The sequence below is a fragment of the Dreissena polymorpha genome, chromosome 10 (assembly GCF_020536995.1).
Source record: "Dreissena polymorpha isolate Duluth1 chromosome 10, UMN_Dpol_1.0, whole genome shotgun sequence".
In the NCBI taxonomy this organism is placed as follows: Eukaryota; Metazoa; Mollusca; class Bivalvia; order Myida; family Dreissenidae; genus Dreissena; species Dreissena polymorpha.
This window is the reverse complement of record NC_068364.1, coordinates 64,700,845-65,277,560: the sequence shown is the minus strand read 5'-3', so window position 1 is coordinate 65,277,560 and position 576,716 is coordinate 64,700,845. Positions and strand designations below refer to the sequence as shown.

At 36.2% G+C, this 576,716-nt stretch overlaps 23 protein-coding genes, 4 long non-coding RNA genes and 1 other non-coding gene across 47 annotated transcripts; 15 read left to right on the top strand and 13 right to left on the bottom strand.

Annotated features, from left to right (window-relative positions):
* Window positions 1–43,423: 43,423 nt before the first annotated feature.
* Window positions 43,424–62,951, top strand: LOC127848634 (uncharacterized). 2 transcript variants are annotated; one of them, XM_052381212.1, is made up of 8 exons: window positions 43,424–43,505; window positions 54,518–54,641; window positions 55,227–55,264; window positions 55,387–55,446; window positions 56,164–56,302; window positions 57,271–57,335; window positions 58,746–58,908; window positions 59,031–62,951. In XM_052381212.1, exons 2-8 carry the CDS (start codon window positions 54,554–54,556, stop codon window positions 59,720–59,722), a joined length of 1,245 nt encoding a protein of 414 aa, XP_052237172.1. In that variant the 5' UTR covers window positions 43,424–43,505; window positions 54,518–54,553; the 3' UTR covers window positions 59,723–62,951. The 2 variants fall into 2 exon arrangements, with proteins under 2 accessions (XP_052237172.1, XP_052237171.1); XM_052381211.1 differs by lacking the exon at window positions 43,424–43,505 and adding an exon at window positions 52,025–52,145.
* Window positions 44,519–48,346, top strand: LOC127849181 (uncharacterized). Its single transcript, XM_052381902.1, has one exon. The coding sequence runs from the start codon at window positions 44,519–44,521 to the stop codon at window positions 48,344–48,346; it is 3,828 nt and encodes a 1,275-aa protein (XP_052237862.1).
* On the top strand, window positions 48,416–50,955 carry LOC127849180 (uncharacterized). Its single transcript, XM_052381901.1, has 2 exons — window positions 48,416–49,469; window positions 50,951–50,955. Exons 1-2 carry the CDS (start codon window positions 48,416–48,418, stop codon window positions 50,953–50,955), a joined length of 1,059 nt encoding a protein of 352 aa, XP_052237861.1.
* A 3,209-nt stretch (window positions 62,952–66,160) lies between the features above and the next one.
* Window positions 66,161–68,703, top strand: LOC127848633 (uncharacterized protein KIAA1958-like). Its single transcript, XM_052381210.1, has 3 exons — window positions 66,161–67,022; window positions 67,400–67,651; window positions 67,981–68,703. Exons 1-3 carry the CDS (start codon window positions 66,229–66,231, stop codon window positions 68,423–68,425), a joined length of 1,491 nt encoding a protein of 496 aa, XP_052237170.1. The 5' UTR covers window positions 66,161–66,228; the 3' UTR covers window positions 68,426–68,703.
* A 572-nt stretch (window positions 68,704–69,275) lies between these two features.
* Window positions 69,276–71,818, top strand: LOC127848632 (uncharacterized protein KIAA1958-like). Its single transcript, XM_052381209.1, has 3 exons — window positions 69,276–70,137; window positions 70,515–70,766; window positions 71,096–71,818. The coding sequence occupies exons 1-3, from the start codon at window positions 69,344–69,346 to the stop codon at window positions 71,538–71,540; spliced, it is 1,491 nt and encodes a 496-aa protein (XP_052237169.1). The 5' UTR covers window positions 69,276–69,343; the 3' UTR covers window positions 71,541–71,818.
* A 6,723-nt stretch (window positions 71,819–78,541) lies between these two features.
* LOC127848621 (sterile alpha motif domain-containing protein 9-like) lies at window positions 78,542–101,580 on the top strand. Of its 4 annotated transcripts, none has more exons than XM_052381184.1 (10): window positions 78,542–78,807; window positions 83,454–84,222; window positions 85,293–85,598; window positions 85,890–86,094; window positions 86,399–86,457; window positions 86,801–91,146; window positions 91,313–91,451; window positions 96,551–96,655; window positions 97,367–97,564; window positions 99,092–101,580. In XM_052381184.1, the coding sequence occupies exons 2-10, from the start codon at window positions 83,670–83,672 to the stop codon at window positions 99,136–99,138; spliced, it is 5,958 nt and encodes a 1,985-aa protein (XP_052237144.1). In that variant the 5' UTR covers window positions 78,542–78,807; window positions 83,454–83,669; the 3' UTR covers window positions 99,139–101,580. The 4 variants fall into 4 exon arrangements, with proteins under 4 accessions (XP_052237144.1, XP_052237146.1, XP_052237145.1 ...); XM_052381186.1 differs by lacking the exon at window positions 78,542–78,807 and adding an exon at window positions 82,291–82,448; XM_052381185.1 differs by lacking the exon at window positions 78,542–78,807 and adding an exon at window positions 82,294–82,544.
* On the bottom strand, window positions 80,079–81,113 carry LOC127848648 (uncharacterized). The gene is made up of 2 exons (XR_008034625.1): window positions 80,839–81,113; window positions 80,079–80,190 (listed from the first exon to the last, which is right to left on the bottom strand). It is a non-coding gene; the product is annotated as an uncharacterized LOC127848648 (long non-coding RNA).
* LOC127848622 (uncharacterized) lies at window positions 101,574–145,934 on the bottom strand. Of its 4 annotated transcripts, none has more exons than XR_008034602.1 (14): window positions 145,769–145,934; window positions 138,375–138,854; window positions 137,778–137,990; window positions 133,167–133,339; window positions 125,382–125,493; window positions 123,597–123,704; window positions 121,666–121,789; window positions 118,926–119,018; window positions 115,633–115,741; window positions 113,982–114,170; window positions 111,544–111,680; window positions 110,725–110,865; window positions 101,981–107,681; window positions 101,574–101,715 (listed from the first exon to the last, which is right to left on the bottom strand). XR_008034602.1 is itself a non-coding variant. In XM_052381187.1 (13 exons), exons 2-13 carry the CDS (start codon window positions 138,819–138,821, stop codon window positions 104,251–104,253), a joined length of 5,277 nt encoding a protein of 1,758 aa, XP_052237147.1. In that variant the 5' UTR covers window positions 138,822–138,854; window positions 145,769–145,934; the 3' UTR covers window positions 101,574–104,250. The 4 variants fall into 4 exon arrangements, 1 of the variants encoding a protein (XP_052237147.1); XR_008034601.1 differs by having other exon boundaries at window positions 101,574–101,840; window positions 101,987–107,681; XR_008034603.1 differs by having other exon boundaries at window positions 101,987–107,681.
* A 382-nt stretch (window positions 145,935–146,316) lies between these two features.
* On the top strand, window positions 146,317–148,319 carry LOC127848351 (uncharacterized). The gene is made up of 2 exons (XR_008034460.1): window positions 146,317–146,378; window positions 146,534–148,319. It is a non-coding gene; the product is annotated as an uncharacterized LOC127848351 (long non-coding RNA).
* Window positions 148,320–184,587: 36,268 nt separating this feature from the next.
* On the bottom strand, window positions 184,588–185,622 carry LOC127849179 (G-protein coupled receptor Mth-like). The gene has a single exon (XM_052381900.1). The coding sequence runs from the start codon at window positions 185,620–185,622 to the stop codon at window positions 184,588–184,590; it is 1,035 nt and encodes a 344-aa protein (XP_052237860.1).
* Window positions 185,623–218,153: 32,531 nt separating this feature from the next.
* Window positions 218,154–284,173, bottom strand: LOC127848132 (uncharacterized). Of its 4 annotated transcripts, none has more exons than XM_052380430.1 (9): window positions 283,936–284,173; window positions 272,313–272,756; window positions 237,804–237,861; window positions 236,704–236,847; window positions 234,264–234,431; window positions 233,584–233,731; window positions 232,874–233,022; window positions 221,060–221,442; window positions 218,154–220,397 (listed from the first exon to the last, which is right to left on the bottom strand). In XM_052380430.1, the coding sequence occupies exons 2-9, from the start codon at window positions 272,727–272,729 to the stop codon at window positions 218,625–218,627; spliced, it is 3,240 nt and encodes a 1,079-aa protein (XP_052236390.1). In that variant the 5' UTR covers window positions 272,730–272,756; window positions 283,936–284,173; the 3' UTR covers window positions 218,154–218,624. The 4 variants fall into 4 exon arrangements, with proteins under 4 accessions (XP_052236390.1, XP_052236389.1, XP_052236391.1 ...); XM_052380429.1 differs by lacking the exon at window positions 283,936–284,173 and adding an exon at window positions 276,164–276,270; XM_052380431.1 differs by lacking the exons at window positions 272,313–272,756; window positions 283,936–284,173 and adding an exon at window positions 269,003–269,294.
* Window positions 241,194–242,825, top strand: LOC127848134 (uncharacterized). The gene is made up of 3 exons (XR_008034374.1): window positions 241,194–241,296; window positions 241,879–241,949; window positions 242,153–242,825. It is a non-coding gene; the product is annotated as an uncharacterized LOC127848134 (long non-coding RNA).
* LOC127848133 (uncharacterized) lies at window positions 243,178–246,019 on the bottom strand. The gene is made up of 3 exons (XR_008034373.1): window positions 245,857–246,019; window positions 244,185–244,349; window positions 243,178–243,911 (listed from the first exon to the last, which is right to left on the bottom strand). It is a non-coding gene; the product is annotated as an uncharacterized LOC127848133 (long non-coding RNA).
* A 4,469-nt stretch (window positions 284,174–288,642) lies between the features above and the next one.
* Window positions 288,643–299,817, bottom strand: LOC127847539 (uncharacterized). The gene is made up of 4 exons (XM_052379543.1): window positions 299,554–299,817; window positions 297,504–297,631; window positions 295,641–295,793; window positions 288,643–292,744 (listed from the first exon to the last, which is right to left on the bottom strand). The coding sequence occupies exons 1-4, from the start codon at window positions 299,685–299,687 to the stop codon at window positions 292,473–292,475; spliced, it is 687 nt and encodes a 228-aa protein (XP_052235503.1). The 5' UTR covers window positions 299,688–299,817; the 3' UTR covers window positions 288,643–292,472.
* Window positions 299,818–300,006: 189 nt separating this feature from the next.
* On the top strand, window positions 300,007–308,107 carry LOC127847540 (uncharacterized). The gene is made up of 3 exons (XM_052379544.1): window positions 300,007–300,331; window positions 305,096–305,248; window positions 306,358–308,107. Exons 1-3 carry the CDS (start codon window positions 300,085–300,087, stop codon window positions 306,543–306,545), a joined length of 588 nt encoding a protein of 195 aa, XP_052235504.1. The 5' UTR covers window positions 300,007–300,084; the 3' UTR covers window positions 306,546–308,107.
* Window positions 308,108–316,125: 8,018 nt separating this feature from the next.
* On the bottom strand, window positions 316,126–348,218 carry LOC127847870 (uncharacterized). Its single transcript, XM_052380082.1, has 6 exons — window positions 348,004–348,218; window positions 341,304–341,371; window positions 340,474–340,653; window positions 339,652–339,864; window positions 332,222–332,314; window positions 316,126–317,069 (listed from the first exon to the last, which is right to left on the bottom strand). Exons 1-6 carry the CDS (start codon window positions 348,104–348,106, stop codon window positions 316,878–316,880), a joined length of 849 nt encoding a protein of 282 aa, XP_052236042.1. The 5' UTR covers window positions 348,107–348,218; the 3' UTR covers window positions 316,126–316,877.
* An 802-nt stretch (window positions 348,219–349,020) lies between these two features.
* LOC127847866 (double-strand-break repair protein rad21 homolog) lies at window positions 349,021–379,433 on the bottom strand. 3 transcript variants are annotated; one of them, XM_052380075.1, is made up of 12 exons: window positions 379,273–379,433; window positions 378,728–378,880; window positions 370,715–370,941; window positions 369,951–370,060; window positions 359,021–359,194; window positions 357,433–357,495; window positions 356,528–356,626; window positions 355,723–355,860; window positions 354,902–355,125; window positions 354,161–354,272; window positions 352,549–352,892; window positions 349,021–351,128 (listed from the first exon to the last, which is right to left on the bottom strand). In XM_052380075.1, exons 2-12 carry the CDS (start codon window positions 378,869–378,871, stop codon window positions 350,835–350,837), a joined length of 1,929 nt encoding a protein of 642 aa, XP_052236035.1. In that variant the 5' UTR covers window positions 378,872–378,880; window positions 379,273–379,433; the 3' UTR covers window positions 349,021–350,834. The 3 variants fall into 3 exon arrangements, with proteins under 3 accessions (XP_052236035.1, XP_052236036.1, XP_052236038.1); XM_052380076.1 differs by having other exon boundaries at window positions 352,549–352,893; window positions 354,168–354,272; XM_052380078.1 differs by lacking the exon at window positions 357,433–357,495.
* A 152-nt stretch (window positions 379,434–379,585) lies between these two features.
* LOC127847865 (myosin-2 heavy chain-like) lies at window positions 379,586–413,436 on the top strand. Of its 2 annotated transcripts, none has more exons than XM_052380073.1 (12): window positions 379,586–380,004; window positions 392,531–392,664; window positions 392,993–393,130; window positions 393,918–394,090; window positions 394,716–394,788; window positions 395,343–395,439; window positions 396,638–396,794; window positions 399,670–399,821; window positions 400,143–400,279; window positions 402,114–402,230; window positions 402,728–402,991; window positions 406,260–413,436. In XM_052380073.1, the coding sequence occupies exons 1-12, from the start codon at window positions 379,956–379,958 to the stop codon at window positions 407,019–407,021; spliced, it is 2,253 nt and encodes a 750-aa protein (XP_052236033.1). In that variant the 5' UTR covers window positions 379,586–379,955; the 3' UTR covers window positions 407,022–413,436. The 2 variants fall into 2 exon arrangements, with proteins under 2 accessions (XP_052236033.1, XP_052236034.1); XM_052380074.1 differs by lacking the exon at window positions 379,586–380,004 and adding an exon at window positions 388,297–388,419.
* A 2,313-nt stretch (window positions 413,437–415,749) lies between these two features.
* LOC127847863 (uncharacterized) lies at window positions 415,750–439,729 on the bottom strand. 2 transcript variants are annotated; one of them, XR_008034221.1, is made up of 5 exons: window positions 439,622–439,729; window positions 433,401–433,475; window positions 431,309–431,535; window positions 420,497–430,329; window positions 415,750–420,351 (listed from the first exon to the last, which is right to left on the bottom strand). XR_008034221.1 is itself a non-coding variant. In XM_052380067.1 (4 exons), the coding sequence occupies exons 3-4, from the start codon at window positions 431,427–431,429 to the stop codon at window positions 421,517–421,519; spliced, it is 8,934 nt and encodes a 2,977-aa protein (XP_052236027.1). In that variant the 5' UTR covers window positions 431,430–431,535; window positions 433,401–433,475; window positions 439,622–439,729; the 3' UTR covers window positions 415,750–421,516. The 2 variants fall into 2 exon arrangements, 1 of the variants encoding a protein (XP_052236027.1); XM_052380067.1 differs by having other exon boundaries at window positions 415,750–430,329.
* Window positions 439,730–439,752: 23 nt separating this feature from the next.
* On the top strand, window positions 439,753–468,534 carry LOC127847871 (tetratricopeptide repeat protein 32-like). Its single transcript, XM_052380083.1, has 3 exons — window positions 439,753–439,948; window positions 458,620–458,777; window positions 464,956–468,534. Exons 1-3 carry the CDS (start codon window positions 439,773–439,775, stop codon window positions 465,081–465,083), a joined length of 462 nt encoding a protein of 153 aa, XP_052236043.1. The 5' UTR covers window positions 439,753–439,772; the 3' UTR covers window positions 465,084–468,534.
* On the top strand, window positions 449,478–449,567 carry Trnaf-gaa (transfer RNA phenylalanine (anticodon GAA)). Its single transcript is given in 2 exon segments — window positions 449,478–449,514; window positions 449,532–449,567. It is a non-coding gene; the product is annotated as a tRNA-Phe (tRNA).
* A 2,970-nt stretch (window positions 468,535–471,504) lies between the features above and the next one.
* LOC127847867 (U5 small nuclear ribonucleoprotein 40 kDa protein-like) lies at window positions 471,505–489,636 on the bottom strand. The gene is made up of 8 exons (XM_052380079.1): window positions 489,425–489,636; window positions 478,776–478,905; window positions 477,756–478,015; window positions 476,475–476,597; window positions 475,780–475,900; window positions 475,346–475,428; window positions 472,562–472,727; window positions 471,505–471,851 (listed from the first exon to the last, which is right to left on the bottom strand). The coding sequence occupies exons 1-8, from the start codon at window positions 489,527–489,529 to the stop codon at window positions 471,802–471,804; spliced, it is 1,038 nt and encodes a 345-aa protein (XP_052236039.1). The 5' UTR covers window positions 489,530–489,636; the 3' UTR covers window positions 471,505–471,801.
* Window positions 489,637–493,829: 4,193 nt separating this feature from the next.
* Window positions 493,830–496,463, bottom strand: LOC127849178 (uncharacterized). Its single transcript, XM_052381898.1, has one exon. It carries the CDS (start codon window positions 496,461–496,463, stop codon window positions 493,830–493,832), a length of 2,634 nt encoding a protein of 877 aa, XP_052237858.1.
* A 35-nt stretch (window positions 496,464–496,498) lies between these two features.
* Window positions 496,499–498,322, bottom strand: LOC127849177 (uncharacterized). Its single transcript, XM_052381897.1, has one exon. It carries the CDS (start codon window positions 498,320–498,322, stop codon window positions 496,499–496,501), a length of 1,824 nt encoding a protein of 607 aa, XP_052237857.1.
* Window positions 498,323–513,970: 15,648 nt separating this feature from the next.
* Window positions 513,971–537,456, bottom strand: LOC127847864 (uncharacterized). Of its 4 annotated transcripts, none has more exons than XM_052380071.1 (7): window positions 537,374–537,456; window positions 536,770–536,968; window positions 532,870–533,021; window positions 523,941–528,133; window positions 518,740–518,874; window positions 517,416–517,575; window positions 513,971–516,763 (listed from the first exon to the last, which is right to left on the bottom strand). In XM_052380071.1, exons 2-7 carry the CDS (start codon window positions 536,950–536,952, stop codon window positions 516,088–516,090), a joined length of 5,499 nt encoding a protein of 1,832 aa, XP_052236031.1. In that variant the 5' UTR covers window positions 536,953–536,968; window positions 537,374–537,456; the 3' UTR covers window positions 513,971–516,087. The 4 variants fall into 4 exon arrangements, with proteins under 4 accessions (XP_052236031.1, XP_052236029.1, XP_052236030.1 ...); XM_052380069.1 differs by having other exon boundaries at window positions 537,378–537,451; XM_052380070.1 differs by having other exon boundaries at window positions 537,364–537,443.
* An 8-nt stretch (window positions 537,457–537,464) lies between these two features.
* Window positions 537,465–559,268, top strand: LOC127847869 (kelch domain-containing protein 9-like). Its single transcript, XM_052380081.1, has 3 exons — window positions 537,465–537,491; window positions 544,853–544,874; window positions 557,888–559,268. Exon 3 carries the CDS (start codon window positions 557,897–557,899, stop codon window positions 558,878–558,880), a length of 984 nt encoding a protein of 327 aa, XP_052236041.1. The 5' UTR covers window positions 537,465–537,491; window positions 544,853–544,874; window positions 557,888–557,896; the 3' UTR covers window positions 558,881–559,268.
* LOC127847868 (kelch domain-containing protein 9-like) lies at window positions 548,354–554,747 on the top strand. The gene is made up of 2 exons (XM_052380080.1): window positions 548,354–548,454; window positions 550,996–554,747. The coding sequence occupies exon 2, from the start codon at window positions 551,050–551,052 to the stop codon at window positions 552,040–552,042; it is 993 nt and encodes a 330-aa protein (XP_052236040.1). The 5' UTR covers window positions 548,354–548,454; window positions 550,996–551,049; the 3' UTR covers window positions 552,043–554,747.
* A 6,707-nt stretch (window positions 559,269–565,975) lies between the features above and the next one.
* Window positions 565,976–574,218, top strand: LOC127847779 (nucleolar protein 58-like). 3 transcript variants are annotated; one of them, XM_052379918.1, is made up of 3 exons: window positions 565,976–566,128; window positions 567,574–567,646; window positions 572,899–574,218. In XM_052379918.1, exons 2-3 carry the CDS (start codon window positions 567,607–567,609, stop codon window positions 573,384–573,386), a joined length of 528 nt encoding a protein of 175 aa, XP_052235878.1. In that variant the 5' UTR covers window positions 565,976–566,128; window positions 567,574–567,606; the 3' UTR covers window positions 573,387–574,218. The 3 variants fall into 3 exon arrangements, with proteins under 3 accessions (XP_052235878.1, XP_052235877.1, XP_052235879.1); XM_052379917.1 differs by lacking the exon at window positions 565,976–566,128 and adding an exon at window positions 566,552–566,711; XM_052379919.1 differs by lacking the exon at window positions 565,976–566,128 and adding an exon at window positions 566,558–566,638.
* Window positions 574,219–576,716: the final 2,498 nt, after the last annotated feature.

Sequence of the window (576,716 nt, the reverse complement as noted above, 5' to 3'; positions counted from 1 at the left end):
CACGAAATTAGACAAAAACACGTATGTATATAAGTATTTAAATTTATATTATGTATTATAGCACATAATGAAACAGCTAAAGCATGAGATAAATTAGTGTACGTATCCATAACTTCTATAACAGAATACCAACTATAAAAATACAATGATGAAAATTGGGATCCGAATGCAGAGCTTTGTTGGTTAAACCCGGTTTTCGGGCTAGCCGAATGCCACACTTTTCCCAGAATTTAGAACAACTGTAATGCGCCTATGCAGAAAGAAAATGAAAACATTAATGCAAAATCGAGACTCGAATTGAATATTGAACATTTTAGTGTGCAATTGTCGTTCGTATCGGATATCTATTAAAATATATGAGCCGTGGTCTGTGATAAAGGGGTTTAATGCATGTGCGTAAAGTGCCGTCCCAGATTAGCCTGTGCAGTCAACACAGGCTAAACAGGGGCGACAATTTCCGTCTAAACTTGATTTTTCCTGAGAAGTAACTCTCTTGAAACGAAAAATATCATAAAAGATGAAAGTGTCGTCCCTGATCAGCCTGTGCGGACTGCACAAGCTAATCTGTGACGACACTTGACGCACATGCATTAAATCCCCCTTTTCAAAGAGCACGGCTCATATATATTACAACGATTAGTGGATAATTTTTTAATATATCGCACATTGATTCAGATCTGTCTATTGATTCATTTGTCCAATATGAATTGTAAACAGCCCATTTAAACTTGTTTCAAATAGCAAGCTGTTTACGTTAAAGAATGCAAATTGGGAATAATTGCCACTTCACTATCTGACATTACGACTTTAACATGTTTCAAAGGTGTAAAGTAAGATGTGCGTATAGCCTGTACTCTTAAATATGTTTATACATTTATGATAGGAACCGGATTTCAGACGGGCATAATAATCATCTTAAGGCGTTAACGATTAACTAATTGCGTTTACAGACTGTGAACCATTCAACAGCAAAATTAATTGCATTCTCTTATTTCATTGATTTAATTTCAAGTGTGATTCTATAAATTTAATTTTTATGAATACGTGTATCGGGAAGAACTGCAGGCTTAGCGTGTGATCCAAGATTGCATATAGTTTAACATGTAATGGTGTGTTACATGTATTGCCTTGTATTGTATTTTTTTTGACCAAATGCCTTAAATAAAAAAACTATTTGATTTTAACCTGCTTAATGTTTCTGTATTTCATGAATCAATAATTGTATGTTTTTTTGCAATGGGTGGCGTGTTCAACTAAAACAAACATATTGTAGTGAAAGGACACATTGACTTTAATGAGAAATCACTTTTGTTATGCAATACTTTACAGCAGCCATCAATAACGTATAAACGCCAGCTAGTTAATAAAATCCAACCCAAAGTACGACGAGAACACTTATATTGGGAACAATGAGAGTTGAGACGTTAAGACTCGGAACAATAAGATTTTAAAATACATCGCGTGGAAAAAAGCTATTTAAGCCTTTGTTACTGGGAACAATGTTTTTTGAGTCTATAACACCGGAATCAATGATGTAAAAGTCTTTATCACGAGAAACAATGAAGCTCGAGTCTATGTCAAGGCCATGGCGGCAATTTGTTGATCAAATTAACTATAACTTGAAAGGAGTATTCCTAAAAGCACTTTTTATTAAACGCTTGCTTTTTCAACGCAGGTTTCAACATATATATACTATAAGATGTTTGCTTATGGACGCACAATTTTCACCAAATTAACAAAATGTTAATAGAATACGGATAGCCTTTACAATTGTGAAACGCACTTCAATATAAGTACATGACTTTATGCTGTTAAAATAGATTCTGCATGTGTATTATATGTGTTATACTTTTCTATTTTTTTGAAAAAGCATATCAAGGAACTCAATCCTTCAAAATAGTATATATTTTATTACGCATATTTTTTAAATATTGCCGGTTATTTGGAACTTTAAGTGGTTTAGCTTTAGTAATCGATGTTACATTTTTGGTTTACATTGTTGCATGAACATATCCAGCTATCACGGGTTTACGGTTTACAGACAAAATAGCGAGTAGCATTGTAGTTGATTATTTATTAAGTATTTATACAGTATAATATACGATTATATATAGTATAACTGTTTTATTATATAGTTTGTTTACTGTTAGGGTTGATACTGCATGTACCTGGTTATGTTTTTAAACAGGCATAAATTAAAATAAATTTAAATTATGCGTGTATAACTGACTCAACTGTTTTCGACACTCTAGATCAAATGTCTATATCTTGTTATTATTAGTACTTGATAGTTATAGAGATATGACATGTTCTGAGATAGCTGTTAGTGATCGCTTGGGTCAATTAATTTCGTTTGACTTTAAGCGAGCTTTGGTATTAAATAACATTTCTTGTGCAGTGCCTACAAGTCAGTCGTTGTCTTAACTCCACAATTCTATCCAAATTAGCATGTGTAATGTGTAATTACAATTATGATTGTCTTTATAAATACTGTACATACTTTTTTATAAACAACACTAAAACATGTTTTTTCTATATCTGGTGATTATTTTGTTAGTTATTTGATGTGTTTATTTTTTTCATCTTTTAATGTACATACGACTCTGCTTTTTAAAATGTTATATATGTGAATATTTTAATTCAGAAACAAATTTAACATTACGTACGTAAACGCATGTTTAATATAAATCTAAAAATTTTAAGGCGCTCAACAGTGTAATCACCTCATTTCGCAACGCCGAACATGTGTTTGAGATCTATATAAAATCATCAACGTAAAGAAGTAATAGGTATTGAAATGCATCAACACCATATCAACAACAAAGTGCTGTTCAATTAGAGTTTTGAAATGAAACTATTGTCTAGTACCAAAAGCTTTTCACAGTTATGATATGACTTATGTAGTCTCTAATTGTAAATTGCTGAATCAATTTAAGAAAATATTAAGGTTCCCCAACTGAGGTTATTTTACTTAGTTAGATTCCTTGGCGATTTTTCAATGTCTTGAAAAAGCTCTACATTCCAAGACATAAAAAGGGAAAAAGGTGTGACCAATGTAACACATGTTAATATATTTATGTTATATTTAAGTTTATTTCGCTAGAAAGACTGTATCAGTTTTTTTTTATATGTTTTATAAAGGCATGTTTTAACACTCAACATTTAATGCAGTAGACATAAAAGCTGTTTTTTTTTTAACTCTACAAATATTGCTTTTAAACAAGGAAAACATTAACAATATTTCAAAATAGTTTGACAATTGTAAGAGTGCTTGCAGGTATATGAACCTGCACATATGACAATTACCTTGACTTCATAGCTAGGATCAAAGTCATGATGCGAAACTTGTGCTCTCATTAGTGTGGGTAATGTATTAAAAATGTCCGTTCTCTTTTTAGACCGCTTTTATAAATTCCTTCACTGGCAAATAACTCGAGAGTGCCTCCTAAGCCTATGGCATTAAGTGCAAAAGCGCTGAAGTTTATTGTGATCTACATTTAACGTATTCCAATAAAATGGTCTGTTCTTTTGAGTTTCTCCCGTTTTCATAAGCATTCCAGTCATATCACGGCACTCAGCTAATCTACTTAAATCATTCATTGGTTTGCTGCATGATTGTTTTAGTTTGGTCTAAAACTTTTCACTTATATTATTTAACACTAGCCATAAGAACAATACGCCATGACCACCACTTAACATGATTATTTTAGGCTAGGTAATGGACTGCATTTCACTCGAGCAACTATTTCAAACTAGCCATAACACTTTAAGACATCTCCACCACCGGTATCATTATTTAGTTAAAACGTTGGTCTTAAAAAGTAACTTAATTGGTCTTACACTCCTCGTGGGCAATTATTTTAAACTAGCCTTGATACTTATACGAATTACCAACACTAGCATCGTGGTATCATTTTGGGGCGATTGCCTTCTGCAATTCGCCTCATAGGTAACATAATATACGTACACCCGAAGAATGTAGTCCGTTACTGCATTTAACCACTTTGCATCCAGATGCATTCGCAATCAAAATAGCTCCGATGAGCGCGTTCCATCCCAATCTCTTGCACGACGGTCACATTACATTCACCTCTGTGTTGGGCTGAGCACGGACTATTGTTTTGAAAGCGTCTCATTCATGTCATTATCAGTCCAAGCGTTCATCATTGAGGTTACAGTACACTAAACAATCTCTTGCACGACGGTTACATTGCATTAAAGAAAACCATCTCATACCATGATATCTTATATCAGTCTTAATTAATTATTATAAAATTGATATGTTTTTTTTATGTTAAGAAACCAACATACATAAATACGTCGAAGCAATGCCTAACGTCACTCAATAAAAAATATGTACAATTGTTTACATTTGTGAAGTGCGTGGAATGATTACATCGGTGTAAATGGGCAATAAAATAGTTCCAAAGAGTTGCATTAAAACTCACAAGTTTTTGCACGATTTATCGTACATTTAAAAGTCATATTTCTTAATTAAATGCATGCGATCTTAAATATCCACTCAAATATACATTGTATGCGTTTGTTCAGTTTTAGCTATTTGGTAGACAAAATGGCGTGCTGAGCCTTATGCAGAGTTGTATGTGAGAGCAAGGAACGACAACTCTGCGTGGAGATTGGTTCCATCCATGGCAACGTCTTTTCACTGTGGCATTAGCACCCGAGTAACACGCAGTCCTCATGGAAGGTGTATACAGCGACGAAATATCGGTTCAATACTGAACTATCTACACTTAACCGATACAGCGCATTTATGTTCTTTCGTTTTAAGAAATCAACTGCGATATTGGCGACAAAATTTAATTACCATGCGCTACATTTTGTACTGTCAAAGTAAACATCTCAATGTTCTGTGTGCTCCAGATTGTGTATATGACAATTCGTCCGTGCTTGTCATGCCAGTTGTGGACGTTTTCCTTACACACGAAATACATGTTGTGGTTGTCACTTTCACAGCAGCTAAATAATTTGCGTTAATGTTTTCCAAGTTATCAAAACAATCTCGTATACTAGTATGTCCGTCCTAACAGTAGAACATTATCAAGATTTATTTTTTGTTCACATAAAGTCGCTATATGACCTACACTGTTTAGGTGTGACATACAATCCAGCAAATAAATTAATTGAATATATATATGAATAATAATTGAATCTACATGATGTATAGAAACCCTATGGCAACGTTTGTCTTCACGAAAACTCAGATACATATAACACTAAGTCACAGTGAAAACCTAGGTCAACAGTTCAAATGATTATAATCAACATTGTATTCACAAACGTTTCGCAGTTTTGAATTGGCACGTACGACAATGACTTGTTTTAAAAAGCAGCATTTACTTTTAACCCCAATAGCTAAATCATATATTACGTTGACAGCCTGTCACCCTTCCTTAATTCCATCTGTTTTATTTAACAAATGTGATTGGTTGTCATCACGGTGTATCTTTTTTTAAGGCCACACAATTTGAGCAAAATCACCCACCAGTACTTTCAGTACTTTGATTTAATCAAAATAATGGTATGGCACTACTCATGGACAATTATTCTTAACCAATAATGAGAACTGTAAGATCATTCCACCACCAGCATCATAATTTTAGTAAAAAAGTTGGTCTCACACTGCTCACACGCAATTATTTTTAACTAGCCTTGTGAAATGAAATACATGACCACCACCAGCATAATTGCATCATTATTTTTATCAATTAAGCATGGAATTTTAGAATGACTTGTCGCCTGTAGATTTCGTTTTTTTGCACGAAAATCCAAGACGCAGTTGAACGACAATGTTATACATAATGCACTATTAAACGTTCGCCACATAACGACGACCTGTCGCGTGTTAGACCAACCTCCTTTGTTCAAACGGCAAGTTCAAAAATGTAAGTGAAATATTATATTCAGGTCAACCACTTAAAACGAATTCCAGAAAAGTAAACATACATTTAATAACAGTAAGTATATGAGAGGGTGTAAGCTCAGATGATCAATTGTTTTCCTTAAAAAGCAATAAAAACTCAAGAAAGCAACTCTATCTATCGAAAGTGTTTGAGAAAGTGGACTTATAGCATACAAGCCATATTATTATTATTATTATTATTATTATTATTATTATTATTATTATTATTATTATTATTATTATTATATTTATTATTATTGTGTGCAATATACTTCTGAACAAACGAATGCATACAAATATAGACTTAGTATAATATTACTGTAAAATATAGGCAAGTCGTTCAGTGATACACTAAAGTTTCGTCGCTTATTATAAACGGTAATGCTGAACAATTTGAATATCCATGCTTATGACATGTTTGCATGAATTCAAATTATAATTACCATAATGCTAAATTAGCGGAATTTTATTTATTTTGAATTATTATGAGTATACTTAAAAAGCATACTCACTGTTAAGTTTATTGTTCGGCCTGTTCTATAACTTTTGAATACGGTCGATCTTGTACAAAAAGAATTGATCGAGCAATTAAAAATATTATGAAACGGAAAAAAATATATTCACTAATTAGATATTAAACCGATGAAAAAGCCTAAAACTCAAACTTTCACATAAAAATAAAGTAAATATGTGTTATAACTTGCGCTTTTAAGTTATAATTATGTTTGAGGAACGTTTTATTACTGCTTTATTGGGATTAAAAACATTCGAGGCGGGAAGAAAGCTCAGGAAAATGGGTCCCGCGGTTTAGTTTTTTTTGTGTAAAACGAATATCAGCCCTTTTTTGCGTTGAGTTGAACGGACGTGCGGGCGTTTTGCGGGCGGACAGGCAATCTGAAGGGAAGGCAGCCAGAAGGACAGGCACACTTCCATCCATCCATCCATCCATCCATCCATCCATCCATCCATCCATCCATCCATCCATCCATCCATCCATCCATCCATCCATCCATCCATCCATCCATCCATCCATCCATCCATCCATCCATCCATCCATCCATCCATCCATCCATCCATCCATCCATCCATCCATCCATCCATCCATCCATCCATCCATCCATCCATCCATCCATCCATCCATCCATATATCCATCCATCCATCCATCCAACCATCCAACCATCCATCCAGCCGTCCGCCCGCCCGCCCGCTTGCCCGCCCGGCCCGCCCGCCCGCCCGCCCGTCCGTCCGTGCCTGCCTGCCTGTCTGCCTGCCTGCCTGCCTGCGTGCGTGCACGCACGCACGCACGCACGCACGCACGCACACACACGCACGCACGCACGCGCACGCTTACACGCACGCACACACACACACACACACACACACACACACACGCACGCATGCATGCACACACGCACGCACGGACGCACGGACGCACGCACGGACAAAAGAACGAACGAACGGACGGACGGACGGACTGACAGACAATACGTACAATTTGAGTCTGTAAGTGCAATTTAAGCCTTTCGGCAAAAATCAATTCCTTATGATACGATGTGTTTGATTTGGTGATGATTGGTTTCAATTTCTATAGATTTGATGAATTAAACTTCATGTTTTACAATTGAATTGAATTTTTGTAAATTTTTAAATTATGTTGATGCTGTTTTTTTTTTAATTTGAGTTGAAACGACTTTTGTGAAATAGATAAATTGAGCTAATATTTAACTTTTGGTCAAAATAAAGGTTTACATCCATGCCAACAAGTGAACATACACTTTCGTAGACGCAACAAAAGTCGACCAAATCCAGCTTGAATGAGAACTCGTCTTCAGCCCACCAAGCTATGATCGTTTAAGTCTGTTTGCTGTAATTTCTTTTCAGTTCAAAAGAAATATCAACTGTTGTGAATTTTGTATAATTAATTAATAGATATACATATTAAGTGTCATTTTATCCTGGCTTGTTGCCAGATATTAAACTCCCCGTTTAATCATTCTGTAATTACGAATGCCTTAATCTCTGGACTCGTATACCTATGTACTGACACTGCGATACCGTGCTTTGGAATCATTATCTGATAATATGAATGCACTCAACAATTGCTTAGTCATTTGAGAGAAGATTAATTCAGACAATGATATGATATGTTATCGAAGCAGTCCAACTACCGAGTATATAGATTATATGATACATTTGACAAAATTGTCAAAACGTAATCGCTACTCATCATCAGTTGGGTAAAAGACATTTAGAATTTTAGTAAAGCATAACAAACAACTCAGAAAGTTACGAATTATTAATTCGGCGTCGGCGGTGAACGATAACGACTGTGAAGACGACGACGACGTCGACGACGACGACGACGTCACTGACGACGACGACTATGCTTCTGATTATGCTGCTGCTGCTGCTGCTGCTGCTGATGATGATGATGACGACGACGACGACAACGACGAGTACGACGATGATGATGATGATGATGATGATGATGATGATGATGATGATGATGATGATGATGATGATGATGATGATAATAATGATGATAATAATGATGATGTTTGAAGTGGTGATGGTGATGATGACGAGGAAGATGGTGATGAAAATGATGATGACGATGATTACGATTATTACAAGTCGTAAAAATATGTCCAGATATTTTATTACTAATTGATGTTTTTTGTATTTTAAGCGCTATTACATACACTATCACGTGAACCTTTAAAAAGATGCATGCAAGATGTTTAACTATTTACGCTTTACATAATATTCCACTTTAAGTTACACAAAGCGTCACAAGTGTTCGGCATATTTCTTTATAAGTAAAATATAATGTATGGGTATTGCGAACTTCAGACTTGTAAACGATGATTAAAGATTTGTGTGTGTCTTCCCGGGAAGTAGTACATGTACTTGATTTTAATATAATGCCTTAAAAAATATATTATTCTAATGTTCAATTTATTTGTAATAAATACCAAATGATACTATCTTATTTAAAATACACACAAAGAATATCATGATAAATGTAGTATGAAAACGCAGTATTTTCTTTTTAAAACGATTCTACCTTTAAGGCATTTGTTCATCATAAAAACGTACATGGAATGGCAATGTCAGCCAAATTTTATCTAACCATCTTTCAATAGACAACCATACTTTAAATCATAACTTTATAAGGTGGCATTGAAACTCAAGTCTTAAACGACTTACATATCAATATTTGTTAAACCCTGGTTGTGCAACGACCGATTATTGAACAAGGATTGGGCTGTAAATAGATCTTGTTTCTTCCGAAAGATTTTAATTGGGTGAGTGTTTTTTTATTTTATTTATTATTTTGAATATTAAAAAAATAATTTGAAAAGTAATAGTTGGAAAAAAAACATCATTAAGTGTTATCAGTCATCATCAACGTTGGCTTTTAATATTTATTTTTTTCGATAGAACTTTGATTCCGTTGGCTTGTTAGAGTTTGTCCTTCGGCAAACGAATATAGCGGAAGTATAAGTTTTCATTTAATATTCTTTCCAGTCGTCACGTAGATCCTTACGCACGCATGCACACGCACACACATAAGGAACGATAAAAGTCAAGCCGAGTAGACACGGCGTTATCCATTTTTTATTTTTTCACTGCAAATAATTTTTTAATTACTTCAATCTACCAAAGCACACCTTAATGATCCACGTTCAGTGTTGTCATGGATTAGACAATGAGTAGGCTTTATTTAAACACGCAAAAAACAACAGTTTACATAAGAATGTATTACATCTTAATTGCATGGCCATCGATGAGTAGACAAGAAAAAATAGAATGTTAAGTTTATATTAAGTTTATATCTATTTCTTTACATGTTTTACAGATTTGAAAGATTTTAGATTGTATAGATTTGTTATAAATGGTAAAATAAAAAGAAATAAAAAAAAACCTAAATCAATAATTAGGGATGCACAAGGTTAACCGATGAACCTACTGAACGATTTTTAACCGGTTTAATTTCCAGTAAAGGTTAACCTACGACTTTTTAAAACAAATTCAATGCATGTTAATGGAAAAAATAATTTTTTGTACTCAAAACTATGCTAATTAATGATCATACAAACAATATACCAAGCATATGACGGGAATCAATTGCGTGTCAATTAGCAATTTTAACATCAATAAACAAGTATTTTACGAAATAATTAACCTGGCTGTCGTTGATTTTCGCCCATAATTCTACAAAGAATTTCCGCAAGAACAACGAGGAAAAACGAGGTTATCAATAAAAAACATTAGCATCCGTCAAGCTCAATCAATGTGGGGCTTGCAAACCGAATTTATATATATTTATATTTATATATATATCATAGCACTTAAAGTAACAAAGTAACCCATTTTCATTAACTAGCTATCTCAGTGTTTCAGGTTGTATAGATCTGTAAACACATAGTTTACTGAAGTTGCATATTGTAATTGCGGATTCTACAAATTATAATATTAATAATAATACAGAAATACCGTAAACTTAATGAACAAATAAAAGCGGGTTATAAACAAACATTATTTATGAAGAACATAATCCAAATTCACTGTTACTAAAAATAAAAAAAAGGTTTTCCGCTGAATAACTTTAGTGTGGATGGACTAAGTTGTTTAATGTTACTCGAATGTAACTTACATGTAGACGTATGGAGTCATTGGGAACGAGGTTTGTAATACAAATGAAAAGCACACACAACAGTTTCCATTAATTTAGTAGTGTTTGGATGGAGGAAGCGTGCTGTTTTGTTCTAGGTAGTTAACATGTAGACCTAGGGTAGGATTATATCCAAGACTAGTTGGGACACCTACTGAAAATTGACAATTTTGTTCCCCATTAAACACACGCGCAGTTTGCTTTTTTTTCGCAGCCAGTATTTTAAATACGGGATTACAAAAAATAAATGTATATAAAGTGCCATTTAATATTTACTTCCGACGTCTACAAGACTGAGGATTTATTCTTCTCATTTACGTCATTTCACAGGATAGATTTTCCCACAATTTCCTAGCTATGACTAATCCAAATTTTCTTAAAAAAACTCTGGTAAATATTTTCACAAAATTACCCCTTTACACTTTCAGATTTAAAGAAAATTCTTTCTCGCCTCCGACCCTTACATTTTAGTAACAAAATCTGGAACATTTTGCGTAAAAAATGGTATGAAGTAAAAACAACTTCAACACTGTCCTTACTTGAACAACTCACATGCTTTAGCTTAGATAGTTTGAAACATTAACAAGTAGACCTCTTCTAAATATTTTTGGAGAAAAATCAGAAACAAAGCATACTTAAACAATATACCATAAAATTGGCAACTGACTTAATGTCATTGCCATTATGAAATAACAAAAGCACTACCACATTTCTTTTATCGTTCTGGTCTTTATATATTTTTTTAACACAGTTACAGTTCAGTTTTTGTATGACCTTTTCTGTTGAAAACAAGGTTAGCAGTAACAAAGACGCCTTTTAAAACTGTTTTATAATGCAATTAGCATTCAGTATCAATCATCTTCATTTATTAAATTTACGTGATAAAATATCCACCAGCATTGTTTGAAGCAAAAGTCCCAAATGTTTCAAGGGGCAAATACTTGGTATGTCCACATAGAAATACACTTTTCAAAATAACATTTTTGTTTTTATTTTCAAGCAGCTATGTAAAGATGTTATATTAATACACGAATATTAAAAAAAAAGCATATGCAATCCAATTTTCTCTTTATACCTCTGGCGGGATTAGAAATTACGTCTACGAAAGCCTTATTCAGTGAAATCTTAACTACATTAAAGTCCGCTTATTAATAGTGCGCATTTACACAGCGGTACTTAATTTGCACGTGATTCATAACGATTTTTCTTCAACAAACTATTATGCCGTGAGTGTTTTATGAATATGTATAAAAATAAAACACATTAACAAATAATGTATAGGGCAACCATTTTATCTATTCTTTTTAAGTTTATATATATTTGTTTAAATATAATAAGCTATTAAACTTCTATATGTCCCTTTAATTACGTACATTTAAGATCATTATCACAACTATAATTCAAAAGGCATGTCCAGTGTTGAACCAAATTCCTCATTTTGATTGTTCATTTAATATAAACTTTACATATCCGTTTGATAACTGTTGTGAATAAACTTCGTGTGATTGGCATATCAGATACAAGAATTGTTCGATACTTAGTATAAAGCCAATTGTAATGAAATATGCAAGTAATTGTTATACAGAAAAATAACCAACTCCATTAAATTTGATACAAAATGAATACGTTTCGGCATAATGCCTTTATCGAAACAATGGAAATTATATGTTAACTACATGTTTACGTCTTTTGACTGCACAATTTAAATAACAAACTTAACTTTGGTTATTTTAATTGTGCAGTCAAAAGACGTAAACATGTAGGGTTATTTAAATTGTGCAGTCAAAAGACGTAAACATGTAGTTAACATATAATTTCCGTTGTTTTAATAAAGGCATTTTGCCAAAACGTCAATTAAAGGAGTATAATCAGAGAGTTATAATAATTTAATATCCCTTAGGATAATTCAACTGAGCAAAATGAATATTCAAGCCAAAATCACTAACGGTAAATTATTGAAGGTTTACTGCGCATACTACGCATACATTTTTATATGTATATATTTATATTTGATAACCATTATGAATAAAATATGCAAAACATATTTTAAAATCGGTAATTATAACGGATCGTCACCTTTTACGGGCTTTAAATTTTGTGTTTAAGACGAACGCAGCCGTTTAGCCATAAATTTAATAACATGCAACATGCTAAAATGCACGTTGATCGCAACACTGCTAAATGATAATTTCCAAAACAACGCAAACAGATATACACTTAAACGTCTATATGGTGATTGTTTGAGATCATTTTTAACATAGATCCATCGAAAATATTTATGCCCGAGGCTCTTATACTACTAGCGGGTATCGCGCTTCATTTACAAAAATATATATGCGAATATAATTGACTGGTCTTCGCAGTCTACTCTCGTTATCTCGAAGTTGGCGAGAACAAGAAAAATATCGAGATAACGAGAGCTCGAGACATCCGATTCGGCGTTTTCAGAGAAAAAATGAGACGAAAATTTACCTTGTTTTTAACATCTAAATACCTGCTAAGTGGTGTAACTAAAGCCGTCACCGTGTGGTATAATACTCACAATGACGTTATAATTACTGTATGAGATTTAAAGCGCGTTTCTTACGATTCTTTGATCTTTAAAATATACTGAGCTGTACATGTACATTTTGTAGTTTGAAATGCAAAGTTCAATCGATTAGTCTTTCGGCAGGCTGTGTATTAATTGCAGTTAAAGTGACAGACCTTACTCTGTAATCGGGATCAGCCGGGCAAAGCGGGACGGTGAAGTATAAAAAAAAAATCTCACCTTTGTCGACACTGGGACAGTTATTTTCGCACTTCGAGATAAACCACAGTAAATAGACGAACAACTTTTTATATCAAGATATCGAATTATTCAAGATAACGAAAATGAAAATCGATATATGCGATGTTTATTAATTAAGACAAAGAAGGAAAAAAGTTGGGACATTGAGCTTACCTCGACTTATCGAGAAAACCGAAATATGCAATGTCGAGATAACGAGAGTATATTGTAATATTACTCTGTGACCAATCTGATTATAAACAATATTTTGTAACAATACTTGTTCGGCGATGATAAAATCGTCGGCGTTCTATGAGACATTTGCAGACAGTGATCGATTGTAAAGATTTTTTTTTAACAAATGCTCGTAACACATGTGAAACCCATGTTTACTACATTCATATTATCAGACAAAAAGTTGTGCAATGGTATCTAACTTATACTGCCATTTCTGTCTAGATGTTTTGTATTAAGTTTGAACTACCGCTTCCTTATCTTTATAAACTGTTCATTTAATGTTCATGAACATTTCACAACTGAATTTCATAAACGCCTAATGTAAGTTCATGAACCAATGAACAAGTAAAAGCTGTACAAACAGGTGATGGCCCAAATATGATCGGGAAGTTTATACTAAATTCATCTCGAGAACTTTCATTGTACACTATATAAACACGGATAAATACTGCGGTCCCGGATCGTCCCGGATCCAAACGGAAAAATTTCCGGGACGATCCGTAGAATTTTGGGATGTTTGATCGTCGAGGGTCTTTCAAAACTATCAACCCGATGACGACACGGCATCCACACGGGCCAACCCGGCAGCAACACGCCATCATCACGGCGCCTACACGCACTTTCCCGGATAGTCACGGCAGAGCTATATCCAGGAAGAAACGCGGATAAACACGAACCAGCATGTCATCTACACGGACCATCCCGGAACTACACTACAACGACATGGACAAACAAGGAAGCGATACGGACCAAACACGTTCTGCCCGGACCGACCATAACTTGTCCAAAAGCAGATTGATTTTCGGTGATTCGTTACTTTCTAATCAGATCTTGCACGTGTCGTCTTGTTTACATAGATATAACGTAAAATTGCCACCTTAAATGAAAGCATCGTTAAAATTGGCATCCACGCTCCCAAAAGATCGTCACAAGAAGCATCCTCTTACGATGAACAAAGCAGCGACAATGAGTAACAAGCACGAGGTCCATATCAAGGTCGCAATTACATTTACAAGTAGATCTTCAACCCTCAGCACCAAACACAAAAATTGACGCCAACAAAAAAGAAGACGTATCTCGTCCTTTTAGAGAGAGAGAGAAGGACTGGTCATTATGACCAATTTGCTCCATAAGAACCTTATAACAATAGTTTGATGCAAGGAGCTACCACACCGGGGACAATATACGGCGATGTGCTCTGCGTCTAATAAACCAACACAGTTCACTTCAACTTATAAGGCGTTTCAAGACAAACCATAGATTTCTTAGCGAATTCTACAAATACGCATCGCAGACCTAACGTATACTCTTGGAGATGGTGCTGTTTGCGTCCCGAAAGCCATACATCAGAGAATGGTATTTGTTCCCGATGATAGGAACCGCTATGTTTTTGCAAACTTAATTCCAGCTGTCAGATACTTCCTGTAGTTTTACTTCATCTTTTTGATTGTTTGCTTATTGCGTGTTAGGATCGTTTGGTATATCGGATAAGCTTTTGGCATCTTCTTTCTTGAGTTCGTTCACCAGCCGTACGTATTTACACAGGCGTGGTCGTCTAGCGAGCCACTTCTGACCTAGATAGTTCTTTTTCTCATTCTATTCACTGATGTAGTAAATCGTTTCGCGTGTTTTCTTTTTCTCTGTCTTTGCTTTTCTTTAGCAATCAGGATACCCTTTTCAACTTGAGCTTTTAGTAGTAGAAGCTGGCTACTAATCAGCATCAGCTTGTCATTAGTCGTCATGTTATCGCCCATCTTGCATTGTCGGTTGCACAAAAAAGAACCGTACGAACAAACAACTTCATGGTCCATGATTTGTTCCCGGACGGTCAAGGACGCTTACGGGCAATCAAATAATAAATAGGGACGTCCCCGGACCCTTTGCGACAGGTACACGGACCATCCTGGATGCTCCCATCTTTCCGGATCGCCGCGGATCAACATGACAATGTTGGAAACCCCAAAACTGCCATGATTGTCTCAAGAAGCCCCCATGAGAATCCCGGACGTCCCAGGACCTACACGGGTAAACACGGTACCATACGGCGGCTATACGATTAACGTCCCGGATGATCCCGCATATGATTCGTGTTGAACCGGCATTCGTATGAGACAGGCGCATGGACTCTATATTAAGTTGCTGCATTTAAATTATAGAGGTCTGTCTTCTTTGCCGTTTATTGTAACTCTTCTTGTCCATCGTTCACAACATTGGGTACTTTGAGCCAACGGTCACGTTGAGCCCCTGTTCCGCCGGAAGAACTAAGGACGCTTTTTTGTCTTTTAAGCGTCAGTTTCCTTGGGTGGTACTGATGCTTGTAGATCTTCTTGTGAAGCTGATGGGGATCTTGATCGGGACCTCGAGTTTGTTTCTTCTTGTTTCTGCAGTTCTTAATCGGAAGCAGCTGTTGCTCGTTACGATCGTTTGGGAACTGGGAGGCCCACATTATTTGTACGTTACATTTGTGCTGGAATTTTGACGTTTAAGTTATATACGTGAAATACAAGGTTACTTCTTCGAGCTCGAATTGCAGAATGATGGAATCTACGTATGTTTGTATATTCATTTCGGAGTTTAAAAGGCAATAACGCGCCTACGGCTGCATTATGTGAGTATCTGGAGTGTGTACCAGCACTCTTATCCTATTAATTACTTCACTCACACAATTTTGGACGAATTTAAATAGAACCTTCAATTTCCAGCTATATTTTTCTCTAAATAATAGTTTGGTCTTAAGCTGCTGGCGGTAGCCGGAGTATCCGGCGGAAAACCAACCTGTCCGGTATGGTGACAACCAACCAAACTCACATGCTGCAAGGAACGGGTATTGAATCTGCGTCGCCTAGGTGAGAAACGCGTGTACCAAACACTAGCTACAAACCACTGGGAAAACCGGACACCCGTATTGATGGACTCACTGAAGTCAACCGTTTTTTATATAAATCATTTTCTTCCCGGTGATAATCGTGTTTTGTCCGTATCGCTGCCGTGTTTATCCGTGCCATTTTCATGTAGATCCGGGATGGTCCGTGTAGATGACGTGTCTGGTCCTGGACCGTCCGTGTGGGCACCGTGTTGATTGCGTGTTGCTGCCGGGACTATCCGTGTTAGAATGGGTCGGTCCGTGTGAATACCGTTTTGTCATTGAGATGATGATCTTTGTAAGAACGTCGACGCTCAAACATTCTCAAAACTCCACGGATCGTCCCGTTTTGTTCCAGTTCTGGATTTTGGGCGATCCGGGACTGCCGTGTTCATTTGTGTTTTTATAGGACTGGGGTTTAAGCGATTTTTTTATTCAAAAGTCAATTAATTAACAAAGCCGCAGCAGGAAATAGAATCATGATGCGCATCATGCTGGGATGCGTATCACTATGATGATGATGAAAATGCTGCTGCTAATGATGATGACGACGACGATGACGATGATAATTACCATTTAAAACAAGTGTATTCAATCTACACCCCGGTTACCAACGGTGTCTCAAAATATACAGAACTTCGTAGGGCGCGCTGCGCAGTTTGGTCGTTTGCACGCGGCGCAAAAGAGGATAGTACGAGAAGGCCTTTGCAATACTGTGAGGTCTTCAATAGTGCCGTTACCCCTGCAAAATGATATTCATTAAATCATGAATTTTTCATACTTTAAAGAATTATTCATGAACTCTTCTTCATTAATTCTTAACGTCACTTCATGAAGTTTTCTTCATGAAGTGAGGTTTTTCCAATTCATGAAGATATCAAGAATATTTCAAGGATTCCCAAAATGCATGAATTATTCATAAAATGTTTTAAGAATAAATAAAGAATATTTCATGAATTTAATATTCTTAAACCACCCATGAAATATTCATAAATTATTTCATGAATGTTTTATGAATATTTTTTGAATTTAAGATTCTTAAACCACCCATGAATTATTCATAAAAATGTTTTAAGAATAAATGAAGAAAAAATTAAGAATATTTCATGACTTAAATATTCTTAAACCACCCATGAAATATTCATAAATTATTTCATGCATGTTTTTTGAATATTTTTTGAATATAAGATTCTTAAACCACCCATGAATTATTCATAACATGTTTTAAGAATAATTGAAGAATATTTGTTGAATTTAGTATTCTTAAACCACCAATGAACTATTCATAAATTATTTTATGAATGTTTTATGAATATTTTTAGAACAAAACATGTGCATTGCTGTTCTTACAAAGGAAGAATATTGTGTGCACAGGAAGTTGAAACAGTAGGCAAGCTGAATGAAGCTACATGGTCTATGTTATATTTGGAAATGTAAGTCTTTAATAAATTACCGGCTAAACTGATTGGTTCCATTTCAACTTCTTTGGTACTCTGTTCACATATGTTTCCCAATTTTTGATACATTATATCAATCTTTTGTCTGCTTTATGAATGTTTTTGTCATCAACAGAATCAGAAGCATAACCAATCATTTCATGTACATGTAATTCATTAACTGTTCGCCAACATGCCGATGAAGTGTCAGCAATTCTAATGATTTTTATTACAATGTTGAAGTTCTTTCTTTATCTTTAAGTTCTTTCAGTGATCAGACTTTTTGTCTGTTGTCAGGACTAATTTACTTCATGAAAACTTCAAGAAGTAAATTTTCATAAAGCTTCAAGAATAATTAAATGTTCATGAAGTAACTATTTTAATATAAATGCGATCAATAAATTTATTTTCTGTGCTGTATTTAATTTTTGAGTTTTTTTAGTGATAAGACTAAAATTTGTCTGTTGGCAAGGCTCAATGTAGAGGTTTCACTTCATGAAAACTTCATGAATTAAATTTTCATGTTTTAAGAATAATTATATTCATGAAGTGTTCAACTTCATGAAGTAAATATTCTTGAACTAAAAATGAGACATTGAAATATTGAACAAAAAAATGCATGAACTCTTCATGAAGTTAAGTTTCATGAAGTGAGCAAGAAATTCAAGAATTCTTCATGAATATGAGATATGTACAGTTTCATGCATAAAACTTCATGAATAATTCATGAATATTAGGTGTGTGTAAACTTCTTGAACTCTTCATGAAAACTTCATGAATTAAACTTTCATGTTTCAAGAATAATTATATTCATGAAGTGTTCAACTTCATGAAGTAAATATTCTTGAACTAAAAATGAGACATTGAAATATTGAACAAAAAAATGCATGAACTCTTCATGAAGTAAAGTTTCATGAAGTGAGCAAGAAATTCCTGAATTCTTCATGAATATGAGATAAGTACAGTTTCATGCATAAAACTTCATGAATAATTCATGAATATTAGGTGTGTAAACTTCTTGAACTCTTCATGAAATCTTCATGTGCATTAGGAATGCATGATATTATGAAGATTTGATGCATTTTCCACTTCATGAATAGTTCATGAACTCTGTTTTATGAACTTTTCAGGAATAGTCTCATTTTGAGTTCACATGTTTCTCATGAAGTCTTCATGAAGTACCCTCATGAATGCTTCATGAAGACAATGCGAATAGTTCATGAAGCATTTTTAAACATTTCGCAGGGGTAGCTCTATGATGAAGCTGCGGGGATGCTTTGCGACCGATGTACTCATTTTGCTTTTTCATATATATATATATATATATATATATATATATATATATATATATATATATATATATTAATTGGCGCCCATAAATAAATATGCTGCAAGTACCTAATTCTTAAAGTTTGTGTGTTTTAGTGTATTCATTACCATATCGAAATTTCGAAATGGGATCATCACCACTTGGAGCGACCAGAACTAGTACTGTAAACAACACGTCTGAACTACAAAAGTGCGACGTTAAAACTGTTGTTTCTGTTTTATCCGGAATAAAACAAGACATCGAATGTGTACTGAGGCTTGTGCATATCGGAAACGAAAGTGCGTTTAATAAATCAGAAGTTCGAGATTTAATATCCCGTTTAAACAAAGGCCTTATGAACTTTAACAAAAAAGATCGCGATGAATTTTTTGTTGGACTTTCAGAAATATTGATTAAAAATAAATTAATAAACGTTATATGCCATATTACAATACATGAATTAGAAATTCATGAAAGAAATAGACGTGGAAACGATCTTTTGTGCGCACTGGAACTTGCTAGGAATACGACAGATGTATCCGACAACATAAGACAGATGCTTTCATCTTTCCCAAACTATTTGGAAACTATAAAAACGAAAATTGGCACAACAGTAACAGTTTTATCAAATTGCAGTTTTAACTATAGATATATTCTTTTAGACATCATTATCGCTTGAAAAAAGTGTGACAAATAGACACATTGCTCATGATGACGAATGTCTATGTTTGACACAAGTTTTTCAAAGTACGTCTGCTAAAAGACGCAAAAGATACGTCTGAAGGGTCGTAAGAGTTAAATACCGTGATACTATATATAGTTTCGCCCCCTTCACGCGCTAAGGGAAATCATAACATACACTGCTAAGAGCAAAACATAGAGATCAAGTACAAGATGGTGCATAATAACGTCGTTTCACAAAAATCCCCAACACAGTATTCAATTTGCGACTTTCTCTTCTGCCACGAACGTATTAACTCCAACACAACCTTAATATGACTTTCGCCTTTGAGACATAACCAATACGTCTTCTGGGAGAAACGCATACACGCTAAATCGTTGATGTAGCAATGCAGTTGAAATAAATTGTTCAGAGAATTCTAACTTCTTGGACGTGAACATTGTCACGGTATGGTCACCGACGTAGCTATTGGCCTAAATGAACACACTGTATTTTATTTTTAATATTTTAACAGATCATACTACAAGTACTTTAATGACCAAAAACCATTTATTCAGGCTTGATGCATTTTTCATTGAAATAGAAACACTTTATAGGCCATTCATTGTGACGGAGAAGTAAAACCGCCTACAGATAGTAGTAAAACCACTTACAACTGTTAAAGTGACGTTTTCACAGATTCACAGCCAAAAACTTCGTATGGAGGTACAACTCGCGTCGAGGTGAGTTGTTTGATTACTAAAACGTCTAACACACGGTTTTATGTGAACATAACATCTAATGAAGTATAAACATGATTGAAGTGTGCATGACATTTCTTATTTTTTTGTAACGGTCGCCGTTACACGTCAATATTTTCATGACACGCTTCTGACATACGGTCACCTTGCAAAACATGAACACACGCTCTATTTTGATAAAATGATACAGATAAAAGACGCATCATTAATTGATTGATAAAACGAACAATACAATATGCAATACATTTTTCTTTCATTTGACACGCATGCTTGATGCATCATCTTTAAATAAAACCATTTTTACTAAAACATTTCGTTTACAATATTTCACGCTGTGTAGCTATTAGTGTGCATGATAATTGCTGATATTGAAATAGTTTTATTTTTCTTGGCCAAGTGGTTACGTCGTTCTTCTACGTGGATTGTAATTGTGAAAAAATAAATGTTTATGTTTTTTTCTCTTTACTTGTTTGACAAAGTAATTGGCAGACACCTAATGCACATACAGGGGAAAAGTTAGTCTAATAATAGTGTCTTGTGAAGCTTGAATATTTTTTCAGGAAAAAGATGCAATACTGTCGCTTCCTTGCTTAGCTGTCATTTACAACATATCTAGGAGTTGGAACACCTTTATCCGATTACGAGAACTAGACCTGATCGCCGAATGCCGGTCCATTATTGAGTCCCAAACTATTAGACAAGATGCACAGCTTATGGCTCTAGCTACATTAGCATGTATGTATGTCGTAAAAAAACGAAATGTATGTATTTATTTATACTGCCATTAATCTGCTTCAAGCATGGTTCTGTAAATTTCGATTTAATTATGTTCCGCTTAACAATTGTGATACAAAATATTGAAATTGTGCTCATGTTTTTAGGCATTGGGACAGAAGCTGATTGCCGTCTAGAAACCGCTTGCATAAACTGGCTCTTAATAGCGTTAAAAGGAACCTTGAAAAGTGACGATCGCTATTGTTGTGGATTTACTGCATCCGAATGCGGTGAAAGTGAGCATACACATGTATTCGTGACAAAAAGAAATTTTCAGTTGTGTATGACTGCATACAAGTTATTGCAAAACGCACATTTTTTTATTCGAAAACAACGAATTTGACTTAAAGAAATCCTAATACGCACTCCATATTTCGAATAGTGTTTAGCAGTTATATTTGCTCTCTCATTATGTTATTTTTAACCGGAGGAAACAGTCGGTATCACAGTACGATTGATACAATCTTGTATCGACCGCGTCGAATAAATTCAAGTTCTCTAAAGCTCTATCTCTATTACTCTCTATGAAACTCTTTTATTTAACTGTCATATACACATTACAGGACATAAGGTCAGAACAACAAATTCCATTTAAAATCTTGAAATGAAATGAGATATTTATACTGTTATTATTCATGTACATATATTATGTAAAAATTGTTGATTGTTTAAAAAAGAAATATCAGCTTCCCGGTATACATCGAATATTGAGACAAAGGTATAATAAAATAATTAACTTTTTATTTCAGTTATAAAGAACTTAACACTTAATGACAAAATCACACACATACTGGTGAAGAAAGGTGCCATGCCGTTGCTGGTGGAACTGGGAACGACGAAAAACGAGAACGAACAAATGGGTAAAGTGCAATAACAATTAAAATAGCAATTAAAATAAATATTGCTATGTTAAAGAACAAACAAATAGACAAAAGACAGACAAACACATGAACGGACGGGATAACTATCGGGGGAAGGATCTATGATGTTGGTGGGGTGTTTGGTGTGCGGGCGGGCACCCGACCAACAAGCTACCCATATAGACAGGTAATTAATATATTGATTTTTTTCAGTAAGTGTGCAGGCTATTTGGGCTCTTTGTTTCAACAAGGTCACACAACAGAAAGTAGTCAAAGACGGAACAATTGGTGTGGTTGAGTTTCTGATTGACAAGAAAATGTCCGAACACTCAGTCATCAAAGAAGCTTGTTCTGGAGCTCTTTGGACTTTGCGAACTGCTATGAAAACATCTAAAAACACAAAATATATAGAGTGCGGTAAGTTTATCAAAACTATGTTTAATTAAACGGTTAACGCATGTTTATTATGTTGATTGTATTTTCATAAAAATGACGTGGTATTTCCACACGCACAAAAACACTGAAATACGACTGTTAGTATAGTTTGTTACGGAGATGAAGGAGAACTTTATGATCTGAGACAAGTTTATGTTAAATGAAATACTAAATGCATTTAATTTTGAAAATAAATAAACTCATCTGAATTCATCATATATTATTACAAGCTATGCAAATGAAAGCAGCAATGCGAAACATGCCAACACAACATGGGCCGGCTACGAAAAATAAAGGTTTGTATAACTGTTTTGTGTGTGTTTGTGCGTGCGCGCGCGCGCGCGTGTGTGTGCATGTACTGTTGCATATCATAATTATCAAATGTCGACTTTTATACGAATGAAATGTTAACGCCATTACGTCGACAATGATGTTAATTCTTTATGTGTGCGTGCCCGTCCGCGCGCGTTTGTGTGTGTGTGTGTGTGTTGGTAGGGGGGGGGGGGGGGGTCTTGTCCGGAACATAAAAAAACTTATAACTTGAAACCTCATAAGCAAAAATAAGTAATTGGGGAATGTTCAGGCATAAAATCACCACTTTTGCGTCCATAGTTTTATAGTTGTTGTATTTTCATATGTGTATTCTTTTTCCGAAGCATATCTCAATCATTATAAGATTATTAGTCTTAATAATAGCTATTTTAGATATTGCATTTCCATAGGTTGAAATATCGGATTGAATGGAAGAACAGCTCCCAAGAGCCATACACTTTGATGCTTAATTTTATTAGTCATTTCAATTTGATTTCAATTTAATACTTTAATCAATGGTTTTACTGGGCTTGTATATATCAAAACTATTAGAGCTATCAACATGAAATTTAGAACAGTAGAGAAATAATTATCATGTAAGGGAAGTGCACTGCACAAGAACCATAACTATCGATAATACGATTTAAGGGCCAGTACCTTATGTTTATTCTTTGTTCTTTGAGTTGAGTTTTCGAACACTTTTAAATGTTTCATTGACATTTAACATGCAGATACATTTCAATTAGAGGAAGAGCAGTGAACAAGAGACATCAATTTTTCTCCCAAAGTTTAAGAGTTAATTCCCTTTGGTAATTAATATGCTTCAAATCGAGATAGAACGTACCATCTGAAAAAGGTCAGGATACGGGGATGGTGTATTTCAAGCACGGTAGTTCTAGTTATTTCTTCAACTACAAGAAGTTTAAAAACATAACATGAAATCACACTTGTCAGGAAACAAATGATATTGGACAAGTAAAAGAATAGTACATGAACTAAGTGTATAAGCGGATTTTAATTTAAACAACGTGGCTCTGTTTTTTCATCAATGAACAGGCTTATTTAATACGTTTTTTTTTCAGATACAACCAATTCTACCGGTCACATCATGATATCGTATAACTCGTCAGACAGGACGTTGATTACAGAAATTCGCGATCGACTTATCAACACAGGTTCAGAGGTTATATGTTTTTCTATTTCTTTTTGCATTTTATTTTCTGTCTTATATATTGTATGCTGTATTAGCCGAACGTTTTAACTGGACTTGATTATTCTTCTTATTATGACATTTTCGGAGAATTTTCTAATTTATATTGAAGGTGTGGATGGACGTGGATAAAATGAGAGGTTCAACCACAGGCTCTATGGCGGAAGCTGTAGAGAACTCGTCTATTGTTCTGATTTGTATGTCAAGGAAATACAAGGAAAGCCCATACTGCCGTAGCGGTATGTATTTTAAATTGTAGCATCTGACACGATATTCTGCTTTCAATTCATTCGAAATTACCAAACAATGTCGACATAATGCTGCACAATGTATGATGAATATTTATTTTAAATCACCGTTGATAACTTTTTATGCTTATGTTTTTATAAACAAGCAAAACAAGCAATGTGATGGTTCATTAGGGCAATAGCTTTTATAGTTAATCCTTGTTCTTTCATGTCAGCTAAGCTACACGATGTGTATTATTTGAAATAGTGTTATTATATTGTGTATAATTTTTAAGATTAAAATGTCAATGTAAGGTATTTGATTATTGTATATATTATACTTTCCATTCCATATCAAATATATATATATATATATATATATATATATATATATATATATATATATATATATATATATATATATATATATATATACACACACACAATACTTGAAACATTTCAGAGGCAGAGTATGCATATGAGTTAGGAAAAACTATCATACCACTGAAGACAGAGCCTAATTATAAACCGGACGGTTGGCTCGGATTAATTTGTGCTGCAAAAATGATCTGCGATTTTAGTGGCAAATACCCAACATTTGAAGAACCAATGTCTAAACTTTTGAACGAGATAAATGATTGTCGTCGTTATAAGTAGATAATTACTCGTAAATTATTGTCGTTCTATTAATTTATAATTATTATTATAATCATTTGCATACATTTTACTGTACTTTTCAAAAGTATATTATTTGCAATTGGAATGATTCAATTCTTAGCTGTTAATTCTATGTTATAATCATGTAATCATTTACAATAATACCAAACATATTATCATCCATTATCATCTGGCCATTTGCCTGTTTATTTGATCATCTTTCTCATTTCTTATGTTCTTATTTGATGCAGTTCTGTAGCAAACATTTTATTCAAATTATTCTTTGACTAGTCGAAATATGGTTGAATGGTCAAATGCAAAAAACATATCATTGAAGCGTTTAAGGCTCATCTCGTCTCCATTGGATTATATCATTATTTTGTACATTAAACAGAGACCAGGTTACGATGTCACGACTTCATATAAATCACCAGTTATTATTCCACTACTCTTACACGCACTTTATGCATGTCAATTATGGCTAAATGTTATTAGCCTCTTCTCGTTAAAAATTAACGTATACCAATTTATAATCATATCACTGAGTGTTTAACAGCCATGCAAACCCTGATAGGAAAAAACAAACATACGGATTTTTTTTGTCTCAAACACCTCTTAAATGTTTCATGATTGTTTTAACATGTTGCTGGATCTCGAGAGTCTTATAACGATCAGGTGATATGTTAAAGTCAATCTGTGAAACAAGTAATATACAAAACTCCTAATCACCTTATCCATTAGAGAGCAGTTCCCACCTGAGATCGTCGAGCGCAGACGCAAACTGTTTCCCCAGTTAAAAGCCGCGCGTGATGCCGGAAAGAGAGCATGGCTTGCTTACGATACGCTATATGTCGACGGCAAACCAGTGCAGAAGAAGTAACGGTTGTCGGAGAGTGGACTAAAGATCCTCGTTTGGAATTGTAACGGTCTAACTAATGATAAAATTACTGAACAAGAATTTATTGATTTGATAAAAAGCAGTGATATCACTATTCTTTCTGAAACATGGACTAATAACTTCTCTGAAATAAATATTGATGGTTATTTATGTCATAATTTATATCGCAAGTTTAGACACAGAAATGCTAAAAGAAAAAGTGGAGGAATTGTTGTTTACATAAATGAAAAATTTTCCGAAGGTATTTCAATCGTAAAAAATAATTTCGATACCATTGTTTGGCTTAAAATTGACAAAACATTATTCTCTTTAAATTCCGATATTTATCAAGTGGGCTTTATTTATGGTCTGACGATTCACCTATTGCTTATATTGTCGATAGCGACCTAATTGATGTTTTGTATAACGATGTGTTTAATTTTGAACAGTATGGTAAAGTTCTAATCGCAGGTGATTGGAATGCTAAAACTGGTAATCATTATGATTATATTCCATTCGATGTTTTCAATAGTGTTATTGATTTTGATTTTTATTCACCCGATATTTCCAGTGGCCGGGCCTCAGTAGACGAAATCTGTAATTCACGGGGAAATCGAATGCTCGAGTTTTGCAAAGCGGCCTCGTTACGCATCGCTAACGGTCGAATCGGAGATACCGCTTCGTTTACATATTTTAGTAAACGATCATGTACCACAATAGATTACTTGGTATTGAGTAGCAAGGATTTCTCGCTTGTAAACAACTTCACGATTTTGCCATTTAACACGTTCAGCGACCATGCACCTTTATATTTTGAACTCGATGTGAAGTCACTACACATAGATAATTATTCGAACGTAACACCGGTAACGGATTACACATGCTCTAAATGGTTCGAAGAACACAAGCTAAATTTTAGACGGGTTATAATTTCTAAATTACCTGAGTTTAACGGGATTTTGAATACCTGTGACGTCTTAGACGGTAATAATATTGATAATTTGGTAGATAGTTTTGCATCGCTAATTGAAAACGCGGCAAATCCATATTTCTTTAAAACGCGAAAAGCACGAGTTTCGAGTTCAAAAAACAATAATAAAGAATGGTTTGATTCTGAGTGCGCGAACGCAAAACATCATTATTAGGTTGCTTTGAATACCTTTAATAAAAATAAAACCCGATCGAATAGAATAGAACTAAGCGAAATTAAACTGAGTTATAAGGTACTTGTACGGAAAAAGAAAAGGACTTATAAAATAAATAAGTCGCGCGAGTTATTCGACCTTCGAAAACACAAACCCAAACAGTTCTGGAAGCATTTTCGATCGAAATGTAATAGTGGATCTAGCAACAAATCATCAAATAAGTTCCGAGAATATTTTTCAAATTTATTTAATGATGTTAAGGCTACACGTTTAGACGATGTCGAGAGTTTTAACGATGCAAACAATTTCAACGGAAATAACCCAACTTTCATATCCTTAAATGTCCCTATTACGACGGATGTAGTTTTGAAGGCAATCAAGCGTTTGAAACGTAACAAATCTCCATGTCCAGTTGATAATTTATTGAATGAATTTCTTATCGTATAACGGATTGTTTTAACAAGATATTCGATTCTGGTCATTTTCCAAAAGCTTGGTCCTATGGTAATATCGTGCCGTTACATAAGAAAGGGGACAAAAATAACCCTAACAATTACAGGGGAATAACTCTGCTTAGCAATTTTGGTAAACTATTTACCAGCGTACTAACAAAGCGAGTTGAAAACTGGGCCGAAGAAAATAAAATACACACTGATGCACAGTTCGGTTTTCGGCCCGGCGTCAGCACTGTCGACGCCATTTTCGCATTACATTCTTTAGTTGAATATATGCTATCAAAAACATCCCGCCTGTACTGCGCATTTATAGACCTTAAGAAAGCATTTGATTCCGTTTATCGTAATGCGCTATGGTTTAAACTTTTCAATATGGGTTTAGATGGTAAACTTCTGTCCATTTTCAAAGACATGTATTCTACAGTAAAATCTTGCATAAAGCACTGTAATACGTTTCCGATTTCTTTGATATATCCGTCGGCTTAAGACAAGGACAAAACAACTCGCCGATCCTATTTTCATTATTTTTGAAAGACATTGAATCGTATATAAAACATGATGCGGAAGGCGACCTCGGTCTAAACTTGTTTGATTTGTCATTTTTTATTTTACTCTTTGCCGATGACATGGTTGATCGGAAAGTCAGTTGAGGAGTTACAAACAAGTCTTAACAATCTATTTACTTATTGCGAAAAATGGAGCTTAGAAGTAAATACCGAGAAAACAAAAACTATGGTCTTTAGAAAACGAGGTCAAATAAAAAATACCGAAAAATGGTCTTACAATAATATAGAATTACAAAATGTTGATAATTTCAACTATCTCGGAGTAGTATTTCAATACACAGGAGGTTTTCAGCTGAATAGTCAGCATGTAATCGGAAAGGCAGTAAAGGCACAAAACGTTTTGCTCCTTAATCTAAATAAATATGACGTCACTCCTCGTATTGCGTTGCAGTTGTTCGATGCCTTTGTATCCGCGACATTAAATTACTCTTGTGCTGTTTGGGGTTTTCATAAATCCAATGAAATCGAAATGGTACATCTAAAATATTGCAAATCAGTATAAGGCGTTAAACAAAGTACTTGTACTGCAGCTGTTTATTCGGAATTAGGACGGTATCCTATATATATTCAACAGTATGTTCAAATAATGAAATTCTGGTTACATATTTTGTACTCAGAAAATGTGATTATTAAAACAGCATATTATACATCATTAGATTTACACGAGAAAGGATACAAGTCATGGGCCTCGAAGGTGCATACACTCTTAAATTAGTTCGGTTTTAGCGACGTTTGGGCAAATCCCTTTAAATATAGCCTTAACGATTTTGTGTAAATGTTTAAACGTAGAACAATCGATTGTTTTTTGCAGAAACTTAGAGCCGATATCGTCACTAGTGCTTTATTAAACCATTTATATATTTATTTAACAGATTCGTTTGAACCAGCAATTTATCTCGATAAACTATTAAATAAGACTTACCGCCGCTCCTTGTCTCGTATTCGATTATCATCACATGGCTTAAGAATAGAAACACGTCGCTACGGTTCTGATAGACTTCCGAGAGAGGAGAGGACATGCTTACTGTGCAACAGCCGCGATATTGAGGATGAATTCCACTTTATCATTATTTGTAATTGCTATACAGAATTACGCATTCGATTTTTAAAAAGATTTTATTATAATAGGCCGAGTATGTTCAAATTCATCCAGCTAGTTAAAACAACCAACAAATCAGAACTCATTGGACTGTCTAAGTATATTTATTTCGCAAATAAGCATAGAATCGACTAAATTAATATGAATCAATAACATCACATTTTTGCTGGGTGTTTTTAAGTGTATATTTAAAAATGTGTTTGTTATATATAATTTCAGATTATGTGTTATATATAATTTCTGCTATTGAATCCCACTGTTATTGACATTGCACTGTTTTCATTATTTGTTGTTGATAATGTACATTGTACAAGCCAAAATAAACTGTCTGTCTGTCTGTCTGTTATTGCCAAACTATATGAATGTTCTGCTCAAGTTTGTTGCCGTTGATTGTATTTGATTGTATTTGATTTTAGGAATGGTTAACTGTCATTTATTAGTTGTAGTTATAATTAATCTAATATGCATTTTGTTTTTGAAATACATAGAATCCAAATATTTATCTCACATCAAATTTGTTAAGAACATTCTCCGAAATTAAAATAACAATTATTCCAATCACATTTCCTTGACATGCTATTGAATTGAAATATTTGCTGTGTTTATATGGCTATGTACTGATTGTATTCGCCAATAAAAAAGTCTGTCTGTCTGTCTGTCTGTCCTAATCGATTCATGATTTTCATGAAATGACTGTTTCACTTAGGGACTTCACGAAATGACTGATTTCTTCAGGAATGCATTCAGTCATTTCATGAAATTCCCGAAACGATTTAAGCTTTATTCGCAATTGTTAACTGTTTTCAATTATAAAATAAACGCGACTGAAATTCTTCTGTGTCTTCTTGATAAGCTTCTCGACGTCACCACACTGCATTACTTCGTACTTCTTCAAAATGTTGTACTGATGACGTGACTTTGTGGAAGTAGTTCCAGATGCAGTTTTCAGGTCATCTTGTCTTCAGGTTTTGTAGTAAACGTCATTCGGTATTAAATGTGTCTCATGTGTTGAATACCTTTTCAATAGAGCTTCTCTGAATTCTATCTCATCGTTTTTTTATCCCCACGCTTTTTGAAAAAAAAGGTGGGGATATTGTGGTTATCTCCGCCGTCCGTCCGTCCGTCCGTCCGTCTGTCTGTCCGTCCGTCCTGGCCACTATCTCCTCCTACACTAAAAGCACTAGAACCTTGAAACTTACACACATGGTAGCTATGAGCATATGTGCGACCCTGCACTATTTGGAATTTTGATCTGACCCCTGGGTCAAAAGTTATAGCGGTTGGGGTGGGGCCGCGTCAGAAATTATCACTCATTTTTTTATGTTATTTTACATTTACTTCTTTATTTCTACACCGATTTACTTCAAATTGATACTGGACCTCTCTTATGACAATACGGTCAATCTCAACCATGCATGGCCCCATTCCCAACCCTGGGGCGCCCCGCCCACATAGGCCACACCCACCAAAAATTTCCATTTACTATAATTTTTTCATTTCTACACGGATTCACTTCAAATTGATACTGAACTTTTGTTATGACATTAGGGTCAATCTCAACTATGCATGGCCCCAATCCCAACCCTGGGGCGCCCGCCCACATAGGCCACACCCACCAAAAAATTCCATTTACTATAAAAATTTTTTAGGTTATTTTACATTAACTTCTTCATTTCTACACTGATTCACTTCAAATTGATACTGAACCTCTCTTATGACAAAACGGTCAAACTCAACTATGCATGGCCCCGTTGCCAACCCTGGGGCGCCACGCCCACATAGACCACACCCGCCCAAAATTGCCTTTTACTATAATTTCTTCATTAATACACTGATTCACTTCAAATTGATACTGAACCTCTCTTATGACAATACGGTCAATCTCAACTATGCATGGCCCCATTACCAACCCTGGGGCACCCCGCCCACATAGGCCACACCCTCCCAAAATTGCCTTTTACTATAACTTCTTTATTTTTACACCCATTCACTTCTAATTGATACTGAACTTCTCTTATGACAATACAGTCAATCTCAACTATGCATGGCCCCATGATCAACCCTGGGGCGCCCTTGGGTCAAACATGCGGCGTGGGGATACGCGTCGGCCTCTGCCGCGCCATTTCTAGTTAATCCATGTTGTTGGTTTCAAATCTTATGTAGGAATGAACTCATTGAATTTAGCTTAGGTTTTATACTACAGATGTTTGCACACTTTGCGCATTGACTGTGCCATCTGCCAAAACACCCGGTGGACAACCCCATTATGGCGGCTTGATTATTGCAATAAAAACATGCACCAGTCACTATTATATCTAGGCCCCTAATTGAAAGGGGTCCACGTCCACAAGTGACCTCGTTATAAAGCTCTTTGATCATACAGTGCTTCCAATTTTAACCTACGGATCTGAAATATTTGGATACGAAAACATTGATATACTTGAAAGAATCCTCGATAATTTTTTAAGGAAAATCACTCATGCTAAAGCTTCAACATCTATATCTTTCTTACACGAAGAGCTTGGCAGGTACCCAATATCAATTACTATTCAAGCAAAAATGATATCTTTCTGAACTAGAATACTTAACGGCAAATAAAATCAGTATGCAGCGCAGATATATAATTTTATGATGAATCTCCCTGACAACAACTTCAAATGAATCAGTAAAATAAAATATATACTCAATGTAACAGGTTGCATAGATTTATGGCAAAACCAAGACCAATTGAACACTAGCATAAAAACAAAAACAAACATTAAAATCGTATAAATAGAGAAATATAAAGCTACATGGCACAACAGTCTCACTGCCTACAATAAAACCAGAAAATATAGAATATTCAAAAAGAACATTTAACTGGAAAAATATCTTAAACGTTTGCCTCAGTGTGAGCGAAGTAGTCTGTTCAAAATCCAAACGGCCAACCATAACTTCCTATTCGAAACAGGCAGATATGAACAAAATGCACAAAATGCACAAAATACACAAAATGCACAAAATGTACAAATTATCAGGTTGGAAGTGACAAACAATACCTGCTATTTTGCCCCTACTTTCAAACACAAAAAAAAACATTATTTAAGTGCATTCAACACACCAACTTCAAGCCTTACTATTAAACAAATTATCTCTACAACGTCAACACCACACCTTAAAGAAGTGTGCACATTAATAAATATTTTCCTTCAGTTTTATACAACAGTAATGCCACTATTCCACTACTATTTCATACAATTACTATCATACATGTGTACTTGTTGCATTATTTTCTTTCCTTGCCCTTGAGTTATCTCATAAGCATCTGTTTTCTAACTAGATTTTGTAAACAGATCAGAAATTTTCATATATTCTCTTGGGTGTGAAATTCCCAGTATCTTTCCAACCCAAAGCCTCCTGATCTTCCCAAGTTTACAAAATAATAACCATCATCTAGTTATTATATGTTTGTTGCTGTTCCGTATTGTTTTACCAGTAACGGACTCTTTCTCGTTTATTTATGTATTTAATAAAATGTGTGTGTGTTAACATTAAGCAAAAAAATCAACTTCCAACATTTTAAAGGGAGGTAAAAATTCAGCTTAACTCAAGACAGTAATAATAACCATAATTTTATCAAAGCGCTGAAGGCACTGAAGTTGTTCGCTATTGCATAATTTAAGACTCAACTCATTTTTCAAAATTAATCGCAAATTTGAAATGAACACACGCCATTCAAATGTATAAAGAGTGCGTCATTACGCACGGGTCGAGATTTGTGTGCACTTTTTATCATCCTATTTATTTTATAGAGATAACTTAGACTAAATAACAACAAAATGGCCCTTTTTGACGTTCTGAAAGCATAGAAAGTATAATGAAAATGCCAATGAAAACTGAATATAAAGACAATTTGCAATCACCATCATATTAAATGAATAATGTTTGTCTATCGAATACCTATCTCGCTAAAAATATTATTTCATGATGGAAATTCCCTGTACAAAACTTTTGATTTTTGACACCATATACATTTTCAAAATATACAATAAGATAATGAAAATAAATTAAAAAATAAATCTGCGAGAATGCTTTTTACTAACGAATAAGGTAGTCATGAAGACAGCCCGGTTTACACGTTTGTTGTTAATGCATTTCTTGTTACCCTTGCAGTTCTCATGGTGTCAACAACTCTCACCTAAACATAAGTATAGAGCACTAATGCGCTTTTTCGACATAGCTGTTTTGCCCAGCTTAAATGACTTTTACATAACGCCAGCAGACACGCGTGACTATTTTCGACTTGTTCATAGGCTGATTCGAGATAAAACCTCTGAACTTTGGCTACTCCACTGTGTCTGTGCTCAGCGCAAAGGATGTTTTAATTCAATTTTGTATCGAAAAGCATTGTGCTTAAATGTGCTATTTACAATTTGCAATACAATTTTTTAATGACCCTCTTCATGGGTTTTATTCCATATTCGCCCATCATATCTATAGACCACTCAGTCTGCGCATCTCTCAGTCGTGTAAGGAGATACATAATGAGACCATAACACATTGCGTAATTTTATAGCGAACAACATCGACTCTTACCAGACAGCGCAATACACAGGTTGGGCTTAAGATACGCTGGTCGAAACGCATAAGACCCTTTTTTCACATGACGCGTGTAAATCAAATATTTACATACGATATATTTCGATGGTGAAGAAATATACTCATAATGAGGCATGTGAGGACACATATGATGTGCACTCCCGTAGTATAATTATTTATATACTTAACACCAATGTGTGGTTTGACAAAGATAACAAACATTTCATGCGGTGAATATGCGTCTTACAAGTGAAAAAAAAACTCACAATAGTTAAACTTTTGTTTTCAATTTAATTATTTAGAATCGTAAATTGCAAACTTTATTTCAAAGTCAGCATTCAAGCCGACTACCTTTTTTTAAATATATTCCTTGTTATATTTAGTTATATTCGGTTTTAGTGAGTATAGAGCATTTTTGTGGTTGTCTATAGTATACCTGTAGTAATTGGAGAACTAATGTTCAACGTTTTATAAATTGAGGACTGTGAATATAAACATACGAAATACCGTTAGGGCCATTGTGGTTACACATTAAAATCAAGAGGGCGACAATGCGATAGTGCGATAGTAGGATGGCGACAATGCGATAGTACGATGACGACAGTGCGACATCACAGCCTGATGTTTTTTTGTTGATATGCCTTCCCGACAATATATACGATTTGTATTGTAATTGCATTGTTTTGTTTTTTTTATAGATTTATTGTTTATAACGTAGTGTGTACACATTACACAAACAATTTAAAATCTCGATGTATAACTATTGCATATATACATCTAAAGATATGTCGCTCCTCTCCCATCCATACGAACTTGTAAACAGAGTAAGTTTTTTTTTAACACTCCATTTAATAGTTCCCTTTGTATCTTGTATTATAGCAACACTATCTAACACTACTATTATATGTTTTCATTATGAAAGAAATAACTGATCCCAACTTGAACCGGACAATATTGTTAAAACTCGTTTTCTAATGTTGCCCTTATTGTATACCGTGTATACTTGGGTGTAAATAAAGAGTTGTAATGTTCTGTATTCGGAGTTGCTCAATTAGAAGTAGACCAGATATAAGTTTACCACATGCATTTTTAAATTAACCTTACCAAACATTCATACAAACATAAAGATATTTTTCCCTGTACTACAAAGCTTTTTAATTGAATTAAACACGCCCACGTCTTCCATGCGGAGAACGCGATGTTTTACTTGTCAGCAATGTTTTTTGTATTTGGACACTCATTTACATAACGTTTGTTTTTTGATTTACAATTTAAATAGAATATTTAAAAGCCAATGATACCACTTAATTTATGTTAAAATTGAATAAGATGGACATTTTAAGAACTAAGAACTCCTGTATGGATGAAGTGTACTCTGACAATTGACTAATGGTAAATTCGAACAATATTGACGGAGGTCATACATTCGTTAAGTGTGCTGTCAATAAAGATGATGTCACTTTGATTTTTCATGGTTGATAACTTGAAGCAATTTTCATTAACACAATAACTTATATTATGAGCCTGAAAGATTACTTTCATAGACTAGTTATGACATTGTATTGCAAGCATTTTTGTAAGTGAACGCAAGCAAACCTACAAATTATAATAACTTTCTAAATTGGAATAAGCACAATGTCTTCCGTTACACACTTAACACATTTTAATAGCCCAGGAAATCAATTTGTATTGTTAAAAAGCCACATATACAGACAAAACAATATGACACGCGTCATGCGAACATGGGTCTTATGCCATATGCGGTCAGATTAGCTCCAGAGAAGCGTGCGCATCCGCGCAGTCTGGTAAGGAGCTACCCTGTCCGCCAAGGAGACCACGAAACCTTTCGTGACTTTCTAACGGACAGCATAATTCCTGACCAGACTGCACGATTGCACAGGCTGTTATGGGGATACGCTGGCCGCATAGGGCTTACAGCTCATTTTCGCATGACGCGGTTCATATGAAAATTATTGTAAGATCATATAAAAACTTCAAAATTCAAAACAAAAAACACACTTATCAATATGTGTCCACAATGGTATCATTTTAACTACTAACTACACTATTAAACAGAAAGCAATATAATTATGTAAGCATTAATATCAAACAATGACATTTCACACATTTTCTGAATCCTCTTAAAGGCCTCTAGTAAAACTGTGTAAAAATGTGTACCATTTTCTGTCATTTTGAGAAATTCCTGAGAAAATTAGGCATTTCGTGAAGTCCCTAAGTGAAAAAGTCATTTCACGAAAATCCTTAATCAATAAGAAATTCCTTGAAGTTCCTAGTTTCACAGATTTACTGTAACAAATATACATCCAAACGCAGAGACTACTTCGTTTGATCCACCTTTTAACACAGATACAAACAGTTCGTCATCAATTCCCAATGCGTCCGCAACAAACCAATTTATGTATACGTATTTATTTACATTGTCGATTAAAAATGCTTGATAGAAAAACTATTGAGAATATATACTCTTCGTGTATAAAACCATTGCTAAAGAATTCAGATATTGTTTCTGAAAATTGTACGCCATATGTAAAAGACGAACTGGAAAACATCCAAACCGAAGTCGCGCGAATAACATCTGGTTGCACACGCTTAGACTCATCAGACTACATGTATCTTTATTATCAGCGAGGATTATAATCGTTTAGTCTTCGAAGACGCAAACATACATTAATATTCATGTATAAATGAAATCTAGCAATGTACCAAACTATTTAACATCTCTTTTGCCCTCAACATTTGGGTCAGGTAGCCATTAGTCGCTGAGAAATTCTTCACATCTCATCACACTTCTAGCCCAAACATCACTGTTTTTCAATTCGTCCCAAACCATCTTATGTATCTGAATGGAATAATCTTCCTGATGATGTCAAACATGCTGAATCGAGTTTTCCTTCAAAAGGCTTAATACCATAGATCGATGACACGAACATCTTTGCAAACACAATACAATAACATCCTCTGTATGTGTCTTTCGACTCCGTGAAACCATTTTTAACATTACTTTCTCGACTGCAATCAGTATGGACATATTCGCGACGAAATTATACATACGTTATCTATATGTTCCGTTACCTGAATTGAAACTATTCTATATGGATATGACAAACGAAAAGCTGATAATGTTAATAAATTTATTATTAATAGTAAGCGATTCGATGCGAAACTATGCTAAAGAACGTCTCCCTCGCGTGTTTTTCTTCTATGTCTTTTAAAACCCCTTGTTCCCCAAAATTTTTGCCACTTTATCTACTTCAACTTTCAATCCTATTACCTATATCAAACACAAATGCAAATATTCAATCGGAGTTTCTTTTTTTTGCCTAGTGTTATTAATGCCTAATTATTGTTGATTCAAGCATGTTCTTATCAAGCAACCTTTTTCGTACTAAGCATGCAACTGTATGCATACACCATGGAGAAGAACCATATAATTCCTCGCCGTTCGTTCCAATCCCATTCGAACATGTAAAATTATAAGCATTGTATGAAGATCTAATAATATGAAGAGAAATGCTATATGTGGTATATTTTTTATTCAATCAACAAAACGTTCATTATAATATTGTCGAAGGTTTAAAAAACAGGGCGGACATTGTATTTCTTCATAGAGAGGCTACATACATTGTAGGTTTGCGCAAATACATTTGATTCGGAGTGTGTATATAAAAATGTAATTATGCTATGTGTGGGACACATTAATATACAATAATTTGCCCGTCAGTTCTGCATAAAATCTTAACACAGTTTTGTAAGAATCTAGAACATATACTTTAATCAAAGTATAATGATGTAGAACTGAGGGACAGCATACTTGTGTCGCAATTGAAATATTTCACTAATATAGGTATCTCACACGGTTTTCTTTCGCAAACTTTTGTTGCCTACTTTAAATTCTGTCGTCACAAAACAACCAAGCAATTTTAAAGCAATTCCAGCAGCAAATTGGAAATTTGCGAGCAGACGAATTGTTAACAAAATGAACATAAGCTAAAATACTGACAAGGTAATTCGGAATATTGATAAGTTTTGTGAATACACGTGTTTCTGATGGATTTAATCCACATCTTACTTCAATATCGCTCATGATCACATGTCAACTTAGAGCGACTGGAATTTGGGTCACATAATCTGACATGTAAACAGATCGTAAGGTGGTTCACTTGCAAAACCTCGAGAATACAAATGCTTTTAATAACAAGCGCGAACTCATTTATTAGGATAATAATAAAAATAAGATATCGAATATATTTAAGCAAATAAATTAAAAATAAATCGATATTCATGCTATCCATTTTAGGCGGGTCATATTTACCAAAATTGTGTTTGGAAAACGTTATCGTGATTTATGGAAAACCAGTCTGGGACTGTGGCTTTTTCCCTTAAAGTCGGGAAACAGAAAAAAGGAAACAACTCAAATGAGAGCTTAAATTGCATGTTGGCGGTGAAAACCGATCATGCAAGAAGATAGAGAACAATGCACTTCAAAACAATGACCTTCTTGGCATTTCGTCTTGAGGTATGCATATACGGGTGATATAGCATTTGTCTGAGTGTCTATGTACCTAAGTCCCATGATTTGCATATTGAAAATATATGACGCTGGATGAAAAAAATGAGTCTTAGAAATATGGGTATTGTATGTAAAAAACTGATACAAATAGCGGACAACACCCACCGCTTCCTGTTTAATTAATTACGTGTTCCCCACACTTGTCTGACATTTTTGATACAAAAGAAATACAAATTTGAATAAAATAACACTTCAAAAAGCAAAAACAATGCACAATGTATTCGTGCAATACATCGTCGTATAAAGAGCGGATACCTGATTTTTTTTAATGCAGCACGCTATGTACAAGAAAGGCTTTATTTGTGTATTTATGCGTTTTCATTTAACTAAGAAACTTGTCACAATAAAACGTTCACATGGTTATGAAATCTGGCAATACACCGTGTATTGGCATACTTGCGATCAAAATAATTATCGAGATCTTCCAGACGCTTATTGAGTGTAAATGACAGACGCACACTTTTATCCAGACAATATTCATCATCTATCACAAAAGACGCTTAATGAAAATTACACAGTCAATGATGTTTTATAAATTGGAAAGCATAACAAGCATATTAGAATCAGCTGTCATGAAGCGTAGTGGTTGAAACTCGCTTTCTTATCTAGGTGACCCGGGTTAAACTCCCGCTTAGGCGCATATGAGTTTGGTTGATTGTAACCTTACCGTACATAAACAGGTATTGCATATCTTCTTATAAAAATTAAATGGCTAGAAATATCAGCTAGCATTCTAAATTGATTAGTCTCATAGCGTAAAAGTTAGAAGAGCTGAGGCACACTCCGGATCCCACCTGATGCAGCCTCAGGCGCAAAAGGACCACATAAACTTGGTGGAAAGCGGACATTGAAGGGGCCTTTTCACGTTTTGGTAAATTGACAAATTTAAAAAAAAATGTTTCAGATTCGCAAATTTTCGTTTTAGTTATGATAATTGTGGGGAAACAGTAATACTGAAAATTAACCATGCTCTAAAATATCCAGTATGTGCATCTTTTGACGATTTAAAAACCTGAAAATTATAAAGCTTTGCAACGCGAAACGATTGAATAATTTGGAAAATTCTGTTGTTGTCGTTATAGTTTGTGAAACTACGAGGATTGCTTGTATAAAGTATAAAATACAACCCTCATTGTATGAGAACGGATGGTCGAGTGGTCTAAGCAGTAGATTTTTACTCTAGGACTCCAGGGGTCAGTGGTTCAAGCCCAGTTGATGCTTACTTTTGTATCTTTATATGCCCCCGAATGAGGGCCTATAGTGATCGGACCGTCCGTCCGTCTGTCCGTCTTTCTGTCCGTCTGTCCTTCAGTCACACTTTGCGTTTAGGTTTCGCGTTTAGGTTTCAAAAATGCTCATAACTTCTATATCTCTTTACATAACACCTTTATATTTGGCATGCATGTGTATCTCATAGAGCTGCACATTTTAAGTAGTGAAATGTCAAGGTCAAGGTAATTCTTCAAGGTCGAAGGTAAAAAGCATGTTTCAAAGCGGCGCAGTAGGGGACATTATGTTTCTGACAAACACATCTCTTGTTTTAATTGTATTCTCGTTTTTTAGATTTTGTAGATCAAATGTAATCCAATATATTAATATAAAGTAATTAAATGACAAACTTTAATACATGCAAAGATTCCAAAGATTCCAAAGATTTATAAGATAACATGTAAATAAAGGCCTCCGGCCCAAAATACAGCATTCATTTACAATAACATTATACAAAGATATATGCCACCTTGTATACATTGTGATTTTACACTTGTGTTTCAACAATATACACAATATTATACAACACAAAATATAACAAAAACAAAAAGGTTGTAATCAAGGTAAATTTATATTCCCAATGACATTCATTAATTTCGTAACATAGAAAGTTAATTGTTTTATAACAGTGATATCAGTGCTGCTCATTAGAATATTAAATGACGTTTCGTTTCTTTGGCCGTTATACCAATTATACAAATAACTTGTTCTTATATCTGTGTACTGGGGGCACTCAAAGAACGCATGGAATTCGTTCTCCAATACATGTACGTCAAATCTTGTTAAACAAAATAAGCATGTTCGGTTTTCGCGCTGTACGTTAAAATGCCTTCCAAGCTCAATGTTCAATTTATGATTGGAACACCTTAAACGAGCATATGCGCGACGTGACTTAAAGGGTACATCTATAGTTAAATATTTCTCCGGAGTTAAAAGTGATTTAAAGAGTTTGTAAGTGTCGCAGAGCGGAGATGCATTTATCTCATTGTGCCAGTCTTGGGTTTTACAGTCTTGTATACGCTGTTTAAAATATTGTAAAATTATAGTCATATCGCCTACGTCCTGGGCAACCCAAACAAAACCAAAACCATATTTAAATAAGAGTTCCTTCACATATGTTGCCCAATTTTTCCTTCCAATATCGTCTAATGACTTCAGCATTTTGTAACAATTAACTGGATATCTATGATTAGGCAAATGAAGTAAATGACACCAGTATTTTATGCATTTCAGATAATACACACAACAAAGTGGTAATCTACCACACTCCCCTAAGACCATGCTGTTATTAACCGTCGAACCGACGCCTAAGAAGTATTTGCAAAATTCTATTTGTGATCTTTCTATATTATCACAGTATTCATAACCCCATATTTCAGCCCCAAATGTGAGTATGGGTACAACCATAGTGTCATAAAGTTTAAAAATGTCACTATGGGTAAAATAACCAAAGGGAACTTGAAACTGTTTGATAGAGAAGAATGCTTTGCGTGCTTGTGCCACCAACTTGGATTTAGCAGCTGTCCACGATAGCTTTGGAGTAAATAACAGACCCATATATTTATAAACTGAAACGACTTTAACCTTTTGACCATTTAGAAACCACCTTTCATAATTGCGTAAAGGACCACCTTTGAAATCATTAAAAATCCGTTTTACAAAACCTGATGTTATCAAGTGGTCTCTTATAAAAACACTGACTCCTCCACTATCAAAGTGTATCTTCTAAAAATAAACCACATTAAAAATCGAATGGTCAAAATCGATGTAAACTAGAATCATTAGCGAAGTTTTTGAAGATATCAGTCTTACATGCTGTACAGTGGCAATACATTGAACGGAATACTAAAGCTATACAAAAGAAAGCAACTAGTGTATATCATAAATAAATAAACAGAAAGCGGTACACAACTATGAAATCAATATTGAAAACTAAACCGTTTCTCAGTAGAATTACAAAACGCTAAAACAAATAAACACTTTTATTTAGGAAAATATTACTGGGTATTCATCGAATACAAATCTAGGTCGCAATTAACTAAAACATATTTAATGTTGGTAGCTATTGGAAAGCATTAAGCATAATGCATGTAAAATACAAATAAGTTGTGCACATCAATCAACAGTTTTATTTGTACTTAAGTCAAGAAAAAGGAAGCATACAATCCAAATTAGTGTGGACTGATATAAAATAACGAGTTCGGGTTCATTTATACAAATGTTGATCCTGGAAGAACTTAGGGAAAACACTGTTGTAAATAAAAAATTAATCAAGCTTTTGTTTCGTATTTCAAAATTTGATTTGTAGAACATACAACAAATGTACTAAAGAGCAAATGAGCATGTTTACTGATAAATGACACGCGTTTTTACTTCAATTTTTTTGTGAGGAGACGCACGTTTTTAATCAAACTAATGGTAACAATTTACTCCATGGCTACACTATTTCGTATTCTTAAACATTAAAAAAAATAGCTCCATGTAAGAGTCAGCGAATCGAATCCTACCATTTGATAACTACTTAAAATTGTACATTTATGTCCATTTCGAGTCCAATGCTCAATATTCAAAGGCAACGGCATTCGATCTAACTGTATACTTACACTACTCTTTCATTCTAACCACGTCAAATATTTATCATTATTTACAATCTGGAAAATATGGTAACACACTACAAATACAAAAATAAATAAGCGCTTATAACATGGACACATTTCTAAAAACAAACAAAACTTACTTTTGAAGATTGCAATACAGAAAGGCAATACATTGTTTCTACAAGAAAGTGCCATACACCACGAAGATATTTCCTACGTAAAGATATAAATTATTGATTGTTTAACAAAAAGGTCCGAGGTTTATACGCACACCAGTTTTTGTGTAGAATATTTAAACAATAAAACACGACACAATGCCAATATCACTGAGGAAAAGTTGTATTTGACAAGAGGTGTCAGATGTTTCAGATTCTTTGTTGACGACTGTAATTACGGTTTTCTTGGTAAGTAAAGTCGTCTACAAAAATTAACCTTTTCCGAACGCTGTTCTTTATGCCCACCCAAATTAGATTCCATTCGTACAACGTCATGCCAATCTTCAAAAGCAATATTTATTTAAAAGCGAATTAATCTAATTCCTTCACATTGTCGTTGAATTCAATGCGAGCTTCTCGGAGATCGCCGACAAAATCGCCCTTCAGCCTGACTATACACGTCACATACCCGCCAAAATGTGTCGCACTTTCTAGCGCCGCGCAGTTGATATCATGACGAGGCTGAATCTCCTAGTTCTTACCGGCAGTCATGATAATTTTTAAAAAGGTAGTTTATGAGTTGGGTTGTTTGTTGGAACGACTGTTATTTACCTTTAAATGTGGGCAAAGTTTACCTCTAATGATTTACAATAATTTCATGATATAAATACGAGTCGTTGTTAATTGTATTGCTGTGTACTAGCAACCCGCTGTGTTAAACGTGCGGCGTAAAATCATTAAAATAAACATAACTATACAAAACTAATAATATAAATTATAATACCAATAGTTTCCATAATCATACCAATTATAATACCAATAATACTAAGTATAATTATAATAATACTTATAATACAATAATACTTTACTAATAATTATAATAATTTGAATAGAAAATGATAATAACAAATTATGAACTAAAATGCACTGCAAAACATGTCCAAAAAAGCGATCCGTAACAAATATTACGTATAAATGGAAAGCCCCGTTAAATCCACTTTACTTTCGATTTCGTTTGTGATTACAGCAGTTTGAAAAGATCATCAATGTGATCAAAAGGTACATATTATCTTAACTGCTAGTGTTGTTTCAGTTAATAGTACTATTTCAAGTGCATTTATGCACACTTTGGAATAATAATTGATGTAGTAATACTAAAAGGCAACAAATAGTTGTCTTATTTCGTTTTGATAATTGCCTTTTGTGACTTGATTCTTGCTTTTTGAGAATGGCGCTGTGTGAATCTAAATTGGTTTGTAAATGAATGGAGATTTCGTAAATTGCGGAAGGTCTGGTGGTCCTAAACACTACACAGATAAGAAGAATAAAAACGCATTCAACCCAATATTGACCATATGTTGGTTTCAACAATATAAATCTTGATTTTACTGAAATACCTGGTAATGTATATAGTTGGCAAATTGTTCTGGAACGACTGTTCCATTTATTTCTTTTTTCGATTCATCCCCGAGCCGTGTCGGTTTTTGTATCGATGCTTTAATAATAGTATAATGTAACCTAGTATTGAACCGGAAACGTCTGGTCGGGCATCCCGCACATTTATTTTCTTGTGATTTCATGGCTTTCTTTAGTCCACACAGTGTAAGGATATTGTGTTTATATTGTTAATTTAGTCATATTGGTAATAATGTTCATTTTGCACAAGTTCAGAGTTTCTTCTTGAATATTTCATAGTAAAATTTACCATTTTCAAGATTCGTACTCAAACCTATTTGTACTTGTGTTAGGTTTATATGTTCTTTAAACAACTGGTACACGTTAAAATAGATATTGTATTGTAATATCACTAGTCATAAAAGTATTTTAATAAGTCTACGTCATTCTTAACCTGTTTTCTGTGTATTTTCAGTCTTTTACCAACTTTTTGGTCGTAACGTTTACTACGATTAAAACGGTTAACTGGCAAGGCGTTGTTCTTTGAATTTGTATGATTCCACCAATTCCTGAACTATGGCCCAGCACAGTAAAAGAACTGTATAAGAACTATACAACCGCCATAAAATATGACCACAAGAACTAGTTCACGTATCAAAAAGTTAACACAACCAGCGATGGAAATTTACGAAGAAAATGTTCAAAAGTTCAAAAACACTGTTAATCCACTTTTTGATGAAATTGAATCTATTACTCTAATTGATATACCGAAGGGTGATGTTAAACGTCTTAAAGCAGTGGAACGGGACTTTCTAACTAAGAAGAAAGTATTAGAGGCAAATGCTAGTGATTTTTCAAATTATTTGTCAAGAACATGTACAGTAGAAAGTAACATTGAGAACATTTCACTCAAGAAGAAAATTTCTTCTATAGAATTTAATGAACAAGAATTCTTGTGTAAACTTAATGAATCCATACAAGAAATTGAGGATAATAAAACAGAAGTGTCTTCAGTTGCATCTGGTAGTTCTCGGATATCAGCTCATTCATCCGTAATATCAGTCAAGCTGCAGGCTGAAGCAGAGGCGGCTAAGACGAAAGCGCTATTCGCTGAGAAGGAAGCTCAATTAAAGAGAGAGAAAGCTGAATTTGAAGAAAATGAGGCAATTAGAAGAGCTGTTGCTGAAAGGAGGAAAGCGGATTTGCAAACGGAGCTGCAGCTACTGAAAACGAAGGAAGAAGAAGCAATTGCCATAGTAAAGGCAGAAACTTTCGAAGGAAGTGTGCATTCTATTGGTAATAAGTCGGTACTTTCGAAACTTTCCTGTCATTCTCCATCATCTCAGGAAAAGGTTGCAACTTTTTTAGAAAATTCTTCTAAAGTGTCAGAACAGCAAAACATTTTAAAGGTGCAAAATGTACAGTCAGAAAAACAAACTTTAATCCATGATGATAGTTCATTTCTTATTCCGCCTGAGTTTGCACCACCACCACCTACAACAGAGCAACCATCACTCTTAGTCGAAAGCATACATGACTTCAGTAAATACTTGCTTAAAAAGGAACTTCTACTGAACAGGTTATACCGGTATGACGAAAAGTGTGAAAACTATCTGATGTGGAAGACAAGTTTCAGAACTGTAATGAGTGAGCTTGACGTGACAGCATTTGAGGAATTAGACTTGATGATTAAGTGGCTAGGTCCAGAGTCCTCCAGACAGGCATCTAGTATTCGCGCGTCATGTGCTGGCAGTGCTGAATCTGCAAGATCACGAATTTGGGATCGTCTAGATGAGAGATATGGAGCAGCAGAAAGAGTTGAAATTGCTTTAAGGCAAAGGCTGCAGGCTTTTCCTAGACTTAATCCTAAAGATTCAAAAGCACTTTATGAGTTGTATGATTGTGTGTCAGAAATTAACTTTCTGAAAGATAACCCCAAGTACAAAGACATGTTTTCTTTCTATGACACGTCGTATGGTGTTTCTCCCATCGTGGCCAAGCTTCCCATACATCTACAAGAGCGGTGGACGGTTAAAGCTTCAGAGTACAAAATCAGACACAGTGTGCCGTACCCACCATTTTCATTCTTTGTGGAATTTCTGAACTTGCAATGCAGGATGAAGAATGATCCTAGCTTTGTGTATGAAATGACAACTAGCATAGCCACACCTCAGGCCCAGAAGCGATCCCTGGGTGTCAGAGTGAACAAACTGAATGTGGACACAAACCAAAGTACTTACACACCAAGTAGGCAAGCAAAATTCAAGTGTCCATTGCACAACTCCAACTCTCACATGTTAGCGTCATGTAGGGACTTTAAAAGGAAAAGTTACATTGATCGAAAGAAGTTATTGAAAGACAACTTTCTGTGTTTCAAGTGTCTTGATGATTTCCATGGCTCATGTCATAAAGAATTGAAATGCAGTGAGTGTGGCAACAACCACCACACGGCCATGCACTTTACTCCAGCAGTGTCGTCAAAGTATGGCGGGGAGCCTCAGCAGCGGAATAGAGTACCTGCTCCCCAAGGTGTAACACATTCTTCGTCCGTGAACAGTTCATGCACTCAAGTTTGCGGTACCCCTGGCTTTGTCGGGAAGTCGTGTGCTAAAATAGTTTTGGTGGAAGTTTCTAGCAAACAGACAGGACTGAAAATGCAAACGTACGCATTGATCGATGATCAATCAAATAGATCGTTGGCTTCACCTACACTTTTCGATGAATTGAATGTCAAGGGTGATGTTGTTGAATACTCAGTTAATACGTGTAACGGCATTGAAGTGAAAAATGGCAGAAAAGCCACTGATCTAGTTGTAACAAGTGTTAATGAAAATAGTGTTTCATATGATATGCCATCAATGCTCGAGTGTGAAGTGCCTAACAACAGAGATGAGATTCCTACGCCAGAAGTCGCCCTGGCGTACTCCCACCTGAAGGATCTAGCGCCACACATCCCACCAGTCGATCCCTCATGTAGTGTCAACCTTCTGATTGGAAGAGACCTTATAGAAGCACACCATGTGATGGATCAGAAGATTGGGGCATCAAATATGCCATATGCTCATAAACTTCCATTGGGCTGGGTTATTGTGGGCGAGACTTGTCTCGGTAGTTCGCATATTACAAACAATGTAAATGTAAATAAAACCTACATTGTAGGTGATGGGAGAGCCTCTATCTTGCCACCATGTTCGAGTAAATATGTTGTGTCTGAAAAATGTGAAAATGACAATGTTGATCAAAATAACTGTTCAAGCATGTATATCATTGATAATGGTAGATATTCACTGTTTATGCCATGTAACAATGTTCATGAGTTAGATTGTATGACTTATGATTTTGTGTTCGCATCTTCTGTCCGTGATGAGAAAGCGTCATTGTCCATTGAAGACCGAGAGTTTCTGTCCATTATGGACAGTGAATTCACACTAGGTTCCGACAGTAAATGGTCCGCCCCACTTCCATTTAAGTCACCACGACCCAAGCTTCCCAACAATAAAGCCCAAGCTTTTCAAAGAGCCAAATCCCTCCAAAATAGTCTGAACAAGAACCCTGTTAAGAGACAGCATTTTGTAGACTTTATGGGTAACCTGCTTTCTAGTGGTCATGCAGAACTTGCTTCTAAGCTAGCAGATGATGCTGAGTGTTGGTACCTACCTATCTTTGGAGTCTACCATCCCAAAAAGGTTGATAAAATTCGTGTTGTCTTCGACTCAGCTTGTCAGTATAATGGTGTGTCGCTCAATTCTGTGTTGCTCCAGGGTCCAGACCTAGCAAATAGTCTGCTTGGTGTCTTACTAAGGTTTCGTAGGGAACAGGTAGCAGTTTCAGTTGATGTAGAGCAAATGTTTTACTGCTTCGGTGTCAAAGAGTGTGACAGAGATTACCTTCGGTTTCTATGGTATGAAGATAATGACCCCTCAAAATCTCTAGTTGAGTATCGCATGTGTAAACACGTGTTTGGGAATAGCCCATCTCCAGCCATAGCAAATTATGGTCTGCAGAAATCAGTTGAGAATTCTGACGAAGATGTCAAAGAGTTTGTTCGGAGAGACTTTTATGTGGATGATGGTCTTACTTCTTGTCCTACGGTTTCAGAAGCCAGGAGTTTGATTGAACGTACCCAAGCTTCACTAGCAGGGAAGGGAATTCGGCTTCATAAGATATCTTCAAACGTCCCAGACGTTATGAAAGGGTTGTCTCGGGAAGATTTGTCAACAGATTTGAGCCGTCTGGACTTTGATCTTGAGAGTTTACCTACTCAGCGTAGTTTAGGACTTCAGTGGGACTTGAATAAGGACTACTTCCTGTTCGATTGTCATATACAAGATAGACCCGTCACGAAGAGAGGCCTTCTTTCAAGCATTCATAGTGTGTTTGATCCTATCGGCTTTTTGTCGCCAATTTTGATCAATGGCAGGCTGATTTTAAGAGATGTAATCGCTAGCGGTATAGAATGGGATTTACCTCTGACCACAGAATTTGAGGCCAAGTGGTACAATTGACTAGGCAGTTTAGCAGATTTGGAGTGTGTGAAAGTCAGTAGAAGTCTGTTCAATGTGTCACTTTCAGAAATGTCCAATCTTGAACTTCATGTATTCTCAGATTCGTCAGAAAAGGCAATAGCAGCAGTAGTGTATGTGGTAGGGTGTTCCAGTGCTGGTGAGAAAAAGGCCAGTTTTGTGATGGGTAAAGCTAAGGTCGCCCCAGCTAAAGGTCATACTATTCCTCGTTTGGAACTTTGCGCTGCTGTTTTGGCCACAGAGCTGTACACTTTAGTTTCTGAGAATCTTGGTGTCAATATCGCCGATACTCATTTCTATACAGACAGCAGAGTAGTGCTAGGTTACATAGGAAACCAAACCCGTAGGTTCCATACTTACGTCAGTAATAGAGTTCAAAAGATCAGACGTGTAAGTTCTCCAAAGCAATGGAGATATGTAGCAACAGACAAAAACCCTGCAGACATCGGTACTAGAGGAGCCAGTCCCAAAGAATTGCAGGATGGCTTGTGGTTGTCAGGTCCAACTTTCTTTTGCACTCAGGAAACCCCAATGTCGAATGAGTTCTTTCCACTTCTAAACCCACAATTAGATGTTGAAGTTCGCACAGATGTTGTTACCATGAAAACGTCTGTTGGTAGCAATGCTCGCTTGGAAACAGACCGTTTTGAGCGCTTCTCATCTTGGAGTAGATTACTGCTTGCTCTAAGTGTTCTAGTGCATGTTGTTTCGTCTTTCAAGAAGTGTTGTAGTCAGAGAGGTTGGCATGGATGTTCCATCTCTAGTTCCCCAGAGAGTAAGTCTAGAGCTACTGAGGTTGTGCTCCGAGAAGTTCAGTATGATTGCTTCAAAGCAGAAGTTGATGCTCTTTCCTCACAGAGCCCTGTAGGTAGTAGTAGTACTCTGGTTGCATTGGATCCATTTCTGGATGATGTAGGATTGCTGCGAGTTGGTGGACGCCTGCGTCAGGGTGACTTTCCAATAGAAGAGAAACACCCCATAATCTTAGCCGCAAAACACCATGTCACTAAGTTGCTCATACGTCACTACCATGAATCCGTTCAGCACCAAGGGCGCTTATTCACTGAAGGTGCAGTAAGGCAGGCAGGTTATTGGATTGTTGGAGGTAAACGTGCCATTTCCTCTCTCCTTTTCAATTGTGTGACTTGTAAGAAGCTTAGGGGTAGCTTTGAGAAACAAAAGATGTCCGACTTACCCTCAGACAGGTTACAGCAAAACGCACCTTTTTCATATGTAGGTGTAGACTGTTTTGGCCCTTGGCAAGTTGTATCGCGTAAGACTAGAAGCTCACAGGCGAGCGCTAAACGTTGGGCAGTGCTTTTCACTTGTCTCTCTGTACGTGCAGTTCACATAGAGGTAGTCGATGAAATGTCATCTTCAGCATTCATAAATGCTCTTAGACGCTTGATCGCCATTCGAGGCCCAGTTAAGATGTATCGTTCAGATCGTGGTACAAACTTTGTAGGTGCTACAGACCACATTGGAGTAGATGTGATTAATGTAGAAGACGGAGACACTAAAGACTTCATTGCAAAAACAAATAGTGTTTGGGTGTTCAATTCCCCCCACAGTTCACATATGGGGGGTATATGGGAAAGAATGATAGGGGTTTCCAGACGCATATTAGAATCCATGCTGTCAAACACTCATACCCTTACCCATGATGTCCTAGCCACACTTATGGCAGAGGTTAGCGCAATAATCAATTCTCGCCCCATAGTACCTGTATCCACTGACCCAGAGTGTCCTGAAGTTTTGAGTCCATCTGCACTTCTCACTATGAAACTTGATCTTGACCAACAACCAGTTGATGAAATGTCCCTTAAGGACCTGTACAAAGACCAATGGAAAAGGGTCCAGTATCTTGCAAACCAATTTTGGTTAAGGTGGAGAAAAGAGTTTCTCCAATCCCTGCAAACAAGGCCTAAATGGCATCATGATCAAAGTCCCTTAAAGGTCAATTACATAGTCCTCCTGAGAGATTACGACGTACCCCGCAATTGTTGGCCCAAGGGACGGGTGAACAAAATCTTTCCAAGCACAGACGGAAAGATTCGCAAAGTTGAATTGTGTATCATAAATGCCGAAGGAAAACAGAGTTTCCTTGTAAGACCCATTGTTGAGATGGTATTGCTTGTGAGATATTAGAAACACAGTAAATGGTGACTTACTAGTGTTTTCATTGAATAACTGTTGAAATCTATATAGGCTGTTATAGATTGATATGGTGTCACAGTCATTGTGTGTACATAGATGTATGTTGAACATTTCTTTGATATTGTGCCATTAATTTTTGAAATTGATAGCTCATTGTTTTGGGTAAATGAATGTGTGTAATTTTATTCACAATATTTTAAGACTTAAAAGACATTATCTTTACTTGGCTAAAGATAATATTGAATGGCATTGGTTAAATGCAGTATTAATGTAAGACTTATATATGATATTGAATACTTTAAAATGGTCATATGCATTTCATTTGAAAGGTTGTGCTATTATGTATTGAGTATACACTAGTTCAATGCGTTATGTACTTGTAAGTTTTAATACTAAATGTCTACTTTCATGTAAGATTACTCACTTCAGGGTGAAAGATTATTTTTCAGATGTAACAATGAAAGCATCTATGGTTCATGCCTTTTCACATTTCAAAATATGTCTTCATTTTGTAACTGTTTTTAAAGATGAATGTAATTTTCTTCATTTTATGCATAATGATGTTCTATGCACAAGAAGTTCAATGTATATAATACAAAGATACATTAAGAATACATCTTTGCAGCAATTAAAGCTAAGGCATCAGGATATTTTTGAGAATTGTAATTGTGTAATTTAGTCTGGTGTAGTGTTGTTAGAAATAGTCATCACTTTGCTTATAAGAAGAAACAATTTTGATTTGCCATTAAGCAATGGTTTAGTTTGTTTTTTTATTTTTATTTTTCAAAGAATTCGATACCGTATTTACCATTTTAAGTGAATACCATATTTGTTCTTGTAAACAAAAGGTAAATTGGGTCATATCAAAATTTTCTCTTTTGATGTTTCAACTCAATACCATATTTACTATTATCAGTTAGTACCGTATTTGCTATCGTCAATTGTTACCGTATTTATTCCAAAGGTTGTACCATAATTTTTATGTGAAATTCAGGATTTTATTTTTTCGTGTTTTATTTTTGATAGCGATTCCAAATTATTGTCATCGGACGGGGAGTGTTCTGGAACGACTGTTCCATTTATTTCTGTTTTCGATTCATCCCCGAGCCGTGTCGGTTTTTGTATCGATGCTTTAATAATAGTATAATGTAACCTAGTATTGAACCGGAAACGTCTGGTCGGGCATCCCGCACATTTATTTTCTTGTGATTTCATGGCTTTCTTTAGTCCACACAGTGTAAGGATATTGTGTTTATATTGTTAATTTAGTCATATTGGTAATAATGTTCATTTTGCATAAGTTCAGAGTTTCTTCTTGAATATTTCATAGTAAAATTTACCATTTTCAAGATTCGTACTCAAACCTATTTGTACTTGTGTTAGGTTTATATGTTCTTTAAACAACTGGTACACGTTAAAATAGATATTGTATTGTAATATCACTAGTCATAAAAGTATTTTAATAAGTCTACGTCATTCTAAACCTGTTTTCTGTGTATTTTCAGTCTTTTACCAACTTTTTGGTCGTAACGTTTACTACGATTAAAACGGTTAACTGGCAAGGCGTTGTTCTTTGAATTTGTATGATTCCACCAATTCCTGAACTATGGCCCAGCACACAAATGTATGTATTTAGTAATCTCTTACGGCATGGTTTATATCTGTAGCTGTATATGAATTTGAGAATCCTTGTGCGAGTGTTGAAGAAAAATATTCTGCACATTTTAGATTGCATATTTAATGAAATGATGACGATAAACTAAGTCAAGCTCAGGTTAAGGCTTTAGTAACTCAGTAATGCGCTCGACTTGTTCTGCTTAACCTGGCAAAATTACGCAATATTTACACGATAATTTATTTGAACCCAAAGCAGCCCAAACAGTAAGCTTAGAAGGCCAAGGTGGTTGACTGTACATGCAATGTGTGTCATAGATATTAACATATCTCTGAACAAAAATGTTTATTTATTAGATCTATTACATTTTATGTGTTGGTGAAAGTATAATATGTTGATGCTCAGAAAAAACGAACAATGATTTCCTTTAATTGTATTTTAATTTTACATATACATTTATAAAAGCAACTTAGAGGATCAACACCTACAATTAAATACTTAAAAAAAGTTTTTTTCGATTACACGGGTCACTTTGATTTGTTATTGTTTTTAAAGCAAATTATCAAAATGATTATTTACTTGACCTAGCTATAAGATAAAACAGAAACAGTTAACTACATTTAATTTTAGTCCATACATTTTAGCAAGCTGTAAATATATGCCTCGTTAGAAAAGGTGAAACAAAATGTTAACCTCACTTATGGATGATGATTATTAGTATCAATTATTTAAACGAGCTATTTATTGTTTGGTCTAAGATAAAAATACATTTTATGTTATATAATGCTAATTGTTTTGCGTTGTCATATTGATTTGGACCTTTGACAAAGCTTAAATGCATATTTGTGTAGTTGTTTTTATACTATTAATACAATTTAGATTGACATTTTTGAATATTGACTATACAGACATCGACAGGATTTTTATATGCTTGAATGGGAATCGTTAATTAATACCGCACTGGCAAGGTAAAACATATATAATATATACGATTTACAACATAAAGTATGCTAAATGGTTTAAAAACAAATGTATTTCGCGATAAAAAAAATCACCTGTCGCTTATACACTTGTTTGCGACACGTACATCAACAGTTATCATAAGACTTAAGTTATTTAATATTTGTTTCGAGCCGGACTAGAAATTTCATCTTTATATAGATTTGAAAGCTAAAGTTTTCTTATTTAAATACTGTTTAAATTGTGGAAGCTTTTTTCACAACACGAACATGTATGTGTTCAAATGACCCTAAACGTTTTTTTTAATGTGCATTCCTCTAAGCTTGTTATATCAACCGCAACATTTTGAATTAACTATTCATCCATATCAACGTATGTGTTTAGTGAATAATGCTAATGTATTATAATGCATTGCACTAGGAATGCGTAACGCAAATATAAATATAATTTATTAATACATACGTGATGGCATAATTACTGAATATAGGTGCTTACGCCCGCCTTGGCAGAACACGTCACCTGAACCCTTAGCTTGCAAATAACATGGTTGTTTCTGCCTTAGATGGGTACACTGTGGTAAGATCGGTCCATGATACCGATTTCAAATAAATAAATGTAAATCGTGTTATGCTTTATTTCCTCCAGGTATACCATGTCGTTCGTGATTTCTCCTTTGCAACCAAATACTCTGTTGTTCTATACTAAAGTTGACTTTAACTATCAAAATTACATTAGACTATACAATAATTTTAAAATATAGCTAACGATGCATACATTTACTTGCAAAACGATAACAACAACCGAAAATTTACTGCAGCACTTTGTATATAGACTCATATTTAGAAATATATATATATATATATATATATATATATATATATATATATATATATATATATATATATATATATATATATATATATATATATATTAAATGCATCACGTAAGTAATATTGTTATTGCCGTCCTTTGTGTTATTAAATATAAACATATGTTTGTGTATCTAAACAGATTATTGAAAAGAGCAGCATACAGTGTTGTTACTGATACTAACTTTGCTTATTTCCAAACTGTATTGTGGCGTGAATAGCCTTCACCATATCACAAAGTACATGATAAGACTGTTCAGTGCCTAAGGGCGAACTGTTTCAGGCACGTGATTTCTGCAAAGTTGTACGCAGCGCTACCAATTGTAAAGTAGCAGTCGCCGTCTTTAAATATGTGTTCAATATGATTAATCTGCAAATTGGGCTATCGTTCTGTCGGGAGAAATAAGCTTTCAAACTATTTAGTAAACGTATGTATAGATACATGTATATTATTTTGGCAATACTTATATACATATTTGGGTATCCGTTCAAATATTTCACTATCACATATTCAATGGTTTGTCTTGTTTGCTTGTTTTGTGTATGTTATAGCTCGATAAAGAACACTTAATCGCCACTTCATTAGGCATGGATAAGCTACAAAAAGAAAAGGGGCGGCGAATGAAAAAGAAGATAAGCGAGAATACAAGAAAGGAATCTAAACAATCTTTTTTAGGTATGTGTCACTATCATTATGATTTTTGCACTGTAACACATCCAGATAGTAAGGTAAATAGATCTCATGTAGTACACAATAAATAGAACACTTGATTTCATAATAAGAGTAATTTTCTCTTGTTTATATTTTGCTTACAATTTGTACTAGGCATATCTCAAAAGCGATAAAAGTTATAAACATGAAACTTAACAAAGAAGAAATATATCTTTGATGACAAGTGACAAGAACACTAAATGTTGCTATCGTATTTAAAAGATATTTCCTGTGTCGATCGTCAACATATTTCGAAAACTTTTACAAATGCAACGTCCTAGATAGATATTTCTCAATGAGATAAATTAACGCATGAATACACTTTCTCAGGGCGATCTTGAACAATGTTTTGTACTTATAAACAAGCAAAACTACATAAAATAAATGTTAATTCCATCAAATACATATTTTCATGTCGCTGTTGATAGGCAATATAAGAACTAAAATCGTCTCAAATTAAATAGAAACTGTTTTAAAAAGCTGTTTTAAGAGCATTATTTATATTTATAAAGCACGAACATTTATCTACACATGCATGTTTGATTTTAGGTACATCTTCAGATACAAGCTGGGGTTTTTTACAATCAGTACGTACCTCTTGTCACCAAACTCAAAGCCGTTCTACAAATAGTGATCTATAAAGTGTTTTTCAATGAAGGCCCAGTGTAGGTCTTATATTGTTACCTGTCCTTTTGTTTTTTCATTACAGTTGACTTTGTCGTATTTTCATAGACTTTTGCGTACAAAAGCCTTCATGGACGTCTTTAAGGTAAATGTTAAGAAAATTGAGATGATAACATCGATATCAGTATTTAACTATATACAATATATTATCTAAGTTTATTGTTTTTATATTATATGTAATTTCAACAAATAAGTTTTCTAAATATATTGAATATTCAAACTGTTTGTGAAATTGTGAATATCGACTTTTGATTTTTTGCTTTTATTAAACGTCTTTAAATGACTCTCACTTGAATGCTTGAATGTTCATGCTAATGCATGCTAAGCGCAACAACACAGATTTCTGTATCCGCCATTCGCTATGAACATTTGTGTAAACATATCAGATAATTAAACCTTTGGTTTCACAATCGATCAACTTCATTCAATTAATTGTTTAACTGTTTAAAATAGCTTTCATATTGCTTGACCAACCATCTAGATATTTTTTGTAAAAAAAACTTTTAAGTGAAAAGTTAGCTCGTAATCACTATATTGGTCTGTATGTTCCGCAAGCATCCCTTAACAAATATATACAGTAAGCACTGTTAAAACAATCTGTTTAGGATATTTCAAATAACGGTAAAGACATTGGAAATTGCTTATATAAATACATGCTTATATAAATACATGTTTATTCGTTAAATGTTTTCAATATAATTTTGATTAAGCATTTAAATTGAAAGTAAAATTGGACGAAATATTTCATTGCCAATTGATTATTGGAGGGCATTCCTTTTTGTTTATTTTATAAATTGAATAGCCGAAAGAACGTTATGTTAACGCCACTTCATTAAGCGGTCAGCAACGAAAACAAAAGCAGACCATGCTAAGACGACCTAACTTGAAGCTTAGCGACTTTGAAAAAAAGGAATCTGAAAAATCAGTTGTGCTGTCAGATGGTATGTTTCAAGCGTTTATATGATCAATGCAATATAATCACTCTTATTCTGATAGTAAGTTTGATAATGTACATATATCCAATTGTAGAGAAGAGTTTTACATATGAGACAGTGCGCATACTTGTTAGATGAATATCAATACTACCCTTGTTATGCTTTTATTAAATTTTATCCGGGACTTATACTGTATCAGTCTGCAACTTCATATATGAATATTTTTCATGAAGGGAAAGTGAAATACTCAAGAACTATAACACTTGATTCCTAAATGTTAAAGTCATTTCCTTTTTGTAATGTGTATGCTTGCATTTTTTCCTAGGCATATCAAAAAAACTATAAGAGTTAATAAAATGGAACTTCAAAAGTAGAAGAATATCAGTGGGGTCAAGTGAAGTATACAAGAGGAATAATTAGTGATTCCATAGTTTACAGTAATTTTTCTTGTTTGATTGCTTTCATGTTTTACATTAGTTTTCCTTGGTTTATTATTGAATTTTAATTTGTCTGGTCCCTATCGTGTAAGCGGTTACAGTTGAAACATTTTAGGTTGAAAGCTCTAATAAGCGGCGATTTACAGATGTATGCATTTACTCAGATGAACTACGGACTATGTAAAATTCGTACTAAGAAAATCAATACACGATGAAACGATATTCATCCCATGAAACACGAATCATGTTGATGTTTATAAATCTTACTTTCAAATACATCTTCAATATTTCTAAAATAATTCTGGTGTTTAATTAAATTTATAAGTGCGTTTGGTGAATTTGTTAAGCAAGCACATTTTATCTACAAATACACTTTAAATTACAGGCATATCTTCATCTTATCTTAAATTTTTAACAATGCAATACATTTCTGTTTTTAAACAAACGGTGCATTTGTCACCACCATTTAAGCCGTACTACAAAGGATGACTGAGAGCTGGTTTTGATTTTGATACTCGCCCTCTTCCTTTTTTTCAGAACATTTGCGTTATGAATCTAACATTGGACTCAATTGTGAAAGGTACTACATGGTCAATTTAAAGGTAAATGATCATAATCTGTATATTATAACATGGATAAACAGTATTTCGGTAGTTTGTATTTGATAATATTATTGTGAAAACATTATTAATTATTTTAACTAATTAGTTTTCAAAATATATAAAATATGAAACACATTATGGACAAATGTAATATTGAACGTACAGTTTTTTATTTGTATTTTATTTTATTTCTTTGAATGTCTTTCAGTAGCATGTTCATGATATCCTCGTTCGCTTATCACTCAAGATTCATATTTCGTCGTCCGTTTTTCGTCATTCGTTATCAACATTAACAGTTCACTAATATCAGATCAGTGCAGACTTTTTTTCGCTATCGATCAACTTTATTCAATTAATTTAGCCACGTCAATATACACTTTACCCCCCCCCCCCCCCAACAATCGCTACAAAATGTACCTTATCTGATCCTGGTAGAGGAGAAGGGATTTTAAATTCTATCAAAGAATGACCGAAATCGGACCTCCAGCAAAAACCTATTAAGACTCATAACTATGTAACTATCCACCCAAATTTGATGGCTTTTGGTGTCTATACCTGGATACCGTGGGGAGGGCGAAGAGACCATTTAGATCATCAGACATAATATAAGTTTATTATGTTATACAGAATGCAACCTGGCGTCAAAAATGCCTCCGACACAATACGAAGGACTTTTAATTTTAGGTGCATTCACAAGTCAAACGTACTTGCACCAACTACATATTTTTCCCGACGTGACTGGCAATGTGTGACAGGTTATTTGCAGAAAAAGCACATAGTCGCACATAATTTTTGTTTGCGGCTACAACTAGGATAAACGATAAAAAATGAAAAGAGCATCACCGGTAGACCGTCTACCAAAATCAAGCGTAGTGGTTCAAAATAGTATAACTTTACCAAGCAATACCACGTAAACAAGCTTTTAAGATCCAAAGATTTAATTACATATCGCAGCCATTAATTAACGAATAGTACTAGCATTTGGAATAGGTTTACATCACAATTATTTGAAGCCATCGCATAGGCAACATCTTTCGATAACGTTTCAAGGTACATATGCAATATGTTTAATAATTTACTTAACGTTATAAGCACCGACATATTTTCAGAGAGTTAAAACGGTGCTTTGTACCGTGTTCATCCAAAATATGCATTGTATCATTGACAAAAATGTCTTCACGGTAAAGTTGTTTAATCAAACACATGTTTTGTAAAATAATATAAACTCATTAATTGACATCGGTATAAAACGATCTCTTTTTTGTATATTTTTTAATGCTGGGGCTAATTAATATGCATATATTAATCATGTTGAAGCGATTATCCGTTTTTATAAAAAAAATATGTTCCGACAATGGCATCTTAAAATTAAAGTAACGTACTTTTATTAATAGCCTCTTTATTTTTTAGAAAGACCACGATGATAGTTTAACAACGAAAATGATGGACACATATCGCAGACTCATGAACTCTGTTGGAGTCATTATGGTAGATGGGAAAACCTTGGGCACAGGTTTTCGAGTCGGAAAAATATATGTTGCAACGGCCTGGCATGTTGTAAACGGCATTTTAGGTAGGTTTTATATAATATCAGCATGAAAGGAACCATTTTCGTTTTATATTTAATTCATTTAAACTGTTTAAATGCAGATATATAATAATGATGTATTTCCTACGTTGTTTATCGTTTCAAAGATCATCGACTAACAGGAGTGAAAAATTCGTCAAATTTGCTACAAGCCTACATTGTCTTCAGTGACCCTCCAGACGATTGTTCTGCTACAAAATACACTTTCAAACGAGCATACTATTCTGATGAAGGCCTTGATTTTGCAATTCTGAAAATAAGTAATGCAGACAAATCGTTACCACTTAAACTTGCAATAAGGAAGGAACCATGGGAACCACCTTTTATGGGGGGAAGTGTTTCGTTAATCAGTTATGGTCATCCATCTAAACACAATAAAATTATTGAACTACAATGTAAAGTAGTCGTTTCTACAAAACAAGAGATGCACAAATTGCGGTTGTTTGTTCACAAACACGGAAACGATCTTAAGTGCAATTTGAAGGCGAACTGCGAATTTAAAGTTGTTGACGAATGTTCTATCGGATACGATGCTGACAAAAAGATATTCATTAATTGTTTCGTGGAAAAGGGAGCTTCCGGGGCACCTATGCTGGCATGCATTAATCCGCTGTATGACATTGTTGAAGTCGTAGGGATGTTGACTCATGGGTTGCCAGAGTTTTACTATTGCCTTAATGAGGACTTTCAGAAACGTATTCCAAACAGTCAACGAATCGAAGCAGGATACAAAATGTCACATGTTTATGAAAATATGAAACAAATTAAACCCGTTTTAGCGGCAGATGTTTTTACATAAGAAGCCTTTATTATTATTGTCGAAATGTATAGTTGAGTTGTGTCCGGTGCCAGAGTGAACCATACATCGAAATGTTGCTGCTTATCACCCATTATTTAAAAATACCAAGTTACCAGTTGGCGATTTTTATGATAAATCACTTTGGCAAGCGACTTTATTTGTCCTCGCAAAAATTTGACGGGGTGTACATGTTACGTTGTTTTATATCACCTTAGCACAAAGTGCTTAGTCCAACTCTGACTTGCGTCCATAGTCGTCCGGTGTGTGTCATACGGTGTATGTCGTCAACTGTTAGCTGGTAACCACAATTTTCATCAATTGTAATAATATTTTAATGGACAATATCTAGGCCAAGATCTAATCACGTGCCTTCAATGAGTATGTAAAATGTGAGAAATAAACCCTGTTACCATTTTGTCGACCGCATTTATGGCTCAATCTTGATGTAGCGTGGTCATAATGTTTATGGCAAAAATACCTTTGCCGAGTCTCGATTATGAGTCATACGAATCAAGAAACTAGTTAACTAGATCATATCTTAGACAAAACTATGTTGCCACTGTATAGGTCACATTTTGTGAATGAATCTTTATATAACTTGGTAAGAATGCTTATCTTGACAATTTCTAGGCTGTGTTGAAATCCGATTGATGTGTTACCCAAACTAGGTCACGGAGTAAAATTTAAGAAAAACCCTGTTACCAATAAGGAAGCCACATTTATGACTTATTAAGTATTTATGAAACTTGGTAGGAATGATTTTCTTGACAATATGAATTTCATGTTTAAATCTGAGTAAAATTAGGTAAAAAAACAACAAGATCATGTCTTGAACAAATGGTATCAGTGTACTCAGTTAAAGAGCATTCATGGCCCTATTGGTAAATTATATTTTGATCTGACATAATTTGGATTGATTCTGCTAATAAAAAAATGTATTAAAAAAAGTGTGTTCATTTACCTTATATTTCGAGCTGGCATTTACATTCCTTATCCGAGTCAGTAGTCACTAAATTATTCTTATTATACCAAGTGATTTATAGACTTTGGAAAAAATGTAAACTATGGTACCTTTAGTAAAAACTTTGCATGTCAACATGATTTAAATGTTGCAATTATTATAATCAAATTAATATATGGTTTGATAATAGAGTATTTTAATCAGAAGTCTTAACTTTATGAATTCGTTTCAGAATACGAACCGTGATTTCCATTGTATAATGACACGACTAGTGGTATTATTTATGAGACAACATTATGATTGAATGCTATTTAAGGATATGCGGTGCTTTTGCATCAAATGTTTCTTCTTAAATTGTGTATTCTTTATTGCTTTTTTTTGTTAAAATATCCTGCTATCATATGAAGCGAAATCAAATCAATTTATGAACATCAATTTTGGGATTTTATGTTTATCTGATGTTATGTTTATTACACATGATGAACTGTAAGTTTTCAAAAATAATATCAGTTAGTGAATGTCAAATATAAGATTGTGTCATGCACACTGCTGAACATGTTTGAATTTGTTTGAATGTTTGCTGGTTTTAATTTGTGTATATAATTGCCTAGCATATTGTGAAAACAAAATACCTGCGATATTTTAATATTTTGCAAATGCTTTTTTAGGTAAAGCGATTAATAAAGACTCTGTAAATTGAAATGATTGACTGTGATTAAAGTTTCAAAGTTTACGTGTATGCCCCCTGTACGCTTGCATACAGCAGGCGCACTGTCCGTCAGGCCTTCCGTTTTTCGGTGGTTTTTTACGCAACGCTTTCAGATATAAAGCTGATTTTCGGTGTGTGAGTCTACCTACATGACCTACAGATGAAAAGGGAGTTTTGTTCCAGTCCATCGATTGATTTTTGGCGAAGTTATGGGTCTTTGACATATACATGTTATATGTAATAACCGTTTTCAGGAGTTTTATTTACGCAACGCTTTCAGATACTGAGCTGATTTTGGTATGCAAGTCCATCGATATAACTTATAGATGTAATGAGAGTTTCGTTCCGGTCCAGTGATTTTTGGCGCAGTTATTGGCCTTTGACTTGGACATTTTCTCAAAAATAGCTGCTGTGCGTATTCAATGCGCATGAGGGGGCATTGCGTTTCACAAACATTTAATTTTTATTTCTGAATAGAATTCTTTAAATAATAAAAAATATATTAAATGAATACAACGTTAGTTTTTAATTCTAACATTTGAAATGGAGCATGTAAATATTCCTTATCATGTGCAATAAAATGTCCTTTAAAACATTTACATTTATTGATATTATATTTAATTATTTGTATTTCTGGATCGAATTGTTCTTGGCAATGGAATACGGGTTAATTTTCCGAAAACTTTTGCATGTTTGAAAACCTTTTTAGTTTTTATATTTATTGGTAGCATACAATCTTTTAAAGTGTCCGAAAATAAAAATATCAAATTAAAGGCTGTGTGAAATATTTGAATAATATGCTTAAATAAAGATTTATTAAAATGATGTTGAAACAGAAATATCTGATTTTTATTAAAGATCATTGACGTTACTATTAATAATTAAAGCAGTTATCCCTGGGACACATATTTCAGCTGCCTTGATTTCAGTAGCAAACGTTAAATCGTTACGAATGTAATGAGAATTTCGTTCTACAATACCAAAATATTTTATCTGTAACACTATTGTATTTGTGCAGCATTCTCACTGAAGTGCACTGTTTTAGCGTAGTATAAACATTGTCAAAAAAACTTTGTCTTTGATATACATTTCTTATGTAATATCAGTACACCACTTATGGTATTATGGTATAGAATGTTAAAGAGAGTAATTATATTTAACTCTTCTGTCAAAACCACAACAATTATTCGAACAAAACATTAACATCAATTTGTCTATGAAGTATTCATTGAACAAAGGGGTCACTAGAGGACGGGACATTCTTTCAAATAACTTATCCAGAACTTTTCTTTTCTAACACCAATTATTTAATAAGTGTATGGTGAGCCATACGGGTTTTCTTGTGCCTTTTTGTAGATAATCAAAAATGCATTTCAAAAGTATGTTGTATTGGATTCCTTAGAAAAGTTGGAAGTTAATTCGTTTGTATGTGTTTAATTTTTTGTTTCATTATCATTTTCTTTAAGATAAGTATATGCCAGAAAAATAGCGCTGGGCTACATTTTATTTTGTTTGTATGTATATGTATCCAAATGCTTATTATTTTATGTTCAAATGTCTTTTTATGTCAATGTATAAATAAAAAAAAAGCCAAGTTGTTATGAATAATACCAAAACCACCGTAACTATGGAACACTAGTATGCATATTGCAGTGTTCCACAGAAATGATGCTTATGATAATCCAGCATGATGATGAATTATTACATGTTTGCATATTCAATTGCATGTTCAATGAATCCCAACAAAGCTGAAAATAACACTTATCTACTCAAACGGTATAAAATATTATTAAGTGGTGTCTACTTTGCGTGTACCACTTTGGTCATCGAACTTCCTAATCATTGAAGCGTTTTCTCAGGTATTCATCAAAAACCGGTCATGCTTGTGTCATGTTTCCATTCTTTGCTATTGTCTGTGTTTATTTACACATGATCGTGTTAATAAATACACATGTTCAATAATCAATTACATATGTGTACGAATAAAACGTATTTAAACGGATAATACCGAGGAAAAGCTATTCCGTTCCAAACGTTTTATAAATACATTCATTTACAATGTAATAAAAATGTACACAAATACTATAAGGTAACTATTAAATTTGAGAGCAAGTCATTGGTGGTTATGAATGCTGATCAGTAAGATGGTTCTACAATTACGATGACAATTTTGATGTAAGCGGTCGTTGATGTGATGTACATTATGATTTGAGAATGAGAAGAAACGTGATGCTGCTGTTGATGCTGGTAATGGCGATTTCGATGATGATGATGATAAAAATGAAAATGATGATGATGATGACGATGATGGTGGTGGTGATGATGATGATGATGGTGATGATGATGATGATGATGATGGTGATGATGATGACGATGATGATGATGATGATGATGATGATGATGATGATGATGATGATGATGATGATGATGATGATGATGATGATGGTGATGATGATGATGATGATGATGATGATGATGATGATGATGATGATGATGATGATGATGATGATGATGATGATGATGATGATGATGATGATGATTATAATAAGTGTGATGATGAATACGAGTCTGAAGAGGATAATATGAATTTTAATAATGGCGATGAGGATAACGACTAAGACCACGATGATGGTTTTATTGATGATAATTAAGATGGTTGTGCATCTGTAATCCCGATTTTATGATAGTAGTGGTGGTGATGGTGATCAGACGATGATTATAAGGATGTTGTTATTGATACAAATGCTAATGTTGATGATGCAAATACTTACGATGTTTAAAACGCTGGTGATGCAATGGTGTTGATATTGTTTTTTGTTTGCTTGGTTTAACACATGAACGTGTTCTATTATACAAATGTTCATTAATCAAGCACATATTTGTACGAACAAAAATGTATATTTGATGATGATGATTATATGACAACTCTTCTCTAAAGCAGGCTATGGATTTGATTTATTTTTTGACTGCCCGCGTGCGTATACATGTAAATACAAAACATCTTGTTAAGTAGGCTAAGGCTTCGAAGTGTATAGTCCATAATTCGCATTAGTTTGACGCGGAGTGCATGAATGATACCGCTCAAAATATGTCAATACTTTACTGGCTGACAGGGTCCTGGGTGATGCGTCGTTGTGTCATTGTATACGTGGAATCTGATTACAAACTGGTAAATCATGTATTTGTGTGGCTCTGTTACATGATAGAAAATAATGCTTTGCAACTTTGAAACAGGAAGAAATCCGTATTTGCTTCCTAGTGTGTTATTTCTAACATACTCTTAGAAAGAGTGGATAAATATATTTCCTGTTCAATACTCCCTCGTAAAACATGTTTACGATACCTATCTCCTTTTAATTATACTGGCCATGTCACAGCGATTTTTGTATCCACGTGTGTAAATCACACAAAGGTATGTAAATTATCTTCGTGTAATGTTTAGCAGTTCGTATATATTATAAGGGAGCAATAGTGTATTTGATAATAGTAAAAGCATTCATTCACACACTATATATGTATTTGATATGCGGGTTCAAAGGAAATATAGGTAAATAAAGAACAAGTGGACAAAAGTAAAGTAAAATATCAATACTTGTAACCACAATGCCTATACCACGTGACTTTTTCGGATCTGTGTTGGGAGAATAAAGCGCGACCCAGTTAACATTTTTAAGGATCTCTGTTTAAATAGGTATCATGATCTTTTAAGACAAATAAGTATTTTTTCAGTAAAGTGCAACCGCGCGTTTGAACGGTTAGAAAAATGTCGGATCAGTGTGGAGACTTCATATTACAAACGCGCGGTTGCACTTTACTGAAAAACTACTATGGTGCTGCATTCTGATCGGCACGCTTGTCAATTCATATTTCAATCATTGAAGGCGCTGTAGAGATGAGACAGTTGCAGTCAAGATATTGTGATTTTGAAGAGGACATTTCCAAGAGCTGCCTCCTATGTGGTTTCAGAAGTGGCTCTGTAACTTAATACATATCGGATGTTCTTGTGGCCATTGAAAAGCAGTATGTCAGGTGGAGCAATTTTTGTATCGCTGAGCTTTTCAACCATTCGCCTGCGAACAAAGTGATTCGTCTGACGCTTACCATTTAGCCCGCAACTGCTCAGGCATGCGTTTCCAACCCTCTGTTTGATAAACCACTCGCAAATTGGTCATTTGAAATTATGGTCCCTAACGCAATTAAGAAACAACTTCCTGCTACTTAATATTCCTTGGGTCTCTTGGAAGTTAAACGGTTAAAGGCAACATTCTTGTAGAACGAAATGGGATGAATTTTATCTTAAGTGGTATAAATCCTAGGCGGGACTTTCGGGTTGTTTCAGTGGTTATCTCATATCATTGTTCTGGTTTGACGCTCGTATAGTCCGGGAAGCTCCGTGCCATATGCTGCAATTCCAATGGTAACGTTTTCCCAGCTTTAGAAAAAGGAGGACAAAGGAAATCAAGAAAAGCAAGACCACTTACAAACAGAGAAAACATTATTTTATGCTTTCCGGTGGTTTATAGAGAAATATCAGTGAAATAAAAGTGGTATTTCACTGTTTCAAACAGTGAAACATAACAGTGAAAAATATCGTTATTTTTCACTGTTTCAGTTAGATACTGGAACTACTTCCCCAATAACCCCATGGTGAGCCTCAATTGCAATTTTCATTCAAGGGAGACTAGTCTACTTGAACCTGAAACACACATTTACCTCCCTTAAACATAATTATTTCGTCTGCTGCTTAACTCTTTAACATCAATGGATGAATTGGAAAACAATGAAATAAATCTTCTTTTCTCAAATATCTTTGACTTTGATGACTTTTTTAATGAAATGAATGAACAAGATGATGACAGCGCTTCAAAATCACAAGAAATAACATCAGCAGCACCAACAGCAGGAGCAGCAACATCAGCCCCACATCCACTGGTAACAGCATCAACACAGGAAGAAAAAGAACAAAACCCAACATCAACACCAACAAGGAATTTCAGATCTGTAAGTGTGGATAGCTTTCTGCTTGAAAACGAAAATTTAAATACAAAAAAGAAAACCGACAATGACATCAGACTTTTCAAAACTTTCCTAAAAAGTCACAAAAATGAGGCAAGAAATATTGAAAATATACCTCCTCATGAATTGAACCCTCTGGTCTGCGAGTTTTTGTTGGGTGTGACTAAAAAAGATGGATCAGAGTATGAACCCACATCTTTGAGGGCATTTTTAAGCTCAATCGACAGGCATTTAAGGCACATGAACTACAAGCACTCTTTGATAAATGACCCTGAATTTGCCAAAGTGAGGGAAGTATTAAAAAGTAAACAAAAAGCTCTGAAAAAAGAAGGTTATGGAAATAAACCGCATCAAGCCCAGGCATTAACAAATGAACATATTGAAGCTATGTACGCAGCTAAAACTCTGGGAGAATCAAGCCCAAGAGCTCTATTACACTCACTGTGGCTTATATGTACAACCCATTTTGGGATGAGAACCGGCAAGGAAATTCACACCCTATGCTGGGGTGATGTCAGCCTTGGAATCGATTTTGAAACTGGTGAAGAATTCATCACCTTCGACACTGAGCGTCAGACAAAAACCCGTACTGGTGAAAATCCTAGGGATATAAGGTGATTTTCCTACTTTAATATATTTGTACACAAATCTGAATTGATAATTTTTTATTTATATAAAAACTGGTACTGTTTATAAAATATTTAAATGGAATTTTTCTTTAGTAAAAATAATACAAACATGGAGGATATGTGTTGGTTAAGGTAGAATATCGATTTTATTTCACGAGTGATCATAGAAATTATTATTTTTACGAGTGGCGAAGCCACAATTGAAAATATATATTTTCTATTATCACAAGTGAATTTATAGACCTTTTTTTACAATATAATTCTTATTTGTATTATTAATATACAGTAGACTTCACTTTTGTTGGAATAGTATTTAATTTAAACAAAACATTTAATGCAACACACATTTTAACTATTCATAGGAAAGTCAAGCCACTGGCATATGCAGTTCCCGAACAACCTGACAGAGATCCGGTGCATCTCTACAAGCTATATGCCGACAAACGCCCTGTTGACATGATGACAGAAGACAGCCCCTTCTTCTTAACTCCTGGCAACAAGACACAGCAATGCTGGTTCAGGAAGTCTGCCATGGGAATAAACAAGCTATACAGCATAATGACCGAGATGAAAACAGATGCTGGTATTCAAGAGCCAAGAATCACCCCATACAGGTCAAAACCCCATATTATATACACTACTTTCATAACAAGACTAAAATATATAATAAAAATCACTTACCTCCCATTTATTAAGTAGGTGTTGTTTGTCCAATTTACATGCTACAACACTCAAAATTTTAATTCATAAAATCTCCTGTACTCGACTAGTACTATTCCTCTACTTTCCGGTTCCATTACATCCAGTACTTGACAGACCACCATGTATTTATTGAAGTGTTTCAAGAGCACACAAAACAATTACAACTTATATCTTATGTAATATGTCATGTGTACCGTTGAATATCGATTTTATTTTTACCATAGAAATAAACTTTTTTCAGTGCAAGAAAGCACTTGATTCAGAAGCTGAATGACGAGAATGTTCCTGCTCATCAAATAATACAGATTTCAGGGCACAGAAATATTAACAGCTTAAATAATTACAGCAGTTTGAACAAGGAACAGTCAAAAAATATTTCAAAAATACTTTCTCATTCAAACCAGTCAGTTGAAAAGCACAACCGCACAGCCACTGCCACTGCGTCAGCCACACCTGCATCAAGTGATTTTCCGATGGCCCGAGGATTTTTTGTGAACTCACATTTCCAGGGCAATGTAACATTTAATTTTCACAACTCTGAATCTTACATGGGCCTTTCCCAGACACAGAACGTAGTCAATCACCAGAGGCAATCTCCATCCCGTACACCGGCGGTAACCGCAGATTCCCCTGTACAGCGACACTACAAGCGAATCCGTCTTATTGCAGAGAGTGACAGTGATTGATATCGAAACCATTTAGCACAAAAACACTGTTGAAATATGTTTGCGTTCCTAGTTTAATCCAGTTATGTGTTATTAATCCAGCAAGTCGTAAAAGTGTTGTTCAACATGGCGAGCACTTTCGTAACTTTGAGATCAGTTGAATACACAAATTACTACGCCAGTATATGCAACACTATTAATTTCATAATAATTTAAATTAAACTATTGTTTGTAATAATATTGAATGTATAAAGTATGAAAAAGATATATGTTGAATAAAACATTGATTTTAATAGTAATACACTTTTTACAGATGTGAACTATTTCTTGTGTAGTAAGTTCTTTGTGCGTTCTAAAAATTGAGGCACCCCACGGGGAAACTTAATGAGGCAAATTCGGAAAATTAACAAAACTACAAAAATAAGCATAAAATAAAAAGAAAATTTGTTGGTTTCGGTAGCATATCGAATTTAATTCACTCGTGATCATAGAAAAAAATATTTTCACTCGTGGCTACGCCACTCGTGAAAATATAAATTTCTATGATCACTCGTGAATTAAATTCGATATGCTACCGAAACCAACAAATATCCTCTATTTATTTTATGCTTTCCGGTGGTTTATAGAGAAATATCAGTGAAATAAAAGTGGTATTTCACTGTTTCAAACAGTGAAACATAACAGTGAAAAATATCGTTATTTTTCACTGTTTCAGTTAGATACTGGAACTACTTCCCCAATAACCCCATGGTGAGCCTCAATTGCAATTTTCATTCAAGGGAGACTAGTCTACTTGAACCTGAAACACACATTTACCTCCCTTAAACATAATTATTTCGTCTGCTGCTTAACTCTTTAACATCAATGGATGAATTGGAAAACAATGAAATAAATCTTCTTTTCTCAAATATCTTTGACTTTGATGACTTTTTTAATGAAATGAATGAACAAGATGATGACAGCGCTTCAAAATCACAAGAAATAACATCAGCAGCACCAACAGCAGGAGCAGCAACATCAGCCCCACATCCACTGGTAACAGCATCAACACAGGAAGAAAAAGAACAAAACCCAACATCAACACCAACAAGGAATTTCAGATCTGTAAGTGTGGATAGCTTTCTGCTTGAAAACGAAAATTTAAATACAAAAAAGAAAACCGACAATGACATCAGACTTTTCAAAACTTTCCTAAAAAGTCACAAAAATGAGGCAAGAAATATTGAAAATATACCTCCTCATGAATTGAACCCTCTGGTCTGCGAGTTTTTGTTGGGTGTGACTAAAAAAGATGGATCAGAGTATGAACCCACATCTTTGAGGGCATTTTTAAGCTCAATCGACAGGCATTTAAGGCACATGAACTACAAGCACTCTTTGATAAATGACCCTGAATTTGCCAAAGTGAGGGAAGTATTAAAAAGTAAACAAAAAGCTCTGAAAAAAGAAGGTTATGGAAATAAACCGCATCAAGCCCAGGCATTAACAAATGAACATATTGAAGCTATGTACGCAGCTAAAACTCTGGGAGAATCAAGCCCAAGAGCTCTATTACACTCACTGTGGCTTATATGTACAACCCATTTTGGGATGAGAACCGGCAAGGAAATTCACACCCTATGCTGGGGTGATGTCAGCCTTGGAATCGATTTTGAAACTGGTGAAGAATTCATCACCTTCGACACTGAGCGTCAGACAAAAACCCGTACTGGTGAAAATCCTAGGGATATAAGGTGATTTTCCTACTTTAATATATTTGTACACAAATCTGAATTGATAATTTTTTATTTATATAAAAACTGGTACTGTTTATAAAATATTTAAATGGAATTTTTCTTTAGTAAAAATAATACAAACATGGAGGATATGTGTTGGTTAAGGTAGAATATCGATTTTATTTCACGAGTGATCATAGAAATTATTATTTTTACGAGTGGCGAAGCCACAATTGAAAATATATATTTTCTATTATCACAAGTGAATTTATAGACCTTTTTTTACAATATAATTCTTATTTGTATTATTAATATACAGTAGACTTCACTTTTGTTGGAATAGTATTTAATTTAAACAAAACATTTAATGCAACACACATTTTAACTATTCATAGGAAAGTCAAGCCACTGGCATATGCAGTTCCCGAACAACCTGACAGAGATCCGGTGCATCTCTACAAGCTATATGCCGACAAACGCCCTGTTGACATGATGACAGAAGACAGCCCCTTCTTCTTAACTCCTGGCAACAAGACACAGCAATGCTGGTTCAGGAAGTCTGCCATGGGAATAAACAAGCTATACAGCATAATGACCGAGATGAAAACAGATGCTGGTATTCAAGAGCCAAGAATCACCCCATACAGGTCAAAACCCCATATTATATACACTACTTTCATAACAAGACTAAAATATATAATAAAAATCACTTACCTCCCATTTATTAAGTAGGTGTTGTTTGTCCAATTTACATGCTACAACACTCAAAATTTTAATTCATAAAATCTCCTGTACTCGACTAGTACTATTCCTCTACTTTCCGGTTCCATTACATCCAGTACTTGACAGACCACCATGTATTTATTGAAGTGTTTCAAGAGCACACAAAACAATTACAACTTATATCTTATGTAATATGTCATGTGTACCGTTGAATATCGATTTTATTTTTACCATAGAAATAAACTTTTTTCAGTGCAAGAAAGCACTTGATTCAGAAGCTGAATGACGAGAATGTTCCTGCTCATCAAATAATACAGATTTCAGGGCACAGAAATATTAACAGCTTAAATAATTACAGCAGTTTGAACAAGGAACAGTCAAAAAATATTTCAAAAATACTTTCTCATTCAAACCAGTCAGTTGAAAAGCACAACCGCACAGCCACTGCCACTGCGTCAGCCACACCTGCATCAAGTGATTTTCCGATGGCCCGAGGATTTTTTGTCAACTCACATTTCCAGGGCAATGTAACATTTAATTTTCACAACTCTGAATCTTACATGGGCCTTTCCCAGACACAGAACGTAGTCAATCACCAGAGGCAATCTCCATCCCGTACACCGGCGGTAACCGCAGATTCCCCTGTACAGCGACACTACAAGCGAATCCGTCTTATTGCAGAGAGTGACAGTGATTGATATCGAAACCATTTAGCACAAAAACACTGTTGAAATATGTTTGCGTTCCTAGTTTAATCCAGTTATGTGTTATTAATCCAGCAAGTCGTAAAAGTGTTGTTCAACATGGCGAGCACTTTCGTAACTTTGAGATCAGTTGAATACACAAATTACTACGCCAGTATATGCAACACTATTAATTTCATAATAATTTAAATTAAACTATTGTTTGTAATAATATTGAATGTATAAAGTATGAAAAAGATATATGTTGAATAAAACATTGATTTTAATAGTAATACACTTTTTACAGATGTGAACTATTTTCTTGTGTAGTAAGTTCTTTGTGCGTTCTAAAAATTGAGGCACCCCACGGGGAAACTTAATGAGGCAAATTCGGAAAATTAACAAAACTACAAAAATAAGCATAAAATAAAAAGAAAATTTGTTGGTTTCGGTAGCATATCGAATTTAATTCACTCGTGATCATAGAAAAAAATATTTTCACTCGTGGCTACGCCACTCGTGAAAATATAAATTTCTATGATCACTCGTGAATTAAATTCGATATGCTACCGAAACCAACAAATATCCTCTATATAGTATTTAATATATTTTGAAAAATGCATGACCTTTACATATTGATATAAAAAACTTTATACTAAAAAAATAAAACAATCCGCGCTAAGTAAGACATGTACGGTATACACAATGATGGCATCACTGGGAATATCGCCTATAAAGCATGTTGTCATTAACAGCTATAAAATGGCCTGCGTTCTTAGGAGCCAATGTGATGCATTGGTGAACAGTCGATGACGAAACTGGGAAGGTTGGCGACTGAAACGTTTGTAGAGCTCACAGAGACGCGTCGAATAGCATAAGCCCCGTTAACAGCTATAATAGGCGCGTGTCCTTTGCGTGATAATTTGCCTCTTTGACATCATTGATCAAAGTCGATGACGTCACTGGTCAAGGTCAATGACGTCACTGGATAGGTCGGCACCGTGGCAAATTGATATAGCTCACCGAGACGCTTCGAACAGCATAGGTCCAATCGTTAACAGCTTTAAAATGATCGTGCCATCTGCGTGCAATAGAGACATCATCGGCCATAAGTCAATAACGTCACTGGCAAGGTCGGCGACGTGGCAAGTTTGTAGAGCTCACCAAGACGCGTCAAATATCATTAGGAACGTACTTTACAACTATAAAATAACCGTTAAATTTCTAAGTCGCCATTGTGACGTAATTAGTCAAAGTCGAATACGTAAATGACAAGAGTCGATTACATCACTGCAATGGTCGGCGACTTGGCACGTTTTTAGAGCGCACCGAGTCGCATCGAACAGGATTTGTATCGACGTAAATAGCTATAAAACGGGCATATCCTCTTTTTCTAAGTTGCAACAGTGACGTCATTGGACATCACTTGAAAAGTTGCACTTGGCGCGTTCGTACAGCTCACCGCGACGCGCCGAACATAATTACTCCGGCCGTAAACAGCTATAAAATGACCATGTCTTCTACGTTCTTAGATGCCACTGTGACGTCAATATCCAAAAGGCGACGGTGTCACTTGGAAGGTTTATTCTGTGGCAAATTTGTAAAGCCTACCGAGCTGCGTCGACTAGCATTGGTTTCATCGTTAAAAGTCATAAATGGCTGTTCCGCCTGTTTTCAAAGGTGTCACTGTGACATCATTGATCAAAAGTCAATGACGTCACTGGTCAAGGTCAATGATGTCATTAGAAAGGTGTGTGACAAGGCACGTTTATACAGCTTATCGACACGCATACAACAGCATTGGTCCCGTTATTGTTTTACCCTTACCTTTGGCGAAGATTATCCGAAGCTCAACACTACATATTTTTATATCAAATGCATTTTTATTCGTAAACAGTTACGAAGGGATATGAGGAAGTTTCAAAGCCATAAAGGTGAGACTGCATCGGAAGCAGCGGTCCAGGTGCCTGTAGGAGACTGGAAAGTTTCATTCTATTATAACGTAAGTGCGAATACTCCTTTTTCTTGCTGACGCCTGCAAACGGTTCATCCAGCGACCTTCAACCTCGGCACACGATTAGGGAACGCGGGGATCTGGAAAACGACGATGGTCTCGATGATAAACAGCCCTTTGCCATTCTTAGCATTACAATTGCGTTCTGTATTCGGACAGAAGTTTCGTCATTTTGACGTCACTGAAGTAACCACAAAGGCGAGACTTCATCGAAAGCAGCAGCCCAGGTCCCTCAAGTCAACTGAAAAGGTTCTTCGAGAAGCATCTCTTTCTGTCTGTCCCTCCCTCCCTCCCCTCCTTCCCTCCCTCCCTCCCCTCCTTCCCTCCCTTCCTCCCTCCCTCCTCTCTCTCTCCTCTCTCTCTCTCTCTCTCTCTCTGTCTCTCTCTCTCTCCTCTCTCTCTCTCTCTCTCTCTCTCTCTCTCTCTGTCTCTCTCTCTCTCTCTCTCTGTATATATATATATATATTATATTTTTTTTTTTTTCTTTTTTCTTATTACAAACCTGTGCTTAAACGCGCTCTAATATCGTTTTTTCTTCATAGATTTATTCCGAAAACGCGTCTTCTCGTTCCTGCAGGCCAATCGATTTCAACATTGGCATACCGGTCTTACGCCGAAGTAAGCTTAACAGGTTTATATTCTTTATTCACAAATATAAATGGGTATTAATTGTAAAATACTGTATTGAAATATTTTGTGAGAAATATTGTTTTTTATCAAAACTATATTTAAATAACTCGTAATATTACAGAATACAAAGATGAATCAGAGTTTATATAACAACATGCTGGTAATAATAGTACATATCAACGACATGCAATTGTTTTATAAATTACCTATATAATATGTTGAACATATTTTTTATCGATACGGTGTGATACGAACATGTTTTAATCCAATAAAGGTATCGAATTGTATTTAACTAATGTAAAACAAAACACATTAATAGAAGTGTTACCTCTCAAGCTTCGCCAAGACACTCGCGATAACGACTGAACTGAGTAAGTCGCCGTGGTGTAGTGGATATGGCTCTAGCGACCGGGAGGTCACGGGTTCGATCCCCACTGTGTCAGCGTTATTTTGATCTTCCCCAAATATACCAAGTACTGGTTCTTAGTCCCAGGAAATGGACACAAGAGCGTTTCAATAAGCCTTAGGCTTTCGATGCAATCGAGCTTAAAGGGGCTTTTTCACAGATTTTGGCATGTTTTGAACTTTGTCAATAAATGCTTTATATTGAAAAAATGTTAACATTGGATATAAAAAGCTCCAGTAAATAAAACAAGAATAAAATTTAAAAAATAAAAAAAGGTAACCCTCGGCAGGGCTCGAACCACTGACCCTTGGAGTTCTGGAATAAAACGTCTACCACTTACACCACTCGGCCATCCTTCCGCATACAATACCAGATGTATTTGATACTTTATATAAGCAGGGGGGGCATGCGTATATGGGAGCTAACCGCGTTTAAGTGAGAAAGTTGTTGCAAAACTTCAAAGATGGCGTCGTTTAAGTGTTTTTTGTGAAGAAATAGCGGATATTTTCACCCGGTAAGCCAGTTTATATTTATATTTCTTTTAAATGAATAAGCCCTTTCGGCTCTGCGGTGTTTGTGCTCCCCTCGGTTTTTTGTTTCAATACCGTAGACTTCGGAATAAAAAAGTTATTGAAGCAAAACCGTCGACAAATTTGTTGTTTAATTTCTTGACCTTCGAGATGTTGGATGTTCGAATATCACTTTCTCTCATAATAAACAGTATTCGTGCATGTTTACAATAAAATATAACATAAATCACGATTATTTTATTATCCCGACGCGTTTTTATGTCTATTGATTCATTTAATGCCGAATTATAACGGGTTAACCCCCATTTTTGGATCTAAACTTCCTTTTAAGAACATTTTGGGACCTGACTTCCAAATGATAAACTGCTCTTTCCTATGTTTTATGCGAAATAACTTTCGTGAATGAATTCCACATTGGTGCGAATGTTTTTGAAAACATTTTCATTTGAGGAAATCAATAGTTATCTTTTTTCTATTAATTGTAATATTATTAATTTTTATTATTATATGTTTTATCGCGTACTTAAACGTTAATAACGCTAACATTTAGTGTGTGTAATATAAGACATTCGACCGTATAATTTAACACAGTGTAATTATTACTTGTGTTTGAATATGCATCAAACGGAATACTATGCCTACTAAACGGAATAATGCTTACTATTTCCAGATATCAAGACGCCAGTTATATATGTTGAGGATGTCAAGATTAAAAAAGACGGCGTAACGAAGTGTGTACCGCTCTAGAAAGTGATAGGTACATGAAAACCAACCAATCAAACAAAAAAGATTACGCCGAAGTACCATGCAAAACAATCACATATACGTGCAATAAAGGTGTAATGAAAAACAGAAAAAGAGTAAAGCCGGTTTGATACTAGTATAAGGTTGATGTAACCAAATACTGCCATTGTTGCTATTCGTAATACATGAAGCAATTTGGAATACCTGACATCTGCTTAGAAGATGCATATCGGTGATGTTTTTTTAATGAAAACTTAAATATTAATTGTTTATTTAATACAATGACATTTGACGCGTTTTACCAGAACGATACTGATACATGTATATGACTGATGTGACACATTTTGGACGACCTTCTTTTAAACCAGTTCTGATTTGGTCACTATATTATAATCGCAAAAACTGAATTTGTAGTGGATATAAAGATTTGTGCAAATGCAAATACACGATATGATTTCAGTAGAAGTGATCAATATATACATTAATTTTTTCTTTTTTATACCTATGTCAATTACATATTATTTATGACTGTTGTATTGAGGGAATAAAGTATTGGTTCACTTTGAAAGATTATTTCGTTTGTTCCTAACATTGCCTTTTAATCGAAAGTAATGTTAATATGTCAAATGCATAACGAAGTAAATCCGACTCAAATCTTTTTTCTTCTTATGTATATAAGTGCTGAATATAATTGCAAATTTATGCAGAGACATCGTAGGAAGAAATGACGTAACACAGATAATGGTTTTTTTTCATAACAAAGTTAGAAACTAGCATCATGACATATACGGAACAAAACGTGTAAGTAAGTACCACTAATAGCAATTATATGTCAAACGTGTCTATGTAGACTTTATAAATAAAACAAAAACACTACACAAATCAGCTGTACATGTTTTGTTTGGTTCGTGTTTTTTTATTTGCTGTTTTAGTCCGGCTCTGTTGAAGGATTCTTTCTAGCATATTCTACATTTAAACTGATGTGGTCCATGAATGGGGCATGGTATCTCAATCCTCCCCTGATGTAAAATTACTCATTACATATACTGCAACGAAAGATGCACTTATTTTCGCCCTTTAACCTGCATCATCTGAAAAGACAGTAAAAGAATGGTTAAAAAAAGTTCATATCAGAATAAGGTCGACACGTCATAAAAAACATTAAATTAATTATAGTATTACTGAAAGGGCTGACAAACGTTCTATTATCTCGTACATCAGCCACCACACAACCCATCTTCTTGAAAAAAAAGGTGAATTGATTCAGTTGGTCTGCAGGTTTTTCGTACAGCATTATTATTATTCTAAAGTAAGTAACGTGATTAAGAAAACACTTATATTGCACCACGTAACATGCTATAAAACTATAATATTGAAGTGCACATATAAACATCATTTAAGAAGGGTAGGTATATCATGTCAAGCTCTTTTACATATGAAAGAGCTGTTTGTCATTTGGAAGTCAGGTCCCAAAATGTGCTTAAAAAGGAAGTCAGTTCCAAATAAGGGGGTTAAACCAATATTTTTTGCCAAAAAATTAATGATCAGTGATAAAACGGCGTCGGTAGAATGAAATAATCATGATTTTATTTATATATTACTGTTCACGTGTGTCAATACTGTGTATTATAAGAGAAAATGATATTTGTACATCCAATTTATCGAACGTCCCGTAAGTAGACAACAGATTTGTAGACGGTTTTCCTTCAATAACTTTTTTATCCCGACGTCTACGATCTTGAAACAAAAACCGAGGGAAGCACAAACACCGAATAGCCGAAACGGCGTATTCATTAAAAATAATTATAAATACAAAGGGGCTTACCGGGTGAAAAAATCCTCCCTTAAAGAAAATCCAACAAACGACGCCATCTTTGAAGTTTTGCAACAACTTTCTCACTTACACGCGGTAAGCTCCCGTATACGCATATAAGCAATCCTCGTAGTTTCAAAAAAATATAACGACAGCAACAGAACTCTCCAAATTATTAATTCGTTTCGCGCTGGAACGCTTTATAATTTTCGGGTTTGTAAATCGTCAAAAGATGCATATACTGGCTATTTTAGAGCATTGTGAATTTTCAGTATTACTGTTGCCTCACAAATATCATATCTAAAACGAAAATTTGCGAATCTGAAACAACTTTTTTCAATTTTGTCAATTTACCCAAACGTGAAAAGGCCCTTTAAATAAATAGGTTTAAACTAACTGAGCACTGCAAAAAGATTCGTGTTACCACATATTTATTTTGATAGTCATATAATTGATATAACAGTGTACGTTTTCGAGATATTATCAAAATATTAGAGTACTATCGTAAATTATATTCATTTAATAGTATTAATGATACTCTTACAATACGCCGCAAACGTGGTCGATTAAAAAGTGCTACGCTATATTTAACAAGAGTTTTTTCGAGAATATTCTTGGTTTATTGTAAAAGTCGTAAGCCAATACTACGCCACCATAGTTGATGGAATACACGCGCGTGCGCGCATTCTATACATAGCCGCTGAAATCACTACGATAATGTCAGTACGATCCGCTGCGGCCGCAATGCTTCTGTAAGCGATATTAAACAACTGCAGCTAAAAATAGACATTGTATGTATTTCCACTGTGTACACACACCAGCCTTTACTGTATTAACGCAATCACGATACCATTACATCTATTTATAGTATGGTATTTCCACTGGAATTCCCTCTGGATTAACTGTAACGTACAGAAAGTCAAAGACTAACGATCGTTATTTTTTACAGAAATACTAAAGGATATTAATTTTGTTTTTCAGTGTACACTACTTTCGATGTAATGCATTTTATTCCGGGAATTTAATAGTTTACCACGAGCGAAGTAATTTAAAACGAAACAATGTGTTGTTGACAAAATTGACTCAATCAAGTGTGCAAAGTCAAAGGCTCAGGGATTGCAATTTAAATGCTGCTAGTCATAATGGTACGTACACAACTATTTTCTATATGTGCAAATTATTTTTTAAAAATTGCATATTGTTTAATTTATATAGTTTAATTTATATAGCCAGGGTTTTCTCGACATTGCGGGAATGTAAACGATACCCGTGAGCTACAATTTTATGTTAATTTTTTTGTGTGAAAAAAAATATATTTCTGGATTTATACCTTTTGAATATTTGTTCATACATAAAACCCTTAACATAAAGATATCAGTTAATTTGATATTAAAACTTCAAACCCAATTAACAGTTCTATGAAAAAAAAACTTATAAAAGTTAAACTGTCAATTAAAAATTTTGAGGCTGGATTTTCGAAAAACTACAACAACAACCAATTATAATGTCTGCCATTGGAACGCTTAAAGGCTTTGCAATTAGCCACACAAGCCCTGACAGCTCATTTATCATGTGGAATACTTTTCAAATTTCAACTGCATGTACATATAGATGTTTACATGAATATGATCAAATTGTGATACTTTGTTTTTAATATTGGTAGCGTTTCTGATTTAGTCACATAGGAGACCAAATCAATCAATTTTTTTGTTCTTTAAATTAAAACAAAGAGTATGGTAACTCGCTCTTGAGTCGAACAGGTTATAGATGCTCTAAGATAACACGCTTATTGTTCAAAGCCGGGGCTCAGCTAGTGCCTTCTTGAAGTATTATATCTAATATTAATAAATCTAAATCTGGCCAAAGCAACTACTTGGTTCTCTGCTTATTGTCATTGAAAAATAATTTATCAATACCCACTCAATTTGTCATGGGTCGACCACATTTGCACTTATGACAAACACATAATTATTTGTCCGAAGTGCTTATTGAATTATAAATTACCTTGTCTTATAACGCGTCAAATAGTAAGTTAATCAATGCCTTGTATTGAATTGATAACTATGTTAATTTTTCTAACTGTTGAATATAATCTATTTTTTTATAAAGAAGACGGTTTACATGGTCACTTCTAGTTTCTATTCGAACATAACAGCAACGGTACCAATCGAAGACATGGGGTTGACTCAGGAAAAGGTACACATATACAAAGAAAACCCAGCTAGCACAAAAACGTTCTTAGAACGTTATCCTAACGTTAGCCCAAACGTTCCAGAAACGTTGCACTGCAACGTTCTCCTAACGTTAAAATGTATTGTTCGCTTAACGTTCCCGAAACGTTGCGGAATAACGTTATCATTTAACCTAAAACGAACCTAAATCTAATTGTCATATTGAGGTTGAAAACCAACACATCTTTATTATACACAAGTTTATTGCATGAATGTAATTAATACAAATATATATCATCGCATTGTTGTTCTTTTTTGTCTTGATTCCGGATCTGTTCGGGTGTCTTCCCAGTTGTCCTGGAAGTACAAAAATATCAGAATGATCAACTGTTCTTTTTAAATAAAACGGAGAAAAAATGACAAGACATAATACATGTACCACATGAATAACACACACATATGTGCGTCATCTTGAACATACACATATATGAAACCGAATTTTCATACATGGTAAAAGCGTAACAACATCTTAAAATTTAATGATGTATTTTATGACTGTATAAATTCATAACTAAATTTGAAATTAACCTACAAGATCAATATTTTACCCATGTCATGACCAACAAACACTTTTTATATAAACTACTTTTTACATAATAATATATTTCAATTTTAGAATTTAATAAAATTAGATCTAATAATTGAGGTTAAGATAAATTTTTGAATTTTATTTCTTTTTCAATTAACGGTGAATTCGGATTATCGTTGTTCGAAATAACGGTGTTGAAGTGTACATATTTTTTTTCACGTTATTACATGTGTTTTCAAGAATGTTGCCAACAACAAATTGCTAACAAAAAATGACTAAGTGAACGTTATTATATTTAAATGTAGTACAAAGTCTCCATGGTACGAGTTTCCCCATAATTCCGAATTAGAATTTAAAGCAAGTGCATAATGATATCAATTTTAATATAACAAATTGAAATAACAATAAAAACCTACCTCGCAAACTGTTGATTATCGTCGATTGTAGGTTCCAACTTCTCTTATTATTGAACACAAAGGTTAACATTCAACAACAGCAAAGTTTGAAAATACAATTAGCCAGTACTGAGTAGGTCAGTGAACAAAGGAATCGAGTGGCGCACACGCGGGAGATCTGCTGCGTAACAGTATAGGCCTTAAATTGAATGCATGAGTCATACGCCGTGCCAATCTGTTAGTATACACATACATTTTTTTCTTTCTCATTAAATACATACATGCCTCCGCAGTTAACTCAGTCTATTACTAGCGCTCACCACATACACGCGCACTATCAAGTTGCCTGATAATATATTTATTATGGATGTATAATAAACTTATAAACAATACATGTAGTTTATTAAGTACACCATAAACATGCTGGTTTAGATAAAAAGAGAATCACGCTTGCAAACATTCGAAGATACACAAACGGGTCAAAATGCAAATCTACTTATAAACGTTTTTTGTAAAAAAGAAACAACAAAAAAAACGTCAAATTCTTTATGAAAAGATATAACAATTTAATGTACATGTTTATATTGTGTGATTTTTAAACGTTCTTATAACGTTCTGCGAACGTTTGCAATGTAACTTTGAAATTTGGTTTCCCGATAACGTTCCGACAAAAACGTTGTAAGAACGTTACAGGAACGTTACACTTTTAAAGTCCACCAATACATCCTAGGATCGTAAAAATATTCTGTTCAAATGTGACTTTTATAACATATATTTCATACAACTAAAATAAGTTACGAATACTGATAGTTTGATTTTTGTTACAACGTTCTGAAAACGTTCTGGGAACGTTCTGTGTGATTATAACCTAAATAGAACTTAAGCGTAACGTTATTTGAACGTTACGTGCTAGCTGGGAAAACACGATACGCTTCTGGTAATTGTTTGTCCTGGGGGGCTTATGTCTGGATCCCGTTTGTGAGGTGAAGTAGACGATTGGTGTTACATGCCATGAAAATGTTGCTCATTCACTTCCGTATGCATCTGCCTGTAGTCAATGACACGTTCGTCATTGGGGCGAATTTCTTTTGTCTCGCTGGGTAATTGAATTGTTTCACATATGTAATTGTCAAATCAACGACAACGTAATACTGAAATAGCCGTCTGTAATTATAGAATAAGGTAATGTATTCAATATTAAGTCATTTGTGAAATCTGTTAAATCATTGAAGTTAGACTTCCAAGGGTTTAATGTTTGCTACAAAGTATCAAATCATATGAAACAAAACCCATCTTTACAAACTAAATAGAAAAACATGTCCGACTCAATGGGTACAATCTACTCAAGGGCGAGTTACTCTATATCAGTTTTCATTCAGATATGTTAATAAGCCTATCTATAAATAGCATGTAAACATGCATACGTTATCAAAGATAACGTCAAACAGCCTTGTACAAATCTTTACTGAATTATTTTGCCGACTGCAATATCAATAGGCTAAAATACCGATTTCATTCTGATTAGAAAGGACGCTTTGATATGAAGGAAGCATAGATATTTTTTAAAAACGAAGACTTTTTCTGAAAACGAAGACAAAGTATGGTGTTTCAGAGGGACATCGAAGTTCTATGTAAATAATAGAGTGAAATTTTTTTGTGATTACGATATCTTCTCAATAGGGAATTATTTTGTATTGAATACATCAGTAACAGAATACCATGCGACGGTCAGTGAAATATCAATTCAATTATCATAATGCATGTTAACGAAGAAAAGAGGAAACGTATGTTCTATTACTATGTAATGTCGTGACAATTTGGAACGAAAATGAAATGTAATTAAAAACATTTAACATTGTCTGTATACATGTACGTGAACAAAGGATAGTGACTAATTGCATGAACTGTGTATAGTGAAAATGCATTTGAGTGATTAAATGATACATGTTTTCAAATGTCTGCAACTTGCCAATCGATAAAGGACTTTATGTGCTTAAACGATTTCTCTCCTGCTTATGCAACTAGAGTTTCACGTTTGATGTTCCTGAGAGCAACAATGTCTTTAACTTTAAAGTAATGAAGTATACTTAAATGAGCACCGATCTTTAATGGATAAATTAGCGCTGTGCTTCACGTTTCTTGAATGTAATTAAACATGGTGGTCAATACGTGTATAAGTGAACCTCTATGCTATTGAGGTTTCGAAATAAACTGCGCACAATAGATACGATTGAGTACATAAACGGTTTCACATCATCTGCAGTGCATTGAACAAATATTGGATAATGTATACGAATGAATGCATCATCTTTAAATGAGTACATCTTAACAAGATCAAAGTTTAATCTGTGCATTTAAATGTATTGCACGGAGGAATGCGAATGATGTGCCAACTTTAAAAGTAATAAATCAAATCGTATATTTCTGTATTTGATTAAAAACATTATGTGACATTGTAGTATAACGTGTCGAAGGTTACTTGTCGCTATGTTTTCATATATAGCGGGTGGATATATGAAAAACAATAGCCCCCACGTTTATACAATACGAAAATTAAAATATATCTGTAATACTCTCTTATTAATTATAAAAGTGATTGCATTATATTGGTAACAATTTTAAACCTTCTTTTTCAGGCCATGAAAATCTTTCAAATCAACAATACTGTTCTGAAACACATATCTTTGAGTTCTGCGATTTTTGCACATGTTGGAAAACGAATTGGCATTTATTCCTTAGTGCCACTTCTACAGTACACTGATGGGAAACCTTATGCATATTGGTCTTGAAATAACATTATTCATTGGACATATACCAACACACAAGCCTGAGACACGCAATTTTGAATAATCATGGAAGAAAAAAATAATTTTCACAGACTTGTTGAGTTACATTTCGATTGCTGTATCCTAGCACTGCGGGAATTTTTACAGTGGGAATTATCGAATAATGGGTTCACAATACAATCTTTCTTAAAACAGAAAGACATGCTTATCTGGGTAAAAACCGCGAAGTTGTTCAAAGAACAAGAAGCAGTGCTTTCAAATCCAAATGTTACGTATGACATGCTGGATATAACGCTTGCAACTCGACTGATTCTTGAAAAGTGTCGACCCCAAGACGCCAGTATTCTCAAAGCTGTAAAGGACCTTCGAAAATCACGCAACAATATAGTACATACCACAGATGCAAAGATACAGGGAACAGCGCAGTTCAATGAAGCATGTAACGCGATATTTACGATTGCTGCTGTCTTGAGCGCTAAAGTGAAGCAAACTATTAAGTGTAAAATCAGCGCAATACAGAACAAAGAGATTGTCAAGACATGCACCAATATGGAGAAAATAATGTTAAATGGAGAATTTTTTATGATAAAATTGGTTGAATCAAGTGAGGATGATTCAGGTATACTCTTTTTGAATAGCCATACAATGTTTAACTTATCTCTATTTATTTACCTCAAGTTACTTGAATGTGTTCTTCGAATACTGTTGCTGTTTCGGTATATCGTTAAACGTTTCATTTGTGAAAGTAGTAGAGACAAATAAGTCTGAAAAAAGAAACTATGTATTGCAATATGTACATTCGATGTGCTTAAATTATAACTGTCGTTTTATGCCCCCTTCGAAGAAGAGGGGGTAAATTGTTTTGCACATGTCGGTCGGTCCGTCCGTCCACCAGATGATTTCCGGATGATAACTCAAGAACGCTTAGGCCTAGGATCATGAAACTTCATAGGAACATAGATCATGACTTGCAGATGACCTCTATTAATTTTCAGGTCACTAGTTCAAAGGTCAAGGTCACAGTGACTCGAAACAGAAAAATGGTTTCTGGATAAGTCAAGAATGCTTACGCCTAGGATCATGAAACTTGATAGGTACATTGATCATGAGTGGCAGATGAACCCTATTGATTTTCAGGTCACTAGGTCAAAGGTCAAGGTCACAGTGGCTCGAAACAGTAAAATGGTTTCCGGATGATAACTCAAGAATGCTTACGCCTAGGATCATTAAACTTCATAGGCAAATTTGATCATGACTGGAAGATGACCCCTATTGATTTTAAGATCACTAGGTCAAAGGTCAAGGTCACAGTGACTCGAAACAGTAAAATGGTTTCCGGATAAGTCAAGAATGCTTACGCCTAGGATCATGAAACTTCATAGGCAAATTTGATCATGACTGGAAAATGACCCCTATTTATTTTCAGGTCACTAGGTCAAAGGTCAAGGTCACAGTGACTCGAAATAGTAAAATGGTTTCCGGATGATAACTCAGGAATGCTTACAACTAGGATCATGAAACTTCATAGGTACATTGATCATGACTGGCAGATGACCCCTATTAATTTTCAGGTCACTAGGTCAAAAGTCAAGGTCACAGTGACAAAAAGCATATTCACACAATGGCTGCCACTACAACTGACAGCCCATATGGGGGGCATGCATGTTTTACAAACAGCCCTTGTTACAGAGAGCCAAGACGAGAGAATAACACTTATGAAGTTCAACATGACAAAATGGATTCGCCAACTGTCTAGAATGCCAAATGTTAATACATTTTTGAAAAGATTAAAAGACGCCAATGTTATAACCGAGGCACATATGTGTGACATAGAACTCGAATATAGCTACGGTAGCCAAATGGAGAAGCTGATATTGATCATACAGCAAAGCGCAGAGCGGACTACACTATATCGATTTTGTAAGGCACTTCGGAACACGCATGCGCAGTTGGCAGACCTGATTGAAAACAAAAATACCGATGGGAGAGAAACGGGTAATTCATGTTATTAAGATTCCAGGAAAGCATATCCTTATAGGCTGAGTGTTCATTGTCGTCTTGGTCTTTTTTTGCTTTCATGTTAAATTTAAATTAAAAATAATAGTTGATCAGCACGCTATGTTACCCATATGACTGTTTTTTTTTTGCTATTTAAAAATGAAAGAATCGTGGTATACATACACGGACAACCGATCACGGAATATGTATGAATAGTACTAATCTCGTTGGAATTAATGGATATTTTGAGCAAACATGAACTCATTTCATATCATTCTTTGCTTTTAGATGAATACTTGCGGCAGATCGAGCAAGAGTTCGTTTTAAATTTTCTTCGTCATAAATTGATAGAATGTCCCAACTGTCACATTTCTTGTGAGGAAATTCATATTGCTTTAGAAGACGAACTCCGTGGATATTTGGAATTTGCAGTCCTTAAAACATATTTCCTACAGATATTTTCGAAAAGTACGTTCGTTGAAGGAGACACAAGGTTTGTATGTGTGAACTACATAACCCAACACTATTAGGCAGACGGATTTTTGCAAGATAAACGTTTATTAAAACTAACATGGTGGTTGCGGATTTAGCTCTTCTTTTGTATTCTTATCTAACATTAGACTGAGACACATCATATCAAATAGCGATTTAATTATTAACTCTTAGTTTAATTATATTGATTCTAATTACCACTTTACAACTGCAATTAAAATATATCAATTTGGCAGGCACTAGTCATTGAATATGATTGATCTGTCATAACATAAATTTGCGCTCTAATTGCAATTGTCTAATAGCTTTAGGGACGTAACATGGAAGTCATCGCCTTTTTCCAAACAACAGTCTCACAAAGAAGGTAAATATATTTAACGTTGTTACGAAACAAGACACATTTGTATTATTGCTGCAATTTGCAATATATCCGTTCACAAAATGCTCGTTACAGATTAGTAACAACCTTGATAAAAAACAATATTGTAACATATATTTTTTTTTAATAAAATTTATTTAAAAATGTATTTTATGTCTGTGTTTGTTTGTTTTGCCATTAAGTTAATACTACAATTGAACGATAATATGTACAGTCAATTTTACATTATCTTTATACAAATGAGTAAACTATGTTTTGTATCATACACGTCATCTGTTTACGGTACTATTTTATTTAGTGTTGTTTTTTTGTCAAAATATATGTATAGGAAACGAAAAGGCCAACTTTGTAACAATGACATTGGACGAGTTTGCCTCATTCGTCGGGAACATAATGGGAGCTATAAAACCAGAACTACGCGATATTTTCCAAACAGCAATATGCGATGAAGCCATAACTGCAAACACCTTTGAAGAAATGGAATCATCCGAACTGAAAGAAGTTTTCACTGAATATTTAGGAAGCATCAAATATGGAAAAGGAATTGACCATTCACTTAAAAAACTTCAAAAGGATATCAAAGAAAACAAACTGCGAGCAGGAATTACAACAAATACTAGACGACAACAGTTACGCGAGTTTGATCGGCCTAGCAATAAATTAGTATATTCCAAAGGTGCAATTGTAAAACCACAAACAGGTAATTTGTTGGTTCCGGTTCATGAATTTCGTTCATTCAATTTACCTAGCAAACACTGGATTGCAAAAGAAACTTTGCGTTTTCTCGCGGCCTGTATGAATGCACGCAAGAACGGAACTTTACACTTTGGCATTAGGCCAGGTGGTGATAGATGTGGGACTATTGTAGGCATAGATATAATGAACACGAAAGAGATTGACGAGGAAATATCGAAATGTATGAAAATGTGTTTTTATGGCGAGCATTTGCCTTTCCTTATGTCATGTATTCGCCAAATCCAGGTTATAACCATTGAAGACAGTGAAAATGTTGTTTATGAAATAGATGTCGTACCGTCATCACTATATGCCTTCGAAGAGATGATTCCGTTAAGGTTTCCACCAAAAGGACCACAAAATGAAGTAACATTCGTTTATGATCAGAATATTTTGTGTGAAATTGTATCAATTGGTAGGGATACGTGTATGTTTTCTGACGTAGAGAATGTATACAAAATGCGATTACAAGAACGAATTATTACTGAAACCAAGGTAAATGGATGCCTCATCGAAACATCGGAATTAAGAACAACACTCATGTCGAACCTCACAGGAAAAGGAAGCAAATATGTTACAGATGAATACATTCCCATTATTGTAAGCGGAAACATGAGCGATCAGGTTGAAATTCGGAATGACATCGGTATGGCATCAGCATTTTCTTCCGCAAAATTCGTTCTTGACTTTGATGCCTCTCCTGATCTAAGGAAAGATGTCGAAACTGACAGATCTGTCTTTACTGTAAAGACGGCAGAGAATTGTTTAGATAAGGCTCAAACCGAAAACACCAGTAATCCAGTTTGGGTGTATTGTAATGGTAATACAGAGATTTCACAACCTAGGATGAAGTTAAAATCCTGGAATAAATCACGACTTGCTGGCGTGAAAAGTTGTTTGGACACAATACGTATGTTGATTCCCAAAGGAAGAGCACGAATAATTTTTCTTTTGTATGGCGAGTTGACAGACCAAGAACCTATGTTTTATATAGCAAGAGAAATGTTGGCATCCTCTTTCCAGGACGAATGCATTATATTGACCCAAAATGCTGATAACTGCAAAGAACTCAGAAATGACGTTGCTAAACAAGTTGGGGACAACGAAATTGACAGATGTATTCTTGTTGGCCACGATTGGAAATTCTTGTCTGATGTCATGCGGTCGGTATTTCGTCCGACTTCAAATGTTGTTTGCAAATTGCCAAGTAGCTTAACCTCAGTTGTTGTAGAAATGACAAGCAAAGAACGAACTGACTTAAAACTCACCGATATTGACATTGTGAGCGGCGAAGAGTGTGAAATTGAAGCTGAGAGGATGAGTGACAAAGAACTGCAAGAAAATGAAAAGGACCATCAGAAAAAGTTTTATAAAGGAAGTGGTACATCTTGGTGGAATTTTTATTACGATAATCATGTAGGAGAACGGAACTGCTATAAGAGACATTTAGACGATATTAACAAAGCTCTTAGGTCAAATAAAGGTGAGCAGCTTCTTGAAACACACGAAATTAAACATCACCCAGGTGCAGGAGGAAGTACACTAGGAATGCACCTTATCTGGCACTTAAGTCAATTTAAAAGATCCCCGCAAAATGCTTTTAGATGTTGTGTTGTGAAACATATCTCCGACAAAACAATAGAACAGATAGAACGTTTTCGAAACTTTAAGGATGTCGAAGACACAAAACCTATTTTACTTCTTGTTGACAACAAAAGTGAAGATGGAGTTATCTTTCTAAAATCCAAATTATATGAGCTGGCGTATAAAACAGGAACACCCGGAAAGTTGTTTGGCCTAATAATATTGATAAGTCGATGTCAGATTTCAAAGGGAAAAGGTCAACTTTCTGATGATTATATTTTAACTCATTCTTTGAAAGGAAAGGAAATGTTATGGTTTGACAAGAAATACAAGGAATTGGAAGACAAAACTGGCATCGACGTTAAAACTCTTATTGCATTCAATGTAATGAGAAATTCGTTTGATGAAAAATACATTATGGAACTTACCGCTAACATCCTGAAAGATGTGACAGACCTTGAAAAGGAAGTTTTAACAAACTTAGCATTAGTTTCATCATACGAGAATGATCACCCAATACCTCAAAGTGTTTTTGATAAGATGATGAATGAACAACAAGACATAGATAATTTAATCAAATTGCCGTTTGGTATTTCACATACACGTAGAGAATTAGAAAGCTTATCTTTGCATATAACAGTATGGAACATGAAAGTGTCTCCTGCAATGGATCTGCTTATAACCAAGCGGGAAACTGATCAAAATATCGGAGGCATTTCAATTATTTCACAACCCCTGGCAAGAGCAATTATTTCGTCAATCATGTTACAACAGAACAAACCATTGGAATACATTGTCAATTTTGTTTTGGGTTTAGTGGCTCAGCATGCGCATGAAGCGAATCCAATGTCGAAATTGTTTGTTAAAATTGTCTGCAGTCTCTTCAAAACAAGGCAAGTGGAAGAAATTGACAATAGAGAAACAAGACTAAAATTCTCTGATCTTGTGTTGGACTTAGAAAAACAGGAGACTGAAAATCCGAGACAAACAGTGTTAGATACCATGTGCAGGTGTTTCGATATAACAAAAGACGCCATGGTAGGTCAGCAGCTAGCAAGATATAATATATACATCAAAGAATTTGAAGAAGCAGAAAATGCGATTCAGAGGTCATTAGCAATCAAACCCGACAACTCCTATCTTCTTGACACGTACGGGCAAATATTCAAGGCACACATGGAAAATGTACTAGATACACGGGAACCAATTGACAACGAGAAAGCCACAAACATTATTGAATTGGCCTTTTCGGCAGTCGAAAAGTTTAAGGATGGACAAAAGGCGGCAATAAAGATGGAAGGCGATACGAATATGAGTTGTTTTCATATGGAAGTGAAAACAGCAATCAATTTGCTAGAACAATTTCATCGGTTTGAGTGTTGCAAAGAACGTGTTCAACTGTGTAATTTTCTCCAACAAAAAGAGGATAACATTAATGAGTCTCCATTCTTTGAGTTACTACAAATGTGTCCAAGGCTTGAACATGTGAGGTGCGGGAGCGCATGGCAACAACATTTGGAGCAATCTCTTCGTTCACTTGAAGAAAAGAACTATCAAATTAAACGATTTCTTTACACGGTACCACACGATGATGAAACGCTGTTATTAAAACTTAGAGAGCGATACGAACGCTTTTATGGAGGACAAGTTGATAGGTACCAGTTTACATTTGGCCTTGGATTGAAACCACTTATGAATGCTATGCAGGCGAAAGAGCGTAAACACAGGGAGGCACTAGAAAAACGGGTCAATGAAGCCAAACAAAATTTATCGGGGAACGTTATAAAACAGATGACAGACATCCGTGATCTACTTGTTTACGTCGGGCACAGCATTATAACGCTCTGCAATAGATCCAGTAAATCAAAACGCTCTATATGTGATAAAAGAGAATACATAACTCTGTTGAACTACAGTACCAAGTTATTGACATTGCAAAGGGAAAAGCAGTTTCCCAGAAAATATCTTGAAGCTTACTTATACTTTGCAATGCTGCATTGGCCACTGCTTCGAAGGACTCAGACAGACTCGGAATGTCTTGTTAGCGGGAGTGTTTATGAGGAAGTCATGAAAGAATGGGATACCGAGTACGACAAGAACCATTTCATTAACACAACAGAACAATCCAGACTGAAGAAACCGAAGAACTACTATGCGTTGGGAAAGGGTACAGCTGGAAATGATATTGTTGATTTGGAATCAATAAGAAAAGAATGGATGGATCGAAAAAAGACGAATGGAAGAACGCGACCGCCAGTGTTTAAGGATTATTTTTGGAGAGAATCGTTTGTCGAGGACGAATTGCAGCGACTAGATGGAATTGTTGATGGAAATGGTCATCTTATTTCACACACGGTAATCATATAAACCTTTTCGAAAATGTACACAATGGTCCATTTAAATGTAAAACAATATAAATACTACACCGATTGTAAAATGATATACGCCTTTAAAAAATCAATAGGTTTAAGAAATTACTCCCTCGCTTTTTAATTGCAATGATCACACGGTTTGTTTGTAGGCCGAGTACTCCAATAACCGACAACATACGTTCAAAATAAAAACGTACTACCCTTGTGACGGGCTAAGCAACAGACCGGTGACCTTTGTTCTTGGATTTACCTGGAAGGGCCCGACTGCCTTCGATGTCAGAGAAACAGGTAATCCTTACTTGGCAAATTCCTTAATTTGTTATCATTCTTTTAAAAGTCCAATGTTTGACACTTAATTTATTTACTGTCTATATACTCATAAAATAGTTAGACTATACAGTATATAGTGCATGCAATACTTGCATGTATTCATTTTTAGCTCACCTGATTGCACAGGTGAGCTTTTCTGACCGGTCTTTGTCCGTCGTACGTCCGTCCGTTAACATTTGCTCGTAAACACTCTAGAGGCCACATTTGTTGTCCAATCTTCATGAAACTTGGTCAGAAGCTTTGCCCCAATAAAATCTCGGCCGAGTTCGAAACTTGGTTGTGCCGGGTAAAAAACTAGGTCACTAGGTCAAAACAAAGAAAAACCTTGTAAAAACTGTAGAAGTCACATTCGAAAATGGTTTAGCTCGGTGAAAAAACATGGCCGCCAGTGGGCGGGGCATTTTTTTCTATATGTATATAGTGGCAGTTTTCCCTATTTGCTATAGAGAAACATTGTAAACACTCTAGACGTCACAATTTTTGTCCAATCATCATGAAAATTGGTCAAAACATTGGTTTTATTGATATCTCGGACGAGTTCGAAAATGGTCCAGATCGGTGAAAAAACATGGCCGCCAGTGGGCGGGGCATTTTTCTTTATATGTTTATAGTGGCAGTTTTCCCTATTTGGCTCAAGGTGACCCGAAATAGTAAAATGGTTTCCGGATGATAACTCAAGAACGCTTATGCTTAGGATCATGAAACTTCATAGGTACATTGATCATGACTTGCAGATGACCCCTATTGATTTTTAGGTCACTAGGTCCAATTTCAAGGTCACGGTTACTCAACTTAGAAAAATGGTTTCCGGATGATTACTCAAGAACGCTTACGCCTAGGATCATGAAACTTCATAGGTACATTGAGGTGACCCAAAATAGAACACTTGTTTTACTCAAGAACGCTTATGCATAGGATGATGAAACTTCATATGTACATTGATCATGACTCGCAGATGACCCCTATTGATTTTCAGGTCACTAGGTCAAAGGTCAAGGTCACGGTGTTTCAACTTAGAAAAATGGTTTCCAGATAATAACTCAAGAAGGCCTATGCCTACGATCATGAAATTTCATAGGTACATTGATCATGACTTGCAGATGACCCGTATTGACTTTCAGGTCACTAGGTCAAGGTCACGGTTACTTGACACAGTAAAATGGTTTTTGGATGATACCTCAAGAAAGCTTACGCCTAGGATCATGAAACAATATTATGGTCAAGTTGATAGAATTTTCTTATTGAATCAATCAAAAATGGAATTTATCATGTAGATGTTTTGAACACCTTATAACTTTGTTATCCATCTGACATGTGTGTATTATAATCATTGCATCTTTTTAGCTCACCTGATTGCTCAGGTGAGCTTTTGTGACCGGTCTTTGTCCGTCGTCTGTCCGTCCGTCCGTCCACATTTGTTCGTAAACACTCTAGAGGTCACATTTGTTGTCCGATCTTCATGAAACTTGGTCAGAAGCTTTTTCCCAATGAAATCTCGGTCGAGTTCGAAACTGGGTCGTGCCGGGTCAAAAACTAGGTCACTAGGTCAAAAAAAAGAAAAAAACTTGTAAAAACTTTAGAAGTCACATATCATGCCCAATCTTCATGTTACTGTGTCAAAATGTTTGTCTTAATAATATGTTGGTTGAGTTCAAAAGTGGTTTCGGTCCGTTGAAAAACATGGCCGCCAGTGGGCGGGGCAGTTTTCCTAATTTGGCTATAGAGAAACCGTGTAAACACTCTAGAAGTCACAATTTTTGCCCAATCATCATAAAAGTTGGTTAAAACATTGGTTTTATTGATATCTCGGACGAGTTCGAAAATGGTCCTGATCGGTGAAAAAACATGGCCGCCAGTGGGCGAGGCATTTTTCTCTATTTGTATATAGTGAAAACATGTGAACACTCTAGAAGTTACATTTTTGGCCCAATTTTCATGAAATTTGGTCAGAACATTTGTTTCCTTGATATGAGAGTAGAGTTCGAAAATGGTTCTGGTCAGTTCAATAACATGGCTGCCGGGGGCTCTTTTACGTATTTGGCTATAGAGAAACCTTGTAAACACTCAAGAAGTCACAATTTTTGCCCAATCATAATGAAAGTTGGCTAAACATTGGTTTTATTGATATCTCGGGCGAGTTCGAAAATGGTCCATATCGGAAAAAAACATGGCCGCCAGTGGGCGGGGCGTTTTTCTCTATATGTATATAGTGAAAACATGTGAAGACTCATATTTTTGTCCCAATTTTTATGAAATTTGGTCTGAACATTTATTTCTTTGATATGAGAGTTGAGTTTGAAAATGGTTCTGGTCAGTTGAATAACGCGGCCGGCGGGGGGGGGGGGGGGGGCATTTTTTTTATTTTTATATAAAAGCTTGTGAACACTCTAGAAGTCACATTTTTTGCCCAATCATCATGAAACTTGGTGAAAATATTGGTTTTATATATATCACATAATTAATGCCATAATTATTGGCCTTAGTTTGTCCAAATTTTCATTATATTACACAAAATCCTTGTATACACTCTCACTGGGGGCTGACGAGGTCAAAGCGTAGTCCGTTTCGCTACGACGTCGGGTATATGTTTTACTACGAAAACATTGTTAAAATACACATGACATCGATAACGGATTAGTAGAAAATTGTGTTTAAAACATGTAAGATTATGCTTTTCTACTGACAAAACTCTGAATTTAAGCACAATGAAATTTCATAGGTCTGTTACATCAAATTATAATCCAAGATGTGTCTGGTTTATGCGGTTAAACATGAAATATACCGCTGATTTATCAAACCGAAGTAAAGTTTCACTTAAAAAAATGCAATTTAGGTTTACAACTGTGTTAAATGACACAATTTTACAATTTCCAAATTGATCTATGTATCGTGAAGCCACTTGTGTGTTTAGAAATATGTAGGGTGACCCAGTAATCAGAAGTAAAGGCTATTATTATTACTTTTATTAGGCGTGATCATGTCTCTGACAGTATACGTATATGCCTCGCTACGACAACGCTTTAGCATGTATGCGTTTCTCACAGAAGACGTATTGGTTATCTCTCGAAGGCAAAATAAAGAGAAGTTTTTTTTAATATAGAGTCATTGAGTGGCGGGATGTTTCCTTTGAGAAAGAGGTAGTAACAACGGCACAACATGATCCGAAGCGCACAGTCAACATGGTAATGCACATTATTATGATATAATTAAATTCACGACAAGGCCAAAGGAAACGAAAATCCATATATATGTTCGTATACATGATTTTACCTGTAAAATCCACACCTGTAACAGCCGTAAGGTGTGGAAAGTAGAACCCCAATGGCACAAATCCGCAATTGAATAACAAGTATATTGTTGTAAAGGTGTGGCAGTGGGTTTCTGTCACAGGTTATTGTTTACTGCGTACATGACGGCCGGTAAATTTACCTCGTGTTACAATGCGGTTAAGGCCCAGTCTCACTATGATGCCGGCGGAGCCCCAGTGCGTGATCAGGCATCTACCGGGATGAACCGGGGCCCTACCGGGATGATCCGGTGCTCCACCGGGATGAACCGTGGACGACCGGGGACCACCGGGGCTCCACCGGGGCTCCACCGGGGAAGTATTAAAATGTTTAATACCTCCGGGATGAACAGGGAGTCACCAAGTAGGATCGGCAACGACCGGCGTGGCACCGGGAACAACCGGGACTGTACCGGGAAGAATCGGGACGGCACCTTAGCTCCACCGGTGCCCAAACACACTCCAGCAGAGGCACGGCAACGCCCCGGTGGAGCCCCGGTGAATGCCGGCAGAGTCTCTTTATAGCTACGTTACATAAGTAAACCGGTGCTCTGACGGTGCCGTCCCGGTTTTTTCCGGTGAAGTCCCGGTTGTTTCCAGTGCCAAGCCGGTCATTGCCGGTCCTTCCCGGTAACTCCTGGTTCATCACGGATGTATTAAACATTTGAATACTTTCCCGGTGGAGCCCCGGTTGTCCACGGTTAAACCGGGGCTTTGCCGCAGTTCTGCCGGAGTTTGATGCCGTTATAGCCCCGGTAAGTGCCGGCGTAGTGACGGTATACCGGGGCTCTGCCGGGACTGTGCCGGCTTTCACCGAGTTCAACTTTTTCGTTTGGATGTTAATGCGCACAGTGAAGCACGGCATCTTTTGCGCTGAAAAATAGCAGTCTGCAGTAACTGCAAACTGCATGTGATATGTCCTGAAATGAACACAGAATCTTCGTTGAGCAACCTATACATTATATTTGTACTTCGTTGCGCAACCAATACATACTCTGTGCGAAACCTATACATAAAGCGACTTGTAATTTCCTTCGAAACAAAGCATTTGAATGATTAAAATATATGTTCGTAACCTGTTTTGTACTTTAAAATGTGAAATGTTCACTGAATCAAAGTAACATGTAGTTTTATTTCATTTAAGTTACCGTAATTGGATATTTTCACAGAATAACCACCTTATGCATTGCTTCAAATCGAAATATTTCGATTTTAGCTCAAAATGAATTTAAAGGTTGCAACTACGCGCATTTGTTATTAGTTTGTTATTGAAAATAAGTACCTACCATTACTGGATGTTCCGTTCTCTAATCCATAAACACCAGAAAAGATGAAGCTCGCCTGATTAAGTAGTGTATTTACACAATGTTTTCGTAGTAAAACATATACCCGACGTCGTAGCGAAACGGACTACGCTTTGACCTCGTCAGCCCCCAGTGACTCTAGAAGTCACAATTTTGTTTCAGATTTTATGAATCTTGGTCATAATATTTATTTTTGTAAGCAAAGTTTGATGTTTGGTAAGGGGGGTCAACTCAAAATATAGGCCACCAGGTCAAATCTTACAAAAACAAAATCACTCCATATGCCAGAGTTTTGGTTCAATAATGAAACTTGACCAGGATGTTTGTCTGGAAAATATCTAGGTCAAGTTTGATGTTTGGTAAAGATTGAATTAACTGACTCCTCTCAGGTGAGCGAACAAGGGCCATCTTGGCCCTCTTGTTTATATTTACTCCGTGTTCTTCAATGGTTATCTTTTGGTTTCCAGAATCATCACCTCGTATTGATAACATTTCTTCTTCGGATTCTGGATCGCGTGTCGCCGAATTTGATACAGTTGAAACCGCAGGAAAATATGCCCATGATGTTTGTAGTACGTATAAAAAATTTCTTTATTATATCATGTATTTTGTGATCAACTTGAATTCAGGTTCATTCCAGATAAATGAAGAATTTGCCTCAGATTGAATTGGGAGACAGATGGATCATGGCCAAAGTCACTGTTTATATAAATTCCAGAACTTCGGTTATGATGGGGATATTATGCTAAAATGTTTGTTTTGGTACTTTACACGCAGAGACTTGTAGAGTCAATGTCATTGTCACTGTTTTCAAGATAAACCAGTGGTTTCCACTTAACACGTTTTTTGCAGAAAGCTTCCATGGATTACATGGTTTCTTGGTATAGCCATGTTTCCTGTTTATTGGTGCCCAACTTGCAATTGATTGTTCAATATTGAACTTTTAAGTAAAACATTATATGAATGCTTTCTGGTCTTCATGTATTGTTTGAAACAGAAATCCTGACATTCCGATGAGTGCTAGTACTAAGCTATTATTTGACTTGTAAATACGGATGTTCTTCCAAATTAACTGTAGTGTTCTACAACAGTGTTTCCTGTTAAATCTGACTTAGCAACCGCAATCTCTGATAACTAGTACATTATTCTCAATTTACAAACAATTTTAACGACAAGGTAATTAATTTATATGTTTGTTTAAGTCTTAGTTTATATGACATTCACGCTGTGTTGGTAAGTAAAATGTACTTATTTAATACGGGAGCTTCCTACATTTTATCTAGTTTCGGCGTCAACAAAACAAGAGAGGGATGCTATTCAAGGTAGTGAAGTCATTTATAATCGTAGCCAAACACCTACCAATGCTGTTATATCGCACGCAGAATTAACAGCATCAGCAACAGCATCAAGCGCACAGGAATTAACTATTTCTGGAAGAACCGAGACGGTCTCAAACAGTACCAATGAACAGAATGCGTCAGGTAAGCTGATTGATACATTTTGGCTTAAAATAAAATGTTCATATAAAGCTGCATGCATTGTTTCACTAAAAAAGTACCTTTTCGCTCAAAATATAATATACATATAATGTTTCACTTCTTCTGTCAGTAAATACGCTTAATTTAGTTCATGTATCATATAAATGTATGACCTATAGATAACATTTATGTATCATACCATCATGAAGATTTAGTAAATGAATGTACCTGCGTGTATACCGTTATATTAGCGGATCTTTATCGCAAATAACACAATATTTGCGTAGAGTCGGTTTAAAAGAATCGGGGGGGGGGTATGTGTATTCGGGGGCTACGTTTAAGTTACGTTAGTAACAATTGACTGACAAAATCGCGCATGACGGATTATTTTCACCTGGTAGGCCCCTTCTTACAAAACTCCCAGAAAATATGTCAATTATTTATAACTAACTTGGCTTTAACGTAGTAACCTACGTACAGCTACCAATCTCCAAGATAACCCATCTACATATATGGTTGGGAATGAGATTTTGATCCATCTGGTTAAAATATTACTCCATCTGCTGAACTCTTATTATGAAACTGCTGAAACATCTGAAAAATTGAAATAAGATATTTCTGCACTGAATACTTAATTAAAAGCGCAAGTAATCGGACTGTTGTTAAAGAAGATAATTTCATCACACGAATAATTTACACATAGTTGTTGATGTAAATAATAACTTCTAAGTAAATTGCAATATATAATCATATGTGCTTGTAATTGTGTAACTTATAGTCTACATGCAATATTTGAATATCGCAATATTGAGCTTATATTACACGTTTGACATGCAGGTATGTTGTATTGAAAAGGTAAGTACTAAAACATGTATGTGAGCATGAGGTTTTTATTGGCGTGGAGAATTGACCTCAAGTATTTTAGTTTTATGACTTGCACCGTAGACTTACATGACATGTTTCTTATGTTGACTTTTGTTTAATATTTGCCAATTTATCATTGTGTTATGATTGTTATTCCATATAAGTTAACAATATGTAGTCATGTCATACGTTTTCATGAAATACGCACAGTTCTTTAATGAAGTATTTAAACTACAAATGCACGTGGTAGGGAGAATTCTACCGAATGGTATGTAAGCTTTCGCCAATCTAATATTCGCATGGTGTAGTAAATGTATGTTTTTTACGATGCATGCGTGTTAAAAGTAAAATTGCATATAACTTACAATAATAAGAGAGAATTGTATTACCACTTGTTTGAGATTGTCGAAAATATCTTGGTCCTAAATATGTTTTGCTTGTATAAGGTTACATTGCTTTTAACTGAAATATAATTTGCAACATAATTGATGACGATATTTATATAGTTATTTTATATTTCGCGGTATGCTTTGAGAAGGCGTAGTTCGTATAGACCCACGACACCTCTGGAAAAGGTTCTTTTTGAAATCATTGAAATGCCTCATTAAGACTTATTTAACCTCTGACAAAACCAAACGATTGATTAATGATATATTATTCTTTCAGGGTCCGTCTATAGGAAAAAGAAGAAGAGGAAGAAGAATAAGAAATAATGTTCAGTGTTTTTTTTTCTTACTGGGAAAATGATAATCTAACATGTTATACAAGATAATGCTAATATATGTGTGTGCCTTGTTTTCTATGTGAAGGATCGATTAATATTATAGACTTGTTGTTAAACTGTTGATGTTTTTTAAACCTATGAATTTTATATGCAAGAATAGCTCATTTACTTTCCTGCTGCTATTATTATAATCATGTTATTTTGTGTTAAAATTATGCTGTTCGTCTTTTTAAGTCAAAATGTTTTATTACGAGTTGTTTGAATAGGATTTTCTCAATTGTATGGTTTATACGTAAACAACTTTGTTTTAAGCCATTCAGTTAAAATCATAAGTTAAAATGAAAATTCGGTATAGCTGCCACAATGGTGATTAATTGTTATGTGCGTCCGTCCATCCGATTATTTCGCACATCTTTTTTTCAAGAAATCTTAAAATAAATGGACACGATCGATTAACATGTGGAGACGGCGTTTTATGTGCAACACCTGTGTTCACAGCTCAACAGTCATAATAAAAGGTGATTTGTCAAATATAGGGATTATGTAGTTTTTTCGGACTATTTCATTTTATCAAGAAATGTTTAAATGAATTGCAACCAATTATCACAATGTGGAGACAATGCGTGTCAAAAAATGTAAGATGGATCAAAGGTCAACGTAACAAAAAAAGGTCAAACATGTTCAACCTATACCTTTATCTATCAAATGTCAAATCTACGGGCCAATGGCCTATCATGTTAATAATACATTTGCCCGGATTGCGATTCCAATTCCCCGAAGACATTTTTAAAACAATGTGTAAATCTGAAAATTTCTTAAAAGTGACGCGTTGGATATTCTTTACGAGCTGAAAGATTTTATTGTTTATAATATTTTATTTTTACATGATAACAAGCATTCTAGAAACATGTTGCAAAAGTATAATGTTTGTTACTAACTAGTAATGCACGTGTTATTAGCGATTAATAATCGTTTATGATCGTTTGATCTTGCCATTTGATAATCAATTTATTTGATGATGTATTTATATTGTGTGTTTTATTTGTATAATTGTCAGTGTGTTAGTAACTGGATGTGTTATACTTATCCATGCGACTTAACGCACAAAATACGCATTATTTTTTATGTAGGCTTGTTTGATGCGGAAATGTTGTTTGTCAGAAGCAATATTTGGATATTTATATAAACACTACGGTAGCGTCAATCAATAAAATGACGATATAATTGATGGTAACGTTTATATATTTGTATGTTGTACCTCAAATAGTGATTTGCATATACATGACATTGTGTATGAATACACATATAAAAAAGCATAAACTGAATTATATATATTGAATTAGATTGTAATTATGCATAACCAGAGACGTAGAAAATGTTATCTACGTCTCTGGCGTAACTATCTTCAATAATATAACACGTTTAAATATGAACGCGTACATAATTTTCACATAATATAAACTTAATACAATACTTATTTCTACAGGTAATTGATGATGATAACATGTGTAACTATGTTGTAATATTGTTGTTTCTGCTGATTGTGTTGTTGTGCTTTATTTACATTATTAACGAGAATTATTTCCTTGTTATGTATTATCAATTCTTGCTGTACGTCCATCTTGACAACAATATAACTTATCGATGATGTTGCTTTCGGGTGAAAGCTTTTGTGACGTTTTTCATCAAACAGTTTAACAATTGAAGATGAATTAAAATCAATAAAACCTATGATTATTTTCTTCAAATAAATGCCATTTTATTATTACTTATTTGTTCATACCTTGTTAAAAGATAGAAGTTGAGTATATGAAACACGTATTTTATATTCCCTTAAAATGGTCATAAATAAGATTCGTGTAATGGTCTCGAACACAATACGCGAATATCATACCTTGATCTCCTTTGAAATCAAAATTGGCCGAGTAACTTGTAAATTAACAGCGCATGCACGAAGATAATGCCAAAAGCTAATGTTTTGACTCTTTGTTTAGTCTTTTTTATTTATAATGAGTATTTACATGGCAGTGGTGAAACTGGCAATTGTATGAACCGCACCAGTTTTAGTCTATAATTTTCAGTTTAAAATGCCATACTTTATTTGGGCATTGCATGTAATTGACACAAACTCCTTTCAGATTTTGTATTTAATTATTTTTGTAAAAACAAATGACTATTCAAGAGGATACTTTAGATTGTTTTTGCAAGTTATATCCAATTTGGTGCATTGCAACATTCTTATGTTAAACCAAGTATTCTTACAAGACTTGCTGAGTTTCACGTTATACCTACATGCAGTCCTCGAAATTTTCAGATATAAATCATATTAATTTATGTGAATTAATTACTTTTGTTTTGTGAAGCATGGAAACATTTATTATGTGTTGTAATTTAATGTGAAGTTTATTAAAATACTAGAAAACCTTTCAAATACTTTTTTTATTGATGTCATATCAGAGAAAATTAAACTATCTCTAAAACAAGATGTGTTTGTGAAACACAATGTCCCCCTATATGATGTTTGACCTTGTAGGATGACCTTGACCTTGTGAAGGATGACCTTGACCTTTCACCACTCCAAATGTGCATGCCAAATATCAAGTTGCTATCTTCAATAGTTCAAAAGTATTCATAAAATAAGCGATTTGGGCCACATATATATGACCTCTTACCTTGAAGGATGACCTTGACCTTTCACCACTCAAAATGTGCAGCTCCATGAGATGCACATGCATGCCAAATATCAAGTTGCTATCTTCAATATTGCAAAAGTATTTATAAAATAAGCGATTTGGGCCACATATATTTAACCTCTGACCCTGAAGGATGACCTTGACCTTTCACCACTCAAAATGTGCAGCTCCATGAGATACACATGCATGCCAAATATCAAGTTGCTATCTTCAATATTGCAAAAGTATTCATAAAATGAGCGATTTTGGCCACATATATTTGACCTCTGACCTTGAAGGATGACCTTGACCTTTCACCACTCAAAATGTGCAGCTTCATGAGATACACATGCATGCCAAATATGAAGCTGCTATCTTCAATATAGCAAAAGTTATTGCAAAATGTTAAAGTTGGCGCAAACAGACAGACCAACAGACAGACCAACAGACAGGGCAAAAACAATATGTCCCCCACTACTATAGTGGGGGACATAAAAATGCCGCAACTGAAAATAAATTAACAATCAGATTCTTGAAAGCTCACCTGAAAAACTGTAAAAAAGAGCTATACAGAACCATCGTATTCATCAACACTATTAAAGACATAAGAAAAAAGAATAGACGTAGAACAAAGAAACATGTGTAGAGCGTTTGCAATTATACAAGCTACACACGTAGCGTATGTCCTAAATAAAGTGTCCTTATCTAATTGTGTAATGAGAGCTATTTAATTATATGTCAAATTTAAATGTTAGCTTGAAAAGTTAAAAATCTCCTTGTCTTAATCAATGAAGCACAGAGCTTCCAAAATTGGTATGCGGCATCATTCACAGGTTTATCAGTGTTTGCCTTAAGTCTAAAAATTGGTAGTTAAATCCAGACCCAGATTTTGGGGCAACTATAACTACAGAGGCATGACTTGAACAAACTTAACATAGGACCGATATAAGATGTTACCTACTAATATTTACACTACTGAACCGTTTTCATTTAGAGATTTTTAAATTTATTTTGCCGCTGCAGTCTTTATATTATCATGTTCCTCATAAGGCGTAGCCTGTTTTGATTCCTAAGGCATGATTAATACAAGCTTTGTAAAGGACTACTAACTGATCTTTTGCACTAAAGATCAAAGCTCTGGGCCTTATTGGTTTAGAGTTATAAAATATTCCTCTATGTTCATACTATAAATTTGGGGAATTATTTTAGTGAATTGTGTTAAGGGCCTCTAGATTTTTTCAAAGATAAGTCAAAGTAAAACTGATGACACAAGAGCGAGGCCACTGTTGACCCCAGGCGCATAATTTGAAAAAACTTCGCAGAGGACCTCAAGATGATACCACATGCCAAATATGACAGCCATGGCTTCAGGATTTTATTCAAGAAGAGTTTTAAAGCTTTTCCTGGTGTCAAACTGGAGACCCCCTTGGCGGGGCCAGTTTTTACCTTTGATGCATAACTTAACCAATTTTTGTAGAGACCCTCTAGAGGATGCTACATACCAAATATAAAACCATGTCATTTGTGACTTATGACCAGAAGATTGAAAAGGCATTCCCTACATAAGTATATGTAAAACTGACGACCACAGGGTTTATACCATAAATACAATGTATATCATAATTTGAGAAACTTTGTAGAGGTCCTCTGGATGATGCCTGTAGCCAAATACCAATGATGAAAGCAATGGGCTTAATGACTTTAGACAATGAGATTTTTATTGTATATACTTTTCCACATATAAGGCTATGTAAAACTGGTGCACATGACAAGACCCCTGGGGAATCATTTGAACAAACTATTATGCTTTAAACCAATAATGAAAGCCTTTGGCTTTGCAGTTACAGAAAACATTTTAAAAGCAATTCCCTTCATAAGTTCTAAGTAAACGTGGTGCGCAGACGGTTTTGATCCCAGTGGCATCACTTGAAACAACTGCGTAATGACAATAATAGAATGCTACATACCAAATATTTAACTCATGGGGTCGTGTGCTTTTAGATTTTCATTTTCATGTTATTTTAGGGGCCAGTGACCTTATTTATCAACAATCCTAAATAATTTGAACAAATTTATAGAAGACCACCTAAGGAAAATGTCTGTGAATTTGTGTCATATTCTACCCATAATTTGAATACGTCAAAGAAAAATTTCTTCGACATATGCACAGAGAGACGGTTGACGGGCAAAATGGTATGCCAAATAGCTCAACATGAGCACGCTTTGCTAAGGTGAGCATATAACAAGAAAGTTTAACATTTAAAAACAACAATATATTCTACCAGTAGTTATATTTATGTGCACATTTAAAGGCACATTTAGCACTTATTATAGAACACAGGGTGTGTCAGGTAATCATAATAACTGAATATAGGAAACATTGTTTGAATTACATAACTGAACTGTAAAATCCTACTGTAAAGTTCAAATCAACACGGAAGTGAAGACACTTCTGTCAAATCATCATCGTTGTCTGTACATGTGTAAGTGTCCGTCAGATTGTCGGTAGAAACATCATCGTATTCTGAATCAAAGTCATCACATTCCAGGAAGTCAAACATTCCTACCGAACGCTCGGGAGGCGGCTTTGATTTTGCTGCATTCTTTTCCTTTGGTGGAGGTTTAAAGTTCTCATTGTTTAATCCCAATTTCAAGTTGCCAGAGTTCTGAGTAGTGAAACTGTCACTGTTATCATTACGGCTTGTACCCGATGACCTCGTAATTGCACTTGTTGACCTTGAACTCGTTGACCCAGACCCTTGAGATCCCAATCGTCGTCTTGGAGGCAGAAGAACATTTTTCCGCTCTTGTCCTTCCTCAGATATTGGTACATGCATTGCTTTATCCCGTTGATCTGACTCTGGAAACGTTTTCAGTGGTGGATTTATGGGACCTGTCAATATTCCCTTAGCCTTAGTTTCTCTGGTAGCACCATTAGCTCCTTGAATCACTTGGTCACTTCTAGGATTCACAGGTTGAGTATCACCATTCATTTTAACGTCATTATCCTGCGCTATTTGCTTAACTTTGCCTTTAAGATTGTCCTCCTTAATTGGAGGCTTTTGTTTTGACTTTGATGCAACTGGCAAATTATCCAGTTTACTTTTATTAAATGTAAATAACCCTGTACCTTTATGGCCTTTGGTCAACACTAAGGCTCCGTTGCTTATGGCATCTTTAAAAGCATGATTTGTTAAAATTTGTTTCCCTTTTGACCCAGATCCATCAAATGCACTTACCTTCTCTTTTGGCTCTTTTTTAAGAGCATTCACTTTTGCCACATTGAAAGCGTTTCGTTCTGTTTCTAGGCCTTTCGTCCTAGGAGAAATATAAGTTTTATTAGGACTTTCACCCAACCCTTTGGAGGGACTTGATGCTTTTATTATTTCACAATTATCACTGACATTATTTACTTCTTCGGCATTTGGCAACTTTGATTTGGGAGTTTTTGGTCTTGGTGAACTTGTTTCACTAATTTTTTGTTTCGTATCCTTTTTGTTTCCAACTTTAGCATGATTTTCATGCAATTTTCCTTGCTTTTCACTGACATAATCCAAGGACTGTTTATCAATTCGGTCACGTTTATTCTTTAAAGCTTTCTTATCATCCAGACCTTCTACAACATTTTGGTTTTCTTTCACTGTTGATTCAATTACAAAATTATTACCACTAGTAAACTTAGATCCCTTATTATTTTCTGCACACTTAGTCTTACAACCAACACAAGCGAGATCATTTTGCACACATTTCTTGGTATCGGCACTTAATGCCATCTGCTCAGCAGCTATATCAAGAATGTCAACATTTTCAGGACGATTTTTATCGGCTCCACAATGCATACAGTGTTCTGCTTCCACATTCAGAATATCAACAGTCTCATCATTCATCGCCGACCATCTATGCACTTCTGCAGTCACTTCTATACGCTCTGGATTGTCAAAAATGTCAGAATTCTCTAATGACGGGCCCCTATGCTTTCGGTATGGATTCGTGTAAGGCCTCTGATTGAGCATTTCTTCCTTTTGCTCCTGCTCAATATTCAAGACATTAACCTCCGTTGTTCTATTGATATCTTTATTATCTGTCCTTTCTACACCTGGTATTTTAGACACATCCTCATGAAGGGTAGGATCACCCTGTTTTCTGTATGGATTTGTATAAGGTCTCAGAATATAACATTGATCAGCACTAGAACTATTCCCAGAAGTGATTGCAAACGGTACATCAGGCTCATTTCCTAACACATCACCTTCAGCTAGGTCTTGGTACTTTCTTTTTTCCTTTATATTAGGTCTTTTGCCCACATATTGTTTACCAGCATTAGTAACTTCTGGAAGGTCTATAGTCGCTTGCAAATTAGATTCCTTATCCATAGCTGCAGCTTGGTGTTCGAGATTTCTGTATGGGTTAGTGTAAGGTCTTGGTGAGTATTGCGGTTTATCACCAAATGTACTTTTATCGGCTAGATTGAAGCCAGTACTGGCTCCACATCCACTGATACTTTCTGAGTGTCCATTAGATATGGCATGACCTTTCTCTGTTAACTGCAACTGACCAGGGAAGGGACCCTGATGTGCAGGATAAAAGTCTATAGGATTCAATTGAAAATAATTGGCAGGAGAGGAAAAAAAGCTATTTGAGTGATAGTTTGTTACCACATCAGGTTGGTTACCTATAGGACCAAAAAAATCACCGGCACAATATCCTTTGTTGTTTAAAAACCGCGACCAACTTTGACCATCATAAAAGTTCATTTTCCCATTATGCCCAATCTGTTGTTTATGATTTGAAGTTGCAGAAGACACTCTGCTGTTTGGCTGAGACTGGGATTTCCGTGTTTCATGCTCTCTCTTCGCTGTATTGCGTTTTGCAGTCAATACATAGTCACCAGAGAATGGTCTCTTTCTTGAGGCCTTTTCTGTGTCATTTCTAGGTACCTCAGGAGGGAGGTTAACTTTTGTATTCGCATACTTGAAGTCCCTCGCATTTCCTTGGCTTCCTTTACTACCCCTGCTCGATGCAGACCCTAGTCTACTACTGCCCATTAGATCTTTCTGCCCCGAATTTCTTCCAGCACCTGCACTGGCTCTAGCTTGTGCAAATATTTCATTCACCAAGGGACCTAACTCCTGCAGATTGGTGACCTCCCCTGTTTCTTTGCAGTTCTCTTCAGCATGAATGACCTGATTACCTCCCATTTCAATTTTGTCCTCGTCTTCCTGGTAAAAACTGGTTTCCGTCATTTCAAGTTTCACCTCCCGACGACGGCCTCTTCTAAAGCTACCACTTGGAGAGGGATTAGCTCCTTTGAAATTGGCAGTGTTGGATGTTGAATTGTCCCCCTTCACTTGTTCATAATTTGACTTTGTATTGGTATCCGTTTGCATGTTTTCTGAAGAAGGCAGTTCGCATTTGGCAGTGAAAATAGAAAAATCTGGCAGCTTAGGTTGGGCTTGAGGTAGCTCAATTTCTGAAATGCTATTTGACTCAGAAATATTTGATTGCATGTGTCCGTTGCTCTGAACATCTTGGTGATTTTTATTAGGGCCAAAAGGAAAACCATTTAGCCCAGAACCCATACTTATATCAGAAGAATCACTCTTACGTCTTCTTCTGTTCATAAAATTTTTCATTTGATAGGAATTCATTTTCAGCACATTATTTGATATTGGCTCAAAAATTGGCTGAACCCGCGAATTAAATTTTTTCCGCCTATCACCTTTTCTTTTTCTCCTCTTACGACGCTCCTCCTCCCGAATTTCTCTTTCAATATCACTTAGTTTCTGGCTCATACTTGACTCATACGACCTGCGATGGGATGCCTTGGATGACCCTTTTCGTGAACCTTGTGACATTCCATCTGAAACAAAATTAGATACACTACACATGTATTTACAAGCTGAACATAATTGACCAAATAAAAAAGCGACTGACAAAAAAAGCACTGAATTTGCCAAATATTGTTATTTATTTAGAGGATAATTATAGCACATGGTTGCATATCTGGTTTAACTACTTTGAATCTGTGGACAATAACTGAAGACAAACAATAAATGATTAAAATCCTTCGCAAACAACCTTAGAAAAAATGATAAAATTCTTGGCAAACAACCTAAGACAGTGAAAAACAAACATTTAATCCTTTGCCCACAACCTTAGAAAGTGAAAAAAAATGATTATATCTTATGACAACAGACTTAAACAAGAGGGCCTGAAAGGCCACAAGATGCTCACCTGAGATACAAACGGACTGACCTGCTCTGTGCCTCCTCAAGTTATCATTAGAACAGATTTTCTGACCAAGTTTCATGCAGAGTGAACTATAAATGTAACTTTTAAAGTGATAACAAGGTTTTACTATAGCCATATTAGGATAAATTCCCCGATCCCTAGCGGATATGTTTTTCAACAGACAGGAACTATTTTTTAGCTGATCCAAGATAGCCTTAAAACAAATGATATGATCAGGTGTTATGAAGATTGAACAAAAAAATGTTCCTTTTAGAGTGTTAACAAGTTTTTACTAAAGTCATCTATGGAAAAATGACCTGACCCCTGGTGGCAATGTGTTTTAACCAAACAGAACTATTTTCAAACACGTTCAAGATATTGTTGGGACAAATCTTCTGACCAAGTTTCATTAAGATCAGACAATAAATATGGCCTCTAGTGTTAAAAAAAGGTTTTACTAAAGTAATATATAGCCATATACGTAAAATGTCTGCCCCATTGAGGCCATGTTTTTCAAGAAACTGGAACCATTTTCGAACTCGTCCAAGATATCATTGGGACAAATCTTCTGACCAAGTTTAATGATGATCGGAAATAAATGTGATCTTTAGAGTGTAAGCAAGGTTTTACTATAGCCATATAAGTAAAAAGGTCCCGCCCCCTGGCGGTCATGTTTTTCTAGCAACGGTAATCATTTTTGAACTCGTCCAAGATATCGTTGAGGCGAATCTTCTGACCAAATTACATGAAGACTGGAAATAAATGTGGCCTCTATAGTGTTCGCAAGGCAAATGTTGTTGCCTCACAATGCACAACAAATGACGCATGACGGACAAAAAAACGATCAAAAGAGCTCACCATGAACACATTGTGCTCAGGTGAGCTTAAAAAAAATATTAACCTTAGACACTAAAATTTCTTTTTTAACCTTAGCCAACAACCATAGAAAATGCAAAAATGATTAAAGCCTTGCCCAACAAAGTTAGACAATGACAAAACGATTAAATCCTTGGACATACAACCTCAGACAATTAGAAAATGAGAAAATGTTTAAGCAAGATGTCATTTTTAACCTCAATAGGCGGTGTCTTAGGCCAAAATTCACCAAATCCTTTCTTAGACTTAAGAATAAGTAATAGACTTAGATTCATCAAAGTTTTAAGATACATAGGTTACCAATGATGCTCATGTCAGTTACAAATTTGTCTTTGAAAAAAAATCATATAATACTATTACTGGAGGTAAATTCCAAGTTAGACTGAAAATGCAAAGTATTGTATTACATATAGGAATTTTATTTTTCGATAGACTAAGTCTTAAATTTGCAATGTGAATACAGGTCCTGGTCTAATAAAATTTCTTAGTTCCATCTAAAACCAATGTGACATGCATCCGGGGTTACATTTCTACATTAGATACGATACTTTTGCGCTCAACCCTATGCATTCTGAATGAACAATATCTTTTAATGTAAGTAGAGTTGTCATCCACTTCTAGCATTTTAAATTACAAACAAGGGCTGTTTGTAAAACATGCATGCCCCCCATATGGGCTCTAAGTTGTAGTGACAGCCATTTTGTAAATATGTTTTTTGTCACTGTGACCTTGACCTTTGACCTAGTGACCTGAAAATCAATAGGGGTCATGATCAATGTACCTATGAAGTTTCATGATCCTAGCCATAAGCTTTCCTGAGTTATCATCAGGAAACCATTTTACTATTTCGGGTCACTGTGACCTTGACCTTTGACCTAGTGACCTGAAAATCAATAGGGGTCATCTGCCAGTCATGATCAATGTACCTATCAAGTTTCATGATCCTAGGCATAAGCGTTCTTGAGTTATCATCAGGAAACCATTTTACTATTTCGGGTCACCGTGACCTTGACCTTTGACCCAGTGACCTGAAAATCAATAGGGGTCATCTGCTAGTCATGATCAATCTACCTATCATTTCGTGATCCTAGGCATAAGGGTTCTTGAATTATCATCCGGAAACCATTTTACTATTTCGGGTCACCGTGACCTTGACCTTTGACCTAGTGACCTGAAAATCAATATGGGTCATCTGCTAGTCATGATCAATCTACCTATGAAGTTTCATGATCCTAGGCATAAGTGTTCTTGGATTATCATCCGGAAACCATTTTACTATTTCGGGTCACAGTGACCTTGACCTCTGACCTAGTGACCTCAAATCAATAGGGGTCATCTGTGAGTCATGATCAATGTACCTATGAAGTTTCATGATCCTAGGCCTAAGAGTTCTTGAGTAATCGTCTGACAACCACCTGGTGGACAGACCGACCGACCCACAGACCGACAGACCGACCGACATGAGCAAAGCAATATACCCCCTCTTCTTCGAAGGGGGGCATAAAAAATTAATTTGCATTCAAGCAAATCTTTAAAATATAAAATCAAAAACATGGTTGTATTTAGGTGCTATACAAAATGCTTCCAACCAGTCTCTTTTGGACAACTGCATGAGGGTCAATAATGAATATTATTTAAAAAAAATAATGGATGTGTTTATAACCCGTCAGAGGGCTGACAAGGAAGTTCCTACGAGGATATTCTTAAATTCTTATTCTTAAATTTTAAACAATCAGGGGGTGTGTGTAAACCTTCAGAGGGCTGACAAGTAAGTTCCCACAAGAAAAGTTACCAACCTGAGTCGGATGTGGCCCTGCGTGAGCGATGATGGTGCATATTCTTGACGCCCCTCGTTCTGCGGCCATGTTTCGGTATGGATACCGTATAGCCTGATGACATGGAATGGGAGCTGGCACTGCTGCGGTCAAACCTCAGTCCTGCAAGAAATAAGATCCAATAATAATATGTCCCAAAAGTTCTGTTTGTAAAACAATATTTTAAAGGTCCTTGAAGTTTAAATCCATCTTGAAACATAATTTGGTACATATTGGTACAGATTCGATGACGATTTATGGTCACAATTAGTGGAAACTTTTAACAAGAGCACCGCATAACGGTTGCCAACGCTTGGCTGCAGTTTTGTGAAAGTAAAATGAAAATAAATGAAAGCTTGTATGAATTTTTTTTTAGAGGTCACAGTGACCTTGACCTTTGACCAAGTGACCCCAAAATGGGTGTGGCATGAAGAACTCATCAAGGTGCATCTACATATGAAGTTTCAAAGTTGTAGGTGGAAGCACTTTAATTTTAGAGCCAATGTAAAGGTTTAAGCACGACGCGGACGGTGGATGTCGGACGGCGGACGACGAACTGGCTATGACAATACCTCGGGTTTTCTCCGAAAACAGCCAAGCTAAAAAGGCTGATATTTTTATTAGTCAAGAGAAACAACTCAACAATTCCCAAGGCATTTTTGCTGATTATCAAACTTGGTATAGATAATATGCCTACGTGAATAGTCAGCAAGGTTTAGTGAAGATCACATAAAAAACAGTTAGAATGAAAGTTGCCAACAGGCACTGACCGTTAAAATATCCAAATGTTAGTTAACTTACCAACAGGATCATTGGGATCAGTCCCGTAATTGATCGACAGGCGCTCATTCTGTCTCTGCTTCTGTCGCTTGGAGCGTCTAGCTACAATCCTGTGTTTCCTCGTCGTCTGAGGCTCATTGACTGGTTTGTTGCACAGACTGCATAATAAAATTATGTTTTATTACATCATTACTATGAATGCCTGCTGTCTATGCAAGAGAATAACTAAAGCTGTTTGTGACAGCAATTCAGATTAAACAAGGGCTGTTTGTAAAACATGCATGCCCCCCATATGGGCTGTCCGTTGTAGTGGCAGCCATAGTGTGAATACGATTTTTGTCACTGTGACCTTGACCTTTGACCTAGTGACCTGAAAATCAATAGGGGTCATGAGGGTCACGATCAATGTACCTATGAGGTGTCATGATCCTAGGCAAAAGCGTTCTTGAGTTATCATCCGTAAATCATTTTACTATTTCGGGTCACCGTGACCTTGACCTTTGACCTTGTGACCTCAAAATCAATAGGGGTCATTTGCAAGTCATGATCAATCTACCTATGAAGTTTCATGATCCTAGGCGTATGCGTTCTTGAGTTATCATCGGAAAACCATTTTACTATTTCAGGTCACCGTGACCTTGACCTTTGACCTAGTGACCTCAAAATCAATAGGGGTCATCTGCGAGTCATGATCAATCTACCCATGAAGTTTCATGATCCTAGGCGTATGCGTTCTTGAGTTATCATCCGGAAACCATTTTACTATTTTGGGTCACCATGACCTTGACCTTTGACCTAGTGACCTCAAAATCAATAGGGGTCATCTGCAAGTCATGATCAATCTACCCATGAAGTTTCATGATCCTAGGCGTATGCGTTCTTGAGTTATCATTCAAAAACCATTTTACTATTTCAGGTCACCTTGACCTTTGACCTAGTGACCTCAAAATCAATAGGGGTCATCTGCGAGTCATGATCAATGTACCTATGAAGTTTCATGATCCTAGGCCCAAGCGTTCTTGAATTATCGTCTGACAACCACCTTGTGGACGGACCGACAGACCGACAGACCGACTGACCGACATGAGCAAAGCAATATACCCCCTCTTCTTCGAAGGGGGGCATAACAATTAATTAACAGAATGTATACATAATCCTTGCCTGACGATAATACTATCGCATATTTCGATATGGCACATGTACATGTTGTCTTAAAACCAATTATCAGTACAAAACTTTAATACAATCAAAATAACACAAGCTTCTGGCCTTGAACTGCCTTATAGAACCAAAAATAAAGTCATAGAAGCTTTAACCATAATATAATCTTGTGTGATAGGTACAGTCAGCAGTATGTATTCTGTAGGGCAAGGATGGTGCAACATAACGCGAATTTAAGTAGATTTCCAACTTTTATAACACTTATTAATATCAAAATGAAGGGATAAAAAATAAATACCAACAAGAGATGTGTTCGTCAGAAACACAATGCCCCCTATTGCGCTGCATTGATTTTTTTTGTTTTTACCTTTGACCTTGAAGGATGACCTTGACCTTAAACTTCCACCACTCAAAATGTGCAGCTTCATGATAACGCTGCTTTGATTATATTTTTTTTTACCTTTGACCTTGAAGGATGACCTTGAAGGATGACCTTGACCTTGAAGGATGACCTTGACCTTGAACTTCCACCACTAAAAATGCACAGCTTCATGAAAACGCCACTTTGAAATTATTTTTTTTACCTTTGACCTTGAAGGATGACCTTGACCTTGAAGGATGACCTTGAACTTCAACACTCAATAAGCAGCTTCATGAGAACGCCGCTTTGATTTATTTTTTTTACCTTTGACCTTGAAGGATGACCTTGACCTTGAACTTCCACCACTCAAAATGTGCAGCTTCATGAGATACACATGCATGCCAAATATCAAGTTGCTATCTTCAGTATTGAAAAAGTTATGGCAGATGTTAAAGTTTTCGGACGGACAGACGCCATATATTTGACATTTGACCTTGAAGGATGACCTTAACCTTCAACTTTCACCACTCAAAATGTTCAGCTCCATGAGATACACATGCATGCCAAATATCAAGTTGCTATCTTCAATAGTGGAAAAGTTATGGCCAATATTAAAGTTTTTTTCCGACGGACAGACAGACTGACATACACACATACACACAAACTGACATTCTGACGGACAGTTCAACTGCTATACTCCACCCTACCGGGGGCATAAAAATGGACAACACATATTTTTTATATGCAAAAAACAACATCATTGATATCTAGTTTTGAGTAAAGGTTGGAATACATTTATGTTATGATACAGTTTTGGATAAAGTAAAAGTTCTTAGCACACACCTTAATGATTAGTTTATTAAAGTATTTCTATAAATATCCCTTCAAACTTTCATATATATATTTTGATGTATTGTGATTGAACTGGGCCCTGTACCGTCTAAATGCTCTCCTCCAGACGTCAACAGAAGTCCTTGTCCACGACCAAGAGCTGAACAGCATACTGGCGCCAAAAAATGCACCAAAATTAAATATGGCTGCCACTATGCTTGGCTTAGTCTTCATAACACAGGAGCTTTCAGCTGCACCATCCATGATCTGGATCACTGAGACGTTTGCTTTGCAACTGTCAGCATAAAAAGTGTACTTAATAAAATTTCACACTTTTTATATGAGCATTTTGCCCTTTTGAGAAGTATTCCAATCATATCATGGCAGTCAATAAACCCACTATACTTTTCAGGTTGGGCTGGAATGTTTTTATACATTCACAGAATTACATATAAACACACATTGTTATCACATCACTAGAAACTGTGACACTACACATAATAGACTTTCATTTTCAATCATATCTACACATTATCATATTATAAATTTGAACCTTGATTTCAAACAGAAGGTATTGTTCATAAATGTTTTTCACAACTGATTTGTAAAATAACTTACATGGTAAGAAATTAAACTGGAGGATTTCACAAATTGGACTCAAAACTCTTCAATCATAAACGCTTAAACCAGCACAGGCAATAGAAATGCTTAGGCAAAATGCAGAGAAAAATATCAATCAGCTGTGTTAAAATGTAAACATATCTTTAGCTCACCACCATTAACCTTATATGTGTTCACTCAAATAGCATAAGTTACATGCTTGAAATGCGTCTCAGATTCATACGTATTTGATAATGAAAAAGCAAACAAAAAACAACAACAGTATGTGAGCAGGATACATTTTTACCTATTTGACACCACCCCAGTACATCTTCACCATAATGCATTCATTAATGATTGCCAACTTCAAATTCAGGTTGTACTTGTCTTCAGTTATATTTTTATCACTTTGCTTGCAATATTCGTCCGACACTAATTTTCATGAACTTTTTGGGTCTTCCGCTCAACAAAATACTTAACAAACAATTATGTCCAAAATATTGCTTCAGACAATACATAAAAATGCAGGAATTTTAGATCAAAGGAATATGCCAAATTTTATGAATCCACATATGTCATTTCAACAAAATTAAATGTATCAACAGTACTACATGTAGTTTATTTCCCCATATAAGCAGCTCACAAAGTGGTCCAAATTAAACTCACAGCATATTAAATATAGATCACCCTTAAACTGCAAATGTATTTGTCTAATCAAGTAAGAATCTAAATCAATCATGCCTTACCATGGATTAAAAACCAATTAACCATTCTTTGTCATTCTGATATCGGGATTTTTAAAACCCTCTGCTAATACACAGCAAATTTATTAAAAAGTTAAGTAGCTAAAATGCTAAAAATATTTAATTTTCTACAAAAAAATCAACATGAAAATGCTTGGTAAATGTATCCCTGTCCAAAATTTTAACAAATCTTTAAGGACTTCTACAGATTATATCCTTAATAGTACATTGTAGGCCAATTATAAAAGAGAAATGTGTCTTGAAACTGTAACCGTGGTTAATTTAAACAATTTTTGAGCCCTTAATTAACTGGCTCTTATAGGAGATTTTCATCCTAAGAACTCACAAATAATGCATATTGTGCAGTAAACAATGATAAATTATATAATAATTTTTTGAATACACAAAACATACTATGTGTACTGCAGTAGACTGTCATCCCAGGTGTGAGTGTTCACAAACTTGTACACGTGCACACTCAATGTCACCACCACCAGTACGAATGTCAGTGCAACAAAAATGCCTATCAGAGAAAAAATGGAACAAAATATTAGTAAATCCTAGCATATAGCCAAAATAAGGTGAGGGCATGAATTCATTAAGGTTTAGGTGAATTTCAATGCAGGTTTATGTGCATTTTAATGCAGGTTTGTGTGAAATGTTGGTAAATTTATGTATTATAATTCAGATTTACGTAAAAGTGTTGTAAAATTATGTGTATTTCAATGCAGGTTTATGTACATTTTAATGCATGTTTATAAGAAAGGTTGGTAAATACATGTGTATTTTGTATGAAGGTTTATGTGAATTTCATGCAGGTTTATGTTAATTTAAATGTTTAGCGATTTGAATTTCAAATAATTATATAAGGTGATGTGAATTACAATGCAAGGTGATGTAAAACTCAATGTGAGGTGATATAAATCTCAAGCTGTGTTGAATTTCATAGCAAGGCAATTTGAATATCTATGTAAGATGATGTGAAATTCAATGAAAGGCGATTTGAATTTCAATGTAAGGTGTTGTAAATTTCAATGAAAGATGATGTGAATTTTAATGAAAGGTGATTGAAATTCAATGTAAGGTGATGTAAATTTCAATCAGACCTGTTTACCCTACAGATTGCTTCTCAGTAGTAGGGAGAGCATCTCTCAGTAGTTTTGGGCTGTTGTCAGTAGTTTTAAACTTTTCAATCATTTTGAGCATTAAAACACCATGACTGGGTCACATATCAGTTTAACGGTACATAAAGCATTAGATGAATTTACTTGCTAATCATTTAATCTCTTAAGTGATTTTTTTTGCTTTTATTTCTTACAGCCTGTGCCATTTGGATTGGGAAAATTAGCGTGATAAACCATAACATTGGATAAAATAGCGCGATAAACCATGAAATTGGGAAGCATTAAGCATTATAAATATGATTGTAAGTAACAGAATTCAAATTGTTTTTAAGTGCATATTTGACAGCATTTTTATCTTATAAAGTGCTGCATTAACGTCTTTTTACAATGATTACAATATTTAGTTAATATTCATCCACATGCATATTAAACTTGCAATAATCTATAGATTCTTAAATACACCATTTGATCATAAGCTCTTTAAGAGTAGCTATTAATTTAATTCAGTATTTTTTAAAATTAAATATCATAAGGGGAAAACATAAACAAATATTGACAAACACCGTTTAGTGTTCTTGTTGTGTGAATGATGTATTAAATGGAGTTAAAATAATATATGTTATTTGTTTACCTTTCAATATCTTGCACTTGACAACCTCAGTTCAATGCTATTTCATTAAACTATACAGCGTAACAAACATAATAAAGCAGAATAAATGAGAATATGCATATGAATCTGAGTATACACAGATCCACTAACATATATATCAAATTGACCGTTCTAAGGCGGTGACGTACCCAAGCTTTATTCTTATTTGTGTTTATGTTGTTTTGTATTGTGCTGTAGTGTGCTGTTTTGTACTGTTTGGGCATTCGGTCACTTGCCTTAAATAAAGGACCTACTAATTGTTTAAAATAATAATTCGATACTACACATGTACTCCAGCAGCTGGAGTTTTACTTCTTCATATTGTCTCTTTCCATTTTCGAACGATACTCATCTTATTATAATAAATGCTTTAACTTTGTGAATGACTAAACTCCAATTTTCCAACTCTCGTTTCGTGACGCACATTCACTGAGCAGATTTCTGATAAATATTTATTGTTGTTTTTTATCTCACGTAGTATTTTGCGTTAATTAACACACGCATAACATTATTCCCTAATGACCATATGTATCCGCATATGTATCCGTTGTTAATTTGAATGGTATTTATTATTTCGCCTTTAATCGCAATTTCTCGTCTGCTTGCCGCCATCTTGAACGTGTGCAAAAACAGGCGTGCTCAATCCTGATACATCGACTATCGTCGGTATTCTCCGCAATAGAGAGATGTGTATACTCTGTATAATGGATAGCAACGTTAAATCGTACATGTATATATTCGGCTAAAGTTGCGAACCAATATGTAAGTCAGTTGTCGTTCGGTGACGACTCGACAAGCTCGATCAGCACTCGTTCACCGGGAGGCTTGAATTTTAACGTTTCTTACTACCCAAGCGTCAAAATGATTAAGATTGATAAATTACCCTCAAAGACCGAAAATAAGCAAAAGTACGATTAAAAACTGAAAATTTACCCTCAAAGACCGAAAATAAGCAAAAGTACGATTAAAAACTGAAAATTTGACCATTTTGATCGATGGATCCGCAGTTTTTCAATACAAATCCGTAGTGCGTAAAATCCGTAGTGCGTAGTTTATCCAAATAATCCGTAGTAACTACGGCGAATCCGTAGAAGTAAACAGGTCTGTTCAATGTAAGGTCATGTGAATTTCAATGTAAGATCACGTGATTTTCCATGTAAGGGAAGGTGAATTTCAATGAAAGGTGATGTGAATTTCAATGGAAGATGACGTGAATTTCAATGTTAGGACATGTGAATTTCAATGTAAGGCCATGTGAATTTCAATGTTAGGCCATGTGAAATTCAATGTAAGGCCATGTGAATTTCAATGTAAGGTCATGTGAATTTCAATGTAAGGACATGTGAATTTCAATGTAAGGACATGTGAATTTCAATGTAAGGACATGTGAATTTTAATGGAAGGTCATGTGAATTTCAATGTAAGGACATGTAAATTTCAATGTAAGGCCATGTGAATTTCAATGTAAGGCCATGTGAATTTCAATGTAAGGTCATGTGAATTTCAATGAAAGGTCATGTGAATTTCAATGTAATGAAATGTGAACTTCAATGTATGGTGATGTAAATTTCAATGTAAGGTGTTGTGAATTTCAATGTAATGTGATATGATTTTCATACAGTAATGCGCATTTCATGTAGGAGGGTGATGTGAATTTAATTTCCAAAAAATCTGACCTTCAAACTTTTCCTTTTTGACAGGAGTTCATGAATAAATCAATTCACAATCATTATCTGAATCGTTCAATCTGATTTATAGGTAAATACAAATAAATTGTGAACTGTTATTCTAAACACTTCAGGAAATGCCTAACAAATTTACATTCTGTGTTTTTTGTAATTGTAAACAGACATTCAATTGAACCAAAAGACATATTTTTAGATCTCAGGACTGCAAACATTTGTTAATTTCTATTCCAGACAAAGGTGACCTACCTAATCGAATAATTGTATCATGTATTTTTGAAGTAGCTTTTTGACCAACAAAGGGTGGAGATTCTTTCTTAAACTCTATTAACGTCTTGAGTCCTGAAATAAAAGAATGGTGAGCTGTGATACAATCTGTCTTTATGCTGTGCAGTTATAGGTTAGCTGAAACAAATTAAGTACAAGAATTTCCATTTTAAATAGATTTGTGTATATATATATATATATATACATAAAGAAAGAAAAGGATCAAGACAATTACATTTTACATGATAGAGAGATGTCTCCTTTCCATAGTCAAAGACTTGACATGTGACCTAGTTTATGACCCCACCTGATACAGATCAAAACAAGTTTTTTTAAGGTAGCGCACCTCTAATGGGCACATATCCAAATATAATCTAATTAATTATTTTCTTAATCAGCATCATTTCACTGAACTACATGCAAATTTGTAGGTAGGCTTTCCATGCTTTTAAAAAAAATATACCGATTTTTTCAAAACCACCCCCACGCTCGGCTTTTGTCCAGTTTATTTTCACCCCTGGGGTATATAAAAGTTCCATAATTCATTCAAATTTCCAAATATGGGCATGCAGTTGGTGTGTACAGATGCTGTAAAGGTGTTTAAAGTTTAAACAAGATGAAATAAGTATTCTTTTACAGACATTTATTTTTTACAAATTTTTATCTATGGAAGAGCGCCATGAAATGTAAGTGATTTCAGCCAAGTAAAAATTGGGTCGGTTAAAAACAAAGTGTCATAAAATTCAAAATAGTATCATTTAAGTCATATTTTAAACTTAGTTTTTATAGAAACACTATATACAGCAAAAATACCAAGAACTAGACAGATTTACAGTTTACTTTTTGAAATAAAAATAAAAATGCAACATGCATGGTTCGTATTTTCAACAGTAAATCACCCAATTTCGCCATAACGTTGTTTTAATTTTAATAATTGAAAAATGTGCATAAAAATTGCAACATATTTAACAATAAATATAGCTTATATGCCATATTAAATCAAATTACGTTAGAAAATAAATAAAACGCGTCGCAAAAAAGTATACGTCGTCGGCAGGATTCGAACCTGCGCAGGAATATCCCAAAAGATTTCTAGTCTATCGCCTTAACCACTAGGCTACGGCACCTAATAGTAGGCTCTTCAACCTTCGAAGAAATCGCGGGAAATCATTAGAGGTGCACTACCTTAAGATAGTTTTTTTGGAAGCACATGACCTTGATTTCAACATAGCTTAGATAAGTATAAGTATAAACTCCTGACAAAGTTTAATCAAGATTTAGTTATAAATCTGGCATCTAGAGTGGTTACAAGGTTTCCTATTGTTTTACCTAATGACCTAGTTTTCAAACGCATATATATATATATATATATATATATATATATATATATATTTGTTTATTTATTTATTTATATATGAACCTATTTTCAAACTTATCATATTTATTGGTAGGATACACATTCTGACCAAGTTTCACCAAGATTGAATCATAAATTTATCCATGTTACATGGATTCAAACTTAGTTTAGATATTGTTAAAATAAACAACTGATCAAGTTTCATCAATATTGAGTGATAGTTGTGGCAACACACGTTGGACGACCCCAGACATACATGTAGGACATAAACTGACAAGATCCCACTTTCCACAGGAGTAAGCTAAAATCTGAAAAAGGGATCTTTTATTTCATTCAATACAAATAAACAAGCCAAAGTTGCTAACCTGAGATACGAAATAACTGACCTGTTCTGTAGAGCCCATGATGTCATGTTCTGATGAACTTTCAAGAAGAGTGAACAATAAATGTAACTTTTAGACTTCTATTAAGTTTTTACTATAGCCATATAAGGATAATTTCCCCGCCCCCATGCGGCTACGTTTTTCAACAGACCTAAACCATGATCAAACACATCCAAGATATCATTTAAACAAATATTCTGACCAAGTTTCATGATGATTGGACAATAAATATTACTTTCAGAGTGTTAACAAGCTTTTACTATAGCCATATAAGAAAAAATGCCCCGCCCCCTGGTGGCAATGATTTTTTTAACCAACCGGAACCAATTTTGAACTCGTCCAATATATTATCAAGAAGATTCATGGAAATAGGACAATAAATGTGGCCTCTAAAGTGTTAACAAGGTTTTACTATAGCCGTATATAGCCATATAAGGAAAAATGCCCCGCCCTCTGGTACCCATGTTTTTCATCCAACCAGAACCATTTTCGAACTCATCCAAGATATCATTGAGACGAATCTTTTGACCAAGTTTCATAAAGATCGGACAATAAATGTGGCATCAAGAGTGTTAACAAGGTTTTACTATAGCCATATAAGGAAAAATGCCCGCCCCCTGGTGGCCATGTTTTTCAAGCAACCGGAATCATTTTCGAAGGCATCCAAGATTTTATGGGGACAAATCTTCTGACCTAATTTCATAAAGATCAGACAATAAATGTGACCTCTTGAGTGTTAACAAGGTTGAACTATAGCCATATAAGAAACAAGAGCTGTGTTTGTGAAACACAATGCCCCCCTACTGCGCCGCTTTGAAACCACATATTTGACCTTTGACTTTGACTATAGCCATATAAGAAACAAGAGCTGTGTTTGTGAAACACAATGCCCTCTACTGCGCCGCTTTGAAGCATATTGTGCTCTGGTGAGCTAAACACCGCAAGTTGTTTTACAAATTTTACAACAGACAACAACACTCACCTCTAATGGAGTAAACAGCTCCCACAATTAGGGCTATCAGTATTGGAACCAGGACGTAGCCAAATCTAACCCAGACGTTGTTGGAACCCGGGTAGCAAACCCCACTCAGAGAGTCAGCATCAATCTGAAAGGACATTCAATGCAAGACTAGTAAAACTTTTTGTATGTTTATTTTTCTTTTAAATAATAAGCAATTCATATTAAAATTGGATAATTGTAGTATGGTGATGTATAAGGGACACTTGCTACATTGTATATCTGCTAGCTGTTACATCAACACATACTCTTACCCAAACATGTCGGAACAGATGGAAAAAAATTATAGGGCAAGGCCTGAAGGACCAAGGTTGTAAAAATACTGGTAACATTATTGAGTTAAAGATGTGTCACGCAAACATGTACCTACTGCATTTTCCATGTCTCACAAAAAAAAAGATTGGTTCAAATGTTTGTTAGTCATAAATCTGACATGCCCAATTTGAAAGTATCCATAACTTTCATTTGTTGGTCAAGGTTTACAAAAATTGTACATTTATTTGGTATTACAAGTACTATGATTATCACTTGGTAATATTTCATGAAAGTTTATACTGAGTTTCAAGTATTTAGCTAAGCTTAATGTTTATTGGTGGTGTTGCAGGATCATGATTCTAGTTTTCATTTTTCATGAAACAATAGCATGAGTCACCATAGCAACAACAGGTTTTGTCTGAAAAATAATCTGAAATAAAGTTCATATTTCCAATACGGCTCTTAATCCACATGCAATGTTTCATCAACCTACAATGTAACTTGAGTACTTTTTAAGTTATCCCAGAATCCAGATTTTAGTTTTCAATTATTTCTGTAACCATAGCAACCACAATTTTAGTCTGACGAAAAAACACAAATACTGTGCATTTTGTCAATATGGCCCTCTATCAACAAACCGAATTTCATCAACCTAGCTGAAGTACATTTTGAGTTACTGCAGCATCCAGATTAATTCAGACAAACAGACAATCTGACAGATGAAAAGCCCAGCAGTTAACCTATCTTTACAATAGTAGGGGACTTTAAATAAGAACAGGATTCAGTTTTATATGGACAAGTTGAAAGCTGGGCCAGTGTGATGAATATTGGCAGACATATATTAAATTTTAAGTAATTTTCACATATTTTGTTTTCTGACCAGTCAAGAAAGGCAACACCCTGTGGTTTCCCTATAGATCTTTTCCTAAGTAACTGAGTATATATACAATGTATAATACAATCTTAACAGAGCATGAAGGTTGTTTTAGTCACTTCCATTGAAGGAAACAAGATTTAGGTATTTACCAACCCAGTAAAGTCAAGATTTTCTAAGTACAGTTTACAACATATGGCAGGATTGAACCCTTTCCCACTCAGAGGCAATGTGATAATGGCTATTTGCAAACAGCAGTAACTCGCAGTCTGTTCAGGTTTTAAGCTGTTTGCTGCTCATCAGTATCTAAGGGTTTGAAATGAATGAAAATATGTATCTAAGTGGTAAAGGGTTCATTCAGCACAATACATATCTGTTCTATATTTATTTTCTTTACCAAATTAAAATTGTTTACAGTAATATTGTCAATTAAAATAAAATGTACATGTACTGTTCCTTTAAAAACTCTTTTTTTAACCTAAATTTGAAGAGTTGAAATGTATGATGGAAATTTGAAAAACCAACAAACTATTTCATTTGAACTCGAAAAAAAAAACATAACTAATATACCCCCAAGAATGTGAAAATTTAACACAATTTACATCTACACTTCATGTTGATTTTAAATTTAAAATCAATTGTTTGTGAAATGTGAAAGCAGTTTGCTCCACAAACTTTTGCGGTCAGTCTGACAAACTGACCATACCATATATACCCTCTTTAACTGCATTTGCAGAGGTGTAATATATAAATTGAAGACACTCACCACGGACGTTGACAGGCATATAATGGTGAGAACAAGTGGGAGGCACCAGCTAATGATGTGGAAATAAGCTGTCTTCTTGGTCAGGTCATTCCTTGCCGTACCTAGGGCCTTACAAGACAAGACATAACCTATTAGTAACCTATTGCCATTAACATATTGCCTTAATATACAGATTGAGGGTAGCATAGCAAGCATTAAGCTGTAACATTCTGCATTTAAGGAGAGTAATATTGCAAATTAAAATGCTCACATCTATAGGGCATATTGAGCGCAACATAGCACACCTAAATAAATAGCTTAGAACATAGTGAATTTAGTATAGCACTCATTAAACTGTAAGATTAAGAAAGTAAGTTTATTGTAAACAAAGGCCTCCGGCCCATAATACATAATGTATACATAATATATATATATATACAGATAATACAGAGAGTTGTCCCTACGTATATATGTACAGTTGTACAATATCATTTGACTGGAGAAAAAAAACAACGAACAAACATACTTAAACGACAAGTATTACTTTCCATATGAAAAACGTATTAACTGGTTAACATAAAAGGCTATTTTTTTTTATAACAAACTCATTTTTATTTCTTAACAAATCAAAGAAATTCGAAATAGTATTCCTGCCATGATACCAATTATACAAATATCTTAGCCTAATTTCAGCATATTTAAAACATTAAAAAGATACATGATATTCATTTTCTATTTTTACAGATTCATTTTCTACTTGAAAATGTGCATATATTCTAAGATGTCTTGGTATTCCTAATTGTCTACCTAACTCTATTTGAAACCTATGGCTCGAACAACGAAATTTCGCTAATGCTTGCCTGCAATGAAATGGCATTGCAATGTCTAAATATCATTCCGTGTTTAATAAACTTTTGAATTGCTTGTAAGTATGGCATCTAGAAGAATCATTTATGTTTTCGTGCCAGGATTGAGTTGCACAATCAGTCAGACGTTGTTAAAAAGGAGCATGAATAAATCAATATCACAAACATCCTGTGAGAGCCAAATAAAGCCGAACCCATATTTAAAAAGAAGATAGCATATAGTGACCATATGACCATATGTTGGGTTCTGAGAAAACTGGGCAGAATGCATGTGCGTTAAGTGTCGTCCCAGATTAGCCTGTGCAGTCCATACAGGCTAATCACAGATGACACTTTCCACCTATATTGGATTTTTGCTGAGAAGAGACTTCATTTAAACGAAAAAGGTCATAAAAGCGAAGTGTTGTCCCTGATCAGCCTGTGCGGATTGCACAGGCTAATATGTGACTACACTTTACGCACATGCATTATGCCCAGTTTTCTCAGAAAACGGCACATATAGTGGACCATTAACAAGTTTTGATTGCCATTTATTATGTATAAGGGAGGTGGCAAGTTCACACAAGAGCTTGTGAATAGATTTTTATACAATATTCTGAACCAATGAACAAATTTAAAATATTACAATCTTGTGTGGACTTAATAATCAATGTTTAGAACCATGATTTAATTTATTTAACAGAAGGATTGCATATTCTTTTTCAGAGATCAGCAATTGATTATCCTGTGCAAAAACTTTTCTCACATTTATTAAGCCCAGTTTTCCCAAACCGAGGTTTATATGGGTATATACTGTGCCAACAGAGCCAGTCAGAACATAGACAGACTAAGACGTTTGGCACTAAATTTAATACCAATTTGGAAAATGTTTTGGAAAATGTTACTGTAACTTGTGGGTGCTTAGTTGGGTATATAATGTACCAATGGTAGCCATGGTTACCTTGAATTTGATGTCCCAGCTGATGGCCAACATGACATACCAGGTGGCCGCAGCCATGGTGAAGTAGTACACAAACAGGAACACGATTGTACAGGAGGCTGTCTCACCAGAACTACAGGCACAAATAGGCACAAATAGGCAAAACATCCATACAGGAGGCTGTCTCACCAGAACTACAGGCACAAATAGGCACAAATAGGCAAAACATCCATACAGGAGGCTGTCTCACCAGAACTACAGGCACAAATAGGCACAAATAGGCAAAACATCCATACAGGAGGCTGTCTCACCAGAACTACAGGCACAAATAGGCACAAATAGGCAAAACATCCATACAGGAGGCTGTCTCACCAGAACTACAGGCACAAATAGGCACAAATAGGCAAAACATCCATACAGGAGGCTGTCTCACCAGAACTACAGGCACAAATAGGCACAAATAGGCAAAACATCCATACAGGAGGCTGTCTCACCAGAACTACAGGCACAAATAGGCACAAATAGGCAAAACATCCATACAGGAGGCTGTCTCACCAGAACTACAGGCACAAATAGGCACAAATAGGCAAAACATCCATACAGGAGGCTGTCTCACCAGAACTACAGGCACAAATAGGCACAAATAGGCAAAACATCCATACAGGAGGCTGTCTCACCAGAACTACAGGCACAAATAGGCACAAATAGGCAAAACATCCATACAGGAGGCTGTCTCACCAGAACTACAGGCACAAATAGGCACAAATAGGCAAAACATCCATACAGGAGGCTGTCTCACCAGAACTACAGGCACAAATAGGCACAAATAGGCAAAACATCCATACAGGAGGCTGTCTCACCAGAACTACAGGCACAAATAGGCACAAATAGGCAAAACATCCATACAGGAGGCTGTCTCACCAGAACTACAGGCACAAATAGGCACAAATAGGCAAAACATCCATACAGGAGGCTGTCTCACCAGAACTACAGGCACAAATAGGCACAAATAGGCAAAACATCCATACAGGAGGCTGTCTCACCAGAACTACAGGCACAAATAGGCACAAATAGGCAAAACATCCATACAGGAGGCTGTCTCACCAGAACTACAGGCACAAATAGGCACAAATAGGCAAAACATCCATACAGGAGGCTGTCTCACCAGAACTACAGGCACAAATAGGCACAAATAGGCAAAACATCCATACAGGAGGCTGTCTCACCAGAACTACAGGCACAAATAGGCACAAATAGGCAAAACATCCATACAGGAGGCTGTCTCACCAGAACTACAGGCACAAATAGGCACAAATAGGCAAAACATCCATACAGGAGGCTGTCTCACCAGAACTACAGGCACAAATAGGCACAAATAGGCAAAACATCCATACAGGAGGCTGTCTCACCAGAACTACAGGCACAAATAGGCACAAATAGGCAAAACATCCATACAGGAGGCTGTCTCACCAGAACTACAGGCACAAATAGGCACAAATAGGCAAAACATCCATACAGGAGGCTGTCTCACCAGAACTACAGGCACAAATAGGCACAAATAGGCAAAACATCCATACAGGAGGCTGTCTCACCAGAACTACAGGCACAAATAGGCACAAATAGGCAAAACATCCATACAGGAGGCTGTCTCACCAGAACTACAGGCACAAATAGGCACAAATAGGCACAAATAGGCACAAATAGGCAAAACATCCATAAGAAAAACAGTGCATATTGTACATAAGGCAATCCTGGTTTCATTTGGATAATTTTAAACCTGTTATTCTGTAATATTTCAAATGGTAAGTTTTTTTCCCAAAATCGAGTCCTTAAATTTCCAAAAAAAACTTTTGGAAGTGTAGAAATAGAGCTTGAGTATTGAAATAAAGTGTTTGAAGTTGTAAAATCCATTTAAGTGATATATCCATGTTTTGTATTTTATGTTTTGTCATTTTAACAATTACAAAGTTATAAATAAAGCAACTTTTTCAAAATTTAAAATCAATGGATTCTAAAATTCTAAATTTCACAGGAATTTGTCTGTTACCCAGAATGGTGAGATAAAGACCCGTCATCTCACCAATCTATTCGAGTACATGCTTTACAATTAACTTGTTAGATAGTGAACAAGCCTAAACAAATTAATGCTCATAAACCAGAGATGTGTTCGTCAGAAACACAATGCCCCCTATACTGGGCCGCTTTGAAAAAAAAAATTGACCTTTGACCTTGAAGGATGACCTTGACCTTGAACTTCCACCACAAAAATGTGCAGCTTCATGAGATACACATACATGCCAAATATCAAGTTACTATCTTCAATATTGCAAAAGTTATGACCAACGTTAAAGTGTTTTTTGGGACAGACGGATGGACAGACTGACATACTGACGGACAGTTCAACTGCTATATGCCACACAACCGGGGGCATAAAAAGTTTGTCTCACCCAACCTTAAGTAAATCAAGCATTTCACAAACACACAAAGTTTAAACTAAGAAAATAAGGAACAATCATACAAAATTTTGTCTCACCCGACATCAACAAAACAAGCATTTATATCTTTTCACTATCCAAACTTTCTCAAAGGGCTTAAACAATTATTTTCAGAATCAACGGGGTTCACAGGGGTTTACACACAGGCTGGACAGAATGTAAACACACAGTTAAGAACTTTATTTTTGCACATATCTCAAGTTATTGAAAAATATTTGCAAAAATCTATAACACATACAAGACACTTCTTGCAGTTTATGCTGGTATCTTAAGATTTAATAATAAATCCTTGAATACGTCTGAAATCTGTGCCAAAACTTCACGTTGTGTGCAGCATAACTATGTACATGAATGCGTTAGACATTGAATGTTTGACCAAGAACACAGGCTTATTAACACTTTGTATGCTGGGAAATTTGTAGTCTGCTAAAATGTTGTCTGTTGAATTACTAAAATAAGCATTTTCTTAGATTTTTTTCAAAGAATACTATCAGAATAGCAACAGTTTGGATCCTGATGAGACGCCACGTTCTGTGGCGTCTCATCTGGATCCAAACTGTTTGCAAAGGCCTTTAAAATTCGGTTCCAGCGCTGAAAGGGTTAAATAAAGTAACTCTGATGTACTTCACATTGCCATATGCAGCTTAAAAAACTGTCCTTTATGCACTTGTTGAAATTCTTACGAATTTATTTTTTTTAAGTTATTTGAAGAAAAGCACCACACACATGTGTATACATCCATTATAGGGATCTTTTCACGGTTTGGTAAATTGACAAAATTGAAAAAAGTTCTTTCAGATTCGCAAATTTTCGTTTTAGTTATGATATTTGTGAGGAAACAGTATGACCGAACATTTACCATAGTCCAATATAGCCATTATATGTATCTTTTGACGATATGAAAACCTAAAAATTATAAAGCGTTGCAACGCGAAACGATTGAATAATTTGGAGAATTCTGTTGTTGTCTTTTAAATTTACAAAACTATGAAGATTGGTTATATAAGGTATAAAATACTTAAACTGTGTATACATGTCGGAATAGCCCAAAGGGCTAATGCGTTTTTACTTCAGACTAACTACAGGACTCCGGGGGTCACTGGTTCGAGCCCTGGTACCGGCTACTTTTTTTCCCTTTTTTTAATTTTATTCTTGATTTTTTACTGGAGCTTTTAAGATCCAATGTTTACATTTATCAATATAAAGCATTTAATGACAAACTTCAAAATATGCCAAAATCTGTGAAAAGGCCCCTTTAACATTCAATTGTGAACCCCACAAAGTCACATGAACCTGCACCCTGTTTAATGAATTGCTTCTTGTTTATTTGTTTGGCAGTTTTCAGTCATGAAGCGTGATGAAATGTTAAAATGCTACTTTTCTCAATCTGACTGGTAGCAGTACCAAGATAGTCAGGAAAATCACTGCTGATAAACAAAGAATCTGAGACATGTCGTAGATCAGAATTTTAAATAAAGGTCGTCTCTGCATCTTCACAACAAATTTTTAAGTACTAATCTGAAACATGAAAAATACCTTAAGACATCTTATACTTTTGGTAACTTCACACAATGAAAAATGCTGACACCCTATAGACTTTAATATTAAAACCAGAATTATAACTGCATAATACAATTATTCAAATTCAATTTAAACTAGGGCTGTTTGTAAAACATGCATGCCCCCCATATGGGCTCTCAGTTGTAGTGACAGCCATTTTGTAAATATGTTTTTTGTCATTGTGACCTTGACCTTTGACTTAGTGACCTGAAAATCAATAGGGGTCATCTGCCAGTCATGATCAATGTACCTATGAAGTTTCATGATCCTAGGCATAAGCGTTCTTGAGTTATCATCCGGAAACCATTTTACTATTTCGGGTCACAGTGACCTTGACCTTTGACCTAGTGACTTGAAAATCAATAGGGGTCATCTGCCAGTCATGATCAAACTACCAATCAAGTTTCATGATCCTAGGCATAAGCGTAATTGAGTTATCATCCAGAAACCATTTTACTATTTCGGGTCACAGTGACCTTGACCTTTGACCTTGTGACCTGAAAATCAATAGAGGTCATCTGCGAGTCATGATCAATGTACCTATCAAGTTTCATGATCCTAGGCATAAGCGTTCTTGAGTTATCATGCGGAAACCATTTTAATATTTCGGGTCACCGTGACCTTGACCTTTGACCTAGTGACCTCAAAATCAATAGGGGTCATCTGCGAGTCATGGTCAATCTACCTATCAAGTTTCATGATCCTAGGCATAAGCGTTCTTGAGTTATCATCTGGAAACCATTTTACTATTTCGGGTCACTGTGACCTTGACCTTTGATCTAGTGACCTGAAAATCAATAGGGGTCATTTGCGAGTCATGATCAATCTACCTATGAAGTTTCATGATCCTAGGCATAAGCGTTCGTGAATTATCATCCGGAAACCATTTTACTATTTCGGGTCACACTGACCTTGACCTTTGACCTAGTGACCTCAAAATCAATAGGGGTGATCTGTGAGTCATGATCAATGTACCTATGAAGTTTCATGATCCTAGGCCTAAGCGTTCTTGAGTTATCGTCCGGAAACCACCTGGTGGACGGACCGACAGACCGACCGACCGACATGTGCAAAGCAATATACCCCCTCTTCTTCGAAGGGGGGCATAATAAATTCCTTTATTGGAAGCCATGACATTTACATCCCATGCATGGCTACTGAAATCAAGAATTAGCTACTAACGTTTCTGATATTTTAGTTTTAATAAAGATGTTTTTTACTAACTCTGAGATAACTGTCCAATTATCATGCAAATTGCCCACTTTTTCAGATTTCTTAGCCCAAACCAAGAAATGGATTAAGAGTCCTTCATCATTCATTGACAGAATGAGAACTATATATATATATATATATATATGTGACATTTTGCTCCTCTTGATCTCTTATTACTGTAGAACCATTTGTTTACGTTGGCATTACAATTTTTGGATTCATGAAATCTGATATTTTCATTTTATCTTAAATTCGTGGATTTGTTTTATAATGTATGATATAAGACTTGGGATTTGAACTTTTGTTGGACATTCGATTTCGTGGTTGCGAAGACCCACCAAAATGCACCAAAATTAGTGTCTGACCAATGATAATGGATTTACAGTAACATTCAAGCTTATGAATGACCCTGTCCTTGATATTTCTGTAATTACTTTAAAGAATTAAGGCAAAAGTACAAAAATTTTGTGTAATGCATGTACTCAGAGACAGCGATTAACTGTTCGCCTGGGGTGAGCAGAGTGAAGCCCGGGCAAGTCAATTTAAACAAGAGGGCCAAGATGGCCCTAGTTCACTCACCTGAGAGGAGCCGGTTCATTCAATCTTTACCTTATGTCAAACTTGACCGATATATTGACCAGACAAACATCCTGGTCAAGTTTCATCATTATTGAACCAAAACTCTGGCGTAGGGAGTGTTTTTGTTTTTGTAAGATTTGAAAAAAAAGACCTATATTTTGGGTTGACCCCCCTTACCAAACATCAAACTTTGCTTACAAGGATTTTGTGTAATATAATGAAAATTTGGACAATCTAAGGGCAATAATTATGGCATTAATTATGTGATTTTCCTCATCATCAAACTTGACTGAGATCTTTCAGCAACTTTAATAAAGAATGCTTGAGAAATGTGAATGCTAGAGTGTTTACAAACCAAATGTGGACGGACGGACAGCGGACAAAGACCAATCCTAAAACCTCACCTGAGCAATCAGGTGAGCTAAAAAGTGTGTTTCACCGATCTGAGCCATTTTTCAACTTGTCCAAGAAATCAATAAAACCAATGTATTGACTAAGTTTCACAATGATTAGGCAAAATATGTGACTTCTAGTGTTTGATCACAAGGTTTCTCTATATATAGTCACATAAGAAAAACTGCCTTACCCCCCTGGCAGCCATGTTTATTGACCCATCGGGACCATTTGCAAACTCATCTGAGATATATATAAAAACCAATCTTTTCACAACGTTTCATGATGATTGGGCAAAAAATGTGACTTCTAGAGTGTTCACAAGCTTTTTTTACTATATAAATATAAGAAAACTGCCCCCCTCCCCCCACCGGCAGCCATGTTATTCAACTGACCGGAACCATTTTCCAACTCAACTCTCGTATCAAGGAAACAAATGTTCTGACCAAATTTCATGAAAATTGGGCAAAAAATCTGACTTCTAAAGTGTTCACATGTTTTCACTATATACATATACATGTAGAGAAAAATGCCCCGCCCACTGGCAGCCATGTTTTTTCACTGATGTGGACCATTTTCGAACTCGTACGACATATCAATAAAACCAATGTTTTGACCAACTTTCATGATGATTGGGCAAAAATTGTGACTTCTAGAGTGTTTACAAGGTTTCTCTATAGCCAAATAAGGAAAACTGCCCCGCCCACTGGCCGTCTTGTTTTTCAATGGACCGGAACCACTGTTGAACTCAACCAACATATCATTTAGACAAACATTTTGACAAAGTTACATGAAGATTGGGCATTAAATATGACTTCTACAGTGTTTACAAGTTTTTTCTTTTTTTTTGACCTAGTGACCTAGTTATTGACCCGGCACGACCCAGTTTCGAACTAAACCGAGATATCATTGGGACAAATCGTCTGACCAAGTTTCTTGAAGATCCGACAATAAATGTGGCCTCTAGAGTGTTTACGAACAAATGCGGACGGACGAAGGACGGACAGATGGATGTACAACGGACAAAGACCAGTCACAAAAGCTCACCTGAGCAATCAGGTGAGCTAAAAATTGGTGGTCTTGCCTGGCAACTATCTATTAATAAACCTTTCAACATTTTTCTGCAGTTTTTTTGTTTTTTTAAAGGCATGAAAATTCAGGCTTGTACAATGGCATAATGCATAGAGTCATGTCAGCATTGTTTATATCATGGTGTGATTTTGTTTTGTGAAAGTAAGAAGTAGATACTGATGATGCATACTTGGTTTTGGGCTCCTAACTCTAACACCGGGCCAACAAAGATAATTGCCTGTTTTGTCAACCTACTTTGAAAAAAAATGTTTCTATCCAGTACTTCATCTTCCAGTTGCCAAATTAGCCAATGGCTACAATTTGACTCATTTAGCTAAATAAATGTATAGTTGGCTACAAGAGTTTCATCATAAAAACCCATAAAAAAGACAAAATGTCAAGAGTTTTGCCATTGTGAAGCAAATTTAGCTAAACAAAATGTTGTGCCAGGGTAAGTCTAGCTATTCCTGCATTTATCAACATATCCTCAACTTACCCAATCAGCGGCTCTCCTTTCCGGACAGTACCATCCATTCGACACACCACGTCCTTTCCAACGATGTAACGCACGAGCCAGCCAATGGTTGCTAGGCAGAAGCAGCCGTTAATGTAGAAGAGAATCACTTCTGGGTATTTGCGCCCCACTTTCCAGTTCAGAACAAACGTCAGCTAAAATAGCCACGAGAAAATACACTTCTTTTGTTTCTATAGCAATATAAACTGTTTTGATTGTCCAGTACTCATATGTTGTTAGATGAATGATAAAATGTTTAGCCTTATTTTGTTCATCATTAATTTAGCAGTTTTGATGGTTCTACTAGTTTTATTAAGTTCTAGAATTTCTTTCGCATATTTTTTTTCTATTCATTGCCACTATCAAATTCATATTTATAGCTTAAATAAGGAGTTGCTCATCGATTTTGGCAAATTTAAAAGTACATCATTCAAGTCTGTGTATGTGTCAGAAAATAGTCAGTTCCCCAATCTGTTTAAAGGTCCCTTTCAATTTCTAATTACGATTAAAAACAAGAATTGTGAGAAATGCATAGAGTTCGACCAGCTAGCTCAGTCGGTAGAGCACAGCTGGATTACAAATCCAGGGTCCACGGGTTTGAACCCCAGCATGGCCTCATCACTTTTGTGGTGAATGGTGATTTAAATCCTTTCTACAGCCATTGTCCCACTACCTCTGAATCAAGTAGGGCAATTGTTTGTTACTGGCATATAAAAGAATATGTGCCCTTAGTACTGGAAAACCAACTGGTCACCTTGCTGTGACTGAAATCCCTTAAAACAAGCAAATTCGTTGAATTGATATTCCCAGCCAAAAAATTTGTGACAGATGGACGGACTGACAGATAGATAGACAGACGGACAACGCCAATTCTAAAAACAGAGTAAACCCCCCCCAAAAAAAAACAACAGTAAAACCCTACTAAACAAACAATAACAAATGAACAGAAATGCATAGATTACCATACAAATATGTCAACTATATAGCTATAAGGGAACTATTAATTAGCAACAAATCTTGGTTACTACAAGCATCAAATAAATATCTGTATAAAACAGCATGCATAATTAGTGCAGAAAAGCTTACAATAAAATAGGGTTGAACATAAAAGGTTTTATGTAAAGCAACACACATGTAGCACAACAACTGGAAGTACATGTACAGTTTGAACACTCACAAACGATCAGGCTCTGCTATATGAGATAACTGAAAACAATAATGACCATCACTTGTTTTATAGATAAAAAAATATCAAACGCATCAACATGCCTAACACTTTCACTTTATTCACCTCAATTGGTAATATCAACAAAACAAGGGGACAAAAGGCCCTAAGGTGCTCACCTGAGATCCCACGGAACTTAACTGTTTTGAGCAAGTAGTGTTCGCTATGTTTTACAATAAAAAAGACAGCCATGTTTTTAAACAAATAAGAAACATTTTTTAACTCAGTCCAGATAAAATTACAATACTTTTTTAAATATTGTTAACAAGTATTATGAGTGCATTTCAAATAACATTTCTATTCTAAAGTATTTAAAGGGACTTTACAGTTCACAGTTACATGTAGGTAAAATGAGTATTTTGCAAATAATTGTCAATGATTGAACAATTAATCTATATTTTGTGTCTGAACAAGCTAACTAACCCTCCTGACTTATAAAATCCTAGAAATATTGGTTCATTAATGAATAATCATCATTAAAAATCGGTTAAATTATGTAATTTGAAAATACAGTGAGTACTTAGAAAGTGTTGTTGAGTACTTAGATAGCGTTTATGCCTCACTTTTAAAAACTTATGGCTGCAGGTCGCAGTGGTAGCGCATTACCGTTTGCTTCCAGAGGTTCCAGATTCCAATCCTGGGTAAAGAAATGCTTTTCTATCAACTTTTTTTCTTACTCAGATGAGCTTATTGGTGAAGATAATTATTGTTTCCATACATCTGATATGGAGTGATCTAGTAATTTGAAAAGATTGAAAGACAAATAAAAAAACAGGGTTTACACTATCAGACTTTTATCCAGGCTTTGGCTAAGGAACAGGGGGCATATACCCACAGTTGGCAATGGGTTCATTTTGTTTTTCTTAATTTAATGTGTCCTGAATTAATTTACCAGAGCTAAAGCAAGCACACGGAGATAATAATACTACATGAAATTGGAAATTCGGGTACATGGGTGTTCCTGATTTGGAAATTCAGGCACAGCATTGCAACTCTGCTTAACCCTTTCAGTGCGGGAACCGAATTTTGAAGGCCTTTGCAAACAGTTTGGATCCAGATGAGACGCCACAGAACGTGGCGTCTCATCAGGATCCAAACTGTTTGCTATTCTGTTCACAGGCCTGATATTAGAAAAGAAATCTTGAGCATTTCAGAAAAAAAAATTAAATGAAAGTTTTGTTAAACCCTTAAAAAAAAGGGTTAAACCACTTAGATACGAATATTGACACATTTGTAGTCCCTCTGAAAGTTAAATTTAGTTAAAGTCCTTTCTTACTAAATTCAAGCTTAAAGGCTTCATTTCCAATCCTTAGTTACTAATGAGCAGCAAACAGCATAAATCTTGAACAGACTGTGAGTTACTCGCAGTCTGTTCTGATTTTATGCTGGTTGCAAAAGCCATTTTCACTTCTTATGGGGGAAAGGGTTAAGGTCTGTTCTTTTTCTTCTTTTTCAGGTGGGAATACTTCTAATATGCTTTCTCCATTCTGTTCTTCCATGGCTGGCATACATGAAAGTCCCCAAAAAACAAATTTTGAGTTTAATTAGACCCACAATTATGCTTATATGTAAACCCTGATTGTAAACAGCAACAGTGACACGGAACCCTTCACCAGAATAAAACCAAGAACAGATAACTCAAATTCCATATTCCTATCATCAACAAAAAAATTGTTGTTTTAAAATGAAACAAAAACCCTGTTCCTTTAAAGTCAGTTAGCACAGAAAACCAACAGGTTAGACATACATGGGTGAATATGTATACATAACTTACCCTGCAGGCAGCTGTTTAATAACAAAGCAAGCAAAAAAGGCAGGTTAGTATGCGAATATCTATATTAAACACATCTATTCACAAAATAAACATACATTTTCAAGCAATATTATGATAAGTATTAGTTTGCTTCAAATTGTTACTGTTTTACATGACTACAGGGAAACCAAACTGAAGTATGGCAGAACTTCAAGCCCTCTTAAATAATGAGCATGGTGTACAAGGATGATCTGGAAATATGGGTCATTTACATATTGTCAAAACCATTCCAGTAAAATAAATCTAGCGAAAAAAACACACACTTTTATTATCTCTTATCAAATAGAAATCTGAAATGAAAGTTGAGAAAATTTTACATTTTCTGGTAGAAATATTTCAAATTGACATTTATTTATTTTTAACTGTAGGTTGTCGCCATGGCATAGTGGATATAGTTTTCTCTTGGAGACCAAGAGGTCACAGGTTGGATCATCACTGTGGCAGCATTGTTTAGATCTTACCCAAAGACACCAAGTACTACACATGTAGTTCTACCTAGGAAAAGGATCAGACAGTGTTTTAACCCTTTCAGTGCTGGAACTGAATTTTGAAGGCCTTTGCAAACAGTTTGGATCCAGATGAGACGCCAGAGAACGTGGCGTCTCATTGGGATCCAAACTGTTTGCTATTCTGATAGTATTCTTTGAAAAAAATCGAAGAAAATGCTAATTTTAAAAATTCAGCAGAAGACATTTTAGCAGACAATAAATTTCCCAGCATGCAAAGGGTTAATAAGCTTTAGACTTTGGCTGCAGTTGAGCTAAAATAAAAAGGTTATAATAAGAATTTAATGATAGCCACTAATTATATGCCTTTATTTCATTTTTTTCTCCGACAACCAATGGCGGCTTAAAGCTTGGACAAATATTGGAAGGGATTGTCATCCACAAACTTGTGTTGAATCAGCAAGGCTTATGTAATCTTCACCAAATTTGTGTAATGGCAGGATAGTACATGTATGTTAGTACAGTTTTTAGAAGCACTGTTAAATGTTTGTATACAACTACAAGTTAAGCATGCAAAATTGTTAGTATTTTTTTAATAATAAATGACATCCGTTTCTCTTAGTAAAATATCAAAATTACCAACCACCTTTATTAATACTATACTACACTGTATTCTAGAAATTGATAAAGCAAAAAGTGTATACATGTATGGTTGTACCTAAAATTGCTATTGTTTTTCAAAACATGCCAATCATATTTCAAAACATGCCAACCATTTTCTCTTAAATATTTTCTGTCCAAAATATTTTTCTTAACTTCTTACATAAGCCCACAGACCTTTAGAGAATACAATGTATCTCTTTACATGTAGCTTTAGAATTTAATGAAAACTTGCACGAGTAAAGTATGTACACTTTATTAAAAAAGTCTCTCGCTGGATCATAACAAACTTAAAAATAGGTTCAATGCTTTCATGCTAGTCACATATCCAAAAATTAAATCACTCGTACTTTGATCAATTTTTTAACCTGAAACATATTATCAATTTTTTAACCTGAAACATAAACTTGAATTTTGCAGCAATGGCTCCAGACAACTCCCTAACCTACCAGCGTAAAAATGGAGCAGAGAAGGCACACAGCTGCCATGATAGCGATCAGAATGTAGGCAACTCTGTGTTCCGATGTAGTGTAGAGGGCGCTCTCACATTGCTGACCACACCCCTTGATTTTGTCATACCATATGGCCTCATTGTCAGTCTTTGTGAGGGGACCACTGCATTCACCTTCCGTGTTGAATGTTGTGGTCTCATAGAAGGTTTGCTGGAACAAACGTGGGAACAAGTTAAAGGCAGTGATTAAATTAACATTTTATTAAATAAACATTCATTGTGATCAAAAACGCCCATTAGCTCTTTACTAGTACATTTTGCAGCTTGATACAGCAGGCTGTCAAGCTTATAAAAATATCTAAAGCCAAATAGAAGGCTGCTTAGCCCTCAGCCCTGCTCCCTTTTACCCCCCCCCCCCCCCCATACCCCTGGCCATGCTGCGTCTTCTAGACTTATTGACATACAAAGAGTGAAACTCTTCTGAGTTAATGATTAAAACTATCTCAAAAGCATTCACAAAACATTTGCAAATCTTATTCTTGACTTCAAATTTAATTAACAAGATAAATAACTTATGGTGAAAACTTAAATTTACCCCACAACTTTCTGCATAGAACCATTGATCACAGTCTAAAAACCACGGCCACTTTCCAGTGTATCTCTTTACCACTTCGCACGGGGTTTTCACCCGTTCACACAACTCTTTGTTTGGTCGCTCAACCTCTTGTTTGTCATTTTCACATTTGGGCAGGTAGACTGAGCACAGAAAGGGTTGAATAAGCTTCCAGCACTCGGGAACCAGTCTCAAATGTTCCCAGTACTTCAGCTGCTCCTGTATTACCGACTGGTTGTACGTGCTGTTGGTAAACACTTGGGATGTATAGTTGAAAGTCACCTCAGCTGTCATGCAAACTGGCGTCTCAACAACCACGCACACTGATGTTGTATTACCATGGTAACATGGTATGGATGCCACTGAAGCAATTAAATGGAGCAGACAGACAATGGGTGCCAAAAAGGATATACCAGCTGACTCAGTCATCTTGCATCATCCATGAGGTGTGAGGCATTTCACCTAAAATAAACCAATCACTATTGGAAAAACAATACTTTTGGAAACATAATCAGGATTACTAAAAAATTAAATGACTTTACTGAAGTCTAAATCAAAACATATCCACAATTTGTAATGTAGTTCCACTTTGAGGTAAATGTCACAGGAAAGAAGCTAAAATAACCCCAGGACTGGTGAAAACAGCCTCCAATTACAATACATCATTCTCAAAATTTATCGTAGTGCGCGACAATAAAAAAACAAGAGCACCGCATAACGGGTGCCACGCTCAGCTACGGGTGCAGTTTTGAATAAATTAAAGCTTGTCAGATTTTTTGATTTTTTAAAGGTCATAGTGACCTTGACCTTTGACCTAGTGAGCCAAAAATGGGTGTGGTGTGTAGACCTCATCAAGGTGCATCTACATATGAAGTTTCAAAGTTGTAGGTGGAAGCAATTTGATTTTAGAGCCAATGTTCAAAACCTTTACAAAATGTTAAGGTTTTAGCACAACGCGGACGGCGGACGACACAACGAGCTGGCTATGACAATACCTCAGGTTTTCTCCGAAAATGCCAAGCTAATACATATCAAAAGATTTGATGTGTTAGAAAGCCAACTTATTTATCCATTTCAGTTTTTTAAGAGTTTAGGAAATATAATGAGTATTAATTTGATCAGACAAATTACATATACTGTTCCTTCTCTATAAAATAATGAAACATTCTTCACAAAATATTATATTTAAAAACGAGATGTCATAATGATGATATTAATGAACAAGTTTAAACAGTCAAACTAATTTAAAGAGCACTAGTTCAAAAAGGAAAAAAAAAAGAAACTTTTTCATATGCTGTCCCTTGAATATATGTACACAATTCTTGATAGGTGTTTGGACCAGCGTTTTTCCTCTATATAAAGCTGGTACCGTAAAACGGAACCATTCCCAATGAGACCATTTTTCTCAATACTTAAATAACAAATTCCCAATTTACAAAAAAATTCCAATTCACAAAAAAATCAGCGACGAGTTCCATACGCACATGTTAATCCCTTTTGTCAAAACATTGCAGTCTACACAATAGGTCAATATACCTGCTAAGCGTGTTTTCACAACAACCAACACTTTATCCAGTTTTGTCTGGAAATTCTGTTTACTCAGTACTGTCTACAGTATACTAACTGATTCAATAATGAATAATCTAAAAACCGTAACGATAAAGTTTGTTCGATTGAAATCAATTTTGAGGAAATTCTTATTCAAAATCATTTGCCATATAATTAAGTTAAAATGAGCAACAAAAGTTTTAACAAAAATTAAAATATTTTAATGGTCTCTACGCTACTTAGTTTTTATACAAAAATCCAATACACCCACGCTTTCCATGTGGAAACATGACATTTTACGTAAGAAGCATATGTTTCGCAAGCTTTTTATCAGAACAAAGAATGAACAGTATACACAAAATATACATGGCTTGTGCACTGTTTATTTGAAGCGAGAATTTGATAACATGGCATTAACATTAAAATTAACAAGAAATGTGTTTGTCAGAAACACAATGCCCCCTACTGCATTGAAATAATTTTATAAATAATAATTTAATAATAATGCCCCCACTTTAAAATAAAATTTTTTTGGACCTTAGACCTTGAAGGATGACCTTGACCTTGAACTTCTACAACTCAAAATGTGCAGCTTCATGAGATACACATGCACGCCAAATATCAAGTTGCTACCTTCAATATTGCAAAAGTTATGGCCATAGTTAAAGTTTTTTTCTGATGGACGGACAGACTGACATACTGACTGACTGACGGACAGTTCAACTGCTATATGCCGCCCTATCGGAGGCATAAAAAGCGTGTTTCGGACTACAAATTTAATTATGGTCACAAGAGAATGCATCAAAACCTATACAGTTTTAGGTATTTAAATAAAGTATAATTGTTAAATGGCTTAACTTGTCGAAATAAATGATTTGACAATTTCCACGAGGATAACACCGAGTTGCCATCATCAGTCTACTAAGTAACTAGCCCCAATTTTTGTGTGGAGGAGTACACCATAAGGATGAGTGTGGTAGGTATAGCAATGCCACAAAACAACTGAAATTGATAGCGACACTGGGTTATTCACGCATAGCTGATCCACAATCGTTCCCATCTTCATTGCCATGGAGCCATACTCTTATACTAAGCGTTCAGTAGTATTACTTTGTAACCAATTTCAGTGTAAATGAACACAGCCAGACGAATTACCAGTTCTGATTATCAATTGCACTTGTATACAATTATGACTTTTAAAATTGGGGAGTATGTATCAAATGTTGAGTCCAGTGCATGGTTGTCAGATGTTGTTTATAGCTAAGTTTCATCGACACTCAAGTTTTTACAAGTTAAGTTTTCAGCATAATTAATAAATTACCTAATCTGGATGAAAACGCCGCTAATTTTCCCAATTTGGCCGGTACCCAGGGTTTTTCACCCTGATATTTTTTTTGGCCCCTTCCCAATTGAAAATAAGGTCTTTTTTTTTACGTAGACATATTGGGCATCTCCCAAATTGAAAGCAATGAGCTCTCATATGATTTTATTAAGAATGCACCACAATGTGTCTTTTAATACGTCTGCACAATGAAAAAGACCCTGTTTAAAAAACTTTCAAAAACAAGGCCTTCCCAAAATGAGCAGTTATCGCGCATGAAATTCCCAATTTGAAAGACTAGGGCCTTTTCCTAATTTCCTGATGAAAAGTCCTGGTACCGGCACCATTCCAAAAGTAGTGATGAAAAATGCTGGTTTGGACAAGAGAGTTTTGTGGAGAATGCGGACACTTGTTTTTTCAGTTTCACTTGTCAATGAAAAAAATAGAGAATTATCATATTTCCACATCCCTGGCTGGTGTAAAATTCTTTATCTTATTCAGTATTGGTTTTATTTTTGTGGAACACCATATATACTGCTGACATAAGTTGCAATAATTCAGCTCTCAGCTTTATAACCCAAAGGGTTGCTGAGAGTTGCAATGAGCCGTCTTTTGACCAAAGGTGCAAAATTTATTCACCACTACAAGGGTTAAGGAACAAGGATACTGCAAAAACTTTTACATTTACCTGTCTAAAACACAAACTCATGCAAATGGTACCATTAAAGCAACAGGGCTCGACAATTTTGTTTTCAGCAACTTGCCCTGCAGGGCAAGTAGCTAAGAATGTTCACTTGCCCTGCTGAAATACGTACTTGCCCTGCAATTTATTGAAACAAGAGGGCCTGAAAGCCCAAAAGTCGCTCACCTAGATAACAAGATATTATTAAGACAAATCTTCTGACCAAGTTTCACGAAGATCGGAAAATAAATATGGCCTCTAGAGTGTTAACAAGGTTTTACTATAGCCATATAAGGAAAAATGCCCAGCCCCCTGGCAGCCATGTTTTTCAACCAACCGGCATTGATTTTGAACTCGTCCAAGATATTTAAACACCTTTACAGCATCTGTACACACCAACTGCATGCCCATATTTGGAAATTAGAATGAATTATGGAACTTTTATATACCCCAGGGGTGAAAATAAACTGGCCAAAAGCCGAGCGTGGGGGTGGTTTTGAAAAAATCGGTATATTTTTTTAAAAAGCATGGAAAGCCTACCTACAAATTTGCATGTAGTTCAGTGAAATGATGCTGATTAAGAAAATAATTACTTAGATTATATTTGGATATGTGCCCATTAGAGGTGCGCTACCTTAAAATGCAATAAATCAGTAACAAATATGTTTTATTGTGATTTTCTAATGGTAAATATCTGGAAAATATTTTCGATTAAAGTGCTCAAGAAATTCAAGAAACATAAACATTTGCCATTTTTCTAAAGTATCAAATAAATTTTTGCATTTGTGACTATTTAAAGATGTGATGAAATAACTCCAATCGGGCAGGTTTTTTCCAATGAAAACGCATAAATCGCCCGACATGATTTTCCATGGTTTTATACAATACAAAATACACCCACACTTTCCATGCGACGTTCTACATGTCTGCATAATTTTCGCGCGCTTTTTATTGAGACAAAGGATAAAGCACTGTTTATTTTACGCTATAATTTGTTAATGTCACTTATTTTAGCGCAGAGTGCAATAATCAACACCCCGTTAATTTTTAATCGCCGATTAAAGGTTGTTTTGTTTGGTAAAGATATGCTAAAAGTTGAAATTTTAATCTTTTCGGCCAGAAATGCCACTTGCCCTGCAGGAAGAGCGCTGCCAGAATATTCACTTGTCCGAAGCCGATTTCTACTTGTAATTACAAGCGGGTGCAGAAATCGGGATAAAGGTGCACGGTGCGTTCTTTCTCATTAAAACAAAAGTGTGCATCATTTCCGTAATTCGATGCGCACCATTGGGCAATGCGATGCCCGTTGCATAAATCTTATATTAGATAAACTACTCTTACACAAATTATTTGTTTGCTCTTACCAGACTTATGAGATCTTTCATGAAAAAAAAATCAAAGTAGATCGATCCCAGCGTTGTCACGGAAATATTTGTTTAAGTTGTTGTTGTCATGAAAACTCGTTGATTTACAAAGCAAAACGTCTTATTTGAACTGACGCGAATTAATTTAATCATATTTTTCAACTTCGCTTTTGCTTTATTTTTATAATTTAATCCAAAGTTTAATGTTAGCAAGTGTTGTTTTTTTACTGGAATTGCAAACAAAGAGTCAGTTAGTCTTCCGTAAATTTGCACTCTGTGTGAATTGAAAGTTTGACATCATCAAAGGAAAGCCGCTTCCTGTCTGTAGCAATAAAGCAACAAGTTTCTCGCCGACATAATCGGTTTCCTTTGTCTAGCATTCAACATGCCCAATCAACCGTGTGTTTGTTCCTCCAAGGCAATCGGCCCAATTAAATAATAGCACGTGCATAGCTGATCCGCCTTCCAAACTTTTGCAGAGAACGGAGGTGGAGTTTAATGGTTAACTAAGCAAGTGTTTTACGCAAGTTGAGTTCCGATTTGCCGAAATTACTCTGCCCTAATCATTGAAACGACGAATACATTTATCAATCATTTTCAGAGATATACCGATTAGTTCCGCTTTACAAACTTTCTGTATAGTTCCTTACTATGGCGGACGCCAGTGTTTACAAAATTCCAAAACACATATATTGTAAATAATGGCAGTTTTTTATTGGATTATTTATACTACTATTTCAAATTGCAAGGCAATACTTTGTTATCTTCTATAATATCGGCTTTGTTTAATATAATTAACATGTTAATCAATATAGTTGCGTCATAGACTCGCAAATAAATTTGATGGAGTCGCAATTTTACTGACGCTGATTTACCTATAATTGTATTGTTTGTAATTTTTACCCGAAATAAATCTTGAGAAGCGCCAATTCATTTTTGCAAAGTGCCCATTCAAGTTTATAAGTGCCCATTGTTGTTTTCATCTATGGGGCAGTAATCCCATCAGAGAAAAAAATATCCCGATATCTGGGGTGTGTGGATTTGCGGAGCCCTGAGCAAGAAATACATGTAATGGCTTTTTATTTACTTAACTTTGTTTTTCTTTTGTATGTTCCAGTGTTCTCAATAACTTTGAGCCAACCGGCCCAAATGTGAAACCAATAGGCCTTCTAGGGAGGTCCAGGAGTCATGCTCCCCCTGAAAATTTTTAAATTGAGCACTTGATTTTTTTCCTGCATTTTGGGCCATTTTATGGCTATTTTAGTGATCAACTAGGCACTTAAATTGGAGCATTTATGTGTGCATTCAGGGGTTTTTTACCTTATATAACAGACGCCGAATATTGGTGTCTTCCCCCACCAAACTAGGCTGGTTTTTTCCCCTTTCAGAACTAAAAATTCCCCCTAAATTTTTTTTTTTTTTTTTTTTTTTTTTTTTTTTTATAGAAAGATGTGTCTCATGATTATAATATCTCAATTCTATTTCAATTTAATCTTGCAAAACGTGATAAATTATGAAAAAAACAATGAATATAGTGCAAATATGTACAAATGTATTGTAATAATGAGAGAGTAAGTAAACAAATCCCCCAAAAAGGGGAACGCCGCGAAAATTCCCATGCGCACAATTTTTCCCAAAAGTTTCGCCCACATAAGGGCTAATAAAGCCCCTTCCACCACAAGCCAAAAAAAAACCCTGGCATTTTATGAATTTTAGCTTTTTTAATTTACAAAAGATAAATGGAAAAAGCTCTTTAGTACTTTTGTAAAATTTTAACTCAACATGTGATGACCAGAACGTCAAAATATTTAACTGCTTTTTAACCGATTCCAAATTTTGTGCCTTTTCATTGTTGTTGTTGTAATGCGTTAAGGGAGATAATGAAGCGACGTCTTTGCTTAATAGCAAATAAGAGCCAAATTACAGAAAAGACACGCAAATTTCGAAAAGTAAATTGCCGATTTTCCAAATCTGAGTGATTTTCAACTGGCCAAAATCTGATTTCAAAGGGCCGATTTGGCCGGCGGCTGGCTCTCATTGAGAACCCTGATGCTCTATCCACCATATTAGATTTCTTTCGAAAAAAGAAGAAATGTTGCTTGACTTAAAGAGTCGCTATTGGTTAGGTTGCAGGACACGAATCTTTTGCACATCGTTATTTGTGATGTAATACTATCATCATTATGTAAGTCAAGTCAATAACGCTTTTCAAATACTTACACTGTTCAAATTTAAACATAAAAATGTCAACAAGAATAGTGTTGAAACATTTTCTAAAGGTGCATGCATAGGTTAACGTTACAATAATACAACTCCCAGATATATTGACCCTCTGGCTCTGAGCTGTACGTATGTACTCATAAAAGCTCAGAGCATTCAAGAAGAACTAGTTCCAGGGTAAGAAAATTAAGGAACAAAACAAATTAACTTAATACACAATCAAATGGATGGAACAACTTACATCTCTTTGATCATGCCTGTATAACGATATTGCTTATTGCACAGTCAAGCAGGAGCTTTACAGCAGCTATTTGAATCACCTGGTTATCGTAAAATAATCCAAACAATATAATAAAGCCAATTTGGGGGAAATGAATCATCAAAATGTGCAACCATACTGTAATATAGGGTTACAATCTACCATTAATAATGTTCGAAAAACGATTGTTATTGTGTATTGCAATTATCGTACATCTTTATCAGTTATTCAATTTCAAACGACAATTACTCATAATCGAACTTTATTTTCAGAAAATGTTAGGTGTTTTTCCATCCTTGATGCACTATAACTGTTCTTTTGTGTAGTAGGGTCAATTTCTTATCTCCCTTTTTACATAACATACATTTACTTCTTTGTGGGAATTTCGTCCTCTCGCCAGTGTTCGTTCACCCATGAAAGCTCGTGCAATTGTGGTCATGTCCAATCGTTATTTAGAATTGATCCTATGCCAGATTTTCATTGGTTATTCAAATGTACCTGTTGATTTCATTATGAAATTACTGACTACGCTTGCAATTGCCAAGACCGTCTAGCGGACGCAAGTCCATAGTCGTTGTTTTATTCCAACCTGGTGAGTTAAACAGTTTTCATTTATTGAACATTGTGTATAGTTGCATTATGAAATGTGTGTCAATTAGTTAAGTTAATGTGAATTTCGTTTAATTCATATTTCGTAGTTTCGTTTGTTTTGTTCTGTTTGTAAAATATTGTCATTGTTTTGTGTAGGTCTTTTCCGTCATGGCTATATTGGTCAGCGTCAATAAATACAATTAAACCTCCACGGCTTTGATTGAAAGATGTGCCCCAAATCCCACACCCACTACAAATGGCGCCCAACGGGGGACAGACGTGCGACGGAAGGACCGGTTGGCGGCTGGACCAGGTTCCCGTGGGGCGGCGAGGTTGGTACCACGTTCGTTGAGAACGGGCCCACGCTGTCGGAGCGGTGCTGGATTCGGGAGCACGACAACCCCAAAGAGGCGCGTTGACTTCCGTCCAGCTCCCAGGACCGTTTCGCAGGACCCGCAGTACTTTCGGAAAGGACAGGTGGATTGTGTATTAGTTATGCACTTTCTCGTAAGAGAAATCCGCGTGTTTTTCAGTGACGTTTTGTTTACACCACGTGTCTTTTGTACTTTTTATTGTGAATCTCTTCACGATTAATTCATGTAACTGTGCTCTGTAGACGTTTTGTTTGTGGATGTGTTAATGTACATTTGTTCCCTTAAACATGTGCGGTTGGATTGATCAAGTATGTCTATTGTATCAACTACTTTTATTTTAATATTTATGGCGCACTACTTATTGCATGTGCGTATATGCACAAAAATAGTTCCTTTGCTATCAAATGTAAACATTACGTACGCAAACACGTCCTGTTTTTCAGTTCGGTGTTATTGCAGTCTTTGAAAATATTGTATTAATTTTAAACATTATAATTTTCTCCAAGCATTTAAGAAACGTTTGTAGCGAAGTTCAATTGTGTAAATAATTTTCAGTTCACGGTTTATAATAGTTTTGTAATATGTTGCCGTGACCGCTAGATTTCATGCACTTGCCTTAAAGGTTAAATTACAAATTAAAACCGGCATGCAATAGCAAATTTGCAGTATTGCCTACTTTTACTCCATTGTTATATGTAGTAATACTAGAACTATTTTCATTGATGAAATATTTTGGCAATTATGAAGTATTTCATTAATTCTTGCAAAAATAGTGTTGTTTTTTAGTCTTTGACATCTTGTCATTGTAAATTTCTATAAGTTTATATACATTACCAAAATGTGCAGCTTTGTGTTTTATTTTTTTAAATTGACATCATGGTTAATCTTGTCAATTTTGCAAGTAATAGATTGGTGTTTGCATTTTCTTTAAGTAAGTAACACTTAGTGTGTAACTTCAAAATCAATTTGTAATGTTATGTGCTGCATTTTACTTAAACATTTTCAAAAGATCAATTTTTCGATTTAAATGTTTTTTGAATGACTTATATTTTAAAATGTCTGGAGACATTTAGAAGAACAGGGGAACTGTGTAGTAAGGTCAATTTCTTATCTCCCTTTTTACATAACATACATTTACTTCTTTGTGGGAATTTCGTTCTCTCGCCAGCGTTCGTTCACCCATGAAAGCTCGTGCAATTGTGGCCATGTCCAATCGTTATTTAGAATTGATCCTATGCCAGATTTTCATTGGTTATTCAAATGTACCTGTTTATTTCATTATGAAATTACTGACCACGCTTGGATTTGCCAAGACCGTCTAGTGGACACAAGTCCATAGTCGTTGTTTTATTCCAACCTGGTGAGTTAAACAGTTTACATTTATTGAACATTGTGTATTGTTGCATTATGAAATGTGTGTGAATTAGTTTAATTAATGTGAAGTTCGTTTAATTCATATTTCGTAGTATCGTTTGTTTTGTTCTGTTTGTAAACTATTGTCATTGTTTTGTGTAGGTCTTTTCCGTCATGGCTATATTGGTCAGCGTCAATAAATACAATTAAACCTCCACGGCTTTGATTGAATGATGTGCCCCAAATCCCACACCCACTACATTTTTAATGTGCAGCAATGCATTATTAAGATCATTATTGCTTAACGTACGCAATCACTGCGGATGGAAGAGTATTAAAGGTTCATGGATATTACAGTTTCGCAGTTGACAATTTATTGCTAAATTATAACGCTTTATTAACCTGGTTGGAGGGCATGGGATGCACTAGGAGAATAATTATCTTGTTTGCATTGGTTTCCAACTGTATTCTCATCCCGAATTGATAACAAAGAAGTGATCATAAGAATACCCCGGGCATTTCACTTTTTCTAATATCAATAAATCGGTAACAGTGAGGATGGCTAATTCAACAGAAATACAAAAGCTCATTCGGACATTCGCTCACTCGTCTACAATTTAGGGGCGAGCAAAACCATTCCCACAATATATGTATCCCGGAAAAAGCAACTTTGTTGGAAAACCCACTAAATTGCTGGTACAAATAAACATGACCCATTTAGAATCCTTTCAAAATCACACACCGTATCAACCGTTATAATTTAAAGTAAGCTATCATTGGCGTCGCACTGAAGTGCGGCGACTCGTATGTAATACGTTTTTTTCGCTTATGGGAGGAGAACTTATTTTACGGATCAATGTATATATTTAGTTGTCAGCATATCTTGCATAGTGGTGATCGATTTTTTGTGTAAATTAGTGTAAATAAGTACTGCGTTTGTGCCTATTACATTTACTACAACATTTATTGCCAATAATGCAAAGCTAATTCTTTTAATTAATAACTGATCACAGGGACTGGGCAATAATAAAAGATCACAGGGACATGGAAAAAACGCGAACCGGTGAAACTTTCTGGCTTTGTATAAAAACAAAACATAATCAAAATATATTTATTTTGTGGTTTTTCTAACAATAGCGCAGACTTTTACTGTTCGTGTTTTGGTTAACGCGTATTTTCTTCAATTTTACAAGACGACAGCGATTACACGGTTTATTGCTTTATTGATAACCGTTACACTACAGTCACTTATTAATATCTTAGTTAGAAGGTGATTTTTTCAAGCGGTTCCGTAGTGTAGTGGTTACACGCACGCTTCACATGTGAGAGGCCAAAGGTTCGAGCCCCAGTAGAATCAAATTATTGTATTTGTGTTCTATGTTAACTTTTTGTTTTGCTGTAGACATTTTAGTTTAAATAAATGTGCTGTTTTATTGTAACCATATTTTGTCTTTATTATGCCCATAAAATATATGTGTGAGAGGGTGGATGGGGGGGGGGCGTCGTAAACACATTAAAACTTTTACAGTGTTTTTATATCAATGAGTACTCAACCCCTATCGTAAATGAGCAACGTAAGAATAAGTTCAGAATCATCTCCCCTAAAAATATAAAATTACGCTTACAAGATGAAGCAGATTTTTTAAGCCTACACAGATCTGTTCCATTAATGAAAACTGCACACGGATGCCAGTAAAAAAAGGAAACCAATGTAAATAAAATGAACTATGAAATATTTGGGGGTTACAACACAAAATCAAAGATAATGGCTAATTGGGGGTTATAACACAACATCATAGATAATGATTATTTGGGAGTTATAACACAAAATCATAGATAATGGTTATACCAGTATCTTTTTCTTTTTTGTTTAAAATAATCGGCCAATATATTAATATTTACAGTAGAAAAAAATCGTTCCATGTAACTTCATTGAGTGCCTTTTACACTGAAATTCCCGACGCCCTTTGATGCTGTGCATCAATACTTATCTTGTTGGTTAATTTAATGGACCAGCGTTGTTTGTACGGGGTAATTAGTGGGTTTTTCTAAACTCGTGCTTTTCAGGGATAGATATATTTTAACATCCTCGACATAAGTGCTGTCGCATTTTTACCGGCCCTGATAGAAACTCGCCCACCTGGTTTCTGACACAGACACGAGCTCACCCGGGCATTAGATCTTATGTCAACAGTTCGCTTGGATGTCACGTTTTATTAGATATAGTCGACAAACCACTTTTAATAATTTCATAGACAAAAATTAATGCCGGTCGTAAAAAGTGCACCCTACGGGATACCGTATTTTCTGGCCATAATGGACGGACAAGTAAATATTATATGGTATTGGTTGCATATCACGAAAGCCTGTTTTCCGAGGTGCTTGTATTTAGGCAAAGTTTACTTCCTTAAAAGTTTCGAGAAGGTACCTGGTGGATTGTAATTATCGGAAGAGGACAGATTCATGTCTAAAATTATACTAGTCTTTCAAAATTCGATGTGCCATTGTAAAGGACACATTTATGGGTTTATATTGATACAACTCAGAATGTTATCTTTGCAAACCCATTATAGCGTGTAACTATATTACCTTTAAAAATCAACAGAGCAAAACGTATTAATGAAGAGCTTTTTGTGACCACCTTGTGTACGCAGTTCGTCGTCATAGGGTAATCGGTAAATACAAATCAAGAACAATTATACTTTCTTAGAACGAAAAAATAATTCCCATCAATGAATGTTAAGGTTATCTTAAAATGGCACATGTAATCAATTTGTCACGAACTATTGTCATAATTATACTATTGTTTTCTTCCGCTTATTTCACCATTGAGTGTTAAATTCTGACGTTGTTTTGGATTGACATCGGGTTTAAATTATTTTTGTGATGGGGTACACGTTGTATTTAACGTTTGTTATTGAGGTCAAGTCTTTCGGATTTGGTCATTTTGAATTTCGTAAACGAGATCAGAGACACTACACGTTAAATACACGTATTTGTACTTGCAAGAATGTGGACACTCGCATTCTTAGATGATGTGTGTATAGCATGTTTTGTCATGATCATTACTAACACTTTAAGCGTTTAATCATATTGGTCTTAATAAGAGGAAATAATGAAAACCCATGTGCTAGGCATACCAATATAAATATTCGCGAAGGTTTTGTCTATATATAAATGCAAAATGTTAAACGGAAGGTATTATTTTGGATGGCAAGATATTTTATGACTCGATGCCGGAAGAAACATTTTATTGAACGCACTTCTTGGTTTGTTCAGAAGGATTTTACGTCGATTCGTAAGAATTTCAGTCACATTAAGGCAGTTATGAAACATAATCACAATTGCCCTTGATGCACATACTAATAGCTAATACTTGTTCTAGTCACTGACAACTGCCCTTCTTGACTCAGAAGTAGGACAATGATAGTCGTACATAATATACCATCCTCATATACGATTAGTGGCGCTCGATTGGTCATTGTCCGCTCGGGTACCACTTAAATGTACCCCGGATACTCTTAAGTATACTTAAATGTACCCCTGCTACGGAAAATATACTATCACGTACCCGGCCAATTTAGACTGTACCCACGTATTATTCACGCCCGAAATCCGGTGTTGTAAAACGCGCTACGGAATACGAATCAAAATTCTCTGTAAAAAAACTTCTTCAACATGCTTTTTGAGCAGAAGTTTTGATAAAATAGAGGCTATTTTACAAATATTGACATAAATATGAACATAATTAATTTAAACAAGAAATATCTTTAAAAAAGATATACGGCGTTGATTGTGGTCGATGTTTATGAACGATCAAAAGTTATCTCTATGAGATAAAAAGTAGCGGATGCCTTTTTTCTGCGCAGTTCTTAGCTACATCACAAGCAAATCAATTACGGGGTGTTGCGCCAGATTTCGTGGCTTATTTTGCTTTATGTGATATTTTTACTCAGATGTCTATATTTACAGAATAGAAAAACACAAGAAACATGAAAATAAACGAGTGCATATAGGTCAGCCGGCAATACTCGAATCTTATTTAATTCCATAATTATAGTATAGTGAATTATTGTGCTCATGCTTAATAAACTGGTCAAAATGGATAAATATTTCTAATTAATTTGATCAAAATTGGTCCTTATCATGCAAATGTTGAAAACATATTAAAAATCGATGATTGGCATACCACAATAATATTGCCGAATATCTTTATTTAGTATCTTTCTGATCAAAACAGACTTCAAGTGCACAAAGTTTACGAGACGGCGTTTATATAAAGATTTCTGCAACTGACCGCAAACTGACCTTGATACCTTGCGGATTGGAATGCAATGCATTAAAGTTAGGTAACAATTCTGCTGCTGAATGACGGCTTGTTTACGCCAACTGTACTCGACCAAGGCAACAGCTGTGCCTAAAATATTGATAAAGCGACTAAACGAACTATTTACTCCATCAGACAAAAATAGCATAGATTCCAATTTTGTCCTTCAATGAAAAGGTCGCAACCCCTTCTGCGAACTCCGGTGATGAACTGTATATAAACTCTGACTTCCGCGGGTTGAAATGCAATGCAAGTAAGTACTAAATATGAGAATATAGCCTTTAGTATAAACGCTTTTGCGCTGGTAATTCTCTGAAAATAAAAGGTGAACGCACAAACTGTATTTTTGTCGAAAATTGATTGTAAAACTGTTCTATCTATTGAGCCTTTTCATTAGAGATAAAATTGTTTCATGCAGTAAAACAGTGTTACAAAGACGCGGATATGTTTCCAATGTTCTGGTGTTATACTCAAATCAGCCAATGGAATAAATGAAGTGTATTCATTCGTACCTAGCCGCGGGAAATTTTATTTGCATATTATTGGATACTTACAAAGGTCAAGTCAGGGTGAAAAGCTGGCTTAATACAGCTTACGCCGAAAAATCTGAACGACAACAACCAATTTAGCATTAGAATTATCGGGTACGTGTTAATATATTTACCGTACCCGGGGTACATTTAAGTATACTAAAGAGTAACCCGACTACATTTAAGTAGTACCCGAACCGACAATGACCAATCGAGCATTAGTGGCGGAAACAGGAATGGGACCCGTGAGCCACTAATCTGTAATCCAGCACATTACAAGCTGAGCTAGTCAGTCCGTTCACATTTACACAAGGCTTTGAATATTTCAATTATGTATAAACGTGTATAGAATGATTATAAAGTAATACTGATTCTCAAACTAGACACCCGTATTTAGCGTCGACACGAAGACGTCAATTTCAAATTGAATTACGAATGTTCGCGACATTAATCAAAACTCGAATTTCCATAACAATGTATAGTAAAAAAATATTCGCATTTTCTGACCGTGCTTAACAATAACAAAAGGTTTATGCAAAGTCTTCTTTCACAGATATCAGGTGTCCAGAAATTTCCATGAAGTATCGTTTATTATATAATGATATGAAGCAAACTCCTCGCAGTGTTTACCTTCCCGTTCGAATTAACGGTGACAAATAAAATGTGCAAACATGCATAAGCAGAGTTTTATTCAAATTTATAAACAAATAACTTTCACAGTAACCAAGTACATTAATTTTATAGTGTCGCCTGATAGATAAACATTTTTAGCAGCACAGAATAGCATTAAAAAGTTTGAAATTTATTTACAATATAAGGTTGGTTTGCCGACAAAATTCGCTTTAGTTAAAACAAGAAATATCTTTAAAAAAGATATACGGCGTTGATTGTTGTTGGAGTTTATGAAAGGTAAAGAGTTCAATGAATGAGATCAAGGATAGCGAATGTCTTTTTCTGTGCAGTTCTTAGCTGCATCACACGCAGTACGGGATGTTACGCGGTGTTTTTGCGGCTAATTTTACATTATAACATATTGCTGGTCATAAACATATAGATACAAAACAGAAAACCAAAAGAATAATGGAAGTGAAATCAAAACATATGAGTCAACCGGCCACACGCGAAGTATCCGTACATATTTTAAATATTTATACGCGCGTTCTTCGAACAAACCTCTTTAGTAGTTTGTCGGGCATTGCTATTTGATTCGAGTATTAACAGTATCGAGAATCATCGCGCTCATGCTTAATACATTAGTCAATATGGTGGAATAATTCTTGTTAAATTAATTAAAAATAATATTTATTATGATATTGTTGAACACACATTAAGAATCTATTGTTGACATACCATAATTATATCGCTGGATATCTTCATTTAACATCTTTCTGTTCTAAAGAAAATTCCAGTTCACCTATTTCACGCTATAGCGTCTTTATTATATAAAGCAGCGATGACCTGTATATAAACTCTGACATTCACAAACACTAACCGCGAACTGACGATGGTGTAGAATCCACGCACAAATTGTATTGATGTGAAGAGTTGAGTGTAAAACTGTTCTATCTATCATGCCTTTTCATAAGAGATAAAATTGTTTCATGCTGAACACGCAGTAAAACAGTGTTAGAAAGACGCGACCATGTTTCCAATGTTCTGGTGGTATTCTCAAATCAGTCAATGGACTAAATGAAGTGTATTCATTCGTGGATAGCCGCGGACATTTTTATGAATGTAACCTAAAGGTCACGTAAGGTCAAAAGTGACGTTAAACAGCTGTGCCGAACAATCATTCCAAAACGCAATTATTTCGCCTTCGCTACTGCTCATAGGGTAATCGATAAACGCTTTTTGTTGCAAGAGCGGCAAACCCTAAAAATACCACACGTTGCGTCAGAATCATAGAACAGGGCCAATGCTTTTGCCTTCCGTCTGTGATTTGTTTCTCATTCGTCACATGAGCAGCTATATTCAGAGGGGGTAATCACGTGATAGTCAAGATGGCGATGTCCATGCCGAGACAGTTATATTTCGCCTTTTTTTACCCTTTATTGCTTTTGCGTAATTTTTAAAAGACGCTCACTTTCCAGCCTTATCAGTTAACATGTGATTAGCGTGTATTTCGCATTAAAATTCGCTTTATATCTCGACTTTACTCCCCGCACATTTTCTTAGCGGAGCTTTAATTAGGTCATCCCGCTAAGAAATTTCCCAGCGAGTAAAGTCGAGATAAAGAGCGAATATCAACGCGAAATAAACGCTAGTTACTTTCTTGCTGATATGGCTGGAGAGTTAGCGGCGTTTAAACGATAAATACATGTAATAAAGGGTATAAAGCGGCGAAAAATACCTGCGTCGGCATGAACGTTGCCAATTTGACTATTACGTGATTACCTCCTCTGATATTCCACTCTAAACCTTCTCTGGAACCATTTGAAGGCACAGACACAATAACTCGACTTGCGTTTTTTTTGTCAGTACGTTACAAAGCGGAAGTCCATCCACAATGTCGTCATACACGCATACGAAATATTCCAGCTCAATAAGTTTTGGGTTAATCTTTTTCCAGTACGAGCGTCTTCCTCGTAGTCCAGATAAATGTCGTATTTGAATCGGGAAAATTCCAAAGAATATTCTAGGGTCGCGCATCCGTTTGATGTTTTATCTTTGCTATGCCTAACGTAGTACCAATATCGAATCTTTCATATTAACAAATGGATAAGTGACGCAACAATGGTATAAATGACGGAAAATACCATTATGACCAAAGCAATAATCCGTGAGGTGTTCGAATATAAATTAATTTGTCTCATTGTGGTCACTTTTAAAGCCTTAATAATAAATCATGCGCTTTTTATATTTCAAACCGGGGACTGCATTATTCAAAAGTATGTTGTTGTTAACTAATAATTGAATTAACCAATCTTAGATTTATATTTTTATTAGTGAATAAAAGCACTTGGTAGAATTATTTAAATGCACTTTAAAACAACAGTTTTGACCGTATGTACTATTTGAGCGAAATTTAGAATACTCAAAATTGGTTTAATAAATGCTCAGTATTCAATTTTATACAGACTTAATTTTTAAAAAGGAACAAATAACGACGTCATCATTTCAATTTTTACGTTTTTATTGGACAGAGCTTGTCTGTGTGACAAATAATCTGTTTTTGTGATGGTATCTTTAAACGTACAAAATACATGTAATAGTACACTGTTTATGGACACTGCTTCACACCTATGAAAAGACAACCAATTCAACTGATTGAGAGTCTCAAAGTAAGATATAGGCATATTATTCAATGTGTAAAGTAGCCCTCTTTAGGAGTAAGGTATTGGCATAGATTCAATGTGTAAAGTAGCCCTTTTTTGGTGTATGATATTGGCATATTATTCAATGTATAAAGTAGCCCTCTTTTGGAGTATGATATTGGCATATTATTTAATCTGTAAAGTAGCCCTCTTTTGGAGTAAGATATTGGCATATTATTTAATCTGTAAAGTAGCACTTGTTTGGATTATGATATTGGCATATTGTTCAATCTGTAAAGTAGCCCTCTTTTGGAGTAAGATATTGGCATATTATTTAATCTGTAAAGTAGCCCTCTTTTAGAGTAAGATATTGGCATATTATTCAATGTGTAAAGTAGCCCTCTTTTGGAGTATGATATTGGCATATGTTCATATATTCGTTAAAACTTTAATATCAATATAAAATGAAATTAATAGGGAAATGTAAAATAGTGCTATGCTACAGCACTGTAGATTAGTGCAGCTAAATTTGAAAACCTGTGAATACTGCACATATAAAAAGGAGCCGGTCACTGGGAAAAACCGAACGTAATGCATGTGCGTAAAGTATTGTTCCAGATTACCGTGTGCAGTCCGCGCATGATTATCATGGTAGACATGTTCTGCTTAGAATAGTGTTGTTTTTTTCCTTTCAATAAAAAATTTCATGTAAACTAAAAGTTTCGTGTTTTATAAGCCGGTGAAATGCAAAAAAAGCCCGAGTGTTTGACAGAGCCATTCGATATTAACAATTACAAAATTGTTAGCAAACAGCAACGAACTGGACAGGAGTAACCGTGCCGATAATGACATTATATTTAAGCCGGTAGTGTTCGAAGATTTGGTAGGATCAAATAAACACTGAGAATGACTATCAGCGAGGCTATTGATATTGATAAGCATATTAAAGAGATATAGCCATATACCGTACTGGTTTTCGAAGGACTTGATGGAACTTTAGTAAAATATTTCGAGAGTTTGTTTACGTAATCTTCCCAGCAAACTGATATATTACCTCTCAACATGCGGATATACGAGTCAAATGTAACAACATTCTTACCAATGGTTACCTTAGTATTAGTCAGTAATGATTCACCTGGAACGGGCGTATGCTCAGATACATCGTGCGCAGCAAGTGTTATACGTGAGCAAAATGGTAAAGGTGTAACACTGATAGTGCTATAACAAACAAGTCCGTGTCTTGGCTTCAACGGCAATATGGCATTTCCACCTGATGCATCATTAAGAGAGTATTTGAACGCCTCTTGAAGTCGGGAGCTATTCAGTCGTTTTTCGATCTCCGTTAATGTATATGCTGGCAAATCTTGATTGATGCTTAGCGCGAACCATCTCGGATCAAAAGATATGGATTCTATTTTATAATGTCCAATTAAATGATTTTTAAATACACTTGCACAATCCTGAATTAATGCCGTCACATTGCGGACGTTAGTAACATAGAAATAAATGTCCAAGAGAAAGGCTTCAATATTTTCATTAAAATTTTCGTCTGAAAGAATATCATATACAGATGTCATAACCGGTTTTTTCAACTAAATGAATGCTCGACTTCCACAGAAATTAATACTGTGTTCAGAAAAGAGCGATTGGGCTCAAATCAAATCCGACACAGCCTTTTCCGCTAAGAAGGTAAGTTCATCTGACACCATTCTCGTTGTTTTGGTTGGAACCATTTGAAGTTGTACATTTAATGTATTGACATACTCAGGCTGCTTGATTGTGTCATTTATTACGGGAGTACATCGACTAAAATCCGTCTTTGACACAACATAACCGTTTGCGCACGACAGCTGGTGACAAATGTTCTGAAAATAAGTGCTTATCATTCATATTTATGAAAGTGTACGGGAAATTGAATCCCTATCGAAAAACAAAATACAATCTAGATATTCATTTATTTTATTACTCAAATAATAATATAACGTCAGCATGCCATGTTCAAACCTTCAAATAATAATAATAATATTATTAATAATAATAATAATAATAATAATAATAATAATATAATAATAATAATAATTATTATTATTATTATTATTATTATTATTATACGAATATCAGTGACATTTTATGTAGTATTAAATATAATGTAATATTTATTTATTTATTTATTTATTTATTTATTTATTTATTTATTTATTTATTTATTTATTTATTTATTTATTTATTTATTGAATTTATAAATGTTTTACTTCCTTCAACTACTAATATTTTAAGTATTGAACTTGCTTGCATATGTTAAATCAATAAATTAGCCGTTTTCTTAAACCAAACATTGTTCATCTTGGGATTTATAAATGTTTATACCGTATAAGGATCAAGCACGGCGTCAGAACCACATGAGTAGTCCAATAACGACTTATCGGCTATGTATTCTGTGTGCAAACCTTTCTTTCTTTTAAAGTCAAGGACAACCTCGAATGGTAAGAACGGGGGTGCTGCTGAAACATTTATCTCAAACTCACAAGTTTCCTTCACTTCAGGCTCGATATGTCCGTTACACATAAAGCAGTGTACGTTTTTGTATTTGTTTTTATTTGTCATTAAAAAGCGACGTGTATGAAAGACACGCCATTTCGGTGAAACGTTCGTAGTCTCGCCATTTCCCAGTCATGTTGCATTTGTTAATTTTTCATCTCGCAAGTTTCGGGATATAATTTCGTGTTGTATGGACTTTGGAAAAAGACGTTGCAATAAGGCCAAGCGGATAGAAAACCGGGAATGTCATTTGGACTCGCCAAAATATCATCTACGCGTGTTTCACAATTTAACATCGGTAGCCACGTTAACAGACGACTCACATCAGCGTAGTTGCATATTGCACAGTACATGATTTTGAATGTCACAGTGTTGTTTTGAAACGAAGTCAAGGGCATTAACATAGCAAACGAATCATCGAAGTTAAATTCATGATAGTCCTTTTCGCATTTAATTCGCGTTTCTTGTTCGTCGATAAAATCCATAGAACAGTGGGATACCATCTTATACGATGCTTTATAGTTGTGGCTCACAAGTGTATACGGACGAAACTGCGGGTAAATACACTCAATTGGATCGTGCTTTATACGAAATAATTCCGGCTCCGAGAAAAATGATACTAGATAATCGGAAAAAATTCGTTTCTACGCTCTTGTTTACACCTACATGTTCTGCAGCAAGGAATCTCGTACCTGTGGAATGTCCGATTATTGGAGGCAATAGCTGTACGGTAACACTGGGCCCGTATTCACCAACCGATTCTTAGACTTAAGAATAAAGAATAGACTTGGAACCAAGAAAAATGTGTTCAGTGTTTTGAATATATACAGGCCTCCACTGTTGATTATGTTCTTAACAAAATGTTCTATATGAAGAATAATATAGATAGAGATGTTTACTGCAGAGTTTGACTCAAAATTAAAGAAATTCTTGAATATTCTTATTTAAAGAATTTTCTTTATTCTTATACTTAAGTCTAAGAATTGTTTGGTGAATACAGGCCCGGGTCTGTGAACGGACATTGTCGACCAAAGTCCTCCAACAGAGTCTCAACAAAACTATCATTTTCACCGGGATATCTGCCGTTTGAAAATATCGACCCAGCAAAGACATGTGAGCACAGAAGCATGAAAACACTGCCCAGAAGTATAAAATAAAATTCCTTGTTTGCGAACTCCACTTTCGTCCTATCTTCGGGTCATGATGAGGCGTTGAACTGACGGTCCAACACAACATGCGCATATATTTATGAACATGACTATCAGCAACTAAACGCGTCATTTACGAAAGTATAAACTAAATTTGAACTACGATTCTGCCCCCACCCACACGTGTGTCGTTAACGGAACATTAGTGAATTTTCAATCAACCTTTCAGTTTAACGCCGTGGAACATTTGTGAAATTTTCAATCAACCTTTCAGTTCAACGCGGTTTCTGATCGCAATCAATACTTTTACCGATTGAAAATGCATTTGTTTGTGTAAATGCAGAATTATGTGCAGGCGTGTACGTGGGCTATCGACCAACTAAACGGTCCTTGACGACTAGACGTAAAGCCGTGGTCACAGACAGAAAACAATATGCAATTTTCTATGAATTTATTATATTCCAACAGGGATGCAAAACATGCTTACCAATCGTATGGTCAATAACATTGATATCGATTAGTGAGCCGCTTTTAATCGCTTGGTTGCATTATCGACATGTGATCCCGGAGCCCGTCATATTAAATATTTTATGAATATTTGAATCACGATACAATGCTTCCAGAGGCATTAAGTGCTTTTGATCCAAAATCAGGATAAATTTAGTTCTGTAGCTGTATCACTCCCGCTGAACTACGTTACAATGAGAGGTGCGTCTGTACGACAACGCGAAACGGCGTCATAACTACAACGGTTACGGCGTCTTTCCACAGTTTGATGACGATACGAGACGTTGTTGAAATAAATAATAATAACGGTAATTTTCAATAGTTTTTATATGTGTAAGCCAATGTTTATTTAAATACGGATAATGTGTTCCTCTTTCACAGCTTGCCATGCTATTTATTCCTATGTTATCGATATCTTTGAAGTGTTACAGACCAGTATAGACAACTCATAAAATCATTGGAATATAATTTAAAGTCTGACATTAAACAGAAGAAAATGCAAACAAACGTAAGCAAGAACGAATATTGAATGAATCTTATCAAGATCTGTCTCAAAATTAACTGCATGTAAGTGTTACGAGATATATTTTGATGAATTAAAATGTTACGGCGTCTTACAGAGAGTGTTACAATGCATTTACTACAACATGTTTAAGGTTACGGTATAGTATCGACGGGTACTAGAGGTTTCGGTAAATAGCAAGTTCGGTAAATTGTATTGATATAGTGAATGCATTCTATACATAAATGGTGACGTCACTACGTTATTGTCACCTCTATACTTAGACGCATCACGCACCTCCATTTGGAGGCATTTATGACTACGACACAAAGAAGTCCGCGCATAAATGAAGAATTTGCCATATAAGTAAATTTTCATGTTATGATTTAAAAGTTAAGTATAATTTTGTTCAGTCTTACGGTTCTATGTTAGTATCAATTAAAATTTTCGTAAGTTTTCAACAATTTCGCTCTTTATTCATTTTTTTAAACTGTACTTTTACTTTCGGTTGTATAACAACATGTATCCTTTATTGACGAAAGTTTGCAATGAAATAGCGTTTTCAAAACCGCTTTAAAAGTTTCAGAAGGTGTATCTGATGCATGTTATGAATAGACACAATGTCATAGCTATATTGCCGACTTGTATGGGAACAATTTGGTATTTCAAGTGGCTCCATTTGCATTGCAAGAGAAATTCAAATTGACTTGTTCAGTTTGTTAAATTTTGACACCCTAATTATATATTTTTTATAAGTGCCTGATAGATTTTTTTCTTTAAATAATTGAGATCAATTAAAATTTTAGTATCAGCACAACATTGATGTTCTATGATGGTCATTTTTAGTGGAATAGTATGTTACAATAAAACAATTATAACTATTGTATTAATAAATTTAGATTAGGTGTCATCTTTAAATGGGGTAGTAATTCATTATATGAGATTAGCACATTATATAGTTGAAAAAAAAACACTTTAATGACTTACCATAGTAAAATAAAGTAGCATAGAATATGTTGCAGGTCATAAAATTTAAAACTGAAATTGAAGAAGCTTTACAAATATTTTACACTGACAACACTGTTGGTTTTCCAAAAAAAAATCCTTCCTATCTACCTGCCCTAGTTTTTTGGGCAAATTTAAATATTATTAATATCATTGAGTTAAATTATTAAAATATCAATATGTTTTGATTACATTAGCTTATTTTATTATTAATAATAAATACTTTGCAAGGAAAGTCCAATTCTGTTTTAATTAGTCTTAATTAGGTACTAGTAAAATTGAAAATATCAGTGACATCCAAAACTTGGCTTATATGCGTATGAATGCATATTTTCTTTGACAGTTACATAGTACCCTATTTAATTGGATTAAAAACAACAAATAACTATAGTTCCACAACCCAGCCCAAGTTGACTCAAACTGAATTAATTCATCAATTGAACCTATTTAATTATATTAACAAGTGCACCTCCTTGCGGGTGCAGACCGCTCATCTATTTTCTTTTTAAAGGTGAAGGGACTCTCATTTTCAATCACAAAGGAGGGAGGGGTGGAGTGAAGAGCGGTGCATTGTGTGGGGGTGTGGACATTTATTACATTTTCTTCCAAAAATGCGAAAAAAAGGAAAAAAAAAATCGGGGGGGGGGGTGGGGGGGGGGGATTCTTGGGTGCGATGGTTGGACGGTATTTCAAACATAAAATAATAAAAATAAATATTTGTTGTTTAACCGTTTCATAAAAAAAAATGGGGGGGGGTGAGGTGGGGGGGTATAGTGTGAAGGTGTGGTGGTAATTTGTGAGATGATCTTACAAAAAAAAAAAAAAAAAATAGGGGGGGGGGGATTCGGGTGGGGGGGAGGGGAGGTGGGGGATTCTTGGGTGCGATGGTTGGACGGTATTTCAAACATAATCAAAATAAATAGTTTTGTTTTTTAACCGTTTAAAAAAAAAATTGGGGAGGGGGTGGGGTGGGGGGGGGTATAGTGTGAGGGTGTGGTGGTCATTTGTGAGATGATCTTAAAAAAAAAAAAAAATAGGGGGAGGGGGTTGGGGGGGGGGCACGGGCGATGGTTTGGGTGGAGTCTATTGTGGTATGTCAGGTAAGAGTAGTTTTGTCAAAGTATCAATCAAATCTAATCATAAATAAAGAAGTTATGGCAATTTTAGAGAAATTTAATAATTTGACCTTGAGAGTCAAGGTCATTCAAAGGTGAAGGTAAAATTCAACTTGCCAGGTACAGTAACCTCATGATAGCATGAAAGTATTTGAAGTTTGAAAGCAATAGCCTTGATACTTAAGAAGTAAAGTGGATCGAAACACAAAATTTAACCATATATTCAAAGTTACTAAGTCAAAAAAGGGCCATAATTCCGTAAAAATGACATCCAGAGTTATGCAACTTGTCCTTTTACTGTACCCTTATGATAGTTTGCGAGTGTTCCAAGTATGATAGCAATATCTATGATACTTTAGGGGTAAAGTGGACCAAAACACAAAACTTAACCAAACTTTCAATTTTCTAAGTATAAAGGGCCCATAATTCCGTCCAAATGCCAGTCAGAGTTACATAACTTTGCCTGCACAGTCCCCTTACGGTAGTTAGTAAGTGTTGCAAGTATGAAAGCAATAGCTTTGATACTTAAGGAATAAAATGGACCAAAACACAAAACTTAACCAAAATTTTCAATTTTCTAAGTATAAAAAGGGCACATAATTCTGTCAAAATGCACGCCAGAGTTATCTAACTTTGCGTGCCCAGTCCCCTTATGATAGTAAGTAAGTGTACCAAGTTTGAATGCAATAGCATTGATACTTTCTGAAAAAAGTGGACCTAAACGCAAAACTTAACCAAAATTTTCAATTTTCTAAGTATAAAAAGGGCACATAATTCAGTCAAAATGCACGCCAGAGTTATCTAACTTTGCCTGCCCAGTCCCCTCATGATAGTAAGTAAGTGTACCAAGTTTGAATGCAATAGCATTGATACTTTCTGAGAAAAGTGGACCTAAACGCAAAACTTAACCGGACGCCGACGCAGACGCCGACGCCAAGGTGATGACAATAGCTCATAATTTTTTTTTCAAAAAATAGATGAGCTAAAAATTTTGTGTAAGATTTTGAGAATATCTCATGTATTCCTCTAGTATTCCTCTAGTACACCAACACGCACGTCTTACTAATGATTTACATGCACTCCTTAAACAGTTTAACAAAAATAATGAATGATTAATCCAAAGAAAACAACAAACAAGCTGCTTTATATAAAAAGTTAATTACATAAGATTACATAAGCAAAATAATCATTTTGATAATAAATCAAGATTATACTTCAACCAAACCATTATAAATTTATTGTGGGGTGGGGGGGGTGGGTAATGTAAGCACTAAAACTAAAATGGGGGAAATGTCTGGGGAGGGAATATCTTAGGGGGCGCATCCGGAATTCCTGCTAAGGGCGACAGTGTTGTTAATGTGTCTTTAGAAGAAATAACTGAAGGAAAGTACTCATTGATGTATGCCCATCCAGAAGCATTTCTGAGCATATCAATTGGAACAGCAATATTGAGTGCATTTGAAAGAGATATAACTGTTTCATGCATTGCTTTTGATGAAGCCCACAAGTCATGGTCCTTTAATGGTAGCTTTCCTATTAGGGAATTTGATACTTATTTTTTACTCTACAATCTAGCTCTTTTGTCATAAAATGAGAAGTTTTATTATCCAACAGGTTTTGTGTTTGAACCTCACAAATTTTATAATACCGAAGTCCCATTATATAATCATCATTACAATCAGCAGCAGCATTATCATATTCATCATCATCATCGTTAGCAGCAGCATAATTGTGTTGTATTATCAGAATTCAATACAAATACAAACACAACCATAACAACTCTTACTACTACTACTACTAATTAATTAATTATCTACTACTACAACAAGAACAACTACGACTACTACTACTGATCTTACTTCTACTACTACTAGTCTACTACTACTACTACTACTACTACTACTACTACTACTACTACTACTACTACTACTTCTACTACTTCTACTACTACTGCTACTACTACCACCACCACCACTACTACTACTACTACTACTTCAGTACTTGGTACACCAGAACTTGTTGTCCATGGAGACGATAATGAGAACTCCCAGAGTATTGATCGAACCCATGCCCAGCTGACATCATTCTCTACACCATAGCGACCATGAATTAATATTTGACGCCATGTACAACATAATTCACCTTATTACAAAAAACATGGAATTCACAAAATGACTGAAAATGCTTTAAAATAAATGCAGATTTGAAATTTGAAACAAAACAACCTAAGCAATACATAATAAGAAACACTACATTATTTAAACACTGATACCATGAACATTTTAGGGTGCAACACCTTATGTACATGTACCAGACCTTTTATGTACTACCGGTACTTTGAAACTTTATTTATCACCTACATAAAATATAGGTGTTATTGTCCATTCATTCATAGCAGTCCTAATGAATAAAGGTCATTCTCAAAACATGATTAAAGTCTAAAGAAGGAAATAATTTGATTTTTTACAGTTTGAACATTAAGGTCATTCTCTCTTCTCTTCAAAGTATCACATTTCAATTATACAATGTAATACAAACATTTTAGACTTTATAATCCTTAGTCAGGATAAGATAAGAGACAAATGAATTTTTATAATTTACTTCAATTTCAGGTAAGACTAATAAATCATTTATTAAGTACTACATGAACTTGGGCTAATAAATTAAACTAAGACACTCAGTGACACTTAGACAATCTGACAAAATATAAAATCTATGGCCAATTTATAAGTCTAAATTCATAAATACTATCGCACAAAATACATTTCATCAATAACACACATTCATATTAAATTAGTTATCTCTTTGTATTATAAATATGGTACATAAAGTGTCAGATAGTGGTACATAAAGTGCCGGTACATAAACGGACTGGTACGCAATGTGTGACATTCAACATTTTAAAAATCAGTTCACAATATATGGACTTCATTGTTTTGCATATACGCAATCAAAGCATATTTATTAAAAATTAAAACACACTGTTCATGGCTGTATCTTTTTATTTATACATGCAAAAACTATTCTGGTTATTAATACATTTTTAAAATTATATATCAACAAGAGCACCACATTATGGGTTCACAATATATGGACTTCATTGTTTTGCATATACGCAATCAAAGCATATTTATTAAAAATTAAAACACACTGTTCATGGCTGTATCTTTTTATTTATACATGCAAAAACTATTCTGGTTATTAATGCATTTTTAAAATTATATATAAACAAGAGCACCACATTATGGGTGCCAAGCTAGGCTGCGAGGCAGTTTTGAATAAATGAAATTTATAAAAAGAGTTTTTAGAGGTTAGTGACCTTGACCTTTGACCGAGTGACCCCAAAATGGGTGTGGTGTGAAGAAATCATCACGGTGCATATACATGTGAGGTTTCAATGTTATAGGTGGAAGCACTTTGATTTTAGAGCCGATGTAAAGGTTTTAACACGACGCGAACATCTGACGACAAGCTATGACAATACCTAGGGTTTTCCCCGAAAACAGCCGAGCTAAAATTGAGCGCCATTAGTCCAAATTTTTGACGCTCTTAAATATTAAGCTACTTTTTATATGGGTAATATTTGGAGCAAAGAATTTAGCCCATATAAAAAGTATCTCTAAATTCTTTGCGCGTCTTATAAATAAGACTAGAGCGCCATATAAATGAAATGGAAAACATACAACATTATGTCAAGAAAAATAAAGCTGTAAAAATCTCACCTGCTCGTCTTTGATGTTGCAATTAGCACATTCAGCATTTTCAGTATCTACTAAATAAATATATGAAAGTGCCAAATGTCCAAGATACCATGACGTCCTCCTCAAAATGTTAGATCCTTTGAACTCCATTTATTTTATCCCTGATTAATCCTCTCACACATGAGGCCTACATGCAAGATTCTTTGTAATGTTCACAGCGTTTATTTTAAATCGTTTACGTTCTCAAATTTCAGCAGGTATTTAATTATAAATATTTATGATTTTGATTTATTTACTATTTCGAAGATTCAGTCTTGCAACGTGTTTAGTTAGTCTAAGTTACGTGTTTAGTTATTCTTACAAACAATAGACTGACATGAAAAGTGGCTCCTTTTGAAGCACAAATTGCATCCATGTATATATTACAGCTGGCCCGGTTTGATGGGGCCTGTTTTTGATAATAATTAATTACCATTTTTCACTTCCGTGTTTATTATGTTTACCAACGCCATGATGGAAAAAAGTCCGTTTCCCACAATGCTTAGCGCGCATTCACACAGGTCAGTAAGACCGGTGTGACACAATGATAGTGAATGTTGTGGAGGGTTCGGTAAAATGGATTTTTATAGAGGTATACCTGCAATGGTTTTTTAATGCCACCTATTATTGTCTTACATCAGGGGCATATATTTGCAAACTGGTGAGTAATTGTTAATTGATTAATTAATGCAATGCCTACAGTAAAGAATTAAGGGGCATGAATGAGCTACCACTGAACTTTTTAAAAAGAATAATTTTAGGTACCAAACCAAAAAAAGTAGATTGAATTTAAAATGTAACTTTATTGAAAGTAAATTTTCGATTTAAATAAATCAATACTAAATTTTTTAAAGATTTGGTGCATTTAGTGTTGTAGCTCGTACAAGCACGTTATAAATGGCCAATTACGGGTTTAAAGACAACAAGACCATGCTACCAGAAAGCGTTCATTACCAAAACTCTTAGTCGTACAAAACACCACAGGTTACATTCAACTATTCATTTACACACAACACTACATTCCTCCCCACCTTTAAAGAAAAACTGCATAAAGTTAAATTAAACAAATTACTGAGCAACATTTTAAAAGAATAAGTAATCAAAGTAATTTGTTTCAATGTCCATGTAAATAAAACACAAAACTTCACAGTCCTTATAGATTAATCAAATCTCCACTCTCATAATAACTCTGATAAAAGTTTCTTTACTTAAACATATCAAGGAAATCTAAAGTTTCACACAATTGTTCAAAGCATAAGTATTTATGTGGGAGGTAAGTCATAATGGTAATAATAAACAACTCACATTCAACATACACTCATGGTTCAGGCATATAATCAAAGATTACTTGACTAGACAATAAACATTAGCAGCCATATGCTTAATGGGAAATCCTTTTGATACTTTGTTTAATTATTATACAACAATATAATGTTATTAACTTAATCCTAATGTCTTAAGTTTAATAGCTTGTCATTGCCTATAAATGATCATGGCGTAAAATGATTATTATTTTACATTGATAAAACAATCATTTAACAATGTTAACAATTTAAACAAAAATTAAACTTATATCAAAACTTCCAATGGTTTTTCAAATACCATGATCTTGAATAAAACAGACACTGCTAACCTATGTCAGTTCAAAATCACAGAGTCTCTTAGGCATTCCCGCTGCTCTAGGTGGATTTCTGCGCAAGGGAACAGGAGTCATTGTAGGAGACAAATCAGATTGACTCGAACCAAGCTCAGGTAACTGAGGGACTGGACATTCAACAATGCTTTCAGGTTCACCCTCAGGATCAGGATCAGGAATACTAGCATTAACAGGTCTGAAATGTGAGGAATTGCGAGTAATGGTATGACCATTCCTATCAGCGATAACCATGCTTCCACGTCTCTCTTTGACTGTGTAAGGGTCAGGGTTATATGGAGGTGTAAGTTTGTCAACCTTACGCTGTTTGACCAGCACCTGGTCACCTGCTATCAATGTACACGGACTTGTGTGACGTCTGCTGTCTGCATACTGTTTCATCTTTTGCTTACTGTTTGCATCATTTATCGCCAAACGAGTAGAGACAGAAACAGGATAGACAGGCTTTGAGATTTCAGGTAGTCCCATACTCATCTTTCTCCCAACAAGGGCTTCAAAGGGGGATATCTGAGTGGATGTATGGGGAGTTGCTCTATAGTGCATGAGAAAATCATGAAGTTCATCTCTCCAATCACGGTTCGCAGCAACTGCAGCCCTAACAAACTTGTTAAGTGTGGCCATAAACCTTTCTACAGTTCCGTTGGCCTCAGGCCAAAGAGGAGTAATTCTTCGGTGTTTGAACCCACAAGTAGAAGCAAACTCTGCAAATTCCTGTCCCTGAAATGGAGGACCATTGTCTGACTTCAGGACAGAGGGAAATCCTTGTCGAGCAAAGATAGACTTCAATCTAGGTACAACAACTCTGGCAGCTGTCGAATAAACAATCTCCACTTCTGGGAACCAGCTGTGTTCATCCATTACAACAAGCAAGTATTGGCCAGATGGGAAAGGACCTGCAAAGTCAACAGCAACTTCTTCCCATGGCTTAGAAGGAAGCTTTGTAAGACAGATAGGTTCTCGTTTGTTTGGACCGGGATATGAAGCCTGACATGGGATACAAGATCTAACCGCATCCTCAACCATCTTATCAATGCCGGGGAACCACACCTTCTCCCTAACTAGTTGCTTTGTCTTAACCATGCCTTGGTGGGTATGGTGAGCAATTTCGACAACATGCTGCTGCAAGGAAGCGGGAACAACAATGCGGTGGTCACGCAAAATAACACCATCTACTATCGAAAACTCATCTCGAAACCTGACAAAGGACGTACAATCGGAGTGAGACCAGTTGCCGGACTGAATGGCTGTCATAACTTTCTGCAGTGTAGCATCCTCTCTGGTTGCGGTTTGAATCTCCTGTAAGGACATAGCTTTCGGTACTGCCTTCTGGACAATGAAAGCAACATGAGCCTCAGCTGCATTATCACGTTTTGGCTTCGTGAATGGGTGCCTGCTCATATAGTCAGCAGGATTCAGGTCATCTTTACCTGGACGATACTCGAGTGTGAACTGATACGGCATCAACCGAAGACGCCATCTCTCAATGCGCGCAGAAGCAGGTTTACGACTGTTCACAAGACCTAGAAGGGGTTTGTGATCTGTGATCACCTTGAATTCAGAAGCAAAGAGATACAGATGGAAGTGCTCAACACCATAAACAACAGCTAACATCTCACGATCTATTTGTGAATATCGCTGTTCCACGTCTGTGAGTGCACGGCTTCCGTAACATATAACTCTACCTTCCTGAGTGAGAATCGCTCCGACTCCAACAGGGGATGCATCAACAAGAACCTCAGTTGACTTGTTCTGGTCAAAGTAAGCCATCACCTTAGTACTAGACAGAGCAGATCGCAAACTATCAAAAGCATTTTGGGCATCACTTGACCAATCCCAAGGAACATCTTGCCTAGTGAGACGTCTGAGTGGCTCAGTCATGGTTGCATAGTGAGGTATGTATCGAGAAACATACTGCGTCATGCCAAGGAAAGATCTTATTTCAGCTGGGTTTTGAGGAGCTGAGTGACCTACAATAGCCTTAATTTTTTCTGGATCAGCCGAAACACCTGTATCGCTGAAAACATGGCCAAAGAAAGAGATTTTGTTTACAGAAAAGACACATTTATCTCTGTTGAGTTTGGCACCACATCTGTTCAGTCGCTCCAATGTAAGGCTAAGTGCTCGATCATGATCTGACTGAGATTTACCATGAATAATGATGTCGTCTGCCAAGTTCTTTGCACCAGGGATGTCAGCAAGGAGGTCTGCAACCGTCTTCTGGAAAATTTCAGATGCAGCATTCACACCAAACAATAGACGTTTGTAGCGCCGTAAACCAACATGAGTGACAAAAGTAGTGATGTACCTGCTGGACTCATCAAGTTCAAGTTGGTGATATGCGTTGGACAGATCAAGTTTGCTGAATACTGTAGAACTATTCAAATCTGACATAAGTTCTTCCACAGTTGGCATAGGGTGTTTCTCCCTAGAGATAGCCTTGTTAGCCTCACGCATGTCAATGCAAACACGAACACCTTTTGACTTTTTGGGGACAACTACAACGGGGCTTACCCAGGGTGTGGGACCTGAAATAGGCTCAATAACATCAAGGTCTTCAAGACGCTTGAGTTCAGCCTCAACATCTTTGCGTACATGGAATGGAATTCGCCTATGACGCTGTGTCACTGGGGGAACATCATGATCAATGTGCAGTTTCACAGAGATGCCCTCTATCTTGCCCATCTTGCCATCAAACAGAGAAGGGTACTGATCTGGAATAGAACTTGAAGCTGCAAACGAAGAAAATGCAAACTGAACAATATCCAGAGCTTGAGCAGTTTTGGCCCCAAGGAGACAGCTGGACTGCCTAGAGTCAGTGTTACCTACAACATACATGTCAGCAGTAACTGTTTTACCCTTATAATTGATGGTTGTTCTAAAATAACCCTTAACATCTAAAGGTTGAGATGCACCGTATGCAAAAATCAATGGTACAGGCTGTTGAAGAGAAGGTTTGCTGCACATGTTATTGTAAATATTTTCATTCATTATATTTACACTAGAACCAGTATCAATCAAAAATTTAACATCACTGTTAAAAATATTAACACAAACAGAGGGTATGCTAGAATTTGTACAACAAAGGTTAAATACAGATTCATCACTAGAACTTTTTTGTGTAGCTTCTGAAGTACTGGCTTCTGTATAGTTCACATGTTGTAATCTTGATCTGCAAACTGTTTGAAAATGATTTAATTTGCCACAATGATGACACTTCTTCCCAAATGCCGGACACTTCCGGTCTACATGTTTGCCACCACAGTTACGACAGTCAGTGCCAGTTCTTGATGCCTGGGATGGGTTGTTGTAGAAACCACGACCTCGTGAAGATACACTACGACCACTCGAAGACACACCACGACCACGCGAAGACACACCACGACCACGCGAAGATACACCACGACCACGCGAACCACCAGGGATAGTGTGGATAGCGTTAGCGTTAGCTGCTTGCCGTCCCTCCATGTCAGACGCTCTAACCTCGGAAACCTCCGATGCGCGAGCCTCTTCAATAAGTCTGTCAAGAGTAAAGTTATCTCGCAGAGCTCGACGTCTGATGCGTGTAGACGTGCATCCTTGTATAACTTGGTTAAGGATCTCAGTGTCCTTGTTGTGAAATTCACATGTCGCTGCAAGGGTTCTTAACCTTGTGTAAAAGGTGTCGATCGACTCACCAGATTCTTGTTTCGACTGCCTAAACTTATAGATTTCGTAGGTAAGATTCTGTTTCGGAGTGAAATAGTTTTTGAATGAGGAACACAATTTTCCATATTCGTCAGAGGTTTCTATGTTATCACCGTTTTCATTCTGTACAGTTTTAGTAGAACCTACCCCTTTTTGTTCATCAGTGAACGAGTCATATATGTCGAAACACTCTTCGCCACAGTAATGCAGAAGGAGAGCCTTTTTGCGCTTGTCAATATCAATGTCTAGTGCACAGATTAAATTGTCTAATTTTTCCGTCCACTTACGCCACCGTACGCCGGCTGAATTTGACGAAGAATTTGACGTGTCGCCGCTGTCATGGATGTTGAACGAAGGAAATGGAGGAAGGTTGGCCATCCTCGTCGCCAGTTTAGTGTTGTAGCTCGTACAAGCACGTTATAAATGGCCAATTACGGGTTTAAAGACAACAAGACCATGCTACCAGAAAGCGTTCATTACCAAAACTCTTAGTCGTACAAAACACCACAGGTTACATTCAACTATTCATTTACACACAACACTACAGTGCATTTATTTAAAAAAAAATAGTAATAATAAATGTTGATTTAAAGCGAGACTATACGATGTTGTCAATATTTATGAATTTATATAAAATGTGTAAAAAAACTTATTATACATATATTTCAATATAAATTAAAATAAAAGTTAAGAAGAATATGTGTCAAAAATTGCGAAATAAGCCAGATATTTAATTCTGAAATCGAAAATTTCTGTACAGTCGAATTCGCCAGCATGTAAATCATGCATGTACGATGTGAATCTAAATTTTGTGTAACGGTTCATTTAAAATTCCTGCAACGATATCTATTCATACGACACACGAACACTAACTAAAAAGACGAATGCTTCGGTTATTGTAGGAAAATATGTACGAAATATCTTCGTCACAATCGGCTCGGGGCGCTACTTTATCTTTGCTGCATTTTATGACATTTGTCTTCAATGTATAATTTTTTTTGCCTATTTGTATTATTGTAACATATTTTATCAATATATTACAATTTAACACATATAAAATCGTATAGTCTCGCTTTAAAGACTGAATTAATAGAAGATCTTCAATTTAGATTAATGCTATTAACAAATGTTCAATGTCTTGTAAAATATTGTAGTGCTGATTTATTTTAAAAAAAAAACGTAAGCAAATATTAATGAATTTGCGATTCTAAGATTAATTCAGTCTTTAATTAAATATTTTTACTATTATTTTTATCTGATAATAAATGTACAAAATATTTAAAAATTGTATTACTGATTGATTAAAAAAAACGCTATAAAAAAATACAAATAAATATTACCCAAATGAAGGATTGCTTTTAAATAACCTTAATATGTTATTGAATTCCCCACTTTCGTGGTGTGAAATATTTTCTACACTCCTGTTAAATTCTTTACAGTAATTGAGGTAATTAGTAACTGTTGTTGTTGCTATTAATGACGACCTCCATTCTCACGTCCAAAATGCTACTATCGTGGAACGAAATCTTCATGGTTGAAAATTTGACTTCCTGCAGGCGCTGTAACGCTGTGAAGAAGACACCGTAACATGCCTTTGTTGTAAGAGAAGATACCGTAACATGTACACGGAGTTGGCATGCTACAACTTTGTTTGCAAAATCGGATAGAACTCATCAATAATAGTATACACATGGGCATCACCTGTTTGTAAAAGAGTAAACTTGATACAAATCATTGAAAATAATCATCGTGACAGAAACTGCAAGCCAGAAACAACGAATTAATTGGATTTTTTTATGTTTTTAGCTTGAACTTCTTTCTTTTATCATGATTTCGCGCTAGAAAATGTCTTGATAGCTTAAGAAGCGAGTAAAGAAACATTAACATATGAAAATAAATGCCATATCCCGTTTTACGTGTTAGTTTAAACAAAGAATTTACCTAAGTAAACGCGTGAGTATGTCTATAACTGTCAAGACGCTGTAACCGTTGTAGTTATGACGCCGTATCGCGTTGTCGTACAGACGCACTTCTCATTGTAACGTAGTTCAGCGGGAGTGTGTATGATTTTCTATGGAATCTTTCACAGATTATTTACTTCAGGAACACGTAGAAAATACACGTTTATATAGTGAAGCTTCTGAAAAAAAAAACGAAAATGAAGTTTGAAATATCTTAAATCAGACAAGTCAGAGATCACTATTACTGTAAAATAAATATTGTGCAATTGTACTGACGTGTGCTTATCTTTTATATTCATTGTGAAAGGAGCATACAGGTCAGTTAATCCGCTGACTTTGTTCTGTATAAATAGCGAATATAAGTTGAGTTTTGGATTAAGATCAAGTTTATTATGCGAGGCTTAGAACCATGGTAGCGAGAGACTTGCCGAGCATGTTAAACTTGATCTTTATCCAAAACTCACATTATATTATATTTATCCTATTATTTCCGCCCCTTTTCCATTTATAATTATAGCTATCGCATGTTTTGACGATTTAGTTCTTCCGTAGTTAAAAAACAGATTCTCCAATTTTTGAAAATAAACATCTTAAAATACCGAAAGCATAGAGCTCAACTTATACGATCGTTGTTATACTAACAATGATTTTCATTTGGTAAATGAATAAAACAATCGATGGTATGAAATAAAAATGTTTAGATAGACATAAAGCAGAAGCGAATTCAGAATTTTCGGTTAAGGGGCGGTGTAAACGTTGATATCTTGCAATCACAGTTGTTAGTATCCTTTGTATAATGTAATGCCGGTTAACATTTTAAATGTTTACACATTGATTTTGTTAGCTATAACTTTATAAGAATACAACGTTGCTGCGATTATCCAATAACCTTTTAAACGCACAAATAGAGGCATCTATATATCTACAAAGCACTTTCAAATGATAAGAAATAAAACCATGGAAAACGGATCAATTTGTAACATTTAACAGGTATTATCTTGCCTAAATATTAATTATTCCTTTGTCATACAATTTGATGTCCCTGTTGACAAACAATATCAATAAACAATTACAATATAATATTGTTAAATCAATAAATTAGCCGTTTTCTTCAACCAAACATTGTTCATCTAGGGATTTATAAATGTTTATACCTTATAAGGATCAAGCACGGCGTCAGAACCACATGAGTCGTCCAATAACGACTTATCGGCTATGTATTCTGTGTGCAAACCTTCCTTTCTTTTAAAGTCAAGGACAACCGTGAATGGTTAAAACGGGGGTGCTGCTGAAACATTTATCTCAAACTCACAAGTTTCCTTCACTTCAGACTCGATACGTCCGTTGCACATAAAGCAGTGTACGTTTTTGTATTTTTTGTATTTGTCATTAAAAAGCGACGTGTATAAACGACACGCCATTTCGGTGAAACGGTCGTAGTCTCGCCATTTCCCAGTGATGTTGCATTTGTTAATTATCATCTCGCAAGTTTCGGGATATACTTTCGTGTTGTATGGACTTTGGAAAAAGACGTTGCAATAAGGCCGAGCGGATAGAAAACCCGGAATGTCATTTGGACTCTCCAAAATATCATCTACGCGTGTTTCACAATTTAACATCGGTAGCCACGTTAACAGACGACTCACATCAGCGTAGTTGCATATTGCAGAGTACATGTTTTTGAATGGCACAGTGTTGTTTTGAAACGAAGTCAAGGGCATTAACATAGCAAACGAATCATCAAAGTTAAATTCATGATAGTCCTTTTCGCATTTCCTTCGCGTTTCTTGTTCGTCGCTAAAATCCATAGAACAGTGGGATACCATCTTATACGTTGCTTTATAGTTGTGGCTCACAAGTGTATACGGACGAAACTGCGGGTAAATACACTCGATTGGATCGTGCTTTATACGAAATAATTACGGCTCCGAGAAAGATGATACTAGATAATCGGTACAACATTCGTTTCCACACTCTTGTTTACACCTACATGTTCTGCTCCAAGGAATCTTGTACCCGTGGAAAGTCCGATTATTGGAGGCATCAGCTGTACGGTAACACTGGTCTGTGAACGGACATAGTCGACCAAAGTCCTCCACCAGAGTCTCAACAAAACTATCATTTTCACCGGAATATCTGCCGTTTGAAAATATTGACTCAGCAAAGACATGTGAGCACAGAAGCATGAAAACACTGCCCAGAAGTATAAAATAAAATTCCTTATTTGCGAACTCCATTTTCGTCCTATCTTCGGGTCATGATGAGGCATTGAACTGACGGTCCAACACAACATGCGCATATATTTATGAACATGACTATCAGCAACTAAACGCGTCATTTACGAAAGTAAAAAACTAAATTTGAACTACGATTCTGCCCCCACCCCCCACGTGTGTCGTTAACGGAACATTAGTGAATTTTCAATCAACCTTTCAGTTTAACGCCGTGGAACATTAGTGAAATTTTCAATCAACCTTTCAGTCCAACGCGGTTTCTGATCGCAATCATTACTTTTACCGATTGAAAATGAATGTGTTTGTGTAAATGCAGAATTATGTGCAGGCGTGTCTGTCTTCCCAAGTGTGTCGTTTAACGGAATATTAGTGAATTTTCAATCAACCTTTCAGTTCAACGCGGTTTCTGATCGCAATCATTACTTTTACCAATTGGACATCCATTTGTTTGTCTAAATGCGGAATTATGTGATGACACGCATGGTGGCTATCAACAAACTAAACGGTCCTTGGCGACTAGACGTAAAGCCGTGGTCACAGACTGAAAACAATATGTAATTATCTATGAATTAATTATATTCCAACGGGGATACGAAAACGTGCTCACTAATCGTATGGTCAATAACATTGATATCGGTTAGTGAGCCGCCTTTAATCACTTGAATACGTTATCGACATGTGATCCCGGAGCCCGTCATATTTAATATTTTATGACATATTTGAATCACGATACAATTCTCCCAGAAGCATAAAGTGCTTTTGATCCAAAATCAGGATAAATTTAGTTATGTAGTTGCTTGATTTTATATGGAATCTTTCACAGATCATTCACTTCAGGAACACGTAGAAAATACACGTTTATATAGTAAAGCTTCTGAAAAAAACACGAAAATGAAGATTGAAATATCTTAAATCAGACAAGTCAGAGATCACTATTACTGTAAAATAAATATTGTGTAATTGTACTAACGTGTGCTTATTTATTATATTCATTGTGAAAGGAGCATACAGGTCAGTTAATCCGCTGACTTTGTTCTGTATAAATAGCGAATATTAGTTGAGTTTTGGATTAAGATCAAGTTTATTATGCGAGGCTTAGAACCATGGTAGCGCGAGGCTTGCCGAGCATGATAAACTTGATATTTATCCAAAACTTATATTATATTATATTTATCCTATTATTTCCTCCCTTTTTCCATTTATAATTATCAGCTATCGCATGTTTTGACGATTTATTCTTCCGTAGTTAAAAAACAGATTCTCCAATTTTTGAAAATGAACATCTTAAAATACCAAAAGCACAGAGCTCAAGTTTATACGATCGTTGTTATACTAACAATGATTTTTATTTGGTATTGAATAAAACAATCGATGGTATGAAATAAAAATGTTTAGATAGACATAAAGCAGAAGCGAATTCAGAATTTTCGGTTAAGGGCGGTGTAAACGTTGATATCTTGCAATCACAGTTGTTAGTATCCTTTGTATAATGTAATGCCGGTTAACATTTTAAATGTTTACACATTGATTTTGTTAGCTATAACTTTATAAGAATACAACGTTGCTGCGATTATCCAATAACTTTTTAAACGCACAAATAGAGGCATCTACATATCTACAAAGCACTTTCAAATGATAAGAAATAAAACCATGGAAAACGGATCAATTTGTAACATTTAACAAGGTATTATCTTGCCTAAATATTGATTATTCCTTTGTCATACAATTTGATGTCCCTGTTGACAAACAATATCAATAAACAATTACAATATAATATTGTTTTGTCGACAAAATTTACTTTAGTTTTAAAATCCCCCCAAAACGCAGTCGTTTCTGTTTCGCTACTGTTAATAGGAAAATCGATAAAGGTATTTTGTTGCAAGAGCTGTAAAGCCTCAGGAAGACCTCGCGTTGAGTCGGAATCGTAGAGCATGGTCTATGTTATGGACTTCCATCTGTGGGTAGTTTTCTTAATTCGTCATATGAGCAACTGTATTCCACTATAAATTTTCTCTGGAACCATTTCAATGCACAAACACAATAACTTAACTTGCATGAATATATATTGTTAGCACGTTACAAAGCGGTAGTCCATTCAGAATGTCGTCATGCACAAATACGAAATATCTTCCAGCTCAATGAGTTTTGGTTTAATCGTGTCCAGTACGAATTCACGAGCGTCTTCCTCGTTGTCCAGATAAATGTCATATTTGAATCGGGAAAATTCCAAAGAATCTTCTTGGGTCGAGTATCCGTTTGATGTTTTATCTTTGCTGTGCCTATTGTAGTACCACCATTGAATCTTCCATCTCAACCGATGGATAAGTGACGCAACGAAAATATTAATGACGACAAATAAGATTATAACCAAAGCAATAATCCATGATGTGTACGAATTTAAAGAAATGTATCTTATTATGATCATTGTTAATGCTATTAAGTATTAATAATAAACAATACGTTTTTTATATTTCAAACCGTAGGCTGCATAATTCAAAAGTATGTTGTTGTCAATTAATGCTTGAATAAACCAATCTTGGGTTTATATATATAAAAAATGTTTTAGTGAATAAAAGCACTTGGGTAAATTATCGAATTTGTTAACTGTAAATATAGACACACAACAGACAGAGGTGGCTATAAACGTCTTCTTGTTAATTGGTTAAATCCGACAAATAGAAACATACGATTTCGCGTTCGACTTGACACCCGATCATGTCCTAATTTTCAAATGCACTTAAAAACAACAGTTTTGGCCGTATGAACTATTTGAGAGAAATTAAGAATAATAAAAAATTGGTTTAATATATGCTCAATATACAATTTTATACAGACTTTATTTGTAAAAAGGAACAAATAACGGCGTCATCATCATTTCAATTTTCACACCGACTTTTTTATTGGAGAGAGCTAGTCTGTGTGACAAATAGTCTGTTTTTTGTGATGGTATCTTCAAACGTACATACTATACGTAATAGTTCACTGTTTATAGCACAGGAGCGAAGCCCATAGTACTATTATAATTAAATATATATGCGGCAGTATTTCGATACCAGCCCTCAAAAATTGACCCATTTCCAATATCGTGTTTGGTCGGACGCAAGTGAGTCCACATAGAGATTTTCCACGTCGATCACTTTAAGGTAGTGCACCTCTAATGATTTCCCGCGATTTCTTCGAAGGTTGAAGAGCCTACTATTAGGTGCCGTAGCCTAGTGGTTAAGGCGATAGACTAGAAATCTTTTGGGATATTCCCGCGCAGGTTCGAATCCGGCCGACGACGTATACTTTTTTGCGACGCGTTTTATTTATTTTCTAACGTCATTTGATTTAATATGGCATATAAGCTATATTTATTGTTAAATATGTTGCAATTTTTATGCACATTTTTCAATTATTAAAATTAAAACAACGTTATGGCGAAATTGGGTGATTTACTGTTGAAAATACGAACCATGCATGTTGCATTTTTATTTTTATTTAAAAAAGTAAACGGTAAATCTGTCTAGTTCTTGGTATTTATGCTGTATATAGTGTTTCTATAAAAACTAAGTTTAAAATATGACTTAAATGATACTATTTTGAATTTTATGACACTTTGTTTTTAATCGACCCAATTTTTACTTGGCTGAAATCACTTACATTTCATGGTGCTCTTCCATAGATAAAAATTTGTAAAAAATAAATGTCTGTAAAAGAATACTTATTTCATCTTGTTAAAACTTTAAACACCTTTACAGCATCTGTACACACCAACTGCATGCCCATATTTGGAAATTTGAATGAATTATGGAACTTTTATATACCCCAGGGGTGAAAATAAACTGGACAAAAGCCGAGCGTGGGGGTGGTTTTGAAAAAATCGGTATATTTTTTTAAAAAGCATGGAAAGCCTACCTACAAATTTGCATGTAGTTCAGTGAAATGATGCTGATTAAGAAAATAATTAATTAGATTATATTTGGATATGTGCCCATTAGAGGTGCACTACCTTAAAGAGCTAAAACTCAATAACCAAGTCATTAAATGGTAGATAAACAGCACCTGTATACACATTAAATATTTTTCAATCGGTTACAATACCTATTGTTAAAGTATGGTAAACATCATTTTATCACATGCCATACCCTGTTTTCCATGTTATATAACCATTACATTTTTTTTTATTACACATGTGTAATACAACATTTTTAAGCGTTTTCATTGGCTAAGATTTCGTTTATTGACCAATCGCATTTTGTTATTGTGCTGAAATGACAATGCAACGTCAAATGACGTCACGAAATGTAAACAACATTCGGGATTTATCATTATGTTTGCGTAAATATTTATTTAATTTGCTCATTTAAAAGCATGTGATAATAAAGATCTGACACTCGTTGTCATATCATACCATATTTTATTAAACTCGTCCAGGAAATTCGTTAGAAATCTCGCCAAATGATTGCTTACTAACAAAATTCCTGAACTCGTTTAATAAAATATGGTATGGTATGACAACTCGTGCCATATCCTATATTTATCGCGTCTTTCGATCCGTGAGTACAACATCTAAACAGAAAATTTTATTTTGACTCTTCGAAACCCTTTGTTGACGACAGAGTAAACAAAATACGATTGGTCGGTTTTCATCAATTTCTCACTCACCTTTTTACGGAGATCTTCGGGAAATTCCGCCCAACCAATAAAAAGATCCGTAGCAAATGTATGCTTATTGAATGACGTCAGAGGATTCCCGTACTTCCTTTCAAAAAATAATGATCTTGGTTGTTTATTTACAAATCGGAGTGAAAAACACTTTTGCTGGTTTGTGAATGACTATAAAATGTATTGTTACCGATTCATTAATGTTTATTTAACGGGAAATAACCGTTTAAATGACGAACAGTCATGTAATCTTTGTATTTCTGCTGTTTGAAACGATCGGAAATTGAAGCTATATTGGACATACTTGTGTCCGACCAAAAAAAATTCCGTGAGTGTCAACTTCTGAGGGCTGGTATCGAAATACTGCTGGATCAATGGTACTGATGTTAATTTTTCCTGATAAATTATTTTATTATATACCTGCTTTATGTTCCCAAAAAATACAAGTTGTATCAATCGGTAAAATACAACTGCACAGAAATTATTCCCGTATTATGCTACTTGCTAGTTTTCCAATGCCGTATTATCATACTAGCCAGACTAGTTTTAATGACGTCACTTTGAATGCAGAAAATTATAAGAGATTTCTTGGTTAATTATGAACGCTTAAACTCATTTTTTAACTTAATGATTGAACGTTGTTTATAATAAAAGGAATATTACGCAAGTCAATTGTTACAAGTGTTTGTATCAGTCTCGTGGCGTGCGCTATTTCGTATCACACTCGAGGTTCCGCCTCTCGTGAGATACGTCATCACACAAGCAACTCGACTGATACAAACACATGGAACAATTGACTAGCGTAATATTCCGTATTTATGAGCTTTCGAAAACAACCGGAGTGTAGTTGATTCGTTAAAAATTGTTCGAGTTACATGGTTTACAGTAAAGATGGTGTAGTTTAACGGCAAATGAAGTTGCACTCCTTGTTTCTATTATATCATATATATATTTATCCCTCCTGTGGTTTATAGACACTGCTTCACACTTTTGAAAAGACAACCAACTCTTCTGATTGAGAGTCTCAAAGTAAGATATAGTAGCCCTCTTTTGGAGTATGATACTGGCATATTATTCAATGTGTAAATTAGCCGTCTTTTGGAGTATTGTATGTGCATATTATCCAATTTGTAAAGTAGCCCTCTTTTGGAGTAATATATTAACATATTATTTAATCTTTAAACAATCCTTCTTTTAGAGTAAGATATTGGCATAGTATTCGATGTGTAAAGTAGCCCTCTTTTGGATTAAGATATTGTATATTATTTTATATTTAAAGTAGCCCTCTTTTGGAGTAAGATATTGGCACATTATTTTATATTTTAAGTATGTTGGAGTAAGATATTGGCATATCATTCAGTATTTAAAGTAGCCCTCTTTTGGCCCTCTTTTGGATTAAGATATTGGCATATTATTCAATGTGTAAAGATGCCCTGTTTTGGTGTAAGATATTAGCATATTATTCAATGTGTAAAGTAGCCCTCTTTTGGAGTATGATATCGGCACATTATTTAATATGTTAAGTAACCCTCTTTTGGAGAAAGATATTGATATAATATTCAATGTGTAAAGTAGCCCTCTTTTGGAGTAAGATATTGGCATATTATTTAATCTGTAAAGTAACCCTCATTTGGAGAAAGATATCGGCATAATATTCAATGGGTTGAGAAGCCCTCTTTTTGAGTAAGATATTTGCATATTATTTAAAATGTAAAGTAGCCCTCTTTTGGAGTGAGATTTTGGCATATTATTCAATGTGTAAAGTAACCCTCTTTTGGAGTAAGATATCGGCATATTATTAAATGTGTAAAGTAGCCCTAGTAAGATATTGGCATATTATTCAATGTGTAAAGTTGCCCTTGTTAGGAACAACACGGAGGCAATTTTCATTAGGCAGTGGGAATTGTTAATTTATCTTTATCATTAATAAAACCAAATGTATTGCTTTATTTCAGGTAATTTTATTTCAGACCAATTTTACAAAAGAAAAAACAACAGGCAACATCATTTATATAAATGACAACACAATAACAAATCTTATCATGGTATATATGGTTTTAAATAATATTTATTATCGTTTTACATCTGCGAAACTCAATACATATTATTTTAAAACAAGCTCAACAGTACAGTTTTTTACCCGTAATTTTTGCTTAAACGTACCGCAGTTTGAGTCAAAAATCGTCTGCTAACTAACAAAGGTGACTTGTTCACAGAGTTTCATATTTTTGAAAAATGCCATTAAATTACATTGCTAACAAAACTGTAATATGTGGGTGTTTAATAAATAAAATAAATGGGAAAAAGATAAAAGTTAAAAGATTTACCTGCGCTGAGGTTAGAATCCGAGACCCAAAGAAGTAATAGCTTACGCGCTATTGCTGCACCACGAGGACATTTACGAAATAAATAAGCTTTTGAATAAACATCTCCGACTTCCCGAGTAATTGAACATGTGATGATTTTGTACGAAATCAACCGATGATCAACGTAATTTGGCTGAAGCAGTGTATGATTTACAGATGTTCTTAATTGTTTGTCAATGACGTCTAATTTTTATTTGATGGTCAGCGATGTTGCGCGTAATTTCGTTAAAACTTTAATATCAATATAACATGAAATTACTAGGCTAATGCAAAATAGTGCTATGCTACAGCACTGTAGATGTATGCAGCTAAATTTGAAAACATGTGTATACTACACACATAAAGAGCCGGTAATGGTGTTTTTCCTGTCAATGTAAACATTCATGAATACTGAAAGTTTCGTGCTTGATAAGCCGGTGCGGACTACTCAAGGTATTCGGCGAAGAAACGTTCCACGAATACCTTTCAAATTTCATTTCACGCCACATTGCCGAGTTTGTCGACATATATATTCACACTCAAGTGTATTGTATATGCCACCCCGCCTTTTTATTTTCTATTACCGTTTTACAATTAAAATATACAGTTAAAACGCACACATTCAAATACATACATGCTATATGTTCGCATATTGGTTGCAAAAAATTAGTAGTATTACATTTACGATTGCCAATATACACATCTTCACAACATATAATCCATATATAGGATCAAACAACACTATTTTACTGGTTACAGTGTCACATAAATATGGAATATGTATACATTATTAAATTAAAACGATTTCAGTGACACTATTTGACAATAAAACAATATCAAACATTTTTTAGGCAACCATTGTCTGAAAATAAAAATGATATAAATAATTAAAATAACAACATGAAAGCTTAAAATAATTTTCTAATAGAAAATCTTTAACGCAGTGTAGCCCATTAAAATGCATTCAATGTTGATACCCGTTATATTTTCAACGTTTCAACGTATAATATGAGCGTATACTTTTCTGTAACTTTACTTTGGATAGCTACAATTAAATTATAATGACGTCTCCATTCACTGCGGAGCAAATTTTAACACCAAGATTAAAAAAAATAATGTCAGCTAGGTTCAATACAAAAACAAGACGAATCAATAAATAAATTCAAACAAACTCACAACAAGTATTTTGTTTACTATTTTCATTTCTGTCTACAGCAAATAAAGTAGGAAACCACAGTAAAGTATCGTGTTTAAAGGGCGTTGCTTTTAATCAAAACTCTGTCTTATAACAACTATATGTGTTGTGAAGCATTGTTTATGTACGTAACGCAACTTGTTGACTGCATGTGCACGAAATCCTCAGTTATCTCCGTAGCGGAACTAGTTGACTTCATGTGCTCGTAAGCCTCGGTAATCTCCGTGGCGGAACGAATTGACTGCATGTGTTCGGAAGCCTCGGGCATCTTCGTAGCGGAACGAGTTGACTTCTGTGTAGACAAGCCTCTAGACGCAGAGTTATTCTTTTTGCGGAGCAAGCCGGCAACACGTTTGTTGATTACGAATGAAAACATAATCAAAACCCCTTGACTGGCGTTGAACAGTATGAAAAGTAAACTAAACAGCTCCACGTCGGTAAGCTCATAAACGATCCCAAATATCCAAGTCAAACCAGTAATTGTCGACAGCTTCACGAATATTTTTAGATTATTTTTCTCGCGAGAATTGTTCTCGCCCATTTCAGGGAGACGCATAATTTTCACGATCACGGAAATGTACATGACCAAATTAACGACCATCACTATAGAAATTGGTATAGCAACAAAGAACAGTATACTCCGAGGATTGGTGAGGTAACAAGGACGACCACCATATCCAAGTGTATTCTCCGTTAGCATTGATACTAATACTTGAGAAGCAGTCAGAACAATTGCCGAACATTCCGCGACAGCCATGTATCTTAAGTGTGTTCTGTATGAACTTTGGGCATTCTTGTTAAAGCTTTTCAGACTGGTTAATGTTCGCATCATGTGGAATGTGCATATGAACATCCAACAGAATCCAGAGAGCAAAGTGAAATGCAGTAAAAACCCGAGTGTTTGACAGAGCCATTCGATATCAACAATTACAAAATTGTTAGCAAACAACAACGAACTGGACATTAGTAACCGTGTCGATAGTGACATTATATTTAAGCCAGGTAGTGTTCGAAGGTTTTTAAGTATCAAATACACACTAAGCATGACTATCAGCGAGGCTATTGATATTGTTAAGCATATTAAAGAGATATAGCCATATACCGTACTGGTTTTCGAAGGACTTGATGACATTTTAGTAAAATATTTCGAGAGTTTTTCCCGGTAATCTTCCCAGCAAACTGATATATTACCATCCAACATGCGGATATACGAGTCAAAAGTAACAACATTTTTATCAATGGTGACCTTAGAATAAGTAAGTAATGTTTCGCCTGAAACGGGTGTAAGCTCAGATACATCGTCCGCGGTAATTGTTATACGTGAACAAAGTTGTAAAGGTGTTAACATTAAATTTCTATAGCAATCATATCCGTATCTTGGATTCAATGGCAATATGGCATTTCCACTCGATGCATCATTAAGCGAGTATTTGAACGCCTCTTGAAGTTGGACGCTATTCAGTCTGTTTTCAATCTCTGTTAATGTAGATGTTGCCAGATCTTGATTGATGCTTAGCGCGAACCATCTCGGATCAAAGGATATGAATTCCATTTTATAATGTCCAATTAAATGATTTTTAAATACACTGGCACAATCCTGAATTAATGCCGTCACATTGTGGACGTTAGTTACATAGAAATAAATGTCCACGAGAAATGCTTCAATATTTTCATTAAATTTGCCATCTAAAAGAATATCTCCTACCGATGAAATAACCGGTTTTTTCAACTTAATGAATGATTGACTTCCACAGAACGTAATACTGTGTTCAGAAAAGAGGGCTTGGGCTCGAATCAAGTCCGACACAGCCGTTTCCGCTAAGAAGGTAAGTTCATCTGACACCATTCTCGTTGTTTTGGTTGGAACCATTTGAAGTTGTACATTTAATGTATGGACATACTCAGGGTGCGTGATCGTGTCTTTTATAACGGGAGTACATCGACTTAAATCCGTTTTTGACACAACATAACCGTTTGCGCACGACAGCTGGCGACACACGTTCTGAAAATAAGTGCTTTATCATTCAACATTTATCCATGCATATTTATTAACATGTACAAGTAAATGAATCCTATCGGCAAACACAATACCAACTAGGTATTTATGTATTGTATTACTCAAATAATAATGTAACGTTAGCGACCCATGTTCAAGCCTTCAAATAATAAATAATAATAATTATGATTATTATTATTATTATTATTATTATTATTATTATTATTATTATTATTATTATTATTATTATTATTATGAGCATATGTATTATTATTATTATTATTATTATTATTATTATTATTATTATTATTACTATTATTATTATTATTATTATTATTTTATGTAGCATTGAATACGTCCACAATTTTAGTATAATATTACGTTGCCCATTTGTGTATTCTTCCTTAACTAAAAATATACATCATGTCAAATGAAGAAAGAATATTTAACAGTTTGATTACTGGTTGTACCCCGTGTTTTACCATACGGCGGTAAGGTTACCCTCAGACACATTTCATGTGCAAGCTATTCCTATTATTGTACCCGGATTACCAGTACAAACACATTTACTTATGCCTGTAATTGACAAATACACTAATTAGTGTTATTTATTTATTTATTGATCAATTCATTCCTATATGCATTCTAACAATAATTTCTTCAATCATTTATCCATCTATTCAATGGTACGTTCGTTCTTACATTTGTTCGTTCGTTCGTTTGCTCGGTCGTTCGTTCGTCGTCCGTTCGTTCGTCCTTTTTGTCCGTTTTCTCGTTTGTTCACCCATTTATTTATGCATTTATGTATTTATTTATATTATTTTATCTATTTTTTTATTAATTATGTTATTAATTTATTTATTTATAAATGTTCTATTCTTTCAACTACTTATATAACCAGTATTAAACTTGATTGCATATATTAAATCAATAAACAAGCCATTTTCTTAAAGCACACATAATTCATGTAGTGATTAATAAATGTAAATAATGTATTCATCCATTCTTCAGCCATTCATTTATAAATGTATGGATTCATTTATTTATTTATTTATTTATCCATATATGTATTTTTCTATTTATGTATTTATGAATTTATAAATGTTTTACTTCCTTTCAACTACTAACATTAAACGTATTATACTTGCTTGCATATATTAAATCAATACATTTACCATTTTCCTAGACATTATTCATCTAGTGATTTATAAAGGTTTATAATGTATACCGTATAAGCATCAAGCACGGCGCCAGGACCACATGAGTCGTCCAATAACGACTTATCGGCTATGTATTCTGTGTTCTCATTTTCCTTACTTTTAAAGTCAAGAACAACCGTGAATGGTATTGGTAAGGGTGGACATCTTTTACCAATCTCACATGGTGGTAAGGGTGGACCTATTTCATCAATCTCACATGTTTCCTCCACTTCAGACTCGATATGTCCGTTGCACATAAAGCAGTGTACGTTTTTGTATTGGTCCTTAAACAGCGACGTGTATGAAAGGCACGCCATTTCGGTGAAACGGTCGTAGTCGCGCCATTTCCCAGTCATGTTGCATTTGTTAATTATCATCTTGCAAGTTTCGGGATATAATTTCGTTTTGTGTGGACTTTTGAAAACGACGTTGCAATAAGGCTGGGCTTTTAGAAAACCCGGGATGTCATTTGGACTCTCCAAAATATCATCTACACGTCTTTCACAATTTAAAATAGGTAGCCACATTAACAGACGACTCTCATCAGCGTAGTTGCATATCGCACAGTACATGTTTTTGAATGTCACAGTGTTTTTTTGAAACGAAGTCATGGGCATTAACATATCAAACGAATCATCAAAGTTAAATTCATGATAGTCCTTTTCGCATTTCTTTCGCGTTTCTTGTTCGTCGATAAAATCCATAGAACAGTGGGATACCATTTTATACGGCGTTTTATAGTTGTTGCTTCCACGTGTATACGGACGAAACTGGGGGTAAATACACTCGATTGGATCGTGCTTCATACGAAATAATTCCGGCTCCGAGAAGGATGATGCTAGATAATCGGGACAACACTCGTTTCCACACTCTTGTTCACACCTACATGTTCTGCAGCAAGGGATCTCGTTCCAGTGGAAAGTCCGATTAGTAGAGGCATTAGCTGTACGGTAACACTGGTCTGTGAACGGACATAGACGACCAAAGTCCTCCACTAGAGTCGTAATAAAACTATTATTTTCATCGGGATATCTGCTGTTTGAAAATGTCGACTCAGCAAAGACATGTGAGCACAGTAGCATGAAACCACTGCCTAGAAGTATACAGTTTAAATCCTTTCTTGCGAGCTTCATGTTCGTCCTATCTTCGGGTCATGATGAGGCGTTGATCTGACGGTCCATCACAACATGCGCATATATTTATGAAAATGACTATCAGCAACTAAACGCGTCATTTATGAAAGTGTAAACTAAATTTGAACTACGAGTCTGTCCTCCCAAGTGTGTCGTTTAACGGAATATTAGTGAATTTTCAATCAACCTTTCAGTTCAACGTGGTTTCTGGTCGCAATCATTACTTTTACCAATTGGACATCCATTTGTTTGTCTAAATGCGGAATTATGTGTTGACACGCATGGTGGCTATCAACAAACTAAACGGTCCTTGGCGACTAGACGCAAAGCCGTGGGCACATACAGAGAACAATATGTAATTATCTATTTATTAATTATATTCCAATAGGGATGCGTGATCATGATTAGTTCTAGTATGGTCAATAAAATTGATATCGATTGTGAGGGTACAGGACAATAGCCGCTTTTAATTACAATATCAAGCTTTGGTTCCTGAGACTGTCATATTAGATATTGTATGGCTAATTTGTGTATCGATACATTTTCCCAGAGGCATAAAATGCTTTGAACCAACACTAGGATACATTTAGTTCTGTAGTTGTATGATTTTCCATGGAAATTTTCCCAGATCATTCACATCATGAAAACGTTGATAAAACATATTGTGAAGCTTCTAAAAAAAAAAAAAGAACATTTAAACCATCTTTAGTCAAACAAGGCTGAGATTCCTATAACTGTAAACATATATTTTATTATATTTGTAGTGAAGTGTGCTTAATTTATTTCAGTGCGTATACCAGAACAAAGAGATTAGTGTTATTATTTTATTAATTCTTATGTTACTAGTTGTTGTTGTTGTTGTTTTTGCTGTTATTTTTTATTTTATCACGGTACCTGGGATAGACGCCGGATTTCGATTGCGTTGAAAGCCAGGCCGAGATTATCTCGAGAAAGACTTGTGAGAAAGATTTGTGAATACCCGCTGAATACACAAACTCGTCACAGTGATATTCCCCATAAAACCGCAGTTTGGTAGACTACTGTGGGCAGCATGCAAACACCACTTTGTGCTTTGTTGCTTTCTTGTTTTGACTGTTTTCCAATCCTGGTCAATTTATCTGCATGTGCTTGCATATACATGTCATCGGTTGTGTGTTATTAATGACTTATTATCAAAACGCATATAACCCAAAAAGAATGTTGAGGACAAAATAAAAATCAGTATAAATTTGAAGAAATGTTCTAGATTTACGAGAATTCTCGCAATTGATTGGTTGAGTGAGGATTAAAAGATCTTCAATGTCAAATCGCGCACTACAAATCAAATCACCAATTATTAGACATCATACTTTCCAACTATATACATACATGTTTGGTTACTATGCATAGAAGTTATTCAAATTACTTTATAAATCGTTATACCATGGCCAACAGATATATTACATATGGAGCTGATTATTTTCGTGGTATCGAATGTTGCATGTAGCCTGTGATGTTATAAGTAGGCCACGCCAACGCAGTCGCAAATCGCATCACTTTGGATTATAGGCTTTTGTAAACAGACTTAAATATTCTTCGTACTTTTGGTTTTAAATTTTTATAAATATGGTTACTATGTTGTGTTTTCATTTCGTCTAGAAGATAAATTTGTTGGTGTTAAAACCAGGTGTATTATGTACCGATATACATTTTTAGAGAACGAGAACAATCCGTTTGCAGCACGCACACTCTTTCTTAAAAACTAGTTCACGTTCCATCTTTATAAAGTCTTGCAAACGTATCACTTTCATTTCGTGCATTTGACTGCATTGGCCTGTGCACACGTTCATCTATACAGAAATGCACACAAAAGCAGTTTGGTAATACTTCACGTTATTAAGCTTCGCAAAAAAACAAAAAGCATACTAGCATTATTATATTTCCTATTTATTATATATGTATTACCAAAACTGCGACTAGCTTGTTAAAAACCAGTTGAAACCCGACTTAGGCGGTGAATTAAGTTTTATAAGTTGTTTGTGTGTGTTGCGTGTTTTTGTGCAGTGTTTATTACGACGTTCATGTCCATCCTCCAGCACAATTGTGTACGAAGGCATCGTGGCCGGAAGTAATGCTGGTCATCACGGAAGTGGCGCCAATTACATTTGCCTGCCCAGCGAGAATTTGTGGGGAACGTATGGCGATACGGTTTTAAGCATGGCACTTATTTACGGTGTAGAATACGTAACGAGCGATTCCCCTGTGTTTTAACATCTTCACTATCACGAGGTCCCGTGCGTCATATGTCACGTTGCCACCAGCAACATTCTCATGGTCCCCGGAAGGAACGCCTGCTACCCTGGGTGGACGCAGGAGTACGCCGAATACCTGATGGCGGAAACTTACGGCGGCGCGTCGAACAAGGATTTCATTTGTGTTGACGGCGAGGTTGAGATGACCAATTGCAATAGCGCATTAGGGGAAGGCGGCGCGAATCTTTATCACGTAGAAAACGCTTGTGATTCGTTGAAATGTCCGCCGTACATCAGTGGGTGTGAGCTAACATGCGCTGTGTGCTCTCACAGAAGATAGACACCATCACAATCTCTTGTCCGATATCTGCAATTTGATGACGCAGTAGGAGCGAGAACTGTTTGGAGATTGCTGAATATCACGCTGGTCTTTACTCCTTTAACGTGTGTTGTTTCTTTTTCAGACGAAGAAAATGCATAGAACGTTTTAGCATAAGTTAATAATTCTGCATGAACATTTTAAAATCTTTGTAACGTTATTGACAACGTATGTGTCTGTTTTTCTCACACATGGGGGCTCGCTCTCGGCACCGGAAGTGCCGATATTTGTTTTCACGAGAACACTTGCATAAGATATGGTTTAAGAAATGATAACCGATCTCTATCTCTCGAATACGAAACGAGCGAATAATAGGCACATTTTAATGCGTCTGCCTTTGAATTTCACACCAACTACACATGCGTATAGGATTGAATATGAAACATGTTTTGAAGTTTGTAATTAAATTCTTTATATAGATTTACGTTACCATTGGATATATAAAGCTCCAGTAAAAAAAATCAAGAATAAAATTGTAAAAAAAGAAAAAAAAGTAACCCTCAGCAGGGCTCGAACCACTGACCCCTGGAGTCCTGGAGTAAACTATATATATGCTATATCCAATGTTAACATTAATCAATATAAACCATTTAATGACAAACTTCAAAACCTGCCAAAATCTGTGAAAATGCCCCTTCAAGAAGAGGAAAAATCGAAGAAACATGTGCTGGGCACACCAATATAATCATTCACGAGTTATTTGTTTATATATAAATGCAATATGCTGAACGGGAGGTCTTATTTTGGATGGCAAGATATTTTAAAACTCGATGCCGAAAGAAACATTTTATTTAACGCACTTCTTTGTTTGTTTAGTTACATATTTCGCCGATTCGTAAGTATTTCAGTCAAATACGGCAGTTATTTAACTTTTTTTTATTCAATATAATACATACAATGTATACATGTATATGATCATACAACATAGTGATTGTACAAAGCAATAAATTCAGACATGTTATACAAGATATGCCAGCACTGTCCCAGCTAAGCTATTAGTTATTGAAACAGGAATGGGACCCGTGATCCAGTTATCTGTAGCCCAGCCCTTTCTTATCTGAGCTATTGGTGATGGAAACAGGAATGGGACCCGTAATAAACTTATCTGTAGTAAAGCGCTGTCCCAGCTAAGTTATTAGTGATGGAAACAGGCATGGGAAACGTGATCCACTTATCTGTAGCCCAGCCCTGTCTTATCTGAGCTATTAGTGATGTAATAAGGAATGGGACCCGTGATACACTAATCTGTAGTCAAGCACTGTACCAGCTGAGCTATTAGTGATGGAAACAGGAATGGGACACGTGATCCACTTATCTGTAGCCCAGCCCTGTCTTATCTGAGCTATTAGTGATGTAATAAGCTTATGTGACACGTGATCCACTTATCTGTGCCTCAGCATTGTCGCAGCTGAGCTAATGTGACACGTGATCCACTTATCTGTACCCCAGCAGTGTCCCAGCTGAGCTAATGGGACCAGTGATCCACTTATCTGTAGCCCAGCACTGTCGCAACTGAGCTAATGTGACACGTGATCCACTTATCTGTACGTCAGCACTGTCGCAGCTGAGCTTATGTGACACGTGATCCACTTATCTGTAGCCCAGCACTGTCCCAGCTGAGCTAATGTAACACGTGATCCACTTATCTGTAGCCCAGCACTGTCGCAGCTGAGCTTATGTGACACGAGATCCACTTATCTGTAGCCCAGCACTGTCGCAGCTGAGCTTATGTGACACGTGATCCACTCATCTGTAGCCCAGCACTGTCCCAGCTGAGCTAATGTGGCACGTGATCCACTTATCTGTACCTCAGCACTGTTGCAGCTGAGCTTATGTGACACGTGATCCACTTACCTGTACCCCAGCACTGTCCCAGCTGAGCTAATGGGACCAGTGATCCACTTATCTGTAGCCCAGCACTGTCCCAGCTGAGCTAATGGGACACGTGATCCACTTATCTGTAGCCCAGCACTGTCGCAGCTGAGCTAATGTGACACGTGATCCACTTATCTGTAGCCCAGCACCGTCGCAGCTGAGCTAATGTGACACGTGATCCACTTATCTGTAGCCAAGCACTGTCGCAGCTGAGCTTATGTGACACGTGATCCACTTATCTGTAGCCCAGCACTGTCCCAGCTGAGCTCATCAGTCCGTTCGCATAAGCACTAGGCTTTTAATATTATAAAATGCATAAACAAATACATTTCAAAGAAAACACGTACATAATTATAATTTTTCGCCTGATAGACAAACATTTTTAAGAAGCTCACAATAGCATTAAAAAGTATTACTTGTATTTACAATATAATATTGTTTTGTCGACAAAATTCACGTTAGTTTTTAATTCCTCCCAAAACGCAGTCGTTTCTCTTTCGCTAACGTTAATTGGGTAATCGATATAGGCATTTTGTTGCAAGATCTGCAAAGCCCCAGGAAGACCTCGGGTTGAGTCGGAATCGTAGAACATGATCTTTGCTAGGGCCTTCCATCTGTGATTTGTTTCTTCATTCGTTATATGAGCAGCGATATTCCACTATAAGCGGCAGTCCATTCAGAATGTCGTCATGCATAAATACGAAATATTCCAGCTCAATGAGTTTTGGTTTAATCGTTTCCAGTACGAATTCACGAGCATCTTCCTCGTAGTCCATATAAATGTCGTATTTGAATCGTGGAGATTCCAAAGAATCTTGTAGGGTCGAGTATCTGTTTGATGTTTTATCTTTTCTGTGCCTAACGTAGTACCACTATTGAATCTTCCATCTCAACCGATGGATAAGTCACAAAATGATGGTCTTAATGACGAAAAGTAAGATTATAACCAAAGCAATAATTCATGATGTGTACGAATTTAAAGAAATGTATCTTATTATGGTCATTTTATATTTCAAACCGTAGGCTGCATTATTCAAAAGTATGTTGTTGTCAATGAATGCTTTAATTAACCTATCTTTGGTATATATATATATATATATATATATATATATATATATATATATATATATATATATATATATATATATATATATATATATATATATACATTGGTGAATTAAAGCACATTGCATTATCGAATTTGTTAACTGTAAATATAGACACACAACAGACAGAATTGGCTATAAACGTCTTCTGGTTAATAGGTAAAATCCGACGAGTAGAAACATATGATCTCGCGCTCGACTTGACACCCTATCATATCTTTATTTTGAAATGAACTTTAAAACAACAGTTTTGGTCGTTAGTACTATTTGAGTGAAATTAAGAATAATAAAAAATGGTTAAATTTATGCTCAATATTACATTTTATACAGACTTAATTTTTAAAAAGAAACAAATAACCACGTCATCATTTCAATTTTTACACCGACTTTTTTATTGGACAGAGCTAGTATGTGTGACAAATAGTCTGTTTTTGAAATGGTATCTTTAAACGTACATAATGTAATACCTAGACGCTTATGTCTAAGTTGTCATGATTGAACAAACGACCGAGTAGAGGTTTAACAAATATATTCAAATCGTAGAATGAGACTTTAGATTTTTAGTTTGAAAGTAAATAACTATGAGTATGATGAAAGTGCGCAGCATCACTGTAACTTGGTTAATTTTGTAAATAACTTTAAAAAAATAATAAGGAGTTTATAGAACTGTTCCCTACTTTTATGGTGACTTCAGGTTAAGCTGATAGGTTTCCGACTTTTAATGACATATATTTTGGGTCAGTGACCGAGATGACGAATCCGTGATGCTGTGCGCTATTTATAGTGAAGATACTTTAGGATTCCGAAACTTAGGCGTCTCGACCAAGGAGCACTTAGGAAGTCTTTAACCAATGAAAGAAGTTTACAAAGAACCATTTTCCTAAATAGCATTTTGGAATCCTAAATTAACAAAGTAAGTCAATAATATGATTTGTTACATTATAAAAAGCAATTCATATTAAAACACATTAAATTAATACATCATATCAGGCAGTAATGCTCTGCATTTAAAGTCTGTTTAACAGTTTAATATTACAATGCAAAAACGAAACTATACGATGCATAGGCTTTCTACGCGTAACAAAATAGTTCCCAAGCATTTGCAACTGGAACAGAACTTTACCAAATACAAGAAACAAGTGCATCATTAGATTAATAATACAAGTGATTACCATTAATTTTGAAGAACAATAATTAGGAAAAACAAATTATATTGTGCAATTGAAAATGTAGGTCGTATTCTTACACAGCTCGCTGACAGCGTCATAGTAAACAAACATGGGGCGTATTTTTGGATTGGAATTACGGTGTTGCGATAAACAATGGATTGTTAGCAGGTATTTGAAGTTAATAAAACATGTGTAAGTAAATTTACTTGATAATATCATACATAACTATTACATATTACAGTAATACATGTACTAGTACACTGTTTATAGACACTGCTTCACACTTTGGAAAGACAATCAACTCTTCTGATTTAAAGTCTCAAAGTAAGATATAGGCATATTATTCAATGTGTAAAGTAGCCCTTTTTTATAGTAAGATATTGACATATTATTCAATGTGTAAAGTAGCCCTTTTTTAGAGTAAGATATTGACATATTATTCAATGTGTAAAGTAGCCCTCTTTTGGAGCAAGTATTGGCATATTATTCAATGTATAAAGTAACCCTCTTTTGGAGTATGATATTGGCTTATTATTCAATGTGTAAAGTAGCCCTCTTTTGGATTATGCTATCGGCATAATATTAAATGTGTGAAGTAGCCGTCTTTTGGAGTATGATATTTGCATATTATTTAATGGGTAAAGTAGCCCTCTTTTGAAGTAAGATATTGACATATTATTTAATTTGTAAAGCCTTCTTTTGGAGTAAGATAGTGGCATATAATTTAATATGTAAAGTAGCCCTCTTTTGGAGTAAGATATTGCATATCATTTAGTACTTAAAGTAGCCGTCTTTTGGAGCAAGATACTGGCATATTATTCAATGTGTAAAGTAGCCCTCTTTTGGAGTAAGATATCGCATATCATTTAGTACTTAAAGTAGCCCTCTTTTGGAGAAAGTATTGGCATATTATTCAATGTGTAAAAAAGCCCTCTTTTGGAGTAAGATATCGGCACATTATTAAATATGTAAAGTACCCCTCTTTTGGAGTAAGATATTGCATATCATTTAGTACTTAAAGTAGCCCTCTTTTGGAGCAGGTATTGGCATATTATTCATTGTGTAAAGTAGCCGTCTTTTGGAGTAAGATATTGGCATAATATTTAATGTGTAAGGTAGCCTCTTTTGGAGTATGATATTGGCATATTATTCAATGTGTAAAGTAGCCCTCTTTTGGAGTACGATATTGGCATATTATTCAATGTGTAAAGTAGCCCTCTTTTGGAGTAAGATATTGGCATATTATTCAATGTGTAAAGTAGCCCTCTTTTGGAGTACGATATTGGCATATTATTCAATGTGTAAAGTAGCCCTCTTTTGGAGTATGATATTGGCATATTATTCAATGTGTAAAGTAGCCCTCTTTTGGAGTAAGATATTGGCATATTATTCAATGTGTAAAGTAGCCCTCTTTTGGAGCAGGTATTGGCATATTATTCATTGTGTAAAGTATCCCTCTTTTGGAGTAAGATATTGGCATAATATTTAATGTGTAAGGTAGCCTCTTTTGGAGTATGATATTGGCATATTATTCAATGTGTAAAGTAGCCCTCTTTTGGAGTACGATATTGGCATATTATTCAATGTGTAAAGTAGCCCTCTTTTGGAGTACGATATTGGCATAATATTAAATGTGTAAAGTAGCCTCTTTTGGAGTACGATATTGGCATATTATTTTATGTGTAAAGTAGCCCTCTTTTGGAGTACGATATTGGCATATTATTTAATGTGTAGAGTAGCCCTCTTATGGAGTGAGATATTTGCATATTATTTAAAATGCAAAGTAATTCTCTTTTGGAGTGAGATATTGGCATATTATTAAATGTGTTAAGTTGACGTGTGTGAAGTTAGCTTATTTAGCCTATTAAGCCTATTTAGCCTATTTAGCCCGTAAAGTACATATGTTGATACATACATCCTTTTTAGACCATTTAGCCTATTGAGCTGAAATAGTAAGCTTATTAAGCATATTTAGCAAGTTTGGTACATATTTTCATAGTATATTATATGAGTGTGCATTATTCCCATGGCGAGTGGTTATGCAGCTTTAAGGGCCCATTTCGGACAAACAAAAGCTATCCCCCGGAAGCGACCTAGTGCACGCTGAACTTCCGTCGGCTGTCTGTCGGGCAGATCTAGTTTCGGCCCGGGGTTGTAATTAGGGTCGGCGTCGACTACAGCCTATTTAGCGTGTTATGCTCTATTTACATGGCGAGTGGGTATGCACCTTTAAGGGCCCATTTCGGACAAACAAGAGTTATCCCCCAAAAGTGACCTAATGCTAGCTGAATTCCCGTCGGTTGCCTGTCGGGAAGATCTAGTTTCGGCATTGGGTTTTAATAAGGGTCGGCGTCGCCTACAGCCTATTTAGCGTATTATGCTCTATTAACATGGCGAGTGGGTATACACCTTGAATAGCCCATTTCGGACAAACAAGAGTTATATCCCGGAAACGACCTAGTGCACGCTTAACTCCTGTCGGCTGCCTGTCGGGCTGATCTAGTTTCGTATGCTCTATTTACATGGCGAGTGGGTATGCACCTATAAGGGCCCATTTAGTACAAACAAGAGTTATCCCCCGTAATCGACTTAGTGCACACTGAACACCCGTAGGCTGCCTGTCAGACTGATCGAGTTTCTGCCTGGGATTTTAATTAGGGTCGGCGTCACCTACAGCCTATTTAGCGTATTATGCTCTATTTACATGGCGAGTGGGTATGCACCTTTAAGGGCACATTTCGGACAAACAAGAGTTATCCCCCGGAAGCGACCTAGTTCACGCTGTCTACGTATTTACTTAACTTGTTAAAAAGGCTGTTAAATAGGCTAAATAGGATGCATTTGTCTATTTCTGTACTTAACTTGCTAAATAGGCTGTTAAATAGACTAAATACGCTAAATAGGATGTATGTATCTACGTATGTACTAATCTTGTTAAATAGTCTAAATAGGCTGTTAAATAGGCTAAGTATGCTAAATAGGATGTATGTGTCTACGTATGTACTAAACTTGCTAAATATGCTAAATAGGCTGTAAAATAGGCTAAATATGATGTATGTGTCAACGTATGTACTAAACTTGCGAAATAGGCTTAATAGGCTGTTCAAAAGGCTAAATAGGCTAAATAGAATGTATTTGTCCTTGTATGTACTAAACTTGCTAAATAGGCTGTTAAATATGCTGAATAGGCTAAATAGGATGTATGTGTCTATGTATGTACCTAACTTGCTAAATAGGCTAAATAGGCTAAATAGGATATATGTGTCTGCGTATGTACTGAACTTGCCAGAAAGGCTGTTAAATACGCTAAATGGGCTAAATAGCATGTATGTTTTAACCGATGTACTAAACTTTCTTAATATGCTAAAAAAGCTTAAAAGGCTGTTAAATATGCTAAATAGGTTACATAGGATGTATGTTGCAACCCATGCACTAATAGGCTAAATAGGATATCTTCACACACGTGTAAAGTTGCCGTCTTTTGGAGTAAGTTATTGACATATTATTCAATGTGTAAAGTAACCCTCTTTTGGAGTAAGATATCGGCATAATATTCAAATATGTAAAGTAGCCCTAGTAAGATATTGGCATCTTATTCAATGTGTAAAGTACCCCTCGTTCGAAAAACACGGAGGCAATTTTCATAAGGCAATCGGAATTGTTAATAATTTATCTTTATCATAAATAAAACCAAATGTATTGCTTCATTTCAGAGGATTTTATTTCAGACCAATTTTACCAAAAAAACAACAGACAACATCATTCATATAAATGACAACACAATAACCAATCCATGATATATATATATATATATAGCACACATGTTTCTTCCTGTATATATTTATTTATTTATTTATTTATTAAATTATTTATTTATATTTATATTCAATTATTTATTTATATATTAATTTATATATATCCATTTTAAATAATATTCATGATCATTTTACATATGCGAAACTAAATACATTATATTTTAGAACTTGCTCAACAGTACAGTTTTTCCCGTAATTTACTCCTGAAACAAAACGGAGACTTTGAGTCGAAAATCGTCTGCTACCTGACAAATGTGAATAAAAAGACTTGTTAACAAATTTTCATATTTTTGAAAACATTTTCTTAAATTACGTTTTTAACTAAATTGTAATATTTGGGTGTTTAATAAATATAAAAACATGGGAAAAAGATCAAAGTTAAAAATATACCTGCGCTGAAGTTAAAATTCGAGACCCAAAGAAGTGAAAGCTGACGCGCTATTGCTGCATCACGAGGACATTTACAATTGATGGTAGTTTTAACGCCGTAACGGTGATGTATGTTTTTTCTTTCATTATCGATGTTACCTTACAAACACTCTACTATTTTTCGATCAATTACTATAAATAAATTAATATATATTCTTTAAAAAAAATCTAGGTCATTAGTGTTGTTTGCTTGTTTAAAACGCATTGTGATGATATTGTACGAAATCATCCGATGATCAACGTAATTTGGCTGAGGCAGTGTATGATTTACTGATGACCTCGATCAACGTAATTTGGCTGAGGCAGTGTATGATTTACTGATGACCTCAATTGTTTGTCAATTACGTCTAATTTTTATTTGATGGTCAGCGATGTTGCGCGTAATTTCGTTAAAATTTTAATATCAATATAATAACATGAAATTTTATGGTTATGTAAAATAGTGCTATGCTACAGCACTGTATATGTTTGCAGCTAAATTTGAAAACCTGCGCATACTACATACATAAACAAGGAGCCGGTCACTGGTAAAAACCGAGCGTAATGCATGTGCGTAAAGTATTGTTCCAGATTACCTTGTGCAGTCCGCGCATGATTATCAGCCTCAGGGACGACACGTTCCATCTAGAATAGTGTGTTTTCCTTTAAATGAAAAAAAATAAGTTTCTTGCTTGATAAGCCGGTGCGGACTACTCAAGCTATTTTGCGAAGAAACGTTCCACGAATACCTTGTAAATTTCATTTCACGCCACATTGCCGAGTTTTCGACATATATAGTCACACTCAAGTGTATTGTGTATGCCACCCCGCCTTTTTATTTTCTATTACCGATTTACAATTAAAATATACAGTTAAAAACGCACACTTTCAAATACATACATGCTATATGTTCGCATATTGGTTGCAAAAAATTAGTAGTATTACATTTACGATTGCGAATATACACATCTTCACAACATATAATCCATGTATAGGATGAAACAACACTATTTCACTGGTTACAGTGTCACATAAATATGGAATATGTATACATTTTAAAATTAAAATGATTTCAGTGACAATATTTGACAATAAAACATTTTTAGGCAACCATTGTCTGAAAATAAAAATGATAAAAATAATTAAAATAACAACATGAATGCTTATTACAATTTTCTTATAGAAAATCTTTAACGCAGTGTAGCCCATTAAAATGCATTCAATGTTGATACGCGTTATATTTTCAACGTTTCAACGTATAATTTGAGCGTATACTTTTCTGTAACTTAACTTTGGATAGCTACAATTAAATTATAATGATGTCTGCATTCACTTTTAACACCAAGATTAAAAAAAATAATGTCAGCTAGGTTCAATACACAAACAAGACGAATCAATAAATATACTCAAACAAACTCACAACAATTATGTTTTTACTATTTTCATTTCTGTCTACAGCAAATAAAGTAGGAAACCACAGTTAAGTATCGTGTTTAAAGGGCGTTGCTTTTTATCAAAACTCTAACTTTAAACAACTATATGTGTTGTGAAGCATTGGTTATGTACGTAACGCAACTTGTTGACTGCATGTGCACGGAATCATCAGTCATCTCCGTAGCGGAACTAGTTGACTGCATGTGCTTGAAAGCCTCGGTAATCTCCGTGGCGGAACGAGTTGACTTCATTTGTTCGGAAACCTCGGTCATCACTGTGGCGGAACGAGTTGTCTGCATGTGTTCGGAATCCTCGGGCATCTTCGTAGCGGAACGAGTTGACTTCTGTGTAGACAAGCCTCTACACGCAGAGTTATTCTTTTTGCAGAGCAAGCCGGCAACACGTTTGTTGATTACGAATGAAAACATAATCAAAACCCCTTGACTGGCGTTGAACAGTATGAAAAGAAAACTAAATAGCTCCACGTCGGTAAGCTCATAAACGATCCCAAATATCCAAGTCAAACCAGTGATTGTCGAGAGCTTCACGAATATTTTTAGATTATTTCTCTCGCGACATTTGTTCTGGCCAATTTCAGGGAGACGCATTATTTTCACGATCACGGAAATGTACATGACCAAATTAACGACCATCACTATAGAAATTGGTATAGCAACAAAGAACAGTATACTCCGAGGATTGGTGAGGTAACAAGGACGACCACCATATCCAAGTGTTTTCTCCGTTAGCATTGATACTAATACTTGAGAAGCAGTCAGAACAATTGCCGAACATTCCGCGACAGCCATGTATTTTAAGTGTGTCCTGTATGAACTTTGAGCATTCTTGTTAAAGCTTTTCAGACTGGTTAATGTTCGCATCATGTGGAATGTGCATATGAACATCCAACAGAATCCAGAGAGCAAAGTGAAATGCAGTAAAAACCCGAGTGTTTGACAGAGCCATTCGATATCAACAATAACAAAATTGTTAGCAAACAACAACGAACTGGACATTAGTAACCGTGTCGATAGTGACATTATATTTAAGCCAGGTAGTGTTCGAAGGTTTGCAAGTATCAAATACACACTTAGCATGACTATCAGCGAGGCTATTGATATTGATAAGCATATTAAAGAGATATAGCCATATACCGTACTGGTTTTCGAAGGACTTGATGACATTTTCGTAAAATATTTCGATAGTTTTTCCCGGTAATCTTCCCAGCAAACTGATATATTACCATCCAACATGCGGATATACGAGTCAAAGGTAACAACATTCTTACCAATGGTGACTTTAGCAAAAGTTAGTAATGTTTCGCCTGAAACGGGTGTAAGCTCAGATACATCGTCTGTGGTAATTGTAATACGTGAACACAGTTGTAAAGTTGTAAAACTTATATTGCTATAACAATCATGTCCGTATCTTGGATTCAACGGCAATATGGCATTTCCACTCGATGCATCATTAAGCGAGTATTTGAACGCCTCTTGAAGTTGGACGCTTTTCAGTCTGTTTTCAATCTCTGTTAATGAAGATGTTGCCAGACCTTGATTAATGCTTAGCGCGAACCATCTCGGATCAAAGGATATGAATTCCATTTTATAATGTCCAATAAAATGATTTTTAAATACACTGGCACAATCCTGAATTAATGCCGTCACATTGTGGACGTTAGTAACATAGAAATATATGTCCACGAGAAATGCTTCAATATTTTCATTAAATTTGCCATCTGAAAGAATATCTCCTACCGATGAAATAACCGGTTTTTTCAACTTTATGAATGATTGACTTCCACAGAACGTAATACTGTGTTCAGAAAAGAGGGCTTGGGCTCGAATCAAGTCCGACACAGCCGTTTCCGCTAAGAAGGTTAGTTCATCTGACACCATTCTCGTTGTTTTGGTAGGAACCATTTGAAGTTGTACATTTAATGTATGGACATACTCAGGGTGCGTGATCGTGTCTTTTATAACGGGAGTACATCGACTTAAATCCGTCTTTGACACAACATAACCGTTTGCGCACGACAGCTGGCGACACATGTTCTGAAAAAAGTGCTTTATCATTCAACATTTATCCATGCATATTTATGAACATGTACAATTAAATGAATCCCTATCGGCAAATAAAATACCGTCTAGGTATTTATGTATCGTTTTACTCAAATAATAATTTAACGTTAGCGACCCATGTTCAAGCCTTCAAATAATAATAATAATAATAATAATAATAATAATAATAATAATAATAATAACAATAATGATAATAATAATAACAATAATAATAATTAGTAGTAGTAGTAGTAGTAGTAGTAGTAGTAGTAGTAGTAGTAGTAGTAGTAGTAGTAGTAGTAGTAGTAGTAGAAGTAGTAGTAGTAGTAGTAGTAGTAGTAGTAGTAGTATTGTCATTATTATTATTATTATTATTATTATTATTATTATTATTATTAATATTATTATATTTATTATTTTTATTATTATTTTTATTATTATTATTATTATTATTATTATTATTATTATTATTATTATACTTTAATGAAGCATTGACTATATCCACAATTTTAATATAAAATTACGTTGCCCATTTGCGTATTCTTCCTTAACTAAAAATATACATCATGTCAAATGAAAAAAGATTATTTTATAGTTAAATTACTGGTTGTACTCCGTGTTTTACCATACGGCGGTCAGGTTACCCCCAGACACATTTGTTTGCTCGGTCGTTCGTTCGTCGTCCGTTCGTTCGTCCATTTTGTCCGTTTGCTCGTTTGTTAACCCATTTATTTATGTATGTATGTATGTATGTATTTATTTTTATTAACTATTTTCGTAGACATTATTCATCTAGTGATTTATAAAGGTTTATAATGTATACCGTATAAGGATCAAGCACGGCGCCAGGACCACATGAGTCGTTTAATAACGACTTATCGGCTTTGTATTCTGTGTTCACACTTTCCTTTCTTTTAAAGTCAAGAACAACCGTGAATGGTATTGGTAAGGGTGGACCTCTCATATCAATATCACTTGTTTCATTCATTTCAAACTCGATATGCCCGTTGCACATAAAGCAGTGTACGTTTTTGTATTGGTCATTAAAAAGCGACGTGCATTGGTCCTTAAACAGCGAAGTGTATGAAAGGCACGCCATTTCGGTGAAACGGTCGTAGTCGCGCCATTTCCCAGTCATGTTGCATTTGTTAATTATCATCTTGCAAGTTTCGGGATATAATTTCGTTTTGTGTGGACTTTTGAAAACGACGTTGCAATAAGGCCGGGCTTTTAGAAAACCCGGGATGTCATTTGGACTCTCCAAAATATCATCTACGCGTCTTTCACAATTTAAAATAGGTAGCCACATTAACAGACGACTCACATCAGCGTAGTTGCATATCGCACAGTACATGTTTTTGAATGTCACAGTCTTTTTTTGAAACGAAGTCATGGGCATTAACATAGCAAACGAATCATCAAAGTTAAATTCATGATAGTCCTTTTCGCATTTCTTTCGCGTTTCTTGTTCGTCGATAAAATCCATAGAACAGTGGGATACCATGTTATACGGCGTTTCATAGTTGTGGCTTCCACGTGTATACGGACGAAACTGGGGGAATATACACTCGATTGGATCGTGCTTCATACGAAATAATTCCGGCTCCGAGAAGGATGATACTAGATAATCGGGACAACACTCGTTTCCACACTCTTGTTCACACCTACATGTTCTGCAGCAAGGGATCTCGTTCCAGTGGAAAGTCCGATTAGTAGAGGCATTAGCTGTACGGTAACACTGGTCTGTGAACGGACATAGACGACCAAAGTCCTCCACTAGAGTCGTAATAAAACTATTATTTTCATCGGGATATCTGCCGTTTGAAAATGTCGACTCGGAAAAGACATTTGAGCCCAGTAGCATGAAACCACTGACTAGAAGTATACAGTTTAAATCCTTTCTTGCGAACTTCATGTTTGTCCTACCTTCGGGTCATAATGAGGCGTTGATCTGACGGTCAAACACAACATGCGCATATATTTATGAAAATAAACTAAATTTGAACTACGGACTGTCCTCCCAAGTGTTTCGTTTAACGGAATATTAGTGAATTTTCAATAAACCTTTCAGTTCAACGCGGTTTCTGATCGCAATCTTTACTTTTACCAATTGGACATCCATTTGTGTGTCTAAATGCGGAATTATATGATGACACGCATGGTGGCTATCAACAAACTAAACGGTCCTTGACGACTAGACGCAAAGCCGTGGTCACAGACAGAGAACAATATGTAATTATCTATTTATTAATTATAGTCCAGTAGGGATGCGTGATCATGATTAGTTCTAGTATGGTCAATAAAATTGATATCGATTGTGAGGGTACTGGACAATAGACGCTTTTAATTACATTATCGAACTTTGGTTTTTGAGACCGTCATATTAAATATTGTATGGCTAGTTTGTGTATCGATACAATTCTCCCAGAGGCATAAAATGCTTTGAACCAACACTAAGATACATTTTGTTCTGTAGTTGTATGATTTTCCATGGAATTTTTCACAGATCATTCACATCATGAAAACGTTGATAATGCATATTGTGAAGGTTCTAAATAAGTAAGAAAAGAAGGTTTAAAACATCTTTAGTCAAACAAGGCTGAGAACCCTATAACTGTAAACATATATTTTATTATATTTGTAGTGAAGTGTGCTTAATTGATTTCAGTGCGTATACCAGAACAAAGAGATTAGTGTTATTATTTTATTTATTTTTGTGTTACACGTTGTTGTTGTTGTTTTTGCTGTTGTTTTTTATTTTATCACGGTACCTGGGATAGACGCCGGATTTCGATTGCGTTGAAAGCCAGGCCGAGATTATCTCGAGAAAGACTTGTGAGAAAGATTTGTGAATACCCGCTGAATACACAAACTCCTCACAGTGATATTCCCCATAAAACCGCAGTTTGGTAGACTACTGTGGGCAGCATGCAAACACCACTTTGTGCTTTGTTGTTTTCTTGTTTTGAATGTTTTCCAATCCTGGTCAATTTATCTGCATGTGCTTGCATATACATGTCATCGGCTGTGTGTTACTAATGATTTATTATCAAAATGCAGATTACCCAGAAAGAATGTTGAGGAAAAAATAAAAATCAGTATAAATTTGAAGAAATGTTCTAGATTTACGAGAATTCTCGCAATTGATTGGTTGAGTGAGGATAAAAAGATCTTCAATGTCAAATCGCGCACTACAAATCAAACCACCAATTATTAGACATCATACTTCCCAACTATATACATACATGTATTGGTTACTATACATAGAAGTTATTCAAATTACTTTATAAATCGTTATACCATGGCCAACAAATATACAACATATGGAGCTGATTATTTTCGTGGTATCGAATGTTGCATGTAGCCTGTGATGTTATAAGTAGGCCACGCCAACGCAGTCGAGAATCGCATCACTTTGTATTACAGGCTTTTGCAAACAGACTTAAAAATTCTTCGTACTTTTGGTTTTAACATTTTATAAATATGGTTACTATGTTGTGTTTTCATTTCGTCTAGAAGATCAATTTGTTGGTGTTAAAACCAGGTGTATTATGTACCGATATACATTTATAGAGAACGAGAACAATCCGTTTGCAGCACGCACCCTCTTTCTTAAAACTAGTTCACGTTCCATCTTAATAAAGTCTTGCAAAATTATCACTTTCATTTCGTGCATTTAACTGCATTGGCCTGTGCACACGTTCATCTATACAGAAATGCACACAAACGCAGTTTTGTAATACTAACCGTTATTAAGCTTCGCAAAAAAACAAAAAGCATACTATAGTGTATCAGAGTATCAATGTAACTATTATATTTCCTATTTATTATATATGTATTACCAAAACTGCGACTAGCTTGTTAAAAACCAGTTGAAACCCGACTTAGGCGGTGAATTAAGTTTTATTAGTTGTTTGTGTGTGTGTTGCGTGTTTTTGTGCAGTGTTTATTACGTTTCGCTCATGCAGATATCTGCTTAAAAAAAACTTTTGGCGATCTCCGATCAACACCACACCAAAATGTGTACGACAGTTTTCAAGCAATGTCTTTTAAAGGTTCTGATTCTAGTGAGCTTGATGACCACTTCCGCTTCAGCACGTGAACCGGATTGCTCGAGATTTCATTATAAGGATAAACTTCTGGAAAAAATTATCCGGATGGAGTTTCACTTGGAAACCGTTGACAAACACCTTATCAGTGTTTGGACGAGAATTTACGACGGGAAAAACAAATACAAGGTTAAGCAAATATACCGGTAATTGTATTTAATGGGCATTTTCAATGACATTTTGTTTAATAATGGTCGCATGTGTAGCGTTCCTTTTTCAGAAATCAGAGATTTATCATTGATCGGGGAATAAAACACAATGATTCAATGCAATATCTTCAAAATAAAATTACTTCACATAATGGCATTTTTATCCAAAGTATGGATTTGTTTTAGATCATAGACTAAAGAAGACGCCTTAACCTAGCCTGTTGATCCAACGTTAATAATGTATACGTCTGATCATAATATTATTTAATTTTATTTCATTCGAGCAACAAAATATGTAAATGTTTGCCTTAAGCGTGGCGTTATGTTTTTCCTTTTTTCTTTCAGAATTGAGAGAAAAGATTCAAGAACTTGCTCAAACACTTTCCCATTCTAACAAAGAGCATGGTTCTTCCGTTCTACTTATGTTCGCTGGGGTCGACGGTCATGTCCCGCCTCAAGTACAATTGTGTACGAAGGTTTTGTGGCCAAAAGTAAGGCTGGTCATCATGGAAGTGGAGCAAATTACATTTGCCTGCCCAACGAGCCTTTGTGGGGAACGTATGACGATACGGTTTCAAACCTAGCACTTATTTACGGTGAAGAATACGTAACGGGTGATTCCCCAGTCTTTAAACATGTTAACTCTCATGAGGTCCCGTGCGTAGTATGCCACGTTGCAACCAGCAATATTCTCATGGTTCCCGGAAGGAACGCCTGCTACCCTGGATGGACAAAGGAGTACGCCGGATACCTGATGGCGGAATGCCACGGCAACCGGACGAACAAGGAGTTTGTGTTAACGGCGAGGCTGAGACGACCAAGTGCAGTAGCGCAGGAATGGCAGGTGATGCGTATCTTTATCATGTGGAAAACGTTTGTGGTTCGTTGAAATGCCCGCCGTACATCAGTGGTCGTGAGCTGACATGCACAGTGTGCTCTCACAGAGGATGGACACCATCACAATCTCTTTACCGATATCTGCAAATTATAAATGCAGTATGTTCTTAAAACACATTTGGCACTTTTTTTTAATTCTAGTAATTACTGATTGTAAAATATTGAAAACTTGCTATATCATACAATAAACAAAACTATTTTTCAACACTGAACATTGTGGCAAACTTTAATGGGAAAAACAATTTCTGTCGACTTTGTTTGAGTTACTGATTTTAGCAATGTATATTAATTCGTTAATATTAAGAACGAATTAACACTCTTCTCTAAAGAATCAAAGCGCTGTAGGCGCTGAAGGCCAGGAGCTAGATTTAGTGTTATTGGGAAGAAGTTTAAACCTTTGTTTTCGCTAATTATGACATTATACAACCAAACCACATGTCCTTATGTATAATGATATGGCAGCTAAAAATAGAATATTTTGTGAACAGAAAAAAACACTCAAATTAAAAACCAGTTAAAGTGCCGATTTTGATCCAGGACTTCCGCGAAAAAATGTGATGATGTCATATTTCACGTTGATAATGACATCACCATGCTTAAAGTGACTGAACGTCATATTTATGTGAAAAATTGTTTTTTATTCAGAATGAAAGATTATCCCTAAAATGACAATAAAAAGACAAAATCATCTATCCACCATGCCTAAAAAAGAAAAAAGAAATATAGAAGCAATGCAACACACTTTTTAAAAATAAATTCAATATTAAAAACCTTTTTAAGTTGCCCGAAGAAAAATAAATTAATATCTCTTCAATTCATGAAGTTATGATATTTCTTGTATACCCACTGGCAGCGGTCATTAAAGCGTCCGAATGAAAAAATAACCAAAAGATGACCCAACTATGCAATATTCTTCTTATGCAAACAAAGTTGATTTTTAAGCAAATTTCTAAAAGAACACATGGTAAATGTATGAATAACAACACAAAATATGTACATCAAAGTCACGCCTGATGCTTTTTTTTGGCCTTAAACATGGCAAAATGTGTAATCCAAATTACCACTATTATGAAATTCCACAATATTTCAAATGCAAACACTAAATCGAATACTGCTACATGCGGAGGGTAAATATGATCACATTTACTTTATTCATAATTCAATTAATCTGAAAACTTATCTTTAAACAGTGCTTAACAGTTTAGATCCTGATCAGACGTCACATTCCAGGGCCCTCGTTTGACTTTTTTGGGCCCCAATCCTCCCCATAACATATACTTTTATCCCTATTTCAGCTTAAAATTCCCCCTCCAAAAAATACATTGAAATATAGCAATTTGAAGTGTTAAATGGTTGGTGCATGGTAATAAAGCGTTTTTTAATCTTCTAAAATGTCCATTTTCCCCAAAAACGATGCGAAATCCTCCCTGCCACAGTCCCCCAAAATGTAGCAATGGCCCTACATTCTGTGACTGTGGCATCTGATCTGGATTCAAATTGTTTGTTAATGCCTTCAAAACTGTAGACAGCAACAATATTTTTTACTAAGTTATTATATTTAGTATTTCCACCTTAACAGAGTCTAAAACTGCCACAGTGTAAAATGGTGCAATCTGCCAATCTCACATAATCTTAAGTACGAAACAATTTGGGGACGAAAACAAAAGTGAAAAAAACAACACCTTTTTTGCTGCCAAATCAAACAGTTATCATTAAGCAATTCCATTTTTTGACGATGCTGCGAAGTATCATACCATGAAAAAATTCTTCACAATGACGACCTATGTAAAAGACCGAGCCAGTCCGATTGAGATAGCTCGATTTTTCTAATCGGCATACCTCGCTGATTATCATTGATAAAGGTAAAGGAAGCTCAGCTATAAATAGGACAGCATATTCTGGGAAAAAGATTTAATAATAGTTTGAAAACATTAATTTTAAATCAGTTATATTCAATCCATTAAATGTTTATAGATCAATGAAACAACTATGCATTTTATGTGTTGTATTTGACATTTGTCGTGATTTTGTAAATACATTGCGAATGAAAACGTGTATAATAAACGTTTAACGCGATAATGAGTGTAAAGAAAACGAATTATTTCGAACCTGCCATTTGTAAACGTTATAGCGAATTTGGTATATAAACAACATAATAGCCGTACGATATCTAGTAGCGGATCCGTGGTCTAGTGGTAACACACTGGCTTCACAATCCAGAGGTCGCTGGTTCGATCCCCCGCTGCACCTCACCTACTAACTCGTCTTTCGCATGAGACGTTAAACCGAGGTGCAGTGTACTAGGGCACTAAAAGACCCAGAGTCACCTCTGGAACGGGGTGTCTCCTGTATCTTGCACTATCCCCCGTAACCAACTAACACGTCTTTCTGGGGGCGATGGCCATATGGGAGACAATCCCGGTGCACTCGATAAAAAACAAAAACAACAACACAACAACGTACGATATCTATGAAACTCGCTGTTATGCGTGCTTTCTCATTTTGCATATTCAATAAACTTTTCAAACAGAAATTACAGAACCACATCAGTGCACATACAATGTTTGATAATGTTGGATATTGTTTGCTGTTTTAAACACATATTAGGTCATATCGCGGAGATTTAGTTAACCTTACCATGTGATCATGGGCGAACTCACGTATTCAAGTGCTCGTACGACTATGTGCTCATACCTACTCTCGGGAATCATCATAAAAGTATTGTTGTACTTAACAAACAAACATGCCTAAGCTTATTGAATTAGAGAACTGTAACAGAACGTTTTTATAAGATAAGTGGTACAGAAAATACACGTCGAATATTTTTTTTCAATATATTTCTTGTTATATTTGATCAAGAATGTAACCCGCCTCCCAGATTCGCTGAATGGGTCAATTTCCCCACGGGTACTACTTACCCGTACCCGCAAATGTTTTTTCGTACCCAAATTAATGTTCTTACCCAAATTGATTTTCCTACACAATTTTTTTTCCTACCCAATTTTTCTTTCGTAACCAAATTTTTGTTCGTATCCAATTTTTGGGGGGCATAATTTTTGTACCCAAAATTTTCGTACACATTTTTTTCTTACCCAAAATGTTCGTACCTACATACACAATTGTGGTGATGTAGATAAACTTAAATTGATGCTTGTATATCCATCCTTTTCAAAAGCATCGTCACACCAGTACTGTCAGTACTTTGATTAACTTAGCGGTTCAATGCAGAATATCATAGACTGTACGAAAAGACAATATTTGTGCATATACTACAGTGAACATAGACGGTGGAGGACTATACGATACTGGTGGTGTGAACGATAACCTTTTGTTCAATTCTACAGATCTGGCCGAGGTACGTTTACATAGGCGGTGAAGTTATACAACAACAACATGGCCGCAAAAAAAACTGTTATTGTTGGCGTCAAATAAATCACGTTCAATAGCCTAAAATAGCTTATTACATAATTCACACATCAGGAAAACTCTGATACTTCCTTTGAAATGTGTATGCAAAAGAAAATCCACTTACCCCTATAAAGAACGGTGTACAGATTGTTTACTTTGTCTCACGTAGAAATGTTCGCGCTATATTTTCGCGCTCGATCTGCGCAGTGAAATACCATATCCGGTTACTTCGTCTATTTCCGAAAATGATCGTGAATATTCGGGGGGGGGGGGTATTTTTTTTCTGGAATGTCTTGTTGATAAATGTCTCAGAAAACAAATATTCTTCTTGTCTCCGTAAACACTCGTATCTTTTCGGCCTAGATCGTCAATTGAGGAACATATTTTCGCATGAATATGTAAACAATTAAAACGATAGGTAGAACGATAGGTGGGCGGATGGGTAGGTAGGTAGGCAGGCAGGCAGGCACGCACGCACGCACGCACGCACACACACACACACACACACACACACACACACACACACACACACACACACACACACACACACACACACACACACACGCATACACACATACACACATACATAGATAGATACATAGATACAGAGATGGAGAGGTAGGCAGGTAGGTAGGTGGTCGGGGTGGGTGGGTGGGTAGGTGGGTAGGTGGGTAGGTAGGTAGGTAGGTAGGTAGGTAGGTAGGTATGTAGGTAGGTAGGTAGGTAGGTATGTAGGTAGGTAGGTAGGTAGGTAGGTAGGTAGGTAGGTAGGTAGGTAGGTAGGTAGGTAGGTAGGTAGGTAGGTAGGTAGGTAGGTAGGTAGGAAGGCAGGCAGGCAGGTAGGCAGGCAGGCAGGCAGGCAGGCAGGCAGGCAGGCAGGCAGGCAGGCAGGCAGGCAGGCAGGCAGGCAGGCAGGCAGGCAGGCAGGCAGGGCAGGCAGGCAGGCAGGCAGGCAGGCAGGCAGGCAGGCAGGCAGGCAGAGAGAGAGAGAGAGAGAGAGAGAGAGAGAGAGAGAGAGAGAGAGAGAGAGAGAGAGAGAGAGAGAGAAAGCGAGAGAGAGAGAGAGAGAAAGAGACCGAGAGAGAGAGACCGAGAGTGAGACATAAAAACTAAGTGTTCCTTATAGCATTAGCCAACATTTCAACGCTATATGTGGTAAGGTAAAATATATTTAACGAGATACAAAATGCTCGTTTTTATTTTTTGCGTGGCGATATATTATGTGAATTTCCCGCGGCGATATCCGATCATTTACGACCGAAAGCGAGATTGGCTTCGGGCAGCGTCGGAAGCACGAAGTAGTTCTTATGAGCTCAATGGCGGTATGATGATAAGTTTTCAGTGCAAGTATACTATAATTACCAATTATTATACGCCATACTTTCAAAATACTGTTAACTATAAATAAAAGGTATTCAAATCCATTATGTATTGTCTAATGATCACATACCTAAAGTATAGAGCGTTTTTATTTCGATGTATATAGTGTTGGCACGTACAGTACAGTCCACGCGTTTTCAAAAAAATAACTCGCTTCCTCCGCGGGGCTTTTGTCTGCTAGCGAGTGCTTCCGCGGCGGGGAAGGCGAGGTGTTCTCGCTAAAACGCTCGGCGTTCCGCCGAGTTAGCTTATACCCGCGGCGTGCATAACTTTAGCCTAGTCGGTAAATGCATAAAAATTCCGTTCTTATCAGTACACCTCCGCGCAACACCGCGGTAGCAGTGTGCTACTGTGCATGCCAAAAAATAAAAACATTGTAATTAACAAGAGCTGTCAGAGGACAGCGCGCTCGTTTATTCGAGTGCTTGACAGTATTACGTAAGCCATCATGGAGAAATTGTTCATATTCAATAATTTATTAGACGATTTTTTTTAAGGGGGGTAGGGGGTTAAGAGGGGGGTATAATGTTGGATGTGGTTATTTTCTTTTGGGGGTATGCGGGGCAGGGATTCTGGGTTGGGGGCGTGGGGTATTGTTTGTGTGGAATCCAATGTGGCATTCAGGTAAGTGTTGTTTTGTCAAAATATAAATAAAATCTGATCATAAATAAATAAGTTATGGCAATGTAAGCAGAATGTTCAATTATCTAAGAACAAAGGGGGCAATAATTCTGTCAAAATGCTTGATACAGTTGTCTGCTCTTGTTTATAGGTTGGGGTCATGTTGGTAAACAAGTATGCAAAATATGAAAGCAATATGTCAAGGGACATTGAAAATAATTGGGGTAGTACGCAAACTTTAACATAGATTTATCAATCATATGCATATTCTAAGTATAAAAGGGGCAATAATTCTGTCAAAATGCTTGATACAGTTGTCTACTCTTGTTGGGGTCATGATGGTAAACAAGTATGCAAAATATCAAAGCAATATGTCAAGGCACATTGAAAAAATTTGGGGTAGTACGCAAACTTTAACATTTGCACGCTAAGGCCAACGCCAACGCTAACGCCGACGCCGGGGTGAGTAGGATAGCTCCACTATATATATATTTCATATATAATACTGTGAAACCATTATTATTCGTCAGACATTAATTTTCGTCTTTTTCGTCCTTCGACCGATGGACGAATTCAAGATCCTCACGAACAATCATGTCCCATATTTGAAACAAGTAAGACTGAATTACCGTAGGCATGAGGCATTTATATCCAGCGTTATCCACGCATATACACAGGGCTCGAACTTAACACTCGCACACTCGCAAAATGCGAGTAAAAAAGATTGCTAGGTAAGTTATAAGCCACTAGTATTTTTTGCAAGTAAAGAAATAGTGAACAAAAAACGAGTTATATATTGCTAAATGCGTTCGACGGCATGAACGCTAAACCGTAGTTCAATTTTTTGAACGTCCAAATACCCATATGCGGAAGCGCGCACCTTGTTTGTAGACTGGTATACTTATAGTACAGATACCCGGATGGTATTGATACAAAGAACATGAAACAGTCGACTATTCACACTCAAGTTAAATCCGGTTTTGACACAAAGGCGTGTACATTACACAGTGTACTGACAACTGACATTTCCTATAAAACGCGATGCAATAAGGCTGTATCGAATGCATCGACTTCGATTAGGTAGAATAGTGTTGATTAGCGCTAATTGTTAACAACTTTATTACCCAGTGTGTTTATTGTGTTTTTCAGGGTTGTTGTGGATTATACAGCCAACAAGCGGCGAATCCGGATTAAAGACAATACTATTAAAAATATAAGTGACGGTTACTCTCACCTGAAATAACAGACTTGTTAATTGGCATATGCCAAAAAAGGCCCACCTCCTGCAAGTGACTACCAAGTGTCACCCCCCTTTCCCCAGCACGAATTTTTCGCAACCGCGTATTACATGTTTTACAAACATTACAAAGAAATCGGACGCTTTTTTTAAAACCAGAAATGGACGAATTTAAGTGCTGACGAAATAGTCATTTTTTTAAAAGGACGAAATTTTGTGCTGACGAAAATAAATGGTTTCACAGTAGTCGAGCTACAAAATGTATAAATACTGTGGCTAATATTAAAACCGAATCGTATCGATAACTGTATACATACCGCTTTTCTAATTTTCACATAAAAAAAATCAGTCTAATACAAGACAGTTAAATACCATAATTTAACAAGAGCACCGCCTTGCGGGTGCAGACCGCTCATCTATTTTCTTTTTAAAGGTGAAGGGACTCTCATTTTCAATCACAAAGGAGGGAGGAGTGGAGTGAAGAGGGGTGTATAGTGTGGGGTTGTGGACATTTATTACATTATCTTCCAAAAAAGCGAAAAAAAAAAAAAAAAAAAAAAAAAAATCGGGGGGGGGGGGGGGGGGGGGGGGTATAGTGTGAGGGTGTGGTGATAATTTGTGAGATGATCTTAAAAAAAAAAAAAAAAAAAAAAAAAAAAAAAAAAATCAAAAAAAAAATTTGGGGGGGGGGGTGGGGGGGGTGGGGTGGGGGTATAGTGTGAGGGTGTGGTGGTCATTTGTGAGATGATCTTATAAAAAAAAAAAAAAAAAAAAAAAAATTAGGGGGGGGGGGGAGGGGGGGGAGGGGGGGGAGGGCACGGGGGATGGTTTGGGTGAAGTCTATTGTGGTATGTCAGGTAAGAGTAGTTTCATCAAAGTATCAATCAAATCTAATCATAAATAAAGAAGTTATGGCAATTTTAGCAAAATTTAATAATTTGACCTTGAGAGTCAAGGTCATTCAAAGGTCAAAGTAAAATTCAAGTTGCCAGGTACAGTAACCTCATGATAGCATGTAAGTATTTGAAGTTTGAAAGCAATAGCCTTGATACTTCGAGTGGATCGAAACACAAAATTTAACCATATATTAAAAGTTACTAAGTCAAAAAAGGGCCATAATTCCGTAACAATGACAACCAGAGTTATGCAACTTGTCCTTTTACTGTACCCTTATGATAGTTTGTGAGTGTTCCAAGTATGAAAGCAATATCTATGATACTTTAGGGGTAAAGTGACCAAAACATAAATCTTAACCAAATTTTCAATTTTCTAAGTATAAAGGGCCCATAATTCCGTCCAAATGCCAGTCAGAGTTACATAACTTTGCCTGCACCGTCCCCTTATGATAGTTCATAAATCTTGCAAGTATGAAAGCAATAGCTTTGATACTGTAGGAATAAAGTGGACCTAAACACAAAACTTAATCAAATTTTCAATTTTCTAAGTATAAAAAGGGCACATAATTCTGTCAAAATGCCAGTCAGAGTTACATTACTTTGCCTGCACAGTCCCCTTATGATAGTTAGTAAGTGTTGCAAGTATGAAAGCAATAGCTTTGATGCTTAAGGAATAAAATGGACCTAAACACAAAACTTAACCAAAATTGTCAATTTTCTAAGTATAAAAAGGGCACATAATTCTGTCAAAATGCATGCCAGAGTTATCTAACTTTGCCTGCCCAGTCCCCTCATGATAGTAAGTAAGTGTACCAAGTTTGAATGCAATAGCATTGATACTTACTGAGAAAAGTGGAACTAAACGCAAAACTTAACCAAAATTTGCAATTTTTTAAGTACAAAAAGGGCACATAATTCTGTCAAAATGCACGCCAGAGTTATCTAACTTTGCCTGCCTAGTCCCCTCATGATAGTAAGTAAGTGTACCAAGTTTGAATGCAATAGCATTGATACTTTCTGAGAAAAGTGGACCTAAACGCAAAACTTAACCGGACGCCGACGCCAACGCCAACGCCAACGCCAACGCCAACGCCGACGCCAAGGTGATGACAATAGCTCATAATTTTTTTTCAAAAAATAGATGAGCTAAAAAATGATACAGCACTTCAAATAACATACTTAGCTTATTTTATTAAAAAACTACCTGCTTACCTGGTGCTAAAACGGTTAACTCCATCCCTTAGCTTAAAATCCGATGATTGCTGACACGCTTTTCGATTCAAACGCTCATTTTTGTACTCGTCAGCCTAAACCGCGAACGAAAAAAATATAATTGCTCCCGGAACAGGCTACATGCTACTATACAAAAAAATTGTATTGTAATTGCATTGTTTTGTATAGATGTATTGTTTATTACGCATTGTGTTCACCTAATTCAAATGTTTGTTTGTTTTGTGTGTGTTTTTTTATCTCGATGTATTTTTATATTGATTAGTTATTGCATATATACATGTAAAAATATGTCCCCCCCCCTCCAAATGAACTTGGAAACACTGTATGTGTTTGAACTCCCCATTTAATAGTTCCCTTTGTATCTTTAATAGTAACACTATCTAACACTAATATTAGCTGTTATATAACTGTTCCCACCTTCAACCGGAAAATATTGTAAAACTCGTTTTTGTTATGTTGCCCTTATTGTATACCTTGTATACTTGGGTGTAAAATAAGGAGTTTTTCTGTTCTGTTCTGAGTAGCGAGGGAAATTGGGGGAAAACGCGTGGACTGTACTGTAGGCAGGGATGTTATAAGTAGGCCACGCTGAACGAAGTCTCGAATCAGAATCGCACTTGTGAGGGCCGTTGGCGCACGCAAACAGACTTGAACATTTCTAGCCGTGTGACTTTAACCAGAGAGAATCCGTACAACTTGCTGTTAACGGGTTTGTATATCAACGTATTTTGTAAATGAATAGGTTATAAAATAATACATATAGTATCTAAGCATTATTCATAGCTTGTTTTAAATCTACGCATTTCATGTCGTTTTGTAACTTCATTATTTGCCCATATAATATATTACCTTGTAATTATAAAATGAAATGGTGCAATTGAAAATGATTGTTTTGCACTCTAAACCATCAATTTGATTCGTCAGCAAGGAACCGAAACATCATTTATTTAACATAATGCACAACAATATAAACAGACAGACACATAAATATGCAAATAAAACAAATAAAACCCGCCTGCAGATGATGATGATGATGATGATGATGATGATGATGATGATGATGGTGATGGTGATGATGATGATGATGATGATGATGATGATGATGATGATGATGATGATGATGAGGATGATGATGATGATGATGATGATGATGATGATGATGATGATGATGATGATGATGATGATGATGATGATGATGATGATGATGATGATGATGGTGATGATGATTATGATATTAAATGCAACAACATGTTCAAGTTGACTTCTTACTATGATCAAAACGGATGAAATTATTAAAACCTTTTTATCAAGATATATTTTTTTTAAATAACAATTTTCACGAGAAAAGTAATAACAACTTATAGCACACTAAAATAGTTTAGAATCTTTCGTCGTCTATTCATCGTACCGATCTTGGAGTACGGTTTGGTTCAATATATAAAGACAACTTTCTGACAGTCGTTTGTGTTACCCTGCTACTATCCTCAAGTTCGCACTTTGATTTCACGTCCGACTTAATTACCAACGGACTCGAAACATCAGGAGCGTTTTCACATTTGGCAGCTTGAATACAAATATTATGATTACCCTTGAAAGGGTATTGTTGACGTTCGATCGCTCTTGAGTAAGAGTTCATTTCAAATTTTTCAAACGGGCGTTTATTCTGAATAAGGTTTATTTTCCGTCCGATCGGCCAGATCGATCTGAAACCATGATGAAACATAGTGAGCATGGATTTATTTGGATACAATAGGTCTGCGTTCGCAAACGGTTTTGCTGCAAGAAGTTCTGTGTTTTTGTCTGGCTCGGACTTCCGGTAAGAAATAGGGGCAGACGTGTTGGACAGACTAGCACTCTTCGGTCGAAGAGTATTTGTTTTTGAAGTGTTTGGTGTGTGTGGCATAGACCTTCCCAAAGGATTCGCAGATTTTGCCCGTTTCTGATTGAACGTTGGTTTTTCTTGCCTTTCCACGGGAATACAATCGAGATTTAATGACACGCTTTTCTCCGTACGAGTGAAAGGCCTTTTCATCACTGGTGATCTTGGACGCGTCAACAGTCTAACTGGCCACCTACTTCGCTCCACTGATGGAGAAACGTTCTCGTCATTCACTGGACCGTTCAACAAATCGATAACACGTATATGTTTAATGGTCTTTGAATGACTGATATTATCGACTACTGCCCTTTGTGATTCCCTCGGCGTCGTTGCGCTTTTGGAACGTTCAGTTGATTTGCGAAACGTCCGTATGTCCGCTTTCGGCGGGGTATCAAGCGTGAGGTCAATGTTCACCTGCGCACATGGGATTATTGAATCAGGGCGCCGAGCTGACATTGGTCTACCAGAACTACTTTTGGATACAGTTATGTTTGGAGAAGAACTCGTTCGGTTCAAGATGACGCTCTGCAAATATTCAGCTTTTGCTAACTTTTCATCATCTATTTTCTTCCCATCGTTGTTTCCTCTTGGTGATTTCGGCAATTCAAAGTGGAAAATATCGTTAACGTAGTTTCTTACCCGTTCTGTAGGCATTTCGGATTCCAGGTCATCTAATTTGCTCAACGATTCTGAGGAACTGACACGCGAGAGGGATTCGTGCACGTGATGTGCGTCTACCATATCCTCGTCATCTTGTTCTACGTCATAAATAGCGCGTGGGCTAGCTTTTATCTCAGAGCACGGCGTAGACATTTTCTGTCTGTCGTCCGTCTCCTCGTCCGACATATCTATATCAAACACGTCGGGTTGCTCTCTTATTTCTGAACAATTAACGGTGTCAAGAGTCTCAATGCCAGAGTCACCAAAACTGTCGGTTACTTTTGTTTTCAGCGAAGCCGACGAGCTTTGTCTTGAAAAAAGTTTTCGTTTATGTTCAATTGCCGATAAAGGAAATGTGTCTATTTTATGATCTGTTTCTACTAAATCCACATCTTTATCTCCAAGTTCACAGTTAGAATGTTCATCTTCTTCCCGTATTGCGCCCAGATGATTTGGTGTTTCATTTGTGTCTATATCAATATCAACTGGTGTCTGTAAAGTGCGAAATTCTTCTTTAGTTTCTTGAGTAGCTTCAGGTAGGTTGATTTCGGGCGCCTCCGATTCGAGTTTGTTGCTTTCAAACACACTGTCGTCTTCCGACGTAACTGAGGGCAAGCTGGGCTTTCTTGAGTCCTGGAATCGACAAAAGTCGTCATTAAAAATACCATAATTGTAGTTCGAAAACATTGACGTACCACTGTAGAACTCAGTATTAATTATACGCTTATATTGCTTCCTGTATTTGCAATTATGTTGGTTCATGCCAATTCTGTACTAATTTAACAAGGCCAAAAAATTAAACTTGATGAAGCCGCTTTATCGATTTAAATTGCTAAAAGCACGGACAAAATATATTCATCGTGACGGTATTTTTATATGTTAATGCATGCCGGTCAATAGGAGTATTACATCGGCGATTTATAACACGGGCTTTCGCATTATGCATTGACATGTATATCGCATTAATGCTTGAACATATTTTGTAAAACGCCCTTTAAACTACTGTAGGCGTCTGTATATCAAAAATAAAATTGTTTGACGTGTTCTGTGCTAAAGTAATTGAAGCAATTCATTTAAATGAAAACTCAGAATTGTAGCAAATTATTTAATTAAAACCTGTACTGATTATATACAGTTATGTGGAAAATGGTGTTTTATTTCTTATTTGCATCCGCTTTATTCATAAAGATAATTCCAATAAAACATATTATGAGAAACATGCCCTAAAACTTTATATAGTAAAACATATACGTGTATGATTTAAAATATCAAGTTTGAGTCTACTGAAAACATACCGTGCTGTTATTCCTGTTCATGTAGCCCCACAGCATTGAAGACCGTCTTTTCTCTAGTGCCGCGGTTTGCTCGGCGGCGTTCCCTGTCGTCTCCGGTTTAGCGTTTTCTAGCCCTTTTTCACCAGAAATATTTTTATTTGTATCCTCCACAACGGCACTTGTGTCAACAGTTTTAGACGCCTGTTCCGTGTCAAAAGGAACGTTTATACTGCCTTTGGCATTATCACGAGTGTCTGACTTAGAAACTGCGTTCGTTTTGGAATCTTCTATTGCCTTGGTGATGGCAGGTTCTGTTCCCTGGTTCAGAAGTGACTGTGCCAGAAGACGGGGAGCGGTAATCAGCGTTTCATCTCCGCACTGGGGCAGCAAAAACTTCCGGAAATCTGCAACGACATAGGTATTACTAATAAATAAATGCACACGTATTTCGTCTATAACATCGACTGACCTAGGCATTGTGCAAGGACTAGAGTTCATTTCCGGGCGTATGAGTCCAACGCCAACCTTAATTTGATAGCTTCATGAGAAAAATACAAGTGTAGTACGATATATGATTAGATTGCCACTAATTTGTACTAAGTTTTAACCCAATATGAGAATCACATTTACCATTAAATAAAAGTGTTACATTATACTTCACTCGATGACGTTTTTGACACCATCACCCCACCCCACCCCCAATTCATATTGTTGAAAACAACACAGATAAGTTAAGTGAATGCAACTTTTGTGTGTGATGAAATATTTCATGAATCAAAATCGCTTGTTTATTTATGCTATAATTGTTAACGCTTACAATTTCCAATAGATTCACATCATTCACAATTCACAAGTGTACATACATATACAGTAGGCCTGTATACAGTAGATATATTTATTAAAAGGTTGAAGATTTTAATCCGCATAAAGGTCCATGTCTGATCACCATTATACTTTTACTCAAGCACTATTTGACTCATTGCTTCATGTCTAATATAAGTACGTGACTAAGTGTTATACCTTCAAGTTTACTCTAGCCTATCACGCAATTAACGCTTTAATCGTTAGCACATTTTAAACCAAATACTGCTTCGGTTTCAAACAAGAAAGGTGGAAAGGAAATAAATATGCAATGTATATACCTGACATTTTTCAATAAGACCGCCGGTCTAGATGCATTGATATGTTTGAAAGCCTATCGAAATCAGTTCTCTCCGTGATAGCAGATAACCATGAATAGAAATAATTTCATCTTTTGTGCGCAAGACCAAACTACCAAATGTTTATTTGGTCGCGGTTAATGATAAACTGGTGTAATAATTGGCAAGGGCTTTTGTGGAAAAAAATATTTATGACTTAACAAATAAGTAAATAATCGGTCTGTGTCAAAAGCGGTGAGCTGTAAGGTATTGGAGTTACGACTCCGAACAATATTTACTAAATTGCAAAAATTACTCAGGAGCAAAATATTTAAAAGAAAACAATCTGCAATGCCATTCTGCGTAAGATCAATAATGAAGTCTTAACAAATCATAACAAATGCTAATTACCGGGTATTTGTGGGGGCCGTACATCATTGTTAAAATGCCTATACGGATTTGTGGTAAGTTTCGCATGTTAGAATGAGTGAAAGAGTAATTAACGATCGTACCGTATGCTTTGATAATTACGGAATACCGTTAGTGCCATCGCGGTTACACATTAAAATCCAGAAGGCGACAATGCGATAGTGCGATAGTACGATGGCGACAATGCGATAGTAAGATGGCGACAATGCGATAATACGATGGCGACAATGCGACAACGCGATAGTACGATGACGACAATGCGACAATACGATGGCGACAGTGCGATAGTACGACTGCGACAATGAGATAGTCAAATCGAACTGTCGCCATCGTATCATCGCATTGTCGCCATCGTACTATTGCGTTATCGTAGTGTCATCATCGTATTATCGCATGTCGCTATCGTACTATCGCACTGTCGCCATGGTATTGTCGCACTGTCGTCATCGTATTATCGCTCTATCGCATCGTCACATTGTCCCCATCGTACTATCGCACTGTCGATCGTATAGTCGCACTGACGTCATCGTATTATCGTATTGTCGCCATCGTACTTTCGCTTAATCATACTGTCGTCATCGTATCATCGCATTGTCGCCATCGTACTATCGCACTGTCGCCATCGTATTGTCGCACTGTCGTCATCGTACTATCGCATTGTCGCCATCGTACTATCGCACTATCGCATTGTCGCCCTCTGGATTTTAATGTGTAACCACGATGGCATTAACGGTATTCCGTAGATAATAGCTTAGTCACTAATATGCGTTTATCAATCGTGATACATCGGTTAATTCAGGAATAATACGTAAGATTAAAGAAAAAAATTACTGCAAAGTAAAGTACCCCCGGGTGCCTGTAAGCGTATGTCCGTACCTGGGGTACATTGAAGTATACTTAAGAGTACCCCGGGGTACTTTTAAGTACTACATGACCAATTGAGCCCAGTTAAGGGACACAATGATAATGTATTCAGGTTTCATGTAGCCGTTCTGACGAGTACACAATTGTCGTAGTTTCGCCTTAAAGGGGCCTTTTTACGTTTTGGAAAATCGACAAAAAAATGTTTCAGAATCGCAATTTTTCGTTGTATTTATGATTTTGTAGGGAAACAGTAACACTGTAGATTTACCATGATCTAACATATCAATTATATCCATCTTTTGACGATTTAAAAACCTGAACATTATAAAGCGTTGCAACGCTAAACGATTAAATAATTTGGAGAGCTCTGTTGTAGTCGTTATATTTTATGATACTACGAGGATTGCTTATATAAAGTATAAAATACACTATTCATTGTATGAGAACGGATGGCCGAGTGGTCTAAGCGATAGACTTTTACTCCAGGGATCAGAGGTTCGAGCCCAGTTGAGGGTTACTTTTTTTTCTTTTTTATTCTTGTATTTTTAAATTGACTTTTTTAGATCCAATGTTAACATTGATCAATATAAAGCGTTTAATGACAAACTTCAATACATGCAAAAATCTGTGAAAAGGCCCCTTTAATATATCATCTTAAAGTTACATGGCCAACAGGCCGTCACGAAAAAAAAATCAATAAATATGTGAGCCGATACGAAATAAAACAGGAATTGTTGTTTGTGGGTTGTTCTATTTTCGCTCTTACAAGGCGCGGTCTGTCAAACTAACATGGCTAAAATTGGCCACCAAAAGAATCAGGTTTGGTCAAACAAGACCGTCCTGACTCTAATAAATCTACATGCAGACAAACCTAAACACACGACAGTAAGTTAAAATAAATAAAATTATCTTACATTTCTTGACAAATGACTCCATCATCTTAGAATAGAAGACATGCGTTCATTAGCACTATAAATTCACTTTTATCACACGGATTGACAAATAAAACGGAGCATGTATGGTACCAAAATACTACACAAAATGTTTCATGTGCGACAAAATGGCTACAAACTCCCGCCGTCTGGGTTGATTCAATCGAGCTTTTTGTTTGCATTATAGTATATACTTAAAGCTATTCAAATAAATGTGTAAACATTGGACTATTTGACTGCGCGTTCTATTGATGGCGAACTATTGAACCAGTTATGGTTGTATGTAGCCTGAGTTTTAGGCTGATATCCACTGAATTGGGTATTGTATACTTACTATCGTAGTTTTGGTTCAAAGCATAAATGGAAATTAAATAATAAGTATGCTCTGTTTAAAGCGGTGCCAGCTTTTAATTGAAACTGTCCTTCAGACGTTTTAACTTATAATTAAATACAACATCACAAATTGAAACACTAGCATTTAAACAAATGTAACAATATATCAATAAATTCGAAAGTTGAACAAGAGCACCGCCTTGCGGGTGCAGACCGCTCATCTATTTTCTTTTTAAAGGTGAAGGGACTCTCATTTTCAATCACAAAGGAGGGAGGAGTGGAGTGAAGAGGGGTGTATAGTGTGGGGTTGTGGACATTTATTACATTATCTTCCAAAAAAAGCGAAAAAAAAAAAAAAAAAAAAAAAAAAATCGGGGGGGGGGGTATAGTGTGAGGGTGTGGTGATAATTTGTGAGATGATCTTAAAAAAAAAAAAAAAAAAAAAAAAAAAAAAATCAAAAAAAAAATTTGGGGGGGGGGGGGTGGGGGGGTGGGGTGGGGGTATAGTGTGAGGGTGTGGTGGTCATTTGTGAGATGATCTTATAAAAAAAAAAAAAAAAAAAAAAATTAGGGGGGGGGGGGGAGGGGGGGGGAGGGGGGGGAGGGCACGGGGGATGGTTTGGGTGAAGTCTATTGTGGTATGTCAGGTAAGAGTAGTTTCATCAAAGTATCAATCAAATCTAATCATAAATAAAGAAGTTATGGCAATTTTAGCAAAATTTAATAATTTGACCTTGAGAGTCAAGGTCATTCAAAGGTCAAAGTAAAATTCAAGTTGCCAGGTACAGTAACCTCATGATAGCATGTAAGTATTTGAAGTTTGAAAGCAATAGCCTTGATACTTCGAGTGGATCGAAACACAAAATTTAACCATATATTAAAAGTTACTAAGTCAAAAAAGGGCCATAATTCCGTAACAATGACAACCAGAGTTATGCAACTTGTCCTTTTACTGTACCCTTATGATAGTTTGTGAGTGTTCCAAGTATGAAAGCAATATCTATGATACTTTAGGGGTAAAGTGACCAAAACATAAATCTTAACCAAATTTTCAATTTTCTAAGTATAAAGGGCCCATAATTCCGTCCAAATGCCAGTCAGAGTTACATAACTTTGCCTGCACCGTCCCCTTATGATAGTTCATAAATCTTGCAAGTATGAAAGCAATAGCTTTGATACTGTAGGAATAAAGTGGACCTAAACACAAAACTTAATCAAATTTTCAATTTTCTAAGTATAAAAAGGGCACATAATTCTGTCAAAATGCCAGTCAGAGTTACATTACTTTGCCTGCACAGTCCCCTTATGATAGTTAGTAAGTGTTGCAAGTATGAAAGCAATAGCTTTGATGCTTAAGGAATAAAATGGACCTAAACACAAAACTTAACCAAAATTGTCAATTTTCTAAGTATAAAAAGGGCACATAATTCTGTCAAAATGCATGCCAGAGTTATCTAACTTTGCCTGCCCAGTCCCCTCATGATAGTAAGTAAGTGTACCAAGTTTGAATGCAATAGCATTGATACTTACTGAGAAAAGTGGAACTAAACGCAAAACTTAACCAAAATTTGCAATTTTTTAAGTACAAAAAGGGCACATAATTCTGTCAAAATGCACGCCAGAGTTATCTAACTTTGCCTGCCTAGTCCCCTCATGATAGTAAGTAAGTGTACCAAGTTTGAATGCAATAGCATTGATACTTTCTGAGAAAAGTGGACCTAAACGCAAAACTTAACCGGACGCCGACGCCAACGCCAACGCCAACGCCAACGCCAACGCCAACGCCGACGCCAAGGTGATGACAATAGCTCATAATTTTTTTTCAAAAAATAGATGAGCTAAAAAAGGAATGAACGAAGAAATGCATCCCTACATGTATTGCGTTTTTTTTTTTGTTTCTTTCGTGTGTTTTTGTGTTTTATGTTTGTTTGTGTTTTGTTGTTTTTTGCTTTTTTACGTTAAACAAAATTAATCAAAGCTGCATGTTAATTAAATTAATCAAAGCTACGCGATCTTCTTACCTCAGGCCGAAATCGCATCCGGGGCTTTGTCTGTGACCATTGAATCCTTTGACTTTCCAATTAAGTAAACTTTGACAAACCTAACCGTGCAGCTAATATATACCAAATGGAACCAAATGGACCAACTTGGGCTTCTATTGGAGTTCGATATTTTAAATAATATTTTCCCATGGTGGTGTGTGCCAAATAACGATTGCTGGATTGAAATAAATGATTCAAATTTGATTACATTTCGTTAAATCATCGTGATAAACAATTAAACGATTTGACACTTTACGTGTCGGATTATTTGCGATAGAGCTGGTATTGATATAAACATGTGTGTGGATTTGTGTTTGGTTAGCGGGTTATGTGTGTCATTTATGGTTTAAACAAGTAATCAAATATGTAATCAAAGAGAGTTTATCTGGGATATATTGGACGTCCAAGCATTTTATTATGGTTGAATTTTGAATGAGCAAGAGAGTGTAGGAAGTATCATAGTCACGGTATACACTGGTATAAATGGAAGTGGGAATGTATGACAGCTGTAAAATTTAACCTATTTAATCCTAGTGGACTCTCCCATCCTTCTAAATTGGATCAATTTATTTCCAAAATTAGGGATGTCTAGTATATTTATTTCTATATTTAGAATATTTTTTCAGATATTCCTTTAAGTAAACAGCGCAGACCCTGATGAGACGCCGCATCATGCGTCGTCTCATCTGGGTCTACGCTGTTTGCCAATGCCTTTTTTTCTAGACGATAGGCATAAATGGGTTAAATTTGCAGAAATTATTGTTCTCATATTAAATACATCATTTAAACATTAAGCTCATCGCGACTTCCATTTAACCACTTAAAATCACTACAAGTTTCCCCATAAGCCGTAAACACACCACCCCATTGATAGAGCATCGCGTTTATTCTAACATAATCCATTTTACGTCGTGGTTGTTTTACTAGCATGGTCGCCAATATCATCATCATAAATATGGAATTATCATTGGCATCATTATCATCAGCATTATGGGAAAAGATATGTTTACAATCACTTTCCTTATAAGCACAGTTATTGAATGTCACTTTAATAACACCGTTACACTTAATATTATTTTTGATTAATCGGTATTTAATTGTTTTCGTGATGAAATGGGTTGAATTGTTTTTATCTTACACATCTTTCAAGCATTATTATGTCTGCAAAGACAATACAAATACAATGCATAATAATTCAAATTATGTTGGCACAATCCTTCACTCTAGACTATGAAAAGGTACAGAAGCGATATACAAGTGTATATTTGGACAGTGTAACACAAACTGAGCTATCAGCACATCGTAGTAAATATTAGTTCAACATTCTTGTTGACTTATCGATGTGGCTTTTAATGGGGCGTATCGAAGGCTTATCAGATTTGTTAATCCGTCTTATTGAGTGATATATAGACATTATTGGCGTCGCACTGAAGTGCGGCGACTCGTATGTAATACTTTTTTTCCGCTTATGGGGGGAGAAGTTATTTTACGGATCAATGTATATATTTTTGTTGTCAGAATATTTTGCATAGTACTGATTTTTGTGTAAATTAGTGTAAATAAGTACTGCATTTGTGCCTATGACATTTACTACAACATTTATTGCCAATAATGCAAAGCTAATTATTTTAATTAATAACTAATCACAGGGACTGGGCAATAATAAAAGATCACAGGGACTGGGCAAATACGCGAACTGGTGAAACTTTCTGGTTTTGTATAAAAACAAAACTTCTTTGTTCCACTATCCTAGCAACCACCTAGTTTCTAATAAAGGCGCTATAGAGCGCGAAGCGCGACACGTATTATTACTTGTAATAATGAGTCTTGATAAAGGAAGCAGCCGCTAAACAATGAGGAGCACCATCACAGCACACCAGTCTCATTACTATCAAGTCCTCCTACAGGTTGTTTTAAGAATCACATATAGAAGGCCGCAGACCTGACCCGTATCTTGCTAGTGGTATGGACCCTTTGGTATGGACCTTTACCCCGCTCACTATGCAGCGTTTAAACTTCCGGGTTTACATTTAAACCGACTATTAATAGCTTATTAATATCTTAGTAAGGTGATTTTTCAAGCGGTTCCGTAGTGTAGTGGTTACACGCTCGCTTCACATGTGTGAGGCCAATGTTCGAGCCCCAGTAGAATAAAATTATTTTATTTGCGTTCTATGTTAACTTTTTGTTTTTACATTTTAGTTTAAATAAATATGCTGTTTTATTGTAACCATTTTTTTTTATGCCCATGGAATATATGTGTGAGAGGGTGGGGGGTTCGTACACATTTAAACTTTTACAGTGTTTTCATATCAATGAGTACTCAACCCCTATAGTAAATGAGCAACGTAAGAATAAGTTCAGAATCATCTCCCCTTGAAGTTGAGAAAAATATGGAATTACGCTTACAAGATGAAGCAGATTTTTTAAAACCTACACAGTTCTGTTCCATTAATAAAAGTAAAAAAGGAAACCAATGTAAATAAAATGAATTATGAAATATTTGAGGGTTACAACATAAAATCATAGATAATGGTTATTTGGGGGTTATAACACAACATCATAGGTAATGGTTATTTAGGGGTTATAACACAAAATCATAGATAATGGTTATACCAGTATCTTTTTCTATTTTGTTTAAAATAATCGGCCAATATATTAATATTTACAGTAGAAAAAAATCGTTCCATGTAACTTCATTGAGTGCCTTTTACACTAATATTCCCGACGCCCTTTGATGCTTTGCATCAATGCTTATCTAGTACATAGTTTGATATATAGACATTATACATACATACCGGGATCCTACACTCAGCTGTATCATTCTACATTGTACACAGCCGGGAACATATCATCAGCGAAACCACATCGCCGGGAACCAATATACTTGCACAAGCAGGAAATCAGCAGAAACATTTTACGTCTCATTAACCGGAATCTACCACAAGCGGGAATATATCACTCAGTACAACACTGGGAACCTTCCTTCAGTGTGTTCGTATTGCATACTATTAGTACAAACGCCGGGAATCAAGTTAGCATAAGAACCAAAAACCGGGAATCAGCGGAGCCAAAAAATGGGAACCGACGATCAGAAGTAACACATTACATAGTACAAATGGGGGAACAAATCATCAGATGGAAACATGACATAGAACCAAAGTGGAAACCTACTACCAGCGTTAACAATGTGTAGTACGATATCGGTAACCTATCATCAGCATAAAAACATATTAATAAAAACATGTTAACGACTATAAAACTGGGAACGTAATATCAGCAGATAAATATGCATAATACACAACATGGAATCTGACATATGCATAAACATATTACCATTGCACCAAACTGGGAATCAGCGAGGACCTATTACCAAGCAAAAAACCGAGAACCTAACAACAGCGTAAACCTTTTTACTGCCACAACACCTTGATCCTTTCATCAGCAGGAAACCTTTTTACTGGCAAAAAACACTGGACTTAATATCAGCGGGCAACTATTGACTAGCACATAACCGTGAAGGTAACATAAGCCTTACCCTATTAACTAGCATAAAACAGGGAACCTAACATCAGCGGGAACCCATAATCGTACACAAAACCGGGAACTTAACATCAGCGTAAACATATTTTCAAGCACAAAACCGGGAATCTAACATCAGCGTGAGCCTATTTACAAGCACAAAACCGTGAACGTAACATCAGCGTGAACATATTTACAAGCACAAAACCGGGAATCTAACATCAGCGTGAACATATTTACAAGCACAAAACAGGGAACCTAACATCAGCGTGAACATATTTACAAGCACAAAACCGGGAACCTAACCTCAGCGTGAACATATTTACAAGCACAAAACCGGGAACCTAACATCAGCGTGAACATATTAACAAGCACAAAACCGGGAACCTAACATCAGCGTGAACATATTTACAAGCAAAAAACCGGGAACCTAACATCAGCGTTAACATATTTACAAGCGCAAAACCGGGAACGTAACCTCAGCGTGAACATATTTACAAGCACAAAACCGGGAACCTAACATCAGCGTGAACATATTTACAAGCACAAAACCGGGAACCTAACATCTGCGTAAACATTTTTACAAACACAAAACCGGGAACCTTACATCAACGTGAACATACAGTCCAACCTGCCCGAGCGACCGCCTGTTAATAGCGACCAACAGTCAATAACGACCACACCGATTTCCTCCCGAACGATTTCACTATATATTGAACCTGCGAATAAAGCCCACCTGTGAACAAAGACCAACGACCACCCTTTTACATTCCCAAATCTCCATTTTGATAGCTTACAACGACCACTGCAATCATAAAAATCAACGATTTCGCAACTTTCAAATAACAAAATGGCCGCCAGGACTCTGCGTAGTCACGTGATACACATCTTACCAGTGGACTCGTCGGTCGCTATGGAGATATTGGCAAGTGACAGTTTATTGCACTCGATAGCAGTTGTTTGTTTATTTAACATGCATTGCTAATTGGTAGTCGCCTGCTTCTTTTATGCATTTGACAGTTTGTCAAAAGTGTAAAAATTTGCCTTTGTATTTAAGTGACTCGCGATTAATCTACTAATTGCCGAAAATATCAAAGACAAATTTGGGGCTTTCATAAACTCATTAAGGAAATTAACGGTTTCATATCATTTACGATGCCTATTAAAGACAAACATTTTGATAGTCATTCTTTTCTTAAATTTCTCCGTACTAAGACGTTCATAGATTATAGAAAAGTAAATTGTCATTTCAAGTTAACCAGCATGGCTTCCAAGCGTAAGTTCTTGACGTTGGAAGAACGCGTTAAGGTCATTAGTTTGTTAGGTAAAGGACACAGTTGTAGACGAGTGGCTAGTGATCTTTGTGTAGGAAAAACTCAAATTCAGAGCATTTTAAAGCGTAAACATGAGATAATGAACGAATTCGAGGAGAACGTAAACTGTGAAAGTAAACGCCCTAAGCGTGAGTCGGAATTCGCGTATATAAATATCAGATGTCATTTATTGTCCATTACTGTCAACTTTACTGGTTGTGTAGTAGTGATTCATGTATTTCATGTATAAATGTTTGCTATGTTATGTGTATTTTGTACTTTGTTCTTTGTAGAATTACATGTACATGTACGTATACATGTATATCAAATGTTATTTATACAGAATATGATAAATTAAATAAATAATAAAAACATAAGGGAATAGAAATACAACATGTAATAAATATACAAATGTAAAACAAAACTGTGTTTCAATCCTTTATTTCATTATACATGCATAAGTATTCAAACATTTAAACAATAGAGCACATACATAGATAAGGTACCTGTTAAAAAAACTACTAGCATATTTTGCAAACTTTCGATCGACCCTGCGAATAAAGACCACCTGTGAACAAAGACCACAACGACCAAATCCCTTGAGTGGTCTTTATTGACAGGTTGGACTGTATTTACAAGCACAAAACCGGGATCCTTACATCAGCGTAAACATATTTTCAAGCACAAAACCGGGAACCTAAAATCAGCGTATACATATTTACAAGCACAAAAACCGGGAACCTAACATCAGCGTGAACATATTTACAAGCACAAAACCGGGAACCTAACATCAACGTAAACATATTTACAAGCACAAAACCGGGAACCTTACATCAGCGTGAACATATTTACAAGCACAAAACCGGGAACCTAGCATCAGCGTAAAAATATTTACAAGCATACAATCGGGAACCTTACATCAGCGTAAACCCTTTAGGCCTACTAACAAAACCGTGAACTTAACGTCAGCGGAAATCTATTACTACACAAGATTGTGAACCAAACATCAACAGGATATATTAACTAGCACAAAACCGTGAACCTAGCAACATCGGGAATCTATTTATCAGCACAAAACCGTGGACCTACCATCAGTTGGAACATATTTACTTGCACAAAATTATAAACCTACCATACGCTGGAACCTATTGACTACCACAAAACCTTGATCCTTAAATCAGTGGGAACATTTTAACTTGCACTAAACCGCGAAACAATCATTAATGGGAACCTATTTATCAGCACAAAACCGGGAACCTACCGTCATAGGTGACCTTTCCGTCGCAGTCGAGGTCGGCCATGTTGAGGATGCTGAAGAGCTCGTCGTCAGTCAGCATCTCACCCAGCCCCATCATGAGCGTGTAGAGGTCGCTCGTGGAAATCACGCCGTCACCGTCATGGTCGATGAACCTGAAGTGAACAAAAACCGGTGTGTTTGTGTATTTCGAAGTTTTAGAGATCCCTCCGCGCCTAAGGCCTCATTATGTGTGGACCCTGAGTATGTCTCAGTAATATTAGATAAATAACGTACTATTCTTCCAGACTCACGAAAATTATAACGAATGTTGAATGCTAGTTTGAATGTCAAGCCTTTTGTTGTTGTTTTACTGAAATATATATTATTTTTTTCTTTTTGGTGAGGTCATTTGTACGGGGTGGGGCCGGAGTATCCGGAGGAAACCCCACCTATGCGGTATGATGACCACTAACCAAACTCACATGCTTTTCATGTGATCGCAGATATTGTACGTGAGACCAATGAATAGATACGGTTGAAACAAGAAACAAAACTATTCATTATGTACTTATTTACTGTGTTCGTACTATGTATTCAATACTTTTAATGTAGCAGTGTTGTTAAGATACCCGTGCATCAAAAATAATTATTTCTGATTCGAAAATGTATTATTAATAAGAAACGTGTGTGGCAAAAAAAACAAGATTCCGCGTATAACCATAATATTTCCAAACCTGAATGCCATTTTCATATTGTCGAAAAGTTCGTCTTCCTTCTGCATTTTTTCTTTGAGGTCATTTTCTTTCTTTTTCATCATTTCTTCCCTTTCCGCGTCCTCCTTCACTTCGGCTTCTGATACTACAAATCCGGCCTTCAAACGCTCTTTAAGTAAGGGACAACATATTATTAGTACATTTTATTGGTTGCATACGTAATTATACGGACAGTAGTTTCAGAGCATTATTTTATTAAAACTATATAGACGCGGCGTCGAAGTGAACCAGAACTGGCGAAAAAATAGCCGATTGAATGAATAAGTATTTGAATATTTATGTTAATGATTCATAGTCTGCAAATTATTTATAAAAAATATGTGTCGAACTATTCCAACGCTAGAAATCGCATCGAAAACGTCTCGCACTGATCTCCGAGTATTCCCGCCACAAACAAAGGGAAGTAATCGTTGCGAGCAGTGAAATCAAAACACCACAGAGTCATCCCCACATTTCATAATTTTAACGCGAACATGTATATCGCATACAGGATTTAAACACTACAAGTCAATATGTTGATTAACACAAACCATAATAAATGCCACGTACTTAAATAAAGCTGACTACACTTAAAAAAGAGTAAAGAAAGACGAATCTGCAACGGAGTCTGACCATAAAAACGCATTAACACGAACTGATACCTTGCTCGACGCGCATCTTTTCGGCTTCCGCTTTCGCTTTAGCTGCAGCCAGCTCCCGGTGAAGATGCTCCTTCTCCTCCATACGTTGCTCCCATAGTTCCACATCCTGTTCTTGCACCAATCCCAGAACCACAGATTCGAACTCTTCTGGTTTGATTTCTCCGTAGTCTGAATAGGACACAATTTGTATTGTATTTCCAGTTATATCACAAAGAAGACTTACTGAATGGATAGTAATTAAAACTCACGAATATTTATTACAGCTTAATCACGTGTTATTCGCGGAATATTAATTTTCGTTGATTTCGTGGTTTGACTGATCCACGAAATTTAGAACTCCACGAATTTACTTGTCCACGAAAATTGCATTTTTTTTAACCGAGAACTTAAATGCTTACCTATAAATGCTTTTAAAGTATTTTTATTAAAGAGACACAATTTCTTGTGATCGATTTCGCCCTTATATATGCACAAACAACAAACGTACGTATGAAGTGGTATTGTAGCGGTCAACACATTTAATAGACATGGTTAATTTAGTTTAAACCTATTTATTTCATGCATTGAAATCCTCTGGATTAAAGAAACGCTATCGAGTCCGTTTCTTGGGCCTTTAACCTGTACTTGGTGTCTGAAGGGGGAGAGAACGCTCCCCGAGTGGGGATCGAACCCGTGACCTCTCAATCGCTAGTCGGACACTTAATCCATTACGCCACGCATGGTAACTGAGGCTTGTTCAAATTAAGGCAGTTTATAAAGAAAATGTAAATATTTGTGTTAGTGAAACCACGTTACTGTCTTATATATAAATTTAAAAAATGATGACCAACGCAGATAAAAGAATGATACGGAGAAAACAAATAAATACTGCTCAAATGATTACAAAGTTACTGATCAATGATGGATAGAAGAAATGTATCATTCTCTTTGGATTAAAATTAATTGTTTTTACGATCTTAGTCGTTAACACAAACAATATACTAGTATGCAAAAATATCAGACTCAGCTTTTGTGCCAAATCGATTTTCGCTGGCTAAATGATCTGTGCTCAGAACACAAATATTCAAAAATTACACAGTGACGTATTTTCAACTTCCAAACATTTTACGGCTTGCTACGAGTGCAGTGCTACATTGTTATAAGTGTATGGGACTAAATTTGCTATTGTGGGTCTGAGTGATGATGCATATTTTCAATTCTTACCAATTCACATGGCTCTTTAACCTTTCGTTGTCTGGGTTGAATCATTTGACTTATATGGCGTGTGTGTGTGTGTGTGTGTGTGGGGGGGGGGGGGTACGTATCTGACATCCCCATTTTTAGGTGAAAAAATACTGTAAAATCATTTGTATTCGTTGGTGTGAAATTGCGTGTGTTTTTAAGGCTTTTCGTGGACATGTTAAGTCGTGGATTTCTGATTTAAGAATAATTTCATTAAAATTTACGTCGGTCACTTTATATGTTTGTGTTTAACTCATGGACCGGTTAACCCACGAACTCAACGAATAATGATACCCCATTACAATAATGATACCCCACAACAAAAATGATACTCCATAACAATAATGATACCCCACAAAAATAATGATACCCCACAAAAATAATGATACCCCACAACAATAATGATACCCCACACCAATAATGATACCCCATAACAATAATGATACCCCGTTACAAAAATGATACCCCGTAACAATAATGATTTTATAGTATTGTTTAATATGATTCCAAAGCTTTGTACATACACTGTTAAAAAGCTTAACGAAAGGTCGCAACATTTGTGCATTGGCTATTGTGCCCGCCTTAAGACTGGTTTACACAGTCCAGTCAGGGTATCAGTTTTTGGTTAGAAAATTAATAACTTTATTTTAAAGTTCGTAACCCAACATTTCAGAAAACAACTATAATTTTCAAAGAAGTTCATTTAAAAAAAGTAAATGCCTTCTTAAACATTGAATATTATTCCTTCAAGCATTTCACATCAATTATTTTTTTAATCATTGCTTCATGCTACACAGGGATCTCTCCCGCTCAGAGCCGTTCGAAAGATCTCTCAAAAACACACAGGGAACTGGTTCTTCACGCGATAAGTACTCGACAGAGTGTTCATAAGTATGAGACGTTCGATTCAACTGAGCTATATAATAAGGCTTAGCACTTACTACTTAATTGAACCGCGATCTGGGGAAAATGGGTGTAATGCATGTGTGTAACGTGTCGTCCGCAGTCCGCGCAGGCTAATCGGAGACTTCACTTTCCGCTTTAATGGATATTTTTTGTTTGAGGAGATTCGATTCTAAACAAAAATCCAGTTAAGGCGGAAAGTGTTGTCCCTGATTAGTCTGTGCGTACTGCGCCTACTAATTTTGGACGACACTTTGCGTGCATGTATTAAGCCCGGTTTTTCCAGACCGACGCCAAATACTTAACGTTGACCCACTTTCAATGCTGGCCTCTCTGACAAGGTCGACAACTCTTTCGCTCTGTGGATTGAGCCCGATGGTCTTCAGGAGAGGGTAGGCGTTGTCTACCCCCAGGCGGAGTTGATCGTCCTGGAACAGCAGTCCGAGGGTGTTCTTCACCACTGAAAGAAGACCAGGCGGTATAAGTGAGCCGCGCTCTCGGAAAAGCAGGCTTATCAGGGACGACACTTCAAGCCTTTACTGGATTTTCGTTTAGGAAAGACATTCTTTAAACCAAAAGTTCCATAAAAGCGAATAGTGTCGTACTTGATAAGTCTGTTCGGACTGCATTAAGCCCAGTTTTCCCAGACCGAGCATCACATCTTGAGTTGTAGGCTAGTATCATGCAAACTAAAAACTACGGTATCTTAAGTGTGTTTTTCGAGTTTTTTATGCTTATTCCGCGTCTGAGGCTATGTATGGACCAGGGGTTTGTCCTAATTATCTTACTTAATTCACTTCCTATACTCACGAACGTTGGGGCGAATTTAGTATATAACTTCAATTTCTAGCAACGTGGTAGTTGCTAAATGATTTTCAATTTTTGTGTCGCCTTGTGTTGTTTGTGGGATGGGGAGGGGCACAGTACCCTTAATTAACCCCACGTGTCCGGTATGGGGACCACCAAACAAACTCACGTGCTTCTGGGAAAAGGGCATTGGACCCGGGTCGCCTAGGTAATAAGCACGTGCACCAAACACCACATACCATTGAATGTATCGTTTAATGGAAGTTTTTTCTTGGCTGAAATCCTATTTAGGCGGAAAGTGTCGTCCGTGATAAGCCCGTGCGGACCGCACAGGCTAATCTGGGACGACACTCCAGGCATATGCATTAAGCCATATTTTCCCAGATCGAGGTCAAAAGTATCAAACGGACATACAATTGTTGTAACATATCATATATTCCATGTTTGACAGAAAATTACTAGTATTCAAACAAATAAAATGCCAACAATAAAAATAGTCACCCTACTTTTTATTCGAGTACATTTAGTTAAAAAATGTCATTTTTGCCATTTAAATGTATATAATACAAACTATTTTTACGAACAGGTAAATGAAGATCTTCTACTCACCGTCGAATGTCTTATTCCTTATGACTGTTTGAGGATCTTCCGGGGCATGGGATGGTTCCTGGAATGCAGATAAATCATGAACACGTTAATATAAATTGCAATATATGAGCCGCGAACTGGGAAACTGGGCTTAATGCATGTGCGTAAAGTGTTGTCCCAGATTAGCCTGTTCATTCCGCACAGGCTAATCAGGGACGACACTTTCCGCTTTTATTATGATATTTCTTTTTAAAGAAAGCCTCTTATTAGCAAAAATCTCATTTAGGCGGAAAGTTTCGCCCCTGATTAGCCTGTGTGGACTGCACAGGCTGATCTGGGACGACAATTTACACACATGCATCAAACCCCCTTTTCACAGAGCACGGCTCAAATCATTGTTAGTTGAGTTGACCGACCCACGATTTAAAACAAAAACATCGGAAAACCATCAACGCAAATTCCTCTTCTTCCAGAATCAGAAATGCGCGAACTTACTTGTGGACGAAAAAATATTTTTTAAAGAAAACAAAACAAAACAAAAAAATCATGGCGACAATTACTATTGATTTTTCAGTATTTCGCAGAACAATGACAATGGTTTTACATATCGACATTCATGAAACAAGGTTCTCCCATTCGTTTAAAATAAAACGCAAGAAAAATCATTAGCATTAAGTGGTATTCCATTCTTGCCAATTAAGTTAAGTCGTAATACAATGTATGGTTAAATCATACTGTTCACAAATGCATTCGAAAAAAAATTAACGCGAGCATGCCGTAGTTATTATAATAGTTAATGACATGGTTACAACTCCATTTATTCCAAACCACACGATGCACAATTAACAATCAAAACAAACCACAGGTAAAAGCTTTGACTTTAATTGTTAAATTCGTTTAAAAATTGCACAATTTATGACTTGAAAATCGAGCAACATAGCTGCTTATTTTTGCCATTTATATTTGTATTTCCTATTTTTTTAATTGAATAACATAATTATGTTTGCGGATATCTTGTCTATTAGATTCCGTATCCTTTAGTAAATCCAAAACAACGGTTTTACGATAACGTTAACGTATTTAACATCATATTTATCTTAAAATTGTCTTACCATTTCCAATGCTAATGGAAGACTCATTTTAGAATCCAAATATCAACAAAACGCCAGAAATCCTCTACCATCACACAATGCATATTAGGCGACCAATACTGATTCTTAAAATCGTTTCTTTCAACCGTAAAAAGGCGCAATAAAAATAGTACATAAGTAGTGAAAACAGCCCGTGGATAACAAAATAATTTCAACAATGACGCTATACAAATCGGATCGCAAAAGTTATTACAATAAACCGTTTATATAACTATCCCATTGTAGTACAGGTATAGCTTGTATCGGAATAATGCGTTAGAAAATCTGTTTTCCAATACGGAACCAGGTTTTACGACGGGTTATTGTTTTTCAGTATTTGCATTTTCTCCTTTTTTATTCTTATTTTATAATTGCGACCTTAATTGTGTAACCATCTAGCATTTGTATTAGAAGTCAACTAAGTTTGGTTGTCCTTATAGCGGAAAATTTGCAACCATTTTAGTGTTTTATTAAATATTACTATGAAAAACGTGTGGTTCGTCCTTTTTGTTTTGGTTTCACGGAATCGTGTCTTTTATTTAATTAGTCAAAGTTATATGGCATGTGTGCATATTTTGTACACCTGTAGCAACATGAAAAGCAATAAATATAATACTTAACTCCGAAATACTAAAATAAATGCATATGCTTATCGAGTTTTATATTTCAAAAGAAGCTGGAGCAGTTTATTGAAAACAGAAAAAAAATCGTAGAAAGAGAAAACAACACACGAGTGTGTGTTATGTGGTGCAATGCTTAGCATAACATATTAAACAAGAGATTGCTAAGCAATATTGTCCCCTACCGGTGAAACTCCACCATTGTCAGTAAAACAAATTATTTGTTGCCATAGCAACCACAATTTTTGACGTAGGAACAAAATGAATTGATGTGCATAATCTACATATTGCCATCTGTCCATATTTTAAGTTTCATTAAAAGTATGAAGAACTTTAAAAGTTATCGCAGGATCCAAAAAAGTGTGACTGACTGACAGACTGACACACAGAGCGCAAACCATAAGTCCCCTCCGGTTTCACCGGTATGGGACAATACAATGCCATACATAATACAATGTGCTATATACTTTAATATAACAAATGGACACGTCAAGTACGTACATAACAAAACTGCGCAATGTGCATTAACTGATACAGAAAGCTCATATGAGTTTAGATGTTCCATAAAATTAATTTGCCTAAATTCGCGTCGGGTAGGTTCAATGGTGTGGTCTAGGTGTACTTTCACTCCCGCAAAATATGACAAAATCCAAGCGCTAAATAGTGAATAAAATAGTGTATATATGTATGTGTTAAGAAACGTTATCTTAAATGTATGTGGATATGTGCGGTAAGCGACGAGACGACACCAGTCCGGTCTAACACGAACCGCTTTATCGTTTCATATGTATGCGGCTAGTATGTTTCTTTACAATACAATAGTTTGTTTATTTCAATAGAGGCCATCACTCCAGAACACATACTTCAACTATACAAAAACATATTACATATTAAATCCTGTTAAATTAAATTTGATCAGAATCATTCTAGTTCGTTATCACATTATTTGAGAGTGCAATTACCCTTATTCGGATAAATAGCTACTTTTATCCCATCGTCAGATGTGCATTGTCAAATAAACCACTGTGGAATAAATTGTCCTCTATTTCGGCACACAGGTGGAAGTAACGTACCCAGGATAGTATTTTTCATATATATATTTTTAGAAGCCCAATATATTGAAATAAATATATAAAATCATGTTTAATGAGAAAAAAATTGACAAAGAACCATGAAAAAAAATCCCCATCCTCTGATATTGGAATCATAACAAGGTCATTAACTAGAATTTATCATAGACCTGTCTTCGCGGGCCGCAAAAATGTCAAAAGTAGCTTTAATCAAAAGCATCCATTGATCCTCCTATGGGCTATTGGACAACCTTTCAAAAAAAGTTCACTTTAAAAAAATCTGTCCAGCCGTTAACTCACAGTCGGTCGAAAACCGAGCAATATTTCGAGTCCGTTTGTCAACCCGAATAAATCTTCTACAGACTTTCAAACAATATTTTTGAGTTTTTGCCCCTTAATCGATAGCTCGCGTCCTATTCCTTTGAAACAACGAAGCGTGTCAAATAATGCATGCATATGCAACCACTTACCCATAAAAACTAATTCCAAAAGTTTATATTTTCTTTGCAACAACTGTTTTAAGTCTAAATTTGATTTACTTGAAAACGAAAGTAGCCATCGCTCTTGAACCCGGCTTAGCAGTGAATTACACTGACACAGTGTGGCCATACCACGTGGTTTGTGACGTCATTTTGGCTAGCACGCTAAGTAGAAATTTGTCAACATTGGCCCCGCTTAGAAATTTCAAATCCACGTAAGTATCTTATTATTTACTCTTTTTTGACGAAATAAAGCGCAGGCTAAGGGAAAAGTTGAGCACTATTCCCGGTTATATAAATATTTGTCACCAGATGAGTAGTTTAGTCTATCATTCGAGGCAAATTCCTAGTTTTTACGTTACAATGCACGCAAGCACGACAAGCACATTTGAAATCGTCCAAAATATCTGTTTTATATTCCTTTTTGCAGTGAACCAATATGTGCGGACGTGATTAATTCCATATAAAATGTGTTTTGTCCGAAAAAATTACCTGAAAACACCACTTAATGACATTTATAATGTACATCAACACTTTGGCTAACACGACAAGCAACGAAATTCAAGGCAAGCACGGCAAGTCGATATTCGGCTAGAACGACTAGTTGTTATTAATTATGTTTCTGAAGCGATGTTATTGTTTCATAAAAAAATAAAACGATTAAAAATGTTATTATTCCATTTTCATATAGTCACTCGCGGATAACAGGCTTATAAGTCGTGTTTATTTCATATTATGCCGAAAATTGACCTCCGATGCATTTAGATTCCAACTCAAACTATTGTTAAAACTTTCAGGCACTTCTTCTATACAACCTCGAAAAAGAATGTGTACAAACTCGTTGGTCAATATAACGTCGATGGCAAAGGTGAAGATGAACCAAACATCAAGAGCTATTCCGATATTCGGTAATTTTGTTTGTCCGTAAAGCTTTTTTAGTCGTGCACAAACTGTATTATGGTAATACATGTAATATGTCCATTCGGAATATTTTAAGTAAAATTTAAAAGAAAAAAACACATGTTATTTCAACTGAAGTAATGTATTTATTTGTATTTATTTCAATATTAGTGACCACGAGTTTGACAACCCGGGGAGACTGCGCGTGAAACCGAAGGCAAAAGAGGCCAAAATGGACTCGAGTCGAAATGCCGTTGCCAGGGAAACTTTAGGTGTACGGTGGGACTGTGCGAGGAGAAACGAAAGCAAGTTATTGCCTACGTACAGAATTGGACTAGACATAGAAGAAATTTGATAAGAAATCGCCTTTCTGAAGAATTCCGTGTTTTAGTAGCTTGACTTGAGCGAGATATAAATAATTATTCATGTGCATAGTGTTATTTTTTTCCCGTATTTAAGTTAATTGTGTCGTGTTCTGAGAAAACTAGGCATAATGCTTGTGCGCAAATTTGTCATCCCAGATTAGCCTGTGCAGTGCGCACAGACTAATCAGGGGCGACATTTTCTGCTTTTATGGAATTTTTCGTTTAAATAATGTCTCTTCTTAGCGAAAATCTGGTTTAGGCGGAAAGTGTCGTCCCTGATCAGCCTGTGCTGACTGCACAGGCAAATCTGGGACGACACTTTACGCGGAAAATGTCGTCCCTTTTAAGCCTGTGATGACTTCATAGGCAAATCTGGGACGACACTTTACGCAAATGCATTATGCCCAGTTTTCTCAGTACACGACAAAATTGTGCTGAATATTTATCTCACTCAAATAAATGCTAATGGTATGTGTTTATTTTCGCCTTTGTGAATCCGATCATAATTGGTTGCAAATAATTGATTGAAGCTTTGAACAGCATTGATTCAAACGTTGTTTTAATAACTCTATTTTTGTCCAAAACTGTACAATATTTAAACTGCCCTAATTTAATACTCCATTTTATATTTCGGCATTAAGCATTGTGTGTCACATAGATAATTGAGAAATTGTGGATAAAAGCAAAGTATAATATGACACAAATGTTCAGTTGTCTTTGCTTTTTACGTTTGATTTGCTCAATGCAGTTAACAAACAACGAAGATTGTTCAAGATTTTGTTTCAGAAATTAACACAACGCAGTGTATGTTTAATTAATAATTTTAATTAATGAAACAATGTTAAATGGCATCATTGAATCACATGCAAATGACAATATAAATCACAATTGCTATAATATAACAGTAGCGTTAACAAAATAATAAAATACAATAAAAAGAAAAGAAACGCAACAAGTTAACATCGTGGTATAAACAGATACGATTCACATCTTAATTATGCTTGAGATCTGATTATAAAGCATTAATCACAATTATAAAATTACATTTTAATCACAATACAAATCACAACTGCTATAATATAACAGTAGCATTAACAAAACATAAAAAAAAACAATAAAAAGTACAATAAAAAGTAAAAAAAAACGCAACAAGTAAACATCGTGGTATAAACAGATACGGTTCAAATGTTAATTATGCTTGAGATCTGATGATTATGCTTTTATCGCAACAATTCAATCACGGGTAAATCACAAATAAATCACGGGTAAATCACAAACAAGTAAAACCACTGTATACACGTCATTTGTGCTTTTGCCCAAAGTGCCTATACAGTGAACTTATGTGTTTATAGGCGGCTTTGCACACATGGCAAACGTGTGTGTTTTCCTCGCTGTGTGTTTTGAGATGTTCTCGGAGATGAGCCCGTGTTGTGGCCTTGTGGTTGCATATCTGGCACTCGATCTCTCGAGTGCGCTGTTCTCGGGCCATCTAAATCTACCTTCGTTGCGAATTCTTTTCCACAATAAAGGCAAAGATAGTTTTTCCGTCACCGTGTACATTGCACCTGTAAGCATTCATTAGCATAATAAGCACATGTATCCTACACGTACACTCTTTGCTACTTATTTACAATAATTAACCAGTTAATGATTTGGGAAATGTGTATCTTATACATCTATAACGCGTTTTTGTTAAGACTGTTTATCACAGCTTTCTAAAGATAATGTTTATGTAGTGAAACTGCAATGTACACAATTCGAAATGTTTAGAATCGCAAGTAAAATAAGACAGCCGACTGTGATTTTTCTACTGACTAAAAGCGCTATATGATAATGACCTGTGTCTTTGTAATTGTCGTCTTGATGAAAACCCAACGCCGCAACAGTTAAAGGTTAACATCCCAGCGTGTGTTCTTTCATGGTAAACCAAATAGCGCCTGTGCTTGTACCCCTCTGGCGCATATGGCACAAATATATCGCTCTTCGGTCGTCATCATGTGTATCTAAAAACATCAAATATGTTAATTGAAATAAATAATTATGCATTTGTTATTATGTATTCACCGTGCTGTCACCATTAGAGTATTACAATCATATAATGTATTTGTCATGTGTGTTACCGTTTCAAATATCTCATCTACTTAGCCATAAATAATTACAAGACAACGGCGCATTACTAAATCTACATTTTACAACAATTTAAAACATTGTTAACAACAGTATAGTTTAATCCTTGCAATGGCCTTAACAGTTGGAAAGAACATGGACATAACCTACAGTATGATTAATCGAAAGTCAAGCTAACTGCAACTCAGATCGATATATCACGTGTTATTAATCTATGTGTGCATTGGGTATTGCTTTATCAAAACGTACATCACTATGCTTCTAATCAAATATTACTTATGTAATCCTACCAAAAATACAAGTGCTAACATACGTCAGCATCTGTCACTTAAGGATAAAACGATCAAAGGAACATGTGTTGATATGTTGCGTCAAATGTTGCATTTTATATCAATAAGATCGGCTTATTGTCGACCTGAAATGGCCCACAAGTCGGCCGGGGTGACTAAATGCCTATTCATGTCACCCTTGGGTGACTTCAAGCCGACGCTAGTCATCACCGGGTGACTATAATCGGCTTCATGTCACCCCAGGGTGACATGAATCGGCGTCTAGTCACCCCGGTTGACAAAAGTCATCATAGTGTGACATGAATCGGCTTCTAGTCACCCCCGGATGACTTGTGGGCCATTTTAGGTCGAAAATGACACAATGAGCATCAGTTCGATTTAACGATGGTTGAGTTATTGTGGACTGTTCATCGAAATCAAAAAATTTAATTGAAACCTGACTCCAAAAGGGTGTGTCAGACATTCGCCACATTTAGTTGGAACTTTTTTCAGACATATAGTATCTCTGTTACATTCCGAGGATTGTTCTCGGTGAAAGTTTCAAATTTGTTTATAGCACTTGTGCAAGACAGCATCGCAGTTATTGTCCGACATTATATTTTTGTGTTTACTGTGCCGGACCAAGAAAATGTTTTGAAATTCTAATTAAATTTGTGTGTATTACCACAACAATAACATCGCTTCAGAAACATAATTAATAACAACTAGTCGTTCTAGCTGAATATCGACTTGCCGTGCTTGCCTTGAATTTCGTTGCTTGTCGTGTTAGCCAAAGTGTTGATGTACATTAGAAATGTCATTAAGTGGTGTTTTCAGGTAATTTTTTCGGACAAAACACATTTTATATGGAATTAATCACGTCCGCACATATTGGTTAACTGCAAAAAGGAATATAAAACAGATATTTTGGACGATTTCAAATGTGCTTGTCGTGCTTGCGTGCATTGTAACGTAAAAACTAGGAATTTGCCTCGAATGATAGACTAAACTACTCATCTGGTGACAAATATTTATATAACCGGGAATAGTGCTCAACTTTTCCCTTAGCTTGCGCTTTATTTCGTCAAAAAAGAGTAAATAATAAGATACTTACGTGGATTTGAAATTTCTAAGCGGGGCCAATGTTGACAAATTTCTACTTAGCGTGCTAGCCAAAATGACGTCACAAACCACGTGGTATGGCCACACTGACGTTACTTCCACCTGTGTTTCGGCAGTGCTGAAATATAGCTGTCACGCGCGGCGGAGAATGGTCATATTACTCGGAATCAACTATAAAGTAATCATTTTAGTAAAATCGAATCAGATTCAACAAAACAAACAATTTGATACCAAGATGTAATATATTTTTAATACATAATGCAACTAAAAAGCAAAAAAAAAATATTTACAAATATTAAGTGCGCGTACTCGTGACGTCATTATTAACACGTCATACGACACAATGCATGTTCTTTCACGCTAAAGCTGCAGTTGTTTAGTGTTCTTTTTTCATTATTTCTTAAAAATTGGGAACGTACAGGTATGATAAACAGAAAAACAGGTTAGTTACTGATCTTTTTGTAATGTATTAGTCTAGGCACGATTAAAATAATGAAACAATGTTTGCTTAAAATAACTTTGGAATTTTCTGTGTAGTTCGATTTTCCTATTCTTTTTTTAAAGAAATAATTTACGACTAAGAAAATTGATGGGATAAATCGAATACTAGGTCGGTGCCGAATGAAGCAAACTTTATTTTTCTCGGCACGAAAATCTGAACCACTCGCCAAGGCTCGTGGTTCAGATTTTCTAAGCCTCGCAAAATAAACTTTGCTTTATTCGGCACCGACCTAGTATTCTCTATACAGTAACTCCACGTTAGTTTAAAACCTTTTTGTATGTGTATGTGACGTGGGTGTGGTCAGAGATGAAGAAGCATTTACAAATATTATAATACCAAATGCGCACAGTCGCCGACATTTGAAAAGACTGTTTTAAAAATAAAGTTATCAAACCAGGTGGGTACAATTATGTTTGTATAGCATATTTTCTTGTCCGTTTATTGACAACTGAATCCGGCTGCCATTAATTTCAATGTAAGCTTAAATCACGGAAGATATAGGCCCTAATTTGATTTCTTTTGTGGAAAAGCTATCGTTAATTGATTGATCGGCTCTAAAGCGAAATTTGCAGTGAATAAGTGAACTTGAAATTTCAACTATCCGCCGAAGTGCGTCAAATAAATTCATGAACGGAATCGGAAAATTGTTCGTAATATACATGTGTTGCAGATAAGCAAACGATCTTTATCATAGAAAAATAAGTCTTCAATTATACGTCGTGTTAACATTTCGCGCACACATACGAAATATGTACACTCATTAAAATACCGCTAAAACATACTCGCTCGTTTTAAACTAGATATGTGTATTCTACCGATGTTTTACAAACATATTCATACACACATGTACGCACGACTAACAAGCATTTTCCACATGCCAGCACCACCGTTAATAGACGTTTTACTATAATATATGAATATGTTGTTTTATACTTGCTCACTCGTTATTATTTATTATTTTATTCATGTATGTCTTATTACGCATTTGCTAACACGGTGGGCTATACTTTGCAAAAGTAAATACAATATGTGTTCTCTTCTGGTAATTTTTAATAAACGAACCTATATTTTATATAAATGTTTCTCAGTCAGAAGTGTTAATTTGCTTGTTTGAATTTAATTCATACATGTTTTTCTGTATAAAATGTATCACAATGTTTTGCTAATTAACAACATGTTCACTTTGCCAATTTTTGGACAGGCCATATAAAATCACATACATAAACAGCATTGACTATACTATTTTAAGCTTAAAACTACCACACTGTCATCATACACATTAATTGTGTTTAGATATCAAGGTTGTGAATATAATTACTGATTTTTTTAGTAAAAAATGATGGTAACGCTTCTTATTATACGGAACGCTTTTTCGAAAATGGTAGCAATACCCTCCATGTGTTTCGGAAAATGTATGTCAACTTTTGTTAATGTTTTTCCTTTTTTTAGTTTATAACCATAGTGGCTTCATTAAAACGTGTAAAATTACGAAAATACTAGAATTTACATCTGATCAGATGGTCAAATTTGTGAGAAAATCCTGAAAAAAACATTTGTGAAAAAATTGTTTAAGTGAGTTTACTATGAGTCAAACACCAGTTGAGGCAAAAAAAAAACTCAACAACGGTTTGTGTATTTTCCGCTGAACAGATTACGAAAACGTTAATCGCATTTCAAAAAAGATAAATGAACTAGTATGTCATTAAATACACTTGTTTGGAATCATTTCATAAACTGCGTCTAAAATAATGAAATGTAAAAAACAAATCCGGCAAAATATGACTTCAACTTCCCGAATAACGCGCAATTCCGTCTGCAAAAATGGAAAAAAAATGATTTACGCGGCTTTCGAACAACATCAATAACAAGTCTTAACCTTAACCAAGAACAATGTTCGGTTGCTAAATTTTATTTTTAATCATAAACATGGTAGAAATACGAGAAAAGAAAGTGCCGGTCGATTAAAGTAAAAACCGGAACAAAATTAATCCTTAAATATTATGTCATGTCTCTACCCATGTTTTGTCACGAAAACATTCGTGCCATTTTTCGCGTATACAATCAATACAATTTAAGTAGACATAACATCTTTATTTGAGCAAGTTATTATCAAAAGCGCTATGTCAACACATCTATATTGACATAAAAGCTAACGAGGTGAAATAAAGTCAAATACAAATATAATTTCGTTGTGTGGATATTTGACATGAATTGTTACAAATACTGTCTCAGTCATATCATATCATATCATGGGTTATGTACCATGCAAAAACGCGCTTTTGTTATTGATAAAACTCATTATATTCCAAGTCCTGACGCAAGTTTTTAGCGCGGTTTTTTTGTGGTTAAATATCGAGATAAACTTATTTGCATACGATTAAGAACAAGTCCGACCCATGTTAGGTAAATGAAGCTCATATGATGTACTGACCAAATTTTGCTGATCTGTAAGTTATGTGCACGTAAGCTATGTGCAACGCATTAAATTAAAATTTTGAATCGTATGGCGTCCGTCAAATTTAGAGGTTAAAAATAACTTCAATGACCTTGTTGATAACGCCACCGAACGTGTAATCAGCAATAGGCATGTTATCAAAACAAACTTGCACGTATTTATTATCCTTAGAAATGAACGTACGATCGTATTTACATCCGCCAGCATTTGATCTCCCCTCGTAGACACAAATAGCAATATTTAGGAACGCTCTTGACGAAGTTGCATTTACCTCTTTTTATCACCACGAGCTCTTGTTAGTAGCAATAAGCCAATTCTCACCTGGAAAAATTTTGGTTCCGCTTCGTGTATTTTACCAATACAGTTCACCATCTTGGCAACGGCACGAAGGCGCGATTTTGAAGACAGCGACGCGTTTATGTGGGGACCATTCTCCTCCGGAATAGACGGGCGTCTCGAAACAGAGGATCTTCTACGTTTTTTGTTAAAACCAGCTTTCACTAGATCTTGCTCGACAACTGCAACTGCGTTTCGTCTGCCAATAGCACCTTCCACCATTTTCTGACCTTTCCCGGGGTTAGTTAATTCTGCTGTAAAATCGCCGCCAAGTGTATGTCGCCTGCCGTCGTATTTTCCAGTCTCATTTACGTCTGCGTCGTTTTCAGCGTATGAATCTTCGTCGGCGTTTTCGTTATTATTTTCAAGACTCTGCTTTGAATTTCGCCTACTTTCGGTTAAATTGCCATCCATTCCATTTTGTGTTGTTGTGCTATTTGAAACATTCTGCAAAGCGGAAACATCTTCCGCCTGAAAATCGCGTCCGTCTGCCATCACTGAGTGCCGTCTGCCATTTGACGTTTTTCTTCTTCGACTTTCACCCAACGACTTTCTCCTCTTGTCCTTCATTTTTGTATCCAGAAAGTGGATATTTTCGCGAAATATGTCGACTATATTACCTCTACTAAATTTAATACTTATATTTCATATAAGTTTTGGAACATATTTATTTACTTGAAAATAATTTTTCTCGAGACTAGATGTCTTCTAGCCATGTCTGACATAAACCAAGGGTTTTAATGCAGCTTTTTCCCAAACTAGAAATTCTAACAATTCCGACGGTGATCTATAATCATGTTTTTCGTTTATAATGAATGTTTATTGCAGCGTATTAGGTATTACTTGTATAAATCGTGTTTAAATATCACTTTTATATCCAAATGCTCCCCTGGAAGGCTCGTTAATTATCGAGCAATTATCGGCGGTGCTCGTTGAAAAAGGAATTGTATTGAAAATGATCAAATCAATCCCACAATTAAACCGACATGCAAAGTATCAAATTTTCGCAAAAATGAGAAAAGTATTGATACCTCCGATTTCAGAATGTCTTATTAATCGATCAAATAGAAACACTTCCTATTTGTTCAAATTCTGATATTTAAATAAGCTTTTTTTTATACAAAATGCCAATGCTATTGATTACACCATTGTGGAAAGAAGTAACATATAATAGATAAAAATGCCGATTTGTTTCATCGCCATCCGACGTTTTGTTCCAAATATATGTTTAAATCCATAGATTTTTGTCAACGCTTCAAGACAACGAATTTCTTTTGCTTTATTCCATTTGATTGCAATCTAATAATTTCCAAACATATCAACGCCACAATTCTGTCAAAGAACATAAATAACGTAACCATACATAATTATTTTGTACATATACTATGACTCTTCTTTATTCCTGCTTTCAAATTATTATTTTCTCACATTACACGTACTTGCAATCTCAAGGCAATTATTTTGTCTTTAACTCGCAAAGTATATCACATCGTTGCCAGGTTTATATCTAATACTTCTCATGTTTTCAAATTTAAGCTACAAGTCTCCAAGTAAATTATTAACAAAAACATCACTGGCTGTTGTTGACTTTGAAAACTATCTCTCCTTTACTCCGTTTAGCGGTAATCTAATGTACAAGGTTTGTAAAATTATAAAAGCAGTATTTAAAAAAAAATGTTTTTATAACAGATAAGGATCGGAATTTGCAGCGCACAAAGTGAAAATAAACCTCACACCCCGGTGACTTTGTTATTAGTAGATCACAGTGAATCCAATCAACTGTTAAAACACCATATCACATGATGAAAATTGGTCAATGCCTCATATCACGTGATGAAGATTGGTCAAAACACCATATCACGTGATGAAGATTGGTCCGTGTTCTCGTTCTCTATGTTTCCATTTGCAAACCAAGACATCAACTTTTATACGTGATTGAGCACAAACAAAGTAGAAAACAGTCATTGCCCTAAGGGTAAGCTGCTTTTCAAATCATAAAACAGTCACTGAACTTAAATCGGTGGAATTAACCAGTTCGTTATACGACCACTGACGATTGCATGTATTATATATTTGGGGAAAAAAATGAGCATTCATAATTATATTAATATCCTTCAAATGTGCCTTTCCCTGAAACTTCCTCTGAAAAGCAGTTACCGGTAATTTCAATTCGTTACCCTTCCTTTGCTATTTTTAATCCGGTTCAATCCGAAATCATATTTATGATATTTTTTTTCAATCAACAAAACATGACATTTGTTTGCAAAGGTCTTTATGATTACTTCTTTGAAGAACTAAAAAAGAGAATCAATGCCATGTTATTTCAACTGATATTCATAAAAGCATTATGTTCTGTAATTCATGGTTTTCTTGTAGTCCGTGAGTTCACCGATTCACGAAGTTCTCACCTAGATATACCCATCGGAAAATGCCTCGGAGAAAATGCCTCTTCTTTTGTTTGCTGCCAAATCGGAAATCCGCGAATTTTACATGTCCGCTAAAAAGTCAGTCAAAATAATACGAAAATGTATGCCGACGAAGATACCTAATTTTTCAGTTATCGTTATATCATCACTCTTGATACCAGGTTTATTAGTAAACCTTTAAAATTGTATTCAAAGCATCTCAAACCAACAATAACAGCAATAACATCCGTCACAAGTATGCACTTGTTAACACTATTGTTAACAAATGCTTAATCCGGACATATAGTAAGTGGACGTTCTTGCTTTTTTGCGTTTAAATCGTATCATATACATTAAAAATTTAGTCCAAATTCGAGGTTTTTTTTTCCATGCGTGCTTTGTATATATTCTTTTTCGACCACACAGTACTGCTTTAAATCATAAAAACGCAATTCTTCATATTACACAAAAGAACATTGTATTAAATACATGTATTCTTAAATTTTGTAATTATTCCAGATTGACACATATATTACGCGCACGCAAGCGACGTTTCCGTACGTTATACTAGAACACGTTCAGCCAATAATATACATATATACACATGCAAGCGCGCATGTCAATTGCGCATGTCAAATGTCATTATGATATTGAAATTATTGCCAATTATGCCAAACTTGACCCAGTGGGTTTACGAATTATTAAAATATATCAGATGATCGAAATTCTTTGAAGAAAAAAGACAAATTAATTGAAACCAGGTGTGCAAGGCCTTGTGCGATTCTAATTTGCATTTGACAAAAGAAAAAATGATCATGCGCTATTAAAATGGGTACATAAATTTCAAAGAGTTGCGATTAACAAACGAAACTCTACCCGCAACAATGGCGGTTACCCAAACGGGTTGTGTTTATTGTCGTTTACCAAGCGGACTATGAACTGCCATTTTAATGTAGTTATATAATTATAAATAAACAGCGGGATTGTACAAAAAGATGTTCAAATCAGGGCATAACTATGTACAAACAGCATGTGACTTTATTTGTGGGAAACACTTTTTGTTTATATATAAAACATTTAAAAACATTAAAACATAAAAAATGAATGAATTCTACAGGTAAATTGTGGAAAAGGTAACTATTTAAATTATTTACTCCATGCTTTTATTTTATTTTTTATTTCTGTTCAGGTTTTATGCTGTTTGCTGATCATCAGTATCTAAGGTTGGAAATGAAGTCTTTCAATCTAGTAAGAGAGGTCTTAAATTAGATTTAACTTACTACAAATGCGTCAAAACATGTATCTATGTAAAAGGGTTTAGGTATTGAATCACTGCACCATATACCGCACACCTCATACACTTCTGTAGGTCAATATTTTCAATAGTGACAGCTAAAGTTGCAGATTGCGAATGGTTGGAATTGTTTTGCCGTGTTAAATGAGTTGCAGACCGTTCTTGGTGAGGGGGAGACTATCAAATAGTTTCAAACCGTGAAGCTTATAAACACAACGTAGCCATGTAGCCAGGATAATGTCATATTTAAAGCGTATTACCAAAAGGAGTTTATCGGCATTGCAGTCTGCGACGTTAATTTGAGAATGTATGCAAATTTGCTTAATCGTGATACACCGGGTAGTTTCTAATAACAGGTATTCGTCCGTATTAGAGCATGTAAATTTTATCTGAGATCTTTCGAAACGATTATTTGGTCCCATAAAGTTGACAAATTGTCGAAACTTTGCCTTTAAATACACAATTTATTTTCTTTTCAACGATTATAGTTCATTCAATTTAGATATATTAAACAGAAATTACTGCAATCTAACTGCAATTGAAAGCCAAACTATGCGATATAATATCTGATATAATATCTCTTCCTTTTGTTGAATTTTTATTATAATTAGATAATGTTCAACGACGGCAAAATGCAATTAAATTTCGCTGAAACGAGCAATTGACATGTGTGTCCGCTTTCGAGATTTAAATACCAATGTATTATGTTGCGTCCTGTTAAGATATAATAGTAAAGGTGTCCGCTTGATAGGATAATACAGGGGACCCTTCAAGGCCACGACCAGCCCATCTGTATCGTTGGCAGACACATCTCTTACCTGAGATATGCAGATGACATTGACCTCTTGGATTGGGCCAGCATTGGACACCAAGACCTCACGAAAAGACGGTTTTAAGAGCAGGAGCATACGGAATGGTGGTTAGCAAGGCGTAGTCGAAGACCAAGGTGAACAGCACCAACAACATCCGCTCAGACATTTTCATGAAAGGCAAGAAGCTCGAAGAAGTGACCAGTTAAAAGTACTTGGCGGCAAATATGGCCCCATTACCACTGAGGTCCGAATAAGAGACCGCCAGACTGAGCATTTTGTGAACGAGAAGCCCATTCAGCTTCCCCGTTAAGTACAGACTTTGAGTATAGTCGCTCGTAATCTCCTTGCGTGATCTGGATGCTACACGCGGACACAGAACACAAGATATATATATACACGAATATGGTCAACGCGTACGTCCGGAACATGACAGGTGCACTTGACGGCCCAAACGAACTACCCCTGGTGTTGGACACGTCAAGAGGCACGACTAACTGCGCAAGACTGTTCTCCAGGGCACGCTAGAGGGTGATCGCCGCCGAGAGCGTCAGAAGAAAAGCTGGATGAACAATCTGAAAGATTGGACGTCCATTCCCATGGATGAGCTACTCACAGCAGCCCACAACAGACATGACTGGCAAAGAATCCCTGTGTCATTGTTCCTCATTCAGTGAACTAGAGAGAGATGAACGCTTTCGGAAGTCCGATTCCTACATAGTTTTAATAACAGGTGACTGCTTTCGATATGGCAATTATTCGATATTTCGATATAAGTTCAATTAGAAGTGTGTCTTCTTTTGACCATATGATTCATGTAAGTCAAAATAGCTAAGTATGTTTCAGAAATAATACTATAGACTATAGTCTGTTGTCGAATAACCCACGGTTGAAGGTGTATATGTTTTCCAATAGTTAAACCATATACATGTACATTAATACATAAACATTACGCTTTCGAATGTTTGATTGGGGTCGTTCACATACTACAGGTATGCGCCAAAGTTACTTAACTAATTCGAGTTCGACTAGTGTCGAAAATCGTTCAGCCTAAAATACGGGGCTATTAGTAAATACTGAAAGACATAGCAACTAAACTAAACGATGTCTATTATTCTCACTTAACGATCGCACACCCACGCGAGTATTCGTCGTTAGCAATGCAATTTATGTTTTCCATGTATTGATATGTTTTATTTCTCCTAACCCACCCACAATAGATACTTCATCCACTCGTTGCATAAAGGTTCAACTCATGAAACATATCAACTTACAGGCAACGAGGTTCGTCTTTCGAATTTCGACTAAACCATAGGCGAATTCAATCGCATTTTTACAGTATGGGTCTGACAAATAAAGTTACTTTATGAATAAACATGTATCTAATAAATGATAACCTCGTAAATCGTGTACACATTATTAAAACTGATGTGACATGCCATGTAAGAAACACATACTTTTAATAAGCTTCATTTGAAAATATAGATTTGAAATTTTCGTTTATTCTCAGTTGTATTATTGTTGTGGAAGGATTACGACATTGGATGTGATATGTTAAGTTTACCATTATATACAAAAATATATAACTATTAACGTACACTACTGTACTAATTGATTAATAAATAGTGCAGCAGTAGATTTCTAACTGTGCAGTAAACATCCACGGTAACATTGAAAATACACAACATATAAACCTATATAGAATTTGCCAAAGTCTATCTCTGAACATACATGTGTATATTGATTTCACGACTTACAGTGACTTATGAATTCTTAATAAGATTTACAATGATAAAATATACGACAGCAATCCTAAGGGTATTAATACAAAATTTAATACATATTACACCACCCTCTTTAAAAACCTCTTGCTGAGCTGTGTAGGTCTATAAATATTAGACGTATGAAAGAATCCTAGCTTGAATGGTTTTAAGATAAATTATATTATTATGATGTGTATTTTAAGAAATAATTGTGGAATAACTTGGTATTTCCTCCGCACAATGTTGGTTGTCATGTAATCCAAACACATTGTAGAACTTCTAACACATACCCACGGAAACATCCCTGTATCCCATAGAATGCAGAACTACAAACATACGGTGAAAAAATGCTTGACACTTCGATTGACAATCTGTGAACACTGTTACACTGAATTTACAGTTAAAGGAGCCGATCTACTACTACTTGGTAATGTTAGTGTAGCGAGTGAGTGAGTGAGTGAGTGAGTGAGTGAGTGAGTGAGTGAGTGAGTGAGTGAGTGAGTGAGTGGGTGGGTGGGTGGGTGAGTGAGTGGGTGAGTGAGTGAGTGAGTGAGTGAGTGAGTGAGTGAGTGAGTGAGTGAGTGAGTGAGTGAGTGAGTGAGTGAGTGAGTGAGTGAGTGAGTGAGTGAGTGAGTGAGTGAGTGAGTGAGTGAGTGAGTGAGTGAGTGAGTGAGTGAGTGAGTGAGTGAGTGAGTGAGTGAGTTGCTTTAAGTGGGCGATTCGAACAAACAAGCCATTCATTGTGAAGCAAGTGTGTTACCATGCGATAAAAAAAGACTTCACTGATTAAAAGGGATGATAGTTTCCATATTCATTTAAGACCCATCCGACTATGAGTTTCACTTTAATGCCGTCAATATGTTCAATGTCATTAACAATCCATAGATAAATATAACGTGCAATCAATTATTCCTTACAGTTCCGCTCATTCAGTTCATTTGGGTTCCAAACGTCACACTTTGCATAACAAACAAAACTCTGGGCGCAAATCGAATTTCGCTTTATCATTTTATTTGCAAGAAATTGATTAGGCAAACGTACACACTCCATGATATGAGCTCATCCCCGCCACGTAAATTAAATACATATGTGTTATTATACTCAGAGTAAAGCGTGGATAATGAATGACATTTATAGATGCATTTGTTCAAACACAATGAGTAAGAAAACTAAGTGATAATACATTTCTTGTCGTGAGTTTCCTATTAAGTCAATATTTGTGTTAATTGATTTTGTAATTAAGATTCAATAAAAAAATTCAGTTCAGTATGAATGTCTATGGTTAAGATTTTAAGGACCACATGTTGTTGTCGTTGCTGCTGTTGTTGTTGGTGTTGCTGCTATACAGCACAAAGCTTAGAGATGAGTTTAATCTCATGTTGCCAATTCTGCCATAAAACGCTCGCTTTTTCAAAAACACCTTGTGGCAGTTAAAAGACGGAATTAGCGAGGACCCCATAACCGGGTAGTTGTATACCTTTACAGGCGCGCTAGTAGGTTAGAGGGTGCAGAATTCTTTACAATTACTAATTGTGAATGAAAATAATCCGATCAAATAAAAAAAATATTTGGTTTATTTATTTATTTTTTAAGTGATGCAATTTAGTGACCATATCAACACCGACCGTGCAATTAAATATGTTTTAAATCTAAAAACAATACACCACACGAGTATTTTCTAACAAAAGCTATGAGTCGCAAAAGTTAACAGCAAAGTGTCATACTTAAACATGTAACTTCTTGTATAAAGGTTTACTAGAAGTGTCTTAGATTTACAGCAAATGTTAAAGATACTACCGGTATTGCATACTGATGTATTTGTATAATGTTATGCTATTTATTTGGGCAGCCCGATGCATAGGTTTTATAAACGCTCTAGATGATAAATATCAAAAGTTGTTGTATTAAACTATTTGCATATATATATTTCTATCTCTAAGCAATACAGTAACATTGGTGTTGTTTTAGGATCAATATTATCGTGGTGTTCGATGCTATATTTGCCGAAACAAATATGCCAATCTTCCTGACTTCCGCATTACGATAATATAAAGAATATGACTCAAAAATGTTACTTTATCGTTATACTTTGCTAGGCTTTGACCTTTTTATTTTAAAGTTTATTTTCCAGTATTATTAGTGCTGTTCATTGAACATGTTTATATCTGAAACTAAGGTTCAAAGAATAATCTTTCAACATAATTAATTATAACAGGCGAACCAGTCATCTGTCACTCCGGGTCGGACTTGCAACATACTTGCAATATCGTATACTAGAAGCATTCGAATTATAAGAAAAAAATACAATTGACCCTAATTACTACATTTCACGCGACTCAAAACCGGTTTTTACGAAAGATTTTTATAGCATCGAGCACTTTTAAAACTGCCGCAAATGAGCCGCCGAAGAGTTCAAGAAAGCGACTTTGGCACAATCGGGGTGCATCAGGATCTTTTCACAGCGATCTCACAGAATTCCTTTTCTGATGCTTCTGAAACTGTCCGGTACCTTCTGTAATGCTTGCTCGGAACACAGGTGGTTAGCGTGTGGCTATGCTTTCAATTAGTGAAAACATCGTTTTGAATGATAAATTATCATACTATAACGAAAAATTATATATACATATATATATATATATTAGATAGTGATTTTTTTCCATAAAATCTGATTTTTTGTTATAATATGATAATTTATCATTCAAAATGATGTTTTCACTTATTAATATCATAGCCACACACTAACCACATGTGGATCGCAATATGAAAACAATGGGATTCAAATTTTGAAAAAAGTAAAAATTTGGACACCTAGGGTTTAATCCTTGAAGAATCGTCGCTTTAGTCAACAACTCTCAACAAAAGAAATGCCAAACAATTTACGTATTTCCGAGCTACTAAAGATAAACAGCGAAAACGACACCGTCCGTCCTCCGAAAGTTTTCTTAGTTGCCACCGACTTTACCGCCTATGGTTGCGGTGAAAAAAGTAAATCCATGAATATCATGGGGATGATGTTTTCTTTCTATTTGACTTTAATGATCCATAATGCAAATAAACTTCCATACGTAAAGATCTTAAACAATTATTTTTGGGCGTTCTCCATGAAAATTTGTTAAATGTCATTGCGATAATTAGCTAATAAAAGCAATATATCATACTACAGCTGTCGGACCGTATTTGGTACAAAAACGAATATGGTACATTTGTACCATATTCGGCCGAATATGGTACAAATGTACCATACTCGGACCGAAGATGGTACAATTTTCGACCGAATATGGTACAAACATTGTACCATATTCGGTTGGAATAAGTTTTTCTATGCTCGCCAAAACGTATTTGGTACATACCAAAAAAACTCATAAAAATGAAAATGGCCTACGTATATGGTACATAAATTATGTATTTCTTAATAAATGAAATAGTCTGCCGATGTGTAAACTTTTTTTCAAACTCAAATACATTGTATTAACCTAATATTGGAAGTGACAAAAGTATCATCATCATCATCATCATCATCATCATCATCATCATCATCATCATCATCATCGTCGTCGTCGTCGTCGTCGTCGTCGTCGTAACTAGCAGTAACAGAAACAGCTAACCTAACCACACTTTACATGGATTTTGCTGGTTGTAGAACTGTTTCGCCGGCTAGCTCAGTCGGTTGCGCGTCAGATTGGCACGCAGGCGGCCTGGGTTCGATTCCCGGGCGGGCCAGATACTTTCATGGAAAATTTTTAAAACTTTTTTTTTCGAAAGTGTATTTTCACCAAAATCCGATTTAAGAGATTTTGAGCTCTTTTAAATGAATATATCTCTCCAAAAATAAGGATGTTTGACTGGCTGCTTTAGACAGGTGTGACTGTATTCCTAAACATTACTTTGTAAAGTTGATTTGTCGTTCCGACGTCATATTGCTGAGAAGCCGACAAAGCTTTGAAGTTTCCGATTTTTTCTTTGATAACGTGCCGCTTTAAAAAGGCGGGAATTTTGCACACGAGTCTTACTCAGAAGTCAGTAACCATATTTGACTTGGCGGTCGGCAAGAAAAGTTGTGATTTTCGACTAGAAAGAATTGAAATCCAAACTTTCTTCAAACTTCAAAAGAATTCTTGACAGTAAGTACTGTACATAATTTTAATTTTCAGTTGTCTTAATATGCATTGATGTTTTAACATGCATTGATTTTTATGTTTTATGCCCCCCCCCTCAGAGTGCATTTGCAGTTGTCCGTCCGTCTATCCAATTGTCCGTGGCATTCCTTCCGGGTGCGTAACTCCTAAACTGCTAAAATATTTAAGCTACAGTCATTTTTTCGAAAGTGTATTTTCCACCAAAATCAGATCGAGCTCCTGTAATCTGTAGATTTGAACATTTTAAATTTTATGGAGTTTATGGAGTTTATAGGTCTTTGACCTTCGAACCCTGCCTAGTCGTGACTTCTGGTGAGCGACCTAGGCCCCCAGGGCCCCTTCTTTATATCCCTTCCATCCACGTAGCATTGGTTTCTACAGACCGTTTGTCCGTTGACCGCCATAAGTTTGCCCGCTATTTTTCCCCTGAATTTGAATTCGGTTGGATTTCAATGAAACTTTACATGAAGTACTTGCTACTTTCATTGCGCATATTGCCCGGAAGTTCGGATTGTAAATTTTAGCGGAGCTATCAGACGAGTGATTTTAGCTCAGCTCATGTCGTGAGACATTCGTTTTCGACACGCGGTGTTCAATACAAGCTCTATTAACTAATGAAGTATAAATGTATAATAACTTATTATATTATTTCAGATGAAGGAAGCAATTAGGAGAAAAAGGAAGCAATTAGGGTGCTTGCCCAGGTCGAAGTACGACATTATTGTCAGATGTTTAAACGGATCGTTCGATGTCCCTGTGAAGAAACGGACACCTGAAGAGAATAATTGTTTGGCCATGATTAGAAAACGTAAGGACTTCGAGCTTGGTGACCGGGGTTCTTTATTGTGTGGCGGAAAGCAAGTCCTTGTGAAAGAAGATCTTCCTAGATTTGTTGAGAAGATGTTCATGGAAAACAAAGGATGTGGAGCAAGGGTTATTTACAACAAACTGAAAGTAAATTACACGGGGTTCTCGGAACAAGCTATCCTTGAAATACTGTACAATAGCAAGTATTACCATGAGAAGTATCCGAGATTTACAAACAAGCCAAAGCCAAAGACAATTACAGAAGAGGAACCAGGCAAAAGATGGCAGATTGACATAATTAACATGAAAAATCAAAGTGTTAGCTACAAGGGGTCCACATACAGTTATATTCTACAAGTCGTGGACGTTTATTCTAGGTACGTTATGCCAAAACCCCTGAAAACGAAGAGTTCGCGTGAAGTTGCAAAGGCATTAGAGGACGTGTTGATGGTTAACCTTGCCCCTGACATCATCCAATGTGACAACGGACTGGAATTTAAAGGCCCTAGTATGAAACTTTTGTTGAACAAGTACAACATCAAAATGATCAATAGTAGGCCGTATCATCCTCAATCACAGGGCAAGTGTGAAAGGTCAAACAGTGTTATAAAGGCCAAGATTCTATTTGCAACAAAAAGTAAACGTGGATTTAACTGGGTCGAAGGGCTTCAAGATTTAGCCTATGCCATAAACACAAGTTTCAAACGAGTTCTTGGGGGTCTCACGCCCTTTGAAGCCTACTACGGAAGAAGTCATGTTTTTACCAAAGAACGTCATAGTTCTCGTGAAATAAAGAAAACCATACGGCGAGCAAATAAAAAGGCTTACAGGTCGCTGTTGAAAAACGCAACTTCCCCAAGCAAGTACAAAGTAGGAGAGACAGTATTAATTCGCTATCCCTTTCGAAAATCCAGGGTGCCAACCAAAAGATATGTTATCGAAGGCAAGGTAGAAAAAGTAAAACGAAATGGTGTTTATATCGTGTCATTTCAAGTACCGAACAAACCCGAACTTGGATTCGTAAGCAAATCGGTTGGGGTCGAAAACATGACTAGCCTAACTGTTGCGTTAGAGAAACAACGAAAAATTAAAAAACATTCATTAAAACAGAACCGCTCAGAGAAACAAAATCACAGAACTAAGTACTATCATGTTTTAACACACCATGAAAATCTGCAGTTGTTGGATGGGGTGAATATTGCCATGGACCCAAATCCGGATGGAAATTGTCAATTTGCTGCTAGACGTAGATGCTTTACGTAAGGAAGCAGTCCATCACATTGTAGAAAACAGATATTTCTATGAAACTTTTGTCTATGATGAAACATTTGATGAATACGTTAAGAATATGTCTAAGAATGGGACATACGGCGACAACCTCACGCTCATTGCACTTATGAGAGAATATAATTTGCAGTGCCTGGTAGTTTCTACCCGAGGACTAGAACACTCATCAATTGTGTCAGCAGATGGAAAGTTCGATGGTGATGTTGGAACAATTGCATTGGGGTATTTCCCAGAAGGATTTGGCATGCATTACGTTAGTATCCGTATCAATCAACGCGTGTACAAGGACATAATATCACGCTTAGAACAGTCGTATGACAACGGTGACTCTGGCGACAGCGCTGCGTCTGGCGACAACGCTGCGTCAGGCGACAACGCTGCGTCTGGCGACAACGGTGACTCTGGCGACAACGGTGATTCCGGCGACACCGCTGCGTCTGGCGACAACACTGCATCTGGCGACAACGCTGCGTCTGGCGACAACTGTGACTCTTGCGACAACGGTGACTCCGGCGACAACGGTGACTCCAGCGACAACGGTGACTCCGGCGACAACGGTGACTCCGGCGACAACGCTGCGTCTGGCGACAACGGTGACTCCGGCGACAACGCTGCGTCTGGCGACAACACTGCATCTGGCGACAACGCTGCGTCTGGCGACAACGGTGACTCTTGCGACAACGGTGACTCCGGCGACAACGGTGACTCCAGCGACAACGGTGACTCCGGCGACAACGGTGACTCCGGCGACAACGCTGCGTCTGGCGACAACGGTGACTCCGGCGACAACGGTGACTCTGGCGACAACGGTGACGTCTCTGTGTGTTCAGCCCTGAAAGAGCTTCAAGATATGATAAACAATAGGAGGGCACAGAAGCGAACGACTTTTCCATTTCTGATGTTACCACTTCACATTCAAGTTGAAATTTTTGAAAGTTCTGCATACAATCAAACCCGTCAATCCAGTTTGTGTTGGCGAAGGTCGGCAAACCCTTTAGAGATTTAATAAGGTCAATGAGTTTGCAAACACCTAGAATTTACATTCGGCCGGATATTGGACTAGATACTAGTAACAGAAATCCTGTTAGCGTTCGTTTCCTATTAACAAGAGCGGGCAGAAACAGCGGTCTTATTTCGGCAATAAAAGAAATCATCAAGGGGCCAAAATGGGCAAACGCATGGCTGCGTTTGCGTGTTAGTGGAATCGGTTGGTATGATATCATAGATGTCATGTACAGACATTACAGGTGAAATATACATGTATATCGGTGTTTGGAAACCTGTTATGTTATTTTTGTGATTGATGATTATGTTCTTCTACCGGAAATTTGTTGTCATTTGCTCATTTACTGGTAACTTTTTACGAAGCACATTTGGGATATTTTGGCTGCTACTAAAATGAATGTATATATGTATATTATGTCTTGTCAAAATGCTACAGTTGGATTAAAATTTAAATGCTGTTCTATGTTCTTCAATATTACTTTGAAAAATCCTGTCAGTATACCAATAAATGAAAAAAGTACAAGTTTGTTGAATCTCTTGAATGAAACAAATTATAAAATACAAAATGTAAAATGAATATGTGATGATGATGATGACAAAACATTTGTGATGATGATGATGGTAAAAAAATTGTGATGATGATGGTGGTGGTGATGATGATGACAGTGGTTATGATGATTGGGGTTTGATGATTGTGGTGATGATGATGATGATGATGATGATAATGATGATGATGATGATGATAACAAACGTTTTGGGATGATGATGACAGCGATGTTTATCGGACGATGATGATGGTTATAATGATGATGATAAGTTTTTAGATGATGATGACGGCGATGTTTATCGGCCGACGATGATGATAATGATGATGATGATAACAAAATATTTGTGATGATGATGATGGCGATGTTTATTGGCCGATGATGATGATGATATTCTCATCGTCGTCATCATCATCACAACATCCTCATTATCGACCGAAAACATCGCTGTCATTATCATCACAAAAAAAACTTTTGTGATCACCATTACGATCATGATAATGGATATGATGATGTTGGTTTTGATGGTGATGATGATGGTGGTGTTGGTAAAGATAACAACGATGATGATCATTGGGGTGTTGATAATTGATGTGATGATGATGATGATGATGATGATGAGATAACGATGATGATGATGATGATGATGAGATAACGATGATGATGATGATGATGATTACGATGATGAGTGTGTATCATATTCGGAACGAATGTGGTACATTTTTCATCCGAATATGGTACAAGTTTGTACCATATTCGGTCAGGCATTTTACCCCAAAACTGCAGATACGTATATGGTACAATTAGACAGTTGTACCATATTCGGCCGAATATGGTACAAACTTGTACCATATTCGTTTTTGTACCAAATACGGTCCGACAACAGCAATGCACTTCCGTCTAAAGCTCGTTCCTACGCGTATTTCAAACAGAAGATCCGCTAATAAAGACGACTCGATATAAGAACTAGATAACTTAACAACTCCATATCGATATCGCTTTGTCGGCGATCAATCGGTTTTTAATGACTTCGCCAACATTTCGACAACGGTATTATCGTTCGTAAAATAAATAATAGAGACCGAGGTTCGTCTGTAGGCTAATGACAATTTATATTCAATGCACTTTTTAACCCGAAACTTAAACATAAATCAATCGAGAAACATCGACTATCTTCGTAATCCTCCGTATTGATTTGTGGAATAAATCGTCTGCTGATCCGAAACCTCGACATAAATATGACCACACAAACTTTGTGTACGGTTTAAATGTGTACATAGTATTTCGTGAAATGAACCAGTAATACAACATAGATTTCTTTCTTGGTTCTTTTTGTCTCATTTTTATCTAAGTTAAGGAATGGAGGTTGGCATATATTGTTTGGATTTTGAAAGATTTAAACATTAAGAGCTTATGCTGCAATATCACATGGAACAACAACGAAAGTATCAACAACAACAAAACAGTACAGTCGCTGTTGAAATGAACGATGCCGTGCCTGGGTTGTACTTAATGCTAATAGTTAAATACAATGTATAGATATGAACAGTGCTCTTTGAAAATGGGGTTTAATGCATGTGCGTCATCAGGGACGACACTTTCTACGTTTATGACATTTTCTGTTTAAAGAAAGTATCTTTTAAGCAAAGATCCATTTTATGCGGAAAGTGTCGTCCCTGATTAGCCTGTGCGGGCTTCACAGGCTATTCTGGGACGACACCTATACGCACATGCATTAAACCCCCTTTTCACAGAGCACGGCCCATATCTATGATAGAGATATAAGCTGCATTCACGAGATCTTTTGTCCTATTGAAAACGCTTAATATTAAACCTGAAATGTATAAAATTGCAGCACTTTCATTCGTGCAAAAGTAATTTCGCGTGTCACAATGACCATACAACTCGTTATGAAACCGACCACAAACAAATATTGTCTTCAAAATTGATTCTTTACCTGTGAATTGGTTGTATTAAATTGCGCTATCGTTTAAAACCGTAAATCAAGTTCTTTTATCGCATACTATCGCGTCATCTACGGCATTTTTGTAGTTCAATAAGCCATTCGACAAAGACCTGAGGAAAATTGATGTATTTTGTGCATTTAAAATTAATTAAATATCGACTAACTTTGCATTAACATAATATCTGTTCGAGTATACCAAGAGAGATAGTGTGGTCTTCCAGTAGTAATAATGCTGTAATTACGCCACTTTTAACAGAGGCGTAGCGCGGCTAAATTTAGTATTAGTTATTACTCGAAATACAAAAGTGTTATAAAACAAATTAATAACAACGGCCGTTGGGGGTTACAGAAAGTCACGGCAAGTAATCCAGGGAACGGAGGCCCCCGTTAACTCCCGAAAAATAACATTGTACATAAAAAAGCCATACGATTTACATCAAATGATGTGTACTTCCTTCGATAAAATTCGAATTATGCCGAAACTTACACAAATAATTGCTTGCGTTAAATATTAGATTAAGGAATTGTGTAGCAGCTGATTAAATAAAATAACGAATTTCGAATTTCGTAGATACAGTTAGACATATTTAAGTAGTGTATGCCGTGTTTAACGATTTGTTTCCTTTAAGAAATATTATGACAAAAACACTCATTTTCTGTATTCATACTAACGCTTTGAACGGGTATTTGTGGTCTTGTTGTTTTAATCCGCTGAACTAAATATTTATTTGTATTGTGGGGTTGAATTCCCTTTCTTATAGCAACATAACCAAGTCCCTATAACAGTCCGATACCTTCTTAGTGATCATGGTGACTAAACTGTTACTTAAAGATTATAGACATTTTTGTCGGCATGTATGCAACCATTTTTACTGAGATTATTAGCTCCATAGTTTCACCTTGAACGGATGCGTTTTCATTGCCCAAGCCCGATTTTTCTTCGTATTTTGTCGTCTTTGTATATTTTGTACGTATTGGAAACTATTACTCAATTGAAGAATGATGCAATTAGATATGCTTGATGTCATGGTCATTATGGCGTACGGAAAATGTGCATTTATAACATGACGATTTAACCCATTTATGCCTAGCGTCTAAAAAAGGGCATTGGCGGCGTCTCATCAGGGTCTGCGCTGTTTGCTGAAAGGAATTTCTGTAAGAAATATTCTAAATATAGAAATAAATGTACTAGACATCCCTTATTTTTAGAAATAAATTGATCCAATTTAGAAGGATGGGAGAGTCCACTAGGCATAATTGGGTCAACAATACTCTTCAGCTCCTTTTTGGACTTATTAATATGTGTGAACGCGCGTTCGAAAACGTCCGGGTCCCTCAAATTGCTTGTAAACAACGAAGCATATACATGTGTACCATGACGTTTACCAACACTATGGACATGAACGTTTCACTCACAAAATACACAAATATTTACAAAGAACCTCAGACACTATAAAACTTTCGAACGCAGACGGTCGAAAAATTAACCCATGTATGCCTAGTGGACTCTCCCATTCTTCTGAATTTGATCAATTTATTTCCAAAATTAGGGATGTCTACTATATTTATTTCTATATTAAGAATATTTCTTACAGAAATTCTTTAAGCAATCAGCGCAGACGCTGATGAGACGCCGCGTCACATCTGGGTCTACGCTGTTTCCAAGGCCGTTTTTCTAGACGCTAGCCATAAATGGGTTAAATAAACTGTAAGTAGCTTAATGAATGACATTAAAATTACCCTACTACTTTAGGCCTTGACATTTATTCCAGTTTTTGAAATTCCTTTCGTTTTGTGTTTTATTTTTATATTTTTAAAGTTAACTCGAAGGAGTAAACGAGCACGTGCGCTACTGAGCTACGCGCCATAATAACGAAACGAAAATGTCAGCAAGGATCGAGTGTCATAAACACTCGTTAAGAAATCAAAAGTGTATAACGTCTTGACACTTATTGGTGATCTATTGAATAACTTTCCAAATGTTTGTATCGCGTGGTGCTTTACAATATTTATATGATCAAGCACGTTTGTGACTTTTTCGTACGCATTTTCCAATAGAAAATCTTACTCGTATACATGTATGACTCATTTATATCACGAACATTCACACGCTTATGCATATATGCTACATGTTTATAAAAAATATGTTTTATCTGAAAGATATTTTTTATTTTTGTGTGTTCATGTACTGTTTGGTATAAGAGGGCTTATGGACTGTGGGTAGTGGGAGATCGTGTGCTTTAGGAAGTGTAGAGATCATGTGTTGTGGAAAGTGTTGAGATCATGTATTGTGGGGAGTGTAGAGATCATGTGTTGTGGGTAGTGTAGAGATCATGTGTTGTGGGGAATGTAGAGATCATGTGTTGTGGGGAGTGTAGTGATGGTGTGTTGTGGGAAGTGTAGAGATCATGTGTTGTGGGGAGTGTAGAGATCGTGTGTTGTGGGGAGTGTAGAGAGCATGTGTTGTGGGTAGTGTAGAGATTATGTGTTGTGGGGAATGTAGAGATCATGTGTTGTGGGTAGTGTAGAGATCATGTGTTGTGGGAAATGTAGAGATCGTGTGTTGCGGGAAGTGTTGAGATCGTGTGTTGCGGGAAGTGTACATATCATGTGTTGTGGGAAGTGTAGAGATCATGTGTTGTGGGGAGTGTCGAGATCGTGTGTTGCGGGAAGTGTAAAGATCATGTGTTGTGGGGAGTGTAGTGATCGTGTGTTGAGGGGAGTGTAGTGATCGTGTGTTGTGGGAAGTGTAGTGATCATGTGTTGTGGAAAGTGTAGAGATCGTGTGTTGCGGACAGTGTAGTGATCATGTGTTGTGGAAAGTGTCGAGATCATGTGTTGTGGGAAGTGTAGAGATCGTTTGTTGCGGGAAGTGTAGAGATCATGTGTTGTGGGAAGTGTAGAGATCGTGTGTTGCGGGAAGTGTACATATCATGTGTTGTGGGAAGTGTAGAGATCATGTGTTGTGGGAAGTGTTGAGATCGTGTGTTGCGGGAAGTGTACATATCATGTGTTGTGGGAAGTGTAGAGATCATGTGTTGTGGGGAGTGTAGAGATCGTTTGTTGTGGGGAGAGTAGAGATCATGTGTTGTGGGAAGTGTAGAGATCATGTGTTGTGGGGAGTGTAGAGATCGTGTATTGTGGGAAGTGTAGAGATCATGTGTTGTGGGAAGGGTAGGGATCGTGTGTTGCGGACAGTGTAAAGATCATGTGTTGTGGGGAGTGTAGAGATCGTGTGTTGCGGGAAGTGTAGAGATCACGTGTTGTGGGAAGTGTTGAGATCATGTACTTAGGGTAGTGTAGAGATCGTGTACTGGAGTGACCATGTTATGTGGAGGTCATTGAAATAGGTAGTTGAGAGAGATCGTGTACTGTGAGTTGTTGTGAGCAAACCTATATTACCGGTAGAAAATGTCGAAATCTGAAAAAAATGCCCTATCGACCTCCATCGACCCTTACAAAATGTTTTTGGCTCACTGGAGACTTTGCGAGCGAGATACGGTGGTGAATGCCAATTATAGCTACGGCCGCTGGGTTCCTTTCGTTACCTTGTGAACCAACAAGTACACGTCAACTCGACTTCATTTCATTATTTGTGGGCAAAGAAGTGTCAATTCTTTAGACGTATACAGTAATAAAATCCGTTTACACCAACATATATATATATATAACTATATATGTTATATGACAAAACTACGAATGTAAGTGTAAACTACGAATGTTAGTGTAAACTGCGAATGTAAGAGTAAACTTTGAATACCAGTGTGAACTAAGATTGTAAGTGTAAACTACAAATTTTGGTGTAAACATAACGCTAGTTCTTCTCACCTCAAATTCCACGAACTTCCAAACTCCTTTGATGAAAACCAATTTTTCGTGCATCCTTCACTTTGGCAAAGTCAACACTTTGATGTGAATCGTAAAAATGATTTAAAAGAACTTGATCAATGCATAAAACTACCGGCTTCGTTTGATCAATCAAATAAATTAAAGTATGTTAATTGTTTTGAACATGTTTATTATATTTATTAAATGCACATTTTAAGTGTCATATCTCTTACCATCCGACAAAGTCCAACGGTAAAATAATAAAAAATCCCTACAAATGTTGTTATATATGAATTATATTTAGTAGATGTAAATCAAATGATAAACAGCAATATTATACATGCACCAGTTTATATCCCCATTCACAAACCAATAGATCAGTGAAAATGCATCCGTTATTAAACCATCGATAAAACTGACAGTGATAGAAAATAAAAGATGTAAAAAAATATTTCGCCGCTACGTTACAAAGGTTGGAAATAAAATCTTGTTCTGTGAAAATTGGGCAAAATGCATGTGCGGAAAGTGTCGTCCCATATTAGTATCTGCAGTCTGCACAGGCTAATCAGGGACGAAACTTTCCGCTTTAATGGTATTTTTCGTTTAAAGGAAGCTCCTTTTTTCCTAAAATATAGTAAAAGCGGAAAATGTCGTCCCTGATTAGCCTGTGTGGACTGCACAGGCTAATCTTGGACGACACACTTTACGAACATGCATTATGCACAGTTTTATCAGAACAAGACACATATGAAGTCATGGTAATGTTCGCGAAACAATATACGTATGCATAATATGTAGTAGACGTCGATTTTATTTCCAACCTTTGTAACGTAGCGGCGAAATATTTTGTTACATCTTTTATTTTTTACCATTGTCAGTTTTATCGATGGTTTAATAAGACACATATATTTGTGACGGGCGAAAATGTCCATCGTACGAATTTATCAGCCTATATACAAAATTGGGAAAAGCTTTTACTGCCACAAAATACTAAAACGGTTATTTTTTTTAGTCATTTTTCAACGACGTTTCTATATTTTACATTTGATAAAAACATGTCTACTCTAACAAATTTAAAAAATATGCCAAACAAAACCACGCGAGTTTGTGTCTCTAAAGAATCACAATTGACGAAGCAATCAATGTATTGATACGATAAACGAGTGATTAATTGAGTGTATATGTGTGAAGGGTCTATTATGGAACGGTGAATCTTAACATCGGTTACTGGGGAACAGTGTGTACGATATGGAATCCCTTTATATTTTACTTTGATTTCCGAACTAGGTTCACAAATCTTCGTTCTCAAATGTACGGATTGATATATTCATGCTTAGTTATGCATTTGTTTTCTAGCGCACTGTATTGCAATCACTTAAAAGATTGGCGATTATATACGTGTTATTTTATTTTTCAATCCTAAATAATGATATGATTTTTGTTTGAATATTTACCTTTCTTTGAATTTATTCAAAACAAGAAGCGAACAGAGAAAAAACACACACATTCACTCAAAGATACACAATGAAAACCCCAAGCAACAATAGTCCATAATTTTATGGCACAAAATCCATGTCACACTCCACACGTGTACATCCTTCCTTAATAGAAACTTACCCACACACCCCTATACAAATATTCATAACTCTTTGAAGAATTCCTTTGTATGGAGATCAATATTAATGCCCATTCACTACTCCCTGATAAATATATCATCTACAAAATAATTAAAGCCCATGTTTTCATTGAGAAAGTTGAGCCTTGGCACTATAGTAAACATCGTCAAGTAACCCTTGATCGTTCAAATAGTGAAATAATAAAATAAAGCCTTACAAATTCAATCGCAAACAATTTTCGCTGCTTTAGAGTATTTCGGTATTTATTGTAAAGTTGAAAAATCTAAGTTTCCAGGGATGCGATAAAGTGCATTTAGATAACTTGATTCAATTGCAATGATAATAAATCACGTTAATAATTTGTGCACTGATATCATTCCTTCACTTGTTTCTTTGGCAACACGCTACTTTGCATGTTTGATCATTGAATGTACAGGTTAAAATAAGGTACCGTATATTAGTAATATAACATTATTTCATTCAGTAAATTTAGTCAAGTAAGAAATAAGGTAAAGCAGTTAATTAATATTTTAATTATTGAAGTTACAAATAAGGTATACAAGTAAAAGAAAATGTGTAAGTAGCAAAGTTTTTAATATGATGCAATAGAATTTAAAAAAATCAAACAGTCAAGTTATTAATATTTTACATGCAGTATTGTTTAACCCATTTATGCCTAGCGTCTAGAAAAAAGGCCTTGGCAAACAGCGTAGACCCAGATGAGACTCCGCATGATGCGGCGTCTCATCTGGGTCTGCGCTGTTTGCTTAAAGGAATTTCTGTAAGAAATCTTCTAAATATAGAAATAAATATACAAGACATCCCTTATTTTTGAAATAAATTGATCCACTTGAGAAAGATGGAAGAGTCCACTAGGCATACATGGGAAAAATAATGTATGATAGTATAACACTGTTTGAAAGTAGTAAAGTTTTAAATACGGTATAATGGTATACGTTCATAGTTAAAAACAATGAATACGAGCATTTGAACATAATAACAGACCTCGATGAAAAAGAGAAAATGTATTATTTGTGTAATAATAAACCCATAACAATAATAACGAGCATGTACCGGTACTCTCTTGCACGAAAGTTAAAGTTCACCGTAGCAATAAGTTGATGAATTACATTTAACTGTATATATTTTTTTGAATAAAATATGCACGTTTTCAATATGTTAACTGGGTTTTGTTTTGTTTTTATATTGAAGTAGCGTTTTTAATAAAGGTAATGAGATTTAAACCTTAATAACAATACTTTTATTTGAACATATGTATGCGCTCTGTATGAACCAGTGGAGGTAATAACGAAATGGAAAATCAAGGGTGGCGAGTTTTTACCAAACGCGCAGTTGTTACCTCCCTTAGGAATATACCAGTTGGCTGTGCAAGTATTGCTCCAGTCTAAGGACGCATTACGGTTCATAATTGAGGATAGTTCTGGCTACCATAACTTTAAATGTCTCTTTTAATGATTTTCGACTGGCGCTACTTTCAATTCTACATAAACTGTACGCTGAAGTTTCTTTAGCTAATTTGAGGACGGGGGATTCTTATGTTTTGTACCATAACAATCGTTGAGACACATGCAGCAACACCAAACACGTATAAGCGCGTGTTTTGCGCTTTCCTTAAACCGTTTTATTCAATTTCGGTACGTAGTGCGGAAAATATTGACAATTAATTCACAAACCTTTTGGGTGTAGATCGCTGCCAACGAACGTCGCTTTTCCTTTAATCTGGGGCCTTTCTTATGATTATTGTCTTGTGTTTTTCCAAATGTCTTAAGGTCCTCGCCTCGAGTCAAGTGACTTTCATCCTCATGCGTAACATGTTTGGAATCCTCTGACTTTATTGTACCGAGCAACAAAGCATCGCCTAAAAACGCAAGCGAATTGTTCCTGTTCAGGCGGTACGGGTGCAAAAGTATCTCGGATGTTTCGGAGACCAAACTTGCAGACCGTTTTTTCTTCAGATGGGGAGTTTGTGGTACGTGTGCCGCGGGTTTAAGAGCTGCGACGCTGTCAGAAACTTTTTTGATTTTCTTCCACTTTTGCTGTCCGTTTGTCTTTTCCTGGCAGCCCTCGGCACCCGTTTTATTTTTACCCATGTCTGCGTGATATTAGCACGTGATGTCCTGAAATATACATAAATAGCGCTCTGAGAAAACGGGCGTGTGCGTAGAGTGTCGTCCCAGATGAGCCTGTGCAACCCGCGGAGGCTTCTCACGGAGAACACTTTCCGCCTAAACTGGATTTTCGTCAAGTCCTTCAAACGAAAAACATGATAAAATCTTAAAGTGTCTCCCTGATAAGCTCGTGCGGACCCACGGGCTAATCTGGAGCAACAATTTACGCACTTGGATTAAAGTCCAATTTCTTAGAGCGAGGCACATATGAATGACAGAGACGGACAAGCATTACAATTATAAAAGCAGTGCGGACAGCTCACAATACGGTTATTTTCCCCGTACTTTCAACAGAATTAATAACTAAAATAATAGTATTATTGCAAAATCGTCTCAGCACGAAGTCAACCCAACAATAGTCAATAATTTGGCACGAAAACAAATGTTCGAAACCGTGCAGTCGCGATTGCAATATATGGTGCAACTGCGATGATGTAACGAAATACAAGGCCTGTATTTCAGAGTTTAAAAAGGAAACGAAATGCAAACACAGAAGCTATGGGCCGCAAAATGCCAATGCTTTGTAATACATTTGAGCCATGCTCTGTGAAAAAGGGGTGTAATGCATGTGCGTATAGTGCCGTCCCAGATTAGCCTGTGCAGTCCGCACAGGCTAATCAGGGACGACACTTTTCGTTGGTATGATATTTTTCGTTTACAGTGAGTCTCTTCTTAGCAAAAATTCAGGTAAGGCGGAAAGTGTCGTCCCTGATTAGCCTGTGCGGACTGCACAGGTTAATCTGGGACAACACTTCACGCACTTGCATTAAAACCCCTTTCCACAGAGCACTGCTCTTTTATTAATAGTACACATGTGTCGCATTTCAACATACAAGTACATTTTTTCACGGTCATACATTTTGCGAAAAATATTTTACCTCAATTTTGTATTTTCAACATCCTTTTTTATAAATTTTAATATGAGATTCCGAATACGGTACTGTAATTACTGACGGTAACAAAACTGATGTTCTGAAATATAAACAATAAGCTATTGAAAATTTAACAGGAACCGCCCGAACCTTTCTGTTAATTTCCATCCAGTTTTTCAATACATCGCAACTTTCATGCATAGCTACACTGGCGACTAATATTGTCATGTATAATTATGCGCATTCAGTAGTACATTGCGACAAACAACGCGCTTAACGAACAACCTGCCGATTGGCATAGATCAACTAATCTCCGCGTAGTCGTAAAATAGTGTCCATTGGCCAAAAGACCAAACAAACAAAAGCGTTATTAATGTAATCACTTATGAACGTAAATAATATAATCTGTTTTTGTTGTCGTAATGATGGTATTTAAACGTATTATGGGACAACGTAATTACATCATAGAATATGTTTTCTTTTTCGAAATACACAAAAGTTGAATACTTTCTGACTTAAATTCGTAAGTATTTGCAATAAATAACATTTTTGACAGAACTTTCTTTAAAAAATATATTTTGCAATTGTAGAATAGCCCCATTCTTCTGCAATATTTTGAATACTAAAGATACAATATAGCATTATGTAATACGTATCATTTCTAATATTCCATTTTTTATTCTTGATTTCTGTTGTTTGCAGAGTCGTGATGCTTTAAAGGGGCCTTTTCACAGATTTTGGCATTTTTTAATTCATTCATTAAATGCTTTATATTGATAAATGTAAACATTGGATCGTAAAGGCTTCAGTAAAAAATCAAGAATAAAATTAAAAAAAGGAAAAGAACATTGCCCGCAGCAGGTTTCGAACCAGTGACCCCTGGAGTCCTGCCAGAGTCCTGAAGTAAAAACGCTTTAGCCTACTGAGCTATTCCGCCGATTACACTAATTGACGTATTTTATACCTTATATAAGCAATCTTCGTAGTTTCACAAAATTTAACGACAAAAACAGAACTCTCCAAATTATTCAATCGTTTCGCGTTGCAACGCTTTATAATTTTTAGGTTTTAAAATCGTCAAAAGGTGCATATAATGGCTATGTTAGACCATGGTAAATGTTCAGTATTACTGTTTCCTCACAAATATCATAACTAAAACGAAAATTTGCGAATCTGAAACAACTTTTTTCAATTTTGTCAATTTACCAAAGCGTGAAAAGATCCCTTTAAAATTAAGTTAAAACATGTTTCTATAGTATAGATCTTTATTTTATTTTTACGGAAGATCAATGTTGGCACATTTTGAGTTAGAAGCCCTGTTTTAAACATTATATATTATAACGTACAATTTATGCATAAGATATTGGAAGTTAAATATTTCATTGAATGATGCAACGACGCGCGTTTTGTTTCCCTTTCGGTAATAGAAAGAATATTGCATTCAAAGTGAGTGTAAATGTGCATTCTTGAAGTCTCAGCAAGCATTGGTACAATTTCAGTATGGAGGGAAATTTCGTAAAAAAAGCAGCTTTTAATTAATTTTTTTAAAAGTAAAACATGCTTTTTCAAATTTTCTTATTACCGCAACTAAGCACTTCGCCACGGGTCAAGACATGCCTTATCGAACTTCGTCGTTTAAAATATCCTGACAAAAATGTGCAAGATCGTATAAGTTGAAATTCCGGTCACAAAGCACTGTAATTGTTGAGTTTTGTTGCACTCCTAATCGTTTTAATCCACGAGTTTACATTTCCAATTATCCATCGACAAAATGTTTTCTTGTTATTCATCCGGATTTGAGTATTAATATGGCCCGACAGTTTTTTTTGTAGTTTATATAAGTAAACGATTTTTAAAGTTGTTTTTCTTACGTTAAAGACTCAGTAGTAACGCACGTTTCTGGAGGCTCAATGGATTCTTTTCGGATATCTTAAATACCTAGAGCATATGTAATACACTGGTTGTTTATCCTGCGGGTCGCATCTACGTTGTCTAATGGTAACACACTGGTTTCACATCCCAGGGGTCTTAGATACGTGGTGTGTTGGCAACACACTGACTTTATGTTACACGGATCACATGTACATGGTATGTTGGTTACACACTGGTTTCGTATCACACGGATCATATGTACGTGGTGTGTTGGCAACACACTGGTTTCATATTAGGGTATAAAATGTAAACTAAATTACTCTGATTTTCTTAATTTTGTATGTGATTACGATATTTTATTGTTCACTGAAACGTGGAATTCTAATATCACTAACATTGATATAAGTGGCTATGTGAACATCAACTGTCACCGTCCGAAAGGTAACAAAAAAGCTAAACGATTTAGTGGTGGTATAGCTGTGTATGTCAAGAGCAATTTGAAACAATATATCGATTGTGAAAATAGTGACAGCAAAGTAATTATATGGTTAAAAATATCAAAGTCATTAACAAATTCTGAACAAGATAAATATGTATGTCTATGCTACATACCTCCTCATGATTCAAGCTGCTATAGAAATAATAATTCCGAGCTATTTGACTTCGATTTTTTGAGCATTTATCTAGTAGTGTTAGATTTTACTATATATTTAACAGGGGATATTAACAGTCGCACGGGTATCTCGTCCGATTTAATCCCTGATATAAGCCTTGACCGTTGTATTGACATGCCAGACAATAGCTTATTGACAAATAATCTACCGACTAGGCATAACCAAGATACACAGTGTAACTATTTTGGAAATAAATTACTCACTCTATGCAAAGAAAGTGGTCTATGTATATTGAATGGTAGGAAGGAAGAGGGTAAATGTACTTTTCATTCTAAATTTAGAACTAAACCTGTGGCCAGTACAATCGACTCCGTTATATGCGATTATAATTGTTATGAATCTGTTACTAATTTACACGTACTTGATTTAACAGAATTCTCTGACCATTGTCCTATCTATTTTGATATGAAATGTAAATATATTGTAAATAGCGAAAATAGCGCCTTCACGTATAAGTTGGCTTGGGATTCTTCTAAAAAAGAATCGTTTTTGAACTGTGTTGACTCGAACAAATATGTTTTTGATAGTATAACTTCGCAACTATTATCAGGTGAAAGCACAATTGATGAATGTATGTCCGAATTAGGAAATATTATCTATGACATATCAGCATCCTGTTTTTTAAAAAGATGCTGTCCGTTCAAAAGTAATAGTTTTAAAAAGAAATGCCCTTGGTTTGACAATGATTGTAAAACAGCAAAGAAACAGTTTTATACTGCTAATAAAACATTGTATCTTAATAATTGTGAAGATAACAAACTTTCATTTTTGAGTGCAAGAAACCATTTTCATAAAATTAAAAGGAGGGCCAAAGCTAAATATTTTTCCAAAGAAAAATCTAAACTTTCTGAATTGAGTAAGAAGTCTCCTCGTAAATTTTGGAAATATATTAATAAATTTAAAAAATCAGTATCGACAACTGGCCAATTTAGTGAACATGAAATGCTTAAGCACTTTGTTAACATTTCGAATACCCGTGAGGGCAATTTCACGCCCGATGAACATGACTCGGATAGAGTTAATCCTGTTTATATTGAACAGCTCGACTGCCCATTGACAATAGAAGAAATTACTAAGTCTATTAAGTCTATGCACCGTTTTAAGTCCTGTGATTTTGATAACAATGTAGCTGATTTTTTTATCGATGCAAATGAGATTATATCGCCATATTTGTGTAAAATATTTAATTACTTGTTCGATGTTGGATCTTATCCCATATCATCATGGACAAAAGGTGGAATCGTCCATATTCATAAAAAGGGCGACAAATCAAATCAAGCTAACTATAGAGGGATAACTCTTATTAATATTACTGCAAAGATTTTTCCCCTTGTATTACGAAATCGAATTAACAAATGGTGTGCGAATGAAAACGTTTTTGAAAGTTGCCAATTTGGTTTTAGAGATAACCATTCGACGTCTGGTGCAATCTTTCTTCTGCATGCAATTATTCAAAAAGTACTTAACTCAAAGGAAAAACTTTGTTGTGCGTTTATTGATTATCAACGTGCATTCGATACCGTTAACCATGATGCATTATGGGTTAAACTTGTCAAAGCCGGTATCAGTTGCAAAATGATTAATATGTTACAATGTATTTATAAAAATGTTCAGTCGTGTCTCAAGCTGCCTAACTTTTCAAAGGCAAATAATGCTAATACTTCTTACTCAGATTTCTTTGAAGTAACAATGGGCTTGAAACAAGGGGAGCCACTCTCGCCGATATTATTTATCTTATTTATTAATGACGTTTTTAAAACCATAAATTTGGATGATTTAACTGGAAAAGATGTAGAACTTCTCTCTATGTACATGATTTTGTTTGCTGACGACATTGTATTGTTCACGACAAATCAGCTTAGTTTACAAGCCCTACTAGATGCTATATATTCGTATTCAGTAAAATGGGGCTTGAAAATAAATGTCAATAAAACAATAATCTGTGTTTTTGAAAAACGTAAAACAGTTGTAAATTTTGAAATAAACTTAAGTATTAATGGAGAAAGCATCGAAACTGTTGATAATTTTACTTACTTGGGCATAAATTTTACCTATACAGGAAACATGAAAAACGCTGTTAAAATGTTACAAGACCAGGCTCTTAAAGCCTATTGTAGTTTATTATCTATTTTTGATAAAGTGCAATTAGACATTAAAGCCAAGCTTTCATTATTTGACGCCATGGTCGTTCCAATTCTCCTGTATGGCTCCGAAATCTGGGGTGTCTATAACATAAAAGATGTTGATAAATTACATGTGCGATTTTTGATCGGCGTCAAACAGCAGACTCCAAACTATGCTGTCCTTGGTGAATTTGGTCGCTTCCCCCTCTCTATTTTATGTAAAGAAACGGCGATACGCTTTTGGTTAAAAATTATGAAAAACAGAAATTCTCCTATCTGTAACATATACTCCGATCTGTGTAACACTGGTAGCAGTGGCTGCTGGGCTAACAGAATCAATACCTTGATTGACCATTTAGATTTTAATAATATTCGTCATAATTTTAATTATGAAATCAACTACTTTCCAAGCTTGAAAAATAAACTTAGAGATTTTTTTGTTCAATAATGGAAGGGAACTATTCAATCAATGTCTAAATTACATTGGTATTGCTTATTCAAATCTGAATTTGTCTGTGAAAAGTACTTATTGAAAATACAAAAAATGACCTGCTGAAACAATTTGCCCGTTTTAGACTATCATCGCACCATCTAGAAATTGAAGTGGGTAGATTCCAAGGTATTGATCGTGATCAGAGACTTTGTCGATTCTGCAATATGAACGTTGTTGAATCTGAGTATCACTTCCTACTATGTTGTGACAATTATAGACACTTAAGATTGAAATTTATTGGGCATATCTCTTGGCCTACCTTAAATTTATTCCAAACTACTATGACATCGAAAAAAATAAATGAAATATTAGGAATTTGTAAATACTTAAAAGAAGCTTTGTTATATAGAAATAATACCCTTACTGAACTGTCTGTTTTTTGTCTTTGCCATAATTATGTTGTAAATGGCTAAAGGCATGTTTTTATTGCCGATTGCCAATAAACTTTTAAACATATCACAAGGGTCACATGTACATGGTGTGTTGGCAACACACTGGTTTTGTATCACACGGATCATATGTACGTGGTGTGTTGGCAACACATTGGTTTCATATCACAAGTGTCACATGTGCGTGGTGTTTTCAACAAACTGATTTCATATCCCGTGTCACATGTAGGTGGTTTGTTAGTAACACACTGATATCATATCACAAGTGTCACATGAACGTGGAGTGTTGGCAACACATTGGTGTCATAAAACACGGATCACATGTACTGGGTGTGTTGGCAACACATTGGTTTCATAAACCACGGATCACATGTACTGGGTGTGTTGGCAACACACTGGTTTAATAAAACACGGATCACATGTACTTGGTGTGTTTCTGTTCCCACATATCACATGTACGTGGTGTGTTGGAAACACACTGGTTCCAAATCATGCGGATCGCATATACGTGGTGTGTTGACAACACACTGGTTTCATATCATACGGGTCACATGTACGTGGTGTGTTGGCAACACACTGGTTTCATATCACCCGGATCACATGTACGTGGTGTGTTGGAAACACACTGGTTTCTTATCCCACGGATCGCATGCACGTGTTTTGTGGCAATACACTGGTTTCATATCACAAGGGTCATATGTACTTGGTGTGTTGGCAACAATCTGGTGTCATATTCCACGGATCACATGTACGTGGTGTGTTGGCAGGTGTGTTGGCAACACATTGGTTTCATATCACACGGATCACATATACGTGGTGTGTAAACAATACACTGGTTTCATATCACACAGATCACATATACGTGGTGTGTTAACAATACACTGGTTTCAAATCACACGGATCACATATACGTGGTGTGTTAACAATACACTGGTTTTATATCACACGGGTCACATATACGTGGTGTGTTAACAAAACACTGGTTTCATAGCACACGTATCACATATACGTGGTGTGTTAACAATACACTGGTTTCATATCACACGGATCACATATACGTGGTGTGTTAACAATACACTGATTACTATCACACGGATCACATATACGTGGTGTGTGGGCAACACACTGGTTTCATATCACACGATCACGAATCACATATACGTGGTGTGTATCTGACACACTGGTTTCATATCATGCGCATCACATGTACGTGGTGTGTTGGCAATACACTGGTTTCATATCACACGGATCACATATACGTGGTGTGCTAACAATGCACTGATTACATATCACACGGATCACATATACGTGGTGTGTTGGCAACACACTGGTTTCATATCACACGATCATGAATCACAAATACGTGGTGTGTATGTAACTCACTGGTTTCATATCATACGCATCACATGTACGTGGTGTGTTGGCAATACACTGGTTTCAAATACGTGGTGTGTTGGCAACACACTGGTTTCATATTACACGTATCACGTGTATGTGGTGTGTTGGCAGGTGTGTTGGAAACACTGCTTACATATCACACAGATCACATGTACGTGGTGTGTTGGCAACAATATCACTCAGATCACATGTACATGGTGTGTTGGCACCCACTGGTGTCATATTACACGTATCACATGTACGTGGTGTGTTGGAAACACACTGGTTTCATATCACACAGATCACATGTACGTGGTGTGTTTGCAGCACACTGGTTTCATATCACACGGATCACATATACGTGGTGTGTTGGCAATACACTGGTTTCATATCACACGGATCACATAAACGTGGTATGTTGGCAACACACTGGTTTCATATCACAGGGATGACATAAACGTGGTATGTTGGCAACACACTGGTTTCATATAAAACAGATCACAGGTACCTGGTGTGCTGAAAACACACTGGTATCCTCCCCCACGGATCACATGTTCGTGGTGAGTTGGCAACACACTGTTTGCACATGTCCGTGGTGTATTGGCAACAATATCAAACGGATCACATGTACGTGGTGTGTTGGCAACACACTGGTTTCATATCACACGGATCATATGTACACGGTGTTGGCAACAAACTGATTTCATATCCCGTGTCACATGTAGGCGGTTTGTTGGCAACACATAGTTTGTATATAACATGGATCACATTTACGTGGTGTGTTGGCAACAAACTGGTTTAATATCACACGGATCACATGTATGTGGTGTGTTGGCAACAAACCGCTTTAATAGCACAAGGGTTACATGCACGTGGTCTTTTGGTAACTTGATTCAGGCAAAAACGGTCTAAGATACATGGTATGTTGGCAACACACTGGTTTCATATCCCACTGATCTCAGATTCGTGGTATCAGTCCCGGATTACCCATAAGGCAGTGTAGACAGCTGCCTATGGGCCCCGCGACTTTTAGGAGCCCCATGAGACCGTGACGAAATAAAGTTTGTTAACTTACTCAGCTAAATCTAATGACTTGACAAAGCAAATTATTTTATATAAATGTAACAATGAGATTGAAGGCTTGTCATTGTTTTAAGTGGCAATATTTGATTATTTTCAAAACCGTTTTGTTTTACTGTTTTCAACGAGTGACTGTGACTGGGAACTGGCGTTTTAGTAAGCCCGATGCCGACTAGGAACCTGGGGCGTTGTCCTCAAAGGCTTCACTGCCTATGTGTCTCCACGGCGCTAATCTGGCACTGCATGGTCTTCTGGAGAATCAATGGTAAATTGCTGGTTTAATATCCCACGAGGGACAAAGGTTATACTGTGGTTTAAACGATGTAAGATAAGTGTTCTAATGGTAACGTGTTAACTTCATATCCCAAGGATTTTAAATGCGTTGTAGTCTCCCAATGGTCTCAGCTGTCTGTTTGTTGAACCACGTTTGTTTCACATCTCACGCGGTATATTTTCTATTTGTTATAAAATAAACTGGTTCAAAATAAATTGGATATGATAAAAATGCTGTTCAACAAACTGCTGTTATGTATGCGGTGCAATGAAAATACGCCAGTTATTCTGTCAATGCCGCTTTATGTACGGTTTCAACGACGATTAAAACGAGATGAATTGTATCAATTCAAATGTTTCTGTTAACCTATGGGACAATAACTCGAAGTGAGGCTGTTTTGAATTACCTTCAATAATAAAAAAAATGTTATTTATATTTAAGATTTCGAGGTAGAAGAGGGCTTGCATCGATAGAACACGAAACTTCATGAAAAAGGAAACAAAGCAAACAAGAAAACATTTTAGTTTTTTCTTAAGCGACATGGATGGATTTGACATCTTGGTTTCTTATTTAAAAGTGTTTAATAGAGACCGAAAAACTTGCATACCGTATAGCCAATAAGAACATATCCCCATGCGAGTACTTGAAGAACACTTTAAACTCTACTTGAATCCTTATTGAGAGGGCATTTCTGGTTTCTCGTTTTAATCGGCTTATATTACACTTTATTTGAGATTAATGGCGCTTATATTAAACGCATGGATGCGCCGTCTCACAGCGGCACCCTGAAAGGCACCGCGTTCGTGATAACCGTGGAAATCCGGATTATCCGAAAGTTAATCTTGTCAAATGAAATAATTTATGTTTCCAGTGAGTTGTTTGCCTGTACCCAATTTTATAAAAATTGATCGTAAGGAACGGAACCGGCATAACATACAGACAATCTTAAAGGGGTTAAAATGTACCGGTATATACTATACATAGAAACCTTATATTAATACAGTACATGTACACCTGTCCATTACCTGTATAGCAAATTCGTAGTTTTCGCAAGTTTTTTTAATTCTAATTTTATATTCATAGTGTATATAATAATTCACACATGAGCAAAATACCACACCGTATTGCTTAATATTATGTAATTGTAATATGTAGATTATACTTTTATAAAGTACATACAATGACCGTACTTATTTCCATAGGAATACGCTTTAGGCTGGTTCAACCATGTGTACTGCTTAAATTATTTAATAAACCGCCATATTTTAATACATGTACTAATAAACTCACAGCACTGTGTCGTTGCTGTTGTTTTCTGATAGTAATGGATAAATTACGATGGAATCAACCATAAGCCCTTAACCCATTTATGCCTAGCGTCCTGAAAAAAGGACATTGCAAACAGCGTAGACCCAGATGAGACGCCGCATAATGCGGCGTCTCATCTGGGTCTGCGCTGTTTGCTTACATGAATTTCTTTATGAAATATTCTAAATATAGAAATAAATATACTTGACACCCCTAATTTTGGAAATAAAATGATCCAATTTAGAAGGATGGGAGAGTCCACTGGGCATAAATGGGTTAACATAGTAAGTTAAACTTAAGGTTACGCAACATATTCTGTCATTAAATCAATTCTGAAACAATCTAGTTTGACAGATTTCTTTCTTTCTTTACCAGTTGTGTTAGCTTAAATATATACAGTATATTAGCTTAAATAAATACAGTGTATTGTAGTTTTTGTTAAAGAAATGTTCTGTTTTAACATCATCAAAATAATTAAGAATTATATACGTTTAAAAATATAAATACATTTGTCAAATCTTATCGGGCCACTCGCAGTCAATAAACAACAGAACAGAACGTGTATCTGTATTGATTGTAAACTATATATACGGCTCACAATTCCAACAAGTAGACCTTTTTGTTTGTATAGTACGTACTGTATTCCCATTCTTTATTATTACTTACTTTTTAACTTATGCGTAGTTTTGCACGATATTCCATCACTGCCTCAATTGGATACTTCTTTTAATAAAATACCCGTATCTTGAAGAGGTTTAACATGGAAATAAAATAGTGCATCGCAAATCATATACATCGCTTTTTACTAAATATTGCACAAGTTCTTCAAACCATTCTAGAAACACTAATAAATACACATAATGCATGTGAAATAAGATGACTCTTTATGTAACTACATCTGCGTTTTACGAGCCGTCAATTTGAAGACAAAATTATTGAACATTCATTGGTAATATGGATAGAACCGTAAGATTAGTAATTGATTTTGGGGTATTTGATTGATACCCGGGATAAATCGCAGGTCTCTCAGATCAGCGTATCTCTCCATATGAGCCGTTCTCTGTGAAAAATGGGTTTAATGAATGTGCGTAAAGTGTCGTCCCAGATTAGCCTGTGCAGTCCGCAAAGTGCGTAAAGTGTCGTCCCAGATTAGCCTGTGCAGTCCGCAAAGGCTAATCCCATCAGGGACGACACTTTCCGCTTGTATGATATTTTCTGTTCAAAGAAAGTCTCTTTTTAGCAAAAATCTAGTTTAGACGGAAAGTGTCGTCCCTGATCAGCCTGTACCTACTGCACTGGCTAATCTGGGACGACTCTTTACGCATATACATTGAACCCTCTTTTCACAGAGCGAGGCTCATATATTTTATCACCAGCCTAGGTTCGACGTGTATCTGTCTGACTTTTATCCTGGATTAGTCAATCTCCCCATAAAAGTCTATTATAAACGCAACCAGCAAATGTTACATTTTTTAGTTTTATGTTGTCTGAAAATTGTAATCATAGTTAGATTGTAGCTGTAAATCTGAAACTCTTTTTGTTAAGAATCACTTAATATTACTTGTGTTTAACATTAACAAGTATTTAAGTAAAGTAAAAAAGGGTATGTCGCATAGTCGGCGGAACACATTTACGAACTTAAGTCCATTTTAGTTTTTATTGCGATTTATTTTCTTTGATTTAACTCAAACACAATGTTTTCCTATGTCCGTAAAATATCCGTATATGAGATTCTGCAATAATTAATGGGCTGCATGCTTACCCAAGGCATTACTAATGGGTAAAAACGGTGCATTCTCCTCGTTTAGTTTCACGTGAACATATGGTGTCTATTTGTATATCCTTTTAGGTAGACACGATATTGAACTTGAGAGGCAAAACGAAACAAAAATTAATAATATCCTTTGTAATATATCTTATGCACTATGTGACAGGTAAAAGGAAGTATATAGTAATTCAGTTTGTGTCTCGATAGTTATAACACCTGACATAATAATGGTATAAACTAGGAATTGCGTGTACATTGTAAGTTGTGTGTACATACATAATATCATTAGTTTAAACCTATTTATTTTAGCTCGATTGTATCGAAGGCTCTAAGTATTAAACATATATTACTTTTACGGCTTACAAAGCCCGGTACAATACAAGGAGAGGCGATCTGAAGGATTTTTCCGGCTTTATCGAAAAGCATAGTTACCGGTACCCTATGTGGATTGTTATCTATACGTGTTTAACATGATTTTTCCTGTAATATTAAAAAAGAAGATAAAGGAAACTTTCAGCGCGTCTCAGCGGAAAATTACTGCAAATAATAATGCCACGTGATCCAACCGTATACCAGTAGTTGCCTCATTTCAGGGGATGCGACTTTTAACGGTTGTATACAATATGCTTATCGCATTAGCCTCCCTTGCAAACAGCGGATATCCGTGGTCTTGCGGTAACACTCTGGTGCCTGCACTCGACTTTTACGGGAGCGGTTCAGTTCATCCGAGGGAAGTAAAATAGGTGCTCCTCAAGGTCTTCTCCTGTATATCGCAATATCACCAGACAACAGCTAACACGTGTGTGTAGTTGTCATCAAGGGCGCCGAAAATTCCCGATATGGCCATCACCCCAGAAGACTGGCTAGTATGGAACGCCTTCACTGTCTTATAATACTAAAACTTGTGATATTACGTCAATCTATATTTGCATAATCACAATATATAAATACATAATTTGAATATATACAGATAAAGCATTAATGTATAAAGACATAATTTCTTATATATAGATAAAATGTAAAAATATACAGATACGAATGTATTATACACAGATAATCTTCAATTGTATAAAGGCATTACTGCTTTATATGAAGGCAAAATATCTTTATATGAACATAAATCGTTATGTAATAATGATAACGAATATTTTCTCATTATATATAGGCATAACTTGTTTATATAAAGGCAAAATACCTTTATATAAACATAAATCTTAATTATATAAACCCATATCGTCTTTATATTCAGATAAAATTTGAAAAATACGTTAAAAATCTTAAATTAATTTATGTAAATATGTTATTTCAACACGTAAAGATAAATTTATAGTACAGAAAGATTTTAATGTTTTGTATGATCATAAATAGTTGCTTTATTAAGATAATTACGTTATAACATAAATCCATACAAAGTTAAGATGCTTATGAACATCGAAATAAATTACATTAATACAGAATTTCGTAAGCAATATATATAATCTAAATGATTTAAAGATAACATTAAAAATATACGAAGCTTTTATTACACACGGGAGAAATTATTTTTTTGCATTTTTTTCACAACAATGGATATGGATTTGATACTTGAGCGAATTGGAGTGGTTGAAGGAGTGATACGGCGCTTCAGACAAGAGAAGATAACACCGGACACCATCACTTATGTCACTGTACGACTTTAATTGCTTAGGTGTAAATGACAAAACAACTATCATGAAATTTCGTGTTGAATGTGTTTGTTAACGGAGTAATATGTGGTAGCATAATACTAACTTATGTTCATATAAAGATCTTTTGCCTTCATATAAAGAAGTAATGCCTTTATATAATGGAAGATTATATATCTATATATAAGAGAATTATATCTTTATATATTAATACTTTACCTGTATATATTGAAATTATGTATTTATATATTGTGATTATGAATATATATAATGGTTACAGGCATTCATATAAAGATCTTTTGCCTTCATATAAAGAAGTTATGCCTTTATATAATGGAAGATTATATATCTATTTATAAGAAAATTATATCTTTATATATTAATGCTTTATATGTATATATTCAAAATATGTATTTGCATATTGTTATTATGCATATACATAATGGTTTCAGGCATTCATATAAAGATCTTTTGCCTTCATATAATGAAGTAATGCCTTTATATAATGGAATATTATCTGTATATAATACATTCGTATCTGTATATTTTTACATTTTATCTATATATAAGAAAATTATATCTTTATATATTTATGCTTTATAAGTATATATTTGAATAATGTATTTATATATTGTGATTATGCATATGTATAATGGTTACAGGCATTCATGCACAGTCAGATTGACGTAATATCACAAGTATTAGTATAATAAGACAGTGAAGGCGTTCCATAGGCTAGCATGGAATTATGCGTGACGACCCTGGATCTTTTAGTAACAGGTGTTATGGGACAGACGACTTTGTGGGTTGGGATTGAGCGTCCAGTCTTCTGAAAGCGATAGTCGTATGGGAAATTTCCGGATGCACTCGATACAAATCTACTACACACATTTTTTTAAATAGTTTAATATGCATCGGTTTACACTTTCAATAGCTTCATACTTTAAATAAAACAAGAGATGTGTTTGTCAGAAACACAATGCCCTCTATTGCGCCGCTTTGAAGCCATATATTTGACCTTGAAGGATGACCTTGGCCTTTCGCCACTCAAAATGTGCAGCTCCTTGAGATACACATGCATGCCAAATATCAAGTTGCTATCTTCAATATTGCAAAAGTTATGACCAAGGTTAAAGTTTCGGTTAAAGTTTTGGGACACACACACACATACAATGACAGACAGGCCAAAAACAATATACCCCCGATCATTCGATACGGGGGCATAATTACAAATGCACCGATACATACCGAGTATGACTGGACCTTTGTCTCAGGAGTGACAACGTACGAACCGTAATGATAGCACGTGTGAAACTTTCAAAGTGGGGTGGACAAAATTTCAGTTTTAGATGGGGAATGTGTGTGGCATTTTCCGGGCGGGTGGGTCAAATGTGGAATCCGCTCTCTAACTTTAGATCGATAGGCCGAGTGCATTCTTTCGTTGTCCTAGCCCCCCCCCCTCCCCCTTTCCTCATATTCAGTTTCAGTACAATACCTCGAATTGTTTTCGAGTAATTGAGAAAAAAACACACACTGACAGTGACCCCGCCTCCGTCCCTGTACAATCCCTAAAAAAGTCTTAATATAAATTTAAAACAAGGTATCTTTATACGACTTTTTATTACGATAACCTATTTGATCCTGCCAGTAATTGAATGGAAACCGTTTCTATTGCATTACGTTATCATTTACGATGACCCTAACTGACGTCTATTTAATCTCTATTTAAACGCTCAATTTAAGATATCAATGGTTATAATAATTTGTTCTAAAGTTAGAGACCACAAAACATGAAGCAGTGGCCACGCTAGAATGCAACATTAACAAAGGGCAAGAACTCCATTATATTAAAGTGCAGAGTAATGTTGTTGATTTTTTATTTGCACTGCACTTATCCTGTAAGCGATCTACCCGTATTCACTGAAGAGTAATATCAAAATATTCACATTTAAAATGGTTTATTGTCAATCAGTTGTTTTGAGACAAAGTCACTAATAGTAAATGAGACATTTACAAAAGATAATTTAATAGTGCTCATAAACAGTGATAAACCCCTGCAAAGAATGTGCAAACCTGATACATGTAATGTTGTAGTTATTAACTCATTAAATAAAATAAAAATATACTGGACATTATAATATTATTATTTGATATGTTGTGTCAGAGACGTAGATAACATCTACGTCTCTGGTTGTGTTGAAAAAAAGCAATCACAAATGATATTGACATAATTTTTACAAATAAAAGCAAGCACAGAATGACGACATGTTAATGTATAAGAATCAGATGACAACATATAACATATGATCCCTGGAAAGAAACACAAAAGAAAACTACGACACACCGGACACAAAATACAATGCTTGTCTAACAAAGATATATACAAGTCAAATGCAATACAAAAGAGAAACAGTTGCAAGTTGTGGTGAACATTTGACCCTTAACCCTTTGCATGCTGGGAAATTTGTTGTCTGCTGAAATGTCCTCTGCTGATTTTCTTATCTTCGTATTTTTTTGATTTTTTTTCCCAAGAATACTATCAGAATAGCAAACAGTTCGGATCCTGATGAGACGCCACGTTCTGCGGCATCTCATCTGGATCCAAACTGTTTGCAAAGGCCTTAAAAATTCGCTTCCAGCACTGAAAGAGTTAAATAATGATACACATACACTGGGAAAAAGATATAAAGCACCACGGACTAAACAGTCCAACAATTCTTGACATTACATGTATGTTTCAGAAATTCCATAAGGTGATAGGAGAATCTCTCCTATTAAAAAATCGCAAGAAATACAAATCTGCTTATTTTAACAGTTTATATGTAACTTAACTTTAAAAATGCAAAAGATAGCAAATAATTCAATCATAAGCAATATCGGTATACTGTGTAGGAAGAAACAATAAATTTAGAAAACATTATTTGTTTGACTTTATTATAATATTTCACATTACTAATATTTGTAGTTTTACTGCTAACATCAATATTAATTTGCCAAGTCAGCAAGTGTCATGAACCTAGAGGCTATAAAGTTAAATATTGTCTGAACAAAGAAGAATAAATCTACAATGTAAACAAATTGTTGTTGTTTTTTCATTTATTATTAACTACCACACTTATATTATGTATATGATTAAGTTTGTTGAGCAAATAATTTGATAAAACAAGCAACTTTTCTAGCGATGTTTGTGAATTTTGAATTTGATTTAATCTCACTTAAACACAGCTGAAGTTAAGGACATAAATATATTATAACAAGAGTACTGCAAAGTGTGTACCAATGCTCGGCCCTTGGGTGCAGTTTTGAATGAATGAAAGCTTGTCAGAAGTGACCTTGACCTTTGATCTAGTGACCCAAAAATGGGTGTAGCGTGTATAACTCATCAAGGTGCATCTACATATGAAGTTTCAAAGTTGTATGTGTAAGCACTTTGAATTTAGAGCCTATGTTAAGGTTTTAGCACGACGCAGATGGCAGACGCCGGATGACGAGCTGACTATGACAATACCTTGGGTTTTCTCTGAAAACAGCCGAGCTAAAAAGTACATTATTGTGAGTGTCATACTTAATTTAAACCCAGCCAGTATGTTAAGCTGATGTGTGTGTATTATTTATTAACTATATAGCTCTTCGGATAAATAAAGAGTGAGTGTGAAAGTTTTTTAATTGTTGCATTCCAAAGAATAAGTATTTTTAAATCATAACAGGTACTCATTCAAAATGTAGGAAATGGTACAAATATTCTCCAAAATAGACTGTGTTTTCAGTTTCCATCTATTAGGGTTTGTCTGGTTTAGACCCTTGAAATGATATTCACTCATATTTTTATGGTATAAAATAGCAAACAGTATTAAAAAACAATAAAAACAAGAAACCGTAGGAGACGGGTGATGCTTCCCAAAGTGTTTTTTTATCACAAAATTGCACTATATATTCAGATAAAAGGAAACGTCTTGAGGGCACAGTAGTTGGGGGGACAAGAATTTTTTAATATAAAATTTCAAAGGGCCATAACTCTGTGAAAAATCATCCGACCAGAACCCGCTGATAATATGCACATCTCCTCTTGGTAGTGAAGCTTCCCATAAAGTTTCATTGAATTCCGGTCATAAGTTGCTGAGAAATAGCCCGGACAAAAATTGTGCAGGGACGCACGGACAGACAGACGCACACATGGACAGACGAAGTGGCGACAATATGCTCCCCCAAAAATAAATTTTGGGGAAGCATAAAAACTTTACTGTTCTCAAAAAGTATGAAACATTTATGAAACATATAGGGACTTAACCTTTGAAAACCACATTCAACACTAAGATTTAAAAGAGTTAACATTTTAACACAAAATCATAAAGCACATTTAAAAACAGTGATTTTCAATCACTCAACAAAATTGTTCTCATTCACATTAATATATTATTAGATATTGGTATGTTTATAATAGATAATTCTATATTATAAAAATACCGGTATTCTGTTTGGATAAAGTATAAAAAAGAATGAAAATGGTGATGGAGCAACCCCCCCCCCCAAAAAAAAACCCTTAGAAATAAACAATATTTATGAGAGAAAGGACTCACATACTGAAACTTATAAAAGTCTGCACAACCATTTTTTCACAATTCAAATGTAACTACTAAATAATGTGTATATATAATGTACATGTATTAACAAATAAAGAGGTTTGCATGTAATCGTTTTCAACTAAATGCAAAACTATGAAAAACTGCTTATTTGCATCGACATGTCCAAAATAGATTAATATTCTGAATAAACAGTTTGAAACAGAAATCAGACAATTCCTTCAAAGCTTTCCAAGTACACAGTAGGTCACACAATGCTGTTTCTTGAAATAGCTTCACTAAATACCAGATTTAACTTTTGATTAATTTTACGTGACAACTTTTAAAACAGGGTCAATTCTTAAATCTGTGAACATGTCCAGTTTAGAAGAAATGTTTTATAATTGTTGAATGTCTGCCAATAAATAATGTGTCTAAGAATGTGTAATTATCCACGCATCAGTATAACTAAGAGGTGTTTACTGGCTGTTGAAAAACAATTGAAATTTTACCAGGACCTGACAAATACTTTTAAGACTCAAATAACAACTATATTTGAGCCGTGCTCTGTGAAAAGGGGGTTTAATGCATGTGCCTAAAGTGTTGTCCCAAATTAGCCTGTGCTGTTTGCACAGGCTTATCAGGGATGACACTTTCATCCTAAACTGGATTGCTAAAAAGAGACTATCTTTAAAGGATGAATACAATAAAAGTGGAAAGTGTCGTCCCTGATTAGCCTGTGATTACATGTACTTCTACATGAGTTTTGTTTGTTGTTGTCATTAGAAAGATCAATGAGTATCAATATAGAAAAAAAATATCAAAGCAGATAAACATGACATATATAAAATATGCAATATATACAAAGATATGATAATGTGCGAGTGCCTGTATGAGTATGTCACAATTTTTTGGTCCAAGACCACGGACAAGGCCTTTTTTCCTTCACAGTAAGGCTTGGTACAAGATGTCATTCCCTCTGAATATGTTTTTACAATCATGCATTGTTTCCCTTGGTTTTTCATTCCACTCTATAAATTCCCGCTACCCCCTCATATCATTTACAAACTACCAGCCTTCTTTTCCCCAAAAATGATGGCAAATGCCATCCCAAAGAAGGTGAAAAAAGCCATGTCTCATATAGCTCCAACAACATTATTTTCACAATACAGTATATGGTGCTAATTGTTACAACAAGCTCTACCAGGTAATTTATTTATAAAATCTATTACTACTCGCTGCTCGATGATTCTGTCTGTAATTTCTCATTTCATATGCGCGATATGCTGTGGACGTTTCACCCCCTTTTCGTATTTTCATGTAGTAAACCACGTAGCACATGGAAGCAAAAAAAGCAATAATTCCTCCAATGACTGCCACGTAGAACGACCACGCTAGGTGTCGAAACTGGGGCTGTTTCAACCAGGATCTGTCCGTGCCCGCATTTATTCCGAAAAATGTGCACAGGATCGCTGACAACACACCTAGAAACGAAACAAGTGTTGTCTTAGATAACCTTTTGCAGACTGCACAGCATTTTATTAACCCTTTGCATGCTGGGAAATTTGTCGTCTGCTAAAATGTCGTCTGCTGAATTTCTAAAATGAGCATTTTCTTCGATTTGTTTCAAAGAATACTACCAGAATAGCATACATTTTGGATCGTGATGAGACGCCACGTTTTGTGGCGTATCATCTGGATCCAAACTGTTTGCAAAGATCTTCAAAATTCAATTTCAGCACTGAAAGGGTTAAAATAAGGTCACCTCCAATAGCAAGGCTCTTTAGCGGTTAGAGTGTCTGGTTATGGATTGGGACACCCTGGTTCAATCCACCATTGCGAGCTCAGGATTTCTCACGTTAATAGCTACCAGGTACTTCACAAATAACTGTGAAAATGGATCTGAGTCTGTGTAAGAGTTGCGGTGCTATGCACATGCAAGGCAAGCTGTAGCAGGTGTGTCGGGTCATTAAAACAATTAGAGGGGGTAGAGTGTTGTGAAATAAGATCACTTCCAAACCCATTCTGTTGGGCTAGCTTTTTAGTGACTCAGTCAAAAGTGTCTACGTTTTCACGTAGAAGACCCTGGTTCATCCCCCATTTGCCATCCTGCATTTTAGCTCAAGATTTTTCACTTAAGCATTCTCCATCTACAGCGGTTTGATTCACATTTGATTTCCTTGAAACAGCAAATATCTTCGGATAAGAATATGTTGTCATTAGTTACCAGTATCATGAAACTATTTAACCACACCTCATGTTAAATTTCATCATGATAATGGACCAACAAGTCATTTTTATTTGGTGCAGATTATTTGTGTCTTGTTCTAAGAAAATTGGGCTTAATTCATGTACGTAAAGTGTCGTCCCAGATTAGCCTGTGCAGTCCGCACAGGCTAATCAGGGACGACACTTTTCGCTTTTGTGGTATTTTTAGTTTCAAGGAAGTCCCTCCTTACCGAAAATCAAGTTTAGGTGGAAAGTGTCGTCCCTGATAAGCCTGTGTGGACTGCACAGGCTAATCTGGGACGACACTTTACGCACATTTATTATGCCCAGTTTTATCAGAACAAGACACATTTAATAACTACATGTAGTAGCGTGCTCTCCCATTGTTAACATTGTTAAAGCAGTATTGTTAGAGGATATCCAAATGTGGTAAGTCCAAACACCCCTCCATTTTGTTTCTTAACACTATATTGTTTGTTTTATTTTTTAGGACATCTGGTAGGCATATTTGGCAATACTTTTTGAGTTTAGCATTAACAAATAATTGAATGGACAGATGCAAATCTATATACCCTCTGAAAATTTGGCCATATCAACCAAAGACACAAACATTTTTTTTTTCATAAAAAATAATAAAAGTCCACCTAAGTACAAATAAACAACATTTACAACATTCAACATTTAACCATTTGCCGCTCAGAATCAAAGTTCAAATGGCCAGGGGTGGCGTAATCAAATGTCCAAGTTGCCCGAGTCGTAAATTTGCTTGTCTGGGTAACTGATTTTTTTCAATTAAGTTGTCAACAAGTTTTTTAAAAGTCGGGTCCAGGTATACAAAAAAATACACTGTATTAAAGCAGTAATTAAGTTTTACAATGGTATGTTGACACGCGATTACATTGTCAGTGCTATTTGCGGAGCAATCAAGCTAAAATACTCTCCTGTGCAGTGATCTCCCTTATTCTATAAGAGACCGGGAGCATGCCGCATTTTCATCATTCGGCATTCGGCCTGACTGTTAGACAGTGTACAGACTGGTTTCTTTATTTTTACAATCAGGCGGAAATAAAAAGTATCAAACTAAGATAATCAAAACACGGTCTACCTTTTTATTTAAGACGACTTTAATGGTAAAGATGGAACTTTTTTTTTTTAAATCTTCAACAACGGAGCAGAAACCCGAAGCTTTGAGCAGTCCACCTCCCAAAAAACTAAGAAAGATTATGATAAAAAATATTATCTAAGTAAATGCACCAGAACTTTTCAAGTTTTTTGACTAACTTGATGATAATCAAATTGCAACCAGTAGCGGAGCCTCAGTCTGATGAGGTCCACATATTGGACTAGTTTATTTTGTTAAGATTACGATGTACTTATGTTCAACACATGTTTTAATAACACTAGCTTTGAAAGATTAAAAGTTTGAGAAAGTCTTTATATTGTTTATAATATACTGCTATAATGAATGTACCATTGAAATACAATTATAAACAAAACAAGCAAATCATACTCATTTTGATATATTCCACATTATTTTACATTAATCAATAAATGCGTTTATGATTTATATACCGTAAACATTTATGGACAAGTGTAGTTCAGCAACAGACAAGTTAAATTTCCTAAATGGTTGTCCGTGGACAAGAATAGTTTTTTGAGATTTCGCCACCCCTGATGGCTAAAGGCAACCAGCATCAAACTAGAACAGCATGTGGGTACCTCACAGTCTGTTCAGGTTTCATGCTGCTCTTCAATATCTTAGAGTGAGAAATAACAACTTTAAAACGTTAATCTAGTAAGAATGGTCTAAAATTTAATTAGATTTGTTAACCCTTTCCCACTCAGAAGCCAGGTGCAAATGACTATGTGAAAACACCATAAAACCAGAAACAGCCTGCGAGTAACTCACAGTCTGTTCAGGTTTCATACTGTTTGCGGCTCATCAGTATCTAAGGGTTGGAACTGAAACCTTTAAAACTTGGATCTAGTAAGAAAGGTCTTTAATAAAATGTAACTTTGTTAGGGACTACAAATACGTTAAAAAAACATATCTAAGTGGTAAAGGGTTAAGTGACTACAAATGTGTCAAAGAACGTTTCTAAGCAGTAAATGATAAAAACAAAACAAACTGTATTCTATCCATGTTCTTACCAATGACGAGATAGCCTACAGCGAGAGACAGAACCGTGTATTTCTGAGCAGAGGATGACAGACATCTGATGAGCACCAGCAGTCCAAACAGCACACACAGGAGTCCTAGCACGAGATTGAGGGTCTCTAGGGCCTGGGCTGTGGCAAACCATGCTGAAATAGTTACAGGGGCCATGTTTAGAAAGTGTCCTATCACAAGATTGAGGGTCTATAGGGCCTGGACAGTGGCAAACCATGCTGAAATAGTTACAGGGGCCATGTTAAGAAAGTGTCCTATCACAAGATTGAGGGTCTATAGGGCCTGGACAGTGGCAAACCATGCTGAAATAGTTACAGGGGCCATGTTAAGAAAGTGTCCTATCACAAGATTGAGGGTCTATAGGGCCTGGACAGTGGCAAACCATGCTGAAATAGTTACAGGGGCCATGTTTAGAAAGTGTCCTATCACAAGATTGAGGGTCTATAGGGCCTGGGCTGTGGCAAACCATGCTGAAATAGTTACAGGGGCCATGTTTAGAAAGTGTCCTATCACAAGATTGGGGGTCTATAGGGCCTGGACAGTGGCAAACCATGCTGAAATAGTTACAGGGGCCATGTTTAGAAAGTGTCCTATCACAAGATTGAGGGTCTCTAGGGCCTGGGCTGTGGCAAACCATGCTGAAATAGTTACAGGGGCCATGTTTAGAAAGTGTCCTATCACAAGATTGAGGGTCTCTAGGGCCTGGGCTGTGGCAAACCATGCTGAAATAGTTACAGGGGCCATGTTTAGAAAGTGTCCTATCACAAGATTGAGGGTCTCTAGGGCCTGGGCTGTGGCAAACCATGCTGAAATAGTTACAGGGGCCATGTTTAGAAAGTGTCCTATCACAAGATTGAGGGTCTATAGGGCCTGGACAGTGGCAAACCATGCTGAAATAGTTACAGGGGCCATGTTTAGAAAGTGTCCTATCACAAGATTGAGGGTCTCTAGGGCCTGGGCTGTGCCAAACCATGCTGAAATAGTTACAGGGGCCATGTTTAGAAAGTGTCCTATCACAAGATTGAGGGTCTCTAGGGCCTGGGCTGTGGCAAACCATGCTGAAATAGTTACAGGGGCCATGTTTAGAAAGTGTCCTATCACAAGATTGAGGGTCTCTAGGGCCTGGGCTGTGGCAAACCATGCTGATATAGTTACAGGGGCCATGTTTAGAAAGTATCTTTAGATTAACAAACTTGAGCTTTACAATATGTGCTGTAGCACTTGGAGATAATTACTGGTATAATGCTTAAGTTTGACAAAAATAGCATGATTAATACAGGAGGAGTTTCACAATGCCCATAGTCTTTCATGATTGTGTAATTTTAAACAAAGGGCAATCTCTCATCAAAATATAAATAAAGCATCAACTAATGACAATTATATATATGCTGTAATGTTCTTTACAAAACAATTCTGTACAATTTTGAAAAAAAGTAGAATGCAAAATCAAAGAGAAGTTGCACACAGAACAAAATCTAAGAGAAATTGCACACAGAAGAATGTTAAACTGAGGCACATACACGGGCACATGGACGCCTACCATTTCTATATCTCTATGCCTTTCAGTGATGGGCACATAGACGCCCACCATTTCTATATCTCTATGCCTTTCAGTGCAGGGTAATAAATGAGGATATTTGCTGATGATTCATTTCACTTCACGAGAAGGACTCGAGCGATGCAAAAATAACCATGACTAAATATTGAGTACATTATGTTACAGCGGACATCTGTATATTACATGATATAATTGCAGGGGGAGGTAGGTAGGACTCATACTCATACACCTACGCCCCCCCCCCCCTCCCCTGCACTATGACTGGTTTGATTTTTTTGTCACTTACAGGGTATAAGGTATTTCCTGATGACATCGTATTCTCTGGCAAATACCCAATAGCAGCCATTATAGACTCTCCCTAGTCCATCCCGTATGTCATTGTATCCCTGGAAACAGATTTCCCACAGTCCAAGTCTGAAATAAAGCAATAGTTATTGGAATAATAAGCAGACATTAAGTTAAAAATATAAATAGTTTGTTAAACTGCCTTTGATAATAGTATTATGTTAACATTTGAGATAACTATATATATGAAAATAATTAAATCCAATTGAATATCATTTATTAGACTAGATGGTTCCTTAGCTTAGACATATACTATTATAAGCCTTACTGCTTATATTAAAACAAAATAATTGTTGTGAATGATAATTTGTGTTGCTACATGTAAATGAGTGTATTTAGTCTTGAATTATTACTAAAGGCTACAAACTAATGTTTGACACCAACAAATGTAATGTCACTGTCAGATCATGTTTACTGTAGCTCAATTGGTCATTATTGGCTAAGGTTCTACTTAAAAGTACCCCAGGTGCTCTTAAGTATACTGTAGTATAAGTAAGTACCCGAAATAGGGAAAATATACTAAAAAGTAGCCGATAGTATAGGCAGTTGCCTTTAAGCGTATTGTCCATACCCTCTTAAGAGAACCTGAGGTACTTTTAAGTAGTACTGAGCTGACAACGACCAATTGAGACATCCATGATTGGTCATGGTCCAGACCACTCAGGTACTTCTTAAAAGTACCCCTTAGTGTTACTCTAAAGTACACTACAAAGAATCCTTGGTGTCGAAAATATACTTATATATAATATGCCTTTAAGCGTATTTTCTGTACCCGGGGTACATTGTAGTATACTACACGGAGTTAATACATTTAAAATTTTTGACTTCACAATCTCAAGCATATAGTTTAAAAATTGCAGTTATTACAGTTTAAGTATTCATTTTCTTTGTGAACGAATATAAAGATAAAGACGCTTTATTTAACGTCGCATATAATCAACAAGTAACATTAGCTATACAGCTATTGTGCGACAAACATGGTATCCACTAATGAATACTTACCTGGCTGCTTCTATTTATCGTGTGTATTTCAGAGTTTATTTACAGGTCCTACTGGCCTCTTCACGAGGTTATAGTAGCCCGACCTGCCCCTGTGACCTTTCAGGGGAGAAAGATTAATTTAGAGCCAAAGTAGGTCAAATTTACCCCGGCTTCCCGGGTATTCGCCAAAGAAATAATTTAGATCCAAATAGACCAGTGCACGGTGGCCAATGAGACCTTAATGTGCACTGGTAGTAAGACAATCTCAAAAGACAAATTCATGTCTGAACGCAGCACCGCTGCAGCACACAGCTCCGCCTTTATGGCCCACTTGTTGTCATCAGCCGTCGTCTTCATCCCCGAGACGGTTTCCCCAGCGCGTTGAGCGCACTAGGTACCGCCGCCCCGGGGTCCCTCTTTAAAGCCACCCCCTCGATGTTCTTGGGCTTCCCCCTCGCGCAGATGCGCAAGACCCAGGTCCGTCCCGTATGTCCCCCACACTGGTGGTCTTGCTGTCCCGCCGTCCCCGGCCCTCTTCAGACGGGACCTCTGGCAGGTCCGGGCCGACGAACTCTCGACGATAAACAGCGGGTGACAAGTCCGCTGCATCTTGGAGAAGACAGCAATCCCAGCAGTGTAGAAGACGTCCGGCTCGAGGGTGACGGACTCTGCTGGATTAGCAGAGCCACCCGCAGAAGTTCCCCTCTATAAGGAAATATGTACAGGTGAGAAAATCTTCTGCGGGCGACTCTCGCCTCGGTCGCGACGCGCACGCTCCAGCAGCTGACCGAGCTTCTATTTATCTTCCCAGTGCTGCCCATTTATAGCTGGGTGTCAAGCATGGGAGCCACTAGTACCATTTTTTCTCGACTTTGGTATGTCGCACTCGATGCGGACGCTCTACAACTAGGCTATCGAGGCGGTATTATCGTATTTTAAACAGAAAATGTCATATTCATGACGTATAATTTCAAATAATTATATCATGTAATGTAAAAAAAAGTAGTTACTTCTGAAGTTGTGTTGATATGACATGTCCTGGCTCTGGTTGTATCCAATAAGGAGTAGCAAAGGCGAGGACAATCATCATAATCGACAGCAATCCAATGATGAAGCCACCGACTGCCCAAATCATATCACCCATAATTAAAACTGTAATGTTGATGATTCGCTTCAAATTGAAATACCTGTCATGTTTAATTGGACGAGTTTATTGGACTTGTAAGGTGAAACACAACACTATGTGAAGGATATTATAAAATATAATTATGATTTTATCAGTCAATAAAGTAATATCGTTATTATTTAAAATTAAATATATACATAATTTAATTTTAATTCTTAATTCAAGGGTAAATTGAAAATAACGGACGCAACCAGGAAAAAACCTAACAACTACAAATATGAACTCTTCTGGAATTGTTGACAGTGTTCGGCACACCTTTTATGTTTTCCCCAAATTCCATCCAAACCGAAGCGAGCCGAAGAGATTACCTGTAAAATCCAATAATAATAACAGGTGAGAGTCGGACATTTTCAAAATGGAGCAAGGGACAGTGGCTATGTTTTGTTTGTGTTTCGCCATATTTTGTATGGTGATAGCATTTGCCAGTCCATACTGGGTGGAGAGTTTCGATAAAGCGCACAACCCGTTCGTGAAATGTGGCCTGTGGGAGTTTTGTTTCAATGACTACACGTTTTGGAAGGATTACAACGGAAAGCGTTTCCTCGGTTGTTGGTACGTCTTCTCCGAGCAGTACAGATCTCTCTGGGAATGGATTTCACCACGTAAGAAATATGAATACTCCATGTATTGTTATTAATTAACTGTATTTTTGATTGTTCATGTCACTATAAGTTTTGAATATTGAATGTAACACCTGTGTGTTGTTGTTTACCTATAAAATAAAACTTCTTCAAAAACCGGAAATGACTTTTAGGCATTAATTGTCGTCAAAATTTCTTTTAAGTATGTATAATTGTGAAATGAAACGCCTGTATTGATGTAAAACAATCATTAAAATGAGTTGTATATAATAATGTTAGCGTTTTAGCAAGCGTATTAATATGGAAAATGAAAACATTGAATGCTTATTGTGTCTTCATATACTACAGGCACCAGTTCTTGAACAGTTTCTATTATTCTATCTACCTATACTGTTATTTTATTAGGTTGTTAAATGTGCATTGTGCAGTGTTAGAACCAAATGTTAAATTCTTAGTTAGCTCAGATGGTATTGTTGTGCTAGTGTTGCTCCAATGGTCATTGTCGGCTCGGGTACTACTTTCATGTACCCCGGGTACTGTAAATATACTTAAAACATACCTGGTGGATATTAGACTGTACCCAAGTTGTATTCCAGATTACCATAAAACGATATTGTTTATCTTAAACAAACTTCTCATTTAACAGAGGATTGACATAAATGTGAACATATTTTTTTTTTAAGCCGACAACGACTGATTTAGCGTTTAAATTCCCAGGTACATTTTAGTACCCAAGGTACATGTAAGTTTACTTAATTGTACCCGGCGTACATGTAAGTAGTACCCGAGCAAACAATGACCAATCGAGCGTTAGTGTTCTGGCAGTCATTGTTGCAGTCTTGCATATGGCACGTTTTTCTTCAGGTGCATGGAACCACCGAATTCCACTTTTCACCGAATTACAACCGAATTACACTTTTCACCGAATTACAACCGAATTCCACTTTTCACCGAATTACAACTGAGTACCGAATATCATTACCGAATTACACTTTAACCAAATTAACTGACATGGTTTTTATTAAACTTAATAGTAAACTACATATTTTAGGATTGCGTCATTGTTTTGTTAATTGTGTTATGTTTCAGCTTATAATCTTCTAAGACGACAGTTGGAAAAGGTGAAATGTGCGCATATCTTAAAACCAAATTCCACTTAAAATATTTAATGTATTCTTTTATCACAATGATTAAAATGCTCAACATGTCGATTTTAATTTGATAAGAGCCTAAAGATGATAAAGAATTGCTAAGCAATTACCGAATTACACATTTTATATGTAATTGAGGACCGAATTACACTTTCACCGAATTCCAGTCCACTCCCATATTTACCCGAGAAACGAATTACACATTCAGTTGGGCGTGCGATTTGAAGGTGTAATTCAGGTAGTTGAAAGTTATAAATGGATTTACGGAAAAAGCAATAATAGTAAAAAGCAAATGGATATAAATAATGTTAAATACTTTATTATAAATGAATTAAGCATCATCATCAACAATAGCATACAAATTATATGAAATAAAAGAGGGAAATGTAAATGAACACGTACACAAAAATATTTAATGAACTTAAATGTAAGAGTTATACGTTATCACATTTTTTGCAATTGCTAAACATGTCGGAATTTCTTTAAAAAGTGAATATAGATTACCGAATTACACATTCGTGAACTTATCGGGTAAATGTAATACTATGGAAACTGCTGTTAAATTGTTTAGCACTTCCGAAGGATAACATAACATGTAAGATGTAAAAGGTTTAAATAGTTTGACAATGTATGTAACAAGTGAACATTAACATGTTTTTCAAGATTAAAATAGCATGAACTAGTCTATTTGTAAGCGTAAATCCATTGTATAATTTTCTGATATTATACATATAATTTTTTGAAATTATACATTGCAAATTCTAAAATAAATAAGAAAACATTGTAAAATGTTATCACCACGTGTTAACACGCGACACACAAGAGATTCGCGGCGTACTTGTCAAGCAAAAGCAAGCTCAGTCCTTCTTTTTTCTTTTGATGGTCGTAGTCTTAGCATTGACCTTTCGCTTGAGCTGATTAGGTTTTTTACCATTAGTCTTTGGTGCGACTATGGTTGTTTGTGTGTCAGTTGAGGTTATGAGACCTTTCAAATCTAAAAGAGTCGTCCGGAACCTCTTGTAGTGTTTGTCTCTCTGTCCGTTCGTCATAGAAATCCAATCAGATTTTGAAACTTTGAATGACATTTCTTTATTTAATGTAGAAATGTTTCATTATTTTCTTTGTGGATGAGTTAATAAATAAACAAAACAAAACGATGTATAACATATAAAATTTGTACAGAATTTATACAAAGAAATGCACGTGATGTTTTATAACTCATATAAGTGCGCGTTCCATTGCACATTGATTTAAGCGAAATGGATCATATTTGTAAATATCCAGCTTCACATTTAATTAGCGCCGTCTTTAATTAGATTATCTCTATACTGTGAACTTAATAAAAAGTTTACAACGGTGATGTGGCTCCATTCCCGTTTTTTTTTAATGTACACAACAATTTAGCAATAAGAGAAATCAGTTATTTTAGCAGTATATAATTTTCCAGAACAGTAGCCACGGGGCCTGTGTATTGAGCTGATAAGATACGGATCAACACAGCAGGTTGCTAATACACAGTGTAGACTTCCCCTGTTTTAGTATACTAATTGTTATTTGCCTGATAAAAATGAAGTGTATTTATTCGGGTCTACCGACGTTATGATAACAGTCGTTTAAAGTGAAAATGTCAAATTATTCATTATTCTCAGATTTTTTACTCAATTGAATTGTGACATTTATTATTCCTATAATCAGCATGCATCACGCAAACATGCACTTTTATGATTAAAATCTATTTTTATAAAATTGAATTAATATATGCTGCTCAGTGACAACGTTTATTAAAATTTCTTTCATCACTTAAATATTTTACAAAAATACACCCGTGTTTCTATCTTAAAAAATCTGCAAACAACGCATTTTTTATCAATGTATCTTTTTATTAAACACTTGTTTATATCTATTTCATACATTTTATTCAAAATTAGCAGTCAAACGTATTTTAAAATGTCAATACGGGTATAATAACACTCGCATTATTGACTCGCATATTTGCATCTGGAATACGCCCTTTTTATGACACTTACTGATTGTTGTGAAACGCATTATCTATTTCATGTGTTGAGAGTATACCATAAATGATTAACACGTTTGTAATTACCAATTACTGAGTGTGACAATCCTTATTGTTGTTTCATGTTAATTATTTCACTAATTGATAATTGATGTGTTAGTTAACAATGAAAAACAAGAAATATTGCCGTTTATGGCCTCATCATTTGTATATCTTATATTGTATCATAATCTTGAATGAACATGAAATACTTATTAAAGTCAGACATGTTCTGTATGGTCCGCAAATCTGGACCGTATACTCAGTATATAAGTATTTGTCATTAAATGATTCATTAATGTTAGTACAGCAATATTTACAATTTATTAAATTATGGAACACAGAAAATTTGTTCATCTTGAGAAATTTCGTATTTCTACCTCTACTTGTGGAATCAATTATCTATAATCGTATTATACATTTTGTTAAAGTGTAGAATAAATTTAATAGACTTACCGCAACAGAGCTGCTGTGGCATCATACTCCAATCCATTTTTAAATGCACATTTGACACAAATGAAATTTATACTTTTGTTTGACCATGATATTAAGTCATTGTCTGTAAGATAAGTACAACCGGCATGAGTCCATTTTTTACATCCCGTACAGAGGATAGTACCGTTTTGGCACTCTTCCTCACATACAGAACACGGGTATTGCGCCATGCTTTACGATCATATTTTGGGGAATCGGACATTTTATATCGGTAATCATTGAAGATGAGCAATAAATGAGTAAAGGCGATTGAAAAAAATCCGACCTTTATTACATTTGAAGGACAATCATCAAACAAATCGAAATTCTTTATTGGCCAATTAGATATTGTATTCAATAAACACTCAAAATAACAATTTATTCTAATTAGTCAAAATCAGCATATGAGTAAAAACAATTAAAAAACATCACACTTTCATTTATTCAAAAGGACCATCATCAAACAAATCGGAACTCTTTTATAGCCAATTATCTATTATATTCAATCAGACGTAGTGTCAAAAACTTGTGAATAGCGGATTAAAGACGCATAAAAATTATTAAGGTGGTCGAAAAATCTGCAAACTGTAAAAAACGCAAAACAATTGATAGAAACTCGGCCAGTCGGTCTGTGATTAGTGGAATTCGGTAACAGCCCGGCGTCATGTGAAGAACCCGTATCTAATCGATACCAACGATCATTTTAATGTGGAATTCGGTTGTAATTCGGTGAAAAGTGTAATTCGGTTGTAATTCGGTGAAAAGTGGAATTCGGTTGTAATTCGGTGAAAAGTGGAATTCGGTGTTTCCATGGACCGTTTTTCTTCTACCATCCGAGGTATCATAAAACAACCTAATATAAATAACAGTGTATGAAGATAGAGCAAATATTCTAAAGTTTTTTATTTTGGCAGTATGAAGTGTTTTACCGCTGTACAATCCACAGGCAATGCATTATTACCAGCTAGCTGACAAAAGTTCTAATAACATACTCCGAACATAAGTTGTAACGTTTCATTTTATGGTGATGTTTTCAAAGTTATTCACAACTGCCAATGGAAATGAATTGTAATTACTAATAAAATAATATGAAATTCCTGTTTTCAGCGTGGTTCATTGTGTGCCAGGTCCTGATCAGCGTGTCCTTGCTGTTCATGTCTGTGACCTGCCTCATAGCCACCCTGGCCTACTGGCGCTGCCTGTCCATGAACCTCAAGAGCATGGTCTACAAGGGAGCGGCCATTATCTGTTCAGTGTGCAGTAAGTGGTCCCATTTTGGGCTAGTTTATTTCAACCTATTAATTTTAGCTCGATTGCATAGAAAGCCTTAGGTTTATTGACATGCTCTCAAGTCCATTTCATGGGTAGATTTATTACTTGGAGTCTTTGGGGGAAATCTAAAGAATACTCCCACAGTGGGGATCAAACCCGTGACCTCCCAGTCGCTAGACGGACACCATATCCACTACGCCACAGCAAGCTTATCAGGCTAAATAGTTACTTTTAGAAAAATATCAGCAAGAAAAATTACGCAGCACAAAACGTCGTGTCGTGTCAAATGTAGATGAATATTGCTCTACAGCAGGTAATAATAATGTTGACCATTTAATTTTGAATGGTGTGAGAAATTTTACTTCTTCACAGGAAAGACAGAGAATTGGTAATATTTTGTTAATGAGGTGCACTTGTGAAAATATGGTCTTGATAGCCAGTTATGAATCTATAATTTTTTGCTTTATTACTCTAAAAGCATGGGTTGCAAAAAATAATACTGTATACTGTACTGCATATTTTCTATGAAGGTCCCATAATTGTAGGACTGTAACCAATGTTTCCAGTAATAAAATGAATTGAAATTTTGCAATTTAATTGATATTATTTCTTGATATAAAAACTGTTCATGGCATTTTTATCTTATACAACTGTGACCAGTAATAACATTTTTCATATAAATTAAACCATCAGCACTTACCTAGGCATCTATAACAATACACTACAGTGAAAAGGAGAACTACTTTTATTGTAATTGTGTTATTTCTTTAAAACTAAACTTAAGTTATGGGCCTCATTTGCAACCTTTCAAAACAACCTTTTATTATGAGGTACATTAATTTATAAAAGGTTACATAAAAAATTAAAATCTGGTTGTTTATAAATAAGAAGACAAGCATCGGAGAATTGCTCGAGTATTGTAAAACAAAGCTTTATTTATGGATTGGCTTAAGTTCTGTTCAATGCCATAGTTAATAAATAAAGATTTCTGAATATTTTATTAATTTCCTAGTAGGGGATGGATTTTCAAGAAGAATATGTTATATTTTTTTTATAAATAAGTGTAATTTTAAGAAGTCATTTAACCATCTTTTCAGCAATTTGTACGCTTGTGGCCCTGATTGTCATGGGGGCTAAGAAGGAGGACCGAGGCTGGATGCCACGCCCAGACCAGAACTACCTGTCGTGGTCGTACGGACTCGCCTGCATCTCCGCTTTCTTCAACCTCTTTGGAGCGGTGGTGTTCCTCAAGGCTTCCAGTGCCGACACCAAGCCATCATATTAAGGATTGACTAAGTTGAAAGACTCTTGACAAATTCCATTGCAAATGAGTTTGTCGAAATAAGCCTGATTGCAAATACTTTAAGCCTGTTTACAGAGGAATTGAAGACCTTTTTAAAAAATATGTAATTTATTGATGTGTTAGTCAAAATTAACTGTTCTAACTCATAAGGCACATAACCAGTTTCTAGAAGAATGGACATTTTGAAATAAATTTTACCTTCTCAAGCAATAGTAAAAGAAGGGCTTACTTGAACTTGCTGCTAATTTCAATGAGTTTTGACTTTTAGCAGGCATGTAACTAGTATATGAGAGTTGAAAAAGTGTTTGTAAAATGCCGTCATTTGTGACTTGGTAAAACGAAATTAGCTGCTAAAGACCATAATGTCTGAGCTGATTAATCTTAGAAAGGCACGTGCAGCTATTGTAGGTTGAATTTGTTCCATCATAAATGAACAAGCAAATACCGGTAAGCGCACACCACCTAAATATGAATGTCAAAAAGGTGTACTCATTTTTATAGGCTTATTGTTGTAATTTGTGATGAGGGGAATTTGAGAAACAATAAAAGAATTAATATAGATTACCGATACATTGAATTGCAGCAAATTTCAATAACTGTTTACATCATTGTACATAAATATCACAGTTTAGCTCATGTAAATCATGTAAATACTGTCTATGAAATCAGTTTGTACTCTGAACAGTAAGTTTTGTACATCAAATTCACTTGATAGCATGGCTACCAATAAATTGAAAACTGTTACAGTTGATTTATAACAGTAATTTCTTCTGATAAATAGCTTATGTTAGGCTCTCAGTTTCTTGGTATTTAATGTTCATTTGTATTCCATAACAACACTTGTGATTTCATGCATGCACTTCAGTATATATTCGTCAACAGATCTGTATGATTGTCTTTTTTGAAAATTGTTTGTTGTTTTTTTTATAATTTTGTTGACAACTTAAATGTCTAACCATCATTACCACAATCAATTACTTTTCATATTTCCCTATTAATTAACTTGCAATAAATAAATAAATGTTTTTATTTTTTTATTACGTGTCATTGTTAATGTAGGATGGATAGCCTTTAACCCTTTGCATGCTGGGAAATTTGTCATCTGCTAAAATGTTATCTGCAGAATTTCTAAAATTAGCATTTTCTTCATTTTTTTCCAAGAATACTATCAGAATAGCAAACAGTTTGGATCCTGATGAGACACCACGTTCTGTGGCGTCTCATCTGGATCCAAACTGTTTGCAAAGGCCTTCAAAATTCGGTTCCAGCACTGGAAGAGTTAAATAAACTTCAGGTAAACACGTACATGTTGAAACAAAGCAGCATATATGTGCAAGACATTTCAAACATGCTGTACCATTGCTGGCCATTATAACCATTTTGTAAAAACAAAATTGATTAAAACATGTAAAATAGTAAGTGCTTGTATTTTAAGTGTAAATACACATTTCTTACATTTGTAATATATCTTCTTTTTGTACTCAAACTGTATGTAAATTATATATATATCAGTAATAAAAATGTTTTCTACAAATGTACGAACATTTGGTTGTTTAGCATTCTTTTTTGTGCAAACTTCAGGTATTATCTTGTATATAAAATCAGCGCTTTTATCTCTTATCCATTTTGCCACACTTCATGCAACCCCTCTTGGTTCAATCATTAGATTCCTTAGTGAACTAAGTTTTAAACATTAATGTTTGAACAATTGATGCCAAAAAAGAATTGTTTTGACCATAACTTTTTTTAACCATCAACGTCATTGAAACTTGACAAAATTTATTTGTTAATTGAAACACAGAAATCTCAATGTCAACCATTGATAAATGAATTTTTATTGCGATCCCTCTTGTACAACCAATGCAGATTATTGAGCTACAAAGATACATGTGAAATTGTCTCTGATATATTTTATTTGTTGATTTTGGATTGGGCGTATCATACCACATACCCAGTGTATATAAGCATGTTATGGATGAGAAACTTTTCAGAATGCTATTTCTGTTCATCAAAAACTTCACCAGTCAATGTATCAGACTTGAAACATGGCTAAAGTGTCCATTAATCCACATTTTTAGACAGTTTTAAGTCCTCAAGTACTGCATTAATATAAGTTAACTAGTTTATTTAAATATCTACCATACTCATATCATCAAAGGTGAAACAAATAGGAACACCATGTGTGAATAAAAAAATTCAGCCACAGTAGTTTTCTTCATTACTTTGGAAAAATGGTATCATTAAAAGCCTATATACAATGAAAAGCACAATTTGATACTTGCATCACTTCCTTTAGAAATTGCCTCTGAACTTCTGTTCGCACATGCAGCACATCCAATTCATACTCACACCTGGCTTAGATATGACTGAGCAGCTCGCATGATTGCAATATAATTGTAATAGTGAAACTAACATGCTGCTGATTATCTTAAAATCGCCTTAATAAACGTTAATGTTGTCAATCATGTCCTCTTTTACTTTTTTTATTAAGGATGGTGTCGCAGGCAAAATTGTACAAAGGCCAGGTTACACATGCATAATACACAAGTTGGTGTCTTGACCTGCTCATGAGATATTTTATAATTAAACAAGCAAATTCGTTGAAGTGATATCCCCTGCCAAATAAATTTTGTTTATGGATGGGTGTACAACTAAAAGAAAAGGTATAAGTGAAGCGTTGTGCTTTTGTCAATTTTAAGCTCCGCTGTTTTCGGAGAAAACCCGAGGTATTGTCATAGCCAGCTCGTCGTCCGCCGTAGGCGTCGTGCTTAAACCTTAACATTGGCTCTGAAATCAAAGTGCTTCGACCTACAATTTTGAAACTTCATATGCAGATGCACCTTGATGAGTTCTACACGCCACACCCATTTTTGGGTAACTTGGTTAAAGGTCAAGGTCACTGTGACCTTTGATATAAAACTTAAACATAGGCTCTAAAGTCAAAGTGCTTTCACCTACAACTTTGAAACTTCATATGTAGATGCACCTTGATGAGTTCTACACGCCACACCCATTTTTGGGTCACTAGGTCAAAGGTCAAGGTCACTAAGACCTCTATTATAAAAATTAAACATGGGCTCTAAAATCAAAATGCTTCCACCTACAACTTTGAAACTTCATATGTCGATGCACCTTGATGAGTTCTACACGCCACCCCCATTTTTGGGTCACTAGGTCAAAGTGACTGTGACCTCTAAAAAAAAAATGTCTGAAAAGCTTTCGCAGCCGCGCGTGGCGCCCGTTATGCTGTGCTCTTGTTTTAAAACTCATTTGTACCTGTGATGGGCTTGCGGACAATAAAATGCAGACCACTTTATGATAATTGATAACAATTACATCAGGGTATTTTGAGAATCCATTATAGTATGGTAGAATATTTTCCAAATAAGGCATTTTTCATCAAAATGTGTGATTTTAACCTTTGTGTGTGACTTTTACCATGACCCTATGGAAGGGAAAGACTGCCAATAGTATTCATCACCAGAAATGTCACACATGTTGAATATTCAGCATTGCTTTTCAAATATTTATGATAGTAGGTAAAAGTGATATTGGTCTTTAATTATTGGGATCTTCTGCCAAACCCCCCTTGTATAAAGGTATAACGTTTGCAATTTTAAGCATGTCTGGAAAGGTTCCATGTGATATACAGTTATTTATAAGAGCAGTGATTGGTTGTATAATGAATTCTGTGCAAAGTTTAATAATGCTGGGCCCTATACCATCAGCCCCAGCGGATTTGTTTGAATGTAGTTGATCAATTAAAGTACTAACATCTAATGAAGTAATAAACTGCACAGAGAAATCTGCGAGTTCGAATTAACTTGTAAACACTGTAGAAGTCACATTTCATGCCCAATCTTCATGTAACTTTGTCAAAATGTCCGTCTTAATGATATGTTGGTTGAGTTCAAAAGTGGTTCTGGTCCGTTGAAAAACATGGCCCCGAGTGGGCAGGGCAGTTTTCCCTATTTGGCTATAGAGAAACCTTGTAAACACACTAGATGTCACAATTTTTGCCCGATCATGGAAGTTGGACAAAACATTGGTTTTTTTTATATCTTGGACGAGTTCGAAAATGGTCCAGATCGGTGAAAAACATGGCCGCCAGTGGGCGGGGAATTTTTCTCTATATGTATATAGTGAAAACTTGTGAACACTCAAGAAGTCACATTTTTGGCCCAATTTTCATGAAATGTGGACAGAACATTTGTTTCCTTGATACAAGAGTTGAGTTAAAAAATTGTTCCGGTCAGTTGAATAACATGGCTGCCGAGGGGGGGGGGGGGGCAGTTTTCTTATATTTATATATAGTAAAAAAAAGCTTGTGAACACTCTAGAAGTCACATTTTTTCCCAATCATCATGAAACTCAGATGAGTTCCCAATGGTCCCGATCGGTAAAAAAACATGGCCGCCAGGGGGGGGGGGGCAGTTTTCCTTATGTGACTAGAGAGAAACTTTGTGATCGAACACTATAGAAGTCTCATTTTTGCCTAATCATCGTGAAACTTAGTAAATACATTGGTTTTATTTATTTCTCGGACAAGTTGGAAAATGGCTCAGATCGGTGAAACACACTTTTTAGCTCACCTGATTGCTCAGGTGAAGTTTTAGAATTGGTCTTTGTCCGCTGTCCGTTCGTCCACATTTGGTTTGCAAACACTCTAGCATTCACACTTCTCAAGCATTCTTAATGAAAGTTGCTGAAAGATCTCAGTCAAGTTTGATAAAGAGCAAAATCACATAATTAATGCCATAATTATTTCCCTTAGATTGTCCAAACTTTCATTATATTATACAAAATCCTTGTAAACACTCTAGTGGTCACAATTTTGTTTCAGATTTTATGAATCTTGGTCCAAATATTTATTTTTGTAAGCAAAGTTTGGTATGGGGGGTCAACTCAAAATATAGGTCACCAGGTAAAATCTTACAAAAACAAAAACACTCCATACTCCAGAGTTTTGGTTCAATAATGATGAAATTTGACCAGGATGTTTGTCTGGACAATATCTAGGTCAAGTTTGACGTTTGGTAAAGAGTAAATTAACCGACTCCTCTCAGGTGAGCGAACTAGGGCCATCTTGGCCCTCTTGTTTATATTTGATAGGGGCATTGTTATTAAGAACTGAGTTTAATATGTTATAAAATACTTCAAATGCCCCATTAGTATCCTTTATTGTTTCAACTATATCAAAATTAGCGTTTGCTTAGAAAATTGATTTCATTAAATTTTTTAAAACATCTGTACTTAATAATTGTATGATCATCTGTCTTAACAATTTTCCTTTGACGCTTAATGTGAAAACTACTGGGTAATGACTTATGCCTATTTTTGGTATGATAACCTCAGAAATGTTGTCATATTTTGAATACAAATGGTCTAACATTGATGATGAACGTTCAGTAACTCTTGTTGGAAAAGATGTTGTTTTAAATTAAAACCTATGGCAGGGGATAATTATTTAAATAGAACTTAAAATACATATATCTGCAAACACCAACTTGTTCAATACATTTCAAAATATGAAGACCAAAAGCACAATACAAAATTAAGAGGAGATATTATTGACACAATCGCAAGTTACCTTCGTTTTTATCAAATTCAGTGAATATTGTCGGTTCTGGTTTTGGTCCGGAACAGTCAAGAAACCAATGATGTAATTGATTGTGCATTTACAAAATGTCAACTTATTACATATGGTAGATGTATTAAAAGCATATCAATGAGATGTATGTTTTTGTTATACAGAGTAAGGATATTTTTGCCAATACAGTAGACTCTGCCAATACCCTACTCTCCGAATACCGGAAATCGCCCGATTCCGAACGGTCGGGCCAGTCCGGTATTTCCCCTTCTATTGTTTTGTTTAAAAATGTTGAATAAACCAAACTCTCTCAAAACCGGAAACCGAACGGATATCTCCTTGAATCTCGTCATTTTCAATGTAAAATACATTGAGTACACCGGACGGTCCAAATTCTCAAGATGCTCGAGGCGTGTAAATTACAATACCTAGTCAGTACGGCGCGTGCGGTGTCACACATTCCGCTCGTGCAATTATTGATAATCGGATTAAACATATCATAAAAGTGTCAAGTCGTTACCGCGCTATTGAAGTCCGATTAAATAATGTAAGACAAACTGTGAATGTCTATTATAGACGTGCGGTAACACCAAAAAGTGATTGACGCAATCATTTTATTAAGGTTATGATAAACAATTGAATTACAAAATTAATGCATGTTGTTGCGACAATCACTTTCTTGTGATCTTCTTGGGTAGTTTAAAAGATCTTATAGCCATGTTTTAAATGCTTAAATGGTTGTTTGTTTGTTTGTCTGATAAATCTGTGATAAATATGACCGTTAAATATCCATCCATCTGTATGCAAATTCATTAATTGCCTTTTTGTAATTTCAGACGCATCTTTAGTATTTATGAATGTCTTGATAATATGACGCTGTTTTTCTGTGTGTATGTTTTTTGAAATGTTTTATGTCTTGAATAATAAATCGTATGTCACAACAATTGTATTTGTGTCGTAATTCGTCAAAATTGTCTATGACCTTTGGCGCTTTCTATTTGTAACAAATAAAAATTAATTAATTCAGAGCTATTTATAGCGAACTTGAACACGACTCACTCGCCTATATGAAAAATGTCACATACCCATGTACATGTAAAAAACACCACGCTCACTTTGGGTTTAATAAAAACAGGTCGGTATGGAATGTTTTTTGCTTTTAATCAAATAACATGATGTGTTTGTGAAACACAATGTCCCCCTATATGACGTTTGACCTTGAAGGATGACCTTGACCCTTCCCCATTCAAAATGTGCAGCTCCATGAGATACACATGCATTTCAAATATAAAATTGCTAGCTTCAATATTGTAGAAGTGACATTACATGAGCAATTTTGACCCATATATTTGACCTTGAAGGGTGACCTTGACCTTGACCTTTCACCACTCAAAATGTGCAGCTTTATGAGATACACATGCATTCCAAATATCAAGTTGCTATCTTCAATATTGCAAAAGTATTCATAAAATAAGCGATTTGGGTCACATATATTTGACCTCTGACCTTGAAGGATGACCTTGACCTTGACCTTTCACCACTCAAAATGTGCAGCTCCACGAGATACACATGCATGCCAAATATCAAGTTGCTATCTTCAATATTGCAAAAGTATTCATAAAATAAGCTATTTGGGCCACATATAGTTGACATCTGACCTTGAAGGATGACCTTGACCTTGACCTTTCACCACTCAAAATGTGCAGCTCCATGAGATACACATGCATGCCAAATATCAAGTTGCTATCTTCAATATTGCAAAAGTATTCATAAAATGAGCGATTTTGGCCACATATATTTGACCTCTGACCGTGAAGGATGACCTTGACCTTTCACCACTCAAAATGTGCAGCTCCATGAGATACACATGCATGCCAAATATCAAGTTGCTATCTTCAATATTGCAAAAGTATTCATAAAATAAGCTATTTGGGCCACATATATTTGACCTCTGACCTTGAAGGATGACCTTGACCTTTCACCACTCAAAATGTGCAGCTCCATGAGATACACATGCATGCCAAATATCAAGTTGCTATCTTCAATATTGCAAAAGTATTCATAAAATAAGCTATTTGGGCCACATATATTTGACATCTGACCTTGAAGGATGACCTTGACCTTTCACCACTCAAAATGTGCAGCTCCATGAGATACACATGCATGCCAAATATCAAGTTGCTATCTTCAATATTGCAAAAGTATTCATAAAATAAGCTATTTGGGCCACATATATTTGACCTCTGACCTTGAAGGGTGACCTTGACCTTTCACCACTCAAAATGTGCAGCTCCATGAGATACACATGCATGCCAAATATCAAGTTGCTATCTTCAATATTGCAAAAGTATTCATAAAATAAGCTATTTGGGCCACATATATTTGACCTCTGACCTTGAAGGATGACCTTGACCTTGACCTTTCACCACTCAAAATGTGCAGCTCCATGAGATACACATGCATGCCAAATATCAAGTTGCTATCTTCAATATTGCAAAAGTATTCATAAAATAAGCTATTTGGGCCACATATATTTGACCTCTGACCTTGAAGGATGACTTTGACCTTTCACCACTCAAAATGTGCAGCTCCATGAGATACACATGCATGCCAAATATCAAGTTGCTGTATTCAATATAGCAAAAGTTATTGCAAAATGTTAAAGTTGGCGCAAACAGACCAACCAACAGACCAACCAACCAACAGACAGGGCAAAAACAATATGTCCCCCACTACTATAGTGGGGGACATAAAAACACATTTTTTGAAGAATATTTTAAACATAAAAATTACATGAGTACAGTTATCACATGGTACATGTACACGTATATGATTTGTTGTATTCTTATATGATTTTGTACACAATGCATACAATATATATATTTCCACAATATGCCTACTCTTGGTAAACCGGAACTCTCTAAAAACAGGACGATCAGGCCGGTCCTCAGTCCATCCGGTTAACAGAGAGTCTACTGTATCAATAATTGTGATGTTGTCTCTTGTGTTGACTGTTCTACTATTTGATAAAATGTATCATATTGAAAGTATCAGTGTATACTTGAACATGTTCATGTTACTATCTAATTACCGGTATTTAAAACACATGAGTTGTTTGAATGTTTCTTTGTGACATCAGTGAAAATATGAAAATCCAACTTTTGTCATCTTTAAGATTGTAAGTGATGTTGTAACATCACTGGTAAACAACGGAAATTTTACAATGGTTTTATATACAAAACTAAATATTATTTCCAATTTGGAAAGAAAAAAGCAACACAAATAAAAATCTAAAGTCCGAGGTGTTGCCTGATAGTTTACGTGTAACATGAGCAATTATGTCCCATGTACAAGGCTACAATCAGACATGAGCAATTATGTCCCATGTACAAGGCTACAATACACATGAGCAATTATGTCCCATGTACAAGGCTACAATCAGTTTACGTGTAGCATGAGCAATTATGTCCCATGTACAGGGCTACAATCAGTTTTACCTATGTTCTCATGTTTATAGCTTAAATAGTTTAAGATTTATTTGTTGAAAAAACAATTGAGGACATCCCCAACATTGACAACAAAAGTAACTATTTTATGTTGACTATTTCCTTGGTGCAAGATTTTTTGGAATGGTGATAAAATGGTCATATTGTACTTAAGTCATTGTGATAACTTACTTTCTTCAACCACATATATTTATCGCATACAAATTTAACTAAATAGTGTTATTATCTTGATGGCTAGGTACTACAGAAAGCTTACTTTCTTCAACCACATATATTTATCACATACAAATTTAACTAAATAGTGTTATTATCTTGATGGCTAGGTACTACAGAAAGCTTACTTTCTTCAACCACATATATTTATCACATACAAATTTAACTAAATAGTGTTATTATCTTGATGGCTAGGTACTAAAAAAGCATCAAACTAAGGTTAGAAAAGACCAATAATTTAAAAGACAGTACATCACTTTCGTGATAAGTAATCATTTATTATGGCCATATGTCAAACATTAAATATAATTGGCAAGATCCTATAAACATAATATCTAAACAAAAAACAAAGTGACTTCCCTAATTTAAAATACCGCAATATAATATTAAATACCTGATACTTTAATCAACATCATATTAATCATAAAATAATTGACACCATATTCAACATCATAGTAATAATCAAATAATTGAAAGCATAATTATCATCTTGATCACAATTCACACAAAAGCACCAAAGCGCTAATCCCAATTAGCAACCAACAAAGTCATTAAATTATATTAGGTGAACATCAGAAGCTGGGTGATAATGACTATAAATGGCACCTGAAAGTTGCAATTTGTGCAACTGCATGGCATAAAATATACAGTGAACAGTCTACTAGAATATGTGTATAACAGCGTTTAACAAACGAATGAACATATAGCTTGTTTTATTCGTTACATTCCTCCATATTTCAGCATTTCATCAATCACTTACAAGGTATACATAATATTGTAATGCTTCTTTTTTGCTTAATTCAAACAAGTAAAGGTAACAGACCATATTTATCTCATGTACACATTTTGAGACACTGTTCCCAAAACTTGTTAAGGACACGATTTAATGATCAAAATTAACAAACAACATTTTGGAGACAGTCCAACAGGTAAGTGAAGCGCTAACACCTCCAGAGGGCACCACTCCAACTTCAACAGAGAAAGCAAGACATGGTAGAGCCACATTCACTTGGTCTCAGATTCGCCCAGTTCCTTGGCACGTAGTGTGGCAGCCTCTACAGCATCAATGAGAGCCGCTCTGAACCCGGCCTTCTCCAGTTTATGCATGGCTGCGATGGTGGTGCCGCCCGGGGAGCACACCTGGTCCTTCAGCTCTCCTGGATGCTTGCCAGTCTCCAGGACCATTTTCGCCGCACCCTGTAGATGAAACAAGCAAATGCGTTGATTGATATCCCAAGCCAAATATATTTTGTTTATTGATGGGTGCAGAACTAAAAGAAAAGGTTATTTAAACAACAAAGGGTAATAACTCTTATTTAAGAAAGTTTTGGGTGATATCTATACACACATAAGTTTCATGTTGAAATCTATTATGGTCAATTAGATATATCTCTGCAAAGTTTGTGACATCATATAAAGAAACAAAAGGAAATAACTCTTATTTAAGACAGTGTAGGGTAATTGTTCTTGTGCATGACACTCCTCTTTATTGATATCTATACACCCATAAAGTTTCATGCAGAACACTTACACAGTCTCTGAGATATAGCCCTGAAAATTTTGTGACAGACAGTCATCATACAAAACTACAAATGGGCAATAAATCTTATTAAAGAAAGTGTATTGTTATGGTTCTTATGAATGTCACTTCCCCTTATTGATATCTTCACACTTTTGAAGTTTCATGTTGAAATCTCATATAGTTTCTGAGATATAGCCCTGAAAAATTTGTTACAGACAGACTGATGGATGGACAACGTCCAAACTATATCCCTCTGTCTTTAGCAGGAGATTATAATCAGATAGGTAGACATAGTTCGATCCTAAAATATTGACACAATTATGAATGCTAATTGAAAAGTACAGTCAACAATATGTTTCGTCTGCAGAAATTCACCAAAACCAAAATTTAACTAGAGATTGCCAAGCAATATGGTCGCAATATGGTTGCCATAGCAGTATTTCTAGTCTATTTGTTGCCATAGCAACCAGAATTTTTGACTAATGAACAAAATGAAACTAGAGCTTTGTCACAGACGTGACGCATACCCCCACGTGCCGCATTGACACAGACTATTTTGCATGCTGTCTTCACAAAACAAGAGAATGTAATTTATTGCAATTTTTAAGAATTATTATGCCATTATTATTAACAGCCATTTTGACCTTTGAACTTTTGAATTCTTTCCCATGCCACACTGTCCAATGACTGTGAATAAAATTAATGTACAGAGTCATTTTAAAATCTCACAATGAATGACATAGTTATTGTCCAGACAAGATCATTTATTACCATTTCTGACCTTTGAACTAAAAGTGTGACCTTGACCTTGGAGATATCTACGTAATTCTTTCGCGCAACACACCGTCCAATGATGGTGAACTAAAGAGCCAAATGATTTAAAAATCTCACAATAAATGACATAGTTATGGCCAGACAAGCTAATTATGGCCATTTTTGACCTTTGAACTCAAAGTGTGACCTTGACCTTGGATATATCACGTAATTCTTTTGCGCGACACACCGTCCAATGATGGTGAACAAATGTGCCAAATGATTTTTAAATCTCACAATGAACGACATTGTTATGGCCCGGACAAGCTCGTTTAGGGACAGTTTTTACCTTTGAACAATAAGTGTGAACTTGAATTTGGAGATAGCGACGTAATTCTTTCGCGCAACACAACTTCCAATTATGGTGAACAAATGTGCCAAAGGATTTTAAAATCTTACAATGAATGACTTAGTTATGGCCCGGACAAGCTAATTTATGATTGTTAAACTCAAAGTGTGACCTTGACCTTGGAGATATCGACGTAATTCTTTCGCGTGACACACCGTCCACTGATGGTGAACAAATTTGCCAAAAGATTTTAAAATCTCACAATAAATGACAAAGTTATGGCCCGGACAAGCATTTGACCTTTGAACCCTAAGTGTGACCTTGACCTTGGAGATATCAACATACTTTTTTCACACGACACACCGTCCCATGATGGTGAACAAATGTACCATGTCATTTTAAAATCTAACAATTAATGACATAGTTATGGTCCGGACAAACTTTCGGTTTAAAACACACTAAGTGACCCCGTGACCTAGTTTTTTGACCTGGCATGATCCATATTCAAACTTGACCTTGACGTCATCTAGATACAACTTGTGACCAAGTTTGGTTAAGATCGGATGAAATTTCGGGACTGACCTACAGAACGACAAAGTGACTCCTATATAGCCCCCATTACCAGTAATGGGGGTATAATGACGTGCATAATGTCCATATTGCCATCTATCCATGTTTCAACTTTCATAAACTAATATTAAGTGACGGACAGACTGACAGACAGACTGACTGATGGAGCGCAAACCATAAGTCCCCTCCGGTGAAACCGGTAGGGGACAATAAATGGCAGAATCCAAACAAAGGGAAGTAACTTTTCTATACAAATAGTTGATATTTACGATTCTGTTTATCTAAGCAGTTTTTTCATCCACAGTGTCTTAATTGAATATAATAGGCTGTGACACCATTTATTTAACAAGAATATTGATGTTAAACTTAGCAGTATTGCAAATCGAAATGAGTTAAAAGGCAAAACATGGGGTATGTGTTTCAAAGTCCCATACCCATAATTCTGTTCAGGCTCAACAGAATTTTGCTAATTTTTATCAGAGAATGCCACCTTACAAGAGGATTAACAAAAACATAACCTTGAAAATTCCCTCAGAGATGGTAGCAGGGTCATATTCAGCTCAAGGTCTATCAATTACTACTGTACTAAACAGTTTTGTCTGTTTTACCATTCATATAAGAAATTCAAAAGATATATATACATGTATTAATATGCCCGTTTGTTCTTTTAATTATATTTCCTACGCACCAATAAAAAAAATCAGATACGTTTACAAAAAATCCTTTTCAGAACACATTTGCAGGCCTTAATACATGCAAATCAATTTCAATTTCATTAAAAAATAATTTGTTATCAAATAGTGTTGACATTACTGAAGCTTATAATCTTATGTTCTATTGAATAAAATACTCTGGTCCAAGTGCTAAATGTTATCTACAGCAAAAATACTTGGCAAAACATTCAAATGATACTTTATATAACTTCATTATCAAGATTACAGAAAACCCCTTTGTTCAGTAAAAATTCATGTTAGACATTTGAAGTTAAACTTCTTAGGTCTTAATGTGTAGAGAACAATCATATGATTAACTAAGAAACACTCTAAAGCTGAATGGATGTAATACAAAATTTCTTATTATAAATAAAAATAAATAACAGTTATCACTTTTTTTACATCGTTACAATATTGACAATGGCATCTAACAGAGAAGACTCATTAAAAAGTGGATCGGACGTTAAACAGGATGATAAGGCATCTAACAAAGAAGACTCATTAAAAAGTGGATCGGACGTTAAACAGGACGATATGGCATTTAACAAAAAAGACTCATTAAAAAGTGGATCAGACGTTAAACAGTGCGATATGGCATCTAACAAAGAAGACTCATTAAAAAGTGGATCGGACATTAAACAGAACGATATCGCATCTAACAGAGAAGACTCATTAAAAAGTGGATCGGACGTTAAACAGGACGATATGGTATCTAACAGAGAAGACTCATTAAAATGTGGATCGGACGTTAAACAGGACGATATGGTATCCAACAGAGAAGACTCATTAAAAAGTGGATCGGACGTTAAACAGGACGATATGGTATCTAACAGAGAAGACTCATTAAAAAGTGGATCGGACGTTATACAAGGCGATATGTGCTCCGCTTGCAGTACAAAAGAGGCCAAGTTTTACTGCGAGGAATGCTCCAAGTACTTCTGTGACAGTTGTGTGGAGCTCCACAACCAGCTGTTCACCAGCCATCCCGCCTACGGGAAAGGTCAGATGGAGAAGTGGCCGGTTACTATGGCAACCCTGGACCTTGTGGACATGTGTACAGAGCACAGGGACATGAGGATAGATTTTTACTGTGAGAACCATAGCCAACTCTGCTGCCTTGCTTGTATTTCAGCAAATCACAGGTAAACCAACTCAACCTATATGATATAATTTATAATGATTCATACTTAACGAATTTGTTACCAGGTAATGTTCAGTGTCAAATAGAGAATATGCTTGAAAAATACAACTGACATGTATTACAGAATACATGTGTTGGGTTTAATTCTACCTGGCATATGCTGTAATGACATCTTTTTAACTTTTAGAAACAGTGGTCTTGACCCAATTGTCCCCAAAAGCAATCCAAAGACATCTGCATGTAAGCTACCTATACACACAATTTTTGTGCGAAAACTTCATCCAAACTAAAGTATTGAGCAGAAACCATTTTTTGAGTAACTGTGACCTTGAATCTGAAACATCTACCCCCGAAAACAATCCAAAACTAAGTACCCTTGCAAGCTGACTACTTATAAAGTTTCATAAAGATTTGTCAATACAATAACTAATGTTATTGACCAGAAACCACTTGTGTCCTTTTTTTGTAACTGTGACCTTGACCATGACAAATCTGGCCCCAGTTAAATGCTATCCCAAACTGTGCCTGCATGTAGGCTACCTGAACTCCAAATATCAATGCAAATCCTAATTCCAAACTGAATTTACTGAAAAGAAACCATTTTGCTATTTTTAGTAATGATGGCCTTGACATTATCCTGACTAGCCAAGTACAATCCCAAGCTAGACCTAGAAAGCTTGTTAAGTCAAGTTCCTGTAAGCTTGCTCTATACAAACTAAAGTTATTGGAAGGAAACCACGTTTTACGCCACCCACCTGCCATACTCCAATTTAAACAAGAGGCACATGAGGGCCTGAATTGCTCTACTGCTATAACCACTGTGCAAGTTTGGAAAGAATAAGATGGAAACTGTGTACTTAATCGCGCAAACAAGGAGAATTTTCTCAAATTCAAGGGGAGATTATTGTGTACTTATTTCTCCGATACTGCTCATATTCAATAGGGTTCAAGTCCTCATTGATATAAAGATACTTTGCAAATTTGGAAATAATTGGATGAAAACTGTGGAATTTATTGTGTAAACAAGCGGAATTTCAAAATTTTCTCATATTCAAGGGGAAGTCATTCTGGACTTATTGCTTCGATATTGCTCTTTTTAAACAAGGGCTGAGTGTTTAACATGCCCCATATGGGCTGTCAGTTGTAGTGGCAGCATTGTGTGAACACATTTTTTGTCACTGTGACCTTGACCTTTGACCTAGTGACCTGAAAATCAATAGGGGTCATCTGCCAGTCATGATCAATGTACCTATTAAGTTTCATGATCCTAGGCCTTATTATTCTTGAGTTATCATCCAGAAACCATTTTACTGTTTTGAGTCACTGTGACCTTAACCTTTGAGCTCAAAATGAATAGGGGTCATATGCCAGTCATGATCAATATAACTTTGAAGTTTCATGATCCTAGGCGTAAGCATTCTTGAGTTATCATCCGGAAACCATTTTACTATTTCAAGTCACTTTGACCTTGACCTTTGACCCAGTGACCTGAAAATCAATAGGGTTCGAGTTCTCATTAATATAAAGACACTGAACAAGTTTGAAAAGAATCGGATGAAAAGTGTGGACTTTATCGGATAAACAAGAAAAGTCTAACGCACTCACACACACACACACACAGACACCATGCCATCCCATAAGCTCTTCTGCCTTTACCAGGATGTGCAACTTCTAATAAATACTTGGTTAAAAATTCTGGCAAATTTCAGCAGCAAGTTCTTATTTTGTATTTTTGTAGCCAGTGCATTAGAGTCACACCAACAAATGAGAAAGCAAAGGTCCACAAAATTGGAGATATCACAGAGCTATTGTTCAGCATGAAGACAATGCAACACCAACTGCAGGGATATCTGCACGATTGGGACGGCTCTATGCAGTCATTGGAGGCCTCATACCAGGAGATACGACAAGAACTTGCAGCACTGCGGCAGAAAATAAATGCTGCTATCGATAAGCTAGAAACAGCAACAGCTGTGGATATGGATAATCTGAGAGCTAAACTGAAGGAATCTTTGAAGAGGGATAAAGACCAATGCATCAGTGTCCGTGCACACCTGGCGCATCTCAGTGACACAATAAAGGAAATACACATGATGAATAAGGAACAATCTTTCATAGCTTACGAAAAATGTAAACAGCAGCTGCGGCAGGCAGAAATGTTTGTAAAGGAGACATCAAGCAATAAAGAGTATTCAATGGCCTATATTGCCAGATGTGACATTGAACACTACTTATCTACACTGACAAGTCTGGGGACCATTGTTAGAGCCAACGAAGTGATCCAATTGGGACTCGAGTCTTATCATTCTTTAATATTGGGGAATGAATTGGGCTATAATGTTACAAGTGGCATCTGCCAGGTAAGTACAGGAGAGATTCTTATTTCTGACAGCAAAAAGAAGTTTGTAAAGTTGTTAGATAAGTCATTTACAATTGTGCAAAACATTCACATGTGGGGATACCCTACAGACATTTGCCATATTGCTGACTGTGAAGTGGCTTGTCCAGTTATTGATAAAGATAATGAAAAAAAACAACGGGTACAGTTCCTCACTGTGGAAGATGGACGTATGAGTAAAGGCAGAGAATTTGAGCTAGATCATCCCTCTCATAGTAAGGCCTATCGCCATGGTGACCTATACATAACGTCAGGCACTGCCCTGTACCTCTACGACTTGAATGGGACACAGATGAAAAAGCTGTATGAGGATACCAGTAGTGAAGGCACCCTAAGAGGTATTTTGTTAAAATTGAAAACTTGATTAACCCTCTAAAATACAGTCTTCTCTCATTATCTCGACATCACATATCTCGATTTTCTCGATATGTCGAGGTAAGCTCAATGTCCCAACTTTTTTCCTTCTTTAACTATATTAATAAACATCCCATATCTCGATTTGCATTATCTCCAATAATTTGATATCTCGATATAAAAATTTGTCCCGAGTCCCAATTGTACATGTACCAGAATTTAATGTGGTTCATCTTGAAGTGCGAATCACTGTCCCAGTGTTGGCAAAGGTGAGAAATTTTTCCTTTGATACTTCACCGTCCCGCTTCGTCTGGCTGCTCCTGATACTGTGCGGTAGATAATTGATCCGTTAATTGCATAAATGATCACACGTTTCTAATGTCTTTAGCCATTTAAACTTGAGTAAGGCCTGTCACTTTAACTGCAATTAATACACAGCCTGCCGACAGGCCAAAAGACTAATTGAAAATTACATTATACATTATATTAAAAGTGTGCATACCTTAACATAAAATTCGATGTTTCATCTTTATTTTGATACCCAAATCATTTTCGGAACAAAGGATTAATACATCCCATCTTTATATTTGAAATGGGTAACACCCTACATGCACGCGTCAAGAATTTCCAAAATGGCGGCCGTGTCAAATATGCTATGTTCGTGACGCGATAAAAGTTTTCCTCATCCGCGAAAAAGAAGTAAATTCTATGAAATGAATTTGTATCTGTTATTTCTTTGAAAACGCCTGATCGGATATCTCAAGCTCTCGTTATCTCTATATTTGTTCTTGTTCCCGGCGACTTTGAGATAACGAAAGTAGACTGTATAAATTTATATAAGTTAACACCTCACATAAAGCTACTTGTGGAGTGTATGAATATTGCTGTTGACTTAAATGTGTAATCTTTTTTACAGGTAGTACAGTGGCCGACTGTGCTGTAAGTCCAAACGGGAACATGATCTATGTAATCAACAAATGCTGCCATCAACTTCTTACCCTGGCCAGGGATGGCACTGTGCTGTCCTATTTCACACACCCACAACTACAACATCCAAACGGAGTGTGCGTTACCCCTGCAGGACAGGTTTTGGTTTGTGCATACGTCTCTAACAATGTTATGCAAGTGGACAGAGAGGGGAAGAGGAAGATAGCTATTGTTACACAAATCAGTAGCCCCACCGCAGTGTTTTACAGTAGAGATGACCTTGTAATGTTGGCACACCAGTCAAGCAGTCTACTTTATGTATATAATTCAGAGGTCAATCAAAGCTTGAACAAACATTGAAACAAAATCTGGTTCAGGCTCTAATGTTTGTAAAATAGAAACAAAATATTTTTTGTAACATGCAACCCATATAAAACAAGAGCACCGCCTTGCGGGTGCAGACCGCTCATCTATTTTTCTTTTTAAGGTGTAGGGACCTATCTCAATTTCAATTTTTAGGATTCTTAGGTGGGATGGTTTGACGGTATTTCAAAAATTAAATAATAACAAGGGACAAAATTGTCACAAAACCAGGTTTTCATTGTGAAAAAAAATCTGATAAAGGGAGAAAACTCAAACTGAACTTTTGAAATGAACAAACAAAATTAACCCCCTTTGTAAGTTTGTTTTAAAAAAAAATCTATTTTTAGTCGTGGCGACCTTGACATTGGAGATATTGACGTGATTCTTTCGTGCGACACACCGTCCCATGATGGTGAACAAATGTGCCAAATGATTTTAAAATCTCACAATGAATGACATAGTAATGGCCAGAACAAGCTCATTTATGGCCATTTTTGACCTTTGAACTCAAAGTGTGACCTTGACCTTGGAGATATCGACGTAATTATTTCGCGCGACACACCGTCCAATGATGGCGAACAAATGTGCCAAATGATTTTAAAATCTGACAATGAACGACATAGTTATGGCCCGGACAAGCTTGTTCCGCCAGCCCGCCAGCCAGCCCGCCCGCCAGCCAGCCAGCCAGCCCGCCCGCATTCGCCAATCTAATAACCAGTTTTTTCCTCGGAAAACCTGGTTAAAAATAAATATTTGTGTTTTTTAACCATATTTGAAAAAAAACAAGAGATGTGTTCGTCAGAAACACAATGCACCCCATTGCGCTGCTTTGAAATTTTTTTAATTTATTTTTTTTTACCTTTGACCTTGAAGGATGACCTTGACCTTGAACTTCCACCACTCAACATGTGCAGCTTTATGAGAATGCCGCTTTGAAATATATATTTTTTGACCTTTGACCTTGAAGGATGACCTTGACGGATGACCTTGAACTTCCACCACTCAAAATGTGCAGCTTCATGATAACGCCGATTTGATTTTTTTTTTTGACCATTGACCTTAAAGGATGACCTATATCTTGAAGGATGACCTTGACCTGTAACTTCCACCACTCAAAATATGCAGCTTCATGAGAACCCCGCATTGAATTTAAAAAAAAAAAATTACCATGAAGGATGACCTTAACCTTGAACTTCCACCACTCAAAATGTGAAGCTCCATGAGATACACACGCATGCCAAATATCAAATTGCTATCTTCAATATTGCAAAAGTTATGGCCAGGGTTTAAGTTTTGGGACAGACACACACATACAATGACAGACAGACACATACAATGACAGATAGATGGGCCAAAAATAATATACCCCTGATCATTTGATCTGGGGTCATAAAAAGTAGCTGGAGCCGAAAAACCTTGCTTCACTTTAAATTCACTTACAATTTCACAAGTTCATGGGTATGACTTGCGTCATCACAAATTTTCATATTATTCCATTTTCATACAAGAGTTGTATTGACTTTAATCATACATTTTATAGTTTTGCCTGGCTTGAATGTTTGAGTTATTATGCACAGTCCAACCAGATCTAGTATATCAGTTACATGAGTATAGGGGTCACTTGAGTATAGCGTTCACTGGAGTATATCGGTCACATAAGTATAGGGGTCACCTGAGTATAGTGGTCACCTGAGTACAGCAGTCACCTGACCTAAGCGGGCAGTCTAGATTCCAACAACAAAAGCCAATATTTATTACACCCAAGTATAACTGTCACCTGCCATTAGCGACCAGCAGCCAGTATATTTTACACCAAAAGCCATTTTTACCTGTTTTAAGCAGTCACTAGGCAGTCATTTTGAGGTGTGAAAAGTAAAGACTTAAGGTAGCGCACCTCTAATGATTACCCACGATTTATTTTACGATTATTGCCGATCTTCAATAATCGGTTATTTCCGAGTGATGCATGTTATTTTTTTCAAAATTCGAATTTTGATATATGTTTATGTAATTCCTTTAGAATACATTATTTTTACAATAAATATTGACTTTGATCCAAATATCATCTGAAAAATACGATTTCGCGACTTCTGCAAAGATCTACGAGCCCTTTTACCTGTTTACTTATGGATATCTAATTTAAGCTGGCACAGATGTGAAGTTGTCGTGGCCAAGTGGTTAAGGCGATGGACTAGAAACCTTTAGGGATCTTCCCGCGCAGGTTCGAATCCTGCGACATCGCATACTTTTTGCGATGCGTTTTATTTCTTTTCTAACGTAATTTGATTTAATATAGCATATAAGCTATGTTTATTGTTAAATATGTTGAAATTTTTATGCACATCCTTCAATTTTTAAAATAAAAACGTTATGGCTAAATTGGGTGATTGACTGCTGAAAATATGAATGATGCATGTTGCATTTTTATTTTTATTTCAAAAAGTAAACGGTAAATCTGTCTATTTCTTGGTATTTTTGCTGTATATAGTGTTTCTATAAAAACTAAGTTTAAAATATAATTTAAATTATTTTATTTTGAATTTTATGACACTTTGTTTTTAACCGACTCAATTTTTACTTGGCTGAAATCAATTACATTTCATGGCGCTCTTCCATAGATAAAAATTCGTAAAAAATAAATGTCTGTAAAAGAATACTTATTTCATCTTGTTTAAACTTTAAACACCTTTACTGCATCTGTACACACCAACTGAATGCCCATATTTGGAAATTTGAATGAATTATGGAACTTTTATATACCCCAGGGGTGAAAATAAACTGGACAAAAGCTGAGCGTGGGGGTGGTTTTGAAAAAATCGGTATATTTTTTTAAAAAGCATGGAAAGCCTACCTACAAATTTGCATGTAGTTCAGTGAAATGATTAAGAAAATAATTAATTAGATTATATTTGGATATGTGCCCATTAGGGGTGCGCTACCTTAAATCTATTTACCTTGTTGTCTCTCAGACTACGCAACTACATGTATTAGGCATCTATTTTTCCGCTTAAAAATCTGATTGCAGTAACTGACATTGATATCATAAATTGTATCAGGTAGTGTTTTTCCCAGGCCATTTTAGCGTGGCGAAAAGCCACGCTGCCCTCCCGGATCGCCACTCTGCCCTTTTCAAAGGCAAATTTTGCCACGCGCCCTTCTTTTCAATGGCAAATTTCGCCACGCGCCCTTATCGATAACATCTTTATTGCCTTACGATCTAACTTGGTCCGCAAAATCAGCTTCCTTGGTGACGCTCCGACTGTGCTTGATTAACTCGAGAGACGTCAACGTCTAATTGACTACATTAATCGAGTAGAATTAATCTATAACAGTGCTCGATTTATAGGTAGTCAAACTGACTGCTCCAAAGCTGTGAATTAGTCATGCGTGAATAACCCCGTGTCAGTATCAATCGATAATGCCGGAGGCTATGTTATACCAAGCGCACTTTACAGTTGGCAATGTGTACTCCTCCACGATAAAATCATTACTTCGGAGACTTTTGATGAAAAACTCGATGTTATTCTCGTGGCAATTGTGCATTGCATGCATTATTCAGTTATATCAAAACCTATATTTTTCCTTATAATTACATTTAAAATCACAAACAAATGTATTCTTTATCGTTTTTGTCTTTAAGATAATTAGATCTAATTATTAAAATAATTACTGAGACGTATACTTATTTAACAAAATGCGAACGCGTATACGATTTAACGTTGCTATGCACACCTGTCGCTTACATCATTTGACATTTTATCAACATGGCGGACTATACAGAATTAAATTGTGACTCGGCAAAAATGGCAAATAACGTCGTGAACGATCGAATTAACGATGGAGATTATACATTAAGAAGTAATTGATGAAATGTCTGTGATAATCAACGATGCATAAAAATGTTTTAGATAGCAACAACATTATTTATTTATTTGTAATCTACTCGGTGGATGTATGTCACGGAAACGAATGTTTGCATATTGTTAGCGATCAATTTACTCGCAATGTTATTTTAAACATCTGTCAAGATTATTTTTAGAAAATGGGATAAGACAAACATGGTTTCATTTATATGTTAGTAGATCTGTGTAAAATGAGATTCATATGCATATATTGCTTTATTATGTTTGTCGTGCTGTACAGTTTATTAAAACAGCATGGAACTTAAGTGTACATTGCAAGATAAATATATTAATATAAATCATAGTAAGTTAAATACATCTATTACCAATAAATGTGCTTGTTTATATGTTATATTTTCCACAACTGCTTCTGATGCGATTACATGTTTCCCCGTAATTCAGGTATTCCGGGAACGTTTTTTCCCTTTTTGCCTAAACTGCTCGCTAAAATGCCCTTTTTGAAAGTAATGCGCCATGCCCCTTTGCCCTCCTGGGAAAAACACTAATCAGGGTATGTAACACGTTTTTAATACTAATCACTAATTAAATGACGACTAATTAGTACTTTACAATGTTACTGTGGTAGTTACATAGTTACATATGGATTTGAAAAAAATATTATCTGATTATTTTTTACCTAAGCATTCTAGCATACTTTTCAATTTTATGTACAATCCCATCAATACATTAAGGATCATATATTACTGTACAATCCCATCAATACATTAAGGATCATATATTACTGTACAATCCCATCAATACATTAAGGATCATATTTTACTTCTTTTGTTTTCAGCGTGATGTGATTGTTGAGACGTTTTTTTATTGAGAATAATTTTATGTGGTCTAAAACATATATTTTATCAAACATTTTACTTCTTTAAATTGTGCTAAGCTTGTGGTTGCTTGAATGAAAAGGATGTTTGTGTGATGTTGGCGTTGTCAAAGAAGGTTTTCTTAGCTTTTGTTTTTTGTTTCTTTGAATAAATACTATCAGCTGACCAACCATCTAAAAAGCCATCACCTTACTAAAGCAGCCACTTTTACCACTTCCATTGAATGGTTACTGAGACACTTTGACCATTTCCATTGACTGGCTACTGAGACACTTTGACCACTTTCATTGACTGGCTACTGAGACACTTTGACCACTTTCATTGACTGGCTACTGAGACACTTTGACCACTTCCATTGACTGGCTACTGAGACACTTTGACCACTTCCATTGACTGGCTACTGAGACGCTTTTACCACTTCCATTGAATGGTTACTGTGACACTTTGACCATTTCCATTGACTGGCTACTGAGACACTTTTACCACTTCCATTGAATGGTTACTGAGACACTGACCATTTCCATTGACTGGCTACTGAGACACTTTGACCACTTTCATTGACTGGCTACTGAGACACTTTGACCACTTCCATTGACTGGCTACAGCAGCCACTTTGACCACTTCCATTTACTGGCTACTGAGCCACATTGACCACTTCCATTGACTCGCTACTGACCCACTTTAACCACTTTCATTGATGGTTACTGAGACACTTTGAGCATTTCTATTGACTGGCTACAGCAGCCACTTTGACCACTTCCATTGACTGGCTACTGAGCCACTTTGACCACTTCAATTGACTGGCTACTGGGCCACTTTGACCACTTTCATTGACTGGCTACTGAGCCACTTTAACCACTTTCATTGACTTGCTACTGAGCCACTTTGACCACTGCCATTGACTGGCTACTGAGCCACTTTGACCACTTACAAGTTACATTGATTGGCTACTGAGCCACTTTGACCACTTCAATTGACTGGCTACTGAGCCACTTTGACCACTTCCATTGACACGCTACTGAGCCACATTGACCACTTTCATTGACTGGCTACTGAGCCACTTTGACCACTTTCACTGACTGGCTACTGAGCCACTTTGACCACTTTCATTGACTGGCTACTGAGCCACTTTGACCACTTCAATTGACTGGCTACTGAGCCACTTTGACCACTTCCATTGACTGGCTACTGAGCCACTTTGACCACTTTCATTGACTGGCTATTGAGCCAGTTTGACCACTTTCATTGACTGGCTACTGAGCCACTATGACCACTCCATTGGCTGGCTACTGAGCCACATTGACCACTTCCATTGGCTGGCTACGGAGCCACTTTTACCACTCCATTGACTGGCTACTGAGCCACTTTCACCACTTCTATTTGCTAGCTTCTGATCCACTTTGACCACTTCCATTGACTGGCTACTGAGCCACTTTGCCCATGACAATTGACTGGCTACTGAGCCACTTCGACCACTTAGATTGATCGGCTGCTGTAATTCTGCTAAATTGGAAGTCTGAGTTATGGAAACTTGGTCAGTTTTAAGTCATGATTTAAGTTTCAATTGAATACCTGTAGTAAAAATTGAGATTTTGTACAGTTCACAGGTGTTAGAGGCATGGCCAAAAAAATCTGATATAATACATGTATATATGAACATTTTTTTGTCAGTGATGAAAAATGTTCTTTATAACATATTGATAGTGTTTCAGTCAATTGGCCGTGCGCCCAACACCTGTGGTACATTTATCTGAACATAATTTGTAAGTGCAAAAAGGGACATCATTCTGCTAAATTTCATGTTAGAGTTATATCACTAGGTCAAAGACCTCACAAAATGAAAGTTTAAGGAACTCCTGTAGTACAATGATATGGAATGTTGCAAATGTACCTTTGAACAACAATCGAGCTTAAAACACACCACATACATATTGAATATAATTGAGCATTTACTTGAGCAAGATGCAAAACATTTAATTCCTTTATTAATTTACTACTAAAAATCCAATACAACCCACTCTGTTATAAAGCTGAATCCAATATAACGCTCACGTTTTTTCTACAACTATCCATTACAGTTTCTTGAAATTAAAAGATGGCGGCACCCATTGTCCTTAATTTTAAAATCAAAGATTGTGATTGTGCTTTTTTAAACAATATATCATTTTGCATGTTTGGGGTTTAAATAATAATTTTATTAAAGTAAAAGTGCTCTCTTAAATCTCACATCAAACTCTGAAGTGACAGGCATAATTTAGCCTAATTCTTATCTTCACAAAATGCAATGACATTTTAACCATACTGAACTAAATTATTTTCCTCCTTGTATCCTAAATATCGAAAGAAAATAATCATTTGATTGATTAAAGAGAGGAAGTGTTGGATGGGAAAGGTGGCCCTTTCATGTCAGTTAAAACAAAACTGAAATTTAAGCATTGGTTGGTAGCACAAAGCCCAAGGACAATTCAATAAAGATTCATAGAAGTTTTCTGAGTGGTTTCCAGAGGAGCTGCAAACCTACCAACAATGTTTGTGCAGCAAGTTTTATTGCAAGGTCCCGCGGTAGTCCCATTTTCACACCCCCGTCTGATAATGCTTCAATGGCCATAAACGCCTGAAATATACAGAACGATAAGTAAAAGTTGAAATCTACATATTAGGAAATACTTTGTGGTTTATTGATGTTCATTGTACAATACGCTGTGATTTGGAAATACTGTGTGCAGGATCTTGAGAGCCTTTAACCCTTTGCATGCTGGGAAATTTGTCGTCTGCTAAAATTTTGTCTGGAGAATTTCTAAAATTAGCATTTTCTTCGAATTTTTTTCAAAGAATACTATCAGAATAGCAAACAGTTTGGATCCTGATGAGACGCCACGTTCTGTGGCGTCTCATCTGGATCCAAACTGTTTGCAAAGGCCTTCAAAATTCGGTTCCAGCACTGAAAGGGTCAATTACAACAAAGATGTGTGTATAGGCCGATAAATACATACACTTTGGTTAAATTTACAGTTAATTAGGCAACACAAAGTAATCAATGATGAAAACTTACCAGCACAGACACTAGTACCAGTTTATTAGTTATGCATTTAAGTTTTTTCTTTGTCTTTGAAACAAAATGTGTCCTTCCTTTCAAGTTTTTTTTTACAGTTAGATAAGCTTACTTTGAAAATTGTTCATAAGAAACACTAGAACTGTTATGATTCACTCATTATTCAATTTGATTCTATTTCCGTACCAAATGGTCCGATTCAATTATTTCGATTCGATTCAAATTTAACTATTTGCAGCTTATTTTGCAAACTATTTCATGTTTGGTTTGTCCAGGGCATGAATTAATATGTTTGGTATTTGTTATTTACTTACAAATTCATTATGTTGTACATTTAAAGTGTAATAAAATTTAAAAACGCACATTGTTTTATACGAATTTTTTTTTATTGAACAAAACTTCTTGTTGAGTTATTCTTAAATAACATAAAGTGCACAATCTATCACATGTGTTTAACAGAAAAACAAAACAAAAACAAACATGTAAGTATATAAACAACTTCCAGTTGACTTCTTAACAGAATGCACACAGTTAAGTAAACAAACCAACTGACTGATTTCAACTTACGTCAACAAAACACGTTTTGCAAGTTGTCTTTACATCAGAACCTTCATGAAACCAGAACTGTTCCCATACTTTTGATTTTAATTTTGACGGTGCGTCTTTCAGCGTGGTTGAAGAAGCAATTGTACCAGCTGATGTTATGCTCAGCATGTTATTCATTTATTCATTGGATGCCATATTGGCTACTGACCAATCACAAGACGTATTACAAATGACAAGAAAGTTAAGACGAAGGATTTGGATTAAGCAAGGTTTAAAATGCGGATCAATCGGGATTGCAGCAAATCGAATCGATATTGGCCTTATTGGTATCAAAATCGAATGGGCGGTGTTGAACCGGTTTTTCAATGCATCAAACCAATCGTTACAGCTCTAAGAAAAACACATACATAAATTAAGTGAAAACCGGGCCAAAGGCATCGCCGCATGTGTGTTAAATGTGGTCACAGATTTGCCTCACTGCAGTATGCAAGTATGCAAGGCTTATTAAGGAGGACACTTTCCCCTGTTAGCCTTACTGCAGTATGCAAGGCTTATTATTGAGGACACTTTCCCCTGTTAGCCTTACTGCAGTATGCAGGGCTTATTAAGGAAGACACTTTCCCCTGTTAGCCTTACTGCAGTATGCAAGGCTTATTAAGGAAGACACTTTCCCCTGTTAGCCTTACTGCAGTATGCAAGGCTTATTAAGGAAGACACTTTCCCCTGTTAGCCTTACTGCAGTATGCAGGGCTTATTAAGGAAGACACTTTCCCCTGTTAGCCTTACTGCAGTATGCAAGGCTTATTAAGAAGGACACTTTCCCCTGTTAGCCTTACTGCAGTATGCAAGGCTTATTAAGGAGGACACTTTCCCCTGTTAGCCTTACTGCAGTATGCAAGGCTTATTAAGGAGGACACTTTCCCCTGTTAGCCTTACTGCAGTATGCAGGGCTTATTAAGGAAGACACTTTCCCCTGTTAGCCTTACTGCAGTATGCAAGGCTTATTAAGGAGGACACTTTCCCCTGTTAGCCTTACTGCAGTATGCAAGGCTTATTATTGAGGACACTTTCCCCTGTTAGCCTTACTGCAGTATGCAAGGCTTATTAAGGAGGACACTTTCCCCTGTTAGCCTTACTGCAGTATGCAAGGCTTATTATTGAGGACACTTTCCCCTGTTAGCCTTACTGCAGTATGCAGGGCTTATTAAGAAGGACACTTTCCCCTGTTAGCCTTACTGCAGTATGCAAGGCTTATTAAGGAGGACACTTTCCCCTGTTAGCCTTACTGCAGTATGCAGGGCTTATTAAGGAGGACACTTTCCCCTGTTAGCCTTACTGCAGTATGCAAGGCTTATTATTGAGGACACTTTCCCCTGTTAGCCTTACTGCAGTATGCAGGGCTTATTAAGGAGGACACTTTCCCCTGTTAGCCTTACTGCAGTATGCAAGGCTTATTAAGGAGGACACTTTCCCCTGTTAGCCTTACTGCAGTATGCAAGGCTTATTAAGGAGGACACTTTCCCCTGTTAGCCTTACTGCAGTATGCAAGGCTTATTATTGAGGACACTTTCCCCTGTTAGCCTTACTGCAGTATGCAGGGCTTATTAAGAAGGACACTTTCCCCTGTTAGCCTTACTGCAGTATGCAAGGCTTATTAAGGAGGACACTTTCCCCTGTTAGCCTTACTGCAGTAGGAAAGGCTTATTAAGGAGGAAACTTTCCCCTGTTAGCCTTACTGCAGTATGCAGGGCTTATTAAGAAGGACACTTTCCCCTGTTAGCCTTACTGCAGTATGCAAGGCTTATTAAGGAGGACACTTTCCCCTGTTAGCCTTACTGCAGTATGCAAGGCTTATTAAGGAGGACACTTTCCCCTGTTAGCCTTACTGCAGTATGCAAGGCTTATTAAGGAGGACACTTTCCCCTGTTAGCCTTACTGCAGTATGCAAGGCTTATTAAGGAGGACACTTTCCCCTGTTAGCCTTACTGCAGTATGCAAGGCTTATTATTGAGGACACTTTCCCCTGTTAGCCTTACTGCAGTATGCAGGGCTTATTAAGAAGGACACTTTCCCCTGTTAGCCTTACTGCAGTATGCAAGGCTTATTAAGGAGGACACTTTCCCCTGTTAGCCTTACTGCAGTATGCAAGGCTTATTAAGGAGGACACTTTCCCCTGTTAGCCTTACTGCAGTATGCAAGGCTTATTAAGGAGGACACTTTCCCCTGTTAGCCTTACTGCAGTATGCAAGGCTTATTATTGAGGACACTTTCCCCTGTTAGCCTTACTGCAGTATGCAAGGCTTATTATTGAGGACACTTTCCCCTGTTAGCCTTACTGCAGTATGCAAGGCTTATTAAGGAGGACACTTTCCCTTGTTAGCCTTACTGCAGTATGCAGGGCTTATTAAGGAGGACACTTTCCCCTGTTAGCCTTACTGCAGTATGCAAGGCTTATTATTGAGGACACTTTCCCCTGTTAGCCTTACTGCAGTATGCAAGGCTTATTATTGAGGACACTTTCCTCTGTTAGCCTTACTGCAGTATGCAAGGCTTATTAAGGAGGACACTTTCCCCTGTTAGCCTTACTGCAGTATGCAAGGCTTATTAAGAAGGACACTTTCCCCTGTTAGCCTTACTGCAGTATGCAAGGCTTATTATTGAGGACACTTTCCCCTGTTAGCCTTACTGCAGTATGCAAGGCTTATTAAGGAGGACACTTTCCCCTGTTAGCCTTACTGCAGTATGCAAGGCTTATTAAGGAGGACACTTTCCCCTGTTAGCCTTACTGCAGTAGGAAAGGCTTATTAAGGAGGAAACTTTCCCCTGTTAGCCTTACTGCAGTATGCAGGGCTTATTAAGAAGGACACTTTCCCCTGTTAGCCTTACTGCAGTATGCAAGGCTTATTAAGGAGGACACTTTCCCCTGTTAGCCTTACTGCAGTATGCAAGGCTTATTAAGGAGGACACTTTCCCCTGTTAGCCTTACTGCAGTATGCAAGGCTTATTAAGGAGGACACTTTCCTCTGTTAGCCTTACTGCAGTATGCAAGGCTTATTAAGGAGGAAACTTTCCCCTGTTAGCCTTACTGCAGTATGCAAGGCTTATTAAGGAGGAAACTTTCCCCTGTTAGCCTTACTGCAGTATGCAAGGCTTATTAAGGAGGACACTTTCCCCTGTTAGCCTTACTGCAGTATGCAAGGCTTATTAAGGAGGAAACTTTCCCCTGTTAGCCTTACTGCAGTATGCAGGGCTTATTAAGAAGGACACTTTCCCCTGTTAGCCTTACTGCAGTATGCAAGGCTTATTAAGGAGGACACTTTCCCCTGTAAGCCTTACTGCAGTATGCAAGGCTTATTAAGAAGGACACTTTCCCCTGTTAGCCTTACTGCAGTATGCAAGGCTTATTAAGAAGGACACTTTCCCCTGTTAACCTTACTGCAGTATGCAAGGCTTATTAAGAAGGACACTTTCCCCTGTTAACCTTACTGCAGTATGCAAGGCTTATTAAGGAGGACACTTTCCCCTGTTAGCCTTACTGCAGTATGCAAGGCTTATTAAGAAGGACACTTTCCCCTGTTAGCCTTACTGCAGTATGCAAGGCTTATTAAGGAAGACACTTTCCCCTGTTAGCCTTACTGCAGTATGCAAGGCTTATTAAGAAGGACACTTTCCCCTGTTAGCCTTACTGCAGTATGCAAGGCTTATTAAGGAGGACACTTTCCCCTGTTAACCTTACTGCAGTATGCAAGGCTTATTAAGGAGGACACTTTCCCCTGTTAGCCTTACTGCAGTATGCAAGGCTTATTATTGAGGACACTTTCCCCTGTTAGCCTTACTGCAGTATGCAGGGCTTATTAAGGAGGACACTTTCCCCTGTTAGCCTTACTGCAGTATGCAAGGCTTATTAAGGAGGACACTTTCCCCTGTTAGCCTTACTGCAGTATGCAAGGCTTATTAAGGAGGACACTTTCCCCTGTTAGCCTTACTGCAGTATGCAAGGCTTATTATTGAGGACACTTTCCCCTGTTAGCCTTACTGCAGTATGCAGGGCTTATTAAGAAGGACACTTTCCCCTGTTAGCCTTACTGCAGTATGCAAGGCTTATTAAGGAGGACACTTTCCCCTGTTAGCCTTACTGCAGTATGCAAGGCTTATTAAGGAGGACACTTTCCCCTGTTAGCCTTACTGCAGTATGCAAGGCTTATTAAGGAGGACACTTTCCCCTGTTAGCCTTACTGCAGTATGCAAGGCTTATTATTGAGGACACTTTCCCCTGTTAGCCTTACTGCAGTATGCAAGGCTTATTATTGAGGACACTTTCCCCTGTTAGCCTTACTGCAGTATGCAAGGCTTATTAAGGAGGACACTTTCCCTTGTTAGCCTTACTGCAGTATGCAGGGCTTATTAAGGAGGACACTTTCCCCTGTTAGCCTTACTGCAGTATGCAAGGCTTATTATTGAGGACACTTTCCCCTGTTAGCCTTACTGCAGTATGCAAGGCTTATTATTGAGGACACTTTCCTCTGTTAGCCTTACTGCAGTATGCAAGGCTTATTAAGGAGGACACTTTCCCCTGTTAGCCTTACTGCAGTATGCAAGGCTTATTAAGAAGGACACTTTCCCCTGTTAGCCTTACTGCAGTATGCAAGGCTTATTATTGAGGACACTTTCCCCTGTTAGCCTTACTGCAGTATGCAAGGCTTATTAAGGAGGACACTTTCCCCTGTTAGCCTTACTGCAGTATGCAAGGCTTATTAAGGAGGACACTTTCCCCTGTTAGCCTTACTGCAGTATGAAAGGCTTATTAAGGAGGAAACTTTCCCCTGTTAGCCTTACTGCAGTATGCAGGGCTTATTAAGAAGGACACTTTCCCCTGTTAGCCTTACTGCAGTATGCAAGGCTTATTAAGGAGGACACTTTCCCCTGTTAGCCTTACTGCAGTATGCAAGGCTTATTAAGGAGGACACTTTCCCCTGTTAGCCTTACTGCAGTATGCAAGGCTTATTAAGGAGGACACTTTCCTCTGTTAGCCTTACTGCAGTATGCAAGGCTTATTAAGGAGGAAACTTTCCCCTGTTAGCCTTACTGCAGTATGCAAGGCTTATTAAGGAGGAAACTTTCCCCTGTTAGCCTTACTGCAGTATGCAAGGCTTATTAAGGAGGACACTTTCCCCTGTTAGCCTTACTGCAGTATGCAAGGCTTATTAAGGAGGAAACTTTCCCCTGTTAGCCTTACTGCAGTATGCAGGGCTTATTAAGAAGGACACTTTCCCCTGTTAGCCTTACTGCAGTATGCAAGGCTTATTAAGGAGGACACTTTCCCCTGTAAGCCTTACTGCAGTATGCAAGGCTTATTAAGAAGGACACTTTCCCCTGTTAGCCTTACTGCAGTATGCAAGGCTTATTAAGAAGGACACTTTCCCCTGTTAACCTTACTGCAGTATGCAAGGCTTATTAAGAAGGACACTTTCCCCTGTTAACCTTACTGCAGTATGCAAGGCTTATTAAGGAGGACACTTTCCCCTGTTAGCCTTACTGCAGTATGCAAGGCTTATTAAGAAGGACACTTTCCCCTGTTAGCCTTACTGCAGTATGCAAGGCTTATTAAGGAAGACACTTTCCCCTGTTAGCCTTACTGCAGTATGCAAGGCTTATTAAGAAGGACACTTTCCCCCGTTAGCCTTACTGCAGTATGCAAGGCTTATTAAGGAGGACACTTTCCCCTGTTAACCTTACTGCAGTATGCAAGGCTTATTAAGGAGGACACTTTCCCCTGTTAACCTTACTGCAGTATGCAAGGCTTATTAAGGAGGACACTTTCCCCTGTTAGCCTTACTGCAGTATGCAAGGCTTATTAAGGAGGACACTTTCCCCTGTTAGCCTTACTACAGTATGCAAGGCTTATTAAGGAGGACACTTTCCCCTGTTAGCCTTACTGCAGTATGCAAGGCTTATTAAGGAGGACAATTTCCCCTGAAACTGGATTTTTACTATGAGGAGACTTCCTTTAAATGAAAAATACCACAAAGCACAAAGTGAAGTCCCTGATTAGTCTAAGCAGCCTGCACAGGCTAATCTGGGGTGACACTTTATGCACAGGCTAATCTGGGGTGACACTTTATGCATATGCAAGGCATCATGTAAAATATTTTTAGTATAAAACTATAATTTATATAATTCTGTTCTTCTAAACTGAATAAGTATAAAGTGTTAATTCCCCCCCCCAAATTAGTTGGCTTTTCGTGCGAAAAAAATACCAATCTCAAAAATGCATTTTTCCCAAACTGGCAAGGAAAAGGCCTGCATGCATTAACTCTGTTTTCCCCGAGCAAATCTCAATGATAATAACTCACATAAGCAGGTCCGCTGCCACTGAGACCAGTGACTGCATCAAGAAGCTTCTCAGAGCCAGGCTCGGCTATACCAATACACTTCAACAGTTCTATCACCAGCTCTGCATCGCCCTGTGAGGCAGAACAGCCCAGGGCTAGAACGGACGCAGCTGCCTGGACCAGCGCCGGAGTGTTGGGCATCACCCGGATCACACGGGACCCTTCTGGTAGATGCTGAACAGGGAATCAACACACAATGAAATTCATATATAAGGGCCAATGACAAAACAAGCATTGCTTAGCAACAAATTAAATCAAAACTGGCATTTCTAAGCAACATATAATGATGTTAATACTAACATTGCTTAACCCAGGCAACATACGATGAAATGTAATTATTATAACGGTCAGGGACAAATATAGAATTGCTTAGCAACAAATAGTGGTGTCAAAACTAGCAATGCTAACTAACACACAATAATGTTAAAACTAGTATTGCTAAGCAACACATTTTGATGTCAAAACTAGCTTTGTTAAGCAACACATTTTGTTGTTAAAACTGTCATTGCTAAGAAAAAACATTATGATGGCATTAAATAATTGGTAAGAATGTAAAAAAAAACACTTTAACTAGTATTTCCCACCCACGTTCAAAATTGTATTACCAAAACATTGGAAATTTCTTATTAAAATAAGAAAAAAACAATGAATGGCTAAATGCAAATATTCAACTGCATGGCAAAGTGAATGCAGCTTTTGTTATTTGATGGCATCCATAATTTAAATACTTTTTTCAAATTGTAATAACATAATTCCCTCCCAAAATGACCATCTAAATCTTACCTTTTCAATAGCAGACAGTGGAATTCCGGCAGCAATGGACACAACAATTTTTGATTTGGACACTGTTGATGAAACTTCTTTCAATACAGAACTGACTACATTTGGCTTCACTGCTAACACAATTAAGTCACTTTTTGTAACAACCTCTATATTGTCCATGGTTGTGTTTATTCCTAAGTCCTGGAACATTTAAACAAGTAAATTTTATGAAGAGTGAATGAACAGTGGGGAAAGATATACATGATATCATCAAGAATTATAAGCCAATAAAAAAAGAACACAAATTCATTTCACACCATCTAAAATGTATCTGCAGGTAACATAACAGGTAGCAAGATAGATATCGCACACACACACTTAAGTTCATATCATTAATAGCAATGCCTGCAAGTTTGAATAGTGCATGTTTAACTCTTTGCATGCTGGGAAATTTGTCGTCTGCTAAAATGTCTTCTGCTGAATTTCTAAAATTAGCATTTTTTTCGATTTTTTTCAAAGAATATTATCAGAATAGCAAACAGTTTGGATCCTGATGGCGTCATTCTGTGGCGTCTCATCTGGATCCAAACTGTTTGCAAAGGCCTTCAAAATTCCGTTCCAGCACTGGAAGAGTTAAAAGTGTAGGTCAGCCAGTGGACAAGTTTTTCTACAGACAGGCCGATAGACAGACAGACCTTTATGTCAAAGACAGACAGTACCTGTATAGGTGCCTCATAATTGGGGATTAAATTATGAAAATAGCTAAAACTACTTCATTCAGACCAACAGTTCTCCCTGCCTCACACATGACTACAAACAAATATATGTTATTTGCTTATCACATTTCTAACCTTTTGTATGGTGTGAAGCATCCTCTGGTCAGTGTCACTGGCAAAAATATGTTCTGCTTTTATTACACCTGAAAATAGAATATTAGGAAATAATTTACAATTTATTATAAACTGCTAGATATCACTTGTAAAAAAGCAGAATAAAATATAATTCCTTCCAGTGATGGAGGTTTCATGCAACATTTTGGAAAAGGAGAGGTTTTGTCTTATTACTATTCATAATATGCACATAGAATCATCTTTTGACTAATGAATATTATGGACTCTATCTTATTATTAAATAATGTTTTCAAATATGTTCAAAGTGATTTATTACACAATTGTGTTCATATGGTCAAAATATTTGATGTATTAGTTTTCGTGGCTTTAAATTAGGAGTGCCATTTGAACCTTTTATTTACCCTTTATTAAAACAGCAAAGTATATTAATGTAGTTAATGTTATTATGTTATTAATTAGTTGAATTCATATTGGCATTGTTATTGAGCCGAAGACAACCGTATTGGCCTGAGGCCGCAGGCCAATACGGCTGTCTGAAGCTCAATAATAAAGCCAATATGAATTCAACTAATTAATGACAATTTTATTAATTAACTTTATAATATTATTCAGCAAGAAAAGCTTGAATTGCAATTTCGAATTACAGGTTTTTGCTTTTAAATTAAGTTTGAAGTTTTGAAAAATAGCAAAATTTCTGTTCTATACAAGTTACTGGTGCACAGAAACAATAGCATTTAAACTAAGTATATGACGAAAGATGCGTCCTAGACATCACATGATGCAGGAACACAATTTCACAGGTCGCTAAATTATGCAAAATTTTCGTGAATAACATTCCAGCCACATTGGATCCACCACCGTTGTTTTTAATACAACTCAGAAAGACAATAAAGATTGAAAACTTACTTATTGCCATTAGGACTTGCATTTGTTATGTGTAAATCCTCCATGTATATTAGTTTTGCTTTCGTCGCTTATTGTAGCTCATTGAAAATATTGAAAGTTGTTATTTATGTACACTCAAATATTGAACATTACTGTTGGGGTTACACTGCACTAATTTGTTATTGTCAAACAAGAGGGCCAAGATGGCCCTAGTTCGCTCACCTAAGAGGAGTCAGTTCATTTAATCTTTACCAAATGTCAAACTTGACCTAGATATTGTCCAGACAAACATCCTGGTCAAGTTTCATCATTATTTCATCTGTGAGTCATGAACAATGTACCTATGAAGTTTCATGATCCTAGGCGTAAGCATTCTTGAGCTATCATCCGGAAACCATTTTTCAAAGTTGAGTCACCGTGACCTTGACAGACATTGTGTGAATACGTTTTTTGGCACTGTGACCTTGACCTTTGACCTAGTGACCTGATAATCATTAGGGGTCATCTGCGAGTCATGATCAATATACCTATGAAGTTTCATGAACCTAGGCATAAGCGTTCTTGAGTAATCATCCAGAAACCATTTTACTATTTCAGGTCACTGTGACCTTGACCTTTGACCTAGTGACCCTAAAATCAAAAGGGGTCATCTGCAAGTCATGATCATTGTACCTATGAAGTTTCATGATCCTAGGCATGAGCGTTCTTGATTTATCATACAGATACCATTTTACTATTTCAGGTCACCATGACCTTGACCTTTTGCCTGAAAATCAATAGGGGTCATCTTCGAGTCATGATCAATGTACCTATGAAGTTTCATGATCCTAGGCATATAGGCATAAGCGTTCTTGAGTTATCACCCGGAAACCATTTTACTATTTCGGGTCACCGTGACCTTGACCTTTGACCTAGTGACCTGAAAATCAATAGGGGTCATCTACGAGTGATGATCAATGTACCTATGAAGCTTCATGATCCTAGGCCTAAGCGTTTTTGAGTTATAATCCGGAAACCATTTTGCTATTTCGGGTCATCGTGACCTTGACCTTTGACCTAGTGACCTGAAAATCAATAGGGGTTATCTGCGAGTCATGATCAATGTATCTATGAAATTTCATGATCCTAGGCATAAGTGTTCTTGAGTTATCATCCGGAAACCATTTCACTGCTTTGGGTCACCGTGACCTTTGACCTAGTGACCTGAAAATCAATAGGGGTCATCTGCGAGTCATGATCAATGTATCTATGAAGTTTCATGATCCTAGGCATAAGCGTTCTTGAGTTATCATCCGGAAACCATTTTACTATTTCAGGTCATTGTGACCTTGACCTTTGACCTGAAAATCAATAGGGGTCATCTGCGAGTCATGATCAATGTACCTATGAAGTTTCATGATCCTTGGCATAAGCGCTCTTGATTTATCATCCGGAAACCATATAGTGGACGGACGGACCGACATGAGCAAAACAATAACCCCCTCATCTTCGAAAGGGGGGGGGGGGCATAATGAGAAAACTGCCCCACTCCCAGCAGCCATGAAATTCAACTGACCGAAACCATTTTTGAACTCAACTCTCGTATCAAGCAAACAAATGTTCTGAGCAAATTTAATGAAAATTGGGCCAAAAATGTGACTTCTACTGTGTTCACATGTTTTCACTATATACATATAGAGAAAAATGCCCCGCCCACTGGCGGCCATGTTTTTCCACCGATCCCGACCATTTTCAAACTCGTCCGAGATATCAATAAAACCAATGTTTTGACCAACTTTCATGATGATTGGCCAAAAAGTGTGACTTCGAGAGTGTTTACAAGGTTTCTTTATAGCCAAATAGGGAAAACTGCCGCTATATACATATAGAGAAAAATGCCCTGTCCACTGGCGGCCATGTTTTTTCACCGATCTCGATCATTTTCGAACTCGTCCGAGACATCAATTGAACCAATGTTTTGACCAACTTTTATAATTATTGTATAATTAAGACAAACTTTTTGACAAAGTTACATGAAGATTGGGCATGAAATGTGACTTCTACAGTGTTTACAAGGTTTTCCTTTTTTTGACCTAGCATAACCCAGTTTCGAACTCGGCCGAGATTTCATTGGGACAAATCTTCTGACCAAGTTTCATGAAGATGGGACAAGAAATGTGGCCTCTAGAGTGTTTACGAGCAAATGTTAATGGACGGACGGACATACGACGGACAAAGACCGTTCACAAAAGCTCACCTGAGCAATCAGGTGAGCTAAAAAGGGAGCTGAATATATTAGGGGCTGAGTGCTTAAAGTATATTTTTAAAGATTTAAACCTTTGCACCAAAACTAAGCATACAACTTCAAAATGGCGTCCAAATTGTCGAAATTTTAGATTCTCATATAAGGCCGAGTTTTTCCTGGTTTCTGATTGGCTGAATCTCGTATTGGCTGACCTTTTCCGTATTGGCCATGTTTTTTCCATATTGGCCGCCTTTTTGCTCGCATAAGGCGAGTTTCGAACTTTATTGGCGAGGCTCAACTTGTATTGGGCGAACAAATTGAACACATTTTCGTCTAATATTATAAAGTTAATAAATAATTAACTGTTTAAATTACATAAGTATAATAATATCAAATAACCCTTTCCCACTTAGATGCAACGTGAAAATGGCTACTATGTATCTGCAAACAGCATAAAACCAACACAGCCTGCGAGTAACTTGCAGTCTGTTCAGGTTTTATGCTGTTTGCTGCTCATCAGTATTTAAAGTCTGGAGATGAAGCCTTAAAAACTTCAATCTAGTAAGAAAGGTCTAAAATTAAATATAACTTTCTAAGGGACTACAAATGTGCGAAAATACATATCTAAGTGGTAAAAGGATAAACAGAAGCTGCGTTTGTGAAACACAATGCACCCTACTGCGCTTTGAACAGCACAGCTGAGCAGCTACATATATATCCCAATTGAAAACATCATAACTTAAATTACCAAGTTACGGGATAGTGTCTTAAAAGCATTTGGGAAAAAAACTAAATGTTATTTTAAAGAAAAGAAGCACCATTAATTTGTCAAAAATCAATGGATCAGAACGAAACTAAAACTTTTTTTTTCTTTTTCATAAACAAAAACTTAATCTGTTAAGTCATTTAGGAAGACCCACATACCAAACAAGAGATGTGTTTGTCAGAAACACAATGCCCCCTATTGGGCGGCTTTGAAATAAAATTTCAATATATCACTTGGCAGGTTTAGAAATTATCTCCCTTTTAAAGCTAATTTCTTCCCTTGGATAGTATTTTTTGACTTTTGACCTTGAAGGATGACCTTGACCTTTCACCACTCAAAATGTGCAGCTCCATGAGATACACATGCATGCCAAATATCAAGTTGCTATCTTCAATATTGCAAAAGTTATGGCCTATGTTAAAGTTTTCGGACGGACGGATGGACAGACAGACAGTTAGTTCAAATGCTATATGCCACCCTTCCGGGGGCATACAAACAGCTAACCTAGAGAAAATTTCAAAGATCAATGCCCACAACTTTGCCAAATATCAATGGACCGGAACAAAGCTCACACTTCATCTGTAAGCCATGTAGGTACACTGACATAGGAAAAATGAGCTCAATATCTTAAAGTATCGTGTAAAAAACCTCCGCAAGACAGAAATTGCAGAAAAAATTCCAAAGTCAAAGGCCAATTACTTCGCAAAAAATCAATGGACAAAATCGAAACTCACACTTCATCTAAAGGTCAAGTAGATTTACATACCAAAAAACGGCTACATATTTGAAAGCGTTTCGTAAAAAAAATATAGAAAACTGAAAATTTATGAAGTCCAAGAATAAAAAATAACTGCAAAATATCAATGGACTAGAATAAAAATCAAACTTCATCTGTATGTCTTGTAGGTAGACTCACGTACCAAAAATCAGCTCGATAACTGAAAGTGTAAAAAACCTCTGGAAAAAAGGTTATCATAGAGGAAATGTATCAGGTGCAAGGCCCAAAACATTTTTGAGTAATATTTCTTAGGAAATTGAGTATTGGAGGAATGAATTTTGGAGGTTTCGTCCCACTGCACTGTCATTCAAATGACCGTTGAGTAGAAAAGGAGTAGAGGGTTTGTCACATATTTTGAAGGTAAAAAACTGCGTGCTATGCATGGTAAAATACGGTATATGTAAATTGTAATACTTAGCATATACCCATTTTGGTGTGAATATTACAGGGCTATAGATAACTTTTGGGGTATATTGAGTAATTCACCCCGTTTTTGACAATTGTGTTTTTGTAAATTCAATAGTTTTAGCAAAAATTTTCACCCCCTACTTTTGAGCTTAATAAGGTTTTTCACCCACGGTTCTTTAACTCAATTGGGTAATTTAGGGAATGACATATATAATATAATAAAAATGTACTAAGGTTACTATATTATATATACAAATGGAATTCAAAAAGGTACATGTACCTGTACATAACAACAAACAATTACTGAATTTCTGTTCAAGGTTAATTCATTTTTGCGTTGAATAAGATCGAGTTCGTGAAAATTGCTGCACAATTGATGAAGTTATGGCTGTTGCGATGCACCCCGTTTTCGGGTCATTTGAGTTGAATACCTTGAAGATGAAAGTAGAAATCGGACAGGTCTACGAATAATAACAATAATACACCATAGATTTATAACCGCTGGAAAGACTGCCTTCTTTTCTTCATAGAACGGCATATAAACTATCTGATACATTTTTGTACCGATAAATAACCAGTTTCAAAAATAAGCCGGGTGTTCGTAAGACTTGCGTTTTGTGACGTAAGATTTTGTACTGCAATTACGTTATTAAATTTTTATTTGCATTTTTGTACGCTTTATTTTGCATTTAATTACGTTTTTGGTTATTTTAATTGTGTAATAACGCAAGTACACTTGTTATCTATAGCCCTGATATTATCAGGAAACTTAAATATCTTTATTTGACACCTATGTGCAATTTTAACACAACAATTAAAAAATAACAGTTGTTTACTAATTGACAATTAATTTAAATGCCAGTGTTGCAAATTAATCACGTTTGCATGATAAAGCAGGCCTTTTCCGCCCTATGCCATGGGTCCGAATATCGGCCCCATTCCCAATGCAAATTTGGTGTTTTTTTTCCCCAATTGAAATAAAAATCCCAATTCCATTAAACCTTTAAATATATAAGTTGACCTGATCCAGTGTAGAAAATAGAAAAATATTGCATAATTAAATTATCTGTTGCCTTGAATTATTTCAAAAACAGTAAAATATGTTAAATTGATTATTTACTCAAAAAAGGCCAGGCCCTTTCGCCAAAATCAGATTAGAAAAACCTGCACTTATCACACATGTTCATAATATTTTGTAAAATTTTAATAATATGTTATCAAAATAGTCGTTATTTACCAGTTAAAGGCTTGTTTGAAATATTAGAAACACTATTTTCATGCAATTATTTTTCCCAACTGAGCCAGTTTTGCAATTAATTTTTTTCCCAAAATGGGGTTTTTCACGACGCGAAATTCCCAAAATTCCAGTGTGGCCTTTTCCCAAAATGGTGCGGAAAAGTCCTGTTAAGTAAATAATTGAAATAATTTATAATAATAAATATTTTTTTGATGTTTACACTATTATAAGCATTCCGAAAATAAAAGACAACTCTTTTTTACATTATTTTTTATGGTGTATTATGTTTATTATAATTGTTCATGCTTTTAAAATTCATATCAAATTAATTGTTTTAAATATAATACCTACTAATGCATAATATAAACACGGAGTAACAGTGACAGCTTGAAACCGGCTTACCAGCTGATATGAATCCCTTGGCCATTGCTTGCGCCATTCGCCCTGCGCCTATAAATCCGACAGACATGTTCTCTGGTATCTTAGTTTTCTTTTCTGACGCCATCGCCACTTGTGCGTTTATTATATTGGGTGAAAAAGTATCGGTTAACAAACAACAAACCACCGATACACGATATTTTTTAACAATGGATACCGGCTTCCGAATGATAAAACAAATCGAGCTCAATGAGATACGGGAACCAATGTAGACTCGCTCGATCGGTCGTCTTCATGAAATCACGCCGGTTCATCATGATGTTGTTTAATCGATGATGTAATATGTCGTCATTCTGACACCAGCTTTCAACAAAAGATTCTTTTTATAGACAGGCTCGTTTGTAATGAAAACATGTTGCCTATTTCACCAAGGTATCCATATAAAAAAAAATGCACTAACAGCAGTTTCAATCATATTGCAATTAATTATCAAACGATGTTCAGCATACCTAAGTGACTTTGGTATGCTGAACGTTGTTTGATAGTTAATTGCAATAAGATTGAATTTGTAAGATCTCTTTTATATACTTATATTGAGTGGACTAATCTTGGCTTTAGTTTGAAATGTCTTCTGTTTTGTAATTTATAATTCATTAAACTTCTTCCAATAATCCATGTACATGTATACATTATTTACCGCGAAATTTCATTTTGTTGTAATGATGAAATCATGTTTTTAAATGAAATAAGCTTCAACTAATTGTGTACAATAAATTAATATTATTCATTAAGTACCGAACCTATTGGGGACCTTAAATTTGTCCAATGAAGCGAATATATTGCATGGCGTTTACCAACCAAAATAAATTTGGTTTTGCTGTGCACAACAGATTCACTTATAAGTAGCCTTTTTTCGTGATGATTATCAAAAGCAAGCATCGATCCACATGATATAATTTTGTATTTAGGGTTTTGCATTTCCTCCAGAATATGGGCATATTGAAACAATTTGGGAAATAAAACACAAAACTGAAAACAAAAAAGAAATCAATTTTATTTGACCTCAAATAATAAGATGAATTTTAGGAAATATGAACTGATTTAATGATACAAATGGTTTGAACTGAACACAGATTTAATGGTTTAAAACTATGTATTTACACTGTCAACTATAACTTAGTATGTGCACAAATGACGTGGCCAATGTTAGAGCACACAATAAACAGGAATATTTTGAGTAATGCTTTAAAAAATAAAGATAAAATGTGCTTATATCTATACAATGAGTGCCTTTCAAATTGCTGTTTCAAACAAATCACAGACCAACTTAAGTCTCTCTCTAAAACAGTTATAAAATGCCATCTAAAAATATTTAGACGTTTTCAATAAGTACTGATAAAAATAAATTGTTTAAAAATATTATCAAACTGTAAACACATTCTATCCAGTGACTAAAGAAATGTTCTTTATTTTATTGTTGAAAAATACAAATGTTCAACTTGATTTAAATAATTTTGTGGAAAAGTAATGACACAAACACAATTGAAGATGGTAACATCTTCATCTACACGTCTTTATAGTGCATCAAAAGAAATTATTTTTTACTGTAACATTTGTAATATAATTGATTAATACCAAAATATGTTATCTTGTACAAAAAAGAACTCAAATTTGATGGTGTAGAAGTTGAGAGAAAGCATAATTTGTTATCTGTTCCATCATGAATATTACAGATATTATATTTGTGTGAATATGCAGTCAATTAAAGTCACATTGTGCACATTATGTGAAAGTAAATCACTAAAAGAAAATATACATTTCAATATGAAGAAAACTAAATTATTTTATTCACAATAAACATTCAATAGAAAGATTTACATGAACTTATAAAAATACTTAACTCAAAATAGTGTACATCAATGCACAGAAAAGTCGAGTTTCATACCATACCATAACATGACTTGTATCATTTTATGACGTACAGTTACACTGTGCATTGTCATACAATTTTTCTGTAAGTATTTATTACAAGTTAAGAAGACAATTGATCAGAGAAGTGAAACATGACAATGATAATACAATGTATTGCTGCCTTAGGCTGCTTGCTAAGCAATCCAAACATACAACTGAACAGCAATTTACATATATAAACATGTGAGCCTTAATATCAGACCAGTGTTCACGAATTGAGCCTGAATTTTCAGCTTGAAGATGTATTTTAGACAAAAAGTTCAGGGCAAGACTAAAAGAAAGTCACAAAATATAAGCAATTGTAAATTTGATAGTGCGTATGTTATTAACGAGTAATGAATCAAGTTTACTTGTTTTAATAACAAATTGAGGTGTAAATTTCATGACACTTACACGAAGCATTTTCCCAAATAATAAGTTTTTATTAAGATTATTAGTATTTAATTATAAAAAGTTTGGGTATTTTAAATATTCTTCAATAATTAAGCCTTTGTTTTCCAGGAAACAGACTCCAGAGTATCTCAATGAGCTTTATATTTTTGATATAATGTATACAAACAAAAAGGTTTAAGCCAATAAAGCCATTAAAACAGGGCTATTACCTCTATGGACAAAACATTACAAGCTAATTTTGAATGCTTGAATGTATTTTTTCTTGCTAACATACGATCACTGACAAAGCACTTTGAAACAGCCTGTTACAAACAATCATTTCAAAGTTATTTCAACAATACACAGACAACAAACTCTATAAATACGAATTAATAAAAATATGCATTTACAGTAAACAGACACATATTCACATAGATCTTTATCAACATCATTCACAATATTTTTTCAACTACACAAACATATTGAAAAACAGACAGATACGTTGTTAAACATTAACAAGAAATTCCGAACTTAGGCCCTTTGCCGATAAGAATATCTCCGAATGGCTCTGTTTGATTGACTGTTACCACTTTGTGTTTTTTCAACACCAGAAGCGTGTAGAATTTGGATGTGACCTGCTTACGGTTAAGCTTTCTAGCCATGTCCTTAAAACTCAGCTCGTCAGTGTATCTAAAGCCTTGATCTAGGGTATGCTGCATCTGTTCTGTACGTTTTGTCCAGCGTTTCTCTTCTTGTTCCACAGTCTCTGGCATTTCCTCCCCACCCTCCACATCGGCACCAAACGACTGAAAAATTGCAAAAAGGAACATTAATAAAGAAAACTGTCACACATTGGAACATGTCCAACAAAAAATTTAAAAGTCTGTTAAAAGTAGACCATAAGGCTTTCTGTCCACTATTTTCTTGAATGTTTTTTTATACATTATGAAGATGATACGAGATGATATATGTGTTCTTTAATTGCCAAATTTATTCTATTCATGGCGTCAATTGCCTATCTCTCTCTGGACAAAATCGGTTTCCAAAGTTTTGAGGCATTCTCATTTGCTATCTTAAAATAGCTATTAGCAGCAGATGTTTCTGCTGTCACTGTCTGTAAAAATGATGGAAAGGCCAAAAAGTAGATTTTTTTATATTATTTTTTTTTCCGATTAATTTTTGTCAGTCACTGTTGACGAACTGGTATAGAAGGGAACAAAACAGAAAATCAATTTCATTTACTCCTTTTCATGACCAGAATGAGATGATAAGTGACTTTCCCCAATCTAAATTTCCATTCATCAAATATTTTGCAAACGTGCTCTGTAACACAGATAAATATTAATTTGTTTTTATTAATAATGTTCATCAATTATACGCAATAAAAGTATGGTTTCACTGTATTTAATTCGTTTTCTGCAATAGTTCTCCATGTCTGACATATATTACAATAGTAAAACATATTTTCAGAGTTTGGCCAACACTTTGTCTGATAGTGTTGCGGCAGATTTAATGATGTCTCTACATTTATGACAAGCAAGTACTTACAAGCCTTTAGCTCTAGTAATTTTAAAATAATTGAAAGATGTAAGTGACAACATAACTTAAAAGGAGGCTTCTAAACTTTAAACAATCAAAGAAATCAATTATTACTCATCTAACATTAACCCATTTATGCCTAGTAAACTCTCCCATCCTTCTAAATTGGATCAATTTATTTCCAAAATTGGGGATGTCTAGTATATTTATTTCTATATTAAGAATATTTCTTACAGAAATTCCTTTAAGCAAACAGCGCAGAACCTGATGAGACACTGCATCATGCAGCGTCTCATCTGGGTCTACGCTGTTTGCCAAGGCCTTTTTTCCTAGACGCTAGGCATAAATGCATTAAAGTAAGGACAGTGCCATTGTTTATTATTTATAAGTGTAACAGGTAATTGCTTGTGGTGTTAACTCTTTCAAGAAAGTAATCTATTTATTCATTCTTAACTTTTTGTAATTGAACGTAGTGTGATGTGCTTAACCTACAAACAACATGAATGCATGGCTTAAAGTAAGGAAGGTAAACAATCCTGCAAAACAATTATGGTGTTGGAAGCCCCCCGTCGGGTCCAGGGAGCCGTGAAAATAACCTTTTAGATGGCCAAGGAATTCACTCTCCTGGCTTTAAATGTACAATGTGGACAAGTAAGACACACAAAAAAGCATAAAATCAATAGTTACCACTGGTCCAACAGACTCTGGCGCAACTGAGTGTGGTGCCACACTGAAGGGTGCAATGGATGGAGGTCCATCATCCTCGAAGTGAGGCTGAATAAGGCTCGGTACTTCTGGAAGGTCCATGTGACTGGGCTCCATTACTGAAGCACCAAAGATGGCTGAAATGTTAGCTGAGATGTTCTGGGGCTCTGGAACGTTCATGCTGTGGCGTGGAGTTCTCGGCGTTGGCATCTCTGGAATGGGTGCCTCGCTGTGACGGGACCTCTTTGAAATCTCCAGTATAGAGTTTTCCTCCAGGATTGTGCTGATGTCCGGTCGCAATGTGGACATTCCTACCCTGGATTTGTCTGAAAAGAACACGGCATCAATCGTCAAGTGATGGAACTGGTTGTGTTTATGGACTTGCATATGATAAGAATTAACAGAGGCTAATATATACTAAGGCTAGAAGAAGTTTGTTGAAATTGATGCAAGCCATATGCATATACACTTCTTCCAGTTAATATTTCTCGAAAATGCACAAAATTTTCACAAAATCCAATAAGGTGGAAAATCATAATTGCAACAAGCCAGAATATGTGTCAAAGATCAATAAAAATAGAGACGACAATGTCCAGGCTTGGCGAAATTGCCGGTCCGCCGGTCCTGACCGGCAGATTTCCATTTGGTCCGGCAAGTTTAACAAGAGTGTCCGTCCTGGCGACCGGCAAAATGTGAAATGAATGCAAACAAATCATATTTTTTTCAAAGTTGAAAATTTGAAGAGCAAACCCCTTACTACATCATGAATATGAAATCACTCATTGTTTTGATGTTAGCAATAAGTTTGTTTTACATACAATTAGCAAATCCAACTGGTTACACAACACCTTCTTCAAACTCAGTCGCAAAATCGGCAACTGCATTCTAACAAAAAAGATCTTGATAGCTTTGACATATTTTTCGAGTAGATAAGGACATTAAAATATGAATTTCTTTATAAAGCATGGCTTTAAAAGGTTGTTTATAAAAATATAAACAATGTTTTAGTGATATCTATATAACAAGCACTTGTCAAAGGTCTCCAAAAATGTCATCATTTGACATTGTACAAGTTAGTGTCCGTTAACTGCAATTTTATTCGAAAAGGAGATTGCTAAACTGTGTGACACTGAAGAAGATATGGAAATAGAAGAAGATTGTCCAGACTATCAAGACAAATTGATGAACACCGAAAAACTGTTATCTTATTAGGATAAAGCACTGGCAGTGGTTTGTTGAGCTAAAATAAAGGGTTTATGTTAATGTACATAGTTGTGTTGTTGTTTTTTTTCGGTCCGGCTAAATTTTCTCTGGACCGGCACATTTTCTGAAATGCCTGTCCGGATGTCCTGCATAGTTTTTCCAATTTCGCCAAGCCTGATGTCAAATTGAAAATAGATGGCAATCCAATTGGCCAGACACTACAATATTTGTAAGATTTATCTGACTGTCAAGTTTCACACATGTAAAACTGCCAACTGTATGTCAGCCATTGCAATTTGTGTAAAATTTGTTTTTTTTTGTGAGAGATATTAGTCATACTGTCTGAGCCGATTTCCAAGACTCTGCCAAGGAGTATTGAAAGCCTACGCACCAGTGACAGATCTCTCCTCCTCTCTCATGACCTCGGCTGCCTCCAGCTCAAGCCTCTCCTCATCTGCCTCCACCTCCTCCAACTGTCTGGTCTTCAAGCTCCTCTTGAATAGCTACAACACCCCGGAAAAATTAGAAATTCAGTCCCGTTAGATTGACTAGTGTAATCCAAAATCAGGCAAGAGCTGTGTTTGTGAAACACAATGCTGCCTATACTGAGCTTTTTAAGCCAGGCAGCAGCTAATTAAAAGTCCAAATCCCAAACTTCACCTCATTTCCTACCAAAAATCAATGGACCGCAGGACTCAACATTAACCGAAAAACCAACTTGCTCTGCCGGGCAAGTACTTAGAAAATCTACTTGCCCTGAACGTAAAGCCACTTGCCCAACATGAAATATCACATTAACTGTAAACCTCATATTTTTTAATGAAGATCAAAATGATACACCACAAAACCTTTTTTATTTTTGAACATTTAACAAAATGATTACTGCAATTTAAGTCTTATGAAAGACTAAATTACATGCTCTTTGTTCTTTTTTGCACTTGCCCGGGCGGACAACTAGATTATAAAATAACTTGCCCGGACCCAACTTTTACTTGCCAGGGGCAATAGGACAACCGTTAATGTTCAGCCCTGGACCAGAACAAAACTCAGACTTGATCTGTAAGTCATGCAGGTAGACTCACACACCAAGACCTGCTTTATGAAACAGAATGCCCCCTTGTAAAGTGCTCACCTTGAGAATCCCCTTGGAGCGAATGGTACACCCGGGCAAAGCAAAAAGCTTCTCGAAGCCTCCTGTCTCCTTCCAGTGCATGAGTTTCTTAGTGGGTGGTGCGAGGTCTAGTGTGGTGATGATATCGGTGGTGTCAGACAGCTGTAGCTTCATAGTCTCACTGGGAATACCCTGCTGTTCATCCACTATCAGCTTGCGTTTCCTTTTCCTTCTCTCACCAATACCTGTGTTCCGATGAAAACAGAATAAATATGAGCCATGATCTGTTAACCCTTTGCATGCTGGGAAATTTGTCGTCTGCGAAAATGTTGTCTGCTAAATTTCTAAAATTAGCATTTTCTTCAATTTTTTTCAAAGAATACTATCAGAATAGCAAACAGTTTGGATCCTGATGAGACGCCACGTATCAATACGCATACCCCTCTAGGAGAATAATACAGGAGGTAATGAAAGGCATATTCAACCAATATGAATACCCCCTTCCCCTAGGAGACTTTTTACGGCCCTGGGTTTTTCCAGCCTAAAAGTAGGCTAAACAAGTTTGACTTTCATACAAAGTTTAGATATTACTTTGGTGGGGAATTTTTCCAGCATAATTGGGGAAAATTTTGGTCAAATTAGGGAGAAAAAAAGGTTACTTCTGTTGGGGAAGCGGCCTATATTCCGCTCCTACAAAGAAAGGTTTTTTGGCCCTGACTGTACCCAACTTTGACACACAAAAAAACACTGGTGATAGTACTAGTCTACTAGTGAACAGGTTCAAGTGTAAGTCTCAGCCTTGTTGTTGATTGCACAACTGTGCATCAAGTATGACAGATTACCTGGCATGTGTGAGGCATCCAGGGGTTCAAGAGCAAACGCCTCATTTTCATTAGTGATGAGAGTGGTCTGCTCCCCTGCAGGACCAGGCAGGGGTGTGGCAGTCATCATGCTATCAGATGGGGCCATAGGCTGGGGAACTGGAAAATCAAAATGTGTGCTGTCTCAGTACCTTTATATGCATTTCATATAAATAAACTTAATATAATTATAGTTACTTTTATAAAAAATTTGATCCACATTGCCAACATTCTTCAAAAAGTAAATTTGATGATTTGATTCATGAATTAATTCAATAAGGTGCTTAAGAAATAATCCTGTTATTTTAATAATAGACCATTTATTTTGTAATTAAAGGTCTTTCAGTCTATGATACAAAATACAAGTCAGTCACAAATAATACAAGATGGAGTTGTGATATTAAGTTTAACATATTGCATTATTTTGCAAAACAAATACTGCAATTTTCTTTTATATTAGCACATGTCTTTTTCCTTACAAAATCAACAGTAAAATGTAGACACATTACCCTCTTTCAAGGGATTCACCATTACTCAAATTTTCCAAGCAGCATCAACATTATGCATTATTCAATAAAATACAATACGCAAATCACAGAAAACCAATAAGTAGTAGGAATTTTTTCAGCAAGTCTGTGAACCCTAGGACAAAGCCAGTAAAACTGCACATGGTCCAGGAATAAATTCCAGCAAACTAGCCACTTACCAGACCTTGTGGCCAGTAAATGTTTAGGACTTAATGGGTGACTGTATTAAGTATCACACTTGAGAATACTTTTTCTCTTACTTGGTATTTCTTTCGGCATCGGTGCTTGGGCACTGACAGGAAGCTCAGGTACTGCAGGTGTGTCCTCAAACAGATTTCCACCAGTAATTAGGTCTTCATCTGTAATGTACGAGAGATACTGATAAAAACAGAGAATGTGAGAAATGTCTCAACAATGAATGGACAATCATTAATATTTGTCGGCATGAAATATTGTGGCTTTTTTCTTCTTCTTCTAAAAAAGAATTTTCAGTAGACATGTTTCATTCATGGATTTCTTTTTTTCTTTTGAAAAACAAAAAGAGGAATTGTCGTCGGTCATTTTTCTCGAATCACTTTGTGTTTAATTTGTGGATCAGTGGACCACATTAACTAAATTAATATCTCACGAAATATTATTAGTTTACAGTATTATAGATATGGAAACAAATGTGATGACAACTGTACTTATAGCTTAGATTTAATAAAAAGTTGAAAAAAATATTAATGTGTTTGTCTCACATATTTGATTTCAAAAGACTGTGTACCGATGTAATATCTGGTACAGCAAGCATTATATATTATTTTATATTTTGTTACCAAGCAAATTACCTACTGACATGGCTTTTTTTTATTTGGGGAAAGAGGAAGAAATTTTCCAAAGTAAGTTTTAAATTTTTGGCAAATTCCATCATTTAAAAAAAATTCTCTGGAGAAGGGGCATTTCCCTTTACTGACCTCAGGAACAGTAGAATGTGAACTGCATATAAATATTTCAATAAACTGCAATGTTTTCTATTTTTGCAGCCCTTAGTAACAAGAACACAGATATTTCCTAAAACATAATGCAACTCTTTTATATTTAGGTGCATATTTAAAACCTATTATTAATTGATTCACATACATATTTACCTGTCCTCATATTAGAAGAAGCATGCCTATATTACCTAAAAATTCATTTGTAACTGCTCCGCCAAAACTATCTGCATCATTATCGTCGTCATCATCATCTAAACAAACAATCCAAAGCTTCCAATTTGAACAAATAACAAAACATGAACATGAATGCATTGCATCAACTATATTAACATCAAATTTACAATTTCAACACAGTTAACATAATACATAAAAAAACAAAAACAAGGGCTGTTTGTAAAACATGCATGCCCCCCATATGGGCTGTCCGTTGTAGTGGCAGCCATTGTGTGAATACCATTTTTGTCACTGTGACCTTGACCTTTGACCTAGTGACCTGAAAATCAATAGGGAGCATCTGCGAGTCACGATCAATGTACCTATGAAGTGTCATGATCCTAGGCAAAAGCGTTCTTGAGTTATCATCCGAAAATCAGTTTTATATTTCGGGTCACCGTGACCTTGACCTTTGACCTTGTGACCACAAAATCAATAGGGTCATCTGCAAGTCATGATCAATCTACCTATGAAGTTTCATGATCCTAGGCGTATGCGTTCTCGAGTTATCATCCGAAAACCATTTTACTATTTCGGGTCACCTTGACCTTTGACCTAGTGACCTCAAAATCAAAAATGGGTCATCTGCGAGTTATGATCAATCTACCCATGAAGTTTCATGATCCTAGGCATATGCATTCTTGAGTTATCATCCAGAAACCATTTTACTATTTCGGGTCACCGTGACCTTGACCTTTGACCTAGTGACCTCAAAATCAATAGGGGTCATCTGCAAGTCATTATCAATCTACCCATGAAGTTTCATGATCCTAGGCATATGCGTTCTTGAGTTATCATTCAAAAACCATTTTACTATTTCGGGTCACCGTGACCTTGACCTTTGACCTAGTGACCTCAAAATCAATAGGGGTCATCTGCGAGTCATGATCAATGTACCTATGAAGTTTCATGATCCTAGGCCCAAGCATTCTTGAGTTATCGTCTGACAACCACCTGGTGGACGGACCGACAGACAGACCGACCAAGCGACATGAGCAAAGCAATATACCCCCTCTTCTTCGAAGGGGGGCATAAAAAAATACAGAACAAAAAACAAAACAACTTAGATCAAGGTGCTTGATTTTAGAACCAACTCTGTCTCAGGTGTGGAAAAAATAGTTTCCCCCCTAACAAGCTTTACAGTTACACTAACTCTTTAACCTTGATCCAGCAAAGTCAAGAACAATCTGTTAAATTTGTTCGGGAATAAATTAGAGATAATCCGCTTAATGGAGAAAAAATCAAACCCGTTAATACTAGGGCCTTGTCTAATAAACAACCATACAACAAATTTGTTGTGCAACCAAAGTTTGTGGGCACATAAAACAGACATTTAGAATCGGTCCACTTAAGGACAACTCAAAATGATTGAAATAAATCTAATAGATAAAGAAATAGCAAGGAACTCATTCTAAATATTGCTTCACAGAAATTAAAACTCTACTAATTTGCATTGTTACTAAGTTTGTCACCCATTGTTTTAATAAGATGGGCTTTAGAACATTAACTGTAAACACAGTAAGCTTATGAATGTCAACAACTTTTGAGAGCTCAATACTGTACCCATGAATCCACCACCAAATCCATCGTCTATCTGATGCAGGTCGACGTCCATGGCTTGGGATGTAGATGGCTCAGGAAGGAGGGTGCTGTCTTTAGGGTGGACTGCAGACATCTCCATTGCCTGCGGACTCTTCATGTAAGAGTCCTCGAAATTCCCATCAAAACCCATGTCACCTGCAAGGGCAATGATCATCATGAATAGGTTATAAATTTGGTTCGCCATGTTGAAAAATGATCTAGCCACTGTATTGTGTTCAGTGATTTAAGGTCACCGCCATAAATGGTTAAGCACGCTGCTAAAACAGAACTGGATGAAAATCTGGATTTAAAATTTGACATTTATTATTATCTACCACAACAATGATGCAGCTTTTTTTTTAATCTTAGAAGACTTGTTTCATCAAAAAACACTTAGCAATCAAATGACCAACATCCATCATATACCTGCCTACCTGGTATATCTATCATATACCTGCCTACCTGGTATATCTATCGCATCATAACAATAGCAGCCTAAATTTCCTTGTCAATCCAAGGGTACCCATTTGCCTAAATTAAAACATAATCTGTATGTGCTTGTTTTAGAAATAAAGTAATGTAGATTTAAAGATGCTCCACCATTGTCAGATTTTTATTTTATTTGTTGCCACAGCAACCAGAATTTTTGATGAAGGAACAAAACAAGAGGGCCTGAAAGGCCCAAAGTCGCTCACCTGAGATTCAATGGAACTGACCTTTTCTGTGCAGCCCAAGATGTCATTAGAACAACATGTTCTTACCAACTTTCATTACTAGTGAACACCCTGGCAGTCATATTTTTCAACAGACCAGAACCATTTTCATACTCATCCAAGATATCATTTAAACAAATATACTGACAAAGTTTCATGAAGATTCATAAGTCCATATAAGGAAAAATGCCCCGCCCACTGGTGGCCATGTTTTTCAAGCAACTGGAACCACTTTCGAACTTGTCCAAAATATCATTGCAGGGGTTCCGCTGTCGATCGCCATTGGCGCCAAATGGCGCTAAATTTTTAAATGTGGCTCCAATTTTTTAAAAGTGGCGAATTTAAAAAAATCGGTAAAATCCTATCCGAAAATGTACTGCGAGTCGAAAGCACGAGACCGAGCAATAGCGGCCAGCGTCTGTCAGTTGTAAATATTGATTTACGACGATGTAAGCGACCTACAGTGCAGAGTGCATTAGAAATCACCGAAGCGTGTAAGTGTTACAAACGGTGTTTTTACTGCTTTTGTCAAGTTTTATGGGAGACATTATCGGCTCCTTTATGATATTGAGCAATAAGTTAAGTAACACGGGGACAAACTGTCACGACGATCAATAATTATAATGATTATTAGGGCCGCTATTTCTTTGTTAAAATCAAAACCATGGGGCTGGCAAAAGCATTTAATTTCTCCACATCAACAAATAAAAACTTGTTTCAACAGGTATTTGTGAGCGTTTCTTTTTAATAGATTCATTATTGTAATGTTCTAGGAAGGATATAAATTGATTAAGATAACAACAATTTCTGAATTAAATATAAAACATTCACTCGATGTACTATATTTCGGATATGTTAAATTCGGACATTTAAAGATCGGGACATTTATGCGTTGGTTTGATGTTTATAGTTTGTAAAAATATGTTTAATGTTATTTCAGGCAACTAGAATGGATTGTGGCAATTATCTGGGCCTTTCTGTCAGATAAAGGCGTGAACAACAGTCATTTAATTGAACCTGGAAATCATCCACCACTAACAAAAAACTTGTTAACAACAGAAGCTGATGTATATCATGTCCAAACGACCTAATATAACTGTTAAACAATTTGAAGTGAGATGCTTTATTTTCTGATTCCCTTTCAAATGATGAACATTGGTGTGATTTTATGTTTAAATAATTAATTTCGAAACATTTATGCAGCATACTGTTTAATACATTGATGTTAACATTATTATATTATTTTGGTTATCTGTGTTGTTTATCAAGTTGAAAAAAATGTTATTTATATACAAATAAAGCTTATTAAGACTTATGAAGGTATGACTAATGAAGGTACTTATTGTTTTTTTTATGAAATAACATACTTTTTAAAGTGATAATATAGTCAATGACATTAATGTAGTAAGGTTTCTTAAAATGATTGTTCTTATTAATAAGGTGGAATAACTGACAGTATTCACGCCGCGAAAAAGTGGCGACATCTTTTTTTGGGCCAGTGGAACACTTGCATTGGGACAAATCTTCTGACAAAGTTTCATGATGATCGTACAATAAATATGGCTTCTAGAGTGTTAACAAGGTTTAAATAAAGCTATACAAGGAAAAATGCCATGCCCCCTTGGCGGCCATGTTTTTCCACCAACCGGAACCATTTTCCAACTCTTTCATGATGACCGGACAATAAATGTGGCCTCTAGAGTGTTAACAAGGTTTTACTAAAAAATGATATATAGCCATATTAGGAAAAATGCCCCACCCCTGGTGGCCTTGTTTTTTAAGCAACCAAAACCATTTTCGAACTCATCCAAGATATCATTAGGACAAATCTTCTGACCAAGTTTCATAAGATCGGAAAATAAATGTGGCCTCTAGAGTGTTAACAAGGTTTTACTATAGCCATATAAGGAAAAATGCCCCGCCCCCTGGCAGCCATGTTTTTCAACCAACCAGCATCATTTTGAACTCATCCAAGATAATATTGGGGTGAATCTTCTGACCAAATTTCATGAAGATCGGACAATAAATGTGGCCTCTAGAGTGTTAACAAGATGTTACTATAGCCATATAAGGAAAAATGCCCCGCCCCATTGGCAGCCATGTTTTTCAAGCAAATGTAACCATTTTCGAACTCATCCAAGATATCATTGAGATCAATCTTCTGACCAAATTTCATGAAGATTGGACAATAAATGTGACCTCTTGAGTGTTCACAAGGTTTTACTATAGCCATATAAGGAAAAATGCACCGCCCCTTGTCAGCCATGTTTTTCAAGCAAACGTAACCATTTTCAAACTCATCCAAGATATCATTGAGACCAATCTTCCGATCAAATTTCATTTAGATTGGAAATAAATGTGGCTTCTAGAGTGTTAACAAGGTTTTACTATAGTCATATAAGGAAAACTGCCCCACCCCTGGCGGCCATGTTTTTACTGATCTGGACCATTTTCGAACTCGTCCGAGATATCAATGAAACCAATGTTTTGAACAAGTTTCACGATGATTGGGCAAAAATTGTGACTTCTAGAGTGTTCACAAGGTTTCTCTATAGCCATATAAGGAATACTGCCCCGCCCCCTGGTGGCCATGCTTTTCAATGGACCAGAACCATTTTTGAACTCAACCAACATATCATTTAGACAAACATTTTGACAAAGTTACATGAAGATTGGGCATCAAATGTGACTTCTACAGTGTTCACAAGGTTTTTCTTTTTTTTTACCTAGTGACCTAGTTTTTGACCCAGTTTAGAACTCAGTCGAGGTATCAATGGGACAAATGTTCTGACCAAATTTCATGAAGATCAGACAATAAATGTGGCCTCTCAGTGGTTTTTTATGGTAATTTCGGGGCTGATATTCGGCCCCATTCCCCTCAAAAGCGAGTATATATTTTTCCTGATTTTGTAGAAAAAAATCCCCTCCAGAATTTCATTTCATAACAACTAACAAAGTATATAACAAATTATTAATATTATATGATTTTGAATTATTATGAAGAGTTACATTAAATTAGTATTTCCCAAATCAGTGTACTTTTCATATGAATTTCATGCTTTTCCCAAAATGGCCAGGAAAAGGCCTGATGTATCTATATATATTGTGTCAATATTTGATGATAAAAACATTCCAATTTGGTCCATTTTATTGAAAAAAAAAATGCTCACATTTGCCATTTTATCGATTAGAAAGTCCCAATTAGACTCAAAATGGCTAGGAAAACTGAGACTGTGCATAAAAAGTTTAACTGTCTGAAACTAATGTTGAAATATCATTGGTATATATTTCAGACAAGAGGGCCATGATGGCCCTGAATCGCTAACCTGACTAACCTTGCTTAATGAACTTAAAATTTTATTAGACCCATATACAATCCCAAGCCAAATTTCATTAATTAATACATTCTGACAAAATTTCATTAAGACGTGATGAAAACTGTGACCTCTTTCATCTTCACATGGTTTTACTAGAATTTGCCCGGTGACCTAATGTTTGACCCCAGATGACCCATATACGATCCAAAATCAGATATTATCAAGATAAACATTCTGACCATATTTCATTAAGATCATATGAAAACTATGACCTCTATTGTCTTCACAAAGTTTTTCTATGATTTGACCTAGTTTTTGACCCCAGATGACCCTAATACAATCCCAACCCAGATTTCATCAAGATTAATATTCTGGCCAAATTTCATAAAGATTTAATGAAAACTGTGACCTCTACTGTCTACAAAAGTTTGTTTTTTTAATCTGACCTAGTTTTTGACCCTAGATGACCCAAAATCAATCCCAATCCAGATTTTAACAAGACAAACATTCTGACTATATTTCAATAAAATCTGATGAAAACTGTGACCTCTATAGTCTACACAAGGTTTTTCTATTATTTGACCTAGTGCCTAGTTGCTGACCCCAGATGACCCAAATACAATCCAAACAGGGCTCCTCTTGCCCAAAAATTTCTGTGGCCAACATTTTAGCCAATTGGAATTTTGTGTAGCCAAATTTTAGAAACTGTAGCCAAAGTTATAGCAAAGCATTTGCAGGGGTCAAAGTTGGATATTTTGAAAATCCTGAACTTAAAGCTGGGGGCCAGGGGGCCGCAAGGCCCTCGGTGGGTCCAGGGGACAAGGGGGCCAAAGGCCCCCAGAAGCTCCTGGATTCCACACATTTAAAGGGTGCCTGTACCTGTTCTGGTGATTCTATTTTCTTAAACAAGAGCACCGCCTTGCGGGTGCAGACCGCTCATCTATTTTCTTTTTAAAGGTGAAGGGACTCTCATTTTCAATCACAAAGGAGGGAGGAGTGGAGTGAAGAGGGGTGTATAGTGTGGGGTTGTGGACATTATTACATTATCTTCCAAAAAAGCGAAAAAAAAAAAAAAAAAAAAAAATCCGGGGGGGGGGGGGGGGGGGGTTGGGGGGGGGCGATGGGGGGGGGGGGTTTGGGTGCGATGGTTGGACGGTATTTCAAACATAACCATTTTAAAAAAAAAAATGGGGGGGGGTATAGTGTGAGGGTGTGGTGGTAATTTGTGAGATGATCTTAAAAAAAAAAAAAAAAAAAAAAAAAAAAAAATTAGGGGGGGGGGGGGTGGGGTGGGGGGGGGGGGGGTATAGTGTGAGGGTGTTGGTGGTCATTTGTGAGATGATCTTAAAAAAAAAAAAAAAAAAAAAAAAAAAAAAATAGGGGGGGGTGGGAGGGGGGGAGGGGGGAGGGGGGGAGGGGACGGCACGGGGGATGGTTTGGGTGGAGTCTATTGTGGTATGTCAGGTAAGAGTAGTTTCATCAAAGTATCAATCAAATCTAATCATAAATAAAGAAGTTATGGCAATTTTAGCAAAATTAATAATTTGACCTTGAGAGTCAAGGTCATTCAAAGGTCAAAGTAAAATTAAAGTTGCCAGGTACAGTAACCTCATGATAGCATGTAAGTATTTGAAGTTTGAAAGCAATAGCCTTGATACTTAAGAAGTAAAGTGGATCGAAACACAAAATTTAACCATATATAAAAGTTACTAAGTCAAAAAAGGGCCATAATTCCGTAACAATGACAACCAGAGTTATGCAACTTGTCCTTTTACTGTACCCTTATGATAGTTTGTGAGTGTTCCAAGTATGAAAGCAATATCTATGATACTTTAGGGGTAAAGTGGACCAAAACATAAATCTTAACCAAATTTTCAATTTTCTAAGTATAAAGGGCCCATAATTCCGTTCAAATGCCAGTCAGAGTTACATAACTTTGCCTGCACGGTCCCCTTATGATAGTTCATAAATCTTGCAAGTATGAAAGCAATAGCTTTGATACTGTAGGAATAAAGTGGACCTAAACACAAAACTTAATCAAATTTTCAATTTTCTAAGTATAAAAAGGGCACATAATTCTGTCAAAATGCCAGTCAGAGTTACATTACTTTGCCTGCACAGTCCCCTTATGATAGTTAGTAAGTGTTGCAAGTATGAAAGCAATAGCTTTAATGCTTAAGGAATAAAATGGACCTAAACACAAAACTTAACCAAAATTGTCAATTTTCTAAGTATAAAAAGGGCACATAATTCTGTCAAAATGCATGCCAGAGTTATCTAAATTTGCCTGCCCAGTCCCCTCATGATAGTAAGTAAGTGTACCAAGTTTGAATGCAATAGCATTGATACTTACTGAGAAAAGTGGAACTAAACGCAAAACTTAACCAAAATTTTCAATTTTTTAAGTATAAAAAGGGCACATAATTCTGTCAAAATGCACGCCAGAGTTATCTAACTTTGCCTGCCCAGTCCCCTCATGATAGTAAGTAAGTGTACCAAGTTTGAATGCAATAGCATTGATACTTTCTGAGAAAAGTGGACCTAAACGCAAAACTTAACCGGACGCCGACGCCAACGCCAACGCCAACGCCGACGCCGAGGTGATGACAATAGCTCATAATTTTTTTTCAAAAAATAGATGAGCTAAAAATCAACATACACATATATTTAAAAATCTTCATGTATTTGATAAAGAACACAAAGTTAGTCAAAAGGCAATTCATTCACATGCACCCTCTGTCTGGCATGGACTCGACTGCAGGTGTTGCTTTTGAAGAACCAGATAAAACCTGTAACAGTGGTTACAAATGATATTATTCACACATACTTTAAAAAAGTCAATAATACATGTTTAATTAATGCAGAATCAAATGTCACCATTTATATTCACAGAATCATGCTGCCAGAAGCCTCCTCATACACCTAAGAAAATTGGGTATGGTGGCTTCTGCTAAACAGTTAAAATTGAAAATTTCAGCATGGGTTCCCCTAGTTTTTATCCCAATCGTTGTTTGAATGCTAAATAATTGTATCCTGGTGTGACCCAAATTTGACGATGTAACGGTTACATGAAGCAATATTTAGCAAATAATTTAAGAAATAATGAATGTTTAATAGCACAAAATAATAATTTTAAACTCGGCTGTATTACTTTGAAATGATTCCAAGACAATAATCATCCATTTAATCGATAAAAATAGAACATCGTCGAATTTAGGTTTCGGCGAATTTGGAATACGGTAGGTTGCCCATTATTTGTTTTACAAAAAGTAAAAAAAAACAACATTTCTTGCTGCTGGGCTCATATATTGGGGACAATAAAACATTTTTTTAACTAAAAAAGACCTGTCCCAGTCAGCAAAAATGGCGTATTTGATCGTATTATCAATTACTGTTAAAATTCTTTTCCAGATTTATGCTTTATTCAAAGATCAAAATGTTTTAAAAGCTCACAATCAATGAATCATACGTTATTAATAAAAAAAAATTGGCAAATTTGCTAGATCTAACTTGCCGATTTTTTATGCAAAACAACCTAAACAGTAAACTTTAGCAACAGAAAATACGACCAAATTCGGGGTGTTAGTTAAAAAAAATAACAAGGGACAAAATTGTCACAAAACCAGGTTTTCATTGTGAAAAAAAATCTGATTAAGGGAGACAACTCAAACTGAACTTTTGAAATGAACAAACAAAATTACCCCCCTTTGCAAGTTTGTTTCAAAATAAATCTATTTTAAGTTGTGGTGACCTTGATATTGGAGATATTGACGTGATTCTTTCGTGCGACACACCGTCCCATGATGGTGAACAAATGTGCCAAATAATTGTAAAATCTCACAATGAATGACATAGTTATGGCCCAGACAAGCTCATTTATTGCCAATTTTGACCTTTGAACTCAAAGTGTGACCTTGACCTTGGAGATATCGACGTAATTATTTCGCGCGACACACCGTCCAATGATGGTGAACAAATGTGCGAAATGATTTTAAAATCTGACAATGAACGACATAGTTATGGCCCGGACAAGCTTGTTCCGCCCGCCCGCCAGCCAGCCAGCCCGCCCGCATTCGCCAATCTAATAACCAGTTTTTTCCTTCGGAAAACCTGGTTAAAAACCCTACCTGGTTGGTCTTGATGGTTCTTATATTCTTTATGTGATAAGGGCCCTCTGCCTGGAGACGCAATGCCTTCTTCCCACAAGACTGATAATTCAGGGTTTTCTTACAAACTTCTCAAACCGCTTTTCCACAAGCTTCCACTTTTCTCAACCAGTTCACTACCCGCCCGTAGACTACAGCAGGGAATGGCCACCCATTATAATCTGTACGCTGAAGTTTCTTTAGCTACCAACAGGCAAGTATCTCGTTGCCATTTTTCTTAACTTAAGTCTAAACACAGCTTCCCATTCGGCATCAAATATACGCAAAAAGTACTCAAATTGATTTAAATCAGCAGCAATCTTTAATCTTTAATCAGATGTAATTGTTTATTTAATCCTCTACTATGTACGATTTGTTTTCACATCAGTAATTTGTCTCGATGACCGGTGTTAATGCCGACTGCGTATGAATTTTTCAGGTCAATAACACGGCGATGTATTGATGCACAGTCTACAGCTGAAAGCGGTTAATATCTGGGATGGCATGTCAGGAAAAAAATCAATACCGATAATTCGCATTGTTCATTAATTAAGCAACGATTAATAACACTTATCCTTTATAGATTTTCATGAAAGAAAAACCATAATAAAGAAAATTTTATTCTCTTTAATCTGATATATAAACAAGTTTGGAAAGAATTGGATGAAAAATTTGGACTTTATTGCATAAACACCATTTTCTCAATTCAAGGGGAGGTAATTCTGTACTTCACGGACCAATAATGCTCATTTTTTGTAGGGTTCATGTCCTCATTGATAAAAAGACACTGTGCAAATTTGGAAAGGATCGGACAAAAAATGTGGAAGATTTTGAAAGTTTTCACAAAATAGGCAAAAACGAATAAACATGCAAAGTTCAATGAGCTCCTGCGGCCATGTTTTTTGACGAATCAAATTTCTTTGAACAACTTTCAGGGGAGCCTTCAAAGGTCATCCCTGTGAAATTTTTTGAAAATCTGATGAGCGGTTTCTGACAAGATTTTTTAAGGTTTTTACCATATATATGGTCATGGCGGCCATCTTGGTTATGTGATCAAATTTTTTTTAACAATTCTTTTGTCCCATGACCTAGGGATGCTCCACATGAAATTTCGTTGAAATTGGCTCAATGGTTTAGTAGAAGAAGATGTTTACAAATTGTTTACAGACAGACAGACAGACGGACGGTGAGTGATCACAATAGCTCACCCCGAGCTATCGCTCAGGTGAGCTAAAAAAGGACAGAGAAATTCAGCTGTGAATATTACATTCATACATTAATGTGTATTCATATAATAAATTTCGGAACATATAAAAGAGTGAATTTTTAATTTCCCCCCTTTCCTAAACGACGCGTTTTTCCCCTTTGGACGGGCCCCGCCATCATTCCCCTATTTGTGAAAAAAAAAAACACTGCCTGTAGAGTGATCACAAGGCAAAATGTTGACGACGCACGACGGACAAAAAGCGATCACAAAAGCTCACCCTGAGCATGTTTTGCTCAGGTGAGCTAATAAAATGAAGTGCATAGTGTCCATATTGCCATCTATCCATGTTTCAAATATTAAGAAGTTATCGCAGGATCCAGAAAAGTGCGACAGACTCACTGACACATGGACTGACGGACACTTAGAGTGCAAACCACAAGTCCCCTGCGGTGAAACCGGTAGGGGATAAATAAGGAACATGAAAGTGAAAAAACAAACACAATCGCAGGTCTTGCTCATGCGCATAAAAAATAATCGCAAAAGGCATGCAATAGCAACAAAGCATGTGGTGTTCATAGTGACTATTCTTGACAATTAAAGTGTATACAAATAATTAACTTTTTATTTTATTTTACAAAAGCAAAGAAAATTTCATTTTGTGGCATGTTTATTTTCCACGCTTTGCTAAAAAGTTTTTTATTAAAGTCATTGTTTTCATATAGGTATATTGAAATCCTATATGTTGTAATCAATGACATTTTGCCAGTATCGTTATTCTTTCATTTAATTGTGAAGGCTGCAAATAAAGCTGAGCATAACACAAAACCTATCAAGAGCATAACAAACATTTCAGTGTTTGACCAAAATACTCACCAAAGCCAAAGGAATATTTATACATATGATGAACATCTGTTTCAAAAAAGGACATTTTCAAGGATCGTATTTATTGACAGGTACAAGTAATAACCACAAGAACTGTGACAGTGCTTGTTTTCTTGATTTCAGGAAAGGGCCTGGCCTGCCATTTTGTGTAAAAAATTTACAAAACTGAGAAAAGGTAAAAAAAAATCCCAAAGTAAGCTTCAAATTTGGAGAAAATTGGATCACTTAGAAAATTCTTTTTGGGAGAGGGGTCTTTGTCTTGTGGGAAGGAGTCTATATAAGGCCTTTGCTAAAGAAGGCCCTGAGCGGAAACAAAGGATCAGTTGGTTGAACTGTTGAATTGAACAATATTCTGTAAAGTACAAGGCTCTCACAGTCTCACTAGGATTCGAATCCAAAGGTTCAAGAGCTCAAAATGTGAAGAGTAAAAAATATTTTTTCTTAAGCATCCATATCCTGGTGACAAAAGAAACATGTCAGCTGACTGTCTATTAGCCAACAAAAAACTTGCAAGAAACTTACAGTGTAATAAGAACAGCATACAGTTCTAGCAACAATGATATTTTAACACATTGTTTCGTAAACCAGAGAGTTTAAATGCTTGTTAAACATGCAATGGGTATTCTGGTCATAATACAAAATAATTACCAAAATTATCATCGCCAACAAACGATATCGTTGCTAGGTCCTCCTTCATGGTGATTTCTTCAGGCCTGCTTTGGTTTACAGTAGAAAACTGTGCAGTCATGTCAATATCACTGAAATGTAGTTATGCATGTATATTCATAAGATACATTGTAAGTGCCTGAAGTAAAATAGCAAATATGAAGCCACAAACAATGTCACAACTTCAGACATATTAACAGTTTTATAAACATTACAAATTCAGGGGTGTCAAGTGGCCAAAATCTAAAATCCTGAAAAAAAAGCCTAATGTGTGGGGGAACAGTGACAAAAGAGGGTTAATAATTCATTTAATTATGTAAACTGTGTTAACAATATGTCAAATTAAAATAATTTGTGTTTAAAATTACTTTTTGTGACAATCTTTACATACCGGAACAAAAATCCTCTAATTTATATCAATATAAAAAGCAGTTTTTGAGGGCCTAAATCCTGAATTCAGGAATAATCCTGAACTTTGACACCTCTGAAATTAAATGTTCCTTAAAAATCACTGCTTTTTATGTTAGGAATGTTGACAAATCTTATATTGCCTAAATAATCATTTATTTTCTAGACCCTCTCTTTTTTCATCAACATGTCAAGATTTGCATGTTTTTTTAAAACATATTGAACAAATTTCTTAAAACTTCTCGCCACAATTACTTTTTGGTGCTTTAAAAAATTCAATTCCCTTGATCAATAGCATGGCAGGGGTGAAATTAAACTATTATCTCAAGCGCACATACTGCAAGTCTTCAAGAGCATCAAAGTCATGAAAGTTCTCCTGAAGTGTGATAGCAGCCACATTCGCCTCACGGTTTTCTTCAGGAAGATCAACCACCCCTGGTCTAAAGGCCATCTTGATCTTAACGAATGCCTCATTGCAGTCAGCCAGCAGATACTTTGCTTTGCGGGAGTAAATGCGGACCACACCAAGCAGCAGATGACCAGATGTTCGAAGTGCTAGCTTCACCTGATTTTAAAATATAATGGCAGTTAAAAAATGGTCATGTAACAGTGTTTTGTTTTCATTAAAAATCGGGTCCAGTAACCAATGGAAAATAGTATATATTTTTCCCAAATGGGAGCTAAAAATTCCGAATGGAAGGTTTAAAAAAAATATATATATTTTTTTTTAGATGTAAATATTTTGTTCATCTCCCATCCATATAAGATCAACCTTAGTAAATATAATACTGAACACACTTGTATGCTCAATTTTGAAGCATTTGTAAGCAAAACAACAACAACACTAATTTAACAATTTTAGTCAAAACGCCGTGAATTTTCCCAATCCAAAGGGACCCCGCCCCATTCCCAAAATGGTGAAAAAAAACACTGTTAACTTGACTGGCCTGTAGATTTTCAGCAAAGAACACATTGGAAATAGTGTGAAAGTTGATAGTTACAGAATTTATTTATTTAAATTTAACAGTGTCACCGAAAAAACACGCTATGCAATCCTTAAACAAGAGCACCGCCTTGCGGGTGCAGACCGCTCATCTATTTTCTTTTTAAAGGTGAAGGGACTCTCATTTTCAATCACAAAGGAGGGAGGGGTGGAGTGCAGAGGGGTGCATTGTGTGGGGGTTTGGACATTTATTACATTATCTTCCAAAACTGCGAAAAAAATGAAAAAAAAATCGGAGGGGTGGGGGTGGGGGGCGTTGATTCTTGGGTGCGATGGTTGAACGGTATTTCAAACATAAAATAATAAAAATAAATATTTGTGTTTTTTAACCGTTTCAAAAAAAAAATGAGGGGGGGGTGTGGTGGGGGGGGTATAGTGTGAGGGTGTGGTGGTAATTTGTGAGATGATCTTAAAAAAAAAAAAAAAAAAAAAAAAAAATTAGGGGGGGGATTCGGGTGGGGGGAGGGGTGGGTGGGGGGGATTATTGGGTGCGATGGTTGGACGGTATTTCAAACATAAAATAATCAAAATAAATAGTTTTGTTTTTAACGGTTTAAAAAAAAAAATTGGGGGTGGGGTGGGGTGGGGGTATAGTGTGAGGGTGTGGTGGTCATTTGTGAGATGATCTTTAAAAAAAAATAAATAAATAAATAGGGGGGGGGGGGGGATTCGGGGGGGGGGGGGGGGCACGGGCGATGGTTTAGGTGGAGTCTATTGTGGTATGTCAATTTTAGCAAAATCTAATAATTTGACCTTGAGAGTCAAGGTCATTCAAAGGTCAAGGTAAAATTCAACTTGCCAGGTACAGTAACCTCATGATAGCATGAAAGTATTTGAAGTTTGAAAGCAATAGCCTTGATACTTAGGAGGTAAAGTGGATCGAAACACAAAATTTAACCATATATTCAAAGTTACTAAGTAAAAAAAGGGCCATAATTCCGTAAAAATGACATCCACAGTTATGCAACTTGTCCTTTTACTGTACCCTTATGATAGTTTGCAAGTGTTCCAAGTAGGAAAGCAATATCTATGATACTTTAGGGGTAAAGTGGACCAAAACACAAAACTTAACCAAACTTTCAATTTTCTAAGTATAAAGGGCCCAAATGCCATTCAGAGTTACATAACTTTGCCTGCACAGTCCCCTTACGATAGTTAATAAGTGTTGCAAGTATGAAAGCAATAGCTTTGATACTGTAGGAATAAAGTGGACCTAAACACAAAACATAACCAAATTTTCAATTTTCTAAGTATAAAAAGGGCACATAATTCTGTCAAAATGCCAGTCAGAGTTACATTACTTTGCCTGCCCAGTCCCCTTATGATAGTTAGTAAGTGTTGCAAGTATGAAAGCAATAGCTTTGATACTTAAGGAATAAAATGGACCTAAACACAAAACTTAACCAAAATTTTCAATTTTCTAAGTATAAAAAGGGCACATAATTCTGTCCAAATGCACGCCAGAGTTATCTTACTTTGGCTGCCCAGTCCCCTCATGATAGTAAGTAAGTGTACCAAGTTTAAATGCAATAGCATTGATACTTTCTGAAAAAAGTGGACCTAAACGCAAAACTTAACCAAAATTTTCAATTTTCTAAGTATAAAAAGGGCACATAATTCAGTCAAAATGCATGCCAGAGTTATCTAACTTTGCCTGCCCAGTCCCCTCATGATAGTAAGTAAGTGTACCAAGTTTGAATGCAATAGCATTGATACTTTCTGAGAAAAGTGGACCTAAACGCAAAACTTAACCGGACGCCGACGCAGACGCCGACGCCAAGGTGATGACAATAGCTCATAATTTTTTTTCAAAAAATAGATGAGCTAAAAATTTTTTGTTTGGCATAACCCAACCAAAATTTGGGTGGGTAGGTAGGTAGGGATTTTATTTTTAATTATTTTTTTTCTGACATTGAACTTCGACATATACCAAACTGAAAGGTAAATCATGGTTCAAACAGAAATCTCAAACCTAAATTCAAGCACTTTTCAAGGACTTTTCAAGGCCAAATTTTCATTTTCAAGGCCGAGAACCGTACGTTAGTTTCTTTTTGAAACTGCATTTTCAAACCAGATTAACATAGTAAATATCTTTTTTTTATTTGCTCAAACACATTACACTTATTCCACAATAACTCATACATGTTATTTCTAGTTATTACATAGAAATACAGGTTATCCATCCATAAGTCAATGAGTCTCACATATGTACGGTACAGCCAATGCGGCACAAACATAATCCGCGGCTACGCCACGGCCAGATTATTAGTACGCGGCCGCCGAATCGTGTGTTCACGCGGCGTATCGCCGTGGCAATCGGCATCGATCCGCGCAACGACGCAGAGTCTGTATTAACCTCGCGTACTTTCGCGGAGTAAATCCGCCGCATACGTACGCGGCGGATCGAGTGAAAAGTTATCCACCTATATGTACATACATGTATGTGAAGCGTAGAATTAATTAAGCGCAACTGTTAATGTTTCGTTTGATTATCATTATTTAATTTGTAATCCGAAACACACTTCCGAATTATAATGCTAACGCGACCTTTAGCAAATTCTAGCGTCAAATAAACAGTGCTAAAATATCCTTTGTTTCATAAAAAGCGCGCGAAAATTATGCAGACATGAAGAACGTCATTTGGAAAGTTTGGGTGTATTTTGTGTTGTATAAATACATGAACATCACGTCACGCGTAAATCGCGTGTTCAGTTGAAAAAAAAGCCCCGATTAGACGTTATTTCATCATCTCTATAAATAGTAACACATGCCAAAATGTATTTGATACTTAAGGAAATATCGAGAATGTTTGTGTATCGTAAATATTTACCAGCATTTGCTTTAAAACTGGAATATACAGAATTATCGGGTAATTAGTAGCGATATTAACTGTATAATATGAACAAAATAAAATGTGTTTACATACACATATTCAAACAATATTTATAATAAGCTGATAATTAACAAAACAACAAATACGTCCTCACCGTCTTGATTATTGATGTGGCTTCAAACAGCTAATTTTCTCAGCTTAAATATAATAGCAAAATCAACATGCAATTAATTTATAAATCCACCATATGCTGGAGCCTTGACCACTTGTATGTGCGAAAACATAATTACGTGACATTGTTTATGTGTGAAATACATACACTACGGGCGGGAAACAAACTTAATTGGCCAGACACATTAACTATGCTTACATGTATATGCTAATACACTCCGCGCACAATAAATTTATTATGATTTTAATTATTAGTGCTGCAACAATACGCCCAAAACCGTATTGCAATATATTGTCAGTACAAAAACCCGTATCGCAATATATTGCAAACTTGTACCAGAATTATAACTCGCCAATTACCCGATAATCCCGTATACTCCAGTTTTAAAACAAATTCTGGTAAATATTTACTATAAATGTGCTCTAGAATAACAAGAAACACAAACATTCGCAAATTTTCTTAAGTATCAAAAACATTATGGCATTCGTTACTATTTAAAGATGTGATGAAATAACGTCCTACCGGGACGTTTTTGTTTTCACTGAACACGCGTAATTCGCCTGATGTGATGTTTTGCGAAAATATCCAGATGTTTTATTCTGGTTTTTGTACAAAATACAACCATACTTTTCATGCGACGTTCTACATGTCTGCATAATTTTCGCGCGTTTTTTATTGAGACAAAGGATAAAGCACTTTTTATTTGACGATATTTTTTATTGTCGCGTAAGCATTAAAATTTGGAAGTGTGTTTCCGAAATTTGGATTACAAATTAAAAATGCTCAATTCAGAATCGAACGAAACATTCACAGTTGTGCGCAATTAATTTAACGATAATCTGTTCAAAAGCATCGAAGGAATGCTCCCATGTAACAACGCTACTCCGTATAATACACTTTTTAGAATGCTATTTTTAAAAATTTTATTCACACCGCTTTGCTTTGTTTACCTTGATATCGTTATTTCGGATGGCTTTTCTGGACGGAATGTGAATGAATTTTTGTAAAATTTTTGTACCGGTATGATGAAAATCGTATCGCAATACAATATGCGGATTGCGTATTGCGATATATACCGATATACCGGTATATTGTTGCAGCACTATTAATTATTATTATAATTGTTCTTTCAAAATTTGTTAACTACATGTAACTAAAAATTTTAAAAAGATTTTTTATTTCATGATGCGCATCGACTCGGCATCATGTCGCGGATCGCGGCATGCCTCGGCGGACAGATGCGAAGTTTCGTGGCGAAATGCGACTTGCCGCCGCATACTGACGCGGCTTCAACGACTGACGCGGCATCGACTCGTTTCGCCTTGCCGCCGCGGATCGCGAAATACGTTTGTTCCGCATTGGCTGTACTGTATTTACTTTTAAGTTACTACAAACAAACACATTGTCTTTTTCTATGCTCACATCAAACAGACTAGTTCATTACATTTGAACAGCAGTCAGTTACTATAACATTTTGTCTTTAACAGAATTGATTTCCTTTTCCAGTTCTTCCAGCTCTCTCCTCTTATTCAGTTAACCACCCTGGTTTGAAATGACACTTCCCCATCCCTGCGTTTTCACTTGCAAAAATTGATCACAATGGAGAACCTCTGACGTAGTACACATAATCTGTGACGTGTACACATAACGTTTCGTACTAAATAGTGTACAAAACTTATATTTCGTTTTCAACTTTTTTGCGCGAAGGAATTTATGATAAATTTTCATAATATTTCCCTTAAGAACGATTTAAGTAAAATAATTAAAGCGATGATAAAAGTAATTTTGAGCATAAATAAACATTTTCAAGGCTTTTTTACATGAAATAAGCACTTTTCAAGCACTTTTTCAAGGCCAACCTTTGTTCAAGGGCTTTTCAAGCCTTGGACTCGTTTTCAAGCACTTTTCAAGCCCTGTGCGAACCCTGTAAATATCAAATAAAGCTCCAGGTCTTCTGCCTCATAAAAGGAAATTGGTAAAGATTTTTCTGCACCGTTCGTATCACCGCACGTGTATTCATAAGTCTATTTTTTGTATAAAGAACATTGAAAATATAATCGACGAAAAATACTTTATCCGAAAACAAGAGTCCAAAAAATTGTACGCATTATGCACATCGAAAATAAAATGTGCATATAGTTTGACTACAGAAAATGAAAACAAGTAACCTAGCAAATACGTAATTAATATACCATTTGGTTGACATATTACTTAACTATAGCATAGTTTGTGAGTAAAAAACAACAAAGTAATTATAACATTTTAATTTCAATCAAGAAAAAAAAGGAGTAACATCTTCGACATGTAACTCATTATTTAATTATCATCCTTTAATTCAGATCGATAGACGGTAGAAAGTTGAAAAAATGATCAGCTTAAAAATAATTTATTGAGTGTTACACTTCTTTTCATTTGCTTATTTTTGTATACAACTTTTGCCATCTGCCGTTATATTGCAGACAGACGACAATATTAACCGTGTATTCCATTATCTGTGCATGAATGACCCAATATTACCCGATAGCGAACTCAATGTTGATTGGTCAGCTACCATATGCGCTTCAAAACGTTCATGGAAACAAAGAGAAAAATGGTTAAAAAACCCCAAAACAATCCGGATTAAAATGGTGGATGTTTTCAATGAAATTTAACGAGATTTTAGCATATTCGCAAATTATATTTTTCTTGAGCCAAATTCGCTATATTTTCGCAAATGGCGAACGACAACGCGAGCCCTGTAATCGTGAGCATTTATTCCAATAATAACACATTCGCAATGCTCGCGCTGTTCTTCGCCATTTAAGCCATTTGCGTAAATATTGAGAATTTGGCTCAAGAAAAATCTAAATTGCGAAAATCGAGTACAATTTCGTTAAAAACATCCGCCATTTTAATCCGGACTGGTTTCTTTATTTGTGTCTTTTGTTTCAATTAAAGTGTTCGCAATTCGAACAGTTAACGAAACCCAGTCTGTACCCGATTAGACATCGCTTGACCTTATTGTTATTGAAGTGCACATGGTAGCTGGCCAATCAACATTTAGCTCACTTACACATGACATGACGTTGTCGAATGAAACGTGAGAGCGGGTGGAGCTATCGGATATTGGGTCATTCATGCGCAGATGTAGTATAATTTGAATACACATTTAATATCCGATGCAGTCTGCCTTCAAAATAGCGGCCGGTAAGAAAGTCGTATAAAGAGATAAACAAATGAAACAAAACGTGACAATACCTGTCAATAAATAGCTGACCACTTTTTATCTTTCTACCGAATATTTACCAATCTGAATAAAAGAGTGATAATTAAATAATTAGTTATATGGCAATAATATTACACATCTCTGCCGATTGCCGAATTAAATTGAACGGTAATTAATTAATTTGTTTTTTACTCCCAAACTATCCTGAATGACAGCAGCGTATTTTAATTAAAGGGCTACGAGAAAAACAGGAGCGGATTAATTGTATTTAAAGTCTAATTAATCGCATATGCCAATGTCAAATAAATAGGCGACTCAAATAAATACCGGTACGCGTTTTATTCATTGCTATTCTAGATATCCTTGAAAAAGCATTCAATTAAATGACGCAAATACCAGAAAAAGATAAAAAGCTGAAAGGAAAAATTTAGCGGAAAGAATTTTCAGCGATCAAAAAAAATTCAGTCGGGCCGATTTTAGTGGGTCGGTCGGGTTAAGCCAAACAAAAGAATTTTTAAGGATGGCCCTATATAAACAAATTCTCATGCTGCAAGATAATTGAACCTTCAGTAAGCTTCAAATATTATTGAAACTACAGTGTCACCATGAGGAAAACATCTTTTATAACTTTAAAGGGACCTTTTCAAGTTTTGATAATTTGAGAAAAATAGTTTTGTGTTTGTAATGCTTTATAATTTTCAGGTTTTTAAATTATGAAAAGATGCATATAATGGATTTTTTAGAGAATGGTAAATGATCAGCATTACTGTTAACTTGGAAAAAAACATAACTATAGGATTTTCACAGATGACATTGTGAGGAAATCAATTGTGTTGGCTTGAATTTAAATAGGAGGTTGCTTTAAGGGTAAAGTTTGAAAAACCCAGTTATGCAAAGGTTTGTCCTGGGGACTCTCTGTTTGCAATAAGCGTCCTTTTTCAAATTTATGGGTACAAATATGCTAGATTTAGCGTTTGCCAGAGCCCTGGTTAATGTCTGTGAAAAGGTCCCTTTCAAATGTCCTTTATTTGAGGCAAGTAAATACTAATCAAACACTAATGTTTACACGCTGGGACCGCGACGATTGAACACTAGATGCTAAGCATAGCGTTTGATAATGGAAAGATCATGTCCAAACCTTTGGTTTCATAATGGCCTCCACACTGCTATCAATGTTTGTCTCAAATACATGGGCTTTGGTAAGCTTCTTGTCCCAATGGGCTGCAAGCCATATCCTTGCGAGAGGCCCCTTCTTGGTCAGCACAAAATGTGCATAGAACATCTTGAAACTCTGTTTAAATATTCAATAAATAAATGAATTGCATATAAATCTCATATGCTTTTATTTGAATTGTTTTATTTTGTTCTATGGTACGAAACTGTATTGATGAGAAAGCAACTTTGGTTCGAAACAATTTTGTTTGCAAAAAGATACAAGAAAAGTTGTTTACACTTTAAAGCTTGATCTAAAATATATACAGAATGGTTTTATGAAAAAGTTTTATAAATACAAACACTGCTTTCTAGAAAACATTCGGAAACTGCTCAGCGTCGTTTTCGTCATTTTGCAAAAAATCTAGGTCACATTTTATTATTGATTCTCTTGGAAAACATGTATGCTTTATAAGAATATCGGTTCACTTGATGTCATATCATTATTTAACAGTTAGTTATTTGACATACCTGGATGGAAGATCAAATACTCAAAAATATTTGGGCAGACGACTTGCAACTTGTCTTCTGTTTACATTCTCATTTTCAAAATGGCGTCATTTCACTTCCCGCTCAAACAATTTGCATAATGACAATCCGCGGAATAAATAGTTCAAGACAAAACTATTTTAATTTCAACTAAAGTGATTTGTTATAAATATTAATAAGAAAAAATATTTCATATTGTAATTTTAGACAATGCGTTAAATATTATAGACATATGGATGCTTAATGTTATAAGGCGCGAAAGATTATCTAGTCGCGGATCACTGAATTGTGAAGATAGTCCTAAGCAAAGTCAGTGATGCGTGAACTAATCAATTAAGGGATATCCTGGTAACACCTTGTTGTATCGATAAGGTGTGCATATGTGTATCACTTTTACTACAATACACAATTTAAGGGTCTGATACAGATCGACGTGGATTTAAGATTATTGCATCAGTGTTGTTGTTGTTTGTTTTAACGAAAGTACACGTTTGTATGACGCATCAGTTTATATCACGTGACGGTAAAATGGCGATGTTGCTTGCTTACACGCAAAATTCCGGTTTAAAGCATGTTGTCATTGTCGATAATGGTGTACTCATCAGGAAGGATGCTTGAATTGTTAAAGGACAATTGAATTTTTACTGTTATTCCAGTTTTTCATAATGGAGGAAGCGACGGGGGGTTCTCTTGATGACGAAAATGCAAACAGTGGTAAGTTGTTATTTAACTTTAAAGTTTAACAGCCTAAACGGCTTAAGGCCGTTTTGAAGCCTTCTTTATTCAACCCCACCCCCTCCCACACCCAAACACTGTTTATTGGCACCCCGCTGTGGTTAAACTGCAGCGAATCTTATGAATGGTGATCAATACACAGGTGCAACAGAAATTAAGCCACTTTAAGCCTTCTTTATTTGTCCCCACCCCCTGGCCTCCCACAGCCAAACACTGTTTATTGGCACCCCGCTGTGGTCACACTGCAGCAGACCTTATGAATGGTGATCAATTCACAGGTGCAACAGAAAAGCCCCTTTAATTCATGGGTAGCAAAACTAGTTTGTCCCCCTGCAAAACTTAGGCTACTTCTTATGGTGGTTTACACATGTATGTTTGAGGGGCCAAACCACTTAATACTTATAAGTAAAAGGTTTTTTGGACACTTTTAAATAACGGGAATATTTTTTTCCTGTTCATAATGTTGATACGAAAAACAGTAATAAAAGAAAAGTGTCCGAAAATTTAGAGACACTATTTATTTGAATTTGATACAGGTATGCAATATGTATCCTACCGTAACCCAAATTCGACGACACCTAAATTAGACGATGTTCTATTTTTATCGGTTTAAATTTAAATGGATGATTATTGTCTTGGAATCATTTCAAAGAATTACAGCCGAGTTAAAAATTATTATTTTTTGCTATATAAGTTTTTTCATTATTTGCTAAATATTGCTTTATGTATCCGTTATATCGTTGAATTTGGGTCACACCGGGATATAGCGTCCATATTGTAGCAACGACTAATATCATGTGCTTGTAAAATACCATGCCATATAGTAAATATTTCTTTTATATATGTATGCACTTATTGAAAAATAATTTAATTCGCTTTATTTTTTACTGAAAGTAAGTCCAAGGCTGTGGGTTTCATTTGAGCATTTGATTGTCTAATACTCCAGTATGAACCTGTTATTAACCCAACACAGTCATTGTCTAACACCTTCTATAACTTGCAATAGTTTTGTTTAAGTGTTAAGTATTTGTTACAGTAATGATTAATTTTTCTGCAGCAAAACCATTGCTTGTTACCGGTATACATGGTTATTTATTTTATTTACCCAATGAATAACGCTAATGTAATGGTCCATTGCCCTCAGGCATTTATCTGCCGGGTTTTATGACCTTACTTTGGTCATAAAAACGCTTGATCGAAAACAAAACATGTACTGAACACAGAGCCGAAATCTGGTAAAATAGCGCTTTAAACTGTCTGAAAATTTAGAGTAATTAATTATAGATGCAAACCATATGTCCAAAATTTAAAAGTCACAGCAAACAATATTTTTAGCCAAAAAATGGGATGTTGGAAAATTTAGAGTGTCAGAAAACTTCATAAGCCCTGCTCCCATTTGTGTGCACCTACTAAAAGTGGCTTAACTCTACTTATAAGATGCTTATTATTATACCGGTACTTCATTAAGGAAATAAAAAGGAAACAGAGTGCAGCATGAACATAAGTATATATTGCAATTCTGCTATTATCTGGATCTGCTATTTTCTGTCAATTAAAAATGAACCACAATAAGTGAACAACTAAACCAGAATAGTTAGTATCGATTTATTGTTGATTTAATTTTTAGTCTGTTATGCCATTTTGTGAGTTGTTTGAAGAAAACAACACATGCAAACTTATGCAAGTATCAATTTCTGTTAATTTCTACCCCTACTTTGCAGTTCTCTGTAAACATATTACTAATCTCAATTTGTCCGTGTCAACAAAAATTTATTTTGTAATACATACATGTCCCTCACTTGTTTTGTATCTATATTCAATGATTGCATCATAAAATGATAGCAGGTAAGCTGTTAAAGACGTGTGTCTTGTCGACGACACACTTAAGCAGTGCTGCAACTAGGATTTGAACAGGGCTAATTTTGTCAAAATAGCACTTTAGTAAAGTTTAACGTGTGCTGTTTGGTTCAGTGCTCCAGCTAGGCCTAAATTGAAGGACGCCCCGCCCTGACCCTCCGAACCTCCGCCCTGCCCTTCCTAGGCCCCCCCCCTGCCCTTTAAAAAATATTTTTATTGTTTTAAATATGATAATTAATAAATCTCTTATAATAAATTATTACGTTGAAATTAATTTATTTTATTGTAGACATTATATTTGAATGGTTTAATAATAATAGGAATAATATATTCTAACAATTATTGATATCATATAAATTAACATGCTTAATTTTTTATTTCAACAGGAAGCATTCCAGAAACGCCAGCGCGCTCGAAAGTGCCCTTTTGACAAAATACTGCATGTGGAAAGTGCCCTTTTGACAAAAAGCTCCCCTGCCCTTTTCAAATCCTAGCTGGAGCACTGCCGGTGCATATAACATTGTGTACCTGAATTACCAGAATTTTACACGATGTCAATTTAGTACAGCAAATTGATCTTAGCCATCAAAATACCACAGTCTGTAATTCATATAAAAAACGTGTTATACAATTTTAATTGCATAGGCCCATTCTTCTAAGAATTAGTATCTTTAATAAGAAATATTACTAACACAATAAAAGATGTGTCGTGAAATTATCAAATTAAAGTTTTTTTTGTAAATGAGGACAGTTTCAGTTGTAATTATTGTTGCATTAGCTGGCTTTTGATACAAGGTTCTTTTAACTTCCTGTTAGATTAGTTAGGTATTTTTGCTTCTCTGTGCCAACAAAATTTCCTAATTGTTTAACATGCATTTCTTCAAAATCAATATAAAATATGCTTGCATGTAATTATGCCAATGAATAGCATCTCACAGGTGTATGCCGTTAAATCATTTTGGCACTCATTATTTTCCCAGGGTATTGGTTTATTAATCTTAGCCTTTTGTCAATGTTGAACTAATGTTCTATTTTTTGACTGATAACAGTTGTTTTGCTGAATTCCTCTCCTCTGCATAAAGAATGTTCGCTTGTAATACCCTGACTTTATTTAACCCTTCCCCTATAAGAAGCGAAGTGAAAATGGCTTTTGCAACCAGCATAAAACCAGAACAGCCTGCGAGTAACTCGCAGTCTGTTCAGGTTTTATGCTGTTTGCTGCTCTTCACAGTCTTCAGTAACTAAGGGTTGGAAATGAAGCCTTTAAAACTTGAAATTAGTAAGAAAGGAATTTATTTAAATATGACTCCCTAGAGGACTACAAATGCGTAAAAATGTGGTAAAGGGTTAATTCTTCGATTTTTGTCCCTAACAATTTTCCATTTGTGTTTAAAAAAGAAAGAAGAAATGACTTAGTTCTGTGGTCCCTTTGCCCTTTGAAGTAATTAACCAAAATTAACGGTAAAGAAATGCTGTCAGATAACTAAAAGCAACTACAGCTTATCAGTGTATTTTTCCATCATTTTAGGAATGGGGCCGGTTCCATTTGGATTAGGGAAAATTGCGTGGTAGAATTTATATAAGCCATTTGGGGAAAATGGGAAAATAAATACTTTTTTTAGCTTGGGAATGACCCCAAAATTCAACCAAGAAAACACCATTTCTGTTTAATTAGAAGTAGAGTTCAGACAGCAAACTATCTCAATCCATGATAACTTTAAAACTCAGTTGTAAAAAAAGCAGTACCGGTATTAAAGAAAAAAAAAATACTAAAATGATTTCGCAAGTCATAACAAATCCTTGTCCATACAGAAAGCCAATTTCAAACGTTACATCATATGCATTTCAGTGGTCAAGTTCTTAGAGGAACACTTTCTCTCCAGTGTTTTTTTTCCACCATTTTGGAAATGAGGCCTTTGGATTTGCAAAAACCGCTGCATTTTGATTAAAATTGGGAAATTAGTGTTGTTGTTTTGTTAACAAATTCTTAAAAATTGAGAATAAAACTGTTTTCCGTATTATATTTTTAATACATGTATTATATTTGCCAATGTTTAACTTAAAGAGCTTAATTGGAGATGAACTAATTGTGGAGATCTAATGCGGAGATCTAAAATAAAAACGTGTTTGTTTTTTTTTTAACTCTCAATTGGGAATTTTGAACGAAAAATAAACACTCTCTCCATTGTCACATAACATCTAAATCCTAGTATTAAGATATGGTTGACTGCCAAATATCTAGCATAAGGACAAAGGTCCAGAATATGCTTGCATAGTTAGTGATGAACTTTGGGACTTCTTTGTTGAACAGTACTGAACTGTACACAATCTACAATGTGACTCAATATTTATATAGATCGATTCATTGTGGTGTGACTGGAAAGCAGGTTTACACACAGTGTTGGGGTTTAATCCAAATGCAAAATCGTTTGCAATAATTTTGTAAAATACCTTTTTAATAAGGGAATTGTTCTCAGGTGGGCATTAAGCATGTAAATCATAACAAAATGTGCATACTTATGTAAAGTAGTGATAAATGTGTTCACAAAACAAGAATTTATTGTCATATTGTTCTAAAAAATAATAAAATATATAGGACAAATTTATAAAAATTCACAAAAGGCTTCTATAACAAATAGGGAATATTTGACTTTTTGACATTTCAAAACATATTTCTAAAAGGGTCTAAAATATTTTTCATGTTTGTTTTTTCAATTCAAGCCCAAATTATATACAAGATCTGATAGCTATGATAATTAATTCTTGACTTCATGTCTATAAATTTGATAGCTATGATAATGAATTCTTGACTTCATAGGCTTCCTATGACATAACTTATCTCCAAATAATGTATTTAATGGCATTATTTATTTAGGCACTCAGTGAAATATTTTTCAACATTCTTCAGACTCAAACCACATTGCAGCTCTAAATGCCTCCTGAATTAAACATACATGTACCTTGCACAGCATTTTGCATACTTGGATTCTTTAAATTCTTTAGGCCAAAAAAAAAGTCTGTTTCCGGTCGCCCGACCATGTCTCCCGAATTTTTTAGTGGGATTGCCAAAAAAAAACAACAAAAAAACACTAATAATAAAAAAAAATAAAAAATTGTGTGTTCATTTTCGTTCATATAAGATGTAATATCAAGCAAACAAAGTATATATATACATGTATTTCTTATTATAAGCTTTAGTAGCCTTCCGTTCAAGTACCCCCCCCCCCCCCCCCCCCCCCCAAAAAAATAATAATAAACTAGAAATGGCGCGGCAGAGGCCGACGCGTATCCCCACGCCGAATGTTTGACCTAGGTGTGCCCCAGGGTTGGTAATGGGGCCATGCATAGCTGAGATTGACCGTATTGTCATAAGAGAAGTTCATCATCAATTAGAAGTGAATTGGTGTAGAAATGAAGAAGTTATAGTAAAAGGCAATTTTGGGTGGGTGTGGTCTATGTGGGCGGGGCCCCAGGGTTGGTAATGGGGCCATGCATAGTTGAGATTGACCGTATTGTCATAAGAGAGGTTCAGTATCAATTTGAAGTGAATCGGTGTAGAAATGAAGAAATTATAGTAAAAGGCAATTTTGGGTGGGTGTGGTCTATGTGGGCGGGGCGCCCCAGGGTTGGTAATGGGGCCATGCATAGTTGAGATTGACTGTATTGTCATAAGAGAAGTTCAATATCAATTTGAAGTGAATCGGTGTAGAAATGAAGAAATTATAGTAAAGGCAATTTTGGGTGGGTGTGGTCTATGTGGGCGGGGCCCCAGGGTTGGTTATGGGGCCATGCATAGTTGAGATTGACCCTAATGTCATAAGAGAAGTTCAGTATTAATTTGAAGTGAATCCGTGTAGAAATGAAAAAATTATAGTAAATGGAATTTTTTGGTGGGTGTGGCCTATGTGTGCGGGCGCCCCAGGGTTGGGATTGGGGCCATGCATAGTTGAGATTGACCCTAATGTCATAACAAAAGTTCAGTATCAATTTGAAGTGAATCCGTGTAGAAATGAAAAAATTATAGTAAATGGAAATTTTTGGTGGGTGTGGCCTATGTGGGCGGGGTGCCCCAGGGTTGGGAATGGGGCCATGCATGGTTGAGATTGACCGTATTGTCATAAGAGAGGTCCAGTATCAATTTGAAGTGAATCGGTGTAGAAATAAAGAAGTAAATATAAAATAACCTAAAAAAATGAGTGATAATTTCTGACGCGGCCCCACCCCAACCGCTATAACTTTTGACCCAGGGGTCAGATCAAAATTCCAAATAGTGCAGGGTCGCACATATGCTCATAGCTACCATGTGTGTAAGTTTCAAGGTTCTAGTGCTTTTAGTGTAGGAGGAGATAGTGGCCAGGACGGACGGACAGACAGACGGACGGACGGACGGCGGAGATAACCACAATATCCCCACCTTTTTTTCAAAAAGCGTGGGGATAAAAATCCCTACCTATCGACCCTGTTTTTTTCCCCCAAGGAGACCAGAAATGGACCTATTTTTAGCTCATCTATTTTTTGAAAAAAAATTATGAGCTATTGTCATCACCTTGGCGTCGGCGTCGGCGTCGGCGTCGGCGTTGGCGTCGGCGTCCGGTTAAGTTTTGCGTTTAGGTCCACTTTTCTCAGAAAGTATCAATGCTATTGCATTCAAACTTGGTACACTTACTTACTATCATGAGGGGACTAGGCAGGCAAAGTTAGATAACTCTGGCGTGCATTTTGACAGAATTATGTGCCCTTTTTATACTTAAAAAATTGAAAATTTTGGTTAAGTTTTGCGTTTAGTTCCACTTTTCTCAGTAAGTATCAATGCTATTGCATTCAAACTTGGTACACTTACTTACTATCATGAGGGGACTGGGCAGGCAAAGTTAGATAACTCTGGCATGCATTTTGACAGAATTATGTGCCCTTTTTATACTTAGAAAATTGACAATTTTGGTTAAGTTTTGTGTTTAGGTCCATTTTATTCCTTAAGCATCAAAGCTATTGCTTTCATACTTGCAACACTTACTAACTATCATAAGGGGACTGTGCAGGCAAAGTAATGTAACTCTGACTGGCATTTTGACAGAATTATGTGCCCTTTTTATACTTAGAAAATTGAAAATTTGATTAAGTTTTGTGTTTAGGTCCACTTTATTCCTACAGTATCAAAGCTATTGCTTTCATACTTGCAAGATTTATGAACTATCATAAGGGGACGGTGCAGGCAAAGTTATGTAACTCTGACTGGCATTTGGACGGAATTATGGGCCCTTTATACTTAGAAAATTGAAAATTTGGTTAAGATTTATGTTTTGGTCACTTTACCCCTAAAGTATCATAGATATTGCTTTCATACTTGGAACACTCACAAACTATCATAAGGGTACAGTAAAAGGACAAGTTGCATAACTCTGGTTGTCATTGTTACGGAATTATGGCCCTTTTTTGACTTAGTAACTTTTAATATATGGTTAAATTTTGTGTTTCGATCCACTCGAAGTATCAAGGCTATTGCTTTCAAGCTTCAAATACTTACATGCTATCATGAGGTTACTGTACCTGGCAACTTGAATTTTACTTTGACCTTTGAATGACCTTGACTCTCAAGGTCAAATTATTAAATTTTGCTAAAATTGCCATAACTTCTTTATTTATGATTAGATTTGATTGATACTTTGATGAAACTACTCTTACCTGACATACCACAATAGACTTCACCCAAACCATCCCCCGTGCCCTCCCCCCCCTCCCCCCCCTCCCCCCCCCCCTATTTTTTTTTTTTTTTTTTTTTTTTTATAAGATCATCTCACAAATGACCACCACACCCTCACACTATACCCCCACCCCACCCCCCCACCCCACCCCCCCCCCCCCCAAATTTTTTTTTTGATTTTTTTTTTTTTTTTTTTTTTTTTAAGATCATCTCACAAATTATCACCACACCCTCACACTATACCCCCCCCCCCCCCCGATTTTTTTATTATTTTTTTTTTTTTTCGCTTTTTTGGAAGATAATGTAATAAATGTCCACAACCCCACACTATACACCCCTCTTCACTCCACTCCTCCCTCCTTTGTGATTGAAAATGAGAGTCCCTTCACCTTTAAAAAGAAAATAGATGAGCGGTCTGCACCCGCAAGGCGGTGCTCTTGTTTTATTTTGGCCTTATACTGCTTATACTGGTAGCATATCATTCCACACTTTTATTTGTGAAATTTTAACTGTATGGACCAGCATTGTGAACTCAAGGTCATATAAGCCCCCAATCCTATTTTTTGTAATTGATCAGGTGATGATATAATGGCTTATCTGATCCATTACTTTTTACTTCATTTAAGTGTCTTTTGAATGGATTGGGCTAAATTGTCATGCTTATTTATAGACACAAATACCACACAAGAGTTAAGTTTTAATTGGCTGTGGTAACAGATTTCAAGCTACAAATGATTGTACTGAGTTTGCAGTTTTGTGCATATTTCAAAGGAGTGATGTTGTAATACAATTTCTAAACAGATATTGAAATCCTTACATTTCAATCATGGCCGATGGTAAGGTAATAGTTGTTAAACTTTGGTGTTTTCATTTCAAATCTTTTCTTTGTGTTTGTTCTCTTTATCTGACTAAATGGGTGTATCCAATTAAGTGTAACAGAGATGTCACGATTTCTATTTTGTATAATTTTTGTGAGCTTGATATAGTTTGTTTAAATGAATGATCTTTAAATAACCACCACACTGGATGAACATGGACAATAATTTTTCTTTATGTTTTATCTTCACCTTCCTTCTAAGGCTTTCTTTTAAAACAATCCTTGTTTTTGAAAATGATAGATATGAAATACTATTTATTGTTACAGTAAATCCTAATGTTGTGGCTCTATTTGCATTACTATTGTGATGAATCAATTTGCATTTATTTCCCATTAAGGTCTTTTCTACCAAAATACTGGTAATTTAATACTGTTTACAAATGGAAATTAAGTGATAATGTAAATGTCAAATGTATATGCATTATGATCCATAAAAAAATTGTTTCTTTGAAAATTACTCTTAAATCTTTAAATAAATGCTTTAGCTGGGTAACTTTAATCTATGTAGTTGTTCACATTAGTAATATATCAACAGGAGTTAAGACGTCTTACAACCATCTTAGGTAGATGTAATATATTCACTTACTAAGTGGTTCGATATCAATATAGTTCTAGTGAAGTGTGTCCCAGTAATGCATCATTTTCACCAGTGTCATCTTTTGATGGCTTCAATTAAAGGGACGGATTTTCGTAATAACAAAATATATCAGAAGTAGAAGTAACAAGAAATATCTTTAAAAAAGATATACGGCGTAAATAGTTTAATGAATGAGATCAAGTATAGCGAATGTCTTTTTCTGTGCAGTTCTTAGCTGCATCACACGCAGTACGGGATGTTACGGGGAGTTTTCGCGGCTTATTTTACATTATAACATATTGCTGGTCATAAACCTATAGATACAAAACAGAAAACCAAAAGAAGAATGGAAGTGAAATTTAAACATATGAGTCAACCGGCCACACGAGAAGTATCCGTATTTATAGGCGCGTTCTTCGAACAAACCTGTTTTAGTGGTTTGTCGGGCATTGCTATTTGATTCGATTATTAACAGTATCAATTATCATCGTGCTAATGCTTAAAGTGATATTATGGGCATTTTGCACTGTTGAATTGAGCTGAAAAGAATTAACAGGTCAAAATAGTTAGTTAAAATGTGGTTACTGATTAATTATCTGCAACTCACCTTGCTACCAGTTGTTTATAAAAATATATTTTATATTCGATATTCTTACGTGACCCACCCAGCCCTGTAAGCTGAAATGATCCGTAAAACAATTTCGTGTCTTTGTGTCGTATGAACAAATCTGCACTAAAACTAAATTTAGGTTCAACTCGTAAACGCATGATCAGTTGTCAAACGAAAGTACGGTTGATATTCAAATGCATTATTTTTCTCTTTCTGGTATATTGTTTTAGTATGATGATGCTGCATTAATTAATATAAGTGTATATGAAGTAGAAACATCAAAAATAATCAACGGTTGCGATAGACACCTATAAACTGTTACATGCTCATAATATCACTTTAGTACATTAGGCAATATGGACGAATAATTATTGTTAAATTTATCAACAATAATATTTATCATTGTATTGTTGAAAACACATTAAGAATCTATTATTTACATACCATAATTATATTGCTGAATATCTTCATTTAACATATTTCTGGTCTAAAGAAAATTCCAGGTCACCTAGTTCACGGATAGCGTCTTTATTATATAACGATTATTTTACTGGCCGCCAACTCCGGTGATGACCTGTATATAAACTCTGAATGTCCGCGAATTGACTCGATATACCTCGCGGGTTGAAATGCAATGCTTAAAAGTGAGGCCTCGCTTCCATTGCTCTTTATACTTTTACATGTTAACATGTTGACAGGAATAAGGAAGTAAGTACTAAATATAAGAACATAGCCTTTTAAGTATAAACGCTCTTACGCTGGTAATACTCTGAAAATAAAAGGTGTACGCACAAACGGTATTGATGTCGAGAATTGAGTGTAAAACTGTTCTATCTATTAAGCCTTTTCATTCGAGATAAAATTGTTTCATACAGTAAAACAGTGTTACAAAGACGCGGATATTTTTCCAATGTTCTGGTGGTATACTCAAATCAGCCAATGGAATAAATGAAGTGTACCGGTATTCATTCGTACCTAGCCTCGGGAAATTTTATTGGAATTTTATTGGACACTTACAAAGGTCAGGCTAAGGTGAAAAGCTGGCTTAATACAGCTTACGCCGAAAAACTAACTCTTACTTAAATATATGGTGTAAATGGTTGACAACCCTTGAATAAGGGTCAATGTTATTTATATGGTGTAAATGGTTGACAACACTTGAATAAGGGTCAATGCTATATATATATGGTGTAAATGGTTGACAACACTTGAATAAGGGTCAATGTTATATATATGGTGTAAATGGTTGAAATCACTTGAATAAGGGTCAATGTTATATACATGTATATGGTGTAAATGGTTGACAGCACTTGAATAAGGGTCAATGTTATATATATGGTGTAAATGGTTGACAACACTTAAATAAGGGTCAATGTTATATATATGGTGTAAATGGTTGACAACACTTAAATAAGGGACAATATTATATATATGGTGTAAATGGTTGACAACACTTGAATAACGGTCAATGTTATAATTGTTGAGTTGCGAGTGTCAGGGTGGATAGATCGGTTGGTACAGTGCTGTACTTCAAATTCAAGGATGGCTGGTTCATTCCCCGGCCCGTCCACATTACTTGTATGATGACTGTGTCATTTTGCCTATACCTCTGATTTAAGTAGGGCGGTTGTCAGTTACAAACACAAGTACCGGGTATGTGCACAAAGAAGCTGTCGCCGTGGCGAAGTAGATAAATATTATGGTGTCCGCCTAGCGATGGGGACCTTACAGGTTCATATCCCATTGGGAGCATTCCTTTGATCTCCCCCAAAGACACCAAGTGCTGGTTATTATCCCAGGAAATAGACTCAAGAGCGTTTCAATGAGCAAAAGGCTTTCTAGGCAATTAGCTAAAATAATGGAAAGTGTGAGTTAGTTAACTGTCTGCCGTAAGGCGTTATATGACTAAAATAGTGTTGAAAATGATAAAAAACCCATCTTAATTTTAATTAGAAACTAACAAACAAACAGAGTTGAAAGCGCAGGAAATTGGAATAGGCATTTACATGTTTGGAATGATAAGCACTGGGTAAGGAATATACGCCCAGAGTTATTTTCTTCAGGCTTTTTCCGCTCAATTTTGGGAAAATGCCACACTGGAATTTTGGAAATTTCGCGTCGTGAAAACCCCAATTTTGGGAAAAAAAATAATCGCAAAATTGGCTCAATTGGGAAAAATTATCGCATGTAAATAGTGTTTCTTATATTTCAAAGAAGCTGTTAACTGGTAAATAACGACTATTTCGATAACTTATTATTAAAATTTTACAAAATATTATGAACATGTGTGATAAGTGCAGGTTTTTTAATCTGAATTTGGGGAAAAGGCCTGGCCTTTTTTGAGTTGAAAAAAATAGCGCGAAGCGCCGGATTTTGAGGAAAATAAGGAAAGTCTTAAATAGTCATTAACATATTTTACAGTTTTTAAAACAAATTCAAGGCAACAGATAATTTAATTATGCAATACTTTCTATTTTCTACACCGGATCAGGTTAACTTATATAATTTAAGGTTAAAAAAAAAAAAATTTTTTTTTTTGGGGAATTGGGAATTTTTTTTTTCAATTGGGGAAAAAACAACCAGATTTGCATTGGGAATGGGGCCGAATTTCGGACCCGTGGCATAGGGCGGAAAAAGCCTGTTCTTTCTGCATAACGCTCGGAAAATGTTTCTTACTATAATTTTGAGATAATAATTGCAAAATACGCATTTTGATGATATGAAGTATAAAGTATATTATCGATTAGGCTTTCCAGTAACATTTGCATCAAAATGATGCAAGGCAGGTAATATGTATTTGAGTCAAAAGTGAGAAAAATCCAAAATGTTTGCATCATAAGCAGGATTCTGCTTCAATGAAATCCATGAATTTTCTGTGGCTAGGTTCTGACAGCCTCAATTGCTCCCAGACGACCAACGAGTTGAGACATGCCCTGTTGCGTCCACCAAATAAGAAGAGGTTTGATGAAGAAAAAGAGGAAATCATGAGGGAAATTCAAGTAAAAGACCAAGAACTGGTAAATGATTTTGCGTTGTGATTTTTTCGCTTTTCAGATTATTTCTTTCTTTTGAATGCTGTGATGGCGATCTGAATGAAACTATTTTAGAATGGTGATGTATGGTAAGCCTTTATGATGTAAGAAAAAAAAGGTTGAAAGAATGCCACCACAGTCATATTTCTTCATAAATTTTAATATTATAAAGCAACAGTCTAATAAAAGAAAAGCAAGGCCAAAATTAATTGCATGAAAAAACAGGGTTTTTTAAAAATAATAAAATTGAAATATTCACACACACAATAGTCAAGACTTTAGTAATAAATACATGTACCTGTGTCTTTTACAGAAATCACTCGCAGCTGTAAGCCCAAATGCGAAGACAGCGCGACATAAAGAAATAAGACTCGAAAGGGAAGCTGCAATTGCCAAACGTAGAAATATTGATACAGAGCTAGCAACCCTGAAGCAGCAAATTACAGAGAAGGTAAATTATTGAAGAACACTGCATGTGCTCCAGCTCTGGTTTTAATCCATTTATGCCTAGCATCTAGAAAAAAAGGCATTCTTTTAAGCAAACAGCGTAAACCCAGATGAGACGCCGCATGATGTGGCGTCTCATCAGGGTCTGCGCTGTTTGCTTAAAAGAATTTATGTAAGAAATATTCTAAATATAGAAATAAATATACTTAACAACCCTAATTTTGTAAATAAATTGATCCATTTTAGAAGGATGGGAGAGTTCACTAGGCATAAATGGGTTAAATTGTAGTTTTATTTCCTTCTCTCAATCATTCTTATATCAAGGGCATTTGAAACTTTGTGGTCATGTGGGGCTCTAAACTGTCACTGGGGCATATTAAACATTAAACATTTTTGTACATTTTAGAGGGCATTGATGTATTGATTATTGTTCAGCTGGCTCCCAATGATATATCTCATTACTTTACAAGTAAGTGATAGTCATGTGTGTATATAAATTTGGACACCTGCAAAAAAAGTGGTATAAAAGCATGGGAATACCTAATATGGGGACCCTCCGGTAAGCAACACAAAAGTGTTTTTGGGATCATATTTGGGGCCAGAATTCAGCCCCTTTCCCAATCTTAAAAAGAAGATATTTTTTCCCAACGGACTGATTAAAATTCACAACTGAAGGTTTTCACAATAATGTTTTTTTTATCCTGCCTTTGTTGCAAACATTGACCTCAAAGGCCCTTTTTGCCAAAAAACAACCTGCAAAGCTTATTGCATAGTACCATATCTTACCTCAGATGGGCCAGCTGTCACGCACAGAGTCAAACCTGCACATCAAGAATGAGCAGAAGATTGACGACACCATCAAGAAGCTTGAGTGGCAGCTGAGACAACAGAACTTCCGGCTCGCCGAGGAGCGCAGGATAGTGGCCGAGGTCGACAAACTCAAACGCTCCAAGAAATTCCTCGAGTAAGACCTAACCAATCGATTCATATTCTTAAGCCTAAAAATAAAGAATACTTTTAACCTTTTCCCACTCAGAATTAAAGTGAAAATGGCTATGTGCAAACAGCATAAAACCAGAACTGCCTGCGAGTAACTCACCCGCTGTTCAGGTTATAAGCTGTTTGCTGCTCATTAGTATCTGAGGGATGGAAATGAAGCCTTAAAAATTGGATCTACATTGTAGTTAGAAAGGTCTTTAACCCTTTGCATGCTGGGAAATTTGTCATCTGCTAAAATGTCGTCTGCTGAATTTCTAAAATTAGCATTTTCTTCGATTTTTTTTCACAGAATACTATCAGAATAGCAAACAGTTTGGATCCTGATGAGACGCCACGTTCTGTGGCGTCTCATCTGGATCCAAACTGTTTGCAAAGTCCTTCAAAATTCGGTTCCCGCACTGAAAGAGTTAATTAAATTTAACTTTGTAAGGGACACAGTGTGTCAAAATATGTATCTAAGTGATAAAGAGTTATAGACTTTAATGTACTAAAATTGCTTGAAAATCAAGTTAAGCATGGCAGTTAACACCTATAATTTAGTTATTCTAAGTTAAGAGCAGTTAATATGTTAATATTCTGCCTGTTCCCAGAGAATACAACTCACAGAAGAAAGAAGTGGACAAGATGAGGGCAGCCCAGAAAAAGTTCAGAGAGGAAAAAGACGTAAGAAACTTATTGCATAAGCAGCACAAATATATAAGTTTGTGGAGCAAATAATATACATGTTTCTCGAGTACGGTAGTTATAGTTAGTTCTAAAATTTCTCATGCAGATTCGGAACAAAAACCACTCAGGCCATTGTTTCTTATCTTTCGGTTTACAAAAGGTCTTCAATCATATTGAATGTACATGTGTATATAAACAACATTTATATTCTCAAATATGATTTCATCTTTTCAAAAAGGCAAGAAAGATCTAAATTTACATTTGAATACATTAAGGAAACTTTTTTTTCGTTAAGTCATAGAAACTTTTCTCTTTTAATTTTTTAGAATAACAAATCCAATATTTATATACTAATATGGTCTTTCATTAGAAAAATGAATGTTTTATTTTTATTTGTATTCCCTCTTCTATGGCCTGCATTTCATAAAGTTAAGAAAAAAACAATGAACGGCCTTTTATCATAAACCTAAGAAAAAACAATTAATGGTCTTTTCTCATAAACCAAAGAATGAACAAATAATGGCATGAGTGTAGATTGACAACAATTTCAGGTCATCCACCAGACAGTGTTCAGTTTGAACAAGCAGGAGGAAGAGCTTCGGAAAACCAGTCAGGACCAGAAAATGAAATATGAGGAGTGTAAAAGAGGTATGTAAACCAGTCAGGACCAGAAAATAAAATATGAGGAGTGTAAAAGAGGTATGTAAACCAGTCAGGACCAGACAATAAAATATGAGGAGTGTAAAAAGGTATGTAAGCCAGTCAGGACCAGACAATGGATATGAAGAGTGTAAAAGAGGTATGTAAACCAGTCAGGACCCGAAAATAAAATATGAGGAGTGTAAAAGAGGTATGTAAACCAGTCAGGACCAGAAAATAAAATATGAGGAGTGTAAAAGAGGTATGTAAGCCAGTCAGGACCAGAAAATAAAATATGAGGAATGTAAAAGAGGTATGTAAGCCAGTCAGGACCAGACAATAAAATATGAGGAGTGTAAAAGAGGTATGTAAACCAGTCGGGTTTATTTCTCAGATACGCAATCTGACTCATTTGCAGTCCCATAGAAAGTCTATTTAAATTTAAGACGTTTTTATCTAGAGTCAAGTTTTTAAGGTTTCATTTCCGACCTTAACATACTGATGAGCAACAAACAGCATAAAACATTAACAGATTGTGAGTTACTTGCAGGCTGTTCTGGTTTTATGCTGGTTGCATGTAGCCATTTTCACTTTGCCTCTGAGCAATAAAGGGTTAAGGCTAATTGGTGATATTTTTTCATATTTTCACTTGTTTATGTTTGTAAAGGCAGATATTATTAGTCTTTTTAAACCTTGCCTGTCTGTTCTACCAAATTCTTGGTTAAACTCAAAATGATGTGTTTTGATAGCATTACTAATGCTTACTTAAAAGCTTTGATTCTTGCTTAGATGATGTCTATAAACAATTAACACACCTATATCTCTGGACTTCGACATATTAACATGAGCGAATGAATCAAAATCATCAAATCTTCCACTTGGGGCATATTGGCATTTATTAAACCCAGCTTCTTGTTTTTAATGTTCAACTGTATATTTTTACACTATATTAGAGTCACGTACTGGGTAATATAGGCTTAATGCATGTTCATCAAGTGTCATCCCAGAACAGCCTGTACATATTGCACAGGCTAATCAGGGACCACATTTGCGCCTATACTGGATTTTTGTTAGAAAATACTGCCTTCAACAAGAAATACAATAATAGCGGAAAGTGTTTCCCCTTATACGCCTGAGCGGACTGTACAGGCTACCTGTAATCTGCATTAAGGCCTATTTCCCCATAACAAGGCTCATGAATTTTCAGAGTTGGACCGCCTGCATGAGAAGAAGCGGCAACTGTTGTCAGAGCAACAGAGGTGCGAGAATGAGCTGAAGCAATGGAGGTCACGCAAGAGAAGTGAGAGCTTCCGTAGACGGGAGGAGCTACGTCTGGCCAAGGAGGAGCAATGGCAGAAAGAACAGTGTGTTTTGTTTTTAGCTCACCTGTCAAGTGACATGGTGAGCTTATGTGACCGTGTGATGTCCAGCGTCCGTTGTGTGTGTGTGCCTGCTTCCGTCAGCAATTTGTTTTTGTAGACAGTAGAGGTCACAGTTTTCATCCAATCTTTATGAAATTTGGTCAAAATGTTTATCTTGATGAAATCTGGGTTGGGATTGTATTTGGGTCATCTGGGGTCAAAAACTAGGTCACTAGGTCAAATAATAGAAAAACCTTGTGTAGACAATATAGGTCGCAGTTTTCATCCAATCTTTATGAAATTTGGTCAGAATGTTTATCTTGATGAAATCTGGGTCGGGATTGTATTTGGGTCATCTGGGGTAAAAAACTAGGTCACTAGGTCAAATAATAGAAAAAAACGTCAACAATTTGTTTGTGTGGACTGTAGAGGTCACAGTTTTCATCCAATCTTTATGAAATTTAGTCAGAATGTTTAGCTTGAGGAAATCTGGGTTGGGATTGTATTTGGGTCATCTGGGGTCAAAAACTAGGTCACTAGGTCAAAACTAGGTCACTAGGTAAAATAATAGAAAAACCTTGTGTAGACAATAGAGGTCGCAGTTTTCATCCGTCGCAGTTTTCATCCAATCTTTATGAAATTTGGTCAGAATGTTTATCTTGATGAAATCTGGGTTGGGATTGTATTTGGGTCATCTGGTGTCAAAAACTATGTCACTAGGTCAAATAATAGAAAACCCTTGTGTAGACAATAGATGTCACAGTTTTCATCCAATCTTTATAAAATTTGGTCAGAATGTTTGTCTTGATGAAATCTGGGTTGGGATTGTATTTGGGTCATCTGGGGTCAAAGACTAGGTCACTATGTCAAATAATAGAGAAACCTTGTCTAGACAATAGAGGTCACAGTTTTCATCCAATCTTTATGAAATTTGGTCAGAATGTTTATCTTGATGAAATCTGGGTTGGGGTTGAATTTGGGTCATCTAGGGTCAAAAACTATGTCACTAGGTCAAATTAAAAAAACAACTTTTGTAGACAGTAGAGGTCACAGTTTTCATCCAAACTTAATTAAATTTGGCCAGACTGTTAATCATGATGAAATCTGGGTTGGGATTGTATTTGGGCCATTTGTAGTCAAAAAATAGGTCACTAGGTAAAATCATAGAAAAACCTTGTGTAGACAATAGAAGTCATAGTTTTCATCTGATCTTAATGAAGTATTGTCAGAATGTTAATCTTGATAATATCTGATTTTGAATCCTATATGGGTCATCTGGGGTCAAAAATTAGGTCACCGGGCAAATTCTAGTAAAACCTTGTGTAGATGAAAGAGGTCAAGTTTTCATCACGTCTTAATGACATTTTGTCAGAATGTATCAATTAATGAAATTTGGCTTGAGATTGTATATGGGTCTGATAGAATTTAAGTTGATGTAGCAAGGTTATTCAGGTGAGCAATTCAGGGCCATCATGGCCCTCTTGTTGTTTTATTGAGACTGGTTTAGCTTCTTAACATTTTATGCATGTATATTCTGACCAAAAAATTAACAAATACACAGCAGCTGTGTTTTTATATTCTGACAGGCACACAAATACCATCTTCTCTATACAAATTATACATTAACCCATTTATGCCTAGTGGACTCTCCCATCCATCTAAATTGGATCAATGTATTTCCAAAATAAGGGATGTCTAGTATATTTATGCCCCCCTCGAAGAAGAGGGGGTATATTGCTTTGCTCATGTCGGTCGGTCTTTCGGTCGGTCCGTCCACCAGGTGGTTGTCAGATGATAACTCAAGAACGCTTGGGCCTAGGATCATGAAACTTCATAGGTACATGGATCATGACTCGCAGATGACCCCTATTGATTTTGAGGTCACTAGGTCAAAGGTCAAGGTCACAGTGACCAAAAATAGTAAAATGGTTTTTGAATGATAACTCAAGAACCCATACGCCTAGGATCATGAAACTTCATGGGTAGATTGATCATGACTTGCAGATGACCCATATGGATTTTGAGGTCACTGGGTCAAAGGTCAAGGTCACGGTGACCCGAAATAGTAAAATGGTTTCCGGATGATAACTCAAGAATGCTTACGCCTAGGATCATGAAACTTCATGGGTAGATTGATCATGACTCGCAGATGACCCCTATTGATTTTGAGGTCACTTGGTCAAAGGTCAAGGTCACGGTGACCCAAAATAGTAAAATGGTTTTCGGATGATAACTCAAGAACGCATACGCCTAGGATCATGAAACTTCATAGGTAGATTGATCATGACTCGCAGATGACCCCTATTGATTTTGAGGTCACAAGGTCAAGGTCAATGTGACCCGAAATAGTAAAATGATTTTCGGATGATAACTCAAGAACGCTTTTGCCTAGGATCATGACACTTCATAGGTACAATGATCGTGACTCGCAGATGACCCCTATTGATTTTCAGGTCACTAGGTCAAAGGTCAAGGTCACAGTGACAAAAATCGTATTCGCACAATGGCTGCCACTACAACGGACAGCCCATATGGGGGGCATGCATGTTTTACAAACAGCCCTTGTTATTTCTACATTTAGAATATTTCTTAGAGAAATTCCTTTAAGCAAACAGCGCATCAGATTCATGCGGCGTCTCATCTGGGTCGACGCTGTTTGCCAAGGCCTTTTTTCTAGACGCTAGGCATGAATGGGTTAAGTATTGAAGAGCTCCTGTTTGTTCAAGAACTTGACCACTAAACATGCGATGTTCAAGTTTAATGCTGGATAATCATGGTTTATATTGCAGATTAATTGGAAATTAAATGTTGATTAAATCACACGCCTATGTTGGAAGATGTTTTTTCACAGTGATGACATATTTGCTGGTGTTTACAGACTGGAATTCGAAAAATATCGCCAGCCATTTGAGGATGAGATAAACCTCTGTAACACACTGATCAGTTATGTGCAGCGCTACGTAGAGAAAGATGACTCAGCATATTTAGCGAGTCCACGGGAAGAGAATCCCCACCCACCCTTGGGAAGCAGTAAGTGCCATCATGGAATACAGTTGTTTAACTTCTGTACATTACCATGTATAACGCGTTTTACATTGAAACAACAGCTATTCTGAATGCTAATTTGCTAAAAAATAATTGTGTTATAATAAATATCCACAATAGTTGTAGTGTGCATTATACAAGGTTGGGCATTATACATGGTTGCATGTAAATCATGGGAAAGTACAGTATTGCTGGTGGTGAAATAAAAATATTGATTTTGCAAGGTCTTGAGATAAAACTTAACACACTTGCATTAAGACAAATTTTCCGAAAACTAGGCTCTTATAATTCCCCTCCCTTCCATAGGTAGCTCATTTGGCCCAGCAGACAGTCTAGATGATGGCAAGTTTGTCCTACTAAAGAAATCAGAGGAGCCTAGCATTGACTACGCTGTGGGGAACCGACCCCGAAGATCCAGCAAGAAGAGCAGGAAACTCTCTGGGGTAAGTGGTTGTTGTCTAGTGTTTTGTGATTTGATAACAGTAAGATAGTGCACAATTATTTGACTTGATGGCCATTGGATATGGTCTGATATCTATTGGTATAAAAAGAATTTAATGACCAAGTGGTGTAGTGGATATGGTGTCTAGCAATCGGGAGGTCATGGGTTGGATCATAAATATGGGAGCATTCTTTAGATCTCCCCCATTGACACCAAGTACTGGTTCTAGTCCCAGGAAACGGACTCGAGTGTTTCAAATAAGCCTTAGGCTTTTTATGCAATCGAGCTGAAATAAATGGGTTTAAACTAACAAGATACATACTGTGGAACCGTTTATTTTCGCCAGCACGAAATTTGTCATTTAAAAAAATAGACATTTTTGTCAGCACTTAAATTCGCCAATTCCTGACTTTGAAAAAAATATAAATAAGAAATGCTTCAGTCAATACCTGATTTGTTTCTAAAACATGTCCGAAATATATCGCGTTGCGATAAATTGTAGTGAGGAAAGAGGGAGGACACTTGAGTATCACTTGCAGAAGGTGTGGCCGGTTTGTCATGTGCCATTATACTAGTCTTTTTTATCAGTTGATCAGTAATAGGCCCCGTTATGTATCATTATTATGATAAGTGGATAAGTGGGACTGAATAACCGTTAACGAGTGTTTGATACAGTGAAGCCAATTGCCAATTTGTCTTATTCATTTACTATCATTGCCAAACTAATAACAATCTTACCTTTATTGGCGCAAATTAGATAAGATGCGAACATTTTTGGTTACAATAAGTGTTAGCTAAATATTTGGTCAGGTCTCAATAAAGTTTCAAGAGTTTTGCATTGTAAATATTTGATCGCTTTGAGTACAGTAATTTGTCTTACATGTCGCTTTTAAAAATGTCAATGAATTTAGCAAATTTAAATAAATACACTAACTCCAATATAACGCATATGACGGGGACCAAGTCTCGAAAATGTGTTAAAAATTTCATAAACACAAACAAACGCCATTGTTTGGAAGTGTAAAATTAACACTGCATTATGGGACGGCGGTTTCATAGGGCACTATTCAGATTTACTTGTAACAACCAAGGGAAGAGTGAGTTTAAATTAGATTGAATGCAATAGGATACAAAGCTATGTTTTATTGCATCATACTCAGTCATTCGAAAAACGTGCATCCTGGGGATTTCCTGAAAATTGCGCGAAAATGAAAGTGAATTTCTGTAAACAATTGCCTTACGTTTGGATGGAACTAATCGTCATATTTGCTTATTTCTCTTTACCTGTTATGTTTTCAATTCCTACATGTAACAATTATTTGGAAGAGCTATCGTAAAATTTGTCAAAGTTGTTGATGATTAAAAAGATCGATAGCCCATAAACGAAACACAAGCTATTTTCACACCTGTATCGTATTTTAACGCTGTATTTGTTATCAATGCGGGAAATGTATATCAGTCAGGTGTTGATCATACATCCTCATCTTTAAAGGGAGTGGAGGCTGTATAATCTACAACAACACTGAAAAACACAATGCACACAATGGGTAATAAAGTTGTTAACAATAGGCGCTCATCAATACTATTCTACCTAAACGAAGTCAACGCAGTTGATACAGCTGTAAAACTGCACACGCATTTTACAGCAATGTCATGTGTCAGTTAAGTACACTGTGTAATAGACACCCCTTTGTGTCAAAACCAGATTATCTTGATTACGAAACAGTCGGATTATGTATGCGTTGATTACGTTGGATTTTAATGCCTCATGTCTTCGGTAATTCAGTCTTAATTTTGTTCAAATATCTTTGTAGCAGTGTTTGTTTTATCTTCAGACCAAGCCGTTGCCCCACACACCACAGATCCTGAAGCAGTTCTCCTCCCTGAAGCTGGAAGCCCCTGGCAACGTCTCCAAGGTGCAGAGCACGCTTGATCAGCTGACCGAGAGAAAGGTAACACTCCACTCACTTTCTGGTTTGAAAATTAATAGTATGTGAGCCTTGCTCTGAGAGAACGGGTGCTAAATGCATGTGTCGTAAGTGCTGCCCCAGATTAGACTGTGAAGGCCGCACAGGCTATTCAGAGACGACTCTTTCCGCCTAAATAGGATTTTGGTTTAGAAAGAGACTTCTTTCAAATGAAAAATACTATAAGAGGGGAAAGTGTCATCCCTGATTTGGGACGACACTTTCCGCACAAGCATTAAGCCCTTTTTTCCCCATAGTCCAGCTCATATACATATAGTATTAAATTAAGGCAATCTTTGAATGAGTCCATAATCATGGTTGCATGTCTCTGTCTTTTAAAATTGGATCTGAATTGAAATTTCTGGGTAAGGAGAGGATATATGCCAACTCTAAGTGTACTATAAGTTATAGTATACTTACATTGAAGTTCATTTGCTTTCTTTAAATTTAAGTTCAACCCATACCTGAAATTTCCCCTGCAGAAATACTTTGAAGAGCAGGCAGCCCTGAAGTCGCTTCAGATGCTGGGCAACCTTAACAGCTCATTCAGTGGGTCCATGACAGGAACCCTGGACTCACCGATGCGTGAGCGGGCAACCACGTGGGGGATGTTCGAGATGCCGCCTGCCATATTGGAGACCCGGACGCCCAGCGACACCGGGGAGAGTGGGATCCACGACATGTCCCGCCAGGCCAGCAAGACTGAGAGCTCTGAGAGCACGGCGGAGGTCTCCCATTGTGATCAGGTGAGAGGCATGAGTGGTCTCCCATTGTGATCAGGTGAGAGGCATGAGTGGTCTCCCATTGTGATCAGGTGAGAGGCATGAGTGATCTCCCATTGTGATCAGGTGAGAGGCATGAGTGGTCTCCCATTGTGATCAGGTGAGAGGCATGAGTGGTCTCCCATTGTGATCAGGTGAGAGGCATGAGTGGTCTCCCATTGTGATCAGGTGAGAGGCATGAGTGGTCTACCATTGTGATCAGGTGAGAGGCATGAGTGGTCTCCCATTGTGATCAGGTGAGAGGCATGAGTGGTCTCCCATTGTGATCAGGCGTTAGGCATGAGTGGTCTCCCATTGTGATCAGGTGAGAGGCATGAGTGGTCTCCCATTGTGATCAGTTGGTGTTAAGTGTAGGATTTCCTTGGAGCTGTCTGGTTAGGGGAGTGGTAAATACATGCGCTTCTCACCAAGGCCACCGGGGTTTGATCCCTGCTACCGGAAGCACGTTAGTTTGGTTGGTGGTCTACAAATTTTGAAATCTAGGGGTTATGAGAAAAAAAATTAGGACTTAAGTGCCCAACTTTACCTTTTACCACTTAGATACATATTTTGACCATTTGTAAGTCCCTTAGAAAGTTAAATTTACTTAAAGACTTTTCTTACAAGATTCAAGTTTAATGGCTTCATTTTCAACCCTTAGATACTGATGAAAGGGTTAAATGGAAAATAAAATAGAAACAAATAATCACAAGTCTATGGTTTGTACATAGCCATTTTCACTTAGCTTCTGAGTGGGAAAGGATTAAAAGCGTCCTGATATCTGGTCTGACAAGGGCCAATCTCTAGGAGGTTTCGTAAGTGAGAAACACAATTCTCGTGCATCGTCATTTAAAAAATAATCAACCAATATTGCTGTACCTGAAGAATGCAAGTTATGTCATTGTACCCCCACAAACGAAGTTTAGGGGGGTATATAGGAGTGAACTTGTCGGTCGGTCGGTCAGTCGGTCGGTGGGTCTGTCTGTCAGTCCGTATTAACCGGTAAGTGTCCGCTCTCTAATTCAAGTAGTTTTCATCCAATCTTCACCAAACTTGGTCAGAAGTTGTATCTAGATGATGTCTAGGTCAAGTTTGAATATGGGTCATGCCAGGTCAAAAACTAGGTCACGGGGTAACTTAGTGCGTTTTAAGCCTCACCATGTTGTCCGCTCTCTAATTATCCCCCGCCAGAGGCAGAGGGATATTGTTTTGGCGTTGTCCGTCCGTCCGGCACTTTTGTGTCCGGAGCCATATCTTGGAAGTGCTTTGGCGGATTTCATTGAAACTTGGTATGAGTATATATATGCATAAGAGGATGATGCACGCCTAATGGCATTGTACACCATCTGTTAAAAACAGAGTTATGACCCTTTGTATCTTGAAAAAATGCTTTTTACTATAGGCACTTTTGTGTCCGGAGCCATATCTTGGAAGTGCTTCGGCGGATTTCATTGAAACTTGGTATGAGTATATATATGCATAAGAGAATGATGCACGCCAAATGGCATTGTACACCATCTGTTAAAAACAGAGTTATGGCCCTTTGCATCTTGAAAAAATGCTTTTTACTATAGGCACTTTTGTGTCCGGAGCCATATCTTGGAAGTGCTTCGGCGGATTTCATTGAAACTTGGTATGAGTATATATATGCATAAGAGGATGATGCACGCCAAATGGCATTGTATACTATCTGTTAAAAACAGAGTTATGGCCCTTTGTATCTTAAAAAAATGCTTTTTACTATAGGATTTTTTGTGTCGGGAGCCATATCTTGGAAGTGCTTTGGCGGATTTCATTGAAACTTGGTATGAGTATATATATATGGATAAGAAGATGATGCACGCCAAATGACATTGTACACCATCTGTTAATTACAGAGTTATGGCCCTTTGTATCTTGAAAAAATGCTTTTTTCAGTATCAACCCTTTTGTGTCAAGAAGAATATGGGCGGGGGATATCAATTCAACGAATTTGCTTGTTCAAGTAGTTTTCATCCAATCCTCACCAAACTTGGTCACAAGTTTTATCTAAATGATCCTTAGGACAAGTTTGAACATGGGCCATTCTGGGCCTGAAACTAGGTCACAGGGACACTTAGTGCGTTTTTTTACATTCAGCATGGTGTCCGCTCTCTAATTCAAGTAGTTTACATCCGATCTTCACCAAACTCGGTCAGAAGTTGTATGGAGATGATCTTAAGGCCAAGTTTGAACATGGGCCTTTCTGGGTATAAAACTAGGTCAAGGTGTCTCTTAGTGCATTTTAAAAATTGAGCATGGTGTCTGCTAGTTTTTGTGAAGACGACATGCAAAATATTATGTGTCAATGCGGCATGTGGGGGTAATAGTCACGTCTGTGACAAAGCAGTTAATCCATTAATATATAATTCAAAAGAGAAAAGTTTAGAAAAATATGATGGGGTTGTTTTGTAGCATGGATAAAGTTAATTTTAAATTAGGCAGACATTTTTAAAGTGGATAATGTGTTACAGTGAATTTTGATAGGGAAAACACTCAGTGTTCATACATGCTTTTTACATACAGTATATGGTATTTTTTAATGTTGTATAATTTATCAGTGGTTTGTATGTGAAAAAGAATATGTGTAAAAGTACATGTTTTTGCGAAAAAGTATGTGTGAATGGGTACACTGATCTATACCATGGCATATTCATGACCAATAATATATGTTTTAAATTGCTCTGCAAGATTTGTTTAGAATGCTTGCAAATGGGTCTTTAGCACAGACCAAAATTTACTGATTTCATACTACATGTACATACATATAGTATTATCATTTTGCAATTTGGAATATAATATTAACAATTATGATGAATTGACAATAGAAAGACTATTGTAGACTGACTTTACATTTTTTAATATAAGGGGGTAAATATTTATGAATTTGATAGTTTGATCTGAAATTTGCTTCTAATTTCAGTTGAATTATGATTGTTTTATCCAAAATGTGCTTCTAATTTCTGTTAAAAAGTATAATTTGATCTGGACTTTGATTCTAATTTCTGTTCAAGAATGATAATTTGATCTGAAATATGCTCGTAATTTCAGTTCAAAAATGATAGTTTGATCTCAGATTTGCTTGTAATATTTTTGGTCAAAAATAATAATTTGATCTGAATTTGCTTATTATTTCTATTCAAAAAAGATAATTTGTTCTGAAATGTGCTTGTAATTTCTGTTCAAAAATGATAGTTTGATCTCAAATTCTTTTTTATTTCTGTAACACAATCAGGTTCTGGAGGATCTCATAAAGCAGTCTGCTGAATACCAGGAGAGCGAGGCATCCCGGTCGTCAGGGGATACCATCACCATGGAGATGGAAGAGATCCCTAGCAACCAGGCATACAGTAGCAACCAGACATCTGATTATGATCCAAAGTCAGCAGTGAGTCAGGATCATTCGGAAGCTGTGTTTGCTCAGGACAATCACTCCATGGACCATGACTTAGCTGAAATTAATTTGGGAAAGAAAACGATCTCGCAGTCGTTTGGTGATTTACTAAACAAGGGTGGGCACTTGTTCAGTTTGATGAACAAAGAAATCAGCTCCAATATAGAGAACTATGACACTGACTTTCCCCCAACATTGTGTTCAGGGACGGAAAAAGCATTAAGTGATAAAAGAGATTGTGATAATCTAAAAACAGCATCTGCAGGGGCCTCATTCTTGCAGATTTCCTCAGAAATAGGTGACGACTCATCGTTGACAGGTATCTCAGGTACATGTAAATCGCCAGTTTTGTATCAGGGTGTGACTGGATGTGATATCAAGACCATTAGTGCCTCTTGTGTGGTCGTCAAGGACAGACCACATGACCTGAACATAGCAACGGGTGGGGGAAAAGCCAGGGACAATATATGGCAGGTTATGACCCAACAGGGAGTGAACTGGAAACAAAACATGACAGGGACGGACTGTGATGACGAGGCGGTCGTTCGTGATTTAGATGAGCTTGAGCTAGAAAACGAAATCGACGAAGTCACTCATTTGTGATGAATGCTTGCTCTTAGGTTATAGTTTTTATTTACACTGTCAAAGTTTTATTTCACTTTTTGAGTCATATTTATTTGAAAAAAAAGTGATTTATTTTGTAATTCATTCAAGAATGTTGACTACGGTATACTGTGTGCATGGATTATTTGATTATCTTCAACTTTGATGTATGTTTTAATGCATTTCTTGTTTTGAATGCCTAACACCTATGAAAGATTTGTTCTTCATCAAATCCTTTTTAATTTTTATTTTATAATTTTTAGAATAATTTGTTTGGGCATTGAAAAAACATTCTTTCGTTGAATTGTTTTCAATTGTGGCAAGCTTGCAGCTTAGTACAAACAGGATTTTTAAGTAAAATTAATTTTTATTTATTATTTTGATTGTTTAATGATATTCAATATTTATGTATTTATTTAAAGGTACACAGCATCTATACAGAATGTTGTATTAGTATTAAGTTTTTATATAATGCTATTATTTTATTTAAAAAGTATTTCATCAGTTGAAAGATTATATGTGTCGCGTTCTAAGAAAACTGGGCATAATGCATGTGCATAGTGTTGTTCCAGATTAGCCTGTGCAGTCCGCACAGGCTAATCAGGGATGACATTTTCCGCCTTAACTGGATTTTCGTGTACAAGAGACTTCCTTTAAACAAAAAATTCCATAAAAGCGGAAAGTGTTGTCCCTGATTAGCCTGTGCGGACTGCTCAGGCTTATCAGGGACAACACTTTACGCACATGTATTAAGCCTAGTTTTCTCAGAACGGGACTCATATACATGAACCAGAATATATTGTGTGCTTAAGTAATCTCCATATGCTTTTGTTATACATTTTATGAAACTAAAAAAAAAATATATAAAAAAATATATATGGAGACATAGAATCTTAATTACTTAAGTTCCTGTAAAAGTCATCTCTGAACTTTTTTAAATTTAAATCTGTTCATAGTTTTGAGTAAGTGTAAAGTCTAGATTGCATGACTCTTGCCTTTAAGTTGCAGTGAACCTAAAGTATTAAGGCATTATTTATTACAGATCTACTGATATTAAGTTGTGCAATTGTAACTCTAAAAAACAGTTATTTATTATTGTGCTACTTGTGCTAAAATGTTTCCCGATTTGACCACTTAATTTTAAAACTTGGACTAAACTTTAAGCACATGCATCAATCCCTGTTTTCTGACCTGGTATAGGGGTTCTTTGTTTGTTTTTGCATGTCTATTAACCAAAAATGCTAATAAAAAAGAAGAAAAAAAAACAGCAAAATGAGCAACACAAAAATCAAACTAAAACCATAAACTGTGTAATGTATATATTATAAACAGTAAAGTATATTAAAGGGACCTTTTCAGGTTTTGATAAATTGACAGAATTGAAAAAAAGCAGATTTGCAAATTTTCATTGTAATTATGTTATTTGCTTGGAAAAAATATTACTGAACACTAACCATGCTCTAACATATCCATAATATGCATCTTTTGACGATTTAAAAACCTTAAAATTATTTAGCGTTGCAAACGCTTAACATTATTCAAGTTTTAAAGGCTTCATTTCCAACCCTTAGATACTAATAAGTAGCAAACAGCATAAAACCTGAACAGACTGCGAGTTAATCGCAGGCTGTTCTGGTTTTATGCTGTTTGCACATAGCCATTTTCTCTTTGCTTCTGAGTGGGAAAGGTTTAAATGGAAAATAAAATAAAAATAAACTAGAAATGGCGCGGCAGAGGCCGACGCGTATCCCCACGCCGAATGTTTGACCTAGGTGTGCCCCAGGGTTGGTAATGGGGCCATGCATAGCTGAGATTGACCGTATTGTCATAAGAGAAGTTCATCATCAATTAGAAGTGAATTGGTGTAGAAATGAAGAAGTTATAGTAAAAGGCAATTTTGGGTGGGTGTGACATGTGGGCAGGGCGCCCCAGGGTTGGTAATTGTGCCATGCATAGTTGAGATTGACCGTATTGTCATAAGAGAAGTTCAGTATCAATTTGAAGTGAATCGGTGTAGAAATGAAGAAATTATAGTAAAAGGCAATTTTGGGCGGGTGTGGTCTATGTGGGCGGGGCGCCCCAGGGTTGGTAATGGGGCCATGCATAGTTGAGATTGACTGTATTGTCATAAGAGAAGTTCAATATCAATTTGAAGTGAATCGGTGTAGAAATGAAGAAATTATAGTAAAGGCAATTTTGGGTGGGTGTGGTCTATGTGGGCGGGGCCCCAGGGTTGGTTATGGGGCCATGCATAGTTGAGATTGACCCTAATGTCATAAGAGAAGTTCAGTATCAATTTGAAGTGAATCCGGTATCAATTTGAAGTGAATCCGTGTAGAAATGAAAAAATGAAGAAATTATAGTAAAGGCAATTTTTGGTGGGTGTGGCCTATGTGGGCGGGCGCCCCAGGGTTGGGATTGGGGCCATGCATGGTTGAGATTGACCGTATTGTCATAAGAGAGGTCCAGTATCAATTTGAAGTGAATCGGTGTAGAAATAAAGAAGTAAATGTAAAATAACCTAAAAAAATGAGTGATAATTTCTGACGCGGCCCCACCCCAACCGCTATAACTTTTGACCCAGAGGTCAGATCAAAATTCCAAATAGTGCAGGGTCGCACATATGCTCATAGCTACCATGTGTGTAAGTTTCAAGGTTCTAGTGCTTTTAGTGTAGGAGGAGATAGTGGCCAGGACGGACGGACAGACAGACGGACGGACGGCGGAGATAACCACAATATCCCCACCTTTTTTTCAAAAAGCGTGGGGATAATAAACTCAAGTCTATGGTATAAATGAGGAATTTGCTTTGCTTAAAATTGTATGCAACAGTCATTAGACATTATTTTATAGTTAATAGACGACATTCAATAAACAGAATTTAGTTGGTTGTAATGACATTAATTGTGTTTTTAGCTCAATATGGATATAAATGTATTTCATGGGATACACATTTCATTGAGTACTTAAGTATATATACGTTATACACATATGCATTTAACTTTGATTCCATATTGTTCTTTCATTCCTTTTGGGTTTGTAATGCATTTGCCTATTCAGCTACATATTTTTATTTATTAGGTAATCGGTTTTGTGAAAATTAAGCAAAATGCATGTGTGTGAAGTTAATGGTATTTTTTGTTTAAAGGAAGTCCCTTTTTACCGAAAATCTAGTTAAAGCGGAAAGTGTCGTCCCTGATTAGCCTGTGTGGACTACACAGGCTAATCTGGGACGACACTTTACGCACATGCATTATGCCCAGTCCGCTCAGAATGTGACTCATATTTTTGTTTATAAGGTTATCTGTTTTGTCCTGAAACATTTTTGCTCATGATTTGAAAAGTTGGAGAATTGTTTTAACAGTCAAACGTGTGCTACATATATGTTTCACCGGCTTAAAAACCAAGGAGACAAAGAAACATTTGATTTGTTTCAGTTTTGTAAAAGTTGTCTCCCGTATCTAGGAGTTAGTTTCTGAAGACACCTAGCTGTTATCATTATGCGTGAATGACAACAATACTATATTATGGTTCTCACTTTGGTCTTCAACAAAACTGCCTACATGTATGAAATTATCTATAATCCAATTGTACAACTTCAAATAAAATTTGCTACATGACAATGAAATTCAGACTATGCTCACAAGTGTGTAAAAACATGACGCCCATATAACGTAGATAGGAAGACATTCAGGGTAATGATGTTGGTATATGTATTGAGACTTTGTTTTAAAAGTTTAATTATTAAATATACAGAAACTAAACAATTGTGTTGCATTGTTTTACATCTAGCCATCTGGCTTGAATGTGTGACTTCAAAAATCTGTTTTAATTAAGTGTGTTGTTTTTATGCCCCCGAAGGAGGGCATATAGTGATCGGACCGTCCGTTGGTCCGTCTGTCTGTCTGTCTTTCCGTCACACTTTGCATTTAGGTTTCGCATATAGGTTTCAAAAAATGCTCATAACTTCTATGTCGCTTCAGATAGCAACTTGATGTTTGGCATGCATGTGTATCTCATGGAGCTGCACATTTTGAGTAATGAAAGGTCACGGTCATCCTTCAAGGTCAAATGTCAAATATATGGCTTCAAAGCGGCACAGAAGGGGGCATTGTGTTTCTGACAAACATCTCTTGTTTAAATACATATGATTAACTGCATATAGTGTAAACTGATGCATGTTGGTATTCTGTGACTAAAGCTGTTCTTGTTAAATGATTTTTTTAGTCATAAGCATGCTGAAATATTAAAGCATATACCATTATATAGTCAATGTGTGTTCCCTTCCGAAATGACTTTATTAAATTATATTAATGCAATTCACATATCAGTTTTTTATACTACATGTATCATTTGTAGTAAGTTTTTCAGAAAATTGGTATCTGTGTGTACGTACGTACGTGCATATGTAATTATCCCCCGCCAGAGGCAGGGAATATTGTTTTGGCGTTGTCCGTCCGTCTTTCCGCCCGTCCGTCTGGCACTTTTATGTCAGGAGCCATATCTTGGAATAGCTTTGGCGGACTTCATTGAAACTTGGTATGAGTATATATATGGATAAGAGGATGATGCACGCCAAATGGCATTGTAAACCATCTGTTAATTATGGAGTTATGGCCCTTTGTATCTTGAAAAAATGCTTTTTTGTGTCCGGAGCCATATCTTGGAAGTGCTTTGGCAGATTTCATTGAAACTGAGTATGAGTATATATATATGTGGATAAGAGGATGATGCACGCCAAATGGCATTGTACACCATCGCATAATAACGGAGTTTTGGCCCTTTGCATCTGGAAAAAATGCTTTTTTGAGAGTCAAATATAACATTTTGTGCCCAGAAGCATATTGGCGGGGGATATCAATTCAATGAATTTGCTTGTTTTACTGAACTTTTACATGGATAGAAATTTTGCATGAAAGGGGCATTGAATGCATATCTGAAAAAGTATAAGTATATTAAGAGATAAAGTATTGTTAAGTATTGAGGATGATTTTTATGCCCCGGAAGGAGGGCATATAGTGATCGGACTGTCCGTCCGTCTGTCTGTCCGTCACACTTTGCGTTTAGGTTTTGAAAAATGCTCATAACTTCTATGTCGCTTTAGATAGCAATTTCATATTTGGCATGCATGTGTATATGGACAAGGCCTTTCCATACGCACACAACTTTTGACCGCTGTGACCTTGACCTTAGGGTCCACGTATAGGTTTCGAAATCTGCTTTTAGGTTTCGAAAAAAGCTCATAACTTCTATCAAGTGTTTATAGGGGGCAGAAGTCATCCTATGGTGACAGCTCTTGTTGTTTAGTGAACTAGTGAGGATTAATTTGCTTTGTTACCGGTAATCAGTGAGGTTCATTCTAAGTTATTGTATATGAAAAAAAGAAACATTGTGATTATTATGTTTTATTAAATAATGATAATATACCATACATCGAATTGATTGAAAATGTTGTAACTGATGTGTTACAAATGGGTGCAAAATGTTAAGCAGATTTAGAGGATATTGGTTGGTTTCATTAGATCATTAACTTTTTATGCTCCCCCCAAAAAATTTTAGGGGGAGCATATAGTCGCCGCTTCATCTGTCCGTGCGTGTGTCCATCCATGCACAATTTTTGTCCGGGCTATTTCTCAGCAATTAATGACCGGAATTCAATTAAACTTTATGGGAAGCTTCACTACCTAGAGGAGATGTGCATATTATCAGGGGGTTCTGGTCGGATGATTTTTCACAGTTATGGCCCTTTGAAATTTTCTATAAAAAAATATTGTTCCCCCCAAATACTGTGCCCTCAAGACGTTTCCTTTAATCTGAATTTATAGTGCAATATTGTGACAAAAAAAAACTTTGGGGAGCATCAACCGTCTCCGACGGTTTCTTGTATTCTTGAGTGATCAAAGAAATTTGTAGTTTCACTAGTGAATAAAAAAAAATAGAACTGAACCCAACATTTTATTAATTACATTTTTAAAGGGTTTTACTGGAGAATTGTGCAGTGATACTAATGTCATGACATCAAAATATCGATATCATTTTGCAAGTTTTGAGTCTGGTATTGTTTATGTTCAATTTTATTTTTATTGAAATTCAGGCACCAAGCATAACAGTGCAACATATCGGAAACTTTGACTGTTTTGTTTTCATTGAATGAAACAGTGAATAATCAGTTTAAAATCATAATTATGTCCTTACAAATCACAAAGCATAAAATAAACCATATATGTGCTCACTCCTGGTACATTGTTCACTTTTTTTACAATGTATGTTCATGTTGAAATTTTCTATAGCAAATTGTATATACTGATCCATGCAATATTTTTTTCAGAGACATGTTCTGTTAAATGTATCTTTTTTTAAAATGTTTTTTGAATGGATTATTGCTGTTGGATAAATCATAAAATGTTGAATGATACTTAGTGTTGTTAAATATTATACCCTAAAAATGTTAACATCTACATACTGGGCTCATTACTTACTGTTAAGGTGCTTCTTACAGGTCTTACATTTCTGAAGTCAGTTTGGTTCCATTTAAGCTCATTTTTATGCCCCCGGTAGGGTGGCATATAGCAGTTGAACTGTCCGTCAGTATGTCAGTCTGAAAAAAAAATTGACCATAACTTTTGCAATATTAAAGATAGCAACTTGATATTTGGAATGCACGTGTATCTCATGAAGCTGCACATTTTGAGTGGTGGAAGTTCAAGGTCATCCTTTAAGGTCAAAGGTCAAAAAAATAAAAATATTTCAAAGCAGCGCAATAGGGGGCATTGTGTTTCTGACAAACACGTCTCTTGTTGAATTTAATTGTAGCCAAGAATCAACATATAATTACATGGTCTACGAACGAATCTTAGACTAAAACTAGTCTTATTCTGTCAAAAGACAAGGATTTAAAACTTGTAAGAGACCTTTTCCTGTGTAAATACAATTTTCTAATGCTCTTGTAGCAATTTGAAATGTACTGTCCTTGCATCTGTTGGTCATTTGGTCCTTGAAGTATTCTCCATGATATCTGGAGAATGTTTGAACTAACGTCATTTATGTTAGTATGCTGATTACTTTTGAAAAGGGGGAGATGCATTACATTTTGAGACTTAAAAGGTCAAGGTCACAGATTTTGTTTCTGCAGTAAAATGAAAACTGTTGTCATCTAAATAGGTACGCGAGAGGTAAAGAAGATGCCAATCAGCCGAGGTCACCATGTCAAAAAACAAGGTCACAGGGGCTTTTAAAATGAACACTGGTTTCTTTATATACCATTTTCTTTCTAGAGGGTATCTTATTTTAAATCTGTGATGTGGACATACCAGTAATAACAAGACTATTGCCAAGCAATATAGCCCCCTACCGGCTCCATCATTGTCAGAAATTCCACCATTGTCAGATTTTTTATTTTTAGCTCACCTGAGCACAACGTGCTCATAGTGAGCTTTTGTGATCGCCTTTTGTCCGTCTTGCGTCGTCAACATTTTGCCTTTTGAACACTCTAGAGGCCACATTTATTGTCTGATCTTCATGAAATTTGGTCAGAACATTTGTCCCATTGATACCTCGACTGAGTTCGAAACTGGGTCATGCTGGGTCAAAAACTAGGTCACTAGGTCAAAAAAAGAAAAACCTTGTGAACACTGTAGAAGTCACATTTGATGCCCAATCTTCATGTAACTTTGTCAAAATGTTTGTCTAAATGATATGTTGGTCGAGTTCAAAAATGGTTTTGGTCCGTTGAAAAACATGGCTGCCAGGGGGCGGGGCAGTATTCCTTATATGGCTATAGAGAAACCTTATGAACACTCTACAAGTCACAATTTTCGCCCAATCATCATGAAACTTGGTCAAACATTGGTTTCATTGATATCTCGGACGAGTTCGAAAATGGTCCAGATCGGTGAAAAAACATGGCCGCCAGGGGGCGTGGCAGTTTTTCTTATATGGCTATAGTAAAACCTTGTTAACACTCTAGAGGCCACATTTATTGTCCAATCTTCATGAAATTTGGTCAGAAGATTGGTCTGTATGATATCTTGGATGAGTTCAAAAATGGTAACATTTGCTTGTAAAACATGGCTGCCAAAGGGTGGGGCATTTTTCCTTATATGCCTATATATGGCTATAGTAAAATGTTGTTAACACTCTAGAGTCCACATTTATTGTCCGATCTTCATGAAACTTGGTCAGAGATTAATCCCAAAAATATCTTGGACAAGTTAAAAAATGATGCCCGTTGGTTGAAAAACATGGCCGCCAGGGGGCAGGGCATTTTTCCTTATATTGCTATAGTAAAACCTTGTTTACACTCTAGAGGCCACATTTATTTTCCGATCTTCATGAACTTTGGTCAGAAGATTTGTCCTAATGATATCTTGGATGAGTTCGAAAATGGTTTTGGTTGCTTAAAAAACATTGCCACCAGGGGGCGGGGCATTTTCCCTAATATGGCTATATATCATGCTTTTGTAAAACCTTGTTAACATTCTAGTTTATTTGTTGCCATAGCAACCAGAATTTTTGACGTAGGAACAAAATGAAATGACGTGCATAATGTCCATATTGCCATCTATGCATGTTTCAAGTTTCATGAAAAAATATTAAGAACTTTTAAAGTTATCGCAGGATCCAGAAGTGTGACTGACTGACAGACAGAGCGCAAACCATAAGTCCCCTCCGGTGAAATCGGTAGGGGACAATAAGAGGCCAACACTTGAACAATAAACAAAAACAAACATGTTTGTCCTATGTTTTAATTAGTATTCAGATCTCATAATCGAATAATTAGTATTATAAAATGTTTAGAATATAATATTAAGAGAGTAAAAAACACTCTATGGCATGTCCATAGAAACTATAAGCTTGTATATAAACAATTACATACTTTGTACATAAAATAATAAAAATATGATTTTTTGTATGTATTTACAGAAAAGCTTTTTGTACATTCAATGAAAACCACTCTATTTGCAGTACCATTTACAATGACTTGAAGAAAATGAAATTCAATGTCCATTTTGTTCATATGAGAGAAACTTTAAATGATATTCTTTGAAACATAAAACACACATGGGAGGTTAATAAAATATTACAAAATCTATCAAAGGCATACATAAATACTCAAAATAAAATATTTTGACAGACTAACAAACATAGATTACAAGGAGAAATGCATAATTTACTGACTATACTGGTCAGAATTGTTTTCATCGAAAGCATGCAGTGTCAGAAGCACATAAATATACAATGAGAAAACTACTGGACTCAGACTGCACAGGCTGATCTGGGATGACACTAGGCGCATGCATTAAGCCCAGTTTTCCCAAAACACGACTCTTTTACAGACCTATTTAAAGTATTTACCAAACAACATTAACAACATACTCATATAAAATGCAAAAGCAGCTAGAAGTTATGTTTTTGCTGCTACAAGTATTATTTGTTACAATACGTGAAACATAGACATAAGGATTACTGAATTGTTCTACAGGGCAGGGTACAAAGTAGTAAGAGGAGAGAGAGAAAATAAATTATTGCAAAAACTGCTACTAAGAAATCTGTACATCTTTCTGCAATGTGTCTTAAATAGACAAAAATCTATGGTATAAAGTCCATGCTATGTAAAATAAGCAATCACACAATAAATAGTTTGCATAATGACATCGTCTCAGATACACAAAACATATGTACTGCGGCATTTATAAAATAGACTGCACACACTGCCGTGGTATTGAAAAGTATTTAACCCTTTGCATGCTGGGAAATTTGTCGTCTGCTAAAATGTCGTCTGCTGAATTTGTAAAAAAAGCATTTTCTTCATTTTTTTTCAAAGAATACTATCAGAATAGCAAACAGTTTGGATCCAGATGAGACGCCACGTTCTGTGGCGTCTCATCTGGATCCAAACTGTTTGCAAAGGCCTTCAAAATTCGGTTCCCGCACTGAAAGGGTTAAAGGTACAAAACTGTACCCTCGTGTTTTAAGTATTAACGTTTCCAAAAATATACCATGATTTTTTTAGAAATTTAATTGCAATACAAAATTAATTGACAAATAACACTAAGAAGATTCGCTTTCTCATTTGAGTGAAAATAATTCATTTTGCTAGTTAATAATCATATAATAATTACATATTAAAAAAAAATTTCTTATATAAAATTAATTAGTAATATAACCTTTCTGTTGATGTACTAAGGTATGTTTTTCACACTTAAAAGGCAAAGGCTAACTAGAATTCTGATTACTTTTAAAGCAAAACCAAAACGCATGATTACATAAAGAGAGAATAACCTGTTTCAAAAAACTTCCACCAAAACATTGATTTCTACAGTAGTCAAGAAGTAACAGTAACTAATTTGATTAAAAAATTGTAAAACAAACAATAAAATGGTTAAATCAAAAATTAAAAGACAATGTGTCCACTCACACTCATTTAACAATCAACAAATTGAGTGTAGATCGTGAAAATATTGTAACAGATAATAGAGACATGTAAAATGAAACAATAATTACACACTCAACATCAGAAATTCATTTTTGGAATAAACCTAAATTAAAACTCCACATGTGATATGTAAATAATAAAAAAAAAGGCAGGAAAAAATAATGTCTAAATGCAATTGAATAACTTTCGTTCACATCTAAATGAGATATAACCAATGCACCATGGAAAAAAGACGTGTGAATTATGACCTAATATCATGAGAACTACAAGTGCAAGATTTAACGGCTACATAGCCCGCGATGACATAATTATGCTTGGTGATGATTTGTGTAAAGAGGCACTTCTTTGAAGCCCTATAAGACTATAAGTGTAATTCTAATGAAATAAACCCCAGGGTAAATGAACAATCTGCCCTAACAAGTGTTAACCCTTTAACCCTTTGCATGCTGGGAAATTTGTCTTCTGCTAAAATATCGTCTGCTGAATTTCTAAAATTAGCATTTTCTTTTTTTTTTTTCAAAGAATATTATCAGAATAGCAAACAGTTTGGATCCTGATGAGACGCCACGTTCTGTGGCGTCTCATCTGGATCCAAACTGTTTGCAAAAGCCTTCAAAATTCGGTTCCGCACTGAAAGGGTTAAATAGTAAGGATATATACCTATACATAGCAATAATTTATCAACATTATTTTTACTGCATGTTATACATTTCAAGCATATGATCTCTAAATATATCTCAATAAAAATGAGCAAAGGTAATATGTAATGAACTTGACCCAAATCATAAGCACTATTGGCACCTACAAAATGTATCTATATTAATTATTCTCAACAGTATAACAATATAGACTTAAATGAATCCAGTAGTATATATTGCCCAATGGCTGCAAAAAGTTACCATGTGAAATCGAAAAAAAGAAGGCACATGGTACCTTTTTGCACCAATGGGGTGATATATTGTCTAAAATATGTTTATTTTCTTCATTCTACATCAACAATTGTTTAACAAAGCCCACAGCAATTTTGAAACCTAGTTACAGTAGCTTATTTCTTTTTGCCCTCTATGTAACAGATGTTTCCGATCATATAGAGAAATATATTTTCTAGTCAGTTTGATTCAATTACATGTAATAGGAAAATACTTTAAGTGTTCAAATCAAGTTAAGTTAACATAAAATTCAGGAAAGAAGTCTGAATTCAAATCATTTAAACCCAGCAAATTTAATTTCGCCCCATTGGTGCAAAAAGGTTCCATGTGCCTTCTAATTTCAATGTCAGATAGTACCTTTTTTCACCCAAGGGGTGATATATTTATTGACAGAAATGTTTCAAAAGTACATTGCACTCTTAAAAAAGCAAATTATTTTAGATCTTAAGCGGACTTCATTCTAAAGAGACTCGTTTGTTTAAGTAAGCAAATGTAACTAAACAAATATTTAAATTTTTTTTTACATTTTGTAAGTATATGGGCCCTGCATTTCGCTGTTTTTGTGATCAAGATATTTTTTTAATGAGCAGAATGAATTTTATAAATAAAAAAGCTTAATATTAAACAAGAGATTGCTGAGCAATATTGTCCCCTACCGGTGAAACTCCATCATTGTAAGAATTTATTTTTTTTGTTGCCATAGCAACCAGAATTCTTGACGTAGGAACAAAATGAAATGATGTGCATAATCTCCATATTGCCAGCTATCCATGTTTCAAGTTTCATGAAATAATATGAACAACTTTTAAAGTTCTTGCAGGATCCAGAAAAGTGTGACAGACAGACTGACTGACTGACTGACTGACTGACAGACAGAGTGCAAACCATAAGTCCCCTCCGGTTTCACCAGTAGGGGACAATAAATGCAAAACCTGAAACTGATACCCATGTGCATAAATCAGTAGCCTTGATATACAAATTCTGAATCATGTTGAAGCCAAAATAGCTTCATGCTTTGAAAATGTAACCTTATAAAAAATTAACCGAAGACAAAGACACAAATGTTGAGCCATCAAATACCACTGATCACAACCATTAATAAGTTGAAACAATTACCATAAAAAACAAACAGTCAAATCCATTGACTATTAAATCCATTGGCTCAAATTACAATTCATGTATTCATGCAACACTGCAAGAAATGTGGAAAAGTTCTTGAAATGACAGAAAGCTTACAATGTTTAATACCCAAAAAATGTTTCCTTACAAAAATACTAATACAAACATTTATAATATAGTTTATTAGTTAACAAACATTTGTTCAGAAAAAAAACACGCTGAATGTTTTTTTTTCCCAGAAAATAATACAAAAGAAAACAAGGGCTGTTTGTAAAACATGCATGGCCCCCATTTGGGATGTCAATTGTAGTGGCAGCCATTGTGTGAATACGTTATTTGACACTGTGACCTTGACCTTTGATCTAGTGACCTGAAAATCAATAGGGGTCATCTGCAAGTCATGATCAATGACCATTGAAGTTTCATGATCCTAGGCGTAAGCTTTCTTGAGTTATCATCCGGAAACCATATTACTGTGTAAAGTCACCGTGACCTTGACCTTTGACGTAGTGACCGGAAAATCAATAGGGGTCATCTGCGAGTCATTATCAATGTACCTATGAAGTTTCATGATCCTAGGCGTATGCGTTCTTGAGTAATCATCCAGAAACCATTTTACCATTTCGGGTCACCGTAACCTTGACCTTTGACCTAGTGACCTGAAAAACAATAGGGGTCATCTGCGAGTCATGATCAATGTACCTATGACGTTTCATGATCCTAGGCATAAGCGTTCTTGAGTTATCATCCGGAAACCATTTTACTATTTTGGGTCACTGTGACCTTAACCTTTGACCTAGTGACCTGAAAATCAATAGGGGTCATCTGCGAGTCATGATCAATGTACCTATGAAGTTTCATGATCCTAAGCATAGGCGTTCTTGAGTTATCATCCGGAAACCATTTTACTATTTCGGGTCAACATGACCTTGACCTTTTACCTAGTGACTTGAAAATCAATAGGGGTCATCTGCGAGTCATGATCAATGCACCTATAAAGTTTCATGATCCTAGGCCTAAGCGTTCTTGAGTTATCATCCGGAAACCATTTTACTATTTCGGGTCACCGTGACCTTGACCTCAAAATCAATAGGGGGTCATCTGCGAGTCATGATCAATGTACTTCTGAAGTTTCTTGATCCTAGGCCTAAGTGTTCTTGAGTTATCATCCGGAAACCATCTGGTGGACGGACGGACTGACATGTGCAAAACAATATACCCCCTCTTCTTCTTAGGGGGCATTAATATAAAAGCCAGCAAAAATACCACCCTGTTTATAAATTCTAAGCAGTAATGACTACTGACTTATTAAAAATAGTTTTCAATTTCATGAAATTGCAACAGATGAAAGAAGCGAATATACACACATTTCTTAAAACGTGCAAGACAAATATTTGAAATTTTTTATGAAAATAAATGAAACACCACAGTTTGAGCAATAGCCGAATCATATAAGCAATTATGTTTTTACAACTCTACATGTATGCCAAACAAGAACATAGCAATAATTTTTTTTGCAACACGTAAAATGGTGTTTTTGCATAATATTACCTCATATCCCAAAATGTGAACGTCGCACAGAAGTTAAAGAAACAGGAATAAAAAATTGCATATTTTTTACTGTTTAATTTTGTTCAGACTTGTCAAGGCAAATGCATTTTAAGATCATTACAATTTTGATCAAGGTTAAAATATTGTACAACAATCAATCTTAAAAACTACTGAGAAATTAAGCAGCCGAGAGACCAAAATCACATAAACTGATAAACAATTCATCTACATAGTACAAACCCCTTCATGCAGACATGGTGATACTGAACAGCTAAAAAAGCTTAATTCCAATGATACCATTATATAGGTGTGTGTATACAAATCTCTCTAAAATCATAAAAAAGGTTTGGTAGGAACTACCAACCAACAGCAGAAAAGCCACATAAAATCATAACAACAACAACTATAAAGTCTAAGAAAGTCTATGAAAAAAATGCAGTACGGTAAGTAAGAAAATGACACTATAACACATCCAGGTCAGGACAGTCCTCCCATGAGTGACTGACAGAATGTTCAGCGAGCTCGGTCTCGGTAGTGTAAAGCTCCTCGCACACATTGCATTGGTACATCTCCGCCTTGTGCTTCTCAAAGTGATTCTTCAGGCTCGCCTTGTAGGAGAACGTCTTGTCACACATGACACATTTAAATGGTTTTTCTCCCCCCGTGTGCTGCCTCATGTGAGCTAACAAAAGCTGTGGACGGGCAAAATCACGCTCGCAGTACTCACAGTGTTTTAATCCATTTTTCACAATCTCCATAGAATTCACTGTGGCTTCATCGACAAGAACTAAATTCTTCTTGTTTTTAACACTTTTATTCAAATCAAACTCCTTACCGACAGTTTCTTCTTTGTTCATTACCTCATTTTCAATCTTTTCTGAATTAATTTCAGCCTTAACGTTTTCAATCACACTCTTGACAGTTTCCTTAAAATCGGAATTATCATCTCCTGCCTTCTCCATTGCATGTGAAACCTTTGCATTACATTCCTCATTACTACCACTTCTATCATGACCCTCAATTATTGCTATGTCACTATCATTATTTTTAAGAACCTTGGCCTCACTGGTATCCGCGCTAGTTTCATCATTCAAATTCAATTTTCTCTTCCCATTCCTTGCAACCTCCTCCTTGCTCTTGCGTCCATGTCGGTTCTCTCCATGAATGGCCAGTATGTGCCTGTTGAGTGAAAACTTCATAGAGAAAGGTCTGCAGCAGTAGTCACAGAGGTATGGCTTCTCTTTAGTATGGGTCCTCATATGATGCAACATCGAACTTGGTGATCCAGTTATCTCCGTGTTACATTCAGAGCATTGCCGTGCCTTGTAACCGCTATCGATACCGTACTTTTTGTACGCCTTTTTCAACTTCTTTGGTGTCTCTCCTCCGTCGACATTATCAAAGCTTTTTTTACCCACATAACTTTCATTCAGTTCTGGTGATTGTGACCGTGAACCTTCCGAACTGCAATCCCCGTCATTTCTAGTCTTCCGTTCATCAATTATGCCCATAAGGGCTTCCTTGACAAGATCTGTATTACTTTTCCCGTCCCCGTTTCCTCCAGTCCGACTGACAATATCCACTCTGTCCTCCAAGTCACCCGTTTTAGACTCGTCTGAAGCATCATTCGTCAGGCTCATCCTTGATACGGAATCCTTAGCGCCTTCCTCTTCTAGTGTAAGTATTGCGTAGATTTCGGGTTCAGCTTTATCAACCAAATGCTCAGGCAGTAAACCCTTGTTCAGCTTCTGTTTGTAACAGGACTTGATGTGCGTATGAGTATTACACTTCTGAGAGAAGCGTTTACCACAGAGCCCACACTTGTATGGTTTCTCCCCAGTGTGGATCCTCATGTGATGACGCAGACCCGCCAGACAGGACAACACCTTCTTGCAATGAGGACAGGTACGATGGGCGATACGATCCTCCTCAGACATGGCACGGACTGCTGTTCGTCGCTTCGCTGCATCCTGCTTGGTGATTTTTGAAGGCGTCACATCACCGGACGAGACTGAGCGTTCATGACCTGCTGTCATGGAACTTGTCCCAGACTTGCTGATATGTTCCAGAGTCAAGAGCTTACTCTCTTCTTTTGGTATTGTTGGCTTTGGTGCCAGCTCGTCTTTGTAGGTATGGGCTAAGAGAGGTAAAACTGATGTAGAGTGGGTGCTCATGTCTGTAGGAAGGTCCTGGAATTTTGTGTCAAACAATGGCTCCTCTGAAAGCTCAAGATTGGACGGATCGCTTCTGTTGGAAAACACGCTGAAGAAGTTAGGTAGCCTGTTTCCAGTGCTTGTTGTAGCAGTTGCGGTAGAAAGATTGCTGATAGATGGTAGTGGAGTGGAGTTAAGAGTGGAGATGGTATTGCTAACAAATGAAGCTGATGACATGGCACTGCCGTAGCTGTACTGGTGAGGGTAGCCCTGTGGTAAGGGTGGACTCAGCATGCTTCCACTGTGGGCCATAGATGGGGCTGGATACACTGGAGGGGAGGGGTATCCCTGGTACTCCCTGGACATACTGGTGTGTAGCCCTGCACTGTCCATACCCCTGTAACCATGGTATTCATGGGGAACAGAGTGGAACACACCCTGTGGCTGTGAGTGCGCCGCTTGGTGCTGCTGTGAGAGATCCATGGCAACATCGTAGTTTGTGGACACGTCGCTACTTAAACTTGGTAGCCTTGAGACAGAGCCCATGGTCTCATCTGTTATCCCACGGCCGCCCAAAACTGTCAGATCTTGGGAGTTTTCACTACCAGAAAACTGAGCCAAGCTCGAGTTTGAGCCCTGGGAGAGACCAGCTAATGCCATGGGGTCGTCCTTTTCCAATTTCTTTCTACACGATTTGACATGCGTGTTCAGGTTGCTTCTTTGGGCAAAAGACTTCTTGCAGAGGCCACATTCGAAGGGTTTTTCGCCAGTATGAACTCTCATGTGGGTAGACAGTGAGCTCGAATAGGCCAACTCTTTGTTGCAAATCGGACAGATGATGCTTTTGGAGTTCTTAGGTGAAAGCAGTGGATTGGAACCCATTAGAGTATCTGGAGCAACAAGTCCACTCGCATCACCACCAACAGAAGAAGACAGGGGTTTGACCAATGGGTGATCTTCTAGATCCATCGAAAGCTGCTCTCCATCATCTGATCGGTGGCCAGATGCAATGTGACCAGCTAGAGAATCTATTCCAGGTAGAGCCTTAGGGGTAGAGACAGAATGAGTTGACAAGCATGAAACTGCATCACCAGGATGGCTGACACCATGATAGCTTTTTTCGCTGCTCATATTATGCCCCAGTTCTGGAAGATAGCTCTCCGCATGACTTGACACTGGGATAGAATCTTGAGCCTGGAACGGTGTTACGTTCTTCTCCAGCTCTCCGAGACTAGCTTCATGCTCTGCACCAGCCATAGCACCTTTGTCATCATTCACCTGGCCAGGGAAGTCTGGCCATTCCCCAGACCCCAATCCCTCCTGTTGCATTCCTAGGACAGCATTAGCGATCTGCGGTGGAAGACTGTCAGTGTCGTGAGTATCGCTGCTTACGCTAATAGCAGGTGGTGGGTACTCCATCTTGACATTCCCTGGGTGACCGGTAAAGTTCAACAGATGCGGAAAGTTGGCAGGGAACGGAGGCCTGTCTGTTGGAAATCCTGCGTACATGCCTGGATTAATTGGCCCATACGAATACACTGATTGTAGAGACTTTGCAGGACTCCCACCAAAGCTCTGAGGAGGTGGAGTGGGATACAACCGCGGAGGTGTGCCCGACAGACTGCTATGCGGGGATGGGCTCTGATAATTGTACATGGACGGTTTCATGCTCGCAAACTGCTCTGGTTCCGACTTCACTGTAAACATGCTGGGCAGGGGCTGGCTTGTGTAGCCTTTGTAGTTCTGGGACTGAACCTCATAGGGAGACATCCCGGGAGAAGGACCAAAATTGTACTTTGGACTGGATGAGACAGGAGATTTCTTCTCTTTCTTTGGTGTTTTTGGCCCGCTTGGGAAGCCGTCATTGGAGTTGTCAGTGGTGTGGAACGAGATGCCTGCCTGCTCAGCGGCCTCCTTGTGATGCTTAGCAACATGCTGCTTCATGTTTCCCTTGAATGTAAAGGATTTCTGGCAGAATTGACACACAAAAGGTTTCTCACCCGTGTGAAGACGATGATGAGCCTTCAAAGTCGCAGAGGATGAATAGGTTTTGTTACATACAGAGCAAACATGTACGTTTTTACCCTTTTCTGCACCAGCTGGTAGGGCCATGTTTTCTATGGGTTCCGTTTCTTCTAGTGACATCTGCTGTGACATCTGATGCACAGGCCTTCCAAGTTGATCGTAGCTGGGATAGTTCTCGTTTTGATGCTCAGTGGATAATGATGCGTTTTGAGCATCAGCTGGATAAGCTTGAAATTCCAATGAGGACTGCAGTGGTGGGTGCTGAATAGACCAGCTGCTGTCTGAGCCAGAATAGTGGACACCATTGGACTGACTGACCCCCATGGTTTCTTCCTCTGCCATAGCCCCAGTGGACAACCTTGAATGGAAACTGGCATGGTCAGGGCTGCTATTCACAGTGGTGTGCGCTATTGGTGGACTCTGCAACCCATCCATGTCATCGTTTGATTCAGACTTTGGCGCAAAAACAGCTGGAAGCCCCTGTGAGCTACACGAGGCTCCATCAGATGACTGGTTAGACACGAGTGGTGGACGACCAGGTCGACTGGTGTGGCCGGGTGGATTCTCATACTTGGTCTTGTGGATGTTCTCCATGTGCCTCGTAAGGCTGAACTTCTGGGAGAACACCTGGTTGCATAAATTGCAGATGTGCGGACTTATGCCTCGATGCATCTTCATGTGGTTGGTGTAGTAGCTTGCCGAAAAGGATTTCTTGCAGATATCACAGTATTTCGTCGGATGTTTACGCTCTCCCGTGAATTCTTTCTGTGACCGAGCCTTCTGCTTAAGGGCCATGGGATCGGTGGCGTAATCCATCATGGACTGAGGGGTCGTCTGATCATGTGAGAGGCCCTGACCTGGAAATGGTGACATCGTGTCACCATGTCCACCAGGCACTGAGTTCTGTTGAGAAACATTTGAACTTCCGTAAGGCTGCCTCAGGCTCTGTGCATATTCACTGCTGTAGGGAGGCATTTGGTTTTGCATAGGGCTAGTAGGAGGCATGAAAGCATTGCTGCCATACTTGTGCAAATTTTGCTGCTGATATTGGTCATACATTCCTGAATAAAAGCCTGGATGACCCTGTGGATATTCAGCGTATGGGCTCGTATTGGCCTCAGGCTGTGGACTTTGATTCGGAGTCTTGCTGTGAGACGAACTACCGCTGCCATATCCCTGGTTTTGATTGGAGCTTAAAGGCACGCTGTTATTGTGGGCTGAATGTAACAATGTATGCATAGGCGGCAACATGCCCGACCCAGCCCCCTGAGCATGTGGAGGAAACCCTGTGTCCATTCCCATGTCTGAGCCATCCTCCAGTGGCTCCTTCTCCACCTCCTGATCATCGTAGCTAGAACCATCAGCACATCCTTCCGTGCCGTCCTGACCTTTGACCTTCCCACCACTCTGATTGTGTGTTGCCATGTGTCTCGTACAGTTGCTTTTAAATGCAAATTTCTTACTGCAAACTGGACATTCAAAAGGTTTTTCCCCAGTGTGTGTCCTCATGTGCGTTTCCAGTGCATTCTTACTTGTCAGCTTTTTTCCACACACAGTGCATTCAAACAGTGGTTTTCCATCTTTACCAGTTATCTCCATCACATCACCACTAGTGTCGCCAGAAAAATATTGCTGGGAAGAGCCCTGGTGCTGCTGAAGGTCAGCCAAATGCTGCTGCTGCTGCTGAAACTTCTGCTGCTGATATTTCTGAGCTTCATATATACTTGCAACATACTGAGCGTTCAGATTTCCTGGATAATTGGGCGGAAACTCTGCCATCTTTTGATGCTGGTTGGATGGTTGAGATGAGAGCATAGGATGAAGACCGGAATGCCCATGGGCGGTGAGAGATGGACCGGATTGAGAATGAGCAGGGCTAGTCTGCCCGTGACCTTTAGGGTCTTGATAATGATACGGAAGTCCACCCACAGCATGTGGATGATATGGGGGTGGTGGGGGAAGACTGGAGTTTGAATGGTAGAAAGGATGGCCAGAGCGGTCATGGGCTAACGTGTGGCGGCCGGATGATGAGCTGAGATCAGTTCTGTGTTCATTGGAAGACGTGCTGTTTGCGAAACTGCCCTGTAGTGTTCGGTCCTTCATGGTTACCTCCGCTTCCCCTGAGGCAACACTGTTTATTATCCTATCCAGATTGCTCAAGGTGTCATCACTAAAGCTTTTACTGGCTGATGAAGCCACTACTGTATCTGGTGCAGCAGCAATTTGTGAAGATTCTAAATTTGTGTTTTCAGGTTCTTTGACACCTTCCACAACACTGGTGTCCTTAATTACTACTTTCTCATCAACACTGCTTTCCACATTATGTACCTCAGATTCACTCTGCTTATTTTCACTGATATTTTCAGTAGCACATTCTAGGTTACTTTTGTAAGAATCCCTCAATGAATCAGCACCACAGTTTGCTTCATTGTTACACACTGACCTATCATGTCTTTCACAATTTTGATTAGTCTCTACCTGACTTGAATCCGGTTTCATTTCGTGGGATATGTTGCTTTTACTTTCAAAAGCATTACCAAGAACTTCCCCATTTCCTACAACTTTCGTAACACACACAGCAACTTCAGTAGTTCCATTCATTTTTATATACTTCCCTGATTCTTCTAAATTCCAACTTTCAGACACTACTTCTCCATTTTCATGAGCCATGTTTGCCATGTCGACTAAATTCTCATTTACACTTGTTTCCTCTTGAACAATTACTGAACCTTTATTTACCATAGTCTCTAAATCCACATCAGTTTCCAACTGCTTGATTTCTAAGAAATCATCCTCATCTAGATCAAAAATATTACCTTCAGAACCATCTAATGAATTGCTTTCAATGTCAATTTCATTGTAAGACCCTTGCAAATATTTATCAATCAGTTCATCATTTGCAAACTTCCTTCGACTATCACTAACTACTATTTCACCTCTTGTAACACTGTTCAAATTCCCGAGATTAAAGTCTTTACTAAGATCTGATTTAAGGCAGTCGTTACTAACAGAAGTTTGAAAACAAAAGTTCTCGACTTTAATTTTCTTCAGATTTAAACTCCCATCAGACAACCCCAGACCATCTGAGTCAAACTCCTGTCCGGAAGAGTTAGTTTCACTTAACTCATCAGCCTTTCTTGCTCTTTTTCTCTTCACACCATTACAAGGGTATTTCACAGGGAACGTTGGTTCTAGGTCCGCTTTCGTCGGTTCAATTTTGTGTCGGTTCTGCAAATGTGTTTTCAAGTTCCACTGTTTGGTGAAGGCATGATTACAAATCTTACAAATAAATGGCTTCTGGCCTTCATGTACCATTAAATGATTTGTAAGACCATAGGGAGTAGTCAGTACTTTCCCACATACCTTGCATTCAAACCCGTTTTCAGGCACAAGTTTCTGCTGAACAATCTTCCTCTGTCTGTACTTTACCCCTTCAGAATCAGTACACACACTCTTATCAAAATCAGCCTCACTTAGATCATCTTTCAATTCCTTCTTTTTCCGTCTTTGTTCAACAAGTTCTTTGATTAAAATCACCTCCTTATTCTCAGTTATCTTTATTTCCTTAACGGGAGTCTTCTCTTTCACAAAGTTCTCATCATCATTACCATCTATTTCACGGACAAAACTACCATTTAAAATCTCCCGTCTTATCTTATTCAATTTTTTGAACGACTTATTTCCCCTGTTCCTAAGTGTCATACAGGAAGACTTTTGATTCACAATGTCACCTTCCTTGGTATTTTCTAGATTGCCTTCACCTAAGAACTTTTCAATCTTAACCACTGAGCAATCTTGGGATTCTTGGTCACAATCTTCCACTTCATCAGAGTCAGTGTTTATGCCAGGTATATCACCATCTATTTCATCTGAACCAGAAACACAAGAGACCAGTTTCTCTTTTGCGGCAGTTAACGAATCAAAATTATCACTGGCAATAAACTTGTCCTCATTAAGTGCTTCGAAATTATCATCTACCGCATTCAGTCTTTCACTTATAGCTTCTATACTGTTATCCACGGATTCTAAACTTTCACAAATGGCACCTATACCTTCGACAGTGTAGTTCTCTTCTAAGTCACCTTTATCAAATATACTTTCCACTGAACTACAACTTTCAAACAACTTTTCTTGCGATGCTATTTGTTCAAACCGCTCCAGATCATTATCATCAGTAACTTTAGACAAAGTGGGAATGCTTTCTTCATATTCAGATTCATTTGGAATTTCAATTGTTTTACATGTATGAGCATCAGGCTTTAATTGATTTATGTCTTTGCTGATTATTGGAATTTCGTAAGTGAAAAGCTGTTTTCCTTGATTTACCACAATAATCCGAGAAATGGAAGAGGTAATTGGTTTTGTCTGAATTGAAATGGTTTCTTTTGCTTGGCCAATCACTGACAGGGGTAAATTCTTAATCAGTCGCACAGGAGGACTTACACTGTATGAGCTCACATTAAGCAAAGACGGTTGAGCTGCCAAAACGTTTCCGATGGATGTAAGAAAAGTCACTGAACTAGATGATGTATTGTCGGTTGAAGAGACCACAGATTTCACTGGATTATGTCGCGCAGCGACTTCACGAGTTACAGGAGACAGACGTTTGGGGATGACTTGAGCAGCAGATTGTGGAATAATGGACAGATCGATGGGTTGCGAGGTATCGTCAAAAGAAGGAATATTTACACCACTATCATCAGCATTCAGTTCCTCACAGGATGGAATATTTATTCTCAGAGGGATTCTCAGTCCCTCTGTTTGGGGTTGATATGGCCTCTTACTCACAGAGCTAGGTCCATTTGTTAACACATTTTCCTGAGAAATTTCATCAACACTGACCTTTTCGGTCACAATTTCATTGTTAACACTGTCACTATCAGTATTTGCTACACCGAGATCCTCAACATGCTTTTGTTTATGAGATTTCAGGAATTGTTCCTGCCACAGTTTCCCGGTGGCAGCGGGGTCAACACTATTAGTGTGGCAATCTGAACGTTGAGCTTCACGTTTTTTACAGCCCTTAACATGACACGTGTAGTTCCACTTGCGACTAAAGGCATGTCCGCATATTTCACATGAATAGGGCTTTTCCCCTGAAACGAAACAAGATGCAGAATATAACAAAGGTTTTTAATTATCTGAAACAAAATTGTATACCACAAACCAAAGATTTTCTTGTTGAGCTGGTTTAAAATGATTTTCATTTGTGTTCAAAGATTGTTGATAGAACCCAAAATAACAGTCCAGAGCAGTTACTCATCCTGGATTGTATGCCTTCCTGTTGTTTTTTTTTTGGGGGGGGGGGGGGGGGCAAAACACTTATAAACCATTTTCCTCATAAGAAGCAAAGTTAAAATGGCTTTTGCAACCAGCATAAAACCAGAACAGACTGTGAGTAACTCGCAGTCTGTTCAGGTTTTATGCTGTTTGCTGCTCATCAGTAACTAAGGGTTGGAAATGAACCCTTTCAAACTTGAATTTAAGAAGAAAGATATTTAATTAAATGTAACTTTCTATGGGACTACAAATGCGTCAAAATACATATCTAACAGGTAAAGGGTTAAAAATTGGTAATTCACTGTTCCAGCCTCAAAATCACTGTAACTACCTTTTCCCTGGATCCAGCATATATAATTAATACAGAATTTTAAAATGTTAACAGACAGTAGAAAAGCATAACATAAATAAACAAGAGCTGTCTCCATCGGAAGACATAATTATGCCCTCGAAAAACACTTTTCGACACCGAGACGCAGATCTTGAAACCTAAACGCGGACCCTAAGTTCAAGGACAAGGTCAAAGGGGTCAAAATTTATGTGCGCATGGAAAGGCCTTGTCCATATACACATGCATACTAAATATGAAGGTTACACCTGAAGCGACATAAAAGTTATGAGCATTTTTCGAAACCTAAACGCAAAGTGTGACGGACAGACAGACATACAGACAGTGCGATCACTACATGCCCTCCTTCGGGGGAATAAAAAGAAAGTGTACACTATAATAACTCCCGCAAAATAAGCTTCAGGCCTTGTGTTACATTTTTGTCACAATAATTAAACGCAACCAACCAGTATGAATTCGTCGATGAATGTTCAAGCCTTCAGACGTAGTCAGCACCTTGTCACATTCGTCGCATTTATATTCGCGTTTTTTGCGCGGCCGGTGTTGTTCCATCTGTCTGGCCGACATTGGCTTGATGTGTTGACAACCATGGTACACAATAGGACGTACACGCCGGTGTTGTGTGGAACACCATCAGCACTTGTGGGTCGGGAAGGCTAACTGCTAGTACACACTAAAATGTGGAAAGTGAAATTTAACAAGCAGAATTGCTATCTTATATAACAAGCCATTTCTTAAAAACATGCATGTATTTATTTAAGCTGGATTGCATTGAAAGCCTGTGGCTTATTGAAACACTCTCAAGTCAGTTTCCTGGGAAGAACCAGTACTTGGTGTCTTTGGGGAAGATCTAAAGAACGCTCCCACATTGGGGATGGAATCTGTTACCTCCCAGTCGCTAGGCTGACAAGGCCACTATATCCACTACCTCGCGATGACATTTACGCAGCATTGATTTGTTATTATTTGAGTTCAGGTCATTGGGGCTGAGGCAAGAGAGCAATTAGTAGAAAAATACATACTTAAGTGCAGGTTTTTTTTCCCACTTTTTGGGAAGATAGCCCATGGCTTTGGAATTGGGAATTTAATCAGCATTTTCATGAAATTGGGAAAATAAATTCTTTAGCCTTTTTTTCCACATGAAAAGTCCACTGATTAGGGAAATACTAAATTTGATATTACTCTTTATAATCATTCAAATTAAAAGAACAAAATCATATAATACTTTGTTAGAGGTAATTGAATTGAAATTGAAATAAAATACGCATTAGACTTCTTTCAAAAAAAAAAAAAAACTTTTTTTTTTTTTTTTTTTTTGGAAATTGGGAATATTTTGCCACATTTTGGGAAAAAAGTATACTTTTTGGGATTGGGAACATAGCCGAATTTCGGCTATAAAATCGGGCCAAAAAAAACCCTGAAGTGAGTAAAAATGTTCCGATTTCTGTCTTAGCCAAACTCTAAATAAACTATCAGACGAATCCCAAGGCAAGTAACTCAGCACACAGGTTATATGCTGAGAAGCTGAGAAGTACCGGTAGCTTGCATCAAAATTGTAGCAGTGTGTTTTTTTCGTTCAAATCAGTATACGGACCCATTCCAAATGGAAAAAAAGTTTATCCTTGCAGTGATTTTTTTTGCCCAAAATTACCACCGATTTTCGGCTGCTTCCCAATCGCAAAATTCCACGTTTTTTCCCAAATTCTCACCAAACTTTCCCCTAAAAAAGCCCAATTTCCAAAAAAAAATATTATTTTTTTAAGAAAGAAGTCTCTTATGACTTAATTATGATTTTGTAACTCTAGATCTCAACAATATTTTTTTAACATCCTACAAAATATATAACTTTACTTTAGTCCTTTTTTGTCATAAATAATTCCCAAATTTGCCACTATTATTATTATTGATTTAAAAAAATCCCAATTTGACCAGACTCTTTATCCCAAAATGGCTTGAAAACCCTCCGAACATGCACTAAAAAACAATATTAATTCTGTTACTTATAACAACATTTATAATGCTTAATTTTACCCAATTTCATGGTTATCGCGCTAATTTTCCCAATTTAAATGACACAGGCTGTAACAAATAAAAGCAAAAAAATCACTGCCTTGGTAAATCTTATATTGAAAACACTTTTATTCTCAATTTTGAAGCATTTGTTAGCAAAACAAGAAAAACACTAATATCCCAATTATAGTCAGAACCCCACAATTTTTCCCAATCCAAAGGGACCCAGCCCTATTCCCGAAATGTTGAGAAAACCCCCCACTGAGTAGTGAAATGTTCTTTCCTCTCCAGCCCTAGATACGATATTACCAATTTACTTTAAGGTCAAGTGACATCTAGATACCAGCTTCAAACTGTTTTTTTTTCAGTTCCAACTACATACAGTGTATTTTCTGTCCAGATACAGTACTAAGAATGAATGAGTTAATAGTATAACTTTTTTACAAACCTTTTTTGCTTTAACTTTATTGGCTTTTTTTTCATGCAATTTTTGTTTTCAATTTTATGTACATCGTAACATGTACTTACATGTATTATGGATAGACGAATACACTTGGACAGACAAACGCAACTTCTACATTCCTGGTTCAGTCAGCCATTTTGCTGAAAACAGAAAAAAAACACGCAAATATTCTACATGTTTTGTAATTTAATTGCTTGATAATAACAAGATGCGTTTGTGAAACACAATGTCCCCCTATATGATGTTTGACCTTGAAGGATGACCTTGACCTTGTGAAGGATGACCATGACCATGACCTTTCACCACTCAAAATGTGCAGCTCCATGAGATGCACATGCATGCCAAATATCAAGTTACTATCTTCACTATTGCAAAAGAATTAATAAAATGAGCGATTTGGGCCACATATATTTGACCTCTGACCTTGAAGAATGACCTTGACCTTTCACCACTCAAAATGTGCAGCTCCATGAGATGCACATGCATGCCAAATATCAAGTTGATATCTTCAATATTGCAAAAGTATTTATAAAATAAGCGATTTGGGCCACATATATTTGACCTCTGACCTTGAAGGATGACCTTGATTTTGACCTTTCACCACTCAAAATGTGCAGCTCCATGAGATACACATGCATGCCAAATATCAAGTTGCTATCTTCAATATTGCAAAAGTATTCATAAAATGAGCGATTTTGGCCACATATATTTGACCTCTGACCTTGAAGGATGACCTTGACCTTTCACCACTCAAAATGTGCAGCTTCATGAGATACATATGCATGCCAAATATGAAGTTGCTATCTTCAATATAGCAAAAGTTATTGCAAAATGTAAAAGTTGGCGCAAACAGACCAACAGACCAACGGACCAACAGACAGACAGGGCAAAAACAATATGTCCCCCACTACTATAGTGGGGGACATAAAAAGTACATCCAACGACACAACAAATCAGCTACATCATCATGTATTCTTTAAAAAAAGTTTACACCATAAAATAAAACTATTATAGATTGTCATTAATGAATGAAACAATAATGTAATTACATTCAGTTCTGATTGTTGAGTGTAAAACAATTGCTACTGCTTGATATTTCTGTATGTGAGATGCAATAGTTTCACCATCAATAATTGAACAATTGTCAAGGTCACCCAGTAACAAGAGTACAGCAATTTGCAATTAAAACTATGAACATTTCTTTAGATTTTAAATAGTATTACAGCGAGTCAATATGAGTGTAATGAAAACAAAAATTAGCCTTAACTAATAGTGTAAAGCTAAATTAAACAATAAATATTTTGGTTTACACTGAAGAAAACATTATCAACACCTGCTAAAATTTTGTGAAGTAATTTATTTGAACATGTTTTATGATATGCATGTATACATTGTGTTTTAAAGTTATTTTTGTGATGGGAAATTGGGAATATTTCCAAATGTGTTTACTGTCATTACAAATCAACTCTGACTACTTCAGCTGTTTTTGTGTGTTTGCTTGTGTTAGTTTGTGTTGCATAGAACATTTTACATTCATTATATTTCATGCACAATGTAATTTAATTTATTGTTTAACAATTTTATAAAAAATAGGCTTTTTGTTAAATTTCATGAACTAAACCATTAAGCAAATGCAGACTGAAAGGAGCCCTGTCATGTTCATAGTCAAAACAGATCTGCAAAATATTACAATCTGATAACGCTCTTAGATTACAGCACACAGAAAGTAGGTAAAAAGATGGACAGCAAGGCAGCAACATCAAATCCTTGTACCAGCCTCTAAGAATCCTCCTGCAGTGTTTATATATCTTGTGTGCATGCTTCAGTATGCCTCAGGATCTAACACAAAGGGTAAGGAGAGGAAGAGTTAAACACTCTGGAAAATTAATTACAAACAGCTGTGTAGTTAATAGGAAAAATGTAGGAGGGTACCCAACCGAATTGGTAAATACCAGGATGTCAAACTAAATAGATTGTCTGTTTAAATCATTAATACATTCAAAGAAGAATTTTACTGAAAAATACTGTTCTGAATTGGTTGATGTGTTAAGAACTTTGTTAATGATATGTTTACTTTTACTCTAGATAGAATGGTGATGATACATGTAATTAACTAAATACAACATATTTCACTTGTAAACAGAAACATGGCAATGCAGCAAAACCAGGTTGCTTTAATAATAGAGTATTTACTTAAATTTATTTAAGTACATGAAGTTGTGTCACCAAAAGCTGGATTTGCTTGTACATTTCTTACACACACAAATTATGAATAATTCTTAGATCAATTTTTTTTAGTGGAAACCAAATTTTATTTTTAACAAGAGCACCTCATAACGGGTGCCATGCTCGGCTACGGGTGCAGTTTTGAATAAATGAAAGCTTGTCAGATTCTTTTTTTTAGAGGTCAGTGACCTTGACCTTTGACCTAGTGACCCCAAAATGGGTGTGGCGTCTTGAACTCATCAAGGTGCATCTACATATGAAGTTTCAAAGTTGAAGGTGGAAGCACTTTGATTTTACAGCAAATGTTAAGGTTTAAGAACGACGCGGAGGGTGGACAACACGACATGACCAGCTGGCTATGACAATACCTCTGGTTTTCTCCAAGCTTAAATCTAATAAAATTCAGTGGAAATCATTTTTCTTCTTTTATAAATAATGACCTTGATCTTGACCTGACTTGCCTCAAGTGTTATCCAAGTGCAAGCTTGTGCTTCATGTAAGCTACATGTACCTACATATACACCAGGGATTTCATACATGTACATGTATGAAGCAGAATCCTTCTTTTTGGTTCAAGCATTTTTCAATGTTACCACATTTTACTCTAGTTAATTATCTGCCTTTCACCAGTTTAATGCAAATGTTACCACGAAACAAACTAATATCATAGAGATGGTGTTTTGCATAGCAATTAACTAAAATGAATAAAATTCAACAAATGCAAAACATTTTTACTGATTATGTAGAAACTAAATAATTCTGGACTCAGGTATTTTGACCATTAAATATTTCATTTGACACCTGAAAATTTAAAGCACATTGTCATTCAACTCCTGGTTTTTAAACTCAATTGAAATCCTTGCTACACTACACATATAATTTTAGTGCAATTCTTTAATTAAAACTTAAATTATTGAGCAGAAACCATTTTTTCATTTTTAGTACAATGTACATTTGACAGTGATCTTGACCCAACTAGCCCCAAATGCGATCCGAAGCTAATTTTTTCAAATTAAGAATCAAAATGGAATCCATTTCCAACTTCCCGGGGTAAGGCCCAACTGGTATAATGAACCCAGTGCTCCAGCTAAGGTTTGAAAAGGGAAGGGTTCACTTTGTCAAAAAAGCTCTTTAGTAAGCGTGGTCATATTCTACAATCTACCTGTGGCATAATATGTTCCATATAGAATGTGTTTTATAAATATACTGTATTTCATATTATTAAATTCATTTTAATGTGCCACTTTGATTTTTTTATTTTGACCTTTGATCTTGAAGGATGACCTTGACCTTTCACCGCTCAAAATGTGCAGCTTCATGAGATACACATGCATGCCAAATATCAAATTGCTATGTGCAATATTGCAAAAGTTATGAAGGTTAAAGTTTTGGTTAAAGTTGTTTGTTTTTTTTGTAACCTTTGACCTTGAAGGATGACCTTGACCTTTCATCACTCAAAATGTGCAGCTCCATGAGATACACATGCATGCCAAATATCAAGTTGCTATGTTCAATATTGAAAAATTTATGAAGAAGGTTGAAATTTTGGGACACACACATACAATCATGAATGACAGACAGGCCAGAAACAATATACCCCCGATCTTTCGATCCGGGGGGCATAAAAATTACCAATTTACCAAAATGTGAAAAGGCCCCTTTCACCTTTCAGACAAATTATAGCAAAGCATTGATTATCAAATCATACATGTACTAAAGATACATGTAAAAATACACACAATAATATTTTTTATAATTTTAATAAGACCACACATAAGTTAGAGCCAGAGGGACTGTCAATACATGTACATGTACTTTTATGTTAAACACATGTTATTTTATGATACATGTAAGTCGTCACAGTTCAAATGTGTAATAAAAAAACATGTGTTATTATAGATTATACCACTGGAGCATTTTGTTCAGTTTTAAATAAGAATCAGACCACACGCTTGCTAATAAAATTATGTGACATATGTTATAATTATATAAAAGGCAGGATTTCACAATTGATACTAATGCTAATGCGACCTTATATGATAAAATCTAAGTCGAAAAGAGTGCTAAATGTGGCACATTTTATTGGCCAAAACATAATTTAAGATGCTAGAACTATGCTAAAGCCTACAATATGTCTACAGACAAGTTTATTGCAAATTCTACTTGTCTGTAGGCAAATATTATGCCACTCCAATTGGTTCCAGTATTTTTCTGTGTTTGTACATATTTTGGACACGTGCAAAGATTACAATTGTTGTAATACAAGTTTTACCAGTGTCAGGTACATGCATTCTAGAAACCACTGATGCAGGAAATATTGTTTTTTTGTATTGTAATTTGTATTGTACTATTTATTTACTGTGTCCAGGGATCTTCCTTTTTATTGTTTTTATTCTTTGATCCTTCTCTCATTTCCCTAATTGATATGTATAATCCCAACTTGATCAGATATATTTAAGACTCCTGATTTGGGCCATACAAATTATGGCATATATAATAATTACCTACCTGACAAAACAATTCTTAGCTAATATTAATAGTTGAGACCATGAACATGTTTCAAGCCCACCTATATGAAACTGAAAATCTCAGCAGACTTGTAGCAAAGTTTACCAGAGCAAGCTCGTGTTTTAAGTTGATCACTGAATTATCCATTAATTTGACTGGACAGTAGGTTCATGTTAAGCAAAACTAATCAAAGTGCAAAAATTTAACAGTAGTAGCCTGAAACCATGTATTCTCGCAGTACTAAAGGAATAATAATTTGCATCTCAACACAATGTTTATATACTTAAAACAATGGAATAGACAATCATATTTGACTTTTAGTCATATCAGATTTTTTTAAAGGAAGAAACAAACATTTTGACTGTAGTTACAACAAAACAAGCACCATGAACTGTTTGTCATCGTTATTCAACATTACAATGAGTATTTCCAGAGTAAAACTGTTAAATAAAACTTAACTTGAATCAAACATGAATAGACAAATATTTGACATACCACCAAAAAGTTTCAATGAATAGAATTTAAGACACAAAATTAAATAGAGTTCAAAGTTATTTCAACACACTGACCCATTTAATATTTTTAAAAATAAATTTAACTCTACAAATTCAAATGTTAATAAGCTGCCTAGGCTGTATGCAACCCCAAGAATTTTAACAAATGTAGATATCAGACCTAAGCATCCACAATCAGATGTACACAAACGTGAATAAGTTGAATGGGTAAAATCATTTCAAGATACATGTATATTTTATAAAAGAAGATTTGGGCTTCAAACGATGTCTTAAATCATTTTAAAATACCAAGAATCAATTGATACTTGCTGCAAGAGATGTTTTCTTGCAGATTTAACAAGTTGGTTGTGCAGGTAAGCTTGTAAACAAAAACCCGGGGACATCGAAAACCACAGCATTGCCAAACAGAGAGAAAACAGGTTATATGTCTTATTGATTTATTTGAAAAGTGTTAACATGTCATTAATCATAGCTAGTTTTTCATAATGCCTCACTTGAATTTGCTTACTAAGAATTAATAAATAGGTCAGATTTAACATAAATACTTGTAATAATCACTTAAATATATTTGTGTCCATAAAATATTGATCATCAATCATTTAAGTGATGAAAGTGTTACAAAGCAAGCCATTAACTGAATCAATGACAAAAATGAAGGACAACAAAATATTAAGTCTAACAGTAGAATCTTCTTCAAACTTTGAAAACATGACAAAACTAGGAAAAACAAGCCCAAATATGTAACAAGCCTAAACATGAAAAAGCAATAAAAGATGTAAACACAAAATGCAAACTTAAAACAACGTATAACTTTGAGTTCAAAGTTTTAGAAATTATATTTAAAAGTATTGTGTACAGTGTCTATAGCAACTGAATTCGTTTATGTAGTTTAATCAGATCGGAAGCGTATCTTGGGGATTTTTGGCAACAACGCCAAACTAGGTCAAACTTCAACAACAAACAAATGCAAAATCTTTCACTAAAATGCACTAATCAATCCACAAAACACATAATCGTAATGAGTAAAACTACCTTACCATAGTAATAGGTCACAAGTTATTCATTTGAATCAATAATTTTACAAAAATAAAGTCAATTGTTACGATTCATTTACGAGACAACCTCCGCGTGCAAATGGCGCAGAGTAGTCAAGGGCTGTTAACTCCATGTAATAAAATCCAACACAAGATGTCGACTAACTGCGAGTGCATAGCCAATATTCCAGATTTTTGCTCATTTTCAGACACGTCACCAGCAGACAATTCGTTAGACAAAGAGAAATCTATAGAAGCATATACGAACTGTATTGAAGAAGCTAAAAAATGTCTGCGTTTTACAGAGAATCCAATTTCCAGAGAAAAACTGTAAGATTATCTCCCTTTCCATTTGGTTATTGTTATGAATCATTATGTCATTATGTTAACTATTATCATTTTATGAATGTTATACGCATTATAATATTGTTCGATAAATTATGATACCTTTTATAATTGTTATCAAAATGTATTCTCATTCTTTCATGTAGTAATAAGGTTATAAGTATAATAATATGATTATAGGTGCTACCTAATTTACGGGCAAAAGCTTTTTAAGTTTTTTTGATAACCATGTATTATTAATAAATATATGGACATGATTGTGTTCAAAATATGATAATTGTTGCAATAATTTAGTAATGCATCCAAAAAAATCAATCTTAAAACGAGTTACATGTTCCAAGCTTGAAGATCTAGCATCTTATATATTTTTTTGTTTTCTAGCCACAGGAATTTATAGCTGGTTCGGTGTTTGTGGTATAGTGGATGGGGTGTCTTCTAACTGGCTTAGTCACTGGGAGGTCTCTGTATTTATCCTTTAAGTGGGAGCATTCTTTAGATAACCCTAAAGACATACTATGGCGTACCATTGGGTTAAAATCCAAGAAGACCTACACGTTAAAAAGAGAAATGTACGTCGAAGTACAATAAGTACGTCGACATGAATATAAAATACACTTCAAAGTATATATTTGTACGACAAAGTACAATTTGTACTTCGACATACATGTTTGTACTTCTACGTACACATTTTCTGAACAGCCAATCAAAACACTAGTCTCTTGAGCCGCTTTTCCTTCAGATTTATTCATAATAAATGTTTAAAAACTTTAGTTGAGGACAAAATGAATAAAAATATCAGAATGGCAAAATAACGTCACATAAAAGTTTCAAGTATTTAATGCATTGAAATAGATTATATACAAATTTGAAGAAGATTCAATTGTAACCTTTTTAAAATTAAAATTGTTCAGCATATTGTGTGTCTGAAATGATCATGCGGGGCGGAGTATCACGACCGTCCAGCGCATTACTGTGTTGGAAATTCCCAACGGTAACCAGTTACCAAGCATTAATGGGATAAATAATGTATTATAAACTCCCCGTTGGTGGTATTTTGTGATAACCATAACTTGCATAAGTCAGAGGTTAATTCCGCCACGCCAGGTCAATAAATACGCACAATATCTATGAGTTAGCGGTCGATAGTCGCATAATTTGGTATAAATTATAATAATAATAATGTTTCATAAATACGCACAATATCTAGAGTAAGCGGTCGATTGTGGCATAATTCGGTATAAATAATAATAATAATGTTCAATGACAAAAATCTCTAAAAGCAACAGACGTAAGGTGTCTTCTGATTGGCTAACACTCAAGGGTCGGTGAAAATTGTACGTCGAAGTACATTTCTCGATCTACTTAGTAGGTCTTGCAGACTTTCGACGTCATGGTACGTCATATAGACACTAAGTACTGGTCCTACTCAGGAAACAGTTTGTTTCATCAAATGTCTCAATTCAACTTGACAGCTTGCTAAAGCAGTTGCATTTAGCATACAGTACACTGATTTAACATAATCAAAATCATGTGATGTGTCAAATCAATTTTGATTGACAAATTTGACAGGATTTTTGTTTAATCCAATAAGTTTTAGACTGTCAAATAACACACACTACGTATTGAAAGCCATACCTGGAGCTTTCGTCTGTATATCACTGACTTCATCAGAAGAATGATTTCTACTGTTGGGAAACGTTAACACCACTAATTGTCTTCTTATTTATTATCAATGTATAATTATGTGTAACAGCATAACAACATACTTGATTCGCAATTAAAATATTTAATAAATACAGGTATCTTGCAGGTTTCTAATTTTCTTTCGCAAACTATTGTTGAATAGTTTAAATTTTGTCGCCACTAAAAAACTAGCCATTTTGTAGCAATTCTAAAATCACAGTCTAAACTGCATACACTTAGCTCTATAGTTACAATATGAATGCAAATATTAGAATGCATCATGTTATATCATCCATTTTTTTTATTTAAACATTCAAATAACACATAACACAGTACATATATAAAAAGGTATGTGGTATTGTGTGGAGATACAAAACACTTCACATCATTTATTTGCACATAAAATAATAGTTACAAAATAAGTAAAACTAAAACACAATCATCAACCTACATTTCAAGAATATTTACGTATATGAAATTACTAAGTGGTGTTATTGTATTACCTTTTACAAAATTAACATTGCTGGTTTTGTACTAGCCATAAAACATTTATCATGGATTAACAAGTAACAACCAATTTATTAATTACACAATAGAACGGAAATCATATTAATTACATTATGCATTTACTAAACAAGCTATTTGCTACTGTTTAGAATTACACTATCTTACTAAAAATGATCACAGGTACTCAGTGCTTTTACATACTTGTGGTAAGTTTTGTATTACTAGTTTGACAATTATCGGCAGACACTTGTCGATATACAGACAAAATTTGCATGGGAACTTCCTTTTTTTTCAGCATAATTGCCTTCAAATTGTTAATTTAACAACCCTTTGACATTGTTTGCACATCTGATCTTATTATACAATAGCTGATTTTTGTTTATAGATAGACATATATAGACTTTTCAAAGATCTATAAAAGTTCACACATGTTCCATCCAAGTAAACAAGCAGAACCAATTAAGATCACCACAGATAATAACTGTGTGTATAGCTTGGAAATTTGATAGATCAGGAATCCCTCCTTTGTTGATTTCTGTAAACCAAAACTGTCAGTTTTGCTGGATAGAATGGCTTGTATGATGCTCAGCTCTTGCCTTCGGCTTCGCAGAACAGCTTCTAAAAACGGAAAACCAACAAATATCTTAAAATTTGATCAATAATGCAGACAATTTATAAATGTCTTGTTTTTTGTTGATTTCGAATCTGGAAGATTTTTTACGTAAGATTGTAGTACGAAAATCCAACGGTATCGGATTTTGTGGTTTTAGGCCTAAACTAATTATAGTGATATGTAACCTTTCGCGATATCGGTAAAGTGCGAGCAGACGAGGTGTAAATACGTTAAAAATTAAAGCTAAAAGACTAAAAAGTTAGATCGGAATATCTTTAAATTTTGTGAATAAATGTGTTTCTGGTGGATAACAACGACAACTTACCAGAATATTGCTCATAATCACACGTAAAACGTCTTTCTGAGACATTGTGTACACACCGGTCTTACTCGCAATAACGAAGTGACGTCACCATCTATGTATAGAATGCTTTTTGAGAGCGAATGAAAATGCGTCACATATTCTGACAAATAAACAGTAGGGTGTCGTTATTGAAATACCGCGAGAATACTGGAAGAATAGAGATGCCAACTATAATGTTTAAAACAAATAATTTTTTAACAAGCGTTTGTGATTAGTCAGGATAATAATAACAATAAGATATCGAAAAGATCAAAGCAAATAAATTCGACAGAAATTTAAGATTCGGCAATATATTTAAGACGGGTTATGTTCACTTAAATTGTGTTTGGTAAAGACTGTAACTATATGTAGTGAACCAGTCTTCGGCTTATACTCACTGAAGAAGAGCATTCAGGGGAGATAATTGAGTAATGACTTAATTCTGGAACGGCTGCGAAGAAAAACAAATAATGCGAGAATATTCAGTGCGATTCGCTACACAATTATGATGTCATTGATATAACTTTTCCTGAGGTATGTATTTACATGTGATTTAGCATATGTCAAAGTGTTTTTGATTTGTTCAAGGCCATAAATAGCATCGCGAAAATATATGTCGCGTGGCAAATTTTTTTGAGACGTATCCATATGTGGTATTCTTATGTAATTTTATGTCTAAATTCCCATATGTATGAACGGTCAACGCCCGCTTCGCGGGCTTTTGCCCGTATAACTTTAAATTATGTCCCTGACGGCCTGAGTTTAGTTGCAATAATCTAACTCCCAGCTTTTGACCCCGATCGTAGGACTAACATTAGTTGCAATGATCCAACTCCCAGCTATTGACCCTCCGGGTCGCTGTACGTATGTACTCATAAAAGCTCAGCGCATTCAAGAAGAACTAGGAATAACGGCACCTGGCCAGACAATCGACTCCCTGCGTTTTCTACATTACAGGACAATCTGCACCTCATTAGTTTGGAAACCCGGACAATCGTCACCCTAAATTACAGTCTGAAAGGAGGCTATTGGTAAAGCATGTGAACACTTAGTTGGACTTTGTCTGACTGATTAGTTATATTGGCTAATTGGCATGAAAAAAAAGATCGCTAATTGTCCAGTGCTTTCCACAGGCCATTTAACGGTCCCTCACTGGGTCGCTTGAATTTCGAAATCAGAGTCCGTGGCACTGGGGCGCCTGAATTTTCTGATTAGTGTATTTTGGCTGTTACTGCAACTAGCCATTCTTAAGATCAAAGCGATATCTACTTTGCCGAAAATTTTGAAAGCCGATTTACGATCCTCTGTAAACTACATCTAACGTTTTACCCAACTAAAGCCCACTTAAGGGTGGAGCGTCGCAGTATTGGAAAATCAATATTGGCCAATGAGAGCGTACGCTTTGTATAAGCGAAAGCAATCGTAGACAGGCACTATCTGCAGTTTAATCTTGCAGACGACTCGTGACGTACATGAAATTGCCACAGAAATCTTGGCTTAGAAGACTTATGATGGCTATTATCCTTGTGGAAGTTGTGCATTTCATGAATAATACTGTCAAAACATTTACTTGACTCGTAAATTTAAAAATGGCAATGTTTGTTGAAAAATAAATTATTGAGCACTTTTATCGTGAATATTCACCAGAAAGTGCTTTTCAAAATGGGATTATCCGGTAATGAATAGAAACTTTAAAAGTAGTAAGTATGCAGTAATAGAGTTGGGTTTATACGGATGCATTGGGGAATCGTTCGAGTGGGGAATTTACTATCTTTGCGGTAAAGTTTTAAAACATTATTAAAAAATGTCTTTATAAATGACTATAGCTGGGGGGGGGGGGTTCTTGAAGATTCATAGCGCACCAAATGATGTCTTTTGACGCTGTTTTCTTTAGAGTTATAACGCACCACAGAACGTCTATTGACACATTAAATTTTAATAAAACTCTACATCGGTAGGAGACACCCCTTCCAAAGCCAGCCCTATACTCCCTGGGGCGCCTTAAAAAAATCCTGTGGAAAGCACTGTTGTCAATTGTAAATAAAAATATAAAAGAGATTGCGATAAAAAGGAGAAATCTCCATATATTGCAGTGTAACTTAACAAAATATGGTTCGTTTATTGTTACTGGGTCAGGAAAAATGCAAGCCAGTTGTCATTTCCATACTTAAATTAATTTAGTTTGAACATATTTAAGAACCAAACAATTTTTCAAAGATTTGTCACATTAACCTTTAATTAAAAATTACTTATCCTTTTTTTATTACCAATAGATCACATGTACGAATCTAGCAAATGAATAAAGTAAATGTAAAGCCACAATTGCACATTAAATTTTAACAACATACCATCATTGCTGAAAAAAGATCATGACGACTGTTTGTCACAAGCTGAGGTTAATCAGATGCCGATTGTCCTGGTGGACAATTCAATGAGGCGCCAGTTGTCTGAGTGTACAAATTTGTCAAGGTGCCAATTGTTCGGGCTTGCAAAAAACACAGGGAGCCGATAGTCCTGTAGCTGTTTGTCTAGATACAGTTGGCAGGGAGCCGATTGTCCTGGAGCTGATTGTCTGGATACCGTTGACCCTCTGGGTTGCTGTTCATTATGTACTAATAGCTCAAAGAATTTAAAGAGAACTAGGCCTGATTTCAATTCTGAGTCATCAAAACTAAGTAAGAGCCTCAAATTTAAAACTATTGTTTTTTTGTTGTTTAAAGGATTATAATGCATGATTTGATGTTTATACAATAATTAATACATCATTCTTCCTCTACTGTTGGCTTATTATACCATGCACAGAGCTCAAGATAAAAATTTGGTCAAATTCTTATTTACTCCCTATTTTAAAAATTAATTCTTATTTAACCCCCTATTTATAAAATTCTTAACACTATATTACCAAATAATTTTTATTCATTGTTTTTGACACATCAACAATCCAACATTTTGGTTTATAGTCTTGGAAAAGCCTGGCTTTCCACCCCGTTTCTTGCTTTCCCATAATCGGACAGCTTTTTCTGGCTCAAATGATCCCACATCTATCTTGCTCATCTTGCTTGTTTTTGTCTTCCACGCTTCGATACACCGCTCCGGTCGGCCATTTTGATTTTTTTATTTAAAACGGTAACTGACACTTCGGCTTAGGTCATAATGGCATATCAAAAATATATATTTAACATTCAATTTTAATGACATTTTGAATAGGTATATTGTATATTACTTGTGTAAAAAAAAATTACGATAAGTGTAATTAAAAAGGTACAATAAACAGTAATGACTCGCCTGCAATACCAGGAGAACAGAATCGAGACCGTTTGGCCTTAGACCGTTCTTAGGTGTGGCCCTTTCTCACACCTTGAGTGACGTTGACTTAAAGTTGTAGTTTTAATTGAGCGCCTAGACGAGTCAGAACCGGGATGAAATGTTTACCGTATATAATTTGCTACTGGAAGTTTTACGCACGTTCGAAAATGTCGAATTCGTGTTTTATTTTTTCAATGCGTAACTTTACGCAAATATTTTAAATCGAAATCGTTATTTAAGAAATTTAATTCGTTTTTACGCCTTTACGCATGTTATCTGGAGCACTGACCATGCATGTAGCCTAAATAGTAATACATTTTACGCGTAATATCAAATATTATCAAGGGTCTTTCCTGAGATGTAACAGTTGTTTGGACTAGAATTCCTAGACTGTTTACAGCCCTGCATTATCATTTTTATAGAGATAACTCTGTCCTACTTCTTGTACTGTACTTATACTATACAGAGTTACCTTTTCTTATCTGCTTAAAATGCAGCCAGAAGAGAAAAGGAGCTTTGATTGGCGTCGCTCTGGAGAGCGGCGACTAGTATGTAATGCATTTTTTTTTAGCTCACCTGATTGCTCAGGTGAGCTTTTGTGACCGGTCTTTGTCTGTCGTATGTCCGTCGTATGTCCGTCCGTCCGTGCGTCCGTCCATGCGTTAACATTTGCTCGTAAACACTCTAGAGGACACATTTCTTCTCCCATCTTCATGAAACTTGGTCAGAAGCTTTGTCCCAATGAAATCTCGGCCGAGTTCGAAACTGGGTTGTGCCGGGTCGAAAAATAGGTCACTAGGTAAAAAAAAGAAAAACCTTGTAAACACTGTAGAAGTCACATTTCATGCCCAATCTTCATGTAACTTTGTCAAAATGTTTGTCTAAATGATATCTTGGTTGAGTTCAAAAGTGGTTCCGATCCGTTGAAAAACATGGCTGCAGTTTTCCTTATTTGGCTATAGAGAAACCTTGTAAACACTCTAGAAGTCACAATTTTTGCCCAATCATCATGAAAGTTGGTCAAAACATTGGTTCAATTGATGTCTCGGATGAGTTCGAAAATGGTCGAGATCGGTGAAAAAACATGGCCGCCATTGGGGGGGCATTTTTCTCTATATGATTATAGTGGCAGTTTTCCCTATTTGGCTATGGAGAAACCTTGTAAACACTCTAGAAGTCACAATTTTTGCCCAATCATCATGAAAGTTGGTCAAAACATTGGTTTTATTGATATCTCGGAGAAGTTTGAAAATGGTCGGGATCGGTGAAAAAACATGGCTGCCAGTGGGCGGGGCATTTTTCTCTATATGTATATAGTGAAAACATGTGAACACAGTAGAAGTCACATTTTTGGCCCAATTTTCATGACATTTGCTCAGAACATTTGTTTCCTTGCTACGAGAGTCGAGTTAAGAAATGGTTCCGGTCAGTTGAATAACATGGCTGCTGGGAGGGGGGCAATTTTCTCATTATGCCCCCCCCCCCCTTTCGAAGAAGAGGGTGTATATTGTTTCCGGATGATAACTCAAGAGCGCTTATGCCAAGGATAATGAAACTTCATAGGTACATTGATCATGACTCAAAGATGACCCCCTCATGATTTTCAGGTCACTAGGTCAAAGGTCAAGGTCACGATGACCCGAAATAGTAAAATGGTTTCCAGATGATAACTCAAGAAGGCTTATGCCTAGGATCATGAAACTTCATAGATACATTGATTATGACTCGAAGATGACCCCTATTGATTTTCAGGTCAAAGGTCAAGGTCACGGTGACCTGAAATAGTAAAATGGTTTCTGGATGATAACTCAAGAACGCTTATGCCTAGGATCATGAAACTTCATAGGTACAATGATCATGACTCGCAGATGACCCCTCATGATTTTCAGGTCACTAGGTCAAAGGTCAAGGTCACGATGACCCGAAATAGTAAAATGGTTTCCAGATGATAACTCAAGAAGGCTTATGCCTAGGATCATGAAACTTCATAGATACATTGATCATGACTCGAAGATGACCCCTATTGATTTTCAGGTCAAAGGTCAAGGTCACGGTGACCTGAAATAGTAAAATGGTTTCTGGATGATAACTCAAGAACGCTTATGCCTAGGATCATGAAACTTCATAGGTACAATGATCATGACTCGCAGATGACCCCTTTTGATTTTCAGGTCACTAGGTCAAAGGTCAAGGTCACGGTGACCTGAAATAGTAAAATGGTTTCTGGATGATAACTCAAGAACGCTTATGCCTAGGTTCATGAAACTTCATAGGTATATTGATCATGACTCGCAGATGACCCCTATTGATTATCAGGTCACTAGGTCAAAGGTCAAGGCCAAAAAATGTACTCACACAATGGCTGTCAAGGTCACGGTGACTCAACTTAGAAAAATGGTTTCCGGATGATAAATCAAGAATGCTTACGCCTAGGATCATGAAACTTCATTGGAACATTGATCATGACTCGCAGATGAAATAATGGTGAAACTTGACCAGGATGTTTGTCTGGACAATTTCTAGGTCAAGTTTGACATTTGGTAAAAATTGAATGAACCGACTCCTCTCAGGTGAGCAAACTAGGCCCATCTTGGCCCTCTTGTTTCGCTTATGGGAGGAGAAGTTATTTTATGGATCAATGTATGTATTTTTGTTTTAAGAATATCTTGCATAGTGGTGATTTTTTGTGTAAATTAGTGTAAATAAGTTCTGCATTTGTGCCTATTACATTTATTACAACATTTATTGCCAATAATGCAAAGCTAATTGTTTTAATTAATAACTGATCACAGGGGAAAGATCACAGGGACTGGGCAAATACCCGAAACTTTCTGGTTTTGTATAAAAACAAAACATAATCAAAATATATTTATTTTGTGGTTTTTCTAATTTGCTTATTCAGTGGAGAATCAATGTAGTACAAGTTTGACGACATATCGCGCAAGCAAGTTTATTGGAAGGCGTAGTGGTACGAATACATACAATGTATTTGTTTATTTATTGACATATAGTAACAATGGCTATACATAACTTCACCAAAAAGCAGTACATAAATGATGTCAGCCGGAATAGCTCAGTTGGGAGAGCGTTAGACTGAAGTTGTTTACGCAACAATCATCTAAAGGCCCCCGGTTCAATCCCGGGTTCCGGCACAAATGGAACAGTTCGGCGGCTGACAAATTTTTCAGTCAGGTTAATAAATATAGTAAAGCTTAATTTTATGTAGACAATTTAAAATCCATTTTACTACAATTGGACATTTTTATTAAAATTCATGGATGCCGCGTGGTGACAACGTTAATTAAAATTTCTTACATCACTTAAATATCTTATAAAAAATACACGTGTTTTTATATTAACAAATAAATGCAAACAACACATCTATTATCCGTGTATTTTTATGGTTGTCTATCATAGGCCCTAAGTACTATCCCTACCACATATAGAGGGCGAAGCGCGACACGTATTATTGATTGTAACAATGAGTTGTGATAATGGAAGCACCCGCTTATCAATGAGGAGATGTGTCCCAGCAACCCCTTTCCCTAGAGTCAAGCAAGTTTTTTTTTAAGAACCACATATAGAGCGCGAAGCGCGACACGTATTACTATCCAGGTGATATGGGCCCTTTAGCATTATCCGACCATTACGTCAATGGTTATCTTCCTTAGAATTTGAGAAATTTTGAAATCGTTGTTCAAAGTCCAAAATTTTCATCCGATTGTTCCCAAACTTGCACAGGTTTTTTTTATCAATACGGACCCAACCCAAACTCTATATGAGCAATATCAGACCATAAGTCCAGAATTATGTCTCTTTGAATTTAAAAATAAAAGTGAAAAACTGCTTGGTTAGATGATTATGTCAACATTTTTCATCAGAATCTTTCCAAACTTACAGTGTCTTCATATAAATGAGCATTTTACCTCATTTGAAATGAGAAACATCTGGACAATAAGTCCAGAATTTTTTTCTATTAAATTTGACAAAATAAACAATTTCCACTTGTTTAAAAGTTTTCACAACTTTCGTCTGAATCTTTCCAAACTTGTTAAGTGTTTTTATATCAGTATTACTCGAACCCTATTTAGAATGATGAATATCGGAGAATTAAATCTATTATGATCTTTTACTGAATATCAAAGTATTGTGAAATGCAGCTTCTTTATGCAATTTACAGTTTTCATTCAATTTTTTTTCAAACTTTTACAGTGTTTGCATTGAGTACTCAACCCCTATCGTAAATGAGCAACGTAAGAATAAGTTCAGAATCATCTCCCCTTGAAGTTGGGAAAAATATGAAATTTCGCGTACAAGATGAAGCAGATTTTTTTAAAACCTACACAGTTCTGTACCTTTAATGAAAACGGCACACGGATGCCAGTAAAAAAAGAAAACCAATGTAAATAAAAATGAACTATGAAATATTTGGGGGTTACAACACAAAATCATAGATAATGGTTATTTGGGGGTTATAACACAACATCATAAATAATGGTTATTTGGGGGTTATGACACAAAATTATAGATAATGGTTATACCAGTATCTTTTTCTATTTTGTTAAAAATAATCGGCCAATATATTAATATTTACAGTAGAAAAAAAATCGTTCCATGGAACTTCATTGAGTGCCTTTTACACTGAAATTCCCGACGCCCTTTGATGCTTTGCATCAATACTTATCTTGTATTGTATTGCAATACATCTCAAGAAGTAATTGTGAAATTAGAAAAGAAATAAAAAAAATATCAGTCTGTTTACAGACTAAAGAATTGCATGCAGGGGGTCTCAATTTCAATTTTTTAACCAGCCAATTTGTTCGAGTTACTTACATGTCAGCTTGCAAAAAAAATCGGCTTTGTCTCACAATTATATTGAACATCAGTTTATTGCACATTTTTTAATATGTTTAACTTTAAATTAAGTTATTATGCACCCACAAACCAAAATAAACAATGGCCTGTCATTTTTTAGAGAGGCTGTTTTGGAGAAAGCCCGAGGTATTGTCATAGCCTGCTCATCATCCGCCGTGTGACGTCTGCTGGCGTCCTGCTAAAACCTTTACATTGGATCTAAATTCAAAGTGCTTCCACCTTCAACTTTGAAACTTCATAATTATATAGATGCACCTTGATGAGTTCTACACGCCACACCCATTTTGGGTCACTAGGTCAAAGGTCAAGGTCACTGTGACCTCTAAAAACAATAAATTCTGACAAGCTTTCGCATCCGAGCGTGGCACCCGTTATGCGGTGCTCTTGTTTAATCTAGTTTTAGAACTTTTTACTAATTTATACAGAAAATTGTTGTCACATGCACCTGCAGAGTTTAATATTCATCCAATGGTTGGAAAAAGTGGTGGAATTCATATAAGCGGGTATAGGAAAGGTTGACATAATCATAGTTTTTATTGATTCAATACATTAAATATTATTTTACTAATTATGTCTGAATGAAACATAAGCATAAAACAAAATGCATTTTTGAAACAATTATGTTGTTGTTATTATTTGTTTTTAATTTTAATGAACTCGGGTATTGAATACAATGTATGCTATCTGTATGTGGTTACCTAAAATTTTTATATTTACACACCAATAGTTTTCACACCTTTTTGACCATTTTTTTATACAAAAATACTACGAAATTTATTAATTCTGAATAGATTAAAACTAATTTGCAAACACAAATAAGGATGAAATCAACAAATAAATTGATTTGATGTACACAACATGTAATAAAAAATGTTACTGATGGGAAATTGTAAATGTCTGGAAAAACTTACATTCATAAAATATTTTTTCTTGATTAATGTAATTGTTTTTAACCAGGTATTTGACCAGGTTTTCCGAAAACTGGTTATTAGATTGGCGAATGCGGGCGGGCTGGCGAGCGGGCGGGCGGAACAAGCTTGTCCGGGCCATAACTATGTCGTTCATTGTAAGATTTTAAAATCATTTGGCACATTTGTTTACCATCATTGGACGGTGTGTGCGTGGAAGAATTACGTAGATATACCCAAGGTCAAGGTCGCCGTGACTTAAATTAGATTGCTTTTGAAACAAGGGGGGTAACTGTGATAAACAATCAGTAGCAATGCACATTTTGAGTTGTAGTTGTTTCCCTTTATCAGACTTTTTTTTAATTATTGAAAACCTGGTTTTGTGACAATTTTGTCCCTTGTTATTTTATTGTTTGTCCCAATCTTGACAGTGTTCGTAAGCTGGGTTTTAAACTGCCCCTTTGTTAAGCACAAACAGATAACATGTATCTCGTTAAGATCATATTGTCTGGACAATTACGAACAACATGGTGTCATAAACCACAGGTGGCAGTCCAGTTCCTGGTCATTCAACATGATACCTCCATGTCTTCTCTTGGTAGTAGTATTGAGAGCAGTTTTCTTGGAGTTATTTTAAAATACGTAACAGTTGCTATGATAACATATGTTAACATTCTGTTAAAATTAAGTCATTTGCCCAAAAGAGATTATCAGGAACTATATAGTGTATAGATATTATCTAGTACAATCATTATATAATACAGTTATTTCTTTGTCTTCAAAGTATATGGTATGTTTATCCCCACGCTTTTTGAAAAAAAGGTGGGGATATTGTGGTGATCTCCGCCGTCCGTCCGTCCGTCTGTCCGTCCGTCTGTCCGTCCGTCTGTCCGTCCGTCCTGGCCACTATCTCCTCCTACACTAAAAGCACTAGAACCTTGAAATTTACACACATGGTAGCTATGAGCATATGTGCGACCCTGCACTATTTGGAATTTTGATCTGACCCCTGGGTCAAAAGTTATAGGGGTTGGGGTGGGGCCGCGTCAGAAATTATCACTCATTTTTTAGGTTATTTTACATTTACTTCTTTATTTCTACACCGATTCACTTCAAATTGATACTGGACCTCACCTATGACAATACGGTCAATCTCAACCATGCATGGCCCCATTCCCAACCCTGGGGCGCCCCGCCCACATAGGCCACACCCACCAAAAATTTCCATTTACTATAATTTTTTCATTTCTACACGGATTCACTTCAAATTGATACTGAACTTTTGTTATGACATTAGGGTCAATCTCAACTATGCATGGCCCCAATCCCAACCCTGGGGCGCCCGCCCACATAGGCCACACCCACCAAAAAAATCCATTTACTATAATTTTTTCATTTCTACACGGATTCACTTCAAATTGATACTGAACTTCTCTTATGACATTAGGGTCAATCTCAACTATGCATGGCCCCATAACCAACCCTGGGGCCCCGCCCACATAGACCACACCCACCCAAAATTGCCTTTACTATAATTTCTTCATTTCTACACCGATTCACTTCAAATTGATATTGAACTTCTCTTATGACAATACAGTCAATCTCAACTATGCATGGCCCCATTACCAACCCTGGGGCGCCCCGCCCACATAGACCACACCCACCCAAAATTGCCTTTTACTATAATTTCTTCATTTCTACACCGATTCACTTCAAATTGATACTGAACCTCTCTTATGACAATACGGTCAATCTCAACTATGCATGGCCCCATTACCAACCCTGGGGCGCCCTGCCCACATATGTCACACCCACCCAAAATTGCCTTTTACTATAACTTCTTCATTTCTACACCAATTCACTTCTAATTGATGATGAACTTCTCTTATGACAATACGGTCAATCTCAGCTATGCATGGCCCCATTACCAACCCTGGGGCACACCTAGGTCAAACATTCGGCGTGGGGATACGCGTCGGCCTCTGCCGCGCCATTTCTAGTCTTATTTAATTTAGACGCAGTTTTCTTTCCACACATTTAATGAACACTGTTAATCCGCGCAATGCGAAAATTGGTCTTATGGCATATGCAGTCAGCGTAGCTCAAGCCCAGCCTGCGCACTTGCAAAGTCATGTCAGGGGCTACTCTTTCCACTATAAAAAAAAACACGCCAGATTTTTGTGGTATCTCCTAAGTCTCCTCCTCAGTACCTATGCATATCCTGACAAGACTGCACTGATGGGTAGGCTTGACTGGAGCTATGCTGGCGGCATATTGCATTATACCCATTTTTGCATGATGCAGGTCTTTTAAAATCTCATTGGGTCTTGTACATTGAACATCAAACCAAGATACTTTCCTATCACACTGTGTTATTTATAACAAACTGGCAACTTTCGGAACCTTATTCTGGCTTGCAAATTGGATTTTAAGACAGACTGACCACATACGTTTTGAGACCGACTGACCACATACGTCACACGTGTGTGGCTGGATAAGTAAACATTTCTCTTTTATCATGCACACTATACTATGTTGGTAGTTTTGTCTCACAATACAAGACAAATGGCATTTATTGATAGGTTTTCATTCATTCTGTCCCTAAATTATTTGTTATTTGATATCTTGAAAGCAATACAGGTACTGTGTTATCAACATAAGGTGTTTATTGACAGTACATTCTGTCGACCCCTGACCCAGCACTGACCCATAAAGTGTTAGGGATGAAATTTACTGATAATGCTTTATTGTAACTGGGCCAAAATGTGTGTCTATGTTTCATATGAACATGAAGAGAGTAGTCCACATCTTTCTACACTGAACAGTTTTGCATCCTATTATACAAAGACACAATGGTGTTGCCAATGTTCTAGATGATTATGCTCAAATCAGCCTATGGAAATATTCGAATGTATTCATTCGGTTCTGCTTGCGTAATGTTAAGGTCATTTAATGTGAAAGCTTGGTTAAACTGCTACGCCGAATAACACTATCACATCCATACCACTGATAAGAATAATCAAATTAGTATATGGTTTATTATTTTTAGCTCATCTATTTTTTGAAAAAAATTATGAGCTATTGTCATCACCTTGGCGTCTGCGTCGGCGTTGGCGTCCGGTTAAGTTTTGTGTTTAGGTCCACTTTTCTCAGAAAGTATCAATGCTATTGCATTCAAACTTGGTACACTTACTTACTATCATGAGGGGACTGGGCAGGCAAAGTTAGATAACTCTGGTGTGCATTTTGACAGAATTATGTGCCCTTTTTATACTTAGAAAATTGAAAATTTTGGTTAAGTTTTGTGTTTAGGTCCATTTTATTCCTTAAGTATCAAAGCTATTGCTTTCATACTTGCAACACTTACTAACTATCATAAGGTGACTGTGCAGGCAAATTTATGTAACTCTGACTGGCATTTTGACAGAATTATGTGCCCTTTTTATACTTAGAAAATTGAAAATTTGGTTAAGTTTTGTGTTTAGGTCCACTTTATTCCTACAGTATCAAAGCTATTGCTTTCATACTTGCAACACTTATTAACTATCATAAGAGGACTGTGCAGGCAAAGTTATGTAACTCTGACTGGCATTTGGACGGAATTATGGGCCCTTTTTACTTAGAAAATTAAAAATTTAGTTAAGTTTTGTGTTTTGGTCCACTTTACCCCTAAAGTATCATAGATATTGCTTTCATACTTGGAACGCTCGCAAACTATCATAGGGGTACAGTAAAAGGACAAGTTGCATAACTCTGGTTGTCATTTTTACGGAACTATGGCCCTTTTTTGATTTGGTAACTTTGAATATATGGTAAAATTTTATGTTTCGATCCACTTTACTTCTAAATTATCAAGGCTATTGCTTTCAAACTTCAAATACTGTCATGCCATCATGACGTTACTGTACCTGGCAAGTTGAATTTTACCTTGACCTTTGAATGACCTTGACTGTCAAGGTCAAATTATTAAATTTTGCTAAAAATGCCATGCCCCCCCCCCCCCCCCCCCGAATCACCCCCCCCCCCCTAATTTTTTTTTTTTTTAAGATCATCTCACAAATGACCACCACACCCTCACACTATACTATACCCCTCGCCACCCCACCCCACACATTGTTTTTTTTTTAAAAAGACAAATATTTATTTTATTATTTTATGTTTGAAATACCGTCCAACCATCGCACCCAAGAATACCCCCCATTCCCCCCCCCCCCCCCCCCCCCCCCCCCCGTATTCCCCCCTCCCCTAATATTTATTTTTTTATTTTTAAGATCATCTCACAAATGACCACCACACCCTCACACTATACCCCCCCACCCCCGCCCCAATTTTTTTTTGAAACGGTTAAAAAACAATTATTTATTTTTATTATTTAATGTTTGAAATACCGTCCAACCATCGCACCCAAGAATTCCCCCCCCCCCCCCCTGTACCCCCCCCTCATTTTTTTATATTTTTTTGCATTTTTTTTCCCGCATTTTTGGAAGATAATGTAATAAATGTCCACGCCCCCACACTATACACCCCTCTTCACTCCACCCCTCCCTCCTTTGTGATTGAAAATGAGAGTCTCTTCACCTTTAAAAAGAAAATAGATGAGAGGTCTGCACCCGCAAGGCGGTGCTCTTGTTGTAATATTATTTATTGAAGTCCTAATAGGTTTAAGAAATAATGATGCTAATTTAAAGCTTACATGTAAATTGTTTTGTAAAATTGTTAGTGTTTAGTCTTCCGACCACCGTTACTCTGATGCTAATGACTAACTCGTTTTTATAAAGTATGAACATACATTATTGGTACCTAATATGATATATTTGCATTATTATTTTGGGGTTTTAATGTTTATTTCGGAATTTCTAATTGATTAATTGACTAAACACAAGCCCTTAATACAGGTCATATGTTACTGTAACCCAGGATATTGCCGACCAGTCAGTTGTCATGTGCAGAAAACCCAGAATGTAAACAATAACAATCAACTGGTCTATTTAACGTTTATTGGCATATATAATTACCTATAATGCGAATCATGGTGATCTAAATTGAATTTTGATGTTTGTACTTAATGCCATAAGAACATACCAATTCTGATTAATGTACACCCATTTTGAATGATGGCCAATTAAAGTCCTATTTATGCAGAAAAAAATAAGGCAATGGTTTTCCATATTATGCTGCTACTTGTCTGTCTGTACAGATTCAGCAAGCAGCTGAAATAATCCTGTTCTCACTTGCAATCTATTACAATAGGCAATGGCATGCAGATTTTAGAGATTTTGAATAATTGATTACGTTGCCCTTTCAGTCTTATTATAGCAAATGTAATTGTCATTAATTGGTGGTTTTTTTCAAGGATTTTTATAAGTGCAAGTTTAAAATGAAAATCCAACTGTAAACTGAAAGTACATAATATATTTTTGGTAAAAACACTGGTTTTGATTAATGTTGTGTTATGCCTCAATTAGAGCATGTTCCAATAGCTTTAGAGTTTGGTTGGCTATATTTTGTCAGTGATTTTTTCCTATATATAGTACCCATAAAAGGTACTATCCCAATTGAGCAAAACCTACAAAATTCCCAAATGTCATCTGAAAAATTCCCCAAAAGAAGAAAAATTTCGTCAATTTTGTTCCAAAAGTGCATTATCTGCAAATGAACAAATAAAATGAGCACTGACAATGAACATTTCAAGCCAAAATGCATGTACATTCATATTCAAATTGGTTTGTGCAATTTATTCCAAGCAATTAAAACCCATAATTTCAAGTCTGAAGATGTCATGACCTGAATTTTCCTAATTTTCAGGGTTTTACACGCTAATTTATCCCAATCGTAACGGTACCGGTACTTACCCAATTGGGCAAACAAAATTGCTTGTTGTTTTTGAATATGTCTCACATTTAGAGGTTTTTCTATTTTTTATAAGGAAAAATTAAAACAACAAATTAACATTCAACATTGACCTGCTTTCCTTATGCACAATTTTATAATTCAATATGTACATTAATTTTAACGAAATTACACTTTACAAACAGATACTCATTTGTGTTTGTGAATAAAAAGTTGTCGTAATGAACTGCTACTCACTACCTGCACCAGTCTGCATTTACCAATAATAGTTATTTTGTCGTTATACATGAGCTTCGCTCTGTTAAAAGGGGTTTAATGCATTTGCCAAAAAGTGTCGTCCCAGATAAGCCTGTGCAGTCTGCACAGGCTAATCAGGGACGACACTCTCCGCCTAATCTTGATTATTGCTAAGAAGAGACTTTCTTGAAACGAAAAATATCATAAAACCGTAAAGTGTTGTCCCTGATTAGTCTGTTCGGACTGCACAGGCTAATCTGGGACGACACTTTACACACTTGCATTAAACTTTTTCACAGAGCATTGCTCATATAGTTTTCTTAATATTCTCAAGGTGTAAGCAGATAGCCATTGGCTACAACGAACGAGGCTTTGTACGCTACAGGAAAGTGGATTTTGAAGACGCCATATCCGACTACACCAAGGCTCTGTCCTACGACTCCAGCCTGTATTTCACACACTACAACCGGGGATTAATCCACTATAGGTTAGGTGAGTCAATGTTATGCATAAAAAAATGTGTTTATTTCTGATTACTGATCCAATAAGTATTGATTGCATTTTTTGTTTATTTATGTTTCACAATAAAAATAAATTTGTGTGAAATAATTTTGAAATTATATGTGTACATTCATGATTTGCCCTATTCCATTTTATGATACAATTTATCACTTTTTAAAATAAATAATAATAACAGTGTGATATTTGATATGATATATTCTTCAATGCTCTTTATCTGTGTGTTTATTTTTTTTCGAAATAAAATATATTTCATTTCTATATCATCTATTTGCAATAATTTTTTACTTCTTTATAAAGTACCCATGTAAGGCACATTCCCTTATTGAGAAAAAAAAAATACAAAATTCCCGATTCCATCCAAATATTTTGTAAAGGAAGGAAAGTTGCGTCAATTTGCGTTTCAAAAGCGCATAATTCTGCAATTAAACAAATAAAATGAGCACAGCAACTGAACATTTCAGCAAAAAGGCATGTAAAAAAATGATCTGATGGGTTTGTGCAATTAAGTTCAAAGCAATCAAAATATCCCACAATTCCCATTCTGATGATTTCAAGACGCATTTTCCCAATTTAATTTTTTGGGCAGTAATTTTTCCCTATTGGCCTGTTGCTGATACTTTTCCCAGTTTGGCAAAAAAATAATCTCTGATTTCATATTACTTGCAGGATGGTAATTGATTGTCTATTATGCAAGTACATTTTATGTATGTATTTAAGTGGTCTGCAGTTCCAGTACCATTTACTGTATGTTAACACATTGTTGTCAAACCTACTCTTACTACTTCAATTGCATGAGCATTAAATATGGAAAGGTCCATAAAATAGTTTTCTTAAGGCCAATCTTAAAAAAAATTGTTTGTTTGCCATTGTCTGCACAAGGTTTCTGGTTATGTGTTACCCTGGGTAGGTAGATAGGCAAATTGTTATATTTTTGCTTGTTTAAGTTTGCCAATATTGATAAGATAGTCTATGGCAAACAAGGCAATTCAATTCTTGTATTATCAATTATATGCTGGTTTCAAGTCAACCTAGGTGATTTATTATCCCAATTGTCAATGACAAAAAAGATAAATCCTTACAAGAAAGATTAGGTTTTACCCCAAAAAATCTTTTGAGTAGGGACAGGGAAAGGGGTAGCTATATAAGGCAGTTAGGAACAAACATCTTTGTATTCTTGGCCTAATATCAAGATCAGACTTGTTATAAATGTCAGATATTGTCTTATTGATATGGCATCCTTTATTGCTTACTACTAAAGTTTCTCAATAGTATGGGCAGGTAATTGATAGAGTGCATATATAAGGTCATAAACATGGCTTGAAATTAGCACTGGCACTAATCATTTTACTTTTATATAACGTGTTAAAAATAAAGTTTATACAAAAGGACATGAAGATTGTATAAGAGATTTTTATACGCCCGTCTATGACGGGACGTATTATGGTATACCCCGCGTCCGTCCGTCCGTCTGTTAATGTCGTACGCTACGTCAAATATCCTTTGACAGATTTTCTTCAAATTTTAACACAATCTTAATATTGATAAACCCTGATCCCCTTTCGTTTTTGACGGAATTCTGAATTGTCGTTCCAGAGTTATGGGACTTTGTTCGTCAAAATTTCGTTATTTCATTGAATGTCCTACTGTAGCTATATAAAAATGTTAAAGTTGTTATAACTTTGGTATGCTTGGACCTAGAGTCTTGAAACTTGACATGAAGGTTGGCCAGAACTAGTAAGTAACCACTGGACATTTCAAGGTCATTCATTTGAAGGTCAAGGTCACTGTGACCTTGAATGTAAAAATGTTAAAGTTGTTATAACTTTGGTATGCTTGGACCTAGAGTCTTGAAACTTGACATGAAGGTTGGCCAGAACTAGTAAGTAACCCCTGGACATTTCAAGGTCATTCATTTGAAGGTCAAGGTCACTGTGACCTTGAATGTAAAAATGTTAAAGTTCTTATTTCATGTTATAACTTTGGTATGCTTGTACCTAGAGTCTTCAAACTTGAAATAAAGATTGGCCAGTACTAGAAGATGACCACTGGTCATTTCAATGTCATTCATTTGAAGGTCAAGGTCACTGTGACCTTAAATGTTAAAATGTTAAAATTGTTATAACTTTGGTATGCTTGGACATAGAGTCTTCAAACTTGACATGAAGGTTTGCAAGCACACTTAGATGACCACTGGTCATTTCAAGGTCATTCATTCTAAGGTCAAGGTCACTGTGACCTTAAATGTTATTGTTGTTCATGTATCCTACCGTAGCTCAAGTATCCCCCGATGGATTTTTTATACGCCCGTCTATGACGGGACGTATTATGGTATACCCCGCGTCCGTCTGTCCGTCCGTCCGTCCGTCCGTCTGTTAATGTCGTACGCTACGTCAAATATCCTTTGACAGATTTTCTTCAAATTTTAACACAATCTTAATATTGATAAACCCTGATCCCCTTTGACGGAATTCTGAATTGTCGTTCCAGAGTTATGGGACTTGGTTCGTCAAAATTTCGTGATTTCATTGAATGTCCTACTGTAGCTCAAATATCCTTCGATGGATTTTTTTCAAATTTCAACACAATCTTAATATTGATAAACCCTGATCCCCTTTCGTTTTTGACGGAATTCTGAATTGTCGTTCCAGAGTTATGGGACTTTGTTCGTCAAAATTTCGTGATTTCCATGCTCATGTACTTATAAAATAAACCATGTATTCAAATACAAATAAACTGAAGTAAAAAAATGATTCAAAGGGTTATTTATTACCTTACTACTTCATTGGCGAACGACGGGCGTATCATGCGCTCATGGCGCAGCTTTTATTCAAAGATTGCAATATTATGTTTTTGATTTTCAACCAACAGAAAATAATTGTGTTACAATAGCTGGATTGATTTGAGTTGAAATTAAGGGTTACACCCCCACCCCCGGGCCCGTATTCACCAACCCATTTTTAGACTTACAAATAAAGAATAGAATTAGAACTTAAAATATGTCCAGAACTTGAATATATACAGGGCACCACTGGTGATTGTTATTAACCAAATGTTCTTCAAGAAGAATGATGTTGAGAGAAGTCGTTAATGCCAAGTTTGACTCAAAGTTAATGCAATACTTGAATAGTCCAATTTAAAGAATTTTTTTATATTCTCAGTTTTCAGTCTAAGAATTGTTTGGTGAATATGGACCCAATTATATTATTTAACATATATTTAATATAACTATTATAACTATTGTTAAAATGTATGCTCATGTACATGTACTCGATGTTATGTTATGTCCCTGATGACAGTTCTGTCTTTTACAAAACTATTGACCATTCCACTAAAATGAAAAATTAAAATTCACAACATACCGGTACTGTTATTTTGTTGTAAAAAGGATTTTAATGAACGACTTGGTATTTGGTATAAAATCAATTACTAAATTCTTTCTTTATCTACTTGAGGATTTTCATGCCTTGCATGCAGCCTACATAAATGTAGTTAGATGTCACAGTTATATTTAAAATTGATTATTTGCACTTTTTTGGTATCGCCTTTTGTCCGTCGTCCGTCGTGCGTTGTCAACATTTTGCCTTGAAAACACTCCAGAGGCCACATTTATTGTTCGATCTTCATGAAACTTGGTCAGAACATTTGTCTCAATAATACCTCGACTGAGTTCGAAACTGGGTCATGCTGGGTCAAAAACTAGGTCACTTGGTCAAAAAAAAGAAAAACCTTGTGAACACTGTAGAAGTCACATTTGATGCCCAATCTTCATGTAACTTTGTCAAAATGTTTGTCTAAATGATATGTTGGTTGAGTTCAAAAATGGTTCCGGTCCATTGAAAAACATGGCTGCCAGGGGGCGGGGCAGTATTCCTTATATTGCTATATAAAAACCTTGTGAACACTCTTGAAGTCACAATTTTTGCCCAATCATCATGAAACTTGGTCAAAACATTGGTTTCATTGATATCTCGGACGAGTTAGAAAATGGTCCAGATCGGTGTCAAAACATGGCCGCCAGGTGGAGGGGTAGTTTTCTATGTATGTTTATAGTGAAAACATGTGAACAGTCTAATGTTTAAGAAAGATAACCTGTAAATACTTTCCAATACCGGTAGTTAACTCCCTTGTTAACACTATAGGCCACATTTATTGTCCGATCTTTATAAAACTTGGTCAGAAGATTCATCCCAATAATATCTTGGACGAGTTCAAAAATGATGCCAGTTGCTTGAAAAACATGGCTGCCGGGGGGTGGGGCATTTTTCCTTATATGGCTATAGTAAAACTTTGTTAACACGCTAGAGGCCACATTTATTTTCCGATCTTCATGAAACTTGGTCAGAAGATTTGTCCCAATGATATCTTGGATGAGTTCGAAAATTGTTTCGGTTGCTTTAAAAACATGGCCATCAGGGGGCGGGGCATTTTTCCGAATATGGCTATATATTGCTTTAGATAAACCTAATTAACACTCTAGAGGCCACATTTATTGTCCGATTATCATGAAACTTGGTCAGACGATTTTGTCCAAATGATATCTTGGATGATTTCAAAAATGGTTTCGGTTGGTGGAAAAATATGGCTGCCAAGGGGGCGTGGCATTTTTTAGCTCATCTATTTAAAAAAAAAAAATGAGCTATTGTCATCACCGGCGTCCGGTTAAGTTTTGCGTTTAGGTCCACTTTTCTCAGAAAGTATCAATGCTATTGCATTCAAACTTGGTACACTACTTACTATCATTAGGGGACTGGGCAGGCAAAGTTAGATAACTCTGGCGTGCCTTTTGACAGAATTATGTGCCCTTTATATACTTAGAAAATTTAAAATTTTGGTTAAGTTTTGTGTTTAGGTCCATTTTATTCCTTAAGTATCAAAGCTATGCATTCAAACTTGGTACACTACTTACTATCATGAGGGGACTGGGCAGGCAAAGTTAGATAACTCTGGCGTGCATTTTGACATAATTATGTGCCCTTTTTATACGTAGAAAATTTAAAATTTTGGTTAAGTTTTGTGTTTAGGTCCACTTTATTCCTACAATATCAAATCTATTGCTTTCATACTTGCAACACTTATTAACTATCATAAGGGGACTGTGCAGGCAAAGTTATGTAACTCTGACTGGCATTTGGACGGAATTATGGGTCCTTTATACTTAGAAAATTGAAAATTTGGTTAAGTTTTGTGTTTTGGTCCACTTTACCCCTAAAGTATCATAGATATTGCTTTCATACTTGGAACACTCGCAAACTATCATAAGGGTACAGTAAAAGGACAAGTTGCATAACTCTGGTTGTCATTTTTATGGAATTATGTCCCTTTTTTGACTTAGTAACTTTGAATATGTGGTTAAATTTTGTGTTTCGATCCACTTTACTTCTAAAGTATCAAGGCTATTGCTTTCAAACTTCAAATACTTTCATGCTATCATGAGGTTACTGTACCTGGCAAGTTGAATTTTACCTTGACCTTTGAATGACCTTGACTCTCAAGGTCAAATTATTAAATTTTGCAATAATTGCCATAACTGCTTTATTTATGATTAGATTTGATTGATACTTTGACAAAACTACTCTTACCTGACATACCACAATAGACTCCACCCAAACCATCCCCCGTGCCCTCCCCCCCCCCCCCTCCCGAATCCTTCCCCCTAATTTTTTATTTTTTTTAACATCATCTCACAAATGACCACCACACCCTCACACTATACCCCCCCCCCACCCCCACCCTCAAATTTGTTTTATTTTTGAAACGGTTAAAAAACACAAATATTTATTTTTATTATTTTATTTTTTAAATACCGTCCAACCATTATTTTATTTTTTTTTAAGATCATCTCACAAATGACCACCACACCCTCACACTATACCCCCCCCCCCCCCACCCCCAAATTTGTTTTATTTTTGAAACGGTTAAAAAACACAAATATTTATTTTTATTATTTTATTTTTGAAATACCGTCCAACCATCGCTGCCAGGGTGTTCACTAGTCATGAAAGTTGGTAAGAACATTTTGTTCTAATGACATCTTGGGCTGCACATAACAGGTCAGTTCCTTTGAATCTCAGGTGAGTGACTTTGGGCCTTTCAGGCCCTCTTGTTCTAAATGTATATTTTACTTTTAAACCCAAGTTTGCCATTTCAGGTCGCTTTGAAGAGGCGATCTACGACATGAAGGAAGCTCTCAGCCTCAAGCCAGACTTCAAGCCTGCTCAGCAGTGTCTGCATCAGGCAGAGACGGACAAACAGAACTCTCAAAGCAGTCAACAATAGTGGCTTTGGTTTTCCGTATTATGGACAAACAGAACTCTCAAAGCAGTCAACAATAGTGGCTTTGGTTTACCGTATTATGGACAAACAGAACTCTCAAAGCAGTCGACAATAGTGGCTTTGGTTTACCGTATTATGGACAAACAGAACTCTCAAAGCAGTCAACAATAGTGGCTTTGGTTAACAGTTCTATGGACAAACAGAACTCTCAAAGCAGTCAACAAAAGGCGCTCTGGTTTACCATACTATGAACAAACAGAACTCTCAAAGCAGTAAACAATAGTGGCTCTAGTTTACTGTATTATGGACAAACAGAACTCTCAAAGCAGTCAACAATAGTGGCTCTGGTTTGCCATACTATTGACAAACAGAACCCTCAAAGCAGTCAACATTAGTGGCTCTAGTTTACTGTACTATGGACAAACAGAACTCTCAAAGCAGTCAACAATAGTGGCTCTTGTTTACCGTATTATGGACAAACAAAACTCTCAAAGCAGTCAACAATAGTCGCTCTGGTTTACCGTATTATGGACAAACAGAACTCTTAAAGCAGTCAACAAAAGGCGCTCTGGTTTACCGTACTATGGACAAACAGAACTCTCAAAACAGTCAACAATAGTGGCTTTGGTTTACCGTACTATGGACAAACAGAACTCTCAAAGCAGTCAACAATAGTGGCTCTTGTTTACCGTACTATGGACAAACAGAACTCTCAAAGCAGTCAACAATATCAGCTTTGTTTTACCTAACCATGTTCAACCAGAACTCTCAAAGCAGTCAACAAAAGTGGCTTTGGTTTACCATACTATGGACGAACAGAACTCTCAAAGCAGTCAACAATAGTGGCTTTAGTTTACAGTTCTATGGACAAACAGAACTCTCAAAGCAGTCAGCAATAGTGGCTTTGGTTTACCATACTATGGACAAACAGAACTCTCAAAGCAGTCAACATTAGTGGCTCTGGTTTATCGTACTATGGACAAACAGAATCCTCAAAGCAGTCAACATTAGCGGCTCTTGTTTACCGTATTATGGACAAACAAAACTCTCAAAGCAGTCAACAATAGTCGCTCTGGTTTACTGTATTATGGACAAACAGAACTCTCAAAGCAGTCAACAAAAGGCGCTCTGGTTTACCTTACTATGGACAAACAGAACTCTCAAAACAGTCAACAATAGTGGCTTTGGTTTACCGTACTATGGACGAACAGAACTGTCAAAGCAGTCAACAAAAGGCGCTCTGGTTTACCGTACTATGAACAAACAGAACTCTCAAAGCAGTCAACAATAGTCGCTCTGGTTTACCGTATTATGGACAAACAGAACTCTCAAAGCAGTCAACAATAGTGGCCCTTGTTTACCGTATTATGGACAAACAAAACTCAAAGCCGTCAACAAAAGTTGCTCTGGTTTACCGTATTATGGACAAACAGAACTCTCAAAGCAGTCAGCAAAAGGCGCTCTGGTTTACCTTACTATGGACAAACAGAACTCTCAAAACAGTCAACAATAGTGGCTTTGGTTTACCTTACTATGGACAAACAGAACTCTCAAAGCAGTCAACAAAAGTGGCTCTTGTTTACCGTACTATGGACAAACAGAACTCTCAAAGCAGTCAACAATATCAGCTTTGTTTTACCTTACCATGTTCAACCAGAACTCTAAAAGCAGTCAACAAAAGTGGCTTTGGTTTACCGTACTATGGACGAACAGAACTCTCAAAGCGGTCACCAATAGTGGCTTTAGTTTACCGTACTATGGACAAACAGAACTCTCAAAGCAGTCAGCAATAGTGGCTTTGGTTTACTTTACTATGGACAAACAGAACTCTCAAAGCAGTCAACATTAGTTGCTCTGGTTTACCGTACTATGGACAAACAAAACTCTCAAAGCAGTCAACATTAGTGGCTCTGGTTTACCGTACTATGGACAAACAGAACTCTCAAAACAGTCAACATTAGTGGCTCTGGTTTACCGTACTATGGACGAACAGAACTCTCAAAGCAGTCAACAAAAGGCGCTCTGGTGTATCATACTATGGACAATAGGAACTCTCAAAGCAGTCAAAATTTGTGGCTCTCGTATACTGTATTCCTTTTCGTGTGAATTCCAAAAACTCACAAAAGGCAATCAAGTTCTTGATATGCCACCCCCCCCCATTTCATGTGGTACCAATGGATTTGCCCATATCCAATTATTTGCTTTTCCATTGGTCTAGTACGGTTATTGCTCTTTTTAACAAAAACAGCACATTTTTGGACTTAAGTCTTGTTGAGCTTAAAAATTAGATCTGCTGTACAATGAAACTTTCAGGGTTTTTTTTCCACTTTTTGGGAAGATAGCCCATGGCTTTGGAATTGGGAATTTTATCGGCATTTTCATGAAATTGAGAAAATAAATTCATTAGCCTTTTTTCCACACGAAAAGTCCACTGATTAGGAAAATACTAAATTTGATTTAGCTCTTTATAATCATTCAAATTAAAAGAAAAAAAATCATATAATACTTTGTTATATGTAATTGAATTAAAATTGAGATAAAATACACATAAGACTTCTTTCAAAAAAAAAAAAAAAAAAAATTTTTTTTTTTTTTTAGGCAATTGGGAATTTTTTGCCACATTTTGGGGAAAAAAGTATACTTTTTGGGATTGGGAACATAGCCGAATTTCGGCTATAAAATCGGGCCAAAAAAACCCTGACTTTATACAAATAATATTACACTGAACAGAGGAATTATGACCCTTTAAAATATTATTTTGGTAAACTTGTGTCACACGGCACTAAACAAATATTACTGTTAGAGTGATGAAGTTTGCTAAACAATTACATATTGTTAAGCATGTGAACTTGTGTGCCTAGGTATACATTAAAATAGTTGCATAGTTGCAATTGTGACAGCCAGCGTAATATGGGGCTTTCTAAGTCCATTGAACACCCAGTCTAGTTCTAGTTATGGATTTATGTGCGATTTGTTATACAACCATATCTGGAAATTTTACCTTTTTACAACGGTTCTTATTTTAAACATTCAGTGTTTGTCTGCGTTATAAATTTATGTGTTGTGTTTTATCTTTCATAATCATCATGATTTCAATATTTGTATTCAGAATCTTTATTTATTTGTAAACATAGTCGAGCACAAGATATGTTAGTGTACATATCTTCATCATCCTAATAACGTAAAGATTAAAGAGATGTATTGTACCTTTCTTATGTATCTACAATCTAACAATGTAATAACGCATAATTATGTCTCTGGTTGCAGACGTCACTTTCGGAACCATTCAAAATATTTAGTTTGGTTAGTATATTGCATATTCATACATGTACTTTAGAGAAAGAAAATGTCTGAAGTCAGCACTGGTATATAAAAGAAGAATCTGAGGTCCAGTTAAAAATTAACCAACGCAGCCCTTGCAGGCATGTGTGTTTGTAAATTAAGTTGTTTTTTTTTAAATAATGATGTGAATTCATATGCCAATTATAAACATGTCCTATTTATAATGCCATGTATTAATTTAGCCATCTTCTAATATACAGCAAAATGTTGTTTTACTTTGAATTGGGAAACAAAATGTTTTCAGACACTGTTAAAAGTATCCGTGTTCCACTGCTGGCAATTTTGCTATCCTCTGTTTTGTGTTGCGACCATTTCACAATCCTCTTCCGCACTTTTGACCATTGTGACCCTTGTTCCTTCATTTCATTGTTGTCTCACTCTGCCGATTGCCGACTTAGCCCATGTGTTATAATCATGGACATTTGGCTTATAGTAGGAGCCAATATTTTAACCCTTTACCACTTTGATACATATTTGTACATTGTACTTGTTTGTAGTCCCTTAGTAGAATGCAGCGTTTTTTTTCCCCAAAGGGGAAAGGTACCTGTACCCCTACAATTGGGAATTTTTCGAGTCGTGAAATCTTCAAATTGGGAAAAAAAACGAGTCGCGAAATCAATGAATTGGGAAAAATTCGAGTCGCAAAATTGATGAAATGGGAACCTTTAAAATGCATGTAATCTATCATTAGGGGCTATATTCTGCATCACAAAGCATTTTAAACTCTAGGTTTTGACAGAAAAACTACAGTACGGTTATGATATTTCGACTATCGTATCATGTCATGTGAAAATTGTGTTATTGCCACTTCAGTTAGAATGTGCCCGTCAATTGGAAAAAATATCTTCCAGTGATAGGCATAAGCACTGAGGTTGCATAAAAAATAATATTAATAATTTTTTTTAGCCCTTTAAAGTCTTACAAGCCCTGCAATGTTTCATGTGAGTTAAATTAAAAACTTAAAAACTAAACAAAAACAACAACAATGGATCTTGTACTGGTTTGACATCTTTTAACAATAGACAGTGAGAATAGTCACACGTAACCAAAATGAGTTTTTAGAGTGGAATGCTTTAACAATAATTTTTAAAGGTAAGTCTTATATTTTGTTTAGATTTTTTTTCAAATCATCAAATAAGATATTAAGATCATGTGCCATTTAATGCTTATGTATATGTTGTAAATAACCATAGGATTTTACACCCATGTCTCATTATTTTTAATTTTATGTTAAACTTTTATTTGTTTATATCCGTATCCGAATAGTTACTGTCCGGATTTGACACTTAAAAAACTATACATAGAAGTAATATGCGCATTTAACTCAATACGGTTACGTTTTTTTAATGTCAACGAAAAATTAGTGTTGAGAAAGTTTATTGATGTAAGGAAGACTGGTCTTAGCGATGGAATTCTTTCACGGGAAATATCGATCACTCGTCGCGGTTATGTAATCCATTCACATTTTACACAGCGGTTAGAGTTGCGCCCCATTTGAAAAGTTTTGTTTACTTTCTACGCAACAATGTCCGGCGAAAATAAATGGCCGAAAATGAAAGGCTCGACAATATCAAAAGATATTTCCAGCGAAAATAAAAGGCACTGGCTATTGGGAACGGCACCTAAAATGGTTCGGAACGGTAGATATCGAGATTGGGAAAGGTCCGGTGCTAAAATTGGGAAGCCTCCGGTAGGCTTTGGGAAAGGTACCGTTCCCCGGTACTAGTTAAAGAAGGAAAAAAAACGCTGGAATGTTATATTTAATTAAATACCTTTGTTACTAGATTCAAGTTTTAAAGGCTTTATTTCCAACCCTTATATACTGATGAGTAGAAATTAGCATAAAACCTGAACAGACTTCAAGTTACTCGCAGGCAGTTCTGGTTTTATGCTGTTTGCACATTTTCAATTTGCCTCGGAGTGGGAAAGGGTTAGAATGATGAACATTTGGCAGAAACATTTGTGTTTGTGGGTGGGCAAAAGGGCGACTTATCTTTCTAATGAAATTAATACAAATAATTTTCGAACAAATTGATTATTTAAGGCTTATTCGGCTATTGGCCAGAGGAAATCCTATTGTCTTTGTTATATTTTATCTTGCCTATTGATCTTGTGAACACATATCAAAATGTCTATTTTTGAAATGTTAACGAATATTGTTGACTATATATATTTTATGTTGCCGAATAAATAGTGTTACTCTTAGATCTGTGTTATGGTACTTTGAAGGTAGATGCTGGTTCCTCTTTTGCATATAACCACCAAGTATAATCTAGGGGCACCAGTGCAACAGAAAGGAAACAAGACACTTGAAAATGAAAGCAAGGACATGGAACGATTTTTATGAATTACATGACACAAAGATGAAATCTAAAGAAAATCAAGCAACAATAATTGTACATGTAAAATAGTCGCATATTTCTCAGGTTTCAATAGTCAGTATCTATATTTGTAACTCCATTTCTAAGCAAAGTGGCTGTTATTTTCCAGCTATAACCTTTTCCCATTGACCGGTATTAAAGCTACATCTGTGACAAAAGATGATCCATTAGTAAAATGTTTCAAGTGTCAAGCTAAAAGCTGTTCCAATCATACAAGCTGACCTGTTTAACTTTTCAACGATTAGATTATCAGAAAACTGTTAAGTACAGGGATTTCAATTGAAACAGAATCCTGCTTTTTGATGCAAGCATTTTGCAATTTTCTCACTTTTGACTCATCCAAATAAATGATCTGCCTTGCATCATTTTGATGCAAATGTTACCAGACAGCTAAATAAATAATTAATTAATCCTATATAATACATTAAGCTTTATGATGCATGCATTTTGCAATTTTATCACTTTTGACTCCTGACAATTATCATCATTGCATTATTTTGATGGAAAGCCTAATCAATAATATCTGTCATATTATACAAATTGTGCTCAATCTCATAGAATTAATTTAAAATGTATACTAAAAAACATTTACCAAGAATTAAACTTGTATGCACAAACAAAACATATATGTGCTTCAGTATTTTGACCCGTTAAAATTACATCTGACCTATGAAACTTTGAAGTACGGGGTCATTCTACTCCTTGTTTTCAAAATTTATTGAAACCACTATACATAAGTACATAATAATGTTCTCTATAAAAAGTCAGGAGGCAAATCACCAGCCACAGGCTGTCTATTTGCAAAATTACCACCAAAAAGTCTTATTCATACAATACAAAATAATCTGAAACTGTGAGCAGATTCCTACACTCCATGTGAATGTTCATCACCCACAATAGACAGTTTGTGTTTTATGGTTTACACACATGTTTGGAGATCAGTCAATCAAGTATACATCAGATTCTCCCTTCAAATTGCGGTAAAGCATCTCTTTGTCTCATTCTATTTCTCCAAGGAAAATCTTTTTGTCACTTCCACAAGAGGCAACTGAAAAATATCAACAGAATATATTTGGTTGTTTTTACAGCATTTTTGTCAATGAAACAAGATATTTGGATGAGCACACAGTGAAGATATTTGGCCATTTGATATGAAGGGAGTTCACTGCACCTAACCAAAAACACATTTTTCTTTTTAAGATATATCCATTATATGCCCCACAACATAAAAGAGCATCCATAAGGTCATAAACTGCATCACTTAACTGATTGTAAATTACAAAACAAACTAACAATATAACTTTTCTCGAAAAGTAACAATGATTAGAGATGTTAATAAAAAGCATTTTTAGAAATCAAAGTTTTCAGAAAGAAATTACTTGAACATGCTGTGAAGATATCTCCCTGTCGGACAATCATGAACATGAGACTTGGAAATATGTTAAAATATCTTTTTGAGAGATCCATCCCCCTAAAGGAGAAGCTCAACAAGCTGCATCCTATCAGACACCCATGAAATTAAACCATTTCCCACTCAGATGAACATTCTGACTCGTTTGTAGTGCCTTAGAAATTCCAATGAATTTTAAGACCTTTCTTACTACATTCAAGTTTTAAAGGCTTATAAGCAGCAAACGACATAAAACCTTGACAGTTACTCGCAGGCTGTTCTGGTTTTATGCTGGTTGCATAAAGCCATTTTCACTTTGCTTCTGAGTGGGAAAGGGTTAAGAGTGCTGCAAGCTAAGCTAAGCTCACCAATGGGTTCCTCGGGGTGGAAGACGACCTCGTTCACAGAGCCCGCATGCCCGGGTAGCTTGTAGAGGATCCTGCGGGACGTGGTGTCCCAGATGTACACAAACCGGTCCCCGGAGCCCGCCCCAACCTTGCTGCCATCTGGTGCCCAGGCACAACGCAACAGGTTCTGGGGATATAAAATATTCCCAAAATAAGAAATAAATGCCACCCGAGCTTTGTGTTCTGACACTCTAAATTTTTGGAAACTCCCGTTTTTAGTCAAAATAATTATTTTTGGTAACTCTGATTATTCGGACATGGGGGTTTTCATCAACAATTATCTACTCTAAATTGTCCGAAAGTTTATTTTACAAAGCTATTTTACCAGATTTACAACCTGTTTTATTTATCTGGTGACACTTTGATCATGCGTTTTTACAACCAGGTTAAAGTCATAAAACCTTGTAGAAGAATGTCCCAAGGCAATGGACCATTACATTTGCGTTATAAGGTAAATAACTGTGTATTCCGGTAATAGAAAATGGTTTCATCAAACAGCTTAAAGTGAAACATGTATACAATTGATTTACACTATAGCTGTTGTATTTTTACAAGCACGTGCTTTTATTCGTTGAAATAATTTACGCTATTCAAATTGCGCATCTATATAAAATTGTTAATGCAATATTTAAATTTTTCAAACATCTGTATATTAATTTTCTAAACGTTCGGACACCACTTTAAAAGAAATAAAATTTGTGGATCTAAATGTTTCAGATACGAAAAAAATTATTTTTTTTAAGTGTCCCAAAAATTAAGAGTTATTACACTTACTCCTAAATAATATTTAAATGGAAAAACCTTGACAATATGCACTGTAGCACTTTGAGACAATTATTCTGTAAAAGTTTGACATAAATGGAATGCAAAATGTAGGAGACTTTTGCCTCGATATGTTCTGGGAAAACTGGACTGAATGCACGTTCATGAAGTGGTGACCCAGAAAAGCGTGTGAAGTCCACACAGACTGATCAGCAACTACACTTCTCGTCTGCACGCAGAGAAACTGTTATGGGGTTCATAAAATGTTTACTTCGTCAGAAACATGGCGATTTCTGTTGAAAATAATAAGCCTTCATATTTATGAACAAGACTATTGCCAAGCAATATATGTCCCCTACCAGCTCCACCATTGTCAATTTTTTTTAATTTATATATATATATATATATATATATATATATATATATATATATATATATATATATATATATATATATATATATATATATATATATATATATTTGTTGCCATAGCAATAAGAATTTTTGACATGGGAACAAAATTAAGCTAGAGCTTTGTCACAGACGTGACGTATACCCCCACGTGCCACATTGACACAGACTATTTTGCATGCTGTCTTCACAAATCAAGAAAATGTAATTTATGGTAATTTTTAAGAATTATTATGCCATTATTATTTACAGCCATTTTGACCTTTGAACTCTTGAATTTTTTCCCATGACATGCCGTCCATTTACTGTGAACAAAATTAATGTACAGAGTCATTTTAAAATCTCACAATGAATGACATAGTTATGGCCCAGACAAAATCATATATTGCCATTTTTGACCTTTGAACTAAGAGTGTGACCTTGACCTTGGAGATATCTACGTAATATTTTGCGCGACACACCATTCAATGATGGTGAACAAAAGAGCCAAATGATTTAAAAATCTTACAATAAACGACATAGTTATGGCCCGGACAAGCTCATTTATGGCTAGTTTTGACCTTTGAACTTAAAAGTGTGACCTTGACCTTGGATATATCACGTAACTCTTTCGCGCAACACACCGTCCAATGATGGTGAACAAATGCGCCAAATGATTTTTAAATCTCACGATGAACAACATTGTTATGGCCCGAACAAGCTCATTTATGGCCAGTTTTGAGCTTTGAACTTTAAGTGACCTTGACTTTGGAGATATTGATGTAATTTTTTCGCGCAACACACCGTACAATTATGGTGAACAAATGCGCCAAATGATTTTAAAATCTTAAAATGATTGACATAGTTATGGCCCGGACAAGCATTTGACCTTTGAACCCCAAGTGTGACCTTGACCTTGGAGATATTATCATACTTTTTTCACACACGACACACCACCCCATGATGGTGAACAAATGTACCAAGTCATTTAAAAATCTAACGATAAATGACATAGTTACGGTCTGGACAAACTTTCGGTTTAAAACACACTAAGTGACCCCGTGACCTAGTTTTTGACCTGGCATGACCCATATTCAAACTTGACCTAGACATCATCTAGATACAACTTGTGACCAAGTTTGGTGAAGATCGGATGAAATTTTGGGACAGACCGACAGACAAACCGACAAAGTGACTGCTATATAGCCCCCATTACCAGTAATGGGGGTATAATGACGTGCATAATGTCCATATTGCCATCTATCTGTTTCAAGTTTCATGAAAAAATATTAAGAACTTTTAAAGTTATCACAGGATCCAGAAACGTGTGACAGACTCACAGACTGATGGACACATAGAGCGCAAACCATAAGTCTGCTCCAGTTAAACCGGTAGGGGACTAATAATACCACATTATAGATTGCCTACCAAAGTAGGGCAGCTGTCAGTTACCAGCCATTTTTTATTCACTTAGTACTGTATAGCCTCTTAGATCAGCTTAGCATGCATAGGAAACGTTAAAGAAGGTTAACTTAACCGCCATAAAATGTTTAAAATTCTGTTTAATACAGTGCAGTATCAAATTCCACAAACCTTTTCAAATGTGTGTTGATGACCCTGCATAATTTTCACACATCGCTCTTGTGGGGCAAATGGACGTACATCCCAAATACGAACTGAAACATAAACAGGACGTCATAAGCTAGGGTATCAAAAGAGCTAAGTATTACAGATTGATGTTATTCATTAATTCTATGCCACAATTAAACGTTGGTGTCAAAGAGCTAACAATAGATTTTAACCATTTAAATAAGAGGCATTCCAGGAAAAAACGTTGGGGAAGGGGTTGAATGCTGATGTATTGCCATATGCAGCCAGCATAGCTACAGCCAAGCCATCACAAACCTGCAGTTTGGTCAGGAGATACCCTATCCGCTTACAATAACACTAGTGCGCAGGCTCAACCTGAGATACACTAATCATCAATGGCATATTACTTATGATGCATATCATAAGTTACTAGTTACCAGTATTATCCATGGAGTTTGTGAGAAGGTATGATCCATCTGGAGAAAGATGCATGCCAGTGACTGTGTCTGCGTGGCCTCGCATACGGTAGAGAACATCATTCTTACGAAGATCCCAGACCTGTGGGGGTTGAGAGAAGTTATGAATAAGAATTAAGAAATGCTTTTTTATGTTACATTTTCTTTTCTTTTTTGGACAATAAACAACAAAGGACGGGTCTGATTAATCAGCTGATTATTAAAATAAAATATAAAGGAAAATAATTTAAGTTAGCAACAAGTTAAGTCAGAATGTCTTTTTGCCTAGATTTCTGTCAGCACACAAATAATGAATAAAAACAAGAGATGTGTTCATTAGAAACACAATGCCCTCTATTGCGCTGCTTTGAAGCCATATATTTTACCTTTGACCTTGAAGGATGACCTTGACCTTTCACCACTCACAATGTGCCGCTCCATGAGATACACATGCTTGCCAAATATCAAGTTGCTATCTTCAATATTGCAAAATTTATGGAAAATGTTAACGTTTTCAGACGCACGGACAGACTGACTGACAGACGGACAGACTGACGGACAGTTCAAAAACTATATGCCACCATTCGGGGGCATTAAAAATTACGACACCTATGAACCAGCAGAAACCTTCAGCATGTTAATTAACATCTGCTATACTAACATTCAGCGAGTGATACCTTTATGTCATTGTCTATTCCCCCAGAGAATATCTGTTCAGAGGTATCCGAGAACGTTATCGATGTGACTTGGTATGTGTTCTGGAATGTCTGAAGGACACCTTTCTTTCTGCAGTCCCAGAGCTGAAAGAAGACAGGAAGAGAAACTTTCAATATCAAGGTCACTGAGGAAGCCATTACAATACATAGTTTATAATTAATTATCGGTATGACTAAATATTTGTCTAACAAAAGCTATTTAGAAACGTTGCCTTCATTTGGCTTCACACACTTTTGTATCTTTAAAAAAACAGCAGTTAATAGCCCACTAAAAAAATCTGTATGTTTCTCAACAAAATCATGCCTAATTTTGGTATAGAAAATCATAACCTACAATGGGGCTGCAAATAAAACTTCACAACCACTTTTGTGAAAGTGTATTTTACCTCCTGACTGTCATTTAAGTGTGGTTAATCCCTTAAAAGGTATTTTTAGAACTTCAATTATAGTGTGCTTACATACACAATGGAACTTGACTATAGAAAGAAATCAACAATTGTTCTTTTATATTAACTTTCTGGCAAGGTTTTAAATGGTTATTAGTAAAAAAACGAGACCATCGCATAACTGGTGCCAACGATCGGCTGCAGGTGCATTTTTGAATAAATGAAAGGTTGTCAGAATTTATTTTTTTAGAGGTCACAGTCACCTTAACCTTTGACCTAGTGACCCAAAAATGGGTGTGACGTGTAGAACTCATTAAGGTGCAGCTACATATGAAGTTTCAAAGTTGTAGGTGGAAGCACTTTGATTTAAGAGCCAATGTTCAAAACCTTAACAAAATGTTAAGGCTTAAGCACGACGCGGACGACACGACGACGGACAGGACGACAGACACGACGAACTGGCTATGACAATTGCTCAGGTTTTCTCAGAAAACAGCCAAGCTAAAAGCGCTTTCTGAAAAGTACACATACCCAATACTTACCATATCAGAATTTTTAACAAAAGTATGGGGCAAAAGCCATTACATTTTTCATGCTTTCAAAGGAACCATTATTATCTTCAGTAATGGCTACTGTTCCTTTCAGTCCTGATATTTGCCCCATGTATTTCTGTTTAGAATGTGGTCACCTTATTTAAACATTGAACTATAACGAGTGACAACGACTTTATTGAGAATTTTTGCTCTAAGGTTTTACAGGTCCTGTGTAACATCTGTAGCGTTAGAGTAAATTAATCCAAACTTCCTACACATCATATCGTGACAGAAATCACAAAAGTGAGATTCAAAACATTTACTTTTATAGTTTGGTCATCACTGCCACTGCAAACAAGCTGTGGTCCTCGCCTTGCAATACTGCAACAGTTGACAAAGCCATTGTGACCTTTGAACTTCTTAATTCTCGTTCCCACATCTACGTCCCATAATGACATGGTCTTGTCTGTGGCTGCTGATATCAATGATGTCCCATCTGTGGAAAACTGAATTTCCATGATGGCACCAGTGTGGCCTTTTAACACTGCAAAGTTTTCGCATTCCCCATACACGTTCCAGAAATCTGAAATCAGTGGACAATTTAAAATCTGTTAATTAAAATCTGGCTATTAGCATTTCATTATAACCACAAACTCTGCAACATGTATATAAAAATATAAAAGATCCATAAACACTCAAAATCAAAAAACTCCGATTATTAATTACATAATGAAATATTCATGAGAACTATGTTTACTAATGTTGATTGAAGCCAATCTCGCGTTCGCTCTTAAATGTTCTGATATCTTCGCTGGAAATTCAAATGAAATAAATTGACCCACAAAAACATATAAACGAGCATTTTGTATCTCATTTAATCAATGTTACCAAACCACATGTAGCTTTGAAATTTTGGCTTTTGCTATAAGGAACACTGATTTTGTACAGGTTAAGTTTATTTTACGAAGTATTCGTTGATTTTGATTTTGAGTGTTTATAAACCTTTAAATATAAGCTAAGTTTGTGCAGTAACTGTATAATAAAAGTATAAAAACAATTCATGATATAAAAGTCTAAGAGAAAGTAATGCTTCCAAAACATTTGATAAACCCAAGGAAGTGTCTACTGTCACAGTACTTATATGAGGCAACTTTTGATAACGTCTTTTCAACACAAGAATGCAAAATAGGTAAAAATGCTTATGATGACGGCCCGATATATGAATAAGGTAAATGATGAGATCCATATAAGCATTTTGTGCTAAGAAGAGCTAAAAACATGGGAATAATGCTTACAATGAAAACACTCATGCCTCTTAAAACTGTCAAAGAACCGTGACCTACATATAAGTCTATCAAAGCCTGCTGACGCCAGCATCTTTCCATCCGGGGAGAACTTGGTACAGAAAATATCTCCTTCATGGCCAGTCAACAGCATTATAGGCGCCTCTAGATTTGAGAGTCTCTGCATTCCCTGAAATAAGAAACAGCAAATAATAAATCATTTCAACGGATTGCAAGGTAAAATGGTGTTTATAAACATTTACTTAATATTGCATAATGAGAGTATCCAGTATTGGTTTATATGATTATAACCACACTAGTGATGTGGTACAATACCGTTTACAAGTACAACCTTCAGGTCAAGCTCTATGACCTTAAAGTCTTTTTGTTTTTCAGCGTTGCTGGCTAAGCCAGCTTTCACCTTACCTGGCCTTTGTAAGTGTCCAATTAAATTCAAATAAAATTTCCCCACGGCTAGACACGAATGAATACACTTCATTTATTCCATTGGCTGATTTGAGCATAATCCCCAAGAGCAGTGGAACATGAACGCGTCTTTGTAGTATAGCATGTAACACTATTTTACCGTGTGTTCAACATAAAACAATTTTATTTCTAATGAAAAGACTTGATGGATAGAACAGTTTTACACTCAACTCTTGACATCGATACAGTTTGTGTGTGCCTATTCATGTTCAGAGGATTGTCAGCGCAAGAGCGTGTGTACTTAAAGGCTATGTTCTCCTATTAAGTAATTACTTCCATATTGCTGTCTGTGAACTAGTATATTTAAGTTCATAAAAATATTGTTTTTCAGTATGCTGGTATTCGTTTTGGCCAACCATTTTTAATTGTTTTCGAACTTATACATTAAACATGTAAAAGTATAAAGTTTTAAACAAGCCGTTGTTCCAGCAGTGGATGCGTGACCTCACTTTAATGCATTGCATTCCAACCCGCAAGGTATCAGGGTCAGTTCGCAGCCAGTAAAATAATCATTATATAATATAGATGATTTCGCATGAACTAGGTGAACTGGAATTTTCTTTAGACCAGAAATATGTTAAATGAAGATATTCCGCGATATAATTATGGTATGTCAATAATAGATTCTTAATGTGTTTTCAACAATACCATGACCAATATTATTTTTTATTAATTTAACAAGAATTATTCCACCATATTGACCAATGTATTAAGCATGACCGCGATGATTTTTGATACTGTTAATAATCGAAACGATACTGTTAATAATCAAATCAAATAGCAATGCGGCAATGCCCGACAAACCACTAAAACAGGTTTGTTAGAAGAACGCGCGAATAAATATTCAAAATATGTATGGATTCCTTGCGTGTGGCAGGTTGTCTTATATGTTTAATTTCATTTCCATTCTTCTTTTGGTTTACTGTTTTGTATTTATAGATTTATGATCAGCAATATGTAATAATAACTCCGCCAAGGACGGTCCCTAGCCCATGCTGAAAAAGGAGGAGGGTTGGGCGTGGGGCTAGCAACCCCCACCCCGTGAAAAAATGCTTGCTACGGAAACGACAACAAGGAAACAAACGACAAACGGCGCCAGGAGTGAAGCAGACCAGGCAACTGGACTTATGAAGGATGGGGATCAAAGCCGCAAAGTATCCCCACCCCGATAGCAGAACTCTTGACGCCAAAGCGATGGATCAGAGTTGGATGTTGGAACGTGCGAACACTCTACCAGACTGGAAAGCTAGCGCAAGTGGTGAGTGAGCTGAACTGATACAACCTGACCCTTATGGGAGTAACAGAAGCATGATGGACTTGCTCTGGCAAGCAGAAGATGATTTCCGGAGAAGTCATCATCTGGTCAGGAAGAACTGACAACGACCACCGGGAAGGAGTTGCCGTCATCATCAGCAAGAGCAAGGCCAACACCGTGCTACAGTGGAAACCTGTGAACGAGCACCTGCTGTACGTCAGGATGAACTCCAAGTACGCCAAGCTGTCTGTTGTTGTGGGCTACGCACCAATAGACAACGCGGAAGAAGAGGACAAGGTTGCATTCTACGACGCCCTTCAAAGTGTTTTAGAGGACATCCCCCAACACGATGTGCTGATGTTGCTCGGCGACTTCAATGCTAAGGTTGGCTGCGAAACAAAGACAGAGAGAGGACCATGGGACGACATGGAGTGGGTGTGATCATCGACAACGGAGAGAGACTAGTCAACTTCTGCCAACAGAATGACCTGGTCATAGGAGGGACCCTGTTTGCGCACAAGGAGATCCACAAACTAACATGGACATCACCAGACGGCATGGACCCTGAACCAGATCGACCACATCATCATCAATGGTCGGCGGAGGCACTCTCTGCAGGACGTGCCTGTGATGCGACATGCAGACATCGGCAGCCACCATAGTCTTCTGGTGGCCAAGGTGACTTTGAAGCTCAGGAAAGCCAAGACAGGAGACATCAAGAACTAACGCTATGATGTGGTCAAGTTGAAAGATCCTAAAGTAAAAGAAGAGTTCAAGCTAACCCTCAGGAATAGATTTAGTATTTTGGAAGATGAGGCAGCACTGACCATCGAGGGCTTCAACAGAGTAATGAAAGAGACAGGAGAGGAAGTTCTAAGCTTCAGAAAGAGCAAGAAGACAGAATGGATTTCAGAAGAAGTGTGGTCTCATATAGAAGAAGACAAATCAAAAAGAAACTGCTGGACACCAAATCCCTAAGACTTAAGGAAAAAATTTCAAAGGAATATAGTGAGAAAGACAAGGTGGTGAAGACATCAGCCAGAGAGGCTGGCAGAGGAGGTGGAGACAGCAGCCGAGCACAATAACATGAAGACAGCAGTGCTCCAGCTAGGCCTAAATCGAAGGGCGCCGCGCCCTGCCCTCCCGAACCTCCGCCCTGCCCCCCCCGAACCTCCGCCCTGCCCCCCCCCCTCAAAAAAAAAAAAAAAAATTTTTTTTTTTTTTTTTTTACATATGATAATTCATAAATCTCTTATTACATTGTAATTAGTTTAATCCTCATTGTAGACATTATATTTTAATGGTTTAATAATAATGGGAATATTACAATTCTTTATAACATATAAATTAGATAGATAGATAGAGATAGATTTATTTCAACATAAAATGCATAGATTTACATGGCAGCATGTTATATACACACAATAAGTAATAAAAATTAACATGCAATACAGTGATTTTTTTTGCTCAAATTTACAGCCGAAATTCGGCTGCTTCCCAATCGCAAAAATACACGTTTTTTCCCAAAATTCTGACCAAAATTTCCCAAAAAAAGCCCAACTTCCAAAAAAAAAAAAAAAAATTTTTTTTTTTTTTTTTTTTTTTTAGAAAGAAGTCTCATATAACTTAATAATGATTTCTTAAATCTAGGTCTCAACTTTATTTTTTAAACATCTTACAAAATATATAACTTGAATTTAGTCATTTTTGTCCATAAATCATTCCCAAACTTGCCACTTTTATTGATTAAAAAAACCAACAATTTGACCAGACTCCTTTTCTAGAAAACTCCTTGAACATGCACTTAAAAACAATATCACTTCTGTTACTTATAATCCTATTTATAATGCTTCATTTTTCCCAATTTTATGGTTTATCGCGCTATTTTTCCCAATTTCACGGTTTGTCGCGCTAATTTTCCCAAATCAAAAGGCACAGGCTGTAACAAATTAAAGCAAAAAAAATCACTGCAATAGAAAGCATTCCAGAAACACCTGCGCGCTCGAACGTGCCCTTTTCACAAAATACTGCGCGTCGAAAGTGCCCTTTTCACAAAATACTGCGCGTAAAAAGTGCCCTTTTGACAAAAAAGCCCCCCTGCCCTTTTCAAATCCTAGCTGGAGCGCTGGAAGACAGTGTACCAGAACACTAGGAAGCTGAAGGGCGACTACGGCCAGCACCAAGAATTTCCCGTGAGAGCTGCAGACGGAACTCATGTCACTGTGGAAGAGGAGAAGCTGAAGAGATGGAAGCAACACTTCGAGTCCATCATAAACCGCCTAGATCCACCAACCCTAGCCAACAATCCTGAAGCTGAAGAGGACCTTGACATCAACCTCGGCAACATCACTGTAACGGAAGTCAATGAAGCCATCCATAAGCTGAAGAATGGGAAGGCGCCTGGCGACGATGGAGTGTGCCCTGAGATGCTGAAAGAAGAAGACACAGTGACGCCGCAGCTTCTTTGCCATTTTCTTCAAAAGATTAGAGAAAGTGAAGAAGCGCCAAGCGACTGGAAGACCGGCACCATAGTCAAACTGCCCAAGAAAGGAGACCTGGGGAACTGTAACAACTGGCGAGGCATCACTTTACTATCTCTCACCAGTAAGATCTTCAGCCGCATCATCCTCCAACGCATCACAACAGCAGTGGACGGTATCCTTAGCCAGGAACAGGCAGGATTCAGGAAAGGTAAGTCCTGTATCAACAACATCTTCGTCCTGAGGCAGATCCTTGCGCAGTCCCATGAATGGAATGGATTCCTCTACGTGGTTTTTGTGGACTTCGAGAAGGCCTTCGACAGCCTACAACGAGACTTCCTCTGGAAGATTCTGCGACATTATGGCATCCCTCAGAAACTTGTCAACGTCATCAGGTCCCTGTACAAAAACTTTAGGTGCAGAGTCATCCACAACAACCAGCTCACTGACCCATTCAAGGTGGAAACTGGAGTGAAGCAATGATGTATCCTCTCGCCGCTCCTCTTTTCAATGGAAATTGACTGGATCATGCGGCGCACCACAGAGGGAAGGAGGCAAGGAATACAGTGGACGCTGACCTCACTGCTAGATGACCTGGACTACGCCGACGATATCGGGCTACTTGCTAGCAGGAACTAGGACATCCAGCAAAAGACACAACAGTTGGCACTGTCAGCAAGCACCATAGGTCTTAGGGTTAACATTGTTAAGACTCAGGTCATGAGGGAGAACACCAGAGTGGGCGACCAAATCACCATCAATGGCCAGCCTCTGCAAGATGTGGACGAGTTCATTTACCTGGGCAGCAAGGTCACTACAGATGGAGACTGTGCAAGGGAGATCAACACGAGGATCAGCAAAGCCAACCAAGCCTTCGCGATACTGAAGCCCATCTGGAGGATCACAAGTCTTAGCATGCACACCAAGCTCCGCATCTTCAAGAGCAACGTGCTGAGCGCCCTTCTATATGGGTCTGACTGAATACTGGAAGACCACTGCTACAAACGAGCGCAAACTGGAAGTCTTCCAGAACAAGTGCCTGCGCCAGATCATGAAAGTCTTCTGGCCAAACATGATCACGAACATGGAACTGCGTGAAAGAGCTGGCGCAAACATCATAGCTGAGACAATCGCTTTGAGGAGATGGAGATGGCTAGGCCACATCTGCAGAATGCCACCCGACTCGCTACCCAGGGTGGCAGTGAGATGGACTCCACAGGGGAAAAGAAACGTGGACGACCGAAAGAGACGTGGCGCTGAACCATGGAGCGAGAACTGAAGAACAGAGGCCTCACTCTGCAGACAGCACCCGCAACAGCAGCTGACAGACCAAAGTGGCGCTCCCTTGCCGTCGCCTCAAGCACCAGACGGCGCAGAGAGGATTGATGATGATTGATGATGAATATGTAATAATGTAAAATAAGCCGCGAAAACTCCGCGTAACTTCTCGTACTGCGTGTGATGCAGCTTAGAACTGCACAGAAAAACACTATCTTTGATCTCATTCATTACTCTCTACCTTTCTCCAACTCCAACCACTATCAACACCGTTTATCTTTTTTAAAGATATTTCTTGTTTGGATTAACACAGGTCTCTCCCCAAGCAGGGCAAACAAAAAATCTGCAAGTCTTCTTGACCTGACAACTAATTTAGCTCAAGGTCTAGCTTAATATTCTGACATGTTTCTCCAGGATGAATGATTTATTATAAAGTATTGATACAAAAATTATATAATGCATTACACAAACTGAAAGTTGTGTTGACAATTCTGATCACATGGTCAATGCCAACTTAGAATTTGACTAAAACTCTAAACATGTGAACAAACAATGGCAGGGCTTTTTTCAGCTTTTTGGGAAGATAGCTCATGGCTTTGAAATTGGGAATTTTATCGGCATTTTCAAGAAATTGGGAAAATAAATTGGGATTTAAAACTTCATGAATGAGTTCAGCATCTAATCTTTAATCACAAATACCACCATGATCAACAGTTTTCCACATAATAAGCTCACACAAAGCATACATGCCATAAATTTGCAGACAGATTCCGGGACACTGTACAAAATTTTCCTGGACTTTGGCCAATTTTCCGGGACATGTATACATATAGCGATATATATATATAGACCGGATGGGACTACGCAGCCCTGAATGGTGGGCTAATTGTACATCATATTATAATTGCCTGGTTTAATTTGATGCAATAACTATACAATTTTGGATCAAAAAACATGCCACATGTCATGGATTTATACTAGCGTAACAGTACACTACGCGACCCGTGATTTTTGCCGCGATTCTCGCATCACCACAATTGATGCAACGTGACAAATCGTGGTGATTCAGAGCGACAAGAAAAATTGGGTGATGTCTCGGCGACTCCACGGTGACTGTCGCACGTGGAATCTTGCTGTTACGCAATCAGCGCGAATCACCGCAAATCACTGCAACCGCAGTGGCTCACCTTTTTAAGCGAGTTACGTTGAGGGTTACACTAACATGTACATGTAACATACAGTGCTCACGCTGCTGCCAGACATTTTGGCCAATGGCGATTATTTTATCCAACTGGCTATTATTTCTTAAAATTGTCAGAAAAAATGGCGATTATTTTATCCGCCTACATCAAAAAACAAATTGCCTCTAAATGTTATCCAAAGCATGCAAAACGCCTGCAAATCGGGCCATCAAGCAGGAAAAATCGATAACGAGATTACCTGTGTACACACTCGACCCTGTGTATTGTCATACATGCGTCAATACATTTTGCGACATTGTGGCCTAGAGCCTTTTTCTCAATCAGCGTCCGACAGCAGTGATATATTTCGGAATAAACATTTTTAATCTTCCCGTGCTTTACCAATTATCGGTAACTGTTTTATTTTTGTTAATTTTGCGCCAATTATAAATTAATCGTCATGAAATCGCCCCTTTATGTTGTCGGCTGGTTTTATTTTTCCATCCGTTTTTTCTGCAATTAGATAACGTTGAACATTGCTTGATGAAATAATTATTTAATCGCCATCAACTAATTATCCTCGTTATTACCGCTGTTTGTCGTCTGCTTTAACATAATGATTTCAATTTTTAACCAGGTTACCTGGTTTTCCCAATTCAAAGGGACCCGGCATATGCCATGGCCAGCTAATTTTAACACGTGTTTGGAATTACACTGAGGTGGTGTATTTTAACTCACCCGCTGTCACGCGCTGTAACTATAATTGATGTAAACATAATCAGCATTGCGAAAGTTTTATTTTTGGAATAAATCATTTACAATTGATATTTGCCTCTGCCTACAATATTGCGGCCGATGGCAAACGTCGTATTAAGAGATAAAGTAGTAGAATGATGTGCACATTTTAGATTATGCATATTAATATTTTATATTATGCATATTTCATGTGCACAACGCGTACAATTTTTCGAATTACCGTTTTCGGATAAAAAATTTTTTCGCCGATTATGATTTATTTTCGAAGTTCATAATAGCAAAAATAGAATGACGAATACAAATGCGGTGATACGGAAGGTGTGGTTTATAATATTTCAAGTTGTATTCACCAAAAATTGCAATTGGAAAAACTAACAAAAAAAGTATACTAGAAATTAGTAAGGGCTCTGGGTGGGTTGGGGCCTCTGCCCTTAATTCTTATGTGTATGTAACTGTCGCTGAGATCTGGTTTGATAAGTCACACCCACAACATTTATTGTATTCTTTATTGTAAAGCCATGATAATATTTTATAAGAAAATGACACACTGATATTATGTTTGTTTTATATATATATTTATATATATATATATATATATATATATATATATATATATATATATATATATATATATATATATATATATATATATATATATATATATATATATATATATATATATATATATTATAACTTAAATCCAATAGATAAACATTTAATAAAACATAGCTAAAATGAGATTCATTGTTTTTTCTTTCTTTTTGCCTTCAGTACCGTTTTGCAGAAAAGTCTGCATATGTTTTGGCTATTATTTTTTAAAGGAAAAAAATATGGCTATTATTTTCTGAAGGCCAGAGTGAGCACTGAACATATATGTATACACTTACATTATACATTGCAATAATAAAGCTTTTAATGTTGTTGTATACAATGGGCGTATTAGCTTAAATACTCCCGTTCTGACATGAACTTGATGAAGTAATGTCGGAAGCTTTAACGGCTCCAAATTAATATAACAGTGCAGAATGATCATGCAATAATTATTGAACATAACATGTAAACATTATTTAACTAATTGCATTAGCAGAATGTTTATTAAAACTTACAAGCAATTATATTCCAGGCCCGAATACACAACCACTGTTCAAATTCCATATTGTTGCCATATACATGTAGCACTGTGTAAATTGAAAGTTGCATAGTGTTTCGTCATTGGTCGGTTATAAATACCTTGTTCTTTATACATGGTATTTGATTTAGACGAAACTAATAATTTGGTAATTTACGAGAAATATGATATAAGTTTTCCATTTAAACTTTGATCTTACCATGTGTTTATTGACGTTATTAATTATGTTAAGACTTATTTTTGCATTTCATTAAAAATTATAATGTGTAGCCCTTTTGTTAACAGTGTTTAGCAAAATATTCGCGCATTCAGACACGGAAAATTGTTTAAGTAACACTTTCATTTAAAGGTTAAATGTCATCGATAGACTACGTCTAATTATTTGGACTAAATTATGCTATACTTATTTATTTTCTGTTTAAGGCTCCAATGCGAATAACTCGTGTTACTTTCCGAGCGTTGTACATACATTCACAATGCTTGATAAGCCGGATATACATTACTGTTCTATTTTTAAGTATATGTTGTTATGACATCGTGTTATATAATCATTGCCTATATATTAAAGCCATTTAACATTGTGTTTGTTTTGCTGAAAAAAAACGAGAAGATCAACGTAGCACTTAGCGTTTGCAGAGTTCAATAAATTTGATGATGATGTATAATGTACATGCATTTCTCTGGGTTTTCACGCCCCAATTAAAAAAAAACCTCAACATTTTTTTATTGTGTACTGTCCAGCGGATGATAGTGTTTGTTCTAGTGTCTAATTGGCACTCTTTGTACGTGTTCAAACTGTGAAAAAAATTGACAATCACAGAAACAACAGGATGGCGCTGCCAATTAAGTGCGAGAATGGATCAAAGGGCATTGACAAAAAATAACAGTTTGCATATATTTTTCGGCGTTTACTCAGATGGTCTCTCACAACAAAAAAACTTTACAAGTCAAGGTATTATGTTTTACTTCTTTCAGTAACGATACGGATACGGCGTGTTTGATTTGAAATGACTTTAAAAGAAATATCAAATTGTTGGTGATATAATTGTTTTAAAAATACCAAAGAAACATTTAACCTAAATCAACAGAATTCTATGCTTTGCGCTACACAGTTTGTATAAAAAAACAATACTTGCACGCTCGTATACCTTGACCTTGTACACTATCGCATAATTTTCGCGCTCTTTTATCGGGAAATATACATGATGACTATTTTGGAAGCATTTGTAAACGTCGTGTTAACATTCAAACATCGGAAGTGTGTTTCGGATTATAAATTATTATTCTCATTTGGGAATTTAACGGATCATTTATACTTATGGTATATTTGTTTTGAATTGATTATTAATTTGTTGCAACGCTTGACGTGTTGAAAAAATGTTTTGATAATATTATGCATTAACAGCACAATTTCCAGGAGGAAAACGTTTTTTTACATGAAGGCGTAAGACGCAATAACACGTTTTTTGTAAGATCGTATTGCATTCAATCTGAATTTAAATACACTTGTCCCACATTATGCACTGTACTCTTTACACTTCTGAAAAATGGCGTAGTCATATGGTTGTGTTAATGAAATTCTCTAACATATTTACCCACATAAATGTTAAAGATTATTTTTTTGTAAAATATGTTGTAATTATGTTGGATTATTTTATAATTGTGAACATAAGAAAAGCGTTATGTATACAGTTATCGATACGATTTGGTTTATATGCATGAATTGCCGAATCATTGATGACACCAATATCCACTTCGATCACAGCGAATCGCGGCGAATCATCGCAAAACTGAGGGGAATCGGGGCGAAGATTATCTTGCTCTCTCGCAACGGCGGAGTAATGAATTGCGTGAAATCGCAGTGATTTTCCACTCAAAAAGCGACACTGCCAATTAGGCAACAATCACGGGTCGCGTAGTGTGTACACTTTCTTCTGATATTGGGCTAGCTTCAGCAAACAGGTAAAGTCGACACTATAAAATCTGTTCGCTTAAGTAATTACGCTAGAGAACACGTGGTCGATTTACAAAATACAGGTGGATGTCTGATCCATCTAAATAAAGACCACATTCTTTACACAAATGTCAATATCGATAATTTACGGTTACCCCACCATATTTTATTATGAGGATAGCAAACTTACGCTTTGTAAAAGTGCACCATCTCTTTCGTTAACAGCTACCAATTCATTTCTAGGACGTTTTGCTGGAACTAATGCCCCGTCCATCGCTTTTCGTTTTGCGTCCATTGCTATACTTTTCAAGAAATGTCTCTAAAAGATGTAGTTTTCAACTCATGCCGATTTCAAGCGGATGTTGATTTAATGGTCATAACGGTCCAAGTCATAACGGTCTTAGGTTAATCTGGACACTACTACGCGTCAGTCTGGACACTACTACGCGTCAGCTCAGTCGTTAGTTATTGAGTTCCCACGACTTATTATTTCAGCGCATTTTTCAAATCTTTCGGAGAAAATAGCTTAACCAAATTTACATCGGGTGTAATCTTGACAGGATGTTCATAAACAATTCGAAACAATTACTAAATCAACACCCAAGAATACTAGTGTCGGTCACAGTATCATTTATGAATACAAATAAAGGTGGCTCATCTGTACATTAGCACATTACGTGCAAGGGGGGGGGGGGGGGGGGGTAGATAACACATGTACTTTTACTTCTAAACGGATTCGAATCATGAACGAAGATGTCAAACAGCATTTAACTTAAAAGCCAAAGCTTGTATTTTACTGTTCGAATCAGTTACATTTTTTTATTAAATAGGGCTACTTCTACTACTACTGCTGTTGCTGCTGCTGCTGCTGCTTCTACTACTACTACTACTACTACTACTACTACTACTACTACTACTACTACTACTACTACTACTACTACTACTACTACTACTACTACTACTACTACTACTACTACTACTACTACTACTACTATTGCTGCTGTTGCTGCTGCTGCTCCTGCTTCTACTACCACTACTACTACTACTACTACTACTACTACTACTACTACTACTACTACTACTACTACTACTACTACTACTACTACTACTACAACTACTTCTACTACTACTACTACTACTACTGCTGCTGCTGCTGCTGCTGCCGCCACCGTCGCCGCCGCCGCCACCACCGCCACCACCACCACCACCACCACCACCACCACTACTACCACTACTACCACTACTACTACAACAACTACTACTTCTACTACTACTACTACTACTACTACTACTACTACTACTACTACTACTACTACTACTACTACTACTACTACTGCTGCTGCTGCTGCTGCTGCTGCTGCTACTACTACTACTACTACTACTACTACTACTACTACTACTACTACTACTACTACTACTACTACTACTACTACTACTACTACTACTACTCCTCCTCCTCCTACTACTACTACTACTACTACTACTACTACTGCTACTGCTACTGCTACTGCTACTTCTACTACTACTACTACTACTACTACTACTACTACTACTACTACTCCTACTACTACTACTACTACTACTACTACTACTACTACTACTACTACTACTACTACTACTACTACTTCTACTACTACTACTACTACTACTACTACTACTACTACTACTACTACTACTACTACTACTACTTCTACTACTACTACTACTACTACTACTACTACTTCTACTACTACTACTTCTACTACTACTTCTACTACTATTACTACACCTCAACTAACAACAAGTACTACTTATTCTTCTACTACTGCTGCTACAACAACAACACCTACTACTACAACAACTACTACTACTACTTCATATATTTTCGTGACCCAATGAAACTGTCAACAATACGCTTACATTAGTTAATTAGTTGAAATTAAGTGTTGTTAAATAGATATCTCTTATTATTAACAACAAAAATATAAATTTTTACCACGAGAAGGGAGTTTATGCTACTTCATGGTGAAAAATATGTTTATTTTAAGAGCTTGAAAGAAATGAACACAATGACAATCCTTTTTTATTTTTCCTTGTTAGATGATATACATTTGTTTGGTTCTATGTTTAAATAAATATATCTGAAATATTTATGCAGCCTACTGGTACATTATTATTAAGATTATTTTATTATTATTATTCCCCGTGTTGTTTATCATGAGGAGAAAATGTTATTTATATACAAATAAAGCGTATTAAGACTTATAAAGTTACTTCAAGTAATGTATGTATTTATATGAATAATAAAGCCAATGACATTAATGTAGTAGGATTTCTTAAAGGATTGTCATTGACAATAATGTCAGATTAGCTGACGGTTTTCACATCGCAAAGAAGTGGCGACACCTTTTTTGGGGCCAGTGGCACCCCTGCTGTAGTAAAGGTCAATATTATTAAATATAGCAAAATAGTCTCCACTCAACATCAGGTCTTAAATGTTTTCTCGAGGGACATTTTTCAATGTACAAACAAACTTGATTGGTTGATTGCGAAAATATCTTTAATACTAAACAAACTGTTTGGGTTCGAAGAAAGCTACCAACACCGACAAGAACATGAACAATTTACCATTTGTTCTGTCCTCCAACATCTCTTGGTCTATTTTTAGTAACAATGACCTTGAACTTTACCAAAGTTATTGGAAATGCAATCTCAAGCTTGGTCTGTATAGTGTTACTAACTATATATAGAAAATATGTACATGCAGCTTGGAATTAATAAGCAAAAAATCACAGTTACGAAAAATGCATATTAAGAATAGATTTTCATGAAGCCCTGTGGCTTAACCAGCTTCCTCAAATTAATATAAAGGTACGAGCTTCCAGATTACCAGTACTTTCTACAAATAAGATTATATTGTATTGTATTCCTTAATTTACTTTTTTATGTTGGCGTTTAATGCCATCAAAGTAATTATACAGCATTTGTACCTCCTTATTTATTTAAACTGTATATTAATAGTTTTGTAAACGCAAAAAGGCAAGTCAAATTAAAATAGAAATACCAACAAGAGCTTGTAACAGTAGTGCCAAATCCCCGCCGAAATGTGTTTGCTTGTATGACAACATTTGTTTTAGAGAATAGAATAATAGTTGTAAAACAAATAAAGGGAGAAAATTAAACAAGAGATGTTACCATAGGATGACTTATGCCCCCTTTAAACGCTTGATAGAAGTTATGAGCTTTTTTCGAAACCTAAACACAGATTTCGAAACCTAAACGCGGACCCTAAGTTCAAGGTCAATGTCACAGGGGTCAAAATTTGTGTGCGTATGGAAAGGCCTTGTCCATATACACATGCATACCAAATATGAAGGTTATTTCTCAAGGGACATAGACGTTATGAGCATTTTTCAAAACCTACACGCAGATTTCGAAACCTAAATGTGGACCCTTACTTCAAAGTCAAGGTCACAGGGGTCAAAATTTGTGTGCGTATGGAAAGGCCTTGTCCATATACACATGCATACTACATATGAAGGTTATATCTCAAGGGACATAGAAGTTATGAGCATTTTTCGAAACCTAAACGCAGATTTCGAAACCTTAACGGGGACCCTAAGTTCAAGGTCAAGGTCACAGGGGTAAATATTTTTGTGGGTATGGAAAGGCCTTGTCCATATACACATGCATACCAAATATGAAGGTTATATCTTAAGGGACATAGAAGTTATGAGCATTTTTCGAAACCTAAACGCAGATTTCGAAACCTAAACGCGGACCCTAAGTTCAAGGTCAATGTCACAGGGGTCAAAATTTGTGTGCGTATGGAAAGGCCTTGTCCATATACACATGCATACCAAATATGAAGGTTATTTCTCAAGGGACATAGAAGTTATGAGCATTTTTCAAAACCTACACGCAGATTTCGAAACCTAAATGTGGACCCTAACTTCAAGATCAAGGTCACAGGGGTCAAAATTTGTGTGCGTATGGAAAGGCCTTGTCCATATACACATGCATACCACATATGAAGGTTATATCTCAAGGGACATAGAAGTTATGAGCATTTTTCGAAACCTAAACGCAGATTTCGAAACCTTAACGGGGACCCTAAGTTCAAGGTCAAGGTCACAGGGGTAAATATTTTTGTGGGTATCGCGATCGTGTGGGATAATAGAGGTACAAAGCGTTGTGCGTTCAGGTTCTTCCTTTTACTTCAGATTCAAATATAAACAATGACGTATATAAACAACAACAAAAATGGCGTGACGTCAGGGACGTAATACACTTACGCGCGGCGCGGCAAATAACGTTACGTTACATTCACAACATTCTGGGGGCCGCGAAAAGTTACAATTATTAACAATCAGAGGAGAATATGTATCATTACTTATGAAATCCTGAATCATTCGTGATAATCGTAAGATTGCAGAAATACTAATTTGATCACGAGTATGTACGTTAATTTGAAATGAATATCAAATGTTTATCACTCAGTTTCTTAACAACAATTTAATAAGTGTCTCTCGTATTTCAATTACATGTACACTCAACTGTCTATTTCGGTATTTCAATCGCAATTGCGCGTTTAACCTTTAATACTTAAATGTTCTCTATTCAACATCACTGGCTGTTTCTAATGGATAGAGTTTCACTATTGGTCTATTTGTTATTCCACGTTTCGTCTTTATCTTCGCGGCACGGACTGAACCATCATTTCCGGTCATCAGCTCCAGGACTACAGCAAGTTTCCAACGGATACGTGGTCCCTCATCGTATATCTGCACGACATCTCCGACCCGAATGCGTTTCTCGTTAGAGCCCGTTGTTGTGTGGAACTCTCTTAAGGCAGTTAAGTACTCCGACTTCCAACGTCTCCAGAACTGTTCGATGATGTCTGACTGCTGCTTCGCCCGATTGGTTAGTGTCGTCTGGTCACTTTGAATTTGCGTCATTTCATCGTCGGGTAAATGTGTGTGATGCGGAAGTGACGTCATCTTGCGGCCATAAAGAAGATGTGACGGCGTTAACGGCTCCAAGTCGTCGATGCTTGATGATACGTGCGTTAGCGGTCTATCGTTGATAACAGCTTCAATCTCAGTCACTATCGTCTGCAACGTTTCCATGAAAACGTATCGTCTTCCGAGGATCTTCTTTAGAGACGTCTTAGTGAGTCCTATGAGACGTTCCCAAAAACCACCGTACCATGGTGCACGTTTGGGAATAAATCGCCACTCTGTTCCCTTTCTGCTGAGCTCCTCTTGTACGACTTGGGAGTTGAATAGCTTCTTAAGGTGATTAGCAGCAGCATTATAAGTCGTAGCATTGTCTGATATCATCACCATGGGCAACGACTTCCGGCTGGCAAATCTCCGAAACGCTTGAAGGAACGAGTCGGTTGATAGGTCTTGTACAACTTCCAAATGGACGGCTCTTGTTGATGCGCATGTAAAAAGGCAGATGTAGCATTTCGTTTCACTTCCGGTATCGTTCTTTACAAATAATGCGCCAGTGAAATCTACACCTGTGACGCTGAAGGGTAGGGCTTCGCTTACTCTGACTTTGGGGAGGGGAGGTGGGTCTGGTGCTGCATAGGGTCTTCCGGTTACTCTGGTACACTGTATACATGTCCTTAGTAACGATCTTACACACTGGCGGATGGATGGTATCCAGTACTTCTGTCTGATCTGTGTAATGGTGCTGTTAACTCCGGAATGAAGTTGGTTCTTGTGGACATCGAACACAATCAATTTGGTCAGTACATGTTTCTTTGGTAAGAGGTAGGGAAATTTGACATCATACTCCAAGGGGGCGTTATGAATTCTACCACCACAACGAAGTAATCCTTGCTGGTCCAGGTACAATATAAGTTGCTTAACAAGCGGTAAACGGGTACTGTTTGATTGTCGATTTTCTACTTCATCTTGAAAGTTGGTTGTTTGACACGATCTCAGCCATTTAACTTCTGCCTCTTTTAGTTCTGTTGCTGACAAGCTGTTGGTTAGTCTTTCATCTCTTGGTCTTCTGCAGTTGCGGATGAATCTGTGTACATAAGCGGTGACGCGAAGTAATTTCAGGTAAGTACTGTACTTCTCTATGTTGATGGCTCTATGAACGCCCGTGATCTCCGTGCAATTTAACGTTACCACATTTGTCGCCTGCTGAGAACTCGTGTCTTCACTTTCGGATGTCTTCTGCAGAATTGACTGGTCGTATTTCCAAGTAGGCCATTCTTCTGAGTGAGGTAACCATGTCGGACCGGCGTTCCATAACTGGTTGTCAAGGTAGGTATCTGCTGATACACCACGTGTCAGTAAATCTGCTGGGTTTTCATGGGTGGGGCAATACGTCCATGGTGATTGATCTGTTAGCTGGTGGATTTCGTCTACTCGGTTTTGGACAAAGCGTTTCAATGATTTGGATGTAGTTAGCCAGTGGAGTACAATTTGGCTGTCTGACCAAAATGTCACTTTCTGTGGGGGTATGGACTTTTGTAGGTGGGATGAAAGTCTTGCTCCAATCAATGCTGCCATCAGTTCAAGTTGGGGTAGGGTTAATGCCTTTAGTGGCGCTACTCTGTTCTTTGCCATTACCAGTCTAGATTGTGATTGGTCGCAAATGTAGGCTGCTGCTCCGTAGGATTTGACGCTTGCATCTACAAATATATGAAGACTGGTTTCACTGTTCACTGCGGGTAAGAATTGTCGGGAAAAGTTCACATCTGTAGCTCTGTTGAGGGATTTAGCTAGCTGGTTCCAGGTCTCGCATATATGATCGGGTAAAGCGGTATCCCAGTCATATTTGGCTTTCCATAGTTCTTGAAGTAAGATCTTTGCACTGACGGACACGGGGCTAAGTAGACCAAGGGGGCCATAGATCTGGGATGAGTATTTTAGAATGGTTCTCTTCGTAACGACATCTAGGATTGGGATGTTTCTTTCAGCAAATGATATTTCATCCTTGACCGGGTTCCATCTCATTCCAAGTATCTTAACAACTTCTTCCGTATCTAGCACATTCTCTTTTTTTGCACGGGATCTAAGTGTTTCACTGTTGGAGGTCCATGAACGGAGGTTCATACATGCGCTGGACATCAAACGTCGGGACTCTGTGAAGTAGGTTAGTAGATCTGACTCTTTCTCGAAGCTTGAAAGTATATTGTCCACGTATATATCTTTCTCGATGACCTTGGCTGCGGACACGTGCTCGTTTATTTCAAGATGTTTCAAAATGGTCGCACTAAGCATGAATGGCGAGCAGGTGGCACCAAATAACACGGACTTTAAACGTAAGTTTGTAATGGGCTGTTGGGGTTAGAAGTATCGCTTGTCCATAGAAATCTGGTAGCGTCTCGGTCTCCTTCATTTAATCCGACATGAAGGAAGGCTTTCTCAATGTCTGTTGTGATGGCGTAACCATGGAGACGGAATTTCACTAGTATGGTGGTAAGGTCATTCAACATGGGTGGGGTCGACTCTAAACAATCATTCAAGCATGGGAACTGGGTAGATGTGCGGCAGCTGCAATCATATACTATCCGAATGGGCGTGGTCGCTGAATCCTTTTTCACTGGGTGGTGGGGAATGTAGTGGAGTTGTCCTGTGGGTGGGGTATCGTTATCAATTCTCTCAATAAAACCACGTCGTTCCTGTTCAGCAATGATTTCGTCATATTTCTGGAGTAGATGGGGCTCTCTACGTAGTCTTCTCAGAGTACTCTCGGTTCTTGCTTTCACTATGTCGTAGTTACTAGGGAGGGGCGAGTGGTCTAGTTTCCAAGGTAATTTGGCAGTGTACCGTCCGTTCTCGTATTCTATGGATGAAGTCTGGTAATCCTTGAAATAGCGTGTCTTGTCTATATTCTCGTCGCTCTGAGTAACTCCCATACTCTCCAGATTCCAAAAACGTTCTAATACGTCCGTTGTCATAGGCGACGCCATTACATTGAACACGTGATCTGTAGCTCGGTTGTTTTGTGCTTGGAAAGGTCCCGATAACAGGTAGCCGATCTTTGATCTCACAGCGGTGGGTCCATTTCCACGTACTATGTGATCTTCAACGATATCCCAGTAAAAGTCTGCACCTATCAGCATCGAAATTGTAAATATGGAGTTTCCTGTAACTGGATGGGCGAGTTTAAGACCTTGTAGATACGGTAAATCGGACACTGATTGTTGGTATCTCTGGTTGAGGGGCGTTGAAATGGTAGGTACTATTAATACTCGTATCGGGATCTTCTGGCCTCTATCTGTAACAACGTTCACTATAGCCACATCTGTTTGCTGTGCTTTGTTGCTAGTGCTCCCGAACGACGATAAGTATATAGTTTCTGTGCCTTGTATAGGGAGTTCAAGTTCCTGTGCCAATTGTTCCGTAATGAACGACTTCTGGGCACCCTGATCGAATAAGATGTTTGCTTCAGTCTGTACTTTCACAGACGATACGGTTGCTATGGCAGTTTTTAACAATACATCCTTGTCTGGAAGGCTCGTGCATGAATGAAGTACGGCTGTTTCCGGCGATGCAGTCTCGGCGTTTTTCGTCTGGTTGTCCTTTTCTCCTGATTTGCAAATTGCCGTATGGTGTTTTCGCTGGCAGAATTGGCATCGTCTCCTTGAACCGCATTTAGCTACTTGGTGAGTGCCTAAACAGTTAAAACACAAGTGTTTCTCTTTTACTATTTTCAGACGGGATTCTGCATCTGGGTGGGTTTTACATTCATGGGATTTGTGGTCACTATCACAAAAGGCGCACTTTATCTCGGGTCTGTGTGATGAACTTCCGGTTGAGGGTCTTGGGTAATTGGGGGTGGCGGGATTTGTGGGCGTGGGGGGTTTCCTATATTTCGCTCCTGTATGAAATGACGCTGTTGCGCTGAACTCCTCTACTTCCGGTTCGCTACGGATGTTACCTGTTTCTAGGATTCCAATCTCCCTATTGATTGCACGACGCAGATCTTCTAGTAACCCACTGTTATCTCCCTTTTCACGAGCTAACTGCTTCTTAATTTCAACTGGCATCTTATCTATAACAACTGGGACTAGCAAACTACCGTAAGTGTCTTGACTCTGACCCATAGCTTCTAAACTCCGAATGTAGGTCTCCATTTTATCATGAAAAGTTCTCAAACTGGACACTTTACTGGACGGGGCGGGTAGTTGTAATAGAGCCTGCATGGAAGCGTGTATGATTTTATGTTGTTGGCCATACCTTTCCTTCAGTAGATCTATAGCACGTGCATAATTTGCGTTAGTCATGGCAAAACCTTCAATAACTCGTGCGGCATTTCCTTCAAGTTGGGATTTGAGATACGTGAATTTCTGGACATCGGTCAGATTAGCGTTCATGTGAATGGTAGACTCATATGAATCCCAAAAGGATTGCCATCGCAATATATCTCCACTAAAACTTGGTAATGCAATTTTAGGTAGCCTGTAAAATTGCGTCGAATTGCTACTGACTGAATTATTAGAATTGTAACTTACAGTTCTGTTGGGAAAGAAAGAAGAAGCGTCCGGGTTCAAACCATTGTTGTTGCTCTGCTGATTACATGAATTTCTCTGGTCATCTCGTGGTAGGTCGGTAGTATGCGGGGCTGCTCTCTTTTCCTGTTGATCTCGGAAAGCTCGTAAGCGACACAGCTGGATATCCAGTTCCGCTGAATACGTGTCTGTTTGAAAAATTTCTTCCTCTAATCTATCTATCTCCGTCTGTGAAAGTATTTTCTCATTCAGTGTCTCTAGAATCGTGACTTTCGCTTCGATAGCTTTGAGAATAGCGTGAAAATCGGTCAATGAATCGTTCTCCTTAGATTGTTCGATTTTCTCCAAATATTTCTCAATGAAACGGCGGTGACCCTCTCTCTGTATCTGTATTTTCTGTAGATTCATTTTTTTGTAACGGCACCAATATCGCGATCGTGTGGGATAATAGAGGTACAAAGCGTTGTGCGTTCAGGTTCTTCCTTTTACTTCAGATTCAAATATAAACAATGACGTATATAAACAACAACAAAAATGGCGTGATGTCAGGGACGTAATACACTTAAGCGCGGCGCGGCAAATAACGTTACGTTACATTCACAACAGTGGGTATGGAAAGGCCTTGTCCATATACACATGCATACCAAATATGAAGGTTATATCTTAAGGGACATAGAAGTTATGAGCATTTTTCGAAACCTAAACGCAGATTTCAAAATCTAAACGCGGACCCTAAGTTCAAGGTTAAGGTCACAGGGGTAAAAATGTGTGTGCGTATAGAAAGGCCTTGTCCATATACACATGCATACCAAATATGAAGGTTATATCTCAAGGGACATAGAAGTTATGAGCATTTTTTGAAACCTAAACGCAAAGTGTGACGGAAAGAAGGACAGACAGACGGACAGTCGGATCACTATATGCCCCCTTTTCTTCGAAAGGGGGAAAAAAACTATGGTTTAAAGAGTTATGGTTCATGTTCACTGCCCTTCTCCTCCTTGCCATCTGTTTATATTTGTAGCTTCAAGTAAATCCCTTCAGTAGATTTAGAGTTTTGATCCGGACAAAAATTTACTTTGTAATTAAAAAAGGGAGATAATTAAACAAGAGGGCCATGATGGCCCTGAATCGCTCACCTGACTAACCTTGCTTCACGAACTTAAATTTTATTAGACCCATATACAATCCCAAGCCAAATTTCATTAATTAATACATTCTGACAAAATTTCATTAAGACGTGATGAAAACTGTGACCTCTTTCATCTACACAAGGCTTTACTAGAATTTGCCCGGTGACCTAATTTTTGACCCCAGATGACCCATATACGATCCAAAATCAGATATTATCAAGATAAACATTCTGACCATATTTCATTAAGATCATATGAAAACTATGACCTCTATTGTCTTCACAAAGTTTTTCTATGATTTGACCTAGTTTTTGACCCCAGATGACCCTAATACAATCCCAACCCAGATTTCATCAAGATTAATATTCTGGCCAAATTTCATAAAGATTTAATGAAAACTGTGACCTCTACTGTCTACAAAAGTTTGTTTTTTTAATCTGACCTAGTTTTTGACCCTAGATGACCCAAAGTCAATCCCAATCCAGATTTTAACAAGACAAACATTCTGACTATATTTCAATAAAATCTGATGAAAACTGTGACCTCTATAGTCTACACAAGGTTTTTCTATTATTTGACCTAGGGCCTAGTTGCTGACCCCAGATGACCCAAATACAATCCAAACAGGGCTCCTCTTGCCCAAAAATTTCTGTGGCCAACATTTTAGCCAAATGGAATTTTGTGTAGCCAAATTTTAGAAACTGTAGCCAAAGTTTTAGCAAAGCATTTGCAGGGGTCAAAGTTGGATATTTTGAAAATCCTGAACTTAAAGCTGGGGGCCAGGGGGCCGCAGGGCCCTCGGTGGGTCCAGGGACAAGGGGGCCAGAGGCCCCCAGAAGCTCCTGGATTCGACACATTTAAAGGGTGCCTGTACCTGTTCTGGTGATTCTATTTTCTTAAAAAAAACAACATACACATATATTTAAAAATCTTCATGTATTTGATAAAGAACACAAAGTTAGTCAAAAGGCAATTCATTCACATGCACCCTCTGTCTGGCATGGACTCGACTGCAGGTGTTGCTTTTGAAGAACCAGATAAAACCTGTAACAGTGGTTACAAATTATATTTTTCACACATACTTTAAAAAAGTCAATAATACATGTTTAATTAATGCAGAATCAAATGTCACCATTTATATTCACAGAATCATGCTGCCAGAAGCCTCCACATACACCTAAGAAAATTGGGTATGGTGGCTTCTGCTAAACAGTTAAAATTGAAAATTTCAGCATGGGTTCCCCTAGTTTTTATCCCAATCGTTGTTTGAATGCTAAATAATTGTATCCTGGTGTGACCCAAATTTGACGATGTAACGGTTACATGAAGCAATATTTAGCAAATAATTTAAGAAATAATGAATGTTTGATAGCACAAAATAATAATTTTAAACTCGGCTGTATTACTTTGAAATGATTCCAAGACAATAATCATCCATTTAATCGATAAAAATAGAACATCGTCGAATTAAGGTGTCGGCGAATTTGGATTACGGTAGGTTGCCCATATTTGTTTTACAAAAAGTAAAAAAAAAAACATTTCTTGCTGCTGGGCTCATATGTTGGGGACAATAAAACATTTTATTTAACTAAAAAAGACCTGTCCCAGTCAGCAAAAATGGCGTATTTGATCGTATTTTCAATTACTGTTAAATTCTTTTCCTGATTTATGCTTTATTCAAAGGTCAAAATGTTTTAAAAGCTCACAATCAATGAATCATACGTTATTAATAAAAAAATTGGCAAATTTGCTAGATCTATCTTGCCGATTTTTTATGCAAAACAACCTAAACAGTAAACTTTAGCAACAGAAAATACGACCAAATTCGGGGTGTTAGTTTAAAAAAATAAAAACCCTACCTGGTTGGTCTTGATGGTTCTTATATTCGTTATGTGATAAGGGCCCTCTGCGTGGAGACGCAATGCCTTCTTCCCACAAGACTGATAATTCAGGGTTTTCTTAAAAACTTCTCAAACCGCTTTTCCACAAAGCTTCCACTTTTCTCAACCAGTTCACTACCCGCCCGTAGACTACAGCGGGGAATGGCCACCCATTATAAACTGTACGCTGAAGTTTCTTTAGCTACCAACAGGCAAGTATCTCGTTGCCATTTTTCTCAACTTAAGTCTAAACACAGCTTCCCATTCGGCATCAAATATATGCAAAAAGTACTCAAATTGATTTAAGGTAGTGCACCTCTAATGGGCACATATCCAAATATAATCTAATTAATTATTTTCTTAATCAGCATCATTTCACTGAACTACATGCAAATTTGTAGGTAGGCTTTCCATGCTTTTTAAAAAAATATACCGATTTTTTCAAAACCACCCCCACGCTCGGCTTTTGTCCAGTTTATTTTCACCCCTGGGGAATATAAAAGTTCCATAATTCATTCAAATTTCCAAATATGGGCATGCAGTTGGTGTGTACAGATGCTGTAAAGGTGTTTAAAGTTTAAACAAGATGAAATAAGTATTCTTTTACAGACATTTATTTTTTACAAATTTTTATCTATGGAAGAGCACCATGAAATGTAAGTGATTTCAGCCAAGTAAAAATTGGGTCGGTTAAAAACAAAGTGTCATAAAATTCAAAATAGTATCATTTAAGTCATATTTTAAACTTAGTTTTTATAGAAACACTATATACAGCAAAAATACCAAGAACTAGACAGATTTACCGTTTACTTTTTGAAATAAAAATAAAAATGCAACATGCATGGTTCGTATTTTCAACAGTAAATCACCCAATTTCGCCATAACGTTGTTTTAATTTTAATAATTGAAAAATGTGCATAAAAATTGCAACATATTTAACAATAAATATAGCTTATATGCCATATTAAATCAAATTACGTAAGAAAATAAATAAAACGCGTCGCAAAAAAGTATACGTCGTCGGCAGGATTCGAACCTGCGCGGGAATATCCCAAAAGATTTCTAGTATATCGCCTTAACCACTATGCTACGGCACCTAATAGTAGGCTCTTCAACCTTCGAAGAAATCGCGGGAAATCATTAGAGGTGCACTACCTTAAATCGGCAGCAATCTTTAATCTTTAATCAGATGTAATTCTTTATTTAATCCTCTACGATGTACGATTTGTTTACGATTTGTTTTCACATCAGTAATTTGTCTCGATGACCGGTGTTAATGCCGACTGCGTATGAATTTTTCAGGTCAATAACACGGTGATGTATTGATGCACAGTCCACAGCTGAAAGCGGTTAATATCTGGGACGGCATGTCAGGAAAAAAATCAATACCGATAATTCGCATTGTTCATTAATTAAGCAACGATTAATAACACTTATCCTTTATGGATTTTCATGAAAGAAAAACCATAATAAAGAAAATTTTATTCTGTTTAATCTGATATATAAACAAGTTTGGAAAGAATTGGATGAAAAATTTGGACTTTATTGCATAAACACCATTTTCTCAATTCAAGGGGAGGTAATTCTGTACTTCATGGACCAATAATGCTCATTTTTTGTAGGGTTCGTGTCCTCATTGATATAAAGACACTGTGCACATTTGGAAAGGATCGGATAAAAAATGTGGAAGATTTTTGAAAGTTTTCACTAAATAGGCAAAAATGAATAAACATGCAAAGTTCAACGAGCTACTGCGGCCATGTTTTTTGACGAATCAAATTTCTTTGAACAACTTTTTCAGGGGAGCCTTCAAAGGTCATCCCTGTGAAATTTTTTGAAAATCTGATGAGCGGTTTCTGACAAGAAGATTTTTTAAGGTTTTGACCATATATGGTCATGGCGGCCATCTTGGTTATGTGATCAAATTTTTTTTAACAATTCTTTTGTCCCATGACCTAGGGATGCTCCACATGAAATTTAGTTGAAATTGGCTCAATGGTTTAGTAGAAGAAGATGTTTACAAATTGTTTACAGACAGACAGACGGACGGACGGACGCCGGACACTGAGTGATCACAATAGCTCACCCTGAGCTATCGCTCCGGTGAGCTAAAAACTAAGATAGATAGTGTTATGGTTCTTAGTCACTGCACTTCTCCTACTTGCCATCTGTTTATATTTTATGTTTCAAGTAAATCCCTTCAGTAGATTTAGAGTTATGCTCCGGACAAAAATTTACCTTGAAATTAAATAAAGGGAGATAATTCAAAAACTAAGGTAGATAAGAGTTATGGTTCTTAGTCACTGCACTTCTACTTGCCATCTGTTTATATTTTAAGTTTCAAGTAAATCCCTTCAGTAAATTTAGAGTTATGCACCGGACAAAAAATTACCTTGAAATTTAATAAAGGGAGATAATTCAAAAACTAAGGTAGATAGAGTTATGGTTCTTAGTCACTGCACTTCTCCTACTTGCCATCTGTTTATATTTAAAGTTTCAAGTATATCCCTTCAGTAGATTTAAAGTTATGCTCTGGACAAACATTAACTTCAAAATTTAAAAAAAGGGGAGATAATTCAAAAACTAAGGTAGATAAGAGTTATGGTTCTTGGTCACTGCACTTCTCCCAGTTGCCATCTGTTTATATTTCAAGTTTCAAGTAAATCCATTGAAGTTATTGGATTTGGAGTTATGCTCCGGACAAAGTTTCGGACGGACGGACAGACGGACAGACAGGATCAATTACTATATCCCCTCCAAAAAAAAAATCGGCGGGGATAATGAAACAAGGTCTGTTAGTAAAACATGCATGCCCCCCATATGAGCTGTCAGTTGTAGTGGAAGCCATTGTGTAAATACGTTTTTGTCACTGTGACCTTGACCTTTGATCTTGTGACCTGAAAATCAATAGGGGTCAATACGTTTCATGATCCTAGTCGTAAGCGTTCTTGAGTTATCATCCGGAAACCATTTAACTGGTTCGAGTCACTGTAACCTTGTTCTTTGACCTAGTGATCTGAAAATCAATAGGTGTCATCTGCGAGTCATGATCAATGTACCTATAAAGTTTCATAATCCTAGGCGTAAGCGTTCTTGAGTTATCATCCGGAAACCATTTTTCTATGTCGAGACACCGTGACCTTGAGCTTTGACCTAGTGACCTAAAAATCAATAGGGGTCATCTGCAAGTCATCATCAATGTACCTATGAAGTTTCATGATCCTAGGCGTAAGCGTTCTTGAGTTATCCGGAAACCATTTTACTGGTTCTAGTCACTGTGACCTTGACCTTTGACCTAGTGACCTGAAAATCAATAGGGGTCATCTGCGAGTCATGATCAATGTACCTATGAAGTTTCATGATCCTAGGCGTAAGCGTTCTTGAGTTATCATCCGGAAACCATTCGGTGGACGGACCGACCGCCATGTGCAAAACAATATACCCCCTCTTCTTCGAAGGGGGGGGAGGGGGCATAAAAAACAAACTCGTTTACACTACGAATGGACCTATTGCATGAATATATATGGGGTTATGTTTGTGAATTTGAGCTGGCGCAAAAAGTGTACAAATTCAAAAACAAACCTGAACACATGATAATGTGCACTGACAAGTCATTATTATTAAGAACATGAGATGTGTTTGTAAGAAACACAATGCCGTCTACTGCGCTGCTTTATTTTTTTTATTATATCCCTTTAAAAAATATTACTTCCCTTGTGAAAATGATCTGTACCTGCCAAATGATTAATAGAAATTATCTCCCTTTAAAGCTTGTTACTTCCCTTGGACTTGATTTTTTTACCTTTGACCTTGAAGGATTCACCACAGAAAATGTGCAGCTCCATGAGATACACATGCATGCCAAATATCAAAATGCTATCTTCAATATTGCAAAAGTTTTAAGATTTCGGACGGACAGACAGGCATACGGACAGACGGACTGTTCAACTGTTATATGCCACCCTACCGGGAGCATAAAAACATAATTTGACATGGTTTTAATGCGTATATTTAGTCAATAAACACAGTGTTTTATTGTTAATTATAGTGTTTTTCACATTCATAACAGTGTAAAACATGCGGACATACCGCTCCAGCAAGACACATTCAAGTTGACATGAATCATTTCGACTGAGGACTTCCATTGGATCGTTACATTATTGTTATTTGTATCGCTCGTTATTTGGCAGCCAGTTTCAAACATCACGAGATAAACATTTTTCTTACATTTCTTCACACTGAAAACCATCATTTCATTGTCCCTACCGGTTTCACCGGAGGGGACTTATGGCTTTCGCTCTGTGTGTCCGTCTGTCCGTCAGTCTGTCACACTTTTCTGGATCCTGCGATAACTTTTAAAGTTCTTCATATTTTTTCATGAATCTTCATGGACAGCTGGCAATATGGAGATTATGCATGTCATTTCATTTTGTTCCTACGTCAAGAATTCGGGTTGCTATGGCAACAAATAGACTAGAAATACTGCTGAAAATGGTGGATCCTGCACACTTTTCTGGATCCTGCGATAACTTTAAAAGTTCTTAATATTTTTTCATGAAACTTGCAACATGGATAGATGGCAATATGGACATTATGCATGTCATTTCATTTTGTTCCTCATCAAAAATTGTGGTCGCTATGGAAACAAAAAATAATAATTCTGAAAATGGTTGAATTTCTGACAATGGTGGAGCCGGTAGGGGACCATATTGCTTGACAATAGCCTTGTTTTAAGTGTATTTCCTTTGTCAAGGCAAGACTATTCACTGAGTTTGTAATTTCTATATGGCACAGACAACACACGACAGAATAAGATTGAATGTACATTTAATGAACATTTCTGCATCTCTACAAAGACGAATGTGTGAAAAGAACTGTATATGAGCAATTCACAAACTGAAATGATTTTAAATCCATTTCAGTAACACATTAACGGAGTTGAGTTTAAACTGTTGCATCTTCCTAAAATTGCTCTATGAGATACATAAGTTCAGACCTCAACAAAGCATGAAAGACAGAAAAATAGTAATTTCTGTTTAATTTATACATTCAGTCTTGTTTTTCACATGTATGTACATTTTAGTTGTAAAATAACAATGAAATAAATGCAATATCAATTTACATTGTCTTACGACACCTTTCAATAAACTGTTATGCAGAAAGCAAAGCACACATGTTTTCCCAACAGAATTAATATACCAGTACATGGTATCTACAAATAACAATTCTCTTAAAGAATTATGACAGTAGGCATTGAATCATTCATAAAGCTATAAATGGCAAAAATAAAAATCGAAAGGCATTAGTGAAACAAACACATTTTCATACAATTCATCAATGCGGGAATAAACATATATGTGTTATTACACGTTCAATAACAATTAAAAATATGATTATTGCTCAAGGTTTAACAACCAAAGAATATTCTATCAGAAATGTGTGTTGTAAAATGAAATATCAATTTCATTACCAAATATTGTTGAAAAATCACATCCACATTATGAAAAACCGGTGCTGTATAATATAATGACCAATTGTGAAAGTTTTTTTTGTTAAAAGATTAAACAATCAACAGATGCTGATAGATAATCAAAAGAAAACTCAATAACCAAAATGTGCTTTATGATCAACCTAACTAAAAATCTCTATTTCCTAAGAAATATCAGCCATTCATTTATTTCACACTTTTCACTTGACATAAATTTGGCCGTTTTTATCTTTATAATAGGTTTTGGTCTACAATACATGTACAATACCGGCAGTCAAGAGTTTATGCACCAATCATCTTTTCAATACACTGACCACTTTTTGTGCTACAGTAACCAAATAGAAATACCTGTAGCAGAAAATAATTTTGTGAAGATAGCAACCAATATATTTGTTATATTCACGAAACTCTAGTTTGTGTGCATATTCAACTTAAATTATTGTTCCTTGCTCACATGGACAAACTGCATGCTATAATAAAAACTTAAAACTATTTGAGCGTTGAAAATGTATATGCATGAAAATTGTGTGTTAAATTGATTTTGAACAAAAAATGCACCACAGAAATCAGGCATTATTATACAGACTCAAAATAACCTCTTAAAATAAGCTTTGTTAAACCTTTCCAACTCATAAGCAAAGTAAAAAAAAAAAAATGGCGTTGTGCAAACAGCATAAAACCATAACAGCCAATGACAAACTCGCTCATCAGTATCTTGGGATCAGAAATGAAGCCTTTAAAATTTGAATCTAGAAAGAACGGTGTTCATTTAAATTAAACTTTCTGAGGGACAACAAACGAGTCATAATACGTATCTCAGTGGTAAAGGGTTAAAACAAGAGCACCGCCTTGCAGATGCAGACTGCTCATCTATTTTTCTTTTTAAAGGTGAAGGGAACTATCTCAATACTTCAATCAAACAAGAGGGCCAAGATGGCCCTAGTTGGCTCACCTGAGAGGAGTTCTCATTCAATATTTACCAAATGTCAAACTTGACCTAGATATTGTCCAGACAAACATCCTGGTCAAGTTTCATCATTATTTCATCTGCGAGTCATGATCAATGTACCTATGAAGTTTCATGATCCTAGGCGTAAGCATTCTTGAGTTATAATCCCGAAACCATTCTTCTAAGTTGAGTCACCGTGACCTTGACAGCCATTGTGTGAATACGTTTTTTGGCACTGTGACCTTGACCTTTGACCTAGTGACCTGATAATTAATAGGGGTCATCTGCCAGTCATAATCAATATACCAATGAAGTTTTATGAACCTAGGCATAAGCGTTCTTGAGTTATGATCCATAAACCATTTTACTAAATCAGATCACCATGACCTTGACCTTTGACCTAGTGACCTGAAAATCTATAGGGGTCATCTTCGAGTCATGATCAATGTACCTATGAAGTTTCATGATCCTAGACATAAGCATTCTTGAGTTATCATCTGGAAACCATTTTACTATTTCCGGTGACCATGACCGTGACCTTTGATCTGAAAATCAATAGGGGTCATCTACAAGTCATGATCAATGTACCTATGAAGTTTCATGATCCTAGGCCTAAACATTCTTGAGTTATCATCCGGAAACCATTTAACTATTTCGGGTCATCGTGACCTTGACCTTTGACCTAGTGACCTGAAAATCAATAGGGATCATCTACAAGTTATGATCAATGTACCTATGAAGTTTCATGATCCAAGGCCTAAGCGTTCTTGAGTTATCATCCGGAAACCATTTTACTTTTTCGAGTTGTGACCTTGACCTTTGACCTAGTGACCTGAAAATCAATAGGGGTTATCTGCGAGTCATGATCAATGTATCTATGAAGTTTCATGATCCTAGGCATAAGCGTTCTTGAGTTATCATCCGGAAACCATTTTTCTGCTTTGGGTCACCGTGATCTTGACCTTTGACCTAGTGAGCTGTAAATCAATAGGGGTCATCAGCGAGTCATGATCAATGTATCTATGAAGTTTCATGATCCTAGGCATAAGTGTTCTTGAGTTATCATCCGGAAACCGTTTTACTATTTCCGGCCATGGTGACCTTGACCTTTGACCCTATTGACCTGAAAATCAATAGGGGTCATCTGCGAGTCATGCTCAATGTACCTATGAAGTTTCATGATCCTTGGCATAAGCGCTCTTGAGTTATCATCCGGAAACCATCTGGTGGACGGACGGACCAACATGAGCAAAACAATATACCCCCTCTTCTTCGAAAGGGGGGGGGGGCATAATGAGAAAACTGCCCCCCTCCTAGCAGCCATGTTATTCAACTGACCGGAACCATTTTTGAACTCAACTCTCGTATCAAGGAAACAAATGTTCTCATCAAATTTCATGAAAATTGGGCCAAAAATGTGACTTCTACTGTGTTCACATATTTTCACTATATACATATGGAGAAAAATGCCCCGCCAAATGGCGGCCATGTTTTTTCACCGATCCTGACCATTTTCAAACTCATCCGAGATATCAATAAAACCAATGTTTTGATCAACTTTCATGATGATTGGGCAAAAATTGTGACTTCTAGAGTGTTTACAAGGTTTCTCTATAGCCAAATTGGGAAAACTACCACTATATACAAATAGAGAAAAATGCCCCGCCCACTGGCGGCCATGTTTTTTCACCAATCTCGACCATTTTCCAACTCTTCCGAGACATCAATTTAACCAATGTTTTGACCAACTTTCATGATGATTGGGCAAAAATTGTGACTTCTAGAGTGTTTCTAAAGCCAAATAAGGAAAACTGCCCACTCACTGGCGGCCATGTTTTTCAACGGTTCGGAACCACTTATGAACTCAACCAAGATATCATTAAGACAAACATTTTGACAAAGTTACATGAAGATTGGACATGAAATGTGACTTCTACAGTGTTAACAAGGTTTTTCTGCTTTCTTCAATATAGCAAAAGTTATTGCAAAATGTTAAAGTTGGCGCAAACAGACAGACAGACCAACCAACCAACCAACAGACAGGGCAAAAACAATATGTCCCCCACTACTTTATGGGGGGGGGGGCAATTGGGGGGGAGCATGGGGGATGGTTTGGGTGGAGTCTATTGTAGTATGTCATGTAAGAGTTGTTTTGTCAAAGTATCAATCAAATCTGATCATAAATAACGAAGTCATGGCAATTTTAGCAAAATTTAAATATTTGACCTTGAGAGTCAAGGTCATTCAAAGGTCATGGTAAAATTCAACTTGCCAGGTACAGTACCCTCATGATAGTATGAAAGTATTTGAAGTTTAAAAGCAATAGCCTTGATACTTTAGAAGTAAAGTGGATGTAAACACAAAATTTAACCCTATATTTAAAGTTACTAAGTCAAAAAAGGGCCATAATTCCGTCAAAATGACACCCAGATTTATGTTCCATACAGTCCCCTTATGATAGTTTGTGAGTGTTCCAAGTCTGAAAGCAATACATTGTAGCTATGATACTTTAGGAGTAAAGCGGCCCAAAACACAAAACTTAACGAAATTTTCAATTTTTTAAGTATAAAGGGGCCATAATTCTGTCAAAATGCCAGTCAGAGTTACATAATACTTTGATACTTTAGGAATAAAGTGGACCTAAACCCAAAACTCAACCAAATTTTCAATTTTCTAAGTATAAAAAGGGCACATAATTCTGTCAAAATGCATGCCAGAGTTATCTAACTTTGTCTGCCCATTCCCCCCATGATATTAAGTAATTGTACCAAGTTTGAATGCAATAGCTTTGATGCTTTATGAGACAAGTGGACCTAAACACAAAACTTAACCAAATTTTCAATTTTTTAAGTATAAAAAGGGCACATAATTCTGTCAAAATGCATGCCAGAGTTAGTATCTAACTTTGCCTGCCCAGTCCCCTCATGATAGTAAGTAAGTGTTCCAAGTTTGAATGCAATAGCTTTGAAACTTTATGAGAAAAGTGGACCTAAACACAAAACTTAACCGGACGCCGACCCCAATGCTGACGCCGACGCCAAGGTGATGACAATAGCTCATTTTTTTTCCCCAAAAAATAGATGAGCTAAAAAAGAACAAGGAAACAATAAGCATCACATTAATAGCATTATGTTCTTCATTTCTTCATTTCATTTAAGTTGTTAACAATAAACAATTTCATTTGTTGCCTGGGAAATTAATACAATGTAAATTCAAAAAAGAAACAACGCTCCACAAAGGTAATGAATAATTTAATTTAAAAAAATGTGGATCTCAAATTCAAGTCTTTTTCAAGGGTGGTTTTACACTTCGTAAAAGAAAACTTGAAATCACTATTTAAAAAAAAACACAAAAGATGTGTTTGTCAGAAACACAATGCCCCTTTCTGCGCAGCTTTGTAGCCATATATTTGATCTTTGACCTTGAAGGATGACCTTGACCTTTCACCACTCAAAATGTGCAGCTCCATGAGATGCACATGCATGCCAAATACGAAGTTGCTATCTTCAATATTGCAAAAGTTATGACCAGTGATAATGTTTTCGGACGGACGTTCAGACTGATTGACGGACAGACAGACAGACGGACAAACTAACCGACAGTTCAAAAACTATAAGCCACCCTTCAGGCGCATAAAAAATAATGTGAATTTGTTTTGTTGTGTTCATAGTGGCTATATATAGCACAAATGGCATTAACTTAAACATCGAAGCAATTGCAAATGATGCACTTAACAAAATAAAATCAACAAATTATTAAGTATATACAATAATATAGATATTATAATAATCCCCGAATTCATCAGTAATTTATGTATTAAGTTGAATGAAAAAAGAGAGGATATAATCAGCACCAAGTGGGCGAAAGGTTTCAGTGCTCACCTGAGGCCGGTAGTGTTCATCAGGCCATTCTGATCAAGTTTCATGAATATGTGTCAAAAAATGTGGCCTCACGAGTGTTTTAAAGTTTTTTTCTTTCAATCAAACTAGTGACCTGGGGTCGTATTCCAGAAACATCTTAAGTCATTTCTTAAATATTTTCACTTAAGTTAAAAATTACAATGTTTTGTATTTCTTTACTTACTAAAAACATGCATGTATTTTTGGTATTCCTCAAAAAAAATTGACATAAGGATGTTATTTTGATGTAATTTTCGATGCCAAACTATTGCAGTATTAAATAAAACACTTAAGACAAGAGTTCCGCGGTCGGAGATGACCGCATTGAAGCCGGATTTTTTATTTAAATGACAGGAAAGTACCTTTCGTGTTTTTGTCAATGCAATACTTAAATTACTGAAATATTGTTCAAAGGTCAAAATGAAATGTAAGTACTTTTCAAGGCATGAGCAAACCTTGTGTTATGTTTTGAATGCATGCATATACATGAACAACAATAACATTTAAGGTCACAAATATGAACTTGAATTGACAATTAGGAAAGTTTGATCTCAATTTTTTTATTAGCAAATTAGTAACATATTGTTTGAAGTTTCCATCAATTTCATTATCAAATGTAAGAAAATAAACTTAGATGAAATAATACTATTTATTGTTTTGCTTTCACATACCTACACAGAAATCCAGACAGCCTTATGATCACTCCAAAAGGTTTCTATCACACCAGTTCTAGCAGATAGATTGGACACATAAATATGATCCAAGCTTGAATGATAGTCTGTGGTTTCACTTGGCGGGGTAGCCTTCAGTCCACTCAAAGACATTAGAATGTATGACCTTGAAATGACCAGTGGTCATCTAAGTGTGCTTGCAAACCTTCATGTCAAGTTTGAAGACTCTATGTCCAAGCATACCAAAGTTATAACAATTTTAACATTTTAACATTTAAGGTCACAGTGACCTTGACCTTCAAATGAATGACATTGAAATGACCAGTGGTCATCTTCTAGTACTGGCCAATCTTTATTTCAAGTTTGAAGACTCTAGGTACAAGCATACCAAAGTTATAACATGAAATAAGAACTTTAACATTTTTACATTCAAGGTCACAGTGACCTTGACCTTCAAATGAATGACCTTGAAATGTCCAGTGGTTACTTACTAGTTCTGGCCAACCTTCATGTCAAGTTTCAAGACTCTAGGTCCAAGCATACCAAAGTTATAACAACTTTAACATTTTTACATTCAAGGTCACAGTGACCTTGACCTTCAAATGAATGACCTTGAAATGTCCAGTGGTTACTTACTAGTTCTGGCCAACCTTCATGTCAAGTTTCAAGACTCTAGGTCCAAGCATACCAAAGTTATAACAACTTTAACATTTTTATATTGAAGGTCACAGTGACCTTCACCTTCAAATGAATGACCTTGAAATGACCAGTGGTCATCTGTTAATCCTGGCCAACCTTCATGTCAAGTTTGAAGACTCTAGGTCCAAGCATACCAAAGTTATACCATGAAATAAGAACTTTAACATTTTTACATTCAAGGTCACAGTGACCTTGACCTTCAAATGAATGACCTTGAAATGACCAGTGGTTACTAACTAGTTATGGCCAACCTTCATGTCAAGTTTCAAGACTCTAGGTCCAAGCATACCAAAGTTATAACAACTTTAACATTTTTTATATTGAAGGTCACAGTGACCTTGACCTTCAAATGAATGACCTTGAAATGACCAGTGGTCATCTGTTAATCCTGGCCAACCTTCATGTCAAGTTTGAAGACTCTAGGTCCAAGCATACCAAAGTTATACCATGAAATAAGAACTTTAACATTTTCGAGCACGCCGCCACCCCGCCCGCCCGCCCGCCCCCCCCGCCCGCCCGACAACATCAATCTATAAGCCGAGATTTTTTCGAAAAAAATCCGGCTAAAAATTTAAGGATGAAAATAAAATTTAACTTAAGGTGTTTTTGAAATACCACCCCTAGTGTGTTTTTTATCCAAGTAACTAACATGGTTGAGATGTAATTTTGACAAAGTTTTTGACCAAGATAACTGTGAGACATCAATGGGACAAGGCATGACTGACAAAATGTTTTAGAACAAAGTCACCAGGAGCATGTGCTAAGATGAGCGAAAAATGTAGATACAAACAAAAAAATCCACCCTAAAAATGTACATAATTAATGTGGATTAAACACAAACAAATTATTTTGTTAAGACTCCAAAGCATTTCATTTAAAGTTTTCATTACGTATTTAAATATTACACAATAACTAAAGCTTTGTCACAGACGTGACGTATAACCCCACCAGTGTTTTTTTTCACTTAAAATCAGGTCCGGTAACCAGACCCATTCCCAATGGAATAAAGTATATATTTTTCCCAAATGAGAGCAAAAAATTCCCAATGGAACCAAAAAAAATTTTTTTATTTTTATTTTAGATCAATATTTTGTTCATCTCCCATCCATAAAAGATCAACCTTAGTAAATATAATACTGGACACACTTGTATCCTAAGTTTTGAAGCATTTGGGAGCAAAACAACAACAACAATAATTGCCCAATGTAAGTCAAAACGCCGTGAATTTTCCCAATCCAAAGGGACCCGGCCCCATTCCCAAAATGGTGAAAAAAAACACTGCCCACATGCCGCATTGACACAGACTATTTTGCAAGCTGTCTCCACAAAACAAGAGAATCTAAATGGTGATTTTTAAGAATTATTATGCCATTATTATTTATGGCCATTTTGACCTTTGAACTTGTGAATTCTTTCGCATGACACGCTGTCCAATGACTGAACAAAATTAATGTACAGAGTCATTTTAAAATCTCACAATGAATGACATAGTTATGGCCCGGACAAGCTCATTTATGGCCATTTTCACTTTGAACTCACAGCGTGACCTTGACCTTGGAGATATCGACGTAATTCATTCACGCGGCACACCATCCAATAATGGTTTACAAATGTGCCAAATGATTTTAAAATCTCCCAATGAATGACATAGTTATGGCCCGAACAAGCTCATTTATGGCCATTTTTTACCTTTGAACTCAAAGTTCGACATTGACCTTGGAGATATCAACGTAATTCTTGCGCGCGACATACCGGCCAATGATTCTGAACAAATGTGCCACATGATTTTAAAATCTCACAATGAATGACATAGCTATTGCCTGGACAAGCTCATTTATGGCCATTTTTGATCTTTGAACTCAAAGTGTGACCTTGACCTTGGAGATATCGACGTAATTCTTTCATGTGACATCTGTCCAATGATGGTGAACAAATTTGCCAAATGATTTTTAAATCTTACAATAAATGATAAAGTTATGGCCCGCACATGCATTTGACCTTTGAACTCCAAGTGTGACCTTGACCTTTGAGATGTTGATGTACTTTTTTCACCGACACACCTCCCATGATGGTGAACAAATGAACCAAGTTATTTTAAAATCTAACGATAAATGACAGTTATGGTCCGGACAAACTTTCAGTTTAAAACACGCTAAGTGACCCTGTGACCTAGTTTTTGACACGGCATGACCCATATTTAAACTTTACCTATACATCATCTAGATACAACTTGTGACCAAGTTTGGTGAAGATCGGATGAAATTTCGGGACAGACAGACAGACCGACAGACAAAGTGACTCCTATATAGCCCCCATTACCAATAGTAATGGGGGTATCATAAAGAAAATACAACCCAGTAACAAATTAATTATCTGTTAAAGTATGTTCACAAATTGTGTTTTTAAAATAAGCTCTTAATAAGTTCAATTAGATATAGATACTTACTTATGTTTTTGTTCAGTAACCTATATGTACCACACTGTCTGCTAGTGACTTTCTTAACTTTTCTTCTGGCTTCTAAATTTGTTTTAACTGTCTCGTACACTGACATAATGTCATTGTATTCCTGTAAACTTACTTAGAATTGTTGGCTTAAAGTACATAGTCTTCTTAAATTCATGAATGATAGACAGAAAAATTATGCTGAACACAACATGTGAGCAACACAATGTGCTACTTTCCTTTCAATACTCTGGCAAAGTTCATTCGGGCCACATTCAAAAGGGTGGTACTTCCTGGCTGAGACTTAGGCTTGGGTTGTTCACTTCCGCCTTCAGTATGCCTCGTGACTCGGCCAGCCTGTGGAAAAGAGGCCAGATAATCATGATCTAACGTCGCTGCCTCAGTTTCCAGCCTATGCGACTTACCGATGACATGCTTCGGTTTCTGATAAGGGTCCGGACCGTCTAAAGCCTCTTTTAGCCTTGAATGACGCAAGGCTCTTGTTCGCTTCGAGCTGCGTAATTTACTTGCCGCCAATTTCAGATCATTGACATGCTCGTACAGGTTCTTGTTGGTAAGTTTCATGTTGTGAGTGATTTTGAAGTGACGAATGCATCGAGACTTATCGTAGCAGCTGAAGGGACAGGTTTTACACTGGAATCTCTTCCAGCCTAGATGGATGATCACGTGTCGACGCAGGTTGGAAAGATTGGTGCATGGCATGCCGCACTGTTTACACATGAAGTCCTTTTCATCGCTGAGTTTAACAATATCTTTGCTGTCATGACACACCAGTTTCTGGGGATTATTCACGTCAACTACATATTCTCTCCACAGGACTGGCTTTATGGATGGTGCTTTCTGTTTCTGTCCACTGTATTCCCACATTGCTCCTAAATGAGCAAACCTGATTAAAATAAGCAGATTAAACATACATTGTGTTTTAAGAGACTATTTTGATAAAATACACAACTGCATACATGTTGTATAAGTGGAATATTTCTTATCTTGTCAATTATCATCTTCTTTAAACTAAAATGTGCTCACGAAATCAAAGCGTAATATTTTGAAACAGTAAATTCTAAATTGTTGAAAGATCATGTTGTATTGTGAAACTTTTAACTTTCTTGAAATGACAGCATGAGATTAACAGCAGAACCTAGCCATTTATGCCTATGCAACTGGTCAATTCCAAATAACTTGGTCGTCACTTGTAAAAAAAACAAACATTCTTGGTTTAAATAAAACAAGACTATTGCCAAGCAATATAAGTCCCCTACTGGCTCCACCATTGTCAGATTTAATTTTTTTTATATATTTGTAGCCATAGAATTTTTTAATGTAGGAACAAAATGAAATGGCGTGCATAATGTCCTTATTGCCATCTATCCATGTTTAAAGTTTCAGGAAAAAATATTAAGAACTTTTAAAGTTATCGCAGGATCCAGAAAAGTGTTACAGACAGACTGACAGACACACAGAGCGCAAACCATAAGTCCCCTCCTGTGAAACCGGTAGGGAACTAATTACCGGCACATTCAAAGTGTGGTCTCCTTTACCTTTTTTCTGCACTTATTCTCTTAGGACGAGCACCTTCTTCTACATCGCCAGATAATGTAGGTCTACTCTGACCTTTCACCTCATCCTCATTTTCTGACCCAAGGTCACCTGAGAGGTCAATGTCACCAAGATCACTAAGGTCATCTTCTAAGAGGTCAACTGCAAAGTTGAAGAAAACAAATATTTTATGCTTTTTATTTGAATACATTTTATTAGTGAACATTAATGTTTTTAAGACAATTCCCAATAATTCTCAATCAAAAACATCTGTCTCACAGATTGTCTGACCAAAGTAACTGCGCCGTAGAAAATACACATGTTCTTTGAACAAGAGCTGTGTTTGTGAAACACAATGCCCACTACTGCGCTTTGAAGCCACACAGCAGCTATTTTAGAAACAAGGTTACATTTTGAAAATAAACGTCACAGTGCAGGTTTTTTTTGGGTTGTGGGGGAAGGGGCCTTAAGCCCTTATGTGGTGGAAATTTTACGCGGGATTTTCCACTTTGGGGAAAAATTGTGCGCGTAGGAATTTTCGCGGCGTTCCCCTTTTTGGGGGATTTGTTTACTTACTCTATCATTATTACAATACGTTTGTACATGTTTTCATTATATTCATTGTTTTTTCATAATTTATTACGTTTTGCAAGATTAAATTGAAATAGAATTGAGATATTATAATCATGAGACACATCTTTCTATAAAAAAAAAAAAAAAAATTTTTTTTTAGGGGGAATTTTTGGTTCTGTAAGGGGAAAACACCAGCCTAGTTTGGTGGGGGAAGACGCCGATATTTGACGTCTGTTTTATAAGGTAAAAAAACCCTGCAGTGACCTTGACCTTTGACCAAGTGACCTTAAACCATATTTTATTGTAGATCTCAATGAGATGCATGCACATGTGAAGTTCAAAGAACATAGACACATGAGTTTTCATTTTATGAGCAAGGTTAAAGTTTTGGGACAGACACACACATACAATGACACACAGACAGACGGACAGGCCAAAACAATATACCACCTGATCATTCGATCTGGGGGCACAAAAACAACAAGTAACTAGTGACCTCAAAATCAATAGGGGTCATCTGCAAGTCATGATCAATGTACCTATGAAGTTTCATGATCCTAGCCCCAAGCGTTCTTGAGTTATCATCCGGAAACCACCTGGTGGACGGACCGACCGACAGACCGACCGACCGACATGTGCAAAGCAATATACCCCCTCTTCTTCGAAGGGGGGCATAATAAGCTTATAAAAGGTCTGAATACAATAAATAAGGGAAGAAACAAAGCCCAATTTCAGTATTGCTAACAATTTAACCTGGGTCTGGTTCGACATCCACACGTCGTTCCGCCTCCAGATGGATTGAGAGCTCCGCCTCTGTTTTTTGTAAGTCTTCTTCTGAGAAACCACTGAAATCACTCGCAGCATCTTCGCTTTCGTCCATGCATACCACTGTAACAATTACAACACCGATGAAAGCTATATCACATTTTTCTTGTTCAAAAAGCTTCAACACAAGAGCTGTCAGAAGACAACGCGCTCGACTATTCAAAGTGCTTGACAGTATAATGTAAGCTATCATGGGAAAATTGTTCATTTTCAATAAGGTTAAGATAATATAGTCATATTCTAACTGGAAGAGGGCCATAGTTGAAACATATTGATCAGTTATGTTTTAAAGAAGTTGTACATTTATAGAGGTATATGTTCCACAATCTATTAAAACATTTGTAAAGACATAAAACAAACTTAATAAGATAGCAAGGTGATGTTTTTTTGAAATATCAATGAATAAAATAAAACAAGAGATTGTCAAGCAATATGTTCCCCTACTGGTGACTCCACCATTGTAAGTATTTAAAAAAATTATATTTGTTGCCATAGCAACCAGAATTCTTGATGTAGGAACAAAATGAAATGATGTGCATAATGTATTTATTGCCAAAAAAAACTATGAAGAACTTTCAAGGTTATCGCAGGATCCAGAAAAGTGTGACAGACAGACTGACTGACAGAGCGCAAACCGTAAGTCCCACCTGTAGGGGACAATCAAAATCTTAAATAAACAAGTTATGGCAATATTAGCAAAATTTTATAATTTGACCTTGAGAGTCAAGGTAATTCAAAGGTAAAGGTCAAATTCAACTTGCCAGGTACAGTACCCTCATGATAATAAGAAAGTATTTGAAGTTTGAAAGCAATAGCCTTGATACTTAAGAAGTAAAGTGGATCTAAACACAAAATTTAACAAAATATTCAAAGTTACTAAGTCAAAAAAGGGGCTATAATTCGGTCAAAATACCAATCAGAGTTAAGCAACTTTTCCTGTACAGTCGCCTTATGACAGTTAGCGAGTGATCTAATTCTGAAAGCAATAACTATGATACTTTAGGAATGAAGTGGACCAAAAAACAAAACTTTACAAATTTTTCAATTTTCTAAACATAAAAGGGGTCATAATTCTGTCAAAATGCCAGTCAGAGTTACATAACTTTGCCTGCCCCGTCCCTTTATTATAGTTAGTAAGTGTTGCAAGTATGAAAGCAATATCTTTGATACTTTAGGAATAAAGTGGACCTAAACCCAAAACTTAACCAAATTTTCAATTGTGTTAGTATAAAAAGGGAACATAATTCTTACAAAATGCTTGATACAGATGTCTACTCTTGTTTGTAGATTGGGGTCATGTTGGTAAATAATTATGCCAGGGGTTTTTTTTAGAAAAAGGGGAAGACGCTGGACGCTGGGTAAAAGGGGAAAATCGAGCGCGAAAAAGACATATTTGGGGAAAAAACAAAAACTGTTCATTTCAATGTCTATAACTCGCCTACAGACTTTAGGTTTTTTTTAGAAAAAGAGACATGTCTCTGACCTTTTTGTTCTTAAACACATGAACAAGTATGATATTAAAGTCAAAGTCCTAAATAAAGTTGCAGGGGTAGATCTAATAATGGGAAATGTTTTCAACTGGGGCCGGGGAACGATTTCAATATTGTGATTTCAATTTCATGATGAATGGTTTGACGATCTAGATCTGCTACAGTATTGGAAGGGAAAGGTGCAAATTCTGGGGGTGAGTTGTCCAGGGGGTGAATTGTCTTGGGGGTGAATTGTCTGACACCCGCTGCCGATTGTCTACTTTCACTTTCACAATAATCCGACAGTATTAATCGATGTTGATTACATGTACCTCCGAATCCTGCTGGGTTTCAACGGTTTTTGATGATTCATTCTTAAAAAATGCGTCAACGCAATTAATATTTTCCGAGTCCGAACGTTTTATTTTGTTCGTGTATGAACGCCAATTGTGAGACTTTTTTCTGTTTTAACGTTTATACCCATCTTGGCTTTCACATAACCCGGATGAAAACTGGACTGGTTTCCGGTAATTAATTGACGAATCACCCTTCTCGCGCAAGACCGGAATCCAGTAAAATAGTCACATGATTAATACGATTAGTTGCCCGGTTTCCATGACGTAATTTAAGAGCTATATATAGAATCACTGGGATTCCCAGATTTGAGTGTTCGTCGGGAAAGAGAGAGAGAGCGAGATTGTTGTACATGGTACAAATTGGATAAGTGTCGACTTCCCAAAAGAAAGAAAAAAACATTTCTTTGAGGGTAAAATATTATATTTTGGTGAAAAAGTATATTTTTGGAGGGGAAATGTTAGTTTTAGGGGAAAAATTCTGGTAGGGGAAGACGCAGATTATCGGCGTCACTTTCTTAGTAAAAAAAAACCCTGTATGCAAAATATGAAAGCAATATGTCAAGGGACATAGAAAATATTTGAGGTTGTACGGAAACTTTAACATAGATTTATCAATAATATGCATATTCTAAGTGGAAAGAAGGCCATAATTCTTACAAAATGCTTGTTACAATTGTCTGCTCTTGTTTGTAGATTAAGTTCATGTTAGTAAAGAAGTATGCAAAATATGAAAGCAATATGTCAGGGGACATAGAAAATATTTGAGGTGGTACGCAAACTTGAACATTCTAACGCTCACGCCGACGCCGGGGTAAGTAAGATATCTCCACTATATAGATTTCATAAATAATAGTAGAGCTAATAAAAAACTTTTAACTAGAGAAAAAAACCTCACTGTACAACTTGCACAAAATCAGAAAGTTTATACCTCCATCCCTTTAATACATAAGCCTTTTTGCCCCTAAAAAGTCACACACTAAGAAAACCGTCAACACATATTTGCTAAATATGTAGGCAACAAAGAAAATTAGTAACATAACTAGTCTAGCTTTAAATACTGTTACTGGTTTCACTGTTGTATATTCCACAAATTAAAACAAGAGCTGTCACAATAGGATGACTTATGCCCCCTATAAACGCTTGATAGAAGTTATGAGCTTTTTTCGAAACCTAAACACAGATTTCGAAACCTAAACGCGGACCCTAAGTTCAAGGTCAAGGTCACAGGGGTCAAAATTTGTGTGCGTATGGAAAGGCCTTGTCCGTTTACACATGCATACCAAATATGAAGGTTATATCTCAAGGGCCATAGAAGTTATGAGCATTTTTCAAAACCTAAACGCAGATTTCGAAACCTAAACATGGACCCTAAGTTCACGGTCAAGGTCACAGGGGTAAAAAAAAATTTGCGTATGGAAAGGCCTTGTCCATATACACATGCATACCAAATATGAAGGCTATATCTCAAGGGACATAGAAGTTATGAGCATTTTTTGAAACCTAAAAAGTGTGACAGAAAGACGGACAGACAGAAGGGGGCATAAAAAGCACATTTAATGGCCATGGATGTATTGAAGTTACTTCAATTAAAATTAATATATTTACCTTGCAATGTCCATTTAAGTCCCATGCTGTTTCAGTTAAGGTACAGCATGACAAACATAAACAAGAGATGTGTTTGTCAGAAACACAATGCCCCCTAATGCGCCGCTTTGATTTTTTTTGTTGACCTTTGACCTTGAAGGATGACCTTGACCTTTCACCACTCAAATGTGCAGCACCATGAGACATGCATGCATGCCAAATATCAAGTTGCTACATTAAATATTGCAAAAGTTATGAAGAAGGTTAAAGTTTTGGGACACACACACGGACAAATACAATGACAGACAGGCCAAAAACAATATACCCCTGATCTTTCGATCCGGGGGCATAAAAAGCAATAAATGAATCTGATTATACACAGATCTACTAACATATAAGTGTAACCATATTTGTCTTATCCCATTTTCTAACGATAATCTTGTAAGATGTATTAACTTTGCTAGTAAACTGAATGCTTACAATTTGCATGGGTCATGTCTGTGACATACATCCACTGAGTAGAATAAGATAACTAATAAATATGTTGTTGGTATCTAAAACATTTTATGCATCGTTGAGTATCACAGGCATTTTACGAATCCCTTCTAAATGAATAATCTCTATCGTTAATTCGATTGTTATTTGCCAATTTTGCAGAGAGTCACACTTTATTTTCTGTATAGTCCATCATCTTTTTTAAAATGATGTAAGTGACAGGTGCGCATAGCAACGTAAAATCGTATATGTCCAACTAATACGCAATTCACATTTTGTTTAATTAGTTAACGTTACAGTACTACTTTCAATACCGGTAATTATTTATCTAAAAGACTACAAAAATAAAGATACAACTTTTTTTTATATTTAAATACGCGTCAAAATAATGTTTGATATAACTGAATTATGCATGAAATGCACAATTTCCAAGAGCATAACATCAAAGTTAATTAAAACTTGCCGAAGTAACTGTCCATGATTTTATCTTGAAGGAGTAAACATTACAGATCGATTAGTTTGCTTGCTATAACAAAGCCACTGATAGTATCAATTGATATTGACATGGGATTAATATTAATGTGTGACTAATTCACAACCACGTGATTAATCGGTTAAATCAAAGCACTTAGAAACGCCTATGGGCCATAAAACGAGTACAATTATCGATTTAATTTTGCGATCAAGCATACCGTAACAATAGAGGACTGAAAACTGAGGGTGCTCATGAAAGGGCAGGGCGGCAGCCTTTGTAAAGGTTGGCACTACATAAAAAGGGCATGGTGCTAAGCTAAATTGGCCTGGATAAAACACTAGTCAGGCTTATAATTATAATAACCCGATATCTTATTTTGATTTTGAACGAATTCTACACACGTAAGTAGCATTTTCAAAGAAACATTTTTCCGACTTTTCATTTTATATCAATGATATTAAATTATAATTTTTCCAATGGCATGGATAACAAAATACACATCTTTATATGTGTTATGGCATGTATTCGATAGCAAATCGAAAAATGATTACCAGTTTCAACTTTGTTGAAATTTACAAGCTACTGATGGGTTGAATACCTTAATACAAGTAATATGAAATAAGTTATCTTTTATGTTTACATGGTACTATTTACCTTATACAAAGTCTAAACACATTTTTACATGGAAAAAAAAAACAAATTTGGGAAACTCATAAATTGATGCATTGGAAGCAGACATAAATGCCTTACCATCTTCAACTGCAGACTGCAACCCTGATGATCCTGGTAAAGGGGGATCAGAAGAAGCATAGGAAACATTATCTGGGACTGATTTGGCACATGTCTGAACACAATTGTCGGTGTCTGACTGAGTATTAATAAAGTTTTGTGACTTCCTTCCTGAAGAAATTTTGGGTGATCTATTGGCTATTGGTGACTTTTCAACTCTTTGTGATTCTACTTCATCCATGCTAGAGACCTTAGGTTCTGTCTTCGGTTCTCTAGGAAATATTGGCAAATCACCTGGTTCATTACTAATATTACTATCATCCTGACTTGCATCCGCCGTTTGTTGTCCAGAATCAAATTCACTTTTGATTTCACTTATTAACTCATTGGTAGCTAGTATACTTACATCAGCCACTACTTGTTCAGTATCACATTCAGTTTTAAATTCACTGACAGTATCGTTGGCATCTTGTCCTATTGTAGAAGCTGGTTCCATTGTATCAGGTATTTCCCATGTAGCAACTTGTTCAAGAATCTCATCACTTTTATCTTCTTCATGTTCTTGTATTATTGCGTTCTTTTCAGTTTGTTTGTTCCTATCTGCGTACATAGTGTTGACTAAATCCCTGATATCAGAAGAGCATGGCATTTGAATCCTTGCTTTCTTTTGACTTTGATTTATTTGAAGTGTGTCAGTATTGTTGACTGATTCTCTGGCTTTAGAGGGAGGGGTCAGTGACAACTTACGTTTCTTTGCAGTGTTAACTTTTTCACGAAGTTTGCACTCTCTGCGTACATGGTAATCATAGGTTTTCTTTTTCCAGAATCTCTGATGACAATTAGGACATTGCTTTAACCCAGTAGAGAGTGGGTAAAAGCCATATTGATGTATTGTCTCTTTCACCACTTTGGTTTTTCTGGGAGAGAGGTTTAGTTTCTTCACTACAGTTGCAGTCTGTTGATTGGTTTCTTTCAACAACTTTTCTTTCTGACTGACAGAAGCAATTTTCTTTTCAAGTTTACTTGGACTAAGCTTTAAAAGCTCTGAGTCAAAGAATATACTTCCAGTAGACAGTCGAGTCCTATGCTGGCTGGCTGATTTATCAGATTGGTCTCTGACTGAACAAGAAACTGTGTCACTTTCAGTTCCCTTGTTAGAATAATTTGGATTAATATCTACTACCTTGTCTGCATTTTTTTTTTCATTTTCCTTAGTTGATGATTTATCCTGATTTATGCTTTCTTTTCTTTCAACTGAACTGGATGATTTTACCAGATTGCCTTTAACATTCTCCGCATAACTTGTTTCCTTGTCACATGCAACCTTTTTAGACCTTGTTAATGACTCACAAGAAGAATTTGAGCTACTTCTAACTCTATTGTTGACACTAGGGTTCAACTCCTGTCGTTTCCTGTCACGTGACTGTCTTGTTACCTCAACAATTCCATCTGTTGAATTCTCTGTTTCCTTTAATAGCAATTGACTAGTGTTCTTTGCAACAAAACCATCAGAGTTCTGCAAGAGTTTCATCTCTCTTGGTAATTTGGCAGATTTATCCAAGCCTGAGTCACCGAGTCTTTCGCGGGAAGAATCTCTAGAGGAGCCATAGAACCGTGGTCCCACAAAACCAACCGAATTCTCAAGCCGTTTCATTTCACGCATTTGCCAAAGTTCTTTATTTCTTTCTTTAGATGAATCTCTGGATGAACTAGCATTTTCATCCAAGTGTTGTACATTTGAGGAACCAGAATCTCTACTTTCAGGTGTTTTGTCTTTTGACAAAGTCTCAGATCGTTTACTGCTCAGAATAACTGATGTGTTTGGCTTTTGGTGTGTCTCTCTCTCTTTAGTGCCAGCCTTGGACTTGTAATACTTATCTTCAACAAAACCAGCAGAATTCTGAAGTCCTTTCATCTCCTTTGACAAACATTGAACTTTGGTGTTTGTATCTGAAGTTGTTTTCTGGGCATAAGAAATTTCCCCAGAAAGGACTTCTTGATGTTGATTTCTTGTATCTGTTTGATTTCTTACAACAAAGGTTTGCTTCTGCTTCTGCCTACGTTTCATGTGCCTTTTCGAGAAAGAAGCTGTAACACTAAGAGCATCTTTGGACTGCTTCTTTGTAAGAAAATTCCTTGCTCTTTTCTTTCGCTCCTTTGCAAACTTGGTCAAACTTGCACATTCCACTAGCTCAGCCATCTCTTTGACTGTCATCATACATTTCTTGTTCAAGCCATCACCGGAGTTGGACTGTATAGAGGGGGTAGGTGATGTAGGTAAGGAATGCCTGCGCTGTTCCAGAGATTTCTGCACCATTGCATGCAGAGAGGAAAGTTTTTTAGGAGCCCTATAACAAGTGCTTACAGCGCTCTTGCGACTTTCACTATCGGACTGGGAGCTGCTACTTCTTAATTCTGAACTTTGGCTTGCCGTTTGCATACTAACAAGCTTTTCGCTACCATGCCGCTTCTTTTCCATTAACCCAATATTTCCAGAGATTTCAAAAGACTTTGATCGAGCATGTTTATCCTTTACTTTATTATCTTCCAAAGATTTCACTTCAGCATCACCAGATGCATTTCGAATTTTATTTGTTAACTTTTCCTCTAGCGCTAATAGCTCCTGACTTGAGTTTTTCTGACCCCCTTGTTTCATTTCTGTGAACTGTTGGATTGGTTTGCTCTCTTTTGCCTTGGATTCAGAACCTTGTGCATAGAAGTCAGTAACTTTAGTCTGAGTGCCAGTCCTTAAACTGTAAGTTCTTCTTTCTTCGCAATCTGGAGAAGGTTTACCAGATTCCTTCAACCCTGCCTGACGAGTTAATTTTTCTTGTAGCTTTCTGATCTCTTCTAAATTATTGCCATGGTTGTTGCTACTTTCTTCATCAGTGTCTTGAGAGGTAGGTGCAGGTCCCTGGATTTCACTAGCATTCTGAGCTTCTTTGTGCATTTCGCTTCTTCTTACATTAACAACTTTCATTAATCGTGTTGCTGGTTTAGTAAGAGCTTTGTAAAGATTTGAACTTTTCTCGCTAGGTGTCAGATTAGTCTCTGGTTGTGGTTCTGGATTTTCTACACATCCTTTATGCAAAGGTTCTTTCTCTGGCAATTTGTTTGAGGGTTTTATCTCCTGACTAGTACTGGTCCAAATTGCCTTTGCACGTAATTTTTCTTGTAATTTAATTAATTCTGTATTTGGTGTTCGCATGAGAATTTCTCCTTTTGGCCCTACCACAATCATCTCAGGCCCCCTTCCATCATATGATCTACCAGGTTTTCTAGAGATTGTTTTAACTGGAGAAATTTGCTGGCTAACACTAACTGAAGCATTAGTAAAAATTCTTGTCTTGCTATTGTCTGGAGTGATTGAAGTATTTGAATGTGAATCATCCATTGGCTGAGGTTTACTGATAACCTCAGCTTTCTTTTGAAGTGACTTTTTGCAAGAGCTATAATGTCTTGAGTAACTCTTCGCTTTCCAGAACACCTTAGCACATCTGTCACACTTTTTATAACCTGTTGAGTATGGTAGAAATTTACCAGAACTTTTATCTCTTTCCCGAGCAACTACAGGCTTTGAAACATCTGTATTTGTTTTCAGTTTCTCTGGGCTTTTTTCAGGTGAAACTTTTGTTTTGTTTTTCTCAGAAGCTGCTTTAGACCCCACATCAATCCATTCCCTAAGATCTTCATCGTTTTCTGGCTGGATCGTTCTAACGGCCTTAACTGTATTACTCGAAGTTTCTTTCAAACTTTCAGTCAGGTAATCAACAGATTTTCTTGGGGATGACTTTCTGGCACGATTTTCCAACCGCTTGGAGCTAACAACAACTTGTGCAACTGCGGGAGCTGTTTCAGTGGGCTTCTGCTGGGCCAAGTAAGCACATACACCAGAGATAGAAGACTTTGCCTTCCTAGATAATTGCAATTCTCGAGCCCTCTCTCTGTCCGCTTTCTGCTTTTCATGATAATTCCTTAAAATCTCTTCCGATTGGTCACCTTCGCTTTGAGATACAATTACTGCATTTTTATTGGTAGGAATCGTTGTCAAGGCCACTGTTGTGGTAACCTTGGTTGCCCTCTGTCTTTCCATTATTTCTGCTGCCTTGGTGTACAACTGGTAGGCTTTCGACTTGCCCTGGAATGTGTTGTTCACTACCTGGGTCAGTGTTGAGGAGATTGTCGATGTGCCCTGAGATGCAGAAAAGCTTGAACTGAAAAAAACAACAACAAGAGCGTCATTACAGTATTTATAACTCATTAATTTGAGAACATAAACAACAAGAGATGTGTTTGTCAGAAACACAATGCCCCCTTCTGCGCCGCTTTGAAGCCATATATTTGAATTTTGACCTATAAAGATGACCTTGACCTTTCACCACTCAAAATGTGCAGCTCCATGAGATACACATGCATGCTAAATATCAAGTTGCTATCTTTTATATTTAAAAAGTTATGGCCAATGTTAAAGTTTTCGGACGGACGGAATATTTGACATTTGACCTTGAAGAATGACCTTGATTTTCACCTTTCACCACTCGAAATGTTCAGCTCCAGGAGATACACTTGCATGCCAAATATCAAGTTGCTATCTTCAATATTTAAAAAGTTATGGCCAATGTTGAAGTTTTCGGATGGATGGAATATTTGACATTTGACCTTGAAGGATGACCTTGACCTTCACCTTTAACCACTCAAAATGTTCAGCTCCAGGAGATACACATGCATGACAAATATCAAGTTGCTATCTTCAATAGTGAAAAAGTTATGGCCAATGTTAAACTTTTCGGACAGACAGAATATTTGACATTTGACCTTGAAGAATGACCTTAACCTTTCACCACTTAAAATGTTCAGCTCCATGAGATACACATGCATGCCAAATATCAAGTTGCTATCTTCAATAGTGAAAAAGTTATGGACAATATTAAAGTTTTCTGATGGACTGACGGACGCCTTATATTAGACATTTGAACTTGAAGAATGACCTTCACCTTCACCATTCACCACTCAAACTGTGCAGCTCTATGAGATGCACATGCATGCCAAATATCAAGTTGCTATGTTAAATATTGACAAAGTAATGACCATTTAAGTTTTCGGACGGACGGACAGACAGGCATACTGACAGACAGTTCAACTGCTATGTGCCACCCTACCGGGGCATAAAAAGGGTGTATTTTTGAGAAGAACAAGAGTTGCATTTGTGAAACAAAATGCCCCCCTACTGCACGTTTAAGCCACATAGCAGCTATATCACTGTTGAAAACATCATGACAAAGTTACAGTCCATTGATATTTGACAAAGTTAAGGGTTTCGGACAGTATCTGAAATACTTTTGTAAAAAATGTGAGTGATATTTAAAAGAAAATACCTAAGTCAAAGGCTTAACTTCGCCAAAAATCAATGGACCAGAACAAAACTCAAATATAATCTGTAAGTTATGTAGGTAGACTCACATACCAAAAATCAGCGTAATATTTAAGAGCATTTAGTAACAAGTGGGCCAAGATGGCCCTAGTTCGCTCACCTGAGAGGAGTCGGTTAATTCAATCTTTACCAAATGTCAAACGTGACCTAGATATTGTCCAGACAAACATCCTGGTCAAGTTTCATCATTATTTCATCTGCGAGTCATGATCAATGTACCTATGAAGTTTCATGATCCTAGGCGTAAGCATTCATGAGTTATCATCCAGAAACCATTTTTCTAAGTTGAGTCACCATGACCTTGACAGCCATTGTGTGAAAACGATTTTTGGCACTGTGACCTTGACCTTTGACCTAGTGACCTGATAATCAATAGGGGTCATCTGCGAGTCATGATCATTGTTCCAATGCAGTTTCATGATCCTAGGCATAAGCGTTCTTGAGTTATCATCCAGAAATCATTTTACTATTTCAGGTCACCGTGACCTTGACCTTTGACCTAGTGACCTGAAAATCAATAGGGGTCATCTTCAAGTCATGATCAATGTACCAATGAAGTTTCATGATCCTAGGCATAAGCGTTCTTGAGTTATCATCTGGAAACCATTTTACTATTTCGGGTCACCGTGACCTTGACCTAGTGACCTGAAAATCAATAGGGGTCATCTACGAGTCATGATCAATGTACCTATGAAGTTTCATGATCCTAGGCCTTAGCGTTCTTGAGTTATCATCCGGAAACCATTTTACTATTTTGGGTCATCGTGACCTTGACCTTTGACCTAGTGACCTGAAAATCAATAAGGGTTATCTGCGAGTCATGAGCAATGTATCTATGAAGTTTCATGATCCTAGGCATAAGCGTTCTTGAGTTATCATCCGGAAACCATTTTACTGCTTTGGGTCACCGTGACTTTTACCTTTGACCTTGTGACCTGAAAATCAATAGGGGTTATCTGTGAGTCATGATCATTGTACCTATAAAGTTTCATGATCCTTGGCATAAGCGCTCTTGAGTTATCATCCAGAAACCATCTAGTGGACGGACGGACCGACATGAGCAAAACAATATACCTTCTCTTCTTCGAAGGGGGGGGGGGGGCATAATGAGAAAACTGCCCCCCCTCCCAGCAGCCATGTTATTCAACTGACCGGAACCATTTTTGAACTCAATTCTCGTATCAAGGAAAGAAATGTTCTGAGCAAATTTCATGAAAATTGGGGCAAAAATGTGACTTCGACTGTGTTCACATGTTTCCACTATATACATATAGAGAAAAATGCCCCGCCCACTGGCGGCCATGCTTTTTCACCGATCCCGCCCATTTTCAAACTCGTCCGAGATATCAATACAACCAATGTTTTGACAAACTTTCATGATGATTGGGCAAAAATTGTGACTTCTAGAGTGTTTACAAGGTTTCTCTATAGCCAAATAGGGAAAACTGCCACTATATACATTTACAGAAAAATGCCCCGCCCACTGGCGGCCATGTTTTTTCACCGATTTCGACCATTTTCAAACTCGTCTGAGACATCAATTGAACCAATGTTTTGACCAACTTTCATGATGATTGGGCAAAAATTTTGACTTCTAGAGTGTTTACAAGGTTTCTCTATAGCCAAATAAGGAAAACTGCCCCGCCCACTGGCGGCCATGCTTTTCAACGGATCGGAACGACTTTTGAACTCAGCCAAGATATCATTAAGACAAACATTTTGACAAAGTTACATGAAGATTGGGCATGAAATGTGACTTCTACAGTGTTTGCAAGGTATTTATTTTTTTTTGACCTAGTGACCTAGTTTTTGACCCGGCACAACCCAGTTTCGAACTCGCCCGAGATTTCATTGGGACAAAGCTTCTGACCAAGTTTTATGAAGATGTGACAAGAAATGTGGCCTCTAGAGTGTTTACGAGCAAATGTTAACGGACGGACATACGACGGACAAGGACCGGTCACAAAAGCTCACCTGAGCAATCAGGTGAGCTAAAAAACCTCCAGATAATGGAACATTTACAAGCTCAGGCCCATACATTTTACAAAAAATCAATGGACCGGAACATAACTCACACTTCATCTGTAAGTATGTAGGAAGACTCACATACCAAAAATCAGCTCTACATCTGAAAGAGTTGCGTATAAAACTCCCCCAAAACAGACAATTTCAAATTCCAAGGCCCATAACTTTGCCAAAACTAAATGGAACAGAATGAAACTTACACTTTATTGGTAAGTAATGTTAGTAGACTCACACACCAAATATCAGGTCAATATCTTAAAGCTTTTGGGAAAACAGTCCACAAAATGGAATGCATGACAGACAGACTGCTATACATATATCACCCTACTGGGGGCATACAAAAATATGTGCAAATTCTAACAGTCCTGAAGGAAATGAATACAAGTCATTTTTCATCTTGTATATTAAGTTCATTGCCATGATGTTGTTGTTTTATGTTAAATGGGAGGGGGGGGGGGGGGGGGGGGGGCAGGGATTACGCCACCAGTATATTTGTAAAACTGATGGTCCAAACTTACTGGCCGCAGATTTAGAAAATTGTACTCTAAATGTTTTGAAGTTTTCATAGCATGCATGTTCTTCGCTTTGCTGATTTGAAATACCTTACAAATAAACTTATCAATTTCATTAAGGTAAGCACTTTTAAATAAAAGCTAATCTACCAATTCCTTCACTGTCTGCACTATCACCCTTTTTAGACTTAAATCCTTCGGACTGTGAGCCTTGAAGAATTTTATAGCACTAATATATTTTTTATAGTCCCAATTACGTATTTTTATGTTCAATTTGGGAAAAATATATACTTTTTTCCATTGGGAATGGGGTTGATTTTGAAAAAAACAACACACTATTGATGCAACAAGAATAAGCAAATTCAGCACATCTGATAGTATTTTTTTATAGCTCAGTTGGACTATTACCAGGGAAAATAGTTACAGTCAAACCAGAGACGTGTTTGGGAAAACTCTGTTCAATGCATGTGGATAAAGTTTAATCCCAGATAAGACTGTGAAGTCCGCACAGGCTTATAATGTGAAGTCCGCACAGGCTTATCATGTGAAGTCCGCACAGGCTTATCATGTGAAGTCCGCACAGGCTTATCATGTGAAGTCCACACAGGCTTATCATATAAAGTCTGCACAGGCTTATCATGTGAAGTCCGCACAGGCTTATCATGTGCAGTCCGCACAGGCTTATCAGGAATGACACTTTTGGCTTTTATGGAGTTTTTCCTCTAAGGGAAGTCTACACTAAACCAAAATTTAGTCTTGGTGGAAAGTGCTGACCCTGATGAGCCTGTGCATATTGCACAGGCAAATCTAGAATAAACATCTACGCACATACATAAACCAAAGTTTTCCCAAAACACGACTAGGACTGTTTTTGACAAAGATTTAATTCAGGAAAGAAGTTTTTGTGAAAAATTCCTGTGTGCAATAATTAATAATTTTATGTGTCTTTTCTGTTAATCTGATAGATAAAATAACATTTCACCTTGGTGCTTCTGGTTGCACAACAATAGTTTCACTATTCTCTGGGGAAGAATTCAATGCCTCTGCCTGTCGTCTTTCCGCAAATGTTTCTGTGCAGTACACACGCTTGTGGGCGACAAAGTTTGGAAAACTTCTGAACATGTTTCGGCAAACCTTGTTAAAGATAATAAATGACATAAAAAATTCACACCAGCAAGAAACTACATAAAAGTTTTCATACTAAATAAACGTGTTTCTACATATTAGGTTTGGTTCCTGCAAATTAATACATGCCATTAATTATGTTTGTTGTTAGTTTCAATGGACAGTGTATCCTATTTAAAAAAAACAAACATGTTTACATGAACTAACAAACAAATTTGAGGAGTCAATTTCATTAGTTATACTAGTTATAAAACGGAAATATATCACATCAAAATGTGCGAGTCCTGGGGTTCAAACCTGAGACCTGTAGAAGCAAAAGCTAGTTTGTTCAGTGTTCTCCATAAAAATTTGAATAGCCAGTTATATTTGTTAAGAAGCCAGCGACGAAGAGCTAAAATTGGCGTTCTTTGCCCTGTTTTGATTCGATATTTTGAGGAAAAGTAGCCGGCACAAAGATTGTTAGAAACCGGTGAAATCACTGGCTGTCGGTTAAACTAGAGAACACTGGTTCATTACCAATACACCACACAGGTTTCCCAATTGGAGGGAGTTCAGGGATCATCCTAGCCCAACATTTTATGCCTTCCAATTTTATTAAGGAGAAGTGAGCCGACCTTTGGTCAAACGCTTAAAGGTACTTTAATATTAATATTTCACAATTAATAAAACATACATGTATCTAAAATAAAATATGCTGAAACACTAACTAAACATTTTATTTTAAACTGCCATGATGTTATAGAGATATTGCTCTCCTAAGAACTGTTAAACATGTGTTTTATTTGGCAAAAATACACATTTCATTCATATGTAATTACTACTTAAGCCAAGAGCCTGAGGATGTAGGATAAAGGGAATATAGGGCAGAGCACTTGCATATTGTTCTTTTTTTAGTCTTTCTAGGTGTAATTTCTGGTAAGTACATTGCAAAATATTGTCAACCAGACCATCCGTAACACTGCATGTTTATTCGTCATTCTATAAAAATGTTATAAAGAACGGGAGCCTCATCTGGCATTCTATACATAGATGGTTACGTCAATACACTATTGTCGGTAAGACCGGCGTGTACACAATGCCTCGACTGGAATTAACCAAGGCGACTTGCATCAGCGGTCAGTGACGCGTAGAAAATCCTGTCAATATCAGTATTGGCAGTATTAGTGACGGCATTTCGCACACGTGCGCCAGATAACCAAAGGAGAAAATATTAGTGATTTTGTTTTGGCTTTGATGTAATCAGAAAGCGATATCAAGCATTGTAGGGCCACCATGTCGCCTACGTCGCTCTCTAGGATGATCCCTGGCTGGGACTGTACGCCGGTAAAATGTTTTTGCTAAATTTTCAATGAAAAGCACTTAAAACGCTTTATTTATTCTCCTATTTTGATTAATGACTATCAAGAAATGAATGTTCTTTCAATTTTGATAAATGACTATCAATAACAAACCTTTATTTTAAAAATATTTCTTAATCAGGAGTGCTTTTTAAATTATCAATGTAACACATTCATTCTTTTTTAATATATTACAATTTTGTGTAAATTGTCATTGAACCAAACTTAGACCAAGTACCATTTAATGAGTGTTGTGTTTGTTTATTTTAATTGCCATGAAAGTTTAACAATTGCCTTTTGTTCTTATATCATAAGATTGAAAATCAACAACATATGCACAATAAAAATGTAGATTGATTTATAAATAAGCATGTCAAATATCACTAAGCAGCTTTTTTTGCCCATTTGGGAAAAGAACCAGTACTGGCACAGTTGAGAATAACTTGTGCAAAAAACATCAAGTAAAATTGTGAAAATTCCGGTGGTGAAATTTTCTCTTTGGGAATTTTGTGTATTTTCAATTGGTTCAGTTGGTACCTATTTTAATAGTGTTTCACATGCCTTTTCTGGTGTACAGATGCCGTGCTCATTTGGGACAGACACTTTTTATCTGAGACATTTGATTGGTGAATAAACTGAGATCCTTACTAGGGCTGTCACGATTCACCGGTATACCGGTATATCGCGGTGCATATCGTGAAAAAAATCGCACCGCGGTACGGCGTTGCCGAACCGGTTTTTTTTTTAAATATTATTATATTAGCACATATTAATACATTACATAATTATTTTGATATAGATATCGTTTTGAAAACTGTAGAAGCGATTCAAAAGGGCTAAATGAATAATCCGTTAATATCCAGGTCAAGCAAGCGCTTCCACTGGTAGATGTTTAACTTTCACGTTTAAAATACGGCGATGTATGGGTCCGTACCTGTTTTGGAATTTGGGTTAGATTTCCTTTGCAAATAAGTTCATAATTATCCAAAAGATGTTTACTCTATTTCTTATTTTCTTTCTTTAGAATATCGATCGTTCAAAGCATGGCACTTCCAAATCATGTTATCTTAAGATTATGAATAAGTCGAGGAAGAGTCAGAACGCTACGGATTTTCAATACTGACTCCGCATTTTAAACATGCCCTTGAAAAGTTCGATTTACACGGGTCGTAGTCACAGCTATTGAAATTTGTAAACAACATGGCGGACATTTTAGAAAAAGACGCGAATAACAATAACAATGACTACTTCTATCAAGTTTATTACAGTTTCTTTTACAGTTTCTAGTCATACTATGATACCAGTGTTTTCTAATTATTGAGTTTAATAAAGTTTGTAAACTGTTTTCTTTACAGATACATATTCTGTAAAATATCGCGGTACGTACCGCGATACAGTGTTGCCGTACCACGATATACCGCGGTACGCTCACGGCGTATCGTGACAGCCCTAATCCTTACTGATGCACTTCTGGGACCTCCTTTCACACTGTCTAAGGATGGTCATTATCAACAGTTTAAGTTTTCTTAAAGCTATACTTTGACAACGACAGGCATCCATGAGGCTCTAGATATTTTGTTTCGATATTATTTGTTGATTTCTCAACAAATGTTGCTTTGTTTATACTAATTTTAGTGTATTACTTAAAAAACACACACACAATTTGTGAACTATACATCACATATTATGTTCATTTCATTGTAACATTTGCTTCAAAAGGATGCAAGGCAGATAATATGGAGGAGTCAAAAGCATACATGCCAGAAATTTTTAATTCAAAATCAGGACATTCCATAAAAATGTTGCGACATTTGACTGAAAAACAGGGACAACTGAAACAATAAATGATGCCACCTTAACTGTAGTCAGTAATCACTATATTACTTATAAAAAACTAATAATTTCTGGAGAATATTGACAAAAAATATCTTTTAGAATTTCATGAACACAAATGTACACCATTTTCCAGAAGTTAAGAAACATAAGCACTATGCGATTGACTCCATAATGTGAAATGTGAAATGTTCGCGCATCGAGCACTTTTTTTATTCAACCAATCATCAATTTACGCCAAATTTAGATCAGATGTGCAATACAGTATAATACATAGAATACCACCTAGTAGTATCTTTCGACTTGATTGGGCCATCAAAAACAAAAGCAGTCTGCTTTTAATTCACTACAATCCGTCAATCAAGAGCATTTAGGGGGCAATAAAGGAATAAGCGATGGTTAATGTAAGCCAGACAGAGCTTGAATAGCTAATTTTATGCCAAGATCAGGATGTCTCGCATAGTATGGTCAAATGTGTAAAAAAAACAAAATGCTTGCATCAAAAAGCAAGATTCTGCTTCAATTAAAATCCCTGCCAACCCTATTTTTAAGTTGCCAATACACAACTTCTATCTTCTATGCCTTACCTTGCATTCGAGAATGTAATCACATTCGTCCTGTAGTAGCGATCTGGCCTCTGCAGATCCATAGTGGATACCCTGTAGGATCTGGTCTATCATCGGGTGATCCATCTGAATAGACGTGCGTATCACAGAGAAATCTATATCCGCAGGGGAATCCGACCGTGGACTGCTGTTCTTTGAAGCCATTGTTGACTGTTATCACCTGAAATGAAACAGCTCGCGAGTTATATCATGCTGCTTAATGCATTTTGTTTGTAAGTGTTTTTAAACCAAGGGAGGTAATTTTTTCTATTTGATGATTCAAACATTTTAAATATTAGAAACAAAGAACATAAATGTGAAAATGAATCCAATGTTTTGTAAAGAACATATATCATCATCTTAATCCGCAGCAGAACGTACATTTATGCGTTTAAACGCTTATTTTTGCCATGAAATGATTGGCCTTGAAAGACATGGCGTAAGGAAACAAAATCATGTGCAATATGACGGATACATTGTATCATTATTGGTGTCTAAAACAGCTTATCGGTCTTAATTATAACGCTTAATCGTTAGAGTATTGCATAATATAATATGTTTCGTGGTAATTCATACAAAATCATACACACTGTGTTGAATCTATGGTTATTTTCGAGCATTTAACCCGCGGGTTGGGCAAACGACTTCCATCTTGGAACGCAATGCATTTTGGGCAACACGGAAGTCGGTGCGAGGCCGAAATGCAATCTGAACGCATCGGACAGTGGGCTACACCACACCGTCTCTCTGATGTACGTAGGCGGCCGTCATATTGGATTTGGAACTACTTTAGAAAAAAAGATGGCGGCCGCCTCGTAAAGAGGAAAAATTTAAATGTGTGTTTTAGCTCGTCTTTTTCAAGATTACAAGTAATATTTTTTAAGTAATAAATTAATGTAGATCTGTGAATTCCCACAACGTACTTAAAAACTTGTTAAAATTTAAAGATGCCATTAATGACATACTGATAGGAGTACTTATAGAATTGACATCGAGTTCATTAAAAAATTAAATCGACTGTTTTCGTTATATTTTGTGAGATACGAGGATTGCTTACATAAACTTGATAAAGTATGAAACACATCACTCATTGTATGAGCATGGAGGGCCGAGTGGTCCAAACGGTAGACTTTTACTCCATGGGGTCAATGGTTCGAGCCCATTTGAGGGTTACTTATATTTTTTTATTCAATTTTATTCTTTTTTTTATTGCAGCTTTTTAGATCCAATGTTTGCATTTATTAATATAGCGTAGAGTCTATAATGAAAAAAATAATTTGGGGAGTTCTTATGTTATAGTTATACAAGGATTGCTTATATAAAGTATAAAATAAACCACTGACTATATGGGAGCACTGATGGCCCATTGGTTTAAGCTTTTACTCCAAGGGTCAGTGGATCGAGCCCAGTTAAGGAAGACTTCCTTTCTTATTTTTAATTCTTTTTTTTTATTGAGGTATTTTGCTCAAATGTTTACTTATCAATATAAAGTATTTAATAACAAACTTCAATACATGTCTAATTTGTGAAAACGTCTCTTTGAAATTGCTAGTTTTCCTCTTACATGCCCTTGTATTTTAAGATAGAATACTTTCCTCTCCAGAGGAAAGAGGTATGGGTTTGAATCCCATCGGGGGCTTCAGAGGATGATTCATTTTGAGAGAAATGCTAATATTTGCTTTAGTGTATCACAAAATTAACCTGATATTAAATATATTACTGTGAAAGATAATTCAAAATAATGTTTGTTTCTATATACATTGTGATCCATGGACATGAACATTCAATTATGCAAGAGACATGTATGATTTGAGGAAAGAATACAACAGCAAACTTAGAATGGACATTCATTTATATTTTTAAGATTGTTAAATAACTAAAACTATAAATGTTGTAAAGCTTGTGTATGACGTCCTTGCTTCTGGGCAGCAGAACAGTTTAGGCATATATGATTACTCTTTTTCTTTAGAATCAACATTGATGCATTATTACTTAAGCAAAGTTAATCTTTTTTAAAACTCGATGAATTGGGAACTGAATTTTTCATGTTCGTTGCTTGCATTGTACTGAACATAATGTTACTGGTGAACAAATGCCTTCTCTCTTTACACTTCACAGGGAGATGGTGTTTTTCATAAATGTCCAGGTTAATTTGTATAAATACCGGGTAAGACCTCGTATCATATTTATATACATGAAAGCTATACATTTATGATCAGGGATTGAAACTAACTCCTTACTATTGGTGGCCCGCACGGGCAACCATCTTTAGTACTTTGGTTGCCCAGATAAAGAATAACGAGCCCAGAAATATGTACATGCGTTAATTATACATTCTTTTAATAAAATAATAGATAATTAAATAAAATTGCTGACATTACACATGTTCAATGCATGATGTATTATTATGAGCCTGAATTGAATCATTTCCTATTCCAAAATAATGCATGTTATTTAACTTGTATTGATCCATGGTGGTCAATTGTTATTCAATTTTTATTGCACTGAATTGTTTTCAGCTTTAAAAAAACAAGTTGCCTGGCCGGACTACCAACTTTTGAAATTGAGTTGCCCAGGCCAAAATCTACTTGCCCCGGGCTCACGGGAAACCACTTATTTCCATCCCTGATGATGATGACATTTTGTGTTTCGCTGTAAATTTACAGAGAAAATATACTACAGCCGCATGTCACCAGAGTTGTTAAAAGGGCATTTTGACAGTATTGTCCCTAACTTTTGCCAATTTTGACATATTCTCATAAACAAGAGGACCACGATGGCCCTGTATCGCTCCACTGCTGAAAAAAGGCTGAAACAAATATTCTCGGCATGTTCAAATACTTTTAAATATAGGCCCTTTTTAAGCACATGTACACTTTTGTGACCCCCTGGGCTGGGTCAAATTTAACCCCAGGGGCATAATTTGAGCAAACTTTGTAGAGGACTACTATACCTCACTACATACAAAATGTGGTAGCCCTAGGTCCTAGAGTTAAGGATAAGAATATGTTGACAGTTTTCACAAAATAAGCAAGATATAAGCGTATATAATGTTCAATTTTGTGACCGCGGGTCAGGGTCAAATTTTACCCAAAGGGCATAATTTGAACAAACTTGGTAGAGGACTATAAGATGTTACTGCATACCAAATTTGGTAGCCGTTGTCCGAATGGTTTTCGACAAGAAGATTTTTAAAGATTTCACAAAATAGGCGCTTTATAAGCGTTTATTCAATCTTGTGACCCCCGGGGCAGGGTCAAAGTTGACCCCAGAGGCATTATTTGAACAAATTTGGTAGAGGTTCACTAGACGCTACTACATACCAAATTTGGTAGCCCTAGGCCCAATGGTTATGAACAAAAAGATTTTAAAGTTTTCACAAAATAGGCCCCATATAAGCGTATGTTCAGTTTTGTGACCCCCCAGGCAGAGTCAAATTTGACCCAAGGGGCATAATTTGAACAAACTTGGTAGAAAACTATAAGATGTCACTATATACCAAATTTGGTAGCCCTATGCCTTATGGTTAAGGACAAGAAGATATTTAAAGTTTTCACAAAATAGGCACTATATTAGCATATAATCGATTTTGTGGCCCCCAGGGCAGGGTCAAATTTGACCCCTTGGGCATAATTTGAACATACTAAGTAGAGGACTGTACAATGTCACTACATACCAAACTGTGTAGCCCTAGGCCTAATGGTTATGGAAAAGAATTTTCTTTTAAGTTTTCACAAAATAGGCATTATATAAGCATATGTTCAATTTTGTGACCCCTGGGGCAGGGTCAAATTTGACCCCAGGGATAAAATTTGAACAAATTTGGTAGAGAACTATAAGATGTCACTACATACCAAATTTGGTAGCCCAATTTTTATGGTCGGACAAGAAGTTTTTAAAGTTTTCACAAAAAAGGCTCCATATAAGCGTATGTTCAATTTTGTGACTCCCAGGGCAGGGTCAAATTTGACCCCAGTGGCATAATTTGAACAAACTTGGTAGAGGACTATAAAATGTCACTACATACAAAATTTGGTAGCCCTAACCCAATTGTTAGGGACAAGAAATTTTTACAGTTTTTACAAAAAAGGCCTTCTATAAGCATATTTTCAATGTTGTGACCCTCGGGGCAGGGTCAAACTTTACCCCAGGGGCATAATTTGAACAAACTTGGTAGAGGACTATAAGATGCCACTACATACCAAATTTGGTAGCCCTAGGCCCAATGGTTATGGACGAGATTTGTAAAGTTTTCACAAAATAGACCCAATATACGCATATGTTCAATTTTGTGACCCCCGGGGCAGTGTCAAATTTGACCCAGGGGCATAATTTGAATAAATTTGGTAGAGTACAATTAGATGTCTCTACATACCAAATTTGATAGCCCTAGGCCCAATGGTTATCGACGAGGAGGTTTAGAAAGTTTTCACAAAATAGGCCTTCAATAAGCAATTTTCAATTTTGTGATCCCCAGGGCAGGGTCAAATTTGACCGCAGGTGCATAATTTGAACAAATTTGGTAGAGGACTATTAGATGTCTCTACATACCAAATTTGATAGCCCTAGGCCCAATGGTTATGGACGAGAAGATTTTGAAAGTTTTCACAAAACATGCCTTTAATAAGCAATTTTCAATTTTGTGACCCCCAGGGCAGGGTCAAATTTGACCCAGGGGCATAATTTGAACAAATTTGGCCAGTGGAACTAAAAACTGATTCTTTGTGTAGCGTGCAAAGGGGATGGAGGAACATTTGTTGGTGCCTTTTTAAAAAGTTGTTTAATTGTGTGGAAAATTGAGGCCGTATATTTGACCTTTAAGGATGACCTTGACCTTTCAGTACTCAAAATGTGCAGCTCCATGAGATACACATGTATGCCAAATATCAAGTTGCTATCTTCAATATTTCAAAAGTTATAGAAATGTTTAAGTTTTCAGACAGACAGTTAGCACATATAAGTTGGTTTTACAAATTCACTGAGTGTAAACATTGGGCACTTATATAGCTCAAAGTGACCGGGAAACAAATTCTTGTGTTCTGATTTACATGCATGTATTTACACTTGCAAAATTCAAAGTTAAGAATGGTAATTGTTCTCTTATTGCCAACAACTGCATAAATCTTAACATTGTAAACTGGTTGTTTTGTCTTTATTACTACTTTTGTACATTCTTTTGTATTGCCCTCTTTATATTAACTTTCAACATATATATTATATCAAGTAATTGTAGATATCATATGTTTTGTGATGTAAATGTGTAGGGTTCTTGTTACTTGTCACACCCATTTCCATTTCATAATGCCTTAACACTGATATAGGATATTAGTGATTTTTGTATTTATGTAAACTTATTCGATATGCTGATGAAAGTGTCATCCTTTATTTTCACAAAGATCCTAGTATCAGCAGTAGTGTTGTTTGTAAAGAACTTGAAAATTGTATTAAATAGTTAGTGGATAACAAACTGTCTTTACAACTTGGAAAAACTGAATGTATAGTGTTTGGTTCCAAAAGGAAATCTAAACTTCATAATTTTAATGTAAAATGTAATGATCACACTATTGTTTCTCAATCATCTGTTGATCACCTTGGTTCAATATTCGACACTGATCTTTCTGCTACATCTATTGTTAATAATATTATTAAAAAGGTGAACTCATAAATAAGATTCTTCAGGGGCGTAGCTAGCATTTTTTGAGCTGTAGGCCCAAATATATTACATAAAAACAGGATGTGTGTGCAGGGGTCCTCCCCTGGAAATTGTTTAAATCCTATAACGCCTGTGGTGATATTTAAAGCATATCTAGACAAATAATAAGTTAAGAAATTATAAGACTTTGGTCTGTATTTCTTTGATATTTTACTGTTTTATCTCAATGTCAGAGAACTAAATTTTGCTGTATTATCTTTATACCAGAGAACTAAATTTTAAAACAACATGGAACAGAGAAACATTTAAAATTGTAACACTCACTTATTCACAAGACAAACCATGGGAAATCTTTCCAATAATACTGTCTGCATGTCTATATAGAAAGAAGTAGAGTTGATAATTGGAAGATATGTCCTTTGAACAAGACCAGAATCCATTGCCTGAGGATCATGACAATATAAAATGCAGATTTCTTACACCTCACCACCTTCAGGGTCAACATTTTAATGCATTTTTCAAAGTTGAAGCAATTCTAATTTTTTCATGTTTAAAAAAAAATGTAGGCCTGGGCCTGCTGTGCCTAATAGCAGCTACACCCCTGTTCTTGTATAGACAAAACCCCTGTTCAAATATGGAATTAGGAATATATATATATATATATATATATATATATATATATATATATATATATATATATATATATATATATATATATATATATATAATAAGTATATAATAATTATATTTGTATGTACATTTAAATGTGATGACAATTGTCATCACATTTAAATGTACATACAAATAGTGTAACTAAAGCTCTCTAATAATATATGCTAATTACTATTTGATCTCAAGACTACAGTCTCAAGTTTTAATTAATGATATTTTGTATGCGTATTAATGCCACCATTTTTGTACATTTTCCACCCATCTATAGGGCCCCATTGGAAATAAGTTGCAAACCTTTCATGGGACATCCTGTGGTATATATATCATGTCTTGATTTCAACATCTTGTAACTACTTGTTATTTCAGATCTCTGCCAAATACACTGACTACAGTGTATTTCCTTGTAACTGAATTTAAATGATTAACTTTGACTGTGATATTCAAAATGTGATATATCAATGCATTGTGATCCAAAACCTGTGATAATTGTTTTCCAATTGTTAAATGTTGTAAATTGACTGTATTGTATGATCTGTACTTGTATGACATATATATGCATGAATAAATCAATATTTAGAAAAGTGTGACTGACACTGTTTCCAGACATATTACAGTTACATTACTTCATGTCAGTAAATGGCAGTCAGGGATGGAAAATATCTTTTTACAATTGTTACCTGGACTGTCAACCATATTAAGTGTTTTTGTTTTCTATCTAAAGAGTGCAGACCATAAAACCATGGGCATGCCTGTGATATGTATCTTAAAGTTTCTTTAAAGATAAATAATATAAATTTTAACAACACGGCTCAGTTTTAACATTTCCAATACAGTATGTCTTATTTTGAGAGGCCATTCTGTTCATTTCCAAGGGCAAAGTTATGCCTTAATATATTAATATTACCAAACTGAACATTGTTACACTGTCCCTAATTTTAATGGCACTGGATTGTTTAAGGCTTTGAAAAGCTAGTTGCCTGGCTGGGATTATAACAACATCTGGAATTAAAATGCCTCGGATAAAATATAAACAATATCTGCCAGAAGTACTGTATGGTTGCCATCATCAAATGTACAGAAAGAATCGTTTTTCAAATTCAATCAAGCCCCACTCATTCCATTCAATGAAACCTTTCAGGTGTCTTAATACTGATAATAGCCCCACTGAGGGCCGTACGGCTATGGTCCATATACAGTTTGTGACTGCCTGGCTGGTCACTGTAATGCCATTGGGACCAACGTAGAGTTTACTATTTCTTATATTACATCGAAGAGTTTTCTCTGTACCACTGTACAGTGTTGTACGATTGTTTATGGTATAGAACATAAACATATTGATTAAATCTCAAAATTTGTCGCCTGCAGCCTAACATCAGCAATGTTGCAATGAATATAATTTAAGAAATACTGATTCTTTTAAGTTTGAATAATGTTGATGTTTTCACTTCAATAAACAACTAATTTGCTTCCTTAAATTTGAATATTTTGCATGCAATAATATCTAATTTTAAACAATAACATTAATAAATATTCTATTATATTACTCCTTAAAGATATTGGTCCTTATATATCTATATTATCGGTTAATTTAGTGAAAATTTATTCGTGTGTAACCCGAACTATATTTTCGGTGCAATATCTTCCGCCTAGAGGCGTTAGACATATCCTTCCACCAAATACACCCGAGAGACGATCGCCGATATGGCGGAATTGTCCGAGGTGTCCCGATTGGCCGAAATGGTGTCTTTCCTCAACAACCAATGTAAACAATTTTTACTTTTAGTGTTTTTTTTTGTTACTCTGGTGAAATTTAAAAGGTTAATTAAGCGTCAGGTAGCAATAAAATGGGCCAGTTAATGTATTCGATCTGTATTTTTTTCCATCACAAAGATATTAAATGCTTTTGCAGTGCTCTTAGTCGAGTATTTTTCTACTCATGAATTTCAGAATGTTTATTGTACAACTTGTACTACAAAATGCTCATAACTTCTATGTCCCTTGAGATATAACCTTCATATTTGGTATGCATGTGTATATGGACAAGGCCTTTCCATACGCTCAAAAATTTTGACCCCTGGGACCTTGACCTTGAACTTAGGGTCTGTGTTTAGGTTTTGAAATCTGCATTTAGGTTTCGAAAAAAGCTCATGACTTCTATCAAGCGTTTATAGGGGGCATAAGTCATCCTATGGTGACAGCTCTTGTTTACCTAAATTAGAAATCCTCGTACTTCATAGTATCCTAAAATAAAACGACAATGGCAGAACTTTCCAAATTATTCAATCGTTTTGCGTCGCACCACGCTTTATAATTTTCAGGTTTTCAAATCATTAAAAAATGCATATAATAGATATTTAAGAGCATGGTAAATGGTTAGTATTACTATTTCCTCACAAAAAGTATACCTAAAACGAAAATTTGCGAATCTGAAACAATTTTTTTAAGTTTGTAAATTTACCAAAACATGAAATCTGTTTTACGGCCCCTTTAATAGCAAACTGGCAAATGTTGGTACATGCCAATTCTGGCTCGCAGCAAAGATTTTCAGACAGGCAGACTGTGTATGTCACACATGTGTGGCTAGATAACTAATAGATTTAACTTCTATCATGGATACTATACAATGTTGTAGTTTTGTCTCACAATGCAAGACAAATGGCATTTACCAATAGGTTTTCATTCATTTCTTCCCTAAAAACTAGTGTAATTTGATATCTTGAAAGCAATACTCTGCATAAGGTGTTTATCAATAGTACATTTCATCTTACCCTGATGATTTACTGACCCAGCACTGACACCAGTGTTTTTTTTCACCATTTTGGAAATAGGGCCTGGTCCCCTTGGATTTGGAAATATCGCATACTTTTCACGTCTTTTGCCTAAAATTGGAATTTATTTTGTTTATTTTATGCTTATAAATACTTTAAAATTCATGATAAAAGTGATTTGAAAATTATATTTTCTAAGGTTCAACTTATGGAGCTAGATTTGGAGATAATTTGACATGTTTAGACTTTCTTAAAAAAAAAATTGGGGGGGGGGGGGGTTGGGGGTGGAACCTTCAATTGGGAATTTTATGGTCACATTTGGGAAAAATATCTACTTTCCATTGGGAATGGGTCCCCTTACCGGACCCAAATTTGAACAAAAAAAAACACTGGACACTGAAAGTCTTGGGGATGGAAATGACTGGTTATGCTTTATTGTAACTGGGCAAAAAGGAAAATGCAGCGAGAAGTCCGCAAACCCCTACACTGATTAGTGTATCATCCTAAACAACAAAGACGCGGTGATGTTGCCCATGTAATAGGGGATTATTCTGAAATAATTGAATGAATGAAGGGTATTCATATGGGTCGGCTTGCTTGGGTCATTTAAGGTGAAAAGCTGGGTTAAATAGCTATGCTGAAAAAAAATGAAACTACGGTTGCTTCAGCAGGAGGTCATTCCTTTCATCACTTAAAGGTCTGTTATTTGTGTCATGTGACCAATTGCCATACATTTAGACATAGGACAAAACACAGGCCAGGGTTTTAAACAGACAATAAGAAATATAATCTACAACCGATACAGAACTCCTATATTTTTTTTTAGGTCCTTAAAGTAACTCAGCAAGATATTGACCAATATGGCTCTGACGTGGTTTCAAGTGGATACAGTGTTAAAATGTAACTTTTTTTTTCCTTCTTTATAATGTACAGAAAACAGCACTCCCAATTTCAAACAAATACAAATTTCCCAATTGCTGATCAAACAATCCAAATTAAAGGTTTCCAAAACATAAAATGCATTATTTAGTTAGTTAATCTATGCAGCTCTTTGACTTGAACCTAAGTAAATATAATATTGAAAGTTTTACAACACTTAGTTATCAATTTTAAAGTATATGGAAGCAAAATATCAAATGCAACAATTTTCTAATTTGAAGACTTTGCAATGCATATTTTTCCAATTTCAGGGTTTTTCAAGCAAATTTTTTGGCTGGTACTGTTACTTTTCTAAATTGGGCAAAAAAACACACTGTAATGAAACCAAATAAAAAATATTACAAGCATATATTTGTGTAAGATGACATGATATAAAAAACAATTTTGGAATAGAATATTTGAAATGCTCAAGTGTTTCCCACCCAACTAGAGATGTACTGGTATGAAATCCAGGTAATTGTCGAGTGTATCGGTGCTATACACTGAGCATGTAAACAAACCAAGGGATCTATTCGCAAACAGCTAGGGTATCTCACCCGGATTCCTTGTATCTTAATACTGTCTCTTTTGCATGCTGTCTCTTCAGCAAAACCAAAGATCCCCATTGGAAATAAGTGCTTGCACTTCATGGGTTATCCTTGACTGCAAGGTCAAAATAAAAAAATAAAAAATGTTAGTAAAAAGTAACGTCTGAAAGCATTACACGCAAATCTGTTGACAATTCTTTGGTTGCTTCTGTGGAATTCATGTGCAATCACCGGTCTTCAGTTTTGTATCTTGAAATTTTATATATTTATTGTTTTGTTAGCTTTATTTATCTACATTCACATAAAATTGAGGTATTGAAAATGGAAATGTTTAGTGTTCATTCTCATAATTTTATGTGTTTTTTTTTAAATATATTAGAAAGAAAATTGGTTGGATATAGCAAGCAATGAAACTCCAGATTAGCTCTTTTCAGGAATGCAATCTTTGTTTTTTTTTCAACTTGTTAAATAAAGAACACCAATTATAAACATAATTATAATGATCAAAATTGGATCACTGCAGTGGAACAATTATTGCAAAGCTTTAGGGGTTTAAACCAGTAAGAGCTAGCTGTAGGGGTTTAAACCATTTAGATTAGAACTAGCTGAACTTCATTCTACCCCAGAATTAGTAAAAAACAAAATGCACATCTCATGACTATCTCAAACAAATGTACCTATGTAGACAGAAAATAGAAACATTAATGCTAAAACATGAATCAAATACTGCACCAAAAATTTAAGTGTACTAGTGTCAAAGTAACAGAAGTCTATTTAAACAATTAGCATATAGGTTTTAAAGTTATGTGTATACAAAGAAATATGGTCCATCTGTGAAAGATATCTGTTAACAATGTTTCTTCAGAACTTTTTTCAAACAAACTGGTTGTAAGAATGATTGTTTCATCCACATAACAAAATAAGCTCTGCTGTTTAAAACCTATGATGATTGATTATATGACACAAGGGTGTAGCGGTGGTCGAGTGGTAACACTCTGGTTTACCATTCCAGAGGCCCCCGGTTCAATACCCGGCTGGGGCACTGGAAATTTCAGAAATGCTTCAAGTGTTTCCCACCCAACTAGAGATGTACTGGTATGAAACCCAGGTAATTCTCGCGTGTATCTGTGCTATACACTGAGCACGTAAAAGAACCAAGGGGTATATTTGCAAAGAGCTTGGGTATCGCACCCAGATTCCTTATATCCCAATACTGTCTCTTCTGCACGCTGTCTCTTCAGCAAAACCAAAAGACCCCATTAGAAATAAGTGCATGCACTTTCATGGGTTATCCTTGCCTGCAAGGTCAAAAGAAATACATACATTAAAAATACAATGTTGATGCATTTTACTGCATCTACACAGCACAAATCACTTAACCTGAAAATACAAATTCAGATTGTCAAGAATATCAAAAGATTCATTTTTGTCTCACAAGTAATAATGGTTTTACAGTTTATTGAAAGATAAAAACTTTAAAAAACACTTAAAGAACACGTTCATTTAGTTGTGGTATGTTAGAAAAATATGTTTTAGACAAAGCTTAAATTCAAGTTTTACCACAATATATGTTGTTAAATTGCTTAAGTCTGACATAGTTTATTAAGGTACATTTCCAGTTCAAGACAAGTAAGATTTTGGTTAGGACAAGTGAAATATTAAGGCACTATTCCAACTGGACAAGTCGTTCAAAAAGTCACTGTCTAGCCCTATTATAATTGTGTCTTTATCACCAGTGAAACTCTGTAAAGCTTCTTCTAAATGAAATTTCAGATACCGGTATCTTTCATAGAAATTGAAAACTGTAAAATGAGAGCCAGGCAAATTAATCAAATAGTTAGCTTTAGCTCTGCTGTTTTTGAAGAAAACCTGAGGTATTGTCAGCTCGGCTGTTTTCGAAGAAAACCTGTGGTATCGTCATTATGAGCCATTCATCCGCCATCTGCATCGTGCTAAAACCTTAACATTTGCTCTAAAATCAAAGTGCTTCCACAAACAACTTTGAAACTTCATATGTAGCTGCACCTTGATGAGATCTACATGCCACATCCATTTTGGGTCACTAGGTCAAAGGTCAAGGTCACTGTGACCTCTAATATAAAACTTTAATATAGGCTCTAAAATCAAAGTGCTTCCACCTACAACTTTGAAATTTCATATGAGCTGCACCTTGAGTTCTACATGCCACACCCATTTTTGGGTCACTAGGTCAAAGGTCAAGGTCACTGTGACCTGTAATTTAAAACTTAAATATAGGCTCTAAAATCAAAGTGCTTCCACCTACAACTTTGAAACTTCATACATGTAGATTCACCTTGATGAGTTCTACACGACACACCCATTTTTGGGTCACTAGGTCAAAGGTCAAGAGGTCACTGTGACTTAATATCAAACTTGAACATAGCCTCTAAAATCAAAGTGCTTCCACCTACAACTTTGAAACTTCCTATGTAGCTGCACCATGATGAGTTCTACACTCCTACAACTTTGAAACATCATATTTAGATGCACCTTGATAAGTTCTACACGTCAAACCCCTTTTGGGTCACTAGGTTAAAGGTCAAGGTCACTGTGACCTCTAATATAAAACTCTAACAGGCTCTAAAATCAAAGTGCTTCCACCTAAAACTTTGAAACATCATATTTAGATGCACCTTAATAAGTTCTACACGCCACACCCATTTTGGGTCACTAGGTCAAAGGTCAAGGTCACTGTGACCTCTAATATTAAACTTTAACATAGGCTCTAAAATCAAAGTGCTTCCACCTACAACTTTGGAACATCATATTTAGATGCACCTTGATAAGTTCTACACTTCAAAACCCTTTTGGGTCACTAGGTCAAAGGTTAAGGTAGCTGCACCTTGATGAGTTCTACATGCCACATCCATTTGGGTCACTAGGTCAAAGGTCAAGGTCACTGTGACCTCTAATATAAAACTTTAATATAGGCTCTAAAATCAAAGTTCTTCCACCTACAACTTTGAAATTTCATATGTAGCTGCACCTTGAGTTCTACACGCCACACCCATTTTTGGGTCAATAGGTCAAAGGTCAAGGTCACTGTGACCTCTAATATAAAACTTTAACATAGGCTCTAAAATCAAAGTGCTTCCACCTACAACTTTGAAACTTCATATATGTAGATGCACCTTGATGCGTTCCACACGCCACACCCATTTTTGGGTCACTAGGTCAAAGGTCAAGAGGTCACTGTGACTTAATATAAAACTTTAACATAGCCTCTAAAATCAAAGTGCTTCCACCTACAACTTTGAAACTTCCTATGTAGCTGCACCATGATGAGTTCTACACACCACATCCATTTTTAGCTCACTACGTCAAAGGTCAAGGTCATTGTGACCCACGGTAATTCATTTACTTTCATTTATTCAAAAATGCACCCACAGCTGAGCGTTGGCACCCACTAGGCAGTGCTCTTGTTAATATTGGACCTACTCATTCAAAACTTATACGCTAAAAAAACTTTGTAGTTTGGATTTTAATTGTTTATGTCCGTCAGAATTTATATCGATCTAAAGCTTTATTTGGCGTATATCATTACTGGTATGTTTGTCCTGTCGTCAGTAAGTAAATAAAAGGCGGCAAAGAAATTAAATGTTTTACAGTTTTCAATTTCTTTTTCCAGAACGATTCCCCTGCCTCTTTTCTGTCTTCTGAGGTCAAGAAGTAGGATGTTTCCATGGCCAATAAGCATGGTGATGGCTTGCTCCCTATTGATTGGGAGGTTCTGCTCCCAGCTGGCCCCGCCCTTGCCAATCACGCCGGCTGTATAGTCGGTAACACTTTTTATGTTCACGGTGGAGTGACCAGACACCGCGGCATCGTGCCTTCCAACAAACTGTATGATCTTCACCTTGACACGCTTATCTGGAATGAGGTCAGAGTGGAAGGGTCACCTCATCTTAGCCACCACGCCTGTGTTGCCATTGATGACCGGTATATGGTTCTGATTGGCGGTTGGGATGGGCAGAGCCGCTTGTCAAGTGTGCATGTGTTTGACACCAAAGGCAGGGTGTGGTGCAATCCTGTTGACATAGGCTTCCCGGAAGAGGCCGGTTTGAGTTCACACGCAGCTCTGTTACTAGACACTGGGAATATTCTGGTCGTTGGCCGTGAAGGTTGTAAGAGGACTGTAGAGAAGCATGGGAACGCGTATCTTCTTAGACCAGATTTTGAAAAAATGGTGTTTGAGTATACAAAAATATCGGCCGATAGCATATCACGATCTGGACACACATTGAACACATTAGATAATATTGCATTCATACTTGGTGGTAGGGCTGATGACTTCATAGAATTTCATAAAGGCTTTAATTCTAAAGAACCTCTGGGTGCTCTGAACTCAAACTTCATTGACATTCTACGTAAAAACGTTTTACTGCCCTTAACAAGTCACCCTAACGGTCGCAAGCACCATATTTCAATCGTTGGAAAGGACTGTATTATTATGCATGGTGGCGAAGTGTTCAAAGGGAAGTCACGGACCCCCGTCTCCGACATGCTTTTGATGATAGCCAAGCCTGAACCAAGCTTTTACAAGATTGGGAACAGTGCCGTTGCCCGTGCTGCCCATGTTTGTGTCAACATTGGAGACAGGGTTATTTTTCACGGTGGAGTGGGCTGGAATAATGTGATTTATGGAGACTGTTATGAACTGAAGCTCCGAATTTAACCATTTGCATGCTGGGAAATTTGTCAACTGCTAAAATGTCGTCTGCTGAATTTCTAAAATCATCATTTTCTTCACTTTTTTTTCAAAGACCACTATCAGAATAGCAAACAGTTTGGATCAAGATCAGACGCCACGTTTTGTGGGGTCTTTCAGTGCGGGAACCGAATTTTAAAGGCCTTTGCAAACAGTTTGGATCCAGATGAGACGCCACAGAACGTGGTGTCTCATCAGGATCCAAACTGTTTGCTATTCTGATAGTATTCTTTGAAAAAAATCGAAGAAAATGCTAATTTTAGAAATTCAGCAGACGACATTTCTAGCAGACGACAAATTTCCCAGCATGCAAAGGGTTAAAATTCGGTTCCAGTGCTATAAGGGTTACGGATCTAGTGTCACTTAGCTGTCTGTTTAGGTCATGTTTGGATATTAAATCTAAATATTACTTTGTTTTTCAAATGGGATTTTCTCTTAGCTTACAGTTTACTATTAGTCCCTCTTGGAAGATGAAGTCTTCAGTTATGTTATTGTTACCTATATAATTGCTATTTCTTTGATCTATTAGTTATCTTAAGAATATTTTTTATAATTTAGCCCCACTTTTAGAAAACCTTTACATTTATTAAGCGCAGCTCAATTATATTCATTTATCCCTTTTGATTGTCAATATTGCAAGCTTTTATATTTTGTTTATATATATAAACATATATATATGTATATATGATGTGTGCTCTGTAAAGTGGGTTAAATGCACTTGCGTAGAGTATGTCATAATTAGTATCATTGACAACACTTTCCGCCTTTATTGTATTCTTCTTTTAAAAGAAGACTTTTCTTGACGAAAATTTGAGGCAGAAAGTGTTGTCACTGATTAGCCTGTGCGGACAGTCTAATCTCGGACAACACTTTTTATGCCCCCCTTCAAAGAAGAGGGGGTATATTGCTTTGCTCATGTTGGTCGGTCGGTCGGTCTGTCGGTCCGTCCACCAGGTGTTTGTCAGACGATAACTCAAAAACGCTTGGGCCTAGGATCATGAAAATTCATAGGTACATTGATCATGACTCGCAGATGACCCCTATTGATTTTGAGGTCACTAGGTCAAAGGTCAAGGTCACGGTGACCAGAAATAGTAAAATGGTTTTTGAATGATAACTCAAGAACGCATACGCCTAGGATCATGAAACTTAATGGGTAGATTAATCATGACTTGCAGATGACCCCTATAGATTTTGAGGTCACTAGGTCAAAGGTCAAGGTCACGGTGACCCGAATTAGTAAAATGGTTTCCGGATGATAACTCAAGAATGCATACGCCTAGGATCATGAAACTTCATAGGTAGATTGATCATGACTCGCAGATGACCCCTGTTGATTTGAGGTCACTAGGTCAAAGGTCAAGGTCACGGTGACCCGAAATAGTAAAATGGTTTTTGGATGATAACTCAAGAACGCATACGCCTAGGATCATGAAACTTCATAGGTAGATTGATCATGACTTGCAGATGACCCCTATTGATTTTGAGGTCACAAGGTCAAAGGTCAAGGTCACGGTGAACCGAAATAGTAAAATGATTTTCGGATGATAACTCAAGAACGGTTTTGGTAGGATCATGACACTTCATAGGTACATTGATCGTGACTCGCAGATGACCCCTATTGATTTTCAGGTCACTAGGTCATAGGTCAAGGTCACAGTGACAAAAATCGTATTCACACAATGGCTGCCACTACAACGGACAGCCCATATGGGGGGCATGCATGTTTTACAAACAGCCCTTGTTACATATGCATTAAACCCCCTTTTCACAGAGTGCGGCTCATTTATATATATATATATATATTCCAAATTTTAGGTATTCCTGGCCCCTTCATGGGGTACTCCTTTCAGTGTATTGCTGTGCTATAAAATATCTAAAATGTATAATATTTTCAATGAATTAAGTATTTAGAAGTTGAATAATACTAAATAAGTATTTAGCAGAGGAATAATACTGGCAGCTGATTAAACCAACAGGGCAGATTAGTCCAATTAAACTTTCTCTGTTTTAGGTATCATAAATTTGTAATACAGTCATTCTGAATCTCATGTTATCAACGATATGCATACATTTATAAAGACTTTTATATATTCTTGGTTGATAACAAGTAACTTATAAGCATTTGATTTGTGAAGGATTAGGTGAAAAATATAACAATTATATATTTTCTTGTAAATTCTGCCTGTTGATCATTGATTCAAAAGTTTTATACAATGTTTTTCATTAAAGACAATTATTTTACTCAAAATGTTTTTAAGAATCATAAGCATGTTTGTTATTGGAGACAATATGTTTTACTTCAATGTTGATCCATAATAAATCATGACAATGTTTGTAATTGAAGACACATTTTTTTACTCAAATGTTTTTAAGTATAATAACAATATTTGTTATTGAGGGAATGTTTCTTTACCTTAAATACTTTAAATATCGTAACATCATATAGGCTATTTGTAGAGGAGCAAGAAGTTAAGGAGTGTCAAAATTTGTACATGTATTCAATCATTCTTAAGTATTCTCAATATCGTAGGTTTTTCTAAAACATTAAATTTACACTTTGTGCCAATTTTTATAGTTGCATTAGTTGTTTTTACGCCAATATTTATTAAAAAATATATTTAGAGCTGTTTTATAGTTTTAAGAGTATTTTAATAAACTTTTTAATTAGTTTTTCGAATTGTTTTTGTATTCATGTTTTCTATAATTATATTGAAAGACCTTAAGCATAAAGCAACTCTGACAAAAGATTTTCTAAATCAATGTTCGAAAATTGTTGCTATAGATAAATGAACATTCTTGGGGCTGCTGCTGCTTCCTTCCATTTATGCCTTGCCGTGTCACTGAATTAACCAGGAACCTATACAAACATATGGGTCCTTCAAATTCTGTGTTTAGGTTTCGAAAAATGCTCATAACTTCTATGTCCCTTCAGATATAACCTTCATATTTGGTATGCATGTGTATATGGACAAGGCCTTTCCATGCTCACACATTTCTTTTACCCCTTTGACCTTGACCTTGAACTTGGGGTCTGCGTTTAGGTTTCGAAATCTGCGTTTAGGTTTCGAAAAATGCTCATAACTTCTATGTCCCTTGACATATAACCTTCATATTTGGTAAGCATGTGTATATGGACAAGGCCATTCCATACGCACAACAATTGTCACCCCTGTGACCTTGACCTTGAACTTAGGGTTTGCGTTTAGGTTTCGAAATCTGCGTTTTGGTTTCGAAAATTGCTCATAACTTCTATGTCCCTTGAGATATAACCTTCATATTTGGTATGCATGTGTATATGGACAAGGCCTTTCCATACTCACAAAAATTTTGACCCCTGTGACCTTGACATTGAACTTAAAGTCCGCGTTTAGGTTTCGAAAAATGCTATAACTTCTATCAAGCGTTTATAGGGGGCATATGTCATCCTATGGTGACAGTTCTTGTTTATTCTTTGAGTAATACAATTCTTGACGGCATAGATCTGTCAACGGATTGTATTAAAGTTCGGGTAGATTGTCATTTGCCTTATATTAAACGATGCAGTGTTTGGCCATTTCAAAGGAAAGTAACTTCAAATGGAATAAAACCATTAAAAAATCAGTACAGCGATTACTCCCCCTGTTTTATAATTTAGCAGACTTTAGAAAAATTTCAAACTCAAATGTGTTTTTATGTTTCAAAACTTTGTATTGTAGTTGTTAACCATGAGTTGACCAGCAAGTATTGGAAGAGCTTGTAAATATTTATAAAGCACTGCATATATGCACTCAGGTCAAATATGTTGTGTCTTTTTGCGAACAAGTAATTCTATACTGATCAGCATACTGTGCATGTATAAACAGGGACCTATACAAGCAAACTAGCTGTTTGTATAGGTCTCTGGTCTAAATAAGGCATATCTTCTTCAAACTTTAAACGTTATGACAATTAAAAGGTTTTTCTCTTACGAAACGTTTATTTGTCGTCTTTTCTATAAAACAGACTCAAACTATATTTATGCGTTAAAGTTGTTTCACATGTTTTCACGTTTTGGTAAATCGACAAAATTTAAAAAATGTTTCAGATTCACAAATTTTCGTTTTAGTTATGATATTTATGAGGAAACAGTAATACTGGGAATTTACCATGCTCTAAAATATCAATTATATGCACCTTTTGACGATTTATAATCCTGAAAATTATAAAGATTGAATAATTTGGAGAGTTCTGCTGTTGTCATTATATTTTGTGAAACTACGAGGATTGCTTATATTAAGTATAAATAAATTCAGTCATTGTATGAGAACGGATGGCCGTGTGATCTAAGCGGTATACTTTTACTCCTGGACTCAAGGCATATATAGCAGTGGCACTGTCCGTCCGTCTGTCTGTCTGTTCGTCTGCCCGTCACACGTTTGCGTTTAGGTTTCGAAAAATGCTCTTCTATGTCCCTTCAGATGTAACCTTCATATTTGGTATGCATGTGTATATGAACAAGGCCTTTCCATATGCACACACATTTTTGACCACTTTGACCTTGACCTTGAACTTTGGGTCCGCGTTAAGGTTTCGAAAAAGCATTTTTCGGGGGCATATGTCTTCCGATTGGAGACAGCTCTTGTTTCTTCTTCTTTTTTATGCTCCCCCAAAAAAATTTGGGGGGAGTATACAGTTGCCGCTTCGTCTGTCCGTCCGTGTGCCAGTGTGTCTGTCCGTCCGTGCACAATTTTTGTCCGGGCTATTTCTCAGCAACTAATCACCGGAATTCAATGAAACTTCACTACCAAGAGATGTGCATATTATCAGCCGGTTCCGGTTGGATGATTTTTCACAGAGTTATGGCCCTTTGAAATTTTCCACTTACTGTACATATAGTGCAATTCTTGTCCGGGCTATTTCTCAGCAACTAATGACCAGAATTAAATGAAACTTTATGGGAAGCTTCACTACAGAGAGGAGATGTGCATATTATCAGCCAGTTCAGGTCGGATGATTTTTCACAGAGTTATGGCCCTTTGAAATTTTCCATTAACTGTACATATAGTGCAATTCTTGTCCGGGCTATTTCTCAGCAACTAATGACATGAAATCAATAAAACTTTATGGGAAGCTTCACTACCAAGAGGAGATGTGCATATTATCAGCCAGTTCTAGTCTGATGAATTTTCACAGAGTTATGGTCCTTTGAAATTTTCCATTGTACAAATAGTGCAATTCTTGTCAGAGCTATTTCTCACCAACTTATTACGGAAATTCAATGAAACTTTACGGGAAGTTTCACTACCAACAGGAGATGTGCATATTATCAACCGGTTATGGTCGGATGATTTTTAACGGGGTTATGGCCTTTGAAATTTTCTATAAACTGTACATATAGTGCAATTCTTGTCCGGGCTATTTTTCCCCAACTCCTGACTGGACTTCAATGAAGCTTTATGGGAAGCTTAACTACCTTGAGGAGATGCACATGTTATTAGTGGGTTCTGGTTCGATGATTTATTTATAGAGTTATGGCCCTTTGAAATTTTCAAGTTGCTAAACCATCCATCGTATTATTTTGTCCAAAGTAATGCCTCTGAAGACGTTTCCTTTATCTGAATATATAGTGCAATATTGTGACAAAAAAACATGTGGGGAGCATCACCCGTCTCCGACGGTTTCTTGTTTTAAATTGTATTATTTTTTGTTACTAGAGCTTGTTATGTCCAATGCTTACATTTATCAATATAAAGCATTTAATGACAAACTTCGATACATGCCAAAATCTGTGAAAAGGCCCTTTAAAATACTTTCTTATGTTTATATTAATAGCACATGTTTTCTTTTTAAGAATGATGCAATGGCATCCGCATCCGACCATAAGCTGTCCGTAGATTGGGAGTTGGTTTCACGTGATGGGCCAGCTATAACCAATCACACTGGCTGTATCATTGGCACAAGTTTCTACATCCATGGCGGTGTTACTAAATACGGCAGCACGTCACCGTCCGATAAATTGTACAAATTCGACATGTTGACAAACAGTTGGGCTGAGCTCACTCACGCTGGGTCACCGTGTTTAAGTCATCACGCCGCCGTCGCCCTTGGTAACCGATACGTCGTTTTGATTGGTGGTTGGGACGGAAGACAGCGTGTATCAAGTGTGCACGTTTTCGATACGCAAGATAACCGCTGGATTCCCGCACGTGATACGGGGTTTCCGGAAGGGGCTGGGCTTAGCTCACACGCTGCGGCAGTGCTATCAAGCGGTGAAATTCTTATCGTTGGTAGAGAAGGAAGTCTTAGAATCCAACGGAAACACGGGAATGTATATCTCTTGACCGGAAGTGCGGCAAGTGGTCAGTTCACATACCGAAAAATGACTAACAATACGGCGTCTCGATCCGGCCATACCGTTAACTCAGTTGGGAACACAATGTACATTATCGGTGGAAGAGACGATCAATTGATCGAGTGTCATTCCGGATACATTTCCCACGAGCCTATGGGCGCATTGACATCGAAATTTGCTGACTTCGCGAATGTTTTAAAGCCTATGGCAAAGCCGCCTTGCGGCCGTAAACACCACGTGGCTGTTTCCGGTAAGGGAGCCATTCTAGTTCACGGCGGAGAAACATTTGACGGGAGATCCCGAGAACCAGTCGGAGAGATATATTTAGTAACAACAAAGCCTCACTTGCAGTTTTTCAAGGTGGGCAATTCAAGCGTCGGTAGGGCGGGTCACGTGTGCGCGAGCTGTGTCGAAAAAGTGTTGTTCCACGGGGGCGTGGCGGGCAGAAATGTCGTCCAGTGTGACACTTACCAGCTTGTTTGCAGGCAGTGACTTCCGGTGCGACGCTTTGTAACCTTACAGCAATATTGTTGAATATATCCGGTTGAATTCTGGGAACGCTTGACTTTTGTTTTAAACTACGGTAGCGAACACATGCATATATGTTCTGGATGTGGCAAGTTTAAATCTTATGGATGCATGGGTGTTATCTGTTAACAGTTGAATGCGAATCGGGGTGATATTGATTGTTATGTATTATGTAACCAAGTTGACCTTTTAGTTATGCATGTAAATGTCTATTCTTTATCAAGTGTTCTTGCGATATGGAAGGGCTGCAAGGGAAAATTGCAAACGCAAATACAATGCCAACAATTAAATTATAACTAGTTATTTTTATCGACACACGTTCTATTAACGAATTTAATTTTGCTCATATGTATATGTATGTGTTTATTTTTATCCAATACGCCATATTAGGCACATGAGGACAACATAAATTCACAATAAAATTAACAGAAAAAAGAAGGTAAAGCAAAATGCAAAAAATATACACGCACGCCCACACGCATACAACCCCACTCACACACGCACGCCCACACGCATACAACCCCACTCACACACGCACGCCCACACGCATACAACCCCACTCACACACGCACGCCCACACGCATACAACCCCACTCACACACGCACGCCCACACGCATACAACCCCACTCACACATGCACGCCCACACGCATACAACCCCACTCACACACTCACGCCCACACGCATACCACCCCACTCACACACGCACGCCCACGCGCATACAACCCCACTCACACACGCACGCCCACACGCATACAACCCCACTCACACACGCACGCCCACACGCATACAACCCCACTCACACACGCACGCCCACACGCATACAACCCCACTCACACACGCAAACAGAGAAGCATTTAATGTAGGCGATCAAGATATAATTGCCTTTCACTTGGTATGAAGCGTATAAACGCATCATAATTTTCTTTGTACGCTGGATACATTGAAATGTAGGAAAGAACAGTATTATGAACACCAGCAAAACATAGATTATTTTTTCATATGAATTTCTTAATTATACAGTTAAAGTTAACTTTAACAATTTGTACTGAAATACATGTATGTCAAGCTATACACGTATCATACAATTGACAGTTTTTCAGAAATAATAGTGCATAGTTTTAGATGAAAACAAGAATCCGACTTTTTCAAAACATCCGTCAGTTCGCCCTTGCCGCTTCTTGATTGATTTCTAACTTCAAGATGCTGCTGCTGCTGCTGCTGCTGCTGCTGATGATGATGATGATGATGATGGTGGTGGTGGTGGTGATGATGATGATGATGATGATGATGTTGATCCCGTACTGTGTGTGTTTTTCCATGTTTTTTTAAGGTCCCTCCGCGCCAGAGGCTGCATTAGGTGAGGACCCGGAGTGTGTCCCAGCACTCCTTCCTTATCAGATGTTAGACTCACGAAAGTTGGGACGAATTTTGAAGAAAGCTTCAATGTCCAGCTGTTTATTGTTTACTGAAAGATTTTTTATTTTGAGGTGGTCTTGTGCTGTGGGGGGGGGGGGGGGGGACCGGAGTACCCGGAGGAAACCCCACCAGTCCGGTATGGTGACCACCTACCAAACTCACTTCTTCTTCTTCATTATTTTTTATCGAGTGCACCGGGATTGTCTCCCATATGGCCATCGCCCCCAGAAAGACGTGTTAGTTGGTTACGGGGGATAGTGCAAGATACAGGAGACACCCCGTTCCAGAGGTGACCCTGGGTCTTTTAGTGCCCGGTGTATAGCACCTAGTACACTGCACCTCGGTTTAACGTCTCATGCGAAAGACGAGTTAGTATGTTAGGTGCAGCGGGGGATCGAACCAGCGATCTCTGGGTTGTGAAGCCAGTGTGTTACCACTAGACCACGGATCCGCTACAACAAAATCACATGCGCCGGGAATAAGTTAGGTGGTCATCATACCGGGCATAGCCCGTCCTTGCCAATTGACACGACGCCTTATCTATGATCGCTCGTTTCTTTTGTTTTCCTCTTTAAAAAAACTGATTAAAAATAGTTAAACGGTGTGTCAATGGGGATTATGTAACTCGGACAATCGATATCCTGAAAGATTAGTTTGTGACATTTAATTTATATCGTTTCCAAAGCCGAAAAGAGATCCTGAGAAGTGTAAGAGATGTATAAATACATGCGGTCGTCACAACGAACAACTGAACGTCAACACTGTCAAAGACAATTATAATTATAATAATTATAATTATATTTTTATCGGATATACTAGCAGATTTAAATATTTTATGATATCGATCTGATTATCACATAATATTTCACTTTTTTAAAATAGTTTTATCAGTTACTAGGTCAGAAGCGAGGTTCATCTGCATTACTTAAAGAGAAATAAACCCCAGCATGAAGCCTAATTCATGCTGTGTTTTATTACTCTGATAGTAATGCACTTAATTGACATCATACATGTTATTTGAAGGTGACATGTGATATATAATCTTATTAACGGTATCTACACATTTGCATTCATGTGGTGTCACCAATAAACGCTTTTAATCCACACTAGGAGCTCGAATGCCTAGATCTCATTTTTTAAACGAGTTTCGTTTATTTTGTTCGGATTAAAAAACGGAAATGAAATATGGCAAAACGGTGTAAAAAGGGTTAATGCAACTCTGACATTTGGTATCCAGAAAGATAAGTTAGATGAATTAAATTTATACCATTTCCAACGCGGCAATGCGGTCTTGACAAGAGCGAGTGGAAGCTTAAAAAAATACCGAGATCCCCTTTGTAGAACATTTATTAATTTCACAAACTTGAAATGTCATATAAGCAATATCTAAGCATTATTAAGTATGTATTATGTCACGTGTGCATGTAAAATAATTGAGAATTTTGGTACCCAATTCGTTTAACTTTACGAAATCTCCATTAAAATTCGCGTTTCTGTGTGTGTCAGAAACAAGTGAAAACCATTTTGTTATTATTTTAATAAAGACATATCGATAAATGCTATTGTAAAAGAGTTATTATAACTGATATTAGTTAACCAATAAATGCGGTAACTTCGGGGAAGTCGGTACCTGCGCGAGCGTCTGATATTGGTAGCCTTATTAATTAATAATAGCCTGACCGTATTCCATTTCGTACAACGCTAATTTTATATCAGACAATGTCCAAACTTACTGTGTTGTTTTTGCGCTTTAAATTATAGTGATTGATAAATGTCCCATAAGCAATGTTTAATATGATTAATATCACTTTTATACGCAATAATATGTGGGATTGAGGTACCCACCCGGCGTCAGAAAGCGCGTAAAACTTCACCGAATTCCCAGTTATAAAGCGCTATTTCGTGTCAAATACACGGGTAGGGGGGAATGTTTCGGTAATAATTTTGTTAATAACACGGGTAAATACCGGTGAAGTGTCATTGTGTCACACCGGTCTTACTGACCTGTGTGAATGCGCGCTAAGCATTGTGGGAAACGGACTTTTTTCCATCATGGCGTTGGTAAACATAATAAACACGGAAGTGAAAAATGGTATTTAATTATTCTCAAAAACAGGCCCCATCAAACCGGGCCAGCTGTAATATATACATGGATGCAGTTTGTGCTTCAAAAGGAGCCACTTTTCATGTCAGTCTATTGTTTGTAAGAATCACTAAACACGTAACTTAGACTAACTAAACACGTTGCAAGACTGTATCTTCGAAATAGTAAATAAATCAAAATCATAAAATTTAAATACCTGCTGAAATTTGAGAACGTAAACGATTTAAAATAAACGCTGTGAACATTACAAGGAATCTTACATTTAGGCCTCATGTGTGAGAGGCTTAATCAGGGATAAAATAAATGGAGTTCAAAGGATCTAACATTTTGAGGAGGACGTCATGGTACATATATCTTGGACATTTGGCACTTTCATATATTTATTTAGTAGATACTGAAAATGCTGAATGTGCTAATTGCAACATCAAAGACGAGCAGGTGAGATTTGTACAGCTTTTTTTTTCTTGACATAATGTTGTATTTTTTCCATTTAATTTATATGGCGCTCTAGTCTTATTTATAAGACGCGCAAAGAATTTAGAGATACTTTTTATATGGGCTAAATTCTTTGCTCCAAATATTACCCATATAAAAAGTAGCTTAATATTTAAGAGCGTCAAAATTTTTGACTAATGGTGCTCAATTTTAGCTCGGCTGTTTTCGGGGAAAACCCTAGGTATGGTCATAGCTCGTCGTCAGATGTCAGCGTCGTGCTTTAACCTTTAGATCGGCTCTAAAATCAAAGTGCTTCCACCTATAACATTGAAACCTCACATGTATATGCACTGTGATGATTTCTACACACCGCACCCATTTTGGGGTCACTCGGTCAAAGGTCAAGGTCACTAACCTCTAAAAACTCTTTTAATAAATTTCATTTATTCAAAACTGCACCGCAGCCTAGCTTGGCACCCATAATGTGGTGCTCTTGTTTATATATAATTTTAAAAATGTATTAATAACCAGAATAGTTTATGCATGTATAAATAAAAAGATACAGCCATGAACAGTGTGTTTTAATTTTTAATAAATATGCTTTGATTGCGTATATGCAAAACAATGAAGTCCATATATTGTTAACTGATTTTTAAAATGTTGAATGTCACACATTACGTACCAGTCTGTTTATGTACCGACACTTTATGTACCACTATCTGACACTTTATGTACCATATTTATAATATAAAGAGATAACTAATTTAATATGAATGTGTGTTATTGATGAAATGTATTTTGTGTGATAGTATTTATGAATTTAGACTTATATATTGGCCATAGATTTTATATTTTGTCAGATTGTCTAAGTGTCACTGAGTGTCTTAGTTTTATTAATTAGCCCAAGTACTTGTAGTACTTAATAAATGATTTATTAGTCTAACCTGAAATTGAAGTAAATTATAAAAATTCAGTTGTCTCTTATCTTATCCTGACTAAGGATTATAAAGTCTAAAATGTTTGTATTATATTGTATAATTGAAATGTGATACTTTGAAGAGAAGAGGGAATGACCTTAATGTTCAAACTGTAAAAAAATCAAATTATTTCCTTCTTTAGACTTCAATCATGTTTAGAGAATGACCTTAATTCATTAGGAATGCTATGAATGAATGGACAATAACACCTATATTTTATGTAGGTGGTACATAAAGTTTCAAAGTACCTGTAGTACATAAAAGGTCTGGTACATGTATATTAGGTGTTACACCCTAAAATGTTCATGGTATCAGTGTTTCAATAATGTAGTGTTTTTTGTAGTGACGTCACCATTTATGTATAGAATGGGTGAAGTGTTAATTTATTGCAAATACCACCATTACACGTAATAACGGGTTCGATTTCGGTAAGCGCGCAAGCGTTTGAGAGCGTGTTTAATGTACCGATTTACCCGTTATAAATAGCTGATGTTCTCTTAAATCGTATATTTTTTGCATTTGCAGAATAACTAAATGGCATCAACCCGTTTACAAGTGTAATATGGTGTTAAACAAGTCCATAAATTCATCCGGAATATCGCGTAAATCTATATGCAGTCTATAGGAAAAGAAGCCATTTTGGTGTTAGCTTGTCTAGGTTTTCTTCCCGCTGAGCCATGTGATTAAGTGGGCGGAGCGATCACTGATAAGGCGTCATGTCAATTGTTACATATATATATACTATAACCGCATTTCATGCATGAATAATTTTAATATGAAATTGTGTTTGGTTGTTTACCGAAGCACCATCGGAAAATCAAACTTTCCCGGTGGGTATGTTGATCGCCAATTAAGGTCAAGGACCATTTAATGAGCATAACGTCATCCATATATGTTTGTAGTTTTGAATTGATGACGATATAGTCCATTATAAACGGACTCCCTTTGGGTTATAAATCTGAGAGATGAATTATTGCAACTAGTAAACATCGTGTCTTCATTCTAAGTATAATCCCTTTTTATTAGCTCAATTGTATAGGATATCATTTACTTATAGAGACACTATTGAGTTCGTTTCCTTGGAAAAACATGTACTTGGTGCCATTGGTAAAGCCCTGCAACCTGTCGTCCGACCTGTAATGATTTACTGTAAAAAAAAAAGTTCAGTGTGAAAGTGTTATTGCTATCAATGTGGAACCACTACACTAACAACAAGCCCGTCCAGCTGTTAACGCAGTCAGATTTACAATGTACCGGGTACATGGGGTACCTGACTGTGTCATTTTAACCGGTAAAATCAAAATCTAATACTACCTGTTATGTCAGCGTGAAATACGATCGATCTTGTTTTTCAACGTAGGCAATTCCGACGTCACGATGTTCCTTTAAAGCTACATTTTCACTGATTATAATTCGCATGAAACGCATGGTTTTGCTCATAATGGTGCGAAAAAATGAATATGTTTCTATGATTTGTTGGGGGTAATTATTCGTAACGTTTATTAAATGGTAATGTTATACGTGGCCCACAATACAACACATTGTTAGTACACGTTTAAATTATTCAATCATTACATATAGACAATATTATATACATATGTACAATGACATTATTTTAATAAATCTCTACATCAAAAGACATTACTTAAACACAATTAATGTTTAAATGTTCACGCAAAGCCAATATGTAATGGAAATGACAGTCATCAGCGTTGTGTTGGGCCATTGTTGTCTTTCAACACATCGGGACATAAATAAGAAATTAAAAGATATGTATGCTACAGTACTGTTTGAAAAATACTGATTTCCTGGCAGCTTACGATCGATGCTCTATAGAATACTCATGAGTTGCAGAAGAAACCATTGATAAAAACATTCACACGTGAATAAGTTTATGTTTAACTGGTAAATGTCCACTTGGGATTTTTGTTGTCGTCTGCAAAATATCAATACTTTCACTAATACATGTACTTTTGTATTTCAATTTTAAAAGAGGAAATAACATTACAAACATATTGCTATATTTCTGAAAGTTGTAATTTTCCTGCGATTATTTAAGTATGGAATACATTGGCACTTCTAACACGGACCCAAGATATATCAATAAACATATTTATTATTGATAGATCTTTGCACGGACGGATCGCTTTGAGTTCACTGATTTCATTTGCTCCAAGGTTACTCATAAACAAACAACTCTCACCTACAGGATTTTTCACACGAAGTAACACGGCGTTTTAGAAGAGGACATAGTATTGACGTTACTTTCTACTAAGCGGTGAGATTTTGCAATACTTTTATTAAATGAAATATAGCTTTGATACTTTGTGGAATACGTGAAATTTAACGAAAGTAAACGCTTTTAAGTAATTACAATTGTTTTATCAATTGATTTTTTGTACGTGTTCAATTAGACCAGGGACCTATACAAACAATATTTGTTTGTATATAGGTCCCTGATTAGACCACCGTATTTCGTAGTTTACAACATTGACATGCGCGATATTATAGTTTCGTTCGAGCAAAGATTTGAATCGCTTTCTTACTAAAAATTGCATGAACAGAATACTTTTTCACTCTTTAGTAAGTTCTATGTATGTATAAGGTTTTCATTTTTAATCATACATATGTTATTGCGCATGCGCACCCGAATAGCACTTTCTCGAATGCTAGTTTAATCATATTGTTACATTTTTGATTTGTTAATGCGCATGCGCACGGGAATAGCACGTTCTCGAATGCTAGTGAATGTGAAGCATCACCATAATTTCACGCATGGATAATTTAGGTGTGGTTTTGTGCTATAGTCATTTTCCGGTGTAACGAAAACACGTCAGATTGCTGTTATCAAGACATTAACAGTTCGTTTCCGTTTAAATTTACGTTTAAAAGTGTATTTTTTATTGATTTATATCTTAGTGGACTGTTTGTTGACGTTTGTATTTTAAATTCTGAATTGTCATATATTTTCGCAACCCGGAAATGATTGTCAAAGAAATTTTCTCATTTTGATTTCTGTACTTTGTGCTTTAAAAACTGAGTCTGTTGCATTATGCGATTAATATATAACATGTATTCTGTTGTTTTAAAGCATATAATTGATTTCTTACCAGTATTAGTGTGTGTTTTTATTAAATATGGATGACATTCTTCAGTCGCTGTCACTCAGAAGTAACAGTAGCTGACATTTGTTTCAATATCAATTTGCATACCAGTATACATTTAGAGAATTTACTATTGTTCGTTAAAATACTTTGTGAGAATGTTGTGATTTTTAATTCTTCAGTTGTCAATATTCAGTGTTGTGTTATATATTAGAATTTTCTATTCCATTTTTCCAATTATCATTATGTCTAATGTCAGTTACTGTATGTTTTGGTCCTATGAATCCCAGTCTGGTCATGCAAGTAATCTTAGTCGACAGGACCGGATTTCCTGAGGACTTTACATACTTTTGGGAATGTCTGTAGTTTATAAGACCAACCAAGCCCTTTCACTGGGCAAAAACAAAATACTGCCTTTCACAGTAATATAAGCTGAATGTCTGTTCTTGCTCAATATGCATCAGCTTCTGACCAAAGCCAACACAGATAAACACACATCAGATAAAAACATGAATCCGGAGATGCTTGAATACAGAAATGATATGATGGCATGGCTTCAGTTGCATTTGGTTATCATTTTAGTTTTTGAAAGTTGATCAGGTAATGTTCATCATTTCAGACTAACTTTTAGACATCGCAGCTGCTCGCAAACATGGAACACGACAAGGATAAGAAACACAAAAGTGATGACGGTAAGTAAATTGCTAAGATGAGAACTCTGTCCTTTTTTCACATAACTACTAAATAACTTATTTTATTACCTGATGTCTTATATAAATGATAATTAATTATATTTTGCTATTTCCTCGTCGAAAAAGAAATGTTGCAATGTTTTAAACTGTTACCAGTGATTATTTCGAACTGTTGACCGGACTCGGGCAACAGTTCCAAAGTCATCCCTGATACCTTGCAGGGTTGGCGAAATCAAATGTCCGAGTTGCCCGAGTACATTTGCTTGTCTGGGCAACTGATTTTTTTCAATTAAGTTGTCTGTGGACAACAAGTTTTTTAAAAGTCGGGTCCAGGTATACAAAAAAATACATTGTATTAAAGCCGTAATTAAGTTTTACAAAACCGGATGTTGACATGCGATTACATTGTCAGTGCTATTTGCGGAGCAATCAATCTAAATACGGCACACTCCTGGGCAGTGATCTCCCTTATTCTATAAAAGACCAGGAGCATGCCGCATTTTAAACATTCGGCCCGACTGTTAGACAGTGTACAGACTGGTTTCTTTATTTTTACAATCAGACGGAAATAAAAAGTATCAAAGTAAGATAATCAAAACACGGTCTACCTTGTTATTCAAGAGGACTTTAATGGTAAAAATTGAACATTTAGTTTTTTAGCTCATCTATTTTTTGAAAAAAAAAAATGAGCTATTGTCATCACCTTGGCGTCGGCGTCCGGTTAAGTTTTGCGTTTAGGTCCACTTTTCTCAGAAAGTATCAATGCTATTGCATTCAAACTTGGTACACTCACTTACTATCATGAGGGGACTGGGCAGGCAAAGTTAGATAACTCTGGCGTGCATTTTGACTGAATACTGTGCCCTTTTTATACTTAGAAAATTGAAAATTTTGGTTAAGTTTTGCGTTTAGGTCCACTTTTTTCAGAAAGTATCAATGCTATTGCATTCAAACTTGGTACACTTACTTAGTATCATGAGGGGACTGGGCAGGCAAAGTTAGATAACTCTGACTGGCATTTTGACAGAATTATGTGCCCTTTTATACTTAGAAAATTGAAAATTTTGGTTAAGTTTTGTGTTTAGGTCCATTTTATTCCTTAAGTATCAAAGCTATTGCTTTCATACTTGCAACACTTACTAACTATCATAAGGGGACTGTGCAGGCAAAGTAATGTAAATCTGACTGGCATTTTGACAGAATTATGTGCCCCTTTATACTTAGAAAAATGAAAATTTGGTTAAGTTTTGTGTTTAGGTCCACTTTATTCCTACAGTATCAAAGCTATTGCTTTCATACTTGCAACACTTATTAACTATCATAAGGGGATTGTGCAGGCAAAGTTATGTAACTCTGACTGGCATTTGGACGGAAGTATGGGCCCTTTATACTTAGAAAATTGAAAATTTCGTTAAGTTTTGTGTTTTGGTCCACTTTACCTCTAAATTATCATAGATATTGCTTTCATACTTGGAACACTCGCAAACTATCATAAGGGTACAGTAAAAGGACAAGTTGCATAACTCTGGATGTCATTTTTATGGAATTATGGCCTTTTTTTTACTTAGTAACTTTGAATATATGGTTAAATTTTGTGTTTCGATCCACTTTACTTCTTAAGTATCAAGGCTATTGCTTTCAAACTTCAAATAGTTTCATGCTATCATGAGGTTACTGTACCTTGCAAGTTGAATTTTACCTTGACCTTTGAATGACCTTGACTCAGAAGGTCAAATTATTAAATTTTGCTAAAATTGCCATAACTTCTTTATTTATGATTAGATTTGATTGATACTTTGACAAAACTACTCTTACCTGACATACCACAATAGACTCCACCCAAACCATCCCCCGTGCCCCCCCTCCCCCCCCCCCCGACACCCCCCCCCCCCGAACACCCCCCCCCCGACCCCCCCCCCTATTTTTTTTTTTTTTTAAGATCATCTCACAAATGACCACCACACCCTCACACTATACCCCCCCCCAACCCCCAATTTTTTTTTTAAACGGTTAAAAAACACAACTATTTATTTTTATTATTTTATGTTTGAAATACCCTCCAACCATCGCACCCAAGAATCCCCCCCACCCCCCCCTCCCCCAACCCGAATCCCCCCCCCCCCCCCTAATTTTTTTTTTTGTTTAAGATCATCTCACAAATTACCACCACACCCTCACACTATACCCCTCCCCCCCTCCCCACCTCCCCCCCCCCCAGTTTTTTTTTTTTTGAAACGGTTAAAAAAAAACAAATATTTATTTTTATTATTTTATGTTTGAAATACCGTCCAACCATCACACCAAAGAATTCCCCCCCTCCCACCCCCCCACCATACCCCCCCTCCCCGATTTTTTTTTTGCATTTTTTTCGCATTTTTGGAAGATAATGTAATAAATGTCCACACCCCCACACTATACACCCCTCTTCACTCCACCCCTCCCTCCTTTGTGATTAAAAATGAGAGTCCCTTCACCTTTAAAAAGAAAATAGATGAGCGGTCTGCACCCGCTAGGCGGTGCTCTTGTTTAAATCTTCAACAACGGAGCAGAAACCGGAAGCTTTGAGCAGTCCACCTCCCAAAAAAACTAAGAAAGATTATGATAAAAAATATGATCTATTAAACGCACCAGAACTTTTCAAGAAACTTGGCTCAAAGATTTTCAAAGGTTACCAGTTGATGATAATCAAATTGCTACCAGTAGCGGCGCAGAGTCTCAGTCTGATGAGGTCCACATATTGAACAAGTTTAATTTGTTAAGATTACGATGTACTTATGTTCAACACATGTTTTAATAACACTAGCTTTGCAAGATTAAAAGTTTTAGAAAGTCTTTATATTGTTTATAATATACTGCTATAATGAATGTACTATTGAAATACAACTATAAACAAAACTAGCAAATCATACTCATTTTGGTTTATTCCACATAGTTTTACATTAATCAATAAATGCCTTTATAATTTATATAAACATTAACGGACAAGTTTAGTTCAGCAACGGACAAGTTAAATTTCCTAAATGGTTGTCTGTGGACAAGTATAGTTATTTGAGATTTCGCCACCCCTGCCTTGGGACAAGAGTTTTGACTGTTCAGCGCATCCATGAAATAACTGTATACTGTCTAGTACTATACCTAATTAGGTATGTAAGTTAATTCCTTATAACCTGTCCCCGTCATTTTGCAAACCAGAGCTCTTGTTTACATCATAATAAAATGTCAACAAATAAGAGTTACATATTAAGTGCAACTTTATGTTCAACACACCATAAGAAATAACAAACAAAGACCACGTTTAGTTGTTTGTCATTTCCATTTTCTATTAATGTCTTAATTACTAGTAATAAACAGCTGAATTCACAGGTGAAAGTGGAATACGGTTGCTTTTAGTCTCCTCAAATCATTTATGATTTATCAAATGCATGTGCACAATATTATTAATAAAAACATCAATGTACACATCTTACTAGTCACAACAATTTTTATTTAAATGTCCTCAATTTTCTTGAAGCAAAAGATGTGTTTGAAATTATACAGACGCCACTCTATCTAACCAAAATGCTTCAATTGATGTGAATTTGGTTTAGTTCGTAGATGGTTACATTTATTCCAAAGATGTGTTATAAAAATTTGACTGAAGCCTGTAACATCAACAAACATATATCTAATTTATATGGAAGGTTTCTACCCAGAAGCTATTGACATCAAAAATGTTTCATTGAACAATTATAAATAATAGAATTTATTTGGATTTAGGCAGTGGCGGCTTTAGTGGTAACACACTCGCTAAATCATGGGGGGTCAAATGTTTTATTACCCTTTATATCCTAACCAACTAATAGAACTTTACCTGAGACCTAACTGAAGTGAGCTTTGCTGGGTGAAAAGGAGGTTAAATGCATGTGTGTATGGCGTCTCCCAGATTAGCAATTGCAGTCAGCAAAGGCGAATTGAAGACGACACTTTCCTTTTTTATTGTATTTTTCATGTGAATGAGCGGAAATCCAGTCAAGACGAAAAAAGTGTTGCTCCTGATTAGCCTATGCTGACTGCACAGACTAATCTGGGACGACACTTTATGCACATGCATTAACCCCCTTTTCACGGAACAAGACTCAAGTATACTATGTGCATCACACTGAGTAATAGGAGACTATTGGTAAGACTAAGACTGAAGAATATGACTTCAACTGTATGGATTTAGTCAGATAAAAAAGGGGATTAAAAGGGACATGATTACCTTTTTTCTTGAAAAATCGTCAGATGGTAAACTGTGTGTATTGTAAGTAACTAAATTGTGCTGTTTCCACATAAGTATTTTTATTAGCTCGGCTGTTTTTGGAGAAAACCCGAGGTATTGTCATAGCCACCTCGTCGTCTGCCCTCCGCCGGCATCGTGCTAAAACTTTGACATTTTGCTCTTAAATCAAAGTGTTTCCACCTACATTTGTGAAACTTCATATGTAGATGCACCTTGATGAATTCTACACGCCACACCCATTTTTGGGTCACTCGGTCAAAGGTCAAGGTCACTGTAACCTTTAAAAATCTGACAAGCTTTCATTTATTAAAAAATGCACCTACAGTCAAGCGTTTGCACCTGTTTTATGGTGCTCTTGTTCAAGCATGCGTTCATTATATATTCCATGAGGCATGTTTCTTATCAAAACTAATTTGATGCTACTACCAAGTAATATTATATGATACTTAATGTTATTGTCAAAGCTTGTTGAGTGTGTTAGTTTATAATAAGACAATATTGACAAATGAAAAAAAGATCAAACAAGGTTTGAACGTATCTCAAAAGTTTTGATTATAATAATGGAAAGGGGCCACATATTTTAATAAGGGTTATGGATAAAAATTGAAGCACCCTCCCCCTTCGATCCCAGCCCTGTCATGCTGCTAAGGCAAAATTGATGCTACTTTAATTGGCAATACCATTCTAAATAAAATACTTTAAAATCATTTATATCTGCTGCATGAATGTTTGAGTTTGTTTTTTCATGGACACATTAATTTGTGGATTTCTGGTGTGTGTCTGTGTTGTTTTATTAATTGAGTAATTTTTTAAAATTGCCTAATTTTAGTTGGTCATTTGCAGATGAGTTTTTGTTAAATTCTTGGATCAGTCAATTAATGTCCCACGAATAATCATGCTTGTACAATGAAGCATCTAGATGAGATGGTCGGATTGTACAGAATACTGGTGCACTCAAGACAAAAATTACTAACAAGAAATTTCATTACAGGCAAAGATAAGAAAGCCCACAAGGAACATGAAAAGGAAGAAAAAAAGAAACACGGAGATGTAGACGATAAGAAACATGAAAAAGAGGAAAAGAAGAAAGATGGAAAGAAGGACGAAAAGGGGCACGAAAAGGAGGAAAAGAAGAAAGAAGGAAAGGATGGGAAGAAGGAAGAAAAGGGACATGAAAAGGAGGAAAAGAAGAAAGAAGGAAAGGATGGAAAGAAGGACGAAAAGGGGCATGAAAAGGAAGAAAAGAAGAAAGAAGGAGCGGATGGTAAGGACAAAAAAGAACACGATAAGGAGGAAAAGAAGAAAGAAGGAAAGGATGGGAAAAAGGACGATAAGGATCATGAAAAGGAGGAAAAGAAGAAAGAAGAAAAGGATAAGAAAAAGGACAAAAAGGGGCATGAAAAGGAGGAAAAAAAGAAAGATGGAAATGATGAGAAGGACAAAAAGGAACATGAAAAGGAGGAAAAGAAGAAACATTGAGAGGAAGCAGGAAAAGGCAGCAAACATAAGCATTTCCACAACAGCTTCTGTGACACCGCCTAATTATTGTCCTAACTTCGTGCAAATAGAGCAAGTTTAACAACAACGTTTATGACTCACCAACATTCTTGAATCCTACTAGGTGCAATAAATACTGAGTAGGTAGCAGCCCTCTTGCGCTTTGGGGAATACCTTGCCACATACATTTATAATACACATAACAAAGGTATTTATAATTATTAAAACCTCTCTTTTTAACGGATGAAAAGACCGCTTATCCCGTTTTTGTAGAGGCAATGGAAATTGTTCTGTTCCAGTCTTTGTCTTTTCAAATACATGACAAGACACCATGGAAGTTGGGACACTGATGACGGCTGGCTGACATGTGATCCAAAGTTATGGTTGTGCTTTATTTTGTATCATTTTATATTAATAATATATATTTATATATAGTCCCTGCTCAGATAAAGTGTTGTTCCAGATCAGCCTGTGCAGTTTTTCTGCCTACCGGTAATCTGGTTTTCCGTTAAGATAAAACTTCCATTTTACAAACAAAATCATAAAAATGGAAACTTTCGACCTCTAAGCCTGTACACAGGCTTATCTGGGAGACAGTTTACAAATATTCATTAAACCCGGTTTTCCTAGAGCGAATCTCATGACATGATGATGATCGCATTGCAATTGTATGTTTTATTTTAAATGCACTTAATGGAAAAAGATAAATGCACTTCTATCAAAGTTATGATAAGGCATTCTTTTTACTTTTTGTAGTTTATTTTTTTTTGTTTACATCAATATTTGTTTTGATAATAAAAAATATCATTTTCCATTTCTTTGATATTCAATAAGTCTAAACCCCTATCTACACAAACAAGCTGTTGAAATTTTAGTAGGTACCTATTTTTTGCATAGCGTGATATAATAAAAATAATATTAAGACCGTTAAGTTTATTTTGTAATGGCAACGCAAATAATACTGCTTTCTGCAAAATGTGTAGCTTATCTAGTAGCAAGAAAAGTCTGGTAAAGACTTAATACGCTTACATTGTATTTCATTTAGCTAAGTTTTAACAATCAACTAGTAAATATAAGTACGATCAAATATCCGAGTGTTTTGTTACAGGCACACAGCGGGGTTTAACTGACTATACAACAAGGTCATATCACAAACTTGAAACGTTTAAAGATTCGATCAACGTTGTGTATGCATTCTATTAATAAAGTCAGTTTTTACCGATTTGCGTAATTTAACCCTGTTTACAAGTCGTGTAGCTTATTCTTATTTTTGTATGACCTTGATAAGATCGCAAAATATATCGGACTAGATTCCTTCATGGCGAGTTATTAGCTCGGCTGTTTTCGGAGAAAACCCGAGGTATTGTCATAGCCAGCTCGTCGTGTCGTGTCGTCGTCCGCGTCGTGCTAAAACCTTAACATTTTGTTAAGGTTTTGATCATTGGCTCTAAAATCAAAGTGCTTCATCCTACAACTTTGAAACTTCATATGTAGCTGCACCTTGATGAGTTCTACATGCCACACCCATTCTTGGGTCAAAGGTCAAGGTCACTGTGACTTCAAAAAAAGAATCTGTCAAACTTTCATTTATTAAAACCTGCAGCCGAGCGTGGCACCCGTTATGCGGTGCTCTTGTTTTACTTATTAATTGCTATTTGTTCTAGTCCAAGAGCAATAAAATGGTGGCATAAAGGCGACACACGGAATAGTTTAATTTGCGCTCTATAAAACGTGCGTTCGCGATAGTTATGTGCGCACACGGTACACGAGTTAACTATGACATGCGCAAACAAGATTTTACGTACGTACACTGTAGCTATGAAGTACGCACGCGATAGCTATGTGTTTTGCAAGTGATATTAACGATATGCGCTCACAATTGCTATCGCATGAACACGTTGTAATTGACAAATGAAAATGTCAGCCATTTTGCTGCTAGTGCACCGAGCCCATTGGTTGAGTCGCTGTTACGTGCGCAAGTGATATATATTACGTGCGCAAGCGATACATATTACGTTCGCAAGCGATAGGTATTACGAGCGCAAGTGATAGATATTACGTGCGCAAGCGATAGATATTGCATGTGCAATTCAAAAACTATTACGTGTGCAGTTCAAAGGCTATGACGTGTGCACACGATTGTTAAAACGTGCGGACGCGAAAGCTATGCTGTGCGCTCGCAATAGCAAGCTTATTCGCACACACTAATTGACAAATAAAACTTGTCGAAACGTCATTCATTGTGTTACATGCGCACTAAGCACATCGTCCATTTTTGCATAGATCTAATTGCTGACCCGATACGGACTATAATCGGCCAGCTATCGCGTGCGCACGTCGTTGTTATTTTACTCCTTAAACTTGCAAAATGTTTAAAAGTAAACATAAAACCTTGTTTGTTCTGCAAGTTCATCAATTACACGGCTCTCTAAAAACAGCTACAATTCTCCAACTTCAATAATGACACAAGCTCTGAATACGTCCATCGTTCATGTGATACACACGCGACCCTAAGTTAAATATCTGTAAGTGCATAGCATGAATAAACTGTTTGCAACGAACAACACAAAATATACAAAATGTTATTGGTTCTTAAAGTCACTAAGCCGATCATGTCAGCACAATTTTCGTTTTAAGAATGAAACATACAAATGTCTGTCATACATTATTTAGATGATTAATTTTGCCAGTATATACGATCTTATTACTTTTTCGAAAACGGATACAACGCTGGTGAATACAAAAAAAAAGAAAACACGATCAGAATAATTGACTACCAGAAAAGAACAGAAAGTACAGTTTTATTCTTCTAATGTTCTACTGTATAGCAAAAAAAAAACTACTTCATGTACACAAGACATTGTGAAAACTGGTTCTGCATCAAACCTGAGTAAACGTATCGGTATCAGCGTAAACTTGATCGTTATAAATTTCATGGAAGTGGACAATATTTGATGGATGCTTCCATGTTATTATTGTTAATAATTTATGCTGAACATTCAGCGTTCTTATTCACACGTTGGTTTAAGATTGCGAGACTAATATGCTGACATTGAGATTGTATACTCTGGGTTAAATATTTATTTAAAGCTAAAAAGGAATATCTGCAAAATATAATTGGAAAGAAATAACTATGTACTACGTATAAAATAAACAGTTAATATGTATAGCCTGCTGCATGAAGATCATGTAATAATTTGAGCGGGTGTACCTATTTCCGAACACTTAAGCCACTTATAATGATGTTCGGAATTACGATCACTTTCAATCAAAGGGAGACAATAATCAACTAGATATGTGCATATGATATAC

Coding starts and splice junctions, on each gene's coding strand:
- LOC127849181 (XM_052381902.1), top strand. CDS start 44,519: ATGGAAATTTACGAAGAAAATGTTCAAAAGTTCAAAAACACTGTTAAT.
- LOC127849180 (XM_052381901.1), top strand. CDS start 48,416: ATGTCCAATCTTGAACTTCATGTATTCTCAGATTCGTCAGAAAAGGCA.
- LOC127848634 (XM_052381211.1), top strand. Junction 55,447..56,163: donor CCTTCATGGACGTCTTTAAG/GTAAATGTTAAG, acceptor TAAATTGAATAG/CCGAAAGAACGTTATGTTAA. Junction 56,303..57,270: donor ATCAGTTGTGCTGTCAGATG/GTATGTTTCAAG, acceptor CCTTTTTTTCAG/AACATTTGCGTTATGAATCT.
- LOC127848633 (XM_052381210.1), top strand. CDS start 66,229: ATGAATGAACAAGATGATGACAGCGCTTCAAAATCACAAGAAATAACA. Junction 67,023..67,399: donor GAAAATCCTAGGGATATAAG/GTGATTTTCCTA, acceptor AACTATTCATAG/GAAAGTCAAGCCACTGGCAT. Junction 67,652..67,980: donor CCAAGAATCACCCCATACAG/GTCAAAACCCCA, acceptor AACTTTTTTCAG/TGCAAGAAAGCACTTGATTC.
- LOC127848632 (XM_052381209.1), top strand. CDS start 69,344: ATGAATGAACAAGATGATGACAGCGCTTCAAAATCACAAGAAATAACA. Junction 70,138..70,514: donor GAAAATCCTAGGGATATAAG/GTGATTTTCCTA, acceptor AACTATTCATAG/GAAAGTCAAGCCACTGGCAT. Junction 70,767..71,095: donor CCAAGAATCACCCCATACAG/GTCAAAACCCCA, acceptor AACTTTTTTCAG/TGCAAGAAAGCACTTGATTC.
- LOC127848621 (XM_052381184.1), top strand. CDS start 83,670: ATGGAAGAAAAAAATAATTTTCACAGACTTGTTGAGTTACATTTCGAT. Junction 85,599..85,889: donor TACCGATGGGAGAGAAACGG/GTAATTCATGTT, acceptor CTTTGCTTTTAG/ATGAATACTTGCGGCAGATC. Junction 97,565..99,091: donor CAATGAACAGAATGCGTCAG/GTAAGCTGATTG, acceptor TTATTCTTTCAG/GGTCCGTCTATAGGAAAAAG.
- LOC127848622 (XM_052381187.1), bottom strand. CDS start 138,821: ATGACTGAGTCAGCTGGTATATCCTTTTTGGCACCCATTGTCTGTCTG. Junction 125,494..133,166: donor AAAGGAGAGCCGCTGATTGG/GTAAGTTGAGGA, acceptor TTGTGCCTGTAG/TTCTGGTGAGACAGCCTCCT. Junction 121,790..123,596: donor TATGCCTGTCAACGTCCGTG/GTGAGTGTCTTC, acceptor ATGTCCTTTCAG/ATTGATGCTGACTCTCTGAG.
- LOC127849179 (XM_052381900.1), bottom strand. CDS start 185,622: ATGTCATCAAGTCCTTCGAAAACCAGTACGGTATATGGCTATATCTCT.
- LOC127848132 (XM_052380430.1), bottom strand. CDS start 272,729: ATGGGTAAAAATAAAACGGGTGCCGAGGGCTGCCAGGAAAAGACAAAC. Junction 237,862..272,312: donor CAGCGATCTACACCCAAAAG/GTTTGTGAATTA, acceptor TCTGCATTCCAG/GAACCATCCCATGCCCCGGA. Junction 221,443..232,873: donor CGGAAAGGTCACCTATGACG/GTAGGTTCCCGG, acceptor ATGTCGTTGCAG/ATTTCCGGAAGTTTTTGCTG.
- LOC127847539 (XM_052379543.1), bottom strand. CDS start 299,687: ATGGGTGATATGATTTGGGCAGTCGGTGGCTTCATCATTGGATTGCTG. Junction 297,632..299,553: donor ATATCAACACAACTTCAGAA/GTAACTACTTTT, acceptor GCTTTATTTCAG/ACTTGGACTGTGGGAAATCT. Junction 295,794..297,503: donor CAGGAAATACCTTATACCCT/GTAAGTGACAAA, acceptor TAACTATTTCAG/CATGGTTTGCCACAGCCCAG.
- LOC127847540 (XM_052379544.1), top strand. CDS start 300,085: ATGGAGCAAGGGACAGTGGCTATGTTTTGTTTGTGTTTCGCCATATTT. Junction 300,332..305,095: donor CTGGGAATGGATTTCACCAC/GTAAGAAATATG, acceptor TCCTGTTTTCAG/CGTGGTTCATTGTGTGCCAG. Junction 305,249..306,357: donor CATTATCTGTTCAGTGTGCA/GTAAGTGGTCCC, acceptor CCATCTTTTCAG/CAATTTGTACGCTTGTGGCC.
- LOC127847870 (XM_052380082.1), bottom strand. CDS start 348,106: ATGGCGTCAGAAAAGAAAACTAAGATACCAGAGAACATGTCTGTCGGA. Junction 341,372..348,003: donor CAAGGGATTCATATCAGCTG/GTAAGCCGGTTT, acceptor TTCTATTTTCAG/GTGTAATAAAAGCAGAACAT. Junction 339,865..340,473: donor CACTGTCTGCTATTGAAAAG/GTAAGATTTAGA, acceptor TTCCCTGTTCAG/CATCTACCAGAAGGGTCCCG.
- LOC127847866 (XM_052380075.1), bottom strand. CDS start 378,871: ATGTTCTATGCACATTTTGTGCTGACCAAGAAGGGGCCTCTCGCAAGG. Junction 355,861..356,527: donor GATGCCGAAAGAAATACCAA/GTAAGAGAAAAA, acceptor TTGATTTTCCAG/TTCCCCAGCCTATGGCCCCA. Junction 355,126..355,722: donor GGATGCCTCACACATGCCAG/GTAATCTGTCAT, acceptor ATCGGAACACAG/GTATTGGTGAGAGAAGGAAA.
- LOC127847865 (XM_052380073.1), top strand. CDS start 379,956: ATGGAGGAAGCGACGGGGGGTTCTCTTGATGACGAAAATGCAAACAGT. Junction 402,231..402,727: donor ATCAGCTGACCGAGAGAAAG/GTAACACTCCAC, acceptor TTTCCCCTGCAG/AAATACTTTGAAGAGCAGGC. Junction 402,992..406,259: donor AGGTCTCCCATTGTGATCAG/GTGAGAGGCATG, acceptor TAACACAATCAG/GTTCTGGAGGATCTCATAAA.
- LOC127847863 (XM_052380067.1), bottom strand. CDS start 431,429: ATGTCGGCCAGACAGATGGAACAACACCGGCCGCGCAAAAAACGCGAA. Junction 430,330..431,308: donor TCATCGACGAATTCATACTG/GTTGGTTGCGTT, acceptor GTTTCGTTTCAG/GGGAAAAGCCCTATTCATGT.
- LOC127847871 (XM_052380083.1), top strand. CDS start 439,773: ATGTCGACTAACTGCGAGTGCATAGCCAATATTCCAGATTTTTGCTCA. Junction 439,949..458,619: donor CCAATTTCCAGAGAAAAACT/GTAAGATTATCT, acceptor AATATTCTCAAG/GTGTAAGCAGATAGCCATTG. Junction 458,778..464,955: donor ATTAATCCACTATAGGTTAG/GTGAGTCAATGT, acceptor TTGCCATTTCAG/GTCGCTTTGAAGAGGCGATC.
- LOC127847867 (XM_052380079.1), bottom strand. CDS start 489,529: ATGGACGCAAAACGAAAAGCGATGGACGGGGCATTAGTTCCAGCAAAA. Junction 478,906..489,424: donor ATGGTGCACTTTTACAAAGC/GTAAGTTTGCTA, acceptor TTCTTATTTCAG/GGAATGCAGAGACTCTCAAA. Junction 471,852..472,561: donor CCACCCCGAGGAACCCATTG/GTGAGCTTAGCT, acceptor GATATTTTTCAG/TTGCCTCTTGTGGAAGTGAC.
- LOC127849178 (XM_052381898.1), bottom strand. CDS start 496,463: ATGCTTAGTGCGACCATTTTGAAACATCTTGAAATAAACGAGCACGTG.
- LOC127849177 (XM_052381897.1), bottom strand. CDS start 498,322: ATGGAGACCTACATTCGGAGTTTAGAAGCTATGGGTCAGAGTCAAGAC.
- LOC127847864 (XM_052380071.1), bottom strand. CDS start 536,952: ATGGCTTCAAAGAACAGCAGTCCACGGTCGGATTCCCCTGCGGATATA. Junction 533,022..536,769: donor ATTACATTCTCGAATGCAAG/GTAAGGCATAGA, acceptor ATCTTTAACAAG/GTTTGCCGAAACATGTTCAG. Junction 528,134..532,869: donor GTGCAACCAGAAGCACCAAG/GTGAAATGTTAT, acceptor TGTTTTTTTCAG/TTCAAGCTTTTCTGCATCTC.
- LOC127847868 (XM_052380080.1), top strand. CDS start 551,050: ATGGCCAATAAGCATGGTGATGGCTTGCTCCCTATTGATTGGGAGGTT.
- LOC127847869 (XM_052380081.1), top strand. CDS start 557,897: ATGGCATCCGCATCCGACCATAAGCTGTCCGTAGATTGGGAGTTGGTT.
- LOC127847779 (XM_052379918.1), top strand. CDS start 567,607: ATGGAACACGACAAGGATAAGAAACACAAAAGTGATGACG. Junction 567,647..572,898: donor GAAACACAAAAGTGATGACG/GTAAGTAAATTG, acceptor ATTTCATTACAG/GCAAAGATAAGAAAGCCCAC.